We start from the raw sequence: 456,466 nt of genomic DNA, 5'->3' as shown, positions 1-456,466 counted from the left end.
AGTGCTGGGCTCCAGAAGGCGCTCAGTGAGCAGCGGCCCGAGTCAGCCAGGAGTGGCGGCCCGCGGACGTGGCAGGCGTGGCTGGTGTGCCCACATCACCCCACCAGGGCTTGCTTTGTGGCAGTGCTGGCGACGGAAGCCAGGGCCTCTACCCCGGAGCCACACCCAGGCTGCCCAGCCTTGTTTGGGGACGACCTTTGGGTCTGCGTGTGCTGCGCGGTGGCTCGTGGGCCCCAGTGACCTCCCCTGCTCTGCCCTTCTCTCTTCTTTTTTGGTGGCGAGAACACTTCCAAGGAGCTCCTGGCACCGAGTGCAGTGTGGCTGTGCTGCTGTCGTGGACCCAGCACCTCTCTGCTTACCTGCCCTCCTGAGGTGCTGAGGACGGAAGCCAGGGCCCCGCAATTGCCAGGCGAGCCTGCACCCGAGCCCCAGCCCAGCCCTCTCGGCAGGGTTCAGGTGCGGTCCCTTCTCATTAGCTGCGGTCCCCGTGCTGAGGACAGCGGGACACCGCCCTCCCTCACGCAGGACTCGCTGTTCCCGCTCTGTCCTCAGTGGCCGTCTGCAGCTCTTCCTCCCTGGGTGGACACACAGGTTGGTCCCACGTCCTGTGTAGCTCTGCTGGCACATTTAAGGGCAGAGGTCCCAGCCAGGGCAGGTGGCCAGCCAGGAGGTCGGCAGGGCCTCCTGGAGCAGGAGAGGGCTCCTGGTGAGGTCAGCTTCCTGATGACTAAAGCGCCCATGGACACCAGGGGGGCCCGGCCACACAGACACTTCCATGCCTGTGACCCTAAGTGGGAACCCAATGAAAACCTAAGACAGACGCGTGGACAGAGGTGCACCGATGGATAGTAGTGCGGAGCGTGGACAGGGAGGAGACAGGAGACCGTTCCACGGAGAGCGACTGGCTCCCAGTGCTCAGCACCTGCTGCCGGCCATCCCGCCCCCCATCGCCCCTCCAGGGCTCCCCGTGGCCGCTCGGCCTCCGCGAGCCAGTTGGCCCGTTTCGCTTGGGTCCCCCGAGCCCACTCCTGGTTTTGGGGTTCCTGGTCTTGCTTGACTTGGGCCGAGACCCGTTTCGAGCCGCCCTCTGGTGCGTTGGGAGGAGAGGGTCCCACTCCACTTTTGGCGCGGAGGCCCCGTTGGCCAGCACCGACCGTCCAAGGCCCTCTGCGTGTTCCCTGTGTCTCGTTGGAGGGCCGCTGCCTGAATCCGGGCGCCCGCTTTGCCGCGTTCTTCCGTGGATCTGAATTCCTCCAGCATGAGATCTGTCCTTGATCCCCCAGATCAAGCCACGTTCCTGCCCCACTGGTGTCCTGGTAGGGAGGGCCCTGAACTCCCGGCCCCTTGCCAAAGGTGGGGTTCCCTTGGTCAGTGCAGAACCCCGCCAGGGGCTCAGTTTCAGGAGAGCTGACCAAGACGTGGCCTGGGACCCTGGGCATGTAACTCAGTTCTCAGGTGGGTCACATGCTGGCGCCTGGCCACTGCTTTCCAGGGGCAGAAGCGAGCACGGGCGGGCGAAAGCCTTTGCCAGCCGGCACCCTGGCACCTGCTGCCTGGGCTGATCCCAGGGAGGGCGGGGAGGGGCAGCGCCGGGAATGCGCTGTCTGTGGTGTGCATGTGCGAGCGTGTGACGGCGGGTCTCCCGTCACGTGCAGCTACAGCAGGCTGAGAAAGACCGAGATTCAAGAGGTGGATGAATAAATACTGAAATGACAAGAAGCCTTTGCCCGCAGATGAAAATCGCAGCCACCGTGATTCCAACTTGCCTCTTCATTTATTCTGCGTGAGAAAATCTCTTCGTATTTGGGAAAAGGGCATCTCAGCTTTGTGGTGGGAATCTTTCCCCTGCAGAGGGTGCGAGTGCCTTGAGGCCTCGTATTTCCTTCTAATGCTTTGTTCTCATTTGGGATTTATCTTGATACAACTCGGTAAGTGTCTGTCCCAACACCCCTTACCAACAGTCAGGTTCTCAGGACCCAGTCCGGGTGTGGCTTCCATCCCTGTTAGTGCAGGTTTCTTCCCGAGTGTCCTCCTTGTGACCCGGACAGTCTGCCCGGCCTCACGTGGTCCCACGTGTGTTCAGTCATGGTGTTTGTTTTTAAAATGAAAAGCTTTCGTGAACTCAGAAGTGTCAGTGCAGCGAGCTCAGGGCGTGCCTGCCGGGCCAGAGGGCGGAGTGCCCGTCCCCGGGTCTCCCGGCCGGGCTTTGAGCCAGCACTGCCCAGCGCGCCCACCCGACAGCCCGCGTGTGTCCTGTCACTGTGCAGCCTGTGAGGCCGCCTGCCTGGGGCCCTGGGGTTTGCTTTCCAACTGCTGCTGCTGCTGCTGCTGCTCCTCCTCCTCCTCCCCCCTTTTGGCCACTTTTTTTGTTGGTGGAAGAAGCTCGGGCCCACTTTCTGCCCTCACTGAAGGGCACAGGGGCCTGGGCACACGCACCTGCCATCGCCACCCCACCTCCGGGGCTCCCTTTCTGCATGGAGACGTGCCACAGAGCCCTGGCCCTTCCTCCTCGGCCCCCGCAGCACTGTCCTCTGCAGCCCGCTCCATTTCCTGGAGCTCAATGCGCTTCGCCCTCCTGTAGCCTCTGTCGGGCCCCTGGGGTGCTGTACCACTGAGCTGCATCCAGCCTCTTTATTATTTGACACAGGGTCTCACTAAGTCGCTGAGGGCTTTGCTAAGTTGCAGAGGCTGGCCTTGAACTTGCAATCCTCCTGCCTCAGCCTCCAGAGTCTTTGGGATTACACGCACGCATGACCATGCCTACAGTATTGAATTTTAAGCTCAAAAGCAACCCAGTCTGTACTTCGGTGGACACATTCAGGCACTGCTGTGGGATCTGGAGGGCACAAAGCCTGGTGCCAGCCTGCCGGAGGCCTGCTGGGGAGAGGGCATGGCCGTGCCGCGGAGACCACGCGTTCACAGCTCCAGATTGCACTTGCTCACTGCTGGTCTGTGGGAAGGCCGTTGACCCTTGAATTTGACCTCGGTTCCTGTTCATGTGGTCCCAGGGAAGGTCACACGTCTGATGGCTTTTCTCTGTGGTTGTGTGAATTTGTGATACAACTGGGACTCAGGACTTGGCAAGGTGTACTGTTAGGTTTTTTAGCCTTTCAAAGTTAGACCTGCATATTCACGAGGGTGCTGTGGGAAGACCCTAAAAGTGGACTTCGGCGTGTCTGAACAGGCTGGTTAAGCCAGGTCTCCATCCCCACAATTATGTGGGCCAGTGGCAATGGCATCTGTCACAGAGCTTGGGTCTGTCTTGGGGGACTTGCACTGGGGAAGACCCAGTCTGCTATGTCAGAAGGGAATTGAGCAATGAAATTCTAACTCAACTGGTGAAGCCAAGAAGGCAATTTGTCGGCTCATATGTTGGGAAGCCAGATGAAATCCAGCTTCAGGCAGGGTTGGATCTAGGATCTCCCCTGTGTTCTCAGGTCTTGGTCTCTGTGTCCCATGGGTCTGTTTTGTCCTTTTTTGTTTCATTTGAAGTTAGACTCAAGCAACCTTGAGTGACCCAGCTCATCCTCATAGCCCAGCCAAGGGCATGTCTCCAGTCCAGTGTTCTAGTGCAAATCTGATGATCTGGACTCTTAATTTGCTTTTTTTAATTAAAAATTTTTTTCATACACGTATGTAGGGTAATAATGTCTGTCTCACTCCACTTCCTTCCCATCCCCACAGCCCCACCCCTCCACTCACTCCCTTCTTCATAATCCAAAGTTCCTTCATTCTTCCCTACCTACCCCCAACTATGGATCAGCATCTGCTTATCAGAGAGAACATGTAGCCTTTGGTTTTTTGGGATTGGCTTATTTCACTTAGCATGATGTTCTCCAGTTCCACCCATTTACCTGCAAATGTCATAATTTCGTTCTTCTTTAAGGCTGAGTAATATTCCATTGTATATAGGCACCACATTTTCTTTCTCCATTCATCTGTTCAAGGGCACCTAGGCTGGTTCCCTAGTGTAGCATGGTGATCCTTGCGGGCTGATTCCCACAGATGCGTTGAGGTCGTTTATGTATTTGTGGGGTTTTGGTTCTGGGCAGGGAACCGGGCCTCCCGGTGCTGGTGCGCTCCTGCCAAGCTGCTGCAAGAGGGGCCTCGGGAGCTGTTCAGATTTCTCGCTTATCCAGCGAGGCCCGGCGGGAAGGGTTGATGCTCACTGCAGGCCAGGCGCGCTGTGCCGAGCTACCCCAGCTAGGCCTGCGGCTGTCTGCGAAGGTCACAGTACAAGTGTCCATCCGGGGCCTGCCCCACTCCCGGGGAGCTCTGTGCAGGACAGTCGCCACCAGGCCGCAGGTGAGCTGAAGCAGGGCGCCAGAGGCTGGGAGTGGGGAGTGGGTGCTCACAGCAGCACTGTTCTTTAAATTAAACCTGACATCCTGGCATAGTTGTAGATTTGCAGATAAGTTGCAAATTTAACATAGGGAATTCCTGTATATTTCCCCCAAACCAGTTTTCCCCTAAGATCAACATCTCACTTAACTGCAGTGTGCAGCCCGAGCAGAAGCCAGCGTCAGCGTGGTGCTGACTACCTGCGCGTCCTATCTGGATCTCCTAGCGTGTCCTTCACGCACCTTTCTGTTCAGGGTTCCTTCCACGACCTCATATTACATACAAAACCATTGTGGGTTTTTTCCTCAAAAAATAGATATCCTGAGATAAAATTTGCATTCCACATAATTCATGTATTTTGGGTATACAATTAAATGGCTTTTAATATGTTCACAGAGTTACAGAAATATCCCTGCTATTTAATTCCTGCATATTTTTGTCACTCCCCAAAGAAACCTCAGTCAGCAGTCCCCCCCGCCCCCCACCTCTGCCCATTGGGTCCTTCCTGCATCTGCCCATCCTGGACATTTTATAAAGTGGACTCTTACACTGTGCGGCCTTTGTGACTGGCTTCTTTAACTAGCATAGTGTTGAAAAGGACTGTTTTAAATATTTATTACAGACTTAATTTGGGGCCCGGTTTTAGGCTCACAACAAAATCGAGAGGAAAATCCAGAGAGTTCCCACGCCCCACCCCACACACCACAGCTGCCCTGGCCACCAGCAGCTTCCACCTCACCCTGGCATTTGCACCCGGTGTGCTTAGCTTACCCTGGCTTCACCCTTGCTGTTGGACAGTCCTTGGATTTGGACAGAGGTTTACTGACACCAAGCCCCCCGTTACAGGACTCTACGAGTATTTTCACTGCCCCGAAAATCATCCCCCTCCAAAAACTGTCTTTAATAGTGAAAAGTGGGAAATAAGGTAAAGCTCTATCAGTAGATGGACAGGTAAGCACATCTCAATGTATTCATATAGTGTTTTACTGTCCAGCAGCGAGCAGAGCTGTGGCCGTCATCCCGGATGGGCGGCGAGGACTGTCACACAAGCAAGCAGCTACAGAGGACTTGTAATCGCCAAGAACTGGCTAACTCCACAGCTGCCGCATTCCCCAAGGGCCCTCGGGGGTCGGGGGGCAGCAAGCCTGTAATTCATCAGCGAGAAGTAGAGTGTCTGTAGGCGGTTCTAGACCGTGCACAATAATGCTACATGTTGCTTATGGACACACGCATGCAATAAAGGCATAGAAACACACCCTCAAATGCTAAGTGCAGGGCAGCAGTGGCCTCTGGGCAGTGAGAAGTGGGTGGCAGCGGAGGGCCCCCAGTGGTACCTGTCAAGCCTGTGGTCTCAGGCTGGGTGGTGGCTGTGTTGGCACTTCTCCATTGCTTTGGTGTGCGTGGTTGGTTTCATAATTTTTGAAAAGAGCAAGACCAATGTAGAAGAGTGTGTGGAGTGAGCTATATTTGGGGTTTTGAAATGATTCATCTATATTTGCTCCCAGATGCATGCTCTAGCCCTGGAAAGAATCAAAGAATCCCAAATAGACCTGGGCTTTGGGGAAGGGCCCTGTGGATGGGGAGGGAAGGGGAGGTGTGGTTTTCTGGTAACTCTTGAATTTTCTTCAACGTGCATTATTACCTACTTATTAAAAAATACTCCAACTTATATCTGGATGTTCGTTCTTTTCTGGGAAACTTCCCATCTAGGGCCTCATTTGCCCCACAAAGGTCCTGGGGTTTCAGGGACTGTTGCTGTGTTCAGATGGGAGCCCCACATAGGGGCAGTCCCTCAGCTGGTGGGTGACGCAGGGGCTGTTTCCTGGTGAGAGTACTCCACCTTGGGGAGCAGTGTCAGTGGGCCACATCCCAGCTCTGGGTGAACCGTGGCTCCTTGGCAGTGAGGATGCTGCAGGCCCATGGCACCCTCCTGGGCATTCAGTGGACCAGATGGGCTGCCACAGCTGCAGGGTCCATATGTGGATCTTGGGCACCCGTGAGGTAGCTTCAGTAGCCTCCTGTCTCCTAATGGCAACAGCTGAGGTTTGGAGCAGTTTTAGACTTCTGCCAGCATGGGCTCAGGGGGTGGGGGCTGTTAGCACTGGGCCCTGCTTGGCACTTCTGATCAGCTGGTGGCAGGGAGGGGTAAAACTTCCACACCTGTCCAATTCCCAGCGTGGCTGCTGTTGCTGCCAGTCCAGGGGCCATGCTCCGAGGGCCACTGCCTGTGGGTACTGCCTTTGTGAGCCCCTGGGGATGTGCAGACAGCAGTCACCCCCGCACCTGGGGGGTCTGAATGATTGGCTGCCCTGCAACTTTAGCACCTGCTGTGCTGGTTTGTGGGAGGTGTCATTTGCCCCACACCCATCTGTATCTGGGCTGCACGTGCATGTGTGCAGTGGAGCCCCCCACCCGCAGCCAGGCTCACACCAGCCCCCTCGAAGTGCTGCTGGCAGAACAGGACTCCCTAGAAGTGTCCCAGGTGGGGTCTCTATGCACCGAACTGGGGTGTGAAACTGTGGGCAGTTCTTCACCAAGCTCAGTGCTGGATGGCCAGGACCCCAGTAGGTCTGGTTCACCCCAAAGAGCTGAGCACAGGTGTTCAAACAAAACTGCACATGGGTGCTCCTGGCAACTCTTTCCCTCTAGCCAAAGGGGGAAGCCACCCAGTGTCTTTCCACAGATGAACGGATAGCAAAGTGTGGTCTACCCCCACATTGAAATGTTTTTCAGTTGTGATTAACAAATGACGTTCTGGCAGATGCTTCAACATAGGGGAATCTGGAAACATCTTGGTAAGTGAGAGAAGCAAGTCACAAAAGCATAGCCATCACCTGATCTCATTCACATGGAATTTCCGGAATCAGCAAATCCAGAGATGTTAGGTAGGCTTGTGCCAGGGGCTGGGGGCGGCTGGGGGTAGACTGGAGGAGGGTGCCTCTGCTCACAGATCTGGGTGGTGGAGGTGGTTGCACACACTGTGTGGTGCTCTGTAAGGGCCCTGCACCTGTGCACTCTCAGCCAGTGGCTGCTGCTGGCCCACTGGCTCTCCATTTCTAGCCTGCCTTTATAACAGCCTCCATTCTGTTCCTGGCAGCACCGTTTCAAGTTAACTGCTGTTTTCCAGTCTTCTGGGATGAGGGATGAGAAACCTGGCGGCTGCTGGCATATTGCCAGATGTTTCTGGTAAAGCATTGCTTTTCTGTTCAAGGGGACAGATATGGCGCTCAAGGTCTTCCCTGTCTTCCTGCTTTAGAAGAGACGGTGATGTGAGGAGCAGTCTTTGGTTGCTCTGAGGTGATAAACTTGAGGCAAAGCTGAGAGGCTCTCCCTGGGGACCCTAGAGAGCCCGCAGGACCGACTTCTCCCAGACGTACTTCTGAGAACAGTTTGCTCTAGGTGCTGCGGCAGTGAACAAGCCAGACAAACCTAGGCCTTCCTGGAGCTGGAGAGAGAAAACACTGTTTAAGCTTCCCCACCCCTTTATTTTTGCGGTGGCAGGAGGGAACCAGGGCCTGGTGCACTTTGGGCCAGTGCTTGACCATTGAGCCACAAGGCACCCTGAGTCAAGCAGGGTATCAACTCATGTAACTACTGCTTAAACTGTCTGATGGCCTCCCGCGTCGGGGTGGAGACGCTTGCACCTGCGTCAGGCTGTCCTGGCCACACCGCTCATGAGCTCCTGAGCCTGGATGTGGAGAAGGACCTGGGGATGGAGCGCAGCCCGCGCCCCCAAATCGCACACCCAGTCTGGGTCCTGAGCTGCCCGGAGCTGCTCCCTGGGCTGAGGAGGACCCCTCTGCGGCCCGCCTCCCGGCCTTACGGATTGGCTGGAGGGAGCCCCTCCCACCCCAGCGGGCCAATCGCGGGTCTACGCTGTTGGCCAGCGATTGGCTGGCGCGGGCACGTGGCCGTCAGGCCCAGCTTGCTCTGCGCGCCCCCTAGGGCTCCCTGCGCAGATGGTTCCCACGGACGAGGCCGTGACTCTGTGCCCCCGCTACCGGTCCTCGGGGAACGCCGACGGGTGGCAAGGTGAGAAGGCGAGGCCTTGGCAGCCCCTGCGTGTGCGCACTGCGGAGCTGCGGCCTGGACAGCCTTGGCGCGGCCTCCTGGTCGGCGCGGGAAAGGCCCGTCGGGCTGGGTCTGCAGGCCCGGGAGAGGAGCGTGTCCCCGCCTGCGTGCGGCGTGCTGGGAGGCTAGGTCCCTCGCAGTGGCCCCTCTCTAGTCTGCTGGCCCAGGAGGCCCTGCAGGCACCCGGGAGGCCCTTGAGTGGCGCTGGGCTGGAGCAGGTGAACAGGGTGGCTGTCCGGCTCTGCGAGGGTGCGCTGCAGTGCCCTTCGTGCCGAGTGCTGCCTTCCTGGCCATAGGAGCCACCCCTACTCCTCCTGGTGCCCGCGAGGGGGCAGCTGCCTGCAGGGCGCCAAATGTTGCAGGTTGTGTGAGTCCCCCAGGGTCCCAGTGTCTCTTTCAGGACCTTCGTGGTCACGTTTTATAAACTCTTGCTTGGAAATGGGGCATTTATTTTTAGCTCGCCCAGATGGCAGCTCCAAGGCCAACGAGGAAGGTTGCGTTTGCTTCATGCCTCTGGCTTTATGTCAGGCTTCAAAGCCGCCTGGCATGTAATCCTGCTACTCTTGTGCCATCCTTCATTTGCTGGGCCCTTCTCTGACATTGGCGGTGGCAGGGAGGGAGAGGAAAGGGCTGCCCCGTTCTCACTGGCTAAGGGAGGATGTGAGGAAAACATGGTGTGTTGGGTCAGGGGCACCAGAGCTGGCGCTGGCTACCATTCCCAGGGCCCCTGTGGATTGTGGGCGATGTACAGCCTTGAGCCGCAGAGCTTAGCAGAGGGCCCAGGGAGAAAGGCTCCAGGCCACTCTGTACTCATGATGAGGCCTCAGTCTTCAGCCTCCTTTCCTCATCTGTACAGGGGATAATCACCTTGGTGATGTTACCTCCTGGGATTCCTGTGAGAATGAAGGCAGAGGCCACATGTGACGGCCATGCCTTCTCCCAAGGTCTTCTGTGCCTGAGAGTCAGGGTTCCCTGGTGGAGGGAGTTAGGAAAGCAAATCACCTCCGAGTTGTCTCCCTTCCCACAGTCCTGAGCTGACTCAGTGGATGGTCCCTGCCTTGCCTGTGTCCTGGACCTGGCCCTGCACAAATGACTTCAGAAGGGGGTGAGAGGAGGAGTGTTCTTGTCACTTCAACTTCTGACTGAGTGGCAATTCCAAAGACCCCTGTGGGATCTCACTGAAGATGGACTTAGCCTAGGAGGCTGCATGGCTCACTGTGGACCTTGGCAAGGTGTGATTTCTTCATCTGCAAAATGGAACTCGTAGTTTCTACCCCACAGCACTGTTAGATGCTCTGGGGGCTGTGTTCTGCCTGGTTCTTAGCACCGATAGCACTGGGTAGGTGCACAGTGATGTCCAGCCTGGACCACCTCGGGGGCCGTATGCTGGCAGATGCTGGTGTCTGCCTTATGCTGTGTGTTCTTCGTGCTTTGGACTCTGGGGTTGAGAGGGTGCATTTGGTCAGCCTGGGCAGCAAGACTACAGCTGGGCAGTGGTGGGTGGATTGCCTCGTAGGGGTGCCAGGACAGGGGTGCAGGTGACTGCTGAGGGCTCTCCAGGTTCTGCGGGCTAGCCATGTCCCTGCCATCCACCTCACATAGGGCGGAGGGCTTGGCTGCCTGCCTGTCTCTGTTGGTGGCCATCCTGCCCACTGGCTACAGGCCGTGCTCTGCCTCACCCTGACTTGGCCCCAAGGCACCTGCTCGGAGCAGAGGCAGCCTCGGCTGGGAAGTAGGTGCAGCCCCTCTCCTGACAGCCGCCTTCGGACTCCCAAACGGCTGGCCACATGTGTCCCTGAGACTGCAAAATCTGGTACCTCGCCGATTCCGCCTGGGGAGCAGGAGCACTGACAGCCTGTGAGGTTGACGTACAGGGGAAGGTTCCAGATCTGAGGAGCCCGCTGCCTGGGCTGTGTGTGTGTCTGGGCCACTCAAGGACACACAAAGGTCACAGTACCATGTACCTGCCCTCCTCTGTGGTGTCAGTCGCTGCTGCAGGGACCCCAGGAATATAGGTGCCACCGCTCCCGTCTGGCAGAGGAGTCCCACAGGGCTCGGTGTTGCTGTGACGGTCCTGTCCCACAGGCAGGGATGCCCAGACTCATCTGAGATGCCACATGCTCAGAGAAGCACACGTGGAGCAGGTGGAGGTGGTGCTGATGAGGCGGGACTGGGCTGGCGGGAGCTTACGTCATGCTTCTGTCAGGAGACAGGTGTGTTGCGGTCCCCTGACTTAGGAAAAATGGCCCCGAACCACTCATCACCCTGAAACCCAGCTTCTATTTTTGTGAAAATGATCAATACTGCTGACCTGGATAAGCACTGCTGACCAGCACCACTGGGGGGCGATGCAGCACAGGAGGAAAGCGGCAGCGCACAGGGTCGGCAGAGTGACCTGCACAGGAATCTCACGCGTGTTCCTATTTTAATTAAGTGAAAGTACTGGAGGTGATAGCATTTTAGTGGAAAAGTAATTGATGACACAATCTTGTTTCAACGTTCTTTTATTTTTTAGCTTAAGCGACTGTGGGCATCCCACAGTCTTAGGCTGAGACAGGATCCAAACCAGGGCTAGGTCTTCTTGACATGTCACTGCTCGATCGCCTCTGTCTTTACGTTGTGCATTGATATGGGCTTCTCAGTTCAGAAACAAGGCACTAGGACTATTTATCAGCTACATTGATACATTGAAGGTATGTTTATCCTTTCATTAAATATACAGCATTTGAGTACAATATGGTTTTATGCAGATCAGGTTCAAAACACCCAAGGCACACACTTTGTTGTTTTTTTTTTTTCCTTTTTTTTTTTCTTTTCTGTATTTTATTTGAAGGCTCATATTAAAGTTTCAGAATTGCTATGAACAGAGTTCCAGAGTAGAAGCAGTGAACAGTGACTGCTGCAGTTTTAAACATCAAACATGAGGACTGGGAGCCGCAGAACCGTGTTACAGGGACCACAAAGGAGCAAGGTCACGACACAGTGGCTTGAGAGTGACGTGAGCAGGTCTGCTGAAGTCCCCACCCAGCACGGGCAGCCCCTGTACGTGCTGCTGAGGGCCTTTTCCCCACTGGCAGGTCCATGATGGCTACAGACACAGCACATTCAGCTCATTGGCTACTGAAATGCCTCAAATCAAGTTCAAGTAAGAGAAAACGTCTTCCAATCATTTTTTCCCCTAACAAGACAAAGTACTATTCATCCAGGAAAGAGGCCTGGAAGAACTCAGGACTGTGCCCTTGTGGGGTTCCGGCTGGGGAGGACTCTCAGGTGAGGAGGGAGGGAAGAGGCACCTACAGAGGCTTGCAGTGGGCTTGGTGCATGGAAGTGCAGTGGTGCTGTTCAGAGGCAGGTGAGCCAGCACGGGAACCTTCTAGGACCCAGGGCCAGTTCCCACTGGAGAGGCCAGAGTGGCTCAGCGCTCAAGTTTAAATGCGCTTCCCTAAAGCAGGAGGGATAGCCTGGTTTCCTGGCTCAATACCTTACCAAAAACCAAATTCCCTCCTGCTCTAAAACTTAGTGTGTTGCTTGCTCATCAACAAGTGTCGAGGTACCCAAGCCTGCATCTCCCCAGGCCTATGGCTAGAAGAAGACCTGATGGGGTGGGGGGCCCTTGTCCTGACTGGCTCGGCCTCCAGGGTGCTGCTCCCACCCACACACAAGCAGAGCGGGGCCTCAGTGCCAGGCTCACAGGCATGCTTGAGGGAGCAGCTGGGCACTTGGCACAACTCTGAAATGATACACTTTTCTGTTGGGACACTGAGAATACTTTAAGGAAATGGAACCAAGCCAAATGAGCTCAGTGAAAGGAGGTCTGTCCTGTCTGGGGACAGATACTGCCTGGTCCACTTTATAGAGGTACAGCCGGCTATGGTGTCTCAAATAACCAACCTTAGATTGCAAGTTTGGCAACTTTTTGTTGAGTTCATTCAGTTTTCACTGTTCACAATCAGAACCACAACCTTAGTGCAATAGTATATTTATTTTTTTTACAGTAATTTTGGTTGCCGTACAAGAGATTGAAGGATTGGGAGAAAGTGCAAATTACAGGAGCTTTTTTTGTTTTGTTTTGTTTTTTAATAAAGTCTAAAAAGAAGTAAAGCACAAAAGTAAGAGCGACATGGATGATGTGAATGTGTGTGGTTACACAGACTGTCGTGTGAGACATTGTGTTCGGAAAACAAAAACAAACTGCTGATGGGAAAATCAGTGTCGGTGACCTACACGTAGAAAAGTCATTGCCAGATCAACTGGATAATGTTTGCTTGTTCAATAACTCAGAAAAAAATCACCATTTTATTAACTAAGGTACCACAAGTAATTCACTTTGTGATGTGTAGATTCAGCAAATCAACAGTCACATCGAGTCATTTTTATATTATATGGATTAACTTAAAATGTGCACAGACGCCCTGGAGAAGGTATCTTGGCAGGTATACATAATTTACATCTTGAGAGATTTTGGTTTGTATACACAATATTACAGAAACTAGGCATGTAAATGCAGTCTGTTTAAATTACAGTATATAACAAAAGTTGATCTGAAAACCTAGTGATATTAACATGATCATTCTGTGAGCAGTTTTAGTTTGTCCCGGGGTAGGGCCTGGTCCTGACGTGTCCCAAAGGGGAGAACAGTGGCGGCAATTGGAGGAGGACTATTGCTTCTGTAGCAAAGTCGTCCGAGAGCTAGAGCGGATTCAACCTGGCGGCCGGCGTTTGTTCTGGGGCCAGTGCAGGTCTGAGGGTGAGGCAGGGTGAAGGGGAGGCTGCTCAGCCCTCGCAGCTGTCCGGGGCTTGCTTCTGACCAGTGGCATGTGGCCAGCAGAGCTGCTGTTGCCGGCGGCCTCCTGCCTGACACTCTGCCTGGCCCTGAGCACAGTGGGCATGCCGCCACCAGCCAGGAGAGGCCTGGCGAGGTGGTGTGCTGACCTTCTAAAATCACCAAATGGGAGACACATGCTTCTGAAAGACTGGGCGGCCTGGCCTGGCAGGCTGCTGGTCTCGGCTGGAATTTCTCTAGGGCACTGTGGGTCGCCTCAGGACGGAAAACCAGAGGGATGTGAAGTGAAGAGCCTCAGCAGCCAGACGCTCCCCATGGTCAGATGTAAGGATGCCTGCGAAGGTCTGGAGCAGACGGGGCCCAGGCTGGGTCTGCAAATCAAGGGCATGTGCGTGCGTGCGTGCATGTTGGGGGGCGTGTTTTGCTTTTGGAAAAACTGTTTAGTGTGAATCAGAACCACTTTTGAGGAAGTAATCATCCTTCAATGATGAAGTTTTAGCAAAGATAGAAAATATAACACAGCTCTGCTGGTTCAGATGCATCCAGATAAGGTGGATTTAAAAAGGTCATACTTGTATAATTATTCCACAGAAATGGTATCATCAATCACAAAAATGTTTTTTCTTTAACTTTCTAGCACTGAAGTGGCACAAAGGCTGCCTAGTAGACCAGCCACTTTTTTTTCTTAAAATATTGTGCTTATAAACTATCTGTACACCTATTTAAACTTGCAGTAAAGAAAGATTTTTAAATTGCTAAAGTTTATGTGTTCATCCTAGAGACCTCATTAGACACGTGGTCATGAGCGTAAAGAAAAAAAGGAAAAAAATCATGTTTTATAATTAGAGATGGGCTGGGCTAGTTCTGAAATCATAATGGAACCAAACACCTGACGTTCACGTCCCCTTCAAAGGTGGGAGAATGTGCGGGAAGCCTGGTGACGTCTTGTGGCCCATGTGCATGGGTGACCTCCCTTGGGTGCTAGAGGTATGGTTTCGGGAAGAAGGGCTGAGGCAGGAGGCGGGCAGGCGCAGGCAGCAAGGCCAGAGGCAGGCTGCAGGCCAGAGTGCTCCCTGCTGCCTGTCTGCACACGTCCATGTTCCATCTGCAGCCAGCAGCCCACCTTCTGTTCACCCTGGTCCTGGCCACCGTCCCTGCCCACGGGGTCCTCCAAGACTGCATTGTACTGTTAAGACATGCTGGTGGGATTCCTGGACTCCCAGAGAGGAGGGGGACAGCCCCTGAGTGTCACTTTCCCCAGCCTCTGAGAGCAAAAGGGCCAGCTTAGCTCAGACACTCGCCCACGTTTGGGCTCAGTGAGGCCACAGTGCCCTGCCAGCTCCCAGAGAGGACGCAGCTTCCCCGAGGGGCACATGCCCATGCGAACCACGTCTTCTCATCCTTCTGTTGGAGTAGGTGCTCAGCTGCTTGCCTTCCAGAGCTCCGCAGGCCTTCAGTGAGAAGGCTTCCGAGAGGCAGAGCCCCTCTCTGCCCATGCAGACGCTCTTGGCAGGCAGCCGCTCGCGTCCCGGAGGAGGCTAGGGTCCCAGGCAGCTGCATGCTGGCTGGTTCCCTCGGCCAGGCCTCCCTCCCTTCTTGGGATCGTGACTTTGTGCTTTGACTAACTCCATGTGACATCTGTTTGGCCACCTTGGAATTATGCTAATAGATTTGCAGAAATAAAGAAAGAAAGCTAAGCAAAGCCAGGCACGATCCCATTCAAATGCCCACCACTGCCAAGAACCTCGTGGCCGACGAGCCGTGGAGGCACATCACAGGAGGAGATGGGGTACAGGGTCTGGACAGGGAAAATGCTTCTCTACCTTTCAGGCCCAGGAAGGGCAGCCGCAGCCCTCTGGGAGCATCTCACTGCACGAAAGTTCAGGGAGGAGACGGGAGCCAGTGAGCACGGAGTGTCCTCCAGGAAGCCACAGGACCGAGGACAGGCCTTGTGCTGGGGCCTGGGGTGATGAGAGCTGCCCAGGAAGCAGAGGAGGGAGGCTTAGGAGGTATCTGGAGTACGATGTCTGCCTACGAGAGCAGGGGTCCCGTGCAAAACTGACAGAGCCTCTCGGACCCAGCGAAGCGAGGTCACCTGCGTGCTGGGAGGTAGGCTGGGAATCTTTCCGTGTTAGAAACTCCCTCCCCTGTCCCGTCAGACAGAAGCCACCCAGGAAACCCACGTGGACAGCCGACCTCCAGGCCTCAGCTCAGACACACCAAGGACGCCCGCAGCATTTCTTTGGGTACCAGGAGACAAACCCGTGGGTGGGGTGGTGCTCACAGACTCGCTTGGCCATCAGATTCCAGCACGAGCCCATCTCTACTTATAAGAGGAAGTCCGCGGGCGAGGGCAGCCAGCCTTATCTGTCCAGCAGCTGCTTGAGAGCCCGCTCGATGTTCATCCTGTGCCCGACCCGCGTCACCCCGAGGTCTATCAGGTCCTCCTTCTGGAGGTTTGGTAAGTGGCTGCCATCGATCTCGTTGTCCATGAAGGTCTCTTTGTGCTCGCCCAGGTTCAGGCTCTCCAGCCAGTCCGCCACGTCGGGCTTAGTCCACAGGTGCACGGGTTTGGTGGTGAAAGGCTTATTGGAGACGGGCTGCTGCAGGATGGAGGGGGATGGCGACCTGCTGCGACCTGCTGGGTTCAAGCCAAAGAGGTCCCCAGCGGGGGGCTGGCTTGGAAGGCTGAAGACCTCCGCCAGCGTGGGTGAAGGAGACGCGGCGCTGGCGGACAGCGGGGCGGGCAAGATCTCCTTGCTCATCTCGGTTGGCGAGACCACGGGGCTGGGGGCGCGCCTCGCTGCTGAGGTCCTGCTTTCGTAGTCAGGGGGCCGGCTCTGCAGGGTGATGGGCTGTGAGGTGCCAGGGCGGACGGTGAAGGTCACTGTTGTGCTCCGAGTCCCTGAGATGGTGCTCATGACCTCTGGGCTTCTGAAACAGCAACAGAGAACGCCGTCACAAGCCAGGCCGCTGAGAAGGGTGGGAGGCACACCGCGCCAGAGTGGACTGGCAGTGAGCAAAGGCCTTCCTTGCCAGGACGGCCAGGGAGGAGAGGAAGCAGTAGGCCTGGAGGCGCCACCACCTGCGAGCCACCCGCTCGGCCCAGCCCAGTGGCAGCACCTGCCCTCACAAGGGGACAACGGGCCCTGTTTGGCAGGTTGGGGAGCGCACCGTGGAGGCGCCCTCAGCTGCCCGGCAGTCCCTGGCCTCAGGACACACAGGGCGGGGCCTGCTTCAGCACAGTGGACCTGGCTGTGTGGCACTCTGTGGAGGAGTCCTCCCCTGACCCAGAGGACAAGGAGGGCGTCATGGTGTATCGAGCCACCACAAACGAGGTCAGCCTCACTGGTGACCCGCCCGACGCGGACTGGCCTCTTGCTGTCCTGTGAGTCAGGCGCACTGAGGGATCCCTCAGCAGACTTGCTAGGAGGATGGGGGGCCTCAATGGGGGCAGATATCTGAAGGAACTTTGTTTCCCTGTGGCGGCCATGGGAGTCCTTAGAGTGTCCTGTCCTTCCTTCTCTGGGCAGGCAGGTAAAGCCCTCAGAGCTGGAGGGACAGGCTCCACTCTCCTGTCCTACCTCCACTGACTCAGCGAGGGGTGGCTGGCTGCCAAGGAGCACCAGGGAGGACCCTGGTCCCTCCTTGCCTGTCTGGGATGTCGGCTGATGAAGTGTCCCTGCTGGCTTTCGAGGCCTCTGGTGGTTCTCTGGCCACCCCTGGGAATGGCGTGCCCTGCCTGGGCCCTGGTTCCTGCTCTGTATCATGGCTGTCTGCCACCTTTGTGGTCACAGCACTGCACAGGTGGAAACTGGTGTGTTTCTTGCCTCCTGGGCTCACTCGTGTGGCTGGACGATCTGCCCACCCCCTTCTGGAAAAGTCCCCCTGCAGGACCCTCAGGAGGGCCTGAGAGAGGCCTGCCGCGCCTGCTCCGCGGGACTCCGTGGGCTGAGCCTGTGCGTTCATGTCGTCTCCCAGGAGACCAGTGGAAAATGCAGACTTGCGAGCCCCTCAGGCCCGAGATGGGACTGCCCTGGCTGGGCCCTGTTCTGACAGGCCCTGGGCCTTGGGAGCCTTGCTCAGGCCCTGCCGGGCACCACGGCACTGAGAGGACTGCTGGCCGCAGCGGGCTGTGGTCGCCTCCGGCTCCGTTCTGGACTCCTTTCTTGGCTGCCACGTGTTCGTGAAGTCACCACCAGCCCGTCATTGGGCACCTTGAACCTGGGGCCCTTCCCCTCTGAGGTCATTGTCACTGTCAAATAAGGGACATTCCATCCAGGATGAGAAAGGGAGGTGGGTACGGCCTGTAGCATCGCCCTCTGGGGAGAAGTTTCAGGCACTGGTTTAGGGACTGTGGGCCCGGGCGCCTTCTAGATCTGCCCTGTGGGGGCCGGCGATTAGGGGTACTGGTATGCTGACTGCCCTGGCAGGTCTGAGGCAGCCCAGTGAGATTCCGTCCAAGGAAGACCCTGAGCCCAGCTGGCTCTGCAAGCAGGGAGGGGCCGGCACCCCGAGGACCTGGGTTTAGGTCTGGAGGGGAGGGGCTGGGATGCGGAGCAGGCTGTGGAGCCCACGGGTGGAGCCAGAGCCTCTGCCGCTCCCGGAGTGGAGACGCCGTTGGTCCTGCTTTGCTAGGACAGCGGAGCAGGAAAGTCGAAGTAAGCGTGCAAGTAGGTGTGCAGCCACCACAGAGGTCGCTGGGGTGTCCCAGCGAGGGCTCTAAGGTGGGGACTCTCAGCACCTCCCTGCAGCGGGCAGGGAGAGTCAGGGGCAGGGTCCTCTTTCTAGAGCCGCCAGGCTGAACCTCCTGTGCAGTACTGTTGGGAGACACCTGGCTGCTGCTCCGCAGGCTCCTGTGGGGACAATGGCTGCTGGCCTGCATGGCCCCTGGCTCTGCAGGCAGCTACGCCATCAGGAGTGGGGCTGAGGCTCCCTGACACCTGGGTGGGCAGCAGAGCAGGACAGGCACACAGGAGACCACTCCCAGCTGGGCAGACGGCACTTACTTCTGTTCAGCACGACCCTCTTCTGCAAGCGCCGGCATGGGAGCAGATGGAATGACACATGGAGCGAGTGGGACAACACTGCAAAATCAATTCAGAAGCACGAAGAAGAGCAGCTTCCTCAGCGCGGAATGGGAACGGAGGTGTGGGCCCCGGCCACTCCAGACCCTGCTGGCCGTGCCCACATGGGCCTGCCTTCCACGGCTGGCAGGGGGTCACAGCCTTGCCTCCTCTGACTCAGGACGACACAGGGAGGAGAGCAGCACCAGAAGGGGCCAGCCTGCTGCCAGGCCGCCAGCTCAGGTTCGCCGGCAGGGCTTCCCTTCCGCAGCTCAGGACACGTCACCGACAGTCCTGTGGGGATGCCACCCCACCGGGACCAGGGCTCTGCGCCCGTCTGTACCACGAGATGACAGCCAGCCAGGTTAACCGTGCCGGTGCCCTGTCCAGCATGGCTGCAGCAGAGGGCAGCACTGTCTGACTGGCCCACCCTGCACCTTCTCGGCAGCCCGATTCTCTCTGGTCCATCCCCCGGCATGATTCACTGGATCCTCCCTCGTGCTGGGATCGTTAGGTTGCTAAGCAACTGCCGGGTTGCGGGTGAACACACAGGAATCTGCTTGCCCTGATTTAGAACCGACACTCACACACCCCCTCTCTTGGATGATCACTCTCTAGTCTGCCTTTTAAATCAAATCCATATGGAAACATGAGAATTAAAAAAGAAAACAGCCCAAGAGTCAAGTGAGATGTTCCATGAGGCAGGACATGGTGTGGAGGTGAACGTGCAGGCGCCTTCGTACTGCCTTCGCAGGCTCGGGTGGGCTTCTGAGTAGCACTGGGGCCAGAGCCTATCTGCCCTCCTGCGCTGAGCAGATGCGGAGCTCAGAGCCCTTTCCGAGCCTCGGCACCCTGTGCGCCACCGTCTGGCTCTGGAGACAAACCCCAAGAGTGGTGCTTCCTTCCGAAGTGCCCTGTCACTAATCACTCTGTCTTTCCAGGCTCCGTACAAGTAGGGCCCTGAAGAGAGAATGAGGGGTACTGTCTGTCCCAGGCCTGAGCCTACGGGGTCTGCCCAGGACACCCCTCCCTGGTACTGTGCCCACGAGTGCCAGCCTGCGTCTCAGCAGCTGGGTGCACAGTGGTCCCATGCCCAGTCCTGCCGTCACCCAGGGCCCTGCCAGGGGTTCTGCTCTGTCTTCATTCCCTAGGGCCTGGCCCACGAGAGAAGGAGCAGTCAGCCTGCCGTCTGATAAGCAGGGGTCAGCTGCCCGAGGAACAGACAGCACACGGCAGGGCCCTCCAGCGCCATTCGCTGGCCACCTACAGCGCCACTTGCTGACATACCTTCTCACCTCACTTGGTGCTGCAAGGCCCAGACACCCCCTGGAGCAGCTGCCCTGTAGCTTTGCAGCGCCCCCCAGAGTGGGCTCTGCCTCCAGCCGGCACAGGGAGTTTCTTAACGACCCACCCAACGCATCCAGCCAGGATGACACGGGCTGGCAAAGGGTTGGGGGAGTCAGCAAGGGGGGTGGCTGCTGCATGTGGGGCCCTCGTAGGACTTGGGGCCTGAGAGTGGCTCTCCTGAGAGCTGGCCCACGCTCACTCCTTGGGCAGCCGGAGCCTGCGGGGACCCCTCTCCCATTGGATGATTCTCCTCCCAGAGACCACCCCTGCCACAGCGAGGTGACGGTCAAGCTGGAGATCCTTCTCACCCACCGCGGAGGGCTGGTGGTCCAGCATGAGCCCCACCCTCTGGTGGGACCGCAGGGACCCACAGGCCCTCGTTGCCCTCCCTGGCAGAGGCGGCGAGGCTGACCTTCCCATGGACGTGCCGCCCGAGAGCAGGCCTCTGGCTCTGAGGAGGCCTGGGCTTGTCCGTGACCCCTCAGTAAAGCAGACGCCTGGCCGGCTGTGACAGCAGTCGGGGGGAGCCCCCTGCTTGTCTAAGAGCACAGTGCTGTTTCAGACCTGGACCCCCACAGTAGCGCCCCCAACCCCGATGTCACCCCTGCAAGCCCCTGCCCTGGCAGCAGCCGCTGTACTCGAGGAAGCAGAAGTTGAGTCATGTCTGGTGTTGGTGAGCCCCGGGGTGGCTGCCAGCCCCTGGGCGACCCGTCCTTGGTGGCCACCAGCCCTCGCTCCTGGCCTGATCTCCTAGCGTGGGTAACACTTGGCTGGCCTGGGGTTGTGTCTGCCCTGCCCCCCTGCCCCCTGCCTGAGCGCTGCTTCCGGTTCCTGACCACGGCTGCTCTGCATTTTACGTCTTTCCAGTGTCGCTTCCTCTGCCCAGGGTGGCTCTGCCGGCCAGCCTTAGTTCCTGGCAGCCATGGTCCACTTTGGGTCTATCTCGTCTAGTGTGTGTTGTTGGTTTCTTCCAGGAATTTGAGCTCCTCCAATAAAGAGTGGCCTTGAGTGCTTTCCTGACCAGCAGCAAGCCCAGGCTCAGCGCAGTGACCAGCACGTGCACGTGACGATGACCAAGTCTGCTGGCCCATTCGAAGAGCCAGCCCTGCTGCGGCGCTCATCTCCACCCCAGGCCCGGCTGCCCCGTGGGCTCGGGAAACCATGGGCCAGGCTGTGGCTCTGAGCCCGACTCCGGCTCACCTCCCAGCTCTGCATGTGGTACCTGTTTGTTCCCAGCATGTGACTTTAACCAAGACCCCCGAGCCCTCTGTTCCTGGGTCTGCAAAGCAACTCGAACTCCACTCACGCCACACCTCCAGGGTGGTGGCAAATCAGATGCTCTGACAGGCCTCTAAAGGTCGCTGAGGGTGGAAAGCAGGGTGCTTGATGGGCACTGCCTGTGGGTGAGAGCAGGGGCAGGCCAGCACCGACACGCCCTGGGGTCCCCAGGGAGCGGTGGCTGCAGGCCTCACGCCAGCGGTACTGGGGCAGGGAGCATGGGAGTGGCTTCTGACAGGCAGAACCAGCAACTTCTGCCGGAGATCCTGACGCCTGCTTCCTTTGCTTGGACCTGCAGAGAGATTTCTTCCCTGGAGTGATCAGGCTGGTGGCCGGGAATGGCCGGGGGCTCCTATTTTGGCAGGCTTTCCTGGCCAGGGTTCAGCAGAAACTTCCTGATGGCTTCCTTTCAGCAGCAACACACTTGCAATCCAGATTTCACGTCACCCGGACTTCAGAGAACAGCAGAGGCGCAGTCTTGGCTCAGGTTAGATCAGAAATGCCGCAGAAAGGAGGACCCGGGCGTTTCACCAGCCGAGTCCTCCCTGGGCCCTGTGCTGGGTTCTAGGAAGGTGCGAAAGGGCGGGCTCCCCGCAGAGAGACTCGCGAGGTTCCGGCGGCGAAGGTAGCTTCGGTCACGTCTCTCAGGCTCAGCTCCTGGTGTGGACGAGCCGTTGAGCTGCTCTGCAAACGGCCCGCTCCCCTCCGGGCTGCGCCCGTGGGGGTGGCTCTGCACCATTGCTGTCTGCCGTTTCAGAAGCGCAGCCCGCGGTGTTCTCCCTAGAAAAACTCACCCTTTCCTCGGTGGGAGCCTCCTCCACCCAATGCCAAGCCTCACTGTGCTCAGGGCTGTTCACAGCTCTTGATTTCTAAATGCATTTGAAGCTAGTGGCCCAGCCTGTGTCCTGCCAAGTGGGTGAAGCCCAGGCCTGTTGGCCAGGTGGCAGAGGTGGGCTGCCCATCCCAAAGAAACATGGGCACCCAAGGCGAGGGGCACCCTGGTAGCAGCGTGGATTGCTGACCAACCTGTGCACCTGCCTGTTACCAGCTGCAGGGTGACCAGAGACCCCTGGGGGAGTGCAGGGCTGAGCACAGCCCGCGCTTGGGCAGCCTGCCTTTGCTCAGGAGCTTGCTGGCCTCCTTTCTCGTGAAGCCCCTGGCTCCTGCAGAAGTCAGGAGTCAGATCTGAGGCAGCCCACTGGGTGGGGGGTTCTGGCCTCCGGTTTCCTCATCTACGAAGTGGGAGTAACCGTGGGGCTGCAGGTGGGTCCTGCACATGGCATTGGGCAGCTGCCTTATCGGTGTGGCCAAGCTCTCACTGATTGATCGTGGACAATCAGAACAGCAGTGGGTGGGGCAGAGCTGGTCACAGCTGCTGTCTTGAAGCCACCAAAACTGCCAGGTGTGCCTTCTCTGGGGCCCCTCGTTGCCCAGTGTCCACCTGGAGATGAGCAGGTCAGGGAGGCCCCAGAGACAGTGCAGGGCCGAATCCCACTTGGCTGGGAGCAAGCCTTGTCCTGCCCTAAAGCAACAAGAGCAGGGGCTCCCAGGGGCTGGCTGGAGGGCTCTGTGGACAAGGCCCTGGCTCCCTGGTGGACATGCTCAGGGACCCGGCTCAGGGCGAGCTGCTGGGTATCGACAATGAATCTGCTTCTCCGCCTCTGGAGTTCCTCCCTCTCAGCGCCTCCTCTTCTGCAGACTATGCTAAGGAAGGTCTGCTTCCTGGCTCTGGCGCCTGCTGGCCTAGCCGCAGGCAAGCCGCTCGGCCCCTCTGGGAAGCCAGCTCCATGCCCGGCTCCCGCTCCCAGCCACCTTCAACGTGGTGTACCTGCGTGGGGGTATCTCACGGAGGAGCACAGAGGGGAGCATGGGGTGTGTCCTGGTCGCCACTGTCACAGGAGGTAGAGGTAAAGAGCCTTCATCGTGGACTGGAGACAGCTGGGGCATGCTGCCTGGTGTGTGTGAAGCCGAGTTTGATCCCCAGCACCAAAATAAAAAAGCAGAGGACCCCTGTATTATCATGTAACGGGAAAGGACAGGATGTGTCGGGTCTTAAGCATCCCTGAGACTGCGTGTGTGCGTGTAGGCATGTTCTGTTCCACCAGAAACGGAGTTCCTAGAGAATTCCCTCAGCCCCAGAGGAGCTCAGCAGCGTGCGGCCTGTGGGCGACTTCTCTCCACTGGAGTGTCTCTTGAATGTCACTGGTAGTGGGGACCCACCCCAGGCCAGGCAGCACTCCTGATGGGCAGTGGGGCCCCCACAGTGAAAGGCAGCTGGCAAGAGTGGCTCGGCCACATCTCGAGACCCAGCTGCAGCGCACGGTCACTGCGAGTGGAACGCTGCCTCAAGGGGACTCCTTTCAGCAGGCCCAGACCCGAGTCAGACCTCGGCAGGGACTGAGGCCCTGCCAGGAGACGGCCAGCCTGCACCCGTCGCCCCAGGACAGCCTTCTGGCTCCTCACCAGTGCCACCTCCGGTCCCATGGGAGTGACTTCTACCTGCACAACGCTGGCCAGCTGCGGCTTTTCCTTTGTGACGTCCGCCCTGGTGGCATGCGTTTAGCTGGGAATCCCCCTGTAAAGCCATGGCCTGGCACCTCCCCAGCCCTCAGACCTGTTGGTGATGGAGGGACGGCGACGAGCCCGGGCTCACGTTTTCAGACACCGGCCACACCACCCGCCCTCGCCACCCATCCTGAGGACGTGACTGTCCTCAGGCAGCTCTGAGGTCCACGTGGGCTCCAGCAAGCCACTGCCTGGCCTTTGCAGTGGTCCTGGCAAAGGTCTGGTGGGCACACGGGAGAGCGGAGTTTATCTCTGGAGGCAGGGTGGGTGCAGCTTGGGGCCACCTCATCTCACTGGGAGTCTCGAGGGAGGGCTACCTCCTGCCAGGCTGGCCGCAGCTTTGCTCTGCTGTCCCAGAGTCTGGAGGTGACAGCGTAGTATGGCCTCACCTGGTGGCCAGCAGGAGCATCAGGAACCCCCTCTGCTCATCCTCAAGGCTGCTCCCCCAGGGCTTTCCTGGGAGCCCTGGACAGTACGTGTCCAAGCCAACTCTGAACTTACCTGGGAGCAAGGCTGGCGGACTTGACTCCTGCCGGTGAGTCCGGTCCTTCCCCCGGCTTCGCTGATCTCTCTCGGTTCATTTGCTGCAGGATTGAGTTCAATTCACTAATAACATTTGCCTTTGGGCCCGAGAGAATCGGGCTTTTGGCCTCCGTGACGTCACCCCACAACTTGGAGGTCCTTGGCTGGATGATCTTGGCCAGCCCAGGCTGGGCACTGCCCGGAGGGGGCGGGGGCGCGGGCGGGGGCACGGCGAAGCTGTCCACGTCTTCCTCCAGGAGTGCATCCTGGTAAAGGGCATTGCTTTTGTGGATGATGGGCTTCATTTTTGGCTTTGGAGGCACGGGGGGCTTGTCGACCACGAACGCCTGCCCGTCTGCATAGACTGTGCAGGTGTCCACACTCTCCCCGCCCTCAGAGGACAGGGTGGAGATGCTGGACACCGTGGAGATGGTGCTGGTCGTCTCGAGGTGGTGGTCGCTGCCGCTGCGGCTGTCCACCTCCTCGATCCCAGAGTCGGCGACCGTGTCGAAGGTCTCGGGGGGCGGCAGGAAGGAGGTGGGCAGGCAGTTGGAGAGGCCAGCTGGCTTCTTGCTGTCTGCGGGGTTGGCTGGCTGGCTGGAGTTCAACGAAGGGGACGGAGGGATATCATCCTTCTGCTTGGCCAAGTCAGTGAGGGTGGGGACGGAAGCAGCGCGGTCGTCAGGGATATCAAAACTATTGGCAAACTCCAGGGGCGGAGGCAATGGCTCTGTGAAAACAAAATCCTCGTCCAAGTCCACGGATGCCAGTGGGGGAGGAGGGATGCGGAATGGCAAGACCACCGTCTCCTCCAGGGAGCCCGCGGCCACGATGGTCCTGCCAGGCGTGGTGGCGGGCTCGGGGGCGGCGGAGATCTGTAAGCACCTTCGGTGTCGGAAACACCTTTCTGGCACCGCGGAGGGTGGGTGGTCCAGCTTCACGTCCACGTCCTCTCTCTCCTCCTCTTCCTCCAGGGGCCCGCCCAGCTGGGTGGCGTCCACAGTGTGCACCATCAGCAGGCCGGCCGACTTCTGCTGTGCCGTGTCCACGATGTTGATCAGCATGTTCTTGTCCCCCCCTCTCCGGTCCTTGCCCAGGTCCGTCTCGTATTTGTTCTCTGTCTCCTGCCGGCGCAGGGGTCCCCGGGTATTCTGCCTGGTGACGGGAGGGAAGCCAGTGTCCACGCTGGGCCGCATTTTGGTATCGATGTAGAGAGGTTTGTTGAGGTCGGCCTTGGGGGGCTCCCCCTTGGGCCCCTGCGAGGACTCCTTCATGGCTCGGTCCCTTGCGGAGAGCGCCAGGGCCAGTGGGGAGCTGGGGTCGAGCAGGCGCCCCGTGAGCGGATGGACGTAATTCTCCGGGCTGACTGCGCTGCTGCTCTTGGGGGGCGCTGCCGGGCTGCTCTCAGGCCCCTTGGCTTTGGACACGGGATTCAGGGGCCTCCCGGCCTCACCCTGAGCACCGGCCTCACCACTGACCAGGAAATGGTCCTCGGGCTCTCTCGGTGCTGCCCCCGACGTGGGCGACACCAGCGGCTCTGTGCTGTCCTCGTCGCCAAACCCACCCTCCTCTGGGAACGTGGAGGGCCGTGCCCGGGGGGCGGGCGGCCCCAGGCCCACGTCCTCGTCCCCCAGGTCTGTGGAGAGGAAGGCCGGTGAGTTCCTCCTGGCTTCCAGCCGCTTCTCCCGGTCGCGGACAGCCCCGGCGATGGCTGCAGCGAAGGGGCTGCTGGAGGCGAGGCCGTCCTCAGGCCGCAGCTGGCCCGGCGGCTCGGCGGCCGGGGGCTCGATCTCCATGCTGCTGCCCTGGCTGCTCTTGCCGCTGCTGCTGGTGGAGGGCTCCTTGACGATGATGGTGGGGATGGGGATGGAGCACGTCTTCTCGGGGCTGTCCTCCACGTTGGACTGCTTCACCAGCATGCCCTTCCTCCTGGCGGGCTTGGCCGGCACATAGACGGCCTTGCTGGCGATCTTCCCCACCTCTGAGTACGGGTTCTCCGGCATCTGGCCCCGCCGGCTGCGGAAGGCGGCCTGCGGGGCGGCGCTCCGGCCACAGAGGTCCTCGGAGTCCAGGGAGTAGCGATCCAGCTCCCGTCTGTAGAACACGCCCTTCTCCCTCATCATGGTGGCCACCGTGTCAGACCTGGTGGCGGGGGACGCCTTGGCAGCGGAATTCTGGTTGAATGCGGGCTTGATTGTCCCGTAGACTCTGGGAGTCGGGGACTTGGGGCAGTTGTAGGCTGTGGGGGAGGGTGGGGGTGGAGACGGGGGCACAGACTGTGGCGGCGGGGGAATGTCCTCGGACGTGTCTGGCATGGACAGGCTTCTGGTGAACTTCAGCATTGGGGGAGCCAGAAACTGTCGCTCTTCCTCTGTTATTCCTGTGAGCAGAAAATGGGTTTAGCGTGCGCAGCACACTGGGCCACACCATCCAGACGACGCGCACTGCCACATAGCTCAGCACAGGCCACAGGCCCGCAGCTCAGCCGTGCGGCCCGCTCTGCCCTGGGCTGCAGTGGGCATGCACAGCCAGCCTTTCTCAGCGCACAGTGGCGGCCCTGAGCGGCCAGGGCTGAGCCCAGTGCTGGGTGTGTGTGGCTCTCCCGGCCGCGTGGCACGTGTGTGTGCGCTCTGAGATGGGGTGGGCTAGCCACACTGGCAGGCCCCCTCCTCCGTCTCCGTCTGCCCACTGGCACAGGTGGTTGCAGTGTGGAGATGCTGCTCTTCAGATGGCGCGTGCTCTGCACCCCTGCCCACGTGTGCCACAGACCCGCTGCCAGTGGCAGAGCTGTGTGACCTGGTGGCCTGCTGTGCTGACAGGGTTGTGGCAGCGCTGTGTGGCCTCTGTGGAGGTGTGGGAGCCACAGAGCTGTGACACGGAGCCCCTGGGGCCTCGGCAGGACGGCAGTGAGTTGGCTGGCTCAGAAGCAGAGAGCGAGGGAGCCCCTCCCTCCAACCAGAGGCTCCCCCCACACGGCCGCAGGATCGTGAGCAGGCGCTCTCCGGGCTCAGCCCAGGATGCCCACACTGGCCTGTCTAGGACCCTATGGAGCAGGGCAGAGGGCTGTGGCCGGGTCTCATGTTTGACCAGGGCCCAAGTGTGCTGGCCAGGCGCGAGCTCAAAGCCACCATCCGAGACAACTAACCAAAGCTCGTGGGCACTTAAGGTGAGCCAGGTGTGACTGTGGCCCTGCGGACGCCACGGTGCACCTGGAGCGTCCTCTGCATGGAGGCTGCTATGGCTACAGACTGAAGCATGGCTCAAGACAGGAGCACAGAGACAGAAGCGACACACAGCAGCAGACGACAAGGACCAGAGCCGCACGTCGGGCATGCAGCATTCCACAGGTAGAAACACGGACGACCCGAAATCAATCACTTATGCCAACGAAACTTCATCTGATAAGGGTATTCCAAACTGTCCATACTCCTTGTGGGAGGGCAGGCGGCCTCGAAGGTCGGTGCTAAGGGCCTCTGAGTTGATGGTCTGCTACGTGTGGGTGCCTGACGGTCACATTCCCAAGGAGTAAGCATTTGAGAATACACCTTACGTGAAGGAAGCTGGGAGGCATTCAGAGCACAGACTCCACACCCGGAGGGTTCACTCACCTGACAGGAAGAGTCTGCTGTCTGACAGGAGGAAATCAGTCGTTATTAACCAGGAAAGATCCAGAGACGCACACGCGTGTGCACCTCGCAGGTGGCCCCACGGCCAGGAGGGCGGGTGCTGAGGGCAGCGGACACCAGCTCCCCACTGCCCGCTGCCGCCTCCTCACTACAGCCCTGCTCAGCACACGGGAGGTGTCTGGAACTCCCAGAACTCCCAGAGCCAGAGCTGGTCCCCAGGGCGGGCTGTCGCCCTTCTTTATGTGGTGAGGCCCCTATGTGCGGCAGTGGCCTTGGCTGCCAGCAGAGTTCACAGGTAAGGACAGGGCTCATTCTCTCCCAAAGGACTGTCCAGGGTCAGGTCTCCCTGCCTGTCAGAGTCGAGGCAACAGCTGGGCCAGTCACAAGGAGGGCAAGAGCTGCTCTCCAGGACAGTGCGCGTTCCTTGGCACCCGAAAACTGGCCCAGCCTCCCTCAGAAGATGTCCCTTGAGCTCGTCCCACAGAACAAGGATGCAGGGAGTCCACTGGTCCTGCCCACTGCCCCCTGACCCCTTCGCCCACACTGAGACAACCCGTCGAGATCAGAGACGCCACCCGCACTGCCTGTCTGCCAGGGGAGGAAGGTTTCCTGCTCTGGTGCTCTTCAGGGGCTGCCTGGCGGATGACTGAGCACCCCCTCGGGGCAGCTGGATAGCCTGGGCCGGGCCAGACCTCGCGAAGCCCCTGAGACTGCTGCAAAGCCAAGGGGCCACTTCTCTGGGGGAGGACCATGCTTCTTACCTATGGATTTCTGCCTTCGCATCGTACCTCGGGGGAGGCCCAGGAACGGGCCTTTCGGGCTCCCGGGAACTGTGGGTGTCATCACAGCGATCCCCTGGCGCTCGTACATGGACTGCAAACCAGAGAGCTGGGTGAGACGTAGCCCTGGCCCACCCTCGGCAGCCCTGCCGGCGAGGGCCAGCAGGCAGCAAGGAAAGCCCCCACTGCCGCAGGCGCAGGTGGGTCGGGGGCAGGGCAGAGTCTCCAGGGGCTGCAGGGCCCTGCTGAGACCAGGCAGCCCCGCCAGCGCTGGAGGCAAGCACATGCTGCTCTAGGGACACGCTTCCCCAGAGCAGCTGGACAAGGCTCTGAGCCAGTGGGCAGGACAAATGCCCTGTGGGAATGAGCACCGTGGGTGTGGCTCGGGCTGAGCCTGTGGCCTCTGCGTCCCTTCACTGCACAGTGGGCCAACGCTGGCCCCATAGCCTGTGTGCAGGGGAGTAGGGACCCTGCGAACTCAGGACTGTCCTGGACCAGGCTGCCCAGCTTAGCCCCAGGCCCGCCCTAAGAGGAGCCCAGGGCCCTCCACCTCAAGGCCAGCTCCGCGTGGCCCGGCCCGGGCCTCACAGGCCAGCCCAGTGCTGCCATGCACAGCCGGCTGCTGACCACCCGGCTGCGCACCTGCTGGAGAAGCTGGGAGAGGACCAAGGGCACAGGAAACACGTGTGCTGGCTGTCCAGTCGGGTGAGGGATGGCCCTGTCCATCTCGCTCTGCAGTCCCCTGAGGCTGGGGAAGGGAGGCCAGGGCCTGGCCCCGGGACTCCAAGGGCCGCTGTCCCACAGAGCGGGGGTTTGGGGAGTGTGGGTGCGGCAGGGGCAGGGCGGGAGGGCTGGGCGCCTTGGTCCGCGTCCTCCACAGCGGCGTCTGTTCTAAAGTGCTGCGCGAGGCTCCCGGGTCCCTTGTGCAGCACCGTGGGTGCCACTCTTTAAAAAGACGAGACTGAACCCATTCAAAGAAAAAGCCAGACTCAGCAACTGTGAAAGGTCCTGCTTAGCTGGGGCGCCCGGCATGGAGTGGGCACTGAAGCCCGCGGGTAGCGGCCCAGCTCAGACGCTGCCCTTGCCCGGGACATGCAGCAATGTTGAGAAGCCCCTGCACTTCACAGCGGGGCCCACACTGCTCCCTGAGCTGGCAGGCGGTGCTTCTGGTACGTGGTGAAGCCGAGACTCAGGGACGGCCCTGTCCTGAGGACACTGTTGCCCAGCTTAAGTGTCTACCAGAGGTCTGGAGGACCACAGTGCAGGGTGGCCGGACGGCCTCCTCCACCCAGAGCAGCTGTCTGAGGAGTGCTCACCCGGCCTCAGCTGAGCTCATGGGGGATGCCCTCGAGGCGCGGGGTGAGGTCCAGAGCTGAGGCCGCCGTGGCAAGTGAGTGGAGGGGCCTCTGCACCTGCACCTATCCCTGCCCGCTGTTCCATGTGACCCCGGACCCCAGCCCCAGCCCTGGGAACACAGCCACTCACGTTCATGTCTGAGGCTGCGGGGAAGCACCTGCTGGTAGGCCGCTGTTTGATGGTGGCCACCCTGGTCTCCATGGCCACGCTCTCAGCCGTGCGCGAGGGCTTGGGGGCAGGGACTGTCTCCTCTGGTTTATCTGCAACACAAGGAGAGGTTGGGGCCCATAGCAGAGGCAGGAGGGCAGGGCTGAGTGGGAGGAGCAGGTTCAGCAGCAAGGGCGCTGGGCATGCGTGCGGTTCTCCTGCCCGGGCACCGCTCAGCACCCTCCCCGGGGCATGCAAGGGCAGATGGTGGAGCAGACCCTTAGCCCCTCAGGGCCTCCTGGGCCCCACTGGGCCAGAGACCCTGGGGCCCTCGCTTCTTCAGAGGCAGCACCCGGTCCTCACTATCTGTGCTCGCAGTGGGGCGGCGGTGGCCAACTTCCAGAATTTCAAAGAGACGCTCAGAAGTGTGGTTCTTTTGTAACTAGACGCAGTTTCACGACTAGGACCTACCCCGGAGGCTGGGACTTCAACAGTGTGTGTTCAAGGAGTTGGTGGGACACGCAGGAGTCCCCACTCTCCACATGGGACGTTCCTGTCCATCCTGTTCTTGAAACTGACCCACTGCAAGTCCCTGAGCTGCACTGCCTTCCAGTCACCCGTGAGGAGAGCCTGGGCCTTCCGAAGGGCAGGCCAGACCCCAGCCTGGGCAGCAGGTACAGAGGGAAGGGGCGTGCGGGGCCAGCCTGACCCTGCGCTGAGGAGCAGCGTTCATTCAGTCAAGGCATGAGACTCCAGGGATCCTGCGGGCAGGCTGCAGCCCCAGTCCTGTCCCCACTGGCTCTAGAGAGGCCCTTGACCTCAGAGCAGGTCCACACTTGTAGAAAGTTGTCACGAGACCAGGAAGGGGAAGACATGGAGGGACAGTGGACAGTGGCAGTGGCGGGATGTGCTGACGGCCTGGCCACGGAGGAAGCTGCCTGCCGACCCCCTCGGCACCCTTGCCCTGCTGGCTTACCAGCGAGAAGCTGAATGGATGCGAGAGGCCAGGGACCACGGGGGCCCTGGCCTGTCCTCTCCTGGGCCCTCCTCCAGGGGCGGCTTGCACAGCTGCCCAGCTGCTGGAGCTGCCCTCCTGCCAGGAGCACCTGCCCCTCAGGGACCGGTCAGGTAGGAGGAGCGCCCTACTCTCATTCCCTATGGCAGTGGGCGCCCCCAGTTGCTGTCATCTGTGTCTCCACCCCTGAGCTGTGCCACCCTCCTGGGCCCAGGTCCTCCTGCCAGCGTCTGCCCTGTCACTGCATCTTCTGTCATCCCTTTGGCCAGGCTCAGGTAACGCTCTGGTGGCCGACTTTGGAGCACACCAGGGTGCGTGGCCAGCTGGGTCTGTCCGTGGGAGCTGAGCCTCTGGCTGGGTGCGTGGCCAGCTGGGTCTGTCCGTGAAAGCTGAGCCTCTGGCACTGGCTGTTCGGTTTTGCTTCAGTTGAGGTGTGGCTGTTGGTCACACCTCCAAGAAGGGACCGAGGTCCGTCCTGCCCTGGGGCGCTCCATGCCACCACAGTGAGCGCTGGGTGGGCACAGCAGAGGTGTCTGGGAACCAGCGGTTCTTGACAGTGCTGGTCCCCGTTCCTCTGCCTCCCATGAAGGGCGAGGCTGCCTGAGCCTGGACGGTGGGCCTGGAGGGTGGGCTGCTGAGCTGTGGGAGGAGGGCCTTCAGCCCGTCGGAGTGGGGCCATTTCGGCTGTGGCGCTGCAGAGCACCTGCTGCCAGCTGCCTCTGACGTGCACAAGCTGCGGAAGGCTCGCCGCACATGCTCAGGCCACCATCCTGCAGGCCGGACGTGGGGACGCTGGGAGCACCTGCCTGCCACCTGGCCTGGCCTTTGAGGAGTTCAGTGCTGGCAGTCACCAAGGGCTTTGAGCACATCAGAGAGGCTGACACAGGATGCAGAGGGCTGTGGCCCTGGGCTGAGGGCCCTGTGGGAAGAGGCTGGTGGCCGGGCCTCCTCTGCAGGGGGCTGTGTCTGGGCCCGCTGGGGCCGAAGGCCCCGGTGCAGCAGCTCTGCCGTGGGTGAGAGTTGGGCCTTTCCAGAAGCTGTTTCCTGGGTGCCGACGGGCGGGCTGGCTCTGTTCCCTGCACCCAGAGTGCGCTTGGAATGTTCTGTGCTCCGAAGGAGTGGGCAGCAGTTCTCGTTCCAAGGCCACGGGGCCAGCACAGGAGCCTCCAAAGCTCTGTGAATGGGGCACCCCAGGGTCACACTTCTAGGCCCTGAGGGCAGTTGGGGCCGTTTGTCCCATGGCTCACTGGAGGAACCTGGTCACAGACGAGGGATTACCCCATTTTATAGGAAAACAACCTGAGGGTCTGAGATGCTTGGGGTCACACAAGGAGGGACCGAGACCAGGCAGACTTGAGCTCGAGTGACGGTCACCCAGCCCTGCCTGCCGTCTGGGGTCCCTGGCAGCAGAACACTTATTTGGGAATTGCTAGGGTGGCCGCCGGGTCGCTGGCCTCGCCTAGCTGGTCGGAGAGCAAGGTGGTGGGTGCGTGGGCAGTTGCACCTGGAGGCCTGGTGTGCTCAGGCCAGTGGAGCAGTGCCTCTTGGGGCCATGGCCGCCTTGAACATGGGCATCCTGGCCTCGTTGAACCTTGCCCTTCCTGCCTCCACCTGCAGCCCTCCCTTGCTGGCCCACAGGAGCCGGCCACCTGATGGCTCGGTCCCACCCTGAAGGTCATTTACCAAAACATAAAGGCCTTCAGGAAGAACGCAAGCCTCCACACGCTTCCTGCTTCCCATTCAGGCCCCGTTCACAAAAGCTCCAACCAGGATGAGGAGGATTAGCCTGGCTGGCCCCCTGCAGTGCCAGCTGAAGTGGCTGGTGGCTGAGGACAGTCCTGTAGGCAGGTCTGAAAGTCAGCAGTCTAGCGGAGGCCACGTTCCCACTCTACGGAAGCTGACACCCTCTGCACAAGACAGCGGCCTGCCGATGCCTGAGGCCAGGAATCGCCGGCTTCCGGCCAGGGAGGAGTGGGCTCCCGAGGCAGACTGTGGGCTTTTCCCAGTGATGCAACCCCTGCCTGCCTGCCTGTCCCCCAGCCTCAGGACAGAGAGGTGCAGAAGGACGGCGGCCAGTGCCCTCACGCTGGGCACACGCTGCTCTGCTTGTGCCCAGTGAGACAGACGAGGCTGGCTTTGAGGAAGAAGTTCCCAAGCCCTCGGGCAGCAACCCTAAAGGCTGTGGCAAACAGGGGAGCCTGGAGCCACAGGGCACCATCTGGGGAGCCCCATCAGGGCGACTCCAGCTTGTCCTCATGGCCCTGTGCAAGGTGGTACTGCTACACAGGCCAATCAGAGCAGGCACCCAGGTGTCCCCTTGTTCCTCAGGAAGCTCCTGGGGATAGCAAGACCAGGTGTTCTGGAAGTTTCTGTGAGTTCTGCAGATGCATTTTTCCTGCCAGCAATTGGTTTGTGCCAATGTTTCAGGTGGCCGACAGTCTTGGGGGCCCGTCTGTCCAGAGCCACTGTCCACCCTGCCTCCCACCATGTGCACTGAGCATGGGTCTTGCTCACCTCTACAGGGCAGTGCCCGTGCCCACCTTGGAGTGGCAGCACTGCACAGGCTTCCCCTGTGACTGTCTCCAGAGCACCAAAACACCCAGCCCAGACATCCAGGGATGTGGCCACGCGTGCTGCGTCGGCTGCCTCTGGCCTCCTCTCCCGAGTCAGGGAAGGGCAGGGGTGTGACTTGGGCCCCCTGGATCCAATGCTTCTTTCCAGGCAGGCGGACTGGGTACAGTCAGAGGTGTCCGGAGGGTGGGCGGTCATGGTCCATTCTACAAGCCCATCCCACCAGCCCGCTGCCCTCCACTTGGCCTCTGCCTCTGCCAGGGCTGCCCGGGGCTGGTGTGTGTCTACAAGGACCAGCCACAGTGGTCTTGCTGCTGTGGAGCTTGTGCCCAGCAGTGTCTGGGACCCAGGGCAGGTGCCCAGTCCTGGGGGTCGCTGAGCAGGGCAGGTGAGTGGGTGGAGCTGGAATTTGAAGGGCTTCACTGTCCCATGAATCTCCTGGGGCTGCCAAATCGAGACTGTGAGCCAGGCAGCTTAAGGGGACGGAAGTGCATCCTCTCAGTTCTGGAGGCTGGAGTCCACCTGTGGGGCAGGGCGTGGCCCCGGTGCTGGCCCTGGCGGCCCTTACTGCCTCCCAGCTCCTGGTGGCTGCCGGCAGCCCTGGGATTCCCTGGTGCATTCCTTCTTCCCATCAGGACATGAGCGCTGGTTTGGGGCCCTCCGAGCCCAGCGCAACTGCATCGTGGCTACGTCTGAAGATCTGATTTCCAAGTAAGGTCCTGCGTGTAGTTCTTCACAGACACAGATTTTGGGGGGACGCGCTCTTGACTGAGTGTGACTGTGAAGGCCATGGCCCTGTCCTGAGGCACACGGCCTCCCTAGTGTGTGACTGTGTCCTTCCTGGGCTAGGCAGGCCTCGCTTAGGTGCCGGAGGGCACTGGGAAGGGCTGGAGCGTGGAGCACTTGGCCCTGAGAGCGAGGGTTCCTCACTCAGTGGCCTGGCAGCAGGGGTGCTCCTCCGTCCCTCTGACCTGCCTCTTGGCATCGCTGGCCCACTCCACCTCCTCTGCTGCCGCAGATTTGCAGCCGGATTTCTCTGCTGCTGGAAGGGGGGTGGTTTCCACCCCAGGACTGCTGCCCGTCCTGCGTGGCTCTGCCCCGGCTGTGCACTTAGTCCTCTCACCTTCCACACAGTCCTTGGGAGGTGCCCACTGAGGCTCGGCCTCCCCAGGTCCCAAGCCTTCTCCTAGACAGCGGTCCACTCTTGGCCAGCTCTGTCATGGGGCCAGGCCCCTGGGAGCCCAGGGTGCTATGTCTTCTCATGTGGGGGCTGCGGGGTTTGGCCAGGGATGGAGGTGAGGTCAGAGAGACCTGTACTTCCCGACGGGAAGCTGCCGGGCTCCCGCAGGCCTCGACACAGGGATGACTCTGTAAAGCCCGCTGGGCTCCCCTGGGTGGCCCCCATGGCAAGGCTGCACGGAGAGGAGGGGCTGAAGCTGTGGCCCCAGAGGAGACCGCTGCAGCTGGCACCTGCTCCTGATGCCCGTGCTGCCCTGAAGCTGGTCTTCCTGGATCCCAGCACTGCCTACCTCGGGACCTACAGGCTACCTCCACATGGGCCTGAGGCTCTGTGTCCAGGAGCCTGGCAGGTCCCTCCCCAGCCCGGGCAAAGTCCCGTGCTCCTGCGGAGGGATGGGCTCTGCTCTTGGGGCCCACGTGGGCCCCGTCCTGGACGCTACCAGCCACTGTGGCTGCCCGTCCTGGCCCATGACAGACTTCCCAAAGAGCCACATAGCTCCGCGCCCCACGCAAAGGAGACTTCCCGAGCATTGAGTGGGACACTGTTTGCCCACTGCGAGGGGTTGGCAGGTGAGTGCTAGGCCAGGGCTCCTGGCCAGGCTCGCAGAGGAGTGTGGCCTCACCCCCAGCCAAGGCAGGCTTGGCTGTGACACCTAGGGGTCCTGATGGCTCCACGTATGTGATGTGGACAAGCTCGAAGGGACATACTGGACACGCTGGGGGCATCACAGACAGGAGGGCCAAGCAGACGGAACAGACGAAGCAGGGTGTGGTCCAGGTTGGGCCCCTGGGCGGCCCCGACACAGGAAGGACAGGGGCTCACGGCACAGCCAGACGCACAGGTGGTCACAGAGGGGTTTCTCTTCCTGGGGGCGTGACAGCAGGAGGACCGGGGACAGACAAGTGCTTCCCTTACCCTTCTTCTTCCGCACCGAGGCTTGCAAACAGAAAGGGAGGCGCCATGAGCCAGGACGGCGACACGCAGCTGCCCGGCGCCTGGCTCAGCTGGGGTGGTTGGGGTGGCCGTGGGGCACAGTGGGGCTTTCCCATTGCCCATCTGGGTCCGTTCTTTCTAGACACCCGCCCCCACCGCTGCAGAGAAGGCTGCAGGCACTCCCCGCGCACCCTGCACACAGCCCACGTGCACTGGGGAGCAGAGGCTGGCCGGCCGCAACACCGGCCGCAGCCCCTAGGGCACGAGCTGCCTGCTGCCCTTGGGGAGCCCCGCGTGACCCCTTGGGAGAGGGCCTGGCCCTGCAGCTCCTTCCAGAGCAGAGCACGTGCACAGTCCCCGCCGTGTGGCGCAGGAAATGCACGGGGCTCTTCCCTGCGGGCTGTTTCTGACAGGACCAGGGGCCCAGGTGGGGCCAGACGGGGAGGCGCTCGGCAGCAGGGCTGCCAGTCTCAGAAGCCTGAGGCCCCTGCCCAGCCTCAGAGTCTAGTCCCAGCTGCAGCCAGAGTGGCCTGGCCAGCCTCGGCGCCCGCCTGGGACAGCGTTCACCAGGGGAAGGGGTGCCCACGCCTGTTTCATTCTTTTAGTGGGAGCCTAAAGGAGCCCTGTGGAGGGCTGGCATGGGCACAGCGATGTCCAGCAAGACCCCCAGGAGGGGCGCTTGCCTTCACCCCAGGCCAGTTGCACGGATGCTAGCTCTGTGTGACCACACGGGACCCACCTCGGCTGTCACACGCCTGCGGTCACAGAAGCCAGGCTTCCCTCCCCTCTTCTCTGGCTCAGAGCCACGCTCTTTCCAGAGGCGATGTCTGTGAGGCGTTTTTGGGGTCTGGTGGCCTGTGTGGCCACTGTTTAGGGGTCATTGTGGCTCACGTGGCTGATTTTCACCCACCACTCTCTACCAGGTGGTGACAAGTGGCCAGAGCCCCTGCTTCCTGAAGACTTCCCAAGGTGCTGCCCCTGAACCGGGTGAGCAGCACCATCTGCACCGGGTACGGGGGCTGTGGCCTCTGTTCTGAGCCTTTCCTGGCTGTGCTGGGCCAGCCGCGGTGGGGCTCAGCGGGGTGCCCTAGGGAGCTGCTTACCTCCGTCCACTAGTGAGAGGCCCCAAGGTTCAAGACAGAACAACGTTAGAGAAACAGAAGAGATCCACCACACCCGTAGGGCTCCCCATGGAGATGCCCAGGGCGGAGCTGCCAGGCATGCAGGAGCAGGAGGGGCCTCGTGTCACCAAGGGGAAGCAAGCCAGCAGAGGCCGTGCGTGACAGGCGTGCGGGCGAGAGCTGGCGGGGCCCCATGGCGGCTCTTACCCAGCTCCTCCAGCTCTGCGGTCATGGACTTGGAGCGCAGGGTGAGGGCTGTGGTCGGCGCTCGCTTTGGAGGCGGGGGAGCTTGATGGCAGAGGGAGACAGGCATGAGCGCTGCGGCCCCGGGCCCTCCCCGCCCCGCCTCTGCGTCCCTCCTGGACACAGCCACGCACAGGGGCTCAGGGCCACCCAGGTGTGCTGCGGGTGGTGCGAGAAGCACTCTGGCCAGGGCAGGGGCGGGCACCACCTCTGCAGAAGGGAGGCTGCACAGCCCTCTCCCCAGGGTCTGCACACAGTTCACAGTGCGCCAAGGAGGCCCAGACGGCTACGGCCACCTCCTGCCAGGCTGGGCACAGGTCCGTGTCTCACCCTGTCACAGGGGTGCAGGCACCTCGCTCCAGCTGATGCAGGTTTGGGAAAAGCAGCCTCGCACCTGGTCTGTGGCCATCCCAGCCCCTCCTCCAGGTCTGGGCCCCTCCCCGCAGCCCAGGCCTCCCGCGTCCACACAGCTGCTCTTGAGGGAGCTGGCTGGAAGGATGGCAATGGCCGCCCCCTCCTGCCAGCAGGCCTTGGGGGCGTCTAGCCTGAGCTTGGTCCCCCTGTGGCGTCCCGCCCCACTCCAGGAGGGCCACCCTGGGTCAGTGTCAGGCCCCGCCCACACATGGCAGGCGGCCTTCCCAGGGCCCTGCAGGGGACGCACCTTTCTTCCTGGCAGTGTCATCAGGGTCCAGGCTCCTGGTCACTGTGACGACCTTGAGCACAAGGTGGTTCCCTCCCTGGCGGATCATGTTCACCACCTGCCTGTGGCCGACCTTGACGACGTTCTCATTGTTGACCTGCAGGAGATGGGAAGCCGGAGGTGAGTGACCGCGGAGGGGAGCACAGGCACCTGGCGGGGACGGCAGGGAGCCGCGTTCGAGAAGCCAGGACAAAGGCCTGTGGCTGCGGGTCACTTGGCGTGGCACAGGGCTCCATCTGCCCGCCACACTCCTCCAGCCAGAGCTCTGCAGCTGCCGGGGGCGGACTGGCCCTCGGGTGCTGGGGTGCTCAGTGCTCCTGGCCCGAGGCCCCTGCACAGCCAGCAAAGCATCCAGGCTCAGCTGCAGCGGGTCTGCTCTCCAGCCACGAGGGCAGGTGGCCCGATTGTGCTTTGGGAACACGTCGCCCTCGGACACGGGCCCCCTCCCCTTCCCCTCTGAAAGCCTCAGGTGGTGCCAGGAGTGCGGGGCCACCCTGGCCCGGGCAGGAGGGGCAGTGCCTGGCGCTCTCCTTGATGACAGGTCCAGTGTTTGCACGAGCAACAGCGATGGACGGGGAGGCGTGCACGCGCAGAGCCGACGGTAGCGTTCAGTGCTGCAGTGTGCGCACTGTCTTCCCTGCGCTCTGCCCCGTGCCCACGCACACCATCTCCAGCCAGGAGCCGGGAGGACAGACCTGCGGGTGAAGGTCAGGATGACTTATGTGCAGGAGTGCAGACCCCTGTCCCTTGGCGATGCCCGGCCACCACTGGACTTGCTGAGTGGAAGGAGGAACGGGGCTGATGCAGGAAGGAGAGAAGCTGGAGCAGCGGGCCGGGGCTCAGGGACGGCAGGAGCAGCCACCTTGGCACCGCCACTCAGCCGTCCACGGGGCGCCCCTGGGGACCCGCACTTGTTCATCACTCCCGTGCCCAGGACTTCAGCTGGGAGCCCCGGGCTGGCCCAGCTAGCCTGTCCCTCAGCAGAGCTTGCGTTCTCACGGGGAGTTAGCCGGATACAAGAGCAGCTGTGCCGGGCGCCACCTGGACAGCAGTCGCAGGGAGGTCCCGGGGACCAGTCTGCCGTCGCATCACTCTGCAGCCCCCCTGCCTCCCGCCGACCCTCCTGGCCTCGACCTGACCCGAGAACACCTGTGCCCCGGAGGCTTCCGTGTCTGAGTTTTGTGGCTGACGTCGCCTGTGGGTGACACCGCCTGCTTGGGAAGCAGAGGTTTGCTCCTGTGCCTACAGGTCAGCGGGCTGGGGCCCTTTCCTCTAAGGTCAGAGACAGATGCCACCCTCAGAGGAGGAAAGGGACAAGCTGCCGACGGTGGCATCCCATGCAGCTCAGGGACGCACGCCTGAGCTAGAGGCCTGTGCAGATGGCCTGTGACCAGACATGGGGCTCCTGGGGCAGGAGACGCTCGTCCCCACAGCTGGCCTGCCTCTGGTGAGCCTCCCGCATCCTGCTCTTCCCAGCAGCGCTTCCAAGGCCGGTGTGCCATGGGGCCCGGCACCCGGAGGATGCGGAGATCCGCGCATCACCAGCCAGGGCCCAGGTCACCTGCCCCACCCAGCTGACACCTGAGGGCGTGTCTGCCAGGGCCACTCGTCCCACGAAGCCAGCACGGGGACAGGCGGTCCCAGCTCTGCTGCTTCTTGCCGGGGCCACTGGGCAGGACACAGTGCAGCCCTGAGCCCAGGGGTGAGTGCCACCACGCCCACACGCAGACCCATCCCACCCTCCAGGTCAGGAGGGTCCCTGGACCTCAGCCCCCAGCCCCAGCCTGCCGAGGTGGGAAGCGCTGCCCTTGCCTTTGGCGCGGGCTGCTGCTGGGGCTTCTGCAGGCCCTTCCCTGGGTGGTGCTCCGCACTGAACCGGGAGCCGCAGGAGCGCCGTGCCACTCAGCCGCGTCCCAGCCCGTTTATCCTGAGACAAGTCCCGCTGAGTTGTGGGACTGGCCTCAAACTTGCGATCCTCCTGCCTCAGCCTCCTGAGATCCAGGAGGGTGCACTGCCCCCCGCCACTTTTAGAATTTTGCAGAGGGACAAAATGAACCCTGCATGTAACTGGTCTCAATCAGACCAGGGGGTGTTTGTGAAACCCGTTCAACTTGAAGCCTGTAGGTGGCAGAGCTGACCCTGTGCCGACCATCTGGGTTGTGACCCCGGCTCTGGCCCACAGGTTCTGACAGAACCTGGCCCACAGCCACAGCCTGTCCCTCTGTGGCAGCGGGGACACTGTGAGGGGCCTGCTGTGGGCCCGTCTGCATGCAGGCGCAGAGGCAGGGGCCACCTGTCACCCACGAGTTCCACTGAGCCCCACCTACCGGTTGGACACGGGTGGGGTCAGGGTCCCTGGGGGCGAGCCCCTCACCTCAATCCAAACTTGGTTGGCAAAGGTGGTGCTGCGGCCCCTCAGACGCCTGCAGGCAGCCCCGGGGACAGGCGCTCCTGTTAGACAGTGCACAGGGCACGAGACACTGGTCTCCTGAGCCGGCTGGGTGCCAGCTGCCAGAGCCACGCCTGGCCAGCCAGCAGGGACCAGCAGGGACTCCGCGATGCCCAGCTGCTCTGTGCCCTCCAGCATGTGGTAGGGATCCACCAAGCCGTCCCCGGGGGAACATGGCTGCCCATAGCCTGTGCCTTGCCCTGACCTGGGCAGTGAGGACAGTCTGTCACCAGGGATGCTGCAGGGCACAGGGCCTGCCCACGGAGTGGACATTACCCCGCTCCTGTCTACCCCAGTGAGTGGGGCATCCATCCCGACTGCTGCCCATGTGGAATCTTTCTGGAGTGGAACTCAGGTCCCCTCCCCTGCTGCCCACCCTGAGCCACCCTGAGTGCCAGGGCGGGGCCTGCTGCCTGCTCGCTGCCCGGCTGCTGTGAGGCCTCTGGGTGCAGGTCCTCCCCCTCCTGCACCAGAGTGGAGAGGACCCCTGGCAGTGCCCACGCCTGCCTCCCTCCACCCGAGCAGGGGCGTTCTCGCCCGGGTGCGTTGTGGCACGGTGAGCCCAGCAGTTATTGGAGCCCCTGTGCTGGGCACATGGGGCCCGAGCAGCACTCCCAGGCTCCCCCACAGGAAGAGAGGCCCTTTCCTGGACAGGACGGGCTCCTCAGGCGGCCACTCCCCAGAGTGCCACTCCGGCCTTGGCCCGCGCGCTCGTCACCCCTCCACCCTCCCTCGGCCGTGTCTGAAGTGCTCCAGGCTCTGAAAATGAATAAGCTGGGCACCAAGTCCTTCGCCAAGAGCAAGAAGCACCCAGGGTCAGAGCCGCAGGCCACATGGCCGCTTTGCCCTTGCGTGGGTTGGCTCCCGGGGCAGGGACACCTTCATGAGGCCCCGGGATGCCCGCTGGAATGCGCCGCAGTGACTGGAAACACACTCCCCAAGGAGAGCGGGCACAGGCACGTGGTGCCCGCAGCACTCCACCTGGGACTCCCTGGCAGGAAGCAAAGCAGGACAGGACGTCCCCTCCACCACAGCACATGCAGAGGAGCAAAGCCAAGTCTGGGCGTCTCCCAGCCTGCGGACAAGCCAAGGTCAGCTGAGCAGCCGTGGGTCTTTGGAACCAGCCACAGTCCCCGAGACCGATGCCGCAAAAGCCCAGGTGCTGACAAAGGCTCCGGGGCAGGACTGGCTATTCTCAGGTTGGCATCCTAAGCCGTCACGGGACCTGCAGTTGTGCATGCTGCCACGAGGGGGCGCTGTGCACAGCAGGCTGAGAGAGGCACCGAGGCTCTGGGGTCACCGCCTGGAGAGGGGGCATCACAGACCCGGCTAAGTGCAAGGGAGAGTGACGTGCCTCCCCGCGTATCCTCACGTGCAGACGTGGAGGGAACAGTCACATCCAGGGAAGCGGGAGGCCACGCCGGGGCTCAGGGGTCTGCTGAGAAGAATGGGACTCACGCCTGGATTTGTCAGCTGGGCTCCCATTTAAATTGTCATTTAAAACACCACAGTCGTGCCCGTACACTCCAGGCTTGTTACGGCAGCGCCCCTCCTCGCCCCAACCTCCAGCTGCTCCGTGTTTCACTCCGGCTTAGATGCCTGCTGTTGCTACGATATGTGCAACAGTATTAGGTATTATCTGCTGGCACACCGCTATGGAAAACGACAACTGAGCTAGGATCGCTCGACAGTGGCACAGGTGACGACCGGTTCCTCATGGTGGGCGTGCTCTGTGGGATGGTGAGCAGTGTCCCTGAATTCTACCCACCAACGCCAGGAGCTGCCCCTGCACTCCCAACTGGGACCCAGACTCTGCCATGGCACAGGCCGCAGAGCACACCTTGGGGACCCCGGTCACACTAACCCCGGGATACGAAGCCCCTGCCCCCCATGGAGAACCGTCTGAACCAGCAGCCTCCACCCAGATTGAGAACGACCACTGAGCTTCCAGACCTCGCCACACATTCCACAGAAGGTCAAGCCGCCCTGGGCTGAGAGCCCCTCCTTGGCTCTTCTCTGTCCCTCCCCTGTGGCTCCCAGCACACCACTCCCCAGATACGTCAGGGTTTTAAGTAGATCAACATTCAGGATTTGCTTCATGACTGTGCAGTATCTATTCATAGTTAAACCATATAGTTAACTGTGATTACTTTGTTTTTTTCCTGTACATTTTTCCCCTGGAGCAAAATGATTTAATTTTCTGTGTACTTAACAGTAATTCAAATCCAAACACTTCCTTAATTGTGTAAATCTCTTTTCAACATTTTCAACTCCGTTTGTATTTCAAGTCTGACTTCTTTAAGAAGTCTCTCCTGAGGACTGCTTTGCCGGAATTCGGCGTTTCTCAGGCCTCTTGTCCCCCTGCTGTCACCCCCGGATGCTTTTCATTCTCTCTTGTGGGGGATACAAGGAACCCCAGCTTCACATGTGCATTTGTGTATTGGTTTTGCAGCCTCCTCTTCAGTAGGGACATTCTTCACTAACTTCCTAGTGCAAGGAATCCGGAAGTCTTTCATTTCTGAACCCACTGCCTGTTTAAAGTGGCTTTATTCTCATACTTGATTGGCAGTTTGGCTGGGCATAAATTGTGAGTGGGAGACAAGGTAAAGCCAGCGCCTAAGATGAATTCTGCAGGTAACAGCTATCAAGTCTGCACAAAATACGACCCCCAACTCAAAACCTGAAGGCAAGCCATCACCTGAAGGCTTTGGAGGCCAAAAAAGCCAGGTGGATTTTATATGGGAGTTGAAAACGGTAAGTTTTGGGCCAGCGTGGCGTGAGAGACCTGCAGCTCTGAGAGGCCAGTGCAGCATTTCTAGCTTGGAAAATCAGAGGACAGAACCCAGGGTGGCCACAGCTGCCAACGTGAGGGGCAGCAGTGGCTCCGTGTTGCGTGTGCACTCCTGGGGCTCCTGTGGGTGTCCGAAGTGTGTGCACACCAGTCGCACACCGACTCAGACACTGACCAGTCTGCAGGGAGCCCGCGGGCTGCTGTGCGACAGGCCCCCGGGTCTGATCAGCCGGCGACGGGTGAGGGCGGCAACACCAGCGTTCATCCAGGGATGTGACGATCCAGAGCGACCACAGCAGAGCATGCGCAGCACTCAGGGTGCAGTCCAAACTTAAACTCAGAGATGACCAGAAGTCGCAATTGCCAGACGAGGGCTTAGAAGGAGTCACTGTGACAGTGTTCACAGAGGTAAAGGAGCATGCACTCGCGACCAGAGAAGACAGGATCTCAGGAAGGAAGTGAAAAGGAGAGAATCAGATGAAAGCTTTAGGAGTAAGTGATATCTGAAATTTAAAAAATGCTCTGAATGGGCTTAAAAGCGGATAGATATGACGGAGTTAAGAGCCAGTGATACACCAACAGAACTTGTCACTTTGAAGAAGAGGACAGATTTTTAAAAAGTGAACAGATTCTTAAAGATTTATGGGCAATATCAAAAGGTTCAACAAATGGATAGGGTCCTAGAAGGGGGGAAATCAGAGTCACAGAAGACAGAGAAAATGAGTCAGAAAAAATATTTTGGCCAAAGACTTTCCCGAGAAGGCAAGGGATATAAATGTACAGATTCAAAAAGCTCAGTGAAGGGCTGGGCTGTGGCTCAGCGGAAGAGCACTTGCCTAGCTTGTGTGAGGCACTGGGTTCGATTCTCAGCACCGCATACAAATAAGTAAAAGTCCATCGACAAGTTCAAAAAAAAGAAAAAAAGGCTCAGTCACTCCCAAACAGGAAAGAAAGAAGACCACAGGTAGGCTGGTTGTCAGTTTGCTGAAAGCCAAGGGCAAGGTGGAAACTTTAAGCAGCCAGAGAAAAGTGGCACACTGCTCACAGAACGGTGCCAGGCAGGACTGCAGACTTCCCAGCCCGGCCACGCAGGCCAAAAGTCGGCCGGACGACCTCGCCCTCGTGGGGAAAGGAAAGAACTTTCTGTGCCTGGAGGAAATAGCTTAAAAGAATGAAAGCAAAGCTAAGACCTGCACGGAGAAATAAAAAAACAAGCCATTTGTTGCCAATGGATTTAACTACGAAAACCAGTAAAGGAGGCTCTGTAAGGCTGGGAGGCCAGAGGGGGCGAACAGCGGGGAAAACAGGAGATCGTTGTTCCTCTTAGTTCAAATCAGCAAAGTACAGCCTGTCTTGGGGAGTCACAGGCGAGCAGGGGCACGCAGGCACACCTGTGGTTCCAGGTTCTCATCTCCCATGAAGTCTACTCAGACCGCGAGAGGCGAGGGCTGTATCCAGGGACCAGAAAGCCAGCGCCAAAAGAACGCAGAGGACAACTGAGAGCCCGTGGAAGGTCAGAAGAGCCCTGAGGAAAGCAGCCAAACGAGCCGGAGGAAGGAGAGAAGGAAACAGACGCCCAGAAAACTACCGGCTGAAGAGACTGGACGACGTCAGCGATCACATTGACTGTCAGTGGAGCAAAACTCCAGGAAGAAAGATCAGATCAGGGGGGTGAAAAAGAAAGGCCTGCGTGCCGTCCGCACCCCAAAACACTGAGAGGCCGAAGTGAATGGATGGGAAGAGACTGCGGGGTGGGGCCACGTGGATGCTGACCGTGTCCTCGTCCACCATGGAGACACGGCAAGCTCCTCCCACGGCTAACGTGAATCGCGTGCCACCCAGAGACCCTCTGCCGGGGCGTCCCCAGGGGCCGGAGGGCTGCGGGGCCCGAGGTCAGAGTGTGCTGGCGGCCACAGAGCCAGAAGTCGACGCACTCCACTGACTGGCTCTGGGAGGGTTGTCGCCTACGGTACGTGAACCGTCCCTCGGTAAAGTCTTTTCAAAGTGAGACTTCAAAGGATGTGTTTCCAGAAAGGCAGAGTGACATTTCATAATGGCAGGAGGAGGACGGGACAGGCACACGACGTCCACACCCAGTAGCAGAGCCTGGGCTGAGGGCAGCACACTGAGACAGGAGAGGACGGGGACTCCCGGGGGGCCGCACACGCTGCGACACTCCCAGGGCTGCCGAGGCCCAGGCGGTCACCTCAGTCCTGGGCACGGGACGCCCTGCTGCAGAGAGGAGTCTGCTCAGACCTGTGAGTGCCTGCCCCGCAAGGTCCCCGGCACGCGCTGTGCCCCGCGTGGCCGTCCCCAGAGACGGTCCTCCGCGCCGAGGGTCCTGGGCGCTCCTCCAGCCACCCGCCCTCCGTTTCCTCCTAGAGGCCCCACCGCCCATGCAGCCTCCGGCCGCCCGGGCCTCAGAGCTTCCTCTTCAGTCCACTCGCCTTTCCAGGAGGCTCTCGGCGTCCTGCCTGTCAGTCCTGCTCTGGGACGGCTCTGGCCGCTGCTGTCCCATCCTTCCTGTGCCTGGGAGGGTGCCTGTCCTCCCGTCCAGGACGCAGCACCTCCTTGGCCTCGCCACACACTGTGGCCGTGGGCTCAGGGGCGCCCCAGCCGCCGGCAGGCTCCTGGTCCTCAGGCCCCTCCGTGCTGGGCTCTGCCGCCGGGCGTCCGCGGCCCGGGAGCTGTCCCTGAAGGCCAACGTCCATCGCGCTGGGTGTGTTGTCAATGCTGAGAAACTGACGTGGGGCAAAAGACCCCTGACAGGAAACGCTGAAGGAGGACAGAGTCCCCAAGCCGAGGCCACAGTGACCGAGACCACAGGTTTCATACAGCAGGGCCACCGAGCAGAACAGAGGCCCACAGCAGGCCTGCGTGGAAATGGCCACCCGCTTTGGACAGAAAGCAAGGCAGCTCCGTGGGGGGACAGTCTTTCCAGCATGCCGAGTGGCCAGCCTGGGTCTAGACACAGGCCTCAGTCTCTCAGAACCAACCCAAAGTGGGTCGGAGTTCCAAGTGTGCAACACACAACTGCAACTCCTGAAGAGGACACGGAGGTCTGGGTGACATTGTGTCCACATGCATCCAAACAGGACGCCAGAAGCCCAATCTCACAGGAAGTCTCGAGGCTGGACTCCGTCACACCGACCGCCTCCGCGCTGTGTGGCAGTCTCGAGGGCGAAAGAGGCCGGCACAGCGGCCACACCTGGAACCCAGCGCCTGGCCGGAGCCAGCGGGGCCGGTTTCGCACCCATGTCTCTGTCTCTAGGACTGGCTGGCTGACCTGGCCTGTCCCCTGTCCACCAGCCGCTCAGTAGTTTCGGGCTCAGTGTCAATATCACCTCTGACAAGAGGAGCCGAAGCAGCTCAGATGTCTGCGATTCGCAGGGAGACACGAATGGTCGCCAGGAAGGACTTCTCCATAGAGTGCCACTGATTTAGACTGCAGTCAGAGTCATCTATATCATTTTGTTTTGGAGTTTTAGAGATTTAAACATGGTTTAGAGTAACTGCATTTTGCAGTTATGTGAAATATCTACCCAATTTCAAAATCAACTCTACACCCCAGTTTCTGCTCAGGAAAGCCTGCGTCCCCTTCTCGTGTGCCTTGCTCACCCCGCAACACTAAACCGACAGTTTGGGGTAGGATTATTCTTACATTAAAAAGCAGAAAGGAGCAAACGCTTGTGAGAGCATGAGTGTGCGCACGGGAGTGTGCGCACGGGAGTGCGCGCACGCCCCCGCCCCCACGCTCCCCGGGCCGAGGCAGCTGCTGGTCACACCTCCCTCTCCCTCGCCTTTCCCACGTAACGACACATCCTGGAGACCGAGCCCAGGGGCTGCACCCCCCGACTGCTGCCACGTGCCTCCCCGGGGACCGATGCTTGGCACTCAGCCGTCTCCCGCTGGCGGATCCAGGGTTGTTTTTAGTCCTTTGCTCTCACAAACAGCTGAACGGCAGCGCCACGTGAACTGTGCTTTCCTGACTTCCTCGGAGCCTCTTGAGGCTCCTTCTCCTGCACGGGGCTGCTGGCTCTGCGCTTCCAGCCCGGCTTCCCACAGCCAGGTCCTGGCTGAGGCTCCTGCCCCTCAGGGCACCACAGCCTCTTGGGCCTCCCTGCAGGGTCCACCTGCCACGCGGCTCTCAGCACGGAGCCGCTGCTCGCTGTTTCTGTGCTGTCTCTGCAGGCTGGCCTCCTCAGAGATGGCTTCCTGTTTGAACAGGCACGGGGAGGCCCGTCTGGGCGCAGTGGCAAGCGGCTGTCTTTTTTCTTTGGTGGTGCTGTCTAGGCCAGCGTCCTGCCACTGAGCTACAAGCCAGCCACTTATGATTTCTTATTTTGAGGCAGGGTCTCACAATGTTGCTGCAGCTGGCCTCTAGCTTGCCATCCTCCCTCTGTGGCCTCCTGAGTGGCTGAGATCCCCAGCGCATGCCACCTCGCCTGCTGTTGCTGACTGTGACTGGACATCTCTCTTGAAAGCTCCCAGAGCTCATTCATTCTTGGAAAAGGCACACAGTGGACACAACTCAGAAGTGCAAACAGGTCCCAAATGGGTGGCCCCTTCGTGGGGTGGTGCTGGCCCTCCCGAGGCGGGCTCCCTTTTGGAATTGCTTGTGCAGGAACAGGGCTGATCTCCAGTCAAGGTTATTCAAAGCCTGGTCGATGAGAACGCCGTCTGCTCTCAACCCTACCCGAGGGCACCGAGGCCTCCATGCTGGGCCTCGGGAGGCCAGGTCTTCACCCGGCTCCACTCAGGGTCTCCCCAGCCTTGGCTGCAGCTGGCTGCCACCTGCTCACCCTGAGAGCACCTGGCTGCCCTCAGCCCACACTTTGCAGACCCTGGGTGTACACTAGGTCCCCCAGAACCACAGCTGGGGCGGGGGGCGAGCAGAGCAGCCAGCACCTCCCTCAGAACCGCTCCAGGCCACTCCCCTAAGAAGCTCACCCCAGGGCTGGGAGGCTTGAGCAGTGTGCCGGCGCACCTGCAGCCTTGGTGCAGCGAGGCACGAAAGCACGCACTGGGCACGTCCTCGGGCCTGCTGGGGCTGGCCATGCAGCCACGTCCCACAGGGCCTCCCCTCTCCCGCACACCAGAGCCCATCCTCACGCCTCAGAGGGCAGCCTGGCCTGGGCCAGGAGCACCTGCTCAGCAGCTTTCTTTGGGACAGAGGCAAACACGGAGGTCGGACACCTGGACTGAGTCCTGATGCAAAGAGCCCACTCTTCTCCCCAGACACAGGCCGCCTGAGGCCAGCACTCGGCCGGAGCCCGTTGGCCCAGCCAGGGCATCTGGCCTGCAGCGCGCCCCTCCGGGAGGCCGCTCCTGCCACCTGTGGAACCCCTGGCCTCTGGCTCTCCCTCTTGCGTGGTGGCCTCCAGTCCCTCTGCAGCGGAGCTGAGCACGTGCAGATGGGCCTCAGGGCCTCTCAGCTGCTGCCTCGTCATCCTGTCACTTCACACCCGAGGACCAGGTGAGTGTCACACAGCGGCTGCCCCCAGAGTCAGGTAGCTTTGTATCACAGGAACCTGTCTCTGGCTGCCTGGAGCTGTGTGTCCCCTGTCTGCCATGACTTGGATCTTACATGTGCTGAGGCCTGGCCTCCACCTGGGGCTGCTGGGGACCAGAGAGCCTGTAAGTTGGGGCCTGGGGGAGCCATTGGGACACTGTGGGCTTGCCCTCAAAGGGCAGCTGGGGACCCTGGCCCCTTCCTCTCTCTCTTTGCTCCCAGCTGCCATGAGGTGACAGCTTCCTCCAGCACATACTTCCTGCCCTGATGTCTACCTCGCCACAGGTCCAGAGCGAAAGGGCCAACCAGCCACAAACTGAACCTCTGAAACCCTGAGTGGAGATAAACCTTTCCTCCTTTTAAGCAGGTTTTCTCAGGTATTTTGTCACAGCGACAGAAAGCTGGCTGACACAGCGTCCTTCCAGCTGAGAATGGCTGCTGTGTGTGGGCTTCAAGGCCCCAGCCAGGTGAGGTGTTAGGCCCAGGAGTAATACCCAGGATGCCCGAGGGGGCCTGGCCATATTTGCAGTGTGATCAGCAATGAGATGTCAAGAGCCAGCAGGAGCAGAGCACCTGGATGTGCCTGTCCTGCACCAAGGACCTCACAAGGTTGTCACTGAGTCCCCATAAGTACTCTGAGGAGGTGGCGAGTGCACCTGATCTGCAGATGAGGGACTGAAGGAGGAGCGGAAGTCCCGGGACATCTCCCTACCAGACGGCACACCGGAAGCAAGCCTGCATCCCAGCACGAGTGTGGAGGCGGAGGCCACCTCAGAGGCCATGAAGAGGCGGGACGTGGCCTACCACACCCCGTCTGCCTCCAGTGTGGACAGGGCAGGAGCACACAGGTTCAGAGGGTGGGGCTGCCTGAGCTTGGTGTGGTGGGGACAAAGCAGCAGCTGTCGGCACTGATATGCCGAGTGCAGCTGGCTGGGGTGGCAGGGGAGGCGCCTCAGGGCTCAGTGGGTTCTGGCCCCTTCCCTGTATGGCGGACGGACACCAGCCTGCTCCCAGCGGCAGCCCCGTCGCCCAGATCCCCAGGGCTTCCCGAGGACGCCCGGCCAGCCCTGGCACCCTGTCTGGCCTCCCCCTCCGCGCCTCAGCCCCACGCAGCACGGTTCCATGGCTGCGCGTGGGCAGGCCCTGCGCAGGTTCCCCCTTCCGGCCCCAAGACCTGGCTCTCGACTTGTGCTCGCCCTCCATGAGCCCTGCCTCTTCTGGAGCAGCCCCACCACTGGCTTCCCAGAGCCCCCCGGTGAGCTCCGGGGTGCCGTTCAAGTGGGGCGTCCCAGAGACTCCACTTCCTGTGCGTCCAACTGGGTGTCGCGCTCTGGACCCAGGGAGGCAGTCACTCCAAAGGGACCCCTCCCCAAGGTGCACAACCAGCCTCCCCGCTGCAGTCGGGAAGGGCAGACACCCCACCAGCCCCTGGGCCCTGGAGCATCCACGAGGCCTCTCCAGCGACAGGAGGGCCCCGTGGACAGGTCAGCAAGCCCAGCAAATGGCTAGGTGCCTAAGGAAGCAGCCCTTTGGGCATGCGCACAGGGACAGTGGTGTCACCAGGCGAAGGGCAAGAGGAGGCCACGGGGCAGTCAGACTGGCCCGGTCAGGGCAGTGAAGGCCAAGTGCCTAGGGCTGTGGGTGCCCCCACTCAGGGGCCCAGACCGGCCAGAGCATTGCCTCCCTGCCCAGGTGTCTCGTCCGCAACCGGTGGAGAGGGAGGGACAGGGCGAGTCACCTGCCCTGAGCCCCGCCTGCAGCAGGCCATCGACCCACGAGACAGCAGGACACAGAGAGGAGGCAGCGGCACCACCGAAATAGGGACAAGGAAGCGGGAGGAGGCACTGCCCGTGCACGGACACTGCCCATGTCGCGGCGGGAGGACGAGGACTGCGGTGGGCTCAGTGGGTCAGCATCCAGCAGGAACCCCAGCCAAGGCCCTGGGGCAGCACCTGCCCACCGTGGGCCTCGGCACTTTGCCGTCCTGCTCTGGGCTGCCTGGAGGGGGCAGCACAGTGCCAGGGGCCCTGGGCAGTCCCCTGCCTGTGGCCTGAGGGTGGTGGCCACTCGCCATGCTCCGTCACTTGCTGCAGGCTCGTGAGGATGAGGCGGGGACCTGGTGTCACTTTCCTGCCCCCAGCAGTGGACACGGGGTCTGCCTGAGAGCCCATGTGGAACTGCCAGCAGGGACCAGGCACCTGCAGGCTCACCATGGCTCTTGCTCCATGTCCTCTCGCTGGGATGGAGACCTGGGGCTCTGAGAGTGTCCCTCCGGCCAGGTCCTCCTCCCTCCAGTCCCCTGTGCCTGGACAGCCTCTGACAGGAGAGAGCAGGGGACACTGGAGCCGCAGGGCCTGCTCTCAGGGACACACGGCACAGGCAGGGCTCCGCCCCGTGCAGACGGACACTTCCGGTTGCTGGTAGGCGGGGCGCTCACTGCGCGGGGCAGGAGGGTGCCTGGCCCTGCCTGCCCCTGGCCCTCGCGCCCGCCCAGCCGCCACGGGCCTGCCCAGGGGGCTTTGCAAATGTGCACGAAGTCTTCCTTGGCTAGCAGGGTGGCCCGTCAGAAATGGCCGTCTGTGGCAGCACTGGGTCCGCCTGCGTTTTCTAGAGGGAGGGCCCCTGGATCCGCAAGCCAGGAGGAGGCCGCGGCCTGGGCAGGCAGCGCATGGGGAGGGGCCTGCTCTGACCGTGGGAGCTAGACGGGTCTCCAGGCACCGCACCGAGTAGCACGTGACCCCGCTGCCCCAGGGCCCGAGAGAACGGAAACCGGCCCCAGAGGGTCTCCACCACGGTGTCACAGCAGTGCCCGTCAGAAGCACCAAACCAGGCAGGCAGCCCACAGTCCACAGCAGGTGGGCGGCCCACCCAGGCCAGGAAGGAAGGAGGCCCGGGGACCTGGGAGGCGGGGTGGACGGGGCCACAGGAGGTCACAGGAGGCCTGACTCTGCTTCCAAGAAGGGTCCAGAGCAGACAGACCCACCTCTCCCTGCACCGGACCCACGTCACGTCCGCGCTCCGTTCCCTTTCCCCGCTCAGGGGTGCGCCCTTGCCCAGGGCTCACGAGCACCTGCCCTCTGGGACCCAGGTGGCTCCCTACTGCCCTGCTCCTGGTCTGCCTGTGAAGAACTGCAGGACAGTCCTTCGTGCTCCGGTGCGTCCCTGGTAGTGTCCTCGTGCAGAGGAGACTGCGAGACCTGGTGGTTCCACCTGCAGGCTGAGCGCTTGCCCGGACCGGGCTGCTTTCCACCAGGTGCCGCCGGGTCAGTGAACAACCAAGTCCCAAGGACCCTGGAAGTCAGGAATTGGCGGCTCTCCTCCAGCAGTTTCCCTTCCTAAGCCAGTCACCTGCAGCCCAACAGTCCTGGTGACGTCCGGACAGGGCCAAGAGCTCAGGCAGAGCCACCACCAGGACAGGGCCAAGAGCTCAGGCAGAGCCACCACCAGGGTGGGTGTGGCTCTCATCCGCAGGGTCCTGACCCCACTGCCTGCCGCCCGAGGAGCCTCGGACGCAGAGCCTCCCGAGGAGCCTCGGAAAGGGGTCAAGTTCACGCACAGGGCAGCCGGTCCACTGATGGAAGCCCCTGTAGAGGGGGCGCTGGGCTGGGCCCTCCACAGGAGGGGCAGGACACCTGCACAGCCCTGTGGCGGGGAAGCATGGACGGTCCTGGGCCCCACGCCCTGAGCGGGTCCCCATTGCCACCTCTCTCCCTACTAACCCGGAGGGCAGACTGGCTTTGGGCAGCACGAGGCCCTGCTCATAGCCAGGTAAGCTCCCTCCTCCACTGCCCGCCAGCCACTGCCCTCGCTGCAGCCACCAGTTCACGCCCCGTCTGTCCATCTGTGGCCCCAGCTGTGTCCACCCTCAGGTTGACTCAGGCCCAGCAGCTGCTGGGTGCGAGGCGCCTGCATCTGTGAACTGCCTGCAGGATGACAGCCAGGCAGGGGAGCCCTGGACAGGCCCAGGTAAGCAGGGGCCATGTGGTGACCAGGGCCAAGGGTGGGTGTGGCACAGCAGGCAGCTCACCAGGCTGCACCGCAGAGGCACCGCAGGGGCAGAGCAGATGGCACCCCGTGGCGACCCCTCCCCTGCCCTGGCTCAGCCCACTCCACCTGCTGGAGGTCAGCGGGCGCTCTCCTGCCCCCACAGTCCCTGCTGCCTCAGGCTCAGCCCTTCCCACGTGGCCGGAAGTGGGCCGGCTGTGAGTGGCAGGTGGGCTGGGCTCCTGCTGCTCTGCTGAAGTTCAGGACTTGGGCTGCGCTGAGCAGAGGCTCGGTCTAAATGAAACGGAGCTGCGCCAGCGTGTGGGCTGGCTCTGGAGGCCGGGTGGACAGGTGGCCCCGGGTGTCCTCCTGGGAACCCCAGGGGCAGAACAGCCAGTCTGAGCCCCACACCTTGTGTTAGGATCCAGATGGACACAGTGGACAGGGATGTGGGGCCAGGGCTGGTTCCTGTGCTCAGTGACCGTGGGCGCCTGGGGCCCAGGCCTACGGTGCCTCCCGGGTGGCCAGCAGTCAGGCCTGGAGCAGGGGCACCTCGGGAGTCTGTGCCCCTGGAGGGGAGCTCCCTACGAGGCTGGATCGCTGGAGCGTGCTGGCTCTGTCCCCTCTGCCCGCCCTGGACACCCCTAAGCACCAGGCTCCAGGGACACAGGAGCCCGGTGAGGCAAGCCCTGCGGTGCCACCTGACACGGTCCTCACACTCTCACTGCTATCATCTCCGTGTTGTCCTGGGCTAGCAATGGCCAGTGAGGCGCAGAAGTAAGGCCGCTGAGAATGGCCAGCGAAGCGGTTTTTCTAACACGGGGCCAACCCCTTACTTCCTTTGGCCTTCTTGCCGGGGATATGGTTGCAAAGGCTGGATCTTCAGCAGCCATTTGTGACAGTCAGGTGTAGTCAAGAGGACTTCAGCTGTTAATCTTTGACTGGTTGAACTGACGCTTTACCTTTCATTCCCCAAATTCAAGGATAAACTAACCTGTGATTATTTTCTGAAGAGCTGTGTTTGCCGAGGCCGTCTTTAAAGTGGAAGCCAGGCCCTAACTGATGGCCTAGGTAAGATGTTACGCAGCACGAGGGATCACTCGCCAATAAACCCTGGCTCTTCAGGGAGGCTGGGCCAGGAGGGGTACCCGCCCTCCAGGACAGGCAGGGGACAGGTGCTACCAGCCAGGCCAGTCTGTCCACACCTGGGCTCAGCTGCTGAGGGTGCCAGTCTGCCTCAGAGGGGGCCACACACAGCTTGGTCAGGGTGTGCAGCTGAGGGGTGCGGGGGCCAGAGGCCAGAGGGGATGGGGCAATGGAGACCCGAGGGCTGGCCTGGCAGGGAGGAGGGCGGCCAGCGTCTGCGCAGTGCCGGAAACTTGGGCTGGTGGCACAGCAGAGCCATGCTGGGGCCTGGAGCTGGACGGAGAGCCTGGACGGTCCTGAGGGTGGTGGGCAGGAGGGGACGGGTCCCAGGACAGCAGGGGGACAGCTGAATGGACATGAGAGGGACCAGAGAGAGGGAATGGGGCTGGGACAGTCACCAGTGCCCAGGTGAGGATGGCGGCAGGGTGCCAGAGCGTCTGTCCTGCCCGATCCTCCAAGTCCAGCCGTGCGCCTGCCCCCAAGTCCCCCAGATCCCCTCCCTTGCAGCCCACTGCAGGGCTCTCCCAATAGCACCCGAGAGTTCAGGCCTGAGAAGTGGAGGAGGGAACACCCCCAGGCTGCCTTTGGCAGGGCCAGGGTGCCCGCACCCCTGGAGCCTGAGGGGTGGGACTTTATTTGGAAAAGTCTCTGCGAGCATCTGCAGGTGGAGGCAGCAACGTGAGACGCCCCCGGCTTGCGGTGGTTCTGAACCAGGGACAGGCGTCCTCCTGGGGCAGAAGAGGCATGCAGAGGCCCCACAAGGACAGAGGTGGAGAGACACAGTCACATACGAGCTGGTCCCCCAGAGCTGGGGGAGGCAGGAGGAAGCCTCCCTGGGACTTTTGGAGGGGGGGGCCCTGCCACGCCTAGATTTCAGCCCAGGGAAGCTGACCGCTGACCTCTGGCTCCCAGGACTTCAGAGAACACTTTTCTGCTTCTAAGTGACCTTTCTGTGGTTATCTGCTGTGGCAACCGGGGGAGCTCACATGTCCCTGCTATGGTTTGCCCAGTCCCCACGGCCTGCGTTGAAGGCTTGGCCCCCAGCCTGTGGCATGACAGGGAGGTGAGAGGTGGCACCTACCTTCAGTAAATGGGGCCTGCTGGGCAGAAGCTAGGCCATGGGGGTGTGTCCTCGAGGGGACAGGGGAGCCCAGTCCTTTCCCTTCCTCTCTTCTCGTTTGCTTCTGACCCGAGGGGGTGGTCTGTTCGCTGCATGCCCAGAATGACATGCTGCCTCAGGGACCGAAACCTGCGGACCTGAGTCCAGGTGACCTTCTTCTGGGTCAGCTGCTCACCGGAGGACCAGTTAGTGACAGAAAGCTGACCTGTCCACATGGATGATGTGCAGAAGAAAGTCATGGCCCTGCTGGCCAAGAGCTCTGGCAGTTGGTCCTGGGCACTCCTCGGCACCAGGGCTGGCACTAGCCAGTGCCAGCCACAGGCAGGGCTTTCAGGAGCCATTGGTGGGGCATCTGCCAGTGGGCTTCCCCTGGGAGGGCAGCGAGGGACCAGGAGACTCATGGAGGGTTCTGCAGGCTGGACCTGCAGCAGATGGGCAGATCCACCGTCAGGCCTGTTCATGGGGTTGAGGCCTCAGTGGGCAGCAGTCTGGAGTCACCCCTGTCTCACAGGGTCCAGCCGCCCTGCTGTGGGACCTCTGTCCTCATCTCTGTGCTGACAACTTCCAAACCTCCTCTCTGGTCCTTCTCTAGGGGACTCAGGGGCCCAAGGTAGTCAGGGGATCCAAGGCCACAGCCTTGGACCCACGAGGCCAGGCCTGATGTCAGCGGGCAGATGCTGCCCACTCAGGCCTCCCGTGGAAGCACATGGGCCTCCGAGCTGGAAAGGCAGCCTGCAGACAGCTGGGGCGGGAGGTGCTGCCCTCCAGCCTCGATGACAAGTGGGCAACGTGAGCATTCCTGAGCTGGGTGAGCCGCCCGGCAGCCTGGATGGCCACAGGGAGGAAGTGTGGGGACCCCATTTATAGCCAGTGCGTCAGAAGCTTGGGTCATGCTGGGGCTGCGACTGGCACCTCAAGGGGGCAGACTCGGGGACTGAGCCTCAGCCTGTGGATGTGATGTCACCAGGCAGAAACAGTCAAGGTGGCATTGTGTTAGGGACCCAGCTGTGCCCGCTGTGGAATCGCCTGCTCACTTGGAAACCCCACGGGCTGCAGGGACCTGTGAGGATGTGGACGTCAGGCAGCAGGGAGCCAGCTGCCTCCTGCCTCAAGCCCCGCGTCCCGGGCCGTCGGCAAGCCTCACGGGACGCTCCTAGAGCCCGCTCAGCCAGGGCAGAGCATCCAGCACCAACTCCCAGGGCGGGCTCGCAGGCCAGAGGGGCCAGGCCTGGCTCAGAGCTCCCTCCCCACGTCCAGCAGAGAGGCGGGGGCCACAGAGCACCTCTGCCTTGGTGTCCTCACCTATGAAGGGGGACAGTCCCAGCACCCTTCTTATAGCTGCCATGGGGGTAGAATGGGCCCCTGGAGCCCTGCACCTGGCCCTCACACAGCTGGTAACAATGCCCTTCTCAGCAGGGTGGGGTGGGCACCAAGCTCGCTGCCCTCATGCCTGCAGCCCAAGCATCTGCCCCACGAAACTCCACTGGTGGATTCCGCTGCAGGTCGGGCAGTGCGCAAGACACCAGGGCCCCGAGGGCCACCTCAGAGAGGAGTGCTCAGCAGGGCTGGGGTGCCTGTCCTCCATTTGAGGTGGAGGATGCCCCTTGATGCCACCTCCCCTGCCCCAGGACTAGAAGCTGCCAGTCTCTGCAGAGGGCTGGGGAAACCCTGCCACCTTCCCTCGCCTGGCGAGGTACAGCCTCCACTGCCCTTGGACTTACTGAGCCTAGGAGGAGTTCGTCTCAGGGGGCCGTCCCTGGGAGGCACCGGCTGGGTCCCCTCACTGCTGCTGTGTCTGCCCTGGAGCCCCCTGGGCTCACCTGGAAACCAACACATCCTCCTCCGCAGGGCTGGGCACCCTGGGCTGGCCAGCTGCTGCGTCTCCTGCTGGGGCGGGTGCAGGGGATGGCCAGCAGCAGGGTGGCAGCATGACAGAGGACAGGCCAGGCCCAGCATGAAGGCCGGCAGGTGAGGGTGTGTACACAGGGCAGCTCTGTCTCCTTTTATCCTCCGAGCAGCCTGAGCCGGGTCCTGTGTGAGAACGGAGGCAAGTGGTCCTGCAGGGGCAGGTGCAGGCAGCTGTGCCCCTAATGGGCATGTCCGTCAGCTCCCTGACAGGTCCCATCATCCCACCAAGCCCTGCGCCGTCCAGCTCCTGCCCACTCCATCCATGGCATGGCTCCTTGGCTTGCTACTGGCCCCGAGAACTCAGCTGGGCTCCAGGCCTGGCCTGCCGGGCATGCCCTCCTGGGTGGCATCGCCTGTGCAGAGCTGTGCACCCAGCCTCTGAGCCTCAGGCTCCTCCCGGAGGGCAGCTGGGTGGCAGTACTGAGCCCTTTGGGGCACTGGGACAGCGAGGTGGGAGAACAGGGGCTGCCCCTCAGAGAACAGTGCGTGCTTAGTGGACAGTCCCTGTGTGCTCTTGTCTGACACCAGACACTCACCCGACATCGACAGATTCTCCAGTCCGCCGGCTCCAGCTGGGCACCCTCCAGGGTTAGTGCAGACCCAACGGGAGATGGGCCCAGGCCCACAAGATGCCAACACAGGCCATGGGTCCCCAGGACACCCACAGGCTTGAGGTTTCTCGTAAGCCCCGTCAGCTGGACCGTTTCCCCAGCACTGGACAGGGCTTCCTGTGTAATGTCAGCTTATTAGGGGTGGTGCCCAGCAATGGCCACAAGGGGATGCACAGGGCAAGGTGGTGGCCAGAGAGGCGCGTGGCTGCTGGGACCCAGGGCTGCCACCCTGGAAGCTCGCTGGTCGTGTTCCAGGGTTTCAGGTCAGTTTCACCCTGTAGGTGTGAAAGCTGTCAGGACCAATATGGATCCACTGGGTCAAACCTAATGACAAAGACGAAGCCAGGAGGAGGGGGCCTCAGGCACGTGTGCCGGTAACAAGAACCATCTCAAAAGATCCTTCCAGAACCACAGCCTTACTCAGGAAATACCTGTGCGAGGACAGCTGCCCAGCAACCGCCTGTCCAACTTGACTGACACCACCCTGGACACTGGACCTGGTGACCAAGACAGCTTACGTGTGACTCCGCCCTTTACCTGCGAGAACCCTGTTCTCCGCCTCCCCGAGCACACCACAGTCCATGGTGCGTATGCTGCGCTCTGACCTGTGTCCCAATTGAACTAATCCTCTTTGGGGACCCTCTGCCATTCAGGCTGACGTGGCATCGCTGGCTAAGCCACTGGCCAAGCCACTGGCCAGTAGTGACGGACCTGGTCTCCAGCCCCTCCTCCTCCTGGGGTTAGGCCAGGTGGGGCGACACCCCACCCTCTCCTCACTGAGGTTGGACCACCAGCCTGCTCTCTAATTGGTCAAGGGCCTCCCCTAAGGGACAAAGGACAGCAAGGACCAAGGCTTTGGGTTCTGGGCCAGAAGTGGAGACAAAGACTAATATTCGTTTGTGGTCACACTGCAGATGCCACCACCCAGATCCCCACCTTGTTGGCAGGCTTTCCTGAGGAACTGCTGGTCACCATCCATCTTGGGGTCCTTCCCTCTGCCGGAGCCTGGCCACGCCAGGGCAGGGGGTGTGCCACTGCTTTCCGCCTCTGCAGCTGCTGCCTCCTCCAGCTGCAGGCCTTCGGCTGGAGTCCTGCCTTGTCCAGCCCTGCCCTGCCAAGTTGTGATGCCCAGTCTTGGCTTGACCAGTCGCCAGCACCTCTCCTAGGCCATCTGTGTGGCCCTTAGAAAACCGCATGAGCCGAGCACCACCCCGTAGCGGAGGGCGTTCCCCCTCTCCATCATCCCCAGGCGCATCCTTCGGCACAGTCCCATCTGTCAGCTTAGCCAGAACCCCTCGGCCCTGGCTGCTCGCAGGCCTTTCCGCCTCTGACCCCCTGTGCGCGCTGTACTGGGGGGCCCGCGCTGTGCCGGGGACCCTCGGCCTTCCACACTTTCCTCGGCAGCGCCCCCGCCAGTCTCCCACAAAGCCGTTTCCTCTGCTTCGTCCTCTTCTCACTTCTGGCTTCCTTGGCCAGTCACTGAGCAGGCCAACCCGGAGCAGGTGGCCGTCACTCTGGCCGAGGAACAGCCTGGTGTGGCCCAGGTGTCTCCCTGTCTTCGTGGCGGGTCAGACCCACCTAGAGAAACCACCTCCCAGGGACCCCAGGACGGTGGCTTTGAGGTGTGAGCTCTTCTCTCCCTGGGAGAATGCCCTCTGCTGAGGGGACGCCTGTCGCAAACAGTTAAGGCACCGGAACCAAGAACAGCAGGGCTTTGTCCGACCCCTGGGGCCCAAGCCAGTGCTTGACGGCACCTGATGGAGCTGAGCTGTCACCGGCTCACGGGGGATGAGCACCTAGACTGGAGGGTTGTCTCCCTGCCGGCTGCAGAATACTCCAGAAGGCCGGGAGCTGCGGGCAGCGAGGCTGGCGGCGGACTCCTCAGAGGTGGCCTGGCCTGGCCCCTGAGGCCACCCCACTGTCCTTGCTGAGGTGGACTGGTGGGGGAGCCCAGCGTGCTGCCAGGACCACCCGGAACCATTGCCTGCGATCTTTCTCGTGCCCTGTGATTTGCCGATCGAGCCTTTGATGCGGGCATTGGCACTTCCAGCAACTGAGTGCCACGGCTCCTTCCTCCAAGGACCCTGCCCAGGCCACGGCCATGGCTTCTGAGACCCCGCACCCCGTGTCGTGTCCTGCCCTGCTCGCTCTGTTCCGTGGCAGCCCCGGGCAGCCCCTGCACACTTGTGTGCTGCTCCCAGGTCTCCAGGACGGGAGGTCACGCTCTTCTCACCTGGGCTAGAGCACAGCCCAGGGGGGTGGCTGGCTGGCACTAGAGCTGCCTCATGGGGGAACATGGGTTGCTGTGGGGGGAAAAGTTCCCTCTGGGCGCAGTGGCCACACCTGTAATCCCAGCAACTCAGGAGGACTGCAAGTTCAAGGCCAGCCTGGGCAACTGAGCAAGTTCAAAGCCAGCCTCAGCAACTCAGCAGGCCCTGTCTCTAATAAAACACAGACGGGGCTGGGATGTGGCTCTGCACCCCTGGGTTAAGTCCCCAGTACCAAAACAACAATAAACACACCAGCCAACAGAATCCAGGCAGGGGTCTCTGCTCCACAAGCAGGCAGAGCGCCACCTTCCCCAGGGAGGGGCCATGCAGCTGCCCTTGGGGTAAGGCACCTGGGTTCCCAGGCCCTGAGCTGCGCGCCCGGCTGGAGAAGGCGACCCACCACTGCTCGCCCGCGCGATGTGGCGGCCGACCGAGGTCGCCGTCAGCTACCTGGACAGCAGCCAGGCTCTTGGCCGGGATCCTGCTCTACCCGCAGGATGTGCCCGACTGTGTCCGTTTTAATGAACGCTTTATATTTTGGGATATTTTAGATCTATAGACAAATTGCTTGGGAAGTTCCGAGTTCCCATCTGTGCCCTCTCCTGCCCACCTGGATGAACCAGTGGACGAACTGGTGTGGACACGTCCTTACGAACGCACGCCACAGTTTACAGTGGGGCTCGGCTTGGTGCCGTTGCTCTTTGAGTCTCAACAAATGTCAAATGACACGCACCAACCAGCCCAGTGGTGCCCCACAGGAGTGCGTCACTGCCTTGAAATCCCCGCGCCCCAGCCGCCCCTCCTGCCCACGCCTGGCCCCCACGTGTGCTTTCGCTGCCCCTTCGACATGGCCTTTTCCAGACTGTCAGGAAGTGGGAAGCAGCCAGGGGGGCCGCTGACTGCTCCTCTCCTGGCGAGACCTCCCTTCCTGTCCTCTCCTGGCCCCACAGCTCTTTCCCATGAGTGCCCGTCAGGGTCCACTGTCCACTCTTCACTGCAAGGCACCTTGGTGGCATCCGGTTCCATACACACAGCTGCTGCACGCAGCCCCAAGTGTCCAGGCGGCCTGTGCCTCACCTGGCCCAGTAGCCTGCAGAGCCCACTGCCCACCGGGCACAGCGCTGAGGGCCGGCGCGCCTGTTCCTCCACTCCTCATTCCACGTTGACTGAGTTCCGCCTACACGCGGCCTCTGTCCTGGTGCCAGGGACAAAGCCGCCACCTGGCCTCAGCATCTTTCGAGTTAGACAAAGGCAACCAGGGAAGCGTCTCATCGTACGGGGAGTTCCCAGGGACGGGGCCTGCCCAGGCCAGCCCGAAGGCCATCATCACCTCCCCAAAGGAGAGACCCACATGGACGGGTTCCTTGGGGAAGCTTCCAGAAGCATGCTCTGGGGGGCAGCGAGGGAGCCCTGATGGTGGGTGGAGCCGGGCCTTGAGGCCTGCCCCGCTCTGAAGCCAGGGCGTGCCGGTGGGGCGGGTGCCGACCTGAGCCTTGGCCTGGGTCTGTCGAGCAGGGCAGCCAGGTGCTGAGTCCCCAGTGGTCCCGGGGAGGCCAGCCCGGGAACTCCCCAGAGTGGCTCCTCCAGCCGCCCAGAGGTCCTGAGGGCAGCGACGCCCCCGGATCCCGAGGCTGGACTCTGCTGTAGCTCCTGGGGCAGCTGAGCTGCCGTCTGAGTCATTGCTACTATTCGAACACGTTCCCCTTCAAAATGGCAGCCTTGGGCGCACATATTAAATACCAATGAGCATAAATGCCACCAGGAGTCTGGGGGAGCGGCGGGAGGGGAGCCCAGGTCCACCCTCCCTGGCTGTCCCAGGCGGGGCCTTGCCCAGCGCGGTGGCGCACGCCTTTAATCCCAGTGACTCAGGAAGCTGACACCAGAGGGTCACAAGTTCAAAGCCAGCCTCAGCAACTCAGCAGGCCCTGTCTCTAACAAAACACAGACGGGGCTGGGATGTGGCTCAGCACCCCGGGGTTAAGTCCCCAATACCACAACGACAACAAACACACCAGCCAACAGATCCAGGCAGGGGTCTCTGCTCCACAAGCAGGCAGAGCGCCACCTCCCCCGCAACAGGGAGGGGCCGTGCAGCTGCCCTTGGACCCTCGCTCTGCAGGCTCCCAGGGGCTCAACCCTCTGCGCACAGGGATGCACAGGAGCATCAGGCTGTGGGCTTGATGGCCCAGGGACACCTGGCGGGGGACCATCCTACTGCCCTCTGGACACAGCACAGGGGCCCCCCTCTGAGCCAGCATGGCGCCCACACTCCAGGGTCCGTCACTGCCACAGAGCTGGCCTTAAGGACACTGCCAGCCAGGGCTTCCGAGCCCGTACTGGAACCAGCCTGCCTGGGTTCAAACTGCAGGCGCCTCTGCGGCACCTCTGCTGGGAGACCTCAGGCCAGTGGTTTGCCCTGGCCGGGCCGCAGGGTCCTCATCTGTAACACGTGCCCCGCTGGGGAGCCCACAAGGTGGCCCGTCTCTATCCCCTGGCCACGTGTGTAGGTGACAGCAGGACAGCAGGGGCAGGGCAGGGCCCCTTGGGGATGTGAAGAGAAGCAGGCTGTGTGGATGCCCTGCCTGCACGTGGGAGCTGCGCCTGCCGACGACCGCAGCCACGCGCTGCCCGTGGAGCGAGCTGGTCAGCCGAAGCTCAGCCCTCTTCGCTGCTCAGCTGGAAGGCGCTGCTCCTTGGAACGGCTTCGGGTGAGCTGAGGAACTGGCGGTGGAAGAGTCCGGGTCCCTCGCCTCCGCTCCTACGCCACCAGCCCCACGGTGGACACGCGCTCCTGAGCCTGCATTTCACTTACATCCCCCCACCTGGGAAGTCACCTTCCCCACAGGGCCCACCGGCCACTGCATGGTGCTCCGCGTGCCAAGTGGCGGTGGCCCTTCTGGGCCATGGGCTGTTTGAGGGAGCGGAGCCACGGGACCCCAGAGTGGCCAGCAGTCCGGGGACAGGAAGAATGGAACCCAGGTGGTACGTGCCCTCCCCTGAGCTGCAGCCAGCCCTTCTTACTTCACTTTCAGACGGGGTCGCTGAGTTGCCCAGGCTGGCCTGGGACTTGCTACCCTCCTGCTCAGCCTTGGAGTTGCTGGGGTAACAGGGGAGCTGCTGGCCTGCATGTCACACTGATTTCTTGTCCCCCAGGAATGGGTGACAAGGGAAGAGGGGGTCTACTGCCCGGCCTGCCCTTACCCAGATGGGAGAGGACTGGACTCCAAAACACAAACCCCCTTTCCACCCGCCCCTGGGGGCTGCCCACAGATGGACAGAACGGCCCCAGCTGACCGCAGGTCTACAGAGCTCCCAACACCGCGGCAAAGGATCTCAGCAGGATCTTCGAAATACCACACGGTCGGGGATGAGCCCGACTGATGTGCTAGGCTTGTGCGCCCAGACCCGCAGACCCCTGCTGAGAGAGAGGAAGACTCCTGCAGCATCAGAGCCGCACCCGCGACGCCCAGCAGGAGGCGCCCACGTCCTGCCCAGGCTGGCTCTCCCCGCTTGACCCCGGGAGGCCAGGCCATCCCAGTCAGGACCCCAGCAGGTTCGCATAGAAAAAGACCAGCCGGCTGCAAAATGTATGGAAATGTCAAGCTCTGGAATAGCCAAGGCCACTCTGCTGAAGGACAGAGGGGACACACTGCCCTGCTGCCCCACCAGCGCCCGACCCTGCAGGGCCAGCTCAGGCTGCCCGTGTCCCCCGCTCCTCCTCGCTGCTACTGGTGGCCACGGCTGCCCTTTTCTTCCCCATGGGCCTGGTCAGAGTCCACCCATTTCACTGATGTCCCTGAGGAACAGCTGTTGGCGCCCCCATTTCTCTGCTCTTCCTCTTCTCCGTTTCTTCGAGGGCCGGGATCTTCCCGCCCTCTCTTCTGCTTGCTTTGGGTTTCCTTTGCGCTCAGCTTCTGGAAGTGGCAGCTGGAGCTGGGTTGGAGGCCTCCTGCTTCCCCAGGTCCCGGCCGGCGTTCCCTCTTCTCCCCGCCAGGTCCGCTTCCGGGGCTTCTCGCACATTTTGACACTTTGTGCTTTCATTTCCTTCAGTTCCAGTACTTTCTAATTTCCCATTTGGTTTTACTTTAATGCATGAATTATTTAGAACAATATTATTTACTTTCCAAATATCTGGAGATTTTCCAGAGATCTTTTTCCTACTGATTTCTAGTATGATTCCATTGTAGCTAAAGAACACATCAGTACAAACTGAATGATTTTGAATTTACTGAGAATTGCTTTATGGACTAGAATATGGTTCACCTTGATAACAGTTTCAAGTGCACTGGGAAAGTACACTGGGTTCGAGAGCTGTCAGTGAGCCAAGCTGGCTGGCACTGTTCAAGTTCTTTGAATCTTTGTGATTTTCTGTCTCCTTGTTCTGTCAGTTATTGAAGGAGAGGTATTGAAATATCCATGGGTCACTGTGGTTTTATCTAGTTTTCCTGGTAGGTCTATTGGTTTCTGCCTTGTGCATTTTGAAGCTCTATTATTAAGTGCATACATGTTTAGAGCTCTTATATCCTTTTACAGACCTGACCCTTTCTCCATTATGAAGGTTTTCCTTACCCCATAAGCCTCTTCTGTTCTGAAGTCCACTCATGTGCATATAGTCATCCCAGGTTTCTTTGGATTAATGTCAAGGTGGTATTACCTTCCACCCTCTTTTAATGTTTCAGTGTTTATAATTAAAGTGTGCTTCTTGGAGGCAAGCATTTATCTAACTTGACACTCTGCCTTTTAACTGGGGGTGTTTACACCGTTTACATTTAGTGTGATTACTGGTGTAAGCCGGTGCTTCTCTTCCCCCCTTCCCTTCCCTCTGTCCTTCTGTTTTCTTTTTGCTGGGGACCGAAGCCAGGGCCGTGCATGTGGCAGGCGTGCGCTATACCACGGGGCTACATCACAGCGCTTCATTTGAATCGTCGTGTGTATTTTATCTTGCCCCTTCCCTTTTTGTTTTTTTTTTGCATTCTTTTGGGTTGTGTATCTTTTATGATTCCGTTTCATTTCCTCTGTCAGCTCATGAGCTACGAAACAGTGGTTTCGTACTGTTAGTGGTTGTGTTGACCTTGCACACACACTGCTTATCACGGCGAGGACGTGCCGCCTCCCACACCTGGCAGGCACCTGGAGCTGCGTGCGGTGCTCCCCTCTCAGCCTTGGAGCTGCTGATGCTGTTCGAGTCACCTACCAAACTCCAACTTAACCGCTTTAAAACGTACCTTTCTATGGGCTGTAAAACGCCCTGCAAGCCTCCGGCTAACTTTCTGAGCGTGAGGAATACGGTCATGACTGACATCCCTGTGGGTCCCCACTCAGTCCTGATGAATCGGTTTCCCTCCTCATTACGGGCCGTACTTTCCCGCTTCTATGGGTGCCTGGGAATCTGAGTGGATGCAGACCTTGTGCGTTTTGCCTCATTGGCTGATGGGTATTATCCGACGTTCTTGAGCTTTGCTCTGGGTGTAAAGTTCCCTGGAAGCAGTTTGTCAGGGGGGACCCGGTCATGCTGAGGTTGGGACTGACCATCCCGCCGGGAGGCAAGGCTCCCGGGCACTGCGTGTGTTCCAGGGGTCGTGGGCGGTGCAGAGGTGTTACCCCAGGGCAGCGTGGGTGGTGCTGCCTCCTACCCTTGGGCAGCACCCTCTGCCGCTCACGCATGCGCTGATCCATGCTGGGGGTTTCCCACGGTTCCCCAGGGCCCTCTCTGGCTCTATGCTGCCCACTGAAGCCTTGGTGTCCGGTCCTCAGCTCCATCTCTTCAGTTCTCCAGGCTGCGTGGTCTCGTCTCCCTGCGCTGCCCCTGGAGAGGCTCGGCCCAGCAAGCTGTGGCCAGCACAGGACTAGTCCCATTTGTTTCCCATCTTGCGAAAATCACTGTCATTTGCTGCCTGATGTCGGTCTTAAAAGCTATCATTTCACATCTTGCCAGAGCTTCCTGTTGCTTCCTATGGAAAGGTGAATCTGGTCTGGTTTTCCATCTTGGCCACAAATGGAACAAGATATTATTCTTAAACATTTTCACGAGCCTTGTTTTTTTAGTGGAAAATTGGAGACAAATGTGAAGAGGTGAGCTGAGACGTGCCCAGGGCCACCTGGAAGCTCTGGGCCACTCCTGCATGCTGGTCAGGAGACAAGAGGCACACTTCCTGGTCGGTTCATTTCTCACCGACGCTGTTAGGAGCTGACCCCAAGTGGGAGAGGAAAAGCAATGCCCCAGCCCTCCCAGGACAGTGAGCCCCCTTCAAGGGCCCACCCAGCTCACTCTCAGGAAGGGCTCTATAGCTGGACAGTTACAGGTGGCCACAGATGGTGGGAAGGAAGATGGGGCTGCTGCTCTGGAGAGCGAAGCCTCCCTCCCTGGACAGCAGGTGCCTCTGAGAGGCTGCTCACGCGGCTACTACAGCAGACACGTCCTGGCAGACCAGCCAAGGAATTCATTTAGTCTCCACCATGACCACTTAGCAATCCGTCCTCTTCCTATTTCCTGTTCCAAGACCTTTGGAGGTGTCAATCTGAATAATTGATCTGAGCAGGAAAGCCCCAAGTCTTTGAAGTCCCTCACTAATTACCTGGACAGGAAGAAGGGAGAATCTCCACTCAGCATGCATCTGCCAAACACCATCAAAGAGACCCCCCCGGCCCCATTACTCAGCTGATAGCAGATTGTTTCTAGAACACTCTGGCTGTTGAGTGCGCACATTTCCAGGGGCCTCGGCCCTTCTGCCCTCAGTCAGCAGAGCATCTTGTGCAGGTGCTGTGTGGGGCTGCACTGTGACCCCTCCAGCTTCATTTGTTGAAAGCCTGACCCCTAGTCCCTCTCAATGCGACTGCATTTGGAGACAGGCTCTTTCTAGAGGCAATTATGCTAAAATGAGGTTAGAGGGTGCCCTAATCGAATCTGACTGCTGTCATTATAAGAAGAGGAGCTCAAGACAGACGCACAGAGGACGACCACGGGAGGACACAGAGGAGACACTGTCTGCTAGCCAAGGAGAGAGAGGCTTGGGAGGAGCCAGCCTGAGACACTATGATCTTGGACTTCCAGCCTGGAGGACACAGGACAACAAATGCCCACTTTTTATGCTGTGTGATCTGTGGTGCTTTGTTATGGCAGGAGGAGCTCAGACCTATGGGAAGCCCTGTGCAGACCCCTGTGAAGCCCACACAGACCCATGGGAAGCCCTGTGCAGACCCCTGTGAAGCCCCGTGCAGACCCATGGGAAGCCCTGTACAGACCCCTGTGAATGCCTGTGCAGACCCCTGTGAAGCCCCGTGCAGACCCATGGGAAGCCCCGTGCAGACCCATGGGAAGCCCCGTGCAGACCCCTGTGAAGCCCCGTGCAGACCCATGGGAAGCCCTGTGCAGACCCATGGGAAGCCCCGTGCAGACCCATGGGAAGCCCCGTGCAGACCCCTGTGAAGCCCCGTGCAGACCCATGGGAAGCCCTGTGCAGACCCATGGGAAGCCCTGTGCAGCTGGAGGGAGGGGAGGGGAGACAGTTGCCGGTATGATCTGTCCAACCCAAGCACTGAGAGCAGACTGAGCCTTCAAACCAAAGCAGGGTGGAGAGAGACCACCAGAGTCATCAGTGAGAAGAGACTCAGACCACTCCAGGAAGTCAGCTGCAGGCTGGGCATACTTATGAGGAACTGGGAGGCCAGGGGAGATGGCAGGAGGGGACAATAATCCTGCCTGGGGCGATTCTGCAGGGGTCAGAGGAAACCTCCTACAGGAGGAAAATAGAAATTGGGTCCTTAGGCCACTGCTACCTCCACATTCCAGGGAGTCAGAGATGGCAGAGGCTGGAGAGGACCCTCCCAGGATGCAGCTCCCTTCCTGGAAGCCCAGGGGCTGTGCTGGTGGAGGGACTCAGTAGATCAGAGGGTGGGAAAGAAAACACCAGAGCCAGCTCCCTCCCCATCTCAGGGCCCTCGACAGCTCCTGGTGGATGTCAGTTTAATAGCCTAGAAAAGCAGTAGAGACGTGAGCCCCGTGTAGTGGACAAGTAGAGCTTGTGTAGTGGACTGACTCTCAGAGCTCTGTGAGGCTGGGGACTTTTACTTCCTGGGTAACCGTGGCAGGGGAGAAAGCACCACCCTCCCAGAGTTATTGTCCTCCCCACGTGGGCCGCACACAGCTGAGGGCCCGCCCACCTCTTCCCTGCCCAGCACAGAGTGCTGGGGGCGGGGGGCGTAGCAGGGGGCCAGGTGGTCCACCTAGGGGAGCTGGGTATCTGAGCCCAAAAGGGTTAGCAGGACCCCAGGGTGATCACTGAGGACCCTGGCACTCTCCAGGGACCCTGAGCATGCTGACCCTTGGGGAGGTGCTAAGAGACAGCTAGGTTCCCTGACGACTGGGTTCCTGGCTGCCGGTCTCTGGGTAGGGCACCTTGCCCGGGTCCTAGGCGGGCGCCGCAGGCAGGTGTGGATCCGTGGGCGAGAAGTGCTTCCAGGCTCCTGCGTGGCGGCGGGTGGGCAGCTGGCTAACCAGGGCCCTGAGATGCCAGGGGGATGAGGTGCTGGGGTCGCCACTAGCACGGCTCGTTCGGGGGTGTCCGGGTCCCCTCTCCCTCTGCTGGTCACCAACTCTAGCCCTTCCCACAGGGTCCGGAAAGCCAGTGGGCTGTGTGAGCACGTGACTTAGCCCTGGCCAATCAGAATCCCCCGTCTCCCAAGTTGCAGCGATTGGCTGAGGGATGGCCAAGGGACCCAGGCCTGGCCAATCAGAGTCGCGCCCCCAGGAGGCCTTGCCCTGATGGGCCCTGAGCAGCCTGAGGGGCGTGTCTGTCCACGCCCCCTGATCTGCGGCGGGCCCTTCTGCCTCCACCTGGCTGCGGACCGCTGGGAGCGTGGGTGCCAGTCTCCGCCAGGGCCCCTCCCACCACCCTGTCCCGCTGCCACTGGAGGGCGGGGCGTCTGCCTTGGGCTCCAGGCCAGGGTCGCTTTCTGTGCCCGTGTTTGGCGAGTCTCTGCTGCCGGCACCTCTGCTGGACAGCGAGGACCTCGCTGAACCCTCCCAGCGCAGGTGCTGTGAGGCCGGCGCTCCTGGGTGTTCGGCCAGGTGGTCCAGTGCGGCCCGCCTGCAGCCCCCGCAGAGGGTGGAGGCTGCGCCCCACTGCGCCCCGCCGCCTGACCTTGGACACGGTTGTGCTACTTTTTCTTTGAAACAAAATTTTCTTTTTCCAAAATGAAAGTCCAAATACCACTTTCTCTTTGGAGGAGACCCCTGGCATCCTGTGAGCTCCCCTGTGCCCTCCTTGGCAATGGCGGATGAATCACTGGCAGGGCGACCAGCGGCCTTCAGGCTAGGGAGGAGACCCGGGAACATGCCCCTGGAATAGAGCAGGGCCTGTGGTGTCTGCGCAGGGTGCTCCCTGAGCCCCCGCTGCAGCAAGGGAGGTGCTGAGGCCCAGGCTGACCCGCCAGCGGAGAGGGCCCAGGGGAGGAGCGGGAGGGTCTCCCCAGAGCGGCAGGCTGAGACCAACCCCCAAGGCCATGGCGTTAGCAGGCGATTAGGTGGTGGGGGCGGGGTGCTGTGAGCCTCTGGTCCCCAGAGCTGGGAGTCCTGAAGGGCTGTTGCCTGAGAATTCCCTCAATTTTTTTTCTAACAGTAAGACAGAGGGGGGATGTCCCAGCTTTGACTTCAGAGAAGAAAGCACAGAGAGGTCGAAGGACAGGCAAAGCAGCCCAGCACCAGGAGCCGCAGGGGGCATGCAAATCAGAGCCACAGGAGGCCACCACTCCACACCCTTGGACTGTCTAGTGGAGGGAGAGCGCCCCCAGGGCTGGCGGGGATGGGGTGGGCTGGCCCTGCCCTCATATCCTGAGGGTGGGACGCCTTGGGGGGGGGGTGGCAGCTTGACACCATCTACCACGTGACCCGGCCATTCTCAGAGCTTTGCCCTACAAGCAGTGACAGCCTGTGGCCAAAAGACCAGAAGGCTGGCCTCCACCCAGCTAGACACCCATCAGCAGGTGGGCTGGCCAAACCGTGGTCCGTCCACAGGAAGAGTCTCACTTGGACCGAAGGGACCGTGGATTCTCGCAGATCTCCAAGTGATGCTGAGCGACACCAGCGACCCCCAGGCACCCGAGCTGGGCGGCAGGGCAGCAGGGGGCGGCACGGGGGCGGCACGGAGGCGAGCCGGGAGCTTGGGCTGAAGGGCAGCCCTCCTCTCGCTCCTGCCATGGGGTCACAAGTGCGCACGCGCCTTAGGCCCCGTAGACTCGAGCACTTTAGATAGGCGAGTTGTGGGGTCCGCACACCCTGCCCCGCTGGGAGCACGGGCTGCCTTGGGCCCTGCCGCTGGATGGGGTTCCCTGTGAGGAAGGCACGCTCCTGGGGCCAGCACGGGATCACGCTTCCACAGGCCGCTCTGAGGTCGAGCTGGGGCACAGGGCCCGTGTCCCTGTCCCTCCCCGGCCACTATGGGTGTGGCCCCCACCTGGCACTTCAGGAAATGGCCACTGTCCCACTGCCTAAGAGTTGGTAAGGCGCTTCTCATGACAAGGAGTTGGGCCACACCTGCCACCCTGGTGAGAGTGGGCGACATGCAGTCCTGGTCTCTGTACTGTCCCTGGGGGCAACCCCACTACCTCAGGCTCCCTCCAGACCAGTCTCACAGATACCCCTCTCCTCCCTCCGGCCCTGGCCCTGGTGTGGTGTGATGGAGAACGGGATCAGCCCCTCCTGTCCACGACCTCAGGCTCAGTGCTCACGGTGGCCCTTGCCCAAGCCTCTTGGGCCCTGCCTCAGTTTACCCTGGCTGATCAATCTCCAGGTGAGTCAAGACAGACTGCCATGGTGTGCCCAAGCCACACGCGTGCCTTTCTGCTGGGGCGCTGCCACCTGCCCCAGGCTGCCCTGCCCTGGGGCTCAGCAGGCAGGGAAGGCTGTGGTCTGGGTGGCCCCCAATGCTGGGGTTGGCACTGCCACATGACAGTGGCGCAGAGGGGATCAGGCACAGTGGCTGCCTTCGCGGATGGCTCGGTGCCCTTGTCACGGTGTGGTTAGCACCCGAGGAGCGGGCTCCTGGTCAGCAGGCTCTCAGGCGATACTGCCAACATGGGAGGACGCGGCCAGAGGCCCTCCAGGACTGCCCAGCCCGGAGCCGGAAGCCAAGTAGACTCCTGCTGCTCGTAACTGACCCGCCGAGGGTCTGCCTCAGTCGCAGAAGAGGGACTTCAACATGAGTGCTCGACACGTGCCCCTGGGAACCAGCGTCACGGACACCCGATTCCCCGTCTCTCCGTGGAGCGTGGAGGGCCAGGGGCGGTTGGAGGCAGGAGAGCTGGCTTCACCCTGCATTTGCCCATTCCTGATACGGTGGCTCAGTGGCTCCCTAATGCCCCCATCCGTCCATCCGTCTGTCCATCTGTCCTTCTGTCCTTCCAAAACCTGATCCTCGGCCATGGCTCCTCCTGTTTTCACACACCTGCACACTGACAGGGGACTTCTCATGGCTGTCCCTCTGCCATGAGACTGGCTTGGCCCCAGGACCCAGTGCCCTTTCCTGCTCAGCTCCGGATGGCGCCCAGCACCGTGCAGCCACGGGGTCCTGGTGCGTGCCTCCTAGGATGGTCAGACGTACCCCACCATGGTCTGAGGCATTTGCCGTGGTACCTGGTACCCAGTGCCACCTAGGAAATGGAAGCTCCCCAAACCACTCTGGCTGGTGGCCTTGCGATGCGCTGACCACAAACCTGACCGCAGTCAGCTGCCTCTCTCTCCTCCTTTTGTTGCCAAGGTGGCCTGAACAGAGGAGAGGCCCCAGGGTCCCACCGTCCTGCACACACCCCACCAGCCCGTGTCTACACACGGCCCACCCGTGTGTGGTGACAGGGACCTCACGCCAAGGGCGCTTTTCTGTCTGGAACTGCAAGCCCAGTTCCTCTCCACGGCACATGCCAGTGCCCCTCCTGGGGTGGGTCAGGATGAGTGGAGGAGGGGGCTGGCGACTCCTGGCCAAGCCCCCTCCTGGGACAGCAAAGGGATGGTCACCAAGCGTCCCTGTCAAAGTGCCAGGTGCCTACGGCCAACAGCACCAGTCCCCAAGCGGACACCAGACATCCCCAGGACAGGACAAGACCAGACTTCTGTCTGCATCTTGGAACGCCGACCTTTTATGCTCGCACACGTGTTTTCTGAAGGGCACAAGCGTGGGGACTCCAGCTGTCCAGCCAGCCTGCAGGCCCGAGGAGCCCAGCAGGCACAGGGCGTGGGGTGCAGGCGCTACGGCTGCCTCGAGCGTACCCGGCCTGGGCCCCGGCGGGTTTCCCTGCCCTGCCACGGCCACCCGGGCTTCGTGCAGCCGCCAGGTGTCGGGACTTGGTAATGACTCGCGGGCTGAGTCACCGAGCATCTGGTCGGGAAGTCGAGGCTCTGCGTGCAGGGCTCCGGGGGCTGGGCCAGTGGCACAGGGACTTCTGGAACCGGTGAGTGCTAGCCCTCACGTCGCCAGGAGCTGCCAGGGCCCCGCGCTCCTCACGGCCCTTCCTGGCAGCACCCTCAGGGGTCCAGGAGCCAGGCCAAGGCCGTGTCTGAGCAGACACTGTCCTGGGCAGAGGCGCCAGCGGGAGCCCTGGTGAGGGCTGGGAGCGTCGGAACCCCACACTGCAGCCCCGCCAGCGGAGCAGCCCGAGCAGGGTCAGGGCATCAACTCCCTACTTATAAGGCGGGATGCCAGGGCCACTCTGAGGTCCATGGACACCCCCCAGAGTTTCTACGCTCTCCTTAGGCTTCCCCTCTGAGCCCTAAAAATGGGCAGTGTGTCCCGCAGAGGTGGTCAGCACTCCCGCAGCCAGGGAAGGATGACCACTATCTCCAAGCAGGCCCCAGAGAGCAGTGCCAAGGGTGCTGGCCCTGCCCTGCCCCTGCCCCTGCCACCGCCACCAGAGGCCACTGCCTCTGTTCCTCCCTCCCCAGGGATAAGCTCGGATGGTAAGGCTGAAGCCAGCTCCTCTGGCCACCCCGCCTGCCCCTGCACCCAGCCACATGTCACCAGGTGCCAGCCTCTTCCCTCAGTCTGGAGGCTGTGACACAGAGGTGACACGGCGGAGCCCAGACACGCCTGAGGGGATTCGTAGCCCCACTTGGGTTCAGGAAGGAAGAGTGACTCAGCCTTGTCTTGTGGGTGTGACATTTGGGGACGTCAGAATCAGAATCCTGAGTGCTGGCTGGGCTGGTCATCCTTCCTGTAGGCCCAGGGCCATAGAAGTGGCCCAGGGACACAGAGGGCAGGAGGCCATGGCTGCACCTGTCCTGCTGCCAAGACCCTCATAGTCCTATCCTGGCGGGACAGTGGTGGACGGTCCTACTTCTGCCTGTGGGCTCTGAGTGGGCTGGGCCTGACTCAGACCCTGGGTAGCACCACTGGGACTCGGAGAAGTTACACTGTCCCTGGGACTCTTTGTTTCACCTGTAAGTGGGGGTTGAAAGCCCCAGGCTGACCTTCAGAATTAAGCCGGGTAACGGGCACGTGGTGCCTGCCCATGACCTCCCCACACCCCATGCAGGCTGCCGCTCTGCTGGCAGGGAACTGTCCTGCCCTGGAGAGAGGGGACAGTGGATCTGCTCAGGGGGACGGGGCTGGCTTCTGGCTCAAGCCCAGCCCTGTGCCGGGACCAGAGACCTGGGCTCGCCACCCCAGTCACGCTGCACGTCTGCAGCTGACTGGCCTGAGGAGGGCAGGCTGACCTGTGTGCCCTGCATTCCCGAGCTAAGTCCCGACCCCCAGCACCTGAGTGGCTGTGTTTGGAGATGGTGTCTCTCAAGAGGTAATTAAATTAAAACGAGGTCATCGGGGTGGCCCTAACCAAACACGATAGGTGTCCTTTTAAGAAGAGAACAGGACAGACAGAGGACCATGTGAGGACACAGGGAGGACACACTGTCTGCAAGCCAAGGAGGAGGCCCCCGGAGGTGCCAGCCCAGGCACCCGATCCTGATTCCAGGCCCGGGACGGGGGACAGTGGGGCCTGGGTTCAAGCCCCGAGTGGGGGCCCCCGGCCAGGCTGTCCCACAGGAAGCACGGCTCCATTTCACAGCCAGGGACCAGGATGTGCCCCCGTGCACAGCACCTGTGCAGGTGGGATTTGAACCCAGGTGGGGTGCCAGGGCACCCTGGGTTTCGCAGAACTCAGGCAGCTGCAGGAAGCACAGCTCCCTCCTCCCAGTCGAGGGGGAGGGCGGTTTCTGGCACATTCCGGCGCCCGGGCATCGGTTTCGGGAAGAGCCTGCGGCTGCACGCCTAAGCGTGTAAGGTCATGGCGCAGAACCCACGTCTCAGGTGGGGCATGCCTGCAGCAGGATGCACAGACTTCCCTGCCTGGACGTCACACGACCCCCCACCTGCTCACGCCCATGATGGGCTGTTGAGGCCGAAGGCCTTGGTCCACACCACACTGGCTCCCAACAGTGGGCTCCCCAGTGCTGTCCGGGCATGTCCCTGAGGAGGAGGGGGTGCTGGGTGGCCACAGCCAGGGGTCCTGGGCGGGTCTCAGGCGGAACATGTCTGCACACCTGCTCATCCCGCCTGCTGGCTTGCGGGCTCCTGGAGAAAGCGGGACGGGCCAAGGCACTGGTTTTCTTCTGAAATGGAAAGGCCGTCTCCAGGCAAATGTGGCTTGTGGGGTGCCTCCGGGAGGCCATGGCCTCCGGGATCGTCTGCTGCCTGGGGCGTCAGCCTGGCTGAGCACGGGTGGGGACAAGACCTCTGCTGGGCGCAGGCAGCTGAAGGCAAGGCCTGGACCCACCCTGCCCTCTGCAGCTCCGCACCCTGCCCTCCTTGTACCAGTGTGCTCTGCGCAGCTGCGGGGTTATCGGGGCTTATCATGGCCATTGCTTCTCGCTGATGTAACTTCACTCCATGCTTTTTGGGCAAAGGGCAAATCAATAGCTTGGTGTGGTCACCCCGGAACTGGCCTCAGGCCTGGCTTAGCCTTCCCCAGGCCGTGAGGCTCCTGGTCAGCTATTACCGTTGCAGACGCCTGCCACGGTCACCCTGAGAGAGAAGCTTTGCTTCTGCTCAGGGTTTGGAGGTTTCGGGTGATGGGCAGCCCTGTTGCCCTTAGACCCTGGCAGCACCTCCCAGCAGGAGCAGGTGTGGCTACTTGGCCTGGCCCAGCAGGTGGGCCCAGCCTTCCCTTGTGGACAGGAAGGGAAGGGAGAGGAAGGGCAGGTCCAGTCCACCACGACCTAAGAGCCCCACCAGGCCCACCACTTATAGGCTCTGCCACCTCCCAAGAGTGCCAAGCCTGGGAACCAGGCCCTCAAAGTGCAGGGACTCTGATCTGACCTGTGGGGGCCACTGGGGACACTGAGCCGACCCATGGCACCCCCTCACTTGTGGACTTCTGCCTAACCCTTGGTGCGCCTGAGGGCCTGGGGCCTGGGCCTGTCTGCCCACCTGCCACACAGAGGGCTCAGCTCCCAGAATCCTAAGAAGGAAGCCTCAGCGCTTCACCAGCTGCCCCATCTCAGCTGCCCCATCTCAGGTCCTGGGCGACAGCAGCAAGACACAGGCCAGGACCATGCCCAGCTCACACAGGCGCCATGAGGGCCCTGCCAGGCAGGGACCAGCAGGCCGAGTTAGCACCGTGGGCCTGGCCTCAGCACTGTGTGAGCCAGGCGACCCCAGCCGTGCCCAGCGGGTGACCCTGAGCCTCCGCTTGGTAAACAGTGGCAGCGGTTGTGCGCATCTGCTCCTCCCCTTGCGAGGGCCGGGCTGGCTCCTGGATGCCGAGGGGGCCTGTCCAGAAGCACGGCTGCTGGCCGACTCCCCAGAGAGAGTGGAGGAAGGACGCCCCGGCCACCGACCCCAGATTCCCCAGGGCTGTGCTCGCGGCATCTAGAGCTGCTCCAGCAAGAAGCCAGAGCCTGGTCCTCCCGCCTCACTGGGCCCCACCTTCAAAACACAGATTCGCAAGGAGCCTCCAAAACGGTCCTCCAGCCGTCCCTGGCCCTCGGCGGCCTGTGCCTTGCCCGAAGCCACCCGTCAATGGAGACGCTCTCGTCCACCCTACGGCACGAGCCTGCAAGTCGTACGCCCCACACAGAGGAAGACCAGGGCCACGCCATGCCTGGGGTCGGTGACCAGGCCTGGCCACACCGTTAGCCCAGCCCCTGCCCCTGCCTGCTGCTCGCTTGGCTCCACTGACATTGTCCCCGCTTTCCTCCAGCACAGGTGTGGCCACCCTGGCCCAAACGCTCCTCTCCAGACCCTGTGGTGTCCTCTCTTTGTACGGAGGCTGCCCTGGCCACACAGGGAACTCTGTGTCCACCCTCCATGCCTGCTGCTGACCACGTGTCCTGCTGTGCTCACCCCACGGTCTCCGCTCACCGGCTCTGGCTCCTGCCCATGAGTCAGGCTACCTGCCACGGGGCCAGCCCATGCTCTCCTTGGCTGGCTCAGTGACGTGCACCCTGCACTGACTGAGTACCAGCCTCGAGGAATCCTTCATAAGCATTGCTGGGAGGAGGCTAGCTGGGGGACCGTCACCCCATCCAGCCACAAGGCCACCACCCAGGCCACATCCCAGCTGTTGGGGCCACAGCAGCACCAAACCTGCCTCGGACCCCGATGGCAGGACTGTTCACCAGCTCTTTCTTTCTGAACTCCAGCACTCTGGCTCGGGGGTCCTGCTGACCCTGGGAGGGACAGTCACTTCCAGAGCCAGCCAGCTCCTGGAGATCAGTGAACAACCTGAGGGAGACTTCCAAATGCGAACCATGGTCCAGAGCCTGCCTGCCCCCTTGGGGGCTCTCCCACGCAGGCACTGCCACCCGCCGAGTCTCCCAGGCCAGGGACCAGACCAAGGGGCATCCGGAGCTCGAGACTGTTCATCGCCCAGCTCGCTCACCACCTCTACCCTCGTCATTTTAAAGCGTTCGGCAGAGTCCGCTCTACTCTGCTCCTAACCAGGACGGGCGGTTCCCATCCCGCCTCCGAGCGGTCATGCGCCCGCCTCTCACCCCCAGCACCTGCCTGTCCTCCCTTCCGCTGCAGCTAGTTACTGAGCGCCTCCCCTAGGAGGCCGGGGAAGAAGGGGCCCCAGAGCCGGCGCCCACAGCGTGGGGACATTTCTTGGAGCTGCACAGGTGTCTGCCCTGAGGGTGAGACGTGGTGGGGCTCTTCTGACCAGCAGGGCCAGGGAGGGTGTCCCTGAAGATGTGGCTGTGGGGCTTGCCTGGTCGTCCAGAGAGGGCAGAGTCCTCGAGGTGAGAGCTGGAAGGACCTGGAAGGTGGGCCACCCTCGGGAGCTCTGTGGGCATTTTGAAGCTGGGCACACTCCTCTTTGTACCATAGACAGATCTCCACGGGCAGCACTGGAGGCAGCGGGGGGCAGAGGTCCTGTTGGGAGGCCACACTGGTCCTGGGCAGCTTTCAGCTTTCCTGAGGCCCAGTCAGGCAGAAGCCCTCCCGGGCGGTTGTCCAGCGCTGGGTAGGCTGGGCATGTGGGTTTGCACAGGCTCCTTGGTGGCCAGTTCTGAGGTACCAACCACGTGGCCGACTGAGGGTCACAAGACCACAGGTCTCCACCACGGGCTCCGGGGAGGCCAACGGGGCCCAAGGAATCAGCAGCCTGAAAAGAGAACCTCCCCCGTCCGCTTCCCCTGACCTTGTCCCAGGAGGTCCGGAGCGAAGCCCTCCTTGGCCAGGGCTGCGAGTGAGCAAGTGACCTGCAGGTGCCACCACCCGGAGCAGGTGAGAGCAGTGGCTGACATGACCACTCAGAACACACGGCCCCGCTGTCCCCTTCCCTGTGGTCACACACCTGGGCTTGAGGAGTGTCACTCCAGGCCTGACTACACGTCCCGGGAAGACGGGGACCAGCAGCACCTTCTGACCCCGCAGGCCCCCGCCACTGGCACCCTTCACCTGGGACCTGCCTCACTGTCCTGGGGCTGAGGAAAGCGGTGCCCTCCAACAACCTGGCACGTGCCACGTGGGTCACGGTGCCTTCTCCAAAGGCAGAATGGCCCATGGGACACAGGGGGGAGGGTGGGCTGCCCCAGCAGGCGGGGCAGGTCCCAGGAGGGGCTGGTCAGTGTCATGGGAACGGTCGTCATGGGCACCAGGGAAGAAGAAGCGGGTCTGGCCTTCCGTGCGGCCAGCCGGGGCCTAGCAGCGCTGAGGGATATGGAGAGATGCCCGCCCGGCTTCTTCAGAAGCTCAGGCTGGAAAGAACGTGCGTTTCCAAGAAGAGAAGTGTTTGTGGAAAGACGCACAGAGATGGGGCCAAGGGGCGCCAGGCGAACGGGGTGTCTCTGGGGACGCGCCTGGCCCCCAGGACCAGGGCTCTTGGAAGCAGCCTCCCCACCCTGGCTAGATTTCCTTTTAAAATGGGAAGACGGAGACAGAAAGACCTGCCCAGAGGCCGGCGCTGCCAGGCCGGGGAGGGCAGGCCTGGGGGCGGGGCCACTGCCGCCCGGGCTTGTCTGTCCGACTTCTGGGGACACGTCTACCTTGCCGAGCTCGGTCGGTGTCTGTGCAAAGGAGACGTCACATCTCGACAACCGAGGAAAGGGATGGAGGGTGCTGGGCAGCGTCCTGCGGGTGCTCTGGAGAGCAGGCCGGGCAGCAGCAAGCTGCTCCCAACAGGCCGAGCTGAGCTCAGACCAGGCGGGTGCGCAGCCCCGTTCCGGCAGGTCTCAGGGTTCCCTGGTGGTTCTGGCTTTGAGTCCGCCTGTGCCTGACTGGGACCCCCTCAACCTGCCTGGCCTGAATGGACACCGGGTTGGTCCCTCTGCCTTCCGCACACTTGGTGTGGGGGCTGTTGCCTGCCTGAGAGAGGTGGGGAGGCGAGTCCCGGGTGCTCCCCAGGTGGACTGGGGCCGAGGACCCTGCCTGCAGTCTGCCCTGATCAACAGCCACCAGGCAAAGTTGAGGCTAGGCCAGGAGACACTGTCCTGAATTCCAGCCAAGGCAGTGGCCACATGGACATGCTGTGGTAGTGGGTCAAGACCAGGTGGGGCCAGTCAGGTGCACTCAGCCTGGGACACGGTCCCCCTAAATTCACTCCTCCTAAGGCACAGCCCCATCTCAGGCTTGGCTCTGAGACCCAGAAAGTTCTTCAGGGCCACGAGCCGTTGGGCACCAAAAGAAAACAGGTCCCTTACAAATGGACTTGATGTTCATTAAAACAAAGGCCAGACCTGAGGGTCCTTCCTGGCAGTGAGGCTGCCACAGCCTGGAGGTGACCTGGACCTTGCTGACCGACGAACGTGGGCGAGAGGCGACCTGCACCATTTCCCGTAAACACCTGTGTTAAAGAAAGGCAGAGCCCTCCCTTCCAGACAGAAACGTCCAGCAAACCCGTAGGTCACGAAAGGCAGGGACTCGCCAACAGACTGGCCAGGAAGGCCGCGGAGCCCCACGCCAGGTGCCCCCCAGTCCTCAGTGTCCCCTCGCAGAGCTCTGGAGCCGCCCGGGCTTGGCCACCTCACTCGTGAAATGCTGTTTGCTCAAACCTTTAAAATCTTACTGCGCCTGTTAACCCTTTCCACAATGTCCGTCAGTGGACAAGCAGATAAGTAACAGATGGACGTGCCACAGGGGAGTGTTGCTCAGCTTCGAAAAGACTAACGCGCAGTCCCCGCCACCATGTGGACGGACCCCATGTCAGGCCACCTGAAAAAAGCCGGACGCATGGTTCCTTTTGTGTGAACCGTCCAGAGCAGGCAGAGGCACAGAGGCAGAAAGTGGGTCGTGGGCGGGGGGATGGGGATGGGGACGGGCGCGGGCCTCGCTGGGCAGGCAGAAATGTTTTGGCCACACCAGTGGTTGAGCTGCGGTGCAGAGGTGCTGAAGGCCCCCCAGCTGCACGTTGAAATGGTTAATAAATCACGGGGAGAGAGCCTCAGGGCCGGGAGCTAGGTCTCCTTACTGTGCCCATTTCCTGGTGGACTCCACATCTTTGAGACCCTCATCTGAAGATGTCCACTCTCTGGGTGGGTGAGACCTCAGATGGCCGGGGAATGACCAGGCGCCCGAGGGCCCCAGGGTGAAGTGAGACACTGGGCCAGAGGGAGGGCCCGGTACTGTCACAGCTGTGGTCTCTGTGGCCTGCGGCGCGACCCGGTGCCCGGGCACAGGAGAAGCTGCGGAGCCAGGGCCCTTCCTGACCAGGAACCGTGTTCTGTGTGGAGTAGTGCTTGTCCGAATTTGTGACATTGGAACCTCAGAGTGTGGACTGATGTGGAAATAGGATCTTCGCAGATTTAGCCAGCTAAGATGAAGTCACGCCGGACGAGGGCAGGCCCCAGTCCAGTGACCGTCTCAGACAAGACCCAGCGACACCACAGGAGGACCGAGACAGAGGTCCGAGCGTCACTGCCGCCAGCGTGGTGCGCCTAGGCTGCCAGGGACTCACCAGCAGCAGGAGGGGCAAGGGGCAGGAGGACCCACCTGGCCTGCACCGTGATTTTGGAATTCTGGCCTCCAACTGTGAGAAGAAAGCCCGCTGTTGGCGCTGTCTGCCCGGAGGCCCCAGCGAGGCTGCCTTCGGCTGCACTCTGGCTCTGGCAGGTGTGCCCGCAGGTCTGCAGAGGCCTGAGGGGGCCTGGCTGACCCAACCGTTCCCTGAGCCGATGGCCTCACTCTTTTCCTGTCCCTGAGGCAGGCCTGGGAGCCGGAAACAAGGAGGGCGGTGGACACCTGACCTCTGAGGCACTGCCTGGGCGGGGTGGGGCAGAGGACAGGGGCCCCGAGACTCCACCCCTGGGGTCCCAGGGTCCTGGACTGGAGGAGGCTCAGGTTCCAGAGACCTGGCCCTAGTCCTAGGCTTGACTCCAGGCCTCACGAGGCCCAAGAACTGCAAGACTTCACTTTAAGGTCCAGCAGGTGAGGGCCCAGGATGGCCCCAGGTCCTTACCAAGGCCAGGGCCTGCTGCCACTGCCCCATGTCTCCAGGAGCTGCCCCTGTTGTGGTGGACAGAAAGAACACCTGTCGAGGTCTCGGACACTCCCTTTAGGTTTGGTTGGAGGGTGCCAGGAGTCCCCGGGGCTTCTCCGGAGTCACGCTGGCCCTGGGGAGGCTCCCAGCCAGGGGGCTGGGCATGGAGGACCGACCACACCCTGGGGCCTCTGCATAGACCTGAGACGCAGGCACCTGGCACGCAGTGGACGGTTCCCCAGGCCCAGGTGGCCGGCCACAGTGCGCGTGGGGGATGCGAGGTGGACGAGCTCACTCTCTCACATCCTGCCAGGCTCAGCACCCACCAGATGCCCACTCCGGTCTGCCCCAGCCTCTCTCCACTCTGCCCTCTGCCTCCTTGAGCTGGGTCTCCCCCATATCCAGACATCTGTGGGGCTGCTGAGTCCTTAGTGGAGGTGGCCTGTGCGGTCCTAGGAGGACCTCTTGACCACACCAAATGCAGGACTGGGCCGCACCAGGAAAGCCACAGGAGAGGCCAACAGAGGGCTGGCCACCATGGTTATGGGAGGTTGTTCTTTTTCTGGCAGCCCCCACCTTCAGACTCCACTGGAGGCTCGCCCTCCACTTTCAGACTCCACTGGAGGCTCGCCGTCCGTGGGCCTTTTGGGCAACCCCAGGGCAGTCCAGCACCTCCCCTCTACACAGCCCACGCTCCTGGCTGTCCATTTATGCCCCTCTGGATGCCCCGGGTGGACCTGCAGCCCTCTGACCACTGCCAGGGCTGCCTGGGACCCAATGGGATCCAGAGCCAGCAGGAAGACGAGTGTGGACAGAGTCCATTCCCAGCCACGGATGGCGGGTGGGAGGGGCGCCTGGGTGGACTGTGGCTCACCTGCAGCCCAGAGGACGGCGGCCCAGCGTCCTGCTGGCAGTGCCAGGGACGGAGGGGGAACGGAGGCGGCACGAGGAAGAACTGACCGGCAGAGCCCACTCACCAAGGGAGGCGAGGACCCTGAGCACGACATCAGCCAGGACCAGCGACGCGTTCAGATGGCTGCGTCTGGCGAGGTGGGTTTATCCTAGGAGACTGCCGCTGATGCGCCGGGAAATCAGTCCGTGTCGCCACTTAGCAAAGGGGAACAGCCGCGTGATCTCAAACTGCCAGGTGGCCCGTGGTGCAACTCAGCATCTGCTCACGATTAAAGCCAGCGTCCCAGCTCGCTAGGAAGGGCCAGACTCGGACCTGGCGGGCCTGTCCCAAAACCCCACTGCGTGGAAATTCTGAAAGCTTCTTCCAAGCTCAGAAACAGGCAAGGTCCTGCTACCATCACGGCAATGGCCATTGCAGGTCCTCGTGGCCGAGCGCCACAAGGAAGGGGCCAGAGCCACCACCCACAGGGAAAGAGGAGAAGTAACCAGGGACTTCAGCAAGGTGGCTGGACGGGACCCAGCCAGCATGCCAGCGTCCACCCTTCTCGGCTCCAGCGCCGTCAGCAGACACATCCCACGCAGTGACCGCCCGAGGGCTCAACGGGACAACAGCCAAGCCTCCCGGAAAGGCACCGAGGAGACCCGAAAAGAATGGGGAGCCCCGCGCGTCCCCGGGCAGGAGGCCACAGGGCGGAGCTGGAAACCCCCAAGCTAGTCTGCTCTGGGCCAATGCGATCGAAATAGAAATCCCGACGGGGGTTCTGCCGTCCTCAGAGTTGTGTAAGCTGGTGAGCTGTTCTGAAACGCACAAGGATGAGCAAAGAACCCAGGAGAGCAGAAATCCGCTGAAGAGGGCCTAGGCGTGGGGACGGGGGCCTGCTGGGCGTTTTGCAGCTGGTGCTGCGGTAGACAGGCGGGCAGACCCAGCCCTGCACCAGACCGGCACCCACCGGGACGCTGGGCTGACGACAGAGCCCACACCATGGATCTTGGAGAAGGGTGATGCTGGGAGAACCGTTATCCACTTACACTGTACGCAGACCAAAACCAAACCCTGCCATTACAGACGTACGTACGACAGGCAAGCATATCAACTCCCAGAAAATGAGATTGGGAAATAGCTTTGTGACCTCTGGCAGAAGAGAATGTCTTCAACAAGTTACGATAATCACAGATCCTGAAGGAAAGTTTGATAAATTCATTTCCACTGAATTAGAAACTGCTGTCATAAAAGAGTGAAAAGACAAGCTAAGGATCAGTAAATAAAATACACAAAGAACACAAAGCAGTCAGAATAAGATATACAACCCAGCAGAAAGCTGGACAAGCCAGGAGAATGGAACCTTCACAGGAACGGAATTGTCCATGGTCCAGAGCTAGAGCAGATGCTCAAGTTCATGTGTAATCAGGAAATGCAAATTCAAAGATGTGAACGAATCTCTCTCAACACTCTTGGATAGACAGCACTGCCTGGGCTGGGCCTGGTAAGGGAACTGGAGAGACCACTGCAGAGAGCTCTTGGTCCCCCACTGAGGGAGTTGGACACTTGCTCCTGGTGACCCAGCAGCTGTAGTAACATTGCATGTGACATCAGGAGACAGGATACACCTGCCCACAGTCACAAAGCCCAGGAGGTAACCAGATGTGTGCCCTCAGATGGGCTCCCCAACACATGCCCAAGTTCCACACCAGCAAGCCTCCGCAAATGGAAGGCACCCCCAACACTCAATTAGTGGCAAGATGCAGCTCCAACTAAAGGAGGACCTTTATCCTTTGTATTGACCCCACTGAATCTTCAGACATTTTGGTGCAGAAAAGTTACCATGCTGACGATGTAGTGCTACTCCACGGGGGTTTTCTGTAAATGACATTTTCTGTGCTATAAAATGACCTGTATGGACTCTGCAGCATTCAGTGTCATATCTTAGAGTAGACGTGAGCAGCACACAATGACAGACATCTTTGCATGGAAGTGTACTGGCACCTGGGCCTTGGGCAAGGACCAAGGCCAGGGTAGGTGCAGGATGGGATCCTGCACATCCTGGAGAACACGGGAGCTGTGGCCCTCAGAGAGGCAGCTCTCAGGAGCGGGGACGGCCTCGAGAGCCAGCCTGTGGCAGGTGCTGATGGCCACCCTCCTCTTACAGGAAGCTGGCAGACAGGGGAAGATAATGACGTCCACACAGGACGCAAGCCCACAGGGAGCCCAGGGGATGGAGGACAGAGGACCTCACGACCAGGCTCTGACCACCCAGACTGCCTGTGACTCAGGCCAGTGCTGCCTGGATGCCTTCAATACGTGGGGCAGACGCTCACCCACGGGCAGCACCCACCAGATTGGTCCAGGCCTGCATGGCGAGACACCTGCAGCCCAGGCCACCGTGCAGCGTGGAGTGAGAGCCAGCAGCTGGCCACAGGTGACACCCCAAGATTCACCCCAAACCCTGCCCTTCGCTGCCCAGCTGCTCCTCTGCCTCGCGGCTGCCCGAGTAGAAAGGTAGGCCCTGGTCACTCCTCTGCATCTAACCCAACTCAGTCCAGAGGCTGCTCACAGCTGCAGGGACTCTGCTGGACCACCCCACGTCTGCTCAGCTGCTCAGGGCAGGATGCTGACCCGCACAGCCTATGCAAATCACGGTCAGCTGGAGGGCCACTCCTTCAGGAAGCCCTCCAGTGTTGCCCACCCAATGAGAGCCCCCGTTGCGGCTGCCTATGCTGCCTGCATGGCACTGGCATGTCTGTGAAGAGCGTCTTGATGTGTCAACGTTCTGCATCCTAAGTGACAGCCAGGTGAGGACAGGAAATGGTCTTTGGTCGCTGCTGTAAGCCCAGGGCCAGCAGGGTCCTCACTCAGAGGAGCACAGATCATTCCTGAGCAGGTGGGACACTGGTAGCCACACAGTGATATGAAACAGGAGGCCGTGCCACAGTGGGCAGAGGGGATCCGCGAGGCGCCCCTTCCTGCAGCCTCCCTGGCCCGTCCCTCCCCCCAGGCTTTGCTTTCATGAAAAGTCCAGGGTGGCGAAGCAGCCCAGGTGGCTGAGCCCCACCTGTCCCCTTCACGACCTGCCGGGCAGTGAGAAATCCCCACGGAGCCCCCTGCTCACGAGCCCTCCTGCCGGGGACTCACCGAGGCGGCTGTGCAGTCGTGTTCGGTGGACGGTACTTAGCACCCAGAGCGGGTGGGACAGATGACCCAGTAAAATCACTCATGCAAATAGCAGACGGAGGGTGCTGGGCAGTGAAGACAAGACCAGGGCACAGAGGGAGCCGGTGGGCGGTCCTGGGCTCTCTGCGTGCGGACGCTCTGCCCCTGGGGCTGGAGCCCCGTGGCTCAGGACAGCGCTCCCTCTGCCATCCCTCAGGTCAGGCGTGGTCCAGAGGCCAACAGGACGGAGCAGCTGTGAACGTGGCCTGGGGAGCCCAGGGGTCCCGCCCTTCAGCCCCCTGTCCTCTGGCTCCAGTGACCAGGTGCCACCAAGGAGCATCACTATGAGGCCTTGAGCCCTCTGCCCTCCACATGGCGAGGATGTGAGTCCAGTAGGGCCCAGGCCAGGCTGGGCTGGCGAGGCTGCGCTGGCCCTCAGCAGGGTGGCACTGGGCCAGAGAACCAGGATCGGAGAGCAAGGCCATGGCAAGCCTGGGAGTCGCAGCCTCCAGCTGCCCAACGCCGCATGCACACCAACACACTGCACACGCGTGCGCACACGCACACGCCTCACACCTGGACAAACGTACCGTGTCAGCGGGCGCCCAAAGCAAGCGCGTCCGCGTGTTTCGCATACAGGACAGAGTCCTCGCCACAGCCTGAGGGGAGGGTCACGCCAGTCATCCCCGTTCCACCCAGGGGCCTTCGAGCTGGTGGCTCCTGTCCCTGCCCTCGCTCCCGTCTCCGCCCTTGCTCACGCGTGGGGCGTTGGACACGAGGAGGCGAGGGGTGCACATGCGTGTGGCAGGCATGGGGGTCTCACTGCTGCTTCAGAAGCAGCAGTGGCCGCATGGGGCCCCTCATCTGGAGTGCAAGAGGCCTGGGGCCTTGGTGGCCGCTCTCCAAGGAGGGGTGGCTCTGGGGACCCAGGCAGCACAGGGCGGGGCGGGAGCTCGGTGGTGCGTCCCTTCACGTGAAGAGCACCCTCTGCCACTCAGTCCTAAGGAAAAGCGAATCTTTCAGAAGCTGTTCTTTCCCTGGGTGGCCCTGCCACACCTGGAGAGGGGCACACCAGTGTGACAGGAGACACGGGCCCGCCGCGCCCCGCAGGCCAGCCTCCTCGCCACCCCTCACTTCAGGCCGAACGCTCGGCCCTTGGCTCCCCGAAGGCCTTCTCCCGGGGGCCGTCCGCACGCTGGGATGCGTCATGCCTGGTGCAGCTCCTGCAGACTCAATGGCCCGCGGCCTCCAGTGACCCTATTTTTTTAGCAATTTCCACGCCAGTGACTGCTCAGCGAAGGCTCGGATGTGTTAGGATGCCCAGGACCTTTCCACATCAAACGAACTCTGCCCGGGGGCGGGGGGAGGCGGGGAGCGGGAAACTCACTCCCCAGGTTCATGGCGAGATCAAGCCACCGGGCAAACGCCTGACCGGCTCGCGCCTCCTCTTGCAGCTGTAGCGAGGGCAGGGGGTGACTCGGTGGCGATCTGTCCCCAGACAGCGGGTTGGCTCTGCAGTGGGGGCTACAGCAGACCGGCGGGGGCCGGAACCAAAGTCGCATCCCTGTTTGAAACTGAATTTAGCAGAAAGTGCGATCTCTCAGTGATCCCTCCGGAATAAGCGGCTGCTTTCTCCCCCAGGGTGGGAAGCTGCCCGAGTCCCTCTAGTAAGGAGCCCCGGACAGAGCCCTGTGCCAGGAGCAGGTGCTGAGCCTCCCAACCTGCAGAGACCCAGCTGAAGATCAGTCCGCCCTGCTGGGGACGGTCACCTGCCCAGCCCCAGGCTCTCCCTGCTCAGCTCCCTGCCTGGCGGCCCCAGCGCATCTACAGCGGGCCGTCCCCCTGGTCTCCTCCCCACGTGTTGGAACTCCTGGCACCCACTGATCTTGGTGTCCACGGGAGGGGCCTGGGGTCTTGCTGACTTCCGCGTCTGGTTCAGCTGGCCCTGGGCAGGGCCAGTCCTGTTTCCAACAGGCTCTGGGGTGCTGAGGCTGCGGGCCTGGGCCATGCTTGGAGTCTGGCTTCCAGAACCCTGGCTGTTCCATCCTCCCACATCCCAGCCTACGCTGGGCCACAATGACCCGTGATACTCGGACCCTCCTGCTGGACTCCATGTCCTTAGGGCCCACTCAGGTCCTGGCCACCTCTGTACGCCTCGGACCTTGCCCAGGGCTAGGAGGTGCCCCCGTGCAGTGTGGATGGAGCCGCCCATCTGCTCAGGGTGCCTCGGGCCTCCCCCAGCCAGCCGATCCCCGGCGCGGGGCCAGGCCCGAGGGAGGTGGGGAGGAGGGGGATCGGTGGCTACTGGGACACCCTTGAGGCCCAGCCGCATCCGCCCTGTGCCGTCTGACCTGCAGCCCTGAGATGAGGGGCTGAGGGCCCGCTAGGGCAGGACCAAAGGGACACGTCCCTCCTCAAATCCGAGGGGAACGCACCCGGGCTCTGGGTACCAGCCACTTGCCCAGGACACGTGCTAAGGCCCTGGGGGAGATGACCAGAGGCCTCTGGAATTTAACCCCTGGCCAGGCCTCCCCAGAGGTTAGAGGGGACCAGCTGTAGGCGTCAGGGACCAGGGCCGTCTCCAGTCTGTGCTCGGCTGCCAGCCAGCACTTGTTCCCTGGGCCCACATGCCTAGGGACACCTCACCACCAGGGGACAGGGAAGTGGCCCTGGAGGAGGAAGGGGTTTAGCTACCCACTCCTCTGCTCCCGATGACCGCACACAGCGGCTTGGTGAGACACCTTCCTACTGCCCCGCGATGCTGTGTCTGGAGCAGCAGAAACCGAATTTCAGCCTGGCTGGGGCATTAGGATGACCCGGGTCAGGGTGAGAGGCCCTGGCCGAGGGGGTGTGGGTGTTCTCACTGGGGCACACCTTAACCCCTTCTAGAAAGCCGTAGAAATTCCTAGACCTGCCCTTGTGTTCCTGTGGGCTGGGGAGCAACAGCTTCCTTGTCCACTTGACTGACCAGACAGGCTGAGTGACGAGTCCACGGCCACACAGCAAAGGCAGCACCTGTTCTGACCAGGCCCACCATGTCTAATTCCTGGTACCTTCCACAGAAACATGGGGAAATCTGCCGGAAGTTCCTGCTGGAAATCTCACTCCCAGGTGAAAGGGCCTCGCTCTTGCCTCTTATGGAAAGAGCGACTTTTCCAGCCACAGATGGGCTAGGTGAGGAGCTGCCTAGATGGACATGTGGGGGGTCTGCAGGGTCCCAGGGTGCCTGGGGACAGTGATGGCTTGTCCTGATGGGGACCCATGGTGTCTGAGGGGAGGGTTGAGCCTCGGAGCCCCGGGACTGTGGGTGGTCACCCAGCCTTCTCTGAGCCTCAGTTTCTTCATCTGCTAAGTGGAGTAGTGGCAGGGCTGGGGGGCAGGGCAGCGCCTTGTCTGTGTGCAGCAGCAGGGTGACCAGGAGAGGACCCTCCTGTCCAGCAGCGCCAGGGCCGGCTGCCCCTGCCTCTCCCTGCCCTCTCTTGGCTCCCTGGGGTGGGCACACGGTGCAGACTGGTGGGACCCCACCTCAGCCCGGAGCCCAGCCCTGGGGCTCCCGCGGCTGTAGCCCGCTGTGGAACTGGACCTCAAAGACAAGTTTCGGATGCAGCCTCATCCCCAACTTCTGCCGACCCTCCCTGCACGGTCCCCAGGAATTTTCTGGAAAGACACCGCAGAGCTTAGAATGACGAGGGAATGGAAACAGACAGGTTCGTTCCTTCGTGCCTCTGCTCTGAAAGCTCTTGCCCTGCTCAGCCGCAGTCAGCAGGACGCAGGCGGGCTGCCGGGAGGGGCAGTGCCTTCCGGAGGTCCACGTGCCTGGCGTAGAGGGCCCGGCCTCGCAGGGCAGACACAGGGCTGTGCAACTCTGTGCACAGCCTGCCTAGCCGGCTCCCCACTCAGGTGTAGGGAGTGCGTACCCAGAGAAGGGCCCGGAAGGACACCTGGATGGCCCTCGAGGCTTCCCATGTGCACCTGCCGCAGAGGACCAAGGCTCCCGGGGCTGCCACAGCTGCTCAAATCAGAGCCCCAAGAGAGGCTGCCGGGCCGTGACCATGCCAGCAACGTGGCACAGAACAACCAGGAGGCTCCTACTAAGTGACCTATCCACTGTGCGTGGCATAGAACCCCACAGCTAGGCACGCACCCCAGAGATCTGACAACAGGAGCAGAATACACACGTGTCCTCACATGTGTGTGGGAGTGGAGCGCAGGCTCGTGCCCACGTGTGCAGAAGGAACAGCACTGTTTACAACAGCCCAAGGTAGCAGAAACAACACGGTGTCTCTCACTTGAAAAATGGACGAAGAAAATGCTGTATACGTAGGAAAATGGGATATAACTCATGTGCAAGTGTTAGTCAGCTTCATGCTGCTGTAATGAAATCCCTGAGGCAATTAACTTATAAAGAGAAAAAGGTTGTTAAGCTCTCATTTCTAGAGGCTCCCATCCAAGATTGGGCAGCTGCTTTGCTCTGGGCCTCTGGTGAGGGTGGCATATCATGGTGGGAAGGTGTGGTGGAGCTGGCCACACAACAGGAGTCAGGAAGCTGAGCAAGAGGATGGTCAAGGTCCTACACACTCCCCTGACCCAGGCACCTCCCACAAGACTGTCCTCTGAACGGTCCACAGCTCTTCCCAGTAGACACCTTGGGCCTGTGGACTGAGCCCTTCACACATGAACCTTCAGGGACATGCACTCAAAATGGAACAGAGGCAGCATGGGCCACGGCAGGGACACCACGCGGCCATGGGGACATGGCACTGACACAGGCTGCAGTGTGGATGGACTCAGAGGGGTAGGCGTGGAAGCCCACGCTGCAGACACCAGCAGGGGTCAGCCACATGACCAAGCAGAAGCTGGCGTGGGGCATGGGGCCCGCATTCCCTGTCAGGGTGACTCAAAACTCTGGGCCCGGTGGCGGTGATGTCTGTGCAACCTTGGGAATGTCCTTAATGCCACGGAATCATTCACTTTCAAATGGGTAAAGTGGCAAAGTGCACACCGTACATATCCACCACGACGGAACTCGGGCTGGGGGCGCCTCGGCGGACCTTCTCTGACCCTGAAACCCGCAGCACGCTCCCTCCCGGAGCCGAGCAATGGAGGGGTTTGCCTGTTCAAAAGGTGGTCACGACTTCAGGGCCCAGCCCTGCTGCTGCCCAGCGGCACAGAAACCAAGCAGTCTGGCTTACTATGAACCTGGCTTTATGCCCTCCTGCCAGCCCCCGGCAGGGCATCTGTTGGGTGCACCAGTCAAGCCTGTGACCTCAGGCCATTCCCATGTGTCCCCAGCTCCTCACATGCAACTGCAGAAGCCAGAGACAGGCTGTGGCTCCTAGAGACCCTTTGTTCTCTGCTGTCCTGACGGCGAGGACCATGTCGTCCCGAGACAGCCACATGTGTGAGGTAAAAATTAGTTCTCCATTTTACATTAACCAACAGCAAACGTGACTGCCAGCCAGAGTGCGAGGGCAGCAGGGGCCAAGGCAGGTCCGAATTCCATGGAGCCAGCCCACACGATTCCAGCCCAGAAGAGACATGCGTTGCTGCCTGGGCACAGCAGCAGCAGGCCACCCTTCTGTACCCTCAGGATCCTGCAGGCTGACAGCAGCTCTTGGGTCCCAGGGGCCACACGTGAAGACCCGTGGGGTCCGTGGGCTCCTGCCAAGAATTGCTGAGATCTTTCTCAGCTTCGAACTCTGATGATGACAAACAGTCCCTTGACAATGACTGCTGCTTCCCTATGGGACTGTACTCAGGGCGCCCTGAATCCAAGGGCTGCAGCCTCTTCCAAAGCCCACGACGAAGCCCTGACCCTGAGCAGCCAGATGTGTGGCCAGGAGCCACAGTGATCTAGAGGCAAATGTGGGTTTCGAATTTCTACAACCCAAGACCGTCATGTAGGCCGAGGCCTCCAAATGTGACAGAAGGTGCTAGGGGTTCCTGTGGAATGTGGACCTGCCTCTTTCCAGGGCTGGCATGGAGCAGAGCAGAAAGCACAGAAACCCCAACAAGCACTTCATCAATGTTGTTGAGGACAAGTTCACGGACCCCCTGGCTTTGGTCCTGCTCTCCAAGGAGGAGAGGATGGTGGGGCAGGCCAGGGCAGTCACAGGGCAGCCCTGTCTCCCTGACTCAGCTCCACCAGAGCCCTAATGGCGCTCACCTGGGTCTTCCTTTGCACTGGCCACAGCAGCCTGGGAACTCGGTTGCCTCCCACGACCCCTGACCTGCAGGGGCTCCTCACCTCCGCGCTCTCTCCTGATGGAGCCGAGTACAGAAGGATTCCCATCCAGGGCTCCCTCTGCCTTCATTCATCTCCCTGGATTTATTTTTGTCCTAAATCAAAAAATGATTTCAGAAAGACCCAAAATGTGCAAAAGGAGGGGGCCTGTGGTGGGGGTGTGCTGGAAGGGTGTCCTGGGGGAGGTGTCATCTGAGAATCCGCCACTTCTAGGCCACCAGATACTCAGGATGGACCTTCCAGAATGAACGGGAGCTTAGAGAATTGTCTTCGTTCAGCTGAAAATGGAGAAGGGAGGTGATTTCCAGACCTTCCAGCAACTCTCGGGCGTGAAACTGCGCTGCTGCTGAACGGGAACTGAACACCATCTCCAGACCCACCTGCTACTGCTAACGCAGCAGCCCACGGCGGGACGCGGAGGCCTGAGGGTGCCACGGAAGGGGAGCGTCCACTGGACTGCTGGGGGAGGAGGCCCGGCACGGCGTAGGTGCCAGAGGTGGCCGGATGGGTGCAGGGAGCCGGGGCTCTGCTTGGGTGTCAGCTCTAGAGGTGGTTTCCACAGAGCACCCTGGACAACAGCTCTGGGGGGACAATCTGGGCTGGGCTGGTGAGGAGAACAGGGTGGAGGAAGCCAGTGGCCCCATCTCAGATGAAGGTGGAACTCCAGGTGAAGTAGGATGAGTGAGCACCTTCTGCCCACCCAACAGTAAGCACACCTGCCCCAGGTCCACCCGCCCCCAGGTCCACCTCCTTCTTGGTACAAGTCCCTCCCCCCAGGTATGTGTCCCCCCAGGCACTTCTCTCTCCAGATTCCCCTCCTCCCAGATATATCTCCCCCAGGCCCACCTCCCCCCAGGTCCACCTCCCACCAAGTAGGGCTGTCAGCAGACAGAATGGTTTGGTCCCTCGCATACACAGCTAGAGTTCGGGTGTGGCCTGAGAGACCCCACGGGCTCAGTAGGAATCTGGGCTTGGTTCCCAGTGTGGCACTACAGAAGGTGCTGTGGGACCTTCGGAGGCGCAGTCTGTGGGAGGTGCCTGTGCTGCTGGGCAGTGCCCGTGGAAGGCAGCTCCAAGGCCTGAGCCGGCCCATCTCCTCTGCTCTACTTGGGAGAGGGCTGCTTGCTCCTGCACGTGCTCCGGCCATGACCACTGAGATGCACTGCCCTCAGCAGATGCCAGGCCAATGGGGCTGCCTGACCTTGAGCTTTGAACTTGCAGAACTGGGAGCTAAGAACCCCTTCCTCTTTACAAGGTTAGCCGCCTCAGCATGTCACTGCAGTAGCTCAAAGCCGCCTAGTACAATAGGAACAGGAACTCGTGTCCAGCTGCCGAAGTGCCAGAGCCCCGTCCTGTGGGTCTCGAGGAGGCCTCACGAGATAGGCATGGCTGGTTACATCACTGTCCACTGGTGTCCAGCTCAGCCTTTGGTCCCTCTCCCCTCCCCAGAGGCTGGGGTGGTGGGGAAGGGTCAAAGTTTCAACCCCCTGGTCCCACCTGGGTCTTGCTGTGACCAGCCCACCCTGAAGCCACCTGCCCTGGCCGGCTCATTAGCATACACAGGACGTGCTGCTGCCAACACCCTGGGGATCTTAGGGATCATGTCAAAGTCCAAATACAGCCCTCGAAGTGTGGCAGGCTGCCAGCATCTTCTCTCCCTGCTGAGCGGCAGGTCCTCCAGTGGGGCCAACGCAGGGACGCTCGCTTGGTCCTCAGCGACAGACACCTGCATGGTATCCTGTTCCCTGACTACTGGTGGGCGTGGCTGGGCAGAAGGTTCCCGGTGTTCACAGCGGCCAGAGGCAGGAAGCGACCCTGGCTTCCACGCACCTATCACACACCTGTGAGGGTGCCATCCAGTACCTGCTCGAGGTTTTTAGAACAAAGCGTGGGACCCCAAGTGGCCCCGAAAGGCCCAGCGTCGGCAGCAGTGAGTCTGAGCTGTGCCCCAAGCACACGTGGACAGCCTGAGCCCCAGCAGCCCAGGCAGGGCCTCGTTTGGACGTGCGCACAGACACGGATGAAGGCGTCATCAGGGTGGACCTTCGCCCAACACCACCAGTGTCCTCGTAAGAGGAGGGAGGGCTGGACACAGACACTCCAGGCAGGACGGGAGTCGCCCGTCAAGGGACATCACAGGCTGGAGGAGGTCGTTGGTGCTGGTTGGGCGAGTGTCCCCAAAAGGCCCCATATCAAGGTTTGGTCCCAGGGTGGCTTTGGGGAGGTGGTGGAACCTCTGGGAGGTGGGGCCTCATGGAAGGTCCCAGGTCACGGGGGGGAGGGTGTACCCCTGAAGGGGACTGCGGGACCCCGGTCTCCTCCTCTGCTTTCTGGCTCATGGTCAGCAGGTTTGCTCTGCCCGGTGTTCTCAGCATGATGAGCTGCCTCTCAGAGGCCCAGAACTCCAAGGACTGGAACCTCCCAATCCGGAGCCAAAGTAACCTTTCTCTCTTTGTAGGTTAATTGCCTCAGGTATTTCATTGTAGCGAAGGAAAGCTGACTCACTAAGGGAGCCCCCGAGGGAGCAGCCCTGTGGTCTTGCATTTCTAGTATCCAAAGCAGTGAGCGACAGTGCTGCTGCTCTCAGCTCACGGGGTGGTGGTGTTTTGTCTCAGCAGCACCTGGGCCCTCCCTCCACCCCAGCCTTTGTCTCGTGACCCCCCGGCTCTGGCCCCTGGATGTGAGGACCAGGATGACCAAGACCGCCACAGGTCCCCGGGAGTCTGCGCAGCCCCAGGCCTGGGAGAAGGCACCTCGGTCCAGTGCATGCAGCTTTTGCCTCCCCTCCCCGTTGCTCCGACGGGCTGGGCCGTCTTCCCTGAGCTAGAGGCCTCTGGAGGGGAGAGGAAAGGGTGGTCACTCTGCTCCTGGCCAGGGCATCTCAGTGCCCAAGGTGCAAGGTAGAGGGAGGAAGAAGGCTGCCTCCACACACCGACACCCCCCCACGCAGAGCATCGATGGACCTGCCCACAGTGCCCTGTGGAAGAGGCCTGGGGCCCTGCTGCTCTGCACTGGGGCCTGGCTCCTGCAGGGCAGTTCCTGGGATGGCCCTGGACGGACCCAGGGGGCAGGACATTGTTAGGGGAGACTGGGACTCACTTCTGGGCTTGGGGAGGCACAGTGCCTCACCCAGAGAGGCCCTGTGCCAGGCTGGCCGCCCGGTGAGGCCCAGAGGGGCGGCCACCTGCTCCTGCACGGCCGGGGCTGGAGGCCCCAGGGTCAGGAGCCACACAGGCTTCTGCGTGGGAATGAGGTTCCCTGTGAGTTTTTAAAAGGGTGTGTTTTCAACTTCCTTTTAAAATGTAAAAATGTCGTTTGTCTTGCACTGGTCCCCAACACAGTCTGTGGGTCAAGTCTGGCCAAACCCCACCAGAAAAGGAAGAAATGATGAAGAGCCAGGAGGACCTGAGAGACAGCAGAGGGCGGCGACCGGGGCTGTCAGAATAGGCTGGGCTGCTGACTCGGCTTCGGGCTTCCTGGGAGGCTGAGCAAGAAGGGAAATAGCAGCCTCAGCCAGGCTAGCAGCAGGCTGGGTGGCTTGCAGGGCCCATCCCTGGAGCCAGCTCGAGCTTGGAGTGAACGCTGAAGTTTGAGAAGGAGGTCTGACGAATGGACGTCTACCACATTGGCACCTCAGAAATGCCCGGGTTTCCCCGCATGCGGGGGTGTTTCAGCCTGAGAATGAGCGGCCTTGGGGAAAGCCTTCGGATCAGGACAAAGCCCCTGGGCTAACTGGCACTCATCCAGCCCTGCTGCCCGAGCGGCTGGGATGACAGGCCCTCTCCTCCAGGGTTCCCTGGGACGCAGGCCCTGCCCAGCAGCGCGGGCCCAGCCTAGCCGGCAGGCAACACACACCCATAACACAATCCAGCTGCCCAGGAGTCACAGGCCTCATGAGTCCAGGGACATGGATTCAGAGTCCAACGGGCACACCTGTGGGATAATCACCCTCATCTGAGTCCGTTGCTGACCCTCTACACAGTACGCGGACACCCACCATGGTGCCCGGCCAGACAAGGCTGTCTGGGAAACTGGGCCACTGCTCCTGGAAAGGCCTGGCACCGGCCCCCGGTCGGATCACCAGGACCCATGTGAAATGGGGCGAATCTGCGCCGAGAGGCGGGGGAGGCCAGCCTCAGGGCCGGGGCACGCCCAGGGGGCGGGGCAGCCAGTGGAGCCCGCAAGGCTCCGCTCCTGCCCACGCTGCCTCCCCCACCCCTTCCTCCCGCAGACCCTGCCTCGGCCGCAGGACCCCACTCTGCACAAGGCTCAGTCGGCACGGTTGCAGTCCTTCCCGAGGGACTGTGGAGTAGGTCTCAGGCCCACGCCCACGGGGAGCTGGGGTCCTGCTGCTTGCAGATGGCCACGGAGGCGAAGCTCGGAGGGGGAGGGGGCGCCCGCCTGTCCCAGGCAGGACCATCTCCCCCGGGGACACTCGGCCTCATCCCATCCCAGGGCCCCCTTTGCCATGCAGGGCGACGTCATGCCTGTGAGTTCTGGGGGCTGGGGGTGGACCCCCAGGGACACCTGTTCAAACAGCCACACAGGCGTCCCTGCTGGTAAGGTGACCTGCTGCGGGAGGTCACCTGCCAAGCGCCCACCTGCCGTGGTGACTCGCCTTCCCATCCGCTGCTGGCATCTTTCCAGGCGGGTCTGGGGTCGCTGCCTGTGGACGGGCCGTCCAGCCTGTGCCCTGGGGATGAGTCCTTGCTACATGCTGAGAGGGGTCACTGAGGAATGCTGGGGACAGGGGTCTGAATGTGCCCTCGCTCTGTGAGCTGGACACACCCTCGTGGGCCCCAAGAGCCACCGCAAGTGTCCTCATAAGAGGGAGGCCGAGGGAGACCCAACGCACAGAGAGGAACGACACAGTGGGAGGCCAGAAGCCCTGGGACGCTGGGCTCCTTCCTGGTGACGCCGCGAGACTCCAGCAGGAGGCAGCAGCGTGAGCGACAGCACACTGGCCAAGGGTGTGCCCCAGGCCTGGCAGCGAGCTGGCCCTCCTGCCCACATGGCCATGTTGGGGAAAGAACCCGGGGGAGATGTTCCCTGCTGTCCGTCCCCACCAGGGAGGACAACTCAGAGCTCGGGGCTCTCCTCCAGGCCCCGGTCCCCGCCCGCCTGTCCAGGTGCCCATGTGGAAGCCCCCTGGCTCAGCCTGCTGCACTGTCCCCATGGCCTGTCAGGAAGAAGGGGGTCAGCGCATCACTGGGGGGACAAGCGGACCCAACAAGGAAGATGGCCAGCTGTTCCTCTGCACCCCCGGAACCATTTGGACCCAGTCCGGCGTCTAACTGGCATGTCCAACATGGCACAGTGGACTCTACCTGCCTGTCCAACAGCCCAAGCTTCCCCAGCCCAGCAGAGGGCCCCATGGCCACAAGGCCGTGTAGGAAAAGGAGCCAGGCGTAACCCACGTCTCTGATCTAGAGTTCCACACCTCAGAGAGACCCTCTGCACCCTAACATTGGGACACGGAGACGGCTTCCTGGGAGCTTTCTGGCCCGTGTTGGTGTCCGGGGGTCATCACAAACTCAGGGCTTAAAACAGGGGACATTGATTCACTTGCCCTTCAGGAGATTGGAGGCCCAAGTCAGACCACTGAGGCCAGGGGACGGCCCGTCCCTGTGCACCTCCAGCCCCCGGCCTGGGCTGCCTGCTCTGCTCATGGCCCCCTCTGGGCTCCCCGTCCTCTCCTCCTCTGCGCAGGCTGGCAGGCATCTGGGGTTTAGGGACCACCTGGCATCCAGGAGCTTCTCAAAGTCCTAATTAATCACTTCTGCAAAGATCCTGTCCAGGTTCTGGTGACAGGTGTCTGGGGGGACACTGTTCAACTCAGCCTCCACTACAGTCTTTAGATGGGAGTCAGACAAAGGGGCGGGCAGAGGCCCTGCTCCCGGGGACCTGAGTGGGCTCAGCCTGTGGCCCAGAACCCCTGCACTGCTTCTGCACACAACTGTGGGGAGCGTCCTGCAGGGGTGCGGGGCTGCCACCACCCACTGAGAGCCAAAGTGTGGCCCACAGGCAGGCTGTTGGGTGCACCCTCTCCCTTGCTTCCTGGGCGCAGGCTCAGGGGCACACTCCCTGAGGCAGAGACGGGACCTGAGCTGGCCCCCTGCCCACAGCCTGAGGGCAGCCCTTGGGCCTGGGGCTGCAGGCTGCTGCAGAGACGCCTCGCCCTGCGCTGGGACCGCTGTCCCTGGGCCTTGCTGCGACCCCTGCAGATCAAGGCCGCACCACTTCCATCCTTGGGGTGAAACTCCCACCCACGGCAAGCCTGCCTCCAAACAGAGAGGCTCCTCCACCAGGCTCTCCCCTGCCACCCAGGGCCACGCAGCAGCGTCAGCAGACATGTGGTCATCTTACCGTAGGGACGCCTGTCGGGACACTCTATCAAACACCCCACAATGCACAGGCCCAGCAGGCGAGAGCCCCAAAGCTGACAGTGTCGCACTTAGAGAAAGGCTACCTCGGTCCCACACCTGAGGGTCAGCTCTGCAAATGCCACCACCCGAGCAGCCTCTTCATCTGGTGCTCCCCTGGCACCCTTGGGTCAGGCCTCACAGGGAGTGGCCAGCCTTCAGTTAGCACAGCCCCATGAGATGGCCCATGGCCCTTCTGATGCCGGCCACAAGACCCGGGGTCCCAAGACCACCTGCGGTCTGACCATCTGTGAGAAGACCCAGAGGGCATGACAGCGTCTACGCTCATGGTGACAGCTCGTCACAGGACGAGACCCAGCTAAGCCTGTCAGGGACAGAGAGGTGGGAGTGGAGTCCAGGAGGGGCCTCTGTGCAGCTGGGATTCGGTCCCTCCCTGCACTGACGTGTGACAGGAAGCACAGAGTGTAACCGGGACGCCCCCAGATGGTGGTGTCGGGTCTGTGCTGGGGCGGACCTCGCACCTCCTGCCTGGTTTCCCTTCAGGCTCAGCTCCCCTGGGCTGAGCCATCTGGGGCCTGGTCTCCTCTGGAGGTCCAAGCCAACGCCGGCGGCCCCAACCATCATCGTCGGCACACTTTTAGACTGTCCGGTGGCCAGAGCCCCCTCCCGGGAGCTGGAGGCAAGGGCCAGGCCTCTCTCTGGTTCAGGTTAGGTCTTATTGCACAGGAAGACCTGCTTTTGCAGATCAGAAAACAGGCTTGGACGGCCTGGAGCCTGCCCAGGTCTGAGCAGCAGGGCAGGGGGGCCTGGACTGGATCTCCTACTGTGGGACCCCAATTCCTCCAGCCCCATGCCTCGGGTTGACAAGCCCAGGCCAGCAGCAACCAGAGGCTCACTGCTGCCCAGCCCAGCCCAGCCCTGGAGAGCAGGCCTTCCACCCGCCGTGTGAAGATGGAAAGTGGGACATGCCCTGCATGGAGCACAGACAACCGCGGGGGAGGCCTGGAGCAAGACGAGCCGATGCATTCTCCCTCTGGAAAGCACCAGGGCCGCGTGGGCCCGGCAGACCCCTCCCGCCTGCAGAGCTGAGGGCTGCGGCCTCCGGGGCCTCCCTCCCCTTCCGCTGCCTTGTTCTCGCTCCCCAGCAGCCTCCAGCCCAGACGCCCATCCCGGCTGAGCACCGTACCCCGCACGCATGGTTGCTAGGAGACTGTTGCCCAGAGTCACAACTCAGCTGGCAACGGAAAACACCCCGGCAACACTGCTTGCCAGCCCATGTAGGGAGGCATGCTTTCCTGTCCACTCTGCCTCGGCCCTGGCAGGCACTTCCGGCATGTGCGTCTACCTGGCTTCCAGGGGGCAGCGGAGGGCTGCGAACAGTGTCTCTGCCACGTCGGCTTGGCATGAGGCCGGTACCCAGATCAGGAGGCAGGGAGATGCCCTGGGGGCGTCTGGCTCCAGGGGGCCAGCTGGGGCTCTGGGCCCAGGGGAAGCTGGATGGAGCAGCCTCACCTGGTCAGATCCCTCAACACCAAGCGGCCAGCTTCAAGGCTGCAGCCTGATGTCCCCCAGGTCCAGGGAGGAGCAGGAGGCTGATGGCTCCAGCCCTGGGGCAGAGGCAGGGGCTCTGCTCCCCAAGCCACACTGTGACACCCTGCAGCCCAGAGTGGGCGGCAGGACCGGGGCAGATGCGTGTGGACAAGGACACTGCCCTCAATCCACACAGTTCGCTGCTTGGGTGTCCAGCCCCAGGGACAAGGGAGCCCCCCAGCTGGTCTTGGAGAGCCAGGTGGGTCAGGGCCTGGAGGTGGGGGGCCTTGTCGGCAGGCACCACAGGCACTTGCTCTGGGCTCTGCAGTCGGGCCGCTCACCAAGGTCCCGATTTTCCTCCACGTGCTGGCTTTCCTTCCTCCCGAAGCTGGACATGGAGGGCCAGCAGGAAGTGACAGAGATGGTTGTCACTCTTGGGAGAAGCCACTTCCTCACTGCCCTGCACCCAGCTGTCCCTAGGCCAGCTCAGGGAGGCACTCGGGGAGACCCTGGCCGGGAGACAGGCTCACTTTTGTACAGCAGGGTCCAAGGGCCACTGGAGGGTCCTGAGGAATGAGGCCTGGGGTGCTGCGCTCCGACAGGGTCAGTGGAAGTGGGGCGAAGGGTGCGGTGCCCTTGGGGAGGAGGCAAGAGGGGCGGCAAGGCTCTGGGGAAGCTAATGGTCAGTGCAGGCCCAGGAGGTGGGCTGGAATCAGGTGTGGAGATGGGGGCAGTGCTGGTCATGTGATGGACGGTGGGGGACACACACCCCTCTCCTCCCTACCTGGGCCTGCCCCTGCCATTCCATTCTGCTCTCCTGGGCCTCCGCTTCCCTGCCTGCAAGGCGGGACCAGTCGCTCCTGCTTTGCCCACCCCCCAGTCGGGTGCAGACCCCTGAGGGTGTGGGGGGTGGCCCAGCACATGAGCAGGACGTGGCAGCCCTGGGAGGTAGGGACCCAGCTCCCGGGGATGGGAGGATGGAACGCCAGGTAAGCTGCCCAAGGTGTCTGGCCCAGTGAGGTGGAGCCCCCTCTAGCTCCACAGGCACCCTCCGGCCACCCGTCCTGGGGCCCCTGAGCTCTGGGCCTCAGATCCACCTGCAGCCTCCACCTACCACCCAGGACAGGTTCCAGCAGCATGTCCAGGCAGAGGCTCCTGAGTAGCAGAGTGGACAGGCGCCCGAGGACCCCAGAAGTCCCCAAGGCTCCCACTGGGCAAACAGTCTGGGGCTCCAGGCCCCAGACCAGCAGCAGAGTGTGTCCTGCTCAGTCCAAGGCAGGACACGCCAGGGAGGCTGCGCCACGCTGCTGTGAGGCAGGAGAGGGATCCGTCTTCATCCTGGAGCCGACTCCAGCTTGCAGGAAGCACCAGCCGTGGAGAGGGCACGCAGGGCGTGCAGGCTCGTGCCCACCACAGCCTGAACCCGGGGGAATGCACCTGGGGCCCTCGCCTCCCAGCCCATGCCCTGGCAGCTCCCTGGTCCTTCGCTGGGGCTGCCGCTGACCGGGTGCAAGGGGCAGTGGGGAGGGGCACCAGAAGAGCAGGGTTCCCTGGAGAGTCCTACAGTCCTCGTCATGCAGCCTGCCCTTGGGGACAAGATCATGGAGCGAGGCTGCAGCAGGTGCCAGCCTCCGTGGGAAGGAGGCCCAGGCTACGGCCACAGCCACCGTAGCCCTGGACGGCAGGGGCGAGCCGGCTCCCTCCGCCTCGGCAGTGCTTCCAAACTCAGGAGGGCCGCGGGCCAGCCGCGCACACCAGCTGGCGGGGTATCACGGGGAGGCAGGGCCTTGGTCCTTTCACCCCTGGAAGCTTTCACTCTTCTGGGGCCCCCTGGGGGTCACAGAGAACGCTGCTCTCTCTGGAACCCTCCTCTACTCCCCTGACTGTCCCCAGGTGTCCCTTGGTTTTCACCTCAGCCACTTCTGACCAGTGCCACTGACCATGGGCTCGAGCAGGAGGCTGCTGCTTGGGACAAGGGTGCACCCTCTGTAGGGCTGATCCCTCATCACCCTCGAATGCTGATCCTGGCTGCCTGGCAGGCCCGCCCCATGCCCAGGCCTCAGTTTCCTGCGTGCGATGAGGGGCCTGGCCTTCCAGCTCCCGGCAGGCCCCTCCACCAACGGCATCTTCTTACCCTCTCCTCCTCCCGGCTGTGCAGGGGACACTAACTCAGCTGAAACCCCTCTTCTCAGCCTGGCCTGGCTGTGAGCTGTGGCCACAAAACCCAGTGCTTGTCAATGAGATGCAAGAGGAGAGTAGCTGGGAGCTTCTAGAAAGCTTTGTATGCAAGGCAGCCCTGCCTCTATGCCTCTGCTCCTGGCACCGACCCTGGAGATGTATGCCATGTGCTTATGCCCATGCCCAGCTCACCCCCATGCTGGGCAGCTCCCCAGATGGCAGTGGGGTAGGACAGGGTGGGCCTGTGCTGAGTGAGAGAAAGATCTGTCCACCTCAGCAGGCTGGCCACAACTACCCCAGGCAACCTGGGGACAGGTGGCAGCTGGCAGCGAGGCCTCTGGACCAAGAAGGATGGGTGGCTATCAGGACAGGACTCAGACCAAGGCCAGGGCCAGTGCAGGCTGCCAATGGGCCAGCCCTTCCCGGAGGCTCAGACTGGAGGAAGCAGAAGGGCTTGACTGCAAGGCTGCTCCTAAGGCTTCTGGGAACCGAGTGTTATTCCAGACAAAGAGGAGCGGAGCGTTCCACAGTGCTCCACGCCCGTCCAGAACCTCAGAGTGCCACCTTGGGAAACGGCGGTAGCTAAGATGAGGCCACACCTGGCCGGCCCTAACCCAACCCCTAATCCAGAGGTTGGTGTCCTACAGAAGAGAAAATGGAGTCAGGCACATCAGGCTGACTACGCCCCATCCCTGAGGGTGGGAGCAGAGATCGAGCGGTGTGGCCATAAGCCAGGGAGCCACTAGAAGCCAGAGAGGCCAGCGCAGGCCAGGGCAGGCCCTGCCCTGGAGTCCACAGGAGCATGGCCCCACTCGGCTTGACACTGGACTCATGCCCAGGTGCTGGGAGAAAATCACTGCCTATCTGAGGCCTGGTTGGAGGTCCTCGTTGGCAGCAGAGGAGGCCAGAGAGGGTGGACAGGCAGGAGGCCCCACGCCAGAGCCACGCTTGCACCTGAGCTTGCTGGTCCCCCCAGCAGGCACCCCAGGCTCCCTCAGGATTGGATGCAGAGGACCTGGTGGCAGAGGGAGACCAGGAGACCCCCTTCCAGAGCCAGATCCACAGTGGCCCCTGTCATGGGTGGGACAGGCCACCAAGGGGGAGGCAGGGGCCCCGCCACGTGCTGGGCTGCAGCAGCAGCAGTAGAGGCCCTCTGCGCTAAATAAGGCCAAAGTCGCCAAAAACTGGGAGGCGGGCCCAGGGCTCCCGACTGGGGGCAATTTGCGGGACGCGGCATCGGAACGTCTCCTGGGAGGCACATGCAGCGCGTCCCCTTCCGCCGTGGCATGGTGCTGGTCCGCGTTTTCAGCATCCAGCCTCTCTCTGTGCTGGGTGGGAACCTGAGGTCTTGGCTAATGGGCTCAGCAGAGGCTCACTGGGCACTGGCAGCAGCCCCAGCCCCAGGTGGAGACTTAGTGGCCACTCTAGGGGACCAGACACCAGGCCCAGGTGCCTTGCAGTGGGGACATGTGCCAAACCCTGGTGAGTGAGCTGGTCCTGAAACCTACAAAGCCTCAGGAGGGCGCCATGGCGGGAGTCAGGCCTCCGGCACACCCGCTCCCTGCGGGGGCCCCTGAGCTGCTTCCTGGGCTCCTGGAATCGCTGTCACTCGGAGCCTGCCCTGGCTCCTTCTCAGGGCCTGCCTGCGGCCTGCCATTGAAAACACTGGTTTCAGAAAAGGAAAGCGGCTTCTGAGGCTATTTCCTGTACTCTGTTTCTCAGAATCACACGCAGAAGTCGACTAATAAGCTCTCCCCTTACTTTTGGGAAAAACACGTGACTCTGACAGGTCAATGTTTGCGAGGTACAGAGGAAGAGCTCCCTGCTCTGAGGACTGCCAGGCCTGGGCCCAGCCCCCAGCACTGACTCGCTCTTCCGTCTGGGAAGAGGACAAGCCCCAGCGTCACAGTGGCACCCAGGTCTCCCGCCGTGGCTCTGGTCTGGGCTGGGAGACTGCAGGTGTCCGGGGTGGGCTGAGGGACCCAGGTCAGACCACCTCCTTGGTCCAGCAGACTCCTTTCTCTGCCTGATAACAATCCAAATTTTCAATGATGCTGTAGAACGTCCACTTACAACAGACTTGTCTCCCCTGCCCTGTTTGCATAGTGCTGGGCAGTGACCCGCGCATCCCAGCCCCATGCTGGTATCTTCCCCACCTGCAGTGGGCACTTGGGATACCGTGGGCACTGGGGCCACCAGGAAGGCGCAGGCCAGAGCAGACAGGAGGGTTCCAGAAAAACATCCATTTTTGTTTGCTCTTTTGGAAAAAGGCAGTGTTGATCTGGAAGGGCTAGAGGAGGACAGAGGCCTGGGGCTCTCCAGACCCCATACTGGGCGAGGGAGCAGCTTGGGCTTTGGAGAGGGTGACGCTGCAATGGGTCTAGACCATGCGGAATGCGTGAGTCCATGAGACCCTGTGAGGGAGGGACTCGGCAGGAGGGACAGAGGCAGAGGGAGGAGGCCCGGCTCCACTGGGAATACAGGTCAACCCCTCCGACATCAGGGAGACCCTGGTGGCATAGTCCTTACGGGGGAGCTCGATATGTCAGGGGGAGAAGGAAGCAGGCGCCTCGCCTCCCTGGACTGTGTCCCCACTTCACTGTCACGTCCTCATGTGTGAGGGGCGAGGACTCTTCCAGCCCGGGGGCCCCTGCTCACACTGCGGAAGGAGTGCCAGGATCAGGAGGCACCTCAGTGGACAGCCCACCCCGCAGGCCCTGCGACACGGCGATGGCAGGATGAGAAGGGGGACGGCTAGAGGGAGGGAGACTTGGGGACGGGTCCACCCAGGACCACGTGCGTCTGAGTCGGCCACCACTGTGAGCGGGCCTTTCTGAGACGCTCAGGGACTTGCCCAGGGATGGGTTTCTGATTCCACCCAGCGACTACTGCTGAATGTTTGGCTGAGACGTGGCATTGGGTCCCCTGGGGACACCATGCTTTTGAGGGACATGGAAGTTGGGTGGGATGGGATGCTGGGACTTGCTGGGAAAGCAACCTCTGCATCTCCCAATGCTCCACGGCCCAGAGAGCCACTGCCAGGGCTCAGGTCAGCCTCCAGGCAGCCAGCTGGTCCTCTGTGCGCCCAGCGCAAGCGGTGCCAGGGTCTGGGGCTGCTGCAGCGCACACAGGGCCACCGCCACCGCCCGCCCAGGCTTGCTGAGGCTCCCACAGGCCTGTGTGGGGCAGCTCCCTGCCTGGGTGTCCACTCCCTGCCCGGCTGAGGATGCTGGATGGCATGCCTGTGGGCGGGGAGACACATGGCGGGTGGGGGCTAATTTTCCCCTGCGAAGCTGTTGATCCCATAATCTGGTAAATACACTAATCATCGCTGCACTGCTCCGCGCTGCAGCTTCTGTGCTGGAGTCCAGGGGGAACGGGCTGGCGCAAAACAAGGCCGCGGCCACAGGCAGGAAGAACAGCTGCCAGGACACACGACTCCCAGAGCTGTCAATGAGGAGAACAGCTCTGGGTGCCAGGGACCCACCGGGCACCCGCGCAGGCTGCCCCGTGCCCACTAGCTCCACTCATAGACAAGGAAGTCGGCCCCAAGCGCCACGGCTCAGTGTCCCCCGGCTGATTGCCGTGGGGGCGCGGGGATCCCAGGTTTGCCAGCTGACCCCTCCCCCCTCACGCCGCCTCCTTTCTATTGAAGCAGAGAGTGAGTCACGCAGCAGAGAGCAGGGAGCCACGCTGCTCTCCGCAGACGCACCATCGAGTTGGAGGCCCAGGCGGCCTGGCTGTTCCGTCTGCTCAGTTTCTGTTCCATGATAAAAGCCTCAGTAACTACTGGCCTGTACCATGGGGGTGCCTGGAAAAATCTCCAACCTGGTTTTGCTCAAAATATATGAGGCTATGTGGCCAATGCTGAGCCCCGAGCTGGCAGACAGGTGCTGGACTGCCTCCTGCCAGGCCGTTACTGCTGCAGGCCTCTGTGTGTGGGCCCCAGGTGGCAGCTGTGGACATGGCCCGCCCTGGGGGGAAGTGGGCTTCCTGGCACTGAAGGTGGGCTTAGCCCACTCAGGCTGCTATTATAAACGGGTGGCTTCAAAACCACGGAAACGATGTCTCCCATTCTGGAGGCCGCCGTCCAAGACAGAAGCCTGCAGGACGGTGTCCGGTGGGGGACGAGGCCTGGCCCACAGAAGGCCTGCTCACTGTCCTCATGTAGCAGGAGTGGGAGGGAGGCACATCTGGGAGGGCCAACGGGCCACCCACCCAATACCATCAAGGTGGGGGTGACTTTTGACACAGGAATTTGCAGGGAACACCAGGCCAAGTGTAGCGGAGGGTCTGGGTTTTTCACTTTAGAGCAGATTTCCATTTTGTTTTCCTTGCCTCAGGCTGACTGGATCAGAGCCACGCAAGTGGACCCCGGGCACACAGCTCTGCATGACGTGTGGCCTCCAGGCCCCCAGAGGGAGGTCTGGCCTCCAGGACCTGAAGAGTCCCTTACTCGCTGCAGGGCCTTGCTTCTGACCCTCCCCAGCCCCACCTTCAGTGGAGCTGAAGTGGCTGGAACTGGGCGACCATCAGAGGCCTGGGGCAGCCCAATGGAAAGGGCTGGGGGCTCAGACACAGGAGGAGGGGACAGGTCCCTGGCCCACAGGCCCTCCTGAGGACAAGGGCTGGGGGGTCGGGCTTGTGGGGGCTGGGTTGTGTCCCCAGCAGTGGTCAGCCACTGCTGATGGAGGCTAGCATGTGGGTTAAAGGTGGCCCCTAAAAAGACGTGTCCATGTCTCAGTCCCCAGAGCCTGAGGGCTTCACCTTGTGTGGACAAAGGCTCTTTGCAGGTGTAACTAAGCTCTGAATCTGGAGATGGGAAGTGACCCTGGATTACCCGGCAGAGCCCATGATGCAGTGACTAGTGTCCTTATGAGAGGGAGGCAGGTGACACAGTGGAAGAGGCAGAGACAGGAGCCATGTGGTCACCAGCTCAGGGACGCCTGGAGTCCTGGAGCTGGATGAGGCAGGAAGGACACCCCCCAGAGTCCCCAGACCCCTGGGTGTCAGGCATCTGGGCTCCAGGAGAGAGCGCATGCCTGCTGCTTCCACCATCTGGACGGTGGTGCAGGAACTGAGCTCCCCAGGACCACGCTGAGCTGACCTGGGCCCCGTGGCAAGGAGGCGGGCAGGGGCACCCAGGCCCAGCCCCCCCGGCCCCCTTCCTTGGAACAGTCCCAGCCTGGGCTCTGGATCCTCACTAAGCTGCTTGATCTTGGGAAGCCTAATCCCTCAATGTGATGTGGGCACTGGACTGTGGATGGCCCTTTGGGGCACCTGAGAGCCAAGGTGACCATTTGGTCATCTGCTTGGCAGTTGGCATTGTTATTGTGACCACCTGGGACTGAGAGGGGTGGGAAGGTGCCCTGCACTTGAGTCAGGAGTTTCAGATGGTAAGATCACTCACGACCCTCCAGAAGAAAAACAGCGACGGGTCACGTGCGGCTCGCGATCCACGCTTTTCCACCGTCTTTCCTGCAGGAGCCTCAGCCTGTCCCCTGGGACCTAGCACAGGGCTGTGCAGTGAGGCCACCTCGCCGGCCCGGCCTCTCTGCAGCAGGGAATGACCCCAGAGGTGAGTCCAGGTGCCAGGACTTGAGCGGAAGTGATGTGGACTTTCCCTCCCACCCACCAGACGTGGCTGCAGGGCAGCCCCAGCCTGGGCACCGCGTGCTGGGGACGGAGGAGCCAGGAGGATGGAGCCTGCATCACGGCCTGGGGGACAGCTGCTTGCCTGCAGTGCTCCAGGGAGCAGGAGCGATCGCCCGGGTTAGGTGGGTGCTGCCGTTCCCTCTGGAGGCCGTCTGTCCCTGCGCCTAGTGTCATCATCCCTGACGCCAAGTCCGACTGGGTTGAGGTGCTGTGAGCAGCAGTCCGACACCTGGCACGCGGGCAGCCACAGGCAGGAGGACTCCTGTAGGGGCTTGGGGCTCTGCCAGGCAGGAAAGGGTCGATCCCGCCGGGCTCAGATTGCCATGGATCTGGCCTTTCTGGGCGACTGAGTCTCAGGCTCTTTTTTGGGAGTTCCCCTGCTGGACGCGGCAGTGGAGGCCAGATGGGTGACATCAGAGGACAAGGGCTGGGGGCACTGCATGTCCCCTGTGTTCCTCAGCCAGGCCCCATGTCACAGGCTTTTCCGGTCGCCAGAGCCTTCTCTCCTGGAGGCCCCCAGACCACCCCACGGATGCTTCCGGCAGCACGCCTGACCTCAGACCACGCTGCCTGGTGGACGCGGTCAGGCTGCCACAGAGATAAATTTTCTTGGTTAAAAACGCCCAGGGGCCTTATAACTTTGATTTCCCGTTCGATGGGAATTAAAATCCATAACAGCAGCGCTGGGGCAAATGTCCAGGACGGAAACAGTTCCTAGGGAGTAAGCGTTGGGTGAGTGACAGAGGCCACTTAGCGGCACCCGGGCGAGACAGCCCACGTGGCCCCATAGGAACATTGGGCAAACCACATGGTAGTTCTGCCAGCTTACGGGTCACGCTGAACTGTCTGCTACAACAGGGTTTGGCCAAGGCCACTCCCTGTGTCCACATGGCCGCCATTGCCTCCTGCCCCACACCTCCCCGTCGCTCTGGGGACAGCAGGTGACACAAGCAGGCCACGGTTTCCTGGAGATTTATCTCTGGTCCGGGAGTCACAGCTGCCAGGGATAGAGAACAATGGAGGCCATCCCTGCGACCAGGGCACTCCCTGGGGTTGGGAGCCGGGAGGTTGGTGGACAAGGAACACAGCTGAAAAAGGACCAAGCTACTTTACTACGAAGGAGCGGAGCCCCCTTGGACCTGTCCCTTGCTCTCCTCCTCCAAGGTCACCCGTCAAGACGCTGGACTGGAGCTCTCCAGAGCCCTGTGCAGCTTAGCGCTCACGTTCCCTGGGAGCGGAGGGATACTGCATACGGATCTGTGCGTGCCATGATGGACCGCAAGCATGGCCTCAGCACAGCGGCTGCTCTGGGCGTGCGCCCTCCCTCAGGCACGCCGGGAGGCCTGAGGTCCCAGGGATCCACTGACCTCCTCACTAACGTCTGCCTGGCTCTCACTCTTGAGCAGGGCTTGTGGAGCCTGCGAGTGCCAGGGCGTCCTGAGCAGACCAGCAGGACAGACCGTCTCAGCTCTGAGCTCACGGACCCACAGGGAGCGGGAGATGGCCAAGAGGAATCGCCAGCGGCAGCCGTGGCGTGGGGGCCGTGAACACAGAGCAGGCCGCGCGGGGCCCAGGCGCTGCTGACACAGGCGGGCCCTGGAGCGGAGGGGACACTGCTATTGCAGAACCGCACGCACAGTGGGCCTTGACCCCCATCCGACAGTGAAGTCCTAGTGTTTGAAAAGTTAAAACAAATGCCTCCACTTAACTTTTCAATTAAATTCATTCTCTTATTCTATGCTTTGAGACAGCCTCATCTCTTTCCCAGCCTCCACGTCAACCCCGGGGCTCCTGTGATCCTCCTGCCCCAGCCTTCTGTGCGGCAGGGGCCACGGTGCACACCACTCGTCCTAACTTCAAACAAAAAACTTCCCTTTTAATTATTTTTCCTTTCTGGTGCCGCGGTTGACCCAGGGCTTCACACACGTGAGCTCTGTCCTGAGCCACACCCCAGCCCCCAGCTTGAAATTTTTAAAGATTGTGATACACATAAGATTCTCCATGGGGAGCTCACGGAGCTGAGCACGCTCACCCCCCTCCAGGGCTCCTCCCGCCCCGGCCTGGAACCCACCAATCCCGGGCCCCCGCCCCACCCGGCTCCTTCCCGCCTCCCGCCAGGGGGCCCCACAGCCTGCGGGCCTCCTGGAAGGGCAGCACACAACGCTCTTGCTCTCGCCCTTCAAACCCGCTGGAAGACTTCTGGTACCCATCCTTCCTGACACTTCCCAGCCTTGACACCTCAAGGGTCAGAGACAGGAACAGAGACGGACCATCCCAGGGCAGGGCCACCAGCCCCTGCATGGCAGCAAGGTGTCAGTGCCCCTGCTGAGGACAGGAAGGTGACTCTGAAGGACACACCTCACTAGAGGGGGTCCCAGAAGCAGTGCCAGCCCAGGCCAAGCTGGGGACAGCATGGAAACCACCCCCAGCTGCCTGGCAAGCCTCGCCATTCGCCGGGCCCTGGTCTGCGGGCTCCTGATTCTCTGTGCCTGTCCCACACCGCGAGGAGGGGGCGTGTGAGAAGACCCCTGCCTGTAGGGCCGACGGGCAAGTTCACGTTAATCAAAGGTCTCGCTGACGGCACCAGGAAGGATTAGGGTCAGGGTCCACACAGCTATGTCCTGCTTGAGGCCGGAACTCTGCGGCTTCTGGGCCGGGGCCATGCAGAGGGGATGGGCCGGCCTTGGGCACAGGGCCTATTCCATAGGAAAAGACCCAACTGAAGAGTAGTTCAGGCCGTGCTAGCCAGAAGGCTCATCAGAGACACAGGAATACTAACTGACCGCTGACCTGTCACCATTGAAGCTTCCTGGAGCCGATGAGACCAGGCAAACCCGGGACTCAAACCCTCGCCAGTGACCCACCTGGGTGCTGGGGTCTGCGCTGCTGGTCTACAGAGGTAGTGGTCCACCCAGGTGCCGGTCTATAGAGGTAGTGGCCCACCCGGGTGCCGGTCTACGGAGGTAGTGGCCCACCCGGGTGCCAGTCTACGGAGTTAGTGGCCTGCCCGGGTGCCGGTCTACGGAGGTAGGGGCCCACCTGGGTGCTGGTCTATGTAGTGGCCCACCCGGGTGCCAGTCTACAGAGGTAGTGGCCCACCCGGGTGCCGGTCTATGTAGTGGCCCACCCGGGTGCCGGTCTACAGAGGTAGGGGCCCACCCGGGTGCTGGTCTATGTAGTGGCCCACCCGGGTGCCGGTCTACAGAGGTAGTGGCCCGCCTGGGTGCCAGCCTACAGAGGTAGTGGCCCGCCTGGGTGCCAGCCTACAGAGGTAGTGGCCCGCCCGGGTGCCGGTCTACGGAGGTAGGGGCCCACCCGGGTGCTGGTCTATGTAGTGGCCCACCCGGGTGCCGGTCTACAGAGGTAGTGGCCCGCCTGGGTGCCAGCCTACAGAGGTAGTGGCCCGCCCGGGTGCCGGTCTACGGAGGTAGGGGCCCACCCGGGTGCTGGTCTATGTAGTGGCCCACCCGGGTGCCGGTCTACAGAGGTAGTGGCCCGCCCGGGTGCCAGCCTACAGAGGTAGTGGCCCGCCCGGGTGCCGGCCTACGGAAGTAGTGGCCCGCCCGGGTGCCGGTCTACGGAGGTAGTGGCCTGCCCGGGTGCCGGTCTACGGAGGTAGGGGCCCACCTGGGTGCTGGTCTATGTAGTGGCCCACCCGGGTGCCGGTCTATGTAGTGGCCCACCCGGGTGCCGGTCTATGTAGTGGCCCGCCCGGGTGCCGGTCTATGTAGTGGCCCACCCGGGTGCCGGTCTACGGAGTTAGTGGCCCGCCCGGGTGCCGGTCTACGGAGGTAGTGGCCCGCCCGGGTGCCGGTCTACGGAGGTAGTGGCCCGCCCGGGTGCCGGTCTACGGAGTTAGTGGCCCGCCCGGGTGCCGGTCTACGGAGGTAGTGGCCCGCCCGGGTGCCGGTCTACGGAGGTAGTGGCCCGCCCGGGTGCCGGTCTACGGAGGTAGGGGCCCGCCCGGGTGCTGGTCTATGTAGTGGCCCACCCGGGTGCCAGTCTACGGAGGTAGTGGTCCACACACTGTGATCAGGGCAGTGCTGCCTGCCACCAGGCCTGTGGGCCGAGCCACCGTGAGCTGGTGACCAGTACTTCTCAGTCTTGTCCTTCCCCAGAAAGAGGCTGGGGGCTGGAGCCGGGGGTCTGGTGGGGCTGGGCTGCCCAGAATCGGGAGCTGGACGTGGGCTTGGCCCTGCTCCACCTCTCCTGACTCACTCTGTGACTTCTGACCTCCACAGCCGGCAGCCCTCCCCTGCCTCGGTGTCCAGGGGCACTGGGCCACCTCCCTAGCAGGGCTGGGCGGCTGGAAGAAGGTCCTGGACGCTGCTCAGTAACTGACAGAGGCAGCGGCTCCAGTGGTCCTTGCTAGCATTCCCAGCACGGAGTGGACCCCGGGACTCGTCGGTGGGTGGCCAGTTGCAGAGATGAGTGGTCTGGTCTCTGGTGCTGCTGAGCCTCCCTGACCTCGGCCCTCAGTGCCTAAGAGTCTTGGGCTGGAAGAGACAAGTCCACGGGGCTGGGTCCGACCCGCCAGGGCCTTGCACAGCCGGCCAAAAGCCCTGGGGGATCTTTTCCCAAGTGTGTCCCACTCAGACTCCGTCTGCAAGATCCAAAGTGCCCTGAGCCACAGCTCCTCTCTGCCCGGTCCCTTCCACTCCCCAGCTCACGTGTCCACCTCCTGCTGCTCTCTGGAAAGGAGCGGACACTGTTCCTCTGCTGTGCGCGCTGGCCAGAGGTGGATGGACGCTGGCCTGTGTTCCTGGTCCTGTTGTACCAGCCCCGGCTCAAGGCCTGGCCCCACAGAGGCGGCTCCGGAGAAATCTGAAGATTTGTGACCACTCCCGTGTCATCATGCCACTGGTCCAGCCCTGCCCAGGGACTCCAGGGTCACAGTCCAGATCCCCATGCACAGCAACTGGGACGTCCAGCTTTAACGGTGCTGCTGCCCCACCTGATGAGAGGGCCCAGCATGGATCCAACACCACCTCTTGGTGGCTTCCCTGCAGGCGAGCTGGGTCTGCCCATGTGCCTTGCTCATGTCCAGCTTCGTTCTGTCCCCTCCTCTGGTGCCTGTATCCCCGAGTGCCCAGCTTTGGCAGGTGGAATCAGAGCAGGAGGTGGGGAAGCTGGGAGCTGCCTGGCCACCCCTCTGACCAGATGAGCGAATGGACGGAAGGATACTGGGCGGCGGCTCATGCCTTCCTCCACACGGGTGCCAGGTGCATCTGTCCGCACTGCGGACAACAGCTGTGTGGAAGTCTGCGGCCGCTCTTGGGATGCCTGACCACTTGGCCCTTTTATTGGGAAGGCAGAGACAGAAGTTCGTGGGGCCTGGGCCGTGGTTGAGGCCCAGGCCTTGTGTTGGGGGACTTGTGCTCACTCCTAGAAGGACGCCGTCCAAGGCTCTGGGGCCTGGAACAGGACACGCCCAGCATACCGGCAGTGGCAGCACGGAGAGGGCCCCTGGATGTCCTAGGCAGGCCGATGGCCACGGCCGGGACCTGGAGACCCGCAGAGTCAACGTGGGCCTGCGTCCCGAGGCCTGGGAGAACGGGGACCTCTGCATTCTCAGAGAGCCCAGAGGCCCCTGTGGTGGTCAGGGCTGCAGGGCACACAGGGAACACCCTCTGGGCCAGTGAAGCTGAAGTGGTCACGGGCAGCTTTTTCAGGTGGGGAAGAGGGCCGCCTGCTGAACAGCCCGCCCAGCGACTGGTCTTCCTGCTCCCAAACCTGAGCCCACCCACCCTGCGGGGACACCCTCGCCCACTCTCAGTCCTGAGGTCTAGGGGCTGCCCAACCTGGCCCCTTGAGGGAAGGGCATGTGGACCCGGCCTGGCCAGTCTGTCTCCTTCGTGGGGAGACTCCACCAGAGAACGAAAACCAGGCACAGAGAAAGCAAGGACTGTTTGAGCGAGTGGGATTCTGGGGAAACTGCTGAGCACCTGGATCCAGCTGGGCCTAAGTCAATCATCTCTGGGATTTTCAGATATTCAATCAACATTGCAAGGCATTTGAATGGAGTACTGCTAATTGTACAGAAAGTTCTAGAATAACACAGTTGGGGGACCATCAAGGAGATGGGTACATTTGCTTGGCTTCCCCCACAACCAACTCTCTCTGGATGTTGGAAGACCCCATTCCCCTCACCTCCTCCAGGAAGCCTCCAAGGATGCTCCCATCGGTGTTGACCTTTGCTTTTGGGGGATGCTCAATCTGCTGAGCCAGAACCTACCCCTACCGCAGGCCTGAACTATTTCACCAGCTCCAGTCTCAGTGGAGAAGCTCTGAGGCAGCCCCCTGCCTGGGACACAGCCTCAATCTCACTGTGCATCTACAGACAAGGGAGTCCCCCTCTCTGTGCCTCCTCATGTAGAAAAAGAAGCTGACAGAAATATCTGAACTAAACTGAGAGCAACATGGGTTCATGCACACGACATTCCAAAAGGCTGCTGGCACAGACCGGGCTCCAGACACGCAGGGAGCTGCCCCACTGGCATCACGGCCTCAGTGTTGTCTGTAGCTGGTGTTGCTCTGCCAGCGGTGAAGCCTTCCCTGGTTTGAACTCTGCCTCCTCAGCGGAGCTGGGCTCCTCTCCTCTGCAACCTTGCTGCTTCCACAGTGGTCATTGCCCAAGTGAGCAGAGAACACCTGCCCATCCATGCCAGGGCACAGCCTGGGTGAACGAAGAATGACCAGGTGGCCAGCAGCTCCGCTCCTGGGTATATGCCCAAAGGGCTGCAGTGCTCAAACACTGGAACACAGCTGCTCTGAGCAGCTGCCTCAGTCTGTCTACTGTTACTATAACACAATGCCTGACACCAGGTAATTTGTAAAGAGGTTTATTTGCTTCAGATCCAGAGGCTGAACATTCAAGGCTGCAGAGCTGGCACCTGCTGGGCATCTGTGGATGGCCTCGTGCTGCGTCACCATGCCAGGAGCATCACATGGTGGCACAGAGTGGGCAAGCCAGCCGGTGTCTCCTCTTCTGGTTCAGCCACTCATGCTTCGTGGCCCCAACCTAACCCTAGCCAACTCCCAAAGGCCCGACTCCAAATGCCACAGATTAATGAACCTGGGGACTAAGTTCCCAGCAGATGAATTCCGGGGGACCCGCTCAAACCTGGGTGGCACAGGGTGGAACGAGCTACGACCTTGGGACACACAGGTAGTGGACGCCATGCCAGGGTGACTCGCCCACAAGGGGACGAGGCCCTGAGAGGCCACAGCAGGGACAAACCTGAGAACCTCGTGCTGCCCGCATGGCGGCCACGGCTATGATCCAGGGTTTCTCCAGGCTGAGGCCGGAGGGTTACAAGTTCAGGGACGGTGGGGCTGCTCAGTGGGACCCAACTCAAAACGAGGAGTAGGAAGAGCTGGGTGTGGCTCGGAGGCAGAGAGCCCCGGGTTCACACACGGTGCCCAAAGGAGAGGGCGTGGGCAGGTGGACAAGGCCCGGAGCCAGACACAAGTGAGAAGAACCATCCAGAGCGCGTGGTGCCCAGAAGCCAAGAGCAGAGCTGAGGCGTCCAGGCAGGAGCCGTGGGCAGCCTCCCCGGACACGGGTTTCCTCCAGGGTGAGAACGTTCAGAACCACAGTGATGGCACCCAATTGTGACTTCAGAAGGGGAACAGGGTCGCTTTTATGGCATGTATCTTTGGCCACAATAGAAAAGGCAGGCCTGTGGAACCAAGCTTGCCCTCGAGGGGACGCGTCCCCAGCAGACCCGGCTGCGCCGCTCCTCGCGCCCACCTGGCGGCCTCCTTGGGCTTCTCCACGCCCCTGACTAGCTGTGCAGACGCGGTTCACACCAGCAGAAGGAAATAGCAGTAGCACACGGGGACAGAGTCCACTCTGCCTTCCCAGGAGTCCCCGGAGGTCCCCAGCCCGCGACCTCCCCAGAGGTGGGGACAGTGGGCAGGGCTCCCTCAGGCAGGCGAGAGTCGGCCTTTCGGCCCTGGGGGCCCCTGGCCCTGAAGGAGGGGAGGGGCCTGTGGGAATCCCCCCAACTCTCCAAAGTCCCAGTGCCCCAGGGCCTCTTGCTGCCCTGATGGTGGCAGTTGGCTTCATCTATGCCAATGACAAACAGCCAGTGCTGAACACACTGACATCTGGGGCTGAAGTGACCCAGAGCAAGGAGGCCCTGCCTGGTCGCGGGTTCTGGCCAGAGGCCCTGACCAACAAGTCCACCAGTTCAATAAACTCAACTAGCGCAGTGCACTGACCAGAACCGTCCCCTGGCAGACACATGGCCAGGAGGTCTGTGCTGCTTAGGAAGGTGGCCAGCACAGGCTTCGGCAGGGTGACGGGGACAAGGAGCCATGGTGAGCCCGGGGAGTGTTGCAGGTGGAGGAAGTGTGGGCTCCGGCAGGCAGAAGGCGAAAATCAAGCTGACCTGGGAGGGGCAGCGCAGGCAGTGAGCCCCGCAGAGGCCGGGCCGGGGAGCCTGCAGCAGCAGGAGGGCCAGTCCCAGCACACAGACAAAGCCTCCAGAGGCAGGAACACAGCCCCAAGCGTGCGGACAGGAACCCGTCGAGGGACAAGGGAAGAGTGACCGACAGGACTGACCACCCAGCTGCCATACCATGAGGGCAGAGCCGGAGGCACAGAGCAGGGGCCAGAGGGGACCCAGTGGCCATCTCTGGACCCCTCATGAGGCCAGCTCCTCTTCCCCCCACCTTGCAAGAACAGCGGCCTCCAACCCTGCCTCTGCCTCCTCCGTCCTCTTCAGCAGAAGCCTGGACACCAGTAGGTCACACATGTCCCTGCTGAAATGCCCAGAACAGCAGAATGAGTTCCGACTTGCTGGGCCCAAGCCCCTCCTGACCAGGTGGCCCGTCATCCCTCCTGTCTCCACCCTTTCCTGGGCATCTCCACAGCTCACTCCTCTGGCCTCTACCTGCTGTGGCCTCCCCTGTGATCCCTTCCTTCGAGGAACCATACTGAGTGTGGGGCTCTGGGTGATGCTGTGTCTCCCAAAGGCATCTCTCAGGACAGGTGGTGACTGTGACAGGTGCTGGAAGTGACACTGGGGAACTGTCAGGGGCAGAGAAGGAGCAGCAGGTGCCACCTGGGCAGGGGAGACGGAGAGGTGAGGGAGCGACTGGGGCAGGACGGGGCACCTTCCGGGGACCAGGGAGGGGGGCCGGGTCCAGGTGCGGTGCCTGGGTCTGCTGGCCAGGCAGGTGTGCGTGTCTATCACTTGTGTGAATGTCCTGCTCTCGCTGCTGTGGGTCAGCCCTGGGCGTCCGGCCTTGCCTTGCCCTTGAGGGCAGGGATGGCCCTGGTCAGCCCCATGACCCCGGGGTGCCACCCCAGGGGCTGCACAGAGAGGTGTGCAGAGGAGCTTGTTGGACGGCCCTGAAGGTCCAGCAAATGGCTGGCCTGTGGCTCGGGTGGTGAGTACCTTCTGGAGGCCTCCTGGCCCCTGGCACCCACCTCCGTGACTGGCAGTGCCCACCCTAGCTCCAGGGCTGGCAAACTCCATACATTAAAGCCCCCACAGGACACTCGGCAAAGGGTCTTCCGCAGGGCACTTGCCCACATACCTGCCCATATCATGAGAGCCCCAACTAAAGGGCACCAGATGGAAGCAAATCCATGGGAAGATGTCCTGCCCAGCGCTCCGGGGGATGGGCACTGGTAGGAGGGAGGCAAGGGGACAGGACCCCTCTCAGGGGAGCCAACGGTGCCCCAGAGGACCCTGTGCCAGAAACTGCCAGCTGGCACTGCCAGCCTCACTGTCCCCTGCAGCCCTCCCTGGCAGCCTGGGGCATGTGCGGCCGCAACCGTGGGTGGAGATAGAGGTCTACAAGGTACGGCCCAACGGCCCGCCCAGGGCACTGGCCAGGCAGACCTGTGAGTCAAGCTTTGGAGTCAGCCTAGACTCGGGCGTCCCTGTGGGGCCCTGGGCAGGCCACCTAACTCCTGCCAGGCTCCTTCGTTTCCTGCAAGATGGCGAGTGCTACCCCCGGGGGAATGGCCACTGCACACGTCTGTGCCTCTGCCATGTGTGAGGTCTTGCACTGGGGACGGTTCTGGCCCATGGTGATGGACATTGCATGAGGGAGACAGAGGGCGAGTCAACTGCTCAACCCAGGAGATGATTCTGATGGGGACAGGGGCACCTGGCTGCGAGAGTCAGGGCCACCGAGGGGCTGGAGAGAGCACCTCGAGAGGGGAGCACGTGAGTGGGACCCATTGACAAGGGGAAGGTGGACATGAAGCACGGGGCCCGGCAGTTCAGCCCCGTTGGCACCTCTGCACCAAAGACTCCTCCACCAGCGGGCGATCCTGTTGCTCAGTGACGGCCTCCACACTCAGAAGGCTATGGGGACAGGGAGGACAGTGCAGGAGGGAGGCTGGAGACCTGCTGAGGGAGGTTCTGCCTCCCAGTGCTCTGGCTCAGCACCCAGGACGGGGCTGGCACCCTGGGGGTTTCAGGACGCTGGACAGAGCCAGGATCTGGGAGAGGCTCAGCACCCGGGACAGAGCCAGCTGCCCAAGTCCTTTTCCTGTCACTTCCTTCTCTCCCTCGCAGGCACTGAGCAGCTGCACCTCTGGACCTAATTAAGCCGGTGGTCGGTCCCTCCCTGGGCCAGGCCTGGCCACTCCCCACGTGGGCCTTCTGCAGGCCTCCCCAGGGCCCTCTGCCCACCGCAGGCTGCTGGCTACTTGGCTCTGGCGAAGCCCCTCTCCGACTCACCTTGGGCTTCGCCCTTCTCTGCTTCTTGCCCCTTTCGGCACCTCCCCGGGAGCTGTCTGTCTGTGCTCTCCCCTAGCCTGGCTCCTGGTGGGCACCCAATTCTGCTGCAGAAATGAACGCATGAAGTTCCAGAAAAGACTCTAAATTGTCAGACGTGCTGAGACTCGTGACGGCTGGGCCTGCGTGCTCCACACACATGGCTGCTCTCAGGTAAAACATGGGCCGTGTGGAGCCGCGTGCGCTCACGTGGCGGGAGGAGGCAGAGCCCACACAAACCCGTCTGTGCCCTTGACCGGGGCTCCTCCCCGCCCCTCTCCAGCCGGGTGCAGTGCCATCTGCCATTCCCATGGAGCCTGAGCAGCAGCCATGGTCCCCTGAAGTGATTCTGAGTCTTTTTTTAGCCTGAAATTGAAATCACTGATGCTTCAAATTAGAACCCAGGATGAACGAGCCACGACTTCAGACCTACCACAGCTAAGTGTCCCGCGTCCACCTTCTCAGCAGGACACGAGTGGCCCCTCGGTCTAAACCACCTGTTTCCAGCCAAGATGGAAAATAAAGGGAAGGGTCCCTTGGTCTGGGAGGACTGTGTGCAGAAAAGGCGTCCAGCCTCCTGGGCATACAGGGGCTCCTCCTGACCCTGGAGGGCACAGACCCCAGTGCCAGGGGCTCCAGGCCTCTGACCCCCAAGGCCCCGCGCCTCAGAGAGCAGACCCCAGAAGCATGGATCGAAGCCATGTAACTAGAAGGAAAAGGTGCCACACCCAGAGGGGCCCTGGCAGGTGCAGCTTGTCTCCGACACGAAATCGGCAAGAGGCTGGCCCTTGGAAGCCAAGTGTCCCCACGAGCCCAGCCCGGGAGCTTGGCCACCGCCCTGGCTTCCGCTATGGCAGCTGGTGCTTGGTTGGTAACTTAGCGTTTTGGTCAGCATTTTCACTGCTGTGACCAAAAGACCCGACGAGAAAAAGCAGAGGAGGGAAAGTTCACTTTGGGGCCTGTGGTTTCGGAGGTCTCAGTTCCCAGATGGCCGACTTCGGTCCTCAGGAGCTGAGGCGAGGCAGGACAGCACGGCAGAAGGGGGTGGTGGGGGAGAGCAGCTCGGGACAGGGCGCCAGGACGCAGAGAGAGGGACTCCACTCACCGGATACGAAATACAAACCCCAAAGACGCCCCAACGCCCACCTCCTCGGCCATGCCCTGCCCGCCTGCGGTTACCGCCCGGCTAACCCCTGCCAGGGGGCCAAGTCCCTGATGGGTGAGGCCCTCAGGACCCGGTCATTTCACCTGTCTTACGCAGGAGCTCTTGGGACACGTGGCAGCTAACCCAGAACCCTTAGTTATTGAATACTCACTCGAAGCCATTTGAATCAGATACAGGGCTTCAGGAGGATTCGGGGGCGGGATTGTGTTCCTCTACTGGCCACTGGGGTCCCTAGCAGGACATGTGACGGTCTCTCACAGTAACCCCAAAGGTAGAGGAGTGTGAGCCGAGAGGCATGGCTGGCAGCTGGACGGAGACACTGGCAGCAGGAGAGCAAGGAGAGTTCTGGCCTGGGCCCTGGGGTTTGCACCAGAGGGTAAAGTGGACACCAAGAACGGGAATCCCAAGATTATCTGAAAGCCAGCCCTGTGCCAAAACAGAATCATGCAAGGTGGCGAGCGCCCCAGGAGCAGAGGCTCCGTCCAAATCAGGAGGCGTGCCTGCCAGGACGGCAGGGCCAGCGGAGGGCAGCAGGTGCCCGCGGTGGCACAGGAGCCACGGCCAGCATGACCTCAGCAGCCAGGGCCTGGCCGTATGTGGTGGCGTGGGGCGGGCGCACTCTGTAATCGCTACGTGCCGGAGCGGCAGCAGGAACAGTCATCCGTCATTACTGAGACTTGCTATTATGTGTTCGGCTAATGTGGTCGGCTTCTCTTCTGAGTCAACATCACCGACAGAACACGCTGATCAACACAAACACGATCGAAGGCCAGCCCGGCGGCACCGTGACCGCAGTCTCCGTGCGGAGCCTGGGGCCGCACGTGGCTCCTCGCAGGTGCCAACGCTCAGGACCGCCCATTTCACCAACAGGGAAACCACGCTGCTTAGGATGCGCATGAAGGCGAATGGAGGGAGCTGGTCTTTCTTCCTTCCCTCCGGCAACACCGCCCTGTTGGAGGGGCTCCAACTGCCCATCACGGGGGCAGTGGTTTGGGTGAACATGCGCGGGAGCCCAGCTCACACTTCCCGAGTCCCTTCCCAAGCGCCAGCCTAGGAAACACGGCCTCCTTCGTGGCCTCCGAGGAGCGCCACGGCCTCCCTCTCGGCCTCCTCGTTCCAACACGGCCATCAGAAAGCCGTTCCAGACCGTCCACCTCCAGCGTGAGTGTTCAATACGAGGAAAAAAGTAATTAGCAACCCAGAGCGTGGCTTTCCAAGGATGAAGGATATTGCTGCCTGCTTTAATTGCAAGGGAAAACCTATTTAGGGAAATTAACACAAAAAAATGAGATCGGCCACTTCAGGGCTAAGAAAACAATCACAAAACCACAGGGGTCTTCGCAGCCCTGCCCCAGGTTGGCAGGGAGGCCCGGACAAGAATTAACGCAGAAAGCCGCTCCTCCCGAACCATCCAACGCCCCTCCCCAGTGTGGACGGCCCCCAGGAAAGATCTCTCCATTGGAGAAGGGGACACTGGTACATGGGAGGTCTGAGACCCAGAGGGTCTGAGTCTGAAGACAGACAAGGGCGCAGCTCCCGGGGCGGCCTGAGCTTCCACCCCCGTACCTATGGGGGAGTGGTGCTCTTGGGGTCACGCTTCTGACAACGTTGATTCTGCCGCTCTAAATACAACCTGACCACGTCCCATTGGTATTAAGACCTCCTTGTAGGAATAATTTCTACTGTTTTCTTGCAAATCGCAGCAGGTGTTTGCCGGCCCCTTGACCATTCCCACACTCCCCCACGCCCCTCGCTGTTCGCGACGCTGTGAGGACAGCCTGGCTTTTCAACACCTCTCTGAGGATGGATCCCAGATGGAAGAGCCTCAGCTCAGCCGATGGTTCCCGTTACAAACTGCCACGTTTGTAACTCTCCACAGAGTGCATGGCACTTTGTTCCTTTGCCTGGCAACCCGAGAGTGCTGTCACTGGCAAAGGCTACCGTAATAAAAGGTGCCGGCTAATTAGAGAGTACACATGAGCACGCACCCCTGGTGTCTCCTCTTTCCTTTGCCCATTTACACCTTCAGTGCATCAGAGGCTCAGGGGCCTGTGAGCTGGCCCTGAAGCCACTGCATCCGCCAGCCTGGGTTGGGATCCCTGCCTGTCCTGCTAACAGCTGCCCACGACCCCGGGCAGGATATTTGGCTGCCGTGTGCTTCGGTTCCCTCATCTGCAAGATGGGCCCACAACAGACGCTGTCTGATAGGATTGCTGTGGACAGAGGGGACAGTGCAGGGCCACCACAAAGGACTTGGCCTCCTCTGATACTTGTTGCAGGTGCTGTCTGCCCTTTGGACACTGACCACGGATTGCCTGTGGAATTCTTGAGACACAGGGTGTCATAGTTATGGAAGTGACTCGAGAGAAGGTGTAGGTTTCCCAGCGGGGAGTCTGTGCAAGGACTGGGTCCCACTCCTGCCCTTGCTGGATCTGTGTGGGACCCAGAGGCTGTGGACAGAGGCCAGCCTGCCGGTTTCAAAATGCCACCTCGCACAGGCCGGCAGCTCTCACCGGCTTCCCTCCGAGACCCGAGCAACACTCCAGGCACTGAGGTCTGGAAGCCTGAGTCAGTAGCTTGCCGGGGACCAGGTGACGCCCGTGCCCACCTGGGAGCGGCAGGATGAGCTGACAGCCCTGCGGGTGGGGGCATGGCCGATCTCCATTCGCACTGCCGTCCACAAGCCATCCACACCCTCCGTGAGACTCCTGTAAACTTGGAGGTGACTTTTGACCTCTCCCGCCCCATTCCATGGGAGCAAGGTGACCTACCCATGACAACCTCCAAGAGAGGGCAGCAAACTGTCCCAAAGCCAGTGCCTCCTGGAAGCTCTGCTCTTGGTTCCCTGCTGTCCCCAGAGGGCCATGGCCGTGGCTGGCAGGTGGCGTCCCTGCCCGTACACCTGACCTGCGGGGACAGAACCTGCCCTGCTCCCTCCTGCAGCCTCCCAAAGGCCTCCGGCCCTTCTCCCCGGGCTGGCTGCCACTTTACCACCACCACCAGGAAAGCCCAGGGGCGCCGCCCTCCAGGGGCTTCCAGCCTGGGCAGCCTCCCCTCAGTGTCCACTGGCGTGTCCCCACCCATCCTGCCAAACAGCAGAGACAACCTCTGAACCCCCTGTGCTTGTACTAAGCATGCACTGGGTTTTTCTTGTCATTATTCCCCAAACGGTATCATTTGACAACCGCCAAGCAAGTGTTCACGCTGCATTAGGTGTTACGAGCAACCCGGGGACTCGGGAGAGCCAGGGAGGAGGGCCTCCGCCGCAGGCAGACAGTGCCACTCGCCTGTGAACGAACCCAGCTGGCCCCACGCACGGCCTGGGGCCCACCTGGAGGACAGTGACGGATGACCACACATGGGCTGCAGGGCCGCTCTGATGAAAACGTCCTCACCCACATGCACGTGCGCCCTCCGTGCCCACAGCTGAGAGGGCGTCTCTGTAGAGCGCACACTGACACCGTCTGTCCCTTCCTAACCCCCAACTTGGAGATGGCCAGTTAGAGGGAATTCACTCAAAGCTTTGACTTGGGTGGGGGTGGGGGTGGTAAAAAAAAAAAAAACCCAAAAAGCCAAAATAACAAAAGAACAAATTTCCCAAGGCCTCAGCAGGAGAGAAGGCAAATACCCAGACAATCAGGCGCGACAGGAAGCCCTGCATTACCGGGTCCAGAGCCCAGCGTGATGACGGTGTCGGGGTATCCTGACAAACTTAGAGGACGGAAAATGAAGCTCTGTGGCGCTGAGGACTTCAAAAGCCACAGCTCCCTTCAGAAGCGGCCCTGGCCCAGAGGCTGGAACCCCAGCATGCGTTCGTAGAGAGAAAACAAAAAGCCTGACATACTTTTGAGGCTCTTTCCAGCAACAGAGGGAAGAGAAGGTCTGCCAAGGGACGTGGGGGACAGGGACCTCCTGCCTCATCAAGAGCTCAGAAATGCCACCAACTCAGGCGTGGCCTCACGCCGACAGGAAAATTCACCCGGGACACGTGAGGCTGTTTAAAACCACCCCTCCGAAGTGGACGCGTCTCCTCGCCCATGCAGAGGACTGTCCGCTGGAGGAAGCGCACCTCTGGAGTCTCCACCTCCCTGTGGCAAAGCAGGGGTCCCCAGCCTTACACCTCAGCACCCGCGAGGCCCCGGCAGGCGGCCTGGGAAGTGGACCCAGAGGAGCCCGTTCCTCTCCGGGTCCAGCGCCTGCACCCAGCGCACGTGTCAGAGCTCAGCCTGCGGTGAGCAGGTGAGGAACTGTGGCTAAGGAGGACCGGGTCTGCCTCCGGTCACGTGTGACACTGTGACTCCGACACTGCCCTGATGCGTCCAGGGCCAGCTGTTCCTGGAATCCTGGGTCCAGAGGTTACCCAGAGCTAAAGACCTGCTCTGGAACAGCAAGCGCGTTTCATAAACCGGCTTAAAAGCAGCACCGAGGGTGCTCTGAGAACGAGCCCAGAAACGCCTGATCTTCCGCCGGCAGCACGGCCCCTCCGTGGCCTCGGCTGGGCTGGCCTCCCGCTCGGCAGCCCAGGGCTGCTTATTAAGGAGAGGGCCCAAGGAGCCGGGCGGCGGGGCTGCGGCTGCCTCTCCAGCCTCGTCTGTCACTGAAAACCAAGAGGCAGCACAGCCTCGCACCGGGAGCCCCTCCCTCACGCACAGGGCGCACACCATTCACAGACCCCAGCCCCGCCTCACGCCCAAGGCCACGCCTCCCTCGCAGGAAGGGGATTTACATCACAACTACATCCTACAGAAGATGGTTCAACCCAGTCTCTGCGTCTTCATGAGGGTCACAAACCCAGTGAACCCAGGAGCCAGCCGGGCCCTGCCACGCAGGGGGCTCCAGGCTGTGCCGCGCTGGACGTGCCTCCAACGGTCCCAGCTCGCAGGGACCAAAACTAGCTCACTCCCTACGACAGCCAGGCCCTGGTGGTCAAGGAAGATTCACATGCACCTTTCTGCACGAGACCCTGGGGCCCAGCGGGCACCCTCTGCACCTGGCCTGGCTCTCGCGCTCCAGTGGCTCCTGCCCTCTGGACTTCCACCACCCACTACGGGACTTGGGGAAGCTGCAGAGACCCTGAGCAGAGTCACAGCTGGAAGAGCAGAGCTGGGTGCTCAGGCAGCACAGAGGGAGAGGGCTTCAGGGGCCCTGGCACCAGGGCAGGCCTGTGTTGCTGACCTGTAGCAGGCCACCTTGGGGCTGGCAGACCTGCCTGCCCACCTCTCCCACCCACAGTGGATTTCTGACCCAGGTGAGCTGGGCTCAAGTTCAACACCAAGGGAGCTCCCACTGGACATCTGAGTCCACCAAACCCGTGCAATGACCGTGTCCAACCTACAGCATATTCTTTCATTCTCCACATTCCCAAAGAGTAGCACATTCCTCCAGGCAGAGATTGGAAGCAACACCTCAGCCCGCCCGGGGCGAGGCGCTCAGACCAGGGATTCCTACACCTCACACGGCCTGGAACACGGGCAGGGTCGTGGGCTGCGCCCCGCGTGGCACTCCGCAAACAGGCGGCTCCTCCTTTCAGAGAAGCCAGTGTCCAAACAACGGGGTAGCACGGGCTCCTCTCTGTGCTGTTTACACCAGCCCGTGCTCCCGAGTCTTTCAGGTCAACGTCCAGCCAACAGCAGTAAATAAACCACCTCTTCACCACGGACTGGCCACACTCCTCTGGGGAGGACCTAGGGCGTGCACACACCGCTACGGACCCGCCGCACCCTCCTAGCTTCTGTTCCAAGTCCATGGCCACGCTCTCCATTCACTTCCTCCTTCCAAAGAGTCACAGCCAGAGCCTCAAAGGCAGCTGGAACACCAGGGCCACCAGAACAGCACCCCCAGCGGGCGGAGGTGGCCCAGCACCATGGCGGCTGCAGGGCCTCCATCACAGCCCTTTCCTGAAGGAGAGTCGAGGCGCTCTCCCCGAGTCCGTTGGCGGATGGCACACCCCCCCGAGTTCCTACCTCAATCAAGAAGTCCCCGGTCCTCAGTCCGGCTTGCCAGGCCACCCCGCCTTCGTCCACGGACTCCAGGTACTGCAGGGCTGGGAACGCCGGCGTGGGCGTGAATTCTTCAATGGGGGTATCGGCTGGAAAAATAAGAGGCACCTGGTCACAAGTGATCCCCACGTCCCGGCCCCACCTCCCCACGGGACCCTGGGCATAGGAGGGTCCCTGCATCTCCTGCTGCCAGGGGGTGGTCCCGGCCCACTGTCTTGGAGGGGCTGGAGGCTCAGGTCCTTGGCCAGTGCCGGCCCAGGCCGTGGTGCCAGCTCGAGGGCGCCTCCACCATGCTCCTGGGCCTCTCCGCCAGAGCCACAGGATAACGTGCTCTGCGGTACATGTCTACACGCCTGTCATTTTCTTTAAAGCGCCAGTGACTAAACATTTTCAGTTCTAAAAATGGAAAAGTTCCTCCCATACCACACGGTGCTGGAGAAACACCACTCAGAACCACTTGCCAATTTCACATCTACGTAGACTCGCGGACAAGCGGGTTCGACTTGAAACACCGGCGGCTGCCACAGGAGGCTGACCCACGGGTGCTGCAGATTTGGAATCTGCTCGTGAGCCCTCTCTGGGGGAGCCTGGCTCTTGGTGACCACCCTGTGACCAGTGGCACAGGAGGGCTGGACTCCCACCTTCAGCAGAGCGAGGCTTGGTTTCTGGGGCCTACACAGCTGCCCAGTGTAACTCGAGGGCAGGAGAAGGACTTTCCTGGTAGTCAAGAGAGGTGAGGGTGGGCAGAGGCCAAGGAAGATGTCCTCGCAGGGGGAGGGGAGACACCCCACAGACAGCGTGGACATGCACACAGGGACGAGTCAGCTTCTCCCTCTGTCTGGACAGACCACGGTGGGCCGCCTGAGCCCACAGCAGGTGGGCACGCCAGCAGGGAAGGAAGCCTGCCTCTGCCGGGGTGCAGGACCCCAGCACGGCACCAGGCTCAGGATGAAACTTCACACGGATGAGCCACACACACAGTGGGCAGATGTCTCCTCTCAGGAGGGGTGCCATTTTGTCTTAGTTTGGAAGGAAAGCCCCCACTCCCGAGGGCAGGTGGTGGATGCACTTCCAGGCTGCATCCTGGGGCCTCCCACCACAGGCCACGGGATGTGTGCGCTGCCAGCTCGGTCCACGGCAGAGGGGACCATCTTGCCACTTTTCCTTGGCAAAGTCACCTTAGAGGCAAGCACACAGATGCCTGCCGCCCTTGGGGCTGAAGCCCACTTCTAGAACGGGCAGCGTCCGGGTATCGGAAACTCTGGGCTGGGTGATTCCATGTATGGAGATCAGGGGCATGCAGCCACAGCGTGGCCCAACTGAGCACAAGACACCGATTACCCCCATGGTTAAAAAGGAAGAGGTGGGGGAGGGAGGGAGAAGGAGCCCGTTCGGAGCAACATCGTGTATAGAAAATTCAAAATGTGCCTAAAGGAAGCCCGATGTTTTCTGAGGCAAGCAGCATGCTAAGGAGCACTGTTGTCTAGCAACCGAGTGCCCCAGGAAAATGCTTATTTCATGCTGTCTCCAAGCCGGAACGTTCTTCATGCAGGCGCACACACACACACACACACACACACCCCACACGCGCGCACGAGGGACCCGGCGCTCTTACCTTTCGCCCCACGGAGCACGAATCCGAAGCCCTCATTGTCCTTCTTCTGCAGGACCACCGTCTTGTCCTCGATGATGCAGTCACTGTAGAGAGAATTCCGGGGATAGCGACCATTATTGTAACCCGTCATCATCACGGCCGCTGCTCCTCCGCCGGGGACGCTCATCATCATAGCCAATTAATCACCCAGAGCGCCGGATCCAGGCAGCATGGAGGAGGCTGGGTGGCAGCAAGGTGCAGGAGGAGCTGGGGGGCTGCCGGGAGAGGCGAGCGGGGCACAATGGGATGTGGAGGGGGGCGGGCGGCGCAGGAGCCGGGGGGAGGACGCGTGCATGCTGGAGCCGCTGCCGGCCGCAGAGCTGGCTCAGGGCGCCCGGGGGCTGGCCAGGACGCCGCCCAGCGCAAAGAAAGTAAGTGGCCCCGGGGGTGGCGGCGGCGGGGGCAGCCGCGGGGAGCTCCCCCGGCCCGCCTCGGCCGGACGCATCTTCCAGGGGCGCCGCGGAGAGGAGCCAGAGCCCCGGCGGCGCGGTCCTGTTCCGCCGCTTGCTCGCTTGCTCGCTGCTCCAAGGGCTTAAAGGCAGAGCCGGCTCCGGCTGGCGCTGGGCGGCAGGCTCCAGACGCAGGACCTGTGCGTTCCTGCGGCCCCGCCCTCCGTCCTCGGGAATGCGGTGTGTGGCAGGAGCCCCCACAGTCATCTGACGAGCCCACTGTGCGGCCGCGGCCGCCTGGGCGTCATCCCGCGCAGGGAAGCCGCTGCTGGGCGGGCGGCGGGCGGGAGGGCCGGCCGTGCCACCCGAGAGGCCAGCCAGGGACTTCTGAGGCCGGCGGGGAGGGGCTCCCAGGAGAGGAGCGGGCCACCTGGGTCACAGCGATGCCTCTGCCGCCAGGGGCTCCTCTGGAGGAGGATGGGTGGCCGGGGACGGGAGGACTCGAATCCGCACTGTCCCCCGCGGGCACAGCATCTCTCCTCAAAGAAGCGGAAGAGCCCAACTTTGCGTTACCTGCCAAAGCCTCCTCTCACTCAGGCGCTGGGCTGCACGCATCCACCCCCAGGCACACGTGGGTGTAGGACAGAGTGGGCTGCCCTCCCCGCCTCCTGGTGGCCTGCTGAGGGGGCGTGAGAGAGGTGCCCACGTCCCACGGGGACTCAGCCGAGGCAGGAAGTAAGTCAGGAGCCAGGAAGCACTGCAGAGGGGAGGGAGGAGGGAGGGAGGCCATCCAGGGCCAGGGGCGTGCGTGGCCACGGGCCAGGGCACCAGGGACCAGGGCACCATGGCCACAGGCCCAGGCCCTGCACTCAGGTCCCCCTGGGGAGGCGCTGGCAGATGGTGAGAGGCTCCAGGTCTCCTGCGAGCTGGGGGCAGCTGGGCCCGGCCCCAGGCTGGTGCCTAGAGAGCGCGCGCCCCAGCTTCAGCACAACAACCCAGACAGGGTGGCCCTGGAGGAGGGGCGGGCACACACCTGGACAGCAGCAGGCAGCAGCCCCAGGTCCCATTTAACAGGTGGGGCCAGCGAGGTTCCGAGCGGCTGGGGACACAGCCCGAGGATCCCCGCACCAGCAGAATAAGAGCGCCAACCAGGACTGTGCCAGGAGGGCCCGTCCTCCCAGAAAGGGCCAGCAGGGCGTGACGACGGCGGACAGTGGGCACAGCAACCAGGGTGCTGGTGTGGGGTCTGGGGATTGGTCGCAGGTCCAGGCCCCAGCTTTTGCTCTCTGCTCAGCCAGGGCCAAGCCAGGGAGCTGGGCTCAGGAGCTCAGCCGTAAGCCTGAGTCCCTCCCGCTCAGCCCCAAGGCCCCTGGCTGGCTCAGGACCACCAGACGGGGTCTGGGGCAGGCTCGGGGTCAGGGCTTGGGTGCCCACAGGTGGGCCTGCAGCTGCTTTGTCCCTGAGGAAGCGATGGCTCTGGGCCTCAGTGCCCCACCATCCCAGGCACCAGCTCGGGACACAGGCCCCTTGGTGTCCCAGGCTGGACGCCATGCCCAGCAAGGTGTGCTCCACCGGGAGAGCCCAGGGCCCTTCCCACCTGTACCTGGAGCCAGGCTGCAGCAAGCAGAGGAGGAGCAGGTGGGGCGCAGGCTCTGCTGCCTGGATTCAGCCCCTGGCAGCCCCCGGGGCAGACCCTGTACCAGAAGCCTCAGCCTCAGTCTCCACGGCGACAGGAACAGGCTCTGTTCCACTCGGGGCCACCTCCGCCACAGCCACCCTCCAACATCTCTCTAAGGAGTCGGCCGCCCTGCCCACCTGGCTGCCCCGCAGCCACCTGCACCTCTGTCCCCATAGCCGGTTCTCTAGAGACCCGGCCACCGCAGCCCAGGTGGCCTGCTCAGGGTGCCGTCCTCTCTGTGCGTCACTTCCCAGGCCAGAGGGAAACCTGGAAGGGTGACGCCCACGGTCACTCACCCACCACCCCACTCTGCCCTGGGGACACAGGTGGCCGACCGCCGGCTCGGGATGAGCTCACCACGCGCGGTACATAGACCCTGGCTGGCCAATTCCACCCACGGCCCGAGCTGCCCAAACCCCGCGTCTCCGCATCCTGTGGAGATGACCAGGCCTCATCCTGCCAGCGGTCCCCTCTGAGGGCCAGCAGGCTGCCTGGACTCCTGCGGACTCTGTCCCCTGACCACACAGGGCAAGGCGGTCACATGCCTGGTGGAAGACCCAGTGCTGCTCTGACTGGAGGCCCCTGTCCTGTGCCTCAGCTCTGCTCTGAGGAAGAGGAGGGACTGTGCAGCCCCCGGGACCAGGGGTGCGGCGCCATGGACTGGGCTCAGGGCCGCGGCGCAGGGCGTGGGCCTCTCCTCCGACTTCTCCTGGGGACGCCTCCCGTCTCTCTGCCACGCAGGCTGGAGCCTTCTTGGCCATTCCCGACCCGCCCAAGCCCTTTCTAGCCCACACTGGCCACTGGGCCGCCCCACCCCACACTGCGACGGCTCTGTCTTGTCACTCGTGCCGAGCAAATGCCAGCTCTCAGCCTCTGAGAGGGACAGACTGTCCGAACCCTGTGCATTCCACGACCTACGCAGTCCTCCCTGCCCCCAAGACCCGGGGTTGGAATCCGACACGCAGTCACTACTGGGCTACGCCAGCCTCAGCCTCCCCTGCGCTAGGGCCAAGACCCTGGAGCCGCAGGTGATCACCCTGGACACTTCCCGAGGGCAGGCCATCGCCGGGAGCCGCCTCAGCAGCACCCCGCACACCTTCCCGCTGTGACCCAGGAGCAAATGTCCCCTCACCCCCGAGGGACTTGAGCTTATGAGAGGCAGTGACCTCATCTTGCAGGACAGACCAACATGGGCCCAGAGGTGAAGCAAGAGGGGCTGAAGCCAGGCAGGGGCCGCGCACACGGCAGAGGGAAGGACGACCACAGGTGCTCGTGAGGTAGGGGCCAGGCAGCCCCGGGCAGGTGCAGGGCAGCACTGCCGAGCACCTACTGCATGCAGCCGGCTCAGTCCGGGAAGCCAGGGAGGAGGAGGAGGAAACGCAGCGCAAGGCCATGGGGACTCGTGACCCAACTCCTGAGAAGCCTGGCAGAGGGACCAGGCAGCTTCCGGAGGCCCTTGGGCCCCACGAGGAGGCCCCAGGTCTTTCCCCCTGCTGGCCACCCAGTCCAGAGCTGCCCCGATGACGGCTGTGGCCACACAGATGCTGTGGCCTCAAGACCTGGTGTCCCCATGCCACCCGAAACTGTGCTGGAACCCAGGAGCCACGGCCCGCCCAGCCCGCGCCAGCAGACCGGCCCCAGACAGGAGCCAGCACAATGCGGCCACTCACGTGCCCACGCCGCTCCTGGGCAAGCCGGCCCTGCCCCGTGGGCCCCTCTCCTCCCGCCCCACTGATGAGCACACTTCTGCAGTGGTCACTGAAGGCACCTTGGGCGCAAATGGGTGCCCTGTTCCCCTCTGAGTCTCTCACAGTACAGTATCTACCTGTGCTTGTGGACTGGCAAAGATAAAATTCCCAGGTGTTCTCTTCAAAGGTGTTTTCTGAGCAGGGCAGGACGTCTTCAGCATACCCCCATGCATGCCTTCTTTGGCCAACTTCTGCCTGCAGTGGGAGCTATGGAAGGAGGTGATGGGCAGCCAGCCCACCCCAGTACAGCTCCACAAGTCGTGCACTGCACAACCACAGCAAACACTGTCCGCAGCACAGCATCCTATGTTCACTACGGTCACGGGCACAGAAGTGTCTTGAGGAAGGAGGAGGTTCCTGTTCCTAGTTCACAGACACGCACCGCAGGCCGTCTGCTGCTTGGAAAATGAAAGAGGCGTCTGTGCGGGAAAGACAATGACCCTGGCAGACCCGGCCCACGCTGGAAGTCTGGGAGTCGCAAGGCAGACGTCATCGGATGTCACCATGCCTGCCCTGTCCAACAGTCCCTCTGTGCCACAACCAAGAACTGGCGAACACACTCAGAGCAATTAGCACTTGCCGCCAGACGGGAGGGGCCGCGCCTGAAGACGCTCCCCCTGCCCCGCAAGACCACAGGTGGCCGAGCGTCAGGTGGCTTTTGGCCATGGCCCAGGTTCACTTCCTCCCCGCCGGGCGCCACGATGGGCCCGGGCGGGGGAGGGGGCTGCCCTTCACCTGGTCCAGGAGCGGCAGGTGCCAGGGATGACAGCTGGCGTTTAGGATCCGCCAGTCTCTGAGCACTGCTTTGGCAGTGGCACCTGGTCCTGCCGAAGGTGTGACTCAGAGCCACAGGAAGCCAGGCCTGAGCCAGCAGGGGCAGGAGAGTGGGGTGCTGGGAGGAGTGGGCTGCCCTGGGCAGCTGGACTCTGAACGTGGGCTGCTGTGCTGACTGATGGCTTCCTGTGCCATCTCAGGTCGGGACGGTGGTGGCCCTGTCCGCCCAGGCAGCTGCGGCTCTCCCAGGTCTGCTGCGCCTGGGTTTTGGCCCAGGGCTGAGGTTCAGAAGGGACTGGAGCCTTGCTGAAGCTGCATGTCAGTAGCGCTTCCTGAAACCTACTACGCGTCGCATGAGAGCCTACTGGGCGCCTGGCATGGGATGGACCAAACCAGGCCTGGTCCTGCGGAGATGCCGAGAGTGGCAGCTTGGCCCTCAAAGAGGCGCCCACATCCTCGTCCCCGCCGGCCTGGGCCCTCGGAGGCGGGGTCTTTGCAGAGGCATCCGAGATGAGATGCTCCGGATCCAGAGGCTGCGCCCCACGGGAGAGGCAGACGGTGGGCGAGGTGCGGGAAGGGCGGAGGCCACTGGAGCAGCTGAGACGAGGCGCCACTGCAAGGGACCTCCCGAGCGCCAGAGGGCACGGGCCCGGCCACACCCTGGCCCCAGGCTTCTCGAGGCCTGTGCTGCCCTGCTTGTGCCTGGTCACAGCGGCCACGGGAGACGGCAGGTGGGGCAGACAGCAGGTCTCAGAGCTGGGCCTCCAGCTGCAGGAGGCGCTGCTGGGGCCCAGCCTGCGAGCTTCCCGTGGGGGCTGGCTGGGGTGGGGAGGACAGGAGAGGCCGCACGTGGCCGAGGGAGCCCAGCTGGGCAGCCAGGCTCTGGTGTGGGCAGGCCCCTGCAGCTCAGGCTGCCCAGGAAAGCTGAGGTGGTGGAGGCAAGTGTGGCCCTCCTTCCGTGGGCTCCTGTGGCTGGGCCTGACCCTGCTGGAGTGGCCCGAGGTTCACACGCACTGGCAGCCATATTGGGTCCAGCAATCTCGTCATCATCAAAACAGCTGGCGGGGAAAGCTCCTCCTGACCAGCACGGCCAGTCGCCAGCGCGCACATCCCAGCGTGGCCCCTGTTCTCAGCAGGGAGGTCCCTGGGGAGGGGCTGATGACTGTCCCTGGCCTGCCGCTCCCACGGGTGGGGCTTCCGAGGTCAGCCAGAGGCCGAGGCCAGACTGGTCCCAGGGCAGGAGTTGGGTCACAGCCTCAGGAAGACGCTATGCGTGAGCGAGCCAGCAGAAGAGGAGAGCTTGGACTGGCAGCGCCCCCTGCAGGTGTGCAGAGGCAGCCCGAGCCGCGGCGGGAGGCTGTCGGGCTGGCTCCACGGTTGAGCCCACAGGCTCAGATCCCCGGATTTTCCTCAGATCACAACCATGTTCGCAGCCCGGAAAACAAAGCTCACTAGCTCTGAAACCAGGGCACAGCCTTGGCGGCGGCCTGCGTTTGTTGAAGTGTCCCCGCGAGGTGCACGGTCAGCGCCGTCTTGCTTGGGGAGCGCCCTCGGCTGGCAAGCTGCTCGCAGCCTGAGTTCGAGGCACAGTGCCCGTGGATCCGCGGCAGAGGCTGCTGGGGCGGCTGCAGGCAGAGGGTGGCAGCAGGACAGTGAGGTCTTCGCCATCCACGCAGGACAGGGCTGGACCCCAGGAGAGGCCCAGTGCTGGGCTGGCTCGGGCGGGCGCTGTGACGAGCGGCCTGCAGCCGCCCCACCAGGGGGCAGCCCAGGAGCCGCTGGAGGGCCGGAGGGAGCGTGGCTCCACAGGTCACTCTGCAATGCCATCCGTGGCTGGGCTGCCGGGGCAGGAGTTGGGGCTCGACTAGGAAGAGGAGTCTTCAGGCTGCCAGCCGCCAGCGCGGGCACCAGCCTGGGTCACTGGTGGACAGCCTGCAGGCTGGACAGAGGGCTGCTCCATGGGAGTGGAGGCAGCCACATCCTTGGAAAGACCGGCAGGCTGCCGGTGGACGGGAGGGGCTCCCCGGTCATCTGTCACTGGTCGCTGAGCAGAGGGCCTCTTGGCCCTTGACCACACAGGCTGTCTGTCCCAGCATCCTGCTTCCTGCCCCCTGAGGGGTCCCTGGTGTTCCCCTAGCGCCCTCCCTGCCATGACCCAGGGGGACGGGACAGGTGCCACCCTGTGCTGAGGGACGCCCAAGAAGGCTGCTCTGGGAGTCAGCCTTGTGCCGAGGTGACGCGCCTGGCGCTGGTCCACGGACGACCCTCCTCCCGGCTCTGGGCCACTCTCAGGGAAGGGCAGAGCACGAGGCGCGCCCACCCGTGCCAGACACAGGCGACGAGGTCACCGCTCGGCGGGCAGTGACGGAGTGCCCGCAGGTCCCACGCTGCCTCTCACCGCCCAGCGGGCAGCACCACGCGCTCCTCGGGATGGAAACGGGCACCCGCAGGGCTCCACTCAGGCTGACTGTCTCGGTAACTTGTAACAAGTCACCTAAGCGCCACCAGATGCCACCCGCCCAGCCCGGCTGTGGAGAGGACGCAGGTGTGGCTGGGGCCGGACCAGAGACACGGAGGCCACCACACTCCCGCTGGGCACGTGGCCCAGAGGGAGCGCGGCCCCTGAAGTCCCGTGACCTGGCCACGCCAGGGAGCCTCCCCTCGTCAGCAGCCTCGCCTGCACACGTGGACACCAGCCGTGGCCTCTGACACGACAGAGCCTTGTGGGAAAGGCCCAGGCTGAGGCCCCGGACACAGCGGAACTGGGCTGTATGGCGCTAGAAGCGGAGCGCGTCCCTGGTGCCACTGAGCTCTCGGCCTCTGCAGCAGAATGTGGACACGGAGGCTTTTCCCTCCTTTTTCTTTTAGGTACTGGGATGGAACCCAGGGTCACTCTACCCCTGAGCGACAGCCTTGGCCCTTTTGGACTTTTATTTTGAAACAGGGTCTTGCTCAGTTGCTGAGGCTGGCCTCCTGCCTCAGCCTCCCGAGGGGCTGGCATCACAGTGTGGCCACGGCACCTGGCAAACCGTGCTCCCTGGGTGGGATGCTCCTGTGGGGTCATCAGGACACCTCGGGTCATCAGGTCACCTCAGCGCATGTGGAGCGAATGCGCCTGGGGTGGGCTAGGAGGGCGGGACGTCCCGCGGGGGGTGGGCCCTCGCACAGTGCTGAGCAGAGGGAGGGAGGACTCCGGGCACCCTGCTGCTGGAGCTGGCAGGGGCGCCGTGCGGCCGGCTCGCGCCCTGAGCACCCGCTGAAGGGGGTTGCGGGAGGTGGAGCAGCGCTGAGGGCAGAGGGCACTCCAAGCTCCGGACCAAGGCAGCGTCCACGTGCTCATGCCGACGGCCCAAGAGCCGCAGGCGCTGGCCCAGCCCAGGAACTGTCCTGAAACCCCCCTTTCCTCCCCCAGTGGCCTGTCTGCCAGGCCACCAGCAGTGGCGTCCAGAGCAGAGCTGGCATTGGCACATCAATGCAGGACGTCCCCCAGGCCACCTCTCAGCTGGGAAAGTGCTGCTGCTGAGTCTCCCGAGTTCACTGTCATCACAAAACACTCAACCACAGCGTACCTTCCCACTTAAAATACCATAGCAGAGTTCCACCATGATTGGAAATAAAATCAATTTATCCCCCCCAGCTAAGACCCTTTGTGAGCAGACCCATGCCCATCTCCTCTGATTCCCTCTACTCCAGCCTTGTGCGGCCTCATCTTCCCCAGGCAGGCCACGCTCCTCTCCACCACGGGGCCTTTGCACGGCCGGTGCCTTCTGCACAGTGCTGTGGCAGGCCTCAGGGGCCAGACTGCTGGCGTGCACAGGCCCCGAGGCCCGCCTGCCTGCTCACAGCAGCCCTCCAAGGTGTCCCGGCTCTGCAGTCCTCTCCCCACTTCCTGTCTTTGAAATGTGACTTGCTTGTTGACCTGGCTGCTGTCTGACTCTCTCAGGAGCAGGAGGGCCCGGGCCCCAGCCGGGGCCTGCCTGTGATACCCGCACCCTGGGCAGTGCTGGCCAGCACCGCTGTTTCTGGGGGAAGGAAGACCTCTGCTCTTCCAAGTCCTGGCTCTGGCACGCTGTCCCTGGGCCTGGGCAGGACCTTCCCTCCCGTGGGCCTGGGTTTTCCTGGCTGCACAGTGAGTATCTGGGGAGTCTGATCAGTGGATCCGCCTGGTGAGTGACAGGCAGTGAGATGCAGACTGGGTGACCGCTGTCCCATTTGCCTGGGACACAGGATGCGCTGGTCCCCTCCTGGGCCACCCCTCTGGGTGGAGCAGGCACCAGGGCCCCTGACCACTACTCCTGCAGGCTCCATCCTGTGGTCTGGACCCTCCAGGCAGGTGGGCTGTTTGCACTGCCAGGCTGGAAGGGAGAGGGCTTGCCAGGGCTGCCGGCACGGTCACGGGCAGGGCCGGCTCTGAAACCTCAGCCCTCGCCCTGAACAGAATGTTCTTAGAAAAGAAAAACCAGGGACAGTGGAACTGCCTGGCGTCTGCTGTGTGTGCAGGAAGGGGCTGTGCGTCCTTCCTCCACCAGCTAATTAAAATGACAAGCCCGGCCTGCCCCATCTGCCGGTCTCAGAGCTTGCCCAAGAAGACCACACCGAGCGGGCCGCAGGCAGGACACAGCTCCTCTCGGAAGGCTGGGCCCCCACCCTGGCCTGTCAGGGAGGGACCTCATGCCCTGGGCCAGAGCCCACCCTCTCCAGGGGAATCAGGCCCTGTGTGGGCTCGGCGGCAGGGTGGTTCTGGGCTGGGACTCGCCCTGACCCACAGCTCCTGTGGACTCCCAGCCTGGGCTCTGCCCACTTCAGGAGAGGCCAAGAGGAGCCTGGGTCAGGGAGGAGGGCCATGCCACTCCCTGGTCCACCCTGGTGTCCACCTCCCTCTATTTAAGGGCCACAGAGCACAGTCACATGGACGTCTGTATCTGTGCCACAAAACACATCTGGACTCAGCACAGGTACGGTGGCAACGCCAGGTAAGCTCACAGGCCACCGTGGCCCGCTGCTGGCTGAAGTGCCAGTGACTGGTGCGTGCCTCTGTCCCAGGTACTGACCTCAGATGAGACGTCAGTGTCGTGGACAAGGCTACGGTCTGAGGAGCTCACCTAAGCTGGGGCACTGTCACCGAGGTCCCCGAGAGGGCTCTGGGGCTTCAGACAACTGAGGGTAACGGTTTCCGCAAAGACCAGAGAAACGCCCCAGGCTTTGCGGGCAGACCGTGCTCCCTGTCACAGGCACACCCTGCTGGCTGTGACACAGGGGCAGCCATGAGGACACACGAGCCCGCGGACAGTCTGCGTGCCAATAAAGCTTTATTGACAAACACGGGCTCCCAGCCTGGTCTGGCCCACAGGCTACAGTTTCCAAAAACATGCCTTCCATGTTCCAAACACTCTTCTCCAACACCGAATGGCACACGTCTGTGGCGCACACGTGTGCACCGAACTAAGGAAAGCCCGCCTCCTGCAGGGGCTGCCCCACTGTCTGGGCACAGGTGCGCCTGGCCTAACCCAGCCTGCCCCTGGGTCGGCCTGGTCGCTGGGCAAGCATGTGCAGAAACAGGCCAGCTCCCATCTGCCCCAGAAAGGCCCCTGGCTGCTCCAGTCTCCTCACTGGCCGGCTCAGCAGGCAGCCTGCATCCCGGCTTCAAGGCAGTGGTTCTGAAGCAGGCGTGGACGCTGAGGGCGATTCCACAGTGAACAGGCTCCAGTCTTGAGAGCCTCGTGTGTGACTGACACAGTCTCTCCGTCACCTTCTAGGAGGTGAGGAGGCCCGTCTGCAGAGGAGGGAACCTGCCCAGGGTGGCGTGGGAGTCCAGGGCTGGGGGCAGCGGGCCAGGACGCGGGATGCTGAGCAGCGACAGAGGTATGGCCACAGGAGGACCTTCTAGCACCTTCTGGGAGGCTGTTCACTGTCCTGCCAGCACCTGAGCAGATGGGAAGCCCCTGTGGGGGAGCACCTGGGACGACGTGCCCGGAGGACCCCGCTCCCCTGGAGGGCTCAGAACCACAGCAGAGGCTGTGGGCTGGTCACTGCCAGGAAGGAGGAACAGGGCTGAGAGGCGTGGAGGCAGGGCAGGCCCTGAGCGTGGGTGCAGGGGCAGCAATCACGCAGGGGAGCTGTTGGCACGCGCACCTGCGCTGCCATCGGACGCAGCCCTCCCTGGCCTCGCGTCTATACCCGCCGGCTGACTGCGCGTTCCTCAAGGCCTACTCCAGCAGCCTCCACTCCGGGGGCCCGGCTGCTGTCCCTCACCCGGGCCCTGTGCCTGTGGGGATCAGGACCGAGCCTCGACCTGCCCCACACCAGCTCCTGGCACGGGCCCCCAGCCGCAGCCCACTCCAGAGGCACGTATGAGGCTCCTCCAGCCTCCCCTGCACTCAGGGCCGCCATGACCCCAGGGCCTGGTCTTCCAGAGAGACGTTCCTGTGCGGGGCTTGCCCTGGGGACGTGGCACCGGAGCTGCAGCTGCCATCTCAACCACCAGGGCAAGGCCGAGGGGTGGTGGATGTGCCGCCGTGCAAATGCTGGCCCTGTCCTTCTCGGAGTCCCCACTGTCACCACTGGGACCTCAGCCGCCCTGAGGGGTTTATCACCTGCAGCCCAATGCCTCTGATGGCAGGAGGTGGGCCCAGGATCAGGAAGAGACTCTCCGCTAGGTCACGACTCCGAGTTACATTCTGGGCTGGGACGGGAGTCCTGGAGACCTGGACGAGGCCCCCCGCCGAGGTCCAGCCCTCCACAGAAGATGTGGCCCCCGTCCCTCTTCTTGACGGACTCACAGTTCAGGGTCAAGAGCTGAGAAGTGGTTTTCAGGACGTCCACTGCTCTGAACCTCCTGCTAGCCACCAAGCGGGCTCCCTGGGCGCCCCGGCTAATCCAAGATACACGGGCAGTAAGTCATACATTACGCCGTGGGGGACAGAGTCTCACCAGAGCTGGATGTTTCTACAGGCCAAATGGAGTGAAGAGCGGAGATCTCAGGCACCAGGAGACCTCGGCAACAGCCCCTCCAGGAGGGAGTGCGGCCGGGCTGGGCCTGGCTCTGCCCTGCTAACCCAGCTCTGGCAGCCAGGTGGCAGATGGGGCTTCCGGCCCTCAGCCAGGAGTTTTTGTAATTCGACAGGCCCAGCTAAGCAGCCAGCTCCCTCCTCTAGGGTCCAGCACAGAATGCAGTCTTTGCTGCCTGGAGCACGCCAAGGGCCTGGGTGGGCACCTCTTGATCTACCCACAGCTCTGGGGTCTGCTTTCTCAAATGCAGCCCTGACTCCTGTGATGGCGGGGGCACCTGCTGCCCTGGACCCTCGGGTAGCAGGAGCCAGCTCCTCCCAGACCAACTTGCTCTGTGCCACCTGTCCCAGGAAGCCCACCCTATGGGACGCAGCCGCTGCAAAGGAGCTCCCAAGGAAGCAGCACTGGGGGAGCACCGGGGGAGCACCGGGCACCCACAGCGAGGTCCACTAGGGCGGGCCTTGTCCTGAGCTGGCGGGACCTCTGCAGCCTCTCACTTTTCGGGGCAACGGTCTGACCACAAGAGGCCAGGGAGTGCCTTGCTCAGAGACACTGCCTCCGAGCGAAGCGTCTATCCGGCTCCAGGCCATGGTCTGTGCAGGTGGTCACAGCCCACGGATCCCTTCCACTGTCCGGAGCCACTGCTGCCATTTCACGGTGGCGAGGGGACAGAGCCGGGTACACTGGTGCAACCCTCCAGCAAGCGTGTGACCACCCCGCACCCTACCAGGCTGCAAAGGGGCCACTTCCTCGGGTGCCGCAGCTGGGGCCTGCTCCTTTCCTTGATTTTTCAGTTCAAGAGTCCACGCATGGCCAGGTGGCCGAGCCGTGTGCCTGGCCTCCCTCCCCGCCCCTGCTCCTGGCACTTTTGATGACGACATGGCTTCTTGTCCTGCCCTGCTATTCTTCCAGGTGTACCTCGCTGGTGACCCCGACCGCGAGCCGGTCCATATCCAAACTTCCTTTCTTCCTTCCTATCCCAGGTCACCTGCCTGCCGGTTGCTCTCCACCTCCCCCACCCAGACTCAACACACTCCCTGATCCTCAGGGGTCTTAGGATGCCTGAGTTCATCCAGAGATTTCCATGGAAACATGCGCCTCAGACCCCTCCCGTACAGGGCTGAGCAGAGGGGCCGGGCAGCGCAGTGACCGCAGGGTGTGTCTGTGCCAAAATAGACAGCAAACACCGGCAGCACGGACCATGGATGGTCACAGCCAAGGGCATGAGCTCGGGACACATGTGCACCGTGAGACCCCTGCCCCATCTCCCGCTCGCACACAAACTTCAGACTTCAGAGGGGCCACTGACTTCTCTCCTGTTTCCACACAGGGGAGCCGTGACTCAGGGGTCAGACGGGAGCCCGCTCTGCCAGCTTCTAGATGCCCCGCCCCGGGTCAAGCGCCATCTGGGGCAGCCCTGGGGGCCACGGCAGGAGGCCCAGGGCCCCCTGTGCATTCCCCACAGCTGGTGCCAGGGCTGGGCATGGCTCTGCCTGCTGCGGTGAGTGTCCACCCCATCCCATAGTCTGCCCTGTCCACTCAGCACCGGTGACCAACTGAAACAACTCCCCACACGATCTGGGGTGTCCTCCATGACGGGAGCCCCAGAAGGGCTGGGCACCATCTCCTGCTAACCCCCCCCACCACCCAGGGCCTGGAGTAGTGCCCAGCACACAGAGATGCCAGGTGTCTTCTGTGCCTCTGTAGCCTCAGCAACAGAGGCTGTGCCCATCCCAGCAAGTCTCCTCCCTTGGTGGCCCTGACCTCCTGTGGGTGGACTGGAACAGCACCTTCCCAGGCCCTAGACGCCCCTGCCAGTGCCTGTGGCAGTCCACCCCAAGTCCACAGCGCCCAGGTGTGCCTGCCACCCTGGGGGCTCACGGCGCCAGCCTGACTGACAACCACTACCCAGGCCTCAGCACCAGCCCTGAGGAGAACGTGGGCACGCAGGTCTCAGTCCCAGGCAACGTGCCGGGGTGCCCGTGCCCCCAGTGAAGACACACGTGGGGAACTAGGTCCCAGTGTCCCCCAAACTCACGTCTGCTGGGAACCTCAGCAAGTGACTGGCCTGGAAGCAGGGTTTTGCAGATCTCAAGATGTCACTAAGGACAGAGGCGAGGCGATCTTGGACAAAGGATGTCCTTGCAAGAGGTGGCAAGGGACTCGGACCCACAGAGAAGGCTACAGTTGCAGCCACGCGGCCACAAGCCAGGGAGTGCGGGTCACCAGGGGCTGGAGGAGAGACCGGGGCAGGACCTTGCTTGGAGCTGACTGCAGGGAGCAGCCCCACTGACCCCGAGGGTTGGGGCTTCTTTCCACAGAGGTGGGAAGACGGGTCCTGCTCTGCTCAGCTGTCCTGTGTGCGGTGATCTGCTGCTGCAGCCCCAGGGAGCTAATGTGTAGGGTGGGCCCCCTGCCTGGGCCATGCCCTGGTGCTGCGAGCGAGGCGGGAGAGCCGGGCCCCAGATGCCTGCCCAGCACACGGAGCACCTCTCTGCAGATGCCCAGCCTGTCTGCAGAGAACTCACCATCGGGGGCGGAAGGGCTTCAGGGAAGCCCAGGCCTGGGGATGGAGGCCTCTCTGCAGGGCGGGGACAGTCCCCTGGGGGCTGAGTGCACAGGCCTCAGAGGTTCCGGAGAGGGCCGGCATCCTCCCAGGCGAGGCTGACTCCTGGCCCAGGGTGTGTGGAGAGCAGGCGTGTCTTCCTGGGTGAGGAGCAGGCCTGGTGCAGCGCCTGCTCAAGGGTGGCTTGTTCGGGGCTTTCTCTCTACCCAGCCCCGTGACAGACAGCCCACCAGAGCCTTTGTCCCAGACGTGGAGTGGGCTCTGGGCTAGGGACGTGGATTGCGGATGCTGACTGGTCCTCCTGGGAGGCCCGCTGCAGCTTTGCAGCCAGGCCGGGCTGAGGGTCTTCTGGAACTTGCCTCCTGTCCTGTGAAGCCTGTCGTGGAGGCCTGGGCAGGGTCGGCTGCTGCTGGCACAGTCTGCAAGAATGCCAGAGCCCCTCATTCTTTCCCGCTGCACTTGGCGGTGGGTGAGAGATGGGAACGCTTGTGGCCTCGGCTTCTCTACCTGAGAAGCGGGCCGCTCTCCCCTGTCCCAGGGAGTGATGTGCTCACCGCCAGCTCTGACCCAGGCTGCCTGTGTCTGGAGGGGTCTTTGCCCTTTGAGTTTCAATGTGCTGAACACTTGCAAAAATTGTCCTGTGTCCTATGGCTGCTGTGACAACTTTGCCCCAAACTGTGACTTCAAACACACACTGGTTCTGTTGCTTCTGCAGGCTGGAGGTCTCTTGGCTAATAGCAGGTGTTGGCTGGGGGCCTCCCTAGGGCTCCACGGAGTCCCTGCTTTTCCTCGGCCTGTGACCCTCCTTCTCCCTAGCCTGTGCCCCATGGTTCCTCTAGGGAGGACCCTGTGATCTGGCCCAGGCCCTACAGGCTCCCTCCGAATCCTAACGTCAGCTGATTGGTGGACAAAGCCCCATTTGCCGCCTCAATGCCTCCTGCCCATGTAGGGCCACATGTCCACAGGCCCTGGCAGCTAGGGCAGGGATGTCCTGAGGGCCATGGTTCACCAGCCATGCCACCCCAGCCCCCTCTCCTCTGGTGCTGAGCCTCAAGACAGGACTGTACCCCGGATGGGTGTCCAGGATCACCTGCTGAGGCAGGGTGACTCATCAAAGCCTGCCACGTTCTGCAGTCATCGGACAGGACGGGCTCCTGGTGCCAGGGGACTGGCAGGTGCTGTGGCAGAAGCCCAGCCTCCCTTCTTATCCACCTGCCTGTCCTCGGCTCGGCGGGCAGACCCGGTCAGTGAGGAGCAACCGCTCACCTGAAGGCTATTGGCTTCTGGCACCAATGGCCCTGAGGTCCGGCGCTTGTTCTAAGGGAGGATGAGCAGGGACATGTTGGCTTTGTCCACTGGAGCCCACGGGGCGTCCTGCTCCTGAAGCATGAGCCACGCTGGCCCCACCCCCCTGCTCCTCCACAGGGGCCCCTTCCTTGGTGGAGGCTGACGGCAAACCCACTGGACAGACACCTGCCACTCAACCCCAGTCCCGGAGCTGCAGCATCCATAGCCAAGAACTCAGAAGGACATTCTCCGCCAGGCACAGTCCAAACATGGCAGCGGATGCTGACAGATCTCCTCCCCAGCCGCGGTCACCTCATCTCACAAGGTTAAACAGTCCAGCAGGCGTCCAGCCCAGAAACTAATTAGACAACGAGGAAACGCGGCCCCCTGGGGACCCCCTCCTCCCAGGCCAAGAGCTTCCTTCCCGCCACGCCACCCTGACCACGCCAGGAAATCCAGGCTCCGCAGCACAGCCTCGCCACCCTGGATGCTGACCGCCTCGGACTCCCGTTGCGGTGCCACTTGAGCCTCTATGGGGAGAGGCCACCCCAGCCATGGGAGGGCAGTAAGGGTGATTCGCAGCTGCCCTCCTGCTCGACCCTCTGGGTTGAGGACGTGGCCCACGTGGCTGCGGGTGGAGAAGCTGCCGACGGCGTGTCCCCTGGCATTATGGTCTGCGGCACCAGGCTGAAACCACGGGACACACCTGGGGCACAATGGCCACCCCCAGGCGAGGGGCATTGCTTTTCCTTTTCAGAGAACTGGGAGCTCAAGCCCAGGCAGGAGGGGGACCTGGGTTTTTGGAGGGCAAGGCAAGAGTGCCTCCAATCCCACAATCCTGGTTCTAGGGTGGAGGCAGAGATGCTGAGGCGCAGGGAGGCAGGGCAGGTGTCAGTGCAGCTGGAATCCCCCAAACGGCCAGGCTGAGACCATGGGCTGGGGACACTGCAGCCCACCCCACCCCCAAGCGGTTGCTACTAAGGAGTCACTTATAGGGACCCATGTGGAAGTGGACGCCAAGAGGCTAGTGTGGAAGCAGGCTGTGGGTGAAGTGGACGGCGTATCCCACTGCATGACCCACTGGACACCCCGAAGGATACGGTGGGGAGAATGGGAAACGGAAAAGCAAAGGAAAGCGTTGTCTGTGGCTTCGCCCAGGCCCAGGGCTTGGGGGTCGCCTTGCAGGTGAAGGAAACCGAGGCACAGAAGGTAGGATGGCAGGCCTGGTGGGCCGGCTGGAGAGGGGCAAGGCTGACTCAAATGAAGGAGTGGCACACCCGCAGAGCTGGGTCCTCCTGGGCGTCCGTGAGGTGGCATCTCCCCGTGTCTCCTACCCAGGCTCACTCACAACTCAGGGACTGACCACTGCTGCTTCCTCCCTCTGCACTCTCCTCCCACCTCTGGCTGGCTCCCCACTTCTAGAGAGGTTCATGACAATATATCTGCTCGAAACATGGTCCCCTGCCCTCTGCCTGCGACTCTGGTCATACAACCTGCCACCTTCTGCAGACTGGGTGCCGTCCTGTGTGTTGACCTCCATCAGCTGGTGCTGAGACAGGCCATGTGCGTCTCTGGTGGCTGCTGTAACAAACTGCCCCATACCTGGCACTTAAAGCAGCAGAGACCGGTTTTCTCAGAGTTCCAGAGGCCCATTGTCCACTATCAGCTGTCACTGGTCTGAATCCTAGGTCTGCACTCCCTGTGGAGGCTCCTTTCTGCCTTTTCCAGCTCGTGGTGGCCTCAGGTGTCCCTTGGCTGATGGTCACCTCTCTCCAGTCCTGGCTTCCTGGCCACGGGCCTCCTCTTCCCCCATCTGCACAATCTCTTCTTGTAAGGACACAGGGGATGGCATCTAGGGCTCCCCAGGTTATCCAGGATCGCCTCCTATTTCTAGATCCTTCACCTCTCACAGCTGCCCCCCTTTACCATACGAGGTGAGCCCGACAGTTCCAGAGACTTGACGGGGACGTGTTCTGGGGGTGGCATTCAGCAGACCACACCTGCTGATCATTTAGCGCAGAGCTCTGCACACTTGAAAGAATGAGCGAGAAGAGAGACCCAGGCCTCTGGCCCCAGCTGTCCTCCCCGTCACATCTGCCCACTCTCTGCCCCTGAGAACTAGGAGACAGCTCCCCAAACCCCAAACCATGCGTGGCCCACATCTGTCCCTGGCCTCCCCAGCAGGGTCTGACTGACACCCCATCTGGTGCGGGGAGGTCGCAGGAAGAACACTGCCCTGCCAGGGCCACCACCGGGGGCTGGTTCCCGCCCTGCCCGGCCTAGCTGATAGCTGTGACCCTTCCAATCAGCCACACGCCTCTCTCTGCCTCCTCGTCCCCATTAGGAAAAAGAAGGGTCCCAAAAATGCCTCTCAGCTCTCATGCAAGCAGGAGAGGTGGACTGAGGCTCCTGGTGTGCATGTTTTACGGATGGGAACGTCTGGTGCAGAAAGATGGAGCAAAGGACCCCAAGCTACCTGGTCCCAATGCAGGTCCCTGACCTCAGTCCCAGCCATGCCCCTAAGTGGTACTGCTGGAGGACTCTGCTTCCTGATCTCAACCCACCCATCACAGAGCCCAGAAAGAAAACTGGTAAACAAAGGCCCCGTGACCAGGCCTTTAAGACCCGGGAGAGAGCCCTCCCCCACAGCCCCTACTGAGGGGCAGCTCCCACCCGCTCAGGCCCGCCCTCCTGTGCTGGGTCCCCGAGCAGAGCACTGCCCTCCCTCTGCCCCTCACTCAGTGCCAAGTTCTGCACACCCACAAACAGCGAGACCTGCGAGACCATCTCCAGGCAGAGGGACCTAGGGCAGGAGGGCACCATCTGCCAGGCCAGGTTTCTGGCCACCAAGCCAGCCTCCACCTTGACCTTGGTTAATGGAGTCAGGTTTTAATCAGCATGTGCCCCCAGGAGCAGAGACCTGCTTATTGGCTGGCAGCTGCCCAGAGCAGACAGGCTGGGCCACCTGACCAAACCGCCCCAAGAGAAAGGAGGTGGCAGAAGCTCTCCAAGCTGTGTGTCTTTCTAATCCTAAGGGTGCAGACAGAGACCTGGAAGGAAGGGCTAGCAGAGCCCCGTGGGGGACAGGGGACAGCCAAAGCTCCTTAGAGGCATCAAGCACTTCTCATGGTGAGCTCTTTGGCACTGGGACCCAAGTCTTTCCCCTGGGGCCACGCTGCCTCTTCCTTTCCTCACGTGAGTACCAAGTGCTTCCTACAGAGGCCTGAGTGTGCTCCCCAACCTTGACCCCTTTCCTCACTCTGAGTCATTGATCCATCCACCTGTCCACCCCTCCATCCATCCACCCACTCACCTACCATCTATCCACCCACCCATCCATCCATCATCCAACTAACGACTCACCTACCATCTATCTATCCACTTATCCATCATCCATCCATCTACCCACTCACCTACCATCTATCCATCCACCCATCCATCCATCATCCAACTAACCACTCACCTACCGTCTATCTATCCACTTATCCATCATCCATCCATCCACCCACTCACCTACCATCTATCCATCCACCCATCCATCATCCATCCATCCACCCACTCACCTACCATCTATCCATCCACCCATCCATCATCCATCCATCCACCCACTCACCTACCATCTATCCATCCACCCATCCATCAAACTACCCACCCACCCACCTACCCGCTCATCCATTCGTACCCCCCACCTATCTGCCCCTTCCCCACCATCATTCTCTGAGGCTGGACACTTGCCTGTCCTTAAACAGATGACAGGGAGAGGAGACGAGTCAGAATCAGTCCCTGTCCAATCCTGGAGGAGACATGGAGTGGAAGGGGCAGGTGAAGGAGGCAGACAGACCAACCTCTGGGCTGGTGCAGATGATGCTGACTGGGCTGTCCACTTCCTCTCCCTCTTCTCCCTGAGCCAGGCACCATGGGCCCCTGCTTCCTGTAGGGGACTCCAGAGCACCAAGCCTTTGGACAGGAGTGGGATCAGCATGGGCCTTTCCCAAGAGCCTGCTGGGCGCCAAGCTCGGCCGTGGGGACTGGACTGGTGGCCCTTGGCCTCACAGCTCCTTGGGAAGCCGTGCCTGGACACTGACTCAGTACTCCAGCCCCTCTGGGGCCTGGCGGCCACCCCTCCCAGGCAAAGCCCTGGGCTGATCCTGCAGGCCTGTCTGGGTCAGCAGTTTTGTGCAAACACACCCACTCACAGTGACACTGGCCATACTCACTCATGGTAGCCACTGGCCAGTGGTCACGGCAGTTTCAGACCAAATGTACAGACTGTATAATCAGAAGAGAATCTGGGACTCATGCAGCCTTTTTACAAGTGGGAAATAGGCCATGCAGGAAGCTGGTGTCAGGACTGGACCAGAGTCCCAACATCCGAGCTCGCAGGCTGGCCCTGTAGGCCTAGGAATTCAGATTCACACGCTCAGTTCCAGAGTTGCTCCTGCCCTGGGTCGGCCTGAGTTCAGAGCCAGGGCTGGAGAAGGAATAGCAGAGGGACAGGAAGCTGGCCGGGGTGTCCTGGAGCTGGCTCCCACTGGCTCGTGAGGGCCAGTGGTGGACACCTCCTCCTAGCTTGGTGCTCAGTGGCTGCAGGCTGGCTGCTGGACTCTGGCTGGGCAGGGAGTATTTGTGTTGTGGCAGTCACCAATGCAGATGCTCAGGGCAAGAGAGGACACCACAGCATGGGGGCTGGGGGCAGAGGTGGCTGTGGAAAGCTCTGGGGAACAGGGTCAAAACCTGTGGCTGGTGCGTCTCTGGGCTCTGGGGACATGGGAGGCTCATGGGCAGCGCCGGTGGTCACCTGCTTCACCCTCGCAGGCCCCTGGGTGTGTGCGGAGGCCCAGGTGGCTCTGCTGGGCCTGGCCTGGAGGTGTGCCCGCATCCCAGCCTCCCCTAGCAACCCCTCTGCCGCCTCTCGTCTCCTCGCCCATCTGCCTGTGCTCCCCCCACCCAGACACCCACTCGCCACCTGGGAAGTGTACTAAATGTGGCCTGAGGATGCTCTGAGCCAGGAGCCTCCCTGGCAGTGAGGGACTCGACTCCCAGCCCCCACGCAGGGGCCAGCGGGGCCAGAACCAAAGCCCTTGTCCCCCACCCGCAGAAGAGATCAGTAGGCGTGGAGTGGCAGGCCTCCGGGAGGAAGCTCCTCTGCCCTTGGCCCTGGTGCTCCTGGGTGCCTCTGTGAGCCACGGCTAAGTGCTCCGGAGCAGGGTCTCCTCCCGCCTCCCGGGGCAGGGCTGTTCCTGGCTCCTTCCCACCCTGCAGAGGGGTCCCCTCACTTCTCTCCCACCAGAAGCTGCTGGGCCAGGGCAGAGGCTCCAAGCCCATCTTCAGCCAGAAGCCCTTCAGGTCCAAGGCCCCATGGAGTGCTGGGGACAGCGGCTCTGGTGAGGCCAGAGGACACTTAATCCTGGAGGAGGAGGAGCCTGGCCCGGCCCAGTCAGCAGCACCTGGACACCTGGGGCTTCGGGCCCAGTGCCCACCCAGACACTCCCTAAGTGCTGAGCCCATGCTGGGCTCCTTGCAGACCCAGCAAGAGCGAGTCTCAAAGCTCTGGGACGGGCAGAAGCAAACGCTGGTCTTCGATGTCCAGGGTGCAGGGGAGGACCAGGTCCTGCAGGGTCACAGGGCTGGTGGCTGGTGAGCCGGAGGAACAGGTTCCTGCACGTCACCAGTCTGGGCCGGCTACTCCACCGGTCCCTCCTGGCCAGAGCCTTCTCTGCATGCTGCTCACATGCTGTGTTCCCGGGACCGGCCCCTGCATCCCTGTGCATCGCCTGGCCATCTGCGAGCTCACTCCAGAACAAATCCACACTGACCCCTCCACTGTCATCCGGGATCCTGCTACGTGTCCTGCAGGTACGCACAAGAGCCTGCATCCATCTTGGCTCAGGAGCTTCTGGCAGGAGCAGGACGAGGCACCTGCTGCTGGGTGTCTCTTTCTGGTGTCCAGCCCAATCGCTGTGGGCTGTCAGGAGAGCAGGGTGAGACACCTCCGCCCACGCTTGGGTTTGCTCTCAGAGATCCCCAGAAACCACTTCTCTGAAGCTTTCAAAGCCTGTTCCATCACTAAAGGGAAACTCTCTTGAACAATAATAAAGTGACCGAGAAAATAATAACTTACACAGGCAGACAGGAGGTTGGAAAATTCCCCAGAATAGAGAGCAAAGTGGCAGAGACCAGAACCTGGACAGATGGGATGAACTCAAAGGTCTGGTGGGAAATCCAGAAAGAACAATTGAGGAAGGAGCGAGGGAGATGTTCCCAGGGAATAATGCAAGAATATCCTCAAAGAGGAAGCTGCTTTAGTTTGAGGGAGTCTCCAAGAGAGTGAGCACAATGCACAGAGAAGGGGCATACACGACCAGCATCACAGCGTCTGCACGTTGAAGTAGAAACGGTGACGCTCCTACACACGTTCAGTGCAGATCAGACAGCACCTTGGCTTCCCATCAGCAGCAAGAAGAGAGGTGAGGACAAGGAAGCAAGGCCTGAGCAGCTCAGAGTCAGAGGTGTTTTGAACCGAGACTTCTAAAACGCTGAGCACACTGAGAAGCTAGAGACCTCAGACATGGACACTCCCCTCCAGATACCTTGGCTGAAGTGGTTACTTGAGGAGGTACCCCAGTAGAACAAGAGCAAAGACTAGGGAACTACTCACTTACCCCAGGGCTCAATGAGGGAGAAGTGCAGAATGGTAGTAGAGATTGGGACTGGAGTTCAAACTGGAGCGGAGCATCGGAGCTTGCCAATAAGAATGGCACAAACTCCAGTGGTAACAGAGAAACAGGGTAATAGGGTAGTGGCGCACCCATGAAGACATAATTCTACCAGAAGAAACACAAAATAAAGGCAACTACAAACTCCAGGAAAAACATAAATTTCATGCAAAAAATCCTAATACTACACTTCAATGTGGGATTACTTTTAAAAACTGAAAGAAGAGAAGAAAAAAGAATCCATTGGGTTGTGATATCGGGAAGGAACTTCTTATAGGTCTGTGAAGAGGAAATAGAATTTGGGGGCTGCAGTTGCAGCTCAGTGGTAGAGCACTTGCCCCGCACGTGTGAGCACCACATAAAAATAAAGTAAAGGCATTGTGTCCATATACAACTAAAAAAATACTTTAAAAAAGAGGAAATAGAATCCTAGCCCATTCTTAGTGCTGATGTATAATTCACATTATCATAATAATATAATGCTTTCTGCTGTTGGTTTTAACTTTTGAATCCAACTAACAGAACTTGAATATGAATATAAATACAAAAGGTCAAGTGACACTGTCTAAAATTTATTAAACAAGAGAAAGAAGGCCAAATGTTATTTAAAAGTAATCAATTAGCAAACTGGCACAACCATTCCAAACTGGGACAGGGGAAAACTGAGAACACCTCACCTTCCCCAGCAGTCCAGGTTTCCCAGACAGAGGGAGGTGACCGCCCCAAGAAGGAAGCAAAGTTTACCAGCGGTTCCTCTGCCCAGTGAGATGCGGATAAGATGGGGGACAGGGGAAGAAGACGGGATTTCTTCCCATTCCTGGCCCCGTCCTTGGGGCTTGCATTGGTTAATTGATTACTTTTCTTACACACATAGGGAGGACAAAGGTTAAGGAGCTCACTGAGGGGACCAGGGAAAGGGCCCTGGCATGCAGGCCGTGCAGATGCCGTGAGGAGGAGATTCGTGGACAGGCCGGGGGAAGGTGGGACCCCTGCGGCCTTGTGACGAGCTGCGTGAGGGAGAGAAGCAGCGGGGGAAGGAAGGGAGCAGGGCACCCAGGCCTCCCACTGACTCTGAGCACTGGGCACGCCATCCAGCACAGCACAGACCACGGAGCAGAGTGGTTTGGAGAGAAACCATGACAGGTGCAGATCGGAGTGTGATCCCTGGTCGCCAGGCACCACATGCATCAGGCCGGGGAGCAAGATGGTGGAGCTGGGTGTCCCAGGCTGTGACATCTTCCTCTGCCCAAAAGCTGCCTTGTCCTTTCTTGGATGAAAAAAAAAAATCACGAAAGCACTACGTCCTCATACAAAACGAAAATATGGAAATGCATGAAATCAAAAGCAAAGCCGTCTCCCCCAGGTCAAAGGGCCTGCACGCAAGCTCCACCGTCCCTTGCCAGCCCAGCGAGTCAGCTGGAGGGTGGACAGGCAGAGGACGTCTCCTTCCGCACCCAGCCTGCGAACACGCCCAGGGCTGCATTCCTCCGCTTCAAGGAGTAATGGGACATAAAAATAAGGACGGTGGTGGAGGAGGGGGAGGCGCTGCTCCTTGCCATTCAGTTCTTACTACCTACACATGGAAGCGGTCTCCTAGAACACAAGCTGGGGGTTCAGAGGGAAGCCGCTACCCACACAGGCTGTTTGCAACCCAGCAGCCCCACCCCCCGATTTATACAGCAAGTGCCTCTTTGGAGCTGTAAGCACCCAACATGTTTTCTCATTCATTCTTGACATGAGCACAGCTGGAGACGGGGACCGAGTTGCAGACAGCAAGAATCACAGGCTCAGAGAAGGTATGTGAGCTGCCCAAGGTCACACAGTGGTAAGTCTGAAAGAAAACCTAGGACACCTATCTTCAGGGGTTCAAACAGGCTTCTGGTAATACACACATATGCTTCTATATTCAGAGTCTGTCTCTAGAAAGATCCTCAGCAAACCAGCAACTAAGCTTCTGTCTGGGGAGAAGAACTCAGGGCTGGGCTGGGAGAGAGAGCTATTCTTTACTCGCTATCTTCTGCACATTTTGAATTTTTGCCCTGTCTATCTATTTCTACTTACCAATTTTAAAAATATAAAAATGATGCTTGAAAACCATGAAAATAAGTATCCAGGGAGAGTGGGACTCACCTGGCTGACAGGCACAATGTGCAACCCTTCTGAATCAGTCCTGAAGACCGGCTTCACGAAGGCAGGGGGAGGGCAGCCCCCTCCTTCCTTCCAGCAGCCCGAGTACCGCCCGCCGGTGCAGAGCAGCCAGAGGCACCAGGAGGAGCTGGCAGCCTGCGGGCCCAGGCCGGGCTCCTCCCCGAGAAGCCCAGGGAAGCCGCAGAGCTGAGCCGCGCCTCTGGTGCGCCCACAGCCAGTGCTGGGCGGCCGTCCACTCCATCTTGCCCCAGTGCTTCCACCACCGTCCTGCCACCCTGCCACGCTGCTGGCCTGGGAGATGCAGCCTGTCCTGGCTCCAGCCACCCTTCTGCTCCTCCAGCCTTACTGGCATCTGCTGCACGCTCTCCAACGTCTCCCACCCCAAGTCTGAGGGGAGCCAAACTTTTCCAGAAGCACAGGTGTCCCCAGACACCGCCCTCTCCCCTCTCCCAGCTGGCCCCTGCTCCTGTGTCCTGGGCTCTTTTCACCGCCCTGTCACAGGGCCAACTCCTCCTCAGCCTCAGGTGCCAATGGAAGTACCTTCCTCAGGGACTGTCTGTCCCTGCTTCCCTGTGACTAGCCTGCCTGGACCTCCCCGCTTCCCAGCCTGGCCAGCTCTGATGGTAGAGCTGCTAACTTGCTCCAGCGCATCAGCCAGAGCGAGGTTCTGATCACGGTTGACCGTGCTGTGCATATTCGTGAGACTCATCTCTGCGAGGCCAAGGCTACTTGTCTGGATGATGCTGGTTAAACTGACAGAGATGGGTGGGGTGGATGGACCGAGGGACGGTGGTGGGCGGGGGGAAGGACGATGTGGACGATGACAGGCAGATGCATGGCTGGACTGGAGGGGCACAGGTGGGTGATGATTGAATGGATGGCTGGCTGGATGACGGACAGGTGTAAGGATGGATGGACAGAGGAACGGTGGTGGGCGGGGGGAAGGACGATGTGGACGATGACAGGCAGATGCATGGCTGGACTGGAGGGGCACAGGTGGGTGATGATTGAATGGATGGCTGGCTGGATGATGGACAGGTGTAAGGATGGATGGACAGAGGAAGGACGGATGGTTGGAAGGGGTGTGGGCGGGTGGATAGGGGGTCGGAAGGTACATGGAGGCTAGCGTGAGTGTGTCCCTGAGGTCCCAGCCCTCTCAGGAACCTCCTCCTGGGCGTCTCATACTCACGAGGCTGGGACCTGACCCAAGAGGAGGGGGAGCTTGCAGTTCCAGGCTTGTGTTGAGCCGTGTCTGCAACAGCGTGCAAAGTCCTGGGGGCAGTGGCCTGGGACCTCTGCCACCTGACCTTGATCTATGTGGCCATTTCTAGATCCTTCTCTCACCTGCATTCTGGGTGGCAGAAAGAAATCCCACAAAGGGAACTGGCTGGAGCAACTGGACACTGTCCATCAAGCGGGTGGGCTTCAGCCATCAGCTCCTCAGCCCCAAGCCTCTGGGCCAAGGTGGACACCAGGGATGAGAGGGGAGGAGCCTCCTGACTGACCAAGGACGTGTCCCCTTTGAGCCTGGCATTTTAATCCATCCACATCCGCAGGGGGGCCAGGCCTCTCCCGCCGCTCAGACAGTGACCCTGCTGCCCTTGGCAGGTGTTTAATTGGCAGGGGCTGGTGTGGCACTGGACTTCGCTGCTCGGTAGGACGTTTCTAATGGGGATCCTCAAGTGGGCTAATGAACTGCTGGCTGCCTTGTGCCCGCACTGCGCTGGGCATGGCCCAGACGCTTTCTGCTGCTCCATCAGGAGCAAGGCCAGCGTCCACTCCAGAGCCACCCTCGTCTGAGGGCATGTGACACCCATGCCTTTGTCCACCAGCTTCCTCTGCGCCTGCCCTCCAGGCCCTGCCAAGGTCACAGTGTGGTCAAGAAAAGTCCCGCTGGCTCAGAGCACAGGAGACCCCCCAGCCCAGCCCAGCACCTGTGGAACAGGCGGAGGGTGCGTGAGAGCCAGGGGAGGCCTTCTCTCCCAGTGGGGCTCTGGGAGGGGTGGGTTCTGGCCCCACGAAGAATCCAGTTCGCAGTTTCCCTCCACGCCAATCCTGGGCAGTGGCCACCTGGCCTCAGCAGGGGAGGCTGCAGCCACTGGAACCCACTCGGGTCCAGATGTTCGTGGGGCTGAGGGAGCCCCGTAAGGTGGCCTTCCCCTCTCCACTTCAGGGTCATTCTGTCCAGTGGACAAAGGCCCCTGCCGTACAAGATGGCGAAGGTCAGCTATCAGTAGTGCTGCCAGGGGATGGAGGCTGGAATCTGGAGGGGAGGAAGCAAGGAGCTACCCGAGCAGGGTCATGGCCACGACCTGTGTGCTGCTTCACCATGGAGTCAGGCTGGCTGACCCCAGCCAAGTCTAGAACCTTCCACCCATCACTTAGCAGCTGCCAGCTGACCCTGGTGTGGCCTGGAAGTCCCTCTTCCGTGTGCTGCCAGCCCCTGCCTCAGAGCTCAGTCCAGTGAAGGATCAAAAGCCTCTGTCTGGACACGGCCAACAGGGATGCAGGTGGCCGGGTCCTCGGAGTTCACCTGGTCCTCGGGCTTGCGAGGACCCGCTCCGCCTGGCTCCATCCCGCTCCGCCTGGCTCCATCCAGGGAGGAGCAGCCGCCCACGGGCCGCCACTCTGGCTTCATAACCGTGAGGGGGGCCCTGTGCGTCCCGGTCCTGCTGCTGGCACATGACAAGCCCCTGCTCGGGGACCCGTCACCGGCCACCTCCTTTCCTGTCCTGGCTCCATCAGGCCAGGTCCTCCCTTGGCGCCCCTGTGGGCAGTGGTCCTGAGCATGGGGCCACCTGTTTCACGTACCAGGTGTGTGCACAGCAAGGGAGGCCCCTCTGCCACTCTGGGCCCTGCAGACACAGGACTTACGGGGAGACGGCACTGCTAAAGCCACAGTCGGGGAAGCTGCTTCCTGGGCCCTTCAGCTTCCAGAGGGCACCTCTCACCAGACTCCAGCCCCCACCTGGAGAGCCTCCCAGCAGCCCCGGTGACTGCCCCGCCAGGCATCCCTGAGTCTTGGGCACTGTGGACGGTTGGCTCTGCCCAGGCCCTCCTTGCTAGGAGGGAAGCACAGCAGGAAGCCATTGACCAGGACCACCTCCAGGTGCACTCTCCTGCAGAAACACTCACCTGGCCCAAGTCAAGACCCCTCGGGAGAAGCCAGGGTCGGGTATGGCTCCCTGGAGGCTGGTAGCCCTGAGCTCTCGCTCTGGACTTTGCTCACGGGCAGGTAACCAATGGCATCCGGGTCTCAAGGTCAAAAACATGCAAGTGAAACAAGACCTGGGAGTCTGCACCACCCCTGGGGCCCAGCTCCCTAGCTGGGCCAGGTACCCTGGTAGAGCACGGCTGGTGTGAGCGGCGAAGGGACAGGTCTGTGCTAACCCCACATTCGACCAGCAGCTCCCACCCTGGGGGTCTCCCCGGAGACCCAGAAGCGTGTGCGTCACCTGCGCATGCATAGCCACAGTGACACCCACGTGCTGGTGGGACGGCGCGAACTCCCAAGTGCGTTGACGGACGAGCGGGTAAGAAAATGGGGTCCACCACACAGTGGAGTCAGTCCTTCAGCCCCGAGAAGCCAAGAAATCCTGCCCTGTGGACGGACCTCAAGGACGTGATCCTGAGTGACGGGAGCCAGGACAAACCCTGTGTGTCTCCGCTGCTGTGAGTCCCTAGTGTCCTCAGACCCGCAGGGACAGAGGTAGGATGGCTGGCAGGGCGGGGGAGCAAGGGCTTGATGGGCGGGGAGGCCCCGGAGGTGGAGAGGGGCCATGAGGCAGGGTGTGTGCCCAGCGCCCCGGGCTCCGCGCTGGACACCGTCAGGATGGGGTTTGACATCACATACACTAGCCGTGAGAACACGCCGTGGGGCGAGAGTGAGCTGCTGGCACCTGCCACAAGGCAGGCGGACCTTGAGGCCATCGGGCGTGGCCAGTGGCCAGTGAGAAGTGACCACATGCGAGACCCCCGGGGACGGGCTCCCTGGGCAGGTGGTCATGCGGAAGGCTGAAGGCTGCAGGGCTGGGGAGGGGAGACGGGTGTGGTGCTGATGGGACAGGTTCCCTTTGGGTGCTGAAAGGGTCTCGGACCCCGAGAGATACAGAAAGTCACCGAGACACGCACTTCGGCACAGCAACCCTCTCTGTGTGATGCAGGCCTCGGCAGCACCAGCCTGCGCCAGACCCCCGGCAGGCAGGCCGGAGTCAGAGACAGGCCTGAGCCGCTCCCCACAGACCCCCAGGGTTAGGGAGGGCCCAGGGCAGGGCACCTGGACGCTCCCCCAGACTGGTCCTCCTCCTCGGAGCTCTGGCTGGTGGGCTGCTCAGAGGCCCCGGGCTGGCCGCAGGGCCCTCGCGTGCCCCGGTCACACACCTGACTCCCTGTCAGTCCAGGAAGAACGCTGTCTAGGGGTGAGGGCTCCCCACATTCCCAACAGGGGACACTTGGAACCACAGCAATGGACGCGGCCCAGGGCAGCATGGCCAGGAGAGATGCTGCTCGTAAAGCCTCTGGGGGAAAGGGGGACAACTGGGTCAGCACCGCCTCACCTCGTCCAGACTTAGAGGAGGCGGAGGCCCGGCTGCACTGGGCGTGGCGCGTGCTGCTGGGGTCCCTCTGGGACAGCAAGACCGGCCACACTCCAGCCCGGCCATCACTGTGCACAGCTCCTGCACAAACCACACTGGCCCACCCGGGCTCAGGCCTGCCTGCTCAGTGCCCCCACCAGGGGAAGGGACCTCCAGGAAGAAACAGGAAGCTGAGCGGAAGCCGCGGGAATGAAGATGGACAGGCCCTGAGGTGCAAACCCAGACCCTGCAGGTGTCCCAAACACTCCCCCAGCGGGGCGCTCCGGGGCCAGCTAGCCCTCCCAGCGTCCAGATGGCCCTCTCCCTCGGCAGCACCGTGCTCCCCGCCTCCTGCTCCACCTGGGCTGCAGGTGGCACGCAGACCACTCCTCGGGCAGATCCTCCGGGAGGCGGAGGCTTCCACGAGCCCCACGCGGGGGTTACACAGGGGAAGCAAACCAAAGGGGTTTGAGCGCCCCAGCAAGGAGCCCGGTGTTCCTGGCGCACGTGCCTTTGCCCAGAGGTCCTGGAAGAGGAAGAAGCCATCCTACCTGGCCGCCTCGAAGCTGTCGTAGGAGCCGACCGTGTAGTGCCGGAAGAGCTTCTTGCTGCGGTCCGCGCGGGTTTCTGTGCAGGAGGAAAGAGAAACAGTGCTTAGAAAAGTCACAGCCCTGGATGCCGAACCCACACGGGTTGCCAGCTCTCCTTGACCTGCCTCTGGACACCGAGATCCGCTCTTGGGGGAAGTCCTAGGGAGAAGACGATCCTGAGTCCGGGAACTGACTACAGAATCTGGGGGACACATAGGAACCCTGTGCCGGCCCCAGTCCAGGAGTTGCTCCAAGACAGAGGCAGAGCCCTGTGGAGCAGAGAGGGCAGCACACATTCCAGCTCGTGGCCTCCCCAGCCCTCGGCATGGAACTGCTGGGCCCGGGCGGACCTGAGCACCTGTAGGTGGCTCCTCGGGGAGCAAGACACAGGCATTATCTTCCTGCTCACGCCACTTTATTCTAAAAGAAAAACACCCTATGCTATCTCCCTCTGAAACCTGCAAAAGTTCAGAGAAATTAAGTAACTGGCTTCAGGAAAGCGGCCTGAAACCAAGTCTAACTCCATGAGTCTCGGCTGTTAGTCTCCCCAGTTCCATTTTCCAACGTAAATGTGATTATTTTACTCAAATACCCAAAACACACATTTGCATCAAAATGGGTCCAGGCTCTGAGAAAGATCTTGGCCCCTTTTATGCCCACGTGCACATCCCCGTCCTAAGCCGAGTCACAAGGCGGGAATGGGGCAAGTGGGCAGCCCAAGACTACATTTCCCAGCTGCCCTTGCTCCTGGGAGTGGCCACGTGACTCCTTCTAACCAATGGGGTGTGAGCACAGCAGGCCCTTCTCAACCCCTTCCTTCCCCTCTTTCCTGCTTCTGCCAGCTTAAGGCTCTGAACCCTGAGGAGTCCACAGGTAAAATTCAGAGATGGGTCTTTGCCCCCCAGGGATGCAAGAACAAGAATTAACCCTCTACCTCATGAGGTTGCTCTTGGGGACCTGTGACAGCAGCTACATTTCCTTAGTGGGCCGACAGGCAGGGCAACAGGGGTCCCCGTGGTCTGGCTCCCACCTGCCGTTCCACCCCTTCTGCAGACGCGGGGCTCCAACAGCATGAGTTCCCTGACTGGCACAACCTCCCGCCGCAGCCTTCACTACTGATGCTGATGGGGCCCCTCTGTGCTCGGGGCCCTGCTACAGGGCCAGTGGGGCTTCCGGCCATTTAACCCCCAGGCCCGCCCGGGGAAGGGTGGACACGCCACCCTGTGGCCCCTCTGCCCTTCCAAACCCTGCTCAGGACTGCAGGCACCCTCCCCAGGGACAGCAGTCTTGTTTAATCGAAGGTGCCCACTGCCCGTCTGCCTGGGCACCCACACTGCTACGCCAGCACTGCGTACGCCAGCGTTGAAGCAATGCAGCTTGAAGGCCTGTGGGAAGAAGGCCGCAAGGACTGAATGTCCTTCCAGAGAACAATCCAGAAGCAGTGACCTTTCACAAAGTCAGCCAGTCAATCTTTAAGAAGCAGAAGACGATAGACCGTAAGCAGCTCACCAAAAGTGAAGTTGCCGGGTCTGGGGTTGTGGCTCGGTGGTAGAGCACTTGCCTAGCATGTGTGAGGCAGTGGGTTCGAACCTCAGCACCACATATAAATAAATAAAATAAAGTAATTGTGCCCATCTACAACTAAAAAATATTAAAAAAAAAAAAAGTGAAGTTGCCGATGATATGAGTTGGTCATTTTGTTACACTCATAAAAAAAGGGAGGCGGGTGAATCCAGAATTATAGGTGATCGGGTCAAATCGAGGACAGGGAGGCCAGTTTGGTCCTGGAAGTTAGGGCCCCTGGGAGATTGGAATGTCAGTGTCTCCAGAGGCCTTTATTCACCACAGTTGCCTGCCTGTACTCCCCTCCCAACAGGCTGCAGGCAGGGAGTTGCTAGTTAAGGCCCCCTGGGCGGCTGCCGGCCTGGATCACTCCGCTGGCCCTCCCCCTGCCCATCTGCTTCCCATCTTTTTGCCATCTCACTGGCATCTCCGGGGCCTGGTCACGGAGGCAGGAAGGGGAGAGGTAAGGGGGAGAGAGCAGGAGAACAAAGGAGACTTTAGTCTACCAAAGGGGCAGGTGCTCTCACGGCTCGGATACCAGAACACTAGTCATGGCCCCCTTCTCCCTCCCAGGAGAAGTCTGTGTTACCACCTTTAAATAAAACCTGCTCTACCTGCCTGCCTTGGCGTGCTTCTCTACGGTTCAAACTTCAAATTTGAGGAAGCAGATCTTGTCACCGGTAACCGGCCGTATCACTGGGATCAAGTGATCGGACCACAGACTTAAAATAGCTAATGGTTCTTCGCCCTCTGCTCAGGCCTGCCCTTCCCTGCATTGTGGCCTTGGCCACCTGGGCACATGGACAAAGGAGGCACGACCAGCCCAACTGATGGACGGCAGCAGTAAGACCCATCAAGACAAAGCCACACACCCACTCCACGGAAGGCCAGACTCAGCGCCCGCCTCCCAGCCACCAGCCCACCCTCCCTGACCCCTGCGACAGGGTCTGCATGCTCCAAGGCCACAGTGACCTCCAGGATGGGGCGTGGCCTCCTTTCTCGCCATATCACGCTGGGATAGGGATGTGCCTCTCTTCCAAAGTCACCTTGAGTTTGGGCCTTGGTCATATGTTGATGGCATTTGCAGGGTTTGTGTTACATGAAGTTGTGGGGGTGGTCCCATTTTGGACCTAATGACCCCAAAGAGGAGGAAGAGAGACCCCAGCCAGGGCAGGTGCCTGCCTCCCACACGACACCCTGCACGACTATGGGACTCTGCAGGGTCCCCACCAGTAAGGAGGCCTGACCAGGTGCAGCCCTAGGACCTCCAGAGCCATGAGCTGGAGGAGCCTTTATTCTTTATGAATGGTCCTGTCTGGAATTTAATTCAGTTAGAGCAACGAAACACTGACTGGAAGACACGCCTTGCGACCCTGAGCAGACGTGCGGTGCCTGCTTGCCGACCAACCCAAGAGCCCGCCCGGGATGAGCAGACGGAGCCCCTGCATGCCGTGCTGGCGCGGGACTCCGGGGCACAGCACTGCCCAGCGGGCTGCGCACTCCTCCCTGTGCATGGCCCTGTGCATCTGACCAAGGGCAGCCCGGTGCACCTCCCGGAGCCCTGCATACCCGCCTCACACTCCCCCTGGCCATGTCCACCTGGAGACAGGCCTGAGGGCAGGGCCTAGGAGGGGACCCCAAGGGCAGGGCCTCAGGGTCCCACCAAGCCCCACAGTTCAGGCAAGTGCAGGGGGAAGCGGAGCAGGCAACGCAGCTGCAGGGCTGCCCGAGGACATCCATGTTGGGGCCACACACTTGTCCTGGAGGGACAAGTGGGACTTGAACTCCTTTATGGGGTTAAGCAGAGTGACTCACGAGCAGCCGAAGGACCACAGGGCTGTTAATTGCTAGTATGACTCCTAATTGCTTCTGCTGCTTAACCCCCACGCGGCCTCTCTGCACTGGTTGTCTAGGAAACCACTGGGCGCAGAGAGCTGACTGGTGCAGGTCGCTGGTGGGGTCAGGGGGCCCAGGAGCGAGAGGAGTGCATGTGCCCGAACGTGTGTGCGTGCTGTGTTTACGGAGAGTGCTTCCGAAGGGCGGCCTTTCCAGGCCGGCAGCTGTGGTTTCCAGACTCTGGGATTTCATGGGACAATAACATTTTAAACGAAGGGCGGGGAGAGGAATATCAGCCCAAACGAAGCTCACCAGTTTTCTATTTGAGTTCGTGAGGACCTTAGAAACCTTCAGTCCTCTTTGCTATCACGATTAATTTCAAGAGAAAGGGAGTGTCACAGAGGATCCATCTCTCTGATTGCTTTAGGCAGACTAACATGCACCGGCTTTCTGTTCTCTGGCTCCAACACAGTCATTCTTCTGCTCTAGGACAGGTCCCAGGGTAGGGAGGGGGTCCTGAGGGACACTATCATCACCACAGCTGTCATCACCGCCATCACCATCACCACCATCACCACCATCACCACCACCATCACCACCACCACCACCACCATCACCACCATCACCACCACCATCACCACCACCACCACCACCACCATCACCACCACCACCATCACCACCATCACCACCACCATCACCACCACCACCATCACCACCACCACCATCACCACCACCACCATCACCACCACCATCACCACCACCACCACCATCACCACCATCACCACCATCACCACCACCACCACCACCACCATCACCACCACCACCATCACCACCACCATCACCACCACCACCATCACCACCACCACCATCACCACCACCACCATCACCACCACCACCACCACCACCATCACCACCACCACCATCACCACCATCACCATCACCACCACCATCACCACCACCATCACCATCACCATCACCACCACCACCACCATCACCATCACCACCATCACCATCACCACCATCAATACCATCACCACCACCATCACCACCACCACCACCACCACCATCACCACCATCACCATCACCACCATCACCATCACCACCATCACCACAACCACCATCACCAACACCACCACCATCCAGGTGGCCTCCCGGGCCCTGCCCACCCGTGGAAGTGCCCTAACCCGGCTTCAGTTTCTGGTCTGGGAGAAGAGCAGGTGAGCCGATGGTTCTCGGACACGTCTCATGGTGTCCTGGCCTGGCCCACACTGCTCCCTGGGGCTGTGGGCTCTGGGCTGCTGGCTCCCTGGGCCGACTCCTTCCCACGACCACTGGTCCCTCACTAGTGTTGATGCTGGATATAGACGTACCCTGCAGGGCTGGCAAAGGGGAGGAGAGGAGCCCGGTGACCACACCACCTCCCTGCAGCAGATGACCATGACACTGGACTTGTCCCCTCAGCAGGGACTGGCTCAGCTGAACCCATGCATGGCCCTTGCCTTCCCTACTACTGTGGTGTTGTCAGGGTAGCTGGCTGATGGACATGTGGGCCAGGGCGCCACCTCATGCTCCCCAAGCCTGGCAAAGCTGGGTCACTGGGTCACCCGTGAGTGCAGGGAGAGTGGGTAAGTCAAGGCAGACGGAGGAGGTCTTGTCAGGGGAGGTGCCCTTGCTAGGAGGGGAGTGGAGGGCCACCTGTGGACAAGAGCATGTCTGTACAGCAGGTGTGCTTCCGGGACTCGCAGGAGGTCCCCGCTGCTGAGAGAGGAGGCAGACCATCTAGCCAAGGATCAGCCATTAGGTGGTCTGCTTCCTCAGCCGTGCAAAAGCTTCTTGAAGTCAAGACCACTTCCAGCCAGGCCCACCTCCTCAGCCAGGGCCGGCTGGTGGCTTCATAGAGCTGGCGCTCAGCAGCACAGTACGGGGGCCAGCAGTCACCAACACTCTAGTCTGAGTAACTGCTGTCCTTTGCCTGGACTGTTGCAGTAGCCTCCTGTCTCCCTGCTTCTGTGCTTGTCCCTCCCCTCATTGATCCTCTTTCCATAAACAGAATGAGCTTTAAGAGATGTAAGTCAGACAGGGCCACGTGGCCCGCGGCTCTTCACCCTCACGTCTCACCCTCTCCTCCTGAGGGCTCTGCTAGAGCTGCTCTCACTCCTTGAACATGATGAGCTGATTTGCACCCCTGGGTCTTTGCACTTGCTGGACTCTGACTAGAACATGCCTTCCCCAGTTCAAAGTTCATGGTGCTGCTGGGTCCCCAGTTCCCATAACAGCCTGGTGTACCGTGGGTGCTTGATACTCCAGAATAAATGTCCGCAGTTTCATACACTTGGTCTCCTTTGACAGGCTGAAGACACAGCAGAGAATGCCCCTGGGGGGAGGGCCGGGAGGCCGGGGCTGCAGGGGCTGAGGCGGTGACCTTGGGGACCTGATTACTCTGCATCTTAGCCTCTCTACTGCAAAATGGGACGCTTGGGCCAAAGGATACCCTGGGCCCCATCATCAACAGGACACCCCCATGCATCTGCGGACTCGCCCCCGTTCCCAGGAGGAGGCTGAGAGTCTGGGCATCGTTTGAGCTGAGGTGTCCCGAAAGCCCTGCCCTCAGCAGAGCCCGGAAACTCTACATCAAAAGGAGAAAAGAAAACAAACCTAGAAATCCCCCTTCATCTACCTCATGGGGCTTGTGAAAGGCAGCGACAGATTGCATGACAAGCCTCGGATTGGCAGCATTTAAAATAGCCCTCCACGCAGGGCAGGGCGGGCGTGGCTTGGCAGGGGTGCGCCTTCCGGGGGGAAGCAGGAGAGGGCTCCGTCACCGCCAAGGCTCTGGAAAGCCACCACTCAACTCACAAGGGCCCGAGAGAGGCCGGGCAGGAGGCGGGGACACTCCCCGAGGACAGAGCAGGGCACAGGACGGGTTTGTAGACAGGACACACTCTTGAGTCCCTGGCTCGCCATCTGAGCAGGCAGAAAGCCAGCGAGCCTCAGTGTCCCACTGTGATGTGGGCCAATAGCGGAGTCTGCGCACAGTGGGGCAGCAAGGACGGACCAGAGCCACACACTGCCCACGTTGCCCCAGGCCCAGGCTGGGGGCCGTCCAGGAGTGCCAGCCACCGTGTGTGCCCAGGAACCCACCCTGTGACCCTCTCTGAGAGCGGCCCTGCCCTGGCCGGGAGGAAGACCCCACCCTGGCTTAGCGGCACCCGAGAACGGCCCGTCCACCCCAGAGCACTGCCGAGCAGACGGCCCGATGTGGCCACGCTTCCCGTCTTCCCTCCTGTCCCCAACACAGTCAGGATGCAGGCCTGTGGCTTCCGTCTCTGCAGCCCCTTCCAGGCTTGGTGGAAAATATTTGAAAAAAAAAAAAAAAAAAAAGTGTGTCTCTATTAAACACGGACAGAGCTCTGTCATGGTTCCCTGAACAGGAAGGCATCAACGATGTCACCCTGCTCGGCCCCCAACGGTCCCAGGGTGTGAACCTGCTTAGGGATCCCACGTGGTGTGGATGAGTCCCACAGGAGGCCCTGCGGAGGCTGGGGCACTCGCCGTGGAGCAGAAGGATCTGAGCATGGTGACTCCTGGTGTCAGTGGGGGTCTCCAACCAGCCCCAGAGGAAACCTGGGAAGACAGTCCTAGTATCTACGTGACAACCAAGTGGCCTGTTAGGTTCCCGAGCACCCCCAGGGGGCACTGTGAACCACCACCTGGCATCCTCGGGCAGCAGGCGGGCAAACCAGGCCACGCCCTGTGCAGCGTCCTCCCCCAGGACTCCGCCCCGGGGACCACCGTGTCCTCTGCAGCCCCCTCCGCTGGGCTCACCTTGGCAGTAAGTGTCAGCAGGTGGCGTTCGGGACTTTGAGACCCTCTTCCCTCCAGAGGGGCCCCATCTCCAAAGGGGCTGCAGGAGCCGCTGTCAGTGTGCAGCCCATGTGGGACACAGTTGGCGGTCTCTGGCCCTTCCCAGGTTCCAGGGTGCCCAGCTGGCAACGTGCCGGGGCCGTCCGGCTTCAACCCCCGGAGCTCTGCAGACACTCGCCTCCTTCCTATCTGGGCTCTTGTGACCTCTGTGACCTTCAAATCTGACACCATTCCTCCAAGCTGGTGAGCCAAAGGCAGGACCAGAACCACACGGGGGTCAAGACGTCCCGTAAGGGTCAAAGATGAAAACAGCTTCTTAAAGATCAAAGGTGCCGCTGGACTCTGGACACAGCAGAGACCCACGCAGACAGACTCGTGGGCTGGCCGAGGTCACTGCCTCCTCTCACCAGGCCTGCAGGGCGACTGCCAGCTGCACTGTGCACAGGCCTGTGCCGGGCAGAGCTGGAGGGTGGGGTGGAGGAGCCCTGAGCTGGGAGCAGGTACCCAGGACCTGGGACCCCTGCAAGTGTTCGTGATCACTCAGCCAGGGAGCATGGAACTCTGCCGTGACAGATGCACCGGACATGCCAGCCATGTCTGCTGGGTCACCACCACTCCTCGTGACGCAGTGCACGCCATTTACAGAGCACCCTGGGCACCCAGCGCTGGCCTAGCAGCGAGGGAGGAGAGACCAGCTGTGGTCAGGACTCACAGCGACAGCCTCTGGCATCTGTCTAGGGAGGAGGGCAGCTGGGCCGCTGGGCTGCCCAGAGTTCCCATGGACATGGCCAAAGCACGCCCGTGACCCACAGTTCTGAGGCCCCAGGCCTGGCTCAGGGCTTCCTGTGCAAACCAGACGTGTGCAGACTCCACTCCTGTCTGCAGGCTCCAGGGGAGACTCCACTTCCTCCTGCCTGGGCTTCTGGAGGACCCTTGGGTCCTGGCCCCGTCCCCAACTTCATAAGGCAATGGGGTTGGTCCCTTCGCATCCTGTCCCTTTGACTCTGAACACTGCCTTTCAACCTGGGGCTCAGGCTGAGACCACGGGATCGGGTGCCCAGGATCATCCCGTCCATCTGTAGTTTACTTCCCCTTGGCCACGTGGGGGTTGGGATGTGGGTGTCCTTGGGTTCTTCCTCTGTCCCTATAGCAAGCAGGGCTGGTGAGTGTGGCTAGGGAACGTGTTTCAATCTGGCCAGGGCACTCAGCTTGCATGGACAGAGCAGCAGTCCCAGGAGACCATGTCCCTGTCTGCCCATGCTAAAGGAAGCCCCCTGCAAATCTGAGGCTGTCACTGTGCTGAGACCCTGGTGAGGCTCGGCTCTGAGACTCCCCTCCTCAGGCCAGGGAGCCACAGTCCTCACCTCAGACTGAGGGCACTGCTGGCTCAGCTGCCCCTGAGGACGACTCATGCAGCCAACAGAACTCAGCTCTGGGCACTGCCCAGTGCCACACACGCCTCTAGCCACACAGTTTCCAGCAGCCAAGCTGCTGTGGGTGGAGTACGGACCAACAGCGACAGAGCCCTCGGGCTCCTGGGCATGGCTGCTCCTTCCCGCATCACATGTATGTGGTGAGTGGCGTCTGCCCTTGCCCCGTCCTCGCCCAGTGCTGGGAAACCAGCCTGGCATGCGCACGTGTGGGTAAGAGCCCAGCAGCAAGCTCAGCAGCAGGTTCTTCTAAGAGAACCATGTGCTCCAAATTCCGTGGGCACAGGCTGGGTGCACCAGGGAAGGGCACCGGCCCTGTACACATGCACTCGGTCCCAAGCACTCGGGTTCCTCGAGCCAAATCCATAGACTCCAAAACCCAGAGGCAAAGGAAGAGGTGCCACCCACAGGCCACGTCCCCTCCCTGACCAGTAGAAGCAGCCTGGAGCTGGCCACGCCCAGCACGCCTGCCTGCCCTTGGTCCTCCTGGGAACTGGTGGCTGCACAGAAGACTCAGGCACCTCTGGGGGACACCAGCTGCTGGGGCCTGGGAAGCCACCTGGGGGACTCTGCTTTAGAGCGGAGGCTGCATCCCCTCCCCACAGAAGCCTCGTGGCAGCTCAGGCTCACGCAGCACCAGCTGCAGGACCAAGGCAAGGGAGGCTGGCGGGGCACTGGGGAGCCCAAGGCTCCACCTGATCCAGGGCCGTGGCCAGGCTGGGCTGGTGTCCAGTGAATGGTCACCACGATGCTGGAGGACACATGAGGAGGGAGTCGTCACCTCCCTACTATGGCGACAACGTAGTTCGTTCCCAAGGTTCACGTGGCTTGGTCCCTCTGTGGTAGTATTGAGACTTGGGGACGTGGAGGCTAGCGGGTGGGCCGTGGTCATCGGGGTGTGCCCTTGAGGGGTCAAGGTGACCCTCGGGTGCACAGGTCAGTTCTCCTGAGAGTGATTTGGCTTTGAGTTGCTCCCTGGCTTCCCGTCTGGCCATGTGGCCAATTGTAACCATCCCTCCTGTCCTGTCCTGCCATGTTGCCATCGCCTGAGGTGACAGCCAGGGCCCAGAGCCCAGCCACCCTGTGCCATCTGCATTTACAGTCCCCAAAACTTCGAGCTAAATAAAACCATTTTCTTTGTTATAGCAACACAGCGTGGACTTATGCGCCCCCATAGGCCGGCTTGGAGGACTGGGAGGGAGGTGACAGGGAGGTGCCGCCATTGCCACCATGGTGCCAACACAACACATCTTCCGACTATCACCTCGCACCACCCCGCTGCCCCACCCACAGCTACTGTCAAGGCCCCGGGACCCAAGAGGATGAGCCGGGTGGCATCTTCCAGGCAGGGTGCAGTCTCCTGACCCTGGTGGGCCTGGTTCAGAGGCCAGGACCCCTCGTCCTGCCCTGTCTGGACACCTGCAGTGCAGAACTCGGCTCTGCCCTGCCTGGTGCACTGGGCGGCCACTGCCAGCCACGAGCTCCTCGCTCTGCCGTGTGACCCGGGAGCCCATGAGCGCCAGTCTCCCAGCCTCCAGGAGCTGCGTGTGGTTCTGGCCCCCAGAACGCAGCAGGTGTGCCCCCTTCCTTACGAGTGCAGAAGAGTCTTGGCAGCCATGTTGGCAGCTGGGACTGAGGGCAAGGAAGGACGGGACTAGAATCCCAGCGGGCACTGAGGGGCTCTGTGCCACCCGCCTTGTGCCCCTGTGGGGTGAGACGTACGAAGATTTCCATTTCTTGTTGCCAAGCTCAACCCTGACCTCAAAGTCACGCCTTCTCCACTTAGCCACCAACAGCTCCACGAGATTGGCACCGTCCTTAACATAACCACTTAGCTGGGGAAACCGAGGCATGGAGCAGCCAGGCTGTGACCTTCCCATGTCCCCTGGTCACCGAGGACAGGGGCTGGGGTTGGTTAGGTCCTGCCATGAACTCACACAGCACCCCCTAGAGATGGGTCTGTTCTGCCCCAGAGAAAAGGCACTTGGCCACGTCCAGGGTCAGCCGGCTCACGTGCACCAGGCCTGGGACCACACCTGGGCCAGCCTGACCCGCAGGGGAGGCGCCCCGGAGCACAGCTCCCTGCAGAGGATGCTCCGCTGAGTGTCCGAGGGTGGGGGAAGCCTGGGTCAGTCTTCGAGGAGGACTCCGGGGCCCTCAGTGGCTCAGGTCATGGCTCTCGGGGCCATCCTCCCTCGCAGGAGAGCCCTGCTCAGGGCACAGGCCGCCAGCTTCCTGTCTGACCCCCTCGGCTTCCTCGCCACTCTGGCCAAGCCAGGCCGGGATGGCCTTGGAGGGAGCGTGCTGCGGGACCAGTGGCCACCTCCCCGTGGGCTGGGCAGTGAACAAGGCTGTCGCCATCAGTGAGTTGGTTTCTTACTCTATAGTAATTAGAATGTTAAAAAAAACCAGCCCAGCCCAGCCCAGGAGGCTCCGGGGAAGCCCGCCACCCAATCCCCTGTGCCAAACAGCAGTTTAAACGGGAATTAGTCAGTGGATGAATCGGAGCCTGATTTGCATGCTGCCGAAGCGTGGCCGGGCGTGTTCCTGCCACAGCCTCCCATTCCTGGGCAGTTCTCTTCTCTGGTCACGCGTGGTGACCATGGAGACAGGGGGACCTGACACACCTCTGGCCCCAGCAGCCCGGGGCTGGAGCGACAGCGGGAAAGCAGGGTCTGTGAGGGTCCCCTCTCTGGGGCCCAGAAGACAGCAGGGCTGCCCTGCCTGAGTTGAGCCAGGTCCTCTGCACGGACCCCACCCGCCTCCCCACAGGGCTCCATCCAACGCCCGCCCTGCACACCACGCCCTCACCCTGTCCTGTCCCTATTTCTCCTGGCCTCCTCCCTGGCCAATCAAAGCACATCAGCTAATACCGCCGACGAAGAGCGCTAGCCCTGGGGAGTGCCACTAGCATTTCCTGGTCCCTCCAGTAGACGGGCACCCGCACCCGAGAAGGTGCTGAGGCCAGGCAGCGTCCAAGGGCACACAGGTGTGGGGAGCAGAGTCTGGGTTTAAATCTGGGAGCAGACTGGGGGCGGGAGCACTCTTTTTAGCTTTTTCATCTTTTTTTAAGGACACTGGCAGCTGAGGCTTGGGAACTAGGACACCAAGAAAAAAAGACCTGTTGAGCTCCAGGGGGCGGCCAGCCTTGCCGTGGGAGCCGCGGCCACAGCTGGGGACTTGGGCACTCAGACCTCGGTCCAGGACCACAGGCTTCACTGGGCTCCGCCCTCACCAGGGTGGGTTCAGGGGAGGGCCAGGCAGGTCACACTGGGAGTAGAAGAGGAGACAGGGGTCCCCTGGGAACGAGCTTCACAAGCAGGGCCAGACCCTCGGGCCCTCATCCCTACAGACCACCAGCCTTGACACCTACTGGGGGTGAGGATCGGCTGGTGGGTCTGGGCTGGGCCAACAGAGTCTTGCTGATCCAGGACTTGCATCTCTCTGCCCACTGCAAAGGGGCATCCGGGAGGAGCCCATCAGAGAAGTGTCTGCCTGACCCAGCTGCCCAGCTTCCCCGCTGGCACCGAGAGGCTGGCCATCTGCTCTGCTTCTGTGAGCGCGAGGGAGCTGGGGACACCCGATTGCAGGAGAGCAGGAAGGCAGGGCGTCTGGAAACGCTTGGCTGACAACACTACACAGGTCACACGGGCGCGCTTCCTCTGAAGAGGATGGCCCGGGTCGGGAGGCACACCGTCCCACTCAGCTTTGGAGGGGACTCCCCTACAGTTTGTCAGGCGGGGGACCAAACCGGAATCCTGAACCACGGATCCCCGGTCCCCACGCCTGGCCCAGCCACCGAGCCCCTGGGAGGCTACCCACAGCCCTCACTAGCAGGAGGCACTCGGTTTGGCTTACAACCCAGCAGCCACCCCGAGGCACCCGTGGGGGTGCGAACAGGACCCCTGGGATCCCGCGGAGTGGATGCCTGTCAGCTGGCTTTACTTTCCTCTAAATCAGAAGCAGGAGAAAAGCCATCATGGAAACAATAGCCCGAGGAGCCCAGCACCCAGAGCTCAGAGACTCTAAGATGCGCGCAGCGATCGCCTCACAGCACGCTGCCGGCGCCCAGCGGGCGCGGCAGCTCTGCCCGATCCGGGACGCGGCTGCCTGCCGCTCTAGTGAAGAACAAAGGCTGGGCGCGCCGGCCCGCGGGCTGGGGAGGTGGCACCGTACCTCCGAAATGAACTTTCTTCTTGAACCGTGAGTTCTCAGCCATCCTTCCCAGCCTGGGTGTGACCATGTCACTCAGACGGGTCCCGTGGCTCCTCCTCCGGGGCCATGAGGAGCCCGCGTCCCCGGGACCGGCCTCATTTACTATCGCCCGTTAATCCAACAGGAAGGAAAGTGGCAGCCCTCCAGGGTCAGTGGTGACGGACGGGAGAAGGAGCGAAGCAGGGGAAGAGAAGGCTCTGGGCGCGGAGTCCACAGCGGCTCACAAACTTGACTTCCAGAGACCAGCAGCCGGGGCCGCTTGGACACCCGGCGCTTTGACACAAGTTGCAAGCTCCAGATCGGCGCCCGCATCCTTCCACTTCCCCTGTAGCAGGGGCTTTTTTTCCTAGCGCTGGTTTCCATGGCAACGCATCAGTCACTAGTCTAAATAAGTACGGGTGAAGGACGCCTGAAAACCGGTACAATTACGCATGCCATTAGCAGGAGAGGAAAATGATTCAACCCGCTATTAGCAGAGGGCAGAGGTATCACTTATAGGCTGCTGTTGTCCTTGTCCCGAGGAATTGCTTTCTCATTTTGTCACGCCGGCATTTTCTCTGGCTCGGCAATTTTCTGCTTTCTGTGAGGTGGACAGCCAGGCAGCGAAGCCCCTGTTGGTCACACAGCCCACTGAGTTAGCATCACAGGGAAGGCGTTGCATCTCGGCCAAGTGGGTCCCGGCCAAAGGCGCACGCGGTGCCAGCCGCCGGTCAGGGCCTCCCGGCGGGGCTGGGCACCTCCGCAGCGGGAGGGGTCTGGGAAACTCGGCCTCTGCAGGCTCAGTTTGCAGGAGGGTGGTGAGCCGCGCCCGCCCTGCGCAGGAGGGAGGGGCTGTGGTCTGCGTCGGGGCTGAGCCGCCTCCCGACAGGAGGCAGGGCAACGCTCTGGCCACGCTGCCCCTCGCGCTCCCTGAAGAGGGACAGCACGGGGTGCAGGTGCTCTCCTTCCTGGGCCACTGTCTGTTCTGACAGCTGCCCCGAGCTGCCCTGTGGCCTCAGATGGGCACCCTGCTGTCCCAGCTGCAGGCTTCCGGACAGGTCTGGGTGCGCAGGAAGGGCTGGTGATGCCCCGGCATGTTCCTCCCACCCACAGGGGCAGAGGGCATGGCTGGAGCCTCGGCTCAGCTCTGACCTTGGGCGCGTTCCCAACTCTGACTTGTCAGATGGGGCTGTTCTTAGGAGCACGGGATGAACGGAAGAGGTGCCTGGCACGCAGCAGGCACTCGGGAACGGCGGGCTTTGCTGTGTTCTTATTTTCAGGGCCACTTGAAGAGCACACAAAACTGCCCCCACCCCTGCTGGGCTTGTGCTCGGCTGCGCGGGAACCGTGTGGAGCTCACGGCACGATTTACCCTCTTGCCTCCTATCAGCCCACCCTGTGGGACCAGGTGCTCAGCACAGATCCACAGACGAGTAAAGAGAAGTTTAGCACCTGGCCCAAAGTCACACAGCCAGCCAAGATGACTAAAACCCGGGTCTCCTGACCCACCTCTGTGACTGCCCTATCCACACCTCCTACCTTGGCACCAATGGGGACACCGGGCACTGTAGAGCTGGCTGCTGGGCATGAGGATGGAGGAGCTTTCCAACCGGAAACTGACACCTCTCGAGCCATCCTGAGCCCGTCTCCCACAGTTCAGTGTGGGCATGGACCCCTACCCCATGGGGGTTACTGGCTCTTGGCAGCCCCTTCCTTCCACTGGGGTGGGCATGGTCTGTGGGCGACGTGGAAGGTCATAAAATAGCTTATGCCTGGAACGCAAGGCCCCCTGGCTGCAGCTGCTGTCGCTCCGGATTTCAGAGGGAGGCAGAAGCCGCAGAGACGGGAGGACACATCGCCAGCGTTTCCACGGGAGCCCGCGCTTCCTTCTGGTGCCTGATGGGGCGGGCACAGAGGGCCTGTGGCCTGGGCACACATCCTAAAGCTGTGTGTCCTTGGGGACTCCCTGTCCACTGGTGGCAGGCAGGCGGCTGCATGCGGTGAACGGTCTCCACCCTCCTTGACATCCTCTGACCCCCGTCAGGCTGGCTGGGGCAGCAGGGGCGAAGCCTGAGTTCTGCAGGGGTCCCCTCCTGATTCACGACCCTGGGCAAGAATCTCTGAGATTCAGCTTCCCCACCAGGAAGAGGTGGGAGGCGAGGACACCGCAACAGGGCACCCGTAAACAAGTGTGCGTGGCCCGGCTCCATGGGCAGGGGCAGGTTGCCCTGGGCCCTCAGGATGCCACCACCACCCACCAGGTGCACTGCAGGCTGCGCAAACTGGACATTGACACCACCACCACAGCACGGGTCTGTGGACCAAGTGGACCAAGGGTGGCCCACATACATGGGGACAGCTGCAGGGACAGCCAAGGTCACCAACGCAGTCACAGCCAGCCAGGCTGAAGTCCCCCCACGCCACTGGGGACAGCCTCCAGGAGTGCCAAGACCCTCGGCCCTGGAATGCCTCCACCGTGAGGAAGCCAGGACCAGGACAGGGCCAGCTCCCGGGCAGCCTGAGGATGACCTGCCAGGGCAAGCGGAAGGCACCCTGGGCTGGCTCTGCTGCGAGAGGCTCCTGCTGCGGGAACACAGTAGCTGAACTCTGTCCAGCCACCACGCCCATGGAGCAGCACTGCTGGGAGCGGGTGCAGGGGTGCCCGAGAAGGTGAGGGGCCCACGGGCACTGCACACTGTCTCTTACACACGGGCAGGACCCTGAGCGAGCACCCTCAAGGGTGTGTGGACATGGGCACAGACACACTCACACGCATGCACATGCTCACACACACACGTACATGTGCACACACTCACACACACACAAGCACCTTCACGTATACACAGGCACACACGCTCACGTGCACTCATATGCACACACACTAACGCACATGCATGCACACGCTTGTGCTCACATGCACATGGACACACAGACATACATGGCTCTGGCACATGCACACTGCTGCACATACACACATGCACAGAAATGCCTTAGATCCACGCACACACATGCACACGTGGTGGGGGGACGGTGAGCCCAGGGACTCGGGTTCTTCCCTTGGGAGAACATGAAGACTCCAGAGGCCCTCTCCCTCAGAGCAGGAGCCCAGTGCTCACTCCTCTGCAGCCCAGCTCGGGCCTCGGCTCCACCCGGCCTGCAGGACGTGAGTGTACGCGGCCTGGATGTGTCCTCACAGAGTCCTCTCCTCTCCTCTCCTCGTCAGTGCTCCAGGACGTCTGGGCCCCCAAGGGTCTCCCTGCATGGCCCGCTCCTCCTTCCCAGAAGTCTCACTGCCCCCCACCCTGAGTTCCAGACCTCGGTGTGGTGTGAGGGGCGCAGAGCTTCCCGCCACGGCCCTGATGGCTCCCAGCACACGGAGCCCCCTCCCCGCACCAAGTGGGGGCGAGCCTTGTGGTCGATCCCACCATCCTCAGGGTTGGAGGAACGGGCTGGGCACAAAGTGGGGTGGGCCGCCACTGGGGCTGAAGGGCATGCAGGCCCCCCTCGAGGATGGGGGAGATGGACCAGCCACGGTCCAGGCTTGGGGCCACTGTGCGAGAGTAGCCTCTCCCTGGTCGTTCTGCCCCGGCATGGCCTAGAGGTCTGCTGGGCCAGGCGTGGGCATCCCAGGACAGGGTGGTGATGACCAGCAGCCAGTTACTCTGCAGGCACAGCATCCTGAGGTCCCTCCCGACCTAGGGAGGTGAAGTCTTTCTGTCACAATCTGAACGTCCATCCCGTCTTTCCACATTGAGCAACTGTGTACTGGGCACAGCTTGCATGGAACACGGGTGCACTGCAGGCCACGGGGGACATCCTTGTCTACGTGGAGCGTGAAGAATGGCCAGCCAGCTCCCCCAGCACCAAGTGGGCTGCATGGCCTGTGAGGGCATCAGTCAGCATCTGAAGCATCAGTGACTCCACAGGAGTGACATCTGCCCGCGTTCGACCTGGTGGCTCTGCTGTACAGACCTGCAGGATGGTCCCCTGGCTGCCACACGCCCTTTCCCGTTCCCTGCCGTCACCGTGGGATGGAAGCCACTATCGGCTCTCCGCCCGGTCCCTGCCCTCTGTGCCCAACAGGGAGTCCCAGGATGACGGGCCAGCTCTGTGCTGGACGGGAGCCACGCGTGCAAGTCTGGGCACCACTGTCCTCTGCAGGACGGTCACTGAAGGCTGCGGGGCCTCTCCTCGTGCTCGGTGCCGCCTGGCTCTCCTGCTCCTCCAGCAGCGAGACATTGAAGCCTGCTGTCCCAGGGACTCAGGACCGACCTGCTGCCTACCTGGGATAACCCGGCAGCAGGTCCCTCCCAGCCAGCCTGGGACGAGAACGCTGCCCGGCCCAAACGGCGACGCTTTGCAGGAGACCCAGCGAAACCCTGCCCCACCCCGAACCCAGACCCTGTGAGTGAGAAACGTATGTCGGAGCCAGGAGACGCCATCACGCAGCAGCGGTAACTCGCCAAGTCCCACACTGCTCAGCCCCAAGCCCCGCCAGGCAGGCCCTGGTGGTGGAATGAGCTCCTCGGGAGGCCTTCTCTTCCAGGCCCGACGGGGCGCAGGAGGTGACGCATGCGAAGCAATTGGAAGGGGCAGACACAGCAGGGGCCCCGCACTGGTGGCTGAGCAGCTATGAGGCCCAGTGTCCTCCTGGGCGCTGTTCTGAGCCCCCAGGGGACAGAAGTGAGACATGTTCTCTCACTGCTCATGACTGGACCCATCCATGAACAGATGAGATCAGCCGGGACTCATCCAGCCTCGATCCTCAGCGTGAGTCCTGCGGCCCTGATTCAGTCTTACACCTGCCAGTTAAGAACGGCCCAGTTGCAGGTAGGCATGGTGTGTGCGCAGAGACTTCCCCAGGAACGGCTGCCCTCATCTGTGGTGCTGGGTGTCCTCTCCAGCTCTCTGGTCAGCCTGTGGGACCTTTCCTGGGTCATCATTATCTCCCTTGACCTCACAACATAGGCCCTTCTGGAAAGAGCAGATAGTGTCCAATTTAGTGGATGTGAGAGGCCCAGGACTTCTGAGCTCAGAGAGGCCAGGGTGGGCCAGATGACCACCACCAAGCACAGAGCCATGCCTACACCTGTGGCCCGGGCAATGACATCTAATATTGGCTCAGAGCCAGGACACATGCCAACTCTGCTTTCAGGACATGCTCTCGGCGCCGCAGACTTTTCAACATCTAGGTAGCAGACATTTGAATTGACTGGGCACGCCCTCTGCTCCAAAGCAGAGCATGCCTCTGCAGCCGATGAGCTGAGAGAGGTTCTCAAAGTCCTCAAGACTTACCAGCACGTCCAGACCAAACTTAGGCCAAAAGGAAAGAAGACAACATTAGCTGAGTGCTTACTATGTGCCCTGACCTTTCGTTGATCAGGACATGAAGCTGTAGCCATGTTTTAAGAAACGGTTTTTCAAAGCTTGCTTCTTTGGGGGAAGCATTTCGGCTAAGGTCACCATGAGACTCTCACTGGTCTAAAGAGCACAGGCAGCCCGAGGGCCACGGATCCTACAGCAGGCAGTGATGCTTCCCACCGCGGGGCCCAGTGAGCGGATGTTTCCCACAGTCTGCGTGGTGCGCCAACACCCCGAACCAGCAGCAGCCGACCCACGTGCAGCTGGTCCTATGTCATGCCTAAAACGAATCATTTTGCAACATCTGGGGACCCCTAAAAGCTGAGCATGGCAGGAGGAATTTCCCTGGGGACCAGGAGAGGAATCCACATGGAGCCCAGGGCTTGCCAGCCTGCAGCCCCAGGGCCATCCCTCCTCAAGGACTCGCCTGCCCCAGCTGCCTCCAGCGGGCTGTGGCACAGGCTGCAGGGTAGCAGTGGGGGCCAGATGCCCTGGGGGCTCATTGTGGACTGAATGGCTTGGAGAACAGGCACCGATCACCAATCTCACCCCCACAGAGGCTGCTGTTCCCCGAGGATGTGGAGAGGCACCCTTCAATATCAACACGGAAGTATATAGTCATCCCTCTGTGTCCCCGGGGGACGGATCCTGGGCCCTCCCAAGACACTACAATCTGTGGACCAGGAAGTCCTTATATAAAACAGAGTTCTACTTCCATAGAACCCACACACCCCCTCCTGTGTATTTAAATCGTCTCTAGATGACTTGCAAGAACGGATACAATGGAAATGGAGCTGCGGTGTTAAGTTGCTATATTGTCACTTAGGGAATAAGACAAGAAAGAGAAACGTAGGTGCGCATTCAGGATGATGTAGTTTTTTAAAACAAGATTTCTGATCTGCAGTGTTGGGTCTGCAGAGGCAAGAGGCAAGAGGGCCACCCGCTGATGTCAGCACAACTCTGGGTGGCTGGGGATGAGGGCCCCATCTCGCCAGGTTGCAGGCCCTCACCACGGAAGCCCAGGAGCCTTCTGCGGCTGAGAATGTGTCGCAGCAATGGAGAGAAGGCTCAGGGAGCCTGAGCCCAGCACAGAGCAGCCCCTGGCCAAAAGCTGGCTGCACCTGACTCGCGGAGCCACGCCCACTTGGGTGTGGAAGCCACAGGTGGGCAGCTGGGACGGAGCTGCTGGCCCCCAGCTGGTGCTCAACTCAAGGGGACTGTGGGTTCAGCAGAGCTCCTTGGAGCTGTGCTGAGCTCACACGTCAGTCCTTGGCACCGGCTTCAGGGACGGGCCTCTTCCTCAGGGAGAGCCTACCCAGAGCCCAGAGCCCACGTCGGGAGAGGCAGAGGCCTGACCGCTCACCGCCCATGCCTCACAGAGGGTCCAGGCTTCCTGAGGCTGGGTGGAGAAGCCGGGTGAGGGGCCTGCACCTGCCCTGACAGGAGGGGGTGCGGAAGTCACACACCTGAAAGGACACCCACAGCCGCACTGCACCTGCGCTCCACCAGAGCTTCAGGGAGCCCTGGGTGCTGGCTCTGCACAGGGGCTGCAGAGACGTGGGGTCCTTACCCTGAAGCAGCTCCCATGACCAGGAGGCAGACACAACTAGACTCCCCTGGGATCAGGGCCACAGCAGACACGCAAACAAGCCAGTGGGAAACAAGGGCAGGAAAAGTGTCTTCCGGGATCAGACAGTGTGCAGGGATGGAGGGGCCAAGGTCCCCTGGGAGGCAGGTGCACCTGGCAGTAGGAGGGTTTGGATCTCTCCCTGCGTCCACTCCTGTCTGCAGGGTGACTTACAGGTCGTTCCATCGGGAGGCCAAGTCAACTTGCCCAGACTTGGGGCACCGTCCAATAGACTCCAAGTGCCTCACGTGCCTCTGTGGGCTCTCCTGTCCACCAGCCTGCACCTGCCTACTCAGTGACGGGACTCCTGGGCCCTGACCAATCCGGCTGACTTTCCAGGGGTTCACCAGCTGCCACGCCACACACAGTGGGGCCCCAGGGGGGACGGAAGCATTGGTGGAGCCCCACCTAAATTGACATGCAGAACAGATAAATGATGGCTAAGCCTCTAAGTTGTGGGGCCATCTGTTACACAGCCCCGCTCCCTGGCACACATCACTTGACACCTTAGCCACGGGTCACCATCCGTGCATGGAGATGCACATCTTTGCCTCTTTTGTGGAGTTTGTGTAGCCGTCACACAGGTGATGGTGTAAAAGCGGACTGTGAGTTTAAAAGTGTCTGTCCCAGGGAGGGTAGTCTACGGAGGAGGCGAGGACTGGCCGACGCTTCCTGAACAAACTTCTGCCTTCTGCACCTTCCCGGAGAGCAGCAGAGCCTCTGGGTGCCAGGTCTCCACCACCCGTGCCATTTCCAAGGCTTTTCGGTGGCCAGGGTCGGGGCGACAGGGACTTGATGTATGAGGTGCGTGGAGGGGCAGAGCAGCCCCCAGGAGCTGGAGTCCACGGCTAGGGTGGGAGCCCGGCCTCTGCCTCACAGTGCACGCGCCTGGCCGTGAGGCCCCTCCACATGCACTGCTCCCCTGCCCTGCATCCCCCTGGAGGAGCGGCGTGCTTACAGACGCTCAGAGGCTGCAGCACTGAGCTCCCGGTGCTACTCTAAGGGCCGGGGGCCATCCTGGGCTCTGTGGAAACTCAGGAAACCTACGGCAGCAGGACAATTCTCACCTGCACAAACAGCAGAGGTTTCTGAGGCCGACATTTGTCAGGAGTTATTTACGGGGCTCCGGAGGCGCTCCTTGTATTTACGGTCCCGAGCTCTCGATCTCTCCATCTGAACCCCGTGCTCCATGCAGGACGGGAAGGGGCAGGAGTGGGTGCCGCCTGCGTACCATCACCAGAGACCCAGCAGGGGGACCTGGCCGACTCTCAGTGAGGGCAACCCTGGGAGCCCATGCAGGGAGGGTGGCGCCCACCTGGAACCTAGGGAATGTCCAGGGCCCTCCATCTGATGGGAAGGACATCAGAGTGTCCCATGCCTCCACAAGGCAGCCAGGACCTTGCAGGGCCCACAGAGGGGCCCGGACCTTCCTCAGCGACAAGCAGGAAAAGGTGGCCAGGGGTGCGGGAAGGAACACACGCAGCCACATTGTGGCAGGTGGCCCTGTGGCCAGTGGACTCAGGGTAGTCTGGCAGCTGGTGCCTGGCCTGCTCCACACCTGGGCTCCCAGGTGTCGACAGGGTGAGCGGCCCTGCCAGGACTCCAAGGAACTGAGGTGAGGCCCTCAGCTCCAGGTGGCTGGTGGAAAGGGCCTCACCACCCTGCGGGACAGAGACCCCCGCCCCCACCCAGCACACACAGCCTGGAGACCAGTGAGGCAGGAAGGAGCGCATCCCTCCCACAGACCCAGAGGCGCCTCTCAGGCCCGGAGCGCTGAGGTGTGGCCACGGCGCCACCCCTGGGCAGCCTCGCTGTTCAGAGAGCCAAGCACTGGTCCCAGTTCTCCACACATCCACGCCCCGCCCCCACTGGCCCCTGAGCCCGCAGGCCAGCAGCCCAAGGCGAACACAGGGCTCTGGAAAATGCCCTCCCTGAGGGAGACGGAGTCGGCCAAGGGTGGCCACAAGAAGGGACCGGCCCCGAATAGTGGCTGTCGTACACCATGTCCAGAGTGCACAGATCCAGGGACAGCAAGCAGATGAGTATGGTACCAGCGGTTGGGGAGGGACGTCCAATAGCACGGGGCTTCCTTCTGGGGTGACGGAATGTTCTGGAACTAGGTGGCGGCACAACTAGGCAGGCACTGAACGCCCAAAGTGCACCCCTAAAGGATGGCTACGATGGTACTGAGCGGTATCTCAGTGGAATCCTACTAAAGAATCCCAAGAGGCCTTTGGGGCTGCACCAGAGGGCCTGGGCTCCAGTCCTGCTCCATCTCTGCTTCACAACTGTGGGCAAGCGGTAGCCAGCCCTGCCTCAGCCTCCTCGCCTGTGTTGGTGACCCCGCAAGCAGGCCTTGGTGGCCGGGGCGTTAGTGGCCGGGGTCCCCAGGGGCTGGGAAGCGTGTCCTGACACCCGCTTGCTTACGGTTCTTCTGGTGATGTCATGAGCAGCCTGGTGCCCACCACAGAGCCCAGGGATGCCCACAGCCCCAGAGCCCTGGAGAGCTCCCGCATGCCGGTTCAGCACAGCCGAACCCCGAGGTCCTCGGGGTCCCTGCTCCCCACCTCCGTCCTGTGCCCTCCGAGAGCCAGCCCTGAGGTGGGACGCCTCACAGCTCCTGTGCCCACGGGTCTCTGTGGCTCAAGCCCAGCACCTGCTGCCCCTCAACTCCCCGGGGCTGTCACAGCCCCCAGTGGCCTCTGCACGCCTTGCTCCTGTTCCCGGGAACACCACTGTTCCAGGTCACACTGCTTCCCCGACCCGGTGTCCTTCGGGATGTACGCACAAAGCCCCTCCTTCTCCGGCACTCCAACCCGACATGCGCTGGTCGCCCCCAGGTGGGCCAGCTCTGCAGGGAGGGACTGGTGTGCTTGGCCCGCAGTACCTGCGCCCAGGAAGGTGTCTGCTGTGTGCGGCCGAGGTGCACAGAGCGGTGCTGGTGAGCGAGTCCCCGGTGTCTGACGTGTGTCAACACTGTCGAGGGGACATGACGCCACAGGAGGGCAGAGGCGGGCGGGAGACAGGCGCGGAGCAGATCATCACAGCTGAGTGGGACCATCGGCCGCGCTCCAGGCGCAGCCGGGCGCGGGAGGGCTCTCTGGAGCAAGGAGAGCAGGGACATTCGCAGCTGGGTCTTGCAGGGTGAGGAGGAGTGGGCAGATGGACAGGCAGGGAGGGGCTCAGCAGCAGAGCCAGAGGTAGAAGCTGAGTGTGCTCACACCCGCCTCAGCCAGCATGGCCTCCGACTGCTACCACGAAAGGGGAGTTCAGGCTCCAGCCCGTGCAGCCAGGACAGTGACATCGTGCCCAAGATGGGGACAGACTTTGACGAGCTCGGCTGTCCTTGCCAGACCCTTCAGGGTGGGTGCGGAGGAGCCGCCGGAGTCTGGGGTCTGGTCACACAGACTTAGGGCACGGCCCCTCCCACTCTTGGGGTTCACTGCTGCTGCTTCCCCCTCGAGGGCAGAGCAGGGGCTGGGGTGGGGCCCTGTGGCCGCCCTCTGGCTCTTCAGGGATGCGACTGGCCTAGGAGACGCGTTGCGACTGAGGTCGGACAGGGGAGCTGGGGCCAGTGCCCTGCTAGGAGGGGCCTGGCACGGAGGTGCTCCGCTCAGAGGAGGCTGGGCTCCCTCCGGCGTGCACGGGCCCAGGAGGAGCAGGGCAGAGACAGAAGACCCTTGAGGCAGGAGGGCTTGCCCGGTCCGCCCTCCACCTGGTGCCTCTCATGGCCAGCACTGTCTTACCAGGGCAGAGCAGTGATGGGGTCAGTCATGTGCCTGTGCTGGCCAGCTCAGGGGACGGCCAGCCAGTGAGAGAGGGGGGTCACTGCCAGCTGGGGTGGGGGAGTGGAGGAGGCCCTGGCGGGAGGCGCAGCACCAACACAGGTGTGAGGCCCGGCCCCTCTGGGTGCGAGACGGGTGTGTTTGCCAAGGGAACAGGGATTTAGCCCAGGGATGGAGGAGGTCGGGCCTGGGCTCCGTGCAGGTGCCAAACAACCAGTCAGAAGGTGGCCAGAGAAGTCGAAGGGACCCGTGAGCTGGTCAAGGTGCCCTGAGATGCCGTCTCCAGAGTGGCCCTTCCCCTCCCCCAACACAAGGGCCCAAGGCTGCCATCTCAGGCCACGTCTGCTGGGTCTGGAAGATTCCTGTGGGCTTCACCAGCCAGGCGCAGAGTCCAGGAGCTGGAAGGACCCAGAGCCCTCTGCTGAGTCCTTGTGAGGATCACTGGGTGAGGACCATGAGGGGAGCTGGCCAGGCCTTGGACAGAGGGACAGTGGCCCATGAATGGAGGCCAAGGTGCATCCTGGGAACAGGCTCCTGTCAGAGGCTGCGAGAGGGTTGCTGAACCCCAGAGCCCTCTAAGTGGCCGCCTGGACAGGGAAGAAGCTAGGGACATTCTCCCTGCTGGCCCAGGGGGAGGGTCGAGTTCTCCCAGGAACAGAGCCTACGGCCTCTGTGGCTGGGAGTGGCAGGATATTTTGAGCAGCGCAAGGGGAATCTGCGTTACCCTGGAGACAAGCAGGCTGAGGCCGCAGCGGCCACGGCACATCTGTGCTCAGCAAGAGGCCTGCACTGTGTTGGCTCCGTCATGGGGGTCAGCGTGGGAAGGTGGGCGTGGCCATGCCACCCCCAGAGGCAGGCTTCCAGGGCCCTGCCAGGCTCTGTGGACACAGGGCTAACTTCACCAGGAGAGGCAGGGGGCTGAGGACAGAGGAGGCCTCAGTGTGGCTTCTGCACTGCCCCAGGCCAAGCTGGGCAATGGCAGGTCCGTCATGCTCCCTGCCTCTCCCCTCCCTTGCCCGGGACACACGCCTTAAGACATGACCTCAGGTCCTGCTACTTGCCGGCAGGAGGGCTGTGGCTCTTGTCTCTGGTGCCACCTGCACGCGCTCTCCCGCCCAAGGTGAAGGAGGAACTATTCACGGTAGCGCGCACCCCGGGGTCTGCTCCCCAGTTCTCGCTACCTGTCAGCTCCAACCTGAAAACAGTTAAACTGACGAGGGTCGTGGGCTCAGGGGGCTCTGGCCATTCTGCACCTTCAGCACCCACTGCAGCCTCAGCTGCCCAGAAATGGCCAGGCACAGAGGGCCGCCAAGACTGGCTGAGCCCCTATGTGCCTCCCTCGCCTGAGGCCCACACTGGACAGGTCAGGCCCCCCAAGGAACCACATGCAACTGCTTCCCTCTTTGTGGCCAGGGTCATCACCCAGTGGGGCCACAGCCTCCAGTTGTCAGGAAGGCTGCCCCGCTCAGTAGGTCCGTCGGCACAGCACCCTGAGGGCTTCCGCACCAGTGACCCCGGCGCAGGCTCCTGGGGCGGTGCCGGGGCAGACGGGCCTGCTGAGCTGCTGGTTGGCAGCCAGGGTTGGCGCACGGGAAGACAGGAGCAGGTGTGTTGATCTGCCCAGAGGGAAGGCGCCCGCGGGAGCAGGTGAGCGCGGCACTCGCTGGCTGAGCCGGGCCAGGTGGCTGTGGGGTCACCACACGGGGCATTCCCGGGACGCAGCCCTGTGAGCCCACAGAGCCCACGGTGGAGGGAAGGCCTGGAAACCCGTCCTGACACCAGCCCGGCCCTGCCTGACGTGGGGTCAGCACACTGCCTGGGGTCTCGGCAGGAACACCGCACCATGAATTAAAACTGCCATGTCACCTGGGGGACCCTGAAGCCTCCTCCAGATGCTGTGGCCAGAGCCGGCCGTGGCCTGGCGGAAGGCACCGTGTGGCTGCCGACACAGGTGAGAAAGAGCTAGCCATTGCCTTCTGTGCTGGCCCTAGACACGGGCTCGCTGCCCCCGCTGCCTTGCTGCCTGGCGTAGGCCCCCGCAGAGGTGGGGCCTGGTTGGGCCACAGCCCCTGCCACTGCAGACCTGCCCTGCTTTGCTCTGGTCAGTAGAGGCCCCAACTTTTCCCACTGTTTGAACAAGCCCAAGGACCATGGACGGGGCCCACCGGACACCCCCAGGTTTTCAAGCAACAGGCGGCCATCTCCAGGTGGTACCCAGTGACAGTGGTGTGACCAGCTGGCAAGTGGGCCTCATCTAAACACCTCCTCTGGAGAGGCAGCGACAAGGCCATCTCATGGCCTTCCATGTGGCCTGGGACAGGTGGCCTGGGCTCTGAGGGCCACATGCTGCCACCAGCTTCCAGGCCACCCAGGGTGACGTGGGCAAAGGAGGACGACAACAGGGGTCACTGGAGTCACCTTCCCAAGTGGGGAAGGGGTCTGGGACCTCACGGCCAGGCCCCGGGCAGCAAGGACGGGCCAGCGGGTTGAGACACCCTTGTCCTCACAGGCAGGGCTGCTGGAGGCTCCAACACCACCTGTGCATTCTGGGTCCTGGATCTGAATTCCGAGACCAGTGGGGATGACAGCCCAGGGTGAGGGGCATCCCGTGGATGCTGTGGTGGCTGACCGTGCTCCCCAATCCACATGTCGAAGCCCTCGCACCCCCTTTCTTAGAAAGGGACTCTGTTGGAGACAGTGTCTTCCAAGAGGTGGCTGATTTAAGATCGAGACCTTGGGTGGCCCCAGACATCTGATGGGGGCCCTTAGAAGAGGGGAGTCAGGAACACAGAGGACCTGTGACGACATGTGAGAAGGCGCCATCTGAGGCCCTGGGAGGAGCCACCTGCGACCCTTGGTCCCCTACTTCCAGCCCCGTGGAGGTGGGACAGTGGCTGCTCTTTCTGAGCCACCGTCTCTGGCACTGTTGTGGCTGCCTGTCCCTGTCCCAGGGTGTTCAGCTGCTACAACAAAAGGCCAGAGGCCTGGGCTTGACAACCTCGGGCACTTACTCCTCACAGCCCTGGGGCTGGCAGTCCATGATCACGCCCTGGGGACCCAGTGTCTGGCTCGGGCTGCTTGCTGGCTCCCAGGTGGCCACCATGTCATGGCATCCTGGCATGATGGAAGAGGTCCTGATCCTAACCACTTCCAGAAGCCCGGCACCTAACAGCGTCAGGATGAGGCTGAGGGGGACACGAGGCTTTGAGGACACAGCATTCATCCCAGGACCTGGCCAACAAAGGAACCCAGGGGCACAATCACGGTCTACCTGGCCCCACCTTCTGGCCTGGCATCTCTTCTCAGATGGTTATACTCTGAGAGGAAGGGGCAGCTGGCTGTCCACCAGGATGGCTTCCGCCCAGCAGGCACCACTGGTGTGTTCCATCCATCCATCCAGTAATTCAATCAATCACCCATCCAACCATCCATCCATCCAACTACCCATCCATTCATCCATCCATCCACCCAGCCATCCATCCAATTACCCATCCAACCATCCATCCACCATCCATCCAACCATCAACTGCCCATCCATTCAATTACCCATCCATCCAACCACCCAACTGACCATCCATCCAACCATCAACTGCCAGTCATGAACTTGCATTGTGGCATTCAGCAGCTGACACGGGACAGAACTCCAGCTTTGTCCTCTGTACCCAAAAAGTGCCTGGCATATAGTAGGCTCTCAGTGAGCATGTGCTGATGGCAGGGGCGACCACACGGGCTCCTCTGACTCCCACCGCACATTTCTGTGAATGAAAAACACAGACAAGCCTTGGGTCCTTGCAACAGCCCACAGGAGGGCCCGGGGGCGGGGTACACAGCGGGTGCTCTGAATGCCACTGCTTCTGCCATCTCTGTGCTGAGCTGCAGACGCCTCACATGCCCCCAGGCTGGGACCACTGACTCTCGGCCTCAAGTGCCCGGGGCCTTGGCGGTCTTCTCTGGATCTCATATGCTCTCTGTGGTCGTAGACAGGAGGAGAGGCCCCATCCCCGGCGATGGCGTCAGAGGAACAGGGACTGAAGGCTTCCCCCTCCTCCCCCTCAGCCTGCCTGGTGTGATAGGCTCCCGTGAGCAGCATCAGCCAGCCCCGGGTTATTTTTAATCACATGATTACCCGGGGTCTTTGTCGCTGAAACAGTTTAATTGGGAGCTGCAGCCGACAGCCAGCACACCCTGGCAGCACCCGAGGGAGCTGGTCCTAGGAGCCAGCCCTTCCCCAAGGAGTCCGCACCCAGAGCCAGTCCCACTCCACCTGGCAGATGGGGAGAATAAGGCCTCCGGTGGGGATGCTCCTGAGGGACTGCCACCGCAGCCAAGTGATGCCACTTGAGTCAGCCACGCAGACAAAGCACAATGGAGACCGTTTGATGGGCAGGAAGTGGGGCTTAACCTCATCAAGTCCACACCTACTCATCCCCTCCAGCCTGTGCACTCACCACTGTTCACTGTGCACTAACCAGGTTCTTTCTCCCACTGTAAGAACTACTCAGAATACTCAGAGTCCCAGAGATGTTGCCCATCCACCCACACAGCCATCCAACTACCCAACTGACCATCATCCAACCATCAACTGCCATCCACCCATCCATCCATCCATCCATCTACCCAGTAATTCAATCACCCGTCCAACCATCCATCCATCCAACAACCCATCCATCCATCCATCCATCTACCCAGCCATCCATCCAATCACCCATCCAACCATCCATCCATCCATCCATATATCCATCCACCATCCATCCATTCAATTTCCCATCCATCCGACCACCCAACTGACCATCCATCCAACCATCAACTGCCATCCACCCATTCAGCCATCTAGCCATCTATCCACTACCATCCATCTATCCATCCATCAATCCATCCATCCATCTGCCCAGTAATTCATCCAATCACCCATCCATCCATTCAACTATCCATCCATTCATCCATCCATCCACCCAGCCATCTATCCAATCACCCATCCAACCATCCATCCAACTGTCAACTCAGTAGAACCTGCCCTTCAAGGGTTGAGCTTTGATCCTTTCCCAGGCTGGTCAGGGGTCTGATGTGCTCATCCAGCACTGAGTTGGGGCCTGGTGTGGAGAGGGGCCGCAGAATCCTGGCCCACAGGTCCAAAGGCTGCCCCGAAGCTGCTGGCAAATCCCAGGGCTGTGAGGAGAAACCTTTGCAGGCTCCAGCTGATGAGGACCTCCAGGCCCTGCTGGGAAGGACACTCCCGCCAGCAGAAAGCAAGACTGCAGCCTCCAGCTGCTGCTGGCATTGGCAGCCCCCACCATCACCCTCCTGCCCTGGCACAAGCTCCACAGCTGGTTTTCATGTCAGGAGGGAACATGTCCCCTTGGCCCTTAAGTCACCAGCCTGGGAACCCACAGGGGGTCTTGCCACTTCAGGATGTCCGATATGACTTGTTCCCTGTCCCTGGTGGGACTGCGGATGGCCAGGAGAAAGGGGTGCAGGGGTGGAGGGGAGCTCAGTGTCCACCCCAGCCCTGAAGAGCCTGGGCCCTGGGTTGGGGCTGGCAGGAAGGCAGGGTCAAGGATGTCCAGCTTGGTATGCAGGGCACAGAAGCACATGATGTGCCAGAGGACATGGAGCTCACCACAGGCCCTCTGCAGGCTGCTGATGACAGGTAACAAGAGGGGGAGGTTACCTTGCAAACAACAGGAGCCCCTGGAAGGGCTGGGAGCAGGGGCTGGCCATGCACCCCTGCCGGAGGCCAGCCTCCTGTCCTGGAAGGCATGGGGTGGGCGCAGGCTGCTCCTGAGCTGGCGGGCATCATCAGGAGCTCTCTCCCACACAACCCAGGCAATCTTGAGGGCCTCCTGGGGGCTGCCCTCCTCTGCCGAGTTGGTGCCCTGCCATTTCCCAGAGGGAGCGGCCACCATAGCCCCTGGGGCCAGCCAGACTGCTGTGCAGATCCCTGGCCTGGCCCAGGCCCAGCCATCTGCCCTCCCTGCCTCCTTGACCTGCAGGAGCCTTCTGCACAGGTCCCTTGGTGTGGAGGTGACTGCACGTCATCTTCTCCAGGGACTCTGAGAGTGGACAGCACACTGGGAGCTGGCCCCTTTGTGACCTCCTGTTGGCCCTGCTGCAGTGACAGAATGGACGCTAGCCTGCTGCCCTCACTGTGGCTGGGTGCCTGCCTCCAGGACCCCTGGTCTTCATAGTGCCCTCTATGAGATGCAGAGGTCACCGACCCTGCTCTCAAGTGAGCATGCGGATCAGCATCTGCAGAACCTTAGGAGTGGTCAGCCACGGGCAGAGTCCAGGGGACAAGCAACAGTCATCGGGACAGTGCCTGCTCGTGCCACGGCCAGGGACAACCAGGGACAGGCAGCTGCAGGCCTTCAGCTCTGGCAGGACGACCCTGAGGCCTGGCACACCTCTGTGCAGGCCCCCCACTCCCAGGAGGGCTCCAATCAGCCTGCCAATCTCCCTGGCCACCTGTCTGGCCAGCCGGGGGACCTCGAACTCAGCCTGGCCCCCCGTGCTCCCTCCACAGTGCCACCCCCAGCCCTGTCCATCTCTGCCACCCACACCTGGCACAGTAAATCCTCAATAATGTCAGCGGGCAGAAAGGAGGGAAGAAGTGGGAGGGAGCAGAGCCGCCACGGGTCCTCAGCCCAAGAGCCTGGCGTCCCGCCCTGCCCTGCTCCAGGTCAGGAGAACCACACGGGCCAAAGGGCTTGCCCAGGGCCACACGGCTGGGAAGGAGCCGGCTCTGGCACTCGCTGCACCGCATGGCCTGAGGTGCTTCCTGCTCCTAGGAGCTCTGAGCTGCTCCCAGGATCCGAGGACCTATGCTCGCCCTGAAGCAAGTCCCCACGAGATGGTACTGTCCCAAGGCTGCCAATGGAGCAAGTCCCCTGGGGGTGGAACCCCTTGAGCACAGGAGCCCTGGGCAGAGTGGACAAGAGAAGAGCAGGCAGCCATTTGCCAGAAAAGGGGCTGTTCCTCCTGCCCCCGAGCCCGGGCTGGGTGCCCCGGCCCCACCGCCTCGCAGGGAGGGTCAGGAAGAGACCCAACCTCTAGCCAGAACACCAGCATGCAGGGGGCTGGTGGCACCGGCCGGTCAGTGCTGGTCTTCTCAGGTCTGACGGACCACCTTTAACGTACACATTCTGGAGAGGGAGGGGCTGGGGAATGGGATGAGCCCGACCACATTACTCCTCCGCATGTGTGAGCACCTGACCACGGAGCCCACGATTATCATGCACCAATAAAAACAAACCTTTTGTACGGCTACCTCGATACTGTCCTGAAATGACATTCACAGGCAGCAGAACCTTCTGGATTCCCAGTCCCAGCACACTTCCTCCCAGCTGTAACTGACGCAGGCGAACTGGAACGCCCAAGGGTTCCGAAGCATGAACAAGAACAGTGGACCTGGCGAGGTGCCCTTTTGGGGGTCTTGCCCTGAGGCCAGGCCATGGGCACAGGGCGGTAAAGTCACCTGAAAACAGATCCACTGGGTGGCCTTGCTAGTAGACTGGAGACGACGCAGAGTCAGTGACCTGAAGACAGAGTGACAGAATTTCTTCCCAGAAAGGAAAACAGACTGAGAAAAAACAAGGAAGACTTGGTGTTCCAAAGACCAATATTAACGATCTAGAAATCGGGAAATCAGAGTGGCAGAGTGTGAGGCAGGGGAATTACTTGAAGAAGTAATGGATGCAAACTTCCCAGATTCAATGAAAGGAGTGGCTGCAGATGAAGTGGCCGGTGCTCAGCAGGGGCCTCACAGGACAGGGGGCAGGAGCACCCCGACTCTGCCCTCAGGCCAGTGCAGCTGCAGACCCTGGGCCCACGCAGGAGTGGGTATGTGAGAATTCTGAGGAGGGACAGGAGCAGGCAGCCTGGGGAGGGAGGCTGGATTCCAGGGTGCCACCCAACAGGCCGGGGGCTTCCGTTCCCTTCTTCTGCACATCACTGGCTGGGACTCAAAAGCAGCCTGAAAATCACATGTGCACACCAAGCAAAGATGGAAGGGCTACAAGGTAAGGCTCTGCTTTTTGACCCCAGGAATAGGAAAGTGAGGCCTGAGAGCCAGAGAGACCCATGACCTACTGCATTTCCTCCCACTCAGGGCCGCCCCCAACCCTGCCACACAGGAACCTCCAACTCAGGAGCCTTCTCTCCGTCGGGGGAGCTGAGGTCCAAGGATGGATGACACCCCGTATTCTGATGCTGGCTGTGCAACCTCTGCAGTAAGTTTACGGCAAAACAGGGACATTAAGCCCCAGCTTCTCATTTGGAGGCCCCCAAATGGGGCCCTCGGGGATGTGGAGAGGGTCAGAGGCTGCGGTGAGGAGGGGCGGAGGGGAGTGAACTTCCCGGCTCCTCTCCAACTGGTGCTGGCGTGGCCCTGGCCTTCTGCACACCACGGGTGTGGAGAGTGGAGCTAAGGCAGAAGCCGCCGCCCCAGCCTGGGCACTGGCCCCACCCACTGATACAGGGGACTTTGAGAAGGGCCATTGCAGCCACAGTGGGGCGTGCTGGGACCCAGGTCTCCAACTGCCCTGTGTCTCCCCTGAGCAGCATGGGAAAGCCTAGGCTGCAGGTGGCAATGGGCTCCCTGGGTCCCTGGGCTTCTGTGGCCACCTGAAAAGGCAGGCCGAGGTTCCTCGGGGGCTGACAAGGAGGACAGGGTGGAAGATCCAGGAGCCCCAGTCACGTTGGATGCCCCCGCACAGGCCCATGGCTTCAGCCACTGTGGACATCTAGACGTCACATACCCAGGACAGAGAGATGTGGCCTCAGGGACGTTCAGGTTCCCGGGAATTCACAAATAACCCAACAATAACCACTGGTCTGCTGTCGTGATGACAGCAGGAGACAATCATGTTGGCCGGCACGTGGATCCTGAGGGCAGCCCGCGCAGGTGCTGCATCGACGGAGTCACCAACCCCGGGGAGAAACCCAAGAACGTGGCCCTGACCCAGACGCGTGCGGATGTCCACCCCTGTGGTCTTCTCCTAAACGATACAGCACGCAACCGTTCTGCAGGGTGTGCCAGGTCACCCAGGGACGCCCTGAGGGACAGGAGGCAGGGTGCAGGCTATAAGCACGAGCCACGCCCATCGCCCACGGGAGGGACGCCTGTGGGTCCCGGGTCACCCTGCAGGCACCGAGGGCTGGCTTACTGTGAGACTCCTGCACATTTCCTGGGTGTGTACAAACCTCCTCTAGACCACCTGAGCCCGGGCCGGACCCTGTTCTCCAGACAAACAGAACTCAATAACCGAGATCGCCGTTGACCTGTCCAACTGAGCACAGGGCTCAGCAGTGGTGACACCACCTATCTATGGGCACAGCGCCTACTCGGTTCAGATCCGCGGATCCCAACAGGAGGACGGGCAGGCACCACGTCCTCCCTGTCCCACGTGGGGAACTAGGACCCTGAAGGGGCACCAGGCGCGAGGACATTGGCCAGCAGGGTTGGGGTGGGGTCTGGAGGCGGGCGGCTCACAGGGGTGGTTCCTGTGCAGAAGGCCAGGCCGGGCATTCTGGGGATGGGGACAGAACAGGGCTGTGGGGACACCAGCCTGGCATCAGAGGTGACCCAATAACAGAAGTACCCAGGCAGGCTTCTGGCCATGGCTGTCCATCCTCCCACTGGCTGCCCAAGAGTGCCTGCACTGCACCGGACTGAGTCCTGTAGCCTGGCCTGGGACTGTGGATGTGGGAAAGTGACCACAGCCCTTGGATTCAGTTGACAGGGTCAGATGGGTTCTCTCAGACTTCAGAACTTCAAAGAATCTTCCCCAGCGACCTCTGACTGGCACCTGTGGCTCTCGGGCATCCTGGGCATTCAGGGCGCCTCTGCCTGGTTCTGCACCCAGCGCCTGCCATCTAGTGGCCAAGAGTGGGACGCGCAGCAGGGGATGCTAAGAGAGGTGAGAGCCAGACTGGGCCTCCTGCAGGAGTCCTGGGGGTACGGCGGGACCTCTTCCATTTCACAGCGCGTGATGGTGCTCAGCCATCTGGACTCTGAATCACCAGCACGTCCATCCCACAGGACAGGACAGCTTCCCAGGAGTTCTGGCCGGAGGCCTGTGAGACCTCGGGAAGTCGCCTACCCTCTCTGAGCTCTGGTATCCTTGTGGGTCACAGTGCAGATGAACCCTGGTCAGCAGGGTTCCGGGCGGGGTCTGCCGCCCCAGCAAGAAGCAGGCACTCGCCACGCCCTCGGCGTTCCCAGAAGCAGTTTGGGAATCTTCCCAGCCTGAGGCTGGACCTCGGTCTTTCCTCTTTACACCAAGGAAACTTCCTTTCCCCAGTGTCCAGACTACAGAGCCTCGGCCAAGAATGCCCGGATGGCCAGTGGCGCTTCCCTGGTCCCCAAAGCCCATTTGGTGAGATGGAGAAGGATGCAAAGACAGCAGACCTGTGGGGCCAGGGTGGACAGGAAGAGCCAGGCCAGGCAGAGCCCCCCGCTGCCCAGCACGCGCCCACGCAGCCCGTTACCCTCCCAGGAGCGGCTCCTGAGGCCCGCCCTGCCCACACCGTCCCTCGGGCGGGTTGCCCAGGCTGCTCGTCTAGCCCCTCCCTCAGGTCTGGGCAGGCTCCTGGGCAGCTGGGCTGGGCCACGGCCCCTTGCTATGCCGCACCATGGAGGGAGAGGGAAGGGCTGCACTCCCCTCTCACAGGGAACCGGTGGGGACCTGAGACCTTCCCTGGGCCTGGGGCCCAGCCACCTCCCAACCCTGCCGGGGCTTCAAGCTTCCCAGGCGTGGCCACGTGGACTCCTCCGTGGCTTCTCGCCTGCGTCCGTAGGGGCAGCAGTGTGAAAGAGGCCGGATGCACGCAGCAGACCTGGACCAACCCGGCTCCAGGCCACCCCCAGGCCCGCTGTCTGCCCATGGCACCCATCTCCCAGGGTGAGGGGAGCTGCCGCTGGCCAGGCTGTGGGCGCACCAGCTGACCTAAAGCCACTGAGTCTGCACTGGCTTCCAGAAGGAACAGCTCCCCGCGGCTGGGCTTTCCTAGAGGAGGGACCGGCCCCTGCCCGGGAGCTTCGGAGGCTGCATGGGGGTCCTGCAGGCTCCCACACACCCTCCCTGTGCCTCTGCCCAGCTGAGGTCCTTGCTGTCACTGTGCCAAACCTCAGAGGACCAGCACAGGTGGCGGTATTGGGAACCCTGGCACTGCCACGTGAGCCTGCTTGGGCTTGTGGGGGCTCCTGGGGCAAGTCCCATGGGCTGGGGTTGTCAAGGACGAACCTACGGTCTCCTGACCGTGAGGCAGGGGCCCACCTTGTGGGCTGGCATCGGCAATGGCGGGGTCACAGGCGGGTCCCCCGGAAGTTCTAAAGGAGGGTGTGCAGGATGGCCTGCTTCCGCAGCTCCCCTGGGCCCCCAGCCTGCAGCCACCCCACCCCACCTCTGCGTCCGTCTGGCCTCTCTGGTCTCCTCTCAGGTCAGGTCTCAGGACATTGCCCCACCGGCCTCAACTCCCAGGCTCAAGCGACTCCTGCCTCCACCCCTGGCGTGCGCCGGCCACCCGCTCCCTTCTCTCCCAGATCCCCGCCACCGGATTGTAGGACCCCAACACGCGGCGCTCTTAGTTTAATGAATCTGCAAAGACCCTTCTTCCCCACGCAGGCAGGAGTCGGAGGCACAGCTGCCACCGTGGGGCCACTGTGCAGCCCTGGCAGTCTCGTGGAGGACTCCAATCCACGCTCGGGAGGCACAGAGCGGGTGCGGCACACAGGCCGGCGGCCCTCTGCTCTCTGAGCACCTGCCTCCAGGGCTTCCACCTGCTGGTGCTCACGCCAGGCCCCGTGTGGCCCCGCGGGCGGCCTGAGGGGAGGGGAAGGCTCCTGGGAAGAGCTGGGGGGTGACGGGGGGCTGGAGCACAAGCCATTAGCCAGGAAGGGAAGCTGCAGGGCCTGGCGAGGGTAGCACGTAGGCCAGAGGGCGCCTCGGCCTGCGGGGACGGAGCCCTGGAGGTGCGGGCTTCCAGCGGGGCCGGTGAGGGCGAGGCGGAGCTGGCAGCCAGGCCAGGGGCCTCCATCAGCCCCCTCGGTCTTTGGGCAAAGCAGGTGGAATGTTTCCCCAACTCAGGCTGAAGCCCTGAGCCCAGGGAGGCCTCTGCAGGAGGCCTGGGGGTGGTCAGGGTCAGGCAAGGTCGCCAGGCCTGTGACGGCCTGAGTGTCCGTGAGGAAGCCAGCAGAAGGGGACACAGTGGGAAGGTGGACCCCGGGACCAGGAGGAGCCCCGGCGGAGTACACCTGGGTCCCGCCCCTTCTCCCAGACTGGCAGAGGGCGGAGCCCCCACCCTGGTTCGGCTCAGACTCGAAGGCACTCTGTCCACACCCCAGAGAAGAGGCTGCAGTCTCTGGGCTCTGGTTTCTGCGTGTGCCAGGCACTGGTCCTGTCAGCGGCGGGTCCTCAGTTAGCAGGAACCCCTTGGGCACAGGGATCTGCACATATGGCCGGTGCCCAGGTGGCCCAGTGGAGCACACCTGGACCTTCACAGGTGATCAGACCTTCACAGGTGACCCCTGGCGGCACAAAGACCCGGAGCTCAAACCTGGCTGGCAGCATCATGTGATCCCAGGACCCCAGGGCACCTGGAGCGCCAGGGCTGCTTCTGTCCGTCTTGCTGCCCAGCCCTGCCCAGCCCAGTCCAGCCAGCTCAGCCAAAGCCCCAGGGGTGCTCCCGGCTCCCAGGGGGTCCTCCACCCACCCCGGTCTACACAGCAGGGAACCTGGGCGTGTCCACCCTCTTGAGCTGCAGGGTGGTCCCGGGGCTGCCCCTCTACAGAAGTGGCCCAGAACTGGCTTATTTTCAAGCCACAGGAAAATCGGGGCTGTGTCCCCTGCTGTCCCCTGTGTCCTGAGTGGAGGCAGAAGTTCTCCGGGCTTGGCCCTGTGGACGGCCAACACAGCATGGAGGGCCCTGGGAAGGCGGGCGCCGAGAGCCAGAGCCAGTCGGGGGCACGTTCCGGGTCTGCGTGCCGGGTGCATGGGTGCTGGGCTGCATCTCAGTGGGGGGCTTCTGTCCCAGCTCTGCGCTACCAGAGTAGGGGGACGGGCGAGGGACACGCAAAGGCCCTTCCACCATGCCCAGCCGCTGCGTGGCGAGCTGGCGACCAGCACAGGAGCATGGGCCCTACCCCAGGCCCAGGAACGCCACCACCACGTCCGCAGCCGCACAGCGCTCGCTCTTTCCCACCCTGCCTGCTGCTGGTCCACCCACCGGGAGTGTCTGCCTTGATGACCACCCTGCCCCCACCCTCCAACCAGCCGCCTTTCTGAGTCTGGTTCCGGGCAGGCCCTGAGGACTCAGCGAGTCACAACGGCCCAGCTCCAGCAGATTCCCAGAGCGGGGATGGCACCGCTGGCCACGAGCCAGCCCCAGGCAGGGGCCACGGGAGCCGTGCCGCCTGGGGGAGAGGTCAGGGCGGGAACGGTGTGGGCCCTGCCTGCTCAGCATTGCTTCCCACCTTCTGGGGAGGCACCTGTGCCCAAGAGCAGTCCCTGTGTCCTGAGTGGCACTGCCAGTCCCTCTGAGGATGGGTGGGAGACCCAGGACTGGACAAAGGGCTTGGCCTACTCCCTTGGCCAGGGTCAGGGTGGGCAGGTGGGTGGAGAAGAGCTGCTCTCTGGCTGCCGCCTGCCAGAGCAATAGAATGCCGGCCTGGTGTTGCTGGTGGCCACTCCACACGGCCAGGGAAAAACCGTCTGAGAACAGAGTTTGTGCAGAGAGAATCGGAGGAGGGAAAGAGATGGAGATAGCGTCCTAAGGCTCTGAGAGCACCTGGATGCAGCCACACCTGAAGCTGTCTGTTCTTCCCAGACTTAAAAGCCATTAAATCCCCCTTTGGCTTCAGACTAGGTTTGATTTTTTTCTGCTTGTAACCAAGAGGCCTGACTGGTGCAGAAGGATGTAGGCTCTGAGCCAGTAAGAGGTCCAAGAACTCCCAGGAAGGCAACAACCCCAGGGGGGGCTCTGGAACCCTGCCAGGGCCCGCTGGTGGCTGGCACACCAGGAGGCAGGCACAGCTTGCCCCAGCAACACCTGCCCCTCCACAGGCTGTGGTTTCCCTGGGTGAAATGCTGTTTTCACTTGGAGCCTCGTGATGGTTTACCCAAGGAGATTTCATGCCTAACACCCCAAGCTGCTCTGAAGTGCAAGGGAAAGAGAGGGTGTGTGGACAGAGGCCCCTGAGGAAGTGGGAAGCAGGCCACTGCACAGGAGGTACTGTGCAGAGGTCGCCGGCTGCTGGCTCCCTCCTCTGTTCTCCACTTACTCCCTAATAGCAGAGTGCTCTGAGCTGCTTCTAGGTTACATTAGGGCCATAATTTGTAGTTGGAAGCATAGTGGGCCATATGCATGTCCTTAAAATCAGGGGGCATTCTTTTGGCCCTTCCTTCCTCTACTGGAATGTAGATATGCTAGTTGGAGACTAAGCAGCCACCTTGAACCATGAGGCAGCCTAGTACGGATGTTAGAGTAGTGAGAATGAAGAACCCAGGGCCCGGTCGGGAGCCTCTGCAGCCTCCATTGCAGCCCTGGAGAGCCCGTGTCTGCCTTTGTGCACGGAGGGCAAACCACCCTCTCACTCAGCCTTGGGGCAACGTGTGTTGTCACAGGAAAGCAGTAACTTGCTTCCTGAGCTGAGACTGAGCTGATGTGGATGCAGGAAGGGCAGGAGGGGCCCTGGACATTCCAGCTGAGGGGCAGGGGACGGCAGAGAAGAGCCACCGGTCTCTCCCCGACGGGGACATCTGGGTCTGCGCCTTGACTTGAGAGCAGCTGGCGTCTTAGGGCAGCGCTCCTGCAACTCCTCCAGCCTGCTTCACGTCACAGGGACAGTCCACTCTTCAGAGCACGGGCAGCTGCCCACAGAAGCAGGCCCCGGGAGCCGCAGGGCGCCCTGGCGGGTGGAGGCCCCTGCTGGCCGCGGCCCCCTTGTTTTGTAACGACCGCAGTCAGTCTCTCTGACTTTAGTGGCCATGTTTTGTTCCCATCATGGTCGCTTTGGGAAAGTGGGCGCGGGAAGCGCTCTTGGCACCCGAGACGACAGCAGTTTTTAAACGGCAGAAGACGGAGGCGCTCCAGCCACACGGAATGCTAAATCTGTTTTCGGGCGGGTGAGCGCGCCTTAGGAAAGAGCGCGCTGCCTCGGAGACTTGGGTCCCCTCTGCGCTCCGACGCGCAGGAACTCAGAGCTGGCCTACTGTGTGCCAGGTGGGGCCAGGGAGGAGCGTTGGCCGGGACGGGGAAGCTGGGCGGGACCTCGGGCTTGGGGGTCAAGACTCAGAATGTGGAGTAATTTGACAGCTCGAGAGCCGGAGTGTGGATGCCCTGCTCCCAGGAGTGCGCCAAGGAGCCGAGCAGCTCACAGGCCCTCCGCTGAGGACGCCCACCGGCACCCTGGAGGGCAGAGGCCGACCCTGACCCAGGAGAAGCGCTGTCCCTGCGGGGAGGAGCCCGGCATGCGCGCAGCACAGCGAGGACGCAGGGCCTCCAGGCGGAGGGGAGCCGGCACCAGGGGCTGAACCTGGCGGGGTCCTGGCAGGTGTGGATCTAGGTCCCCACTGCCCATCCTAGAGGGCTGGGCCACACGGGCCACGGATCTTCACTGAGCATGGACTCTGCACGGGACCCATGGCCTGCCATGGGGGAGCTGAGGACAAGGCAGACCAAGTCCCACGGTCACTGAGAGACGAAAAAGAACAGACCAGCCCCAAGGAGCCGGGCCACACAAGCCTGGAGCTCCAGGGGACCGGTGGCGGTGGGGGGGGGCCCGCCCGAGGCCCCGGCCGTGGGCAGCTGGGTGGGAAGGGCTACTGCACGGAGAACAGCACAGACCGTAGAGCTGCAAGGCGAGACACCACAGGAGGTGCGGGCGGATGGGGCCAGGTGAGAGGTGCCACCTGGGCCTGCAAGAGGGCCATGTCCATGGCCTCTGGGCCCTCGGGGGTCTGCTGGCCAGCACAAGGCCGGAGCCTGAACATGTCTGTTTAGCAGCAAAGGAAGGAGCAGCCATTTGCAGGCGGCTCCCCGGCAGACCTGGTTTGCGTGGAGCACCAGGGCTGGGTGGGAGACCTGGGGCAGCGGGAGGAGGCGGAGGAGGAGGAGGAGGAGGCTGCCGGGGGGCTCAGCTGCCTCTGGGTTCTGAGGTCTGCATCCTGTGTCCCATAAGAGGGGCCACTGATGGGCCCCGCATGGCTCTGAGCGTCCCCTCTGCTGTACCATCCCTTCCACGGGGGTCAAACAGCTGGGCCTGCGAATGGGGTTGCATACCAAGAGCAGACAGCCTGCGTCCCCGTGTGGCTAAGCAGAGCCACCTGGGGTGGCTCGGGAGTCAGGAGTGGCACTGCCAGGGGTGGCGGCCCCTGCTGGGAGGAGCAGGTGCACCAGGAGAGCAGGCAAGGAGAGGTGACCAGGGGAGAGGCGACCGCAGGAGATGGCCCGCGGCTCCCAGGCCATCGATGCCACGCGCACTCTGTAACTCGCACCTGGACCTGACGGTGCAGGCTGGGTGGGGCGAGAGGCTTCAGGTGGTGTCCCCTGTGCGGGGCACAGTCTGCCCGAGCTTGGGGATGCTGTGGGCCCTTCTCTCCCAGCAGGTCCCTGTGTGCAGTGAGCTCTGTGCAGACAGGGACTCAGGCCACCTGTCATGAGGGATTCCAGTGCCTATACAGGGGCCATGAGTCCTGGTCAGACTCCGGTGCAGCAGGCCCAGTGACCACCTGCAGGGGCAGGAAAAGAGTCCAGAGAGGGCAAGAGAATCCCCCCATGTCACTCAGCCATGCCAGGGTCCCCACCCAGTCAGTCAGGGACTTTGAAGCAGTTGTGTCCCCACAAGAGTCCTCCTCCCTGCAGGTGGACAGGGTGTCACACGCCTACATGCAGAGCCACCAGCCCACACACAGGTCACTTGACTCAAGCCCAAGCAGACCTGGTGGAGGCCAGGAAGTCGGGGACCGCTCACGCCAGCACCGAGCAGGGAGCTTGGCTGGGCCCAGCCCCACTTGTGCAAGGACAGGCGTCTGAGAGGCCTCCCTCGCCCCGCCAGGCTGGCCCCGAGACACCAAGCTGCTGCCAGAGTTCACTCCAGAGGAGGGCATATCCGTAGCCCCCTGAAGCCACTGCATGTGCTTGGTCCGCAGCTCCCACAATGGCCTTGTGTTGGCGTCCCTTGCTGCTTTCCAAGTGTGACCTGCTGGCGGGCTCTCCCTCTCCCGCCCCAGCGACCTCACAGTCTTCTAGTAAGACAGAGCAGGGTGAACCAGCGGAGAGTGGCCAGGACGCCCTGGCAGGTTCCTGCAGCAGGCAGCTGCCCACGGGGCCCTGCTGCTGGCGTAAGTAGGGCAGCCATCCACACGGCCGCTGCTGACGAGGTCGACTGTCCTCCTTTTCTCTTGGAAGTGTCCCCGTTAGATGATAAATAATACGGTCACCCTGGCAATTAGACTCCTTCTAGGACCATCCACGAGAAAAGCCGGGCGCTTCAGGAACAGGAAATAGGTCAGGTCGCCGCTGGGTTTTGTATCTGTGCCACAGCTCAAGGACAGAGCAGCCCTGAATGGCACCGGAGCCACTGCTCCCTGGACTGGCTCCATGGTCAGCCTGTGCCCCAGGCTGCAGCGGCCACTCGGGGCACATGTGGGCTGCACAGCAGGTCCCTCTGCCCAGGGCACACACGCGTGTGTGTGCCCCGGCACCGATGTGCACAGGCGCCTGGCTGCGCACTGTGGAAGCACAGGCCGCACAGGGTCTTGGCTGAGCGGGGGGCTGGGAGCCCCAGCAGGGTGAAGTCCTCCTCCCTCTACTTCCGGTCCCGAGTCCAGGCGGTGCAGGACATGTGGGTGGCGCAGCCTCTGGAAGGTGCAGGGCAGCTGGATGTGTGACCTGGGCCCCCCACCCCCACTCTCCTGGCAGCTGGGGAGATGGGTGTACTTCCTAGGTGGGCGCAGGGGTCAGAGGAGGTGCTGGCCAGGGGAGGTTGTCCTGGCCGCTGCTTGTCTAGCTGGTAGGGACACACCGAGCCCAAAAAGGGGACTGGCGGGCACAGCAGAGATCCACTGTCCAGCTTTGCCACCACCAAGGCCCCTGCCCGCCCTAGAAGACCTGCCTAGACAGAACCCTGAAGAGGCCGATGCAGCCAGGTCACAGCGTGGTGGCCAGGAAGGTCTTTAACCCAGGGCCCTCGCCTGTCCTGGGTGCAGTGCGGGCCTGTTCACCTGGCGGGCTCTCAAGGAGCTGTGCCACCTGCAGGAGGAACTCCTGCGACTGGAAGTGGTGCTCAGTGCTCAGGGTCCCAGGATCCACGTGGCCTTCTCCGTCCCCAGGAGCAGAGTCCTCCAGCCTTCCGGAGCCCACCTCTCCTCCCGAGGTCCTCGCAGCCAGGACCCGAGGACATGGCTTCCACACCTCTCCCTGCACGCCTCCCCCTGCAGCTGGTCCTGGGAGGGAGGGAGGCGGCCAGCACCACAGGGGCCCTGCGGGGAGGGACCTGGTCTCTACAGCGAGGCCCGGGGCAGAGCCTTCACAGGCACGGGGACCGTAGTGTCGGAATCTTCCGGATGCAGGCAAAGGGCACATTTGCATCTGGGCCAATGGGCAGGGATGACCAGGGACATTCCCTGGAGTCAGTGACGGGGGTGGAGCAGCCTCTATTGGTTGGTGACACCTTGGCGAAGACTTCACAGGACCAACGCTCGGACCTGAGCGGGGGCCTGGAGCCCGAGCAGGCGCCACTGCACAGCCCCCGGGAGGCCGGTGCCCAGCCAGCCCAGCAGGTCCAGCCAGGCAGCTGCTCGCCACCCACCCCGGGCTCGCAGGGCCTGGGGAGACTGGGTGCCTCCGCCTGCGGGGCTGCCAGGACCCCAGCCCGTCCTGGTCCGGCATCCTGGGGGCATCCAGGGAAAGCTCCAGCTTTGGCCGGTGCAGACCTCCAAGGGCAAGGGTGAAGGTCACTGAGGAGGGGCTGGGGTGGCGCCCGCAGCCAGCAGAGCCCACATGAGACGCCGGGAGCCTGCCTGGAGTGCCGGCGAAGGACTGCACAGGGAACGCTGAGCCTCAGGCGGGGCGCAGAGCGTCCAGTGCCTGTGGGGTGTGTGGCAGTGTGTGGCCTGGAAGCCAAGACCCTGGCCTAAGAAGGGGCATAGTCCACGTCCCCAAGTCCCCACCAAGTCCCCAGCCCTGAGTGGGTTCTGTCTTAACTCCCCGCAGAGCACTGAGTCCGCAGGGGCCTCTGAATTCCTAGAAGGAGGAAGGGGCAGCCAGTCCTGGGGACGTGGCCTGGCTCCTGTGAGTCAGCATGGAGCCCTGCGCTGAGTGGTCCCTGGCCTGCAGCTTGCAGGACGTGTCCTACCCAGGTGACAGGCAGGCTGACACCCTGAGGCCTGACAGCAAAACCCGGAGACCACCGCAGTGCGTCGAGCTGAGGCGAGGTTGCGAGCGGCCCCAGGAGGGCGGTTTTGGAGGAATATTCTCCCCACGACAAGGTGTCTTTTCACTAGGAAGAGAGGAGGATTCGTCATTCACGGGACAAACTCGACTTTAATGTGCATTCATGCTCAAGGGCACGCAGAACCTCTATGCGGAGGGTCTCAGCAGGTGCAGTGCAAAGCCGCGCGCCCCATGGCTGCCCCGGGCCCCAGGGCCCTAGGGCTCTGCAGGGGAACGCCCCCCACCCCAAGGCCTCAGCACCCCCACCTGAAGGGCTGCAGGCTGAGGACCGAGCCTCCACACGTGCTTGGGCCTTCGGGGACACCTGCCCGAGCCTGAGCAGGGTTGAAGAGATTCCGCTTCCTCTCATGCTTCTGCGAATGCGCTAGTGGGGCCAGGCCCGCCCCGGACGGTAACACGTCGCTTTAAAAGGTGGGATCTTTCTCCAAAGAAGAGGCAGGGAGGAGGCCCGTGCACATGAAGAGGTAACCTGGGTCAGGCCCCGGAGGTACGCGTCCAGGCCGCGCTGAGACCGGCTCTCGTGCTACGCAGTAGCAGGATCGAGAGCTGCAGGCCAGGGAGGAGTTGGCGCCCACAGCTCTCCCCAGCTCCCCCAGGGCTCAGCACGGGCACCCTGGGACCCGGCAGCCCTACCCTCAGCATAAGCCAGGGGGACACAAGACGTCCCAGCAAAACAAGTGCAGGGATGTCCCCAGGTGGCACTACCGCGGGCTAAAGAACGTAAGCCACCCAGCACCTGCCGACGGACGATGGGTACAGTCTGGTCGGTGCCCGTGGGCCACGAAGAGAAACGGGAGCCCAGAACAGCTGCTGCAGCAGAGAAGACCCTCCCGAGAAGAGGGAGCAGGCCACTCCGAGGCCACTCTAGATCCCACCAGTGTCCAGCCCAGGGAGCAGCCACTCCGAGGCCACTCTAGATCCCACCAGTGTCCAGCCCAGGGCACCTGTGGGAGGGCCACAGGCGGCCGGGGGGGCAGGCGTGTGGGATTTCAGTGGTGACATTTGCACGACCTGAGTCCACCAAAAGCCACTGAGCGTGTTTTCGGAAGGGCGGATCTGTGCCCCGGGAATTATGGTCCTGAGTCAAGAAAACCATGAGGTGGTGTCACAGCCCCAGGTCCCTCAGTGCTCAGGATGGATCAGATTGCACAGAGAGGGTGGCATTCGAAAATCAACTGTACAGCCGGACTGGACGAACCACGCGAAGCTTCTGGAAGCCGGTATGCCAAAGTCGTGTGGGGACTGTAGGTCCATATCTGCGGTGGTGCCCACGAGCTCCCTGGGAGGGAACCCAGGCTGCCATGCCCGCAGACCCTCACTGGGCACAGGGACATGGACACCATGCTCCCAGGGCGGCCACGCGGTGGTTGGGAGCAGTGGCCTCCATGGAGCCCTCTTGCACATGCACGTCTGAGCTCTGATCTGCAGACGTGGAGTCGCGTGGTTACCAGCGTGCGGCCCCCAGAAGCCAATGTTTATTCATAATCCCTGAATCTGTTTCCCATCGTCTATTTCAGAAGAGCCAAAAACAACATCTCCATTCAATCACAGCACACCATATGACGGCTTGCATTTTCCAAAATGGGCTGCGGCACACTGGGAGGGGGCGCTGGCTCCGTCTGTGCCCCAGCCACAGGGGCTCCGGCCTGGCTCGCCGCCCCCCGCAGGGCCAAGCGAAGGCCGTGAGCCTGTCCTCTCTAGACTCCTGGCCGACAGACCGGCAGGGCCACCTGCCTGTCCCGGGGCCCTGGCTCCCCACTCTTGGGGCATGGCTGTTGGCCTTCTGGAACACTCCGGAGGCCACACGCTCATGGATAGGTGGCCACCTTCCCACGCAGGGCACCTGGCCCGACATGGTTGCTCCAGCCCAGCACAGGCAGGGTGAGGCCTGCAGCCTGGATCTGGAGCCCAACTCCACCCTGCCATCCCTGGAGGCCCAGTGCTGTGGTTCATGAGGTGTCCCCAAAGCTCACGTGTGACACAGGGCAAGGACTTCAGAGGCGAGGTGCCGGGTATGAGAGCTGCAACGGCAGTGGATAGACACTGGCAGGGACTCACCCCGCCGTACCTGCCGGCGGGGTGTGGCTGGAGAGGGCCCCTGGGCGTGCCCTTGGGTGAGTGGAGTGGTCTCTCTCCATGCTTCCTGGTCCTTGTCCTGAGCTGTGTCCTCCTCCACGCCCACTGTGGCATTCTGCCTCACTTCAGGCCAGAGCTCTGGAGTTGGCTGACATGGACTGAACCTGGGCAGCGTGAGCCGGAGTGACTTCCTCCTCTGGGTGGTTTTAGGTGGCTCTCTGGCCACTGAGGGTGCTGACGGCATCTCCCACAGCACCAGCAGGCGCCTGCCTGGCCGGTGGTTCAGACAGGGGCTTTAAGGACACTCCGGGGCAATGTGGTGGGGGTTTGAATGGGAGCTATGCGGCCAGGCCCATGCCCACCCAGCCAGTCGCCTGTTCCGTCACCCAGCCACCCACCTCTCCTAGCCCTGCACCTGCCCACCCATCCCTCCCTGCACCCATGCCCTATCCACCCATCAGCCACTTCCGTCTCTATCTATCCCTACCCCCCCTCCATTTCCTCTGGGCCTGGTGGGGGAGTGGGCCGCTGTGAGCAGGCTGCCCCTCCTGTTCTGGGCTCCCACGGAGGGCAGCAGCTTGACCAGTGCGCCTCGCTGACAGGTCCTCCCTGCGGTCCCCTGACCTCACGCCATGTGCCGAGTGAACCTGCCCCCGCTGGAGCTTCCGCAGCTCAGCAAACACGCCACAGGCTGCTTAGAGCCCCATTCCCAGGGTCCACTGCAGCTGCTCTGGCCTCTGCAGAGGAGAAACCCTGGCCTCAGCACCACTTTCCTGTGATCTGGGTGCAGGGTCAGCCCTACGCCGGGCCTGCTGGTCACCCAGCAAGGAGATGGCAGGGGCTGTGTGCCTGAGCCTGGGCCGGAGGCCAGACGCCACGGACACTGATGTCTGCCTGCCGTGGAGGAGCGAGGCTGTTCTCCAGGTCAGCAGGAGCCTGGAGGCTGAGCAAGGGCCTTCCAGATGCCGTGGGCTGGAGGACAGTCCCTGCCCTCGACTCAGAGGATACACAGCCCACTGAGAAGGGCGTAGGCGTGGGGGCAGGGTGGGAGTCCTCAGCAGAGTCACCTGCGTGAAGCCGGCACACGCTGTCCATCTTCACCACTGCCATAGACTGAAGTTGCCCCAGGCCCGTCCCCAGGGTGACGGTGTTTGGAGACAGATCCTTCAGGCAGGTGATTTGGATTAAATGACCAGAAAGGCAGGACCTTAGAGATGGGGACCAGCATGTCCACAAGAGGGGGTGAGCCCAGAGGAGGGGCAGCGTGAGGACAGCGGGGCTGTCCGTAGCAGGAAATACATCCTCCCCGCAGAACCCCTCTCTGACCTCAGCTTCCAGAGCTGGAAGAAAGGAACTACTGGCCACGTGAGCCACTCGGTCGATGGCCCAGGCTGATGGGCAGAGCATTCCTCCTGAATGTCCCCGGCCCAGCGAGAATCTGGGCTGTGCCCTGCCCTTCCCTCCGGAGACCCCAGCCCATGGCTTCTGCAGCACAAGGTGACTTTCCATGCTGCGTTGCAGACGCCGCATCCTGTAGTGGCGGGAGAAGGGCAGGTTGGTACCCAGCATCACCAGGTTGCCATGGTAACCCAGAGTAGGCCACCAGGGCTGCTGGGAGGAGGCGGGGAAGGCCTGGGTCCCACGCAAAGCCAAAGACGGCACCTCCCGGCGCGACCTGCAGTGGCACAGACCCGGCAGAATTTGATTTCTATTTCGGGGAAAAACCCAGGCATGGAAACCGGTATTTAAACCCCCAGCAGCTGCAGAGGAACAGCGCACATCCCCAGAGCAGCCAGAGCAGCCGTGCATTCGAATCAAATGGTGTAAAGGAAGAAAGGGCGGGGCCACGCACCTCCAGGATTTGCGGGCAGGCGATGCCGCGCGTCCTCGGGGAAGAGCCAGAGACTCCCCTGGAAGCCTCTTCTTGCTGCTTATTAATATTTCAGATTACAATCCTGCTAACAGAGTCACTTTCCGTGCTTTAAAATGCTCTGCAGACAGCAAAGGCATTCTATTTCGGAAGGATCACCACACCACCGTGAAGTCTTCAGAGGGCTCCCGGGCACAGTGCCTAACAGCAGGTCCCCTGGAGAGCAGCCCTCCACAGCCTCTGCCCAGTGGCTCCAGTCAGAGGCCCAAGGGGCGGGGAAGGCAGTACCCCTGGTTGACAGTGGGTCACGGCAGTGTGCTCTCTGATCCTCAAAGCCCAGACTGTGTGACCTCCCTACAGAAGGGTCAACCGTGGCTAAGGCACATGGAGGCCCTGCCGGCCACAGCGCCTGACTCCTTGGCAGGCTGTTCTCCCTTGGACCCACCCAGGTCTGGCCAGCACGCTCCTGTGTGTGCCCCCTAGCCAGCGAGTGCTTGCAGGGGCTCATGCCTGGTCAGTCCCAACCCCAGGGTTTTTGCTAAGCAAAAAGTCAGCCCAGAGCCATTCTCTTTCTACTGGACTTGACCCCAGAGGACACAAGATCGGGAGATGCCAGGGAATACATGAGATGTACCCTGGACAGAAAATAAAGCCATATGAGGGAATCAGGGCCTAGAGACGGAAAGAAAGCCCCCTGGGGCCATCATCTGAGCATCTGGGTCTAGCTATGCCCAAAGCCAGACAATCCTAGACTTTTCAATTATGTAAACTAATGAATTTTTTGAACAGGGGTTGGAGAAAGCGCTGGGACATTTCACCTCCAGTATAAAGAGTACTAATGACCAGAGCAGCCCCTGAGTTGTACGAGGGGCAGGGGAGAAGCCTAAGTAGAGCAGTTTAAGGTCCGGCTTTGATGTCTGCTCCGTACCAGCCGGTGCTGGATCCTGAACAAATGCAAGCCCAGATTTCCTCCCCTGGAAAGCACAGGCGTGAGCCCCTGGATGGGGGTTTTGTCGGACCGGGGCAACTTGAGCATCACGGGAGTGCTGTGCTCAGTGTGTTCAGAAGCTACACTTATTCTTAAAGGAAAAACTGTTGCTCCCTGGTAACGCACGTTTTCATAGATGGAACTTCAATTTTACTGTCAACTTGGGCCATTTCCCTCTTAAAAGTGACCCACAAGTCACTCGGCAGGAAAGAGCTCTGCACCATGGAGGGGCTGTGTCCCCTGTTCCCACCCCCTCCATGGTCCTGTGCGGATCTTTTATGGCAACCAGAAGCAAGCGGCCCCCCGGTCAGTGAGCTGGATGCCAGCCCTGGGGACCGTGGGGCTCAGACGTGCCGCACAAGGCCTTCGATCCTCTGGGCCCCTGTTTCCTTTTGTTCAAAAGAGTAATGATGATGCTGAGCCTGTGAGGTGGCTCCAGAGGGGACTGAGCACTGGCCTGCTAGGTCGGCGGGGGCTGGCGTTCATGTCGGCGGGGAGCCCCTTCCCCATAAGGCAAGACGGGCCTCACGTGTGCACGGGGCGCCCAGAGCCCCACACCACCCACCACACGCGCCTGGAGTCCTCCCCGGCAGCCCTGACGGCTTCGGGAGACCTGGAAGTCAACCAGGGCAGTGGTGGGCCAGGGCAGGGGCTGTGGCTCAGCCGCCCCAAAGCTGGAGCGCCCAGAGGTCCTCCACGCGTCGCCATTCCTGAAACGCATTTCTGTGGGGAGCACTGCCCGCTCCCCAGCAGACAGCAGGGCTGACGTCAGGGCCAGTGGGAGGAGCGAACAGCGAGGAGCAGGGGGCGCAGGGCCACACCTGCCTCGGCGGTTATGAAAGGGTTTGCAGCCATGAGCCTGCCTGGAAGCGTCTTGGGTCCCGGGGAAAAGGCCAGCCATGGAGGGGGACAGAGGTCTGCAAATGTGCCTCACTGACCCAAGGCACACTCCAGAGCACGTGGAGAGACCACAGGCAACAGAAGCAGATGGGCGCCCGGGAGGAGCTGGGCAGAGACGGGCTTGATGCACACAGGTGAGCCACATGCATGGGGATGGTACCAGTAGGCCCTGGACAGGGAAGCAGGCACGGCTGGATAAAGAGGACGCCTGGCCCATGACCAGAGTAGGAGGGTTCATCACGCTGGGGTCTCAGACTTGATTGGCATCACTCCTCTGTCATGTCCTTAAAACTCTAGTCACCATTGCCATCACCAGCATCAACGTTATCATCACCACCACCATCGCCATGACCTCCTTCGCCACCATAACCACCATCACCATCATCATCACCCAACACCACCATCACCACCATCATCATCATTATCACTGTCATCACCACCTCCACCACCACCACCACCACCACCACCACCACCACCACCACCATCACCACCACCACCTCCACCACCACCACCACCACCATCACCACCACCACCTCCACCACCACCACCACCACCACCACCATCACCACCACCACCTCCACCACCACCACCACCACCATCACCACCACCACCTCCACCACCACCACCACCACCACCACCTCCACCACCACCATCACCACCACCACCACCATCATCATCATTATCACTGTCATCACCACCTCCACCACCACCACCACCACCACCACCACCACCACCATCACCACCACCACCTCCACCACCACCACCATCACCACCACCACCACCACCTCCACCACCACCATCACCACCATCACCACCATCATCATCATTATCACTGTCATCACCACCTCCACCACCACCATCACCACCACCACCACCACCTCCACCACCACCATCACCACCATCACCATCATCATCATCATTATCACTGTCATCACCACCTCCACCACCACCACCACCTCCACCACCACCATCACCACCATCACCATCATCATCATCATTATCATTGTCATCACCACCACCACCACCACCACCACCACCACCATCACCACCACCATCACCACCACCATCACCACCACCACCACCACCATCGCCATCGCCACCACCATCACCACCACCAACACCATCATCACCACCACCACCATCACCATCATCACCACCACCACCACCACCACTGCCACCATTAGCACTGTCATCACCACCATCATCACCTCCATCACATCATCACCATTACCATCATCACCACCACCATCACCATCACCATCATCACCACCAACACCATCATCACCACCACCACCATCACCATCACCATCATCACCACCAACACCATCATCACCACCACCACCATCACCATCACCATCATCACCATCACAATGACCTCCACCACCATGACCTCCATTACCAGCAGAATCGCTATTTTCATCACAGTCATCAGCACCATCATCTGCACCAACAGAATCCCCATCCACATCCCCACCAGCAGCAGTGTCACTGTCACCATGAGCAGCACCCGAGAATGACCACCGACATCACCCCACCCCATTGTGGCTCCAGGGACCTCCCCGCTCCTCTTGTCTGTCCTCATAGGTTGCCCAGGGGGTCTTCACAGTACATTTGGCAGGTGGGGACAGGGCAGCTCATGCCCTGTGTTCGCTGGTGCCAGGGGCCTTGCCATCTTCTCGGGGTGAACAGGGAGCCCTGGCACCCTGGTTTCCACCTACACACAAGACCCAGCACTGAAAATGTCAACTGGCCTACAGTTTCTCACACATGGACTCGCCCCAGATGCCAAGTAAGAATCTGGGAGATGGTTTCCCTGAGTTGCTTATTCATGCCGTCCCTGGGGACACCCCCAATTTTAGTTCAGTTTGTTGAGTTCTAAGGATGAAGGGTGGAATGTCACCTGACTGTCCTCCTTAATTTAGACAGGAGGACACCAATGCCTTGGGAGAGGGGGGAGCCAGAGCCTGGGTGGGTGGCCAGAGGCCTGGCCTTCGCTCCCACCTCCTGCTGGCTGCCGCACCCCACTGGATTCTTCCGCCATGCTGGGCGTAGCCGTGATGGCGTCTGGACAGGTCACATCAGTGTCCCTCGACCAGTGTAGGAGGGCTATCAGTGAGTTAAAGGGCCTACGAGAAGGCCGAGCGTCCCTCGGGAGGGAGCGTCCCCTCAGGGCTGTAGCACTGGCCCCTGACCGACAGCCGTAACTCCCAGGCCACATGCCGGGCTTTCACAAGGAAGGTCACGGGCAGTGACATGCATCCTCTGTGCCCTGCGTGAGTGGGCTGGATAGCGTCACACTCTCCGGCTGGAGGCAGAGGCTCCTGAGGCCACTGAGAGGGTAGGCCCACACCGTGGAAGGGCCTGGGGCCCTCAGAAACATTGTGGAGCGAAGCAGCTTGCTGGCCAGGAGCACCATGCTGGCGGTTACCACGCAGGAAGAAAAGTGCACTGCAGGAAGCCACTGCAGCTAGGCCTGTTTGTTACAGCGGCCGACGTGTGCTGACTAATACATGCAGGAAGCCACTGCACCTGGGCCTGTTTGTTACAGCAGCCGACGTGTGCTGACTAATACGTGCCGGAAGCACTGCAGCTGAGCCTGTTTATTAGAGCAGCCGACGTGTGCTGACTAATACGTGCAGGAAGCCACTGCAGCTAGGCCTGTTTGTTACAGCGGCCGACGTGTGCTGACTAATTCGTGCAGGAAGCCACTGCAGCTGGGCCTGTTTGTTAGAGCAGCCGACATGTGCTGACTAATACGTGCCGGAAGCATTGCAGCTGAGCCTGTTTATTAGAGCAGCCGACGTGTGCTGACTAATACGTGCAGGAAGCCACTGCAGCTGGGCCTGTTTGTTACAGCAGCCGACGTGTGCTGACTAATACGTGCAGGAAGGCACTGCACCTGGGCCTGTTTGTTACAGAGGCTGATGTGTGCTGACTAGTACGTGCAGGAAGCCACTGCACCTGGGCCTGTTTGTTACAGCGGCTGACGTGTGCTGACTAGTACGTGCCGGAAGCCACTACAGCTGGGCCTGTTCGTTATAGCAGCCGACGTGTGCTGACTAATACACGCAGGTAGGTGTGGGAGTGGGACCATGGCTGGGGAAGTAAAGGTGCTGGCTGCGCAAACAAAAGAGCAAGACGCTGTGAGACATCCTCAGGGAGCAGGAAGCCCTGCACAGCACTAGGCAGCAGCTCTAGGGCTCTGCCCTCTAGGGGGGCACCCTCGAGGTGCCCATGCCAGAGTCATGTGCTGCCCCTTGCTGCCGACCTGGGGTTGATGTGTGCAAAAGACGCATGTTTTACAAGGGGCGCTGCTCTCGCTCAGGAAGGGCAAGACGAAATCCATGGCCACAGCCTCCAGCCCTACACTGTCACCTCCAGCCCCACACTGTCACCTCCAGCCCTACACTGTCACCTCCAGGTCATCACACTGTGTCACCTCCAGGCCTCACACTGTCACCTCCAGCCCTACATTGTCACCTCCAGCCCTACACTGTCACCTTCAGGCCCTCACACTATCACCTCCAACCCTACACTGTCACCTCCAGCCCTACACTGTCACCTCCAGGCCTCACACTGTCACCTCCAGCCCTACGCTGTCACCTCCAGGCCTCACACTGTCACCTCCAGCCCTACGCTGTCACCTCCAGCCCTACACTGTCACCTCCAGTCCTACACTGTCACCTCCAGCTGTCACACTGCAGACCAAAGAATCCACGCACAGCGCCGGGTGAGGGTAGCGCCCCGCAGTGACCGGGGATGCGCAGGCCCCCATCTGCCCCCACACCTGCAGGCGGACACCACCAGAGGTGGTCAGGCCCCGGTCACTGCGCTCGTCTCTCCTGGAGCGAGGCTCCCCAGACCCAGCACAGTGACACAGAGGTCACAGCAGAGCACAGTGACTTGCCACCCGTGGGCTCCACGCTGAGATGGCTGCAATGCCACAGGGTCAGGGGGGAGGCCGCGTAGGGAAGCCCCTGGAGGCCGTGTAGGGGCCACACACCTGAGTTCCAGGAAATCAGAAGGGCAGAGGGAGCGAGCCCCACCACCTCGCCGTCCACGGAGCCCGGCCGAACCTGTGGAATCTGACCACTCACCCCCGGGCCCCCCGCTCACTGTGCAGCTGGTCCCCAGCCTGACCACCGTCGCCAGGTGGGAAGAGTCGGCAGTGGTGCCCGCACAGCGTCCTCCTCACGGCCCCTCGTGCTGCCTCACACCCCCTCGCTCAGGGAGCCCAGGGATCTGCCGGCTAACCGTCCCCTGTACGAAGGCCGTAGCAGCCTCCATGGAAGGCAGAGGCCCCTTGGCCTGGATACCTTGGGGAAAGAGACAGTCGGTGGGAAGATGCAAAAAGTACTTCGAACCACCTTCTGGACTATGTACAGGGTCTGCAAACTTTCAGTCTCCAAAAGAAGCTACCAGAAGCACCAACTATCAAAAAAACCTGATAAGTTGGACTTCGCTTACGACGTAAGACCTTCTACTCTTTAAAAGACACAGGAAATGAAAAGGCAAGCCACGGCTGGGAACCAGAGGCGACTTATCTCTGACGAGGACTCGTACACAGAAAACGAGCCAAGACAGGGAGGAGAGCACCCCAGTTAGAGAAGGACCGGCACTCCCCAGAGACTCCCCAGAAGAGGCCACACTGCGGCACATCAGCTGCACACTACGGTCATCAGAAAACGCCACTCCCCACCATCAGAACGGCTGACACTGGAGACTGATGTAGCCCTGGGATGACAGGTGAAGCAGCCGGAGCTCCTGCAGCCCGAGTATGCACCAGGTGGCACAGAGGCTTGGAGGACTGGGTGGCAGTGTCCTGAGTTTGAGCATGTTCTATCGTGTGCCCAGCCATTGTGCACCTAGAAAGGTGAACCTCCGTGTCCACGGAAAGGCGTGCACAAAGTAATTCCTGCAGTTTCACTTGACATCAGCCAAAATGGAGAAGCAACCCCAGTGTCTATCGCCAGAAGAGCAGATGCACACATCAAGGTGCCCGGCAGAGTGGACACAGCACTCAGAGCTGAAGGAGCGGCCACTGAGCCTGCGACCACAGGGCCGAGTGTCCCAGTAGAAGTCGGACCTGAAGGCACAAACTCTGGGGTTCACCCAGGGGCCAGCCTGCCGCTGGGACCAGAGGCTTCCACCAACGGGAGAGCTGCTTGCCAGGCACCATCCGGGGCATCCTCCCCTACCCGAGGCTGCCCAGGTCCTCACCCGGCACGGCCACCTTAGTGGCACAAGGGAAATGAGGCTGCCGGTGCCATTGGGCTGCTGATCAGGTTGCCTGGCCCTGGACTATCTAGGTGGCCTATCTGATGTCCAGTCCTATGAGGGGGAAGAGAGGGTCCAAGAAATACAAGGAGACAGGGACCCCAACCCTTGATTGTGGCCTCGGGTGAGCACGGGCTGCCGTCCAGCAATGCCGCAGCTGCAGAAGTGGGCACGGCGAGGACCAGCGCCCCTCCAGCTCCCCGCGGCCGTGGGCGGGCGAGACCGCAGCCAATGACCCCTTGGGACAGCGAGGGAGACATCGTGTCTCGGGGCTCCTGACGTGGTGCAGACGTGTCCTGGGCCTGCTAAGTGCAGCTCGGTGACTGCCGAGCCCCAGCAAGGTGCCCCGAGCTGGAGGCACACGGGGCGTGGCGGCGGGGACCCTGAGGGCACCTCCGTTCACCACAGCCTGCTGCCAGCTGGGGTCTCTCCTGACCTCCCCTGCCTTCCCAAGTCACCCAGGACGCGCGGACAGCGCGGGGTCCCCGGAGCCAGGCAGAGGACGCTGCTCCACTCCAGACAAGTCTGCCCGCCCCGAGCGTGGGAGCAGGAGGGCCCTTCCGGGAATCGCCGTGACCACGTCTTGTGTCCCGCCCTGTCCCCGTCCCGCAACACCAACACGGGCAGTCAACGCTGGAGGCCATGGTCCTGGGAGGAGCGCCAGCCTGGCAGCGTCACCAGGCTGTGTGGGCCACCACTAGCTGGCCAGGAAAAGCCACAGGCACCTACCTGGGGCCATGGGCCATGCAGGAGCGGGGGAGGCCTGGCAGCAAGGGGCAGGCACGCTGCCCCATGTCCACTGCTGCCCACGCCCCGGGAAGCCAGAATCCTCCAGAGAACGGTGACAGTGGGGAGGCACAGCGACCCCTCAACATGGCGCTCCGGGGCCGCCCCGCCCAGGCGCAGCACAGCCAGCGACGCCCAGCCGGCACACCAGTGACCCCTCCACAGGGCGCTCCGGGGCCGCCCCGCCCAGGCGCAGCGCAGCCAGCGACGCCCAGCCGGCACACCAGAGTCTTTCCAAGGAAAGTATGGAAGGAGGCCCGCCCAGGATGGCCGAGGCTCACGGGGACAGAAGAGGCCGTGAGCCAGCTGGGGACAGAAGAGGCCGTGAGCCAGCTGGGAGGGTGAGGGAGTGGGCAGGGACAAGCAATGGGCCTGTCCTCCCGGACAAGAGGCCGGGCAGGCGGCCCAAGCAAAGCATAGGTACGGGCCAGGGTGGCCCAGCCCTGGACAGGTGGTCCAGGGGGCACCAGGGCCCAGCTGTCCACCACCACATCCAGCAAAACCTGCTCCCGTTGCCTGCTGGCCGCCAACCCACGGGCCAGCCTCCCAGCAGAGCATGTTCCTGTCCTCTCTTCTAAGGTCCAGTGGGTCATGTCTCACCTTGACCCTCACAGCATGGTCTTGGGCGTGCATCTGGGCAGCCTCCTCCTTGGGAAGCTTGGCATAAGCAGACCTGGAAGCCCGCAGTCCCCAGTGGGCCAGAGCAGGGCTGGCGCAGAGTGAAGAGTGCACAGTAGGCCCTTGAGAGGGAGATGAGGCAGCGTGGTGGGCCTGGGCAGCCAGGCAGGTGGCCAGCAAGGTCGGCAGGGCCAGACCAAAGGGGCACGAGAGGGCTCCTGATGACCAAAGTGCCCGTGGACACCAGGGGGGGCCCGGCCACACAGACACTTCCATACCCGTGACCCTAAGCAGGGACCCAATGAAAACCTAAGACAGACGCGTGGACAGAGGGGCACCGATCGATAGTAGTGCGGAGCGTGGACAGGGAGGAGACAGGAGAGGAGCAAGTCCCATGGAAAGAGCAGGCCAGGCTCCCCACCGGACTCCAGCCCCGGGCCCTCCTCCCTGGAGAGGTCTGACTCGGGGCTTTGGCCGTAGACCAGCAGCCGGCTTGCCGCTGTGTCCTGCTCTCCGATTCTGTGCTGAGTAGAGACCAGGGACCGGCACCCTGGGTGGCACAGTGCAGCCCTGAGCCTGGGGGCGGGCGGGGCTTCCGCTGAGCCGCAGGACCCGCGGGCCCTCTGAGCACAGCTCTGTGGCCACACCAGCGGGTGGCGACCTCGGCCTGTGACCCCTTCTGGGGTGCCGTGTTGGCCTGGGAGTCCCACATCCAGCATGGATGGAGCGTGTTCCCTTCCCCAACAGCTGTGTCTGCTTCCCCGCGTCTCCCAGGAGCCTCTCCTGAGGCCACCTGAGGCCACCTGTGGCCATGCCCACGACGGCCCCCCGTCTAGGATGGGTCTGCAGGCAGTGCTGCACTGGGGTTCCGGGAGGGCAGGGTGCATGGGTGGCTTCCACCGCGGGGCTCTCCCGGGCCCGAGTCTCGCCTGTCAGCAGGAGCCACCCGTCTCCCGACATCCACGTGGGAGCCCGGAAAAGAAAGGTCCCCGTCGCACAGAGCCCTCTGACGGCTGGAAGGGTGCGCTCCGAGTTTTCTGGGACATGCACGCAACTGCGTGTTAACTGAACCTGCCGCACCATCTCGTACTCAAGGGCTGGTTTGGATGCAGCCGGTGGAACAGAACTAGCCAACCCGTTTCCCAGGAGTCCCTGATGTACCCCTGCCTCCCGGACGCCACGGCAGGTGGCGGGGCAGCCGCGCGCGGGCCTTACCTGCCTGGCCGGCCCTGGGCCTGCACTGCACCTCCTCCACGCACTCCGCCGGGAACCAGCCGATGTGGCCGCGGGCGCTGCCTTCCCAGAAGCCGCCTTCGCCGATGCTCAGAACTAGGGCAAGGGAAGGGGAGATGTCAGAGGACGTGGACCAGCCTGCGCTGAGGACCAGGGGACCTGGCGAGCCTCCCTCGGACGGCAGGGTCAGAGCTACAGCCACTCCCGCCTGTGCGGGCGACGGGAGTGGAGCCTGGGAGTCCTGTGCTGTCACCTGTCTCAGGCCCCAAGGACACACATGCCCAGCCACCACGCGCCCCATGCCACCTGTGAGACGGGCAATGGCCACAGCCCTCCCCGCTCAGGATGTCGAAGCCGGGCCTCTCTCCTAGCCTGAGCACCAAGGGAGGCCAGGAGGCCCAGGCCCCACTGTCCCACACGGTGTCTCTCTAAGGAGCAGGACAGAGTCCACAGCAGGAGGTGGCAGGCAGTGCAGGGCTGAGTGATGGTCATGAGCCTCACCCCAAATCCAGGAGGGCAGCCGGGCAGAGGCCCACCGGGCCAGCACAGGCCCAGGGACCAGCCTTGGTATGCGGACCAGGGAGCCTACGGCTTAGGCTGCTGTGGGTGAGCACACAAGTTTCTTTCTGACTTTGGGCAGGAAGAACCCTTCCCTTAGAGAGAAGGCAAGGGGGCCACACAGTGGCCATGTCTCTGGGGGCCACTGCAGAGATCGACAGACAGAGCCAACCCAGCCTGCAGGGTCAGGAACGGCTCATTCCCTCCCTGGGCCAAGTGCCAGACACACAGTAGATACTCAGCACAAACTGGAGGAATGAGGTATTTGTTTCAAAGTCTAGCTGCTGAGCACGAGCGAGGGACACAGACACAGGCCAGGGGGAAAGTGATGAGGATCCCAGGCTCCCCGGGCCCCGTTTTGATAAATACCCCAGCTATCAGGGCCGCGCTCAGGTGGCACAGTGGGGAGAAAGGCCACGGCCTCCCTGTGCTGCCAGCCTGGCCTGGTGCCCTGCAGTCAGGGCTGCCCATGCAGGGCCTTCCTCAACGGCCCTCGGAGGCAGAGGCCCAGCACTGCAGAGAGGGGCCACGCAGCAGAGGGCTCCTGCCAGCCAGCTCAACCTCTCAGGCCAGATAAAGAGCCATCTGGCCCATGAGCGTGAAGGTCACAGAAAACACGAGCTTCATCAGATCGATCCTGCCTCGTGGTCTGAAGAACGACCTAAAGGAAACACCCAAGTCGACTAGCACGGCCAGATGGGTGCCGCACCATGGGATGCCACACAGCCCAGCTGCCGGAGGCCCAGCAGAGTCCTGCAAAGCCCCAGACCTGAGAGGGCGGACTCGGAGTCCAGCCCTGGGCTGCAAAGGGCAGCCGGCAACTGGCCCAGGTGCCTCAGCCCAGGAGTGTGAGGAGGCGGCTTCTTTCGCAGTGGCCGTGAGTAGTTTTTCTGCTGTTACGTCCAGCGGGGACCTTCCCTGATGGAGGGGACCTTGTCTGCTGCATCTTATCCATGCCCACAGGGGGCAGCTGCTCCCCTCTCTGTGCCAGAGCGGGGTAATGCTCCTGAGTACCTGCCGCTGTGAGTGCTGGGCAAGGCCAGGACCCCCAGGGCTGGCTTCCCCGGGGCCATCCTCTCTGGGCAGAAAGCACGTGGGACCTTAGAGTTTCCGGCAGCTGATGGTCCTCTTTGGGGATGAGGGAGAGGGAGGGGGCATGGGGTGGGTGGAGGGGTCTGCTCTGAGCTTGCACACGCCTGGCCGTGGCCCCTCACAGGTTCATCTGCTGCCAGCAGCCACCTGAGACCTGCACACAGGCGTGCTGGGCAGTGCATGCACATGGGCCTGCACAGCTGGGCCTGCACAGCTGCCCCGAGGGCAGGTTCTGCACACTCCCCTGAGGTGGGAGTCAGGAGGGAGGCGGGTCCCTCACCGACTGGTGACTTAATTCTCCAAAAGTGATCCTTCTCTCCCCGTGCAAGGAGCTGGAGGAGAAAGGAGTCCTCTGTGTGAGGAACAAGGACAGCGGGCAGAGCCAACGGACTTGGGACCACTGCCCACTACTGGAGGGCCATGGGGGACCCTGTTCTCTCGGTGGGGAACACAAGGAGCCAGACCGAGTGAGCTCTAGAAGCCCCCCCGGCTCTCCCGTGCTATGGCAGGACAGACCAGGAGGCCCCGCTCCCCCAGCGCTGGGCTCACAGGGCAGCCTTGAACGTGGCAGGGCTGCCCACACTGCAGAGCAGCCAGCTTGGGGGTGGGGGTGGGGCCACTGAAGGCTGCGAGGACCACGGGGCCCAAGAGTGGCCTGAGAGCGCTGTCCCCAGGTGGGGCATGAGCAGCAGGCCTGGGCCCTGGGAGCCTGCTGGGGGAGGACCATCCCAACACCATGCCTGTGTCCCCACAGACAATGCTTAAGGCATCAGGGGACAGATGGTGCATCTGCCCACTCTCTCAGGACCAGCACACTCTGCCGCCCACACAGGGCACCAGGGTGGCCCTGTCCCGCCAAGCCCCTCGAGCCTCCCTTGCTAGCTGGAAACCTTGTCTGGCCAGCTGGGCGGTGGGGGTGTGCTCCTACCGCTGCCACACTGTGTCCCCTCTGCCGGCCCCACCATGTCTGGGTGTGGAAACTGGCCAGGGCATGGAGGAGCGGGGAGAGGCTGGGAGGCCCCGCCCCCATTCTGCACCCGTCTCCTGTTTTGGGACGGACCCCGGGCACTCCAGGATTTCCACACACGTGCATCCTTCACTTTGAATTCAACCAGGATGTGCTGGGCTCTGGGGTCACAAAGACAACGCCAGGAGGGGCTGACGCCAGAGGCGCTGTCCGCAGGGAGGCCTCTCCTCTCACTCCACGTGCTCAGCTACCCTAGGGGCTTCCCTCAGCCTCCACCTGGAGGTGCTCCTGCCAAGCCCCACCTGCATATGCAGCTGTCTGGCAGGTGCCACGGCTTAGGATGACTGGCCTGGCAAACCTCCACAGACCGGAATGTCACCGGGAACCGGAGAACATCACCAGCCTAGAGACAGCAGCTGACGCACGCCCGTCTCCACGTGGATCTTCTCCCCCACCATCAAGCCTCATGTGTGGAGGACACAAAGGCCCAGGGAAAGTGACAGGTCAGGGGTCATCGGAAGGCCCTGCAGGCTCCTTGGAGTCCTGCCTGATCAGAAGTGTCCCATGCCTGGGGACAAAGGGGGGTGGGTGAGAGGAAAGGCCCAGGGCTGTGTAGGGGCTCAGCCGACGTCAGAGCCGGGGCGGAGCGGGGACAACAGGTGAGGAACCGCAGTTCATGCCGGGGTGTGGGGGGAGCAGCATCCACGGCAGAGGCCAGAGGCCAGCCACGTGTTGCGTCAGCCTTCAGCCGTCCTGACCTGGGAGGAGGGTGCAGCCCCGTGGCTGCCTGGATGGCAGGCTGTGGTTTCTGCAATTCTATTCCTGGTGCTGGGCAGGTAACGCCTCCTGAACCCGCAGGCACCTGGGTCCCGTCTGGTCCCACTGGTGATGGCTGCATCTGCCTTCTGCCTGACAGAAGGGTATGGGGGGCTGGAGGGCCAGAGAGGTCCTCGAGGCTGGGCTTTCCTAGCCCCCGTGCCCTGCCGGCTCTGCCCAGGGCTCCGAGGAGCTCACAGAAGCCGTGTGACCAGCGGCACCAACAGCTGGGACAGACGCGGGGTCTCCATGTTGTAGCCCCATGCCCTCCTGCGACCTGCAAAGCCCTGGGGCCAGAGAGGTCGCAGAGGGCAAGGTGCAGGTGTGGACCCTGACGACGTACAGAGGGGTTCCCGCCGATCCTGCACTGGTGGGATTACCGTGGGGCCTAGTCCAAGGCGCCCACGCCCCATCTGCATGGGGAGCTGCGTGAGCCCTAAGATGGCAGCCGCGCACAAGGCCCCTGCCTGGCCGCCAGCCCACCACATCTGCAGAGGCCATGCCGTCCCCACCAGTGGGTCCACCACACTCTACAGGTCCTTGCAGGGTTCATGGAATATCACCTAATGTGTAGGGAAAAGGTCCAGCCCACGAGGGGCTGCATGACCAAAGTTGAGACAGCCAGTCCCGTGGACTTTTACACTCCTGGTTTAGAAACTGGCCGCTGAACTTCACGTGAGCAGTTCGGGAGTTCTGCTTAGTGCTAAGGGCCAACTGAGACCCTCGGGGCTGACACCACTGGAAGAGGTCCCAAACCCAAACACGATGCCAAAAGCAACAACGTGAAGGGCCGCGGAGACTCCAGGGGCTGCGTAACGGCCCTGCGGAGGGGGCGGGGACCACACAAGGAAGTCCCTCTCCGTGGCTGGGAGCCTGGGACAGGTGCAGTCCACACAGCAGGGCTGGCCTGGAGGAGCACATGGGCGATCTCTGCCACCTCAGTGACCTCCAGGACCACAAAGGTGGGGCCAGGAAACCGTGGGCCCTGAGAGAGCAGGGAAATCCCTGCAGGGATTAGGCCAGAGAGGGGACTGGCCAGCATGGACTCCCCACATCTCCAGTCGAAGCCCCAAGATGCATTTGTAGAAGAGACTCAGAGCAGCTCAGCAGAAGTCACGGATCTGAACTAGCATGGAGCTCTCACCCAACAACCCACTGGAACAAGAGGAAGAAGCTCACGGGAGAAAAATACCAGGTTCTCCCCCACACAAGGGTTTCGCTCCACATGCCGATGTCCAGGAAGCAACAGAAAATTACCAGACACTTGCAGTGAGAGGCTGAAACGTGCTCCCGAGGGCGACGAGAATCCACCGAGCCCAAACCCGTCATGAACCTGACATGGAGACCATCAGACGGGGTGGGGTTAATGTGTCAGTCACACAATTTCCAAAACAACACGTTTTCAGTCAACAAAAATTCCCAACAGAGTAAAAGAAAGTCTTGGCAAACAAAAAGATCAGAAGCATACAGATGGAAGTTTAGTAAACCTAAAATTTCTAAAATTACGATTCACAAGAGGGACTAAATAGGGAAGGGACGTGTCAGAGGAAAGAGTGAACTTGAAACAGAGGAAGGAATGGACTGGTGGGGTGCTGTCACTGATCAGATAGCTGTGAGCTAGACCAGAGTCCAGAGGCAGGACGGGGCTCCACCATCTCGAGACCCTTGCAGAAGCCTAGGTGACGTTGCCCGAAGAGGGTACACAGACAGAGGCACTGACCACCACTGCTGTGGGCCAGACTGGAGCTGGCCGACACTCCAAGAGCCCACTTTCCATCCCATCTCCTGCGTCTTCTGGAAGCCTGGCCAGAGGCAGGGATGGGCGTGCTGGATGTGTGGAGTCCCTTCTGTGCTCCATCCAGCGGGTCACAACTGGCCTGGTGTGGCCCCACTGCCCACACCTGCCTCCCCGCTAGTTTCTCGTGGCCTTCGGGGACAGGCCTCTGATCACGCCCCTGTTGACCCTACACGTATTGTCTCTGCGTTCACTTTCCTGAGGTGCCTCTGGGACGTGACAGCGCCTGTGTGGACACCATGGCTGGCTCCCCAGTGCCCTGGAAGGACAGTCTGCCTCCTTGGCCTGGTGCTTGCGGCCTCAGAAGGCTCTGCAAGCCCAGTCCCAGGACGCCGCTGGGGATCCCTCCAACTGCGGGGACCTCCTTCCTTCCAGTCCTGCAGGCGCCAGGCCTCGGCTCAAGCTGGACTGTCCAGTTGGACACTCAGGCCAGGGCCCACCCAACCCCACTTCCTGAGGGCTCCAGGAGTTTCCTGGTGGGAAGGCCCCTGCCCTTCACTGGCTGGCCCTGCAGTCCCACCAGGGCTCTCCCTGCCCGGGTGCAGTCTCCCTCCAGCCCCGCTCCCCAGCCCACTCCCGCCTCCCGGGTGTGTGCTTCCCCTGGGGCCCCAAGGGAGCCTTACATGCTGCCACCCCAGCAGGGCCACCCAGGGGCTGAGGGGCCTTGGCTGGCCCTGCCCCGGAGGCCGAGGCCGAGGGTGGTCACTGACCTTTGACCCTGTCTCCACGGTGGAGGGGGATCTCGCCATCGCCTTGGGGTTGGTATGGCTTCACGACGATGAAGAGTCTCCCAGGCACTGCGCTGTAGAGCTTCCGCTTGGGCCCCGGGCACTCGAAGGCCGAGAGGGAGTCCTTGTTGGCACCAGGAGCGAAAGGCTGCCTGGAGTGGACAGAAGGGAAGAGGCAGGAGGTCAGGACCCACCCTCCACTGCCAGGCAGGGCTGCAGTATCACCCGGCCCCATGAGGCAGCGTGAGACCCCAGCGGGCACAGCCCAGGGCAGGGCCTGGAGGAGGTCTGTGACCTCCGTGTCCCCAGCACACAGCTCACCCAGCCCGCGGCGGCAGCCACACTGGGGTCTGTCCACACGGGGGAGCGTGTTGGTTTTCACTCAGCATCACTATGCGAGATACGGCCACCGGGACACTGGTTGATGTCCTTGAGCACCCCAGGCTGCGTATGCAAGACGGGGGCTGGGGCCTGCTGAATCTAGACCATCATTCATACCACCAGCGAGGAGTGGACTGGGACCGAGCATCCGGGTCCACCTGCCCGGCCACCAGGCCCAGATTTGTCCTTGACCCAGGTGAAGCTCAGAGCACAGGAAACCAGGCCAGGCGCCCTGGCATCCTGTGACCCAGGAGCAGCCTGGAGGCTGAGCTGGGTGCTGGGGACACTGGGGAGGTGGGAGGCAGCCTACGCTGGGCTTCTTCCCAGGGATGCCATTCCTACTGAGTGACAGCCACTGACATGTGGGTTCAGAATCCTTATGTGAGCCCTGCCACCACCAAGCAGCCTTGGCTCAAGGTGGAGACACACTCAGCGTCACCTCCTCACTCAACCCCTGCTGTCCTGGACAGAGGCCTCTCCACTGTGGGGCCCAGCAGAGGTAACTGTCCCCAAGCAGCCCAGGGACTGTGCCGGAGGGTTGCCGGAAGAGCCCGCAGCCTCACTTCAGCTGTCTGAAGGTGCAGCTCAGCAAGCCAGCTGCTCACAGAAGAAGGGTGGAGAGGATCCCGCCTGGGCGCTGCCCAGGTGTGGGATTGCAGGCAGGGCCCCCACGCCAGCCCAGAGGATGGGGCATTGCTCCAGCCCAGCAGGGTGCAAGTGTGGGCCGCCTGGCCTGAGCCAGGGCCCAGAGCTGAGAAGCACAACTGGGGAGACAGGCCAGCTAACTCCGGCCCTTCCCAGCCCTCTGCAGACAGAGTGCTGGGACCACCCCAAACACACCTGCCCAGTCGGCCTTGAGTGATGGAGGCAGCGAGGCTGGTGGAGGCAGGGAGGCTGGCCTTGTGCATGGGCCCTGCAGGCAGTCTCAACTGCCTCTCCCTCCCTGGCGGCTCTACCCCCGCTGTGCAGACTGCAGCCAGTCACTGTACCTCGCCAAGCTTTCACTCCCCATTTGTAAGAAGGCAGTGGAGGGGTAGTCCCTCTAGCTGGGGGGCCAGGACGGGGGCTGAGGGTGCATTGAACCCTTGGTCCCAGCAACGAGGTCACAAGCAGGCCGCCTGGGCCGCATGGAAGCTCTGGACAGGTGTGGCTGCAGCAGATCCAGAGGAAGTGAGTGGTGGCAGGTCAGCCCCTAGCCCCAGGGGTGGCTGTCTATGAGGGGCAAGGAGGGTCATGTGGCTGTCTGCACCATGGAGGGGCCAGAGTCCAGAGCAGCGATAAAGACGGACAGCGCCACGGGGCTGGGCAGGGCGGAGGCTGGCTCACCACACTCGGGCCACCTGCCAGAGCGACCTTCCCTTCCTGACCCCCTGCTCCAAATGGCCGAGGGACAAGGACCCTGAGCTCTCGCCTAAGGTGAAGGGTCCTGTCTCTCCAGGCCTTGCCTCCTCCCTGGCCCCGCTCTGCCAGGCAGCCCCAGACAGCAGCCTGCGCAAGCGGTGGCCGTCCCTTAGAGTGGAGGCGCAGGGAGGCTGGCCGGGGCGCCACTGGTGCATCCCACACAGCAAGGGGGGTCGGAAGCTCCCCAGCCCCAACTGTCCGCGCTGTCCTCCAGTTTCGGCCAAGAACAGCCAGATGGAACTCCAACCGACTTGTTTCCGTCTGAGGGCCAAATCCCCAGCTTCGGAGTATCAGAGAGTTGGCTCTGTGAAGTGGGGTGACGGATGAGGGAACTGGGCCACTTCCCAGCTGTCCCGGGCGAGCGGGGACCTGCCCACACACGAAGTCTCCATTCATCCTCCCCAGTTACTCACTCATTCACTCCCCAGGGCGGCCCTCTGCTGGGTGGGGTCAGACGCAGGCCCCACGGCAGGCCCCACGGGCAACTGAGCAGCAGAGCAACCAGGAGGCTGCTCCAACCCAGGACGGAGAGCCCCGGGCCGGGAGCGGGGGCAGGGCTGGCATGCAGACGGCATGGCCCTGAAGCTGCGGAGCCAGCCTGTCTCCTAGGCTCCAGCTCCTGCAAAGGAGGGACCAGAGGAGCCCGCCACATTGCTGGTCTCTGCTCTGGCACAGAGGGAGGCACGTCCAGCACCGAGGGCGCAGGTCCCAGGCTGTGCTAACACGCTGGCTGCGCTGCCCTGCCGCCCCCGTGCCGCAACGTGCTTTCCCTCCCTGGGTGGACAGGAAGAAGTGCCGCGTCAGCTCTGGCAGGCTGGAGTGGGTTTCTGCCCGTGAGCCAGCCCGGGGCCACCCTGGCCCAGGTGGAAGAGCTCCCAGACTCCCACATGTGACAACGGCAGTTCATTCACACCTTTTTCCCCAGTTGTCGGCTCTGCTGGGCTCATGGGCCTCTCTCCACCTGGGGGTGGAGCGCCCTCCGCTCCCCAGGAGGTCTGAACCCTGATTGAGCACCGACTCCACAGCCCAGTCCTCCAGGGCAGAGCGCTGGCACTGGCACCCGCTGCCCCACGTCTGGAGGGGCCTGCACATGCTCGCTGCATGGAGAGGCGGAGGCGGGACTCAGGCCAGGCCTGATCCTGAGCCACCCCGTCCATCCCCAGTGCCTAGCCTCCCCAGTGAGGGGCCGCTACACCCTGGGGGCAGGTGACATGCTCTGTCCCTGGTCAGGGGCGCACAGGTGAGATGGTCCCCAGAACCCTCTGGAACCTGCTCGCACCTGCATAGGAAGCAGGAAGAGCCGGTGATGCGAAGCCCATGGCTGCATCCCAGGGGGTCCATGGCTCCGAGTACCCTTCCCTTCACTGTGAAGCGCTGTCTGGGGAATGTCCTTCCCAGCACTCATGGGGAACTGGACCCTGCTGGGGGCAGGAAGGCCAGGGGTGCTGACCTGAAGCTGTTCTGTTGGTCCTGCCCCAGGAACATCTGCCCATTTTGTCCTGAAAGGCCAGAGGTGGACAGGGCTCAGGGAGGGCCACAGTTCCCCAACAGCCACGGCCAGCAGACGGCCGGTGGCACCAGACTCTGCCTGCCGCCCTCATCTTGAGCCTTTGCTCTCTGCTGAGCTAAACCACCTGGGGGACAGATATTTGATGAGAGGGTGGCCAGAGGGTCCCCCGGGGGCGGGGGTGAGGCCAGAGCAGCCCTGGGGACCTGCTGCCCGGTCTCTGCAGAAAGACAAGGACCTGCGTGTTGGCGGGCCAGCCAGGCCCTCGACCTTGCCACCGCCCTTGGTGAAGGTGTGGTGGATCCAGGTATCTCCCAGTGTGCTTAGGACTGCGGCCAGGCACCAGCAGAGGGCGCCGCCTCCACACCTGGGCAGGGCTGGGGAAGGTGCCCAGGTACAGGGGTTCCCACCCGCTCTGCGCCTGGTCTGGGGGACAGGGGAGCTAACGGGACTGAGGATAGGGAGACAGGCGGCCAGGGAGACGTGAGCAGGAGACACGGGGAGGCTGGGGCCACCACTGGGGCTGGTGTCCCCTGCCCTCCTCTTTCTCCGTGATGCCCAGCTGCAGGCTCTGAGCTGACCTGGGCAGCAAGGGGCCAGGAAATCCTTGATGTCCAAAGTGGGAGCCCTCACCTGCCAGCAGACCCTGGGTGACCACATGGCCCGGACCCCAGGCCCTTGGAGACCCTCCTGTTAGAACAGGGTCAGGACAGCCCCAAGGGCGCCGTGAGCTCCCTGTCCTGCTTCTCTCCAGGTGGACTGGGTCTTTCTCTGTATGAGGTCAGCTCCTCCCTGGGGGTGGGGGATCCTGCCTCAGCACAGAGTCGCGGCTGGGAGGAGTGGGTCACCAGGGCCAGCAGGAGTACGGGGGGAAGCCCTCACCCCAAATATCAGGGTGCTGCCCTGAGGGTTTGGCCCAAGGCTGGCTCTCCCCTCTTAGGTGCCCATCATGCTCCTGGCTGAGCTTTCTATGGCTTCAAGCAAGCTCAGCCCAGAGAGGGGAGCTGGGTGGCCCCTTCCCTCTGGGCTGTGAGCACCCAGAGGGGACAGGTGATGTGGGCCCACAGGGCCTGGGTAAGTCCCCTCCTTGCTCAGGATGCTGTCTCCCGCCAGCCTGGCCATCTCCACTCACCCCACTGGATGGTGGTGGGGCCAAGGAGCCCCATGGAGGCCAGGGACTCTGTCCAAACTGTCCCCACTGCAGGCTCAGCAGAAGCTGCCTCGGGACTAAGCTGTGACTGGACCCAGGCTGCAGCATGTGACAAGGTGCAACCCCACAACCCCTCCCCCATGCAGGAGGGAGGCCACTGCACACTGGGGACACTGAGGCACAGAGAGGCAGGTGACCTGACCAAAGCTACAGGAAGAGGGGCTGGGTGCTCTGCCACAGAGGGAGGGGGCCAAGGGCTTTCCCCTGCACACAGGGAGAGTCCTAATCCCACCTCTTGGGCTATGTTGATGACCAGAGAGGACCCTGAAGCACCAAGACAACCAGGAGGCCAGGGCCGGCATGCTTCTTCCCAGCAACCCAGTAGGACTGCCCGCCGGACCTGTCTGACCCAGGAAAGTGCCAGCCGGCCATGGTGGATGGGGCTGTGTGCTAAGCTTCAAGGACAATGGAGGAGCAGAGGGTTCCCTGGGCTGGGAAGCCAGGCCCTGTGTCCCTCGTCACCTGGGCCAGGGAACGCCCCCCTCGCCCCAGGCACAGATGGGCGGAGCTCACCCTGGCCCTGTGGCCTGGAAGCAGCCAGGCACCAGCTGCGCCTGGCTGGAGGGACATTCTGACTTAATTGTTGTCAGCGCACTGGCCCCACAGCCTGGATGTCTGCAGACTCATGCACCTGGCTGTTCCTGTGCCCGTGTGGCCTCATATTGGCACTCCATGGGTGAGCGAGCAGGGTGACCAGCTCCCCTCTGCTGTGCACAGACCTCTGTCCCAGCACACATGGCCCTGCACAGGGCACGGGCACAGACGCAAAGGTGGCACCTGCGGTACCACAGCCCGGCCTCCCCTGCTCCAGCCTGGCCCGCTGGGCAGTGCTGCTGGGATGTCCTGGCAGGACAGGGGGCAGGGGACGTGTGGACTGTCAGGGCCCTCAGAGGGGAGTGTAGCTACTGTTCCTAACGAGGGGCTGGGTCTTGGGCAGATGGACAGGAAGGAAAGACAAGGGGACAGGCCAAGGAAGCCAGGTTGGCTGGTCAGCATGCCACCTGCAAGGCAGGGACACAGTCCGGCTGCAGTGCCCTCCCTGACTCAGGACAGACAGCAGGCCCACAGTTAGGGAACTGACTGTTGCAATATTAGCACTCAAAGTCCCACATCACGGGAAACATGGCTGGCTGGTTCCCTCCCAACAGTTCTGGTGACCAAGGGGACAGGCCTGGTGAGCCCTGGGCCTGGTGGACAGGATTCACCCTCCCGGGGCAGTGTGGATGGTGCACTCATAAGATACCGTGCTCAGTGGCTCCCTGGGTTCCTTCCTTTAACCTCAAGAACAACCTGAAGTGGGTGGTTGGATGATCCTGATTTTATAACCCACAAAGATGAGGCACAGAGCAGGGAAGGAACAACCCACAGTCACACAGCAACTCAGGCACAGGCCAACAGAATGTGTCCAGAGCCCAGGCCCTGATCATGAGAGTCAGGCTGGCCACTGAGGGCCACACATGTGCATGCACACATGCACACAGCCATGTGCATGCACAAGTGCATACTCAAATGCAGGACACATCGCACAAGCGCACAGGCGCCCGCACACGTCCCTCCTCACGGAGCATTTCTCTGCGGCGCATGCGATGCCTGTCCCTGTGTGCGCCGTCCCTACCTTACTAGGTTTCATGGGGGAGGGGCACAGGTTTTAAAACTGCAGCCGTAACTCCAGCCTGGGGTGTGAAGTGGAATCGGCCGTCTCGGGGGAGTCCTTTAATTTAGCTTCCAACTGTTCTTAGCACCTGGGACTTCTCCCCGGGGCCCTCGGAGCGAGAATCTAGAGCAGCACCAGGAACAGGCGCATCCTGCAGCTCTGGTGGCAGGTGGATGGGCTCAGGAGCTCAGGGCCTGCTGCGAGGATAGGGCGAGAGGCCGAACCTGAGGGGCCAGGAGACCTGCCCTCCAGCCCCATGGCTGGTGTTCCCAGCTCCTGGACCCAAGCCCCAGGTATGACCTGCAGGTCAGCCAGGATGACAGCTCCCTGGGGACCACTGGGCACTGGCCAACTCACACCATGCTGCAGGCCGGGCCCTGTGTGGCTCAGAGCTGGCCCAAGGGCAGGACCTCGGCCAGAGAGACTTGGTGTGGTCAGGCTGGGGAACCCAGGCAGCAGCGGAGGCCAGGGAGGAAACACGGAGGACTGTAGGTGGCCCCGGGCACTGAGTGCCAGACCAAACGTCACCACAACACGTGCCAGTCAGGAAAACCCAGGCCCACAGGCCCACGCCCATGTGAACGCACCTGGTCACCAGACCCCAGAAACAGGACCTGGGTCTGGCCCTGTGCTGGCTCTGTGCCCCGGGCTGAGGCCAGCACAGTGGGCTCCCTGTGCGGGCCGTGGGCCTGAGCAAGCAGGGGCTGGTGCTGCAGTGAGGGTGACCGACCACGCTGCCCCCGATTCCTCTGGCCACCAAACCCAGACCTTGAGGCCCCAACAATGGGCAGAACCCCTAAAGTCCCTTCTTGCCCAGGAAGTCCTGGAAGGTGGAGTGATGAGGCAGACTGGGCATGGGGCTCCAGCTGGGCACCAGGGCAGCCTCCTGGAGCCTGGGGCAGCAGAGAGGGCAGGGACCCCGGCCTTGACACTGGCCTGTCCTGAGGCTCTGTCACTGGGCAGCCTCAGAGGCTGACCAAGGAGCTCTATGAGCCCCTGCTGTGCTGGGCAGACAGAGTCCCTGCTCTGTGGCACCAGTTGAGGCCATTCCTGCGGCTGCTGGGGACACGGTGACTGCCCTTTGGATGTGAGGTGGCCTCAGCCTCAGTTCCTGGCCTGTGCCAGGGTTCCACTGCCACTCTGGGGCGTCACCAAGACAGGAGTGCTGCGGTCGACAGATCTGAGCACTTGGGGTTGTGGGCCTGGGCCCCGCTTGCCGCCTCCCTCCCCTCTCACTCTCTCACTTTGGGGACCAAGAGTTGGATGCCCAAGGGCAGGAAGTGAGGTCTGAGACTGACGCCAGCCTCCTGAGTCCACCCCAGGAGCCTCCCACGCACTCTGAGCCGACGGAGCTGCCGTCCTGGGCTCGGCGGGAGGAGACCAGGCCCAGGAGGCCCTCAGCAGGGCGGTGGCCGAGCTCAGCTCCAGCCTCCTGCCTTGGAAGTACGAGGCCCAGGGTGTGAGGTCCCGCCCCAAGGTCACCCTGCGGCTCCTTACCCCACGTGCCAGTGTGGCTGGGGCCTCTTGCCGTCCTCGCCGGCGCCGCCCAGCCTGTTGAGCGAGGGGGAGCGGCTGCGGGGCCCCGGGGTGTAGCTGGCCACGCTCTTCACCACGCCGTCAGGCTTGCTGGGCATCTGTTGCAGCAGCTGGGGCGAGAGGCTGCGGTGGGCGGTGGCCGTGGGGCACACGGCCCAGTCGGGCGCGCCGGCATGGAGGTTGTTGTCGCTGTTGGAGCGCAGCAGGACCCGGGGGGCGGCCAGCGTGTTGGGGGGGCCGCCGCCTGCGGTTGGAGTAGGCCGGGGCCTCTCGGAAGGGCACTGGGTGGGAGAGAATGGGAAGAGGTGGGTGAGCATGTCCAGGCGGGGACGCCCGAGGCTGGGCTACATGCATCCAAGCCCCGTGCCAGCCGAGGACGAAGGCCGTGCGTTCTCTGTAGAGGCTCCAGCTGGGCTCCCCGAGGCTAGGACTCACCCCAACACGGAAGCAGAGGTGGAGACGGCAGGGCTGGCCGCCCCTGTGCCAAAGCTCCAGCCGAGGCCTGGGATGGAAGGGACCGGGGCCGAGCTTCCATCCGCCAGTGCCCACTCCTTCCCCAGCCTGGGAAGAGGCAGCTGGCGCTGCCACGTGTGAGGACCACGGACAGCTGGGACCCTGAGCGGCTGCAGGGTTCCTCCTCCCGAGGACCCGAGCTGGGCCTCTGTGCTGGGAAGAACCACTGCCCCCGGAATCCACATGCTGGGGTCTGACCCCGGACCCGGGAATGCGACTGTGCTTGGAGAGAGGCCTTTATCCAGGCAACGACGCTAAAGTGGGTCACCAGTGAGGGCCCTAATCCCACGGGATGGTGTTCTTGTAAGAGGAGATCAGGACAGGGACACACAGAGGCCGGCCACGTGAGGACACAGGGAGAAGCCGCCATATGCTGGCGGGGAGAGAAACCTGGGAGGAGTCAGCCTGCGACGCCAGATTCCGGGCTCGAGCCCCAGGGCCTGGGGCAAAGGCCGTTGGCTCTTTATACACCACCCAGGCCTGAGGTCCTCGCTCCAGAGACCCCAGCAGTGAAGCAGGCGCCAGGTGCAGGCCGGAGTCCAGCCCTTCAGCCCCACAGGGCCGTCCTGCCCACCGAGCTCCCCTCGTCTAGGCCCTCAGATGTCTGCAGAAGGCCAGGCCCTCCCACTCCAGCCCAGGGTGCCCAGGCACATGGAGGAGGACTGCCCGGGGCACCCTGGGACCGTGGCCTCCCTGCAGCCGCCTGCAGGGGCCCAGAGGTGGAGCAGGAACGGAAGCGGCCCTCCCACGATGGGCCCTCCAGGCTGCAGGGGCAGAGATGCCACCAGCCCGGGAGCAAGGAAGCTGGGCACCACCCCAGCTTGCGGACACCCCTGCAGCCCTTCTACTGGTCACAGGGTCTGTGCTACCAAAGGCCAGCACTGCCATCCTGCCAATGGAGAGTGTGAAGTGAGAGGCCACATGGTCCTCCTGTGGAGCCCACCGGGGAAGGGACCTTAGTGCAAAGGAGAGGGCTGCCATGAGTGGCTGAGGATAGGGTGGACGTCCCCCCAAGGCTGCTCCAGATCAGAGAGCACCGTGAGGCTCATCAGAGGCACTGAGGGTGGCCCTGCTCATCACAGGGCCAGTGGCCAACCCCGCACTCCCTGGACGCAGGGGTCACAAGGGACAGAGGTGACCCTGGTGCCACTTATGGGGACAAGGTGACCCTGGCAGAGTTCAAGGGAATAGAGGTGGCCTTGGCAGAGCTCATAGGGGCCAACGTGGCTCCAGCAGGGTTCACAGCGAAGACAGGTGGGACCAGAAAAGCTCACTGGGATAAAGGAAGCCTGGCAGAACTGGGATGGGACAGAGGTGGCCTGGCAGGGTCCACAGGGGACACAGAGGCCCTGGGAGAGGTCAAGGGGCACAGAGGCGACACTGGCAGAGGTCATGGTCCAGGTGGAGCTCCCAGGGCACAGAGGTGGGGCTGGCAGTTCTCTCCTGGGACAGCTGCGGTCCACCGTACCCTCCTCCCTTCCCAGGATGCCAGGAAGTCCCAGGGAAACAGAACTGGGACAAGCCAGGCCAGCTGCACAGAATGGCAGAAGGTCCCTGGGGACACAGGGTGGACTTGGCATTCTAGTTCAGAACAGGTGGGAGGCTGGGAGGGGCCGGTCGAGTCAGGGCCCTGACCATGGGGAAGCCCTCGGCTGGAGGGAGCTGTGCATGGAGCAGCTGGCCAGCTGGTCCCAGCAGGGACGTCAAGCCCCCTCCTACTTCCTCCACTGGAGGAATTTGTAAAGGTCAGCCAGGCCTGCCAGAGAGAGAAGAGGAACGGGAAGGCTGGCACATCTCCCTGAGCCAGGAGGCTGCTGCGAGCGACGGCGCATCTAGGAGGAGGGCCACACCTGGGCCCGGCCACCCAGTGGGTGTTTTGCTGGACTGGAGGGAAAGTCACCCTGGTGCTTCTCCTGTGAGCAGGCAGAGGCTACTGGAGTCCACTCCTGAGGTTCTGCAGGAGGAGCCGGCGCTGGGAGCTTTGGGGACCTCAGAGATGCCAGACCTAGGGCCGGGTGACGAACTGTGGGGAGGGCTGAAGATCCTGCAGCCTCAGCTGGCGGCTACCTGCTGCCCCTGGGGTGAGAGGCCCCCGACCCTGTTGGCAGCGAGACCACAAGCTCCAGCAGACACAGCAGGGGCTGGGCTTCCGGGAGCACCTGTGGGTGCTGGCCACAGAGAGGACCCTGCCTGGCCTTGGGAGCAGGAGGCCAGGCACCTGTGGCAGAGCCACGTGCCTGGGGACGCACCCATAACTTTCTCTGACCCAGTAACGGGCCCTTACTGGAAACGAGATGGAATCTGGGGGAGTCCTGCGGTGGCCCAGATCCACTCGTCAGGAAAGGAGAGTCCAGAGAAGACAGGAACAGATGCAGAAGTCACCTGACGCATCGCCCCCGGGCTGCAAGTCTCTCCTTCTTCATGGATCACACAATTCAAGTCCCGGAAGGTGAATTTTGGTGAATAGCGTGAGAAAATGAATATAAGCAAAGGCTGTTCTCAAATAAATTCCCAGGAATGGGTCCGAAGGGGGAGGGCTAAGACCCTGGGCCCATGTGGAGCCAGCCCGGGGGGTTTGGGAACGGAATGGCCAGAACATTTTCGTACACGTCTTCCCCCCGAAGACCAAGCAAGTTACTCACACGGAATCACCTAGGTGACATTAGGGTGAGCATTTTAATGAAAATTGTCTTGCTTAATTACCAAAATTCACACTAAATTAGCTTCCCGAGCTCCGAGGTTTCTCCAGCTGATTCTGTGATGAGCTGGGGCTGGGGAGGACCTTCCTAATTTCTTTAAAGTGACCTCTGCAGAAACCTTCTGATTTCCTAAGAAGGAGAGTACCCTGTCTGATGGGAACCATCCATGGAAATGATGTTTTCTTTTTTTTTTTTTTTTGTGAAAAGGGTTAAAAATAACTCTTTTCCTGTCTGAAAATGATTAATATTCCACCCAACTGTTTCCTTCTTTCAGGCAATCTGCAAACTCCGGTGGGTGGATATTTTCTTAGCTGTCTTACATGCATTTATTTATACATTTCTCCCCACAATAAAAAAGCCACCCAAGGAATGACAAAGAGCGTATGCACTTTTAAAGTCTGCCACGCGGCTTCTCCATCCACTCATGACATTGCCAGCCAGGGTGGCCAAGGGGAGCGGGGAAGTGGCTTTGGAAGCACCTGCCCATCTGGGGCAGCAACCATGTGCCCTGACCTTCCCGGGCAGGCGCTCAGCAGCCCTCAGGTAACGGACAGCCCAGACTCAAAACTTCCTTGATCTTCCTAGCACTTAGTTCTTAGCGAGCCCCCTCCGGCACGGTCCCCACGGGTGGACATTCTGGAACACAGTTCTGCAAGTACTGGTGGCTTAGAAACACAGTAGAATAAAAGGCACCTTCAACCGTGTCAATCTCCCAGACCAGCTGCAGCCAAACGGTACCGCAAGCCAGAAACAATGATGCCCTTGCAGGACTTGAACTAAGCAGGGAGGTCCTGGGAGGTCCTGGGAGGAACTGGAAGTCCCCGTCCCTGGACCAAAGGCTGTTGTCCCCCCGCCACGCTCCCGGCAGCCCCTCCTTACCTTCCTTCTTTGTGAAGGCATTTAACAAAGACTTCATTTTTCCTCCGACTTTGGCAGTGGTCCGCTCATTATATAACCTTCTCGGAGGGGAGGAAGGCTAGGCGCACAGCCCGGCCCCTCGGTGCTGGAGCGGCTGGGACCCGGGGAGCGGCGGCGGGCGTCTGGGCACTGTGCGCTCCCGAGCATCGCTGGGCATGCCAGACCCAGCATGCTGGTGACAAAGCCCACCCCATACTCTGTCTGTCAGCTGGGAACCAACTGTGCGTAGACTGGGGCTGCTCAGACCCGGCTACCTCTGGCGGCGTCCGTCATGTGGGCCGTGCTACTCGGCTGCTGCGGGCGGCCCCAGGAGCGCCCCGCACAGGGTTAACGCGAACGGGCGGGCGTCCGCGAGCTGGCGGCCAGGAAACGCGGGGAGGCATTTGTGTTATCCAAGGAAACCCGGGCTGGTGCCGGGCGCTCCGCGCGCCTGCGGCTAAATATAATGCACTGTGCTTTTCTATTTTTTAAAAAAAAAAATTAAAAGAAAAAGCCAAGTCTGTTTGCCAGCTCACAGATGTGGTAAGAAAGTCCAGGAAGAAAACATCCAAGCACCAGGCGGGGCGCCCAGCAGAGCCACAAGCACCGTGCAGGCACGCCGGCATTCTGGGGTTCTGAACATGACCTATATTTCCGTTGAAAGAATCAGACAGAGAGCCCGTCACTGGCTCGCACTGTGGTAATGACCCTGGAATAAACAGGAGTCCGCCCCTCCTGCTGCTTGCTTTCTCTTCTTTTTTTTTTAAGCAGGATAAGAAAACAATGAGATTGCAGAGCACCTGGGACCGGACCACGCCATCCCAGGCAGCGGGTGAGAGGAGCTCATCAGAGCCGCCTCCCAGGAGTTGCTGGCATCTGCATGCCAACAGAAGTCCTGCCAGACAAGCAAGGATCGCCCCCGAAAGGCCACGCTAAGGAAGTTCCAACCACAGCAACCAGAGAGAGGGACTGGTGCTCTCTGCTGTGCCCTGCACAGGTGGGACAGTGAGTTTTTCCTACACCAGGAGCAGGGCCTGCTGAAACCCCATGGAATATCCCAGGGGCAAGGTTCTGCCACCCGAAGCATCTGCTGCTGGGGCTGTAATTAAGTGTGCGTTTTGTGGTTGCTAAGAGAACTGCTTCCGAAATCTAAAAAAAAAAAAAAAAAAAAAAAAAGAGACGAGGAGATGGGGAGAAAACCAATTGGAAGGCTGGAGCTGAATTCCATATGGCCGACACACTGTCAACACAAATGGCGGTGCAGGAGAGAAGGCTGGCAGACCCTTGCAGGATGCTCAAGGCTGCGCCATGCGGACCCCGGGTTCTGGGGGGGCAGAGACTGCCAGGTCCGCTGAGATTGAGCCTCCAGACAGCTGAGCATTCAGATACCGTCTCCCAGTGAACTCACGGCTCGCCAGCCGTGTCAGTCCGCCCTGCCTCACAAAACCCAGGCAGAACCCACCCCGAGATGCCCAGGAAGAAACCACCCTTCCAGGCCAGACCCACCCCCAAGCGCCACACAAGCTCCTGCAGCCCCTTGGGCCTTGGGGTGAGGCCGCCAGCTCCCACAACCTCAGTGAGAGGCACGGTGTCACCCACAGGGACAGCTGCCTGTCCCACCTGGGAGGAGCTGAAGGTGTATCTCTGGGGAAGGGTACACTTGTGGGTACTCTACCCACGGAGAAGCCACAGAGTCCTGCATCAAGGGTGCTCCTCTGCATTGGTGGGGGCCCCAGCGGTCACATGCCTGGCCACGTGGGCCCAGGAAACTCTCTGGGAGACCCAGCGACGCTCAAGTGCTCACTCCATCTGCCTGTGATCGATATCCTCCCAAGCCAAGCTCCCATGCCAGTCTCTGCTCTGGCACTGCCACCCGTGCCAGCGGCAGGGCATAGAGAGTGTGTATGCTGCTGGGCTGGCAGCGCCAGAGGCCAGCCCTCGTGCCCAGGCCTGCCAGCTGTTACTGACCTTGGGTAGAGGTCATGCAGCAGCGGCCTCTCCTGGGCCTTCGTTGCCTTGTGGAGAGGGCGGAGAACACGGAAGCACACAGGGCCCGTCAGGGCAAAACCAGAGGTCCTCAAACCCCAGCGGGTGTGGTGGAAGCCCTCGCCCGTGGCCCAGACAAGTCCCGGGCCCCAGCACCTGCGTGGAATCTGCTCCTTGAGGCGTTTCCCACATGGAGGGAGCTGGGTCCTGGGCTGCCAGCAAGGAGAGGAGGAGCATCCCAGCAGAGCAGAGCAGGCCAGGAGCCGGCTCTGCAGGACAGCTGCTCTCCATCCAGTGCCCTCTGCTTCCCAGACCCCGGCTCTTCCCCACGCCCCTTGGGTGGTGAACTATGTGCTGGGAAGACCCAGGGGCACAGCAGGTGACAACACAGCAGGCCCGTCCCCTCCCCAGTGACCCCGGGGCAGGGCAGGGGACACAGGCAGGCTCTGAACAGAAGACGACGGACCCCCAACAGCCCCTGCCAGAGGTCTCTTCTCTTAGCACCTGCAGCTCCACTTCCAAGCAGAGGGTGCGTCCCACCCACACTACAGGAAGCAGAATAAGCCAATCGCGGAGCTTGGGAGCCACGACCCCCTCAGACCCCGTGTAGCTCGCTGTGGGGTCTCGTGTGAACCCCAAGAAGTCCTGCTGGGCACGTGGTCCACTCCTGGGCTGGCAACGTGGCTGGTGTGCTCTGTTCAAACCTCCCCAGTGACAGGGTTTCCTCCACGCCTGTGGTCCTGGGTGTCCAGCAGGCAGGGTGGCCCTGCCCAGGGGTGACACACACACTTTCCTGCCCCTTGGCTCCAGATGACCATCCACTGCTGGCTTCCTGCCCTTGACTAACTCGATGGTGGCCAGGGACAGAAGGCAGAGTTCGCTGGACTCGCCCAGGCCATCTGCGCCCACGGGGCACATTTGCCCGGTGCCCAGCCACTTCGTCTGAGGAAACATTTACCTCTGACTTGTGGGGAGTGTCCTTTGAGGACACTTTCTTCCCCCTGGCCCAGGGGCGTGCCCACCGCCCACACCCTGCCTGCGTGGCTGGAGAGGGTTTGCTCTGTGGATAAGCGCCGTGTGCGCCGGTCTGGCCTGAGCCGCGGCTCCTCTGCCAGGGCTCTGTGGGGACAGCAGGCCACCCTGTCCCCAGCACCTGCTTGTCCCAGGGGGACCCCAGGGGCCCGATTCCCGGCGCTGAGCCAGGCTGCTGAGGAAGCCGGGCAGCGATGCAGAGGCCTGGGGACAGCCACCCAGGGTTCAGGGTGAGGAACGCTGCTTCTCGGGGCCTCCTGCTCCAGATCAACTCGCCCGTGGCCCCAGGGTGTTCCTGGGCCTGCCTGCCTGGCCAGCTGCAGGGCTCTGAAGGGTCACCTGAGGCCCAGGGTCCTGGAGGAGCCAGACCTCCCTGCTCCCTGCCTTTGTCCCCAATCAGGGTCCTCCCCAGGTGCCGCTGACAGTGGCCCAGGAGGCTCCCGTGGGTTGGGGCCAGGCCACATTTCTCCTGGATTTCATCCTGGAAGACGTGGGGTGGCTCTGGACAACGGGCCACAGAGCGGGGTCGAGAAGCTCCATGTGAACCCGTCTAGCCGCCGGCCACCCCACGGGCAGCTGAGCAGATTCTGTCAGGGACTGCTCCGTGTCCACGGGCATATGAGAAAGCAGGGCATGAAGAGACAGGCCCCGAAGCCGCGCGTGTCCAGAGGAAGGGGGCAAGTCAACATGCGCCCCAAGCCACCACTTCCCAGCCTGGCCCCTCAGTGGCCCCTGGGCTCGCCCAGCGCCAGCGCCAGCCCCTGGGTGGCTGGTATGTCCCACACTGCAGCCGCCATGGCCTGGAGCCTGCACAGTGCCCATGCCCGTCTGTGACCCTGCCCATCCAGAGCCCCTGCAGGCTCCCGAGCCCTCCACTCTCCGTGTCTTTGACGACTGCCTGGCAACAGGCTGGAAATAACTTCACTTCTTGCATAAAAACGGCTCTTTGCACATTGGAACATTCCAGCACTCAGAAGCCCATCAGGGAGGCGGCACCAGGTGCTGTAGACAAGCCTGTGGGCTCGGGCGTGCCGGGGGAGGGGGTCTCAAAAACATCACCCGCTTGAGATGGCGAATGAGCCCAATCCCTCTGCGGTGGCTTCGTGGTGGCCGGGGCGTCTGTGAGCAGGTCCAGCGTGACGAGTCCAGTGTCTTCTGTCCTGTAGGCTGGCTGCTTAGGCAACCCCCAGCCCTGCGTCTCCCACCTGTAAAGTGGGACTAAGGACTGAGTCTGGCCCTGGTTGTGAGCACCTGGGCTCAAGTTTGCTGCGGACAGGGAAGAGGTCGGTGTGCCCAGGGCTTGGGGGCAGGACCGTCCTGCAGAGTCCCAGCTCTGGGACCCTGGGAAAGTCACATGCTCTCTCTTGCCTGTTCCTCACCTATAAAGAGGGACGTCCAAGGTGCTGCCTAATGCAGGCGTGGGGAGAGTCAGGCTGGGCAGTGCCCTGTCCTGAGCCCTAAGTACCCTTGATTAAAAGTCTGAGTGAGGCTGGCTGGCGAGGCTGGCCCTGCCCCCACCTGCCCTATTCTGGTCTGTCAGAATGGACCTGCTGCCTTCGGTGGGGTCATTTCCTCTGGGACTGACAGTGGCTTTGGAGAGACCCCTTCTCAGGGCCCCGGGGCAGCAGCCCACCCTCAGGGCACTTCCTGGTGCCAGGAGAAGCCTGTCCTGGGAGGCGCGTTCCAGGCCTGCTCCTCCTCTCCACCCTGAACGCGGGGCGGGGGCTCCCTCACACTCTGGGAATGAATGAACCAGTCCTTGCGGATGGAGGCGTGTGGGGTCCTCCCCTGCCTTCCCAGAGGGTCCCGAGCTGCTCCCGCAGGCACAGCTGGCCTGCCTCCAGCTGGACTTAAGCCATCGGAAGAGAGGTCACCCTTCTCTGTCCCCACCCACCTAGGGCCACACACACCAAGTGGGCCTCATGCCAAGACGCAGCCAAGCTGCCCCAGCGTCCTCAGGCCAGTGTCCCCTGCCCTTGCCGCGTCTGCAGAGCTCCCCACTCCAGCAGGGCTGCATTCCTGGGGGGACACCAGGGCCCCTCCTTCAGGTCCCCTGCAGCTGGGCTCAGGCCAGTCAGACACAGCACGGGGTGGGGATGGCGCCAAGGTGAGAGGGTGACGGCCACGGCCCCCGGCTGTGGAACAGTGTCCAGGCTGTGCCATCGATGGTGCTGCACGCAGCTCCAAGGAGCAGCTGTGTGGGGTGGATCCCACGGACACCAGGCAGGGTCCCCAGCCCGTCTCCAGGCTCCCCCACAGAACGCTGCAACACCAGACACCCCAGTGACCAGAAGGGTCCCTTGCTCGGAAGGAGGCTGGCTGATGAAGTGGGCAGGACCTGAGTGTCTCTGACTTCAGCTCAGGAAAGGCAGCTCTGGCCAGAAGGGAGCCCAGCGGAGCTCAGGGGAAGGAACCAAGCTCCAGGGGTCTCAGTGGCCCACCAGCCCAGGAAAGGAGTGTGTGGGGAGCCTGGGCTGAGCCGGAGCCAGCTTGGCAGGTGCAGGGCAGGTGGGGACAGCACCAGATTCCTCCAGCCCACCCCCCACATCCAAAGTAGCAGGCCTTGCTTCCCGGCCTCGACCGCGGATGCCGCAGCTTAAACCTCAGTTGGCCGCATTCTGGCCTCACAAGGATGGTCGAATGAATCATGCTTTTATAAATAATGCCACATACAAGAGGCGCCTTGGCAGGAACGCGGGCCCTCTGCGCCCAGGGTGGGGGTGTCTGTGGCATGTGGAAAGTGCCCGTCGGCGGGGCTGCCCGGGGGCTGTGCTCCTGGAGTGTGCCTGGGTGGCAGAGCGGCAGGGCTCTGAGGGGCTCGCGGCTCTGCTCCTGGGAAGCGCCCAGAGTCCCCAGCACGGGCTGTGTGCCATGGGCCGGGTCAGGAACTGAGAAGGTCCTACTTTCCAGTTTCCTGACTCTAGCTTGGTCCAAGACCGTGGCCAGGCGGGCTGACCTCAGAGAGGTGGGGTGTCCCCAGGATGCACTGGAGCAGGACCCCAGGCTGCACACACTGCCCTGACGGGGGGCAGGGGCAGGCAGGTCACCTCAGGGCAGCCCTGGGCTGGCCCTGCTGAGAGCTGGCCAAGAACATCGGCCCTCCCACGGGGAACACTGGTCACCGGGCAGGAGCAGACCTGGCGTGGATGTGAGGCCAGTGAGCAGGGCCTGGTGCAGGACCTCGGCAGGGACGTGTGTGTGCACCTGAAAGAGACGGCTCAGCCGTGCCGGAGCCCGAGCAGGGACAGTTCCCAGGAGGTGCCACAGGGCAGGCGGGAGGTGGGGCACATGGCAGCCAGCTGGCGCCTGCACTGGCTTTCATGGGATGCCTGGACTGCCGTCTCTGGACCGCACTGCACAGAGCAAGTCAGGCAATGGTGCTGGGGATTCAGTGCTTCTGAGTGCAGTGCTTGGGCACGGTGCGCCCTTGATGGGGCAGGTCTGGGTCTGCGCCTCAGTGGCCATCGACCTCTTGGTGGGGAGACACACCAGCAGCTGCAGACCCCAGTGAGGGGAGGGGCAGCCAGAGTGACCACAGACCTAATTCTGTTCCAGGCCAGCAGGAGGCTGTCCCTGAGACCCCCCAAGGACAGTGCTGGCTGAGAGATGGTCTGGCTCATCCTGGTGGCCAGGAGAGGGTCCAGCGGCTCAGAGAGAGGCTTGGTAAGGAGTGGGAGCTGGCTCTGGACCTTGTGTCTGCCCCGAGGCCACCTGGGCTTCAGGTGACCCTGACGTCTCATGGATGGCTGCACTAGTGACCAAGTCTCACCTGCAGCCCCGTAGCCGAGACTCTCTGGGACCAGGGCCTGTGGCTTCCTGGACACATCTGCTTCACCCTGGGAATGGCCACTGTCCCACCTGGCTGTGTCTGCTCAAGGGTCTGCTTTCAGTCCCCGAGGCCAGGGCCAGCTCCTCCTGGACACAGAGAGTGTGTCCGGCTCTCGCCCCAGGCCGCACCCTCAGGACCGAGGGCTGGGTGGGCACCCCCTTGCTGCAGGCCCCTCTCTTCCTGGCTGGGACTCAGACCCACCCTGAGGCCCTGGGGCAACGCTGACATGGACGTCCGAGCCCTGGGCCAGAGGGCGGCTCAGCGAGCTCCGGTCTGCTAGCCCCTCCCCCAGGCGGCGGGCGTCACAAGGTCCCTGCAGACCTCGGATCTCACCCTCTCCCAGGGCCACCTGCAGAGAGCACAGCAGTGACACCGCCGTGACTGGCCCCGCAGGACCCTGGGCCGCAGCAGCAGTGACGGTGCCAGCCACCCTCTCTCCACGGGCCAGCCCGGTGGACAGCTCCGTTTCTAGATCACTATGAGACGGCGAATCTGAGTGCGGGGTTAGAAGACGCCTAGGTCAGCCTCCGACCCAAGGTGGGACTCTGAAGACTGGGTCTCAGGGTCTTGTGAGGCCTCACAGGGTCCCCCCGGCCAGCAGCCTGGGCGAGGTGGCTTTAAGGTGAGGGCGGGGAGCGGCTAAGCACCCCTCCTGTGCACAGCAGGTCTTCCCTCTCCAGATACAAGGCCCAGCGAGGTGGCCGGGGGACCCCGAGATTCAGGTGGCCTTCTGTGAATTCCAAGCCCTCAGCAGGACGCCATGTCCCAGGGCCACATGTGGAGAGCTGACCCTCCACGGCATGGCCTCTTGTCCACTCAAGGGTCGGGCTCACCATCCTTAGGGTGGGACGGCGGAAAAGGCACTGCCTGCTGGGGTGGAGGGGCAGAAAGCCACAGCAGTGCCCCAGCACTGCTTGGGGCTGGTGGTTGCAGCCGGGTGGAGGGGAGGCACAGAGCCTGGCCTCCACATTGGGGGAGGCCGGAATAGCAGCCAGCAGGAGGGAGCGGGAGGCCACGGGCCGGGGTCACGCAGGGAGTGTTCACGGAGCGGCAGGCGCAGGGAAAAGCACTTGCCGTGGGTGAGCCCGGGGCGCCCCTGGGGGTTTGGGCCCCAACCGCGCTGCTGGGCTTCTCCGTGCGCTGCCCCTGAGCTGTGTCTGCCTCCACCGCAACCCTCCCTGCCACACTGCTGAGATGGCTGGGCTGCACAGGCCCTGCTGTTCCCTGCCGCGCCAGCCCCCGCACGGCGACGGGATGCAGCCAGAGTGGCCGCGTGCTGCAGACTGAAGGCTTACATCCCCAAACGCACGTTGAAGCCCTCGTCCCCACGAGATGGCGCCTGGCTATGGGACGCTGGAGGTGATCAGGTCAGACGAGGTCACGGGTGGCCCCCTGTGGGGCGAGTGGCCTGGAGAGCCAACCCTCTCCACGTGAGGACACAGAGAAAGTGACCACCTGCACACCCGGGCCTTGGCCTCCCTCGGGCTGGGACCAACACGTTTCTGCTGCCTAGACTCCCGGGTCCTCAGTCTTTTTAAAGCAGTGGGAACTGAGGAGACCCGCCCGCGGCTGATGGCACCACTCTCCCCTTACAGGCCTCTCGGGCCCCGCACCATCACCCGGCTGCACCTGCTCCCCCACACTCCCCGTCACCCGGCTCCCTCTCAGCACACCGCTGGGCCCTTGACCCTGCTGCAAGGTAATGAGGATGTTGAGGGTGCTGTCCTGGGAAAGGATCAACCCAGTTCTGGGGACCCCAGTCAGCTCCCGTGAGAGCGGCTGTCTACAGGAAGACTGGCTCCTCCCCACTCAGGCTCCCTGTCCCACCAAGTGATCCGTCTCACACACGCTTGTATGGAGATGCCACTTGCTATGGGGCCCTCTCAGGAGCTGGTTGGACTTGCAGCCTCCAAAACTCCAAAACTATGAGATAAATTAAATTCTTTTCTTTATAAAGTATCAGTGTCAGGTATTTTGTTATAACAACGGAAAGGGACTGAATGTAATAACCCTCTTTACTCTTTATCTTTGTCCCTTCTTTTCCCTTCAAGTCACATTATTTATGAGTTCTCTTGTGCCATCTTTCTCCCGCCAGTGGAATGTGTGCAAACCGAGGCAGGAACTAAGTCTGCCTTTGTCACCCCTTCATCATTGACGTTGAGCCCAGCTCCTGTCCAGATGTTGCAGATGCTCATCTAGCGAATGAGGAAGCAGAGCAAGGGCGATCCCGCCTCCCCACTGGACTCAGTGACCAGCCCTATGTGCCCCTTTACCTGAAGCGTCTGTTTCCAGAACTCTTCCCGCCACTCCCTCCCTGTGACTGGGCCTTCTGGGAGGGAGGCCCGGGGGAGATTCTGGCAGGTGTCTGTGCTCTGGACGACACAGACTTGGCACGCGCGGGGCTGGTGGATGCTCCTTCTGGTTCTCCTGGGCCCTTGTCGGCCCACGTGGACTCGGGGGCTGTCTATGATGTGCTTCAACGGCTGTGGCTCCCGTGGGCCACAGGCCACCTCATCCTTCTGTGCAGTGATTTCTGATTCCGTGTTGACATTTGGTCTGTTGCTGTAGAGGCTCTGCGTTCTGCTATTTTCCTCGGAGACGTGCTCTTCTAGCTGGAAGCAGCCCTGCTGGCAGAGCACCCCGTTCTGCGAAGGCGTGGCTTAGGTCCTGGGGTTTTGGCTCCTGAGCCCCTCCGGTGGGCCTGTGGAGGCCCCTCCACCTGGCGAGCCTGCACTCCGCCCTGCCTCCCCGTGGTGGGTGCTGCTGAACCTCTCCTTGGCTCCGGGCGTCGAGCTTCCCGCTGGCCCCAGAACCCGCACCTCACACGCCAGCTCAGAAGCCTGTCAAGGACGTGGGGAGTTCAGGTGCAGATTTTGGGGTGCTCCTCTTTCCGGGACTTCCCACCTCTGCTGCCAGTCATCCAGGCAGCCCTGACCCCAACCTCCACCCTGGACTCCTCCGCCTAGCAAGACCCCCGTGCGTCAGAAGCCCTGGCAGACGTGGGCCCCACGGGGGTCCAGCACCCCGAGCGCTGACTTCTCCGTTGCCTGCCAACACCCAGGAGCAGCTGTCAGTGCTTAGAGGCGTTTCACCCAGTTCGTCACCGTCACGGGCAGGAGGGCATCTGCCGGGAGCTGCCTGTGAGGGGCTGGAGGTGCTGGGCCCCTGCGCGTCCTGGTGACGGCGCGTCCTGGTGACGGCGCTCCACGCCTCCCTACGCTGCATCAAGCAGGCCGCCCAACCCAGGAGGCTTTCTCACCCTGGGGGACAAACAGCCTGCACAACAGGAAGGCCTTTGAAGGCCCCTTGGCTCCTGGGGTGGGGACGTGGCACCAAGTGGGCACAGGTAGGGCAGGGCCCAGCCGCTCTGGCCTGTTCCTGCGCTCAGTTGCGTGGTGTCCAGCAGCGTGCTCCCTGGAGAGGGCCAGCAGGTCGAAGCAGGGGAGGGTTTGCCACCCGCACGTGAGCCAGGAGCCCACGCGGGCAGGAGGGCGGGAGGGCGGGAGGGCTGCCTTCCTGGGCCTCCGCTCCCTTCTGCTGGGAAGGAGCAGAGTCTGCTTAAGAAGGTTTATGGAGACAGGAACCAGCTCTTGCAGCTGGGAGGACCTCGGGGCTGGAGGGAGGTCAGGGCGAAGGGGAAACCTCCATTTTCCAAACCTACTGATGGTCCACGGAGATCTGGGAGGTGCCCGGCAACCTGGCATGGCGTGGGTGCTCCCAGCTGACCACTTCACCCTCCTCAGTGGATCCGAAGGCAGAGTCGCATTTCAGGAACTAACTAAGGCTTGGTGCCCGGTTGAACCGCCACGCCAACCTCCCCCAGTGCCCAGCTGGCGGGTGAGTGAAGACCAGTCACGCCACAGCCCAGGAGCCCCCAAGTCCAGGAGGGGCACAGGGGGAGGGACAGCGCACTCTGGGGGCTGGCCAGTGGCCAGGAAGGGCATGAACTCTGGACGGCCACACCAACCCCAACCTCACGTCCACCACTACCTCAAGGTCCCCACGTGCACAGGAGGCTGCGGGGCCCTCATGGCTGGCCGGGCCACATCCACCTCTGGGCACACTCCCAGAGGCCAAAGGGGGCAGGGTGCCCTTCATCTGCAGAAGCCAAGGTCCCTGACAGCTCTGGGGAGGACCCTGGTCTGAGAGGAGCCCCTGGGCAAAGCAGAGGGTCCGGGGACTGATGGCAGAGTCCCGAGGGCTCTGCTGGAGGTGGAGACCAAGGGGGTCAGCTCTCTCCCACAAACCAGGAGTCCAGGGTACGCAGGGGGCCCCTTCTGGGGAGGGGCGCCCGAGGAGAACCCGACACCTGGACATTTTTAGTGCAGGACTGTTGCTGGCAGGGGGGCCGGGGAGGGACTTCAAGGGCCTCAGGTCAGGGCCCCAACCAACGGGACTCACCCACACCTCCTGGGGACAATGACTCTCATCTCCTTCAGAGGGGGATAAAAGAGGCAGGATGTGGAAATGAAAACCCGCAGCAGCAGGGCCACCTCTGATGTGCCGGCCCAGGGCAGCCCCAGCCATGCCTCATGTGCCCCTTCGCCTTGGCCACCTGGAGCAGCTGCTCCGCTCATCGTGCCCGAGGTCCGCGAGGCCCAGAGCAGCTCGGTGTCTTCCCAAGATGACACAGCCAGGCCACAGGGGCTGGGATTGGCCCGTGGACTACACCTTTGCCCCATCACCAACCCAGGAGCATCAGAAGGGTCTGGAACTCGGGCCTCTCTGGGCAGCCTCAGGGGCCTCCAGGGTGCTGACCAATTGGGCCAGTTGCTCCTGCAGACTCAGGTTCCAGTCTCCAGCCCACAGAGTAGGGGACCTGCCCATTCCTGTTTCTCCTGCCTGACCCCGGCCCCTGCCCCGTGTCCAGCGGTGTGGTGCCATGTTCTCCTGACAGCCCTTCACACCCGCCCTGGCGCCAGTCTTGGCCAGTCACCACCCTGGGCAGCTAGCCCCATGCCCACCTGTCCCAGCCGCCTTTCCCACCTGGAACACGCCCCCTCAGGAGAGCTCTCCTGGATCCTGGGACTTAGCCAGCCTCTCTGGGTGTCTCTGTCCCCTTAACTCTGGGCTCCTGCAGGACAAGGGCAGGTCCTGGCTTGTCTCCACCCCAGGGCCCCATGCTTGGCCTCCAGCATCCTCAGTCCTGCTTGTCCCAGCCAAGCAGAGACAAGGTAGCACCAGCCTGGCGCCTTGTGGGGCATGCGTTAGGACATGCCCAGTCTCAGGGTGCTGCGCAAGCGTTTTAAAGTTCCGGGTGACCTTACCTGGTGCCACTGATTCCAAACGCAATCCCACACCTCTGCAAAGCTGCCCATGGCCACCCAAGTGGGCCAGAGGCAGGCCGGAAGGAGCAGGCTGGAGGCCAAGAGGGCGAGGGCTGCCATGTCCCAGCAGAGGCTGGGTGGCCTCAGCCCGGCAGATGTCCAGGGTGTGTGACTCCCGGCAACGGTGGCCAGGAGTCAGTGAGGCTGGCTGCAGCCACTTGAGGGGGATGGAGAGGCCTGTGAGGGGAGGATGGCCCGCCAGGTGGCCCCTGCTGAGGGCTCACAGACAGGGTGTTGTGGACTGAGTTAGGTCACTTCCCAAACCCCTAGTTCTGGAGCCCCGAGCTCTAAGGCGACTATGTGTGGAGAAAGGGCCTTGGAGAGGCAATGAAGTCAGAGCGGGTCCAAGGGCCTGTGAATCCCCTTCCTGGTAGAGGCTGCACTGGCACCTGCCTCCCCAGCCTGGAGCACGGCCCCCGACTGGCCCGGGTGGGGGCGCCCTGGGCAGCCCTTCCCGCGGCCTGCCCTCGACTCAAGGCGCCCTGCGTGTGGGTACAGCTCCCCCAGGCTCCGCCTCTAGGCACCAGCCTGCTCTCCCTCCAGGAGCCCGGGGCTGCCCTGCCGCCCGGAATGGCCATCGCCCGACTCCTGTCCCCTCTGGCTGGGGGAGGATGAGAATCCTCCCGCTCAGCCTCCCCTGCTCCTGGACCCGGAGGAGGTGTAAGTTCGGAGCGCACCTTCAGGCCGGCACAAGCTCACTGCGGGCGGGACTCAGCGATGCAGGGAAAGGCTGGGGAAGGGGCAGACTTGCCGGTTGCCCTGTCCTAGCACCAGCACGAGGCCCAGCCCTGCTGCTGCAGTCTGTGACACACTGATGTGCATGCTGTGCCCTCTGTCCCCAGGACCAGGTCCTCAGGGCCCAGCCGAGGTGTGCTCTGTTCCTGGCTCGTCCCACGCAGCCTGGTCCTCCCCCTGCAAGGCTGCCACCTCTGTCTAAGCTTTTCTATTCCCAGAGGGGACTGCCAGGCCCAGGGGCCCGGAGTCTCTACAGCTAGGACACACTTGGTGGATTGCTTTCCCCCAAAGAGGCAGAGGACCAAGCCATCGAAGCAAATTCTCTCTTAAAACGTAAAATGAAATTCTTTTCTAAAATGAGAAGAAAATGAGCGCCAACCGGGGGCCGTAAACTCGGAGAGACCAGACTCACGGGTACTCGCGAGGGTGCTTGCTGCTATGGCGGGCGCCAGTGGGGCCTGCCTAGAGGGACACTCAGAGGCAGAAGCTTTTCCATCTGGCAAAACGCAGAGAAATAAAGCGGACCACAGCAGGCTCCTTCCGGATCACCAAGTGCACACATTCCTTGTGCCCAGCTTTCTGAGCGTGCAAGGGGCTGTGCTCTGGCGAAGCCGGCACTCAGGACAGGGCTGTCTCCTGGGGGCGGCGGTAAGGGTCCATGCAAGCACGGGGCGGGCAGGCGAGCCTAAGGGACCAGGAAGACCACGTCTGTGAATGACACCCCAAGCCACTCAGAGACCCATTCCCAGGGGCCCAAAGCAGGCTGGGGGAAAGCAGAGGAAACTGGGTCCGAATAAAAGCAGGACTTGTGTGATCAAAAGAGAGAGATGCCCATGAAATTAGGAATCCAACAGAGGCCCCTCGTGAATGGATCCACATCTCCCATAATTACAGAGCCAGGAAGCAGGCGGAGCCCAGTGAAGGGCAGACAGCATGTCCCCGCCGCCTGCGCGTGCGAAGACAGAGGAGGTGCTGGCGCCGCTCGGCCGCAGCCAGGATGCCTGCTCGGGGCACTGGGGCCGCACAGCCCACCAGGGCACCCCAGAGCCAACTTGACTGGTCCATGTGTCCTGGAAGAGCCTGTGGCCACAGCAGCTCATGGTGTCCTCGGGACAGCAGAGGGTCCTGGGCCGCGCCAGGGAGCTGGCTGTAGCCATGGGTGACCCCAGCAGGTGCAAGGTCATGGGGAGGGCCTTCCCATCTGGGCAGAAAACAGAAGCACCACCATGCTGGGGCTCAGGGAAACGCAGACCTTGTCTTGCCAGGTCACCCATCTGTTCTTAACAATGATGAGGACAGCACTGAAGAGCCCTGGTCACTTGTCCACAGGTCCCGGGCCCAGGCCCCTGTGTGCACCGGCATGGCCAACATCAGTACACCCAATGCTGCGTGGACCTGATGAGGCAGGTGGCTACACCCTCCCTGAGGTCCCTAGGACGCACCCTCAGCTCAGAGAGGTTTAGCAATCTGCCTGAGACCACACCCAGGGGAGAGCTGAGCTCCACTGTGTCTTCCCGTTGCTGTCCCTCCTGCCATCTGTGACCAGGGGTTGGAACAGACCTGACCTCCAGAGGGTGCTGTGGGCAGGCAGTGAGCCTCACCCAGCCCGACACAGGCACCTCGGGTGCTGAGGACCTCACCTGTGTCCACGAAAGCAGCCACTGAAGGGGCCGGGTCCCCCTCAGTGGGCTGGGCATGTCCCCTCCCCAGACAAGATCCCTGTGTTGGGGACGAGGGGTGCAGGCCCACACAGTGGGCAGGGACCCCCACCCTAACTCACTAGCCAGCCTTGGGGAAACCGAGGCCCAGGCCTGTGCTTGGGCTCGGCGGTGCCGTGGTGGTAAGTCGGGCCCCCGGGAGGCCGACCCCTCTGCCCACTCTGGCCGACAGGCCTCCTGTTGGGGACTTCCATGAGGCTGCAGGCCGGGCTCCCCAGTGCAGCCTGTCGGCAGGGGGCCTGGCAGCCACAGGGCCCCCTCTGTGTTTCTAAGCAAGTAAGAAATGCCAGGAAGCAAAGCCGTCAATCCAGGATCTGCTGTCAGCGTTAAAAATAGGGGAGCGTGCTTGGCTGCCAGCCGGCGAGGGTGCCCAGCCCACCGCGGCATCCTCGACTGACGTGACTTGTGCTGGAGAGGGGACGGCCCAGAAGGGCCCGAGCGCTCCTGCACTCGGCAGCACCCCGGCAGGCGCCTCTCCGCCCCGCGAGCCACCGGCCCCAGTCGCTGCCTGATTAATTCAGCTCACAGCCCTGGTTCATAAGCAGCTCCCACCATGCCAACGCGCCCACGGCCTCGGCTCGGCTCTGCCAGGGGCAGCCCGCCCACTGGGCCCTCAAAATCTGGCCTCCTGCCCAGGGCCTGCCCAGGAAAGCCCGGGCCAGAGATTGGGGCAGGACCAGGCGAATGTCCCCATGGGGACCAGACAGGAGACCCCCTCCTCCAGGGTGCCTGGCTGCCAGAGACTTGGGGGTCCAGAGGCATGAGAGCGGCTTGGGCTTGGGGGGCGCCAGCAGCAGCAAGGTGGCTTCTGTCCTGTTGGGAGGCATGACTGGCCAGGAGGTGTGCTTCCAGCTGCACCCCAACTGCCAGAAGGAGCCCAGGCCAATAAAACAGAAGATGGGTCCCCTGGGGACAGACAGCTCTCAGCACCATCTCAGTTACAGCAACATTATCGTTGCTTCCTAAAAAAAGAAGCCAGAACCCCGGATTTTTGTGTGAAATCTCCTGATTTTAAATACCAACGACCAGTTCCTTTTTTATCAAATTGTGCCTTACAGTATGGGCTGAGAGAATCTGCCCCTGAGCTGCCAGGAACCTGAGGATTTGCAAGAGGGGCGTCTTTCCAGCCTGGTGGGGGCACCTGACTCTCTGACTTCTTCCCTGAGCACCCCAAGGAGGCCAAACGGGCTGCCTTCCACCTGACCTGGCACCCCTGCCGAGCCTGCTGCTCCTCGGGTGGCCCTGTGGGTTGAGCACCACTTCTCAAAGGGAGTTCCCTGGGACCCTGGAGATGCTTGAGGCAGTGTACTCCATAGTCATGTATGGGAAATGCCAGGCTGTACGAAGCATTAATTAATTAATGCAGGACTTATCAGGGCCTTAAATGTTCTAAATGCATTATAAGCGTCTAAGAAGGACTTAGGTGGCCCACGCTGCTGTTAGAATTTGACCCTGGCCTGTTTTGCAGAGCAGAGTTGGAGCGCCCCAGAATCCAGCCCTGCCCCCATGTCTCATGAGTACACAGGTGAGGAACCCATTTTCCAGGGGCGTGCTCTGCAGCCAGGCAATGACACACACCACCCTCTGGAATGAGTTTTTGGGTACAAGCTCATGTTTAGAACCAGAGGCCCAGACTTCTCCTCCCGGCGGCAGCCAGATGCCAGCCTGTCTGGAGTCCGTGAGGGGCTCAAAATCCAGGGCTCTGGGAGGGAGACCTGGTAAGAAGCTTAGACCTCTGTCTGCAGCCTCACTGGACTGAATGCTGGGGACAGGATTCTCAGGAGGAGCAGAGTGTGGGAGGGGGGCCATGGCAGCTGGAGGTCGCAGTCACTGCTGCAAAGGGCCAGGACCCAGGCTCTGAAAGGCTGGATGCAGGGTGAATGTGCCAACCGGGGCCTGAAGGGGAGGAGGGAAAGCAGGCAAAACCATAGTCCAGGCTCCCTGCACCCTGCCCGCGGCTGCCGCCCGCTGCTGCTCCAGGCCTAGACAAGGCTGAGTGGCCCCAAGGTCCTCCCTCCAATGGCCAGGGCCCCAAAAGGCTGCGTAGGAGCCGGGGGCCTGGGTTTGGGATGGATCCTGCGTCACCCTCAGCAGGGGCCTCAGGGTCCCTCTCTGTCAAACGGGAACGGAGGGCAAGTGAGCCCTTGAGAGAGGCCTGTGCAGGTCAGCTTTGAGCAGCAGGCTCCTGGGCTCCCTCCCTTGCAGGTTTCCCACCCTGGCATCCAGGTGGCCAGATTAAAACGGAAGCAAGAGACAGGCCGACAGCAGCCTCGTGCCAGGCGGGTGTCGGCTGCGGAGCTGGCTGTCCTCCAAGTGGTGCTGGAGCAAGAGGACGTCACCGCACTCCTCTCTTCAAACACGATTCTCAGCTGTGGTGAAACACGTGCTTCCCCGTCTCGACCACGGTTAACGCGCGCTCCGCGTTGCTGGGCACGCGCACCCTGCCGGGCGGCCTCCCCACCTCATCTCCAGGTCTGCCTCATCCCCCACGCTGTCCTTCTGGAGCAGGACCTTTTCAAGGCCAGTCTACACCTGGATGGAGGAATCCTCGGGGTTCCCCGGGGAGCCTGCCGGGGTTGAGTCTGAAGGAGGCTCCGATTCAGACAGAGGCGCCGCCCCAGGTTGGAGCAGGCAACCCACTGCGCTGCTGTTCCTGAAGCATCTGGAAGGTGCCGGATTGTGAGGACAGTAAGGAAAAAGCCTCCTGTGTAGATGCTTTAATGATGCACATCACAGCCGCAGGGAGCATCTGACTGAAGCACCCCCAGGCTGACGTGGAGGAACAGGTTCCCCGGAACGGGAAGGCCAAGGTCAAGGGCACTGCATCAGCGCCCCACAGAGGTCAGGCAAGAGGCTGCAGCCGAGGAGCAGGAAGAGCCGGCGTCCGTTCCAAGGAGGACAGCGTGGCAGGGCCGCACTCTGCAGAGCCCAGGCTTCCTCAAGATCCAGGACAAACTAGGGGACAGGTCACCTCCTGGGCCTGAGTCTCCTGCCAGAGCCAGCAAGGAGTAGCTAAAGCTCCTTGACCCGGAGCCTCTGGCCCTGCCTGGGGAAGCAGAGACCTCAGGCCCACGAGGGGCATCTGGGGTGCACATGGCTGAGCTGTTGGGGTACAGGATGGGACCAAGCCTTGGGAGGCCCAGGGCCTTGCAGAGCCCACGGGGATCCCAGAGAGGACCAGGAGAAAAATCCTCTGAGCCCAGAAGCAGCCCATCTGGGGCGTGGACTCTACAAACCCAACCAAGCAGTTCCCTGGACACCCATGGGCCCAGCAGTCAGAGTATAACCTCTAGGGAGATGGGGGCCAGAGAAGGTGTCCACACAAGAGCCCTGAACACCCCCACAACCCCAGGACACCCCACCACTGGCTCCAGCAAAGCTGTCTACCTTGGACCAAGTCACAGGGAGACGAAGGGGAGGAAGAAAGACCTGGAGCGGAGCTGGCTCGCAGCCAGGAGCTGCCTCGCTGTCACTCCTTGGTCACTTCTGGCCAAGGGGTCCCACGGGACTGCCTCCCCTCAGGTCTGACAAGGACAAATGTCTCATCCAAGTGCACCTGTCCACCTGGAGTCTCCACATGGGGACGGCTTCTGGCATCTGCTCAGACTCCCAATCCAGGGTGGTGGCACCGTGACATGTGGGCCTGACCTCTGTCCCTGCAGCTGCAGGAAGTGACCACACTGGGTGCAAATGGAGGAGTGTGTACTCCTGCCGTCCAGTAGACCATGAGTCTACAGCGGAGGCTCCCCCCAGGTCCCAGGAGGCCCCTCTGCCCTTCCCAGCTCCGGGGCCAGGCGTCCTTGGCTTGTGACTGTGTCGCTCCCGTCTCCACCCCTGCTTCGTGTGACCCCTGCCCCCGTGCCTCTGCGGGTCTGCTTCCAACCCCCTCCTCATAATGACACCCAGCACTGGGATTAGGGCTCACCTGATCCAGGGTGACCTCATTTTAACCAAACCAACTGAATCTGCAGAAAGAGGCCACATTTCCAAGAGAGGCCACCTTCTGAGGTTCTGTTGGGACACGAACGCAGGGGACACCCTTCAACCGCAGAGAAGATGGCTCAGTTTTGGCAGCTATTATCTCTGGGTGATGGGGGGGCCGGGGTGATAGTCACATACGTGTACGTAGCTTTTCTGTAACGCCAAGGAAAACCAGATACTACCAGGGGTAAGCAGTGTGAGAGGACAGACGATGCAACGAAGGGTGGAATCATTTCAGATCCCAAGGGCCCTGCCGGCCATCCTGAGTAGGAACACCGCCCACCCGGGAATGCCGGGGCCACATCCAGCACGTCCACCACGGGAGTGACCGAGGAAGTGCCTTGTAACTGGCCACTGCTGCCACCAGCACGAGCCCAGTCAACCCCCGTCAGGAGCCCCGCAAGCTTCCGTCCCCCACCACCCTCGGAAGCCCAGCCCAGGTGTCCTCCATACTGTCTGTCGAGGAAGGAGGTCTGGGCCTGGCAGCTGTCCTAGAAATCTGGGCACCGCTGGGGCCTCGGCAACGGGCCAGGACAGCCACTTGGCCAGATGCCCACAGATGGCGCCAGCTGTTCGGACAGTGGGCTCCACGCTCCTCGCAGACTCTATTGCGAGGGATGATTCAGCACGCTCTCCTGACGCTCCCCTTCCAAATCCACCCTGGCCACAGCAGAGGAGCAGAGGAAGCTCACCACCCCCAGCCCCGGGAGACAGGCGCTGCAGCCTACAGGAGGGACAGGGCCTCAGGGTCCACAGAGCCTGCCTGCCCTCCCAACTCCCAGCTGCCTCCAGACCGTCTCCCTCCGCAGCTGCTCTGCTCCCGCCCTCCCAGAGCTAAGCCCTTCAGGACAGCTTCAGGGTTCCGCATCAGACCTGAGGCCAAAGCTGTGCTGCCATCTTCGCCCACCTGCCCCAGGTGCCATTCCGCCTGGGCCCTGGACAAGCCCACACCATCCCCCTCTACCACCAGGCAGCTGGTCCTTCCCGCCCTCAAGCTGGGACCATCCAAGCACCATACACCAGGAGGACAGCGGCAGGGGGACGCTGGAGGGGTGTTTCCATGAGCTCTATGGCAACCCATTCAGCCCCGCGAGAACCCAGGAGGCTGGACTGTTACCACAGGCACATGGCACAGAGGAAGTGATGTTCCTCAGGTCACATGGTGCCCAGAGGGGGACCTGGGCCTGAACCCAGGCAGGATCCAGGGTCCACCTTCCCAGGAACCTGCCAACCTCGCCACCCTGCAAGGATGAACCAGGTACACAGGACCCATGGGTGAAGAATCCTCCTCCACTTCCGCCAGAGGCTCAGCTAACCCTTTGCTTGTGTCCCTAAGAGACCAGGGTGGGGCACATGCTTGTAGACAGGGTTGCCCCATGGAGGGACTGAGAGTACGACAGGAGGAAGACAGCAAACCCGAGCACCCCCATCCTGCAGGCTGCTCCTGATCCCCCAGGATCGGGGGGATCATGTACGGCCTGAGCCGGGCTGCAAGTGGGGAGGCTTGTCAGCGGTGCAGAGAAGAGGAGGTGCGGTACGGACCTCTGGCCCTCAGCTGGCCCAGCCTCCACCAGCGCGGGACACAGTTCTGACCACGGCCCTCCTCCAGGAGTGGGTACAGTGGTAAGAAAATTGGTGGGGGAATTCCTGCACCCAAATCCCAGCTCCCAGCTTCACAGGAAGTAGCAAGTGAAGATAAACGGGCAGCCCCTGAAGATGGTATAGCTGCTTTCAGTGGCACAGGTTCTGGCCAGTAGGGAGCTCATGAAAATGTGCCGGGAAATGAAGGAATTGGGGAAGGGGCAGGGGAGGAAGTAGAGATGGATGGATGTGCAGTTGGGTGGGTGGATGGGTAGATGGGTGGATGGGAGAATGGATGGGTGGATGGATGCATTGATGGGTGGATGAATGGATGGGTGGATGGATGGATGAGTGGATGGATGGGTGGGTTAATGAGTGGGTGGATGGATGGATGAGTGGGTGGATGGATGGGTGGGTGGGTAGATGGGTGGATGGATGGATGGATGGGTGGGTGGATGGATGGGTGGGTGGGTAGATGGGTGGATGGATGGGTGGGTGGGTAGACGGATGGGTAGGTGGATAGGTGGATGGGTGGGTGGATGGATGAATGGATGGATGGATGGATGGATGGATGGATGGATGGATGGATGAATGGATGGGTGGGTGTGTGGGTAGATGGATGGATGGGTGGGTGGGTGTGTGGGTAGATGGATGGATGGGTGGGTGGGTGTGTGGGTAGATGGATGGATGGGTGGGTGGGTGGATGGATGGATGGGTGGGTAGATGGATGGGTAGGTGGATGGGTAGATGGATGGGTGGGTGCTTGAATGGAAGGGAGGATGGCTGGATAGACAGTGACAGACAGCTGAGTGAATGGATAGGTGGATGGTTTATAGGTGGATGGGTTCTTCGATGGGTGGTGGATGGATGGCTGGACAGACAAACTAACACACATGCCAACTGTGTGTTTAAAGGCAACACTGCCCTCTTGGTGTGTTTGGCTCACTTCTCTGCCTCTGTGGTATGAATCTAACCTTTGCTTAAAGCACTATTTAAATGAAAATTTCAACAGCCCTGCAAGGGAGGCATCTGATCTCTGCTTTGCTGGACTGAAGTTTGAAGACCTTCCAGAGCCGCACCCAGTGAGCCAACCCACAAAGTCTGTGTGTCCTAGACCTTCTGCCAGCCAGGCCCTGCCTCTCTGCAGTCCCAGTCATCTCATCACTTGGGCTGTGGACAGTCAGTGCTGGAAGCCCTGGCCTTCTTGCTCTGTCTACCTTGCCAATGGCCCCTGGTGGGGTGAACGCACAGCTCTCACTGCTGGGTCACGCTCTGCCCACCAGATTGTCTGTAAGCAGACGTCCTCGCCTCAGGGAGAAGACAGACCTGGCCAACACTTCTCCAGGGGTGGGCAGGGTAGGCAAGGGCTGCTCTCCAGAGCAGGCCCCATGTTGGAAGCACTCTAAGAGCCTGGGCCTGAGAGCCCACCGAGGTCCCACGTGGCTGGTGGACAAGCCAGCCAGCCTGAGACTCAGCTGGCGAGTGGGGTGGTGAGCCACGCCCCACCAGTGGCTTTAAGGACTGGACTGAGTGGCGCCCAGGAGTAACGTCCAGTAAGTTCACTGTGACCCAGTCCCACGCACCTACTCCTAGGAGGGGTCCTCTCAGCTTGCTGTGCCCCTCCAGCCTGCCCTGCCCTCCCAGCATGGCCCAGCATGAGCCCACACAGGGACGGGGCCGAGTCCTGGAGAGTGGACGCCTCTTCAAGTGGCTTCACTTCCAGATCAAGTCCTGGTGTCTCCTGCAGGTCTCAGGAGTCTGTTCCTGGCGGTGCCCAGGGGAGCACTAGCAGGTTTCGGGGTCCTCTGCTCCTGGCCTTTCAGTCAGGGTGCAGGCCCAGCGCTGCCACTCGGGGGGCACGGAGCTCAAGCAGGACCTAACCCACAAAGCAGTGGGAGCCGACAGGGCGCCCCCGGCACCTGGTAAGAGATGCCGTGACATCGCAGGGCACTGCAGCATGGTGTCACAGTACACCCAGGACTCTGCAAATTCCCCCCAAGGCCAAATCAGAACCATCGTGGCAGGACCCCGCCTTGTGCTGTCCCTGTGGGCCGTGCACCTTCTCGGGCCGAGTGTCTGCACAGTGCCACCCAGGCTGCAGCGGCCCGTCTCAGAAGCCTGCTCGGCAGCGCTCGCGCGCGGCTCCTTGGGTCCCTGGCTGGCTGCGAGACGCTCCTGGGGTGGACTGCTCACGGTACAGCACACTGTGACCCGTGCTTCTCGGCTTTCCTCCCAGCCCAAACATGCCCGGAGCCAGATTCAGGGTGAGGGCTGCACCCAGCCTGCGTGCCGCCGAGGGCGCAGGGCTGTGAAGGGGCCCCCGAGTAGCTCTCCCAGCCCGGGTCCCTGCCCATAGCGCACTGTGACTGCAGTCCTGGAGATGCACTGCCTCTGTCATATAAAATGACAGCAGCTACTGCCACTAAATCTGCAAGGACAGTACAGCTGGCCGCGCTTAATCCTGCCTCACTTAATCCTGGGCTCGGCCGGCAAGGGCTGGGGCGCAGGCGCTGGGGAGCAAAGCCGCAGGCGGGACAAGACTCTTCTCCAGGCATTGCCAACTGCCAGCGGGTCCTGCCAGAACCCCCACAGGTTCCCGCACACGTGGTGGCCCACAGCCAGGCAGCCCCTACCCTGCCAGCAGGGCACCTCCCTGGACACAGACACAGCTGCCTGGCCCAGCGCCGGGAAGCAGGGGCTGAATGGGCCAGCGCTCTCCTAAACACTGCAGTCAGTAGCTTCCTGCCGACCCCTCAGGGCCTTGCATCCAGTCAGAACAGGGCCCAGACTCCTGCTTTGGACCACCAGGCTCAGGAACTGGCTCCTGGCTCTGCCCTACCTCTGCACCTGTTCTCCTGGACCTGCCCCTCACCTGGCCGCCCCGGCGCCGGGACCCCAGGCACGTCCCTTCCTGCCACAGCAGTGGCAAAGGCTGTCTTTAGGAATGTGCTGTGCACAGGTCCCGCAGGCCGACTCCTGCGCCCTCGGCTGTCACCCAATACCCCCTCGGGAAGCCGCCCTGAGCAGGCTGCCGTCCACCCCCCCACACACACCCGCTGTCCCTTCTCCACCACAGCACTAGAGCTGAGCCAGGCTCAGAAGGAACTCAGCACGTGGCTGCTCTGCATGGAGGCGCAGCGGGGGAGGGTGGGCAGCTGGGTGGACGGTGGATGGATGGAGAGAGGGGCAGGTGGAAGGAGAGAGGAGTGGACGATAGGTGGTGGGTGGGTGGGTGGACAAATGTACATATGGGGGTGAGGATGAATGGAGAGATGGGGGGGTGGGTAGACAGAGGGATGGAGAGATGAGCGGGGGGTAGGTGGGCACATGGAAAGAGAGGTGGGTGGTGGGAGGATGGCAGATGAATGGGTGGAGAGGTGGGAGGGGAGGGGCTGGAGGATGATAGACAGGTGGGGGAGGGGCTAGGCCAGATGGGCGGTTAGTGGGTGGGTGGGTAGATGAATGGATAGGTGGGGAGGGGACACGGGGTAAGTAGATGGGCGGTATCCTAGTCAAGCTTTTTCACCGCTGTGACCAAAAGCCTCACAAGAGCAAGCAGAGGAGGGAAAAGGCATTTGGGGCTCATGGTTTCTGGGATCTGAGTCCACAGATGGCTGACTCCATTGCTCTGGGCCAAGGTAAGGCAGAGCATCGTAGCGGAGGGGTGTGGAGGAGTAGAGCAGCTCAGGACATGCCACCAGGCAGCAGAGAGCTCTGTCCACCAGGGAACACTAACCCCAAGGGCATGCCAGGGGCCCAGTCCTGCAGCCACACCCCACCGGTGTACAGCTACCACCCAGTTAATCCTGCCAGGGACCAACTCACTGACTAGGTTACGGCCTGCATAGCCGATCGACCCCCAAGGGAACCTCACAGAAGCGGAGACGCTGAGCTAAGACACAGCTGGGAGGTGGCAGACCTTCGGGGCCCACCTACTCAGGCAGGCCCACCGCCGCGCCCCATCACGCACACAAGAAGCCAAGCTCCCTGCGGCTAACGGCTGGAGTGATCTCGGAGGTGCCCACAGCGGTCCCCAATTTTGCCCTGCAGGCGACCCTGCACCAGCCAAGCACGCAGCCTCCTATAAAGGCCTTGCTTTCATTCCCAACCCCACCCCACCCCGCCAAGGCTACAAAGTTGCCTTCTCTCGGAGCCACTTTGCCATAGACCACGTGGGACATAGCCTCCTGACCCTGTCGCCTGCGCGCCCGTCACACCTGGGCACACTCTCCCCTGCCCCGTCCTGGTGGTAAGCTCCCCAAGTGACGTGGTGTACGTGTGCGTGGGAACGCTCTGCGGGCGCTTCGACTGTGACTGTGGGCCTCCTCCAGCCTCGCCCTGCTCCTCCTAGGTCTTTAAGGGCAGGAGCGCCAGCTCCGGGCTCAGCCACATGCCTGCCCTCCCCACTGATGCGCTCTGGCAAATGGTGGGCCGGCCGTGGCAGACCCTCAGGCAAGCCTGGACACCTTCGATGCTTTCTCCTGGGCATGCAGCCAGCCCTGAGCCCCCTCCTTCCAAAGCCGTTTCCCCGGGGTTCCAGCATGTGGTTCAGACAGTGTGCTGCTGGGGACCCTGGAGGTGACTTTCAGCTGTCCCTCGACCTGCAGCTGCATGGTGAACAGCACCAGCCCGTCCAGGTCCTGCTGGGAGCCGGCAGCAGGGCAGCCGGGCTGGTTCAAGCAGTGCCAGTCCAAGGTGGCAAACACCACAGGGCATTTTAACAGGGCCCCAGGTTAGAAAATGCCGCTGTGTCCCGGTCTGACCCTGCAGCGAGGTCGTGTTTCTTGACGGGCCCTGATGTCCCCCATCCCACTTGAACATCAAGGGCCCCAGAGCTACAAATGGTGTTGCTCCTCCAGTGCGTCCTCAGAAAGTGGGTCGGGGAGGACTAATGGTCTTACAGCACTAGAAACCAGGTCTGGAACAGCTCGAAAGCCCATTAGGATGGAACGCGTGTTCCCGCACTGCGCCCTGGGAACACGCGCCCCGAAACAAGTGGGATAATTGTGTGTTCTGCCGGAAAAATCCCAGCCCGACCGGTACCCGGTGTGTATCACAACATGCAATTTCAATCAAATTTTCATCAAAAGTCCTATTTGGTGAGAAGCAGCCTTTTTAAAATCGGTGTTAAAAAAAAAAAAAAAAAAAAAAAACTGTGCGAATTCCCATCCCAGAGTTCACTGCCTGGGCTGGCCTCTCCTCCGCGCCTGTGAGTCCCCCACGGCTCAGAGCAAGGACTCGTTCCTTTGAATCTTCCAGCCGGGGACAAACACAGCACCCCTGGTCTCCTCTACAGGCTGCAGGGTCTATGCCGTCACTATCCTGGCAGACACAGCCCCGACTTGCCCATCCAGACCATCGTAGCTGCGGGTCTCCTGTGTGCCAGGTGTGGGGAATCCGCTGGATGAGGTCCTGGCCTCACGGAGCTTGGAGTCAGACAACACCTAGCCCGGGAATGCTCAGACCAAAGGGTAACACTCCAATGCCCCAGGGTACCAAGCAGTTCCCCAGGGTGGCGGTGCTGGGTGGCGGGAGGGCTGTGGGAGGGCTGAGGAAGGGCGAGGCCCAAGCCCCTTGCCATCGACCCCACCAAGCGCCTGGTGAAACTCTGTGGGAGGCCAGGGATGTGGGCTGGCACCTGTCCTGGGCCAGCTGGGCCGGGCCACGTAGAGTCAGTCACAGTGACTGAGTCTGGCTGGTGCACCTGCTAACTAACCCATAACAGAGTTCACGCTGCAGCCAGCTGACCGTTGACGGAGGAGGCCCTGGGGAAGGAGCCGTCCTCAGCCCTGGCTGCCTCTGTGCCGCTGAGGTCACATCGTCAGCTGGAGTTCCCAGAACAGACTGTTCTATAAGCGTCCAGATCCCCTTACGGTGTCTGCCTCCCCTGCCCGAGTCAGCACAACACCCACAGCCCAGGGAGTGTTCCCTCCAACGCTGGGAAATGCCTCTCTGGGCTTTTCCCTCCCTGACAGACAGCACCAGCCACAGCTGGGTGGCCTTTAACATTGTCCCTTCCCTGAGAATTGCTCCAAGGGCAGGGGCCACACTCCCTGTACTGCTGGTGAGGCAGAGGTGCCTTGATCTGGAGGACCTCGGCTCCCAGACCTGGCCTGTTGGCTTGGGGCTCCGATCCTTCCCCCAGCGCCTTCCTGAGGGTTGCTGGGCCACACAGAGCCTGCATACGACGCGGCACAGGTGCTGGTCAGTGCCCGAGGTGGCAGAGCCCAGGACACTTCCAGGCGGGCAGGGCCATACCCACAGCTGCTTCCTCTTCACCTTCACAGTGGCTCAGGTGACAGGCAGGACAGGAGCCCACACTCAGGAAACACATCGGCAGCACAGACGGGAACAGGGTCTCACAGCCCAGAGCTGTGACTCGGCTCGGTCCTGGGGCAGAGGCTCCCTGTGGTGACGCCCCTGGCCCCGGAACAAGAGGTGCCCACCCAAGTTCAAGCGTGCAGAGAAGAAGCCGGCTGGTGGGGGGCTCTCTCGCTGTCAGAGCCCAGGACGGCGATCGGGGGCTACGGAGCCCAGGGCCAGGGCCCCCGGAGTCCGAAAGCCAGGGTGGGTGCTGACCGTGAATGGCCGGGGCAGCTGCCAGGGACCTTGGTGTGGGCAGGGAGCTGAGGGTCAGGCAGGACCAGCCCGGGTGCCAGTCTGGTCTGTGTCACGGACATGCCCTCCTACTGTCACCTCCTTTCTGGGCCACCAAGCCCAGCCTGAGGGAGAGGCCAGCCACGTGGCCCCTGGGAACGGCCGGAGGTGCCCTTCCCCAGGCGCATACGTCAGGGCTCACTTTCCACTGCTTCCTTTTAGCATCTGCCCAGCAGCACGGGCCGTCACCTGTGACAACATTCGGCCACTCTGACGCTTCCCAGGAAATGCTCAGCACTGAGCATGGCACCCAGACCCACAGCAGGCAGTGGGCTCCCTCTGCCCCTGCACTAGCTGCCCTGGCTCCACCCCTATCCTGGGGGCACGTGGCTGGGTCTGAATCGCACGTGCCAACAGTGTGTCTGCCTCCAGACCCACCAGGGCCAACTGGGCGATTCTGCGGCCCACCCGTGCTGCTGGTGAAACCAGGCCCACCTCCCCAAGCCAGCCTGGCCACAGGGTCTGCGCTCCTTGGCGTATGACAGTAGAAATGAAAGCCAGGTGGGAATCAGCACAGTGTTTTCTTTCTCACTTGCAGCAGCTCAGCTCCGGGAGTGGAGGGCTCAGGGCAGAGGACCCCGGCTGTGCACCTGATCTGCTCTTGGACAAACCTGGGGTCACATCCCGCACCTCTGAGATAAGCCAGGCCACGTTAGAGAACACCCAGACCTCAGTTTCCCCATCTGTGAAATGGAAATAACACAGCGATGATGTCAGTGATGAGCCCTCTGCACCCCTGCTCCAGCCTGGCCACTGTGCCCCAGAACCGCGTGAGGATACCGACTTCATTCCCCCGGTACAGAGGAGCAACCCCAGCACAGAGGGCAGGTCACCTGTGCTGAGTCACACAGGCTATAAATGGCAGAGTCAAGCGGATGTGTGGAGCTGGGTCGGGTCCACCCCTCATATAACTGGTAACACATCAGGGGACGTAGCCCCTGGCCTCCCCACAGGGAGCCCGTCGCAGGGGGAGGGACCACAGCCTGTCCCAAGCCAGGCTGTGCAGCAAGGGCTCCAGGGCACAGGGCCTTAGGCACACGGGACCTCCTTCTCCGTGTGGCTGTTTTCTGCAGAACCACTGGGTTTCAGCCAGGGTGCCAATGGACCGCGCCAGCCTGACCCTGGCAGGGCCACCCCGGGTAAGCTCAGGAAGGGGGCTGCATTCATCCCTTGCTGAGTTTCTGGGAGGAGGTCCTTGCCCCAGTGTCTCTGAACGTGACTTACTAGGTGACTTCAGGGTGGACACCAAGCCAACATGACTGGTGTCATCGAGAGGCCATCCAGACAGACATGCAGAGGGGACCCTGTGAGGACACAGGGAGAAGACGCTGTCCGCCAGCCAAGGAGGGGTCTTGGGAGGAGCTGGCCTGCGGCACGCTGGGCCTGGGCATCAAGCCCCCGGAACCGGGACCGTGGGGTTTAGTGGGCCCAGCTGGTGGAATGTAACAGGCGCCTGCAGACTGGTGTCCTGATGGGCCCTGCAGGACGCCACAGGGCCTGTTCCTCTGGGGAGTACGGGGGGCTCACCGACCTGGACAGGAAACCCACGGCAACTGCGGAAGTCTCCTATCAACGCTCCCCAGGGGCACAGCGGACCTCCCTGCACCCGGCAAGGACCTGCCCACACGGTTGGGCCAGCCTGGCCTGCCTGTGTCCATGGAGCCCACTGTCACCCCTCCAGCCAGGCTCGGATGCGGAGCCCAAGGGCTGGGTGTCCCGCTGTCCTGTGTGCAGGGCTACAAGACTGGTTGCCTGCAGAGACCTTTCTTGGGGTCGGCGTCTGGGCTCAGTGACTGCCGTGTGATCGTGGCACATCACTGTCACCTCTTGGAGCTGTCCTCTTAGAGACATGGGGCAGGGGCCTCGTGGGATGGTCAGACGATGGAGTGACATGGCCTCTCCGAGCACAGACCACCACGTGGTCCTTAGGCACCTTGCCACCACCTACCAGTAGCCTTCCCTCTGATCGCCATGGGGACACCTCACAGGCCCAGGAGAGCCCTGCACGGGGTCCCCACAGTGTCCCCCGATGCTCAGGTGTACCCAGAGTCAAAGGCGGGCCCTAGAGGGGAAGCAGGACCCTGCAGAACTGCGGGTGTGATGGGCAGGGATAAGAGGCCATGGGCTGAGGGTCCTCACATGCAGAGGCTGCTGTCCCCATCAGGAGAGGGTGCCCCAGGCCACCGGAAAGGGTTTCAGGATGAGCACAACAGCAGAACCCACAAAGGAAGGTGGCTCAGGCAGGGGGACCATGAGCTGCCATCTGTGGGGCAAAGGAGAGCAAAGTCAGGACGAGACCCACTGCTTTCCACAGAGAGTAAGGGACGTGTCCCCAGTGGACAGGAAGGGCGGGTAGGGGCCAGGAGGCTCTGGGAGGCCACGGGTATTGGTTTTCATGCCGCGACGGCCGTGGGCACATTGCCACTCTGAGTCCTGAGCTGCAATGAAGCACCTGAGGCCGGGGCCTTGATAAAGCAAGGAGGGTTACTGAGCTCACAGTTGTGGAGGCTGAAAACCCAAACAGCATAGGAGGGGCTCTGGTTAGGGCCTTCTGCTATGTCACACGAAGATGGCATCACCACAGGAAGGGACGTGGGAGTAAGATGACAGGGAAGGCAGGAGGCCAGAGACCGGCGGGGGCTGGTTTGTGCTTTTATAACAAGGCTCTCTCGAGAACGAACCAGGTCGCTTCCAGGACGGCACACCAAGTCCCGAGGCCCCCTCTCCACGGTGCCCACGTCTGAACGCCAGCACACTGGGGGCCGAGCGGCCACACACAGACCTTCAGGGGACAGCCGCAGCAGGGGCTGTGTCGCCCGCGGCCCGAGACTCACACTGCCACGTGTTCTGTTGCGGCCAGCAGGCTCCAGTCTGCAAGGTCACAGCAGGTGGCTCCCCAGGCTGCGGGGTGGAGGCCGCGGGCCTTGGCAGGGGGCTGCACCCAGACCCTGCAGATTGCCCAATGTGTCCGCTGAGCTAGCTGGGCGGGGCAACAGGAAGCCGAGGGCAGAGGAAGGCGACAGGGTCCCCGGTTGGGAACAAGCCGAGCGCTCGCCCGCTCACCTCACCAGCACCTGCAGGGCCCGGGGCCCACGCCGCGCACGTCGGGAGCCAGCAGCCACCAAGGCGGCCATGTCCTGGCTGAACCCCAGTGGGGGCCCTGTGAGGGTGGGACGAGGTCCAAGTACAGCTTCTGTGACATATAAAGCAGGTGCCACCTGGCCTCCGAGGCCGCCTCCTCCAGAGGAGCCTCTGAAGTACTTAACAGGGAGACCAGGGCTGCCCGTGGCTGCGCCCGCTCTGGTCGAGGATGCAGACCCAGGGACCCACGCTGGACACCAGAGGTACGCCGGCGCCTGGCCTCACCGGTTCTGGGCCCGTGACCTGGCACGCCGCACTCACATCTCCCGCCCATGTCACCCAGCAGCGACGTGGGCAGTGCCCCTCACCAGGCTCATGAGGGGCCTTGCAGGGACGGTGAAGGGTCACACTAGTGGGGCAAATGAAGGCCATCAACAGTGCAAATCAGTTCAGGCCGGAAAAAACTGGCACTTTCAGACCTTTTCAGTGAAAAGTTGGAGACTGCGCCTGTCAGACAGAGGGTGTGGTGCACACACTCAGCGTGCGTCTGCGTGAGCACATTGCATGTGCGTGCATGTGTGCACCCACGTATGCAGATGACTGCATGCTGAGTGTGTGTATGCATGAGTGTCAGGGTGAGCATGTGTGTGCATTTTGAGTGAACAAGTGTGTGTTTGCATGCACACCTGTGCATGTGTATGTGTGCACACGTGTATGTGCGTGTGAGTGTGTGTGTATGTGTGAGTGGGTGCACACGCCTTGTTTGGGTGGCTGTGAAGCCTGTGTCCCAGTCTTCACATCTGCAGAGGAACCAGGGGCGCAGGGAAGGAGGGGCGGAGGCAGGCAGGACAGGCGGGGGCCTGACAGGTGGGGCAGGAGGAGGAGCAGGTCCTTCCCTGGCAGCAGGGGCGGACACACCAGCAAGGACACACTGCCTGTTCTCTGTTGCTTTAATGAAATGCTGGGTTACTTGGTAAAGGCAGAGGTTCCATTAGCTCAGGCTTCAGGAGGTTTGGAGGATGTGCCACCAGCATCATCTCAGCTCAGGTGCCGGCCTTGGGGCCGATGGCATCCCAAGGGGGAGGGTGCGTGCCCATGGAAGAGGCCACGTCACAGGTCAGGAGGCCAGGGAGAGGTGGGGCTGGCAGTGACCCCCCACTAGACCCTGTCCCTGAAAGGTTCTCGACGTGGCCACGGTGGGACCAGCTCCCAATACGTGTGCCCTCACGCTAGAGCTGACCATAGCAGAGATACTTGTGGAATGGCTGGCGAGGAGGGGTGTCCATCAGGCACAGAGCCCTCTGCAGACCTCAGCCAGGGCACACAGGTGCCTGACCACGTGGAGGGGGGACATGGCCCTGGACCTCCTCCACGTCACCCCTGGTGTGGCTCCATGCCCTGGACATCACTCGCCCCTTTTCACTTTCCCACTGGACAATTAAAAAGGCCTTTCTAGCAACTCTGACCACTGCTGCTTAAAAGGGGCTCCTCGGCTCTGTGCTGCAGTCTGGGGCTGCCCCGGGCCTGGCACTGCTTGCTAGCAGCAAGGACACCGAGGCACCTGGGGGAACTCAGTTCCTCTCCAGACTCTGTGGGGTCCACGTTCCAGCTAGAGACGGTGACAGGCACCCATGGAGGGGACGGGTGGATTGTCCCCGTCTATCCTGAGACGGCCGCCTGCTGGATGGCGGCCCCGTGGGTCTGACCCTTGCCATTTACAGGATGTTTGTGGTCCCTCAAAACAAAAGAACCGTTGCCACGGCAACCGCAGCATCCCGGAACTCAGGCTATTCTGAGACCCCGGACAATGAGTTTCGCTCTCCAGATGAATGGGGCAGGCTTCGCTGACAACCCTGTGGGCAGGAGGAGGAAGGGGACCAGCCGGTGTTGGCCGCTCATGCCAATCGTGTTATCTCTGAGCCCAGGGGAGTGAGGACCGAGGCTTCATCTTAAATGTCCTCAGCAGTGGCACAGGGACAGGGGCACGCATGTCACCGGCGGGACGGTCCTGGGAACAAGTGGCTATCTTCCGCATCGAACTTCACACGACAGAGGGGGACAGGCTGGGGGCAGTCACCTGAAGACAACCTCACACCCTGTCTTTTGGAGGCAGAGAAATAATAGTTTTTAAGAAGAAATTAGATGAGCGTTGACTATAATTGCTTTTATGGTGTGATTTGATAGACTGATTTCCCCAGCACATTTTAATAAACAGAATAAGAGACCGAAATGGCGGACGGCCTTTCCCTGTCCTTCGCCGGCACTTCAGCCTGGGGGCAGCCCTGCCAGTGCCCTGGGCGCCTCGTGAGGAGACACGCACCGCCGCCCGGGCTCCGGGCCAGCGCTCTCCTTCAGGGGCCACGGCACAGACCCGACCGACAGCCGCAGGTACTACCTGCCCAGCCCTCCCGGCTCTGTGCAGCCCCTGTCCACCGCCGTCTATCGCTTGTCCCATTTCCCAAACTCTGTAAGTTCCTGGGAGACGGGCTGGACACCACTGCCTCATGGGGTCTGACACCATGGTGCTGTCAACCTGCAGACAGGAGCCCCGCACCCCGCTCAGCCACCTGTCACCAGCATCCTGGGCAAACTGTCCTCAACTGCAACGGCCCAAAGGGGGTGACCAAGGAGGGGGCGGGACGTCTCTGAGCGGATTAAGACTCGGCAGAGGCGTCCTGACTTGCGGGAGGTCCTGTCCCGATAACTCACTGTGATCTGAGAAAGCATTGAGCAGCTGACCTGCTGCTCCTCCGAGCTCAGCCCCTCGGCCCGGCACCGAGGGTCGCGTTTCCCCCGGAACATGGGGCCGTGGGGGGCCACCCACGCCAGCATGGTGAGAGCTGTACATCGCTAGCCAGGGAAAGAGGCAAGTGCAGGATTTCAAGAGCGCTTTCTACTGAACGCACGACGCTTTTACAAGATCACAGAGTCAAAAGATTGCGAGTCAAGCCACAGAAAGTCAGGCCCGCCTGCAGGTGCGCATGAACGGCAGCGGCTACCTCCTCAGTGCCCGCACTGGACCGGCCCGAGCGGCTTTCCGAGGCAGGTGTCCCAACTGCAGGCGTCCCCAGCGTGGGTGGTGCCAAGAGCAGAGCTCTCCAGACGGCAAGATCGTTTTCAGCCACAGCCATGCAGTAACGATGATTTCCTTGGTCTAGGAGTTGTTTTAAAACACACCACTGTAAAAGAACGAATGTCAACGTTGAAGGTATCAAACAAATCCAGTAAGATCCTTTACAGTGAGCACTGAAATCTGCACTTACTAAAAAACAAAAAAAATCAGACCTGACGGTGTCAAAGGAGCACGGCTGGTCCACGTGTGCCCGAGGACCACCGAGCAACTACAGTCACCTAAGCTCAGCGACGGGACGCGTTCCGGGAGATGCATCCTGGCGTGAGTTCAGTGCGTGGCTCAGTCAACTGAAAGGCAGTGGGTTCGTGATGGGACATGGCCTCCTGACACAGCTCAGACACAGGGGGACGAAGTGCTTCCCAAAACAACTACAGCTCGAAGGGCCACAGCCCAGGGTGACAAGACCCAGCTCCACCCAGTCGGCTGGGGTGGAGTTCAGCTCTGGATTTGAACCCCAGGACCCAAAGAGCAAGAAGCAGAGCACATACATAAACCCAAGGCACAGCCCTGGGCACCTCTGTGTGCACCACACGCTCACGTCCCTGAGCGCTCACGGCTTGAGTCTTCCAGGGTCACGTGACACCCAAGGACGTGCTGCTCCATAACCCCACGCGGCTGTGACATCAGCAGGCCACAGGAGTTTCTCAGCTCCTTGGTGACACTGTGGGAGCACCATCATCTACGTGGTGCATCAATGACCAGAGAATCATCGTGGGCTCAGGAAGGATGACCGGCGTTCTCCAGGAGAAGACCTTCGAGAAGGAGTTCACAAGTCTATCACCGAAGCTCGGCTGCGTGGGCACCAGCCCTGGGGAGAGCACTTTGTCCCTGAGGGAGTCTACAGTGGTGGGGGATCGCGACACGGGTGGATGCTGGGCTGGCTCGCGTGCCTCCTGGCGCCTGCACCTGGGCAGAGAGCGCCATCACTCCCTGCCTGGCTCTGCTTGGGGCAGCGTGACGAGCAGCTGTCACAGGGCCTCTTCACAGGCACTTGGCTCCCGTTCCAGGCACGACAGGAGCACCATCGGTGTGAGCAGAGGTGCGACGTGTGGCGTTCTTAATTTCTGGTGCCCTCGCGGGAGCACACGGAGACCTGATCGTCTTCCACCAGCTCAGCGACTCCCCAAGAAAGCAGCGGACCTGGAAGACGCCGGCCAGGGTCAGAGCCGGCAGGCCTGGGCTGCACCTGCGCTCCTCCCAGGGCCAGCGCAACTCCTCGGACACCTCAGGCAGCTTCCCCAGCCAGGCTCCTGCCACCCTCGAGCTGCAGGATGACCTCGCGCCTAGGAGGAGCCACTGTGCCCCGAGGGAAAGACCCGGCTCTGGCCGCGCCCCAGCTCCCACCGACCCTCCGTCCACTCGACCCTCCGTCCCCGCTCCTCACTCCTCCAGCTCCAGCAGGCATCCCTGAGCAGCCCTGGACCCCGCCGGGCTCACGAAAGAGAGGAAAAGGCAGAGGAGCCCCTGGCCACGGAGTCTGGTTCGGGGGTGGGCTGATGCCGAAGCCGTCGGAGGGAGTCCGTGTTCTCTGGCCCGAGCGATACTGAGCAAGGGGTTTTGCCGGGTGAGCCCACCGCAGCAAGTCCAGTCCAGCAAAGGGGGAGCTGAGGTGTCCCGGGAAGGCTCACTGTGAGGAAAGGCGGTCTCTCTCCTGCGTCAGTGAAACAACAGGTCTGAAGAGCCAGCGATTCAACCACCTTTACCGGGAGACCTCGGGGTGCCTGGTCCCATCCAGGGGGCAGGGATGACGGGACCACAGCACAGCCCCTGTGGAGCCGGAGTCCACGGCAACAGCCCAGTGGAGGGAGGACCTGCCCTGGGGAGCAAGGCCCCGGGGGGAGCACCTGTCCCAGCAGCAGGAAGACAGATCGCGGGCTGGCCCGAGCGTCCACTCTGTTAACGGAGACACCGCGGAGGAGGCGCCACGTCCACATTCTTTGGAAAAGCGGAGCCGTGAGTGCTTTAGCACCGTTTCAAGCCACGGCAAAAACACACAAGGGAGCCGCTCCGAAGGACGGACGGCTGCCTGCATCTTCATGGAGGGTGGGACTCGGGGGCCGGGTGGCCAAGTGCTTCCAGAGGTGGGTCCCTGGAAGGACCAGACCCCAGCACGAGGCCCAGCCTCTCAACAAAATCTCAACTTCCCCTCCAAACATGGGGGATAAAATTCAGAGCAAAGACAGGGGCATGGTGCACCCAGCTGATTCACAGCAGGATGCTGGGAAAGATACCAGGAGCCACATGTCCTCCACAGAAGCCCAGGGCTGCAGGGTACGCTCGGCCCAGCCTCCAGCTCAGCCCACTGCAGCAGCTGACCCTGGTGGCCTTGGCCTGCATGGTTGAGGGGGAGAGCGGCAGAGGAACATGGTGCCCCCTGCTCACGGCACCACCTGAGGACCGCTGTCTGCTTGGTGTGGGGGGTAACTTCCTTCCACTCTTCAGCTGTCCCTCCCTGGGGTGGCCCAGGGCTGGAAGCAGCTCCCCTCACTGTCTCCTGGACTTGGCACAGGGCAGCGAGGACGTGTGGACAGAACACAGCCGTTTCAGAGCTGGATCTGGCTGGGGCAGCAACGGCCTGCTCCCTGGCCTCACCGCAGCTGTCCCCATCCATGTGACAGCCTTCCTCCCACACCCCCCTGCCTCCCCCACGGATCTGGGCTGGGGCGGGAGGATGCTTGGGGGTCACTGGTCATCTTGGTGGCCTCAATGGCCAGGGCAGCCACATGGCTGATGGCCCAGGGGATGAAAGCATGCTGAAGTCCGGATCTTGTGCCAGGACCCGGCTCACTCAGGATTGAGCTGCAGCCCCGCAGGGCCAGGGCGGGAATTCTGCTCTGCTTCACCAGCTCTTGGCCTTGTCCCCCGCTTGGCTTATCCACACCACTGCATGCACAGGAGTATAATTCTTCTCTGACCGAGGCCTTCGGAAGTCTCCCTGCCGACACTCCTCAGAATCAGAGTCAGAAACCTTGCTCCTTCCATTCCATTCTGCCAGGCAGACTCTCCCAAGCCCTGCTCCTCGGAATACCTCAAATGCCTGAAATCCCACGGAGCTTCAAGAAAGAGCTATCAGTTCTCTCTGTTTGCACTTGGGCTCAGCTCTAAGTGAAAGCAGCCACCACGGGATGGGGCCAGGAGCGGGGATCATCCATGGAAGATGCTGAGGGCCAGGGAGACGCTGCTGCAGCTGGTCCAAGATCCCTGGAAAATCCTTGGTTGGAACCTGCGTCCTTCTGGCACTTGGTCTGATGCTTTTTCTTCAGCGACACTACCCAGCAGCCTTTGTGGGCTAATTAAAATGAAGATCTCTGGGTATTTCCTGCCTCTGGTGTGGATGCTTCATGTCGCTTTGTTCAAGAAAGTCCAGAAGTTCTAGGGTCAGCGCCGTCCCTCAAAAGTCACAAGGGGCTCTGCCAGGATCACCGAGGGCAGAGGGGTCCTCCCACGGGACACTGGGAGGGCCCTCTCTCCTGGCAGGGGCCCTCTCTGGGGTCCTGCAGTCATTCCCAGGCCTGGGGAGTGAGGGATGCTGCCGGTGAAGGTCACAGGTGTGGTGGGGATGGATCAGAGCCACACGGGTCTTGGGACCCTCCCAGGGGGTTCAGGAACCTCTGGGGCTGCCACCTGCCGAGTGTTAGGGCCCGCTGTTCACCTGCACTAAGGTGAGCACTAGGCCGCTCTGGGTCACGCAGCTCTTCAGTACAAAGCTCAGGAGCATGTGCTCTGGTGCTGGGGACAGTGAGCCACGCAAGCCTGGTCCCTGACTCCAGCTGGCCCAGGGATGAACTGTACATGTGACTTCAGTGAAATAAGCCACTGGGCCAAGGTGGACAGGAGGGTGCTGCCCCCGCACGCCTGGGCAGAGAGCCTGGGGGGCCTGGGAAGATAGGTGGGGGCAGAGGACAGCCCGGACAGGAGCCCAGGCGGCTAGAACTATGCACTCCTGACGCGTGGCGGGGCCAGCAGAGGCACGAGGACCCTCACAGAGGTCCAGGGCCTTTAGAGTTGGGCCACCAGGAGTTGCCCAGTGCCCTCTGCAGGTCTACAGGGCTCATCTCAGTCCCCCAGACTCAGAGACACACGGGCAGCCAGTCAGTCTCCACTACCAAGAACCTGGGAAAGGGCCTGAGACTGTGGACACAGGTTTGGGTCAACAGGCAAGAACCACAACCTGCTGGTGACCTCAGGGGCCGGGGACAGGGCAAGACTTCAGGGCCTCAAGTCCACGGGAAAGGCCCTCTGTGCCAGTGGCCGGCACTGGCCAGCATCCTGGGGACAGAAGGGGCCAAGCAGCTGACCTGAGCCTCCAGGAGGGCAGATGCCAGGTGAGCGCGCAGGCCCCAGGGAGGGAGACCTGCCAGTCCAGGTGGGCAAAGAACTGCAGGGGGAACCCAGCCCACAGAGGGAGGATACGCCTGGACTGGCTGAGGCCTGCAGTGGGTGGGCCGGGCCTGGGAGCAAAGGCAGCAGGGGTGAGGCTGCAGAGTCAGGGATGCAAAGGCGGCAGGGGTGAGGCTACAGGGTCAGTGAGGCAAAGGCGGCAGGGGTGAGGCTGCAGGGTCAGGGACGCAAAGGCGGCAGGGGTGAGGCTGCAGGGTCAGGGATGAAAAGGCGGCAGGGGTGAGGCTGCAGGGTCAGTGAGGCAAAGGCGGCAGGGGTGAGGCTGCAGTCAGTGAGGCTGGTCTTGGCACAGCTCCCTGCCACCGCCAGCTGCTATCCTGGATAAGCTCCATGGCCTGACGGGGCACTGGCTCCACTGAGCACCATCTCCAAGCACAGCCCCAGCACCAGGAGGGCCGAGCACACAGAGCCGAGGCCACTGTGGAGCCAGGGCCGCCTGCAGCCGCTGGGAAGAGCTCCCCTGCACACCACCCCGTACCTCCACCTACTGCAGCACACAGGTGCTCCATTTGCAGGGACCTGGAGTCAGAAGTCCAGCTCTTCCACAGGGACAGAATGTCCTGCTTCCTGCTGACCCCAGACCTGGCCCAGGGTCCCCACCGGGGCCAGAGCGGCACTGAGTGCTCAGAGCTGGAATCTGGCCAAGAAAGCAAGGGAGGCTGGGAAAGTGAGAAGGGGGCCAGGCCAGGCTTCGGGACCCCACCAGAGAGGGTGTGGGGAGGCCACAGTGGTGTGGGGAACGGGGCAGAGGCAAAGCCAGTCCCCCCAGGCCTGAGGGTTCACCTCCTTCCCTCTCAGAGCCAAAGTCCGAGGCAGAGCCCGAGCAACGAGGAAAGTCAGGCAACTTCAATGGAGATGGTGCTGGTGTACATCAAAGTGGAGGCTCAGATGAGAGGCTGGGGAAGGACGGGAGGCTCAGGGGAGAGAAGGGGGACCAGAATAACCTCACCACCAGCAGTGAGAGGACCAGAACCCAGGAAGGGGGATCTCCTCGTCCTTGTGCAGAGGGCCCCAGGTAGGAGCTCAAGGACAAGGGAGTGGGGGACGGTGCAGCCCCGCACTGCATGGACCACCTGGGTGGATGCTGAGTGACCCGCTGGCCACTCCTGCAGACAGAAGTCAGCTTATCTGAGTGGCCTCTGCCGACTGACTTAGACACACGTCACACTCGTGTGCGCAGGATTCCCAGGGACGCAGCCCACCACAGAAATAAATGAACAGGCTCTGCTTGGTTCTGAACTTTGCTGAGAGACGTTGCTGCTGGCCGAGTGTGCTCAACCCTGCTGCACCGGCTCTGGACGGGACGGTGAGTCAGTGAGGGGAACAAGCACCCGACACAGTGCTGGGTCTGCGTGGTGGCCCCTGTCCACCTTCTGGAGTCCTCACAGGACAGTGCAGAGCCTGCGGGTGTGTGGAAGGGCAGGGGGCGGGCCAGGCCCTGCAGCCTGTGAGTGGTGATGGAGGCCAAGGAGGAGGAGTTATGGAAGATTCGTCATAAAAAGGACTGTGCCCAAAACCACTGGGAGCCAGGGGGAGGGCACGCCGCGCCGAGGGGTTGAGGGGCACCAGGAGGCAAGGGCTGGGCCATGGCGCCCGGCAGCTTCGCCCTTACACTGCGGGCAGCCAGGTGGGGACAGGCAGGCCGTGAGGGCAGCATCTGGGGACGCACCCACACGAGGGGCAGAGGCCTGGGGCACCCGTGTCTACCAGGTCCAGACCCACGGCACACTCAGAGCTCGGCGCACCTGGCACAGGCCAAAGGTGGCAGCAGGCCAGGCCTTGGAACCAGCTGGACGTGAAAAGACCATCCCCACCTACAGGTTTGCAGAGCATGGCCATTACAGAGGTCCACTGGATCACATCCACTGCCCTCAGTCTCCCGGGAACGGAGCTTCTGGATGGATGGGCACGGCAGAGTCAGACCACAGCTCCACACCAGAACCAACCTCAGGAGACAGGAGGGCCATCGGGAGACAGAGCACAGAGGGAGCCCCTGAGCTGGACGTCCCCATCAGGACGAGACAGCCCCGCGCCTGGAAGAGGCGATGCACACGCGCACCTGCACACCAGAGAACACGCGGCCGGGCCTGCAGACTCCACCGCTCCCAGCCTGAAAGGGGAGCGAGGAGGGCAGGCGCAGCCCCCGCAGATGGGTCAGGGCGCCCGCCAGGCCTCCAGGCCGAGGCTCCGCTCTCCTCCCTCAGCACCTGGCTGGGAAACACTCTCCCAGCAGACACCGTAGCTGTGCTACTGCTGCTTAGTTTTAGGTGATACATTATCCGGGCTTTCCCAAGAGAGCCTGCGACGGGGCCTCACAGCGGCCCCCACTCACCCTACCTAACCGAAGGGAAGAGGTCGGGGTCAGAGTCCGAGGCTTCCCTAGCTCTGCGGGGTGCTCGGCGTGATTCCACAGGGCATCATCCAGCACTTCATCGGAAGTGGCATATTTCACAGTCAAAATGCCAAGGAAGCAGAAACCTTCTCTGGGGCAGACCTGCCCTGTTTCCCAGCAGGTGGTAACTGCCAGGCAGGTATGTGCTTTCGGGAACACGGCGCAGAATCCGCCCCAATTTTACCTCCTCACCCACAAACACTCACACGCCGTTACGTTCGGAAATCTGTTTGAAAACACCACCCTCTCTCCACCATCTATGCGCATTCACAGCATCATGATACAGGCACCGGAGCCGGAAACCTAGCAACCGTATCCAAGTGCTCCTTCCTCAGCGAGGCAGGCGCCCCAACGCACACACCACTCCATCCGCTGCGTTCCAACAAACACACACCCCTCTTCTCGCTCCACCGCTGTGGAAAGACAAGACGCATGGAAACAAACCTTGTTCCGCCGAGGAAGAGCAACCCATGTCATTTAATCCATCTGACAGCGCCTCTCCCCACAAAGCCAGGCAGAAACAGAAACAACAGAGATCCCGAAAAATAGGTTAGCCCGGTCCAGAGCTTAGCGGCTGGCAACATGCTCACTGTCTGCACGCCTGTCTCGGACGCGGGCTCCCCGGCTCCCCACCAGCCTTGCTCCTGGGGACAGCCGTCCTACAGAAGCCATCTCAGTGCTCTCTGGCCAGCGTGCGTCCCCCCGGCCGGGCTCATCTGCTCAGCCCCAGCTAAACACCGGATGGCAGCAACCAGGGATCAACTTTGGTATTCACGGTTGCTCTCTCACCATCGATTCCTTCGACTTGGCTGAAGAAATAACCCAACAGAGGTCACATTTAATTTTTTAAAGAGGAAGGGTTAAGAGAAGGCAGCACGGAATCGGGTGGGGGCAGCAGACAGGCTGGCCGGCGTTGCTCGGGAGCAGTGCTGCAGGACGCCACGTCTTGCAGAAGGAGCCTGGTGGCGTCCACACAGCACCCAGGTCCATTCCTGGATTCCACGTCCCTCAGGGTCCACCGCTCACACTTGCCGGGCTCACGTTGCTGCCTGTCCCCCTAGAGCCACACCTCAGCCTCCCGGGCACGCGGCCGCCCTGGCAGCACACTTCGAGTCTGGGAAACAAAGGATCCCTGGGCTCGTCCATCTTTAAAAGGGACTTTACAGAGAGGCACCTCGTGGACGAGCCACGTGCAAAGTCCGGAGGAGGGTAGTGTTGAACCTGCTCAGGAGGAAGCACCAACACAGAGCCTCTGCCACGGCGCTGGCAGCGCGGGTCCTTCCTCCACGCCGTCTTCAGACGCAGCCCGACGCCACAGGCGAGGGGGTCTCACCTGCATTTCCTCTGAATTCGGAACCGAGATTCTCCAAAACGGAGTTCTGACCCCACTCACCGTCTGTCTGGTAAACAGATCTCTGCAGTGAGCGGCAAGGGTCTGCTCTGGCTGGGACGTGAGGGCTGACCGCCTCAGGCTGGGGAGCAGGCCTCTGTTCCCTGCTCTTGCTGTTAAGCAGCTTATGAGTCAAGCTGTGCTAAAGACGCCAAGGTGAGAGGCAGCCCCCACCCCGGCCTCTGCCACCCCACCCCCATGATTCCCGAGGCTGACGGCACAGGAAGATGGCTAGAGCCCGCCAGGGACGCCTGTCCCCCATGCTGGAGGCTGGGCAGACAGAAGACAGCTCCCCTGGGAGGCCCCCGCCGCAGTCTTGGCAAGTCAAGAGAGCGCCCGGGGCTGGAGCTGAGCCAGAGCGACCAGGGCCGGAGGAGAGGGGCCACTTGGGATCTAGTAGCACAACCCTGGAATCACCAGGGCAAGGGCGGCCACACTGGCCCAGCATGCGCCCAGCACAGCCCCAGAGGGACCACACGGACATGCCAATGTGCACCTGCCCCCGACACCCAGGATGGACGTCCTTCAGGTGGGGCAAGAGCCCGCCAGGGAGGTGGAGCCAGGCCCTGTGGGGCAGGCAGGGACAGGTACCCCAAGCACCCAGAGAGCAGTAGGTTAGATGGTGGCCCCCAAGATACATCCCAGTTCTAGTCCCTGGATCCTGCAATCGCCCCCCCACCCCCCGCATTTGCGGATGTACTAATTTAAGGGTCTTAGGAAGAGACATCTTGGATTTAGGGCAAGTCTGCCAGGAAGGTCCTCCCCCGAGACTCCAGAAAGAACCTGTCCTGCTGACACCTTGGTTTTGGACACCTGGCCTTCGGAACTGGGAGAGAAGTCCCGGGGTTGAAAGCCTCCGGCTGGTGGGTGTCGCCATGGCAGCACTGGGACACCAGCCCAAGGCTGCCTTCAGGCCCCGCACTGTCTGTGGAGGGACCTGCACCCAGGGGGCTGGGGTGGGCTCCAGCGCACCTCTGGAGGAGCCCGGAACCGCGAATCCAGAGGCCTCCAAGCCACCTCAGACCCAGGTCCCGGGCATCTGCGTTCTGCACCAGCTGCCAGGGGACTCAGATGCCCCAGACCTGGCACGCCCTGCTGGGCACTATGCCCCGGAAGCTCCAGGCAGGTGGGCTAGGGATGGCAGAGAGAGGCCTCAGGTCTGTCTCGGGACCACGCCCACCACGTGGAAGACTCTGGGGACACCAGGGGCCTGGCTTGCAGTTTTGGAAAAGCCCTGCCTGCAGACACGCGGGCCCTTCCCACCTGCAGCCACGGGACGCGCTGTTCACGTGCGTGGGTCCTGCACCCAGCAGGCACCTGCAATCCTGAGGCGGGTATTCCCGGGCACCAGGAAGCCACCTGCACCAACCAAGAACTCAAAGCATGCAGACACACAAAGTGTGTTGCCCCAGGAGACTGCTCTGGAGGACCCGGAGCCTCAGTGACCAGCGGTACTGACCACTCACTGACTGCCTGTCCTGGTGTCCCCTTCCCCACTCACTTCCTTATGCCCTGGGGCCTCCCGCCCTCAAGCTCTGCTCTGGGTGAGGCCCCCCCTCAAAGGCCACACCTCTGCTCAGGTCCTTCCTGGGGAAGACAGACGATAGGCGTGGAGGTCTGGATGAGCCTGATGTGGCACATGAGACGCTGGCCGGCCTCACTCAGTGAGCACCAGCTGTTTGCATCCCGATTATTCATTCAGCAGAGTTTCTCTTGGACAACAGCACAGGTACACACCCCCACAGGAGGCAGCGAGGCCCACACTGGTCACAGGACAGGCACACCAGGTGCCCCCTTCACACGCCCAACCTCTGTCCTCTACAAGGAATGAGGAATGATGCAGAGTGGGAGAGGCCAAATGTTGAGTAGCCCCACGTGGGGTCAGTCTTAGAGGTCTAGGTAAGTGTTGGGTCAGAGTCTCACAGGGGATCCAGTGTGCTTCCATCAATCAGCACACAGTGTGAAGACTGCGTTCATAGTGGACCCAAAGGCTACATTCCTCTCTTGGGGGATCTTCAGCACAATTTCTACAGCAGTTTGTATTGATGCCAGTTTGTTAGTTCAATTACGAATCCCTGGAAAGCTTAGATGAAAGGAAGCCTGTTTTTGTAACTTCTCTGGAGATGCAGAGGGTCCCTATGGAGAACACAGACTTTCTAAATTTCCTTTCTCTTTTGGGCCCAGGAAGCCCCCAAAGCGAGTCATGAGAGGCATCAACTGCTTGTAAAAAACCAGCCCCACATTGTCACTGGGACGGATGGTTCACAAAGGTAGGGAAGTAGGCCAGCACCTGCTCGACTCCCTGTGGCCTCCGGGCAGGGGTGCTGTTGGAATAACTGACCCGCATGGGTGAGTGGCAGTCAAGGGGGATTCGCCCACCAAACAGCCTTCACTTTTATAACAATGACGAGGATGTCTGTCTGTGACGCGTTGGCATCACAGGCAGGAAAGCCAACTATCTCAAAGTGCAGAGCCATGGGCCTCCCCAAGCTGGGTCCTCGAATCATCTGGGGAGCCAGCAACTGGGCACGGTCACTGTGGCTTGAGGGGAGCTCAGTGGCTGGTGCTCAGGTCTGAGGAGGGCAGGAGGCAGGAAAGGGGAGCAGCAGGGTGGGGCTCAGGGCAGGGCCCGCTCAGACCACGCTGAGGAGCACTTCCTGCCTCTGTCCACCGCAGGCTCAGGCAGGTGGGCAGCTAATCACCATGACCAGGGCTGCGCAGAGCTCATTATGGGATGATTCACGGAGCTCAGGGCTCTGCATCAGGGCCCGCTCATGCCCCCCTCCCTGCCGGGCGTCCTGCCTGCTACAGCCCCAGGGCTGGGGTTGCAGATCTGCGCCCAGCTCATCCTGCTACGCTGCTCTGTGGCTGAGGGAGGTGGCAGGGAGACAGTCTCCAGCACTCCCTGAGCTCGGCTCGTTTCCTAAATGGCTCTGCAGACATCGATGCATCCGTCTCTATAATGTGTTCACCGGCGTTGGTGCAGCCGGGTGCAGGCCTGGAGCTCACAGCAGTTAGGCGATTTGCCAGCTCACAGACGGCATTCATGCAGCCTCAGGAGCCCAGTGCCCAGCATGGGCTGCAGGAGGGTGTCAGCCAAGCCCCCGGCTCCGGTCACGCAATCCCCAGAGCAGAGCAGGGACAGCCACAGCTGAGCACGGCACACTCGACACGGGAGACGCGACAGCCAGACACACAGCCACTCACCCCAACGCCCAAACGGGGTGAGGACACAGGCAGTGAGGGGCAGACTCCATTGGCTGCTCCTCGGGTCCCGGAGCCCACCCGACCCATGGATGGAACGCTGCCATCTTGGAAGCTCACCGCTGCTGGTCCAACGGGACTGCTCCCCGCTGCAGGTCCTGTGGAAGCCCAGGACTGGAGGCAGCAGGCCAGCGGGCTCGTCCAGGGTGCAGGACTGGGCCCAGCCAACGGCAGGGCGATGGGGGTAGGGAGGAGCCCCAGAGACTGCCCTCCTGGTTGGCACAAGGGGCACTAAAAAGGGGAACGGTCGTCAGCACCATCACGGGAGAGATGTGGAGGCAGCGGGAGGGGAGGGTGAGGACCCCGGAGCTTTCCTCCCCGTCCAGGGGCTGCATGGGCTCTGCACTTGGCGCCTCCCCAGGAACACACCTACAGAGGCTGCAAACGGCCTGACCCCGGCCGAGCCCTGCCTGCATCCCGGGGCCACAGCTTGATGCGGGGCAAGTCTGCCTGCCGCCCTCCTTCCCTGTCTCTCCATGTTTATTTTGTCATTTGGTTTTTTTATGACTTTAATTTTCGGAGCAGCTTTAGGCTCCCAGCGAGGCTGAGAGGAGGGTTGAGAGATCTGCCCCAGCCCCAGGCCTGCACGGCGGGACACCTGCGATCGACATGTCCTGTCCCCGTGGCACGCTGGTCACACCTGATTAGCCACGGTAGCGCCCAAGGTCAACCACACACACCAGGGAGCACCAGGGCAGCGTGCTGTGGAGTTGGGACACGCGCATGATGGTGTGCGTCGGCTTTCAGCATTGGGGAATATAAACCAGGCAGGGCATCCCAGGCCCAGCCCCTGCAGAGATGAAACGTGGCTCCTCTCAGAAGAGACACCAGCACCCTCCTCCCGGAGACGCAGGAGGCACGATTCAGAGCGTCCGTGCACCTCTCGGCTGCAGGAGGGACACGCGGGGCAAGGGAAGCAGCCGCGCAGGCTCTCCACGCACGCGGCTCACCCTGGGCTCCGCACCAGCCCAGGAGGGTGTTGGGAGGCTGGCAGGCACCTCCACACGCAGGCCAAACACGCGCCCACTCACCGATATCTGTTTCCTTGTGGTTCTTGATGTATTCCGCCAGCTCGAAGTTGCCCGCGATGATCGCCACCTGCAAGAGGCACATGGTTCAGAGCCAGCTGCAGGACGAGGGGTTTTACCGGCTTTACGTCATGCAAGGCCAGGGCAAAGAGGGCCCATGACAGCTCTCCAAGCTGTCCGCCACCCACACACTCCCACCTGCCAAGTGCCAGAGCTTGTCCCCAAGACCACGGTCACTTTATCATGATGGTGATGTCATTCACTAGGACCGTGGGAGCGAGCACGTCTGTCCAGGGCAGTGAGGGTGGTCATCTGACCAGCAGCAGAGAAGTCAACAGGCCAGAGCCTGCGTCCCGCACTCCCTGATAGGCCACCTGTCCACACTCAGCCCTGCCAGTGCCCACGGCTGCCCAGAAGGCAGACCCGCAGGATGGCAGGCAAAGTGCACCAGATTCCTCTTGAGCAAGACCTGCTGCCCCAGGCGTGCGCACACCCAGGTGGGAAGGAACCCGTGGGAAGCTGTCCCCTGAAGCCTGCAGCATGAGACCCAGAGACCACAGAGCAAGCTCACGGTGCCCAAGGGGACCCTGGGCTCCATGCCAAGAACCTGGGCACAGGACACACACAACTACAACAAGCTGACCCCAGCTGGAACCATGGACGGTCCCTGCACAATCAGAGGCCTTGGGAGCTACGCTGGGGTTGCCCGGGGGAAGCAGCCCTCAGTCTGCAGCTTCTGCTCTTGCTGAGTTTCCAGAGGCTCAGAGTCAGACTTGCCTGACGATCATGTGAGCCAAGGCCTTCGGGAAACTCCTCGGTCCTGTGCATACTGACCCCACAGGGATGTCCTTGATGCATGAGGGCTTTTGTGTCAATAAGCACGTTGTGAGTTTAAGACACCATGAGGGGGAAACACTTACTACCGCTAACCTCCTGAACACCCCAGGGTTTGCCACGGCATTAGTGGTCACCACCGCCACGGTGGGCTGGCAGTTCTGCACGGCTCACCACCACTGTCCAGCATTGCAAAAGAGTGCCGTGGTGCACGGCCGGCCCAGCAAAGACAGAAATTCAACGTCCGAAGTGCAGTTTTCACTGAATCATGTCACAGCTACACCACTGCTCAGTGGAAAAGCTGGAACCATTACAAGGTGAGGACCGTCTGCATGTGTGTGTGTGTGCATGCATGCGTGTGTGTGCATGCATGCGTGTGCATGTAAGTGTGTGCATGTGCGTGTGTGTGCACATGTGTGTGCATGTATGTGCGTGTGTGTATCATGCTAGGCTCTCTGGAGAGCCCTGACAAACACAGGAATCAGCACCAGCGGTGTCGTGCTGCGGTAATGAGCCCCAAACACGTGGACTGGACGGACTGCAGGGTGGAAGTTTGAAGGCGCCTGTAGAAACAGCAAAGTCAGTGGTTCCGGGAAGAGCCCGGCTAGAAGGGAGGGTCAGCTGTGGGAACGGGAGGCCGATCCCTGTTGAGTGACCGAGGACCTGCCTAACTGCTCCGGAGCTAGTGGGAGGAGCCCAGCGAGTGCAACCACCGGGTATCAAGCAATGGAGATTCTAGAAGATTCTAGAAGAGCAGCAAAGTGAAGAGGGAGGTGGATCCAGAGGACCTGAACAAAAAGAGCCGGAGGTTGGGAAATTCTCAGCCATTCTCTTCTATAAGGAGGGCCAAGGAGGACCCTGCCGGAGCAGCCCTGTTGTTTCTGGGCTGCCTAGAGCCCAGGGCCCCTCCTGGACCAGGAACGTGTGTCCACGTCTGTGCCGTGGGGCATGCTGTAAGTATAACTGGTTTGGTTTCATGGTTTCACTGTCAGAGGAATCTCGCCTCAGGAAGAAGGTACGTGGCTTGAGTCTCACCTGCCTCGACAGGTGATCTCCAGGTGAGTCTCTGAACTTGACACTTGGCTGGAACGGTTTTGGGGGTGCTGGGGCAGTCTGGCAATTCTGCATTCAAGGGGAATTTGGAGGAGGCAGAGGGCAGATTCCATGGACTGAACTGTGGTTCTTAAAATCGTGTGTTGGGGCCCGAGAGCTGCTGGGGCGTATCTGGAAGTGGGCCCCTGGGAGGACATCAGGGTTGGCTGAGGTCATGATGGGGATTAGTGCCCCTCGTGGAGAGACAGGAGGGAATGCTTCGCTCACTCTCTACCATGTGAGGACACGGCACAAAGGACACTGTCCCATTAGGAAGAGCCCTGGCCAGAAATAGACCAGGACCGGCCCTGGCCTCAGATTCCCAGGCTCCTGAATGAGGAGAAAACCAATGTCTATGGTTGAAGCCGCCCAGCCTGCAGGGCCTTGCTATGGCAGCTAAGCCAGCCGCGTATCGCAGGGAGTTCATACACTGCCCCTGCAGCAGCACCGTCCACAGAGCAGGAAGGCAGAAGGAAGCAGCCCACGTGGCCCCTGGGGGTGAAGAAGCAAAACGAGGTCCCTTGTACGGTGGACTCTCACTGTCCTCACAGAGGAAGGACGTCCCGAGATCTGCTGCGGTAAGAGATGCCAGGCACAGGGCAGACTGGGCCACCCACTTACAGGAGCCCTGGAGCCGCCAGAGCCACAGGGAGGAGGACTGGGGACAGGGCTGGAGGGGGGCAGTGATTGACGGGCAGGTTCCAGCTGGGGAGGTGAGGAAGCTCTGGGGGTGGAGGTGGTGACAGCCACATAGCAGGGTGAGTGTGCCCAGCGTCTGTCCCTGTGCACTGAACACGGCCAGGATGGGAATTTGACATGTCTTTAAACACGGCCACACACAAGACAGGACTCCACCTGGGTGGACCACCAGGCGAAGACGTCACGTGAGAACCCGGAATCCACCCTAGAGAGCTGGCCGGTGACCGCGAGATGAAGACCTGCCCGGGAGGACAGCGGAGGCCGTGGAAGTCGACCAGTGAGCGGGCAGACTCACCCTGCTGGCCCTGGGCTGGTGGCCCTCCGAGGACTCACCTCTGGACCATGGGTCCCCAGTCTCCAGAGTGGCTCCCGCTGAGCGTGAAGGCAGGCAGGCCCACCTCTCATTAGAGATCCCGCCGGCTCCCTAGGCTCCGTTTCCAGGTCTCAGTTTGACCCACGTGGACCCCTGACCCGTGCTACCTCCACAGCAGCGGGAGGCCCCTGCTGGTGCCCCCGGGGAGGGCTGGGGCAGGGCCGGCACCTGATGAGCCTAAGGTCAGGTTTAGTGCAGCTTTAGGACCCTGGCACGACTGCCACGTGGCAGTGCTCACTGCAGAGATCGCCCCAGGCGCACCCCAGGCCTGCCCTCCGGCAACCCAGAGAGCTGCATGCTAAGACCAGAAAGGCCGGAATGAGGACTGTCCCTCAGCGGCCCCCAGCCCCACGTCCCCAGAAAAGCTCTGGTGCGGCCAACCGAGCCACCAAGGCCCAGGCCACCTCACTGCCAGTGAAGCCACACGGCCCCCACACAAGTGAGGACATAGTCACGAGCCTGTGGCCACTGCCTGGCTGTTTCTCCCCTGACAACCTCCTGGTCAGGAGAGTGCCTGGGCGCTGGAGGCCACCTGCCTCCCCAGCACTGCTGGCCCCATGGATGCCTGAGAGAGGAGGCCAGGGGCAGGTCTGATGGTGATGCGCTGTGCAGCTGGCCGTGGCACGTGCGGATGCAGCGAGGGGCAGAGCTGGGGCCAGCTGCCTGAGGGGACAGCCGTCAGCAATGACGTCAACACTGGGCACGGAAGGAGGGCTCATACCCTCTGCGCAATGTGAGGATCACCCCTCGCATCCTCACGGTTCTGTGAAGTGGCACCAGGATCTATGGCATGGATGAGGAGACGGAGGCACAGAGGGGGTGAGTGGCTTGCCCAACATCACAGAGCCAGTCGTGGCCAAGGTCAAGACGTCTGCTCAAGCTGCTCAGGTTGGGCCTTCGCCTCACTGCCCGGCTCGGGGTCTGTGGAGGCTCCTCAGGGGCTGCGGGACTATTTAAAGGTACTGCGTCTTGAGAAAACCACTCCCGGCCCTCTGTCCTCTGCACCCCAGCCTGGGGCTCCCTGGTCACAGTCCCCTGCCATGGGCCCCTGCTGAAGCTGACAGGCCTCTCCTGAGGGACTGCACTGAGACCACCACAGGAAGATGGGCACGTGGCACCTGCTGCCGGGCCCCGGGGGCTCTGCCTCAGGCGCTCAGGCCACGGGACCCCAAGGACGTGGGCAGCACAGAGGGTCTACGGAGACCCGTGGTCAGCGCACAGGCGGAGTTCCGCCTTCCCAGCACCCACCGCTGGGAGCAGGGCATCAGTCTGTTCTCAAACCCAACAGCCAACAGCTGTGCCCCCTTGGCACTTCTGTGCTCCCTCGACACTGATCTAGTCTCACTGTCTTCAAAGTCCAGGTGACAACCACAGCCAGCGGCACCAGGGTCGTGGCAAGGAGATGCCCCCCACATTGGAAAGTGCCAGGGCAGAGCAGGCAGACAGCCCTGTGGAAGGAGTGGCCGAGACCCTCCCGGTGGGGAAGAGGCTGGATAGACCTGCCCCCACCCCCCACCCCAACGCCTGACAGTGGACGGCAAGCCCTGGCTCCGGACCTCAGCGTCCCCTGCCCCCAGCGTGCAGGCCCTGCTGGGCCCAGCTGCCTGTCAGCCCTGAGTCCTCCTCAGACCCCCAGGGCAGCACCTGAACGCTCTGCCCAAGTGAGGGGAAGCCCATTCCAGAAGCAGCACCCCAAATTCCCAGCACTGCCCTCACGCCCAGTGCCGACTGCGATCCTGATCTGTTTGCAGGAGGTCTTCTTGTCACCTCTCGGTCCCTGCACCCACCCCACCTGTGGCACCTCAGTGTTGGGGGCAGACTCTGGGCCCAACTCACTCTTTCCCGGCTCCTGCCAGTGTGCAGAGCTCCCCCCAGAACCAGGAGCAAAGGACTTGAGGACAGGGCAGCAAGGAGAGCCAGGGCCCTGCCACCAGGGGACCTGAAGAGTATCCAGGTCTGGGGCAAGAGGCCATGCTGGACACGCAGGGTCCGGGTGCCCAGGGTGCCCAGGCGGGGTGTATGCAGCCAGCCATCTGCTCAGGGCTCTGCAGGAAGTGAGAGCTGCTGCCTCCACCAGCACAGGCACCTGCCTCCTGCCCCTCCTGGCCCACAGTGCACCTGTTCTCTGCCTGGCTCTGTGTGCCCACTGGTGCCAGCAAACCCTACGCTGCCCTTGGTGTCCCTCCACCAGGGACCAGCAGACATGCAGATGGAGCCTGCTTCTTGCTCGTGGGCTCCCAGCCTCCAGAACTGCGAGACGTGAATCTCTGTGGCTCAAAAGCCACCCAGGCTGTGATGCTCTTTTGCAGCAGCCTGCGGAGTCCAAGGCAGTGTCTGTCCTGCCCCACCATCACCTGTGCCCAGGCAGGACTCGACCCGGGGCCAAACCAGGCTCCTCCCTCCTGGGGCAGGAGGAGATATGCATGAGAGCACCCTCAGAATGAAGTCACCAGGGAGCCTCACTGGGGCCCCTGACGGCCCCAGTTGCCCGGTCCCAGCGGTGGGGGTTAGCACCCTGAGCCCCGGCCACCTCCTGCGCCCATGGTGTCACCTGCTGAGATGCTGAGCCAGACCCAGAGCGAGGGCAGGAGCTACCTGCCCCAGCCTCCTGGGACTGTGGCTGAGGGAGCAGACGTGCCACCACCCCAGGGAAGCTGCCCCTCTGCCAAAGCGAGAGGCGCCTCCCTCCAACCGTGCCAGTCACACGTGGCTCTGTGATCCTCGCCCGTCACTGAGACCGGGAAGTGGCTCCCCAAAGAGATGGTGAGGGGAGCCCAGGCCTCCATCCGTCCCCCTCTTTTGTCCTCCCCTGGAGACGAAGGCATCCTCTCAGACACCGATGGCAGCTCGGGAAGCCACTGATACCCAGAAACCTGGGAGCCCGGCAAGTACACTTTGGTCACGAGCACCCTCCTCTGGAGCGGTGTGGGCGCTGGCGCGGTGAGATCGGGTCACTGATCCCCACAAACACACTCCGCGGGAGTCTCTGCCCACCTCCAGGCTACCAGCGGAGGACGACCCTCAGGCTCCAGCAGAGCAGCTCCCCGGGCTGTGCACACCCCGCAGGGACTGGAGGCCTTCGCGAATCAATGCGCGTGAACCACCTCTGAAATGGGGACACTGATACAACATGATTCTTCCACGACTACTGAGAGTTCAGCCACCCAGGTAGGTGGTTGAGAACAGCCCTTCACGATTAGCAGACCAAATGCAGACATCTCTACGTGGGGAAGATGTCCTCGCTGAGGGGGTTTATTTCAGGAAGAAAACAGGATCTATCAACACGATTCACATCACTAACAAAAAAAAAAAGGAAAATGTACACATTCATCTTTGATAGCTGCAGCATCTGATATGAATTTTGATGCATGTTTTATCAGACACATCAAATACAACAATGCTGATCTTGTGATAAAACTTAATAGACCAGGAATAAAATTTAATGGAGAGGAATAAAATAAAGTCGGTCTGTTAGTACATCCATTAATTACAGGCAGCCCTCTGCATCCTAGGCCTTTGCTGCAAATCGCCAAAATATTCAGAAAAAGTGCCTAGCTGCACGTGGCAGACATGTCCCTGCCTTTATCCCCTAAGCAGAACAGCAGGACCACGATTTACCAAGCAGGACCTGGCGCAGGTGCTGAGTCACCTGGAGCGCAGAGAAGTACGGGAGCGGGTGGGCGGTCATGGGCGAATTCAGGGCCATTCTAAGTAAAGGCCTCGAGCGTCACAGGCTTTGGCCTCTGGGGTCCCAGCACAAACCCAGGACCGCAGACTGCTCTGAGCACCCTGGATGGAGTGGCACCTGTGCCTGAGCGCTGCTGCTCTCTTGCCAGGAGGGCTGGGGGAGGGCTGGGGGAGGGTTGAGGGGAGAGCTGGAGAGGACTGGGGGAGGACTGGGGGAGGGCTGGGGGAGGACTGGGGGAGGGCTGGGGGAGGGCTGGGGAGGACTGGGGGAGGGCTGGGGGAGGGCTGGGGGAGGGTTGAGGGGAGGGCTGGGGAGGACTGGGGGAGGGCTGGGGAGGGCTGGGGAGGACTGGGGGAGGACTGGGGGAGGACTGGGGGAGGGCTGGGGAGGGCTGGGGGAGGGCTGGGGGAGGGCTGGGGGAGGGCTGGGGAGGGCTGGGGAGGACTGGGGGAAGGTTGAGGGGAGGGCTCGGGGGAGGACTGCGGGGGGCGGGGGCAGCAGCAGCTCCTTGGTCTCCTCTCTTCCAGCAGAACACACTGGCTTCCATACCCTGGGACCTTGGGGCAGAGGCACACACTTCTGGCACCTTCCACTGGTCACACCAGGGAGCAGCAGGTGTCCTGGCTGGCCTGTCCCTCTGCCCCAGGAGTGCGTGCAAACCCCGAAGCCCACACAGTGGTCTGGTTTGAAGCTGGCCTCCACTCCCGCACTCCTCAGTACCATCCAGGTAGGGCTGGGTCAGAACAGGCGCCCGCACTGCCCAGGCACCTTCCAGGGGTGCTGGGCTGTATCCACTCCAGGTCACTCTCTGTCACAAGGGAGCTGATGTGCAGAAGTCAGCACTGGGATATCATATTTGAGGAGACAACCATCTTTGGCACTCAGAACTTTCGGACCTGATGGATAGGCAGAGCCAAACTGATGGAAGCAGGTGACTCTACAGACCAGGCCTACCGTGCTGCTTCCAAAATCTTTCTTTTAAAAGCCAGTTTACCTGAGGCCATGCCGCCCTGCCTGGCTTCATCAGAAGGATGTGCTACAGCCTCAGCACACGACCTGTCACCAACAGGAGGAACACAGGCCCAAAGCTCCTTCCTGCCCATAGGAACAAAGTCACCTCAAGGGGAACTTCTCGGCCTTACAGAGACCAGATGCCAGGACATAGGGAGATGGAATAATCAGAGGCCACACCCCAATCGTAGACGCTGTAAGAATGAGCTCCAGTTAGGACAGGGCCGGGTTACACCGAGGATCTTCAGCAGAAAGACCAGGTGCACTGGGGACGGTTAAAGATGACCTGGACAGAACTCTGGGAACTTCCCTGCGACTCCAATAAAGCAGGAGAGCATTAGAGAGGTGCCTCTCCTCTCTGAGGGGACCCACTCTCTCCCATCTGCCTCTCTCCTCTCTTCTAAACTGCCAGCTCCTACGTGCGGCTCTCTTGAAATCATTCAGGCGAGACTGCAAGAAGCAGCGGCCCCAGGGCCCTGCGGTCACTGGCTCCGCAGGCTCTGTAACGACACGAGGTCCAGCTGCTCTACTCTTCTTCTAGGGGCTCCGCTGCCAGCACGGAGTGGAAGTGCCGGCCAGGTGGACCACTTTCCAGCTGTGGAGGGCCACCTCCATCCCCCCTGCCTCAGAAGAGGCTTCCAGAGAGCAGGACCCTCTTCTGTCGTGGAAAACATTAATGCAATCAAGGAAAAAAGCACCACGGCATACCAGAGAGAGGCATAAGGTCCAGCAAGCACGTGACGGAACAGACGCAAGGACCTCACACCCGCGAGTCATCTCCCCTTTCCCGGAGGAATTTCCCAATAAAATGTGAACTTCCCCTCAAAAACATGGCTTTGAAGAGCACCCTCTGCTCCAAGACCTCTTGGTAGAAAGCCAACAACTGTCCTCATCGCAGAGTCAGTCTACAGAGCAGCTCAGGTGGCCCCACGCTACGGAGGCGTGAACCAGAGGCTGGGGGGCATCCCCACTCCGGCCCAGGCTCACTGGCTCCCAGGGAAGAAGGCACAGGATGCTGTGTGGCGGGAAGCGGGGCTCGGGCACACGAGTCCCTAGACTGGCTCTGCAGGCTGCACCAGCACTGGGCACGAGCAAGCTGGCCACCAGGACACAGCTCCTGTTTGTCCAAGGGTACATAGCCAAGCGTCTAGGACCACGGACTGGACTCTCGAGGCCTGCAGCAGGCAGGAGCTGCAGGGGAGGAGTGGCCTCCAGGGTCCACAAGGGCAGACCTCGTCCACTCACCTCCCACCCAGGGAAGGGCAGGGCAGCACACCCGACCCCGGGGCTCTGCCCATGGAGACCTGCTGCATCGCGGGCTGGTTCAGCCTCCCTTCACACAAAGAGGTGATAAAGGCGAGATCGGACTCAGAACCGGAAACCCAGCCCTGTTTCAGGAGGCAGTGGCCCATGAAAGCAGTGACCATGTGTGTCGCTTTCCTAGGGCTGCCCCAACAGAGTGCCACAGTGGGGCTACAGCAGCACCAGCCACTGTCCCTGACCTGGGACTGCAAGTCCAGATACAGGTGCCGCAGGCTGGCTCCTCCCGAGGTCCCCCTCCTCGGCTCCCAAACGCAGCTTCTCCCTGGGTCCTCGTGTGGTCCACTGTGGCTGTCCTGGTCTTATAAAGACAGGGCCAGATGGAGCGGGGCTACTCTCATGACCCCACTTAAGCCTCATTGCCTCTGTAAAGATGCTGCCTCCAGATGCAGTCACATTCTGAGGGCCCGGGGTCAGGGGCACAGCCAGTCCAGGACACCTGCTCCACATGAGAGCAGAGGAGCCCTTCCTCCTGGACATGACGCCCCATAAAACACCAGGCCCGGTATCGGCCACCTGTGTGAAGGCTGCACACCTCCCCGCGGTGAGTCTGCCTCAGGGACCTCAGGGTGGAGGGGGCCTGGCATAAGAGGCTGCTGACACTGCTCCCTCCCCTGCCCCCAGATTTTGTCATGAAAAATTCCACACACACCAGAATGGGGAGTGGGAATTAGGATGATGAAATTCAAGATGGTGCCCAGCTAGCTCACACGGCTGTCCAGGGGTGGTTGGTGAGGTGTGCAGACCCATGAGCACTTGAGTTTGGTGAGCTCCCTCTCCAAACACCTGGGCATCTGCAGGGATGAAGGGCATCCGTGCCCCTAGGTCACCAGCAAACACCAGCATTCACTCCACTCCGCCCCAGACCCAGGCCTCCTCCAGCTCTCAGGTCCCCAGACCCAGGCCTCCTCCAGCTCTCCAGGTGCCCCAGAGCCATGCCCTGCTCCAGCTCTCCAGGTGCCCCAGACCCAGGCCTCCTCCAGCTTTCCAGGTGCCCCAGACCCACGCCCTGCTCCAGCTCTCCAGAGGCCTCGTCCACAATTCTTCGCATTGTTTTAATTTGGGTGCAAACTTCACAGTGAAATGCCAGGCCCCAGGGAGCGCGGTGATGAGTTGGATGGCCAGGAACGCTGCCCCCCACAAGCAGCGAGAGCATTCCCCACCCCAGGAGCCCCACCCCCTGCCGGCCACGTCCTCCCTCCCGGCATGAACGCCTGGCCTTGCTCACCTCCAATGATTGCCCGCATGCCGACAGTGGTGGAGGGGAAATCCCATCACGGGCTCCCGTGTGGCTTCTGAGCGTTTCAGAGACACACAGCGCTGCTGGTCTCCCTTGGTGCTGGACTGCACACTGTGTCCTGCTGAGCCTCCTGTCCTTCTGGACGGCAGGCTGTGGTGAGTGAGGCTGCGTCGTGTGCTCTCCTGGGACGCGCTGCCTCTGCCTCCCCTGGGCTGGCTCCCCCGTACCGGGCAGGGCACAGGGGTGTGCGTCACGCCTACCGACCTGCCTTCCCCGGGGTGCTAGGCGGAATGCCCGCCAGCAGTGGCCTGCTCAGGCCAGTGTTCTCAGCTCTGGGGCAGCCCGTCCCTCATGCCCTGGCCGCTTGGGAAATGGGTGGTTCTAACCTTCCTTTCCCTCTCCGCTCTCTTAACCTCAACATTGCTATCATTAAAATAAAAGTAATTTTCTTGACTCTCCCAGAAGTTTGAAAAAGCAAAGACTCCAGGGCTCACACCAAGAACCACAGTGCCGGCTCCCCAGAGCTGCAGCCCAGGACCCGCCCGAGCCCCAGGCGCCCAGGTGGGGCTGCAGAAAGGCAAACCCCAGCGAGGAGTGACTGGCAGGAGTAGAGATGGGTTCTCGTGGACGGCGGTCGTCCCCCCTTATCCGTGCAGACGCGTTCCCACCCCAGGGGCACCTGAAACCGCAGACAGGCCCGGGCCCTGTGCATTCCCAGGGAGCCGTCACCGTCACCCTGTGCAGCATCTCTTCAGCATGTCTGGACCATTAAGTAAAAGTGAGGGTCACCCAAACACAGCAGCAGATCCTGCGGCAGTGGTTCCGACACCCCAGACAGCTGCTAAGCAACCACTGGGCAGGTGACATAGATAGCGCTGGACGGGGTGATGTAGGTTCCGGGCAGAAGACCCAGGACAGAATGGTAGGGATCTCCCCGATCCATTCGGAACAGTCTGCGATTTAAAACACGTGGCTTGTTCATTTCTGGATTGTCCATTCAATATTTTTTCCAAAGTTCGTGTGGGTAACAGGGATTGGGGGTCTGGGGCGCTACGTTCTCACCGGGCTGCTTCACGGACACATGAAACAGCTCACTTTTCCCACTGACGTGGAGAACGGTTGGCAAGCTAAGTCCGTGAGCTAAAGGAACTTGTGCAGCGGCACGCAGCCGTGAAGACGGCAGCTCGTCGGCCTCAGTGGGGCTCCTGTCTGGGCGGCTCTGACAGGAAACCCCAGCTTGCTGCCACAGGGCACCCTGGGAAACCACTTCCAAAACGGGAACCACAGGGGTGTCCTCCGCGAAGCAGAGATCGCCGTGGAAACGGTCTTGCCAAGCTCAGGAACTGAACGAGGGGCGTCGAGGCCAAGTTCTTGACACAGCTGACCCCCTGCCCACCCCAAGACCCCAGCAAAGAAAAGGGAACAGAAGGGGGAGGTGTTCCTCCCGCCCCCCACCAGTCCCACCTGCCTCTCGGCGTGAGGACTCTGCCTGCTGTCAGTTCAGCCACCGTCCCTGTCATGGAGTCTCGCAGAGCGCCCTACTGTCACGCTGGTCCTCCTCAGCTCTGTCTCCCTTAGACATGAGCCACCTGTCACCAGGAGGTGTGGAGCTCGGCACTGCCCTGGCCAGGGTGCAACCGAGTCCCCCAGTACACGTCCCAGAGGAGGGGGAGGCCTGGAGCGAGGAAGAGCTGAGGGTGTGAGGAGGAAGGACACCAGGGGCAGTGACCTCGGGAAGCTTCTGGGTGATGCAGCTGTTCTCCCCGAGGCCCTTCTCCAGGAGCAGCCTGGACCTGGCCTCAGGGAAGCAGCCTGTGGGCAGAGCCAACTGCAGGGGTGCCCCACGGCCCTCGGAGGTTGCCAGGCATCCTTGCTGTGTGACAAGCTCATCCTCGGGTCCTGAGAGGAACGATCAAAACACTGATGTCTTCCTTTAAACGCAGGGCCTGGCCTCTTGAGGACACTTAGCTGCCTCTGAGACTTGTCTCAAGTGTGCACGGCTGCTGTTCCAAAACGCCGGCACACGTTAGCGGGCTGTGTGCGCCCCCAAACTCCCTTAGCAACCACAGCCTGCCGCCTAGCTCTGATCCCTTCGGCTCTGATCCACGGTGCCTCTGTGGACAGACAGGGCAGACAGTTATCCCAGGAGAGCCATTGGGCCCTTGTGCAGCAGCATCAGCGTCCACGATCCGAGCGGGGGTGGGGCTCTGCCGGGCTCAGAGGGTGCTGAGCCCAGCTCAGTGACACCCAGCCTGGCTGTTCCCAAGCCCCTGTGGTCACCTAGAGTGCAGCTGAGTCCAGGAAAGTGTTAGAGGCCAGAGACCTCAGAACAGAGAATGGGGCACACCCGGCCCCGCCTGGAGGACGCCTGGAGCGGGAGGCGCAGGCCTAGGGCAAAGGAGGCCCGAGCCCCCAGAGGCCCGGCAGGCAGAGCCCCGGCCCTGGTGAAGTCAGGGTTGTGCTTGAAGCAGATGGACCCTGCCTGGTGCGCAAGCTCCAGACAGCCTTTCTGTTCGTGAGCTCCAAAGGCAATCTGCCCCTCCTCTCACTTCAGGACACCCCTGGGGACAAGCAGGAGCGTTTCGACACCCCCAGGTCCATGCCAGGGCCAGGCCTGGCTGGGGGACAGCCCATGCCCCTCCAGCGTTTTGCCCAGACACCATGAACCAGCCCACGGGCCTTCCTGTGCCTAGGTCAGGCACAGATGACCGTGGCTGCCTTCTGAGATGGGCGGGTGGGCAGCACAGAGTCCAGGTGACCCTAGCCCCTTGAACTCTGCCACATGTCAGGCTGGGAGTCAGGTGGGGTGGGCCTAGGAAGGGCCAGGGTCAGGCACCACCTGGACAGGAAGGGACAGGATAGAACAGCCCCCACTGGTGACCTGTCACACGGTCACATGCGGACAGAGGCAGAGAAAGCTCTCGGCACTTCCTGACTGCAAAGCTGGCCAAGACCAGAAACGCTAAATCCTGCAGTCCGCTGTGTCCCCTAACCCCCAGTAAGCCTTCCCTGCCTCCCTCAGTGAGCCTTCCCTGCCTCCCTCAGTGAGCCTCCTCTGCCCCCCAGTGAGCCTCCCCTGCCCCCCCAGTGAGCCTCCCCTGCCCCCCAGTGAGCCTCCCCTGCCCCTCAGTGAGCCTCTCCTGCCCCCCAGTGAGCCTCCCCTGCCCCCCAGTGAGCCTTCCCTGCCCCCCCAGTGAGCCTCCCCTGCCCCCCCAGTGAGCCTCCCCTGCCCCCCAGTGAGCCTCCCCTGCCCCTCAGTGAGCCTCTCCTGCCCCCCAGTGAGCCTCCCCTGCCTCTCAGTGAGCTTCCCCTGCCTCCCTCAGTGAGCCTCCCCTGCCCCTCTGTGAGCCTCCCCTGCCCCTCAGTGAGCCTCCTCTGCCCCCCAGTGAGCCTCAGATTTTTTCCCAGAATTCTAATACTGATTCTCTGGACAGAGGGCGTGGACAGCTGCCCACCTGGCAGCTGAGTGGCACCAGGCCTCACCCTCTGCATAGCTGGCACAGAGCCGAGCACCCACCCCATCCCACGCCAGGGAGACCGCAGATGTTCCAGGACTGTGGGGCTCTTGGGGAAGGGGAGCGGCCACCCTCTGGAGCCCAGAAGAGACTGAGCTTCTCGTCGAGAGTGGACACCTCCCTGCACCCTGCGTGGGCCAAGAGGCTCAGTGGTGGATGCCGCACACTCGGCCACTGCTTGGGGGCTTTGCTTGATCTTTCATGGCAAAGCGAGATGGTGAGAGGGAAGGCCGCCAAGGCACAGGGCAGCTGCCTTGCGACCACATTCCCCGCCCTGCGCGCCGTCACCTCACCCCTCCAGGAGACCAGGGCGAAGGCTGCCAGCTGCACATCGGCGCCAGCCAGCTGACACGGCTTTACAGAGGGAGCCGACCTGGGAAGACATGCGACTGCCAGAGGACATGTGTGCCGCCAAGCTGGCGTGCCAGCGGGGCCTCCCGCTGCCCGGGCGGAGCACGGCTCATGGCCTGCTGCACGCAGGGGCTCCCGGGGGCCACAGCCCGCTCGGCAGGCAGCCTCCACTCTCCCTCCCAACCGAGAGGCCGATGCTGCAGACCTGATGGACAGAGCTGAGTCAGAGGGTCACAGGTCACCACCCACACTGAGCGCGTCCTCTGTGCCAGGTGCAGACAAACGTGGCGTTGCCAGCCAAAGAGAAATGGGGGGAAGATGCCAAAATCTTCCTTCCCTCAGCGAGTCTTGTGAACTGACAGATAAGACTGTACATGTTACGACGATCGTGGCTGCTGGTGCAGGTCCCCCCGCCGTCATCTCACGCGGGCTGCGTTGTGGCAAGACTGCAGCAGTATCCAGCGCTCTCAAGGACTCTGCCACCAGGCTGCGTCCCACCCCATGAACACACTGCTCCTGTCCAGCTGGAATTCTGCTGTCCCCAGCCCCCGGTGACCACTGTTCACCCTTGACTTCTGTGAGTTCAGGCTCAAAATGCGGATGCCCTTCAACTAACTGGTCAAGGGCAACCAACTAGAGCTTGGCAACGGGCAGTTTCCAAAGCCACAGAGACACTGGCGTGGCGGTCTTATTGGGATAAGGCCTGGTTTCTATCCCCAGTTCAAGGTCACCAGCAGGCAGGCTTTGGCCACGTTACTGAGCATCTCTGAGCCTCAATTTGCTCACCTGTAAACGGATGGCAGACCTACCTCTGGGGTGCTTTGCCAATTACCATGAAACACGTGTACTTAGCAATGCTACCCATCGGTTCTGGACACTTACGTTTCCCAGGAGTTCTGAGTGACAGCGAGGTGTGTTTCCAGAACGCATCACCCAGAGCAAAGGGGAGAACAGAGGGGCAGGAGAGGCGGGCGTGCACCTCGACATGCCTGCCCGGCTTTAGACTCAACGTCAGGACAAAGCAGATGTTCTACGTCATCAGACTCCAAAAGCAACCGTTGACCATGACACCCAGAATAAAGCACAGGGCCTCGGTGTGCCTGCAGGGCTGGCACAGACAGGAGCGACAGCAAAGGACCTGCGGACACGGTGCGGGATGGCCCGGCCCTAAGGGATCTACTCAGTCAAGGGAGCAGGTGGTGGAGGTCTGAGCGCCCTCAGCGCACGGTGCTGGCGCAAGGCTGAGCCGGGACCCAGGTGTGGAGAAAGCCAGGGAGCCACCCTGCCCTGGAGGGCCGAGACCAGGAGGTCAGTGGGACTGTCCTGCAGGGCAGCAGCAACGCCAGGGCACCACCTGGTCTCACTGGTCCCCACGTTCTCATGCGGGGAGGCGGCCTGACAAGAGGAGACGCAGCCACAGAGTAATGCCATTATCAGGAGGGGAGTCGTCCCTGCGAGAGGGTGGTGTCGGAGAAGGGCCTGAACCCTCTCTCGCCTTCCTGCTGGCTCCCACCCTCAGGTGACGCACGGCGTCCCAGCCAGGTGCCAGGGCCTGCTCTTGAACCTCCCACCTCCAGGCTGAGACAGATAAATCCCAGCTCCTCAAGGATCACCTGGTCTCCGGGATTCTGCTATGGCAGCAGAAAACGGACCAAGACACTCAACCAGTACGTTAGCTTTGAGATCGTCCCCTGCGCTCGTGTGTGGCCCGAGTCCGGCTCTCCGTAAAAGGATCCAGGCTCCACAGGAAATGTGGCTGAATCCGTGTCTGAGAAAAAAGACAAACAAAAGGACAAAAAAGGGACCTGCAGAGCAGCAGGAAACATCTTATCATAGCTGAACACAAGGACGTCGTCGTGACCATGCGGCCATGTCAGAAGGACACGGGAAATGGTCCTTTGTGAGACCCTGGTGCTAACAGGAGGACAGGCTGCAGTAGCCCCAGGCAGGTAAATGCTCCCGCCAAGGAGAGAGCTATGGATACCTCGTGGCAAGCATCAGAGAGCCCCTGGCCCACCCGAGCAGAGGTGCCAGGGCCCAAGAGGGGACAGCGGCCCTCGGCAGACTGGCATCCCACAGCCGCTCCTGCTCTGGGACCCCAATGCCTTCCAGACTCAGAGAGGACTGAGCACTGGTCCTTGGGCCAGCCCACACCAGGTGCAGAGACACATGAGCCATCGTAGCCACCGGTGGGGCTCCAGAGGCAAGGACCGCAGGCCTACAGCCACGCCTGGGCAGGAAACGGAAGGAGGTGCCCAGTCACTCCTCCTTCCAGGACTCTGGAACTCGGAAACTAAGAGGGGTCCAGGCAAAATCCTGGCCCGTGGACCAGAGTTCAGGATGTGCCAGGGAGAGGTGCTGGTAAGTCTCCCAGGCTCCTGGTGAGGACAGAAGGACCGGATCCTGCAGAGAAGGACAGGGTAGAGTGAGTTCCCCGAACTACAGCCCAGCTCCGGTCAGTCTTGAACGAGATCAAGGGGAAGAGCCCCGGCTTCACTCCCCAGCAGCAGGAAGAAGGAACACAGCATTACCTGGAATCATGGATCCTTTATACATGCAATGCCCGACATTTGATGAGCGAGTACTAGTCACCCCAGGGACAGCGCCATGTGTTGAAAAACAGAGAAAAACCAGCCAATAGAAACAGGCCGAGGATGATCCAGAAATGACAGTGAGCAGCAGAGAGGGCGCTAGGGAGCCGCTGAACATTTGGGACTTCACCAGAGCAGGAGATGACCCCAGCTCGAGCTGAGACCAGGCTCTACCACCACGGAGTTAAAAGGTGGGTTGAGATCAGACTCTATGTGGAAGGTGGATAAGGAGGACAGAAGAGCTCACAAAGACTCTGAAAGGCTCTGACGGGCGTGGCTGGAACCCTAGGGGCAGGGAAGATGGAAAACAGAAGCCACGTGACATTGAGCCTCAACTGACCAAACACAAACCCACAGGCTCGAGAAGTTCCCTGAAGCTCAGCAAGAGAAGTACAGGCTCTCCTGCTGCCTCTGGGCTCATGGATGCTGCAAACCAAGGGCGAGGAGGGTTTCCACAGAGAGGCAGCAGGGACCATTGTCTACAATCTGTCCACAGGGTACAGGGTCCCTGGACACTGGAGAGGTGAGACACCAAGGAAATAGAATCTCTACTGCAGGAGGGCAAGGCCAGATAAGGACCTTCAGGAGCAAAATCAAAGCAGACTCCACCCAGCAGGACTGGAAAAGGACCTCCTACAGCAGAGGAAAAATGAGCACGTGTAAGAGGTGAGAATCCCAGAAGAGACCAAGGGAAATGATGCAGAGCAGGCCAGCACGGGGTGGGAGTCTCCAACTGTCACCAAAGCCCCGGGACACTGGGGCACAGGCTGGTGCGGGGACATGAAAATAAACAAAATCCAGAACCAAAACTTCCTCTGTTTAAATAAAACAAAAAAAGCTAAAAGAAAATAGGTAAGTCTGGGGGAGTCCTCGTATCTGTAACCTCAGATTAAGTTCGCTACCTATTATTATTTTATGTATTGTATTATTATACACCTACGACAAAGAGACCCACCCAGACCCCAACAGGCGATTTCCTGCCAGGAAGTCACAGTGGACGGCGGGAAGCACCGCCTGGGGGCAGGAGGCTGGCACGGCAGGGCTGCGTGCCTGGTGGGAGCCAGGGTGCCACCAGGTCCCAGGGAGGGCGCGGGAGGCAGCAGCACGGGAAGGCCTGCTATGACCCAGACCAGCCAGTGGAGGCCGCTCATTTCCTCCGGTGAGGTCCTGTCAGCCGCTGCCCTGCCACCTCTCTGAACGTCCGGAGGACACAGCGGGAGGCAGGGCGCCAACCACACAGCCACCAGCATCCCCGCGGAGACAGGCATGCCAGGCCAGGGCACCATCTGAAGCGCTTGCTTTGCAAAAGTGCTGGATTCGGTATCCCTGGCGCCTCACCACCAGCCCCTGGCGATGTTACCGGGCTCCCCTAGGGTCCTGTCTGGTTGGTCAGACCCTCGGCACTGAGGTCAGGCCCAGAGCAGGCCTCTTTCCAGACAGGAGCTGAGTCAGGGGCAGGGGGACCGGCAGGCCAGGCATCCCTCAGGCATACTCCCCGGACACAGGCTGGGCCTGTGTGAGGCCAGGGGACCGGGGGCCAGAGCAGCACGTGTCGGCCAGGTGCCGACCCCTTGGAGGCCGGTCCAGGTTCACTCTTTCCTGTTGACCGGCGCGGTTTGCTTTAGAGACAAGAAGGAAGGGCTGCGCCCGCGGCCCCAGCTGGCGGCACAGGAGAGGCTGAAGGCGGCTTCTCTTCTGACCTGCTTTCTGTGCCATCAGGGGCTTCAGCGGGCAGCGACCGCGGACAGCCACCAGGCAGGCGTGGAGTCAGCTGGGATTCTAGAGGACCGCGGGCAGACCTCTCACCTGGGACGCTCCTGGGGGCTTGGCCGGCTCTTTCCTTCCGTGTTGTTTTTCCTTTGGGGTCTGAGCCCTCACGAGCCGTTGCCTCGCGGGAGGCTGCACACATGTGGGACCCACGACAGTGCTGGAGGTCGCTCATGCCTCCTGAAGCCGTGCTCTGAGGCCAGGCAGTCTTTTTTCTTTCTTTCTTTCTTTTTTCTTTGGTACCAGGGTTTGAACCCAGGGGTGCTTAACCACTGAACCACATCCCAGCCTTTTATTTTTTATTTTGAGACAAGGTCTCGTAGAGTTGCTTAGGACCTTCTAAGTTGCTGAGGTTGGCTCAAACTTTTGATCCTCCTGCCTCAGCCTCCCAAGTTGCTGGGATGACAGGCCACTGTGCCAGGCTAGGCAGTCTTCTATGGCTCTGTTCTCTGCATGTCACTGATTCCTGGTTCTCCACTGAACCTTCCCCCCTCCCACCGCCTTTCCCCAGGAGGGCAGATGCTCTGCAAATGGGAGTCCACACCCTTCCTCCTACAGATTGTCATGGAAGCTTTCCTCCACCCGCTGGCAGGAAAATGGACAAGGCCAGCTCTTACTGTGTTAGGGTTTGATGTGAGGTGGCCCCAAAAGCTCACGTGTGAGACATGCAGGAAGGTTCAGAGGAGGAATGATTGGGTTGAGAGTCTTAACCCATCCGTGATTTAATCCCCCGACAGGATTAACTGAGTGGTAGCTGACGTGGTGTGTGCGGCTGGAGGAGGTGGGAATCGGGGTGTGGCTGTGGGTGTTTATCGTTCCTGGTGAGTGGAGCCTGCTTCCCATGGCGAGAGCTGCTTCCCTCCGCCACGCTCTTCTGCCATGATGTTCAGCCTCACCTCGCGCCAGACCAGTGGAGCCGGCCTTTGATGGACTAAGAGGTCTGACGCCGCGGACCCCGGGGAAGCTTTTCTCCTCCACAGTCGCACTGCTCGGACCTTTCAGTCACAGCAGCAGAACAGCGGACTAAGACAACTGCCACAGGGCAAGAGAGGAGGGCGTTACCCCGCGTGCAGCAGCCCCCGCTGTCCGGAGAGCCCAGCAGCAGCTGCTGCGTGGCTGAGAACACACTGGTTACGCAGATGCCCGTTCCACCCGCGAATTATGGAATGAATACTTCAATGATACCTGCTACGGTGGACCTGAGGGCACAAAAACACGCGTCTTCGTTAAAACTAGCATCTTTATTACAAAGATCAGCCGCCGAGGCGAAGGAAGCCCTTTCAGCGCGTGCAGAGGAGAAGCCTGGTAGCTACCACGTAAGGACCGAGCACCTTCTCAGGATGTCCCTTTCTTCTCTCCTCGCAGCCCCTGCCCACTCCACGGAGCTGCAACCAACAAAGCAGGAGCCCTTCTGCATGGAGCCTGTGCTAAAAGCCAGAGGCCTAAGCCCAGCAGGAAAACCCTGTGACCCCGGAACTCTGTGCCTGCGCCGCATACAACTGGCCAGGCAGGGTCCCAGGCTGAGCTGGCAGGAGGCAGGTGAGGCCTCGGGAGGTTCTGTGAACACGCCTGGGGGCACTGGGCTCCCCCGGCCTGCCTGGCAATGTGCACCGAGCTCTGTCTGATCACCAGGCAGACGATCCTCCGTCTGCAGTAGCTCTGGTCTGAAACGCGACTGCAAACACAGAATGGGTGCTGAGGTGCTGCTCCTGGGGGCATGCGGGGAAGTCGGGTTCCCCCAGGACTCTAGGGCACCACTTCCATGAGCCGAGGGAGACACAGCCCAGCACCGTGCCCTTCCGTTTAAAGACGCCTTCCGTGGGGCACTGTGCTGACCCTTAACGCTGAGCTCGCGCCGCTCTATAACCCACGCCTACGCGGGCTTGCCAACATGCATCTTTTCTGGCAGTGCTGAGGATGGACCCAGGGCCTGTGCATGCTGGGCTACCCCCCCCCAGCCCCACACGCACACATTTTCACCCCAAGGTCCGGCCCAGTCTTCCTGCTGGGTCACCGGGAGCCCTTCGGCTCCACACTGGGGCTGTGCCGGCCAGCAAGGTCATGGACAGGAGGCCCAAGGATTCGCAGCAATGGCACTGTGTGGACTATGGAGGGACCTGTGTTTAGGTGCCACAGCTCAAGCAGTGGTGGAGGAAGGCAGGGCTGCTCTGTCCACCCGAGCTGGATCCAGGGGTCGGACAATGTGAGTTGCCCAGTGCTCTGCACCTACCTGCCAGGGACCTGGACTTTAGTGAGGAGTCAAGTTCAAGGTGCAGAATCTAGAGATGAGGGTGACCCACCAGGCTCCTCACTGAGCCTCCCCGCCTGGTCCTTTCAGCCAAGGGGCAGGCAGCCCTGGTTCTCACCCTCAGCCACACGGTGCCCCTCTGGTCCTGCTCGGTCCCCTCCACCTGCTAACAATAGGAAGAGAAGCCGGGGAGGAGGGTCTGCCACACTCAGCAGGGAGAGCTGAGCCCAGGCAGGTCTGGATGCCTTGACACACTACCTTCCATGCTTACAAAACAAGGTTCCAGGACGAGACGCCATCTCAGAGGAACACAGGAGACAAAGCTTCTTTTTATCTGTTGACAGACAATTCTTTTACATGGTGTTAAAATAAACAGGAATCCCTGGATGTTGACTGAGCTCCATTGAAAGAGTCACCCAGAACAGGTTTCACAATAAAGCACTCCCGTCAGGCCGCCCTCTTGCTCTGCACCCAGGGTCATTCACTGCCCCAGATGGCAAGCTGGCTCCAGAGCCTGGGGAATCTGGGTCCAGAACCCAGGGTCTGCAGAGGACAGTGGTCACAGTCAGCACTGGGCAGAGAACCCGAGACTCAGGCCACTGCGGGAAGTAACCAGCAGCCCTTCTCTGAAGGGCTCAGCAGAAGACAGCAAGACCCGAGGACTGGAGACTGCCAGGGAGGCCTGGCCAGTCCACCTTCCAGGCTGGGGATGGAGAACTTTAGTGTCCGCTCACCTGGGCCCTGGGGTGTCCTTGGGTGTGCTGGGTGGGCCTGTTTCTCTTGTGGATTCCCACCACCCCAGCCCTCGGGGGTCTGAGGAGAGCCGGGCAGGGCACGGGGAGCTGCCCCAAGCTGCGGTTCTCTCTGCTGCCCTTGGACTGCACACTGGGGCTGCTCGGCTTCCGTAATGGCGGAGCTCCCTGGGAGGCCATCCCCACTGTCCCTCCTCCTGTCTCTCAGTCCTGCACTGTGGAGGTGAAGGCCTCTGAGGAAGCTGCACTGTGCCCAGGAAGCGGCAGGCGCTCACCTGGGCGGAGAGCCTGGTGACCGTGGAGAGGGAGCCTGCAGGTCAGCAGCAAGCTCAGCTCGGCCCCCTCAGGCCCTCTGATGGCCAATTACTCTCAACCTCTGCAGCTGACTAATGTCCCTGAGACTCCAGGGAAAACCCTCGGGATGCCAGGGGGGTGGCAGACCCAGCCTCCAGCAGCCCAGAGCTGGGGAGGCGAAGGTGGCACCTGGACCTGCAGGAGGTCCCCCTCCACGGTGGCTCCGAGGCACCACCCAGGCACAGGAAGGTGCGGGGCTTACAACCCTTCCTGGCAATAAAAGTTTCCGTGACCTTCCCGTGTGGAAGAGGCCCCCAGGGCGACGGGAAGCTATTCCCAGCCCGGTCGCTCACGTGGCTCAGAATAAGCTGTTCTATTTCCTTTAAAGCGGATTCCATTGTTTTACGTCAAAGATCACATAGCTATACATCCATCTCATCGGGTGGTTTTCCTAGAGAACTCTGCTCAACACAAGACCTTCCACGCTGCAAACAGCACTGCCCGAGACTCGGGCGGACACGACACCTGTCCCCCTCCACGGAGCAGCCTGGAGCCAGCCCTCCAGGCTGTCCCGAGGCGTCTCCAGGAAAGACTTGTCTGGTTTGAAGGGAGAACAGTCATGGCCAGATGTCGGGGCAGCTGGTCAGCCAGTTGCAAAGCCGAATGCAGCAGAGAGCAGACTCCGAAGGCAGAGGGGGCACAGATGGGGGCAGCTGGGGACCACCCTAAGGTGCCGAGTGTGGTTGCCAGGGCAACTCAGCCCAGAGAGGCCCTTGGGCAGGAGTGGCTAGTCTCCCGCCTGCTCTCATCTGGACCATGGATAATGCAGCAGGGCCAGTGCGGCTCTGGGGACAGGCGTCTGCTTCAAGCTGGTCTGGTGGCAAGGTGGCTAGGAGTCAGTTCCCTCCAACAGGATCCGCAGCACAGAATGGGAGCAAGGGAGGAAGCAGATCACAGCCTGGCAAGTCCCAGTCATCAACAGAGGAGGGCAGTGCTGGCCAGTTAGGTCCAGCTGGCGACCCTGGACCTAGACGGCAGGAGGAGCAGGGTCAACCCCATAGCAAGCCATCCAGAGAAGGGAGTGGGGAAGATGGCATCCTGAATGGAATGGGGTCACACAATAGTGACCCCAACCCCAGGGGCAGCAGTGGGAGCAGAGCAAGTCCAACAACTCGGGGTGGCTGCCGATGGGGGTGAGGTAGCGGGAGGAGCGGGCGGGTCGAGAGCAGGAGAAATGCCACCTCAGGGTGGTGTGTGCAGGGCCTCCTGCCTACGTCGTCTCCGCGGAGTGATGCAGGGTCTGAGCCACGTCCCTTTCACCAGCTGTCCCATGTGGTCACCAGAAAGCAGGCTCTGCAGCACAGTACGGGGAGAGTGGTGGGCAGGGAGGACACTGGCCCTGAACATGGCTCTGTCCCTGGAGTCGCTCAGCCTCCCTGTGAGGCTGGCCTGTGCCCGGTGACTGCTGCCTGAGGACCACGGGCAGTGTCTCCTAAGCCTCTGCCGCACGGGCACACAGCGGCGCCACCTTGCTCTCCTGGCGAGGGCCACCCTCGAGTATTTTACAAGAGGAACGAAGAATGGCATCTGTTTTCAAGACGGCAGAATTCCTGGCAATTCAGAATCAGCATAACGAAGTTTTGAGGCCCTTGGAAACGGAGTCTCCTGTGCCATCCTTATCCCCAATCTCCTGAAGCTACTCTGGACTTCTCGGAATCGCCATGGTCTCTAGGACGCTGGGTCTCCCCTTGGGAATGTCTTTTCAAGCTGAAACTGTGACGTTCTTGAAAGAAAAGAAAAGCATTTGCAGACATGCGACTGTGGAGCAAAGAGAGCTTCTGCAGTGGCAGGGGAATCCATCCTGAGAGCTGAGCCCAAATCCCAACGGGTCCCTCTGAGGAAACCCAGGCTGCATCTCTAACAAGAGCCACGGGCAGTAGGGCTCGGACCTGCGGCCACGTTGCATCTCAGACAGTCCTGGACCAGGAGGAACACAGGTCTTTGCTGGTCACTAATCCGCTGTCCAGCCGGGGGAGCAGACCCTCAGGGATCATCCAGACAGCAGATGGCTCCATGTCACCAAGACTGGCCAATTCCAGGAAACTGGGAGCCTGTTTTATAAAATCTGCTTGACTGCCATGAGCCAGGCCTCCGGCCACAGCTTCCCATGGGGTAAGCAGAGGGGTGCCGGAGCGTGCTCAGGGCTCTGTAAACCCTGAGCCAAGGAAGGCCAGAGGCAGCTGAGTGGGCAGCAGCCTCCCAGAGCCCGAGGGGCCCACTGCCTGGGCTTCCTCACTGCTTTGCTCTGCTGCCTGCTCTTGACACGATGGTCCTGCCATCTGTCACCGACATAAAGACGTCCAGAAACACACTCAAGCGTACTTTCAAAGCACGGCTTCACACCCATGAGGAAGGCTCCTTAGTGCTGGCGAGGACGTGCGACCTGGAGCCCTCGCGCACCGTTGGCAGGAACACCAAATGCTGCCACTGAGGGGCGCAGGCGGAAGGGCCTGGGGCCTGGCGCTCCCACTTCAGGTCTGCTCCCAGAAGGCCGAAGTAGGGACTCAGATGTGCGTCCGGCGAGGTTCACAGCAGCCTGGTGCAGACAGCTGGCAGGTGGAAGCAGCCCAAGCGGCCCTTAACGGACACGTGACTGAGCAAACTACAGTCCAGCCAACTAGGATTCAGCCTTGAAAAGGAAGGGAATTCTGACGCAGGCTACGGCAGGGATGGGCCCGGGGAACCTGCTGAATCACACAGGCCACCCAAGCTGCCGCTGCCACTCTCGGGGGGCCCTGAAACAGTCGCACAGAGGCAGGATGTAGGCGGGGAGCCAGGGTGCAGTGGGGGGGTGCTCAGGGGGGACAGCGTCAGCCTGGGAAGATGAGGACGTTCCAGAGACGGCCGGTGGTGACGGCTGGGCAGCCCTGTGAACATACCCATGGTCCCTGAACCACGCACTTAAACAGCGAGGAGGCCAGTTTTATGCTGTACGAAATTATCTCAATTGAAAAACACCTGAATTTTTCAATTATTTTGAAAAGCAGGGAGCTCGGGCAACGAGTTGTATATTTGCTGCAGTTTTTAAAAAGAAGCAATGACATCAACAGCAGCAGTTCACCCGGCACAGGAAGACCAGGCCCTCGCTCCTCACAGGGAGCCCGGATCTGCGCACGGCCCATGTGACAAGGGCCTGCATCTGCAGCCCCACCCCCTGCCGCACGCCCCAGCAGCCCGTGGTCCGGGGACCTTCGAACATGGGGGCCACCCGCCTGAGGCGCTTTCTCCAGCACTCAGGCTCAGAGGCAGAGGAAAAGCTTGGTTGTCCCTGAGGGCCACCCTCTGAGGTCCTCCCCTGGCACTCAACTGTGCTGCAACTGTAGTGACCACGCATCATTATCCAGGCCACCACCGGTCACACATGCTAACTACCTTGGGTGGACAACAGGACGGTAACAAGAAGTCCTGAGATGCTACTGACCGACTCAGGCCGTGTAACAGGGGAGTGGGCCTGGGGCCCACCACCTAGACCAAACTCACGCATTTATCTGAGTGGCCTTCTGTGGAGGCCGGAGTGCAGGGGCCTTGCCACCGAGGAACGTCCTGTCCCCAGTTTCTCCTAAGTGTGTGCTGCCTGGCGAGCGGGTGGAGGCCTGTGAGACGCAGCTGTCCTTGAGAGGTCGCCTTCCTCGGGAATGTGCCCACGGCCTCGGCTCCTCCCCTGGAGGCGGTAGGCCTGCGGGGCTGCTGGGCACCCTCTGGGCGGGCTCATCGGAGCTGCCCCAGGCCCCAGCTGGCTCTCATGCCAGTCCGCTGACTCTTGAGACAGGGAGACAGAATGTGTCCCTTTGTCCCTGGGCCAGGTGGTGACCATGGTGATTCACCCTAACACTGATGGACGACTGATCCAAAATGCCACAAGAGCTCCCAAGAAGGGCAGAGCTGTCACCGTGTGAGAGACAGGGGACCCGAGGCTCAGAGGGACGTTGCCAAGGAGACAGTGGGTCCAGCACAGCCTGTCCACCTCCCGGATGCCTGGGCTCCACTGAGACGGGGCTTCGCCCTGGACTGCCTGTCCTACCAGGGACCCAGGCAAGGCCACAGCAGGGCACCGTCGTGTGGAGGGACAAAGCCGGCCTGGACTCAGGTTCTCCGTCACATGGTGCGTGTTTCAGTCTCGTCCTTGGAGAGAAGCACTGAATCTTAATTAGTGAATAGCTGGGATCATGGCAAGAGTCGGTGCCAGGCCTGTGGGCGAGGGCTCGCAGGGCATCCAGAATCCCTCTCGGGAGGTCACTACGCAGCCTGTCCATCCTGCCAATGTCCTGTGACCTAAAATGACAACCACCTCTCTCCTGCCTGGAAAGCAGGGATCCTCTGACCCTGAGGTGCTCCCGCATTCTTTGCATTTAACCAACAAACACACCTAGTGTGTGCCAGGCCCAGGCCCTGAGCCATGGAGTTGACCAGAATTAACTGACGAATAAAAACACAAACTCTGCTGGGTACGGTGGCACAAGCCTGCCATCCCAGCGGCTCAGGAGGCTGAGGCAGGAGGATTGCGAGCTCAGAGCCAGCCTCAGCAACTTAGCGAGGCCCTAAGGAACTCAGCGAGACCCTGTGTCTAAATTAAAAAAGTGGGTGTTGGGAACATGGCTCAGTGGTTAAGTGCCCCTGGGTTCAATCCTGGTTCCAAACAAAAAGCCCAAGCTTCGCCCTGAAAGGGGCTTTCCCAGGGCTGCAAGGCCTCCCCCAGGACCACAGGGCTGGGGAAGTTTTAAAGCCCCACACACTTTGGAAAGCAGAAGTCTTAGCAGGAGTGCTTCCCTGTAATGCCAGTGGGCTCTTCCTCTGCTGCAGATCTGTGAATCCTTCCAAATGCAGCAGGGACATGTAGCCTGTCACAGACCAGGACTCAGGCCCACGGAGGACCATCCCTGGCCCCAGCAGCTGGAGCATGGCAGGAACCCCTCTGGGGGCCCAAGATCCCGACTCCCACTAATTGAGCGTAATCTGGCCGGATTAGTGTCGTGCCTCGTTGAGATTTCTCTCTTGAATAAATACCATTCCTTAAATACCAAACCTCTGGGGCTTATTCTCAACATGGTTTTTTGGGGGAGAAGACTCACAAACTACAACCAACTGGAGAGCTGTCAAATACCTTTAAAGCAACAGGCAAAAGCCCAACTCTGGGTGCCCGCCTGGGTCCTCAAAGCCACAACACTGGACTTCCTTGCACAAACAGCGATCCTTCCCTGGCCTGGCTTTCTGAGGGCCCTTTCCTCCCAAGGGCTCCTGATTGACATGACCTTTTTTGAAATGTCACTGCCGGCTGTCACTTTCTAATTGGAAGGATTAGATACACATTTCCAACCTGCCCAAACCCCAGTACTCTGCTTGGACTCTGGACGTCACCCGCTGACCCTGCACATGTGCAGCACAGTGCACAGGGTCCCTGGGTTTCTGCTCACATCTGGAGGGGAAGATTAAGCCCCCCACATGGATATGCAGGTAATCTAAAATTGAGAGACAAATGGAAGTGTCCCTCGAGGAGAAGTAGTGACAGAGAGCTCAGAGGTCTTTCAAGAGTCCCAAAGCCATGTGGCAGCAGGGACAATGTCCAAAACAAACCCCACGCCCTTCTGCTGAGCAGACCGATGTGCTTCTTGAGGACCTGCCCAGCTGGCCCTGCTCCAGCCTCTGGATGGAGCTGGTGACTGGGCCGTGGTCAGCCCCGGGGTCTCCCACACACCCTGGCCTGCTCAGGCTATGGGGAGCAGGGTGCCACCTGTGCACTGTGAACAGCACAGGCTGCCAGCACAGCCGGGGCGCCGTACACTGAGACTCGGGTGGTGCTGAGCGGTGTGACCCCGGCCTTGTGGTTAAGCTCAGTTTTGTCTGTCAGGGGGGACAACAGGCACCTTTCCTCAGTTGGTGGCCAGCATGTCCGGGTGCTTGACACACCTGGCGCTCAGTTACATCTGGCAGGCAGACTCAGGGAGAAGCTGTGGGCGCTGGTGGCCCCGCCTAGCTCGGGAGCGGCTTGCTCCTGAGGAGCACAGCTGCAGCCTGACGCTGCTCGAGGCGTCCTGCTGGGATAGAGTGGCCACGGAGCAGCACCAAGGGGGCCTCTGGGAGGCGGGTGGGCCTGGAGCGGCCACGAGCAGCACCAAGGGGGCCTCTGGGAGGCGGGTGGGCCTGGGGCGGCCACGAGCAGCACCAAGGGGGCCTCTGGGAGGCGGGTGGGCCTGGGGCGGCCACAAAGCGGCACCAAGGGGGCCTCTGGGAGGCGGGTGGGCCTGGGGCGGCCACAAAGCGGCACCAAGGGGGCCTCTGGGAGGCGGGTGGGCCTGGGGCGGCCACAAAGCGGCACCAAGGGGGCCTCTGGGAGGCGGGTGGGCCTGGGGCGGCCACAAAGCGGCACCAAGGGGGCCTCTGGGAGGCGGGTGGGCCTGGGGCGGCCACAAAGCGGCACCAAGGGGGCCTCTGGGAGGCGGGTGGGCCTGGGGCGGCCACAAAGCGGCACCAAGGGGGCCTCTGGGAGGCGGGTGGGCCTGGGGCGGCCACAAAGCGGCACCAAGGGGGCCTCTGGGAGGCGGGTGGGCCTGGGGCGGCCACAAAGCGGCACCAAGGGGGCCTCTGGGAGGCGGGTGGGCCTGGGGCGGCCACAAAGCGGCACCAAGGGGGCCTCTGGGAGGCGGGTGGGCCTGGGGCAGCCACGAGCACACGTGGATGAGCCCAGCGAGCACGGTGGCCCTGAGAGGAGGACTCGGCCTGGCCTCTGTCCTACACGCACATGGGCCCTTCTGCCACCCTGAGTCACAGCCAGGGAGGTGGAGGACTTGCCCACCTCCAGAACCAAATGGACTACTAATTATCACTCGCCCTGTCTGTGGGCAGCAGCCAAAGCGAACAGACGTGTGCCCTCGTGGGCCCCAAGGCTGTTTGAGGGAGTCTTATGTCCCCACTCTCAGGAGCCTGGGCCCCGTGGGGCTCTCTGCGGGTGTGCGTGTCTGTCTGTCTGTCTTCTCTGATGCACGCCACCCACTCACCCCACGGCCCCCATTTCACAAGTCCGCCCAGCCCCCCAACCCTCCTGCTGCCCCAGGTGGCCTCAGGCTCTGTGTCCTGAGCAAAGGCTGCAGTTTCTCACCCGACCCCGGCCAGGGCACAGAGCCGGATGTGCCCAGAACCCTCCCATCAGCTGAAGACGGGGACGGGCAGCATGTGAGGACAACTGAGGGTCAGAGCAGGAGGTGGAGAGCCGGGGGAGCAGCGTGGCGGGGTGCGTATGGGACAGGTTTGGTGCTTTGCCAACTCAGTCCTGCCCAGATGTGCTGGAACACAGGGCTCCTTCCCACGAGGCGGGCGGGTTCTTAGAACCTGCACTTGCCGCCACCTCCGGCCTCCAAGAGACAAGGCTGAGGGCCCAGAGGCCACGGAGAGCTTACAGAAATCCATCGTCCTGCCCACCCACAGCCAGCTGGTGGACAGACCTGCACTGAGGACCCCTACCGGGTCCACCCTGAGGAACACACGATGTACATGAGTTCCCTGCCTTTGGAAACCCACCGTCCACTCAGGGCGTCAAAGGACCCCGAGGCAGCCTGCACGTGGCGAGAGCTGCTCCCCACGGTGGTCCCAGGCTTCCCTGGGTGCTCGGGATGGCACCGAGCTGCAGGACCCCGAGCCACACAGCAAGGTACCCAGCCACAGGAGGAGGGGCTTGGGGTCAGCAGAGCTGGACCCAGAGACCCTGGCCCAGGACTGCAGGTGGCAGGTGGGGGAGAGAGCTTCCAAGGGGACAGCGGGCCCCGGCAGAAGCCCGCCGCTCGCTCTCTGAACCAGTGCCCCGAGGGGCTGCCGGGTTTCCTCCCCGGCCCTCGGCTTTGCTGGCAACTCTCTTTGCTGGTACTCTTCAGTTCAGAAGCTCTGGGCGCAGCCCCTGCAAGGCAGGCAGCCTGTGCTCTGGTCCCGCCCGTGCTCGGCTCTCTGCCCCACGGCTCCACGTCCCCAGGGCCTGGGATAGGCTGGTCTGGCCTCTCTGGCAGCCCACAGAAGGCCTGGCACCTCGCTCCTTCCTGGTGACAGCCAGGGAGGCGCCATCCTGCCACATCCTCTTGGGCACAGCTCCTCCCGTAAGTAGTGGCCCCAAAAGACATCACGTTCCTACCCTGGATCCTGCACTCTGTGGCCTTACTGGACAGAAAGGTCTCAGTGAAAGAGGCAGAGCTGGTGATCTCTGGATGGGGAGATCATCCGGGCCGCCAGGGGGCAGCAGGCTGAGGGCCTCGGCTGTCTAATAAGCGGGAGGGGCCAGAGACAGAAGTCCCCACGAGAGCTGCGGACAGAACACGGACACCAGAACAGCGTGGACTGGACTCATCCCCAAACAGCAACCCCATACCAGTGTCCCCACGAACACGTGTGTGATTCTGTGCTGGGACGCTGACACCGTGGCTATGATGTCACCAGGCCGCAGCATGATCTTCGGGACCACCTGGCGCAGGGCCCCAGTTGATAAAAACGTCTCTGTGCTGCCTGATGTGCGAGAGACCCCACCGGCGGAGCCTCCGCAGGGAACGTGCTGTGGAAGGGTCACGGCCGCTAGAGCTTCACCCGGGAGCGCGGCCTGAGAACCCGGGAGACAGAGCGGTCCCGCGGCCTCGGTGTGCACCCGTGAGCACCCGCCCTGCCCGTAGGCGGCCAGTGCCGACGGCCGTTATCTCTAACTTCAAGAAGCGGCCAGTTCTGGTCTTGTTTCTGGCCTTGACCATCCTCCTCTGTGACACGCGGCATGGAGGTCAAGAAGAAGCCTGGCTCTGGCGTCCTGCCGTCCTCCGCCACCCCCGCTGGCCCCTCATGAGCTGTGCCGGGGGCCGGCACCCAGCACTTCACAGTGCGCCCTCAGAGCCTGCTCCTGACCCCATTGCCATCCTTACCACCACCACCGTCACCGTCACCGTCACCATCACCACCAGCAGCAGCACCTTCGTTGGTGTTGAAGACAAAGTCACATTTTTTAAAAATGGACACAATGCCTTTATTTTTATTTATTACTCTACATGGGGCTGAGGTTGGGGCCCAGTGCCTCGCACGTGCTAGGCAAGCGCTCTATTGCTGAGCCACAACCCCAGCCCCAAACCCGCGTGTTTTAACTGCTGCTGCTCCTCCTCTTTCATCTTGACTTGGACAATCACGTCTGTCTGATGAGGGTAAGAATCCCTGCTCACAGGACACAAGCCCAGGCCCTGCTGGGGAGCTTCCGAGTCCAGGGGCAGGGTGAAGCCTGAGAACTGGCATTTCTCTCAAGTTCCTGAAGCTGCTGGTCCAGCATCTGGGTCAAGTCATAAGCAAAAGCATGGCCAGAGGGACTCTGCCACATCTCCCAAGATCCCTTCCCAAAGCCCGTGAGCGTAAACGGCAGCAGACAGCACCGAGGTTTCCCAGCTGAGCATATTCGATCCCTCTTAAACGATGCAGCGACCCATCATGTCCCCGAGGAACCCAAGGCTAAATGGTGCATTTTTCACAACCAGGAGGGAGAGAACTGTGAATGAAAAATGAAAGCCGAGGCCCTTTTCCAGGCGAAGATACAGGGAGCATACGCAGCCGCCCTGTGCCTCTGGACAGGAGGCGGGAAGACGAGGAGGAAACCAGCCCCAGAGTCTCGCAGCTGGAGTCCAGCTGGACGAACCCAGCAGTGGGTTCCGGCCCCGCTGGTTACATGAGCCACCTCTGAAGGGCACAAGGCTGGCCAGTTCATCAGGATTTCTGCATCAGTGTCACTTGGAAACATTTGGGGTACCTGATTGGTTGTCGTCAGCAAATGGAAAGGACCATGCTACCCGGAGGCATGTTAACTCCCTGCTGAGACACACACAGGAGGGGCGTCCCCATCCCAGGCTCAATGACAGGGCGGGGCCTCGCCATCCGGATGCCACGGAAGACCTGCTTCCCTGAAGTGCCATGTGTCAGTGCAAGCCACTGTGTGTGGGACTCGGAAATGCTTCTCATGCTATCCAAGTGCTCACCACGACTCAGAGGCCATGCTGTTTCTAAGCAATTGAAGCAACTTTGTGACTTCTTAAAAAAAGAGAGAGAGAAGAATCAAAGAAACACAGAATTTAATGGCAAAAAAAAAAAAAAAAAAATTCCTTAAACCAAGCCCTCCAACCCACAACTGACCCCAAAGGACAAAGGCAGACGCACGTTCACCACTGGAAAGGAACTTTTCTTGTGGAGTAAATCCACGGTACGCAGGCCCACTGGCAAAACAGCAATCACCTCTGCAAGCCACTTTGCGTTGAACACTTACAAATAGCAAGTACCAACACTGAAATCCACGGCAGGCGCCTGAAGAACACTCCTCAACAGGGTTTTTAGACATCCAGCCCATGGACGGAACTGACTCATTTCCAAGGTATCAAGTCTGTATATGTTAGTAATATCTAAGAAAAGTACTAGGAAGGTCACCCGGGGAAACCAATTCTAAGTTAGACTTCTCTTAGCTCAATAAGATACGAAAGTTCTTTCCACTTAAGCGATATCATGGTCTCTTCAGTTTCTAGCCGAGCAGATCGAACGATCTACTTCTCGTATCAAACACGTCTCTAACTCAGTGCGTTAACCGACACACAGACACACGTCGCGTCTCCTCACTCTGAACTAGCTGCCATCTGACCAGGGCACCACACTCACATGGACCCGCCCCACAGAACCGAGCCCAGTCTGCCCTGAAAAGAAGGTGTCCCGAAGCCCAGGGAGGGACCCATCTGAAGACGTCACGGACAGCCAGACACGGAAAGCCAGGGTTGTAAGGTCCCACGAGTGGGAACGTCCAGAGCAGACAGAGCCACCGAGACGGAAAGCAGCTCATGGCCACCTGGAGACTGGGGCAGGGTACTGGTGAGCGGGTACTAGTCAGCAGTGTCTCCTGGGGTGACTGGTGAAGACCAGTCAGTCGTGGTGTTTGGACAACACGGCGGAGGTATCGACGCCCCGGAATCATGGCCTCAGAACGGTTAAGATGCCAACTTTTGCATTGTGTGTATTTTGCCTAATTTTCTTAAAATCTTAGGGCTGGGGTTGTGTGCCCAGGGGTCACTCTCCCTGCACCCTGGGGTGTGCACAGTGGGGTGCCAATGGACAACGAGCCCCTCCCCGTGGCGCTAGCCATCTTTCCAAGAACTACCAGACGGCAAACTGCCATATCTTAACTGCTTCTCCAGAAGACTCCACAGGACGTGCGTGCATCATCCCTCTGTTCAGCCTAACAGAGCGTGAGCCCGTGTGGACAGGCAGGCTGAGATCACCAGCAGCGTCCACGCCAGGCGAGGGGGCTGGGTGCAGCCTCCACAGGGGAAACGCAACCCGAGCCACACCCGACGCCCTGGCATGGACCCCAAGCTGCTTCCTGCCGCCGCCGAGAGCCCTCTTTACCTGAAATGGCGTCTGGCTGTTGTAGTTTTTCAGTTCCTTGTTTCCACCCCGAAACAGGAGCACTCTCGCGCAGCTGTCCTGCAAATTGGAGAGGAGAAAGCGGCTTGAGACTCGAGCGCTCGCGCAGGAACCTCCACACCTGCAGGCAGTCAGGGAGACTCCCACTGCTGGAGGGCAGGTGACACCAGCGTCCCCGCACACTGCCTGTGGAGCCCACCGCGACCAAGCCGTCCCCCGGGAGGCGGCACCCTACCGAGGTCTTGTCAACCGAACGAGTGGAACGCCCCGGTGACATACAAAAGGAGCAAAAGGAAGGGAAAACCCAGAGATGCGTGAATGTTCTAGGTTCAGGGAAGGAGGGGGCTCCAGAACATTCCAGAACAACCGAAGGACCAAAGGGGCAGGTGGATACGACTAAGAAACACTCAAGAGCTAATAAGCAGAAAGGCCAGTCCTGTGCCAATAGTGCCGCTGACGTTCATTTGTGTTTGTTGTTTGGTGTTGGGGATTCAGATCAGGAACACTGCCACTGAGCTACGTCCCCAGTCCTTCCTATTTTGAGACAGGGTCTTGCTAAGTTTCTGAGGGTCTCGCAAAGTTGCCCAGGTTGACCTGGAACTTGCGTTCCTCCTTCCTCAGCCTCTCTGGCCTCTGGGATGACAGGAATGTCCACTGTGCACCACCTTCATTAGCATCTTAAAAGCCTAAAGTCTAGTAGGAACACAAAGGCAGCCTCTGCAGGGAGGTGCAGGGCAGGGGCGCTGACTTCCCGGGCAGGAGGGCTGGGGGACAGCAGGACGTTCTTCCAAGCGGACTCCCAGGTTTTAACGTTGGTAGAACAGCAGGCTTGTGAATTCACAAGTCATGGCTTGTGAATTTTCACGATGGAAAGAAATCTCTCCCTGTCTACTCATTTGTGTATGGGGCTATGAGAACTTCTTTATGTCTCCGTGGAAGTTTCTCCGGAAGGTCCCAGTGAGGACCGTGGGGCAAACACTACCAACGCAAAGGCAGACGGCAGAGTACCAAAGAACAGGCACTGACAGTGGACGCGGGTCACGTAACCACGGGGGCAGGTTCTGAATCACGTCCCGCAGTGACCTTGCCTTTGTCCACACACGACAGAGTCCACTTACACTAACGAAGGGGCCTAGCCCTGCGCCAGTCGACTGACCAGAACACCACCGTGGGCCACGTGGCTGGAATAATGATTCTGCCGAGTAAATGCAGCGGGCGCAGAGCATTGGGTTTCGGAGGAGCGTTGCGATGGCGGGCACTGGTGGGTGGGGAGCAGCACACGGCAGGACGGGAGCTGGCACTTCCCTCCACCCGCCGAGGGCCTCACCGGGCGCGTCAGGGGTTCCGCGTTCACACGGCCCAGGGAGGTGACAGAAGGAGCACCAGACTCGCCACTGAAAACGCTCCCTCCATGAAGGGACACGTGAAGTAGCCAGCCAGGCTGCCCCCAGGGAGCCACAGGAAATAGCCGGTCAGAGGACCCCAGCCCCAGACCAGGAGGGAAGCTGCACTGGGGACCAGCAGGGGCCCAGGTGTGGGTCAGTGCACAGGCCCTAGGACCTGGCAGGACAGCAGAGGTGACAGAGCCCCAGACCCAGAGTAGAAAGCAGACCAGTGATGGCCTGGCGCTGGGAGGGCCAGAGGGCCAGAGGGCTGCTGGCGGTACGGGTTTGTCTGCAGGGCAGGCGTCCTGGACACCGGGGCCACAGATGGAGAGCCCCAGAGCTCACTGAAGCGTGTGCCTCGCCTGCTGGACTGAGTGGCGTATGACTTACATCGAACAAAGAACCCGACAGAGCGGCCCCCTCAGACCCAGGCAGGCCAAGCGAGGAGGACACCCTTGGCCTGCCCCACCCAGGACCCCCACGGAGGAGGAGCCTGTGAGGGGAGCCCGAGGCAGGGCGGCCTGGAGATGGGAACAGGAGGCGTGGGCACCAGGGGTGGCCACCAGCCACACAGAAGAGGAACTGGCCTGTCCTCCAGGGCCAGTGTCCTGTGCGCCCAGCTGCACCCAGGCTGCATCAAGTCCTGATGAGGCCACGCTGGGCAGAGGGGCTCCATCCAGGAACCACCTTACTGGGCAGGAGGAAGGAGCCTGGACTGGGAAGTAGACTGTGCCCAGCCTCTGGAAGGGTAGATGGAGGACAGAAGGAACCCACCACCCACCGTCCGCCAAAGCACCTCTGCAACGCAGCTCCAGTGAGAAGAAAAGCCACAGAGGTGGCCCTGTCCCCAGGGGAAGTGGCCCTCAGTGTGGACATCTGGCCATGTGCAGACATCCTACCCCATAGGACCGCTCCTGCACTCAGCAGGCCGAGGCTGAGGAGGCTGGGAGGCCCGCGATGCCCAAATCAGCCCTGCAGCTCAGAACCGCCCAGCCCAGAGGCCAGGAAGAGCGCAGACCTGCCACGATGCCTCCAAAACTTACTGAGGGGTCTTGCCCAGCACCTGCTTCCAGGGTCTTGGAAGGACACCCTCAAACCAGCCTCAGGCCACAGCTGGGCAGGCCTCACGTGGACCGTGGGTCCAGGCTGGGCCACTTGGGTCTCTTCCCAGAATACGTCTGGATCTCTGGGACCACCTAGCCAGCAGGTTTGGGAAGATGCCCACCTGCTGTCTGGGACAGGGCTCAGGGGCCGGGAGGGCAGAGGTGGTGCTCTAGATGGCTTACCAAGGTGGGCGGCGGGCCACGCATGTGAGCGTGTCCTCTCCCACCCAGCCATGGACCGAGCAGGCCCTTGCCAGGGGGCATCGGCAGGGCGGGGCCACTGCTGATCGAGCTGGGGATGGGTGGAAGATCCTGGCTGGCCGCCTACTCCAGAAGGTGCCAAAGGGCACAGACAGGCTGCCCGCAGCCCGCAGGGCAGGATCTGCATCACAGGCGTGTGCGGCATGGATGCCAAGCGTCACCAGGACGTGTAGCTGGGAGGGGTCGGCTGTGGCCAGGTGTGTGGCCTGGCCCCCAGCAAGAGGATGGGAGCCTCACGGACCAGGTGGGGGAGACGCGAGTGGGAACCTGCGGCCAACGTGCAGAAATCCCAGGCCGGCGTGCGAGAGGACAGGCTGGGGCAGCGAGGGCCGGGGCACAGGTATCCGCATAAGCAGAAGTCTGAAGGAAGAGGAGGGGACAGGTCAGAACACCAGAACGGTGTCCGCCCCGTGGCCAGGCTGACAGCCCTTGGGGCTCCCGCCTGCAGCACTGGGGCGTCCTCAGTGGAGCATCCCCCAGAGGGCGGCCGGCGGCCCAGCTCAGAACTGTTCCGGGCAGCGATCCTTGAGGGCAGCCTGTCTGGCAGCCACGGTCAAGGGCCAAGACACAAGCCGCCAGGACACTGGTCAGGCACAGCGTGTAAACAGGACACCGATGTCCCCAGGGTGGGGCTAGAACCCGGTCCCGTCCAGCCCTCCGCCTGAAGGGGGTGCCCAGAGCAAGGGCCTGGGTAGCACGCAGCACCCCTCACAGGCCATGAGGCGCCAGCACGTCTGCCTGGCCTGTGCCCCAGAGGCCTGGTTGGCCCCAGTCACGCTTCAGGAAGGAGCCCCCAGAGGCCGGGAGGGCACGGAGGCCTCACCATGTCCTAACTGAGCTCCCCCAGAGGCCGGAGGGCACGGAGGCCTCACCATGTCCTAACTGAGCTCCCTTTGAAAAGCCTGGTCTCCTGCCTGTACGAAGGAAATGGCAGCCGAGGTATCCCCAAGACTCGGGGACTCTCCAGGGGCCCGTGCACACCTTCCACTCATCAGACCCACAGAGACTGCCCCACGGATGCGCTGGCAGAGCTGGCAAGGGCCCTAAACCATCAGAAAGGGCACAGAGGTCCAAACAGGAAACACCTGCTCCTACCTCAGCCTGCACCAACCCTGAAAGCCTGCTCCGAGAGGCAGGTGTGTGTGCGCATGTGTGTATGCATGCGTGTGTGTGTATGTGTGTGCACATGTGCGTGTGCGTTTGTGTGCGTGCGTGCGTGCACGCGCGCACGCTCGCATCTTCTAGGCAAACTGGTCTGGCCTAGTAACCCTTGATATTTAGACCTCCCTCTAATCTTTCATTATCCAGGACAGGAAAGCAAATACCAGGCTTCTCCTCCCCTCCCCGAACTCTGGGAAACCAGCGTGAGGCCGAGGGAGGCCACAGATTAGAAACAATTTGCTGCTCACAATCAAAGCCCTAATTAGGTTGATTGCATAAGGAAGAGAGAATATTCTGATCACAGTATATTTTATTAGATGCGTGGAGCTGAGGCCCGCATGAAATCGATAAAGCACGCGTATCGTTCCACACACCTGGGTGCTCAGATTGAATGAGAGACTCGTGGGTCAACAGCACCGCACCGGCACCAGCACCACCACTACCACCACCATCACCATCACCACCACCATCACCACCACCATCACCACCACCACCACCACCACCATCACCATCACCATCACCACCATCATCATCATCACCACCACCATCACCACCACCATCACCACCATCACCACCATCACCATCACCATCACCACCACCATCACCATCACCACCACCACCATCACCACCACCATCACCACCATCACCATCACCACCATCACCACCATCACCACCGTCACCATCACCACCATCACCACCATCACCACCATCACCACTACCACCACCACCACCATCACCACCATCACCATCACCACCATCACCACCACCACCACCACCACCATCACCATCATCACCACCATCACCATCACCACCATCATCACCATCACCACAACCACCACTACCACCATCACCACCATGACCATCCTCAACATCTCCATCATCTTCACCCTCGCTACCACCACCACCCTCATCCCTAGCCCCTTCACCATCACCAGCTACTCCAACACCATGGCAGCTGCAATTTACTGAGCACGTACTATATGCCAGGTAGAGCAGGTTTGTTTCCACCCATGTTTTCTCAGTGTCCCTGTGAGTTAGGAGATTGCCCCCACGTCACAGATGAGGAAACAGAGAACCCAAGAGAGAGAGTGGGTTGCTGGCAGCAGCACAGCCAGGTAGCAGTTCAGACCCGGGGACCCCGACTGCCAGGTCTCCTTGGGTTGTGGCTCTCCTTCACCAAGCAAGACCACTCCGAAAGTCCGTGCTTTGCATCCTTGCCTGGACCACAGCAGGTTCGTCCCTCCCCGAGACAGTCATGTGTCATGACCCCTTTCTAGCTGACGTCGCCAGAGTAGCCTGCTGTCTGCACCTGAGCCCAGCAGACACAGGTGACACATGTACAGAGGGAGGAAGTGCTTGGCAAGGGGCACCCCAAGGACAGGAGTGCAGGGTCAGAACCAGGCGCAGTGCACGCCAGACAGGCCTGCGCGCCAATGGAGGCCAGGGCACCCACCTTTCTCCAATAGCCCTGAGGGTGGAGGCTGGCCTCGCTCGGAACCTGAGGCATGTGGCTTGGAGTAGCTGCGTTCACTATGCTATAAGACCCCCAGGGAGCCGGGGGAGCCCCCTGGGGTAAAGAGCACCCTGCTGTCCCAGGGAGGGACTGAGACTCGAGAGCCGAATCCCAGAACACTCCCGACATTCCAACTGGCCGACAGGCCCAGGGCTGCGGTGGACACAGTGGCCCCCGAGCAATGCCAGGCACCCAGCATGCCACCTCTGCCACTCCTCCCAGGGCCTGAGCTGCAGCTGGGGAGCCACAGGCTGCCCCGGTGACCCAGCCAGGGGGAAGAGAGCCCTCGCTACATGGGCAAAGGCTCCGGGCCTGCTGGGCGGAAGCCACACCGCCTGGGAGGGACGCGTGGGTGACCCAGGTGGCAGAGGGGCAGGTGCAGCCTTCTCCTTCAAGGCTCTGCGAACAATGGCCCACAGGCCAAACCCACTCACAGCCGCACTCTCTGACAGACACGCTGCACTACCCCGGAGCCGCGGGCCACAACGGGGGTCATGCAACTCAAAGCCCAAGGCGTTTACTAACGGGCCCAGCACGTCCTAACTTACGGCAATGGGGAGCATTGCTTGGGACAGCCGTGGTCCCTCCTGGGTGGTGGGAACAGGCACAGGGCATGCGGAGTGACACGGAGCAGGACCAGCCACGGGAAGAGCTAAGAATCAGCCTGCGGAATGTATTCACCTTTTCCAATAAAAACTCCCATTGACATTTCAAAAGACCAACTTGTTCGCAATTATTTCAAGTGACAGAAAAAATAATTTCCTTTTTTTTTTTCATGATAAAATATGCTTGAAATACACTGGAGAAAATTAAGGGATGTTTTCCCATCTCAGGCAATAATTACGAAGCAGATGCTGTGCAGATGTGCTACCAGCCACAGCCAAGCCGCGACGTGTTCCATCGCAGCTGAGCAAGTGCCCTGCGCTCACAAAGCCCTTCCCACAGCCACGCCGGCCCAGCCGCGCCGCAGACAAATCCCTCAGACAGGCTTTCCGCGCAGGCTGGGAGCTCGGCGAGACGCTCCTCAAAACCCTGCTCACCACTGCCACTGCCCCGTCCAGGGGCTCCTCTCCCGTGCTAGGCCCAGGGACAGGGTGAGACTGGGGAGCTGGTGCCCCCGAGAAGCTGGGCCAAGATGGAGAGAACAGGCAAGGTGTGCTACTGTCTCAGGCTGCGCATTTCACTCTGCTGCATCCTACAAAGGCCCGAAGGGCAAGAGACCCACAAATTCTACCAGGGGTCATCAAGGACAGACTTCCCTGGGTATGGGATATCTGAATTGGGTACTGAAGGATGCATAGGAGTTTCCCTGGCAAAGAATTCAGGAAGGTTTAAGGGCTGGAAGCAAATGGGACTTTGGGGTGGCTGGAGGGGCCTGGGCTGGGGAGTAGCCACGAAGGGGCTGGGGAAGGATGTGGGAGTGGCTACTGAGAGTCACCCTGAAGCCACGGTGAGCAACAGGACAGGACCAGCTTCAGACCAGGAGGAGGGTGCTGAGGACCGACAGGGAGGCCCTGCGCCATGACCCCCGTGCTCCTCTGGGGGTCCCACCCCACCCTGCGCTGCTGGGCCGCCCGGTGTAGTGTGCCCCTCCCCACCCTCAGACCTGAGGCTCCTTGGAATCAGAGGAGGAAAAAGAAGGGGCAGAGGAGCCTGGGTAGGGACGGCCCGATGGCCCCGGGGGGCACCAGGCACTGCAGCCTGCAGGCGTTCTGAGCCTGGCTCCTCCTCACGGCTGCCCGCACCAGGGGGCAGCAGCCTGCTGGCCCCTCCAGCCCGGTGCTCGCTGGTGGGGGCTGCTCCCCACCCTGAGCCGCTCTCCCAGGGGGCAGGCCACGGCCACAGGCCCCAGCAGCCGCAGACACGTTCACGCGCTGCCCTGGGGGCTCCGTCGTCATGACCCAGGAGGTTGCGAGTGGCCACCAGGTCCACACCCAGGACAGAGGGCGGTCCTCCATGCGGCTGCACGCCTGTGTTCCTGCAGCTCTGCGCCATAGCAGGGAAGGCACAAGCAGCCCAGTGTCCACCCGCTGAGGGACGATGGGCAGACCAGTCCCCCCACAGGAGCCCTGCCGCACAGCCTCCAGAGAGGTCATCCTGACACCAGCCACACCAGGGGAGGACCTCAGGGACGGGACAGGGACACTGAGCGAGATGAGCCAGCTGCAGGGGGACAAGGGCTGCGAGGCAGAGCGGGGAGGGGCAGAGCTCCAGGTGGAGACCAGGGAGCCTGGAGCAGGGGTGGGGCGGCCGCAGGGCAGCAGGGTGAGTGTGCCCAGCACCCTGGCCAGGCACTTGACCTGGTCCAGACGGGGATTTTAGAGTGTTTCACCAACAGGAAGATGGCCAAGGTCACAGACCCTGGACTGAGCAGCTGTGCAGGACAAGAGGACCCCGGTTTCCTGCACACCTGGGGACCCTGGCAGCAGGGGTGTGGCACTGCGGTGGACAGGCCCGGCCCCTGTGACCCAGGCCCTGGCTCCGCTCGTCGGGCTCACTTCCTCTTCCTGCTGCCGCCACAGCAGCAGGCGCAGCCCCCGAGTGGCCCTTGAGTGCCCCCCAGGCCCTGGTCCCTGCGCCCAGCCAGGTGGAGGGCCGCGCACTGACCTGGTTGTAGAGGGCGCAGATGTGCAGGGCCGTGTTCCCCGAGGCGTTCTGAGCGCCCATGTCCGCGCCGTAGAAAAGCAGGTGTTCCAGGTGCTGCACGTGGCCGTACCTGCAGGCCTGTGACAGGAGGCGGGCTGAGGCCAGGGCCACCCCAGCCTGCCACCCACCCTGCCACCCCAGCCTGCCACCCACCCTGCCACCCCAGCCTGCCACCCCAGCCTGCCACCCACCCTGCCACCCCAGCCTGCCACCCAGCCTGCCACCCCAGCCTGCCACACCCACCCTGCCACCCCAGCCTGCCACCCAGCCTGCCACCCAGCCTGCCACCCCAGCCTGCCACCCCAGCCTGCCACCCAGCCTGCCACCCCAGCCTGCCACACCCACCCTGCCACCCCAGCCTGCCACCCCAGCCTGCCACCCCAGCCTGCCACACCAGCCTGCCACCCCAGCCTGCCACCCCAGCCTGCCACACCCAGCCCTGCCACACCGACCCTGATCCCTCCTGGCCCTGCCCCAGCCTGACCCTGGAGCCCTCCCGCCAGCCACCTGCCACCACGAGGTCCCCTCCCGCCAGCCACCTGCCACCACGAGGTCCCCTCCCGCCAGCCACCTGCCAGCACGAGGTCCCCTCCAGCCAGTCATCTGCCACCACGAGGTCCCCTCCAGCCAGTCACCGACCACACCACGAGGTCCCCTCCTGCCTGGCCCTGCCCTCGCCCTGGCCTGCCACTCACCCAGGTCAACAGGAAGCACGTGGTGGGACCCCACCGGCCACAGCCCACCACTCTGACTGAGGCCCATCTGCGCCCACTGCAGCCTGAGGCTCATGGTGGCTGCAGGCCTCTGCCTGCTGCTGGGAGGAGGGGAAGTCATGACCGGTTGGGGACACAGGCTCTGCTGTTGCATAGGGGGTCCCAGTGGAGGCCCCAACCTCCCTTCCCTGCCAATCAGGGGCCCCAGAGACACGGGTCTTTGCCCCGTCCTGGCGTGCAGCTCAGTGAAAAGTCCTGGGGTGCTCAGCCCTGGGTGCTCCACGCTCCTGTGCAGGGCATGCAGTGGCCAGGGGACACCATACCCTCCTCCCCATGCTGCATCCAGGGAGGGCCAGCACCTGCCCCCTCAGTTGCTTTATGTGGAATCCGGCCCCCACGCAGGCAGCAGGAGCCAGGGCAGGCCTTTCTCCAAGCCCTTCTGGGGTGTGGATCCACAGGGCTCTGGGGCCAGCAGACCTGGACCCCAGCCCCCAAACTTCCACTCCTGCGGGCTTTTTCTCTGGAATCTACGGATACCTTTAGTGCCTTTAAATGGGAACACGCTTCCCTGCAGGGACCCCTGCGGGCGCAGATTCCAAAGGGCCTCCCACAGGGCTCAGCCACTCCCTCCTCACCCTCAGGGACAGGGAGGAGGTCCCTGGGCAGGGCACCGGGCCACCTGCTGGAGGCAGAGACCCTGGGAGGGAGCATCCTGGGTCCTGAGCCAGTGCTTCCGGGTCAGAGGGAAGCAGGCAGCCGTGCGGGGTCGCCTGATGGTGACAGCCCAGTGCTCCCAAGAGCACAGACTGAGCTCTCATCAACCAGGTGTTCCGGTCACTGAGATAGAGGGGTGGACTTCGCCTTCGCAGAGTCTAAACAAAGCACTGCAGCTGGACAAACAGCAGCGGAGGGAGACGGCATGGCTGTGCTGGCCGAGCTCAACACAGACCCCGGGAGACGCCCACTGCAATCCCTGCGCTTCCTGTGGCCGCTGTGCCCAGCCTGCGACCCAGACCCTGCTACAGACCCCACTGTGTTGCTGGCCTGGGTCCTCCTCTAACAGTGCGTACCCCCTGCAGCCCCTCTGCCCCTCACGGTCTAGGAGGGCCTGGCCCCTGCTGCTCCTGTGGAGCCATTGGTTCTTACCATGGCTCAGGGGTCCAGGGACCCAAGGACCTGTGACGTGCCCAGACGGGGACATCTGTCAGGACAGAAGTCCGTTTCTTCTTCCGGGACAGCCTACAGTCACACCCCTGGCCCCGAGCTGCAGGGCACACGTGGAAGGAAGCGTGGCAGCCGGGGACAGAGACCAGGTGAGGGAGAGGTCGGAAGCCCACAGAGGCTGCTGCTGCCCCTGCAGTGCCCAGGACGGTGACCAGGACCTGTGACAGCCAATTGGAGTTGGGAAGTTTGCTCTTTGCACAGGAGAACATCTGACGAGTCAGCTCTCCCAGACTCGGGAGCGTGATGGGGTTGCTCCGCAGCGGGTGGGAGGGGAGCCACGCATGGCACCGTCGACACGCCAGTGGCCACTCCAGGTGCGTGACTCGCCATCCGGGGCAATCCGGATCTATGAGGTCTGAAGCTACCTCCTTGGGAGCCTGTCACTGCTTCCTCAGCAAGGGTCAAGACGGGCAGTGCCAGGAGATGAGACGGGCATTCCCACTGCGCCTCGCTGGGGAACAGCCTCCCTGAGGCCCGGCCCACCTTCCTTCCTGTTCTGTGCTCAGTTTTGCAAACAACAAACCCACAAAGGACAGAATAGTGCAAAACGCCTTAGCACATCCTGCCCACCGTCTTCTGGCTGAAGGGCCACCTGTGCCAGCCGCTCCTTCCCCTTCCAAGGGGGTTGAAGGGGCAGCTGCTGGCCAGGGTGTGCTGGCCGGGGGCCAGGTGAGCTGGGCCACAGGGTGGAGCCCAAGACAAAGATGGGACGTGGGACTGGTTCGAGCATGGCTCTGGGGAACACAGAACGACCCTGTGGGCCTGGCTGGACGTGGTGTCAGGGTGAACCAGGCCCTGGACCCAGGAGAAGTAGAAATGGAAGTGAGTATGGCTGGCCCTGGGTCTCCTCAGGTCCACACCCATGGACCAGCCAAGCAGGCTGACAATGTCCAGGAAACGGTGGCCTCCGTGCTGAGCAGAGCAGCCAAGCCACTTACGTAGCAACACGCTACTGGATGTCGGCGTGACTGCAGCTGACTTGAACCACACAGAGGACGCTGTGTCCAAGTCCTACGCGGTTTTATATGAGGGGCCTGAGCTCCGTGGGTGTGGGTGTCAACGGGGGTCCTGGAACTGAACCCCAAGGAGGTGCCCAGGCACGACTGTGTGTGGGCGTCCAGCCTCTCACTCCGGCTGCGGGGAGGGTGGGTCAGACGCAGCCCAGCGGCAATGGGCACTCCCAAGCCCGGAGCCTGGTCTCTGCGCAGCAGGATGGAAAGAACCAGGGCTTCTGGGGGGACTGGGGGACGGCAGGGCTGAGGAGGAGACCGAGGCTCGGAGCTTGGAGCACCGTAAGTCAGAAAGAAGTGAAGTGCCCCGGAAGGACGAGGCCATGCCGAAGTGCCAAGGACGCTGCTCGGGCAGCAGACGGGCCGAGGGAAGGGACTTGGCAAGATCACCCCGCGACCTACTAGCTAAAACGGGGACAGCAAAGACGCTGGAAACCTGGCAGACGTCACTGGTCAGGTGGTCACAGGAACACCATAGGAATAGGCAGTGCCCGTCCAGTGCCACCAGGCAGGACGTGAGGCCAAGAACACGGCTTGATCCTGGAACACTCCTGCAGCCTGCACCCTGGGCACAGGGCCTCCACACGCCCGCTGCCTCCGATCCCTCCAGGTTCCCTGGGCTACACCTGGCACGGACGCACCAAGGCCAGCCGGGGCGCCCTGTGAGCAGAAGGCGCTCCTTCACCAGCGCCCGACTGCCACCTGCTGGACGCCTGTGGTAGGTCAGGTCCCATCCCAGCCTCGCTGCAGGGGCACTGGTGCCCAGGTCCTGCAAAGCCCAACACCCACAGCTGGAGCATGGCAGAGCGTGGGGCGCTGCAGGCGGGCAGCCAAGGTCTGCTGGCGCGAGCTCTACCGCCGCGTGGCCTGGCTCAGGGCCCTCGAGGAACTGCCGTCCAAACCACCCAGCCTCCTCGCCAGCACCGGCTTCATCCTAGCGGCCTGCAGCATACCTGCCAATCATCCCTGCCAATCAGGACCAAGTCACCTGTATCAGCTCTGGGCCAGGAAGTGGGCTGCCCGGCGGCAGCGACGGAGCCCTGGCTGCTCCGGGCCCTCACCCCTGCCTCCTCAGTGTGCACCGGCAGGCTGGGGGCTTCCTGCTGGCCTGGGGGCACATGGGAGGCCGAGGGACCCAGAGGCGTCGGGAGCCGGTCAGCACCTGGGCGATGGCACCAACCAGAGTGGCTACTGATCCATGTTATGGCTGAAGCCCTGCGCCCAGTCCTTCAGGATGTGACAGTGGGGACAGGCCTTTAAGAGGTGGTTACAGTAAAAAGAGGCCTCTGGGGTGGCCCTGGTCCATGTGACTGGATCCTTATGAGAAGAGGTCAGGACACGGGACAGAGGAGGCACACCTGGTCCCAGACTCCAGCCCCCAGGCAGGGGCAGTGACTGCTGGCCGGGCCGTGGCGCTGTGATGGTGGCCCGGGAAGCTCACACAGCTTGGACATACTAATGTGCTGAGTTCAGTCGGAAATGAGGACGTGTGAAGACCACACGCAAAACGCCAAAGAGGCCACTGTGGACCTGAGGCCACTGTGGACCACCCCTGCCCACCTTCCTTCTGAGCTGTCCCTTGACGCTTTTCGGAAAGAGGACACCTTGAGGACTTCACCTATGTCACCAGGGCAGGATGGAGGCTCGGATAAAGGGAGAGGGCAGCATGTCCCCACACTGGGCCTCAGGGTCTCCACCCCGTCCTCCACCACCCTCGCGGCCCTCACTCAGCACTGCCTGGACGACAGGGGCTTGGTGGGCCACACGGAGGATGCCTTGCCTATTTCTACAAAGGGAACCTTGCCAGGCCAGCTGGGGGCGCAGGACGTGGGACCCACCTCCCAGTCAGCACAGTCGTCTCCAGAGCAGAGTCGCTCACTCCTGCTCATCATAGGCAGAGACTGGGCCCTGCATCTGGGTGACAATGGGGGGGGGGGGTGGTTCCTGGCTCTGGTCCTTCCACCTGGAGGCTAGGAGACCCCAGACTCTACCCGAGACCCCCTCTGTGAAGATGCAGATAACCGGGGTCTCCTGCACCGGTGAGACTCGCCTGTGCTTCTGAGGCACGCACACCTACACTATGTGACAGTGACGTGCAACCAGATGCCTAAGCCACAGGAGTGCCACCTTCAGGCCCCCACGTGACAACTCAGAGGCCAGCAAAGCAGAACCCTGACCTGGGAGGGCCCCCTGGCTACACAAAACCCTCCTGCCCACGCCGCCCAGGAGCTGCTCTGCAGGGCCACAGAGCCCCGGGCTGCCCTCTAAAGCCAGAGTCCACCCAGGGCCTGCCTGTGCTCCTGGACCCAAGGGCAGCCTGACATGGTCACGGCAGCACCCGGTCACTTGCTGGTCACTTCACCTGGACGCAACGGCCCCCGCAGCATCTGGAACATGGCAGATGTCTCTCAGGGGAGAGGACCACTGCCGACGGGGGTCCAGCAGGGCCAGACGCCAGCCCTGCGTCCACAGGGGCCTCACGGCAGCGGCACAAGCTGCTGGCTGGGCCCGGGACAGACAGCAGGTGCCCACTCGCTGAGCACAGGGAGCCTCCCGGCCCAGGAGGGACGACGGGACCCGTGCCCTGGCTGTGGGGCGTGGGAAGCTGCGGGAGCTGAGCCAGAGCCCAGGGAGAGCTGGCCGGGTGGCTGCGGCCCAAACGTCCCATTTCTTGAAGGCTGGAAGTTTTAAAGTGATAAATAACAAGTGTTATTACCAGAGTAAGACGGACTGATGCTGCGTCCTTCCAGACAGACACTGCAGCCAGGCCTGAGGGCAAGCTGCTCGGCACCCCGAATGGGGCTCAGGGCTCCCTGGCAGCACTGCCAGGCCCGACTGGCGGTGGCCATGGGGGTGGCGGCCCTCACCCAGCCCTTGCAGCCGGCGCTTCCTGCAAACCCTCTCCTCCACTTGTCTCAAGAGCTCTGTCAATCATTACTCAAGCCATTCCAGCAATCAGCAAACAAGCTCAGAGAGGGCAAGGGTTCCACCCCGGAGTGCACAGCATAGGAGAAACTTCCCCCTCCAGACGACAGACACAGCCAGGCAGGGCCAAGAGGCCTGTGCATGGGGCAGGCAGAGGGCCCGGCTCCTGGACCAGGAGTTGCCCTCAGGCCCCGGGTCAGCTGTCTGCCCAGAAGCTGTGCAGCCGGGTGAATGTCTTAACAGCATCATACAAGGCCCGGCCCCCAGCTTCCTGGCTGTTCTTTAATCCCTTTCCCTATGCGTCTCTGGACCTTCCGAGATGCAGGGTGAGCAGCTACTTATTTTTGAAGTGAGAAAAAAATAGGGTGATGTGAATAAGAACCGTCTGAGACGCTGCCTGGCAGACAGGCACCAGGGGGCGGGGCACCTCCCTGGCCCCGAGGCCTGGATTCAAATGCCACCACTGCAGGACGCACCTGGCCTCCGCAGGACAGGACCCGAGGATCGGGGCACTGGGGACAGAGCCACTGACCGAACCAGAGCTCAGAAGTCCAGGAACCCTGAGGGCTTCTCAGGGGAAAGGGCCAGAAACAGCTCAGCCATGCACGTGCAAAACCACCTGCCCTGCACTTTCTTCTGCCATGGACACATTGTTGAGAGTGGCTTCTGTCTGAGAGCCCACTGGGGGTGAGACAAGTGGGCAGTGAACCCGGCTCTGTTAACTGAGCTCTGTGGCCTTGGGAAAGTTACTCACCCTCTCTGGGCCTGTTAACTCGTCTGTTAACAGAGACAAGTGATCTGCTAGGGTTGTTCTGAGGATATAAAAGGTGGTGCAGATAAAGCAGGTCAGGCTGGGAAGTGGGACTGTGGCAGGGGGTGGGGCTCTGCTGTGCCTCCCGGTCTGTGCTCAGCTCCCACCATTTGATTTAACGTCCCAGCAGCGGAAGGGGGCCGGGCTCAGGGAGGCAAAGCCACACTCCAGGCCCTCGGAGGTTCCGCGGGGTCTTTCCAGGACAGGTCTGAAAAGAAGCCCACCGCTAGAGGGCAGTCCAAAGCCGGGACTGCAGCTGAGCTCAGAGACTCAGGAGCGGCGACTCTGGGGCTGGGCAGAGCAGGGTGCCTGGGTGGCTTTGGGGTGGTGACGCTCTGACTCCAGCCTCAGGACCTCGGGGACGGGACCTGGCATCTGTGGGGACAGAAATTGCAAATGGCGAGTCCATCCTGCAACAAGGGACAGCCAGGGTGCCCACGCCCCGAGGTCCAAGGCAGGTGCCATTCCAGGTGTTTTAGGGAAGCCAGGTCTGATGAGCTCCTGCAGGAGAGCTGGCCAGGGCCAGGGAGGGGCGGGAGGAGAGGGCCGGGAGTGCAGAGGGGGGCCTGCTGGCCAGGGGCTGCCTGGCGTCTCACTGACCCCGCAGGGACGCCCCCAGGGACAACAATTCCTGGCAAGCCCCCTGCAGAGCCCACCCCCCAGCTGTGTCAGACCCACTGGCCCCAGACTCCGCCACCCTCGCCCAGCGCAGGCGCGGGACAGCAGGGCGGCCCAGGCGCCAGGGCCCTGCCATCACGCAGACTGGCCGATCCTGCCTGCCTGCCGTCCTCCTGCCTCTGCCTCTGGGGTGTGTGGCCCTGCAGGGCTGGGTGAGTCCCTCCCCAGAGTCACAGACTGTCCTTCCGGGGGTGACCATCTCCTGGTCTCCTGGCCGCGCCACTCCTGGATGATGAGAAAATCTGCCTTTCAGTTAAGCTGGGCTCAGGGTGGGGCCCTGCACACGTGTGGTGTCCTCAGGAAATCCTGCAGCCCTGCCCATCAGTCTCCCCTCGGGAGGCCTGAGACTGCGGCCATCGCCTCAGGCTGTCGCCACGCCGGGGGCCCAGGGATGCGCCCCGCCGCTCCAGCCCCACACTTAGGAGCGTCTTGAAGCTGCATGCACACCTTCTGAGCTCTGAGGGGAGGCCCGATCTGGACACGGATGACGGACCCTCTGGACAGGCGGAGGGAGACCTCAGGGCCCTGTCCTCCCGAGAGTCACAGCTCCGCCCTGCACCCTGGGTCCAGCAGCTGCTGCCCAGGCCCTGCTGGGGCTCCACCCCCTTCCTGGGGAGTCCTCGGGGCGTGGGGGCCGCCTCCTCTGGAGTCCTCTTGTCCCACACTTGCCACTGCCCACAGCCGGCCCTGACCCTTTAAAGTCAGCTCTCTAGGGCTGGATGTCCCCACACAGCCCCCTTCTAAGCAGGGCCCCTGGAAGCTTGTGACGGCCCAGCTGGGACCCTCACACCAAGACGGCCAGGGCCAGAACCACAGGTCAGGGGAGGGAGAGGGACACAGCAGCCAGGCAGGAGCACCAGAGAGCATCCACGCAGAGGCCTGAGAGGGCCTGAAGGGCGGGCTGGGAGCGGGAGGCGGAGACCGGCCCTCTGACCAGTGGCCTGCGTCTCTGTGGGGCTCGCCTGTCTGCCCCAGCTGCAGGAAGCAGAGCTGCCCAGGGGAACAGCCTGTGAACAGGAACTTCTGTCCTCCTCAAACGAGGAAGCCGAGTGGCCAGACATGGTCTTGGGCATCGGGAGTCACAGAGGGGACTTAAGGACACAGAGGACCCAGAGCTTACGCACAACCCTGCACACTTGACAGAAGGATCAGCTCTCGACGGGGGTCCTGGAACCCATTCCCTGAGGGCGCTGAGGAGGACCGGGTTTTGCAACGTAAGCACCTGCGTGCAGCAGGTAGACAGGGGGTGTTAAAAAATTTAGAGTTGAGTTTAAATTCACGCCAGCATGAGGCACGCAAATCTGAAATCTGCGCGGCCGGCCGGAGCCCCAGGGAGTGGATGCTGCACAAGTGCTTCCTCCTCCAGAGCCCTGTCTTTCCTCCTAAGGCCTTCAACTGATCGCACACGGCCCACCCCACAGTGGAGGGTCAGCAGTCTACGGACTTATGTTAGCTCATCTTACGAAACGCCTTCACGGCGATATCTACCATCCTGTCGGGTCAAATGTTCAGGTTCTGAAGCCTAGTGAGTTGCCACAAAAACTGACTTCCCTCCTCATGAGGAGAAGCAGCAGCACGCCAACAGATCTCATGCCAGGCAGGATGTACGCACGCTGTTCAGGGCTGCCGCCCCACCCAGTGTGCAGCGGGGCTTCCTCCAAGTGTGGCCAAGCCATGGCTTAGAACCCACCAGCACCAGGGAGGGCAGAGAGCGGCCCTCCGGGGCCAGCTGCCTGCTCTGCAGCAACTCCGCACCCCTCCTGCCCCCGACCGCAGTGGACAGTCCATGGCGCATCCCCTCCAGGAGGGGCACCAGGAGGCAATGGACAACAGCAGCAGTCCCTGAGGAGGCTGGGCCAAGGACCCACCTCTCCTGGCCTCTACACGCCCTCTTGGACCCTTCTCCACCCTGACCAGAAGCCCTGACGCCAGGCCTCGCCTCTGGGCTCCCTCTGCCGACGCAGGCCCTGCTCTGGCAGGGCTGAGCAGCCGATGGGACAGTGCTTGCCACTGCCCTTGGTGCGGCGCAGCTGGAGTGGCTCCTCCGAGGGCCTGCCCCTCCACCCCAGGAGCACCGAGCCTGCTGCCCAGCCCCCGAGGGGTGGCCGCCTCTCCCTGCTGCTACTTGCCTTCCCCGCCACGCCTGCAGCTGACACAGCCCGAGCCCACGGAGACGTCTAGAAACGACCCTGTGCGTGGCAGAGGGGCCTGTCTGTGCCGCCCTACCTGGTGGATCTCGTGCCAGCCATTCTCGTCCTGGCAGCACACGGCGGCCCGCTCGTGCAGCAGGAGCTCACAGCAGTGCGGGTCGCCGCCCACCACGGCCGTGTGGTACAGCGGCGTGAGGCCGTAGCTATCCTTGTAGTCCGGGGAGGCGCCCAGCTCCAGCAGCGTCTGGAAGAGCCCCAGACCCAGTCAGTGGCCTCCTGCGGCCTCCGCACAGAGGGGAGGACCTGGGGGCGCAGGGCCAGCCTCCTGTTGACCGGAGCCCCGCGTGTGCGGCTGCAACCGCAACCAGGCACTGTTCACGAAGGGGCAGACGGCTGAGGGCGCGGGACGCAAGCTGAGAACAGCTCCAGAAAGTGGGGTCCAACCTGCCTGCAGCCTACCTGGCCTGAGGGGACAGGACAGGTCACATTCGCAGGTAGTTAAGAAGAGGAGGCTGGTTACCAAAGACCAGGGCCCAGCAGGAGCTGGCCGGTGCCTCTCTGCCCTGGGGCAGGACAGCGGGGAGAGGGAAGGCGGGGTTCTGGGGTCCAGGAAGAGCAGGACGCTCCACCCCACTCCCGGCACCAGCTCTGTGCCCTCCTCCCTGGAGTGGCCTGCCACCTCTGCCCCCTCTTAAATAGAACTTGCTCTCCACGCCCGCTGGCAGTGGTGTCCCGAGGGGGCAGAGGGCCTGGGAAGGCGGCACTTGACCATCCGACCTAACGCACAGGACGTCCGGCCTCGGGGAGCCCCGAGGGCAGTGAGCCCGTCAAGCAGGGTCAGGAAGTGCACAGGAGGGGCAGCTGAAAGGACGGGGGACGCGGGAGGCCGAGAGAGAAGCCCCAGCCTCAGGGTCAGTGGCAGTGGCCACCCGTCCCTCCTCCCAGGGCTCTGATGGAGGATGGGCTGGGGACACCCATGTCCTGCCTCCTGCCAGGGCGGGGCAGGGACTGTGGGACCACCAGGGAGGGTGAGGGAGCAGTGTACACTGCTGCGCCCCAGACCCCGTGGCGGGCACAGTGAGGGCCCTCAGTGCCACCTGGGCTGGCGGCTCCCCACAAGGACGCTGGCTTCCAGCCCTGGCCTCACAGTACCCAGGGGAGAGGGCGGGAAACCTGGGCACCACTGCCCCCACGCTCCAGCGGGCACAGGAACCACGGCCTCCAGGACAGCCCGGCAGGGAGGCCATGGCAGCCGCAAGGCCCACGGGGGCGGCGCCCAGATGGGCCTGGAGGTACCTTCAGGGAGGCCTGGTTCCTGGCGCGGGCGGCCTTGTGCAGGGCGGTCATCCCGTCTCTGGCGCGGAAGTCCAGGTGAGCCCCGCCATTTCTGAGAGCTTTGATGACCTCTGTGGAGCCGTCTAGCTGGGCCGCGAGGGTCAGCGGAGTCTCTGCGACACAAGCACACGCGCGTCAGGGGCGAGGCCAGGGGCCCATGCTCAGCCACGCTCCCGCACCTGGACTGGGAACTTGAAGACAGGACCCTGGGTGCTCACGCCCAGCCACGTCCAGCCGCCAGGGGGCTCAGGCGGCCCCGTGACAGTGACGGTGACAAGTGGCCCCTGGGCAGCCACCTAGCTGTGTGGAGAAGCCCTCCTCAGAGCACTTCCAGGCCCGGAAGGTGGGGTCTGCCCTCCTGGGGACAAGGGTGAAGGGTCCCCGGCCACACAGATGATCTGACGCTCGGCAGCTGGTGAGCTGAGGGGTCAGTGCTTGTGGGACACGTCCCTCCTCACCCTGCCCTCATGCCCTCTGCCGAGAACACGCACCACGGCCGCTGACTCCAGAGCGTCTACACAGGTAGGTGCAGGCTCGCCCCGGACCCCTGTGGGTTCCCGTGACCCAGAAAAGCTGACGGTGGAGTGGCTGTCTTCAGGACGGCTGGAGGAGACCTGGGCTGGGGCGGACCACCCACCCAGCCTTTGCCCTCTGTCCCCAGAGGCAGGACGACCCCCTGAAGTTGGACTGAACACTCGCCCATTTGAATTTCTACGGTCACTAATGCAGAAGTGGCCGCTCTGCCCGCCTGCTTCTCCAGCTCTGGGGAAGCTCTGCCCCGGGTTCCTGGTGGGCTGCACAGGAGCATCCCGCCCAGGGTCGTGCTCTGTGGACCCTGCCAGCTGCTGGTGATGGGCTCCCAGCCCGGCTCCTGCCGGAACCGGTCCGCCTGGTTCCCACCACGCCAAGGTTCCCAGGAATGCCACCACACACGTCTCTGACACGTAGCCACGAGGGGGCCTTCTTAGTTTTAAAGAAAAACAGGAATTTTCTGGAACAGCTAAGGGACTTCAGTGATCTGGGGATGTTCCCGGCCAGACACAGGCCGGGTGAGGGTGTGGGAACCCAGGTCGGCTGGGAAGGAGCCGTGCATGTGCAGGGCCGTGGGAAGGGGCAGGTGTGGGGGCAGGTGTGCCGGAGCCCTGGCCACTGGAGGGAGGGGGGCCGGCCACCGCTCACTGCTGTGGCTCCCACGGCTTCCCAGGCGGGCGCACAGACATCCGGAGGCTTCTGAGAGGCCCTTCATCAGTTGGAGCTGGTGGGTGAAGGAAGGGGCCCATCCTGGTGGGGCATAAAGGGCTGGGTGGACCGGAGGACTAGGTGAGTGTTCGACCTGAGCTTGGGGCCAGGCTGGCCCTGGGGACAAACAGGGCTCTTCTCTTGTGTCTGGCGGAGGGCGCATGTCCAGTGTGGAAGTCAGCAGTCCAATGTAGACCCTCGTACGGAAGTTCTTGCTCAGTGCTGTCAGGATTCGGGTCATTTAACGATTGAGAAAGCTTCTCAGAGCCAGAACAGGCAGAGCAAGGGCGGGTTGGACCAGGAGGATGGCTCCCCGGGGCCTGGCCACCTGTCAGGCAGTGAGCTGAACAAGCAGGGGTGAAGAGAAGCACCCCGCAGGGAAGCCACGGGGCAGCCGCAAGGCCCACGGGGGGGGGGGGGGGTCGCCCAGACAGGCTTCTGGGTGGAAGGTGCCGGGCGGGGACCATGGGAGACACCCCGCCATCGAGCACCACGGGTTCCAGAAACCTCTCCTTGAATGTCCTTCCAGACTGGCCACATTCAGCTCTGGCCAGGACCCACCTGGCCAAGTCAGGAGAGCCCCACCTGCAGCCCCTGGACTGGGCGGCACATTTGCAGAGGGATGTCCAGTGAGTCTCCACATTTGGGGTCAATGGATGAACCCCAAGAAGATGCTGGCCATCAGCAGCACTGCAGTGAGGCGCTGACCCCGCCTGCAAGGGGGGCAGTTTGTAGCAGTTCGTCCCAAGAGTGGGGCACAAAGGGTGAGGACCCAGGCACCTTACAGGAGAAACCCACAGGCACCACCCCGCGGGTGGTGGAGATCAACAGTGGAGGCAGGGCACGCTGAGAGCATGTGACCTCGGAACAGGTCATTGTGATCATGGCCAGCACCAGACGACCCCGTCTCTGACTGTCCTCCAACCTGTCGAGCCCGTCGTGAACCAGGAAGCTCAGAGGAACTGTCCAGAAACAGGAGCTGAGCAGAGGCGACGCCCAGGCCACGTGGGACAGAGTGGGAAGCCCGGGGAATCTGCATGGGGTGTGGGCTCAGGGACAGCAAGGGGCCGATACTGGCTCTCTGACGGCCAAGCACCACGCCAGCTGGAGGTTGGTGCCGGGGAGTGGAGGACTGGGGGGCGGGGCGCCCGCAGGAGTGCTCGGCTCTATCCCTGCGATCCTGTGATCACAGGCTGTTATGAAAGGAAAAGTTCATCTTAAAAACGCTCAGGCTCTGAGCTGGGGTAACGGGCTTAATGAAAACCGCTGTTGGCAGCCTCGGAAAAGACATCGGGAAGAACGTGCCAAGCCCTCGTCTCCAGGATAGGGAACTCGGAAGACTCAGCAAGAGGAAAGCACACCCCCCTGGGGAGGTGGGTGGAGACACCCACTTGCCTGGCACACCAGGCACCTCCCGGGTGCAAATCCACAGACGGCACAGGGGCAGGTGAAAGGAAGGATGCTCCCATCCTGCGTCACCAGAGGCTGCAAATTAAAATGACTCTGGACATCATGACAACAGAGCAGCCCTGGTCAGAAACTCCGACAGCACCACATGCTGGCGTGGGGCTGGAGCAGGGGCAGGCGCCATCCCAGCAGGCGGTAGGAGGAATGGCACAGCCCCCCGGCACACGCCAGCAAAGGTGCCCGAGGTGTTTCGCCATGTGAGTCAAAACCTGGGGTCTGCACAGGGCTCTGGACGTGAAACGTGTACAGCGGCTTGATTCACAGCTTGCAAGAAAATCGTGTCTGACCTCCCCATTCCGTAGGTGGATGGATGGAGACCCTGGCACACACAGACACGGGAAGATCATCCAGCGCTGAGAAGAAAGGAGGTTCCCCACCTCGCGGAGATGGGGGGGAACATAAATGTGTATTATGACGTCAAAGAGGCCGCCTGAAAGTCCGATAGCACAAACCCTGCAAACCCCAGGGCAGACGGCACCAAGAGTGAGCCCCAAAGTAACCCGGGGCCAGGCACCATGATAAACGCCTGCCAGCCCCAGCCGTCCACATGGGAAGCAGGGGAAGCAGCTCCCACCTAGGAGCTGTCCATACTTCCTACTGGATTCTCCCATAAACCTACAACTGGCTTTCAACCCAGCCCCGAGACCCCTCCGTGGACCTGCGTCCTGGCCTCTCCTGCCTGCTCTCCTGGCCCCATCCCGCCTGCATGGTGCGTCTTGTCTTGCTAGGTCACATGCATCTTCTTGAGTCACCGCACTCCCGCCAAGCCCAGCAGGGTTAACTGGACATGGCGTGTGGGCTCTCGCCTCGAAACAGGGCTCCTTTTATCAGGAACTGCACCTGACAAAGCCGTGTCCCCAGCACGGGGAGCTAGCTACTTGGTCATCTTGGGCTCCTGCCCTTGCAAGGGTGGCCTGTGCCCCCCTCGAGTCGCCCACGCTCCCAGGGCTGCTCTTCCTGGAGAATTAACAACCAGTGATTCACCCAGGGGCCATGGGGACGCAGCAACCAGGGACCACTAGTCACCACACACGCCACCTCCAGCCCCTGTGCTCTCGGAGCCAGGGAGGTGCTCTGTGAACTGGATCCGGCGTGTCTGCAAAACCTTCTAATTGGGCCATTGGGAGCAGGCAGGGGGTCCCCAGGAGCCTGGCACAGCGCCGTGCAGCGAGCAGGTGCTCAGCACGCATGACGAACATCTCCACTCCCAGGCAGCCTGGCAGGCTTCGGAGAGTCGCCTCCGGGAGAGCAATTTAGCCACTGGGCCTCTCGCCCACGGTGCAGACCACGGCATGTTTGAGAAACTCGCTTCAGTGGAAGAATGTTCTCAGGTTCACCTCCCACGGAGGCAGGGAGAGCGTGGAAGGCGCGCACCCCCAGTGGGACCGGCCAGCCCTCCAGCAGCAGCGAAGGCAGCCCGAGTCCGCCCATCCAACTTGATGAAATTTTCATTCACCGCAGGCAGCAGGCAGCAGGCAGCGGCTGTGATCACACGGGCGGCTCGGCTTTAACTGACAGGTCACTCTGCTGGGATTTAATTATCTCTGGCATGTCCCTCAATCCACAAGGGCCGCTTCTCCAGACTCGGATGACGACGGCCTGGGCACCGTGGCATTTTGTGGTCTTGGGAAGGAAGCCGCTGGTGCTTCCCAAGCAATTCCGTCCCCAGTCAGGGCCACGAGCTGTCCAGCCAGCGCTGCCAGTGGCAAGGCAGGTCCCTGCTCACGGTGACACGGCGACGGTGGTGGCTCTGCTGCAGTGACACGGTCCCAGAAGGCTGTGGGTGCTACTCCTCTCCACAGAGCCACGTGGAGCGGGGCATGAGCGTGCTGTCCCAGGACAGGTCAGTTCATCCCTGGGAGTGTCCAGCATGCTCTCCCCTTGTCCTTCAGCCCCACCCCCGTGGCCCCACGAGCACTGGCTCCTCCCCAGATTTGGGGAGCTCCCCTTTTGGTGCAGGGTGTTTAGTGTTGCCCCAGAGTCTCCTCCAGGTCCCGTCCCTGAGAACTGTCCTCGTGAGAGCCTGTGGGCAGTGTCCACAGCAGCTTGAAGCAACCCGACGCCCTTTTCTGGAGAAATGAACCAAGGGTGGGCATCCGGCAGGGGGAGGCCACCCAGCACCCAGGGAGCAGAGAGCCTGAGCCACAGAAGAGGGGGGACCTGAGTGTAGAGGGAAGACAGCACGGGGCCAGTGCAGGAGCCCAGGACACGCAAGGCCACAGGGGCCAGTGCTGCAGGAGCCCAGCCTCAGGACACACAGGGCCACAGGGGCCAGTGCTGCAGGAGCCCAGGACATGCAGGGCCACAGGGGCCAGTGCTGCAGGAGCCCAGCCCCAGGACACTCCAGCAAAGCAAATCCCACAGGCAGGAGGGCACTGGCGATTGCCAGGGGTTCTGTGGGAGGGAGGGATGAACTGGGGAGCACAGGGGGTCTTCAGGGCCCAGAGAGTGCCCTGCACAACACGGTCATGGTGGCACATCCAGGCCATCCATCTAGACCCCCAGCATGTGTGCAGCCCAGGGTGAGCCCCAGAGTGAACCAGAGGGCCGGGTGTGGCTCAGTGGTGGGCAGCGGCCCAGCATTTGAGAGGCCCTGGATTCGACCCGTATCGCCAAGGCAACGTTGCCACAGCCAGACGCCAAGGATGGGAGGCACAGGGCTGGCTCAGGCGGGGGCTCCGCACGCCGTGTCCGACCTCTGCCTGAACATCCACTTGCTTCATCCGGCAAACAGCCGGAGGCTGGTGGGGAGGGTTAGGAGGGCTCCTGTCCACCAAGGAACATAAAACCACGAGAAGAAAGACTGATGCGGAAAATGACCTCTGACAACCGCCCTGAGCCAGCACGATAGCGGCCTTTAGTTTTAAAATTGGAAATGACCAGATCCAAAGCAGACCCAAGCCCTCTTTTGGGCCGAGCTAACTATGGGGTGAGGCAGGGAAGTCAGGTGCGGGCGTATGTGCCCTGCTGCCTGCACACTGCTCTGGAGCCCCAGGCTGCTGGGCTCGGCCTTGGCGGGGGCCCAGAATGCCTGTCCTGGATCGGCTCTCTGTCGGGAGCTGCTTGGCAGGGACCAGGAAGAAGAGGAGCGTCTGTTCCTCCCTGGGTCTGCTCTTTCTCACTGGCCAACCAGTCCGGGATGTCCTCATGAGAACACAGCGGTCCCTCGGCATCCTCGGACCAGGACCCAGAGGGTACCAAAATCCACAGGTGCTCAGGTTGCTTATATAAAATGGAGCGGTATTCACACAGAGAGCCTGCGACATCTTCCCGTGTATTTATGTCACCTCGGGGCCACTTATACCTGATACAATGTAAAAGATGTACAAACAGCTGTTCCTCCGTGCGGTTTAGGAAATCGTGACCTGAAAAGAGCTACACGTTCAGGGCCAAGGCGATGCTGTTTGAATACTTTCCCTCGCAGTGTTGAACCTGAGGATGCGGACCACAGAGGAGCAGCCGTCTCAAGATGACACCCTGACACTGCTGCTCGGGGCTCCCAGGTCATTGCTGCTCTGTGCTGGGGACAGACACGGCCCTGATTCTGTCCGGACTGTGCCGTGCTCACACTGACCTGAACCTGCCCAAGGACTCAGGGTCCTCAGCTCGGGCGCTGACTCAGTCCCCAGCCTGGTGACTGCAGTTTCAACCGCAGGAAGGGCCAAGAGAAGTGGCCGCACGCCTACCTGTTTCAGAGCTTAGCGTCTCTGTGTTTTCAGAAGAAAGTCAGGGTCTGGTCTGGAATCGCTCAGTTCAAAAGCCTTAAAACCCAGGAGACAGCTACGCCGGGGAAGGAAGCGTGGGGAGGCCAGCTCACAGTGGTCAGGGACGAGGGCCGTCCAAGTGCCACCGGCCCCTATTGCCAAAAAGGGCAAGGCGGGAAAGCTGGCCTACACTGCCAGGCCCAGTCCCACAGAGTCACTGGAAGCACCTGAGGAGCCCAGGATGGACAGGCAAGCTGCCCCCTCCATGCCACTGGCAGCCAACCCCAAGGTTCAGCCCTGGAGAAGATCCAGGTCAGGGAACCCAACCAGAGACACCCAGGCCAGCCAACGGTCGTCAGCAAATGTCCTTGAAGGTCCTATTCAGGAGTCCAGCATCCACCTCTTCTCACAGCCTTAGCACCAGGAGCCACGTCTCGCTGCAACCGATGGCTACTGTGGAGACCCCTGCCCTTCCTACCTTCCGCAGACACCTTGCCGTTGCCTGCCAATGTCAGCTGGTGTCCGCAGCACAGGGCTCCCCCACGGGACTGTGTCCCCGACCCCAGGGGACACTGCGCAAGGTCAGGAGGCCCTTTCAGTTGTCTCAACTGGGGGTTGCCACTCAAAGCTGGTGGATCAAGGCCAGGGTTGCTACTAAACCCCCTCTAGGGCCCAGAACAGAACCCGCAGCCAAGACGGGTCCAGGACCAGGTCAACAGCACCAGGCTGGGAAACCAGCCTTTGGGGACTCAGCAGAGCCTCTGCCAGATTTCTACAAATGCTTGAGGTTCATAGGCCCGAGCAACTTGGTGTCCAACATGGGGAGCAAGACTGTGTGCAGAGCATGTGCCAGGACACCCATGCCTAGGGGGACACCCAGGCCCAGGGGGACTCGCACAGCAGCCGACAAACACACAGCCCCTAGGGTGGGGCCTGCCAGGGGCCAGCCGGCCTGCACAACCCCACGTGTGGGTGCGATCGTCCACGCACTCGCTCGCTTGGCTATCCTGAGCAGGCATTTCCTGCTGCTGGCTCCATGCCAGAGGCCAGGACAGGCTCAGCCCTGAGGCCAGAAAGGCAAATGGGCAAGGACACACTTATGGAGTCCAGGCAGAACCAGGGACAACACAGCATGTGTCACCTAGACCAGGAATCACTTTCTACACTTACTGAAGCCCAGGACCCACCTCCAGTCTCTAGGTCATGGAAGTTGGGATCCAGGCCACGGTCCAGCAGCTTGGCCAGCTTCTCCACCGCTCGATGCTGAGTGTGGTCCATGAACTTCTTCAGATTGGTCTAGAGCGAAGAGTAATCAGACAGAAATGTCTTTGTCAGAATGTCCTTCCAGGCCAGGAAAGCTCTACACCGGGGTGCATGGCCTCTTCTGCACAGGGCCACCGTGACCTGGGGGCTCACTAAGCAGTAGATGTCTGTACGTCAGGAACCCCACAACTGAGCACAGGGTCAGCAGGTGGCCAGCACCACTGTCCTGGCCTGGCTGAGTGCTTTGAAGTCCATCCAATGCCGCTCACCATCCTGGGCCATGGTCTGAACGCCGTGTCCCCCTAACTCCCCTGTGGGAGCCTCATCCCTGGGCAGCCATAGAGGGTGGGGGTCTTGGAATGGCGGTCAGGTCTGGGAGGGACCCTGACAGAGGGCTCCCTGTTTCTTCCATCACGCGGGCACGCAGCCAGGGAGGTGCCGGGCCTGGACCGTGAGCAGCCCCCAGGCACAAATCAGCCAGCGCCCTGACCTGGGACACCAGCCTCGGTGCTGCCAGAGGCAGCGGTGAGCTCGCCGGGTGCTCCCCCGCGGCACGGTGGCACCCTGCCCCGCGGAGGACCGCGGTCAGCTCCCTCACTGGCGGAAGGACGGAGCTCCGGGAACACTTCGACCATCCACAGCTCCTGGGACCCGTCTGGACCTCCCAAGTGCTCTCGGAGCCGGGCTGAGGCTCCAGTCTATAAAGAGGGGCTGGGCTGCACAGAAAACAGGGCAGCCGCTGGTTCGGGCCAGTCCCCTCCAGGTCACCCCAGGGCCACAGGGGCAGAAACAGCAACCCCTGGTGGCTGGGCCTGGGGCGAAGGGAGGTGTTCATTCCTTACGTGGTCAGGAGTGTCACCGGCCCTGCCTCGTGGGGCGGCCCTTCCCCACGCCTCGTCAGCCTGCTCTGCAGGGAAGTCACGGCTTCCCAAGCTTCAGTGGACAGCCTGGGCGGCCAGGTCCCTTCTGCAGGATGTGAGACCCTGCGCCCACCCCAGGTCCCCTCTGCAGGATGAGACCCTGCGGACCAGTCCAGCGCCCACCCCAGGTCCTCGTCTGCACCACACCTCTCCCAACGCACTCGGAAGGGAGCAACGGTGGTCTCTCACACTGGACGCCCTGTCTTCCAGCCTCTGGCCACAGCCGGACTCACCTGCTGGCCTTCTGCACGTCCCAGGACGAGGACAGATGTCCCAAACCCGGGACGTCCTGGGGTGCGCAGCTGCCACGTAGTCTCCACTGCTGTGCGCCCCCCAACACGTCAGGTCCCCACACACTGCACCCACACCTCAGAGGGCACCGGGAACAAAACAGATGCGCAGAGACCACGCATTCAGCACCTGGTCCTGGAGACTCCAGGGCCCAGCAGGGCACGTATGAGAGCCCAGAGCATCTGTGTGGCCAGGGCCTGGAGGACGACAGGAGTATGCCCAAGGCAGGGAGCACGGAAGGGCAGCCACTGCCACATCTGGACAGCTTCAGCACAGAATGAAAGCTCGTCCCTGGACGAGGACCCGGTAAGCAGAATAACAATCCTCGCGTCCTCTGATGGAAACGGGAAAGACGGAAGCAGGCGCAGCTCTGGGTTCAGAGGCCCAGCGGGCCACAGGCAGCCTCAGGGCTCACGCCCGCGCTGCAGGACACCCGGGAAGGGTGAGGGCCTTCTCCGCACAGTTCCTCGTCAAGGGAGGGCCCACCCACACCCCAGGCCTCGGCCTCCAGCCCCAGGCAGCCTCCCCGACTCCCACAGCTTCCTGACAAAGAGCAGGTGTCCATGGCACCAATGAGGCATCTGCCCGGCTGAGCAGCCCTGGTCACAGGGACCCACGTGCTCTCAGCCGGGGCCTGAGCCCCCACGTCGCCAGCTCCTTCCTCCCCTGCAGCTCACCTGGACGATGCCCTGGCGCCCACCACATTGATACAGGCGACGGCGCTCAGCACACGCCCTGTCCCTCCACCCCACTGCGCGCCCAGACCCTCCTGCTCAGGGCTGCCGCTCCCGAGCCCCAGGAGCACCTGGGCGTCGCTGAGCTGCCTGCTGCTTCCGACGCTGGGTCTCCGGCAGCCTGTGCCACGAGGCAGCCCCACGCCCCCACAGGCCCCGGCCCTGCGCACACCACGCAGGGTGCACAGTGGGTGCCCGGGAAGGGGAGCCCAACGGCAACCCTGCAGGATGACAGAGTGACGGGTCCCCTGGTACCTTCGTGTGGAGCTTGGCCAGCTGCTTCTCGTCCAGGTCGGGCTGCTTGTACACGCGCTTCTTGTACCGAAACTGCACAGAACAGCAAGACACAAGAGTGAACCCCGACACAGCCACCCAGAGGCCCGGTGGCCTGGCTGGCGTCCCCTGCTCACAGGACCCCAGGGCCTGGCTCCAGGGCTCCACACGCTCCTGCCACGTGCGCTTGGACTTCACGGCACTCAAGCCCGCTGTCCCTGCCCAGGCGCCTGGGCTCCTGGAGGGGAATCTGCCCTGTGCAGCATGTCCAGCAGAGCGGACGCTGCCTCCAAAGCCCAGCTTCTCTTCCGCCACCTCGCCTTTGGGAGAACAGGCACCCACAACTGCCGAGGCAGGGACAGTGCCCCCGAGGGAGGCAGGGAGGGTGCGGCTCTCTGAGGCCCTTGACGCCGTTCACTAATGCCCTTCCTCCCAGGCGCCCCGGACCTGCAGCTAAACATCTGTCCCACGCCAGCCCTCGGCTCCCCTGTGCCTGGAGCCACCTGGACTGGACACCCCTGTCTCTCTGCGGCTTCCTCGTCTGTCTCAGCGGATGACAGCACAACCTCCCAGGGTTGCTCAAGGGCCAAATGCGGGCTTCCTGGCACAGACCCGGCCGGATGCAGGCTTCCTGGCACAGACCTGGCACTACACACAGCCACTCCACCTGTCCCACGGGCCTGACACCATGACAGAGCCACCAGGGTGCCCCAGGATAGACGAGGCACAGGAGGCAGCAGCGAGTTGGTCTGCGGCCGAAACCCAAGCCCAGGTAATAAGAGGGCAGCTCGAGGGGTGGGGTGGGGCTCAGGGCGGGCAGGGCGCTCGCCTGGCAGGCGGGAGGCCCCAGTTCCATCCTCAGCACCACATGAAATAAATAACCAAAGGCACTGTGTCCACCTGCAGCTAAAAAGTTACAGAAAAGAAGCGCGGCCACCTCGGCCACACACGAGACCCGCCCTGGTCGGGACTGAAATCTGCCTTTTGAGCGAGTGCCAGGGTGAGCCCGCTGGGCCACGAGAGCGCCAGGAGACCAGCTGCGCGGGGCAGGGAGAGGCCTCGAGCCCCAGCGCAAGGGCCGAGGGGCTCGGCCTGCGCCGGGACCTCCGCCTGCCGCCCGAGCCCTCAGGCCAGCTGCGTGCTGGCGTCCCGGACGCCTCCCTCCTTGCTCTCCATCCATCACTCCTCTGGCCCACGTTTCCAAAGCCTACGGAGGTCACAGGTGAGTCACGGGCTCACTGCCACCTGGCCAACACCGATGGCCCAAAGAGACTCCCAGGGTGGGCACTTGTTCTAGCAAAAAAGTAATACAGGGAGGCCAGCACAGTGTGCCCGCGGGAGGGCAGGTACCGCGGGGGCACATGAGCGCCTACGGCCACGGCCACACAGGGCTCAGGACCCCAACCCCTCTTCTGCCATTTCCTCAACCTGTGCTCAGTGGCCAACGAGCAAGGAGTCAAAGCCCCTCATGTCGCAGATCCCACCTGCCAGCACAGAGGCCAGCGAGAGGAAGAGACTTGGTGTCAGCAAGGAACCCATGGCAGAGCCACTTGGCACTGGCAGGGAGCCAGGCACCCAGGGGCACTGAGCCAAGGGATGCCTCCTCTGAGCATCAGCCTCCAGCAGTCACTGCTAACAACCGTGGTGTCACAGCTGGGAATTCGAGGCTCAGAGAGGCTAGGTGAGTAGCCCGAGGTTGCTCAGCTTCTGCGACTGCAGCCAGGTGGAGAACAGGCTTCCAGACCTCCCAGTCTTCTCGCTTGGTTTCACTGTGATCCTGGAGAGGTGGGCCCCTGAGCAGAACAGCACTGATTCAGGTACCTGGCCCCTCATCTCCCCTGTGACAGGACAGACCTTGACTTTTTTTGAGCACGTGCTGGATGGGCCAGGTGCATGGCAGACCATCCGTGGAGATGTCTCCAGCAGCTGCCCACTGCACAGAGCCACTGGAGGTCAGAGCCGCTGAGTGCCCTTCCTCCAGGGTCCAGAAGCACGGCCCTCGGTGTCCTGACTCTTCTGTGGCCAGAGTGTTGCCAAATCCGCTGGACAGCTGGGCACCCCAGCCCTGGTGCCCAGCAGGCTGACAGCCGCTGACAGTCGCGTGCTGAGCAGGGTAGGAAGCCCGCACTCTGGCGGCCTCCCACCTGACCAGACCCTCCATGCGTGTGCATCGGAAACACGCATGTGAACCTGGGGTGCAGCGAGTGGGGCTGGGGCAGGACAAGGTCATGCCTTGTGTGCGCGTGGCTGGCTGCAGCAGCTCAAGGTCCCTGGGCGGAGGACGGGCTTCTGATCATGGTGGGACAGCCACTGTCCACCCTCCTGGCCACGGGCAGGGAGAACGGATGGCGAAGCACGATGCAGCAGCGCTATCTGGGTTTCGGCCCCCGAGCCACCAACGTCTGGGAGCTTCCCAAGTGTCCAGCACCCTGAGGCGATGCCGACGGGCGGCTCCGGCCCCACAGCTCCAGGCGGGACTGGCAGCCAGAAAGACCCAGCTGCGGCCAGTGGGTGACGTTCAGCCGCAGCCCTGACCTCTGGGCGGGGCAGATCTTTGAATCAGTGCTGCCTCCTAATGTCACCTCCAGAAAAATCCCTAAGCCACGAGGCCTGGAGGCTCCTGAGCTGGCAAAAATGTCCCCTGCCAGGAGGATGGCCCACCGCAACTCCCAGGGGACAGGAGCTGTGGGGCTTGGCCCTTCCAGACCCTGCCTGGGTCCCTCTCCACCCGCCGGCCATTGGCCTCCTTCCTAATAAACCAGGATGGCACCAGAAGTGTCTTCCAGAGCCGTGTGGGCCGTCCAGCTCGGGCGTGAGCCCCACAGAGGGCACCCGGGGCCCCGGGCAGGGTCATGCCCCACAAAGGGCACCCAGGGCCCCGGGCAGGGCCATGCCCAACAGCAGAGGGAGCCTGGGGCCCCGACGCCGTGGCTGGCGTGGCAGAGGGGCAGCCTGGGGGGCCTTAGCTGGAACTGACGCGTGGGCACTGCTGGTGTCTGCAGGGTGGCGCAGTAAGAAGCCAGGCGCATGGGGCCCAGAGGGGGAGACGCTGAGCGCCCTTAGCTGGCAGAGGCCACGGCCGCCCAGGACTCACGGGTCCTCGACCCCAGCTTGGTGGGGCCGCTGCCCTTGCTGAGACTTCTCCCGAGGAGTCAGCCTCCGGGCCGCTCCTTCACCTGCTTTTCCCAGGGCAAAGCAGACTGGGAGCTCTGCTGCTGAGCCACCTGCCCGCGCAGGTGGGCAGCCCTGGTGGCCCGACGCTCGCTCACCTCCAGGGAGGGGACGCCGGGGCCCGCAGGCTGTGGGTACTCCCGCAGCAGCCTCTCCTCATCCAGGAACTTGCCGTCGCGCCCGTTGCTGGCCGGCTGGAACAGCCCGTAGTTGAGGACGTCCTTCAGCCCTTGATTCAGCGTGCACAGGATCCGCTGCTTCGCCACCCACACTGTGGCGTCCGGGTTGAAGCGAATGCACTTCTGCAGGAGACAGAGACACCTGATCAGCGACGTGGGCACCCACAGGGCACACCGGGCCGAGGGCCAGACGCCCCAGCTCTTTGCAACCCTCCTAGTGCTCATTCTGAGCCCAGGACCTGCGGCTCTGCAGGCTGCCGCGTGGACAGGCGTTTCGAAAATGCATAAGGGAAAGGCCAGGGCAGTGCTGGCCCCACCTCAACACCGCCTGGATGCCACCTGCAGGGCTTCACGGTCACCTGCAGGTCAGGTCTACCCCTGCTTCAGCAGCACCTGGAGAAGCACCGGTGGCCTCTGGTCCGACCCGGCAGCATCCGCTCACGGGCCTGGGGACCCAGGGCCTGCACTCTCCAGGGTTCAAGCTGCTGGTGGTCTGGGGAACGCACCGTGGGCATCACAATTTGAGAATATTTGTCCTTCAGAATCTGTGGGGAATTGGCCTCAAGACCCCACAAACGCCAATTCTAAGGTGCCCAAGCCCCTCTGCAGCGTGGTGCGCACGTGCCCACCAACAGCACATCTCTCACCGCCAGGAAGGTCTTCCACGTGCTCACATCAGCTCTAGGTCACTTCCAGTATGACTTTTTTCCCAGACCTTTCCAACCTGAGGTTGCCAATCCAAGCACGCAGAGCCCACGGATGTGAGAGCTGGCCCCGTGTGACAGTGTGACCTAGCCCTGTGTGGATGACTGGAGTTTAGACACAGGTGACCTTGTGTTACAGCCTCCCCAGCGGGACTGCTGGGGGCACAGGGTCTCAGGCCACCGCGCTGACTTGGAGCGGAAACGGTTACACACGCAGCCCTGCCCTTCTGAAGGGTACGGGCAGGCAGCACCAGAAGCCGACAGATAGAAACCACATCCGCTGCCACAACGGAGCTTGGTCACGTTCCCAGTGCCTTCTGTGAGCCGCCAGGGAGCCAGGAGAAGCCAGCAGCGGGCCAAAGCCGGAGTGCCGACTTCGCGCTGCTGCTGAATTAAAATCATGCTCTCCTGCACAGTCAGCAGCGGGTGCCAGCTTTGCTTTCTCACTCCAAAATCATCCAGAAAAAATCGAGGTTGGACCGACTCTGAGGCTGGAGCCGACTCTACAGAGGATTCAGTGTGCGTGTGCCCAAGGATGCAAAAGGCCCTCCTGCCGTCCTGGCGCGTGAGCCTTGGCTGAGGCCCGGGCTGTGAAAAGACCCGGCTGCTGTCGACAATGAGCACGGCTTCCGCAGCCGGCAGAACCTCTGCAAGCTGGGAACAGGGCGCCTGAGCGTGGATGCTCTTTATCCTTCTCCAACGTCAAAGGCTGCACTGAGTATTGCCCTCAAAACCCTCCAGGCCACAAGGCCGGGCAGCTATTCCTCCCAGCCAGGAGACTGCGGGTCACACGCCCTGCGCCCCTGAGTGAGGACCCTCTGCACACGGCCTAATGAAGGAGCCATCAGAAGCGGCCAGGCGGGGCCCCGGACCCACTCACTCGCATCTGGGAATCGCTGCTGACCTCGGGCTGCAGCAACACAGAGGCCCTGGGTCAACCCCCCGTCATGTGCCGCAGTCCGCAGAGCACCGGGCTGCCTGCCTGCAGGCGTGGAGGTGCGGCTGCAGTGAGACACGGCACCAAGGACACAGTGAAATGTGTGCGGGTCGACGGCACCCCGCGAAGGCAGGTGCCGACGTCTTCACCCCAAGTGTGATCCGTTTGGAAATGGGGCCTCTGCTGACAGGATCAAGTTAAGATGAGGTGGTGCTGGAGGAGGTGGCCCCGGAGAGGACTGTGTCCTCACAGCAGGGGGACCCTGGACACAGTGGCAGGTGCAGCGTGAGGCCATGAGGCGGGCAGAGCTGGGGATGGCTCCCACAAGGTGGAGTGCCAAGAGAGCCAGCAAGCCCGAGGCTGGGGGAGCCTGGGGCCGAGCACCCGCAGCTCCCAGAGGAAGCTGCCCGCACCTTCCCCGTGGCCTTCCAGCCTCAGGAGGGGGAAAGCCCGCAGGTGCTCGGTTCGGGTGGCCCAGGACCTGACAAACAGCAACAGCAGCAGCACATCTGCCTGCGGCCAGCTGGTCAAGCGCCCAGCTCCTGGGCAGTCCCTAGGGAGCACTGCTGTCTCTTCACACCTGGATGGAAGCCCAGGAGACTCTCAGCAGTGGCCCTGTATCCACTCACTACCACTGATTATGCCCCATCACCAGCACCCTGGTCAGGCAAAGCCCAGCATCAAGGACACCTGACACGGCGACACCTGACAGGAGGTGACATTTGTAGAATGAATGAGTGAGTGCCAGGAGCCACAGAAGTAACGGAGAGCAAGCCACCCTGGTCGCTAGTTGTCGTGGTGAAAGACACGTACTCAACTGTCTGGAGATATGAAAAGGAAAAGCAAACACCCAGACATGCTCCCAGGAACCAGAGGAAGGAGCTCCTGGCAGGGCAGGTACTGCTGCCTGTCGAGCCTGACCACCTGATGCACAGGGAACGTGAGTCAGACAGAGATTCCTGGTGGAAGGCTCCTGATGGTGGTGATGATGGTGATGGTGCTGGTGATAGTGGTGATGGTGCTGGTGGTGATGGTGGTGGTGGTGATGGTGATGGTGGTGGTGATGGTGGTGCTGGTGATGGTGGTGATGGTGGTGGTGGTGGGTGCTGGTGATGGTGGTGGTGATGGTGGTGGTGGTGATGGTGGTGATGGTGGTGGTGATGGTGGTGGTGGTGATGGTGGTGATGGTGGTGGTGGTGGTGCTGGTGATGGTGGTGATGGTGGTGGTGGTGGTGATGGTGATGGTGGTAGTGATGGTGGTGCTGGTGATGGTGGTGGTGGTGATGGTGGTGATGGTGGTGGTGGTGGTGGTGATGGTGGTGGTGGTGATGGTGGTGATGGTGGTGGTGGTGGTGAGGGTGGTGATGGTGGTGGTGGTGACAATAAAATGACAAATGGAACAATGACCATGACAGTGACACTTATCATTTAATTGGAGCGAGTTCTGCAACAGTGCATAGGATGGTGCTGTAAGGAAGCAGACCCAGAAAAGCTGAGCGGACCAGAACACCTGCACTCAGGTCATCGCAGGGGACTGGACACCAGCCACCAAGTGAGTAACTCAAGACTTATTTGCTCACTGGTGACACCCAAGCCTAAATCCTGTGCCACCCTGAGCCCCATCTCCTGTGCCCAGTGTGGGCACCAGGACCATGCTTGCTCCCGAGGCCGGGGGGCTCCTGCCCCTGCCGCCCTGCACCACCTGCCAGTCAGGCTGCCCTGCAGCCTCTGGAGCAGGAGCCCTATTCTTATGCCTCCACTCGATGGCCACCCTTCCTCATCTGCTACCCAGCAGCCCCAGCACCGGGCTCACCTGTGTCCCCTGCATCCAGTCACCTTCTCTACCACTCCACCACTGCGCTTTCTTGCCCTGAAGGCGCCAGCTTCTGTGACCCAGGGACACGGAGAGAGGCTGACCTTGACCTCCTTTTGGGCCATGTCCTGCCTGCAGTTCTCCCAACTCTCACCCTGCCACACACACAAACACGCAGAAACAGCACCCACAGAGAGACACACGGCCACACGGAAGCATCCACAAACACACCCAGACACCAACACATACTCCACACAAAACACACGCAACTACAAACACAACACGTGTCCACAACCCGGAAGCCAGCAGACACACCCTCCACAGGAGACACGCAGGCATACAGGCACACACACTCCAGCCAGTCTCACCGCTGGTGCTAAGTGCAGGTATGAGAGGCCCTGGGCTCTGTGCCTCCAGCCGGCTGCCCCATCCACTCGCCTGCTGCGAAGGCTGCTCCTACTCCCCCTGGCCAGGCCCTCTCCTGGGCCTCCCACGGGACTTGCTGAGCACTGAGCACCCTTGCTGGGCCCACAGGCCGAGCCCCCAGCCTCCGTCACAGGACTCCTCCACTAGGAGGCAGCACCATGCTGGATTTTGCCTGGGAAGGTTCCTCCGTGCCTCCTCCTGACAGCAGCAGTGAGGTTCCCAGGCCCAGGACACCGTCAGTGTGGTCCCGTGTGAGGTCAGAACACCTGCGAGAGACGCCACGGAACCTCGAGCACCCCGCCCAGCTCCTCGCTGCCCTCGGTGGGCAGGGCACACGCCCAAGGCCCAGGTGGTGGCTGGGGTGTTGCGGGGTTGCCACGGCTGAGGGGAAGTGGGGCTTTGGCTGACAGCTGCCCAGCCAGGGAAGCTCTTGGGATTCCTGCAGGGCAGCTCAGTTCTCGATCCCCCAGAGGCCCGCCCAAGGGGCCGCACCCGCACAGGTAGAACACCAGGCTTCTCCACACACACCTCTCCCCTGCTCTCTCCCTGTCTGGAGCCCATTCCAGCTGCTCCTGGTCCAGCCTGAGCCACCCGGGGACAAGGTGACCTGTCCTTCGTATTGCCATACTCAAATTGGTCAACGCCTCTGGCATTGAATGGCACTGGATGGACATTCCTAAGAGAGAACATGGTGCAGGGTGGGGGTGACCCAGGGGTAGAGAAAGGTCCAAACTCACTACGCTGAGGGTGTGGGGCCCTCAAGCAGTGCATGTAACCAGGCTGCACTGCAGAGTCTGACCCACCAGGCCGCCAAACAGAGAAACGCCGGCCCGTCAGCAATGCATGGTCAAGGTCAAATGCAGCATGAAGGGAGTACAGGAAGCTCACGCTCATACTTGGCCAGCGCAGCTTGGGAGGTTCCACAAGACGTGAATGGAAGCTGAGAACACCAGACACCCTAAGTTGCAGGCATGGGGCATGGGCAGAGGTGGCTGCCAGCCTGGGCCTCCCTGGAGCTCAGGCCCCAAAGGGCCCCAGCCTGGGCATGGCTACCCTGCTTGGCAAAGCCAAAGACTCACAGGGCACTGATGTCAAAGGGCTAGGCCTGCAGGTCTTGCAGCTCTGTGTCCTGCTCGGGCTACCCTAACAAAGCACCACAGCCAGGGCTTCAGCAACAGACACGCTGCCCCACAGCCTGGGGGCTAGGAGTGTGGGACCAAGGTGCAGCGGCTGGCTCCTCCCGAGGCCTCAGCCGGCACCTCCTCCCTGCGTGTTCACATGGGCCTTTGTGTGTCTGTGACCTGACCACTCCTCATATGAGGACCCCAGGCAGACCGGACTGGAGTCACTGTAATGACCTCCAATTGCCTCTCAAAAGATCTCACTTCAAACAGTCATGTGATGAGGTCCCTGGGTGAGGACGTCGACATGCCCACAGCAGCATATGACCAAGCCGCTGAGGCCACATGTCCATGGTGAGGCATGGCAGAGCGCACAAGCAGCTCACGTGGATGAAGGCAGGTCACAGCCCCTGCGGCTTCAGGCCTGCACCCACCGTGCAGAAGAGCGCCAGGTGGCGGCCGCGTCGGGACAAGCTGCTCTGATTTGCAGCTGCAAGGCTGGACTGTGTTAAGGCGAGTTAAATTGCCTTCCAAGTGTGTCTGGGCCCTGTGTGATGGGGATGAGGACCACGGTTACTTTCTAAGACGGCACTGAAGGCGAGGGGTGTGCAGATGGAGCCCGGAAGAACCCTGAATACGACGCTGTGCAGAACCTGTCTTACTGCAGAGGGTGGTCAGCGGCGGCCATCGCCAGCGCCAGGTCAGAGGCGCACGCTCTCAGGCACCCGGCCCTGCTGCCTCTGCTAGATCATGGTCCCTGGGTGAGGCTGAAACCACCCGCTCTTGACTTCGACCCGAGGAGCCCAGCAGAAGCCAAAAGGACAAGGGGAAGGAGCCTGGGGGAGCCCCTGCGGCCAAGTCCCTGGCAGGAATGCAGTGCCAGTCACAGAGCACCCAGAGCACCCTGGGCAGGGCCTGTGCCCATGATGGGAGAAATCAGACCTGAGCACCGAGCAGCACGGGAACCTCGGCTGCCACGGCTGAAGTCGGCGTGGTTTCTTCCCGCAGCGTTTCCGAGGAGCCGCGAGCCCGGTGGGAGCTATACAGAGGGACATTCTGCCGGGCACAGGCACGTGGCTGCCACGCACACAGCCTCGCACCTCTGAACGCAGCCCACACCAGGGCCACACCGCACGGCCATCGACATCTGCGAGCACAACTGTCCTCGTGAAATGCTGCTGCTGCGGACCCAGTCCCGCCAGGCCAGCGCCACCCGCGCGGCAAACACCACCGGCTGTAGACTAAGGGGAAGCTGGTGTCCTCCTCTCAGAAGGGCAGCTGGCAGAGGACGCCCAGGCCCAGGAGCCAGGCTGTCTCTGCGTGTGAACGCTAGCCAAGGAAGACCCGGCTGTGGCTCACTGTTGCCACCAGAAGAGCATTTCAAAGGGTACAGTCCAAAGAGCAGCCTCTCGGGCTGTGGCGAGGTGGCAGCAGACGGCTTCTCCTGGGGGTGGCCACAGGGCGGTGTCTTCGACCACTGCTGTCAACGTGAGACTAAGCAGAGTGCTGTTCAGGACCCAGCAGGGCTTCCTGGGATCTCAGGCAGGACCACGGCAAAGCACAGGGTCAGAGGCTGGCCCCAGGTGAGCTTAACAAAACTGTGACGGGCAGGAGTGGCAGGCACCAGGGGGAAGGCCACCGAATGGTCCTGACAGCAAACCCAGAGCACACCGAGAGAGCAGCGTCAACGGCCTGCGTCTCCTGGAGGCGGAGTCACACCCACACCCAAGAGGAACCCCAAACCCCACCCCGTTCCCAGCACCCCGCTGTGTGGGAGGCACGGGATGAAGGGGACGGAAGGCCAAGCTCGAGAGCCTCAGCGCTCTCCCCGGCACACGCACGCTGTTGGAGCCCCTGCCAGGAAGAGGGATCCAGGAACGACGGCCAAGAGGCCAAAGGTGGCGCACAGGCACGAGGCTTGTCCCCAGCGGGCTGCGCCCAGCGCGGAACGGCGGGGATGTCCCGGGCAAAGTCGCTGGGAAAAGCCTTGCCCTTGGAATTAATGTGGCAAAGTAAATACTGACGGCTCAGGGCCCTGGGAGGGCCACTCGGGGTGGTTCTTGCCACTGAGCCAGCAGCGTGGCCTTGGGCCACAGTGCCCTCCCGCAGCGTGGGCTTCACGAGGCTTTCGGAAGGAAGCAGTCATTCTAGCCAGACCCACTTTTCCCCAGCGTCTCCTTCTCAGAGATTTAGGAAGGAATTAACCGCGAGCTTGAGCAGAAGACCTGGAGGCCTGGGCCGCCCTCCCAGGGACAGCGTCCACCCGCCACCTAGCAGAGGCGTGGCAGAGAATCCCAACACCGGCCAGGCAGGTGAACTCGCTTTCTGGTGTTTTAGAGATGACACACGTGAAAACAGTCCCTCTCGGCCTCTGGGGAGCGTGCCCGCCAGAGGAACGGACACGGCGGGAGGAGCCTCGCCTTTCCTCCCGCCTCTCGCTGCGGGTCCCAGAGCCCCTGTCTCACACCACTGAAGACTCACCGACTTCCTGATTAAAGCTGCAAAGTGTGAACCCTGCACTGAAGCACAGCGAGGCAGACCGCACGGCAGTGTCAGAGGAGGCCAGGGGGCGGTCGGGACCGGGGGCTCGCTGGCTTGAGTAGCCAATTAATGAACCATAAAGAAAAGTAGTCTCCATGACTTTCCTCCTCCCAAGGGAGATCCAAGTGTGTCCTACAAGGGATGTGGCAGGGCCACTCCTCATAGAGACCAAAGAGCCTGACCACATGTTTCTGTAATGCAAAGGGCAGAGGCCCAAGCAGGTGGACAGGGGGAAGGATGGACCAGTGAAGATGAATAGAGGGATAGATGGATGGATGAATGGATGGATGGACAAACAGATGGCTAGATGTGTGGGTGAATGAATGGTTGGATAGGTGAATGGACGGATAGATAGGTGGAGGGTTGGAGGGTGGATGAATAGATGAATGGTAGATGGATAAGTGGATGCATGGATGAATGGATGGATGGGTGGATAGGTTGACGGGTGAGTGGATGGGTGGAGAGATGGGCGTATAGGTGGGTGGATGGATGGGTGCACAGGTAGGGAAGATAAATGGGTGGGTGGGTGGATAGATGGGTGGACAGGTGGATGGATGGATGAGGAGGTGGAGGGATAGGAGGAGGATGCATGAGTAGGTGGGTAGATATATGACGGCTGACTGATAGGTGACTACTATCAATAAAGCTCAATCTCAAAATACAATGCCAAGTGAAAAAGGCAAGTCCCACAAGCTCTGCTCGGTATACCAGTGTGCGCTAACGCAAGGCTATGTGGTGACAACCGCACATATGAAGAGATGAGAGGCATTCACTGCAGTCCCGATGGTGTTCGCCTCCGAGGGGAAGGGACTGGGAATGGGGACGAGGAAGCTTCGACCTTATCCATGTTTCCTCTCGTCATCACGAATACAAAATGTTCACAATGGTCAATTGTGTGATAGGTACACCGGTGTTTATGATCTTGATGTTCCTGTATTTTTCATCTTACACGTATTAAAAACAGAGTGGACTGGGAAGAGCCAAGGCTTTCCTGAGCCCTCTGAGGGCTGCCCTGTTGGATGGGTGTCAGTCAGGGCCATGGCCCATGGACTCCGTCTCTGAATGCAGACCAGCATCCCTGTCACCACTTCAGCTGAGTCCTGCTGGAGGACTTTCTTTAGGGCAGGAAATTTGCTCAAACAAGGTCAAGTACAAGTCCTTCTGATTAAGTCTTTAGTCCCACTTGAATGTCCCAATGGCTGACAAGTGAGCAAAAGGGGTCCCCTGCGGGGCAGGTGATCCGAAGTCAGTGCGGAGCAGATGCACAGGACAGACGTGTTCTGAAACAGTGTTTTACATCTCTGCGCTGACCCGGCCACTGGATGACAAGGGAGGCTGCTTTGTGACAGCATTTAAGCAGTCAAGGGACATGTTGGCCTCCGGCACAGATGTGAGAGGACAGGTTTGTGTGCAACAGGGAGATGTTAATCTAGGGAGCGTGACTCCAAGTCTCCGTCCGCACAAGAACAACTCACTACGTGGAGCCAGACGGGAAAAGCTGCAGGCAGACCCAAGGATTGGGGCCGGCAGGGAATGGAGACTGGCCACTCATGGTGCTGGCTTCCCACGGTGGGGGTGGGGGAGAAGCCACTCTAAGAGTGACAGGGGTGATGGCCCACTTATTTGTGAATTTACTAAAGCCGTTGAACTATGTACTTCCCAAGGGTGACTGTCCGCTACGGGAATTACACTGCTTTTTTTTTTTTTTTTAAAGAAAACTTCTTTTTGGTCTTATGCTGAGAAACTGCAAAGACACAGGCAACAAGCTCAAAACTCACCGATACAAGTTATGGACAAGGAGCCTGCACCCCCGTGTGGCTCACCTTGCCCACCTCACCGTCAGGAATCTGCCCACAGCCTCCACCTCTTCTGCCACCCAGTCCCGGTCGCCATTCCCCTGCTTCTTGCCCCCTACCTGCCCCCGCTCCTCCCAACATCCTCACAGAGAAGCTAAGACCACCCCCCACACATCCAAGGAGTTACGAGCTCTGAACCTAACAGAAGGTTCCACCGAGCCAGGCCATCATGCCACGGGGCACCCCACAGAGGGAGGGTGGCGTTTACTGTCCTGCAGGTGTCCCCGTGCAAGGACGAACAATCACACAGAGAGGGACGCTGACCACGCGGTCCCCCAGCACCCACTGTGAAGCCCCAAAGGGGGAGCAGTGCACAGCAAGGGTGCCACCAAGGCTGCAGAGACTGCGGGCTGGGGGACCACATACTCCCACACAGGACGCACCATGGACAGCTCCCCAAGCACGTGGCCGAGGCGCTCGGGTGGCCCACCAGCGCCATGTGAGTCGGAGACGGAATGAGGGTTGGGCTGAAGCCCTTGTGGAGGCCGAGGAGCAAGAGGAGGGGACGGGGGGTGACGCAGGCTCCCACGGCACACGAGCCACTGACGGCAGGAGGAAGGAGACCTGGGGGGCTGGGGAGGGCGCCGCAGAGGCCAAGCGCAGGGGCCGTACTCTGCTGCTGCAGCTGGGTCAGAGGAGGTCCTCAAAGCTCCTGGGGACACAACTGGCCATTAGTGGGAAAAACACAGGGTCAGCTGGACGATGAGCTCCTGCTCAACCACGGAGGGAAGGAGCTAGGATAGGTGTCGCCATGTGACCGGGACAGGAAGCAGATCCACAGCTGTCAGGCTGTGACCCCTGGACACAGGCGTGAGGGACTCTTCCTCAGGGACAGACGGAAGGGCTCCAGGCCTGGGCGTGAGGTGGCACGGCTTGGCAAATCTACATCTGTGTGTGCTTTACGTGTGTGTTTTGGGGTGACCGCTGGCTGAGAGCAGGTCAGGCGGGGGAGGCCCAGGCAGTGCCGCACAACTCCAGCTCAGGCTCTGCTGCCCACGGAGAAGATTCCAGAGGAACGGAGTGTGGCCCTCCCCTGAGAGGCACCCTGCAGAGAGCGGGCGGCCACAGAGGTCCTGGGTTGGGAGCAGAGCTGGGCCCCAGGGCCTCCTGCCTGCAGGACGATCCAGGAGGTCATCCCTGGGCAGCACAGTGGGATACTGGCAGAAGATGGCAGGATCGGGGGGGTGGGGAGCAGGGCCCGCAGCAGGAACCTGGCCCAGGGCACGAGCTCCCTGCTGGGCGGGAGCCCTCCTGCTCTCGCCCGCCCAGCACTGAGTTACCCGCTTCCTTGGCAACCCAGGATCAAACTCCTGCATGGGACCCCTGCTCAGGACAGGCCTCCACGGTCGCCCATGCTGCCCATTTTCCAGAAGCATGGACTTCATGAACCCCGTCCCCCTCCCAAAATCTTTAGTTCTACTCCCAAGGGGCCAAGATCCCAAATCAGGTCCCAACCGGGCAGTGTTCACGTACAGCTTTCGAGACCACAGACCATTGGTTAGCCACCTTCCTGCTCCGCCCTCCTCTGAGGGGTCAGCCGTCGAGCCCTGATTCTCGGCTACTGGGTGGGGACATGGGCCCAAAACTGCCAAGATGGGGGTCCTCCTAATGCTCAAAAGCACAGGAACTGAGTGTGAAAAGCGGCAGAATGATTATGTGCCCGAGACAAAAACAGCAAGAGTGGACAAAGAGACCGAGGAGGTGCGGGGACCGCCCTGCTCTGGGAGCCCCGGTTGAGCCTCTATGACAAGCACAAGGTCGAGGCCGCCTTGGAGTCAACACGTGGCGCGCTCCACTCAGAAGCACGTGATGGCCTAGGGGTGTCTCCCAGTCGGGGCAGGTGGGACAAGCAGGGACAGTGGGCGGGAGAGGAGAGTGCCCCAGGTGTGGCGAACCCCGGGCTGCCGCTCTGGGCAAGGAATGGGGGCGGGAGGAGAGGGAGCAGGAGGCCAGACGGCAACGAGTCCTGACTAGAGAGCCACCGGAAGGCTGTTTGCTAAATGCAACATCAGCCTGACGTGCGTTTATTGAATGCTGAAGCACTCTGGAACACCAAGGGGAGATCTCACTTCCCAGGATGGCAGCCGGTCCTGGCCCCTGCGCCGCACGCCCATGGTGGTGGGATGGATATCCGGCTGGCAGGAGGGAGGCTGCTGGAGCTGGAAGCCCTCGAGGACCCAGGGGTGCCAACGCACTGCCAACGCCAGTGCCCCAGCCCGGGTCCACTGCTGCACTCACTGTCCTCCGGAAGAGCACACTCGATGGGCATTGATTTGGGCACCTGCCACTTCTCTGTGAAGGCCAAGTGCCTTGGCAGCACCAGTGCACCATGTATCTGGAATGACCCAGAAATGTACACGTCCTGTGCCTGAGGCCACCTGCCACACCACGTGGGTCTGGACCACATCCGGTGGGGGTCCACGCCAGGGCAGTGCAGGGACAGCCCGGCAGCTCCTCCAGGCTCTATCGCCCAGCCGGCCAGCACTGGGTCCCAGGGACAAACCCGCTGGCAGCTCCACTCGGCTCCTCTGGGCAGGAGTCCAGAAACTGTTCCGTGTCCCCAGCTAGACAGAGGACTCAGCCCACAAGGGACTGCATGCGGGAACAATGTCCGCTTTGTTGCTGAGAACTCACGCCCGTGGGATTTCTGGTCTCAGCCTCCAGGGGCTTTGTTTGTCTTGAACAAAGTGAAGAGAAGTGGTCTTCAGAAAATTCCAGAAGCGATTATGCCCCTGAGTGGAGACTGACCCTCGGAGGCCCTCCCTCCACAAAGCGCCCTTGTACTTCCAGGCCCAAGAGCAGGTGTCACCAGCAGCCACTCTCGACAGTGCCCAGGACCCCTGGTGCAGGCAGACAAGACCTGCCAGAAAAATAAGCCCTACCTGTGCCTTGGTGGGGGTCGCCCTCCAGGAAGGGTCCACGCAGGCCTGGAAGGCGACTCCAGCTTTTTGGGTGGTGGTGCTGTGGCTGCCGCTGCCCACGCTCCAGCGAGCTCTGAGACCCTTCCAGCCCCAGAGCCTCGTCCTGGCTGCGATGGAGCATCTCACCCAGCGGTGAGATGATGGGCTGCCTCTGAGGGCAGCAACAGGCTCACCCTGTGCCCACCATGGGATTGAGCACCCCTCTCCCAAAATGCGTGGGAGCAGAGGTGTTTCCAATTCCGGGTGTTTCAGGGTTTGGGATATCTGCAGGTGCATAACACAGTCCCTCGGGATGAAGCCGAGTCTGGAGCTACTTACTGTTTACACGTCTCTTACGGACTCCACCTGAGGTGGTCTCACACAATCTCTCATAATTCCATGCATGAAACGAAGCTTTGTGGTGTGGAGTCTTCTCTGTGTGGCATCATGCCAGGGCTCAGACTTTGCAGCATTTCAGATTCTGGATCTTAGGATTTTGCAGCATTATAGATTCTGGACCTTTGGAGCTGGACTTGTCCAGGGCTAGACATCCAGCCCGCACCCGCTCGCTTCCAGAGTGGGGTCTGTCACCACCCGACTGACCTCGCCACTCAACCTTCAGTGCCTTGCCCCAAAGCACAGGATGAATGATGGGGGAGGAACTGGTCTCCACCCAGAGGGCCCCCCATGCAGCGCTGCCACGAGGGACACCAGCTGCAGGCACAGTACCACCAGGCAGTGGGCGGGTGTGTCAAATGCAAGCTTCTAGGCCTTTCTTCCAGCAGGTTTCCAGCCCCAGGCCTAGTGTCCCAGAGGCTCTGCCTCTCACTGGCTATGGGGTCTGATGATCATCCTGCCTTCTGCAAACTCAGGTGCCTGGTGAACCTCCCTCGTGACTGAAAGGGAGCGGGAGGGGTGCGCTGTCCCTTCACCCAGCGGTACGTATGCGCTGAAGCAGCTACCGCCTGCCCCCGGTGCTGCATCCACTGGAACACCCCAACACTGGCTTCCTCTCTGTGCTCAACGAAGATGCTCAGGGACACCAGCGACCTCAAGGCTGCCGAAGGACCGTACCGAACACTGCCGCGCAGACCTTGATGTGGTGTGTGCCCCACAGCCCATGTCCAGGTGGCTGTGCGTGCGCCCCTAGCACAGCGGCAGAGCGCTGGGCCCAGCACGTGGCACCCGCCCACAGGACCTGCTGCCCAGCATGGGCGCTGTGGGGCCGCCTGGGCAGGACCCTCACTGCCATCTGCACCCTCCCCAGCAGCTGCCCCCTTCCCCAGCTCCTTGGCGACCCAATTCAGACCAAATGGCTAAATCCCCGCAGCCTTCCAAGGACGGTCAAACCCACAGGGCCCAGGGGTCTCCACCACTGCAGGCAGACGCCGAGAAGTGCCCCCTCCAGGGGCCAAGAAGGTCAAGACCAAGTGACCCAAAACAGGAAAGCACCCCAAGAGTGAGACGTGGGCACCTGGCAAGGCCAGAGATATCCCTCTCAGGCAGTCCCCAGCAGAAGGCAGGCCATAGCAAGGAAGTGCCCGCCCACCCTCACAGGCCATCCCTCGCCCTCCTTGGCTGGGAGGACCCGGGACATCCAGGGGCCCCATGGGCCTGGTATCCTCGCAGACCTTCTGCCAGGGCTCCCTGCTGGGGGATGCAGCAAGGGTGGGGTCCCCCCCGAGAGTGGAATGCAACCTGCACCTTCAGGGCATTTAAGACAACTGGAAGAGGAAAGAGCCCGGCCTCTAGGAAGAGGCCTTCCATCTTAAAAGCTCCGCAGACAGGCAGGCACACAGACAGACAGGCAGGCAGGCACACAGGCAGACAGACAGGCACACAGGCAGACAGGCAGGCAGGCAGGCAGACAGGCAGGCAGGCAGGCAGGCACACAGGCAGACAGGCAGGCAGACAGGCAGACAGGCAGACAGACAGGCAGGCAGGCAGGCACACAGGCAGACAGGCAGGCAGACAGGCAGGCAGGCACACAGGCAGATAGACAGGCAGACAGGCAGGCAGACAGACAGACAGGCAGGTAGGCAGGCAGGCAGGCAGACAGGCAGGCAGGCACACAGACAGGCAGGCAGGCAGACAGGCAGGCAGGCAGACAGGCAGGCAGGCAGACAGGCAGGCAGGCAGGCAGGCAGACAGATAGACAGGCAGACAGGCAGGCAGGCAGACAGGCAGACAGGCAGGCAGGCAGACAGGCAGGCAGGCACACAGGCAGACAGACAGGCAGACAGATGGGCAGACACCTCTAACTTGGAAAGGGAGTCCAGGAAGCCTTGCTTGGTCATGCGCTCTCAGGTCGGAAGGACCAGCTGCTGTCACTCAACTGGAAGGAGAAGGGAGAGACGGCAGGACAGTATGGGCTGTGTAGGGAGAAGGCGGCCGCGTGAGGGAGAGCCCAGCAGCAGGACCAGACAAGCCCGGGAGCCGGAAGGCGAGCCCAGTAAGGACAGGGAGGCCTCCCGGAGACCTCGGGGCTAGGGAAATTACAGGACAGGAAACCTGCGAACGGACAGAAACCTGAAAGAACGACATGAGGCAGGAGAAGCGCAGGGCGATGGAAGAGATGGCGAGTCGGAACGAAGTGGCAGAGAGGAGTAGGAACTTCAGAACAGGAGGACCAGCAGCCACACCCAGCACAGGAAGGAGCAGGAGAAGCCAAGAGCCCCCAAGACGGTGTCGGCGAGGGACGATGGGGGCGGAGGACGTCACCGCCCTGCACGGAGGCGGCCCCGGCTGTAACCCAGAAGCCAGAGACGCAGGGAAACCTCCTCAAAAGGCAGGCTGGACCGGCTCTGCGGGACGCAGGCAGCCACAAGCACCCTCACCCGTGTCCAGCCATCAAGCCGCGTCTTCAGAAATGCAGACAAGAAAAATGTCCCGGGGACGGAAAAGAGAGATCAGCTCCTCCAAAGCAAGGGTATGCAAGACGGCAAATGGAGGTTACTGAGGTGCACAGATGTGACCAGGGATGTGACCAGCCCAGAGGAGCACAAGGACACGTCTTCATGGCTGCATGTCCCTCCCCTGAGGGACCCGCACTGCCAAGCTTTTGCCATCACAGACTGATGAGCGCAATGCAGAAAAGTCCAGCGGCCCCGTCAGGTGTCCCAGGAGGGGGAGCAGGTGAAGCTCGGCCTTCGGGCCTCCTCAGCTAACCAGCGTCCTCCTCAGGGACAGTGCACAGTGTCCACACTCCCATGTTCTTCGTGGGGACCTTGCCATTGAGACTGAGCCTCCAGCGCAGTGCTGAGGCACCGGGTGTGCCCGGGCCTGGGAGGGCTGTGACAGGCAGGCAGGGAGAACGTGCCACTGGGAGAATGTGTGTCTCAGTGAGGCGTGAGTCAGCGCTGTGGCCGTGAGGTCTGCCTTAGGGCTGACACTGCGCCTTCAGTACAGCGTCGTCACAGAGCCCGAGGTACCCTGCAGCACGGGAGCCCCGTGGAGAACAGGAACCTGCTAGGTGCTCACTGAGCGGCATCGCCCACAGGAGTCCTTCCTCCAGAGCAGACACAGCGCTCAGCAAAGCTCCACCCCGTTCAGACACCAACTCAAAGCAGGAGCTGCAGGGAGGGAAGACGCGTGCCCTGGCTGGAGACCAGCGACTCCAGGGCAAGCGGGGTGGGCGGCGACCACCAGCAGGAGTTGGCAGGCAGGGAGGCGGGGGAGGGGAGGGCTTGTGTGCACACTGCCAGCTGCTCCACACCAAGGCTTCCGGCTCCGCCTTCCTGGGTCCAGAGCTGACCTACGTGTCCAGCCTCCTTGGCATCCAGGCACAGCCCGTGACGTCCTCCACAGTTCCGCTCCTCCCTTCTTCATCGTCCCAACAGCTGCAAAGGGGACCCATGGAGGTTCCAGAGCTCTAGGGATGGCCCGGCTGCCCAGGAGAGGGAGCCTGGGTCCCTGAATGTCTGCCTGGATCAGAAGGTCCCGCCTCTTCCCCAGCCAACCCTAGTGACCGGAGAGAGCAGAATATGCATGTGTCAGGTGCTGAGGTTGCTGTCTGCTAACAGCACTCAGCTAGCCAGCCCCGGGTGACCCAGGGGAACAGCAGAGCTGAGATAGAGGACGAGAGCAGGCTCCTGCCCTCTAGCGCGTCCCACTCATTCTTCACAGATGTCCCTGGACATGGTCTGTCTTAAGGCAGAACATGACCAGCCTTTCCTTCCCTGTCTCCTTCTCTCTTTAAGTTCAAATAAACGTCGTTTGGGTTTGTTAGTAGCATGCGCGTGTGGTCTGGGGCCCTGGGAAAGATGCTCACCAAGAGCTGAGGGTGACGGCCACAGCTGGGCTGGCATTTGTACCCTCTGCCTGAAGTCATCCCCTTGTCCATGGGGATGTGCTCCAAGACCCCAGCGGGTGGGGGCCCGGCACTGCAGAGTACCAAACTGTGTGTGCCAAGTGTTCCCATTATGATAAGGGTTCATTTATAAATGAGGGACAGCAAGAGAGAAGCAGCAACGGCCAGTAATAACAGAAAGCTCACAGCAATATACGGTAATACAAGTCGCTTAGAACTTACAAATCATTTATTTTGGAGTTTTCCGTATAGTATTTTCAGGTCAAAGTTGATTAGACTGCAGGAAATGAGACCACAGATGGGGGGGGCCACCGTACAGGAATGACCTGCATCAGTGTCCCTAAGAGGGGACATAGAAGAGGAGAGAGCACCCCACACCACACTCCCGAAGCCACAGAGTGCTCCCAGCGAGGCAGGGCTGGCAGCACTGCAGGGTCAGCTTGGGGCAGCAGGTCACCGGAGCTTCCTGAGGAGAGGCACCTGGCTGACCTCGTTCTCGGGACAGCGAGGGCTCTACAGCAGCCCCGGCCCAGTGAGCGCCTCCCCAAGAGCAGCCCCCTGGGAGGAGGAGCGGCTCTCGTCTGGCTCTCCCTCCGACTCGGCCACCAGAGCCCCTGCACAGCCCTGGATGCCAGAGCCTGGACGTGCACAGGCGAGGAGGAGCCCATGACTCCTCTGACCCCAGAGCACAGGCCTTCCGTCTTGGCCAGGCAGAAATCCAGGTCCTTCCAGGTCAGAGGGTGGTGGCAGAGGGCAGGGCCGCCACCTCCAAGGCCGGCTGTGCCATCCGACTACACCCAGCCACAGCTGCCACTGACCAGCCTCTAGTATGGAGGCCCCTCTAGCACCTCAGATCCACAGTGACCGTGGGACGCAGAGACCCCTCCAGGAAGCAGAGAGGGAGACAAGGGGGCCTCCAGCGACAGCCCACGCCCCTACCCCACCTGGCGTCCCCCAGAGGACAGTGGTAGGAGCCCACACGGGCATGTGCATCCACTGTGTCCTGCACCACAGTCCCAAGGCTGCCTGAGACAGTTCCTGCCACAGTCAAGCGAGAGGGGACACTCCAAGGACTTGTACCCAGCACACATGCTGGGTTCAGGTAGTGAAGCTGCTTCTCACTGAGCAGCAAAAGACCCTGTTCACAGAAAGCCCTGAGGAAGGTGGGGACCCCATCCCTGCAGGTGGCCGGACAGCGGCACAGCGGCCACCAGATCTGGAGAAACCAGCAAATTCTCACCAACATGGTGGCTACTGTAGCTGGCCAGGTCTGGGACCCGTGGCCTCTGAAGACACGCCTCTCCCTGGTCACCTGCCCACTGCCTGCCCACTGCCTGCCCCAATGCTGCTGGCCACTCGGGGCTCGGGCAGTGGGACTCCAGCCCTGCTCCACGTGTCCCCACCCCAGCGCACACCTGGCCTGACCAACCCCCTCCCAGGCACTGTCCAGGGTCCACCACACCCCTTCAGCCACCGTGCCCCTGTAAGGGGAAGCCCTCGTGTGCTTCAGGGCCGGGCCCAGCATAACCCTCCAGGGCGTCCCTGCTCCTGCCGTTCATCCCCCGACATCCGTCCTCCTCCGTGGGTGCTGGGAGCAGATCTCTTTCTACAAGTGCAACACGGGCCGATCGGGAAGAAGCACACAGCACCCGGGGAGCAGCATGAAGCGGAACGGGCCACTTTCTGTCCAGTAAGGACACCCAGCCTGCACCCTCAGCCACATCAGACAGCCACCGTGCCCCTGTAAGGGGAAGCCCTCGTGTGCTTCAGGGCCGGGCCCAGCATAACCCTCCAGGGCGTCCCTGCTCCTGCCGTTCATCCCCCGACATCCGTCCTCCTCCGTGGGTGCTGGGAGCAGATCTCTTTCTACAAGTGCAACACGGGCCGATCGGCAAGAAGCACACAGCACCCGGGGAGCAGCATGAAGCGGAACGGGCCACTTTCTGTCCAGTAAGGACACCCAGCCTGCACCCTCAGCCACATCAGACACGGTGAGGGTGAAATCTGGACTTCCGATGGTCTGCAAAGGCTGGCACCAACCTCGGAACTCACCCCTGCCCTCAGATCTCACCCCTGCCCTCAGATCTCACCCCTGCCCTCAGATCTCACCCAACCTCAGATCTCAGTCCCAACCTCAGAGTTCAGCCTGACCTCGGACCTCAGCCTGACCTTGGACCTCAGCCTGACCTTGGACCTCACCCTGACGGCCCCAGCTCCCGTTCACCACACTCCAGCAGCCAGCCCTCCTGCCTGGGTCCCTGGCGTCCACAGAGACCACCACCTCGCCACCATCCCAGATGGCCCCACCACCCTAGCTATCACCTGGTCGGCGTGCGGGCATTCCCTCCCCATGCCCAGAACAGCCCTTGGCTCACGAAGATGCTCCCGCAGCTACTGAGGGTCAGCACGCCCAGGCACCCTCACCTGGACACCGGTAAGTGGGACGCAGAACCCACAGCAGGCCTGGGAGCGCCCCCCTGACCCTGTGGGGTGCCTCGCAGCAATCAGCCCTCTGGTGGGAGCAGGTGGGTGGGGCCTGGGGGGCTTGGCTCTGCCCTGGGGCACCTGCAACCTCGTGGGAGACCCCACCAGATACGCAGAGGAGGGAGGGACCAGGGAGCAGGGAAGGGTGCCTGACGACTGGACACCTTGGGAAATCGAGTCGCTGCCCCATCCACACTGTCCATCATGCCAGCTCCCCTGACCCCTGCCCAAGCACCAGGAACCCACCTCCAGGGGAGGCAACGTCCCCCCGCCCCCGAGGGCCACAGGCACCAGGAAGCAGCTACAGGGACCAATGACAGGGGTGGCCAGCATGGGCAAGCAGCCACCCACGGGCCATAGGGCAACAGCACAGGGAAGGATGTGGGGCCCAGGGCTGGTGGACAACGGCCAAGCTAAGGTCAATGCCAGGAAGAGAGGGGACTCAGATGGAGCCAATCTCCCGGAAGCAGGGAGTTGGAGGCTCGGATGTGGGGGTCCACGCATGTGAAGCATGAGAAGCCAGGCAGAGGCAGGGCCTGGACAGAGACCTTCCCCTGGGTCTGGGGACCCTGCTGGCTAACACCATGGCTGATCCCTCTGCAGGACTGCCACTTGCCCGCGGCCCGTGCATACAGGCTCGCCTCTGGCCAGCACACTGGGACCGGCCGTCTGCCGTGGCCTGGATCTGGTGTGCCTGCCTCTGGGGGTTGCTGGGTGGAAAGTCGATCCTCACTGCGAGGAACTGACAGGGCGGAAACTTAATCTGACCATGGCTTCAGAGCTGGGGCCTTCGGGTGGGGTGATCAGCACTAGATAAGGCTACTGGGGTGAAGCGATCGACTCCTAGTGGCCTTATGAGTTCAGGGAGAGACCAGACACACACGCTACCTGTTTCCCCCATGCAGTGTCCCATGTTGCCTGGGGACTCTGCCCACAGAGAGGCTGTCACCAGAAGAGGCCCTTGACCTTGAACTCTCAGATCCATAAGACAAAATAAGCCTCTTCTCTTTATAAAGTAGTCTGCCTTGGGAACTTCATTATAGTAACGCTGGATGGACCACGCAGTGACTGAGGCAGGAACAGGTGACAGTGTGACATGGAGGGAGGAGCTGGGGTGGGCAGAGGGAGCACCTTGCCTGTGGTCGTCGGCCCTGAGGGTCCAGGTGGACCAGAGATACCTTTGCCCTTCAAGCCACGTGGATGCTGCCCAGATGTGGACAGCGGGTGGACACGGGCTCACCGTCTGCTGCAGGTCCTGGATGACCACACGGATCACCAGCGTGTTGCCCTGGTTGTCCGCCATCGTCGCCCCGCCCGGCTTCTCCGCCGTGGCCCGGATGGTGTCGTAGACGGTCTCTTCTTTGGAGCTGTCTGACTCTGAGCCCATGGAGTAGTCGGAGAAGCTCTGGGCCATCTCGTCCTCGCTGGACGTCGGGCTCCGCGGCATGGCTGCTGGGTCTCTGGTGGGGACAAGGAAAACAAGAAATGGAAACGTGAAGATCAAAGAAGACCCAGGGGCTCTGGAGACGGGCCCTGGAGGAGCGCGGGCTCTGCTCCGGGGCTGCAGGTGAGACCACAGCGAGGGCTGCCAGCGCGTCCACGCACAGACCCTCAGGGCAAGAACTCAGCCCCCCACCCCCCGGGAGAGGCGCAGCAGCTGGGCCAGACCCCGGCTCCAGCCTGAGGCTGCAAAACCCGGCAAGAAGGAGCCCCAGCCAGCTGGCGAGGACGGGCTGGCAAGGCTGCACCAGGGGCCACGGGCAGCGTGAAACTTCCCACGTGAGGGAAACGGCTGCCTCTGGTTTCTTTGAGGACAGAGCCACGGGAGAGGAAGAAAAGCAGGTGTCAGGTCAGAACAGCAGGAGTCCTCCCTGTGACAGCCCCTGCTTCAGACGGCAGTGAGAGGATCCAGTAAAATGAGCACAGGAAGACCGCCAGTCTCAGCAAGACCACAGTCCAGGGCAGGCGCAAAGCCGGTCCTGAGCGGCTGGAGCAGGGAGGCTTGGCCCCGGGCTGGGGCAGCGGGCACCCTCCCTGGCCTCAAGGGCAGTGATCGCTCCCGGCAAAGATCCAGGCCAAGCTGGCCTCAGCTGCCTTGGACCAGGGGTCTCGGCAAGCGTGGAGGACAGACACTGGGCGCAGTCGCTTGTGACCATGACACCCTCCATCCTGGGGTTCAGAAAGAATTGAATAAGCACTGGCTTGAACCAGGGGTGCTGGGGGCCGGGGGAGGGCATGCCAAGCCGACCCAGCAATTCCACCTCTGCACAAACTCTAGGAAGAGGGTCATGAGGAAGGACGCACAGAACCCAGCTGTCCTAGGAAAACGGGGACACGTCGCCCTGATCGTTCAGGGGTGGCCGGGCCGAGCCATGATCTCTTCGGCCACTGGCCCCGCAGTGAGTGTGAATGAACCTGCACTACATGTGGGTGACCCCAAATCATGATCTGAGCCAAAGGGAAGGAACCTGCCTTCAGAAACCCTAGAAGCGGCTCTGGAGGAAGGCCAGGGAGACGCAGCACTTCCTAGACGTAGCATGTGGCACCACCGCACAGAGGCCAGGCCTGAACGCAGAGGCCTCCCTGGGAGGGCCCCACGGGCAGGCTTGCGGCCTCCGGCCTCGTTCTTCCATTGAGCTTAGAGAAAAAAATGCCACCTGTAGATGCAGCCAGGGGCGCGGATGTTCGCTGTGCTATCTTCACGGTTTTCTTCCCCTGGGCTGGGACCACTTAGGAGCGCGCGGCAGACACAGCACCCTGAAAGCACTCTGCCATTAGAACAGGCGGAGCCCAAAGCCACTGAGAAGCAGCGACACCAGAAGCGTGCTCCGCCCTCCCCGCTCTTGCCCGAAAGCAGGACACGCGCTGACGAGGGGCCTCCTTTCTACTGGGGGCAGAGGTTCGTCTCCAGTGGGAGACGGCACCAAGAAACCCGCACAGCACACAGCCCGGCTGATCCACGTTCCGGCCCCAGGCGCCTGCCCCCACAGTCTGCTACCCTGGGGGCTCCTTCCGCTCATCTGGTTGCTTCTAAGCACTCACTGCTCTTTTGTTGAGATGCCACCTAAGCCGGAGTCATACCCAGGCACGCTCTGAGTCACTCCTCCCTGAGGCTTCTCCCCGTGTGCGCTGCAGCGTAACAACCTGGTCTCCCGGAATTTCTTGTCAGCCCAATTCACAGAGCCCCAGGCCGAGGACCTATGGGGTGGTAGGAAAAAGCTTTTCCTCCACTGCAGAAGGATGGAGAGAGGGAGGGAGGGAGAGAGTGAGGGAGGGAGGGAGGGAAGAAAGCAGGCAGGCAGGAAGGAGGGTGGGTGGGTGCATGAGTGGGTGTGTGGAGGGATGATAGCTACATGGATGGATGGAAGGATGGTTAGGAGGATGGATGAATGGGTGGAGGGATGGACGGTGAGTGGGTGAGTGGATGGACTGGTGGGTGGATGGATGGATAGATGGATGGATGGATGGACTGGTGAGTGAGTAAGTGGATGGATGGACTGGTGGATGGATAGATGGACTGGTGAGTGGGTAAATGGATGGATGGACTGGTGGGTGGATGGATGGATGGACTGGTGAGTGGGTAAGTGGATGGACGGACTTGTGAGTGGGTAAGTGAATGGATGGACTGGTGAGTGGGTAAATGGATGGATGGACTGGTGGGTGGATGGATGGATGGACTGGTGAGTGAGTAAGTGGATGGATGGACTGGTGGGTGGGTAAATGGATGGATGGACTGGTGGGTGGGTAAGTGGATGGATGGACTGGTGGGTGGATGGATGGATGGATGGACTGGTGAGTGGGTGAGTAGATGGATGAACTGGTAGATGGATGGATGGATGGACTGGTGAGTGGGTAAGTGGATGGATGGACTGGTGAGTGGGTAAGTGGATGGATGGACTGGTAGATGGATGGATGGATGGACTGGTGAGTGAGTAAGTGGAGGGATGGACTGGTAGATGGATGAATGGATGGACTGGTGAGTGAGTAAGTGGATGGATGGACTGGTGGGTGGGTAAGTGGATGGATGGACTGGTGGGTGGGTAAGTGGATGGATGGACTGGTGGGTGGATGGATGGATGGATGGACTGGTGAGTGGGTGAGTAGATGGATGAACTGGAGATAGATGGGTGGGAAGATGGACAGGTGAGTAGATGGATGTGTAAGGGGAAGGGAGGGACAAGAAGAACAACTAACAAACATTGCAATTTGAGATGTCTGCTGTGAATTGGTCACACTGGCGGGACATGGGACTAACAGTGGCAGGGAGATGGTCTAAAGCCGACCTGCGCCATTCTACTCTCAGTAAGTTAAGGCATCTCTCCTGTGTGCCAGCAAAGCATTGGGCCTCCAGGGACGGAGGCCGCTGTCATCGCAGCACTGCTCCTGTGCACAGCATGGGCACCGCGGTCCACAGTTCATAGAGAACGCGACCCGCCGGGGCTCCTTCCTCCCCACGACCCTCAGGCCGGCAGAGACGGCACTGCAAGCCGCACGCGGGTGCCAGCGGGCACAGGCTTCCTGGCTGCAGCCCTGCAGCCATACTCTCTCCCCAGCGCTCTGCCTTCCCTGGGGACCCGTGGAAATACTGCCCGTCTGTGTGGGCACCACACAGCGCACCAGGACCGCACAGCAGGGACAAAGGGCCTGTGCACGTTCCTCGCGCTCTGGTCCCTAGAGCAGGAGAGGGCTTCAGAAAACACTGAACATGGGGTTTCCACGTGAGATTTGGATTTCAGGCTCTGACGATCACAGATGTGGCCACCCCAGGCCCTCCGTGCCCACTGGCAATTTCCTGCCAGCACTGTGCTGTGGCTGCCTGTTAAGGGTCAGGAGCCACGTGGTGCCCAAGGGGTCGCTGCCCTCCCCTCTCCAGGCGCCCCAGCTTGCTGTGGACCAGCCCACCTGGTGGATCCAGGCCCTGGCAGGTGCCTGTGGCTGTGGTCCCTGCTCGTGTTTCATTACCAGGGGGCCCTGGGAATGCTCGGGGAAGTCCAGGGAGAACGGGAAAGCCGAGCCCCATCCCAATTTGCTTGCACTTTATGGGGAAAGCAACCCCCCGGGGGTGGTTCCCAGCTCAGCCTATCACTCCGGCTAAGCCAGCTGCAGAGCATCACGGAGAAGCAGGCCCGGGTGCTTCTCCATGCCAGGCTTCCGGGCACCTCCCAGGATCTCGCAGACACAGCAGCCCATGCAGCCTGCAAAGGACCTTCTCCAGCAAGGCAGCTCCCCACCTGCAGGGGTCATAAGATGGTGACCAGGGTAGGGGCACTGAGGCCAGGGGGGTCTGGGGTCAAGAGATGGAGGCCAGGGGTCAGATTTGAGGCTGAAACATGACAGCTATCAATGCTGGAAAGTCATTGGTTTTTAAGGCTGTTTGCAGACCACACACGTGTCCAGAACTGGATGCATGGGCCCCTGGCTGGTGACCCAGGGTGGACATGCAGTCCATACTGCATAAGGTGTGCATAGCCCCAGGGGCTTCTTCTCGGAATAGGGGTGCAGCCTGGCTGTGGCAGGTCAACACCACGGCCTGACCACAGAACACACCTGGAGCCGAGGCAGGGACAGCAGAAAGAGGGCTCCAGCTGACCCTGCATGGCACAGCCCCTCGAGCTGGCCTTAGGACATGGTCACGTACAGGCAGGCCAGACACCTGACCACCAGGAGCGTCCCGGCCCTAACGGAGGGCTGGATTGTCCTGGCCAACAGCTCACACCTGAGACAGGGCCTGGACTACGTCAATGATTAACTCCTGAGTAGGGCTGCAGGTAGGACAGAGGGCGGTCAGTTGTGTCTGCATTTCAGATAAGCAGCAAATGAATGTGGCGCTCAGTGTGCCCCACGGGACCGTGCAGGAAAGCGGCACAGTCACACCCACCAAGAACGCCATCTGTCGTTGAGACAGAAGCGGCAGGCCTGCATTTCACCCTGCGTCCCCGTGGGGGAGGGAAGGTAGATACAGCTTCTCTGACCCCTCAACCAGACTGCAAGGGAGCCTCCTGGGAAGTCAGCTTCAGGACAGAAGAGGGAACCCTACAGCACCGGGCACCTTTGGGGCAACGCGCCCGCTGTAAAACCCCAGCTGGGTGAAGTTCAAGGGCTCAGTAGGTGCCTCTTGCATCAGCCCTGCTGGAGTGACTATTAATAAGGAAAAAAGAAAATAACCACAGTGAAGCAAACTCCACAAAGTCTCGGTGTTTTGCTGCTAAATTGCTGCAAGAGAACATAAAATCTCCAATGGCCCATTTGTCCCCAGTGCCCCCAGTGGACAAGGGCTGGGTTTCCCCAGCGCACACGCTTCAGCCATCACGGAAATATAAAAGCTGCCTTGGGACGGAAGACACATAATAAAGACACAAACAAGCACCTCTCGGCCCAGGCCGCTGGGCCCTTGCGGATCACCTGCAGAAGGCGGGGGTTGCCCGTGTGAATTCTGCCTACAGCACTTGAAGGGTTGATTCAAAGGAACCTCAAACAGACTGGGAAGCCGGATTCTGTGACTACCCGCTTATTTTTGTGTTCAAATGGATTCCATTTGCTCATCCCGGACACGGCGAGACCCTCCCCGTGCTGCCCCGGGGCTTTATTTAGACATCTAAAGTCAGGTGAAGGTCAGAGCTGGCAGCCGGCTGGAGGGCCGCCAGCCACTGGGCGAACCTGCAGAACTGGAGTGGACCCTGGAGGAGTCGAGGGGCCGCCATGTTTGGAAACGGCCCTCCATGGGGAGCTGGGGGAAGACAGCCTGACAGCGAGCTCGAGGGTACGGAGGGGTGGGACTCAGGGGAGAGGCCGCTCCAGAGCCCAGCAGGTGCACAGCCAGCCCTGGAAGCTAAGAGGGGCAGGCCTGTCTGTGATTGTGGCACCTGCCTTTCTCCTGCCTGCTCCCCCACAACACGTCCACGGGCGTGGGGCCCCAGCCCAGGGGATGGGCCACTCAGGAAGTTTCAGCACATGCGGGTGGACTAGCCCACCCAGGCTCCCAGCCACGAGAGGGACACCAGTCCCCGGCTCCCCAGGCAAAGTGGGAGGAGGGGTCCAGGATGCCGTCCCACATCCTCTTCCAGGCAGTCTCGCCTAAAAGCTGCCCCGCCCACCATGCCCGCTACCCGTCCAGTCCCCTGAGAGAAGCAGCCCAGCCCATCTGCCCCACGTCGGAGCTATGTCCTCACCACTGGGCTCCCAGCCTCCAGAGTGATATGACCCCCACTGTGGGTCGAGCCGAGTCCCCCCATCAAATGCATTTCTGGGAGCCGAACCCCAGCCCGCGACTACCTGGGGCAAGCGTTTTAAAAACTAATCATGGCAAACGGAGGCCACATGAGGAGGCACCAATCCTACATGCGGTCGTCCATAAAGACGATGAATTCGGACACACAGAGACATCGGACGCCTGCACCCAGGGACCACCACCAGAGGGACAGCGACAAGGTCCCCCTGCAAGATGAGAAGCTGCCGGAGAAGGTGCTGTGCTGTGCATCCGCTGAACACCCACGGCCTCGGCACCTCCGTCACAGGCTTACGGGAGGCTGGCAACTGGGATCACGTGGAAAGAGAAGGAAGACAGCCCCGCCATTCCACCCGCTCAGCTCCAGTCGCACTGCGGACCTAGGGGTGAGAGGCAGAGCCACGACCCCAGGAGAAGACAGAGGAGATGCCACACACACAGCCCCCCAGCAGGCCTCTGGGCTCGGCAGGTCCCACGGGTGGCTGCGTAACAAGGGGCCAGTCGCGGTGGCTAAAGCAGCAGCAAGCACGCAGATGCCGCCTCTCACCCTCCAGAGGTCCAGCCTGGCTCCCTGGAAGCTTCCGGGAGCAGAGATCAGAGATGTTGACGGTTCTGTGGGACGCGGCAGGGGGAGACCCCAAGAGGCCTGCAGCAGGATGGCGGGGCATGGAAAACCGGGGAGCCCCACAGCACCAAGGAAGGGACTCTGCATGCAAACAGCAGGACATCGCCATCCACTGCGGAGGACACCTGAAGGGCTGGTCACCACAGGAAACTTGCCCGAAGGCAGCAGGAACACAGGCCGTGCACACTCCGGGATGAATGCAGGCCAGGACGCCAGCGGAGCGCAGAGGCAGGCGGTGCTCAGGGCTGTCACCTCCCTGTGTGCACGGTCCCCAGAGCATCACTGCTAGGAGCAAATCATGCTGCCCACCTCCAAAATCCACAGGCAAAGCCCTAACCCCCACGTGAGTGCACTCAGAGATGGGGCCTTTTGAAGGGTGGGGCCCCTTCCAACAGGCCTGTGTCCCTGCGAGAAAAGACGGGTGAGTATGGACCAGGGAGAAGCAGCTCCCCAGGAAAGGCATTGCCAGCACCTTGGCCTCAGGCTTCCAGGCTCCAGAACTGTGAGGACGGGTCCTGTGGCTGAAGCCACCCGTCGGTGGTATTTTGTTACAGCAGCCCAAGCTGACTCATACACTTGCCTCCCACAAAGTCACGCACTGAATACCACAGGGCTTACAGGAGCAGCTGGTTGGAGCAAACCATTCAACCCTGGGCCATTTTGTTCCCCAAATTCCCACTGGGCTATGTTGGCCCTGGTCCTGACCCTAAAAATCACCATGTATTTCAGCAGCTGAACTGCTGAGGTCTCTCCCTCAAGATGGTGGCTCCCAGGGACACCAGTTCCCTCAGTATTGAAAACTGGATTTACAGATGGCCCTGTGTAAAGAGTTTGCGTTTAGATGCAGGTGGAAATGCCTTTGCAACCTCATCAGAGGCCAGGCTGGGAGCCCACAAGGAAGTGGAGGTCACCCACTCAAGGCCTCTCCATGCAATCAGCCACTGCCTCCAGGGCCTGACGAGGCTGCTGCACCTTCCCAACTGTGGTGGCCAGAGCTAGTCTAGCTCTCTGCGTCTAGGAACCGGGCACATCCCACGGTGAAGTCACAGAGTTCTGAGACCTTGACAGAGTGGAGAAGACCGGGGCCTGACCAGAGGCTAAGACACAGGCTTCACCAAAATGCTGGGAAATTCAACAGAAGTGTTGGGGCCCCCAACAGTGGTGGTCAACGCCCTCAAAAGCTGGCCTCAAGGCTGGGCATGGTGGCAGGCCTGGAACAGTGACCCTGGAGGCTGAGTTGGAGGATGGCAAGTTCAAAGCCAGCCTCAGCAACTCGGTGAGGCCCTAAGCAACCTAGGGAGACCATGTCTCAAAATTTAAAAAAATAAAAAGGGCTGGGGGTGTAGCCCAGTGGTCAAGCGCAATTGGGTTCAATCCCTAGTTACAAAAAATAAATAAAAGCTGGCCTCAGACGCGTGGGGGGGACCCTCAAAGGGAGGCCACATGGAGTCTGGAGGAAGCCTCCCAGGCTTCGCGGGAGCACAGCCGACTGTGTGGGTGGGGTGGGCAGCCCCGCCTGCCATCTCCCGTAATAACGGTATTTAAGCCGGAGATGGGTTTGTTAATTCCTATTATTCTGGTGGTTGTGGCAACAGGCTATCCTTTTTGCAACCTGAGTGTCAATTTTCTGGCCTTGTTTTCTTTAGAAAGTCTGTTGACGAAGCCCCTTTCAGTCTGGGAAGTTGAAAACATCCGCGCTACCCCCACGGTGTCCCACAGGCCCCCTTGGCGACCCCGGGCCATGAGCCTCCAGGGCGCCAGCTTCCTAGGAGCCAGCCACCTGCCCAGGCAGGATGCAGCATGGCCACGCCCCAGGGCAACTCTCACTTCTGCAGGACCTGGTCACCCCAAAGCAGCCCAGCCAGCACACGACCCCTCCTGGCTCCCGCGCACTCCATCAGTCCAGCCCCACCGCCCGCCTGAACTGCCTGCCCTTGAGTTTAGGCCCCAGGAGGCTGCCTGGGATCTGGGCATCCCTCACCTCAGATGCCCTCAGTGACCCCAGCTCGGCAGGGTGAGAACCAATGACCTCTGACCCTTGGGTGTCCTCCCACACGCCCACCGCTGGGGACCCAGGCCAGGCCAGGGGCAGGGGCAAGGTCCATGAGCCCCTCCGTGAGGAGCCGCACGGATGCTGGGGTCATCCAGGTCCTAGGACAGCCCCACCCCAAGGGGCGACTGGTTTCCAAAGAGCAAGAGCGCGATGGACTTCTGCCGGTCGGCACCGTGGACACCCCCAGTACTTCAGGCATGATTTCTTCCTGCACTTTCCAGTCCCTGGCTCTGAGAGTGTCACTGTGGATCTGGGAACCATTTGACAATAGTGTTAAAAGGTAAACTGAGGCACAGCGTAACCTTTAAAGAGTGTATTTGTGCAAACAGCAACCCACGGATCAGGAAGCACCGAACCGCAGGAGGTTTGGGCTCGGCAGGGAAGGGAAGGGAAGGGAAGGCCCAGGGCGGGTGCAGAGGAGGCAAAGAGGAGGCCGGGTTGGCTGTGGTTTGGGGGCTGCCTTACTTGTCACTGGCCAGTCCCTCCTGTGTGACCCTCGGCCTGCCGCAACTTCTGGCTTCTGGAGCTAATCCTGCTTTCCTTCAACACAGGCATTTACAAGACGGCGCGCAGGCTAGGTCAAGGGCACCCGCCGGCTTGCTGGCTGGCTGCTCAGGCTCCTCCACGCCCGGGCTGCATTCTAACTTGCTTTATATTTACTTTCACAACACTAACGACTCATGTGACTGTACGTAAGTCTAGACAGAGTGTCTAAGGAACCGGATCCTGAGGTTTTGCCCGAGCGACAAAACAGATTCGTTTTATGTTCATTAAAATACTTAATGAGATCAGATGTTTGGAAAAGTACACTTAAACATTTCTACTTTATTTAAATTATTTTGATTTAAAATTGCCCTGTTCATTAATTTTCATCTGTAATTTTAACAGACTTTCCTTTGAGGGAACAACATGGAATATTTTAGTAGATATCACTTTTGGAATCATGAAAGATAGCTAATGTTAAGTTTATTTTAATTTGTGTTTTTTATGAACATACGCCCAGGGCTGGGGAAGTAGTTCCATGGTAGCCTCGCCTGGCACGCTCAAGGTCCTGGGTTCCAAGCCCAGCACCAGGGGGAAGACAAGAAAATGATACACATTTTGTACACTTTGAGAATATTAATTTTTCAGCCATTCAGACTGTTACCAGGGGGCTTTGCAATAAGGTGATGACGTACGTGGTGATTTTGCTGAACGGACAAGACAAACCAGGTGGAAGGTGTCACCGTGAATGACATTTACTTTTTAACTCATCCAGTCACCACTGGCCACAGACGCAGTGTCTGAGCACAGGTGGGAGCAACTAAATTCAGCCTTATTTGGTGCCGGCAGCTTTCGGATGCATGCAACGCAGAATTCCCACAGGCTGGCCCCTGTCTTCATGAGGGCCAGCTGTCCCTTCTGGTTGGACCTTTCCACAGAGCCTCATGGCTTGGCCTCCATCCAGCCCCAGAGCTGCTCAGAGTCAGGAAGGGCTGCGACCCAGGAGGGTGCGGGACGAGGCCCGGCCTCACGTCACGTGCTTGCCATGGGGGGGAGGCCTTGGCTCCTGCAGTAAAGGCCGCGGGCACGTTTGTTCAGAAACAACGCGTGGGGCGGAGGCTGGATCCCCTGAAATGTACTTGCTCACACTCTGGAGGCTGGAAGCCCAAGACCGAGGTGCTGGGGGCCTCCTCCTGGCAGGATCCTCACCACAGCCTCCCCTGGGTGCATCCGAGGGGAGCGGCAGTCCCCAGCTGTCTCTTCCCGGGAGGACACTAATGCTCCAGGGCCAGGGCCCACCCACCATGGCCTCCTTTAACCTCAGGACTTCTCGAGAGTCCTCCTCTCAAGTCCAGCCCACAGAACGCATGAAGTCGAGGGGACACAGGTCTCGTCCTGGGAGGCCCAGCTGATCTCCAGGGTCTGGGCGGAGCTCAAGCCCTGGGCTGGGAAGCTCCTTCAGGCTGCAGCGTGGGGCACGGGGGAGCGTGGGGTGACGGCGCTCAGGACTCACGCCAGACAAGCGTCAAGGCGCAGCACCAACCGGTGACAGGCAGAGGACCACGGGCAGGGCCGCCCCACGAGGGCACACTCTATGCCCAGTGTGCCCAGCACTGTCGCCCTCGCGGCCCAGGCCTCCGACCTCACCCGGGAGGACGCCCTCCACCTGGAGAAGTGCCCAGGCAGCAGAGGGTGCGCGCTCGGTACAGTCGCTGCTCCCACGCCCGTCCCAGTGTCCCCCCGGCCGTGGAAGACGAGACGGCGATCAAAAATGCATGAGCATCACAAACTCAAAGAGTCCTTCAAAGACAGTCCTCCAGGCCGCTTTTCAAAGCGCTCTGGCCTCCAGGGAGGTTGGCAGATGAAGGCTGGGAAGCGGCCGTCTGGCCAGCCCCGACCCGGCCCCGCCGTCCTCAGCGGGGAGAGGCCCCCGCCTCGCCTGGTGAAGGCTCTCATGAATCTACTAAATTTGTGTTTCACCTGGGCTTTCAGACTTCAGTAACGGGAAGGAGACTCTCCCAACGCTCGTGCAGAAGGCCACGAAAGGAAGGGAGCCATGGATTCCGGAGAGCGAGCGCTGGCAGGGGCCCGGCCACCCTGTCGGCCTCCAGAGCCCACAGGCAGGACGAAGCCCCACGCCCGGGGTGGCCCGCCAGGCCCCACCTCGGGATCTGCACCCCTTCACGCACCCCGCGTGAGTCACCCTGCCAGGGCCACTCCAGCTGCCGGCCGGAAACATCGATGGAGACGTGAGTCCTGCCAGACGGCTAGGAAGGTCCCCAAAGAAAGTGTCCCACGTGTCCACAGCAAAGGGGCTTTCAGTACAGCCACCTCCACTCCTGTCCCCAGAGCTGACTGCCAGAAAGTGCTGCAGGGCGGCCACCCTCACCCCCCAGTGCCCCAGGCTGAAGCGAGTGCCCCAGGGTCTGTCCACCCAGAACCTCAGACGGCGGTCTCGGTGGAAGCAGGGTCTTTGCCGATGTGATTAGTTAAGACGAGGTCACAGGAGTCTGCAGTCACTGACTGATGTCACAGGAAGAGGAGAAGATGCAGACAGGGACAGGGCAGATGGCAGGTGGTGACGAGGCAGAGGTGGGAGGGAGGCCGCCAGCAGCCATGGGTCACCCTGAGGCCCTGAGGCTGAAGGAGACAGGAAGGAGTCTCCGCTGGAGCCCCTGGAGGGAACCGGTCCTGCCTGCTTCAGACTTCTGACCCCCGAACGTGGCAGAATCCATTCCTATTGTTTTATGCACGGGTCTGATTGGTGGCTGTAGGAAACCAAAGGCCAAGGACCCCCTCAAGGGCCAGGACCCCTGTGACTTGTCTGCAGGCAGTGTGGACACTGCGGACCACCTGTGTCTTCTCAGAGCGAGGGGCCGTCATGGCGTCCATCACAGTGGCGTTCAAAGCCCTTAGAAGCCCTGATGTACCAAGGGGCCGCAGCTGGACGCCATCGCCGGCAGCAGGCTGTGGGCCCGCAGCACCGGGCCTCCTGCTGGAGCTCCTGGGGAGCGGTGGGGACAGGGGCTCCCACCTCGCCCTCTGTCCGGGATCTGCCCTCTTCCCCTGTCCCACAGCTCAACACCCCCAAGCCCTTCCCTCTCCAGGCACAAAGCTCACAGCACGGCTCCCACGGTGGCAGCAATGCCACGAGGACTCTGTCAAGGCTGCGTGTGGCGTAGTTCCGCGTCACTCTCACGAGGACAGGAACAAAGCCTGGCGTGCTTACTCACGCTTCCTGGGCACCCAGGCTGGCTCAGCCGTGGGTGGGCAAGGCCAACCCTCTGGGCAGCATGGCTCTCTCCATGACCAACGTGCAGGGGCAGGCGGCCTGTGGCCCCTGGGCAGTGGGGCTTCCTAAGGAGAGCAGGGAGGGTGGGGAGGAGGGAGGAACAGGAAGCGGGGAGACGCAGGGTCAGAGGGGGCGCAGGAGAAGTCCCGGGCCTCCCCTCCAAAGCTTCTGGATTCAGCCCCCACTCGACACCAGCAACGAAGTGCAGGGGGTCGGGGCAGCTGGCAGGAGAGGGCACGGGAGGGGAGAGGGCAGAACAGGCAGCGGAGCCCCGTCCCCTGAGCCCGCTGCAGAGTGCCATCAGCTGTCATGTGGACAATGCACTCCAGGCTTGGGAAAGTCACCAAGAGCATTGTTGGGGACAACACACCAGTGGTGCAGTTGGGGTAGCGCCTCTTCCCTCAGCCCCTGGAGGCCTCGTGGCCCGGGGACGCTGGGCATGCAGAAGGCTGCACTCGGGGCTGGGAAGCAGTTGGCTGAGGGCAGAGCTGACACCATCCCCGAACAGGGACGGCAGGGCCTGACGGGACTAAGCTGTGCCTGAGCAACGGGACCCCAGAGCAAAGACAGAACTCAGACCAACAAGGCGCCACCCACCCTTCACAAGGCTCAGCACAGAAACCTGATTAGCAAAGCAGCCAGAAAACGTGGTCCACGGTGAGGAAAATGAGCCACCAGCCAAAACCCACCAAGAGCTGAGAGGACATTAGAATGAGCAGAGGAACGCCACGGATCATTTTAACTGTCCTCCGTATGTTCAGAAAGATAAGTAGTCATGAGAGATTAAAAAAAAAATCAAACTTCCAAGAAGAGAAAACTACAATAGCTGAGATGAAAAATACCCTGGATAAAATTAATAGTAAATTAGACGTTGGACAGGAAGACCAGTGATCTCGATGGCACAGCAGCGTGGTCTGCCCAGAACAAAGTATGCAGAGAAAGTAAGACAACAAATCACCGTGCAGATCAGAGAGCTACGATACCACCTCCAGGGGCACGAGGGGCACGAAGATGCAGTCCCTGAGGAAAGGGGAAGTGGAAAAATCACTCAAACTTCTAGCCAACGGTTCTCCACATTTTACGAAGACCATAAACTCACAGATCCAAGACAGTCATGAAACCCAAGCACTAGAATCATGCCTAAAACTACGTCAGGTCATATTTAATGGCCCAAAACAAAGATAAACAGAAAAATCTTAGAAGCCCACGAAAGGATAAAAATGGACAGGTAACATCCAGAAAACCAGCTCCAGAAGGACAGCGGACGTCTCGCTGCACACATGCATGCTGGCAGACAGTGGGGGCGTCCCCAAAAGAAGCATGAAAGGAAGGAAGTCCCACGGAGCGCCTTCCAGAAAGGAAGATGGAAAAGGCTTTCAGATATACGGGAGCTGAGAGAATCCACAGCAGGAGGCCTGTCCTGCAGGAGACGCTGGAGGAAAGGATCACCGATAAAAATGCAGATTTACAAAAAAGAATGAAGGCAACCGTAAAGGATGTTCAGGAGGCACTCTCCCAGGAAAGCCCTCGAGCAGGGGAGCCCAGAGACAGAGCAGCAGTGGCCCCTGGGGACAGCAGGATGGGGGTGGGCAGATACAGCTGAATGGCATCAAGGTTTGGTTGGGGACGATGAAGAGGTTTCGGTACAGGGAGCAGGGTGGTCAAGTGAGCTCCTCCTTGGCCTGAGGATGGGCATCAGTGAAACCCACGGCCAGTGTCCTCCTTCACCCTGGGAGATGGAAGAGTCCCCCAAGATCAGAGACAGACAGAGTCAGCCTCCCTCGCAGCTCCTCAGCAAAACGAGAAGAAGAAAAAACCAGCCAGATGAGGAAAGAAGAAATAAAAGCCTGCATTTGCAGATGACATTTTTGTCTGTGTAGAGATTTTACTGGAATACTTGAAAACATGACCAGAACTAATGAGCAATTTTAAGAGCAAGACTGGGCGTACAATGAACATAACACTTGGTTGTATTCCTACAGACCAGTCAAGCAGCCTAACCTGAAAATATGAAATCCATCACTCAGGAAGATTCAAATTGTGGAGCACACTGGATTTTGGATTCTTGGCTAAAAATGGTCTACCTGTAAAGGCTTTGCAAGTATTCCAAGATTCCGAAAAACTCCGGAATCTGAACCATTGCAGTTCCAAGCATGTCAGGTAAGGGGTACCCAATTTAGGATTGCAAGGAATAATCAGAAACTGAAATTTGAAAACATCACTTATAAATGCCAAGGAAGAATACAATATGGGATATGCTTTGGGAAATATCTTGCAAAAGAAGAGAAAAATCTCCAAGCAGAAAGTGGCGAACGCGGCTGAGACAAATGCATAGAGGACCTCAGGATGCAGAGGCCATGTCCCCATGAAGGCCAAGCTCACACAAACCTCCCTGCCCTGTTGGGACCCCCTGGGCCTCCGGGGCCTGTCTCCTGAGAGTGACCATGCACTTGCTGACTGTCGTAGGGACAAGTGTCATTATTTTCAATTTGCACCTGCAAAAATATTTACTCAGAAGCTCTGGGTGCCCCTGTTCCAGATGTGCCCTAGCTCGGCCCCGCCAGCCCCACAGGCACAGAGTGTGTGCCTCCCCTTATTAAACAGCCCGGCCCTGCTGCCCCAGATGGACGGCGACAGGGCAGAAGCCAAAGGAACAGAGGGAACGGCTCCCCAGAAAGATGTGGGGGAGGTGACGGGCTTCGTCAGCTCACGATCTGGGCGATGAAAACAGCTTCCCTTACCGAGGTAGGAGCCCAAGAAAAGCAAGGTGAGGTGAAGTCCCTCCTGCGACCCACCGACACGCTCCGCACGGGGAGTTCACAGCTCAGCTCCGGGTTGCCAAAAGCCAAGAAGGAGTTCCATCCTAAGTAAGACAGATCGGCTTCCCGCGGACACCCCTCAAAAAGCCTGGCGGTCCGCGCACGCAAACCACAGCTCGTGAGCCACACGCCAGGGCAGGACTCCTGCCAACACCACCCCGTCCTCAGGAAGCAGGAGGGGCGGGCCCGTGGCCCGCGGAGGGAGGGCTCACCGTGGCCAGGTGGTGGCTGACCCAGCCTCGCTCTGCCAGCCTCCTGGAGGGTCACGCCTGGGGCACGGCAGGAAAACCTACGTCCAGCTGGGCACACTCTTTCCTGGGGAATGTGCCAAGCCAATAAGGGATCATCGGCTCTAAAGGCACGAAGAAGGAGCAAGCCCCAGAGTGGCGTCCTGTGGAGTCGGTGGGATCCTGCAGAGTCCAGAGGGAAGGACGGGTCCTGCAGAGCAGGAGCGGGTGGCGGGTCATGTCCTGTGGACGGTGACCAGCCAATTCAAACAAACGCTCGCTCAGCAAGCTCTTCCCACTCTGAAGAAAACAGACCTGGGCATCTGGGAGGTGCTGCGGGCAAAGGCAGGAGCAGGGTCCTCCCCATAGCTGCCCCCATTGTCCTCCTCTAGGTGACGGGGACTCCTCGTGTGGCTGCTGGACAGCCAGGCTCCTCCACAATACAATGGGCTTGGACCAGAGGCAGGGGACCCAGGAGGCGAGTCTCGGCATGCGAGGCAGCCCTCAGGTCTGCAGCCCTGCAGGCAGCCCTGTGGCCACTCCTAGCAGGGGCTGATTTTGACTGGAGACATTCGTGCCCAGGCTTCACCTGTGATCAGCAGGGTGACTCCATGTCCAGGGGCTGGACCAGAGCAGGAAGTCTTAAGCCTCACAACCCCACACAGACGCCATGGGGTCGGCCATTGTAGCACAAGACAGCCAAGGCTGGCCGGGCCACCACTTCCCAAAGCTGGAAGGCACTGGCACGGCAGGCAGGGCCGTGGTCCCCGCCGTGGTCCCCCGCTCTCTGCCACACGTGTCCAGCCTCTTCGGGCTCAATGTCACCTGCGTGAGTTCCCAGGGCCACTGCCACAAAGCAGGCGGCCTGGGCGGCTCAGGGACAGGCACCCGTCACCTCACCATCTGGAGAAGTCAGAGACCTGAGTGTCCAGGTTGGGTCCCTCCAGTGGGGTGTGTCCCCACGTCCCTCCATGGCTCGAGGACGGCTGCTCTCCCTGTCCTCACGTGGTCCCCGTGTGTGCCCATGTCCCAAGCCCCTCCCACCCAGACGCCAGCCCTACGGTGTCCGGACCTAGCCTCCTGACCTCAAGTCCTGTCTCTAAGGTCAACACCTGACCTGCAGGGCTAGGGTCCAGCCCCAGGGCCGACAGGCGGGACGGCAGGGCCACAAGGACGGCAGCGCTGCCACTGAAACCCCAGGCAGAGAGAGCCACACGGCTGCACCAGCGCCCAGCACGCCACCCCAGCTCACCAATGGCAGGCATCCGCCACTCGCCGAGGCCACCGAGGGGCTGCGCAGAGGCAGCCGACCTGATGGCACCCAGGGTGCGCTGGAGCACAACCAAGCAGTGGGCGCCAGCCAGAGCCAACGTCACCGCCGGGCCAGCATCGGCCCGGCACTACGGGGGGCCTGCCGCCTGCTCGAGGCGCCTCCGCCGCGCTGAGCACTGGCTGTCTTACGTCGCCTCGCTCCATGAACCCAGGAGTCGTTTTGAAAGAAAACCCAGAGTCCAGCCACGAAGCACAAGTCCCTGGAGGATCCAAGGGGCAGAGACGACAGGAGCCGCAGGCCCGGTGGGAGGGACGCGGAGGACACAGAATTCCAGCATCCCTCACGTCAGCCAACGTGGCGCGTGTGCGAGGCTCCGCGGGAGGGACCACTGCTCACGGCCAGCCTGGAGGAATCAGCACGTGCAAGGAGAGCCGGAGCACGCACAAGGGACAGCCACCGAGGAGGGCAGTCACGCCTCTGGCCGGGGGCTGCAGGCGCCACCGTGCGGAAGGAGCCTGAGCAGCGGCGGGGGCGGGGCGGCCTCCGTGCCATCAGGAGACTTGCCAGGGCCACAGAGCCCCACGTGGGCATGAAGATCAGGAGGCAAATCCCAGGTACCAGGAACGCCCGCCCCTGCCGACTCAGATGAGGCTCAGGTTGCTCCGCGGACCAGGAGCTCCTGGGGCCAGGGTCCCACAACCCCGGGAGGATTCCACCTCGGGTCAGATCCAAGACAGCCACCGAGCCCAGAAGCAGGTCCCATTTCTGCACCCGCACCTCCCACGCCGGTACTGAAGAGTGTCCAACCAGTGACCCTTGCCCTCCGGCCAAACATGCACCTGAGAGACTTCAGCACACCGAGAGGCTGGGATAAGAAAAGAAGAGCTAGTCCCGGCGTCCCAGAGGACGCGTGCGCCCCAACACACGCGGCCGTCTGCAGAACAGTGAGGTTAATACGAGGGGCTGAAATACCTGGGCAGAACCTCTGGTTAGAATTTCAGGGAAATGGAGTTTGTAAACGGGATCAAAACCCACCAAGACCCACACTTATGGGATCAAAGACTCAACTAGACTATAAATAGGACGACAGTTATGCACCGAGCCCATAAGACTTAAGACAAATAAGTTGTGAGTTATGACACTAGTAATTAACATCTGAATGCTCGGGCGGGCTCAGTGGTAGAGCGCTTGCCTAGGCCCTGGGTTCAAGTCTCAGCACCACTTAAAAAAACAAGTAAATAAAATAAAACAAGTAAATAAAAATTGTGTCCAACGGCAGCTGAAAAAAATATTTTAAAAGAAATCTTAGTTCTCAAATCACAAGCAACTGCAAATCTCCTAACCCTTCCCTGGAGGAACCAGAGACACGCACCAGCAAGCTGCCGGCCACCAGTAGAGGCAGCCCAAGAACGCAGGTCAGATAACTCGTGACCTTTCAGGTCTGCTTTTCTCAGGTTTATCCATGTGTCAGTCAGTGCTTCACTCCTTTTCATGGCTGAGTAATATTCCACTGTAGGGACAAACCACATGTGTTTCTCTGCTCCTCAGCCGTGGGCATCTGAGTTGATCCACATTTTGGGTAATTACTGTACAGCTGGGAAAATTCTAGCCCAGGCCTTCGCCTGCCCGAGGCTCTCAGCCTGCAGCTCCTGCTGAACAGGAGACCACCCAGTGTGGGCTGCCCCGCATTGCAGGAGAGGCCGGCGCTGCCTGGCACCCTCCGGGAAGAGAACTGGGTTCAAATCTGCAGGTGGCTTCCCTGGCGAGTCAGGACATCCCAAGCAGAGCCACTGCAACTGTGGCCCTCTCTACCTGGGGGCCTCCTGAGCCCAGGGCTCCTCTGCGGGCTCGGGGGGCAGGCAGGACAAACCCGGGCAGCCCCGGGGGCCTCGCCCTGCTGGGAGGTACAGCCCCGGAGCACCAGGGCCGCCTGGCTTGTGCGTTGGCACTGCCGGGCACAGTGGAATCACTCTGTCCCCGCGCCCGGGTCCTCCTGGGAGGGGCGGGTCCGAGACGGCCGCGCCAGCGCCGCGTTGCAGCCCAGCACGCTGGCTCTGCGGGGCCAAGCCGCCGTGCCACCTGCCAGAGACCATGGGCTCCAACCACCGCGGCTGCGACCTGTCCTTGCTGCTGGGGACAAGGCGTGGCAGCGAGGCCTGGGGCACAGCAGGCAGCTGGGCGGGAGCAGCCCTGCTGGGAGGCCCTTCCCCTCAGCCCGTTCCTCCTCCTCAAGCCACAGGCCAGGCACGGTTGTCCTCCAGGGTTTTTTCTTAGCAGTTTTTTCGATCCCCCTAAAACCCAAACACCATAGAACCTATCATTTTAAAGTGCACACTCGGAGTTCCCAGTGGTCGTCACCCTCCAACCCAGAACGCCCGTCAGCACCCCTAAGGAAAGCCCTGTTAGCAGCCGCCCCTCACTCACATCCCTGGCATCGGCAACCACCCATCTGTCCCCGCCCTGTGGGTCACCTGTTCCGCACGTTTCATGTGACTGAGGTCAGATAACTCGTGACCTTTCAGGTCTGCTTTTCTCAGGTTTATCCATGTGTCAGTCAGTGCTTCACTCCTTTTCATGGCTGAGTAATATTCCACTGTAGGGACAAACCACATGTGTTTCTCTGCTCCTCAGCCGTGGGCATCTGAGTTGATCCACATTTTGGGTAATTACTGTACAACTCTGAACGTTCACGCCACCATTTTGTGCAGACAGATGTTTCCCCTGCTCCTAGTGGACATCCAGGAGTGGCATCACTGGCTCATTTCGACACTACATGTACCTTCCTAAGGACTGCTGAACGCATCCACCCCGGGCAGCCAGGTTGAAACTGCCATGCTGGATGGCGTTCACGCAGCGGCTCCTTGCGTGGCCGTCGCCTGCCGTCAGTGTGCCGGGGGCCTCCTGGCTGTGGTCGGGGCTTTTATCCTCAGCCCAGGGACATGGCTGGCCCTGGTCACGCCGCAGTTCTTCGAGGCCTGTAAGGACTGAGATGGAGGAGGCGTCGGGGAAAGCGACGGGTGTGCTGGGAGCTTCGCTGGGAGGCTCACTCGGCAGATGATTTCCGGGCACCCGGGCGTGGCAGGGCCCTGATGGCCCGAGGACACACAGTGGTCAAGATGAAGACCGGCCAGGGCGTTGGAGAGCAGGCGGCACGGCTGGCCCCTGGCACCGGGGGAAGAACAGGCTCGGAACGTCCTCCAGGGGTAAAAGTGGGCGGCCGGGTAGCTCTGCACATGATGCCTGTGGCCCTCCCATGCCCGCCCTTCCCGCTGACCACTGCGCCGGGCGGTCCGTCTTCACAGGACCAGGGAATCCGCATTGCGAGAGGCTGACTCGAGAGGGCGGTCATCCTCTGGCCTCAGAGCCGCTGGTCCCACTGGGCCCTGGCCACGCCCCCCGCAGGCTCCACTGGCCCTCCCTGCCAGGCCGTGTCCACAACGGTGACACAAGCTGGCCACGGCTGGGCTGCCACACAGCCCTGGCTCCTGAGCACTGACGCCTGGCAGCCATGGCCTCCACACAGGGCCAGGACGACTGCGGGTCACAGATGAGAACCCGCGGCTGAGGGGGTCCAGCCCACAGGCAGGGCAAGGCCCAGGGCCCTGGCCGCTCTGTTGAAGGGCCGTGCCGCCCTGGGAGGAGGGCCGAGCTGCCCAGACAGGAGCAAACCAACCACGGGTGACAGACCCCAGGGAGCCCGCCGCAGGCTCCAGCAGGCTGCGCAAGCAGAGGCACGGACGCCGGCTTCTCTGGGTCTCTGGAGTCCTGTCCCGGGGCGACAGGGCAGCACGCAGGACACGGCAGCACATGCTGCAGGGAACAGGTCAGTGGGACAGCAGAACAGGAGCTGCCGCCCGCCAGCCAGTCCCAAATTGGCATCTGGGACCCAGGGCTGGGAGGACGTCCCTGTCTGTCTCGCTGCCTCGTCCTGTGTGTCTCCGTGGGGCTGATGTGGCCATGCCTCCTGGACACCCCTGCTCTGTGCATCCACGAGTCACGAGAGGACACTGGGGACACTGTGGGGGGCCAGCAGGTGAAGGCTGACCAGCTGGGCCCTGGGGAGCCCTGGGGAGACGGCGGCAGCGGACAGCGTGAGAGCCAGGAGAAGCACCTCGAGAGGACCAGACGTGGTCACCCAGATACTCAGGTCTGTGGCCACCCAAGCTTCCAAGGAGAGCAGGTGACAGTGAGGACAGCGGCCCGAGTCACTGTGCCTGTCCACGTCGGCTCCAGAGCAGGTATGATGAGACCAAGGACCATTCACGTGGCCACCGCCAGCTCTCAGGATGGGGGCCGAGCCGAGCAGAGCCAGGCCCCGGTGGAGGGGTGCAGGAAACGCCGTCCCCCCACTTCACGCAGCCTGGGGGGCCACGTGGACGAGGGCACTGGTCCCAGGTGGTGCGGTCATGCCACCAGACCCTCCAAGGACAGAGCTGCAGGGAGGCAGAGGACAGTTGGATGGCCTGATGTCCACACCCACCTCCCTGCTCTTGCCCACGAGGGAACCCCTAAGGGGCCACAGGAAACCCCAGAGCAGGGAGACCCTGAGTCCCCTGGGAGACCTGCGCCCAGGGTCTTGGTGGCCCCAGTCCCAGGCCACACATCCTGTCCAGGCGAGCCACTCAGAGCCAGGTTCCTGAGGGGCCTAGTGGCCACAGCTGGGCAGAGGAGAGTCCCGGCCCTGCTTAGCGAGCAGGCCCACCGTGCGGCACGCCACTCCTGAGGCCAGGCGGACAGCCAAAGTCCAGCGTCAGGCCTCTCCGCGGGCAGAGGAGGCCATCTGAACAGACTTGGCAGCTCTCTACAGTGGGCCCCGCGGCCTTCACCACATCAAAACGCTGCCTAAGGCAGAAGTCCAAGTCGGGGTGGGAAACACAGGCTCCAGGTTGTGCAGGAGGAAAGTTCTGGAAAGGGTCTGCCAATGCCCCCTGCTGACCTACCCAGCCACCTGAAGCGTGCCGGGACGTCCAGGTTGGAGGTGTGAGCTGACTACTGCTCACTGTGGCAGCGTCTGCAGGGTCACCCGGGGGGTCAGGGGCTGTCCCACGGGGCCCTGCCGAGCGTCCTTCCAGGTGGCTGCTGAGGTGTGCGGACTGGAGGGTCCGGGGAGAGCAGGGCTCCCTGGGCCACCACTGAACCAGGCCCGGGGTTTCCCAAGGGCAGCCCCATCAGGACCGGCTCTGCGTGGCCCCAGCCCCACTCGCAGGGAGCCGAGATGACACCGTGTGCCCGACATCCCCGCAGGGCTGAGAGGGCATCTGCACGAACAGGGGGGACTGGGCACGCGGACAGCCCCCAGCTTGGTCACACTGTGCAGGGACAGCCACCTGCCGCCAGGGGTCCTCTTCTCCAACGCCCACCATCTCTTCCCTCTCGGCACAGGGTGCGCAGGGTCGGCACCAGGCTGACCAGAAGCGTCCCCACATGCCCAGCTGCCCGCCCGCGGCCAGGGTGCCCCTCCATGTGTCAGTTGATCCTGCTCTGAATCCGCTGTCTAGCTGAGCTGCCCCTCTGGAACCCAGGAGGCCTGGTCCTGGGAGGAGAATGCGCCATCCCCGCGCCCCACAGAGCAAACAGGGACAGAGACGTCCAGGGGCACCCATGTTTGGAGAGAGCGAGGGACCCGCAGCCCTGCCCGTCCCGCCCACGCCCTGGCCAACAGGTGGACAACATCTTTTCATGCCCAGCCTGTGAACTTGAGCTCTCCCCGTCCGCCTCCAAGTGGCCGGGTGACCATGAGGTGAACTGGGTAACTTACGCCATCCAAGAGCTGGGGGGGGGGGGACGGAGGCCGCGGGACACGTGCCCCACCTCCCGCCTGGACTTTTTTGACAGTGTGGACGGGATCACCTGTGCTTGGTTTGGTGGATTATATTCTGATTCTCCCTCTTTTTCTAAGAAAAGGTGGAATTGGCAAGTTTCTGATGTATTTTCAGCACTTTGCTGAAGTGCAGATAAAGCTTGACCCTCCAAGCAAACATGAAGCTGCAGGACAGGAGGACACAGATGCCGGGCCTGCCTCCTGGTCCTGGCGCCAGGGCTGCCCTCACCACCACCCGCATTTCCCGGGCGCTGGCCCTGTGCCCTGCACTCCACAAAGTGACCACCCGGGTCCCTCTGGTGTCCCCACCTGAGGCTGAGCAAGTGCCATGAGTCCCCAAGTATGTCCACCTGCTTTGTGTCTCACTGACCTGAACCTCAAAGAATTCAAGAAAAGAAAGAAGGAGGGCGGGGGGCAGGGTCTGCTGAGTCCAGACCGAGGCCCCACCAACCTTAAAAGCCTGAGCTGCCCCTGCGTGTCCGACTGATCCAGTGTCACTGCGTAACCCCCGGGCAGGGGCCCAGGCAGTGAGTCAGCAGCACCCAGGGCCTGGCACCGGCAGAGGGGACGGAGGTGTCCTGGCCTTTGTGGGGTGGACGGGAGGTGCCAGGCAAGAAGCAGGCATCCAGGAGAGGAGGGCAGCCCACAAAAGAGCAAGGGGACAGAGGGGACCAGAGCAGAGGCCGGCGTGAGCAGAAGGATGCAGGGACGGGCCGGCCGGGTTCTGAACCAGGCTCTGCACACAGGGCGCCCGCCCTGAGCTGCCTGGGAGGGCTCCTCTCAGAGAACTGCCCAGGCGGAGAAGCTCCTGGCAGCCAGGGGACGGGTGCAGGGCAGGGTGGACCTCGAGCAGAGGCCGGAGGTGACCGTCGGGCATGGACTGTGCCGGGCCCAGGTCTGTGAGCCCCCTTCTGAAAAGCGGAGAACGACCCTCGTACGGCATTACAGGGGTCTGCGACCCACCAGCCCCTCGCACGAAGACCCAAGCAGCCCAGGCAGCTACAGGGAGCGCCCACAGGGCCAGGCGCAGGCAGGAGGCGAGGGCGGGGCTCAGGTCCGCTCGGTGCGGCTGCTCCGGGTGGCCGAGGCCTGCACAAGCTTGCAAAGGAAGACCTGTCTGGTGTGTCACAGGGGACCGGGTGGCAGACCCGACCGGGCAAGAGCGCGCAAGGCCCCTCTGCCTACCGCAGACGGGACGCGCTGGTCCACTGTGCCCGTGGGGAGCCTCCTGGGCCGGCTTTCCCTCTGTCGTCGGTCACCGGGTTCCCTGGGCTCCCTGGAGCCTCTGCAGAGCCACAGGGACAGACTGGCGTCCTCAAGGCTGCTCACTTGGAGAGCCGGTCCTGCAGGGGCCAGCTCTGCCATCAAGGTGAAGGACAGAGGCCTGTGACGTGTGATGCGCACACCTTCCCTCTTAGTGACAAGGACAAGAAGCAGCTCACTTCCCAGGAGGGGACCCTGGATGGAGGCCCAGGGAGTGGCCCCTACTGTCATCACAAGTGCCCACCAACCAAGGGCTCCAGGCAGCAGTCCCCCCCCAGTTCCGGAAGCCAGAGTCTGACGTCAGGGTCTCTGGCCTGAAGACAAGGGGTCAGCAGGGCCAGGGGTCCTCCAGAAGCCCCAGGGAGGCTCCTTCCTGCCTCTTCCAGCTCCGGGTCCCAGGGGTTGCTCTGGTCTCTGCCTGTCTTCATGTGGCCACCTCGCCATGATGGGGAGGAGCAGGAGCCTGCCAGGGCACCAAGGGCCCAGCAAGGTCCCCGCCATGGATCGTTGACAGGTTCACATCTGCAGAGCAGCCCGCTGAGGCACACACTCCCAGGACTCAGACGCCCCAGGGGCCACCATCCACCTGCCACGTGCACGTGACCAGAGGTCACCTTGCAAACACAGGCAGAGAGGGCAAGAGTCTGAGCCCCACCACCAGCAGCTGGGCCTGGAGCGCAGCCACCATCTCCAGCCCACTAAACGGCCCCCAGCCCTTGGGAACAGTCACCCGCTCCCGCCTACCCAGCGATGTCCAGGGCCTAGGTCTAGGCGATGGGACAGAAAGGGAACAGACTGGTGTGTTCACCACGCACACTGCACAGGACAGTAAGGGCAGGCACCTCAGCCCCGGAGCCAGGCTTCTGGGGCGGCAGGTCCATGTTCAGGGTCCGCAGCCCAGGGCACCTGGCCACTGCACACGGGCCTCCCATCGCCCAGGGACTCAGGTGAGGCAAGCAGGAGGCGCCTATGGCCACCTCCCTGGGAATTGGGCTTGGACAAAGTCCCACATCAGCAAAGCCACCCTCACAGGCACAGCAATCCCTGTACTGCTCTCGGGCATGAGGCGGCGCCTCCCACTCAGCTGCTTGGACTCCTGTCACCTCCCCTGCACAGAGCTCCAACTGCATCACCTAACTCTGGGGTTCCCAAGAACCACCGGGCAGGAAAGGATGGGGACAAAGGTAGCTTCCAGCAGGCAGGAGCTGTGTCAAGCACGCCCAGGAGAGCCCTCCAGGCCCCTGGAGACACAGCCCCCTGCCCACTCTGCAGGCGCGGACCTGGGAGGGAAGGAGCAGGCAGGGTGGGCATGCCAGCCTCTGCCCCTGCCTCCCACCACGCCCAGCCCAAGGCCAGGCCTGCAGCAGCATGGGCCACTTCGCCCTCCCTGGGTTCCACCCCAGCCTGGTTCTCACTTTGCCTTAAACTATCACTGACCCCCTCGAGTCCCAGATCCAAACTCTGAGTCATCCCATCTGAGAAACCAAATTCTGGGCCTCCAGATGCACCAGATGCAGGCGCTGCAAAGCTCTTCCAAGTCCCGTGTGGCTTTGGGAACCTGGGAGGGCACCTCCCCACGGGAGCCTCGCACAGAGACGCACATACACAGACAAGTGCACACAGACACGTGTACACACTGATGCACACACACATACAGATGCACACACACATGCACACGTACACAGACACGTGCACACAGGCATGTACACACTGACATGCATGTACACATGCACACACATGCACACACACACAGACACGTGCACACACACATGCACACGTACACAGGCACGTGCACATAAGCATGTACACAATGACACACACATACACACACTGACACACACATGCACAGACACATGCACACAGGCATGTACACACTGACACACACACATACACACAGATGCACACGACACACAGACACGTGCACACCCACCCCCTGGCTCTGTGCCCACTAACTTCTCCCTAGCGCGGGTGGGCAGGCGTGTCAGCCCCACAGTGGGGCCAGGTCCAGCACTGCTTGCAGCAAAGCCAGTGACCACGACCCTGGGGTGGGAGCCCGCTCTGCAGCTGTGCTGCTGGTGCTGCCTCCCTCGAGCTTCCCACACGACAGGTGGCCAGCACCCGGGATGTCAGCAGCCGCCCGGTATTCTCCGTGACAACTCAACCACGTCGTCCCGGATTCCCGAGCTCTGACAACAACGCCAGCAGCAGGCGGGCGCGCCTCCAGCTTCGGGCCTCTGCCTGGCGGCACCAACTCCCAGGGCGGGTCCAGCAGTGACCACCTCCCGCGCAGCAGGCCGAAACACCAGGGGCAGAGGAAGCCCGGTCTTCGCCCGTGGTCCTCACGCACTCGGTGGCCCGGGTCGGCCTGGCTGGCAGGAGGCGGGCACACACCCGAGCGGGGCTGGCTCCTCCCCAGGGGCTCACCACCCGGCTCCCCGGAGCCAGCACCTCCCACCAAACCGCTAGCCTGGCTTTACCTTCCGCATCTTAGATCTCGGGTGTCCTCATGCGCAGGAAGAGACTTCCTTCCGGGAGCTTGCTGGACAGGCTTCTCCCGCAGGCCTGGCCCAGCCTCACACACAGCACCTCGATGGCCCTGCCCGGATCATCCCAGGGCCAGGGACCCGGCAGCCAGAGTCCCCACTGGCCGCCTGAGTGTTCGCCTTGCCCTGCCCTTGGAGCCCAGTGATGGCACTGGCCGTGGCTCTCACAGCCGCCGCTTCCGTGGCTGACCCAGACGAGTGGGGCCCACGGCCCAGCGTGCGCCTGCTCCCCTCGGGCAGCCCTGACCTCCGTGCTGGCGCTGCCCTCCAGAACCCGGAATCCCACAGGCGCCAGGAGCGCGTGGCTGCACGCAGGCCCCCAGCTCCCGCCAGGAGCCCCGCAGAACCTGCCCTCTCTCCCCAAGAGCAGAAAGCGCAGCCCGGCCCAACGCACAGGCGGGGGTCCTCCTGTGCCGGGCAGCACGTGGCCATTCAGCACCGCGAGCCTGGCACTAGGAATGGTCCGGAAACCACTCAGCCCCTGGGAAGCACCCGCTCCTTGTCCCTTGTGTGGCACATGACAGTGTGGCAGTGGCAGCAGCTTGCTGGGGACACCACGTGGCTCTGCACAGAACCTGGCACTGCCCCCCCGACGTCCAGCCAGGTGCTTACTGGACAAAGGCCAGAGGCCTCACCACCCACTGCCCCACAGGCCCACGGTGAGTGACAGGCGCCATCCTCTGGAAGAGCTGTTAGGAGGGTGGCCTGGGGTCCAAGAGGTCTTCTGTAGGAAGTGGGCAGGCCACGTCCCTGGGTTCTGGTCAGCAGGTGCTGCAGGCAGCTCTGCAGTCCTGGCCTCCCCAGCCCACAGGGCTGAAGGGGACTCTCCTACTACTGTGTCCACAGAGAGGTGGCCCAGAGTGCCGTTCAGCACGTGGGCCTGGGCCCCAGACCCTTCCCACAGGGCACAGGCTGTTCCCTGCCAACCCAGAGCCCCTCCATGGGCCTCCTGCATGGGCCTCCCATGGACCTCCTCCACAGCCCCTCTTCACAGGCCTCCTCTGTGAACCTCCTTCATGGCCCCTCCCCACGGGCCTCCTCCATGGGCCTCCTCCACAGACTGCACAGTCACGGGGGCCAGGCAGGCAAGCCTGACATGGGACATCCTTTCCCAGGCTGCTGGCCCAGGCCCCTGGACAGTGTAGCTGAAGGCTGGCACGTACTAGAAAGAGAACCAGGGTCCCGGGCTCTTGCCTTTGCTCTGATCCACAGCAAGACAGGCTCTCTGAGCCTTGGTGTCCCTGGGTGGCTGGGGCAGCACCAAGGGACCTCTGGCTGCCCCTGGTCCCACCAGCCTGTGCTCCCAGGAGTTTTCCAGGCTCCCCGCCCCATCTGAACATACTACCCTGGCCGCCGTGGGTGTCTGTATCAACCGTGGAGCCTCGAGCAGTCCGACCCTGGACACCTGCTGCCGTAGGCCGGGCTCAGGTCCCAGAGCAGAGAGGGCGGTCAGGGTGCGAGGCTGCCAGGGGTGCTTCTGGCTGAGCCAGGCCCTGACAGCTCCCCTGGACACCGGGACGGACTTCCCCAGGACGCATGTCCCCCGGAAGCCCAGGAGGAGGCCCCAGCGGGGGTGAGTGCCCGGGCCGCTCTGCTCCTGCGGGGGTGCGGCCAAGGTCCAGCCACCTCTCCCCACACGCTCAGCTGCCCCAGGTCACGCACACAAATCCGCAGACACAACTATTCAGCAAAAGCCACGTGGGACACTGCACAGATGGGTCTCCCAATCCCTGCAGCCAACCCACAGGGGACAAGGAGGTAGGTCGGCACCACAGGCAGACCACCACAACGGGCACACTGCGACGCTCAAGTGACTCAACCCCCGCGGCAGCGCCTCACACCCCCGGGGCGGTGACCGTCAGAAGCAGTGACAGTGCCGTCAGCCAGGGTGGGAGAAGCCGCACCCCTCGCCCACCGCAGAGGGACGGAACATGGGAAATGGCCGGTGGCTCCTCCCAAGGCCGCCATGAGACCCGGTGACCCACCCCCGTGCCCCCGAGAGGAACAGGAACACCTGTCCCCACAGACACACGCGGATGTTCAAGGCACCCCACATCGGGAAAGCCAAATGACCATCAGCGTGACACACCGGAGTGGACGAACAAAACTGGCCACAGTGGTCAGCCATACGAAGAGGGACAGCCTGACATCCCTGCGACAGGAGAGCCAGGAGGACGTGGTGCTGAGGGAGACAAGCCAGGTCAACAGGACGGCGTGGTCCCCTGGCACCGGCCCGAGGCAGGCCCACCAGGTTCATAGGAAGAACGAGGGCGCCGGGGCTGACGGGTGTGTCGGTCTGGATCTGCAGGGACCCCAGCAGCTCGCGTGCTGAGACCAGTCCCCAGCGCAGCGGGCCTAGGGCGAGGCTTTCAGGCAAAGGCTGGACCGTGAGGGCCCTGGCCTCCCTTGTCTGTGGATGAATCCAGTTGCTGATCAGCCCGTGGACAGCTGGATGGGCTACTGGGGGTCACTGGGAGTGGGGTCTGGAAAGGTTCACCTTCTCCCAGCCGCTTCCTGCTTCTCTGCCTCCTGGCTGCCAGAGTGGACAGCTCTCCTCCCCCAAGCCCTTCCGCCATGATGTTTCTGCCTTGGAGCCAGAAGACCATGAACAGAAGCCTCTGAAATCCTGAGCCAGAACAGATCTGGCTGCTCCAAGCTGCTCCTGTCAGGTGTTTTGGTGGCAGAGACGAAACCTGCCTAGCACACAGGAGTCGATGTGTAGCGGGGACGGGGTCTCCTCGGGAAGGTGGTTCTAGAGCTGGGTGTGGTGACGGCTGCTGGACAGTGTGCCTGTGCTCGCTGCCACCGAGCTGTGCATTTAAAGAGCACTGGAGTGAGATTTTACCTCAAGAAACTAAGAGGGAACTTAGAAAGGCAGGCAGTGAACGGGCCCCAACCCTCAAGCTGCAGCCTGCCAGTCCCGAGGGAGAGCACCCCAGGTGCCCACCTGGGAGGCAGCAAGAGCAGCCCGGCCTGCGCCTCTCCTGGCAAGCTCCACTGGCCCTCACCGGGTACCACAGAGGCCACTGGCCCTCACCGGGTACCACAGAGGCCACAGGAAGGCAGGAAGTGCGTGGTGCCTCTGAGGAAGCACGGGGCATCTGATCCCACCTCAGGTGGAGCACGTGATCTGAGATAATGACCAGAACCTCCAGGAAGCCCACGTCCTCGGACTCAGCCCAGCCTATGTCTAGACTCAAGGATGAGAATCAGCACCGCTGTGAATCAGCACCGTCCCTGCACGCCTCCTGCCTGGTCTGCCGCAACCTGGCCACTGGCTCCGCTACCCGTCGAGGGAGATCATCCATCATCCCGAGGGCAGCAAGAGGTAAGCAGGACGCGCCAACTCCCACGCCACGAGGGGAGCACCGTGCCCGCTGCCAAGGAGCTGCAGCCTGGCCTGGGGTGTGGACGGAGGGAGCCTGGGGACAGGGCGGGGCGGGCAAGGAGCAGCCGGGCATCCCGTGGCCCCTGTGAGGGCAGAACCCCCTCCTCCCGCCACAACAGCCGCTGCCATGGTCACGGGGACAGGTGCTCGGAAATCGCTGCCCCGCCAAGTGGCAACAGTGGCAGTGGCTCCTGGGGAAGGGCTTTGAGAGTAACGGCACCACGGTGGGCCTCACGTGCCAGGCAGGAGCTCCGGGCACCCGCCACGTGTCCTCGCGAGGACGCTGGAGGAAGGAGGCGGGCTCGGGACGAACCAGCCAGGAGGCCCCGTGGAGCCCAGGTCCTGGGCTGAGGGGCCCCTCCAGGTGCAGAAATGCCACCCCGGGGCTCAGAGCCCCGCTCAGCCCCGCCAGCAGTGCCCGAGTCCCCAGGAAGCCCGGGACAGTGCTCCTCCTGCCTCTCAGAGCCCACACGCCTCTAGGATAGAGTGCACACCTCCCCCACCAGAGTCCCGTCCTCCTGTGTGGCCACTTGCCACCTGCACACTGATGCCACACGAGCAGGGGCCGTGGGCTGTGCAGGTGGCTCCTTCCAGGTGGCACCGCCAGACACAGGGAGCGGGTGGCACCTCTGCCACATGCCAGGACATCTGGGGCAGCAGGAGCACAGTCCTGCCCAGGGCCCGTCCCCAGGAGAAAGCCGCCCGAGCCGGGGGCCGGGTGACGGCAGAGGCTAGAGGGGGCTCAGAGCCTCGGCGGCACCTGGGCGCAGGGAAGGAAGGGCTGGAGCAGCGGGGCTGGGATCCGGGAGCTGTGTAGCCGGAGGCGGGAAAGCCAGACTGGAGGCGCCTGGCCAGGTGACCAGGAGCAGGGCGGCCCCTGGGCACCCAGCCTCACAGGGACGTGTGGGGAGCACAGACATGCAGGCAGCCCACGAGCAGGTGAGCAAGCAAGGTCACACCCAGGTGACAACGGGAGGACGTCCATGGTGGTGGAGAAACGCCTGGGTGGTCTGCACCTCAGGGTCCACCTCTGTGGTCCCCAGGGCACAGGCCAGGCCAGAGGCAGGCCGAGCACCCAGAGCCTGGCAGGAGGCCCGCCAGGCGCATGTGGCCACGTGGCACTGCAGCCACTACCCGGCCTAGAGCCTGCTTCTCCCCGAAACACTAGCCCAATTCTCCACGGAGAAGGCGGCAGGGAAGCTCAGCGTCAGGGAGCCAGGCGGCACCAGAAGAGGACAAATGGAGAGTCAGGACATCCCCCTGCCCACTGAGGGTGAGCCCACAGGGAGGGCCTCGCACCCCACCAGCAGGAACAAGGAGCCGCCCGTGCGGGCATGGACAGAGGCCAGCTGGGTAAATGGGCCCCAGCGCCACCTGGCTGTAGTGGGGCAGTGCCTGTCCACCACCCCTGGAGAGCAGCATCAGAAGACGTCAGATAAACAGGGTTAAATAAGATCCAGGGTCTCACGCCTGATAAAAGACAGTCACGTCCACAGAAAATCCCCCATCGTGCCAAGAACAGGGGTATCTCGAATCGGAAAGGGCCCTTCACCAGATGTGCCACCCAGGATGACAGAGGGGCCAGCATGAGCCCCAGGGAAGCCAAGGCAGGCTGACAGCAACCTTCCAGAACAGTCCTGCACACGCCATGGACACGAGGAAGAGCAGAGAGGCCCACCAGAGACAGACACCAAAATGGGAGCAACCAAAGGGAAAGGCGAGAGCTGAGAAATACAGCGACCTAAGTCAAAAGGCACAGCGGATGGAGGCCCGGCAGAGGGAGAAGGAAAACAGAAGCACCCAAAGGAGCACAGAGCAGGAGCCAACCGGAAACCGAGCCAGCCTGGCCCTGCGCGACTCCCAGTTCACTGGAACCCCGGGTCAGGGAAAGTTCCCAACACGAATCTGGCAAGAGACACAAACCTACAGATTCAAGAAACGGGACAAACCCTAGAAAGAATAAACCCAACAAAAGTCGCAGGCGAATCAGCAATGGTCGAGTGCTCAAAGGAAGAACAACCAGCTGAACACCCCCAAGTCGCCTGCCGCCCCCCCATGGCCTGCCGTCCCCTCCATGGCCTGCTGCCCCCCCCCCCATGGCCTGCGGTCTCCTCCATGGCCTGCTGTCCCACCCCCACCACCTGCTATCCCACCTCCATCGCCTGCCGTCCCCCCCCATCGCCTGCTGCCCCCCATGGCCTGCCGTCCCCCCCATGGCCTGCCGTCCCCCCCATGGCCTGCTGTCCCCCCTCCATGGCCCGCTGTCCCCCCCATGGCCTGCTGCCCCCCCCCATGGCCTGCCACCCCCCATGGCCTGCGGTCTCCTCCATGGCCTGCTGCCCCCCCATGGCCTGCCGTCCCCCCCATGGCCTGCTGCCCCCCCCATGGCCTGCGGTCTCCTCCATGGCCTGCTGTCCCACCCCCACCACCTGCTATCCCACCTCCATCGCCTGCCGTCCCCCCCATGGCCTGCCGTCCCCCCCATGGCCTGCCACCCCCCATGGCCTGCCGTCCCCCCCATGGCCTGCCGTCCCCCCCATGGCCTGCTGTCCCACCCTTATCGCCTGCCACCCCCACCCCCATCACCTGCCATCCCATTCCAAAATGGCAGAAAAAGTAACTCAACACAGAAAAACAACAGAGAAACCCCAGGAAAGAGCGGCTGGTTCTTGGTGAGCGTGGGTGCCAGTGAGGAGACTGGCAAGCAGGAAGGAGAGGAGACGCCAATCACCCACACCAGGCACAAGGCGGGGGGCATCACTACGGAGCACAGGGATCCAGGAGGCCCGGGCACTGCCGCCAGCTCTGTGGCACACACGTGAGGACACACCAACTCCTGGAGGAACACAAACCGGCACCCGCCAGTGTGAACATGTGGCTCCTCCAACGAGTAAGGACTTCACTCATGACTTCAGAACCCCCAGTTTTGGAAGAAAGACTCTCCAGACCCAAATGGCTTCCCTGGGGACTCTGCAAGGCACCGTTCCCCACAACCACCTCCAGAAAGCAGAAGAGGAAAAACTCTTCCCAATCCATGCGCAGAGCAGGAACTGCCTGGGTGCCAGTAACAGGGGCAGCACGAAACCCAGGGCCCCGGTGGTGTCCCCGTGGACAGACAGCCCCCTCAGCAGTGAGTTCAGAAGACAGAACGCAGAGTCCGCAAAGAGAGCACCTGGGCTTGTCCCAGGACACGAGGCTGGTTCCACGTTTTGCTCAAAACAACTAGTAAGCAATCCACCACATCAACGAGCCAAAGAAAAGGTCGTGTGTTCGTAGAAGAACTCCAAAGCCCCCCGTGGCAGGAGCTCAGCCCCAGGGCAGGCCACCCCATCTCAGAGCAGGGCTCTGCCCAGGTAAGCCCGACACACAGCCACGTGCAGGCACAACCCAGGAAGCTCCCAGCGCTCGGGGATCTCAGAACCCCCATGAACACATAAACACAGGAGGTGATTGTCAAGACGCACACTTGCAAGGACCTTTCTGCAGAAAGGGCCACCGCGTCACAGTATTCAGAATGCGAGAGACTGAAGCCTGCAAACTTGCATCTGTCCGTGTGATGAGCATGTGACGCTGCCTTCATCATACACAGAGCAGCCATTTCAAACAAATGGCTTGTATGGAAAAAAAAATAAAGAGGAGAGTCTTGAAAGGCCATGAGGCCACTGGCGGCTGCCCTCACAAGGAACTCTGGGGGCCCGTCTCTCGTGTGTCTCTGCTTCTGGGCTCATGGTGAGAGCAGTTTGCTCCACCTGCCTTCCCTGCCACTGCCACCCACACCCTCACCAGAGGCCCAGAGAATGGGGTCACCAGATCATGGACTAGAACCTGCAGAACCATGACCTAAACCAACCTTTCCTCTCTGTAAGTCCACCGCCTCCAGTACTTTGTCACAGTAACAGGAAGCTGACTAATACTGCCACCCAACAGAGAATAACTAGATTACTGAAGTGTTTAAAAGGCTGCCTCCAGAGGTCTATTTTTAGAAGTGCTCACATTCTCACAGAGACTGACAGGAAGTTGTGAGTGTTCTACGATGGCTCCACAGAGTGGCCCCAGTCCCAGGCCTGAGTCTGCCAGCTGACCCAGCCCACACAGGCCTTGGGCCTTTCCAGGAAGACCGAGAGGGCATGGTTCTGAAGTCACCTGCCCAGCCCCTGCTGCTCTGCCGCGCGCCCACAGTCTGCATTCCAGCCAGTTCCACGTCCTCTTCTGTCACAGGCCAAACGAATGGCCATGCTCACCGGCGGGGCCTGGGGATCACACAGATGGGCACGGGCACCGCGTGTGGGGGAAACATCTCGCCCTCCCCTCATGCAGAAAAGCCCCTGGAGCAGCCCCACATTCGGGCCTGCCAGCACTGAGCACTGCCGTCTATCTCCCAAAAGGACAGACAAACGTCCAGACGGAAGAGAGAGCGCCCAGTAGCAGAGCGGGGAGGCGGCCAGGCCCTCGAGAGGTGAGTGGGCCGAGTGTGGTCCCCCATGCGGTCCAGCAGCACAGCCACAGCGGGAGGGGGCTCCAGCACCACCATGCTGTCCTTCCAGGCGTGAGAAGAATCGCTGTCGGACACTGTCCTGGGTTCCCAGCAGAGACGAAAGCCACTGGGACTTCCTGGGCACATCCACAGCAGACACATCCTAAGGCACCAGTGGATGCCCGAACCCGTGGGTGGCACTGAGCCCCATGCTCGAACCCGTGGCGGCACTAAGCCCCATGCCCAAACCCGTGGGTGGCACTGAGCCCCATGCCCAAACCCGTGGGTGGCACTGAGCCCCATGCCCGAACCCGTGGGTGGCACTGAGCCCCATGCCCGAACCCGTGGGTGGCACTGAGCACCATGCCCGAACCCATGACAGCACTGAGCCCCATGCTTGAACCCGTGGGTGGCACCAAGCCCCATGCCTGGACCCGTGGTGGCACCAAACCACACTACGACACCTTATCCTACGCTGCAGACCTGTGGTAAAGTTTAATTTACAGGTCAGGCACAGCAAGGGAGGATGACAATCACAGACACCCAAATCGCACAATCCTAACAGGACACTGTGGTAAAAGTTACGTGAACGTGGCATGTCTCTCTCTCTCTCTCTCTCAAAATATCTCCTACAAGCCCCCCTCCTCCCTGTGGCCACGTGCGATGACGCGATGGCTGCCTGGTGGGAGGCAGTGTTGGCTACTGTGCGAGGATCACGTGGACACAAGGGGGGCAGAACCGCAACAGCTGATTGACAAGCTGAGTGACCGACGGGCAGGGAGCGCACACAGCGTGGACGCTGAGCTAAGGGACGGTTCACATCCCAGGCAGGCTGGAGCAGGACGCCCTGAGGTTATCTCGTCCCCTGGACAAAGAGCAGTGGAGGCTTATTAACTGTTTACTTCTGAAATTTCTCCTTAGTGTTTTCAGACCATGGTTGACACGTGGGTACCTGCAACCGAGAAATGCCACACTGCAGACGAGGGAGGGTGACCATGGCGGAGCACGCCCTTTAGAGCCCCGAGCTCGCGCGGACGCAGGCTGCCCGAAGACGGAGACGGAGTGCTGGCTCAGGGAAAGCGGCCACCCGACCTCGGGGAGGCCAGGGCCACGGGGTCACGCCCTGCAAGCCTCCGCCAGCTGGGCCGCTCCAAGGGCGCAGCTCCCCCTGCAGGAGGACGGAAGGCTGGGCTCAGCGCCTCCAGACCCGCCCGCGGGCACCTACAGCCCTGGGAATGGTCGCAGGAAATGAGGGGAGCGGCTGCCCTCGAGGGCTGCTCTAGCCCATTACTGGACCCGGGGCGGGGGTGCTGTGGAGCCCCACTCAGAGCCACAGGTCAGGAGCCCAGGAAACCCGGGACTTGGGGTGCGCGCTGAGGTGGGGTGGGCCCACATCCAAACCACGACACCCCACCGCTTCCGTCCCAGCCTCCCGCGTCTTTAAAGGACGGCTTTATACGTAACCATCCTAGCGTGGCCCGGGGCCCACTACGGGACAACCCTTAGCCCTGTTCTGAGTGATGATAACCTAAATAAGCCACAGACAGGGCTCCCGGCCCACGTCCACACCGCCGTCAGTCGCACGGAGCCCGGGACCTGTCGGGCTGAGACCTTAGCCGGCTCGGTGCTTCGAACACCGGCAACTCCTCATTCGCGAGCAGGGCGAGGCAGCCACGCAGACGGCCAGCTTGATCGACAGAGAGGGGCTGAAGAAAGAAGAGGCAGAACGCAAGCAGCAGACGGTGGCCTCCAAGCCGCCTGCCTGGCACGGTGAGCACGCGGCTGGCCAGCATCAAGCGTCTCGGGCCTGCCAGACCACCTGAACCCGGCCTGCCTGGGACCCCGGCTGCTCTCGCCAGCCCCACGTCTGGGAGGTCAGACAAGAGCCTGCATGCTGCTTGGTGACCAGCAGCTGTATCCTGAGTCACTCTGCTCTATCTTCAGCCTGGTCCCCAACAATGGCCTCCTGTAGGATCTGAAGTCGCTGCCAGGTGGACAGTGTCAGAACTAAGTTGAATCAGAGGACACCCAGTGGTGTCCACTGGAGGACCAGGTGGCGTGTGGGGTCCTGCTTGAGGCAGAGAAGCAGCCCACCCCGCCAGTCAGATGCCAAAGCCTACGTGGTGCGACCCCACTCTTGGAACACCTGCAGGTCAGCAAATCCACAGGGACAGAGTGGACGTGGCCACCAGTGCAGAAGTCAGCAGATGAAAACCAGGACTCGCAGCATAGCCTGAGCAGGTGGCTGGCCACGGTGTGAAGGGGTAAAGGCCAGTCAACCGCACACTTTAGGGCAGCTCATCTCAAGCTGTGTGAATTTCACCTTCCAAAGAAAAAGAGGTCCCTAATTCTAAGGGGCCCCGGTTCCTGGAATTGAAAACAAGCCCGGCCAACACCACAGACATGAGAGGAGGCGACACTCTCTGACCTGCAGCTTCTGTCAAGAGCCACCCCGCAGGCCATGTGACCAGCCCAGCAGGGCCTCCAGAGCAGACAACAGGGCCTCCAGAGTGGACGGCAGGCCCTCACTGTCCTCAGGTGCACACTGAGGTCTGTGCTGGGAGGAACATGGCCTTGCCAACTCACCCCTTCTCCTGATGGGTAAACCAAGGCCCAAGGTCCAGCAGGACCAGAGGGAGGCCCCCATTACCTCTTAGCCTCCTTTTGCTTGGCCTCCCTGGTCCCCCAGGAAGAAGCTCACTCCTTGTGAAAGGAGGAGTGGGGGGAAGGGGCTGTGCCCTGGGTCCACCCACAGGGCCACCTCATGGTGCAAAGCACCCGTCACTGTCCAGGCCCAGCCCAATCTCTGGCAGGGTGACAGTGCAGACTGACATCACCTTGTCACAGGTACCGTGTACGATTACTCAGAAGCCAGACTAAACTATGAATTGGCCAGGCAGCTGGGCCACAATGCCAGGCCTGGAGGAGCATCAGGGCCCAACCTGGCACCTCCACGGTGACTGTCCCGCTCTGCAACGGGGCTGCGATGCCCACAGCTGCTGGGAGGGACCCGGTGCTGAGACAGGGCAGCCCTCCACAGGGCTGACCCCTCCACGCTCTCGGTGGGCGGTCATGGAGCGCTCCAGTCGTCCCAGCCTCCCTGATCCACCCTCGGGGGACGTCCGCTACACCGCCCCAGACGTGGTCACTCTGTCCATCAGCAAAAGCAGCAGGTCAATGGCAAACATGAGGCGAGGGAGCCAGCCCAGCCACGCACCGGGCTCCCCTGCTCGTTGCCATGGGAGCCCACGCACGGGTGACCAAGCCGGCCAGCCTGCGGTACTGCGAGCTGAATAAAGCAGGCTGGCAAACCACCCTGGGCCCCCGCCCACACCTGTCTTTGTAAATAAAGTTTTATTGGAACACGGCCACAGCCACTCACGCGCTGCCTGGCCCGTGCTGGTCCGGCACAGGTGGAGGGAGACGGTACGCAGCGAGCACACAACGCTTGCCCTCCCGGCCTGAGGTAGCGTGGTGGCTGCCAGCCCCTCGCCCGCACACACCGCCAACCACAGACTGAAAGTACCCAGAACCGTGCGCACGGAACACGGCCGACCGCTCCCAGTCAGCGCCGAGCAACACAGCGTGTCCTCGCGCTGCGGCAGGGGCGGGCCACCTAGAGAGGGACGAGGACACGGGAGGCGCGGTCAGATGCCAACACCAGGCGCTTCGGAGGACTCTGCCTTCCGGAGCTGGAGCCCGGGTGCGGAGCAGCTGGGGGGAAGCCCAGAGACGGCGCTACACGCCACCAGCCCTTCCTTGGGTCACTTCCCTAAGTCTGGGTGGCTTCTGATGCGGCAAAGGTGACTGATACAGTCCTCCCTCAAAGCTACGGTCGCCAGCGGGTGCCCTCATCCTGCTCACACCGGGAAGCTGAGGGCCACGGCATGAAGGGCAGGGCCTGCTCGAGGCCACAGCGGGCGCACAGGTAGCGTCCAGCGGAGGGGAGCTGGGCCTGGTCCACCAAGGGCCTGACCACCACAATGCAGGCTTTGTCAGAGGGTAACTGAACTAGGGGCTCCGGTGAACCTCCGTCTCCACTTCCCAGGCGGAGAACAAAAGATGGCAGGATAATATTCAGATGAACAGAACGCATCCACGTCGGGAAGACCCATCCGGACGGAGGCTGACGTGGAACACGCTCCCTGGCTCCCCGGCCGGCTGGCAGCGGGCTTCCTGGGGCCTGGAGTCTCCAGGAAGAGAACCCCAGGGCCCCCGTGATGCACACAGACTGCCACCTCTGTCCCCCCTCGTCCCGCGTCCCGGGGCCCAGCTCACTCCGGGGTCTGGAGGCTCTGCGGAGAGTCACACCCGGGGCCCCAGGCTCCCTGCTCTGCCCTATAGCAGGGTCCTTGCGAACCAAGACGTCCCACAGGGCAAGGAGGACCCGGCCAAACAGGCAGTTTGCAGAGGTGGTGACTCCGTGCAGCACAGGCAGTACCTAAGCAGATCACGTAAGAGTTCTTTTGCACGCTCACGGCCACCCGAGCTGTGCCTTTACCTCCATTTTAAGGCCCAGAGAGGCCCACTAGCTTGCCCTACACAACACAGCAGTCAGGCAGCAGAGCTGCTGACCACTAGAAATGCACGCCCAGGCTCTAGTCCCACAGGAGCACCTGCGAGGCCTGGCCCAGCATGCCCAGCAAGCCCACGCTGCCTCTAGCTACCCAGAGACTCAGGGACACAGCTGCACAGGCAGTCACAGGGACAGATTCTGTTAGCAGAGGAAGCTCCAACCAGGGGTTACCCGGCCACCCTATTCACAAAGATTGGGGGGTTTCGGGAAGGACAGGCTGTGCACAGGTGGTCATGGACGTCCACAGATGGTGCCTGGGCGCCAGGAGGGAGGGACGCAGGGGAGGACGTGGGATGTGCTCGCATGCCCTCTGTCCTGGCTACCACACATCTGCTGGTTCCAGACCCCAGAGGGACTGCAGCCACAGTCCGGCTCCTGCTGGAGCATCTTCCCTTCTGCAAATGGAAATTCACGGGAATGAGGGTTACCTCCCACAGTTCTGGAGGCTGAAGTCCAAGATCAGGCACTGGTGTCTGCTGAGGGCCTTCCGTGTCTTCACAGGGCAGGAGACAGGAGGGCAAGGGACCCAGAGGGCAGAGGGGACCACCCCCCTTTCATCACTAACCCGCTCCTGTGATAGTGGCATTGATCACTCATGACAGCAGAGCCAGCCTGGTGACCTGATCGCCTCCTAAATGTCCCACCCCTGGACACGGTTGCACTGGAGATCAATGCAACCGTGGACTCCAGGGGACACATTCAACCTGGCGAAGCTCCTTCCAGAGAGGAGCTCTGGAGACCCAGGGATGGCACACGCGGTCACCCACGCCCCAGCCCACACACAGCAGGACCCAGGAAGTCTAACGTAGCCCCTGGCTCCTTCAGAGGTCGTGGGAACAACTGGCTGCTTGAGCTACTTCGAGGGCATAACCTGTGTGTCCTTTTATGTGACTGCAGTATTAATAGGGAAGACTCTTAACAGGAGTTTATTTATCATGATGCTAATCAGGTAATGAGTGAGTGAGTGAAGAAATCTCTGCCCCCAGCTCTGGAGCACGCTGTGCCTGGCTGGGTGGGCTGCAACCTTGGAGGGTCTTCTTATCCTCCAGGAAAACATGGGCCCATCCCAGGCCACTGACACCACAGCAAAGTACAGGTTCGTACTGCAGGAGTCTCAGGTGTCCCAGGACCGTGCACCCCTGGGGGCCAGGCTTCCACCCAGCAGCAGCTGAAAACCTCTGCAAGGCAGCCGAGAACATCAAACAAGGGGACACTAACCCCAAGCACTTCGGGAACCCACCTGGCTCCTCAGGACAGTCGACCCAGCAGCTACCAAACCCGGCGGGTCCAGGTCACGAGGCTGCACTAGCCTGAGTCAGCCTGGGACACAAGGGAGGCCCGTGGGCACTAGATTCTGGAATCCAGCACAAACTCACCAGGGACCTGGACAGGGTGCTTCCCCAAGCCAGGCCCCAGAAGCTCTAGGCTGGGCCTGCGTCTTCCAGGGACAGCACTCTGGAACCCTGGTTAATTCTGAATTAGCTCTGGGATCCCACCTGGTCTCAGTCCCTCTGAGAGTGGAGGATGGAGCCCCAACGGCCTCGGCAGCTCCTCCACCCACCCCTCCCGCTCCTCCAGTGAGGAGGCTGCTGTGCACCAAGGCAGCAGGCCTGTGGCCAGGGGCACCATCCAAGGGCAAGGGGTGGCCCAGGGGGCCATGCAAGGCCAGGTAGTGTCCCGGGGGGAGGGGGACAGGGTACGGGGGCCAACTGAGGAGAACCAGCTCCAGCCCTCGAGAAGGAGTGGTCACTCCCTGACTCACGGCAACGTAACTTGTGTTGCAAGTGCAATTCTAACTTTCCTAGCAGCCACATTAAAAAGTAAATCAGATGGGAACGAGGCTGGCATGGCACATCTTCCGTGACACAGCATGCGGAGACGTCACTTCAACAAACAGCACTAGGCACGTTTCAAGGGCCTGGTGGCCACCCAGGGAATGGTGCAGGGCTCTGCTCCCACTGGCCAGGGTGAGGAAAACAGCCTTGAAGTCAAAGGAGAAAGCAGGGATGGCCAGCTGTGACCACTGCTCAGTGGTTAAAATGTACCTGAGCCACCCGGTCACTCAACGTGGACTTTGCACGTGCTACTGCTCAGCGTGCATCCAGACCAAGCTTCCCGGAAGCAGGAGGGGCCTGACAGCCCCTCCTCCTGCTCTGCTCAGGCCACCCAAGGCCCACTGGACCAACGACCTTGGTCAGAGGTGACTGCTCACGGATTGGAAGGGAACCCTTGCACAACCTGCTGGTCTAGGGCCCGAGGCCATCGGAGAGGCCTGATTGGCGGCTGGCACGAGCCACGCCCTCCTTTGCCACTCTCCAGCCTGCACCTTCCTGGGTCCAGCCCTGGGCCTTTGTGAAGCCACACAGGTGAGACACCCCACCAGGCTGGCAGCACACAGTTGCCTCCTTGCTGGGCATGGACGTGGAAACAGCCCTGCCCCACAATGTCCCCACCCCAGGGCCACTGCCCTGAGCCCTGCAGTAAGCAAGGGCCTCTCACAGGGCAAAAGCTGCCAGGTGGGGGGCAGTGGGCAGAAGGCCCAGCACTGGACTCCACGACCCAGTGGGCCTGGCACCGCGGCCACTCCTGGACCGGCTGGGGCGCGGGGTGCACACCCAGGTGCACGATCACCCAGCAGAAACGCAGGGGCAGCTCCGTGACCACAGACAGAGGGACACGAGCCTAGCGTAAAGAGGGAAGGAGGGTCTGAGTGTACCACGGGGGACCCCGCGAGTGACAGCAGCCAGGCACCCAGACAGATGCTCACGGTCCCCTGACGCGAGGCCCCAGGAGAGCCAGACCACAGGCAGGAAGGCGGGAGCGGCAGCTGGAGCCAGGGCTGGATGGACAGAGTTCCAGGCTCCGGGAGGAAGCCCTGGACGTGGAGGTGGTGACGCCCCACGGCCAGAGCGTGCCCAGCGCCCTGACCCGACATCTGACACGGGCAAGACCGAGGCTTTTAAAGCGTTAAAGCTGTTTCCTGGGAAAGTGCTGTCCCATCAGCTTCCACTAAGCTCCTCAGCGTCAGCTTCTGCTTCCCTCCCTGGGGTCTCCAGGACCCCTCCTCAGGGGCCCCTGCCCACCCCATCCCCCTTAGCTCCCAGCGTGCACCCAGCTCTCCCTCCAGCTGCTGAGCTCTCTGAACGGCTGTCTCCCGGCCAGGAAGTCGGACCCACGGGGCGGGGACTCTGGGTCTGGTTCACTGGTGTCCCCAAGTCTAGAGCAATCTAAGAGCCTGCCACAGGACACTCCCCAGGACAGCAGAGCACTCTCCCCAGCACGCGGCACTCTCCAGCGGAGTCCCGCCAGGCCCTGCCACCCAGAAAGCAAGGGGACAGGCGTGCAGCACACAGCCAGGCGCAGAGTCAGGAGCCGGCAACAGGAAGGGACTGCAGATGCACAGACACCTGGATGTGCCCACACTTCCAGATGGCCAGCAGGTCAGAGGAGGGACCTGGGAGTACTGTGAAGGGAGTGCGAAAGGTGAAGCACACAGCAGGACTTGGGATGCCACACAGCCACACCTGGAGGGAGTACCTGCCTGTGGAGGTCTAGGTTAGGAGACCTCACACCTGCACCTGGAGGGAGTACCTGCCCCTGGAGGTCTAGGTTAGGAGACCTCACATCCTCAGGCTGGCCTCCCCAGGAAGCAAGCAAAGAGCAGCTATCTAGTCCACAAGCGGAAGGACTGAGACGACCTGATGGAGAGGAAATTAACCAAGTCTAGAAGGAAAAACAGCAGAGAAGGTCAAGGAAACCCAAAGTTGATTATTTAAAAAAAAAAAAAAATCAACACAGTTGACAACGTTTTAGCTGAACTGTGAAAAAAGAAAGGAAGCGATATAAAAGACCAGGGGCAGGTCACAGGCTAAGGGAAGGGCGGACACCACCAGAGGCCACAGGCGGGTGAACTCGCCTGTAATGGGCAGGCTTCCCGTGAGAAGCAAACAAACCAAAGAAGAAAGAGAAGATCTGAATGGACCTCAGGCGAGTGGAGACGGGTCAGTAACTCAACACCCCCATGGAGAACTGGCCCACATGGCCTCCCTGGACCTCTACTATGCGTCTAAAAATGTCCCACGATGATTAACAGGGATGATCACGGCCGAAAAGTTGTGCCACATTCTTTAACTACGTAGGGTTCATCACTCCCATGGTGCCTATGGCATGTGAAAAGGGTCAGGAAAGCAGACGCTTTGATACGCCTTCACATCTACAGGGCTCTCTTCCAGAACAAGTTCTCTCGTAGGAAGGCTTGCAAATTGATTAGGAGCTCTCACACACCTACACCTGGAAGAACTGGCTTGCCTGTGAATGTTTCACCTTGGAAGAAAGGCCTTCCCACACGTTTTCAGCTGTGTAAAGGCTCTTTGATGAATACACATATAAACACACTGATAATTACTCAGCAGAGACCTGGGTAAAGGTGTTTCTCATTTCATCACGTATGTAGACTACTTTCCAGAAATCTATGTCTGAGCTTTCATTAGGCAATAATGGGTAAGTGTGGACCTTCCCACAGTCATTAAAATCCTATGTTTGGGCATAAGGAGAAATTGTTTATTGCACATAATGGGTATTTTGCAAAGGAACTCTCAAAAGGATCCCTTTTAGAAATTCATCTTTCATTTTAACTCTCTTGTCTATAGAAGTTTTGGAAGCTTACCTCGAAGCTACATTTGAAATTGGTCAAGTTAAAAATCACAGCGTGGCCCGGATCACTTTTCTGATTCTCCAAACTTTCCTTCAGAGAAAGTGTCTGCCTTAAAAACTGCGGTGATAAATTCTTAAAGTCATACATAACCCCTCCAGAGGGAGAACAGCCCCCGGGACACACCCCAGTGACCCGCCTGCTCCAGCCACGCCCCACCTGCTACAGGGACCACCCAGCCGGTGCCTCAAACCAGGATGGACCAACCAGCTCACTGGTCTCACAGCCCAATCACCTCACCTTTCGACACTCCTGTGCTAACAGGAGCTTCTGGGGGACACTGCATATCCACATCACGACGGACGGCAATACTCCACAAAGGGATCCACACCTTCCAAACGCTGCCCATCAAAACCCCAGGAGACTTCTTCGCAGAAACTGGTGAGCTGATCCTAAAATTCACCTGGAAATCTGAGGAACCTGGTGTAGCCAAACCCACGCTGGAAACCCACGCTGGACAGAGAAGGGTGTGGCAGGTGGACTCAGCTTTCCCGGGCTCAAAACGTACAGGAGCAACAGTGAGCAACACGGCGTGGCGCCGAGGTACACGCAGGCGCCAGGGAACAGAGCTGAGTCTGGACACCGTCCAGGCATCTCTGCTCAACCAACTGTCACAAGGGCAGCAGCAGCATTCAGTGGGCAAGTGGTCTTCTCCACAAGCACCAGGCCCTGGACTTGAGCCAGCCTTGCACAGATGAAAAGAGAAAGGTTTCTCCAACCACACACGAGAAACACCTCCACCTGGACCACATGCCCAAGTGCGAGACGCAGTCACACACAGCTCTCCCGGGAGAGCTCGGTCAGGCAAGGCCCCCTATGTGGGGCACCAAACACACAAGCCATCAAAAGAAAACAGAAACAGACTCCATCACATCTTAGATGGCGCATGCTTCAAAGGACGCCATGAACAAAGCCAAAGGTGTGGAACCATGGAAGCGGGGGACAGTGTCCACTGCACATCTGACCAGAGATGGGTATCCAGAACAAGTAAAGAGCACTCAGGTATAAATGACAAAAAGGCAAGAGAACGAACTGAACGAACTTCTCCAAGGAAGACACACAAGACCCCAGGAGGCCCAGAAAGGTGCATGATCGACAGCCATGAGAGACACAAAAAACCAGGTGACGCCATGGCACCCGGCAGGTTGGATAATGACACCTGCAGGTGAGGAGGAGCAGCAACTGCCTCCTGAAACGCAGCTGCTGCAGTTACCATGTGACCCACCCTTCACTCCTGGGTCCACACCCAAGAGAAAGGACCCCCACATCCACACCAAGGCAGACACCAGCATTCACAGCAGTGGGATTCGCAGCAGCCAAACAGCAGAAGAACCACGTGCTCAGCTGAAGCGTGGACACACACACACACACCCCCAACAGGGAGGCACCCTGCACACGCCAGGCTACGTGACAGAAACCAGGCGTGAAGGTTCCTGTGGCACGACTCTGTTCTGCCAGTGTCCCGGGCAGGTGGAGCCACGTGGACAGAAGGGCTCTTGGGGCAACGAGAGTCGGGAATCTGAGTGCCGGGCCCAGCTCAGTGGCTAGCGCCTGCCCCGCCTGTGCAAGGCTCAGCTCCCCCCTTGCTCCGCAAGAGAAAAGCGGTCAAGTGCGGTGAGGGCCGCGCCTGAGAAGAGAACCGCATGGCTTGCTCTTAAGCGAATGCAGGGTGCGGCAGGTCCCCTACGCCAATGCCAAGCCCCACGTAAGAGTCGGGTGGTGCTCCAGGGACGGGGAACATCCCGAGCACCAGGACGAGGCCTCTGCCCACCTGAACTTGGACTGGAGGAAGCAGGAGGCGGTAGGCAGCCCACAAACCAAAACAGTGCCCCCAGCCACGCAGGGACAGAGCGGGCCGGGCCGAGCTGGGGAAGGGCCAGCTGCCGCCCCAGCACCCCACCACCAGCTCCCACCACCAGACCCCGATGCGGGGTCCCTTCCCAGGACCGGGGAGAGGCCGCTGCAGGGCTGAGGGTCACCCTCCCTTGGGGCTGCCCTTCTGCTGAGCCCTGTGGGGACCCAAACACCCAGAGAAGTGCAAGACTTCCCGGCCCCAGAGAGCTGGGCCACGCCGGGTCTGCTCGTCCCTGAAGGCTCAGGGCCTCCTGGAAGCCGCCACCGCCGGTCCCTCCAGTCAAGATGAGAGGCTGCAGAAGTACGAGGAGGCCCCAGAAACCCTGGCTCAGCCAGGGACAGTCCAGTCACAAAGCCCCGGAGGGTCCATCTCCGGACAAACCTCATCTGCCACCAAACGCCAAAACCAGGCTTCAACTCCACAGGACCCAACGCTCCGACACCCAGGGTCCACTCCCCATTCTGCCTCCTGAGATGTCACAGACCCGCAGGGGACACTTGAGTTCCTAGAACCCTGATTCCAGCAGGGGGGCTGGTGGCAGTTAAACGGCAGGCAGCCGTGCGGGAGAGATGCCTCTGCTGACCGGGACTTACTCACTCACTACGCATCCATGCCCACAGGGTCCTGTCGCAGGCAAACGCCCTGCGTGTGCTCAGTGCTCTGGGCGCAGGCTCCTGGGAGCATGAGGACAGAGAACATGCCAGGTCTGCTCTGTGATTCCCAACACTCAGATGTCCCAGGGTCACCCTCCAACATGAGGACGCTCAGCGAGGCTGGGCTACTTCCCCCGCTAATGAGGCTCTGGCCAGCCTGGCAGCCCTTCCCACCTCTGGAGAGGCCAGGGGCAGCGCTGCAACATGACCATTCTGGGACTCTCTGCGCTCCATGCCCCTTCCCCACACTTCTATCCTCAGCCCCGGGATGGGCCTTGCACTTTGCCCACCTCCCAGGCCTGTCCAGGACCTGCCCAGCCCGGACCCAGCAGAAGGCCCAGGAAGGCGGAGAATCAGGCCAGAAGAGGCTGCAGCTAACCACTAGCGGGCCGGCGCTCCCACACGCTCCAGGTGGTCCACAACCAGGAGGCCATTAGGACCCCACCACCCTGCCCTCTGATGAAGCCCCTAGTCGCCGATCCCGCCCGAGCCTGCCCAGGGCTGACCTTGGCGCACGTCTCCCGGTCCCTGGTCTGCATTCTCATAGGAGTGAACAGGACACCCTCTGTCCTCGCTGGTGACAGGCCACAGAGCAGGAGTGGCACAAAGGCCACAGCTTGGGACAAGGCCAAGAGGGACACCTCTTCTGGCTGCTCCCTGCACCCCACAGCTGTGTCTCTGCAAGGAAGCCCACCCCATGCCCGCTTCAAGGCCACAGAAAGTTCTGTCTTACCCCAGGGACCCCGCCTCCCATGGCGCACCCTCCACCAAGCCGTGAGAACAGCCCTCCTGACTCGAGTTCCTGGGGGCGGCACGGGGCTGGGCGCTGCCAGCCAGGAGCTCCGGATCACCTCGGAACACAGCCGGGTAGCCTGCGCTGGGTTCCTGCTCTCCGCTGTTCTGTTCCGCTGCCTGGATCTACGCACATGGCCCTCCTCAGATTCGAGATATTTTCAGCTAAGACTTTAAATGAGTTTTCTGGTCAAAGTCAAAGGTGGGAGAATTTTGAAAGCAGAGAGAGAAAAGTGATTCCTTACATGCAAGAAAAGCCCCACAGGATGGCCTGCGGATCTCTCAGCAGAAACCTTGCAGGCCAGGTGAGCCTGGCAAAATGCTCAGAGCAGAAAGAAGGCAAGCCTGCCAGCCAAACACACCAACGGCAGCTGCCCTTCAGAAGCGAACAGGAATCAAAGACTTTCCCAGACAAAAACGGAGCAAATGCGTCACCTCCAGATCAGACTTGAGAAATGCCACAGGAGGTCTTCAAGCTGCACTGAAAAGCAACACAGTGTCTTGGTATGTGGTACGGAGCTCCCTGGAAAGTCAGGCTGAGGCCTGGACGCATGCAGAATACTATGTCACTACTCAGGTAGTGAGTAATCACTCTTTTTTTTTTTTGGGGGGGGGGGGGGCGGGTATCAAAGGTTGAACTCAGGGGCACTTGGCCACTGAGCCACACCCCCAGTCCTATTTTGTATTTTATTTAGAGGCAGGGTCTCACTGAGTTGCTTAGCACCTCGCTTTTGCTGAGGCTGGTTTTGAACTCACGATCCTCCTGCCTCAGCCTCCTGAGCCACTGGAAAAAATTAAGTATTTTTAAGTATTAAAAATTAAATTTAAGTATTAAAAAATTAAGTATTTAAGGATTAAAAATACCCAGTGCTGGCGATATAGCGCATCACATAGAGTGCCTGACTTGCATGCTCGAGGCCCGGGTTTGAGTCCCCAACACTGTGGGATTGTGGAAATAGCAAAAATACCCCAGCCCACTGTTTCCATGGACCCTCTGAGGTGGCACAGAGGTGGGTAACAGGCTGGGAACTGCATGATCTTCAAGCCTATTTTTTTTAATTGGTACATACAACAAACATATCTTAAAAATATTGAGATACACTATATGACAACATTATATTTTTAAAATGTTATTAACATTGACATGTAATGAGTTTATCATTATTTTTAAATACACTAACACGTTTTTAAGGTCTAAGTTTGTGACAGGACAAGTATTAACAATTAAATACACAAAAGCTCTCTGGGTCCTGGAAAACTGGTAAGAAGGCAAAGGGGCCCTCAGACCCTACATCTGAGGACCAGCTGCTGCCTGGTCTGCTTCCCAGGATGGTGAGCAGGAGGACAGGCCAGCCTGGCACCCCAGGGAGACAGCAGGTGGGAAGTGGCTGGCCCCTGGTCCCAGCAAATTCAGCCAACATCTCTGTCCTGGGCTGCTGGCCTGGGTGGCCAGAGCCCGTGAGTCGGGCTGTGTGAGGCCGTGGGTCCACTCCGGGAGCGCACTAAGGCAGCAGGAGCCATGTGCATAACCACCATCACTTGCCCAGCACAGAGCCCCTGAGATGGTCCCAGAAGGAGGAGAAATGAAGGAGATAGCTCTGGGGACCCATCTGGCCCGCATGGCCCCGTCCACGGCTGCTGCACTCATCCAAGGCTGAGCTGGCGTGGGAGACTGCGTCTGAGGGAAGGTGCAGCCATAGCTGGTCTTCTGCCTCAAAGCCTCTTAGGGAAGCCAAGAATGTCCAGTCGGGGTCGCATGGGAGCCACGAATGACCCTGGAGGGAGGCAAAGTCTGGAACCAGGGCGAGGGGTGGTGCGAGGCTTTCCCGTGGTCATTATGTTCATCCGAACATTAGTTCTGCTCCCGAGGTGCCCCTTCTGGACCTGAGGCCTGGTCAGCCGCTAGGACCTGACTACCAGGTACAGAGGAGTCACCCAGCTATGACCCTCAGGGCCCTTGGCAGGACATGGAGGATGCCAGCAGAGCAATGCCCTCAACCGAGGGAGAAGGAATGGGGTCGGGGAAACCCGACAGGAGCAGCAGTACATCCGAGCACAGGAAAGCCCCTCCCCTCCTCAGCAAGCATCCCTCCCCCCAGGGAAGAGTCCAGTGCTGAATCTTCAGGAAAGTCAAGGTGCAAAGGCTTGTGTCCCACCTCCAGGCCCCCAGGACAATCCTGAGTGCCAAGTGCACTCTCCCACAGAAGCCTGTGTGGGCTCCAGACCTGAGCTCGCTCAGGCCCCCCGACTGGCCAGCGTCCACACACAGAAAGAGCCTCTTGCCCTCCTCAGGCTAAGGCAAGCATCTGCAATGCCCGGGGAAGTTCTCAGGCACGCTGGGCATCCAGCTCTTGGCCACTCCGCACTCCTGCAATTCCGGGGCAGGCACCCTCCAATCTGTGGAAAGACTCCAGGCTCAGAGGCCTGGCCCAGGAGGATTTCACGGATGATCTCATGTGTTACTAGAGGGCCTAGGTATCAAGGTCCCCAGTAGAAATCGCCTACCAGAACCTTCAGTGCAGGTGGAATCTTGCAAATTTAGATCTTCTTCCCTGCAGGGGCTTGGGGCCTAGGCAATCTAAGAGGGGGCAGAGAATTCTCCAGAAATTGCTTAGTTGGATAAAGCCCTTTCTACAGACCCAACAGTCCCCACTCCCTCTGGCATAGGAAGGGCTTTCCTGTGCTCTTGGGGGAGAAGACACCACCAGGGGATGGGCCTCCCATCCCAAACAAAGGGTGTGACTCAGCTGAAGGGTGGATTTCTACTCCACTCTGCATTTCAAAACTGCGGTAAGGTGTGTCTGGTGTCTGAGTAACCACACCCCAGCAAAGACTGCACCGCTGGTCTCAATTCAGAAGTAACTTTTGTGTGTGTGGGGTTGGTGGGGGTACTGGGGATTGAACTCAGGGGCACTCAACCACTAAGCCACTTTCCCAGGCCTAATTTGCATTTTATTTAGACACAGGATCTCACTGAGTTGCTTAGCACCTCGTTTTTGCTGAGGCTGGCTTTGAACTCACGATCCTCCTGCCTCAGCCTCCGGAGCCACTGGGATTACAGGCATGTGCCACCACTGCCCAGAAGTGATTTTTTAAAAAGAACTTGGTCACTTAGGTCACAGGAAATTTTCTAAAAGTCAATTTAAATATTTTTCTTGCAGAGAAGTGTGCTAGATTGACTAATCAAAGACCCAGGAGCATAAAAGTCTATTACACGAGAACACAATCCTCCAGGGCTGTACCAAGGAATGAAGGGAACAGACCCAGGGTGTAAGCGTGCTCCATCCAGCCTGGGTCCACCCTCAACACTGCAAGAGGAAAGCCTCTGACGATTGCCCAAAGCTCACTGGCCTGTCAGTGAACAGTGGCTATCAGGTCCTGTCACCCTGGTCCACACCACACCGGCACCATCAAAGTGCGATGCAGCACTTAGTGCTGAATATCAGCCTCTGCTCCACAGAGGTACTGCATCCTTTGCAAATATTGAAACCTATGAGAAAATTGCAGATGCTGACTCACAAAGGTGGGAGAAAGCTAACCAACAGCTAACGGCCAATCCGAGGGTGGGCCCCCGGGCTGCTTGTGTGAGGATGCCCAGCTCGGCTGCACGTTTCAATTTTACAGAAGACGCTGCAGGAAAGGTGGCCTACTACATCTAGTTTTTTTTTTTTTTAAATAACGCTTTTAGGGAGAAGCAAAAACCACTCTTTTGGAAAGACTTGCCCCAGCCCAGCAGGATCACTCAGGTATGCAATGATTATATGCCTAATGGATACCTCCCAGGGAGTCTCCCAAATGAGGATGTTTTAAGTTTAAGCAACTCAGGATTTTCTTCAACAGCCCTTCCACCTAAAAACTTGTTTCCTAGACAAACTGGTTTCCCAGAATTCCTGTGGACAGAATCCCTGGAGGAACTGGGCATCGGCATTAGAATTTCCAGGGCAGGACAGGAACCCTCGGGCAGCCCTGGGGCTGGCCATCTGGAATCTGCAGCCCTCTGGTGTTCCTAGCCTAATTCAACTCTATGTCCCCACTGAGCTACCCGCTGAGGGACAGTTCTCAGGGGTTGGCCCTGACATCTGGCAGCCAATTAGGGTGAGTGCCCTGCTCTTTGCTGCTGCTACCCACAAACGCCTGGCAGCCTGCAGGCTCTTAAGAGCTTAATCTCCCAGAAAGCGACGTGCTACAGTGCCAGCCCCAGAGCACACATACCCAGAGTGACCTACGTGCTGTCCCCGGGCCCCAAGCTGGCTCTCAGTACCAGTGTGGGCACTTCTCCCCACACGCCCCATTTCAAACTAAAAGCCCCTCAACCGACAGAAGCTCCTGTTGAAGGCACCCTAGTACCCAAAGGACACGAGTTCCGGGAGAGCCAAAGAAATGAACCTGCTTTCAACAGCAACAATGAAAACACGTTTCGCACCAGAAATCTGATCAGAAACTTTGGTTATCACCTGCTGACTGCAACTCAATTTCACACCGCAGGAACAGGAAGACCAATTTCCTAACGGTGTCTGGGTGCCCCTTCCCGGGGGCAATGCACGCTGGCCCTGGCAGGGTGTGCAGAGCTGGCACCAAGCTCCCCCTGGCCGCCCAGGTGCATCTCGGCCCCTCACTGGCTAGCTGGGAGCACCTACGGCAAGTGGCTTCGCTCCCCTGAGTCCTGGGCCCCGATGGGTAACCTGGGAACAGTAACCAACGGTACCTCTCTCCTGGGGGCCTTGAGAGACTTCAGAGAGCAGGAGAGTGCCCGGAAGGCATGGTAGAGAGAGGGAAGCAGGGCCCGGGAGGACAAGAGGTCACATTTCCCTCCCTGCTCACATTCCCTGGGGACCCTCTCTGCCTATAGCACCCAACGGTCACTTCCTTCCCACCCCCGCAGCACGCGCCCGGTCTTGGCCCTCCGCCTGGCTCCCCTGGGCGCCCAGCAGGCCCTGGCTGACCGCCTGTGGAGCCAGCTCATTTTGATGCAGCTGGGAGAAAGTCAAACATGCCTCAGATCACCTGTGGCCAGAGAACGGCAGCAGGCCTCCCGGTGGGCTGGGCAGTGGCCAGTCACAAAGGTCACAGGGCCTTGGGTGGGGGAGGGGCCCCAGGCTCCAAGCCTGTCTCTCAATCTGTTCACATCCTTACAATAGATCATTGGCTCACTGAGCGCCCAGGTGAAGGGCTTGGGGTCCCCAGGATGAAAGGGACAGGGCTTTGTCTGCAGCTCCCCTCCCCTTCACACACCCCTCTCTGTCCAGGCAGGGGCCAGGAAGTCGGGCAGAGGGCCTTTGGATGAAGGGTCCTAAACACTCCTCCTGCAGGTTCACAGTCCAGCACAGGACAACCGGGGCTCCTGAAGATGCCGCCAACTTCAGACCCTCTGCTCGGCCACTGTCAGACTGCACAGGCCCTGCAGTCTCAGAGGGGAGCTGGGCGGGCTCTTGGGTCGGTGCCGGGATCCACAGCCATCCCCAGCACGCCTCTGAGTGGGGGCGGGAGGGTGTGCCCCCACACTGAGCCCTACTTGGGATGGGTCCCTGTGACTCCCGAAGCCGACAGGGACACCGGAGCTGTACCATTCAGGAACTGATTGCCAATTTGGAAATAAAGCTATGCATGTAAAAGAACCACTTTTCTATGACATTACATTTTTCTATCTCAGAATCCATTTACCTTCCCCAGGCAGGAACTGACCACATCTACATCTGGCCCCTCGGTGATTCCAGATGGCTCCCCTCCAGATGGGGGCCAGTCCCCTGCATGAGGTGGCCCCAACGCGTCAGCAGAGGGCCAAATGAATGAATGAATGAATGAAAATCTCCTGAAAAGTGGCCTCTGCACAGGGCTTTCTAAAGCTGGAAGCACTTGAGAGAGCAGCAGGCTCCCCTTTTCCACCTGGGGTGTGCTAATTTGTCTAAGGCTGTCGACAGCCCCCCTGGGATCAGCCTTTATAGATAAGATCACCTTATGCATAGAGTTCCTTCTCACACCTGAATTCCAGCCTCCTCAGGGCCCACAGCCAGGTCCAGCTTCCCACCCAGTTCTTCCTTCTGGGAAGAATTCTGCTCTCAACAATGGAATCCAGTTCCTTCAGAAAATGCTCCGGGAGCTTCAGCATATGGCCAGTATCAAGACCACCTCTTCCTAGGAAGTCAAGGGTGAGGCTTCCAGAATAAAAACCCACAGATGCCACCCACCAACCCTCCTTCCACAGCAGCCTCATCCCTTTGCCCCCTAATTACCAGGCACAAAGCTGCTTGGCCTCGCTCCCAGGGCCCAGGCAATGCAGGGTTAGCCCTTTCATCAAAATCGTGCTTGTCACCTACAAGGGATTGGAACACTGGGGTCTCCAAAAGCAAGCATCTCCGCCTCCAGGCGACTGAGGACATTCCACGCCCTACACTCTTCAGGACCAGGGTCCAGGTCCTCACAATGCGTCCTCACTGAAATTACTTAACTCGGACAGTAGGGGACGTGGATCCAGGCTGAACCTCAGCTCCAGCCCTGGCCACAATGGCGAGGTCCAGGCCTCAATCGAGGTGGAGGTCCAAGTCAACCCCCAGCAGAACTTTCAAAATTACCTCTCTGCATCTTGAAGCTCCACTTAATTAGCTGATTGACCCCATTAACGTTCGAACTTGAGTTTCAGACGAAAAAGAGGTCACACGCCTATCCAAATTACTACCTTGAATTTCCATGTGGAAATCCCTATTTTCGGAGGGCCTCTGAGGGGCTCTCAGGAAGGAACGCATCCGTGGCTCCCCGGAGCCCCCAGTACTTCGGCCTGAACCTCGCCTGCGGACCTAAGCGCCTTCTCAGATCGAGCTGCCCTGGGCCCCTTAAAAGCTCGGCTGCCAAAACTCCTGGTCACTAGAACCAGCCTCCCCCTCGAGGCGCCCCCAGCCCCACGGAAACGCGAACCTGACCCGCGACCCATCGCCCATTTTGAGCAGGGTGTCCACGTACAGACCCGCGGCAGGGCGCCCCGCCGCGATCCCAGCATCCCTGCCGCTAGGTCCAGCACGCCCCCCCACCCTCCGCACCAGGGCGGCGAGGTCCACCGCGACCCCCGCACCCTTTGCACCGGGACAGAGATGTTTACCGCGCGGCGTCGCAGGGGTCGCACCTGCTGACTCAGTTGGCGGCCCCAGCCCAGCAGCGAGGGCGCGGTCGGCGTCCTGCGGAGCGTTTCCCGCGCCCGGCGCCCAGCGCCCGGGCCAACCGGTGGAGGTTCCTTGGCGGCGGGTGCGCGCGGGCGGAGCTGCCCGTCGCGGGGGAGGAGGGATGCCCGGGCGAAAGTTGCCAGGGAAACTTGAGCAACTCGAGCGCGCCGGTGCCAGCCTCCTGCATAATTCACCCGCGGTGGCGGCCGGACGCGGGGGCCGCTCCCCTGCGCCCGCCGGGTCCCCACACCCGGGAGAGTGAGTGCGGACGGCAGGGGTCGGGCACCCCGCGGGGACTCCGCGGGACCCCGAAGACTGCGGCGCCAGCCTGCAACGCCCGGGCCCGCACCCGGCAAGCCGACCCCGGGCTCCCCAAGCCTGCTGCTGCAGTAACGCGCGCCAGGCTGGGTGCAGGGCCGGGTGACCGCAGCGGGGTCTCGGGGGACCTGGCAACCGTGGCGCGGGTCCCCGCCCCCCGTGCGCCCCCTGGCGGCCCCGCTCCGGCTTCTCCGCGGGGCTGGCTGGCCCAGGTCCCTGGGAAGCGGGCGGCGACCTAGGGCAAGGAGACACTGGGCGCTGGGCGGATGTTGGTCCACCTGTGCTGTCCCAAGGGAAGGGGCAGGAGGCACTAGAGGTCGCAGAGGTCCATGCGCTCAGGGGACGAAGCGGTTGCTCCTGCTCTCCGCGCCCACGCCGCTTCCGCGGCGTTTAAAGCCGGCCCCTGCCCCAGAGGGACGCCGTGGGGGCGGGGTGCGGCCACCGAGGAGCGAGCCCCAGCGGAACGGCGGTCCCTCTCCCCGCCCCCGGCCCAGCTCTCCGGGTCCGAGACCCGCTCTCGCGGTAGTTTGGGCTCCTGGAATTCAGACGCGCCCGAACAGCCTCGGTGGTCAGGGCTGGGTACCTGGCGGCTGCCTACTGCCCTTGCCCGCTCGCGGGGTGCACCGGCCGCCCGCCCGCCCGCCCCGCGGCCCCGCCGCCGACCCCGTCTTACCTGGCTCGCGCGGCCGCTCGCGCGACGGGGGCGGGCCGGAGCCCCGGGGGCGGGCCGGCGCCCGCGCGCACCTGGCTGGGCCGCGGGGACGGGAGCCGCGCCGCGCCCAGCACGGCCGGAGCGCGGGAGCCGCGGCCGCTCAGGTGCCGGGGTGGGGAGCGCCGCGGCCCTGGGGCCTGGCGAGGCGGGGGAGGGGCCTCCTGCCGCCCGGGGACGCGCGCGGCCGGGGTCCTCCGGCCCGCCCCACCTGCCCCGGCGGCCCGGGCCGCGGCGGCGACTCCGGCGTGGCGCGCGGGGTCTGTTGTGGCAACCCCGGGAGCCTGCGGGGCGCCCGGGGCCGCCCCCGCCCCGCCCCGGGCTGCGTGGCTCGCGCACCCCGCCTCCCGGAGAAGCCCAGAGGACGAGAAAGTCCCTTCGTGTCGCGAAGCCTGGCTCATTCTGCGCGATTATCCCGAGTGCCGCCGGCTGCCACCCCGAGTACGTTAATAGGATTCGGAAACAGAGGCCGCCCGCACAGGAAACATTAGCAGAACCCAAGAAAACTTTGTCCCTGGCAAACGCCGGGCATCTGCTTCCAGGCGGCCAGGTCGGGGGCGCCTTCTGCCCAGGGCTGTGAGACCGGCCTCTAACAAGTGCCCTCCGAGCCAAGAGAAGGTGGGGGTGGCGGGGAGAGGAGCCAGCTGCTCCGGGAATCCTACAGGAGAAAAGGCGCCCTCCGGAGACGACCGGGATCCTATTATTATCCAAGACTCCGGAATGGCTAGTTTACCTTGCCCCAAGGGGCCTGTCGGCAGCCTCAGGTCCCCGGATCCCAGCTGTGGCACAACCCAATCTGCTCCCTGAGCCGTCCTAGCAACTCTTCTCAGGACCCTAATAATTCACTGGTATCTCCACTCTCTATAAGCTGCGTGTCTCAGAATAAGCTCTGTGTTCTGCGTTTTTCAGTGTTTTGGAAAAGGAGGGTCTTTCCTGTCACCAGGATCTGTAGTCTAAAGGGTTGGGGCGGGGAGAGATGTTCTAGGGTTCTGCTGGGATGGGAAATAATCCCTCCCACGATACTACAGCCTAACATTAGGCAAACCCCAATCTGCACTGCTCAGGTGGGAAAAGCAAAACACACACATACACACGTATAAGTACACATTAAATACTTAAATATATATATATACTCATATATAAATAGGTATGGTTGTATGTTTATATATTTTATTATTTGATAGGCTACATTATAAATACACATTTTATATGTGTGTGTGTATATATATATATAAAATAATTTTTTTAAGTCAAGTCCATCTTATAGGACATGCCTGAGAGATTAGCATGTGCTGGTGACTTCAGCATACCAAAGGCAAAGTTAAATATTTGCTCTAGATACTTTTTTTTTTTTCTGCTTGCATAATTGCCCCACATTTCAAAGAAGTCTTCAAAAGCACTTAGGTTAAAAAAAAAAAAAAAAAAAGTTGTGTTTGGGGCCTGAATATTTCAGGACACACATGGAGTAAATATTATAACTCCTTGAGGAATCCGCCAGATGCAAACTTCTTTCTCTCCTCTGCTTCCTGAAGCATGAGACTCAAAAAACGATTAGTTCAATGAATAATGGAGGCACCCCATCAAATAATCCTAATAATCCCTAAAACAGAAAGACATGCTGGTGGGAGTGTGCAGGCTGATTTCTGTGACTTGGAACTCGGGTCCTGGGACGGCTGCTCAGCGGAGCATCCTGGTGTCCTGCAGGTTTGCTGGGGCAGGCGCAGGTTGGGGCGTGAAGTGCAGCTCCACCTCCCGTAACTCTGGCAGTCCCCCCCATCTGAACGGCAGCAGTGTGCTGTCCTTCAAACCCAAGATAATGTACTCCTTCCACCAGATTCCTGCTCCCCCAGGGCTCTTCCCAGATTTCCACAGTCAGGCTACAAACAGCAGAATTCACCTGTGGCTAGTTCTGCTGTCCCTTCTCCTGATGCAAGGCTCAAGTACCAATGGTATGCTATCTTCAATAAGTACATCCCTGGGGACCCAGGTCTCTGCCAGCCTGTCCACCCAGCTGGACACCCTCAGGCCATCCCCACCAGCCTTCTGCTCTGTTGCTTGCCCCACGGGAGCATGCTGTGAGAGCCCATTGCCTGGCATTTTAAGGACAGGATCCTGCCTACGTCCCAGTTTCTTTGTGTCTGTTTAGAGCTATCCAGTTCAGCCTTGTGCTCAGTTGAAGCCACATACTTGGAGTCTTTAGAAATCTCTAATGAAAAGGGTCAGGGTCAGGGAACCCGGCAGAAGACATGCCCCCACACCATGCTCAGCTTGTCCCCAGGGTTGGTCGGGACCTTCAGACCCCACTGGGTCCTTGCTCCACGGAGCCAGGCCTAGCTTGGTTTTTTCCTGGCCCGGCAGCCGTGGGCAGCACTGAGCTTCTTGCTTTGGTTTCAGTTTAGGAAAAGAAGAACCCCTTCGTACTCCTTGGCCTCGGAAGCCCCATTCTTGTTTGCACAGGCTGCCTTCCCTAAGTCCCCCCCATGTGTGACAAGGTGAGCAGGGAGGTGAAGAGCCTGCAGGAGTACAGCTTTCACGGGATAATCTTCCATTGTCCTGGCAAAGCCTGGCGGGAGCAGCCAGCGCTCACACGCTTAAGGATGGCTCGCCAGGGCTTCCCAGAAGAGGGACCATCTCAGAGCACTGGAAACTGGGACAGGGCACCATGTCTGTCCTGGGGAAAGCGTCAAAAATATTTTGTGTCTTAGAATGACCCAACTGCTTAGCGGGCCCGCAACCTTCCTGTCCGTCTCCCACAGAGCGGCTCCTGGGCTCCAGACGTGGGGCCAGCACCCCTTCAGACAAGGTCTCAGGCCCCCCGAGGGGGAATGACTTAGCCCTGCTTACAGATGAGCAGAAGAGACTTGTCCAAGGACATGAAATCAGAGCAGGTGTCGCCAGGTGTGCACAGGTGAACCCAGGTGTGCACAGGTGACGCCAGGTGTGCACAGGTGAAGTCAGGTGTGTACAGGTGAATCCAGGTGCACACAGGTGATACCAAGTATGCACAGGTGAAGGCAGGTACTCCAGCCAGCAGATGGGGCAAGTCTGCTCCATTTTCTGGTCCTTGCCAGGTTCCCCCATGCTTCTGGAGTTTCTTCTACTTCTTTTCTACTATGGCAAGAGGTCTGCTTCCTTCCTGTCCCCGTAATTCCGTGACAATTTCTAGCTCAGTCACATAAACCTGAAGAGTAAATACTCCCAGATTTCACAAGTGCCCCAACTCCTCCGCAGGTCCGCCTCCCACACAGCACCTCTGAGGCTCACCCAGACATTCGCTCCTCTCCACTGATTCTGCTTGGGTTCGTCCCACCAGACCTGCCAGCACTTTGTCTGAACATAAGCACCAAGGGACTGCTGGCGAGGAGAGCAGGGGACAGTCTGCTTCTCCTGAGCCTGGGCTGATGACCGGACTGTCTGGAGTGTTTCCTGAGGGAGGTGGGGAGCACAGGCGGGAGGAGAAGCCAGCTGGGCAGAGGGGCTGCTATGGACTCCTCCCTCCAGCTCAGCGCCATCTGGTCCTCTGCCTGCCTTCCAGCTCCTCCTCCCAGACCTCCTGTACTGGTCCCAGAGCAGCCTGGAGAATGGAGAAGCCACTACCCAGTGTCGCTCACCATGTGGAGGCACAGCTGGAGGCCTCTGCCCAGCAAGTGCGCAGGCAGGCAGTCGGGCCTCCCGTGCTTGGGAGGTGCCTCTGGAGTCCAGGGCGGAGACTGGTGCAGATCGCCTGCACCTGGACCTCTGCCTCTGTGCCTCCCGCACCCCTCTCCCCTGGGTCAGCTCTCAAGCAGCCTGCACCCAAGGTCCTGTTTCAGGCAAAGCTTTCAGGGAAACCCAAAGTAAGACAGAAAGCTGTCTTTGCTTCTGTGTGGAGTCATGGGTCGGCCCTGCGGTCACCCAGCAGATGCTGTGAGCTGAGACCGAGGATCCTCCAGGAAGCAGAGGGCTTAGCTGAGACAACACCACATCGACAGCATGACACTCTTATCAGAAAATGGAACCTATCAGAAGATCATGTGCCGAGCGAAAAACCAGCAACGCCCTTCAGATGATCACAGAGTACAACACAACAGGGTTTACAGAAACAGCACACCGCGACTGGGGAGGTTTATTTCAGTAATACTAGGATGTTTCGACTTTAGCGCCTCTTTTATTTTGCTTACTTTGATATTTTCACAGTGCTGAAGATGGAGCGCAGGGTCTTGTGCATGCTAGGAAAGCACTCTACCAGTGAGCTACACCCCCCAGTGAGAACGAAGGAGAGAGAACAGGGATTGCTGAGCCCAATGCAAAAACGCCTGGACTACGGCTGTGTCCTGGGGGACAGGAACAGACTGCAGCTGGTCAGTGCTGCCTGCACAGGAGCTCCATCCACAGGGACCGTCCCTTAGGTCCTTCCACCTTTCTTCCCCCCGTATCGTCCTGCTCCCACCCATTTCTTTGTTACTCATCGTCAGCAGCACAGGTTACATACGACCCGTGTGCCAGAGCCACGTGCATCACATGGTCTTGCTTCTGTCCCTGACAACACTGTGACTGTCACTCTCCGCCAGCTCCTCCATGGACCCAGGCGCGTGGTACATGCTGGGAGTGCTCTTGGGGAATGGAGGCTGGAGAGGCAGGAAGGGAGGAGCAGAGGGAGGAGGAGGAGGGAGGGCAGTGGAGGGAGCGAACCTAGCCAGGAATTTGGTTGTCACGAGCGGCAAGGAGGAGTCAATAAGAGTAAATTTGGTCCAAAATCAATTGGCTTTTATCTGATGCTGATCACACAATTATTATAGTTATTTTAACTTTAGTCACACCAATATTACACATAACTTAATCACTAAATTATTATAATCCCGAATAAGCAAGACTCACTCCTTACTGAGACTCGTTCCTAAGGCCCATTCCTGTGTGACGTGTCTTGAGTCAAAGGGCAGCGACTCCCAGAGGTCAGTCAGGAAGACAGCTCAGGAGATCTCGCTCGGGAGCTCCCTCCGGCCGGAGTCCTGATCGGCGAGGATGGTTGGACAGCGAAGGAGGGCGGCGAGGTCACAGCAGACAGGCCGGGCGGAGACGTCTCAGGCAGCATGCACACGGGCAGCCCCGCTGTCACTTCCACAGGAACGTCTTGGTCACGGTCAGGACGACGGATGTTCCAGCAAGTGACGAGCTGAGGAAGGATGAGCAGATGAGACAGGGGCAGGTGGCAGCCACCAAGACTTGAGGTCAGCAGAGGAAGAGCGGCGCCCGCGGTGGGCTCCCGGCTGCCTGCGGAAGAGCTGCTGAGCACCCTGGTGCACTTCCACGGAGGAATAAAAGGGCACAAGCCCCAAGCGGAAGTGGACAAATGCAGAAACCAGACTCGGAACGCCGTCGCTCCTCAACAAACAGTGCTGGACAAGCAGGCGTCCGCGTGGAGATGACCCCAAAACAGACCCCAGAGGGCTGTCAAAGGTAAAGCTTAAAAAGGAAGGAAGGGAAAGAAACTTGGAGAAGATCTTTTTGTCCTTGGGTTAGTCAGAGGGTTCTTAACCATGACAGAAGCAATGATCCCAAAGAGAAAAACCCAGTAAGTGCCAGGGAGGCGCCGGAGTGGAGCCACTGGGCTCCTCCCCTGCACGGATTTTTTGCTTTTTGTTGTTTGTTTTTGCTTTTTTTTTTTTAGTTGTTGATTGCTTCTCTTTTATCCATTTATTTAGATGAGGTGCTGAGGATGGAACCCAGTGCCTCACACGTGCTAGGCAAGCGCTCTCCCACTCGGCCCCAGCCCAGCCCAAGCACCGTTTTTTTTACAAACGGAATTCATTGAGGTTCCAATTTCTTTCCCTATGAAAGTCACATGAATGCAGAGACAAGCCACCGACGGGGTGAACACAGTGAATCCGCGGGAGGACTTGTATGCAGATCACTCAAAATCTAGAGCTCGTCACGCGGAAACAAGGAAACAGCCCAATTTTTAAATCAGGCTCTTCACCCAAGAGGACCTACAGATGGCCAGGGAGCCCCGCCTGTGGGGCAGAGCCGACCAAGCAGCACCCTCCGGGAGGCTGTTCAGGCTGTCCTGGCGGAGAGGGCTGCATGGGCTCGCTTGGCCCTGCAAGCGGCCTGCACTCCTCACTGCAGAGGCAGAGGCCAGTTCACACAGCCTGGGCCTCCCCGGAAGAAATGAAGCGCTCACCGCACCCTAAAACACGTGGGGCTCACGGCAGCTCTAGTCATGGGCCCGAGCCCAAAACCCCCAGGATGATGAATCTCACAAAAATAAATGCGCGGCACAAATAAAATTTGGTACCAACACACAGAGGAATGCTGTGCAGCTGGTACGAGTGGGGAAACAGGTCTGAATTCACCGACTCCTAAGAGAGGACCCCAGCGTGGAGGGAGCAGCCCAAGTCCACCCAGAGCGGCAGGTGCAGCCCCAGCGCACTCGGACGGTGCTTGGGTGGCGTGCGGCCCCGGGGCTGCGCCAGCCGGACCCCCCAAGCCTGCCGCCTCTGCGGGGCAGCCCCCGTGGAGGTCCACCCACATCTGGGCAGCCCAGTCCACCTCAACTCACATGTCTGAAGGGGACGCACTTTCTTCTCCACTGTGCCATCCCTCCTTGGGCTCCCAGTCGGGGCAGGGCTGAGCTCTAGGCTAGTGACCTGGAGGCCACCTGCAGCCCTCCTTCTACCCTGAAGCCCCCACATGCCCCTGTCCTGCAGAGTCCACCTCCTCGGCCCCTCCCAGGTCTGAGAGTCCCCATCCCCTCTCCCTGCTCCCCGGCCTCTGGCTTCTTCCTACCTTTGGGCCTCCCTCCTGGAGGGCAGGGGCTGGGCCCATCACCTTCCTTGCTGCTGCAGCTCATGGCCAGCTTCCCTCCTTCCTGGGTCAGAGCCCAAGTCCTCCTCCAGGTCAGCCTGGCCCTCCAGGTGGCGCAGGCTCCTGACCTCCTCCTTCTTCCTCTCTGCAGATCCGCACACATCCCTCCCTGTGGAACCTTCCAGTTCTCTTGCCTCCCTGGTGGGAGAGGCAGGCTCACCGCCCTGGCCTGCACTGCCCTCCCCGGCTCTGCATTGCCCCCTTCCCCCCACTGGCCTGTCTGTGGAGGGGAGTCAGTGGGCGGGGGACTCCGCTGAGGCTTCCCAGTTAATTTAAGGTTAGAAAGCTGCTTAACCTGCTGTCGCACCCTGGCCTGTGAGGATGCCAGCAAGTCAGACGCGTCTGGCCCCAGAGCCAGAGTCAAAGGCAGAGGAGGCCCGCGTGGCACACGTCTCCCGAACTGCTGTCGGCCTCCGTGCCTTCTGTCTGGACAACTGTGGGTCAAAACTAGGAAAAAGTGTGTGGTGGGGGCACATGAGGTACCTTCTGCCATGTCCTCACCCCAAATGACACAGGAGGACGGCTATTCACTCAGCACCAGTACACACAGCGGTCTAGAGGTGGTCCCCAGAACCCGGGGACACCCACATTGTGCGCATGCCACACAGGCCCCTAGGGTCCTCTGACTCGGGTGTTCTTGGGGTCCCGCACCAGCCCCCCGAGTCCCCTGAGGGACACTGCCACACAGAGGCCTAGATTCTCATGAACACCACAGACTCCTGGAAGCCTCAGTCAGAGCCACTGGGCTCGCACAGACCTGTCAAGCTGATTTCCGTCAGAAGAATCGACTTCTGTGCGTTTACTTCTGCGAGCGCAATTATGAGGGCGTTTTCTGTTTTTGTTTTAAATTTGTTCTAATTGGTTATACGTGACAGCAGAAGGCATTTTGACACCTTGTACACAAATGGAGCACGACCCTCCTTCCTCTGGCTGCACGTGGTGCTGAGTCACGCCCAGAGAGTGATCACACAGGTATACAGGGTGATAGCGTCCGTCCCACCCCACTCCTGCCCCCCGCACCCCACCCCCTGCTCGCTCCCCTCTGCACAAAGTTCCTTCATTCCTCCCTGTGGCCCCGTGAGGGTGTTATTTAAGCGAATGATCAACGAAGCCTCGAATCTGGTCTGTTACCGGGTCTGGGATGCATATGGATCACCTGGTAAGTTTCCCACTTTGGAAAGGCCTCCTTCCCCTGCCCTTCCCTGGGTCAGAGCTAAAAAACTTAATTCCAGACAGAGGAGGTAAGTCACAGGTAGATCACAGAATCACAGGTAATCATACGGAAGTCGCGGTAAATCACGTCACTTGTTTGACGAGAAGCAGGAGGCCTTCTCCACCGTGGGCGCTGTTCAGTGTGCTGGCGTTTCCTGAGGACAGTCCCTCACGGGGCCGGAGGCACCGTCTCCAGACGGAATCACTTCATTAAAGGTGACTGAGCTTTCGTTTCTCTGGAGAGCACACGTACGTGGCCGCAGGGTCCATGTCTGGATTTGCCAGTTGCGAGAAGCCAGTGCTGGGCTGGGGCACCTAGGGCCAGCGGGTGCTTCTGGGCTGTGCAGGGGAGTCTGCTGGGAGCCCAGAGCTGCAACCCCAGGGGCCTGCCTCCAGCCCCCAGTGCTGTCCTCCGGGCTCGGCCACCGCCTGGGCTCGTCCCAGAACAGGCCCCACCCTGGCGCCTGCTCTAGTGGATAACCAGGGCCAGCGGAGGCCCAGGGTGGGGGTGGTAGGGACAGCAGGTGCACCCCACACCCGTGCCCTTCACAAACCCTGACAATGTTGTGTCCCACGGTCTTGAGTCCTTTGCAGACGGCCACCCAACTCTTCCCTCCCTGTCTGCACCCTGTCTGCAGACCCTGTCTGCTGTCACCTGGTGTTTGTCCACTGTCCTTCTGAAACTGGCTGGCCTGAGCTCCCCTCTGAACCAGCTCGAGCAGCAGGGAGCCTGGCCCGGCACCCCTGAGACCCTGTGCCATTATCTGCCACACTCCTGGAACTCGCAGAGGTGGGACTCGGCCACCAGCTGTTTCCATGGCAGCAGACACTTGGAGACTGGTGGGCGGTGCGGGAGAGGGTGTTCCTCATTCCTATCCCATGACACTGTCCCAGCACCAACCAGGAGTCCCATGGGAACCCTGCGGTTGTCACAGAGCAGCCAAGAGGGTGCCACGCAGCCAGGCTTTGTCACTCCAGTTCTTGCCTCGATACGCTGCCATCCCGTCCTTCTTCATTCTCTGATCATCACGTTGTCATGAGTAAAACAACAGCACGTTGGGGAAAGAAGCTTCATCAAGGCCGCTAAAGGCGCAGACCTTGTCCCAGGGAGCCGACGGCCAGGCCTCAGCCAGTCCTGTCCCCAGCGCATCCCTGAGGTGGGGCCGTGTGAGCCTGAGTTTGGGAGGAGGCCATCAAGGCAAGGACCAGCTGCGTCCCTGTCCCTTTTTGGACCGTAAACACCGCCACACACGCCTTCAACCAAGCAGGAGATTGTGCTCTCTGGTGCATGTGGAGGACAGGCTGCAGGGGACCATGCGAAGGGCTGGATGCAGAGAAGGGAGCCCTGAAGGAGCAGCTCAGGCACCTGCTGCCACCCTGGCACCTGTGCCTGAGCCACACCTGGTACCGGCTGCGTGACACAGAGGGCTGACACGGGCACACAAGCCCTGGCCCCCTTGCCAGGGGAAGGGGTCCCGAGGTGTGTCTGCCCCCCGAGGGTCACCCCACAGGTCCAGCTGCAGGAAACTGTACCTGTCCTCTGCACAAAGCTCCCGTTTCACCCACATTAAGCAGGCGCCATGACCTCACCCACCGCTGCCTCAGCAGTGCCCTGTACGTTGCTGGACAAGAAAAAGTGGAGGAGGGTGGCTGTGGAGGCCCTGGCCTCCACATGGGCTTCAGCAGGAAGGCCCTGGACGCCTCCCAGCAGCGACTCATGGAAGCTATTGACGGAAGAGACCCGTGGTCTGCCCGGCACTGTGGTGGGGTCCCCCGTGTGGGCTGCCTGCTCTTCCCAGCCCTGCAGGGTGGGGGCCTGAGAGCGCAGGGGCTGAGCTCTGCCCTGGGGATGCCCAGAGGGCCTGCTGGCCGCCCTCGTGAGGCATGATGAACACTCGGTTGGGCAAGTCTCTGTGCTGCCGGCCCCAGCTTCGGAGGTCCGTGGGCCCGGCCATAAGGATCATGCAACGCGCGTTAGAAGACCTGCTCCAGTGTCCTCCCTTCTTGGTCTGCCCGCAGCGCCTGCCCATGATTCCCCAAGTGCCTTCTAACGCTCACATTGCAGAGTTCACACGGGGACTGTCACCGGCCAGGGGGTGAAGATGGAACAAAGATGCAGAGACGGCCTTGAGATGTGCCGTGAACCTGCAGGAACCGCTAAGAAGGGTCCCTCCCGGCCTGGACGCGGGCAGTGGCCTCTGACTTGCGGGTTGGCGTCTGTGTGGCCACATGTTCTTAAAAACTGCAAGTGAAGCAAAGGCGCCGTCAGGAAAGACGCTTCGAGGTGCGGTCGCTCTGAGCCGGACACTCCTCACGCAGGTGGAGGGCGAGTGGAGGCCGCCCTCTCGCTGGACCGTCCCCACCCGGCGGGCAGCTCCAGGTCAGGACTGAGGTCCTGCTCCACCTGAGCTCTGGCCACCTTCAGAAGAGCTCCTTCAGCGGCTGCTGACCTTGCTCCACGTCCTGGGGTGGATCTCCACCAAGATGGCGTGAACCGTCTGCGGGGCTCAGAGGCGCAGGGCCGTGATGCCCGCGTGGGGCAGCAGCGGCGCACACCAGGGCAGCCGCCCATGTTCCAACGCTTACCAGAAATGAGTGGGTCGGGTGGCATGTCCCGGGGCAGGGGAAGGCCAAGTGCTGACGGGGTTCTGTGCTTCCTCCAAGACAGCCCACCCTGTTCCAGGAGAGGAGCCACTGGGCTGCCTGGGGCTGGGCTGGCCGCAGGGCTCCCGGGAGAGTGGCCTCCCAAAGAGGAGGCGTGTGCGTGGGTTGGTGGGGAGAGGCCTGTCGCAGCCAGTGCGGCTGTTTGCTGCAGTAACAAGCACCCCTCCTCCGGTGGGGTAGCACAGCGAGGGCTTTTTCCTCATGTCCTTTGTTTCTCACTCTCCCTGTGGGTCTGGGGGACGGTTCAGGACAGCCGTCCTCCACGTGCCTCCAACAAGATGGAAGGAGGAGGGAGCAGGGACAGTCACTGCTGGTCAGCCGGGCTGGGCATGGTGCCCTGCACTTCCACACACCCCTCGCAGGCTGTGACCGCAGGGGGGGGCGGGGAAGGGACATTTCTTCCACGCTCGACAGGGCAGGCGAGGCAGAATAGGATCCCCACCTCGGGAATGCCCACGTGGGGCCGCACGTCATGTGCCAATCGGGAGCAGCGTTCGCAGGGACTGGTTATATGGGACAGTCCCACTGTGGGCGGATTATCCTGAGCGGGGACTTTCTGTCGTCAGAGCACACAATCTGCCCTCCACCCAGACAAGGCGAGACTCTCTCTCACACGCGAGTCCTGGAGTCTGCGCTGGGGAAAGGTTGGGCTTGGCAAATGGCCTGTGGTCACTGTGGGAGACGTGACCTGCCAGGTCCCTGCTCCCTCGTGGTCAGGGTGGGGTGGTGGTGAGCACCTCGGCAAGCGGGGTGGGAGCCGACGGAGGTAACCGAGGTGCTCTCGCGAGCTCTCCAGAAGCGAGGGCGAGGTCAGCCGCTGGCGTCCTTGTTCTTAGTGGGGAGCGGCCTCTCATCCCGCAGGGCCATACGGAGCCGGAGTTGAGAACTGCTCCCAACAGCGACATGTCCGTCCCAGCCCTGGGATCCTGCAGGTCCCTTACTCAGCAGAATCCCAACCTTCTTTTTTTGGTGCTGGGGATGGAACCCAGGGGCACTCCACCACTCATCTACGCCCCCAGCCCTTTTTATTTTTTATTTTGAGATAGGGTCTCACTAAGTTGCTGAGGTTGGCCTCTATCTTGTGATCCTCCTGCCCCAGCCTCCCAAGTCACTGGAATTACAGGTGTGCGACCACACCCATCTCATTTTTCTTCACTTCTTTGTATGTGGTGCACTGGATCGTATTGCTGCTCAGCAAACACCTACCCATACCCACTGCACCCAGCTGCTCTGCCACAGCCAGCATGCTCTTGCCACCATCGATGTTGGCTTGGTTGTGTGACTGGCCTGGACAGGAACAATCTGGATGAGACTGACAAGCAAGGAACCTGGCACTGGTGCCCACCTGCCCTCACACCAATCTGCAGCCCTGGGAGGATGAAATGCGCTGAGATCTGGGGCTGCTTGTTACGAGGGTGAAAGCTGGCTATACGCTTGGAATGTGGAGAGGCCTTCCGTGGGTCACAGACGCCCTGCCAACTCCATGCTGCTTCTGCTGCAGGTGAGACCTCAGTCAGAAAGACGCCTGCGATGTGCTGCCGGTTGGAAGCGCTGGCCCCTCTGCACTCTCCTAGTCTGACGAGTGCGCACACGTGTGTAGACACACACCGACGTGCCTTGGGAGACGCGTGCTGACCGTTGGCAATCTCGGCCTCCGGCCTCGGGACTTAGGTGGGATTCTCTACGATCCTGCTTGGGTTCTGCTGAGTTCGTGACGTTCCAACGCAGAGGATGAAGAACTCCAGGCACCAGGAAAGGGCCGCCTTCCCTCCCGACCCCGTCTCCCTTGCCAGAGCTCTTGTGCCCAGGTGGGACCCTGGAATGCCTTCCGGGAGCCGTGCTTTCAAGGGCTCAAGCCACCCACGAGCCGAAACCTGCAGTTGACCCAGCGGCAGAGTAAAAGGACCCGCCAGCCTCAATCAGCATTCTACGCGGGACTGGTGCGTAAGGCACACCTAGAGCTCATCTGTCTCTCATTAAAATCATGGATTAAAATTTAATCCCCACATTTCTAGAAATAAGAAAAATAAAGTCTTTGTGCCCTTATTATTTGTTTACTTACTTGGAAGTTTTCTATTAAGCCCTGGAAAAAAAAAAATCTCTTGAATGCAAGAATTCAGGATTAGGTGTTATGTCATGAGATCACTTTAAAAATCTTCGTTACGGTTTTAAAGAAGGGGGAAGTATTCCTGAGGGTCCTGGCCCGTTCTCCTGCACGCCCAGACCCTCCCTGCTGATGTGAAAGCCTTCCGTTGGGGTGCAATTTGAGGGGTGCTCTGAAGCCATGTGAATCAGAACGAAGCGTGGGCCCGCCTGGGATCCCAGGCTGTGTGTCACTCACAGGTGTGACCAGGGAAGGGCGTGCAGAATGTGAGCTAAAGCAATCAACGTGGGGCACAGCCCAGTGCCAAGAGAAAAGCTCCCTGCCCCGCCTGCCTTCTCCTGCTTTGGGGACGGCATCGCCACTGGCTGGTCTCTCCGTGGAATGGACCTGACCCAGGGGACCCCGGTCCCCAGGAGCCAGGTCTCAGCCTCTGGATGTGGGAGGCACAGGGTGAGGGATGACGTGTGCCTGCCAGCGGCCCTGCTGGGGCCTGCGGGGCCTTGTCCCCTCGAGGAGCGTCCCAGTTATTAGATCCAAAGCTTAACATCTCTGCAACCATATGAAATCCTTCCTGTCATTCTATAAAATATGTGTCACTTCCCTGCCCTGAGAGAGGTGCTTGCAGGGGAAACAAAGTCAACAGACAGCTCCGTCCCCTTGCCACTTGCTAACCAACCTAACTGAAAGATCTCTTTGTCCTTCCAAATGCCCACGGCAAGGCATGACCCAAGCAGTTCCCAGAAAGCTAGACCGCGAGGCTTCACACAGGCAAGTCACAGGAACAGCCCACTCGGGGCGTTAGCAGGAGAAGCCCACCACAAAGCTTCGCGTGGAGCGCACATGCCAGCCTACACCAAGAGCCCTGGAAAATGGCCCGAGTTCCGTGTTCCTGGCCGTCTCTCACCTTTTGAGCGATGGCCTTTCAGACCCTAGCGACAATAAACTCCTGCCCGTGGCCCTCGGCCCGGCCTGAGCCGCCTGCCTGCCTTCCTCTCCTCTCGCCACGCCCCTCCCCCGGCATTTTCCTAGATGGTGCCCGCTCCGCCTCCCAGGCATCCCCCCCACCCCCCCGTGTCCTTCTCTGGGTCTCTGGAGTGGGGAAACCAAAAGAACAGCACTTGGGGTCAGGGGCAGGACCTGGGGTGCATCGTGGCCGTTTCCGAAGGGCGTGGGCACCCCTCACTAGCACCCCGGTTCACCACCAGGTGCTCACCCTGCAGAGACTCGCACGGGTCCAAACCAGCTTCGTCATTGCCCAACAGCTGACCGTGATCCAAAGGTACAGGGAGAGGATTCGCCCAGCAAAGGCACAGCCCTGGAGGCCCAAGGAGACCTGGTCAGCCTCCAGACAGGAGGCTGCGTGAAGGTCAGCCCCGCAAGAGCCTCCACCCGGGTCCACTGGGCGCAGCCCCGTGCAGACTACGCACAGGACAGGATGCGGGTGTGTGAGCAGGGGCACCCCAGAGGGGCGTGAGGAGCCTGGGACGGTGCTCATCCTGCCAGCTGGGATGGTTCAGGGGTGCACACTGAGCCATGGAGTGCTGGAACCTTGGTGGAGGGTGGAGGAGGTATATCCTCTGGGAGGAGGCTCCGGGCAGAAAGTCCCTCCCTCAGGAGAACGTGAGGCCGGCCTTCCAGAATGAGCTTAGGGTGAGGGAGGCCATGGCATGTGGTGCCCTCCACACAGGCCCAGACCCTGCCATCTGGTTCACCTTCTTGTAGTGCAGCCCAGGGGCTTTGACAGAGGCCAAATGGATGAGGCTGCCAAAACTGTGAGCGAAACAAATCTCTTTTCTGTATAAATTTCCCAGCATCAGGTGTTTGTTATAGCAACAGGAAACAGACTTAACACAATCGGTGTTTCCCAGAGAGGGTGGTTTTACCCCTTGGGGACCATTTGATAAAGTCTGGAGACACTTTGGTGTCACCCTAGCATAGGCCAGTGATGCTGCTAAACATCCTATAATTCTCAGGACAGCCCCAGATGCAGAGTTACCTGGCCCCAGTGGTGAGACTGGAAAACCTGGGTGTGAGGTGTCTCAAGGTTTATCAGATGGTATGCTTCAAACCCAGGCAGCGTATCACACGCCCATCACACATCAATAAAGCCGTGCCACAGAACCCCAGCCTGCCCCTGCTGGCTGTGTGATGTTGGCGATTCACTTCACCTCTCTGGTCTGTTCCTTCTGAAGACGTGAGAGGTAGTAACATCCATTTCCCAGAAGCACTCAACATCAATCCAGATCCCAAGATGGGAGTCCAAGGCTGGTAGACAGGGAGATGCCTGCAGGCCAGCTGCTGGGGCTCGCTTCCAGCCTGTTGGCTTCCAGACTCCAGCTGCCAGAGGCAGAGCCGAGGAAGGTCACTGGGGAAGGACCTGGTCACTGGGCTGGAGCCCATAGGGGCCTCAGGACCAGGAAAATCAGGGCTGGATGTTAGGCTCTGCTTTCAGACCTGGGGTAACAGGATGACCTTGGGTGACCTTGGGTGACCTTGAGCCCTGGCTTCCGCTTGACCACACAGGAAACACCCTCTGATGATTCGCTTAAAAAGACGAGAACTCCCACTTGAGGGTGGGTGCCACTCTCGTGTCAAGCATTGCGCTCACGAGGGTTCAGCCGCGAAACCCCAAGGAGGAGGAAGAGGCTGGAGGCTCTGACACGCCCAGGCCACCCCCAGGGTCCTCGCCCATGGCGCAGCTTCCTGTAGTCCAGCACCAGACCAGCACCCAGGGGTCAGCCCAGTGGCCTTGCGCCCACACGTCCACCCTGGGCTTCACTGGGCCCCACTCCCCATGTCACCCCACTGGTCTGAGCTCTGCTCCCCACTGGCTCGGCTCCACACCCCATGTCACCTGCCAGGCCCTGCCCCCCCACTAGGATTCTGTTGCACCTTGAGGAAGGAAACCAGGTGGTGGCCCAGGGACCAGGAACCCGGAGGCCTCAATCAGCTCTTTGTTTGCGCTGCTGCTGGGTGAGTAGGTGTCAATGGCCTTGGCAGCCAGAACACAACCCCTTTGTCTGCCCTGTGGTCCCAGGACCTTTTGGAACCTGCAGCTGGTGGCCCTTTCCTCTGTGTCTTCAGACACACTTGGGCTCAGGCTGTTGAGACAGCAGGGTGGGGCTCCAGACTCTGGTCCCCTTGCACAGTCATGACCCCAGAGGACAGCAGCAGCATCAGGGCCCCCTGAAGGAGCCGGCAGGATGGGGTGGGGTGGATTTGGAGAACTCCAACATGGTCCTGGACTGTGGTCCCCTGGGAACCCAGGCCTGCTTCAAGTCCATTAGAACAAGACAAGGTCTCACTTCTGACCAGGCCCCATACCTACTGAGGACCCGTCACTGTCCACAGAGTAGGTCACAAGTATTGGGGGCAGGGGGGTCCCCCACTGCACAGTGTGAGCCACTCAGGAACCAAATCCGCCAGCACTGTTCCCCCAGCTGGGAATGCTGTTCCCATTTCTCCCAGGCAGCTCCAATCCTGAGGGGACCTGGGGCCCTCCCAGGACAGTCCCCTGGGCAGACCGCCTTGGAGTCGCAGAGGTCAGATGGCGCCTTGTGCTGGGCTCCAAGCACCCTCATGCCTCCTGCGTGGCGTGGATCTGAGTTCTGGCCTACAGCAGAGTCCTGCCTCCCTGCTCTGCATGCCAGGGTCTGGCCCGGCCTCCCGTGTCCAGCAGAGGAGCCACACAGACAGGCAAACCTGGCTTTAATAGGCGGTGGATTTATAGCCCCTTGAGCATGAAGTAGGGGCAGCCTCGGGAGGGTGGCTCTGCCAGCTCCTCAGAGCCTGACCGGCCTCGGAATCCGGAGGCTCACACCTGGAGGTGAGGCCCTGGGACGCTGGCAGTGGTGGCCAGACCTTGACGCTGCCAGCCTCCCGGGCTCAGAACAGGCCAGGCTGGTCGGGTTGGTTGTGGGGAAGAAGGAGGAAGAGGGAAGTAGTTCCCATAATCCAGCCTGTTTCTCCAACAAACAATAAAACAGAGGTCAGGCTGTCCCGCGGTGCCAGATGGCACCCACGACAAAGACCCCCACTGGACGGGAGGCCCGCCGAGGAATGCGCGCAGCTGGGCAATGGCGAGGGGCGCGGCCGGGGCGTGTGCTGTGCCGGAGCATCTAGCCCCCGCCCAGAGTGCCACGCGGGACTTTCTCCCAACCTGGCCTCCTGGACAGGCCGAAGAGTGCCCAGCGCTCTGATGGAACATGTCCATCACAGTCCAGGAGCGTCTGTGACGGTTTCTGCCTGAGACTCGCAGCCGAATCCAGAGGAGAGCGGAGTGCCTGCCCTGGGACCCGGCCGCCCGCCAAGGGCCGAGGGGGGAAGGGTTCCTCCTCTGCCCGCCTTCGAGAGTGGACGTGGTTCTTCTCAGGCCTTTGAACTGTGCTCCAGGTGGGCCGGGCAGCCCTGCAGGAAGTGTGTCCCTCGTCAAGGCTTTTGAGAGGTTCCTGACTGCAAGGCCCACTGGTGCGCCTGGCGGTGACCCATCAGGTCACCTGGGAGCAATCGCTGTCGGGTGCGTGGCCACGCGGGGCCCCTCACCATGCCTGTTGGAAGAAAGGTCTAAGCAGGGAGGCCGGGTGGCCTGCTTCTCTTGGAGAACAGGGGTGCTCTTCCTAGAACAACGGAGAGAGGACCCCACTGCCTGCCCCACGCATGTGCGTCCTGAGCCCTGGGCGGGGACTGCAGGGCCAGGGAGGATGAGTATGGGCCTTGCCACTTGCCTGCAGGCCGCCCGGGTGGCTGTGCACATGTCCCTGAGCTGAATCGCGCTGCTGAGGAGGGAGGGCGAGCTCAGCCTGGGTGGCATCTGCTCAGGGCTTGGGTCCTTCTGGACTGGACACTGGGCCTGACACCCTGTCCTGTCCCGCCCTGGGGGCCCTAGGTGTGGGGGCGTGTCAGTCCCACCTCGCGCCAGGCCCTCCCACTCAGTTCCTTTGAAGCTCGCGTCTGACACAGGTGCTGCCTGGCAGAGCGTGGGCTTCAGGCAGGTGGGGAGGCCGCCACCCCATGTTCCCAAGTCACCCTCTCCACCTGATGTGGTCATGTCTTGTTTGTAGATTCTGGTTAAACATACGACACACAGTGAACACCTCCGGGTTTTCAGCACACAGCCCCAGGGTGACGGGGCACTTTAGGTAAGCAGGATCCCAGGCCACTTGTCCTCTGTCCTGCTCATTCCACTGGGCACAAGGAACTCAAAGTCCATCTGTGTGGCAGTGGCATCAAATGTGCTTCCTTGTTGAGGCTGAATGGCTTTGCCTTGAGTGACAAGCACTTTGTCCATCCGTCCATCTGCCAACACGCCAGGGCTGTTTCTGCCTCCTGGTGTCCCCAACAGCACGCTAGGAACGTGGACGTGACCTATCTCTGTAAGACTCCCAGTTCTTCTCATATATGCCCAGAAGTGGGACTGCTGGCATGCCTGGTAATTCCAGTGTTAGTCTTTGAGGACGCTGGGGCACTGTTCCACAGACCCTGCTCCATGCTCTGACGCCGGCCACCGCACAGGCAGGTTCCAGGGGCCACGGGGCACTGGGTGTCCCTTCCCAGGTCCCCACCTGGCCGTGTGCACACAGTCTGTGCCTGATCATGGAGCAGGACTCCTGCACAGTCCACTGCTGTCCTGCGGTGTTTCACTAACCTGGTCCCCAACTGCTGGATGCCGGGCTGTCCTGTCTCTCATTTCCACAGTCAGTGCTGGGTGCAGCCCGTGGCCTGCTGGGCACACAGCGAGTCTCTCTTGGGTGAGCTGGACGGGGCTCAGGGAGCCGTTCCCAGGCCGTCTTGCTCGGTCCCCTCCTGCAGCAGCCCCTCACCCTCCCAGGATCTGGGCTCTCCTGCAGATGCTAACTTACACCCCCGTGGGCACCTGCACGTCTGGTTCCTGGAGGAATGGGCAGCTCTTCCCCAGGTCCACCTTGTTGCTTCTGTCTTCAAAGAGTGGTCCTCTCCACTGGCCACCAGAGTAGGTAAAACAGGCAGAGGACAACGGTGTCCTGCCAGCACGGAGGTCCCAGCCTGCTCTGGGCCCACCGAGGACCGTCCCCCCTTAGCATGGCACGGAAGGATCTCACCGTCACGTTCAAGCCACGCCCGAATGTTTCCCTGGGCTAGCGATACGGGGCTGTGATGCCAGGTACAGCAGCGAGCCACAGTTCCAAGTGGCCCCATGATCACGAGGGGACACAAGTGACCCTAGAGTGGCATTAGAGCACGTGGCCTGGCTGAGCTGTGACGTTCACTGGGCTCCAACATGTGTTTTTAGGTACAAGGGAGCGACACCCGTGTGTGCCACCCCTGAGCCACACCCGGCCCTTCCTCTGTGTTTTGAGGTAGGATTTGGCCACGTTTCCCAGGCTGGCCTGGAACTTGCAGGACCCCAGCCTCAGCCTCCCAAGCTGCTGAGGTTACAGGCGTGTCCACTGTGCCTGGCTTAGTGTGGACATTTTTAGCACGTCGTGACTATTATGTTCAGATACTGCATCACAAAAATGATTTTCAAGCCCCTGAGGGTCCCAATTCAGAAAGGCTTCTTCCAAGTCCCCCGGTGAGACCTGGACCTCACAGGAGTCCTGTGGGAGCACGCTCACTCACGAAGCAGAGATCCCCTGACTGACACAGCCCGAGGCTGCCACGGGACGATGGCCATCCTGCCTGCAGGCAGCTCTCGGTCAGCAAAGCCAGGAAGCATGTGCAGCACATGGGGCCACGTGCTGTCCCAGGAAATGCCCGTGTTAGCCTGCTTGTGCACCTGCGACCCAACCTGACCAGGACAGTTAGAGGAGGACGAGGAGGGCCGTTCTTGCCGGGTGTGGTTGGCACTTGGTTTCAGAGGGCTCAGTGCTCGGTTGTCTGGCTCCAAGGCAGGGGCATCATGGCAGAAGGGCGTGGCGGAGGAGAGCTGCTCAGGTCACAGCAGCTGGACGGCAGAGCGACAGACGAAGGGGCCGGGGAGAAGATCCACCTTCCAGGGCTCGTCCCGGCGACCCACTTCCCACAGAGGCCATCCGGCTGCCTGTCAGAGCATGAGCGCCCAGTGCAGCCAGAGCCCTCTCGACCTGAGCATGGCCTCAGAGCCCTCCCCGGGCCTTGCTGCATCGGGAACCGTGTCCTTAGCATGTGCGGTACTGGGGACCGTTCCAGTCCAGACCCTAAGGCCCCTGACGTCTAGAGCTGTGTCTATAGGGCCTCATGTGGCAGATGGGGCGTTGCAGGTCTGACCAGGGGACCTTGACCTGGGGAGGCCCAGCGTGATCATAAAGTCTTCAGAGAGGGAGGCAGGAGGGCTGGGGTGCGCAGGAGAGGGTGGGATGCCATGGGGAGGTCTCACACGGAGTCAGAGGACCCCTGGAAGGCGCTGCGCCTGTCAGGGCTGGAAGAGGAAGGGCGACGGGGCCACAGCCTCCAGAAGGCCCGGCTCTGCCAACCTCGTGGTCAGCCCAGCAAGGCACCTACCTTCTGGAGTTGCTGCAGAACCCGTTCCTGTTGCTTTGATCCACCAGCTCTGTGTCCACTCGTTTCGGTGGTCGTAGGAAATGCAGGCACAGATCAAGAAGTGAATCCGCACGCGAGTGGGGTCAGGCTGGTGTGTGGTGTCACCCACAAAGTCCCACCTGGCAAGGTGACATCAGAACAGACAGTAGATAAAGTAAGCCCATGGGGACAGCCCATCCCCAGACCAGGGGCAGCAGGCCACAGGCCTGGGGCCATGCTCTGCTGACGGTCTGAGAGACAGGAAGGAGCCAGCAGGGAGCCATCCAGGAGAGGCGGAGAGGAGAGGGGACCTGACTCCAGGTAGACGGGAGAGGGAGCCTCGGACTTGCTGCTGACTTCTGCTTTGGAATGCCGGTCGGGGGAGAGGGCGTCAGGACCAGCTCCGAGGCGTGGGGGCCGTGGAAACGCGGGTTGGTGCAGCCAGGTCCTGGGTGTGTCCCGGGTGAACCAGAGCAGTGGAGCAGCTGGGGCTGGTCGTCTGTGAGATATGGCTGGGACTTGGGGCTGGAGATTCGGGAGCAGGAAGAGGCATGCTCAGAGGTGAGGGTCCAGGCTCTGTCCGTGGGGGCTCCCCAGGGGCCCATGACGTGGTGGGAAAGGAGAGTCTGCAGAGGGAAGGCAGGTAAGGCGAGATCTTATGGATAAGGGCGGCCTTGAACCCAGTGACAAGCATCTTCAGGAGGGCGGAAGACATAGGGAGGTGCCCGAAGATGGAGGCAGTAAGGACTGAAGCAGCCTGGCCACTGGAAGATGCCAGGAGGGGTCCTCCCTGAGAGCCTCTAGGAGCAGCCTGGCCTCGCCCCAGGCTTCCAGCTTCCAGAACTTTCCATGTCTAGTCAATGGTCCCAGGGCTGCCTGGGACATGGGCTGCCGCGAGGAGCAAGGAAGCCTGCAGAGGGGCCCTCGATGACATCCGACCTTGGGAACAAGGACCACGGTGCGGGCACAGATAGGAAGGAGGAGGTGCGTGCAGCTCACAGCAGGAAAACCAAGAACCCGAGGGAGATGGGGCCACCAGCTCAGACACAAACAGGAAGACGGTGCTTGGGACCTTGTTGCCCGCTCTGCCACTCAGACCTGAGGATGGGCCTGAGCTCCTTTTTCCAACCCAGCAAATGTGTGCTGCAGAAGCGCCCATTTCCAGGGACCAGAGAAAGGCAGGACAGCACCCCAGGCTCTCCCTGTCCACCCAGCGCCTGGCCTCAGCTTTCCAATTGCATCAGTGGAGGCCAAAGGCCACGGAGGCCTGGAGGCCCAGTGACCATGGGGAGGACAGGGCCTCACCCCGACCCTGGGAAAGCCATGCACAGCTGCATCAGAAAACTGAGAGATGCAGTGTTCGGGAAGGGGCAGATGGAGGTGTGAGCAGCTCTGGAGGCACTGGCGGGGACGGCGTCCTGTACATCTTCCAAGGGAACGTGGGAGGGTTGGCCGGACCTCTGTTCTCAGTCGTCCGAAGGCCTCCATTTGCCATAGCAAGTCCCTGTGCTACCTCTGCTGACCAGCATCTGACAGTGCCTCCAGGGTCTGGCTACTTATGAGGGTGTCCAGCAGGGGAGGTGCATCTGAAACCACAGGCTCAGAGCACTGTTCGGGGCCCTGGGATTGGCTGAGGGCCCTGTGCCCTAGAGACCTGGCTTAGGCCGTCCTCTCCACCATCCTCCTGCCCTTGACCCCGCAGCTCCTGCACCGTCCTTTCAGAGGCCAACTGGGGAACGTCCAGGGCCACAGACACGGAGTGTGGAGCTGCCATGACCTTGAGCACCCTCGTGCCCCCGTGTTCGGACCCCTTCTCTGAGCAACTGCTGAATGAGTGGTTTCCTCCCCAGCTGCTGATGGTGCGGGCTGTGGCCCTGCTGCGATGCCCAGCACTGCTGAGTTCAGTTGGGGGCAGCGGGCAGGTGTGTTACTTTATTTCCAGTGTGCGGTGCTGGCGAGGGATCTCAGGGGAGCTTTACCACTGGGCCACACCCCCAGCCCTTCTTATTGTATTTTGAGACAGGCTCTCAATAAGTTGCCCAGGTTGGTGTTGAACTTGGGATCCTCCTGCCCCAGCCTCTCAAGTCCCTGGGATGACAGGCGTATGTCTCTGCGCTGTCTCATGGGTATTTTTGCAGAGAGAATTTCAGAGGTGAGAGGGCTTCAGGGCAGAGGTACCACCGTTCCACAGGGGCACCGTCACCCTCCTGCTCGCCCGGGACCTTCTGTCCAGGACGAAGCGGCCTCGTGTTTCTGCCTCACAGACTGCGGCTCCCTTCAGAGCTCATGGTGACATCCCCACCCTCTCTCCAGATTGAGGGGCTGCCAAAGCCCACCAGCCACTGTGTCCATTTTTGGGAACAGCCCACTGCCCGCTGGGCCACACCAGACGGTCCTACGACCCGGTCAGTCTGTACGAGCTCTCCGTGGCTGACCTAACAAATCACTAGGAACGCAGGCTTCGGAAGCACAGATGGACTGTCGTGGTGGGTTTCGAGGTCTGAAGGCAGTCCAGGGCCTCGCTGGGCTGCGTCCACGTGTCAGGGCTGTTTCCTCGGGGGCTCTAGAGGAGAACCTGCTTCTGCCCCTTTCTACCCTCCGGAGGCCAGCCAGCATCCTGGCCCTGGGGACGCTCCTCCAAGATCCCGTCTTCCGCCCCATTCTGTCGTGGTCACGTCTCCCTCCAAACAGCCAGGAAAGGTTCCTTGTTTTTTAAAAACTCACGTGACTGGTCAGGCCCACCCGGATAGCACAGGGTGATGTCCCTGATCCAAGAGCCTTACTTCAATCACTCCTGCCCAGAATTCTTCTGCCAGGTGTTACTCAGCTTGTAACAACTCTGACCAAAATACTTGACAGTAGCAAATCTGAGGAGGGAAGATTTATTTTGACTCTGTAGTTTCAAGGTCTCAGTCCGTGGACAGCTGGCTCCATAGCTCTGGGCTGAGGTGAGGCAGAACGTCGTGCAGAAGGGCGAGGACAAGACACGGATCCGTGGGCAGACACGTCTTCTCCCAGCTCGACCTACGGCGCCCGCCGCCTCCCAGCAGTCCATTTGGATTTTTGATCCATCAGTGGATTAGCCCACTGATGAGGTTAGGGCCCTAATGACCCAACCATTTCCTTAAAGCCCCACCTCTGGACATTGCTGCACTGGGGACCAAGCCTTCAACACAGGAATATTTGGGGGACATTCTAGATCCAAACTATAACATTCCACTCTGCTCCCCAAAAGCTCATGTCCACCTCCCAATGCAAAATGCATTCAGTCCATGTCCAAGAGTCCCCAAAGCCTTAACAGTTCCACCTTTGTCCAAAAATCCAACTCCAAAGTCTCAAGGCAACTTTTCCCTGTGAATCCCTACAAAAAGAAAAAGGAAAAGCAAGCTAGAGCTTCCCATAGACAATGGCACAGAGTAAAGGAACCCATTCCAAAAGACAGGAATAGGGCCAGAGAAAGGGGGGATGGGACCAGAGCAAGAGAGAAAGCCCGTGGGGCAAACATTAAGTCCTGTAGCTCCACATCTGGCATCTGGGGTACGTGGTGGCAGGATGTGAACCCCAACATGTTGGGGTAGCCCCGCCCCAGTGGCCTTGCTGGTTGCAGCCCACTTGGCCTTTCCTTGGGCTGACACTGCTCTCTGCCTGCAGCTTTCCTTGGCGGGTGTTCTATAACTTCCTGGGTCTCTGCTGCAACTTTGGCTTCATCCTCACAGCTTCACCCAGGGTCTCCCAGAGGAGGCCTGCAAGGTTTCCAGTCACACTGCCTGAAGTCCCTTCCTTCAAAATATGAGTGGAAACCTTCATGACCGCCTAACGCCAGCTTTCTGCTTTCCTGCAGAACCAGCACCATGAGGATAATGCCCAGATCTGCTGCCAACTCGAGCAGTAACGAGGCCTGCTTGGATGGCGGGTGCAGCAGCCTCTGTATGCCTGAATGCTGAGCTTGGTGAGAGGATTTCTGGGAAAACAACTTCCTGTGGGAACAGGGTGCACCATGCTCTCTTCTCAAAACGAGTTTTCACTTTTATGCCCTTGAGCCAGTGGTGGCGGTTCTGGCCAGTTGCTAAGATGCCCCAAGTCATCTTCCTCCTTGCCTCCATGCAAAGTTCTTGGTTCCTCTTTAATGGCGCTAATCTTTCCACACCTTCCTTGGACCCAATGTTACAGGGATTTTGTTTTGTTTTTACCAAACTATAATTTTTCTGCTCCTCTTGCTTCCAATTCTCACTGTAAACTTGGCTAAAAGTCTCCAGCCATACGCTGCTGCCTCACTGCTCCGCAGTCTTGAAATTCCTTCTGCCGGTTGAATTAGTCCATCACCTTTAAGTCCAGCCTCACACAAGTCTCAGGACGCGGGCAGAATGTGGACGTGTCCTTTGCCGGGATGTAACTCCTGTGTCTTCCAGCTCAAGTCTCGCTGGAGTCTTCATTTCCACTCGGAACCTCGTCACACCGTCTCCACATTCTTGCCCCACCCCATGAACCACCAAGCTCCGCTGGCAACACTCTAGGGCTCCTCCAACCGACATCTCCAAACCTTTCCAACGCCTCCTGCCAGCCAGTTCCAAAGGCCTCTGACCCACGTGGTCAGGTGAAGGTACAACAATGACCCTGCTTGTTGATGACGATTTTTTGTTAGTTCAACTTTTGTCACTATGACCGAAATACCTGACGTGAACAACTTGGAGGAGCAGAAGTTTATTTTGGTCCCTGTGACGAGAGGCTGACAGACCAGCTGGGCTCACCTCGTCACAGGTCCTCAGGATGAGGACACGGACATTTATGGGGCCCATTATTCTGTCCACCTCAAGTTCCATCTGAATCACTGCTACCTAAAGATGACACCACTGAGTTAATCTCCAACAAACTTTGTCTAAAGAATAAGGAAAAGAGAGAAGGAGGATGGTTTCTACACATAGAAACACACGCGTGGATCCAAACGACAGTCACAAGCAAAGCAAGAAAATGGCCCTGTCCCCCCGTCCTTGTCTCTGCAGCTGCCGTCCCAGGTTGCAAGACCTCCTCCTGGGACCCTTAGTGTTGCTCTTGGCCTCGGCTGGTTGGAGTGCTTTATCTGGTGGGCTGACCAAACATGCAGTCCTGCAGGTCTGGGTCCTCGGCAGCCCTTTCGGGCAGTCAGTCTCCACTGGCTTGAATATGATTATGGAAGAATGAAGAGACACCCCAGAGGAGCTTGTGGGTTCTGGAAATAGCAGCCCTGCCCCCTTGCTGTGTAGTAGCAAAGAAATCTCCACGTGGGATCAACCACTCCAGCAGTGGAGTGGCCCCTTCTTTGCCTGAAATCTCAGGGGCCCGTGGAACCCAAATGACCATGTGACCATCTTGTCTTCCAATTCGCTGGCACCTTTGCCCTGGTGAAAACATCCTGATAAAACTGACAATGCTCAAGGAACTAGACCAGAGACCCTGCACCTAATAAAAGAAAAAGTAGGCCCGAATCTTCATCGTGTCAGCTTAGGACCAGACTTCCTTAACAGGACTCCCAAAGCACAAGAAATAAAAACAGGAATCAATAAGTGGGATAGATTCAAACTAAAAAGCTTTTTCTCAGCAAAGGAAACTATCAATAATGTGAACAGAGAGTCTACAGAGTGGGAGAAAATCTTTGCCACATACAATTCAGATAGAGCACTAATCTCCAGAATCTATAAAGAATTCAAAAAACTCTACACCAAGAATACAAATAACCCAGTCAATAAATGGGGTAAGGAAATGAGCAGACATTTCACAAAAGATCTACAAGCAATCAACAGATACATGAAAAAATGTTCAACATCTCTAGTAATAAGAGAAATGCAAATCAAAACTACCCTAAGATTCCATCTCACCCCAATTAGAATGGTGATTATCAAGAACACAAACAACAGCAGGTGTTGGCGAGGATGTGGGGAAAAGGTACACTCATACATTGCTGGTGGGGTTACAAATTGGTGCAGCCACTCTGGAAAGCAGTGTGGAGATTCCTTAGAAAACTTGGAATGGAACCACCATTTGACCCAACTATCCCACTCCTTGGCCTATATCCAAAGGACTTAAAATCAGCATACTACAGAGATACAGCCACATCAATGTTCATAGTGGCTCAATTCACAATAGACAGATTGTGGAACCAACCTAGATGCCCTTCATAGATGAATGGATAAAGAAACTGTGGTGTATATACACAATGAAAAAAAAAATTTTGTTTTTTGCAGTGCTGGGGATTGAACCCAGGGCCTTGTGCTTACAAGGCAAGCACTCTACAGACTGAGCTATATTCCCAGCCCCACAATGAAGTATTATTCAGCCATAAAGAAGTGTCACCACCCGTGACAACAATTGTGCGGGTATTTATCGGAGGCGGACGGGAATAAACTACTTTTCCTATATTCACTAATTTATAGAGGAAAAGAGACTTTGAGAAGAAGAGATGCTTTGCTTAGAGGTTAGAGGAAGAGAAACTTTGCTTATCAGGAAGAGAGATTTTGCTTAGAGGAAGAGAAACTTTCAGAGAAAGATAGGCTTTACTTATAGAAAGAGAGACTTTGCTTATCAGGAAGTTTTTAGAGAAAGAGAGGCTTCTATGCTTATCAGAGATCTATTTCTTCTTAGAGTTGCATCCCGCATCCTGTGAACTAGGTGCTATCTATCTGAGGGCTAGCTGCTTCTTCTCTCCGCTAGCTGCTTCTGCTTACTGCTCCTTCTCTCTGCTAGCTGCTGCTGCTTCTCTCTGCTAGCTGCTGCTTTTTGCCTTCCGCCTACTGCCCGCTTATATTCCCTCCAGGAGGCGGAGGGCGGGGCCACGCCAGTTGAGATCAGGCGAGGAGCCAGCTGCCCTATCTCTGCAAAGGTTAAAACGAGCAGGCCTGAGCAGGAGCACTCGGGAACACCTGTGCACGTGTTGTGTGCATGGACTTAATTGAATACAGCCAATGATAAATCATCTGAGTGTGCTTATGTTAATTAACCTCCTCACTGCCGATGTGATCAAAGCAACCTCCGCTGGCCGCCGGGCGCCATTCCAGGGCGGCCCACATGGCATAACCCCCAACAAAGAAGAGTAAAATTATGGCATTTGCTGGTAAATGGATGGAGTTGGAGAATATCATGCTAAGTGAAATAAGCCAATCCCAAAAAAACAAAAGCCAAATGATTTCTCTGGTAATTGGATGATGATACATAACAGCAGGTGGCAGGGAAGCAAGAATGGAGGAAGGATGGATTGTATAGAGGAAAAAGGGGTGGGAGTGGGAGGAGTTGGGGGGAAAGAAAAATAATAGGATGAGACAAATATTATTACCCTATGTACATGTATGATTATGCAAATGGTGTGACTCTATTTTGTGTACAACCAGAGAAACAAAAGTTGTACCCCATTTGTGTACAATGAATCAAAATCTAAATAAATAAATAAATAAAATAGAGAGAGAGAGAAAAAAAAAATAATTGGCAATGCTCAAAGTTACAGGGATAGAAAGCCAAAACCTCATGAGTGGGTTCCTTGGTGTCCTGACGCATCACCCAGGCTCAGCAGCCTCAGCGGAGCTTCCGGATGCAGCATGGCTGGGGCACCTCTGCGTGGCTTGAGGCCCAGGCCCTGTGCGAACCCTTCCTGCATCCCCACTGCCTTCCCAGGCTCTGACCTGCAAGATGCACAGTGAGTGTGTCGGCAGACCACAGTTTGTGCAGTCTCTCCTGCCAGGACATTACAACCCCGGAGAGGCAGCCCATGTCTAGAGCACAAATTCAAACACCATGTGACTCCTAAGCCCAGGAGCCAACATAGGAAAGATTGAAACAGGTTCTTGGATTAGATTCCTCTGATAAAACCACCAGAATATTAACACCGTTTTGTTGAGCAATGATGAAGAATTCATTCAAACTAGCTAACAAATTCTCTATCAAAAGAGAATAGAACCCTAGGCAGAAAGGGATAGTGTAAAAGGCCAAAGCCTGGTGTCATGGGCCAAGTGTGGCCCCAAATACCTGAGTCATAACCCGACACCTGGGATTAGTAACTTATTGGAAATAGGAGTCTTTGTGAGTGCAATGGATTTAAGGTGGTCCCTCAAGCCAACGACAAGTGTTGTTCTAAGACACAGAGACTCGGCAGGAAAGGCCGTTCACGTGAGGACAGAGGTGAGGTCTGGGCGATTCAGCCCCAAGTCCAGGCTGCAGAGGGCCATGGCTACACCACGGGCAGGAGGCCAGGAAGGAGTGTGGCCTGCTGGCCTCAGCCTCTGGCCTCCAGAACTGTGACAGTTAATTTATGTTGCTTTTAGCTTTCCAATTTGAGGTGCTTTGCTGCATTAGCCACAGATACCTGGTGCACATGCTCAGTGGGACAGCAACCAGATGAAATGGCATGAGGCACCCTGTGGGGTGACCAGCCACAGAAGGCCTTGTAAAGAGGGGGGTGGTTGTGCAGGAGTACCCACTTCACCATGGTGTCTAGCTGCTTCTTCAGGTGGACAGCAACACGGGGAGAGGCCAGGGAGCTCACACCAGGGCTCTACTGGACCCTTGGTCAACTGGGTCAACTGCTGCCAGCCTCCGACAGGAAGGCACTACCGGTGAATTCGGCTGGCAGGAGGGTGACGGGTCTTCGTGCCTTACTGGGCCCAGGTCACTTTGGCCTGCTGGCAGTGGTGGACCTTGCTGGCTCTCCCACAGGGCTGGCCCCAGAGCAAAACAACCCTCAGCCTCAGATGCAGGAGGGCAGCCCCTAGAACGGTCCAGAACATGTGCTCTCAACGAGAGAACAAGGCGGCAGCAGGAAACTGGAAGGAGACGCAAGAGCCAGGGGACGAGGAACCGTCAGACCTCCCCTGGGAGACCTCGGAGACGCAGGAAGCCCTGGGCACCACCTGCAGTCATCTGAGAAGCTGGGAGGGGGGCTGGGCTCCTGAGGCGCGTGGACCCTCCGGAGGCAGAACTGGCGTGTGCGGGTGGGGAGGAGACTGCACGATGGCCACTCTCCAGCAGGGTTACAAATGGCTGCCCCACAAGGGCTTTCCTGAGCCATGGCAGAGGCAGACACATTCTGGGTGGTGTCCACTCTGCAGGGGCACCGGCCACAGCGCAGCCTCTTCCCATACGCTGGTGGGAGGCGAATGCTCAGTGAACGCGACCCCATTCCAACTCAGCTTTGGAGGTCGGGTGTTGGCACGGAGCTTAAGAAAAGCTGGCATCAGGTCGGGTGCAGCAGAGTGTGCCCTCAACAGCAGATTCAGCCAGAGGCCGTTGGCGGGGCAGAGCTGAGCGGAGGCTGCCCTGCCTCCTTGCTGCAGCCGGAGCCCTGGGGAGGGCTTCGTCCTTTGTTCTAGTGACAAGCCTCCCAGGGCCAGAGGCTTACGGCAACAGCATCGCTTACTCTTCATGCGTGACTGGAGGGGACGGGGCCCCTGGGGGTGCCCAGGTGGCTGCACTGGGTGGGGTCGAAGGCTCCTCTGGTGCTTGGCGCTGGCAGATGCCTGGGACCCAGGCAGGGCTGCTGGCTGCATCTCCAGCGTGTGCCTCCTCAGTGTGGCTGGCACTGCCCCACTGCCCCACTGCCCCACTGCAGGGCACCTGTGTTCCCACAGGAGTCCTAGCTCTTACAGTCTGGCCCTGGAAGAGCTCGCCTGCTCCTGTTGGAATCCAATCGCCAACCCTGGCATCCCTCGAGGTTGGAAGCCGGGCAGCAACTCTTGCTGGGCAACCACTGTGACTCGTGGCTGTGAGGACCAGCACCCTTCCTGGGCTTAGTGGGACACGTGAGGAGTGTGAGCAACTGGGTTTGCCCTCAGGTGTCCTCGACAATACAGCCACAGAGCCATGGAGAGCCACAGTGTGATGCTCTCCTGCCCCCAAGTCCCAGTATCCCAGGGGCTGAGCTCTCTCATCAGCCTGCTCCCCAGCCCCAGCCCCTGTGCGGGAGTCAGCCCCTGTTCTCTGCCCTGAGCCCACGCTTGGACCCACTCATACACTCCTGATCTTCTGCAGCTTTATCATGGCCCCACGTCCCCTGCACAGCGGTTTAAATAGTTGGAGAGTTTAATTCATACTTCAGTTTTGTTTAATCAAACCAAGGCCTTGGTCATCTGCTCTGGTTGCAGAAAAGTCAGAAGCCATCTGCTACCCTGCTACCATAGCTGCCCTGCACGCGTCCTGGGCCCTGGGAGCAGAGTCAGTCCCAGCCCTTCTGCAGGGTCTTGGGTTCGTGGCCAGCAGCAGCCCCCTAAAGCAGCCCCCACCTGAGGTGTGGGGTGGCCGAGGGTGCCCTCCCGGGGCCTGCCCCAGCCAGCAGGAGCCGCTCTCTGAGGATGCCGGGACCAGGCAGGGAGCGTTGTGACCCCACTTGGACTCCCTGCACCTGCAGACGGTACTGCTAGCAGGGGTTCCAGGCAGCCTCATGCCCACCCCTCCCAAGGGTTAAGGAGCACTTTGCTGGGCCTCAGCCCCCTTCCCGCCTCACGCCAGTCACCTGGCCAGCAGATGAGGGATTTCCAATCACTGCAGGTACTTTCTGAAGCAGCACGATTCTAGGGCTTGACCGTTGCCCATTCAGTGCGTTGGCCTGTTTTCCAACAGCAGCTCTGGGTAATGGCCTGGCCTCCAAGCCTCTGCTCAGGGCGCTTAGATCCCACCTTCCGCGGATGCCTTCTCCCTCTCCACCCCGTCAGGTAAGCTGGTGCCACCGAGGGGGACCGAGTGGCTAGCAGAGTCACGCAGAAGGAAAAGCGGGGGGTAGTAAGGCCCGCCCCAGCCGCTGGCGGCCTGGCCAGCACTCTGGCACTTGGGATTTACGATCCTCGTTCTCCGTGAAGGGAATTGAAGAGAGAGCAGCTGGCAGGGACTGGAGGGCCTTCCCAACCTGGGCTGCCTGGGTCCCTCCAGAACTTGCCCTCAGTCTGCATTCTGAGCAGCCGCTTCTGGAGCACCCAGGGCTGGCCGGGGCTGGCTTCCCTCCTGGGAGCTGCCTGGTCCCAACCCACACCCGGGCACGTAGGTGGCCGCCCTGCATCTGGATGACCTGGACTGCAGCCACGCACACTGAGGACCCCGGGGCTGTGGGGCACAGGGGCTGTCCCGGGTCGAAAATCAGGAGAGAGCTTGTGGAGGATTTTTAGATCTTAAAAAAAGTATGAGACGCCACTGCACAGATAAGGGCAGATACTTTTTAAATTCTCTGTTTTCCTACTTGCTTTTTATGATGAGCATGTATGACATTTATAGCCAGAAAACCTTGAACTCTTACTGCAGGTGACCCCAGGCTGCCCTTCCAGGCGTCCCCAGGGTCTTGCCTGCTGTCGCACTGCTGAGCTCCAGGGCCCCGAGAACCCCTGGCCGCACTGCCTGGCTCCTGGCAGCCGCTGGCATTTGCTGTCTTTGTGGTTTCCTCTTTCTGGACATTGTGTTCGGCTCAGCCGTCGGCCCACGAGATTCCTGGTAGCTACCCTGAGCCTTTCTGTGGCTGGACGCTGCTCTCACCGGTGTGTGTGCTGCTGGTCCTCCGCCTGGGCGAGCCTCCTGGTCACTCCAGTCTTGGTGGTAGTGAGTCAGCAGTCGCGAGTGCCCACACAGTGCCGCGCAGGCGTTAGTGCGCATGTGAGCTTTCAACTCATCTGGGTAAGTGCCGACCGCCTGCCTGCTGGACCTGATGGTAAGACCACGGCTGGTTTGTGAGAAGCTACCACACTGTCTCTGCAGTGGCCGTACCCATGTGTTCCCACTGCCACCATGGAGATGTCCTGCTGCCCCACGGTCTCGCCTGGCCCCACTGGGCATTGCTGGGCTTGTGATCTGAGCCATTCCAACAGCTGTGCATGGTGTCTCCTTGTTTTAATTTGCTTTCCCCTAGTGACAAATTATTCCGAGCATCTTTCCAAAAGATTTAATTAGGCCTGAGTGTTTTGTTCCTCCAGTTCCTATGGGACTGCCCTGGAGGGAGACCGGCGGGGCCTCGTGATGGGGTCAGTGCCCAGGTGTGCACCAAGGAAAGGCCGCCAGCAGACACGGAGAGGGCACCTCCACAGCCAGGGGAGGACCCCCGGGACCCAGCCCATGGCACTGGACTCTGACCCTGGGCTTTCGGCTCCAGAACTGAGGAGATGACCTTCTGCTGCTGAAGGCCCAGTGGCCTGTGCCGAGACGGTTTACTTGCCATCTGTGTATCTGTCCGCTTTAACGAGTCATCTCTCCAGGTCCTTGGCCTGTTTTAAATCCAGTTTTCTTTTAGTTGTATTTTAAAATTCTTTGTATGATTGAGGACAAGTTCTTTGTCTGGTATGTGTTTTGCAAATATTTTTGGCCACTCTCTGTCTTGTCTTTTTATTTTTTAGCAGAGTAAACATTTTTAATTTTATTACAATCCAACTTATCTGTGTTTTTTCAATACTGGGCACTTTACCACTAAGCAACACCCCCAGTCCTTTTTTTTTTATTTTGAGACAGGGTTTCACTAAGTTGCTGAGGCTGGCGTTGAAACTGTGATCCTCCTGCCCCAGCCTCCTGAGTCACTGGGATGATAGGCGTGGGTCACAATTTTTTGATGTCACATCTGAAACTCGTCTCCAAACGAGGTCTTGTACTTACCTGGGCACTCTTATGGAATGTTCGTAGTATATTTTGGACTATACTATACAGCATATTTTACTATTTCACTGTGCTATGTAACCTACGTGAGACGGTGAGATGCAATGCATTTGAGTCTGTGATCCGTTTTGAGTTGATTCTGAAGGATCTGAATCTCGGTTCTTTATTTTCCGTGGCTGTCTGATTGTGCCAGCACGACATGTTGGAGAGACACGTGGGGCTGTCTTTGTACCATTGTCAAAGGCCCATTGACCACATCGAGGCAGGTCTATTTCTGGGCTCTCTCTTTTCTTCCATTTTTCTGTGTGTGTGCGCGCGTGTGTGTGTTTTCTTTTTCTTTCCCAACACCACACTGTCCTCATTACTGTAGTTTTTAGTAAGTCCAGACTTGAGCAGTATGAGACCTTCAACTTTGTTCTTCTCAGTACTATGCTTGCTAGTCTGGGCTCTTCGTCTTTCTGCAAAAATATTAGAATTGGTGTGTCGACATCTACAAAATCATTTCCCCGGCTTTGGATGGGGATTGTGTTGCATCTGCAGATCAAGCTGGGGAGAACTGACATTGCAACAATGTCACCTTTTAATCCAGGGGGCTGACGTCTTCCCATGTATCTAGGTCTCCGTCACTTCCAGGGCATACCCTTTGTTAGATGTATACCTAATCATTTTTTGTATTAGGCATAATACAAATGATGTGCTGCTCTTTAATTATGAGATTTGTGTTGCCCATTGTTGGTTTATGGGAAATGCACTGACTTGCGTATTTTGTCCTTCTTCAGGGGCTTAGCTTATTAGTGCAGGAGATCTTTCAGTGGATTCTCTGGGACTTTCTACATGCCGAGCGTGTTACTCAGTTTTTCCTCACTCTATCTGACAAGAACAGCACAGAGAAGAAAAAGTTTACTTTGGTCCCTGGTTTCGGTGCTTCTGCCCACGGTCAGCTCCCTCCGCTGCTCCAGGCCAGAGGTGGGCAGAGCATAGGGCAGGAGGTGTGGTGGAGAGAGAGCAAGAAGGGAGCCAGGGACCAGGCAGAGTCCAGGGGCACCCCAGACCTCCTTCTCCAGCCATGCCCGCCTGCCCACAGTTTCCACCCAGTCGTCCATCTGTGCTAGGGATCCATCAGAGGGGGTCAGTCCCGGAACGAGGGCACAGCCATCTCACCTCTGAACGCTCCCGCATTGCCGGACATGGGAGCCCTTGGGCGTTTTCAGACCAAAGTCCGGCACCCACCCCACCATGTTGCCTGTGAGTGAGCAGCTTGCTTTTTCTTTCCGTCGTAATGCTCTGTTCTGTTCTTGTCTTATCAGTTACAACTCCAGTTTGATGTTAAATGGGAAGAATAAGAAGAGCATCCTCCCTTACTCCCAGTTTTAGGGGAAGAGCGTTCCGACTCACGCCACTAGCTCTGATGTGAACTGCAACTCGCCTCTGCTTTCCTTTTTTAGGGTGACCCATTCCCCTCCAGTCCTGTGGTTGGTGTTGCTGTTGTTTGAGGTTCACCATGAATGAGCTTCGCGTCTGTAGGACTTCGCGCACTCGTGGGTAAGGTCCTGTTTTCATTCAGCGTGCTGAGGTGCTGACTGACAGGTTGGTTTGTGAACGGAGCCCATCTTAGGCTCCGGGGCTGACCTTCACCTGACGCGCTGTATCGTCCTTTCTGTGTACCCGTGGGTTCGATTTGCTTGTGCTCTGTTACGCGTTCGTGCCTCTGTTTATGAGAGGCTGTTTTCCCTCCTGTGATGTCTCTGGCTGGCTTTGACATCAGGGCAGTGCTGCCCTTCACAGAATCAGACGGATATGGGTCCCTCTGGTCCCGTCTCCTGGAGGCGCTTGGGAACTGGCCTCAACGCTGGAGTCATCAGTGAAACCATCTGGCCTCATGCTTACTTTTTGGTGGGTTTTAAAATATCGGTCTGACTTCTTGAACAGATGGGGGCCTATTTGTGATGCTCATTTCTCCAGGTGTGAGTGCTGGCGGCTTGTGTTTCTTGAAGGCACGACTCACTGGTTCGAGCCATCAAAGCTGGGAGCACGGAGCTGCTCACAGGAGTGTCGTGAGGACGGCCAGCAGTGGTAACAACGAGCTTCGCATTTCTGGCATTAGTAACTCGCAGCTTCTCTTTCTCTCGATCGGCCTTGCTAGGGCTTTAGCGATTTACTGACGACTTTCAAACAACAGGCTTTTGTTTCATGGATGTTCCTTATTATTTTCCTGGTCTCGATTTTATTGACCTGTACTCCACTTTTTATTCTTCCTCCTCCTTGAGTCTTATTTTGCCCTTTTCCTCTTCCGCCCTAGGGTGGAAACCACGGTCACCAGCTCCTGATCTTTCTTCTGATTAATATATGTGCTAATGCTTTAAATGTCTCACTAAGCCTGGCTTTCATGGATCCTGCCAGTTTTAATACGTTGTATTTTCTTTAGTTCGAAATATTTTCAATTTCTTTTGAGACTTATTTTTGGATACAGTTTATTTAGATGTGTGTTGTTTGATCTTCTACTGTTTGGGGTTCTCCAGCCCCCTGTCTTCTTCTTCTTTTCTTTTAGCTTGCTAGATAAACCCCCCTCGAGTCTGGCAGCGTACTTGGTACGATTTCCATGTACTAAGGGCAGGATGTGCTCTGTCCTGGCAAGCGCTTCCCGTGGACTCCGGAAACAGCTTCTGCTGTTGCTGGATGGAGTTCCACAAATGTCACTTAGATCAATTGAAGGACGGTGTCCTTAGGAATTTCCTGCCCGCTGGATCCATCAGTTACCCTGAGGGGGCCGTTCCAGTCCCCGGTCACTCTGTAGGCTCGGCTGGTCCCTTCCTGTGACCAGGTTTTGCCTGTTTTGAAGCTCGCTTGCTAGGAGGCTCCACAGGCGCGTGCTCTCCGGGGGGCTGAGCCTTGTCACCACGGAGCACCGTCATGAGCCCTCGAGGCACCCCTTGCTCCGCCCCACATGCAGCAAAGGTGATGTCGGAGACAGGGTCCTAAGTGCTTGCCTCCTGCCCTGCAGCCCTCTGCTGCTGTCCCCCCACCCGTCCCCACCACAGCCTTCCTGTGTCCCGACTCAGCACCAACATCGCTCTAGAAGCAGCGTTGTCTTAGTCAACGAGGACACATGGGATGCTTTACTCGACCTTCGTGTCTTCCCTTCCTTCCTTTGTGTAGGTCCAAGTTCTGACCCCTGCCCTTTTCCTCCTGCCTGAAGAACCCAGGGACGGGTCATGTTTTACTGGGCAGGTCTGCTGATGACCAGTTCCCTCCGCGTTTCTGCTTGGTTTGGTTTGGTTTTTGAGAAAGCAATGTATTCCTCCCTCACCTTTAAAGGATAATTTTGCTAAATATGGAATCTTTACATTTTGTTTTAAAATGTCAACACAGAATACTCTGCGCCGTGTTCCTCCCGCTGGCGTGGCGCCGGTGAGACCCCTGTAGCGGTGGCCCTGGCTGCTCTGCGGCCGAGGCTCCATTCCTCTGGCTTCATTCCATAATGTGGCTCCATCTTCCGTGACTTAAATACGAAGTGCCGGGGAGGTGGGTGTGCTGGCGTTCCTCACGCTGGCGTCCTGAGATCTCTGCAGGTGCACTTAGCCTCTCCTTGATGCGGGGACGCCTTCCCAGTATTCCCCACTATTCCCCACTATTCCTCTGCCCCAGTCTCTTCCTTCCCTAGCGTTCCCGTGGCACACAGTCACGTCTTGGATGTTGTCCCGCAGTTCTGTTTCAGTTCTTTGCTCGCTCTCAACCCACTCTGAGCAGCTGCTGTTTCCTGCCTGGGCGTGGACTCTCCGGGCTGCGCTGGCCTGCCGCTAGCCTACGGGAGCAGTCTGCTTTTTTCCACCTCTAACAGTTCCTCTTGGGCTTGCGCCTCTGTTTGCGGTTCCTGTCTGTTCTTGCATGTGCTCTACGCTCTCTCTTAGCTCACTGAGCAGGTTAATTACAGTCATTCCAATCCTAACAACTCCCTCCCGACTGAGTCTCGCTCAGGTGAGGGCTTGGTCTCTCTGGACCACGTCTTCTCTGGCCTCTTAGCCCAGGCCAGCCCTCTGCTACTTGCCCGCAGGGAGCAGGCTTGCCGGCCCACACACCACCTGAACCTTTGGCCACGTTCCAGGGGGACAGGACCAAGACTCCTGGCTAGTTGATATGCTGATGTCATTTGTCATTTGTATTGTGTCCTGTCCTAGTTCATTAATCTGAAAACAAAATTCACCAAAAAATGCAAAGATACAAACCTCCAGGCCCCTCCGCTCTCAGGAGAATGAGTTTGGTGTCATGACTTCTGCCTCCAGCAAATTCAGAGGGGGTCTCCCTCGCTCGGCAACTGTGCAGAAAGCATTGCTGCACCGATACCAGGACGGGCCGTTTGCCCCTCACAAAACCACAGGGAGCCGGTACAAGTTTTGTCCCCTTCACTGAAGCTGAAGCCCAAGCACAAGTGGCCCTCAGAGCACACAGGGGTGGGGAGCGGGGCTTCGAGCTGGCCCTGCTGCCAGACCTGGAGGGAGGAGGAGCAGAGCCCGGCCTGGAGGAAGCCGGCAGACCTGCACACCCGGCCTCGTGCTTCCTCGCCGTGCCAGCCTCTGAGGCAAGAACCAGCGAGTCCTCACCCGTGTGGGTCCCACTGCCGCTGCTGGTCTCAGACCAGCTCCCTAGGCCGGCTCTGGGCATGTCTGCGTTCGATACAGATTAATATTCAAAACTGCCGCTCTGCGTGCGAGGACCTGTGCGGGAGGGGCTGGGTGGCTGTGGCAGCCCCGGGCTCCCTCCAGGCCAGCGAGGACCCTGTGACCCGCCGCCTCCCCTGCGTCTAGTCCCAAGGCCCTGGGAGCTCCAGCCGCCGTAGAGCCACGTCGGTGAGAGCACCGGCGGTGGCAGCTGGCACTGCGGGTGGCACTACGGGTAAACGAGCGGCCAGCCCAGGACACTCCTGCTTCAAGGGAGGCAGGGGCACCAGGGGTGGTGCCCCTGCAGAGAGGGCAGTGCAGGGACAGGAAGCGGGGACTCTGAAGTCAGAGCCCACCCTCCCCACCGCCCTGGCGAGGACACAGCCTCCCTGCCTCAGTGTCCCTGTCTTCAACACAGAGGTGACACTCGCTTGGTTGCAGGACACTCTGTGAGCCTGGCAGCCCCCATGCTTCAGAGCCAGGGCCCCGGTCATCCTGAGCCCCTGTGGAGGGAGGTCCCTGTGCAGGAGGCTCAGGGCGGGGCAGCACTCCCTGGGGGGCTGGTGACCTGCTGTCCCTTCTGCTGTCTGTGTGGTGAGTCTTCAGCCCTGGTGCCTCGTGCGAGTCAGCGTGCTCCCTTATCCGTGTTTGGGCTGCTCTAGCAAATCCCAGCTCCCTGGCAGACGCCGTAAGTCCACGGTGCAGACACACCCTGGTGACAGGGCTGCGGTTTTAATTGGTTTGCCCGTGAGCCACGTCACACAGATTGGACGTGTCTGACATGGTTGGCTACTGTGGCGTCTGCACAGCTGGCCAGCTCCCACCTCCTGGAGGGATGGTTCTGACTGCCTCAGCCCCTCGCCGCACACCCAGTTGGGTCCACACAGGCCCAAGGCTGGGGACCTGGGTTCCCCCAGCAGGAGGAGGCTGTTCCCAGTGCCGTGCCTCCTGGAGGCAGGACCCCCAAACCCACCATCTCTGGGTCCCTAGGTCCAGGAATGGCCTAGAAGTGCAGATTATCTTGTTGAGTCTCACAGAACTTCTTACTCCTGCCTGGACCAGCTTGGGTGGACACTGTCAGCCGGAAGGACGGAAATTTCCTCAGTTGGACCTGTCACTCCATCCATTTGTAGCAGATTGAAATCTTAGCCTGAAAGCGTGAAGAAAATCTCATTTCTCCATTTAAGTTCAATCAGCGAGACTCCAGCCTGACCTCACATCTGCGTGAGACGCATGAGACCTCAGGTCTGGGTGCTGGTGGACGGCAGGGCCCCCATGTGGCTTCCTTCCACCGTTTCTCTTGTAACAAAGGCAACAGCCCTACTGGGTTGGGGCCCCCTCATGGTCTCGTTTTAAGTCACTTGCATCCAAAGTTCAGATACAGCTAAGGGTCCTGGGATGGGGCTGGGGGCACAGCTTTTAAGGAAGCCATTTGCTGTGGTTTCAAATGAGTCCCCCAAAGTCCATGCGTTGGAGATTTCATCCCCAAATCGTGTGTTAGGGTATTTGGAGGAGGACCTCGTTGGTGGTTTGATGAGGCCAGGAGGTGGCCCAGGATGGCTCCAGGGGTTTGATAAGAGGAAGAGGGACCCGAGCTGGATACTGGCTCTGCCTCCAGGCAACGCCCTCTGGGAATCACTACTCCGCAGCTCGGGGCCCTCACCAGGTAGCAAGCAGGTAGTGGGGTCCATGCTACTGGGCCTCACAGCCTCCAGAGCCAGGAGCTGAATAAACCTTTAATCTTTGCAAATTTCTCAACCTGGGTATCAGATGAGCAGGAGGATGCTCTGGGGTTCAATGCCATCGAATCACAGATCGGTGACAGTGGCCTGAGGGGAACCTTCCTATGTGCCAAAGCACAAGCCGCCCCCGGATTGACTGCGACCTGGGAACTGGCCAGTCTAGGACCTGGAGCCGGGTCCCGTAGCAAGATTCTGCAGCTCTTGTTGCTGCTAATGCAGGACCACAAGAAGATGGCTGATCACTATCATCGCTCACTGGGGACGAGCGGGTTTAGGGGCCTAAAGGCCAGGCCTACCCTCCTCCCAAGGTGCCAGTAGGCATCTGGCTGCTCTCCTTCCCCTCCTGTCTTTTTGAGCTGAAGTTGGACCCCAGGGCCTTGTACTTGCGGGGCAAGCACTCTGCCTGAGCTGTGACCTCAGCCCCGGGTTGCTCCCTTGTCTGACTTACCTTCTCCTGTCGCCTGCAGAGGTGCAGATCCAAGAAGCAATTGTAGGGCAGCGTCTGGGGAGACCTGATCCGGGCCCCTCCTCCCTGCAGGGAGCTCCCTGACGCCTGGAGAACGTGGCTGGCTGCAAGCGGCAGGACCTCCTGGGTTCTGCGCAGCTCCGGCGCCCTCGAGTCAGCGTGGACGCAGACATCTGCATTCACAGGCCGTGGAACGATGGCTTGCTGCCTTCCACCAAGTCATGGCTCACAGGGTGGGCTGGAGTCTGAGCACAGGTAAGCACGGGCCCTTCCGCCACAGGGACCCCTTCTTTCTAATCTGTGTGGTGAGGAAACAGAAAATTCCTGAAGATCCATCTGCAAACTAGGGTGAATCTGTTCCA

At 61.1% G+C, this 456,466-nt stretch overlaps 1 protein-coding gene across 1 annotated transcript; it reads right to left on the bottom strand.

Annotated features, from left to right (window-relative positions):
• Positions 1-14,259: 14,259 nt before the first annotated feature.
• SHANK2 (SH3 and multiple ankyrin repeat domains 2) lies at positions 14,260-361,572 on the bottom strand. The gene is given in 22 exon segments (XM_079104911.1): positions 14,260-16,129; positions 23,953-26,353; positions 28,361-28,472; positions 29,864-29,994; positions 36,969-37,049; positions 37,666-37,801; positions 124,317-124,441; positions 125,968-126,050; positions 155,446-155,521; positions 212,324-212,437; positions 218,280-218,449; positions 225,948-226,222; positions 226,224-226,267; positions 275,634-275,700; positions 308,848-308,925; positions 316,896-317,012; positions 326,522-326,689; positions 327,742-327,893; positions 335,378-335,486; positions 337,654-337,725; positions 340,941-341,144; positions 361,353-361,572. Coding segments are annotated over 22 exon segments (5,493 nt in total). The 5' UTR covers positions 361,560-361,572; the 3' UTR covers positions 14,260-15,558.
• Between the last annotated feature and the right edge of the window lie 94,894 nt (positions 361,573-456,466).

Source organism: Sciurus vulgaris (assembly GCF_902686455.1).
Source record: "Sciurus vulgaris genome assembly, chromosome: 11".
NCBI classification, from domain to species: domain Eukaryota; kingdom Metazoa; phylum Chordata; class Mammalia; order Rodentia; family Sciuridae; genus Sciurus; species Sciurus vulgaris.
The sequence above is the reverse complement of the archived record's forward strand: the minus strand, read 5'-3'. Positions and strand labels throughout refer to the sequence as shown.